This window comes from Aspergillus flavus, chromosome 8, assembly GCF_009017415.1.
Source record: "Aspergillus flavus chromosome 8, complete sequence".
In the NCBI taxonomy this organism is placed as follows: Eukaryota; Fungi; Ascomycota; class Eurotiomycetes; order Eurotiales; family Aspergillaceae; genus Aspergillus; species Aspergillus flavus.
In genome coordinates, this window is record NC_092403.1 from 1,814,954 (window position 1) to 2,295,292 (window position 480,339).

The 480,339-nt window shown below is 40.5% G+C and overlaps 145 protein-coding genes and 5 non-coding genes across 150 annotated transcripts; 72 read left to right on the forward strand and 78 right to left on the reverse strand.

The window, feature by feature from the left end:
* Positions 1 to 88,016: 88,016 nt before the first annotated feature.
* Positions 88,017 to 89,622, reverse strand: F9C07_2174668 (uncharacterized protein). The gene is made up of 2 exons (XM_041295266.2): positions 88,783 to 89,622; positions 88,017 to 88,723 (listed from the first exon to the last, which is right to left on the reverse strand). The coding sequence occupies exons 1-2, from the start codon at positions 89,401 to 89,403 to the stop codon at positions 88,514 to 88,516; spliced, it is 831 nt and encodes a 276-aa protein (XP_041151147.2). The 5' UTR covers positions 89,404 to 89,622; the 3' UTR covers positions 88,017 to 88,513.
* Positions 89,623 to 92,945: 3,323 nt separating this feature from the next.
* F9C07_2077204 (alanyl-tRNA synthetase, cytoplasmic) lies at positions 92,946 to 96,308 on the forward strand (the record flags this gene model as incomplete). Its single annotated transcript, XM_041295277.2, has 6 exons — positions 92,946 to 93,201; positions 93,268 to 93,413; positions 93,473 to 93,499; positions 93,564 to 93,599; positions 93,666 to 96,074; positions 96,135 to 96,308. 6 exons carry the CDS (start codon positions 92,946 to 92,948, stop codon positions 96,306 to 96,308), a joined length of 3,048 nt encoding a protein of 1,015 aa, XP_041151146.2.
* A 221-nt stretch (positions 96,309 to 96,529) lies between these two features.
* F9C07_13337 (U-snRNP-associated cyclophilin type peptidyl-prolyl cis-trans isomerase) lies at positions 96,530 to 97,364 on the reverse strand (the record flags this gene model as incomplete). The annotated part of the gene is made up of 4 exons (XM_041287483.1): positions 96,530 to 96,721; positions 96,772 to 96,909; positions 96,969 to 97,114; positions 97,295 to 97,364. The coding sequence occupies 4 exons, from the start codon at positions 97,362 to 97,364 to the stop codon at positions 96,530 to 96,532; spliced, it is 546 nt and encodes a 181-aa protein (XP_041151145.1).
* A 317-nt stretch (positions 97,365 to 97,681) lies between these two features.
* Positions 97,682 to 99,704, forward strand: F9C07_2264141 (uncharacterized protein; the record flags this gene model as incomplete). The annotated part of the gene is made up of 2 exons (XM_041295276.2): positions 97,682 to 98,478; positions 98,537 to 99,704. The coding sequence occupies exons 1-2, from the start codon at positions 98,339 to 98,341 to the stop codon at positions 99,702 to 99,704; spliced, it is 1,308 nt and encodes a 435-aa protein (XP_041151144.1). The 5' UTR covers positions 97,682 to 98,338.
* Positions 99,705 to 100,337: 633 nt separating this feature from the next.
* F9C07_13335 (uncharacterized protein) lies at positions 100,338 to 101,894 on the reverse strand (the record flags this gene model as incomplete). Its single annotated transcript, XM_041295265.2, has 4 exons — positions 101,416 to 101,894; positions 101,184 to 101,362; positions 100,981 to 101,124; positions 100,338 to 100,928 (listed from the first exon to the last, which is right to left on the reverse strand). The coding sequence occupies exons 1-4, from the start codon at positions 101,738 to 101,740 to the stop codon at positions 100,338 to 100,340; spliced, it is 1,239 nt and encodes a 412-aa protein (XP_041151143.1). The 5' UTR covers positions 101,741 to 101,894.
* A 136-nt stretch (positions 101,895 to 102,030) lies between these two features.
* On the forward strand, positions 102,031 to 104,215 carry F9C07_2287454 (uncharacterized protein). The gene is made up of 4 exons (XM_041295275.2): positions 102,031 to 102,456; positions 102,513 to 102,838; positions 102,891 to 103,032; positions 103,084 to 104,215. Exons 1-4 carry the CDS (start codon positions 102,338 to 102,340, stop codon positions 103,724 to 103,726), a joined length of 1,230 nt encoding a protein of 409 aa, XP_041151142.2. The 5' UTR covers positions 102,031 to 102,337; the 3' UTR covers positions 103,727 to 104,215.
* A 66-nt stretch (positions 104,216 to 104,281) lies between these two features.
* On the forward strand, positions 104,282 to 105,294 carry F9C07_13333 (uncharacterized protein). Its single transcript, XM_071507978.1, has 5 exons — positions 104,282 to 104,414; positions 104,475 to 104,494; positions 104,554 to 104,955; positions 105,013 to 105,060; positions 105,123 to 105,294. The coding sequence occupies exons 1-5, from the start codon at positions 104,336 to 104,338 to the stop codon at positions 105,198 to 105,200; spliced, it is 627 nt and encodes a 208-aa protein (XP_071367398.1). The 5' UTR covers positions 104,282 to 104,335; the 3' UTR covers positions 105,201 to 105,294.
* Positions 105,295 to 105,485: 191 nt separating this feature from the next.
* On the reverse strand, positions 105,486 to 106,007 carry F9C07_2237076 (cyclin-dependent kinase regulatory subunit; the record flags this gene model as incomplete). Its single annotated transcript, XM_041295264.1, has 4 exons — positions 105,486 to 105,522; positions 105,577 to 105,635; positions 105,703 to 105,847; positions 105,904 to 106,007. 4 exons carry the CDS (start codon positions 106,005 to 106,007, stop codon positions 105,486 to 105,488), a joined length of 345 nt encoding a protein of 114 aa, XP_041151140.1.
* A 1,511-nt stretch (positions 106,008 to 107,518) lies between these two features.
* F9C07_2287457 (Hsp70 protein-domain-containing protein) lies at positions 107,519 to 112,542 on the forward strand. The gene is made up of 9 exons (XM_041295273.2): positions 107,519 to 107,810; positions 107,917 to 107,967; positions 108,028 to 108,154; positions 108,209 to 108,374; positions 108,429 to 109,136; positions 109,215 to 109,695; positions 109,754 to 110,018; positions 110,645 to 111,116; positions 111,206 to 112,542. Exons 1-9 carry the CDS (start codon positions 107,768 to 107,770, stop codon positions 111,551 to 111,553), a joined length of 2,661 nt encoding a protein of 886 aa, XP_041151139.2. The 5' UTR covers positions 107,519 to 107,767; the 3' UTR covers positions 111,554 to 112,542.
* A 184-nt stretch (positions 112,543 to 112,726) lies between these two features.
* F9C07_2287458 (uncharacterized protein) lies at positions 112,727 to 119,563 on the reverse strand. Its single transcript, XM_041295262.2, has 10 exons — positions 118,005 to 119,563; positions 117,012 to 117,782; positions 116,884 to 116,928; positions 116,307 to 116,825; positions 115,911 to 116,252; positions 115,538 to 115,819; positions 114,939 to 115,492; positions 114,424 to 114,887; positions 113,343 to 114,360; positions 112,727 to 113,293 (listed from the first exon to the last, which is right to left on the reverse strand). Exons 2-9 carry the CDS (start codon positions 117,064 to 117,066, stop codon positions 114,048 to 114,050), a joined length of 2,574 nt encoding a protein of 857 aa, XP_041151136.1. The 5' UTR covers positions 117,067 to 117,782; positions 118,005 to 119,563; the 3' UTR covers positions 112,727 to 113,293; positions 113,343 to 114,047.
* F9C07_2287459 (P-loop containing nucleoside triphosphate hydrolase protein) lies at positions 119,564 to 123,837 on the reverse strand. The gene is made up of 4 exons (XM_041295261.2): positions 123,673 to 123,837; positions 123,470 to 123,615; positions 121,185 to 123,413; positions 119,564 to 121,080 (listed from the first exon to the last, which is right to left on the reverse strand). Exons 1-4 carry the CDS (start codon positions 123,690 to 123,692, stop codon positions 120,518 to 120,520), a joined length of 2,958 nt encoding a protein of 985 aa, XP_041151134.1. The 5' UTR covers positions 123,693 to 123,837; the 3' UTR covers positions 119,564 to 120,517.
* On the forward strand, positions 119,686 to 120,354 carry F9C07_13328 (putative cytoplasmic protein required for cell viability; the record flags this gene model as incomplete). The annotated part of the gene is made up of 2 exons (XM_041295271.1): positions 119,686 to 119,923; positions 119,981 to 120,354. 2 exons carry the CDS (start codon positions 119,686 to 119,688, stop codon positions 120,352 to 120,354), a joined length of 612 nt encoding a protein of 203 aa, XP_041151135.1.
* Positions 123,838 to 125,875, forward strand: F9C07_2287460 (Thiolase, N-terminal domain-containing protein). The gene is made up of 5 exons (XM_041295270.2): positions 123,838 to 124,178; positions 124,246 to 124,295; positions 124,353 to 124,428; positions 124,502 to 124,991; positions 125,060 to 125,875. Exons 1-5 carry the CDS (start codon positions 124,114 to 124,116, stop codon positions 125,576 to 125,578), a joined length of 1,200 nt encoding a protein of 399 aa, XP_041151133.1. The 5' UTR covers positions 123,838 to 124,113; the 3' UTR covers positions 125,579 to 125,875.
* Positions 125,876 to 126,041: 166 nt separating this feature from the next.
* On the reverse strand, positions 126,042 to 128,234 carry F9C07_1942677 (Fe2+/Zn2+ regulated transporter). Its single transcript, XM_041295260.2, has 3 exons — positions 127,918 to 128,234; positions 127,624 to 127,812; positions 126,042 to 127,566 (listed from the first exon to the last, which is right to left on the reverse strand). The coding sequence occupies exons 1-3, from the start codon at positions 127,961 to 127,963 to the stop codon at positions 126,416 to 126,418; spliced, it is 1,386 nt and encodes a 461-aa protein (XP_041151132.1). The 5' UTR covers positions 127,964 to 128,234; the 3' UTR covers positions 126,042 to 126,415.
* Positions 128,235 to 128,505: 271 nt separating this feature from the next.
* Positions 128,506 to 130,143, reverse strand: F9C07_13324 (UV radiation resistance protein and autophagy-related subunit 14-domain-containing protein; the record flags this gene model as incomplete). The annotated part of the gene is made up of 2 exons (XM_071507977.1): positions 128,506 to 129,449; positions 129,486 to 130,143. 2 exons carry the CDS (start codon positions 130,141 to 130,143, stop codon positions 128,506 to 128,508), a joined length of 1,602 nt encoding a protein of 533 aa, XP_071367399.1.
* Positions 130,144 to 130,274: 131 nt separating this feature from the next.
* On the forward strand, positions 130,275 to 139,388 carry F9C07_2287464 (protein cft1). The gene is made up of 11 exons (XM_071510906.1): positions 130,275 to 130,947; positions 131,007 to 131,065; positions 131,121 to 131,185; positions 131,246 to 135,906; positions 135,958 to 136,271; positions 136,357 to 136,524; positions 136,592 to 136,954; positions 137,010 to 137,332; positions 137,403 to 137,856; positions 137,924 to 138,071; positions 138,126 to 139,388. The coding sequence occupies exons 4-11, from the start codon at positions 133,941 to 133,943 to the stop codon at positions 138,605 to 138,607; spliced, it is 4,218 nt and encodes a 1,405-aa protein (XP_071367401.1). The 5' UTR covers positions 130,275 to 130,947; positions 131,007 to 131,065; positions 131,121 to 131,185; positions 131,246 to 133,940; the 3' UTR covers positions 138,608 to 139,388.
* On the forward strand, positions 130,726 to 131,310 carry F9C07_2237083 (uncharacterized protein; the record flags this gene model as incomplete). The annotated part of the gene is made up of 4 exons (XM_071510005.1): positions 130,726 to 130,947; positions 131,007 to 131,065; positions 131,121 to 131,185; positions 131,246 to 131,310. 4 exons carry the CDS (start codon positions 130,726 to 130,728, stop codon positions 131,308 to 131,310), a joined length of 411 nt encoding a protein of 136 aa, XP_071367400.1.
* Positions 131,525 to 133,427, reverse strand: F9C07_13322 (putative lysosomal cobalamin transporter; the record flags this gene model as incomplete). Its single annotated transcript, XM_041295259.1, has 3 exons — positions 131,525 to 131,718; positions 131,782 to 132,789; positions 132,878 to 133,427. The coding sequence occupies 3 exons, from the start codon at positions 133,425 to 133,427 to the stop codon at positions 131,525 to 131,527; spliced, it is 1,752 nt and encodes a 583-aa protein (XP_041151131.1).
* A 174-nt stretch (positions 139,389 to 139,562) lies between the features above and the next one.
* On the reverse strand, positions 139,563 to 141,407 carry F9C07_13320 (uncharacterized protein; the record flags this gene model as incomplete). Its single annotated transcript, XM_041295258.1, has 2 exons — positions 139,563 to 141,192; positions 141,262 to 141,407. The coding sequence occupies 2 exons, from the start codon at positions 141,405 to 141,407 to the stop codon at positions 139,563 to 139,565; spliced, it is 1,776 nt and encodes a 591-aa protein (XP_041151129.1).
* Positions 141,408 to 147,245: 5,838 nt separating this feature from the next.
* On the reverse strand, positions 147,246 to 151,349 carry F9C07_1946068 (beta-N-acetylglucosaminidase). The gene is made up of 4 exons (XM_071508517.1): positions 150,858 to 151,349; positions 150,422 to 150,754; positions 147,809 to 150,321; positions 147,246 to 147,750 (listed from the first exon to the last, which is right to left on the reverse strand). Exons 2-4 carry the CDS (start codon positions 150,534 to 150,536, stop codon positions 147,634 to 147,636), a joined length of 2,745 nt encoding a protein of 914 aa, XP_071367402.1. The 5' UTR covers positions 150,537 to 150,754; positions 150,858 to 151,349; the 3' UTR covers positions 147,246 to 147,633.
* A 973-nt stretch (positions 151,350 to 152,322) lies between these two features.
* Positions 152,323 to 154,165, forward strand: F9C07_2287467 (putative glucosamine-6-phosphate deaminase). Its single transcript, XM_041295252.2, has 4 exons — positions 152,323 to 152,543; positions 152,620 to 152,681; positions 152,739 to 152,887; positions 152,960 to 154,165. Coding segments are annotated over exons 1-4 (1,077 nt in total). The 5' UTR covers positions 152,323 to 152,541; the 3' UTR covers positions 153,824 to 154,165.
* Positions 154,166 to 154,334: 169 nt separating this feature from the next.
* F9C07_13317 (putative betaine aldehyde dehydrogenase) lies at positions 154,335 to 155,921 on the reverse strand (the record flags this gene model as incomplete). The annotated part of the gene is made up of 2 exons (XM_041295243.2): positions 154,335 to 155,349; positions 155,425 to 155,921. 2 exons carry the CDS (start codon positions 155,919 to 155,921, stop codon positions 154,335 to 154,337), a joined length of 1,512 nt encoding a protein of 503 aa, XP_041151126.2.
* Positions 155,922 to 157,099: 1,178 nt separating this feature from the next.
* F9C07_13316 (choline dehydrogenase) lies at positions 157,100 to 158,857 on the forward strand (the record flags this gene model as incomplete). The annotated part of the gene is made up of 2 exons (XM_041295251.1): positions 157,100 to 157,346; positions 157,476 to 158,857. 2 exons carry the CDS (start codon positions 157,100 to 157,102, stop codon positions 158,855 to 158,857), a joined length of 1,629 nt encoding a protein of 542 aa, XP_041151125.1.
* A 769-nt stretch (positions 158,858 to 159,626) lies between these two features.
* Positions 159,627 to 161,023, reverse strand: F9C07_13315 (N-acetyl-glucosamine-6-phosphate deacetylase; the record flags this gene model as incomplete). Its single annotated transcript, XM_041295242.1, has 2 exons — positions 159,627 to 160,547; positions 160,652 to 161,023. 2 exons carry the CDS (start codon positions 161,021 to 161,023, stop codon positions 159,627 to 159,629), a joined length of 1,293 nt encoding a protein of 430 aa, XP_041151124.1.
* A 425-nt stretch (positions 161,024 to 161,448) lies between these two features.
* On the reverse strand, positions 161,449 to 161,788 carry F9C07_13314 (uncharacterized protein; the record flags this gene model as incomplete). Its single annotated transcript, XM_071507976.1, has 4 exons — positions 161,449 to 161,510; positions 161,575 to 161,609; positions 161,696 to 161,743; positions 161,766 to 161,788. 4 exons carry the CDS (start codon positions 161,786 to 161,788, stop codon positions 161,449 to 161,451), a joined length of 168 nt encoding a protein of 55 aa, XP_071367403.1.
* Positions 161,789 to 163,030: 1,242 nt separating this feature from the next.
* On the forward strand, positions 163,031 to 166,033 carry F9C07_2287468 (DUF895 domain protein). The gene is made up of 4 exons (XM_041295249.2): positions 163,031 to 164,609; positions 164,688 to 165,295; positions 165,394 to 165,489; positions 165,560 to 166,033. Exons 1-4 carry the CDS (start codon positions 164,022 to 164,024, stop codon positions 165,789 to 165,791), a joined length of 1,524 nt encoding a protein of 507 aa, XP_041151123.1. The 5' UTR covers positions 163,031 to 164,021; the 3' UTR covers positions 165,792 to 166,033.
* Positions 166,034 to 168,689, reverse strand: F9C07_2174833 (peptidase S10, serine carboxypeptidase). The gene is made up of 10 exons (XM_041295241.2): positions 168,179 to 168,689; positions 168,015 to 168,119; positions 167,836 to 167,952; positions 167,662 to 167,785; positions 167,572 to 167,587; positions 167,404 to 167,520; positions 167,291 to 167,341; positions 167,079 to 167,232; positions 166,948 to 167,006; positions 166,034 to 166,858 (listed from the first exon to the last, which is right to left on the reverse strand). Exons 1-10 carry the CDS (start codon positions 168,525 to 168,527, stop codon positions 166,283 to 166,285), a joined length of 1,668 nt encoding a protein of 555 aa, XP_041151122.1. The 5' UTR covers positions 168,528 to 168,689; the 3' UTR covers positions 166,034 to 166,282.
* Positions 168,690 to 170,147: 1,458 nt separating this feature from the next.
* F9C07_2237094 (fungal-specific transcription factor domain-containing protein) lies at positions 170,148 to 172,943 on the reverse strand (the record flags this gene model as incomplete). The annotated part of the gene is made up of 3 exons (XM_041295257.1): positions 170,148 to 172,339; positions 172,425 to 172,609; positions 172,699 to 172,943. 3 exons carry the CDS (start codon positions 172,941 to 172,943, stop codon positions 170,148 to 170,150), a joined length of 2,622 nt encoding a protein of 873 aa, XP_041151121.1.
* A 203-nt stretch (positions 172,944 to 173,146) lies between these two features.
* Positions 173,147 to 173,448, reverse strand: F9C07_13309 (uncharacterized protein; the record flags this gene model as incomplete). Its single annotated transcript, XM_071507974.1, has 2 exons — positions 173,147 to 173,163; positions 173,247 to 173,448. 2 exons carry the CDS (start codon positions 173,446 to 173,448, stop codon positions 173,147 to 173,149), a joined length of 219 nt encoding a protein of 72 aa, XP_071367404.1.
* A 2,608-nt stretch (positions 173,449 to 176,056) lies between these two features.
* F9C07_2174850 (uncharacterized protein) lies at positions 176,057 to 181,183 on the reverse strand. The gene is made up of 2 exons (XM_041287479.2): positions 180,546 to 181,183; positions 176,057 to 180,469 (listed from the first exon to the last, which is right to left on the reverse strand). Exon 2 carries the CDS (start codon positions 180,291 to 180,293, stop codon positions 177,822 to 177,824), a length of 2,472 nt encoding a protein of 823 aa, XP_041151120.2. The 5' UTR covers positions 180,294 to 180,469; positions 180,546 to 181,183; the 3' UTR covers positions 176,057 to 177,821.
* A 250-nt stretch (positions 181,184 to 181,433) lies between these two features.
* Positions 181,434 to 183,293, reverse strand: F9C07_13307 (permease of the major facilitator superfamily; the record flags this gene model as incomplete). The annotated part of the gene is made up of 4 exons (XM_041295256.1): positions 181,434 to 182,569; positions 182,638 to 182,694; positions 182,758 to 183,123; positions 183,221 to 183,293. The coding sequence occupies 4 exons, from the start codon at positions 183,291 to 183,293 to the stop codon at positions 181,434 to 181,436; spliced, it is 1,632 nt and encodes a 543-aa protein (XP_041151119.1).
* A 1,735-nt stretch (positions 183,294 to 185,028) lies between these two features.
* On the reverse strand, positions 185,029 to 185,610 carry F9C07_13306 (uncharacterized protein). Its single transcript, XM_071507973.1, has 2 exons — positions 185,181 to 185,610; positions 185,029 to 185,110 (listed from the first exon to the last, which is right to left on the reverse strand). Exons 1-2 carry the CDS (start codon positions 185,400 to 185,402, stop codon positions 185,057 to 185,059), a joined length of 276 nt encoding a protein of 91 aa, XP_071367405.1. The 5' UTR covers positions 185,403 to 185,610; the 3' UTR covers positions 185,029 to 185,056.
* A 235-nt stretch (positions 185,611 to 185,845) lies between these two features.
* Positions 185,846 to 187,928, reverse strand: F9C07_1947422 (suppressor protein). The gene has a single exon (XM_041287478.2). The coding sequence runs from the start codon at positions 187,634 to 187,636 to the stop codon at positions 186,011 to 186,013; it is 1,626 nt and encodes a 541-aa protein (XP_041151118.1). The 5' UTR covers positions 187,637 to 187,928; the 3' UTR covers positions 185,846 to 186,010.
* A 188-nt stretch (positions 187,929 to 188,116) lies between these two features.
* F9C07_2287477 (putative Zn-finger protein) lies at positions 188,117 to 192,199 on the forward strand. The gene is made up of 2 exons (XM_071510907.1): positions 188,117 to 189,373; positions 189,431 to 192,199. Exons 1-2 carry the CDS (start codon positions 188,999 to 189,001, stop codon positions 191,513 to 191,515), a joined length of 2,460 nt encoding a protein of 819 aa, XP_071367406.1. The 5' UTR covers positions 188,117 to 188,998; the 3' UTR covers positions 191,516 to 192,199.
* F9C07_t240 lies at positions 192,160 to 192,231 on the reverse strand. Its single transcript has one exon. It is a non-coding gene; the product is annotated as a tRNA-Glu (tRNA).
* Positions 192,232 to 193,391: 1,160 nt separating this feature from the next.
* On the forward strand, positions 193,392 to 194,216 carry F9C07_13303 (uncharacterized protein; the record flags this gene model as incomplete). Its single annotated transcript, XM_071507972.1, has 1 exon — positions 193,392 to 194,216. One exon carries the CDS (start codon positions 193,392 to 193,394, stop codon positions 194,214 to 194,216), a length of 825 nt encoding a protein of 274 aa, XP_071367407.1.
* Positions 194,217 to 194,514: 298 nt separating this feature from the next.
* F9C07_2287479 (uncharacterized protein) lies at positions 194,515 to 196,091 on the reverse strand. The gene is made up of 2 exons (XM_041295255.2): positions 195,640 to 196,091; positions 194,515 to 195,539 (listed from the first exon to the last, which is right to left on the reverse strand). The coding sequence occupies exons 1-2, from the start codon at positions 195,766 to 195,768 to the stop codon at positions 194,586 to 194,588; spliced, it is 1,083 nt and encodes a 360-aa protein (XP_041151115.1). The 5' UTR covers positions 195,769 to 196,091; the 3' UTR covers positions 194,515 to 194,585.
* On the reverse strand, positions 196,092 to 201,402 carry F9C07_2287481 (nucleolar protein). Its single transcript, XM_041295254.2, has 3 exons — positions 201,048 to 201,402; positions 197,270 to 200,989; positions 196,092 to 197,216 (listed from the first exon to the last, which is right to left on the reverse strand). Exons 1-2 carry the CDS (start codon positions 201,336 to 201,338, stop codon positions 198,539 to 198,541), a joined length of 2,742 nt encoding a protein of 913 aa, XP_041151113.1. The 5' UTR covers positions 201,339 to 201,402; the 3' UTR covers positions 196,092 to 197,216; positions 197,270 to 198,538.
* On the forward strand, positions 196,585 to 198,304 carry F9C07_13301 (putative triacylglycerol lipase; the record flags this gene model as incomplete). The annotated part of the gene is made up of 3 exons (XM_041295247.1): positions 196,585 to 196,809; positions 196,866 to 197,216; positions 197,270 to 198,304. The coding sequence occupies 3 exons, from the start codon at positions 196,585 to 196,587 to the stop codon at positions 198,302 to 198,304; spliced, it is 1,611 nt and encodes a 536-aa protein (XP_041151114.1).
* A 130-nt stretch (positions 201,403 to 201,532) lies between the features above and the next one.
* On the forward strand, positions 201,533 to 202,777 carry F9C07_13299 (uncharacterized protein; the record flags this gene model as incomplete). Its single annotated transcript, XM_041287481.2, has 5 exons — positions 201,533 to 201,575; positions 201,629 to 201,748; positions 201,801 to 201,861; positions 201,917 to 202,053; positions 202,116 to 202,777. 5 exons carry the CDS (start codon positions 201,533 to 201,535, stop codon positions 202,736 to 202,738), a joined length of 984 nt encoding a protein of 327 aa, XP_041151112.1. The 3' UTR covers positions 202,739 to 202,777.
* Positions 202,778 to 202,827: 50 nt separating this feature from the next.
* F9C07_1947467 (origin recognition complex, subunit 3) lies at positions 202,828 to 205,423 on the reverse strand. The gene is made up of 8 exons (XM_071508519.1): positions 205,319 to 205,423; positions 205,053 to 205,262; positions 204,916 to 204,989; positions 204,625 to 204,859; positions 204,432 to 204,571; positions 204,113 to 204,386; positions 203,942 to 204,063; positions 202,828 to 203,895 (listed from the first exon to the last, which is right to left on the reverse strand). Exons 1-8 carry the CDS (start codon positions 205,370 to 205,372, stop codon positions 202,917 to 202,919), a joined length of 2,088 nt encoding a protein of 695 aa, XP_071367408.1. The 5' UTR covers positions 205,373 to 205,423; the 3' UTR covers positions 202,828 to 202,916.
* Positions 205,424 to 205,609: 186 nt separating this feature from the next.
* On the forward strand, positions 205,610 to 208,189 carry F9C07_13296 (uncharacterized protein; the record flags this gene model as incomplete). The annotated part of the gene is made up of 1 exon (XM_041287480.1): positions 205,610 to 208,189. The coding sequence occupies one exon, from the start codon at positions 205,610 to 205,612 to the stop codon at positions 208,187 to 208,189; it is 2,580 nt and encodes an 859-aa protein (XP_041151110.1).
* A 498-nt stretch (positions 208,190 to 208,687) lies between these two features.
* F9C07_13295 (uncharacterized protein) lies at positions 208,688 to 209,152 on the reverse strand (the record flags this gene model as incomplete). Its single annotated transcript, XM_041287476.1, has 1 exon — positions 208,688 to 209,152. The coding sequence occupies one exon, from the start codon at positions 209,150 to 209,152 to the stop codon at positions 208,688 to 208,690; it is 465 nt and encodes a 154-aa protein (XP_041151109.1).
* Positions 209,153 to 210,062: 910 nt separating this feature from the next.
* On the forward strand, positions 210,063 to 211,326 carry F9C07_2264185 (uncharacterized protein; the record flags this gene model as incomplete). Its single annotated transcript, XM_071510177.1, has 3 exons — positions 210,063 to 210,488; positions 210,545 to 210,615; positions 210,662 to 211,326. 3 exons carry the CDS (start codon positions 210,063 to 210,065, stop codon positions 210,816 to 210,818), a joined length of 654 nt encoding a protein of 217 aa, XP_071367409.1. The 3' UTR covers positions 210,819 to 211,326.
* Positions 211,327 to 211,536: 210 nt separating this feature from the next.
* On the reverse strand, positions 211,537 to 216,175 carry F9C07_2076568 (glycosyl hydrolases family 32 C terminal-domain-containing protein; the record flags this gene model as incomplete). The annotated part of the gene is made up of 11 exons (XM_071508824.1): positions 211,537 to 211,657; positions 211,715 to 211,953; positions 211,991 to 213,025; positions 213,119 to 213,161; positions 213,302 to 213,361; positions 213,498 to 214,445; positions 214,514 to 214,800; positions 214,859 to 214,911; positions 214,967 to 215,199; positions 215,257 to 215,430; positions 216,102 to 216,175. The coding sequence occupies 11 exons, from the start codon at positions 216,173 to 216,175 to the stop codon at positions 211,537 to 211,539; spliced, it is 3,267 nt and encodes a 1,088-aa protein (XP_071367410.1).
* A 1,531-nt stretch (positions 216,176 to 217,706) lies between these two features.
* Positions 217,707 to 217,811, forward strand: F9C07_t229. Its single transcript has one exon. It is a non-coding gene; the product is annotated as a tRNA-Met (tRNA).
* A 560-nt stretch (positions 217,812 to 218,371) lies between these two features.
* F9C07_t239 lies at positions 218,372 to 218,476 on the reverse strand. Its single transcript has one exon. It is a non-coding gene; the product is annotated as a tRNA-Met (tRNA).
* Positions 218,477 to 218,867: 391 nt separating this feature from the next.
* Positions 218,868 to 219,633, forward strand: F9C07_2110909 (uncharacterized protein; the record flags this gene model as incomplete). Its single annotated transcript, XM_071509068.1, has 3 exons — positions 218,868 to 219,106; positions 219,200 to 219,299; positions 219,343 to 219,633. The coding sequence occupies 3 exons, from the start codon at positions 218,868 to 218,870 to the stop codon at positions 219,631 to 219,633; spliced, it is 630 nt and encodes a 209-aa protein (XP_071367411.1).
* A 458-nt stretch (positions 219,634 to 220,091) lies between these two features.
* On the reverse strand, positions 220,092 to 220,191 carry F9C07_t238. Its single transcript has one exon. It is a non-coding gene; the product is annotated as a tRNA-Arg (tRNA).
* A 418-nt stretch (positions 220,192 to 220,609) lies between these two features.
* F9C07_13292 (pre protein translocase subunit Sec66) lies at positions 220,610 to 221,568 on the reverse strand (the record flags this gene model as incomplete). The annotated part of the gene is made up of 3 exons (XM_041295253.1): positions 220,610 to 221,011; positions 221,085 to 221,395; positions 221,469 to 221,568. The coding sequence occupies 3 exons, from the start codon at positions 221,566 to 221,568 to the stop codon at positions 220,610 to 220,612; spliced, it is 813 nt and encodes a 270-aa protein (XP_041151106.1).
* An 857-nt stretch (positions 221,569 to 222,425) lies between these two features.
* Positions 222,426 to 227,468, reverse strand: F9C07_2076577 (AAA family ATPase; the record flags this gene model as incomplete). Its single annotated transcript, XM_041295250.2, has 2 exons — positions 222,426 to 225,355; positions 225,413 to 227,468. 2 exons carry the CDS (start codon positions 227,466 to 227,468, stop codon positions 222,426 to 222,428), a joined length of 4,986 nt encoding a protein of 1,661 aa, XP_041151105.2.
* Positions 227,469 to 227,569: 101 nt separating this feature from the next.
* Positions 227,570 to 228,628, forward strand: F9C07_1949540 (uncharacterized protein). The gene is made up of 2 exons (XM_071508521.1): positions 227,570 to 228,533; positions 228,583 to 228,628. Exon 1 carries the CDS (start codon positions 227,726 to 227,728, stop codon positions 228,398 to 228,400), a length of 675 nt encoding a protein of 224 aa, XP_071367412.1. The 5' UTR covers positions 227,570 to 227,725; the 3' UTR covers positions 228,401 to 228,533; positions 228,583 to 228,628.
* A 90-nt stretch (positions 228,629 to 228,718) lies between these two features.
* On the reverse strand, positions 228,719 to 234,879 carry F9C07_2287490 (C2H2 type zinc finger domain protein). The gene is made up of 6 exons (XM_071510908.1): positions 232,487 to 234,879; positions 231,638 to 232,389; positions 231,302 to 231,565; positions 230,539 to 231,246; positions 229,665 to 230,481; positions 228,719 to 229,606 (listed from the first exon to the last, which is right to left on the reverse strand). Exons 1-6 carry the CDS (start codon positions 232,490 to 232,492, stop codon positions 229,478 to 229,480), a joined length of 2,676 nt encoding a protein of 891 aa, XP_071367413.1. The 5' UTR covers positions 232,493 to 234,879; the 3' UTR covers positions 228,719 to 229,477.
* Positions 228,807 to 229,350, forward strand: F9C07_2237111 (uncharacterized protein; the record flags this gene model as incomplete). Its single annotated transcript, XM_041295245.1, has 3 exons — positions 228,807 to 228,938; positions 229,092 to 229,218; positions 229,295 to 229,350. 3 exons carry the CDS (start codon positions 228,807 to 228,809, stop codon positions 229,348 to 229,350), a joined length of 315 nt encoding a protein of 104 aa, XP_041151104.1.
* Positions 234,880 to 235,848: 969 nt separating the features above from the next.
* On the reverse strand, positions 235,849 to 239,475 carry F9C07_13289 (putative C2H2 finger domain protein; the record flags this gene model as incomplete). Its single annotated transcript, XM_041287474.1, has 1 exon — positions 235,849 to 239,475. The coding sequence occupies one exon, from the start codon at positions 239,473 to 239,475 to the stop codon at positions 235,849 to 235,851; it is 3,627 nt and encodes a 1,208-aa protein (XP_041151102.1).
* Positions 239,476 to 242,060: 2,585 nt separating this feature from the next.
* F9C07_2287492 (RNA polymerase Rpb1 C-terminal repeat domain protein) lies at positions 242,061 to 248,130 on the reverse strand. The gene is made up of 2 exons (XM_041295239.2): positions 243,612 to 248,130; positions 242,061 to 243,350 (listed from the first exon to the last, which is right to left on the reverse strand). The coding sequence occupies exons 1-2, from the start codon at positions 246,809 to 246,811 to the stop codon at positions 242,450 to 242,452; spliced, it is 4,101 nt and encodes a 1,366-aa protein (XP_041151101.1). The 5' UTR covers positions 246,812 to 248,130; the 3' UTR covers positions 242,061 to 242,449.
* F9C07_2287495 (uncharacterized protein) lies at positions 248,131 to 250,992 on the reverse strand. Its single transcript, XM_041295232.2, has 5 exons — positions 250,450 to 250,992; positions 249,977 to 250,288; positions 248,881 to 249,903; positions 248,567 to 248,811; positions 248,131 to 248,459 (listed from the first exon to the last, which is right to left on the reverse strand). The coding sequence occupies exons 1-3, from the start codon at positions 250,606 to 250,608 to the stop codon at positions 249,253 to 249,255; spliced, it is 1,122 nt and encodes a 373-aa protein (XP_041151099.1). The 5' UTR covers positions 250,609 to 250,992; the 3' UTR covers positions 248,131 to 248,459; positions 248,567 to 248,811; positions 248,881 to 249,252.
* On the forward strand, positions 248,157 to 249,145 carry F9C07_1949192 (NADH-ubiquinone oxidoreductase subunit). The gene is made up of 3 exons (XM_041287473.2): positions 248,157 to 248,459; positions 248,567 to 248,811; positions 248,881 to 249,145. The coding sequence occupies exons 1-3, from the start codon at positions 248,340 to 248,342 to the stop codon at positions 249,035 to 249,037; spliced, it is 522 nt and encodes a 173-aa protein (XP_041151100.1). The 5' UTR covers positions 248,157 to 248,339; the 3' UTR covers positions 249,038 to 249,145.
* Positions 250,993 to 251,123: 131 nt separating the features above from the next.
* Positions 251,124 to 252,540, reverse strand: F9C07_13284 (cystathionine beta-lyase; the record flags this gene model as incomplete). Its single annotated transcript, XM_041295231.1, has 4 exons — positions 251,124 to 251,699; positions 251,772 to 252,216; positions 252,280 to 252,365; positions 252,433 to 252,540. The coding sequence occupies 4 exons, from the start codon at positions 252,538 to 252,540 to the stop codon at positions 251,124 to 251,126; spliced, it is 1,215 nt and encodes a 404-aa protein (XP_041151098.1).
* Positions 252,541 to 253,239: 699 nt separating this feature from the next.
* On the reverse strand, positions 253,240 to 254,636 carry F9C07_1947778 (putative DNA-directed RNA polymerase III subunit 22.9 kDa). Its single transcript, XM_041295230.2, has 7 exons — positions 254,403 to 254,636; positions 254,226 to 254,324; positions 254,059 to 254,155; positions 253,917 to 254,003; positions 253,802 to 253,865; positions 253,569 to 253,746; positions 253,240 to 253,519 (listed from the first exon to the last, which is right to left on the reverse strand). Exons 1-7 carry the CDS (start codon positions 254,412 to 254,414, stop codon positions 253,475 to 253,477), a joined length of 582 nt encoding a protein of 193 aa, XP_041151097.2. The 5' UTR covers positions 254,415 to 254,636; the 3' UTR covers positions 253,240 to 253,474.
* Positions 254,637 to 254,859: 223 nt separating this feature from the next.
* F9C07_13282 (uncharacterized protein) lies at positions 254,860 to 257,027 on the forward strand (the record flags this gene model as incomplete). Its single annotated transcript, XM_041295214.1, has 2 exons — positions 254,860 to 256,716; positions 256,794 to 257,027. The coding sequence occupies 2 exons, from the start codon at positions 254,860 to 254,862 to the stop codon at positions 257,025 to 257,027; spliced, it is 2,091 nt and encodes a 696-aa protein (XP_041151096.1).
* Positions 257,028 to 257,270: 243 nt separating this feature from the next.
* Positions 257,271 to 259,916, reverse strand: F9C07_1948696 (uncharacterized protein). Its single transcript, XM_071508520.1, has 3 exons — positions 259,144 to 259,916; positions 258,127 to 259,066; positions 257,271 to 258,060 (listed from the first exon to the last, which is right to left on the reverse strand). Exons 1-3 carry the CDS (start codon positions 259,510 to 259,512, stop codon positions 257,816 to 257,818), a joined length of 1,554 nt encoding a protein of 517 aa, XP_071367414.1. The 5' UTR covers positions 259,513 to 259,916; the 3' UTR covers positions 257,271 to 257,815.
* A 1,105-nt stretch (positions 259,917 to 261,021) lies between these two features.
* On the forward strand, positions 261,022 to 262,605 carry F9C07_2287499 (Ser-Thr-rich glycosyl-phosphatidyl-inositol-anchored membrane family-domain-containing protein). Its single transcript, XM_041295213.2, has 2 exons — positions 261,022 to 261,586; positions 261,655 to 262,605. Exons 1-2 carry the CDS (start codon positions 261,370 to 261,372, stop codon positions 262,182 to 262,184), a joined length of 747 nt encoding a protein of 248 aa, XP_041151094.1. The 5' UTR covers positions 261,022 to 261,369; the 3' UTR covers positions 262,185 to 262,605.
* Positions 262,606 to 264,690: 2,085 nt separating this feature from the next.
* On the reverse strand, positions 264,691 to 266,545 carry F9C07_2264217 (uncharacterized protein; the record flags this gene model as incomplete). Its single annotated transcript, XM_071510178.1, has 2 exons — positions 265,358 to 266,545; positions 264,691 to 265,244 (listed from the first exon to the last, which is right to left on the reverse strand). Exons 1-2 carry the CDS (start codon positions 265,791 to 265,793, stop codon positions 264,691 to 264,693), a joined length of 990 nt encoding a protein of 329 aa, XP_071367415.1. The 5' UTR covers positions 265,794 to 266,545.
* A 196-nt stretch (positions 266,546 to 266,741) lies between these two features.
* On the forward strand, positions 266,742 to 268,234 carry F9C07_13278 (uncharacterized protein; the record flags this gene model as incomplete). The annotated part of the gene is made up of 4 exons (XM_041287472.2): positions 266,742 to 266,923; positions 266,983 to 267,224; positions 267,280 to 267,694; positions 267,748 to 268,234. The coding sequence occupies 4 exons, from the start codon at positions 266,742 to 266,744 to the stop codon at positions 268,232 to 268,234; spliced, it is 1,326 nt and encodes a 441-aa protein (XP_041151092.2).
* A 470-nt stretch (positions 268,235 to 268,704) lies between these two features.
* Positions 268,705 to 270,056, forward strand: F9C07_2206056 (uncharacterized protein; the record flags this gene model as incomplete). The annotated part of the gene is made up of 7 exons (XM_071509623.1): positions 268,705 to 268,838; positions 268,958 to 269,072; positions 269,096 to 269,142; positions 269,185 to 269,293; positions 269,346 to 269,381; positions 269,420 to 269,656; positions 269,709 to 270,056. The coding sequence occupies 7 exons, from the start codon at positions 268,705 to 268,707 to the stop codon at positions 270,054 to 270,056; spliced, it is 1,026 nt and encodes a 341-aa protein (XP_071367416.1).
* Positions 270,057 to 271,380: 1,324 nt separating this feature from the next.
* Positions 271,381 to 273,847, reverse strand: F9C07_2287503 (pyridine nucleotide-disulfide oxidoreductase-domain-containing protein). Its single transcript, XM_041295228.2, has 3 exons — positions 272,710 to 273,847; positions 272,388 to 272,625; positions 271,381 to 272,305 (listed from the first exon to the last, which is right to left on the reverse strand). The coding sequence occupies exons 1-3, from the start codon at positions 272,868 to 272,870 to the stop codon at positions 271,532 to 271,534; spliced, it is 1,173 nt and encodes a 390-aa protein (XP_041151091.2). The 5' UTR covers positions 272,871 to 273,847; the 3' UTR covers positions 271,381 to 271,531.
* Positions 273,848 to 275,613, reverse strand: F9C07_2287504 (uncharacterized protein). Its single transcript, XM_041295227.2, has 3 exons — positions 275,338 to 275,613; positions 274,657 to 275,280; positions 273,848 to 274,582 (listed from the first exon to the last, which is right to left on the reverse strand). Exons 2-3 carry the CDS (start codon positions 275,002 to 275,004, stop codon positions 274,061 to 274,063), a joined length of 870 nt encoding a protein of 289 aa, XP_041151090.1. The 5' UTR covers positions 275,005 to 275,280; positions 275,338 to 275,613; the 3' UTR covers positions 273,848 to 274,060.
* Positions 275,614 to 275,831: 218 nt separating this feature from the next.
* On the reverse strand, positions 275,832 to 277,472 carry F9C07_13274 (nucleolar protein 12; the record flags this gene model as incomplete). The annotated part of the gene is made up of 2 exons (XM_041295226.1): positions 275,832 to 277,289; positions 277,347 to 277,472. The coding sequence occupies 2 exons, from the start codon at positions 277,470 to 277,472 to the stop codon at positions 275,832 to 275,834; spliced, it is 1,584 nt and encodes a 527-aa protein (XP_041151089.1).
* A 1,313-nt stretch (positions 277,473 to 278,785) lies between these two features.
* On the forward strand, positions 278,786 to 281,816 carry F9C07_1948036 (transcriptional regulatory protein DEP1). The gene is made up of 4 exons (XM_041295212.2): positions 278,786 to 279,819; positions 279,881 to 279,950; positions 280,008 to 280,494; positions 280,557 to 281,816. The coding sequence occupies exons 1-4, from the start codon at positions 278,919 to 278,921 to the stop codon at positions 281,196 to 281,198; spliced, it is 2,100 nt and encodes a 699-aa protein (XP_041151088.1). The 5' UTR covers positions 278,786 to 278,918; the 3' UTR covers positions 281,199 to 281,816.
* A 305-nt stretch (positions 281,817 to 282,121) lies between these two features.
* On the reverse strand, positions 282,122 to 284,833 carry F9C07_2077480 (uncharacterized protein; the record flags this gene model as incomplete). Its single annotated transcript, XM_071508838.1, has 7 exons — positions 282,122 to 282,273; positions 282,330 to 282,400; positions 282,457 to 283,289; positions 283,344 to 283,692; positions 283,747 to 283,991; positions 284,036 to 284,443; positions 284,510 to 284,833. The coding sequence occupies 7 exons, from the start codon at positions 284,831 to 284,833 to the stop codon at positions 282,122 to 282,124; spliced, it is 2,382 nt and encodes a 793-aa protein (XP_071367417.1).
* Positions 284,834 to 286,575: 1,742 nt separating this feature from the next.
* On the reverse strand, positions 286,576 to 290,655 carry F9C07_2287508 (dolichyl-diphosphooligosaccharide--protein glycosyltransferase subunit STT3). The gene is made up of 7 exons (XM_041295224.2): positions 290,351 to 290,655; positions 290,255 to 290,278; positions 290,048 to 290,128; positions 289,360 to 289,953; positions 288,181 to 289,309; positions 286,799 to 288,118; positions 286,576 to 286,711 (listed from the first exon to the last, which is right to left on the reverse strand). The coding sequence occupies exons 1-6, from the start codon at positions 290,478 to 290,480 to the stop codon at positions 287,848 to 287,850; spliced, it is 2,229 nt and encodes a 742-aa protein (XP_041151085.1). The 5' UTR covers positions 290,481 to 290,655; the 3' UTR covers positions 286,576 to 286,711; positions 286,799 to 287,847.
* On the forward strand, positions 286,698 to 287,110 carry F9C07_2237130 (uncharacterized protein; the record flags this gene model as incomplete). Its single annotated transcript, XM_041295211.1, has 3 exons — positions 286,698 to 286,711; positions 286,799 to 286,923; positions 287,022 to 287,110. The coding sequence occupies 3 exons, from the start codon at positions 286,698 to 286,700 to the stop codon at positions 287,108 to 287,110; spliced, it is 228 nt and encodes a 75-aa protein (XP_041151086.1).
* A 37-nt stretch (positions 290,656 to 290,692) lies between the features above and the next one.
* Positions 290,693 to 291,812, forward strand: F9C07_13269 (putative COP9 signalosome subunit 8). Its single transcript, XM_071507969.1, has 3 exons — positions 290,693 to 291,036; positions 291,116 to 291,297; positions 291,356 to 291,812. Exons 1-3 carry the CDS (start codon positions 290,840 to 290,842, stop codon positions 291,625 to 291,627), a joined length of 651 nt encoding a protein of 216 aa, XP_071367418.1. The 5' UTR covers positions 290,693 to 290,839; the 3' UTR covers positions 291,628 to 291,812.
* Positions 291,813 to 292,089: 277 nt separating this feature from the next.
* F9C07_13268 (ATP synthase E chain-domain-containing protein) lies at positions 292,090 to 292,540 on the reverse strand (the record flags this gene model as incomplete). The annotated part of the gene is made up of 3 exons (XM_041295223.1): positions 292,090 to 292,160; positions 292,262 to 292,445; positions 292,517 to 292,540. The coding sequence occupies 3 exons, from the start codon at positions 292,538 to 292,540 to the stop codon at positions 292,090 to 292,092; spliced, it is 279 nt and encodes a 92-aa protein (XP_041151083.1).
* A 255-nt stretch (positions 292,541 to 292,795) lies between these two features.
* On the forward strand, positions 292,796 to 296,566 carry F9C07_2287511 (cytoplasmic dynein intermediate chain). Its single transcript, XM_071510909.1, has 3 exons — positions 292,796 to 293,022; positions 293,098 to 293,895; positions 293,956 to 296,566. Exons 1-3 carry the CDS (start codon positions 292,888 to 292,890, stop codon positions 295,078 to 295,080), a joined length of 2,058 nt encoding a protein of 685 aa, XP_071367419.1. The 5' UTR covers positions 292,796 to 292,887; the 3' UTR covers positions 295,081 to 296,566.
* On the forward strand, positions 296,567 to 298,484 carry F9C07_2287512 (putative phosphatidylglycerol specific phospholipase). The gene is made up of 2 exons (XM_041295237.2): positions 296,567 to 297,034; positions 297,105 to 298,484. The coding sequence occupies exons 1-2, from the start codon at positions 296,720 to 296,722 to the stop codon at positions 298,299 to 298,301; spliced, it is 1,512 nt and encodes a 503-aa protein (XP_041151081.1). The 5' UTR covers positions 296,567 to 296,719; the 3' UTR covers positions 298,302 to 298,484.
* Positions 298,485 to 299,467: 983 nt separating this feature from the next.
* Positions 299,468 to 301,234, forward strand: F9C07_13265 (uncharacterized protein; the record flags this gene model as incomplete). The annotated part of the gene is made up of 1 exon (XM_041287470.1): positions 299,468 to 301,234. One exon carries the CDS (start codon positions 299,468 to 299,470, stop codon positions 301,232 to 301,234), a length of 1,767 nt encoding a protein of 588 aa, XP_041151080.1.
* Positions 301,235 to 301,629: 395 nt separating this feature from the next.
* F9C07_13264 (major facilitator superfamily domain-containing protein) lies at positions 301,630 to 303,515 on the reverse strand (the record flags this gene model as incomplete). Its single annotated transcript, XM_041295222.2, has 2 exons — positions 301,630 to 302,846; positions 302,903 to 303,515. The coding sequence occupies 2 exons, from the start codon at positions 303,513 to 303,515 to the stop codon at positions 301,630 to 301,632; spliced, it is 1,830 nt and encodes a 609-aa protein (XP_041151079.2).
* Positions 303,516 to 304,320: 805 nt separating this feature from the next.
* F9C07_t237 lies at positions 304,321 to 304,394 on the reverse strand. The gene has a single exon. It is a non-coding gene; the product is annotated as a tRNA-Ile (tRNA).
* Positions 304,395 to 305,256: 862 nt separating this feature from the next.
* On the reverse strand, positions 305,257 to 306,205 carry F9C07_13263 (uncharacterized protein). Its single transcript, XM_041295221.2, has 7 exons — positions 305,980 to 306,205; positions 305,911 to 305,928; positions 305,752 to 305,859; positions 305,679 to 305,696; positions 305,517 to 305,621; positions 305,445 to 305,462; positions 305,257 to 305,388 (listed from the first exon to the last, which is right to left on the reverse strand). Exons 1-7 carry the CDS (start codon positions 306,106 to 306,108, stop codon positions 305,359 to 305,361), a joined length of 426 nt encoding a protein of 141 aa, XP_041151078.1. The 5' UTR covers positions 306,109 to 306,205; the 3' UTR covers positions 305,257 to 305,358.
* Positions 306,206 to 309,981: 3,776 nt separating this feature from the next.
* Positions 309,982 to 313,377, forward strand: F9C07_13262 (CHAT domain-containing protein; the record flags this gene model as incomplete). Its single annotated transcript, XM_071507968.1, has 2 exons — positions 309,982 to 310,395; positions 310,489 to 313,377. 2 exons carry the CDS (start codon positions 309,982 to 309,984, stop codon positions 313,375 to 313,377), a joined length of 3,303 nt encoding a protein of 1,100 aa, XP_071367420.1.
* An 885-nt stretch (positions 313,378 to 314,262) lies between these two features.
* F9C07_13261 (uncharacterized protein) lies at positions 314,263 to 314,503 on the reverse strand (the record flags this gene model as incomplete). The annotated part of the gene is given in 2 exon segments (XM_071507967.1): positions 314,263 to 314,326; positions 314,337 to 314,503. 2 exon segments carry the CDS (start codon positions 314,501 to 314,503, stop codon positions 314,263 to 314,265), a joined length of 231 nt encoding a protein of 76 aa, XP_071367421.1.
* Positions 314,504 to 314,596: 93 nt separating this feature from the next.
* F9C07_13260 (uncharacterized protein) lies at positions 314,597 to 314,875 on the forward strand (the record flags this gene model as incomplete). The annotated part of the gene is made up of 2 exons (XM_071507966.1): positions 314,597 to 314,729; positions 314,820 to 314,875. The coding sequence occupies 2 exons, from the start codon at positions 314,597 to 314,599 to the stop codon at positions 314,873 to 314,875; spliced, it is 189 nt and encodes a 62-aa protein (XP_071367422.1).
* Positions 314,876 to 315,145: 270 nt separating this feature from the next.
* Positions 315,146 to 317,060, forward strand: F9C07_1951625 (putative MFS monocarboxylate transporter). The gene is made up of 4 exons (XM_041295235.2): positions 315,146 to 315,607; positions 315,662 to 315,759; positions 315,814 to 316,074; positions 316,148 to 317,060. Exons 1-4 carry the CDS (start codon positions 315,415 to 315,417, stop codon positions 316,934 to 316,936), a joined length of 1,341 nt encoding a protein of 446 aa, XP_041151076.1. The 5' UTR covers positions 315,146 to 315,414; the 3' UTR covers positions 316,937 to 317,060.
* A 31-nt stretch (positions 317,061 to 317,091) lies between these two features.
* On the reverse strand, positions 317,092 to 319,464 carry F9C07_2287518 (amino acid permease/ SLC12A domain-containing protein). Its single transcript, XM_041295220.2, has 3 exons — positions 318,963 to 319,464; positions 318,785 to 318,910; positions 317,092 to 318,729 (listed from the first exon to the last, which is right to left on the reverse strand). Exons 1-3 carry the CDS (start codon positions 319,189 to 319,191, stop codon positions 317,390 to 317,392), a joined length of 1,695 nt encoding a protein of 564 aa, XP_041151075.1. The 5' UTR covers positions 319,192 to 319,464; the 3' UTR covers positions 317,092 to 317,389.
* A 1,022-nt stretch (positions 319,465 to 320,486) lies between these two features.
* F9C07_13257 (uncharacterized protein) lies at positions 320,487 to 321,979 on the reverse strand (the record flags this gene model as incomplete). Its single annotated transcript, XM_041295219.1, has 8 exons — positions 320,487 to 320,843; positions 320,915 to 321,044; positions 321,097 to 321,162; positions 321,211 to 321,265; positions 321,324 to 321,460; positions 321,515 to 321,686; positions 321,740 to 321,767; positions 321,821 to 321,979. 8 exons carry the CDS (start codon positions 321,977 to 321,979, stop codon positions 320,487 to 320,489), a joined length of 1,104 nt encoding a protein of 367 aa, XP_041151074.1.
* Positions 321,980 to 323,833: 1,854 nt separating this feature from the next.
* Positions 323,834 to 325,862, forward strand: F9C07_2206072 (uncharacterized protein; the record flags this gene model as incomplete). The annotated part of the gene is made up of 6 exons (XM_071509624.1): positions 323,834 to 323,877; positions 323,948 to 324,067; positions 324,118 to 324,383; positions 324,420 to 324,934; positions 324,984 to 325,587; positions 325,636 to 325,862. The coding sequence occupies 6 exons, from the start codon at positions 323,834 to 323,836 to the stop codon at positions 325,860 to 325,862; spliced, it is 1,776 nt and encodes a 591-aa protein (XP_071367423.1).
* A 241-nt stretch (positions 325,863 to 326,103) lies between these two features.
* F9C07_2110943 (uncharacterized protein) lies at positions 326,104 to 326,670 on the reverse strand (the record flags this gene model as incomplete). The annotated part of the gene is made up of 3 exons (XM_071509069.1): positions 326,104 to 326,339; positions 326,405 to 326,557; positions 326,583 to 326,670. The coding sequence occupies 3 exons, from the start codon at positions 326,668 to 326,670 to the stop codon at positions 326,104 to 326,106; spliced, it is 477 nt and encodes a 158-aa protein (XP_071367424.1).
* Positions 326,671 to 327,323: 653 nt separating this feature from the next.
* Positions 327,324 to 328,310, reverse strand: F9C07_13254 (glycosyl hydrolase family 61-domain-containing protein; the record flags this gene model as incomplete). Its single annotated transcript, XM_071507965.1, has 1 exon — positions 327,324 to 328,310. One exon carries the CDS (start codon positions 328,308 to 328,310, stop codon positions 327,324 to 327,326), a length of 987 nt encoding a protein of 328 aa, XP_071367425.1.
* Positions 328,311 to 329,894: 1,584 nt separating this feature from the next.
* F9C07_2224460 (glycosyl hydrolase family 62-domain-containing protein) lies at positions 329,895 to 331,599 on the reverse strand (the record flags this gene model as incomplete). Its single annotated transcript, XM_041287465.2, has 2 exons — positions 329,895 to 331,224; positions 331,359 to 331,599. The coding sequence occupies 2 exons, from the start codon at positions 331,597 to 331,599 to the stop codon at positions 330,551 to 330,553; spliced, it is 915 nt and encodes a 304-aa protein (XP_041151070.2). The 3' UTR covers positions 329,895 to 330,550.
* A 325-nt stretch (positions 331,600 to 331,924) lies between these two features.
* On the reverse strand, positions 331,925 to 332,500 carry F9C07_2175069 (uncharacterized protein). Its single transcript, XM_071509370.1, has one exon. It carries the CDS (start codon positions 332,399 to 332,401, stop codon positions 332,150 to 332,152), a length of 252 nt encoding a protein of 83 aa, XP_071367426.1. The 5' UTR covers positions 332,402 to 332,500; the 3' UTR covers positions 331,925 to 332,149.
* An 82-nt stretch (positions 332,501 to 332,582) lies between these two features.
* F9C07_13251 (uncharacterized protein) lies at positions 332,583 to 333,152 on the reverse strand (the record flags this gene model as incomplete). The annotated part of the gene is made up of 1 exon (XM_041287464.1): positions 332,583 to 333,152. The coding sequence occupies one exon, from the start codon at positions 333,150 to 333,152 to the stop codon at positions 332,583 to 332,585; it is 570 nt and encodes a 189-aa protein (XP_041151069.1).
* Positions 333,153 to 333,966: 814 nt separating this feature from the next.
* F9C07_1952248 (uncharacterized protein) lies at positions 333,967 to 335,880 on the reverse strand. The gene is made up of 5 exons (XM_071508522.1): positions 335,136 to 335,880; positions 335,016 to 335,086; positions 334,591 to 334,964; positions 334,474 to 334,538; positions 333,967 to 334,415 (listed from the first exon to the last, which is right to left on the reverse strand). The coding sequence occupies exons 1-5, from the start codon at positions 335,317 to 335,319 to the stop codon at positions 334,120 to 334,122; spliced, it is 990 nt and encodes a 329-aa protein (XP_071367427.1). The 5' UTR covers positions 335,320 to 335,880; the 3' UTR covers positions 333,967 to 334,119.
* A 561-nt stretch (positions 335,881 to 336,441) lies between these two features.
* Positions 336,442 to 337,222, reverse strand: F9C07_13248 (Alpha/beta hydrolase fold-1; the record flags this gene model as incomplete). Its single annotated transcript, XM_041295217.1, has 2 exons — positions 336,442 to 336,780; positions 336,833 to 337,222. The coding sequence occupies 2 exons, from the start codon at positions 337,220 to 337,222 to the stop codon at positions 336,442 to 336,444; spliced, it is 729 nt and encodes a 242-aa protein (XP_041151067.1).
* Positions 337,223 to 338,536: 1,314 nt separating this feature from the next.
* Positions 338,537 to 339,066, reverse strand: F9C07_13247 (uncharacterized protein; the record flags this gene model as incomplete). The annotated part of the gene is made up of 3 exons (XM_041295216.1): positions 338,537 to 338,590; positions 338,654 to 338,884; positions 338,938 to 339,066. The coding sequence occupies 3 exons, from the start codon at positions 339,064 to 339,066 to the stop codon at positions 338,537 to 338,539; spliced, it is 414 nt and encodes a 137-aa protein (XP_041151066.1).
* A 4,464-nt stretch (positions 339,067 to 343,530) lies between these two features.
* F9C07_2287530 (uncharacterized protein) lies at positions 343,531 to 344,314 on the forward strand. The gene is made up of 3 exons (XM_041295233.2): positions 343,531 to 343,767; positions 343,821 to 343,871; positions 343,926 to 344,314. The coding sequence occupies exons 1-3, from the start codon at positions 343,653 to 343,655 to the stop codon at positions 344,222 to 344,224; spliced, it is 465 nt and encodes a 154-aa protein (XP_041151065.1). The 5' UTR covers positions 343,531 to 343,652; the 3' UTR covers positions 344,225 to 344,314.
* Positions 344,315 to 344,738: 424 nt separating this feature from the next.
* On the reverse strand, positions 344,739 to 346,400 carry F9C07_13245 (uncharacterized protein; the record flags this gene model as incomplete). Its single annotated transcript, XM_041287468.1, has 1 exon — positions 344,739 to 346,400. One exon carries the CDS (start codon positions 346,398 to 346,400, stop codon positions 344,739 to 344,741), a length of 1,662 nt encoding a protein of 553 aa, XP_041151064.1.
* Positions 346,401 to 346,448: 48 nt separating this feature from the next.
* F9C07_13244 (uncharacterized protein) lies at positions 346,449 to 346,865 on the reverse strand (the record flags this gene model as incomplete). Its single annotated transcript, XM_041287463.1, has 1 exon — positions 346,449 to 346,865. One exon carries the CDS (start codon positions 346,863 to 346,865, stop codon positions 346,449 to 346,451), a length of 417 nt encoding a protein of 138 aa, XP_041151063.1.
* A 292-nt stretch (positions 346,866 to 347,157) lies between these two features.
* Positions 347,158 to 348,782, reverse strand: F9C07_13243 (permease of the major facilitator superfamily; the record flags this gene model as incomplete). Its single annotated transcript, XM_041295215.1, has 2 exons — positions 347,158 to 348,106; positions 348,169 to 348,782. 2 exons carry the CDS (start codon positions 348,780 to 348,782, stop codon positions 347,158 to 347,160), a joined length of 1,563 nt encoding a protein of 520 aa, XP_041151062.1.
* A 2,186-nt stretch (positions 348,783 to 350,968) lies between these two features.
* F9C07_2287535 (uncharacterized protein) lies at positions 350,969 to 356,153 on the reverse strand. Its single transcript, XM_041295194.2, has 5 exons — positions 354,544 to 356,153; positions 353,660 to 354,491; positions 351,430 to 353,606; positions 351,161 to 351,353; positions 350,969 to 351,069 (listed from the first exon to the last, which is right to left on the reverse strand). The coding sequence occupies exons 1-3, from the start codon at positions 355,532 to 355,534 to the stop codon at positions 352,121 to 352,123; spliced, it is 3,309 nt and encodes a 1,102-aa protein (XP_041151060.1). The 5' UTR covers positions 355,535 to 356,153; the 3' UTR covers positions 350,969 to 351,069; positions 351,161 to 351,353; positions 351,430 to 352,120.
* F9C07_2076334 (uncharacterized protein) lies at positions 350,993 to 352,088 on the forward strand (the record flags this gene model as incomplete). Its single annotated transcript, XM_041295206.2, has 5 exons — positions 350,993 to 351,069; positions 351,090 to 351,096; positions 351,165 to 351,353; positions 351,430 to 351,731; positions 351,815 to 352,088. 5 exons carry the CDS (start codon positions 350,993 to 350,995, stop codon positions 352,086 to 352,088), a joined length of 849 nt encoding a protein of 282 aa, XP_041151061.2.
* On the forward strand, positions 356,069 to 356,860 carry F9C07_2077015 (pyruvate kinase-like protein; the record flags this gene model as incomplete). The annotated part of the gene is made up of 2 exons (XM_041287462.2): positions 356,069 to 356,147; positions 356,274 to 356,860. The coding sequence occupies 2 exons, from the start codon at positions 356,069 to 356,071 to the stop codon at positions 356,858 to 356,860; spliced, it is 666 nt and encodes a 221-aa protein (XP_041151059.2).
* A 322-nt stretch (positions 356,861 to 357,182) lies between these two features.
* On the forward strand, positions 357,183 to 359,523 carry F9C07_1952433 (putative transporter). Its single transcript, XM_041295205.2, has 5 exons — positions 357,183 to 357,682; positions 357,734 to 357,831; positions 357,882 to 358,229; positions 358,279 to 358,419; positions 358,476 to 359,523. Exons 1-5 carry the CDS (start codon positions 357,431 to 357,433, stop codon positions 359,308 to 359,310), a joined length of 1,674 nt encoding a protein of 557 aa, XP_041151058.1. The 5' UTR covers positions 357,183 to 357,430; the 3' UTR covers positions 359,311 to 359,523.
* Positions 359,524 to 360,752: 1,229 nt separating this feature from the next.
* Positions 360,753 to 362,187, forward strand: F9C07_1952410 (uncharacterized protein). Its single transcript, XM_041287461.2, has one exon. It carries the CDS (start codon positions 360,984 to 360,986, stop codon positions 361,920 to 361,922), a length of 939 nt encoding a protein of 312 aa, XP_041151057.1. The 5' UTR covers positions 360,753 to 360,983; the 3' UTR covers positions 361,923 to 362,187.
* Positions 362,188 to 364,336: 2,149 nt separating this feature from the next.
* On the forward strand, positions 364,337 to 364,571 carry F9C07_2237161 (uncharacterized protein; the record flags this gene model as incomplete). The annotated part of the gene is made up of 2 exons (XM_041295204.2): positions 364,337 to 364,383; positions 364,466 to 364,571. The coding sequence occupies 2 exons, from the start codon at positions 364,337 to 364,339 to the stop codon at positions 364,569 to 364,571; spliced, it is 153 nt and encodes a 50-aa protein (XP_041151056.2).
* Positions 364,572 to 364,912: 341 nt separating this feature from the next.
* On the reverse strand, positions 364,913 to 367,467 carry F9C07_2287538 (acyl-CoA dehydrogenase). Its single transcript, XM_041287454.2, has 4 exons — positions 367,034 to 367,467; positions 366,644 to 366,894; positions 365,939 to 366,546; positions 364,913 to 365,871 (listed from the first exon to the last, which is right to left on the reverse strand). The coding sequence occupies exons 1-4, from the start codon at positions 367,367 to 367,369 to the stop codon at positions 365,741 to 365,743; spliced, it is 1,326 nt and encodes a 441-aa protein (XP_041151055.1). The 5' UTR covers positions 367,370 to 367,467; the 3' UTR covers positions 364,913 to 365,740.
* Positions 367,468 to 368,273: 806 nt separating this feature from the next.
* Positions 368,274 to 369,530, forward strand: F9C07_2110960 (threonine dehydrogenase; the record flags this gene model as incomplete). Its single annotated transcript, XM_071509070.1, has 5 exons — positions 368,274 to 368,401; positions 368,453 to 369,231; positions 369,280 to 369,331; positions 369,381 to 369,425; positions 369,473 to 369,530. 5 exons carry the CDS (start codon positions 368,274 to 368,276, stop codon positions 369,528 to 369,530), a joined length of 1,062 nt encoding a protein of 353 aa, XP_071367428.1.
* Positions 369,531 to 370,188: 658 nt separating this feature from the next.
* F9C07_13236 (putative electron transport oxidoreductase) lies at positions 370,189 to 371,399 on the forward strand (the record flags this gene model as incomplete). Its single annotated transcript, XM_041295202.1, has 2 exons — positions 370,189 to 370,582; positions 370,726 to 371,399. 2 exons carry the CDS (start codon positions 370,189 to 370,191, stop codon positions 371,397 to 371,399), a joined length of 1,068 nt encoding a protein of 355 aa, XP_041151053.1.
* A 262-nt stretch (positions 371,400 to 371,661) lies between these two features.
* F9C07_1953223 (beta-lactamase-like protein) lies at positions 371,662 to 373,239 on the forward strand. The gene is made up of 4 exons (XM_041295201.2): positions 371,662 to 372,030; positions 372,083 to 372,230; positions 372,282 to 372,535; positions 372,597 to 373,239. Exons 1-4 carry the CDS (start codon positions 371,924 to 371,926, stop codon positions 372,952 to 372,954), a joined length of 867 nt encoding a protein of 288 aa, XP_041151052.1. The 5' UTR covers positions 371,662 to 371,923; the 3' UTR covers positions 372,955 to 373,239.
* Positions 373,240 to 374,986: 1,747 nt separating this feature from the next.
* Positions 374,987 to 375,737, forward strand: F9C07_13234 (uncharacterized protein; the record flags this gene model as incomplete). The annotated part of the gene is made up of 2 exons (XM_041295200.1): positions 374,987 to 375,067; positions 375,129 to 375,737. 2 exons carry the CDS (start codon positions 374,987 to 374,989, stop codon positions 375,735 to 375,737), a joined length of 690 nt encoding a protein of 229 aa, XP_041151051.1.
* Positions 375,738 to 377,344: 1,607 nt separating this feature from the next.
* Positions 377,345 to 379,377, forward strand: F9C07_2076287 (ankyrin repeat-containing domain protein; the record flags this gene model as incomplete). The annotated part of the gene is made up of 5 exons (XM_071508821.1): positions 377,345 to 377,579; positions 377,899 to 377,960; positions 378,048 to 378,277; positions 378,465 to 378,719; positions 378,927 to 379,377. 5 exons carry the CDS (start codon positions 377,345 to 377,347, stop codon positions 379,375 to 379,377), a joined length of 1,233 nt encoding a protein of 410 aa, XP_071367429.1.
* A 644-nt stretch (positions 379,378 to 380,021) lies between these two features.
* F9C07_2287542 (endo mannanase, GH76 family) lies at positions 380,022 to 382,837 on the forward strand. Its single transcript, XM_041287460.2, has 5 exons — positions 380,022 to 380,690; positions 380,741 to 380,982; positions 381,050 to 381,294; positions 381,345 to 381,794; positions 381,883 to 382,837. Exons 1-5 carry the CDS (start codon positions 380,686 to 380,688, stop codon positions 382,459 to 382,461), a joined length of 1,521 nt encoding a protein of 506 aa, XP_041151050.2. The 5' UTR covers positions 380,022 to 380,685; the 3' UTR covers positions 382,462 to 382,837.
* Positions 382,838 to 387,095, forward strand: F9C07_2287543 (glucose dehydrogenase). The gene is made up of 5 exons (XM_071510910.1): positions 382,838 to 382,920; positions 382,968 to 383,432; positions 383,489 to 384,202; positions 384,269 to 385,196; positions 385,707 to 387,095. Exons 2-5 carry the CDS (start codon positions 383,390 to 383,392, stop codon positions 386,140 to 386,142), a joined length of 2,121 nt encoding a protein of 706 aa, XP_071367430.1. The 5' UTR covers positions 382,838 to 382,920; positions 382,968 to 383,389; the 3' UTR covers positions 386,143 to 387,095.
* Positions 387,096 to 389,224, reverse strand: F9C07_2287545 (putative taurine catabolism dioxygenase). The gene is made up of 4 exons (XM_041295210.2): positions 388,252 to 389,224; positions 387,869 to 388,201; positions 387,437 to 387,811; positions 387,096 to 387,365 (listed from the first exon to the last, which is right to left on the reverse strand). The coding sequence occupies exons 1-4, from the start codon at positions 388,490 to 388,492 to the stop codon at positions 387,196 to 387,198; spliced, it is 1,119 nt and encodes a 372-aa protein (XP_041151049.1). The 5' UTR covers positions 388,493 to 389,224; the 3' UTR covers positions 387,096 to 387,195.
* Positions 389,225 to 389,362: 138 nt separating this feature from the next.
* On the reverse strand, positions 389,363 to 389,838 carry F9C07_2287546 (uncharacterized protein). The gene is made up of 2 exons (XM_071510911.1): positions 389,709 to 389,838; positions 389,363 to 389,659 (listed from the first exon to the last, which is right to left on the reverse strand). The coding sequence occupies exons 1-2, from the start codon at positions 389,755 to 389,757 to the stop codon at positions 389,445 to 389,447; spliced, it is 264 nt and encodes an 87-aa protein (XP_071367431.1). The 5' UTR covers positions 389,758 to 389,838; the 3' UTR covers positions 389,363 to 389,444.
* Positions 389,839 to 389,945: 107 nt separating this feature from the next.
* Positions 389,946 to 391,492, reverse strand: F9C07_2287547 (major facilitator superfamily domain-containing protein; the record flags this gene model as incomplete). The annotated part of the gene is made up of 5 exons (XM_071510912.1): positions 389,946 to 390,344; positions 390,410 to 390,516; positions 390,569 to 390,742; positions 390,792 to 391,009; positions 391,063 to 391,492. Coding segments are annotated over 5 exons (1,326 nt in total), but the record flags the coding sequence as incomplete, so codon positions are not given.
* Positions 391,493 to 391,952: 460 nt separating this feature from the next.
* Positions 391,953 to 394,070, reverse strand: F9C07_2248191 (monooxygenase). The gene is made up of 7 exons (XM_041287453.2): positions 393,693 to 394,070; positions 393,551 to 393,642; positions 393,232 to 393,481; positions 393,052 to 393,177; positions 392,960 to 392,996; positions 392,787 to 392,905; positions 391,953 to 392,722 (listed from the first exon to the last, which is right to left on the reverse strand). Exons 1-7 carry the CDS (start codon positions 393,849 to 393,851, stop codon positions 392,216 to 392,218), a joined length of 1,290 nt encoding a protein of 429 aa, XP_041151048.2. The 5' UTR covers positions 393,852 to 394,070; the 3' UTR covers positions 391,953 to 392,215.
* Positions 394,071 to 394,358: 288 nt separating this feature from the next.
* On the forward strand, positions 394,359 to 396,544 carry F9C07_2287550 (allantoate permease). The gene is made up of 9 exons (XM_041287459.2): positions 394,359 to 394,695; positions 394,753 to 394,925; positions 394,981 to 395,243; positions 395,299 to 395,464; positions 395,536 to 395,746; positions 395,815 to 396,084; positions 396,148 to 396,183; positions 396,236 to 396,438; positions 396,498 to 396,544. The coding sequence occupies exons 1-9, from the start codon at positions 394,471 to 394,473 to the stop codon at positions 396,511 to 396,513; spliced, it is 1,563 nt and encodes a 520-aa protein (XP_041151047.1). The 5' UTR covers positions 394,359 to 394,470; the 3' UTR covers positions 396,514 to 396,544.
* Positions 396,545 to 396,574: 30 nt separating this feature from the next.
* F9C07_2287551 (uncharacterized protein) lies at positions 396,575 to 398,266 on the reverse strand. The gene is made up of 2 exons (XM_041295209.2): positions 397,885 to 398,266; positions 396,575 to 397,792 (listed from the first exon to the last, which is right to left on the reverse strand). Exons 1-2 carry the CDS (start codon positions 397,982 to 397,984, stop codon positions 396,876 to 396,878), a joined length of 1,017 nt encoding a protein of 338 aa, XP_041151046.1. The 5' UTR covers positions 397,985 to 398,266; the 3' UTR covers positions 396,575 to 396,875.
* Positions 398,267 to 401,172: 2,906 nt separating this feature from the next.
* On the forward strand, positions 401,173 to 403,468 carry F9C07_2287552 (uncharacterized protein). The gene is made up of 4 exons (XM_041295199.2): positions 401,173 to 401,794; positions 401,862 to 401,990; positions 402,046 to 402,754; positions 402,809 to 403,468. Exons 1-4 carry the CDS (start codon positions 401,744 to 401,746, stop codon positions 403,300 to 403,302), a joined length of 1,383 nt encoding a protein of 460 aa, XP_041151045.1. The 5' UTR covers positions 401,173 to 401,743; the 3' UTR covers positions 403,303 to 403,468.
* On the forward strand, positions 403,469 to 406,910 carry F9C07_2287553 (uncharacterized protein). Its single transcript, XM_041295198.2, has 3 exons — positions 403,469 to 405,135; positions 405,199 to 405,520; positions 405,583 to 406,910. The coding sequence occupies exons 1-3, from the start codon at positions 404,788 to 404,790 to the stop codon at positions 406,344 to 406,346; spliced, it is 1,434 nt and encodes a 477-aa protein (XP_041151044.1). The 5' UTR covers positions 403,469 to 404,787; the 3' UTR covers positions 406,347 to 406,910.
* A 493-nt stretch (positions 406,911 to 407,403) lies between these two features.
* F9C07_13221 (cyclopropane fatty acid synthase) lies at positions 407,404 to 409,191 on the reverse strand (the record flags this gene model as incomplete). The annotated part of the gene is made up of 4 exons (XM_041295208.1): positions 407,404 to 407,610; positions 407,667 to 408,418; positions 408,506 to 408,995; positions 409,087 to 409,191. 4 exons carry the CDS (start codon positions 409,189 to 409,191, stop codon positions 407,404 to 407,406), a joined length of 1,554 nt encoding a protein of 517 aa, XP_041151043.1.
* Positions 409,192 to 409,413: 222 nt separating this feature from the next.
* Positions 409,414 to 411,399, forward strand: F9C07_1953315 (fungal-specific transcription factor domain-containing protein). Its single transcript, XM_071508523.1, has 2 exons — positions 409,414 to 410,265; positions 410,366 to 411,399. Exons 1-2 carry the CDS (start codon positions 409,636 to 409,638, stop codon positions 411,212 to 411,214), a joined length of 1,479 nt encoding a protein of 492 aa, XP_071367433.1. The 5' UTR covers positions 409,414 to 409,635; the 3' UTR covers positions 411,215 to 411,399.
* Positions 411,400 to 412,465: 1,066 nt separating this feature from the next.
* F9C07_2206103 (putative exo-1,4-beta-xylosidase bxlB) lies at positions 412,466 to 416,669 on the forward strand (the record flags this gene model as incomplete). The annotated part of the gene is made up of 2 exons (XM_041287457.2): positions 412,466 to 412,589; positions 414,400 to 416,669. 2 exons carry the CDS (start codon positions 412,466 to 412,468, stop codon positions 416,667 to 416,669), a joined length of 2,394 nt encoding a protein of 797 aa, XP_041151041.2.
* A 150-nt stretch (positions 416,670 to 416,819) lies between these two features.
* F9C07_2175230 (uncharacterized protein) lies at positions 416,820 to 419,328 on the forward strand. Its single transcript, XM_071509371.1, has 3 exons — positions 416,820 to 418,007; positions 418,249 to 418,605; positions 418,696 to 419,328. The coding sequence occupies exons 1-3, from the start codon at positions 417,998 to 418,000 to the stop codon at positions 419,178 to 419,180; spliced, it is 852 nt and encodes a 283-aa protein (XP_071367434.1). The 5' UTR covers positions 416,820 to 417,997; the 3' UTR covers positions 419,181 to 419,328.
* A 631-nt stretch (positions 419,329 to 419,959) lies between these two features.
* F9C07_2287556 (RNA dependent RNA polymerase-domain-containing protein) lies at positions 419,960 to 424,214 on the forward strand. Its single transcript, XM_071510913.1, has 4 exons — positions 419,960 to 420,172; positions 420,229 to 422,020; positions 422,079 to 423,451; positions 423,512 to 424,214. Exons 2-4 carry the CDS (start codon positions 420,551 to 420,553, stop codon positions 423,990 to 423,992), a joined length of 3,324 nt encoding a protein of 1,107 aa, XP_071367435.1. The 5' UTR covers positions 419,960 to 420,172; positions 420,229 to 420,550; the 3' UTR covers positions 423,993 to 424,214.
* Positions 424,215 to 424,223: 9 nt separating this feature from the next.
* F9C07_1953562 (Alpha/Beta hydrolase protein) lies at positions 424,224 to 426,095 on the reverse strand. The gene is made up of 3 exons (XM_041295207.2): positions 425,443 to 426,095; positions 425,149 to 425,376; positions 424,224 to 425,088 (listed from the first exon to the last, which is right to left on the reverse strand). The coding sequence occupies exons 1-3, from the start codon at positions 425,710 to 425,712 to the stop codon at positions 424,438 to 424,440; spliced, it is 1,149 nt and encodes a 382-aa protein (XP_041151039.1). The 5' UTR covers positions 425,713 to 426,095; the 3' UTR covers positions 424,224 to 424,437.
* Positions 426,096 to 426,478: 383 nt separating this feature from the next.
* F9C07_2237184 (uncharacterized protein) lies at positions 426,479 to 427,645 on the forward strand (the record flags this gene model as incomplete). Its single annotated transcript, XM_041295197.1, has 4 exons — positions 426,479 to 426,780; positions 426,829 to 427,013; positions 427,078 to 427,198; positions 427,249 to 427,645. 4 exons carry the CDS (start codon positions 426,479 to 426,481, stop codon positions 427,643 to 427,645), a joined length of 1,005 nt encoding a protein of 334 aa, XP_041151038.1.
* A 596-nt stretch (positions 427,646 to 428,241) lies between these two features.
* Positions 428,242 to 428,610, reverse strand: F9C07_13213 (uncharacterized protein; the record flags this gene model as incomplete). The annotated part of the gene is made up of 1 exon (XM_071507963.1): positions 428,242 to 428,610. One exon carries the CDS (start codon positions 428,608 to 428,610, stop codon positions 428,242 to 428,244), a length of 369 nt encoding a protein of 122 aa, XP_071367436.1.
* A 1,117-nt stretch (positions 428,611 to 429,727) lies between these two features.
* On the reverse strand, positions 429,728 to 430,208 carry F9C07_2237186 (class I glutamine amidotransferase-like protein; the record flags this gene model as incomplete). The annotated part of the gene is made up of 2 exons (XM_041287455.2): positions 429,728 to 429,882; positions 429,959 to 430,208. The coding sequence occupies 2 exons, from the start codon at positions 430,206 to 430,208 to the stop codon at positions 429,728 to 429,730; spliced, it is 405 nt and encodes a 134-aa protein (XP_041151037.2).
* A 694-nt stretch (positions 430,209 to 430,902) lies between these two features.
* F9C07_2287560 (putative norsolorinic acid reductase) lies at positions 430,903 to 433,268 on the forward strand. Its single transcript, XM_041295196.2, has 4 exons — positions 430,903 to 431,494; positions 431,560 to 431,919; positions 431,994 to 432,448; positions 432,669 to 433,268. Exons 1-4 carry the CDS (start codon positions 431,390 to 431,392, stop codon positions 433,210 to 433,212), a joined length of 1,464 nt encoding a protein of 487 aa, XP_041151036.2. The 5' UTR covers positions 430,903 to 431,389; the 3' UTR covers positions 433,213 to 433,268.
* A 1,097-nt stretch (positions 433,269 to 434,365) lies between these two features.
* Positions 434,366 to 436,952, forward strand: F9C07_2098185 (glycosyl hydrolase family 3 N terminal domain-containing protein; the record flags this gene model as incomplete). Its single annotated transcript, XM_041295195.1, has 4 exons — positions 434,366 to 434,727; positions 434,784 to 435,009; positions 435,073 to 435,235; positions 435,313 to 436,952. 4 exons carry the CDS (start codon positions 434,366 to 434,368, stop codon positions 436,950 to 436,952), a joined length of 2,391 nt encoding a protein of 796 aa, XP_041151035.1.
* Positions 436,953 to 437,075: 123 nt separating this feature from the next.
* Positions 437,076 to 439,687, reverse strand: F9C07_2287562 (putative glucose-methanol-choline oxidoreductase). Its single transcript, XM_041295193.2, has 4 exons — positions 439,282 to 439,687; positions 438,503 to 439,220; positions 437,956 to 438,394; positions 437,076 to 437,803 (listed from the first exon to the last, which is right to left on the reverse strand). Exons 1-4 carry the CDS (start codon positions 439,486 to 439,488, stop codon positions 437,356 to 437,358), a joined length of 1,812 nt encoding a protein of 603 aa, XP_041151034.1. The 5' UTR covers positions 439,489 to 439,687; the 3' UTR covers positions 437,076 to 437,355.
* Positions 439,688 to 441,488: 1,801 nt separating this feature from the next.
* On the reverse strand, positions 441,489 to 443,477 carry F9C07_2098189 (glycoside hydrolase superfamily). Its single transcript, XM_041295192.2, has 3 exons — positions 443,371 to 443,477; positions 442,899 to 443,319; positions 441,489 to 442,842 (listed from the first exon to the last, which is right to left on the reverse strand). The coding sequence occupies exons 1-3, from the start codon at positions 443,440 to 443,442 to the stop codon at positions 441,581 to 441,583; spliced, it is 1,755 nt and encodes a 584-aa protein (XP_041151033.1). The 5' UTR covers positions 443,443 to 443,477; the 3' UTR covers positions 441,489 to 441,580.
* A 332-nt stretch (positions 443,478 to 443,809) lies between these two features.
* F9C07_13207 (putative MFS maltose permease) lies at positions 443,810 to 445,405 on the forward strand (the record flags this gene model as incomplete). Its single annotated transcript, XM_071507962.1, has 1 exon — positions 443,810 to 445,405. The coding sequence occupies one exon, from the start codon at positions 443,810 to 443,812 to the stop codon at positions 445,403 to 445,405; it is 1,596 nt and encodes a 531-aa protein (XP_071367437.1).
* Positions 445,406 to 445,554: 149 nt separating this feature from the next.
* On the forward strand, positions 445,555 to 448,038 carry F9C07_1953900 (uncharacterized protein). The gene is made up of 3 exons (XM_071508524.1): positions 445,555 to 445,566; positions 445,673 to 446,557; positions 446,617 to 448,038. Exons 2-3 carry the CDS (start codon positions 445,809 to 445,811, stop codon positions 447,434 to 447,436), a joined length of 1,569 nt encoding a protein of 522 aa, XP_071367438.1. The 5' UTR covers positions 445,555 to 445,566; positions 445,673 to 445,808; the 3' UTR covers positions 447,437 to 448,038.
* Positions 448,039 to 448,461: 423 nt separating this feature from the next.
* Positions 448,462 to 451,291, forward strand: F9C07_2287566 (cytochrome P450). The gene is made up of 2 exons (XM_041295833.2): positions 448,462 to 449,545; positions 449,593 to 451,291. The coding sequence occupies exons 1-2, from the start codon at positions 449,267 to 449,269 to the stop codon at positions 450,832 to 450,834; spliced, it is 1,521 nt and encodes a 506-aa protein (XP_041151031.1). The 5' UTR covers positions 448,462 to 449,266; the 3' UTR covers positions 450,835 to 451,291.
* Positions 451,292 to 452,567, forward strand: F9C07_2287567 (putative urea hydro-lyase/cyanamide hydratase). Its single transcript, XM_041295832.2, has 2 exons — positions 451,292 to 451,947; positions 452,012 to 452,567. Exons 1-2 carry the CDS (start codon positions 451,422 to 451,424, stop codon positions 452,248 to 452,250), a joined length of 765 nt encoding a protein of 254 aa, XP_041151030.1. The 5' UTR covers positions 451,292 to 451,421; the 3' UTR covers positions 452,251 to 452,567.
* F9C07_2287568 (putative glutathione S-transferase family protein) lies at positions 452,568 to 453,782 on the forward strand. The gene is made up of 2 exons (XM_041295831.2): positions 452,568 to 453,236; positions 453,330 to 453,782. The coding sequence occupies exons 1-2, from the start codon at positions 452,676 to 452,678 to the stop codon at positions 453,525 to 453,527; spliced, it is 759 nt and encodes a 252-aa protein (XP_041151029.1). The 5' UTR covers positions 452,568 to 452,675; the 3' UTR covers positions 453,528 to 453,782.
* Positions 453,783 to 454,788: 1,006 nt separating this feature from the next.
* F9C07_13202 (uncharacterized protein) lies at positions 454,789 to 455,072 on the reverse strand (the record flags this gene model as incomplete). The annotated part of the gene is made up of 2 exons (XM_071507961.1): positions 454,789 to 454,979; positions 455,033 to 455,072. The coding sequence occupies 2 exons, from the start codon at positions 455,070 to 455,072 to the stop codon at positions 454,789 to 454,791; spliced, it is 231 nt and encodes a 76-aa protein (XP_071367439.1).
* Positions 455,073 to 456,580: 1,508 nt separating this feature from the next.
* F9C07_13201 (putative FKBP-type peptidyl-prolyl isomerase) lies at positions 456,581 to 457,238 on the forward strand (the record flags this gene model as incomplete). The annotated part of the gene is made up of 6 exons (XM_041295830.1): positions 456,581 to 456,708; positions 456,758 to 456,825; positions 456,881 to 456,941; positions 457,011 to 457,031; positions 457,085 to 457,126; positions 457,190 to 457,238. The coding sequence occupies 6 exons, from the start codon at positions 456,581 to 456,583 to the stop codon at positions 457,236 to 457,238; spliced, it is 369 nt and encodes a 122-aa protein (XP_041151028.1).
* A 969-nt stretch (positions 457,239 to 458,207) lies between these two features.
* F9C07_2206117 (delta 6-fatty acid desaturase) lies at positions 458,208 to 461,357 on the forward strand (the record flags this gene model as incomplete). The annotated part of the gene is made up of 3 exons (XM_041295829.2): positions 458,208 to 458,351; positions 459,682 to 459,851; positions 459,920 to 461,357. 3 exons carry the CDS (start codon positions 458,208 to 458,210, stop codon positions 461,355 to 461,357), a joined length of 1,752 nt encoding a protein of 583 aa, XP_041151027.2.
* A 718-nt stretch (positions 461,358 to 462,075) lies between these two features.
* On the forward strand, positions 462,076 to 463,183 carry F9C07_13199 (putative sterol desaturase; the record flags this gene model as incomplete). The annotated part of the gene is made up of 3 exons (XM_041295828.2): positions 462,076 to 462,290; positions 462,358 to 462,863; positions 462,937 to 463,183. The coding sequence occupies 3 exons, from the start codon at positions 462,076 to 462,078 to the stop codon at positions 463,131 to 463,133; spliced, it is 918 nt and encodes a 305-aa protein (XP_041151026.1). The 3' UTR covers positions 463,134 to 463,183.
* A 5-nt stretch (positions 463,184 to 463,188) lies between these two features.
* Positions 463,189 to 465,206, reverse strand: F9C07_13198 (uncharacterized protein; the record flags this gene model as incomplete). The annotated part of the gene is made up of 4 exons (XM_041295819.1): positions 463,189 to 463,490; positions 463,547 to 464,973; positions 465,029 to 465,083; positions 465,137 to 465,206. 4 exons carry the CDS (start codon positions 465,204 to 465,206, stop codon positions 463,189 to 463,191), a joined length of 1,854 nt encoding a protein of 617 aa, XP_041151025.1.
* Positions 465,207 to 466,734: 1,528 nt separating this feature from the next.
* Positions 466,735 to 467,546, forward strand: F9C07_13197 (putative endo-1,4-beta-xylanase B precursor; the record flags this gene model as incomplete). The annotated part of the gene is made up of 2 exons (XM_041295827.1): positions 466,735 to 467,081; positions 467,147 to 467,546. The coding sequence occupies 2 exons, from the start codon at positions 466,735 to 466,737 to the stop codon at positions 467,544 to 467,546; spliced, it is 747 nt and encodes a 248-aa protein (XP_041151024.1).
* A 954-nt stretch (positions 467,547 to 468,500) lies between these two features.
* Positions 468,501 to 470,167, reverse strand: F9C07_2287574 (putative F-box and wd40 domain protein). Its single transcript, XM_041287793.2, has one exon. The coding sequence runs from the start codon at positions 470,120 to 470,122 to the stop codon at positions 468,878 to 468,880; it is 1,245 nt and encodes a 414-aa protein (XP_041151023.1). The 5' UTR covers positions 470,123 to 470,167; the 3' UTR covers positions 468,501 to 468,877.
* A 1,478-nt stretch (positions 470,168 to 471,645) lies between these two features.
* Positions 471,646 to 472,098, forward strand: F9C07_13195 (uncharacterized protein; the record flags this gene model as incomplete). The annotated part of the gene is made up of 3 exons (XM_071507960.1): positions 471,646 to 471,772; positions 471,911 to 471,977; positions 472,074 to 472,098. The coding sequence occupies 3 exons, from the start codon at positions 471,646 to 471,648 to the stop codon at positions 472,096 to 472,098; spliced, it is 219 nt and encodes a 72-aa protein (XP_071367440.1).
* A 7-nt stretch (positions 472,099 to 472,105) lies between these two features.
* Positions 472,106 to 475,388, forward strand: F9C07_2206123 (prion-inhibition and propagation-domain-containing protein; the record flags this gene model as incomplete). The annotated part of the gene is made up of 2 exons (XM_041287799.1): positions 472,106 to 472,607; positions 473,755 to 475,388. The coding sequence occupies 2 exons, from the start codon at positions 472,106 to 472,108 to the stop codon at positions 475,386 to 475,388; spliced, it is 2,136 nt and encodes a 711-aa protein (XP_041151022.1).
* A 180-nt stretch (positions 475,389 to 475,568) lies between these two features.
* Positions 475,569 to 478,003, forward strand: F9C07_1954184 (kinase-like domain-containing protein). The gene is made up of 2 exons (XM_041295826.2): positions 475,569 to 476,960; positions 477,010 to 478,003. The coding sequence occupies exons 1-2, from the start codon at positions 475,748 to 475,750 to the stop codon at positions 477,525 to 477,527; spliced, it is 1,731 nt and encodes a 576-aa protein (XP_041151021.2). The 5' UTR covers positions 475,569 to 475,747; the 3' UTR covers positions 477,528 to 478,003.
* The last annotated feature ends 2,336 nt before the right edge of the window (positions 478,004 to 480,339 follow it).

Below are 480,339 nucleotides of genomic sequence, written 5' to 3' on the forward strand. Positions count from 1 at the left end.
TATTTTTAAATTATTAGTTTTTTATAAAAAAGATTTTTTATATTCTATTCTTTATTTTTTAAAATATATTTATTAATAAAAAAAATAAATTTAATTTAAATTATAATTAATTATTATTTATATATATTATTTATTTATTAACTATTATTATTTAAAAATCTTTTATTAAAAAAATGAATTATATTAATTTAATAAAATAAAAAGTTTTTTAATTATATATTATTATATTATAAAATTAGTTTAAAAAAATAATAAATAAAAAATAAAATTTAAAATAAAACTTAAGATTAAAATATTTAAAAATATTTATTAAAATAAAAGAGTTTAATAAATAAAAAATAAAAATAATTTAATTATTTATTATATTAATTTAATTTTTTATATATCTATTTTATATATAATTAAAAATAATATTATTATAGAATAAATTAAATTTTAAAGATTTTATATAAATATTTTTTTACAATTATATAATTTTATTAAAATTCTTTTTATTAAAAAAAGTAAAAAATTATTATTATATTATTTATATAATTATAAAATTAAATGAATTAAAAAAAGATTTTTATTTTTATATTAATTATTAAATTTTAAATATTCTAATAATAAAAATTATTATCTATTATTATTAATTAAAAAACTTTTAAATAATTTTAAAAAATAAAATATTTTATTAAAATTAATACTATTTTTATTTTTAATAATATTAGGGTTAAATAAAAATAAAAATAAATAATTATATTTTTATTTTTAAAAATAATTTATAATTAAATATAATTATAAGATTTATAAGAAAGAAATTATTTATTATTATTTATTATTTTAAAAATAATATTTTAAATTATAAGATATTTTATTATTTATTAAAATTATATTTAATTATTATAATCTAGAATATTTTATATTTATTAAAATATTAAATTATTAAAGCTATTAATTTAAAGTTTTATTTTAATTTTATTTTAAAATTATTTATTATTTTAAAAAATTAAAAATTAAACTAGATTTATTAATTAAAAACTTAATAGATTTTTTTATAAAAAAATTAAATATTTATTATATTTAATTTATTAATAAAAAATAATTATTTTTATTATTTAATATTTAAAATCTAATTTATAAAGTCTATAAAAAAATAATATAAAATAATTTATTTTGAAAATTCTAAATAAAAATTATAATAAATATTTTATAATAATATTATTTGAATATAAAAAATATAAAAAATAAAAAAATATTTATTTTATAAGATTATTTCTATATTTTTAATTATAATAGATTTATAAATAATTATTTTAAAAAATTTAAAATCTATAAACTTTTATTTTATAAATATTATTAATTTATAATATATTATTATATAAATTATTAAATTTAAAATTATTATATTTATTAAAAATTATTATTTTTTAAAAAAATAAAATAAAAAATTGTATATTTATTATTTATATTTAAATATATCTAATAAAATATATTTATAAATTTTATTTTTTTTAATATTTAATTAAAATATTTTATAATTTATTAGTTTATTATTAATATTAAAAAAATTATATATTTATAAATTTAATATATCTAAAAATTATATAATCTATTTTAAATTATTATATTTAATTATAGATATTAATTTATTATTAAATTTTAAAAATCTAATATTTATTACTTTTTATTCTAAAATTTATAATTAAATTAAAATTATTAGTATTTTTTTAAAATAATATTTATTGTTCTATATCTTATATTTATAAAATAATTAAAATAATTAATTAAAAATATTATTAATTTTTATAAAAAAATACAGAAATTATAAAGATTTATATTTAAAATATATAATAAGAAAGTGTAATTATAATTAATTTAATAAAAAATTTATTAGATTATTATAAATTTTTATAAATATTATTTTAATAAATTAGATTTTAGTTTTAATAAAATTTTATTATTAAAAAATAATATTATTATAGTATAAATTTAGAATACTATTTTATTAATTTTAATTGTTTATTATATACTTTTTAATTATATATCTATTTATTTAATTCTAATTTTATTATAATTTTTTAAGCTATATCTTATTCATTTATCTATATATAGTCTAATCTATAGTCTATCTATATATTAGCTTTAATTAATCTATCTATTTATACTTTACTCTAATAATTAATAAATTTAATTAAAAATCTATTATAAAAATATTTATTAATTATTTAAATTAATTTTATTTTTAACTATTATCAGATAGCTAATTAGAATTTAATTATTATTTATAAAAAGTATAATATTAAATAGAAATACTAAATTAGATTTTTTTAATATATTATTTTTTTATTTTTATTTTATTAATTTAAATTAACTTTTAAATTTATAATATAAAATCTATATAAATTAATATATAGTTAATATTAAGAATTAAAATATTTAATAAATAATTTATAATATAAAATTAATAATTATTTTAATTAATTTATAAATATAATAAATATTTTAAAATATTAATATTAAAAATCTTAATTTTTTTTAGAATTACACTCTATTAATTATAGATAATTATAAAAATAATAATTGATTAAATTAAATAATTATTAATAAATATTAATTTTATTATTTAATATTATTAATATTTATAATAAATTAATAAATTAATAAAAAATAAAAAATAAAAAGAATTAATTATATTTAATTAAATATATAAAATAATATCTTTATTAAATAAATTAATAATTAAATTTACTATAAAAATATATAAATTTTTATTAATAAATTAAAAAATATTATTTATAAGAAAGAATTATAATAAAAATTAATTTATATTTAAATTAATTAATTTTAAAAAATAATCTTTATATATTTTATAATAAAAATAAAAATAATTTATATTGATAATAAAGTAATCTAAATTAAAAATATTAAAAATATTAATTAAATTATAAAAATTATTATATAAATATCTTAATATATAAATAATATTTTATTAAATTTTTATTTTAAATTTTAATTATTTAAAAAATTATTTTAAAATAGTAATTTTTAGAGATTTTAAAATATTTTTTTAAAAAATAGCTTTAATATATTTTAAATTAAAATTAACTAATTTAATATATTTTTAATATAAATAATTTTTATATTATATATTATTTTTTAAATAAATAATTATAATATAAAAATTATTTATATATTAAGATATTTATATAATAATTTTTATAATTTAATTAATATTTTTAATATTTTTAATTTAGATTACTTTATTATCAATATAAATTATTTTTATTTTTATTATAAAATATATAAAGATTACTTTTTAAAAAAATATTTTAAAATCTCTAAAAATTACTATTTTAAAATAATTTTTTAAATAATTAAAATTTAAAATAAAAATTTAATGAAATATTATTTTTATTTATATAAAAAAGTATTAATTATTTAATAAGTTTAAAATCTTAAATTAAAATTATAAAAAGTTTAATTATAATTTATTAAATTAATTATATATTTATATTTTTTATTTTAATAATAAATATAATTATATTTTATAACTATATTTTAAAAATTAAATCTAGAATTAATTTTATTTATAAAATTAATTAATTTAATTAGATTAAATTAAAAAATTAATAGATTATATTTTTTAATAATTTAATTTAATAATTATAGATTAATAAATAAATTAAAATTATTTTAATTAAATTTATTAATAATTTATTAAATATTTTATATATATAGTTAAATTAATATATAAAATTTTAAATACATAATCTAATTTTAAAAAATTTAATTATTATTAAATTTAATTTACTTAATAAATATAATAAATAAAATTCTTATTAAATATTTTATTTTTAAATAATATATATTTAATATATATTAAGTTTTTAATTTTTAATTAAAAGAATATAATTTAATTTATATAAAAATATATATAAAAAATAAAATATTAAATTTTTAAATAATATTTATAAAAAAATATTATTAATTTTAATAAATATTATTTAATTTATAAAAAATTAAAAAATAAATTATTTAAATTAAAAATCCATAAAATAAAAATAAAAAGTTATATTATAATAAATAATATATTTAATAATTTATGTAATTATAAAAAAATATTTTAGTCTATTAAATATATATTATTTATTTATTTAATTTTTATTATTTATAAATTAATTTAAAATAATAAAATTAATAGATAAATAATAAAGAATAATAATAATTAATATATAATAACTAATTTAAGAAATAAAATTAAATTTATATTTAATTCTATTATAGAATAAAATTTTAAATTTAATATAAAAATATTCTTATATTATAATTATTAATATTTTTAAATTTCTTTATTAATTTTTTATATAATTAAATAAAAATAATTTTATATTATTATTATAAAATTTATTAATTTAATATTATATATTTAATAAATAAGAGATTTTAATTTTCTTAAAATTATAAAATTTTATTAAATATATATTAATAATAATATAATTATTATTTTTATTATATTTTTATTATATATTACTTATTTAATTTAAATGTTTAATAAATTAATAAAAATAAATATTAAATTAAAATTAAAAAAATTATATATTAATTTTTAAATATATATCTATTTAAATAAATAGTAAATAGTCTAGATTTTTTTTATATTAAATAATAATTTTAAACTATATTATTAATTATTTTTTAATTATTTTAAATAATATCTAGATATAATAAATTATTTAAAAGATTTTATTAAATAATATATAATAAAAGTAAATTTTTTATAAAATTATGAAAGTTTCTATTTTTTAAAAATATATTAATTTAAATATTTTTAAAAAAATTATAAAATAATAATTTATTATATAATCTATAAATATTAAAATTTTACAATAGTATTTATTAAAATTAATGTAAAATTAATAATATTTTTAAATAAATATTTAACTATTCTTAAATAGTATTATTAATTAATTAAATTAAAAATCTTTTATTTTACTTAAATATTATATAAAATTAGATATTTAATAAAAGTTTTTTATTAATTAATTATTATTTATATAGATTGTATAATAATAATTAATATAATTAAATAAATAATATTAAATACTATTATAGTTAAATATTTAAATTAATTTTTAATTCATATATTTATATATATATAATAGTTTTCTTTAAAATTATATTATAAATTAAATAAAATAAATATTATTATTAATCTATAATTCTATTTTTTTATAATAAATATTTTAATTTTAAATAATAAAATAATTAATCTTAATATTTTATATATATATTTATTAATTAAATTATTATTAAATTTTAAAAAATTTATTTATAAAATATATAAAAATAAGTATTATATTTGGTTTATATTAAATATAATTTAATTTAATAGGAAATAATTAATATTAATTATTTTATTTTATATTAAAAATAATAATATTTTATATATAATTAAACAAAATTAATTATTAAAAAAATCTTTAATTATCTATTTTTTTTATTATTAACCAAATCTATTTTTAAAATATTATATAATAATAATAATTATTAAAATTTAAATAAATATTTAATATATAAATAAATTAACTATATATAAAAAAAACTATTATATATATATATTATAAATTATTTAATTTATTTATTTAATAAAATATATTATTATATATTTTATAATTTTTATTAATTTATATAATATTATTAATTCTATTTTATATTATGATAATAGATTTTATAATAAATTTATAAAATAAACTAAATTAATATTAAATAATATAATATAATTTGTATAGTAATTAATTAAGTTTTTTATCATTTTTAAATAAAATAATTAATATATAAAATAGATTTTTTTTAATTTAAAATATCTATTTAATGGTTTTTATTATATAATTAAAATAAATTATTAATAAATATAATTAATATTTTAGAAAAATAAAATATTTATTATTAAATATTTATTTAAATAAAAAAATTATAATATAAAAAATAATTAATAAATATAAATAAATAATATTAATATATAGAATTTAATAAATAAATTTAAAGAAATAATTAATTAAGATTATAAATAATTATAGATTATTTTTATAAAATTATTTTATTTTATTTTATTATATCCCTTATTTATTTTATTTTATTATATTTTTTATTATTAATTATTTTATTTTTATTTTAATTATATATATTTTTTAAAAATATTTTTTATTTTATAATATATTTATAATTTTTTTTATAATTAATAATTATTTTATTATTTTATTATTTATTATATTATAATAAAATATTATATTAATTTTAATATAATTAGAATTAAATTAATAAAATAGATAATAAATAAATATTATTTAATAATATAATTAAAAAATATATATCTATAAATTATTTATTATTAACCAAATACTAGAGTTATATAATTTAAATATATTTATTTTATTTAATAAATCTAATAATATTATGATATATTAATTATTATTTAATAATTAATTTTTTAATATTAAATTAAATAATAATTAATATATCATAATATTATTAGATTTATTAATAAAAAAATTAAATTATTATTTTTATAATTTTAATAATAATAGTAATATTTAATTAAATAAATTATTTTAAAATAATTTAATTATTATAATAAAAAATAAATATTATTGATTAATAGTATATTATAAATATTATATATTTTTAAAAAAATATTTAATTATATTCTATTTATATCTAATAATTATACATACTAAAGATATTTTAATATAAAATATTTTTAATTTTAAAATAAATAATTTATTATATAATAGAAATATTATTAAAATAATATTTATTTATTTTTCACTATTAATTATTAATTTATAGCTTAATTTTATTTAATAATAGAAATATTTAATTTATAATAATTAAATTATAAAAATAAATTAATATTTATTTATAATATAATTTTATAATTTTTATAAATTTCTATTTTTTTATAATTCTACTATTTTTTATTTTAATTTTTATTTTATAATTAATCTTTATTATTATTATATAATCTATTAATATATTAATTCTAGATTTTTCTATAATAATATAATTATTAATAGTTTTTATTAGTCTAGAATAGTTAATAATATCTTCTACTATTAATTAAATATAGTCTTTAGTATCTATTTTTATTATTACTAATCTATTATTAATTAATTCTTTTATCTATTTCTTATACTATATTTACTATCTTTATTTATATTAAATATCTCCAGATTTATATGGACTATTTATTACTATTATTATATTTATAAACTATATTAATCTATTATTATTTATATATCTAGTATTAATTAAAAGAATTAGAATAATAATAATAGTACTAAAAATCTACTTTATATAATACTATAAGATATATTAATTTTTTTAGTTTCTATTAATTTATAAGATTTTATTAACTTAATAGATATTTTAATTATTTTAATATTATTATTAATCTATATAGAAGTATATATCTAGTTTTAATATATCTTTTAATTTCATTAAATTAATTTAATACTTTTATAACTTGGATCTATATATTAATATAATTAGTTATTTTATCTATTAAAAATATTAAGTTTTATTAAAAGATTACTATATAATATAAAGATTAGTTTTTAAAATATAGCTAGATAAAATAAAATAAGCTTAATAAGCTATATAGAAAGCTTAGGAAATATAAAAGATTAATATAGAGAACTTAGTAATTAATTAATATTAATATATATCTTTTACTTTATTATTTCTACTTATTTTCTTATATTGTCGTGTTTGCCAATGAGATGTTGTTATTTTCGATTCCGGTTTTTATTGAAACCTGGAACTTCTTGAATCCTGCGTAGCTGGTTATAGTGGGCAGCTCTAGTCAGCCGATAGGAAGCCAGCTGACAATTTAGATAGAAATCAATGAATATAACAGTAACAATAATCAAATATGTTAATATCTTAATAATATTTTTAAAGTCTATTAACTAACTATACTCTATGAATCTATTATTTATGGATAATAATATACTAGTAGAGCGCTTATAATTTAAATTATTTTTAATTAATAATTTTAAGATAATTAATATATAAAATTTAAATATTCTACTACTAATAGATTTCTAGAGAATTAATAATATAGTTATTTAATTATTTATAATTTAAAAAATCTTTTAAAAAATATTTAATAATTTAATATATTTAAACTTTTAATATTCTAATAGAATTAATTATTAAAAAAAATAAGAATAAAATGTCTAAAAAAGAATTAATATTAGAATATTAAAGTAAAAAATTAATATTATTATTTGATATAGAATTATAGTATAAATATAAAAAATTACTTTACTATAAATATATTAATTTAATAAAATAATAAAAATAAAGTTCTATATATTATTAGCTATTTTAATAATAAAGCTAAATAAATATAATATTTAAAGAAAGAAATTTTTAAAAAATTAAATTAGAAAAAATAAAAAGCTTTTTCTATAAATTTATTAATTTAAATAAACTAGTATTAAAATATTGTATATTATTTTATAAACAAAAAATAAAATAATAGAAATATATATAAATAATATATCTAAAATCTAAAAATATAATAAAATTTTTTCAATAATTTTGTTATAGCTTAAATATAGATCTAAATATTTAATTAAAAAATTTAAAAAAAGATTACGAAGTACTTACATAGTATACTAGCTATAAATTTTAGAGAAATATATATATATAATATAATAATTTAATATTAATTAATCTTTTATTATAAATATAATCTATATATTAATAAAAAATAAAATTCTAGTAGATTTAATAAAAAAAATATTTTTATAAAATAAAATCTTTATTATATATTTTTATAATAATTATTTTTTAACTAGATAATTATTTTTTAAAATCTATTAATAGAATAATAGTATATAAATAGTCTATAAATATAAAAAGAATTAATAAAAAAAAAGAAATACTATTTTTAATATAATAAGAAAAACTATAAAGCTATAGTATTTTTTATTTTTAATATGGTAAAGTTATAACTATAGAAATTATTTAATATTAATATTAATACTAAACTAATAAAAAATAGAATTATACTATATAAATAATAAAAATATTATTAAATTTTAAAATTAATAATAATTGTATTTTTTACTAATATTTACTCTAGTATAGAATTACTATATTAAATTTTTATTTTTAACTATTCATATATATATAATATATTAATAGTATCTCTATACTATTTTATTAACCTTTAAAATTTAATTTATTAAATTAGTTCAAAATATAAATAAATATACTATACTAATTTTAATATCATTTTTAAAATATATTTATAATACTATTAAAAGAAGCTCTGAAGATCTCTATTACAAATTTTGAATAATTTATAAAGATAATATATTATACTTCTATTATAATAATTATATATTAATTAAATATTAATAATAAATTACTAAAATTACTATTTTAATATAGAAAATAGATTTATATTTTTTTAGAAAAATAAATAATTAAGCTTCTAGCTAAAAAAACTATATAATATACTATTAATAAAAAAAGAATTTTTATAATATAGATTATTATTATTGTACCCAGGGCTTTATTATTAAATCTCTAAGATTAGTTAATAGACTATATTTTAAGAGTTATTAATCTAAAATTACTTTTTAATTTCTATTATTACTAGACTATTATCGATACTAGACTATTATTATTATAAAAATATAATTAATATAAGACTATTATTAATACTAGACTACTATTATTATAAAGATATAGCTAATATAAGACTACTATTAATACTAAACTTAAGTTTAAAAAACTAAATCTATTAAATATATATATTTAATAATTAAAAGAGTATAAATAAATTAAAACTAATTTTACTATTAAAAGTAACTCTATAATAATAATATAGATTAATTATAAAAAATTAAATTAAATATATAAGTAAATATTTTTATATATTTTAAATTATCTATTTCTATTATAATTTTTCTAAAGTAGATTATAGAATATATCTAATTATAATATATAATATTATATACTTCTAGTATATTTTTTTAAAATAGATATTAAAATAAATATTATATAATAAAACTATTATTAATATTTATAATTCTTTTTAAATAAGTACTAGATAAATAATTTATTAAATATCTTTTATTTAAAAAATAGCTATTATTATTTTATTATTATTTTATTTTATATATCTATCTTTAATAAAATATACTAGACAAGAATTTATAATATTATTTTTTTTAAAAATTTTTATTCTCGAAAATATAAAGTTATAGACTTATTTAAATCAAAGATTCTTTTTTTTACTATATTTTTCTATTATATTTATATTTAATAAAATATATAAATAAAATAAATTTCTTTAATATTATATAATTTTAATTAATAGTTTTATTATTAATAATCTTTATAATTATTATATCTAAAGTAATAAATTTTATATAATAAATTTTAAAAATAAAAATTATATTAAATATATTTATTATAATTAAAAATATTTAAAATAATTTTATAATAAATATAAATAGAAAGATTTTTATTATAATTAAAAAAAATATTTTTAAATTTAATAAGATCTAGTAAAATTAGCTAAAGTATTTTTAAAAAATATAAAAAATAATATTAAAAATTCTTTATTTTTAAAAATAATAATATTTTTTAAAAAAATATAGTAGGTATAGTATATATTAAAATATAATTCTTTATTTATAAAATAATTTAATAAAAAAAATTTTTCATATTAAAGATTCTTATAAACTAAAGTATTTTATTAATAAATTAAATATTATTTTTTTAATACTATATTATTTAATTCTAATCTAATTTAAATAATAAATAATCTTTTTTTTTAAATAAATTTTAACTTTTTTACTAATAATATTATTAAATTAATTAATAGTAGTTTATTAAATTTTTAGTAGATTTCTATAATTTTTATAAAATACTATAATTTTTCTATTTTATTAAATAGTATAGTTTTCTATTAATTTATTTATATTTTAGTATTTTTTAATTTTATATTTTATTTTTTTTTATTAAATTTAATATTTTTAATAGTTTTAATATTTTTTAATATAAATTTTAATAATAAAATATAAAATATAAAATATATTCTTTTTATTAAGTCTAGTCATTTTAATTAATAATTAATATTATTAATTTATTCTTTAATTTTAAATAATTTAATTTTTTAATAATTAAGTTTTAAGCTTAGTTATTTTATTTTAATATTTCTATAAAATAGAAATATTTTTTTTCTTTTTTTAAAAATAGATTCTTTTTTATAATATTAATTATAATATATTACTATATAATAATTAAAAAATTTAATATTTAAAAATAATTAATTATATAATTTCTTTAATTTTTTAATTATTTTAATAGTTTTTTCTATAATAGAATATCTATTTTCTAATTTTTTACTACTTTAATATAATATCTATAATTTATATAAAAAATATTATTTCTATTATTAAATATTCTATATTATTATATATAAACTATACTATTAATAATAGATTTATTTAATTATTCTATTAAGAATTAATATAGTATTATAAATATTATTTAATTATTTAATTTATTTTTTTTATTTAATTATTTTTATATAAATAATATATTATAATTAGTTTTTAATTTATTTCTATTAAATCTATAAATAATTATTAAAATTTTAATATAAATAATTTATTTTAATTTAATATAATTTTTTTAATATTCTATAATAAATAAAAATATAATTAATAAATAAATATATTTAATAAATTAATTTATTATTACTATTATTATATTCTATTTTTTAAATTTAAATAGTAATTTTATAAAATTAATTATAATCTATTTTTAAAATTTTAAAAATATATCTAGTAATTATATAAATCTATATAATTTATATTTTATTAATTTATTTAAAATATATATTTTATATTTTTTAATATATTTTTTAATTTATTTTTTAATTTATTTTACTATATTTAAAAAATAGTAGTTTTTTATAATTTATTTTAATATTTTTTTAATTTTAAAATATTTTTATATTAAATTATTATAATATTTTTAAATAATTATATTTTATAATTTCTAGAGAATCTAAATAAAATTTTAATAATATAGAATTCTATTTTTATTTTTAATAAATAAATTATTATTTATTTTAAATTTTTATATAAATATTTTATTTTTTTTATTTATTTTTATAATAAAATATTAAATAGAATTTTTAATTTTTATAATTATTACTATAAATATCTATTTATTATATTTAAGTAATTTATTTTTATACTATTTTAATATTATAAACTTAATTATTTTTTTTTAATTTTATAATTAAATCTTTAGTTTAAAATATTAATTTAATTATTTTTTAATTTTTTATAATAATTAATTTTTAAAATTATATTATAATAGTATTTTAATTTATTTTATTTATTATTATATAAATTTTTTTTATAGTTATAAAATATATTAAATTTTTATAGTTTAATTTTATAATAATTTAATATTATATTTTTTTAAATAAATTTTTTATTTTTTAAATACTAATATTATAGCTAATAATTTTTTATTATAAATATTATAATTTAATTTTATTTAAACTAGTTTTTTAGATTTAAATATTATTAATTATAGTTTTTTATTTAATTATATTTATACTATTTATATATTAATTATATAATTAAATATATTAATTTTAATAATAGTTTATTTAACTAGATTATACTATATTAAAATTAATATACTTATAATTATTTTTTTTATATTATTAAATATATTTTAATATTTATTTATTTATTTTTATTATTTTAATTTTTAAATAAATTAAAAAGTAGTGCTAGTCTATATATATATTAATTAATAAATTATTATAATTCTTTAAAATTAATTAATTTTAACTATTTTTAAATAGTTTTTATTTTTTTTATCTATATTTTTTTAATAGATATTTAATATTTTAAAATTTAATTTTTTAAATATAGAATTTATATTTTTTTAATTTTAATTATATTTTTATTTTCTATAGTTTTTTTAAAACTATTTAAATATATTAAATATATTCTTTAAAATTATATAAAAAAATTAGAGTATTATTTAAATATGTAATAATAAAATTAAAAATTTCTTTTAATATTTTATTAATAAATCTTTAAAATAATATTAATATATTAATAAATTTAAAAAATATAATTAAATATTTATAATATCTATATTTTATTTAAAATATAATTTTTTATTTTTTTTTATAATTTTAAAATAATAGTATATATTTATAATATTAAATTTTATAAACTATTTTATTTTTTTTATTTTATTTTTTATATTTTTATAATAAATAATAATAAATAATTATTTTTAATTATAATTTTATTTAATAGTTAATAATTAATATATAGTTATAATTCTTTTTTTTTAAAATATAAATAATATACTATATTCTACTAGATTTTTTAATAATTAAATTTAATTTTTTTTAAATTTATTTTTAATTTACTTCTTTAGAGCTTATAATTTTTTTTAATATTAAATAAATTTATTTATATATTATTTTTTTTTAAATAAAAATAGTATAATTATATAGTCTATATTCTAATAATTTATTTATTTATAGCTATTTAAATAGTTCTTAGAATTTCTAATATTTTTTAAATAGACTTAATTATTTTATAAAATTAATTATTAATTTTTTAAAAATCTAAAAATATTTAAAAATTACTATTTAACTTTAATAATATCTAATTTATTTTTAATAAAAATACTATTTTTTTTAATTTATTTTCTAGTATTATAATTTTAAATTATTTTTATTTATTAATAAATATCTATTTTATTAGTTTAGTTAATTATTTTTTTAAATACTAGATTATTATTATAATTATATTTTTTATAAAAATTTTTTTATAATATTTTAATTATACTATTTAATTTTTTTATTACTAATATTTTTATTAAAAATATAAATACTATACTCTATATATAATTTTTTTAAATAATAATAATTATTTAAATAAAATATTTATTATTTATAATCTATTATTAGATTATAATTTTTAAGCTATAAGATTTTTAATACTATATGATATTTATTTTTTAAAAATATAATATTAAAAATTATATTTTTAATATATTATTCTATAGCTATAGTAATAGATACTATTTTAATTATAATTTAATTAATTTCTAATTTCTAGCTATTTAATCTAAATAAAAATTTAGCATTTTTTTTTATTATTCTTTAATTTTTATATTTTTTTAATATTTTAATAATATAAAATTATTTATTATACTTAAATTAATTATTATTTATATTAATTTTTTATTAATAATAATAATTATAATAATATATCTATTTTATTTAATTATAATAAATATTTTTTAATTTATATTATTCTATAGCTAAAATTATATTATTTATTTTTAAATATAGTAATACATATAGCTATTATTAAAATATACTATTTAAAAATAATAATTATATATTAATTCTATTATAGAATAATAATATTTATATTTTTTTAATTAATATTATATTTTTTTTATATTTTTTTTTTATTTTATATAAATTATATAACGGCGGTTGCCTCAGGCAACTAGATCCCGCGCAAGCGAGCCGCCGGAGGGCCGCTGGCTTACGTAACGCACAAATGTATTTATGTCAGAATCGCGCAGAGGATTTCGATCCTCAAGCGATTCGTTCTGTTATACTAGATATGGGAACTCCCATACAATCCTGAACGACCTCGAGCCTCCTAGTACTGCATTCCTGAAGCCCGTTGGCCGACCGCGCGCCGCAGGCCTACCGCCGATAGATAGTAGTACGCCGGCAGAGCGCTTACAAATTAATAAATTTAATTTTTTTTATAATATTTAAATCTATTTATACTATATATTTTATATATAAATAAATATTTATTATATTATTAATAATATTCTTTTTAATTTTTAATATTTAAGTTCTAATATTTATAGTTTTAATATAGATATTATTTTAATAATATTCTAAATAATTATAATAATTTTCTAGAAGTTTTTATAATTTTATTAATTATATTATCAATTAAATTAATAAAAGTTTTTTATTTTTATAATAATTTAATTTTAATTTACTATATTTAATATAGTCTAAATATTAGTATTTTTTATTTTAATAATATTATTTTTTATGATATATTAATAAATATTATAATTTATTAATATATATTTTTATTTTTATTTTAAAAATTTTTTAATATTTTAAATATTTTAAGAAATTTCTTTATATTAAAATTATAGTTAATCTATTAAATACTACACTTTTTATTTAAAAAATTAATTTTAATTAAAACTTAATTTAATTAGTTAATATTTAAAATAAATTTATTATATTAATTAATATTATTAAAATTATCCATTTTATAGATTAGTATATATTTTATATATTTTTAAATTAATTTTATAATAATTTTATATTATAACTTATTATTAATTTATTTAAATCTATTAATTTTTTTATTTATATAGTCAACTAGTTTATTAATTTTATTTTTATTAAATTAATTATATTACTATTCTATAGTATTCTATAAATTATTTTAATTTTAATTAATATATAGCTATATAGTTTAGTTAATATAAATAATAAATTAATTTAATATAATTTAATTATTATTAGATTTATTTTCTTTATATTATTTTATTTTTTTATTAATAAATCTATATTAGTATTAAATTATATAGTTTTAAATTTTTTATTAATTTTATCTATAGTTAGACTCTTAATCTTATTAGTATAGTAAATTTCTTTAATTTAACTACTAATTATATATATATTTATAATAGTATTTAACTATATTAATTCTTTATTTTTAATTATATTTAATTACTAAAATAATCTATTTTATTATTATTAATTATTAATTTTATAAATAATATTTTAATATATACTTTACTTTTCTATAGTTAAAATAAAATTTTTTATATTTTTAATACTTTTTTTCTTTTTAAAAAATATCTTTTAATTAGTTTTTTATTAATAATATTTAATTCTATAGATTATAGACTATAAAAATTCTAATATTTTTAATTTTATAGTTATATATATATTTTTTAATTTATAGTATATTATTTAATATAATTATTCTTTAATATATTATAATTACTTTAATTTTTTTAATTAAAGTTATATAATTTATTATTAATTTTAACTATTTATTTTATTATTTTATTGAGTATATTAAGTTTTTTTATCTAGATAAATTTTTTCTAGATTTCTAGTTTTAATAATTTTTTAAATTTAGTAATATATATATTTTTATTTTAATTTAAATAGATAATAATTTATATAAAGTCTATTATTAGCTTATTAATTAATCTAATATATTATAGATATTAAAATTTTTATTCTATATTTTAAGTTATATTAATATTTTTAAAAATCTACTTAAAATATTTTTTAAACGCGTTAAAGAATATAAAGATCTTTTTCATTTTTTTATTTTATTTTTTTTTTATTTTTTTATAGTATTTTTAAATAAAAAATTTAAATTAATTAAATATTCTACTAGTAAAGTAAATAAAAGTAAAATAGATTTTATTATTATTAATTTCTATTTTATTGTAATTAACTTTAAAGTATAATTCTAATCAAATTAAAAATTTTTATAGTTTATTATATTATTTATTAAATAGTTTTAAAGTTTTAATTTTAATAGTTTTAGCTATTAAATATATCTTTAGTTAAGTAATTTATTTTTAGAGGTAAGTAAGTAAGTATTAGTATTAAATTATTAGTACTAGAGCTAGTAGCTATATCTTTTCTACTTATTTTTAATAATATATTTACTACTTTAGGTCTAAATATAATTTAATTTATATAGACTAGTAATTAATATATTATATTTAGGGCTTTATTATTAAATCTTTAAAATTAATTAATAGATTATGTTTTAAGAGTTACTAATTTAAAATTATTTTTAATTTTTATTGTTACTAGACTGCTATTAATAGTAAATTACTATTATTATAGAGATATAGTTAATATAAGATTACTATTAATATTAGATTACTATTATTATAGAAACATAATTAATATAAAACTTCTATTAATACTAGATTTAAGTCTAAAGAGCTAGATCTATTAAATATATATATTTAATAGTTAAAAAAGTATAAATAAATTAAAACTAGTTTTACTACTAAAAATAACTTTATAATAATAATATAGATTAATTATAAAAAACTAAATTAAATATATAAGTAAATATTCTTATATATTCTAAATTATTTATTTTTATTATAACTTTTTTAAAATAAATTATAAAATATATCTAATTATAGTATATAGTACTGTATATCTTTAATATACTTTCTTTAAAATAGATATTAGAATAGATATTATATAATAAAACTATTACTAGCGTCTGTAGCTCTTTCTAAATAACTATTAAATAAATAATTCATTAGTAATTTTTTTCTAGAAATTGGCTATTATTATTCTATTATTATTCTATTTTTTATATCTATCTTTAATAAGATGTACTAGAGAAGGATCTGTAATAATTATATAAGTTTTTATAATATAAATTATAAATATTTATATAAAAATATATTAAATATTCTATTAGTATAGTTAAAATATTAATATTTTTTATTTAAATATCTAATAATTTATTAAAACTAAATATTAATTATTAAAAAATTAAATATTATAATTATAAAAAATAGATATTTATTATTATATATTAATAAACTAATAAATTAATTTATAGAAATAAAATATTTTATTAAATTTAATTTAAAAAGTATATATTATTAAATTTATATTTAAAAAAATAATAAATAGACAATAATATTCTAAATATACTATAAATATTTTAAATATATAATAATATTATTTAATCTATATAATATACTAGTATCTTCTAGATATATATTAAGAAAGCTATAAAAAATTTTTAGCTAACTACTATATTAAGATTATAAATAATGATATACTATAAAAAATAGAGAGTTACTAATCTTCTATAGATTTAAAATGAATTACTATAGTTTATATATATATTGAGATTTAATCTAATAATTCTTTAATAAAACTATAAGATTTTTTATAAATTATAGTATTTTTTTAAAATAGTATATTATAGCTATAATTATATTCCTTTCTATTTAATAATTAAATATATTTAAATTTAATAATATAGATATAAAAGTATAATATATAGTGAAAGTTATATAACATTTTTTATTATCTAAAAATAGTTTGATATTTTTAATATTAATTAATATTTATATATAGATATTCTATAGCTACTATTATTATAAAAGTATATTATAGAATAAATAGTAAAAATATTATATTTATTTATAAACTATTATTATTAATAATAGTATTACTATAATTTATAATTAATTACTAATATTTATTATATTATTTTTTTTAATTTCTTTTAGTACTCTTCGTTTTTCTATTATTATATTTTATTTTAATTTTTAATTATTTTTTTATATTTATTCTATTTTTCTATTATTATAATGTTATTTTATTAAAAAAATAAATAATTAAAATTTGAAATATATTAAATTTTAAATTTATTGAAATATTATTTATAATATAGTTATAATTTATAAATTTTTCAAAATTATAAAATATTACTATAAATAGTAAAAAATTATAAGTAATCTATTTTAGATTTAATTATTATAATTAATAATTATATTTAGTGTAATTAGAAAAAATAAAATTTATTAAAAATAAAATTTAGTATTATTAATAATAATAATTAATTTTTTAAAATCTATTATTTTTAATAATAATTTTTTAAAATCTATTATTTTTAATAATAATTTTTTAATTATAGTATATATTGAATACTATACTTTATTATTATTAAATAATAAAAATATATTATAGAAAAAGTCTATTATTATTTTTAAAGATTTATTTTATATTATATTATGAATATTAAAATTTTAATTCTAAATAAACTATTTATATTTGTTATTATTTTCTATATTACTAGATTTATTAAAACTTTTTTATATTAATTATTATTAATTTAATATTTATAATTAGAAAATATTAGCTTTTTAAAAAATATTATTCTATTACTATTAGTTAAACTATTAAAAAATAGTAAATTAAAAAAATTACTATTTAATATAATATCTTAAATTTAAATATTGAAATAATACTATAGTTTATTATATATTTATTAATGTTGTTAAAATTTATAGAAATATTATTTTTGAAAAATTATTTAAAAATATTATATATTTTTTAAAAAATATTTTATTTAAAATTAGTTATAATATAAATTAAAATTTTAATATTAATAATATTTATTGTAGAATATTTATAAAAATTATTTATACTTAATTTATTCCATTGAATTTATTAATAATAATTAATATCATTTTATTTTAAAAATGTTTTATAATAAATATTAATATTTATTAGAATTTTATTATTATAATTATTTTTTTTAACTTTATTAATATTTTATTTTAATTATTAATAAATAAAATTTATTAATTTAATAAAAAAATTGTAGAGCTAATTTATAAAATTTCTTCTTTAATAAAATTATTAAATATTTAAAAAAAATATTTATAATTATATATAAATTTTTATTTTATTCAAAATAAATTATTATAATTAATTGATATTTTAGCTAATATTACTATTATTGTTTAATATTTTATTAATTATTATTTTATAATTATAAATTTTATTTATTTTTTTATATTATTTTTAAAAACCTTTTTTTATAGCTATTTATAATCTTATTTTATAAAAAAATATATTAAACTTTTTTATTTTAATATTTATTACAAAATTTATTATTAAATATAATTTTGATTTTATATTTATTTATATTTATTATAAACTATACTATTTTTAAAATATTTTTTTTAAAAAATTAATTTATATAATTATTTAAGAAAATTTAAAACATATAATTAATTTTGATATTAATAATAAAAGTATTATTAAATAGTAGATTTAATTTATTATTTAATATTAATTTTTTTACTCTTCTATAGTTAATACAGATTTTTTTATATAAAATATATATATTTTTTTATTGATAATTTTTATTATTATTTTTATTATTATTTATTATGTAGTATAGTCTATTATTATAATAATCTAATAATTATTATTAAAAACTATTAGTAATTAATTAATAAAATTAATATTCTATGCTTAAAATAATTAAATATTTTTTTGTATAATATTATAGTTATTTATATTTAAAATCTTTTTAAAAATTCTATAATATTTAATAATTTAAATAATTATATATTATATTTTATATATTTTTATTATTAAAAATTATTAATTTATATATTTAATAATTTTTAATAATTTTAAATAATTTGAATAATTAAATTATATATATAAATCTTATAGTAATTTATTATATCTAATTAACAACAAGATTATTATTTTTTTTAAATATAAATATAGTTTTAAATTATATTTATTTTTAATATTTATATGTAAAAATCTATAACTATATCATTTATTTAACAATAAACTATTTTTTAAATAATAAACTATTATCTATTACTATTTATTTTAATTGAAATTTTATATATAAATTAAGATTTATTTATAAATATTTTAATTAATATATTTAATTATAGTATAAAATAATTTATAATATTAATAAAATCTTTTTTAATAAAATTAAATTTTTTATTTAATATATTAAATACTATAGTTTTTATTTTTTAATATTAGATTTTTAAATTATATTTTAAAAATTTTTTAATCTATTAAATTAAATATTTTAAATATATTTTAATTATATTTAAATATAATAAATTATTATAATTTATTATTATAATAATAATAGTATTATTTTTAATATAGTATTCTTATATTATAATCATTTTTTTAATTATAAATAGTTTTTTTTATATTAAATAATTTTATTTTATAAAACTTAGTTTTCTAATATTAAATATTATTAAATACAATTTTTTATTTATTTTTATTTAAAATAGAACTATTTTTATAGTTTATTTTAAAATATCAATTTTTATATAACAAAATTTTTATATATTAATTATTGTTAAAATTAATACAATCATAAATATTTTTCTAAATATTTTAAAAATAAATTTATAAATATTAATTAATATTTATTAATATATATATAAGCGCTCTACCGGTATACCACTATCTATAGACAATAGGCCTGCGGAGTACAATTATTTAATAGACTTTAGAAATACAATACTAGAAGACTTAGAATTATTTAGAATTATATAATAGTTTCTCTATCTAATATAATAAAATAAATTACTTAAAAATTAGAATTCTTTATATAATTCTAATATAAATATATTTATATATTATATAAGCTAGTGGGCTATTAATAATTTATTTATATAGATCTAATTATTTAAAATAACTATTATTATAACTATTTTTTTAAAAAAATAAACTATTCTAATTTATATTTAAATTGTAAAATATTTAATATTTTATTTTAATAGACTATATAATATAAAAATATATTTTATTTAAAATATTTAATAATAAAATTATAAATATCTAATATATTATTTTATAATAGTTCTAAATAATTAGAATATTAATAAAATATTATTAAAATAGTATAATAGAATTTTTTTTATATAAATTATAATATTTTTTATAGCTATATGTATTTCTTTAAATTAGTTTAAAAATATAAATATTATAATAAAATTAATTTTATTAATTCAATAAAACTTTATAAATATTTTTTTAAAATATTTTCATTTTTTAAAAAACTATTAATATATCTTTATAAAAAAATTAATATATTTATTAATTTTTTATATCTTATTTATATTTTTTTTATTTTATTAAATTCTTTTTTTTTTTTAAAAAATATGTATTTTTAATTTAATGAAGATATATTCTAGTTAATTTAATTAATTTAGAGTATATTATTGTAATTTCTTTATAAAGATTTTAATAATTTTCTATTTTTAATTTTTTAAAAAAACTTTTTTGTATTTTTCTAAAAATTATTTTTATTGTTATTATAATCTCTATTATTTTCTTTAATATCTTTTAATTTTTTTTAATAAATCAATAATCTAATTTTAAATATAGTATAATAAACTAATATTAGTAGTTTATAAATATTTTATAAATACTATATTAAGTTAATATTTATTATTATTTTTATTAATATTAAGAAACTTTTAAAATATAATTTTTAAAAAATTAGATAATTTTATATATAATATATATATTTTAAAAAGTTATATTTTATACTACTAGAATCTATATAAATTAAAACTTTATATCTATAGATTTTATTGTTAAATTAAAAGGTTATAAAAATTATAAATAATTTAATTAAGTATATTAAAAAGACTATTACTATTTTAATAAATTAAATAAAATCTATTTTATTTAATATTTAATGAAAGTTTAATAATATAGAATCTTTTTTTAAAGATAATCTAGTAAATTAAAAAAGTTTATAGTAATTTATTTATTTATTTTTTTATTTATTTATTTAAAATCTATTAATAAATACTCTATACTATATTTTTAGACTATTTTTTATTTTTATTTTTTAATTTAATAAAATTATTTTATTTTTTCATATAAATATTTTTATTAATAATATAAATATAATAGTTTAGAATATTTTTATTAAATCTTAAAATTTTATAAATAAAAAAAAAGAGTAATACTATTATATTATTTAAAAATATATTAAAATTCTATAAAAAAAAGATTATATTTGTTTATATAATTAAGAGAATATTTTTAATATTTTATTAATTTTTTAATAAACTATAATAACTTTAATAATATTTTTAAGATTTTTTTTTTAGTTTCTATAAGTTTTTATAACTTAACTATTTTTTATTTAATAAAATATTATAATTTTTTATAGTATATTTAATAAGTAGATATTTCTTCTACTTTTTATTTTTTTAAATTTTCAATAATAATTAATTAAGTTTTATTAATTTTTATTTTTATATACTAGTAATATCGTTTTAATAATAATATATAAAAAATAGAATAAATATTATATATATTTTTTAATAATTTTTATAATTATAAATAAACTATTATACTTTATATCTAATTTTTTATTTAATTATTATAATTTAATATTTTTTATTAATAATAAAATTTTTTATTTTATATATAATTATATAGCTTTATAATATTTATTATATTTTTTTATCTACTATTTTATTATTTTCTTTAGATTTTTTTTAATTTAGTCTAGTGTTACGCCCGGGGCTTTATTATTAAGTCTAAGATTAGTTAATAAACTATATTTCGAGGATTACTAATTTAAAGTTATTCTTTGATTTTTATTATTATAGAGATATAATTAATATAAGACTATTATTAATACTAGACTATTGTTGTTATAGAAATATAGTTAATAATAAGACTACTGTTAATACTAGACTATTATTATTATAAAGATATAGTCGATATAAAACTACTATTAATACTAGATTTAAGTTTAAAAAACTAGATCTATTAAATATATATATTTAATAGTTAAAAGAGTATAAATAAGTTAAGACTAGTTTTACTATTAAAAATAATTCTATAGTAATAATATATATTAATTATAAAGAACTAATCTAAATATATAAATAAGTATTTTTATATATTATTATTTATTATATTATTACTATAATTTCTTATATTAGTAATATATTGTATTTTATTAGTATTATAAGTTTTTTATATTACTAATATATTTAGTTGTATTACTACTATAATATATATAATTTTATTATAATAGTTAATATTGATGTTTACGGTCCTTTCTAAATAATTTATTAAGTATCTCTTACTTAAGAATTGGCTCTTATTATTCTATTATTATTCTATTTTATATGTCTGTCTTTAATAAGATGCGCTAGATAAGGATCTATAATATCTAGATATTAACTAGATTTTTTTATTATAATTTTATTAATATATTTAAGATTATTAATTTAATAATTTTAAATTTAGAAACTACTAGTTCTATACTTTACTAAACTATAAAAAATAAATATTCTATAAATATATTTTTAATATTATTATAAATAAATTTAATAATAATTAATTAATTTATTTAATTATTTTATTAATAGTTTATATATATTTATAAATATATCTTAAGTATTTAGTTTTAATATTCTATTTATCTATTTATTTATAAATAAAAAATAATACTTAGATAGTTTTTTATATAAAGATTTTAATAAAATTATATTTAATATATACTAGTAAAAAATAAATTTTTATTAATAATTAAATTTTTTAAAAATCTAGTTTTATAAATAATTTTATTTAAGAATAGATTAACTAATTTTTTATAGTTATAATTTTAATTATAAATAGATATTTTATAATTTTTTTAATTTAATAATAGTAAATTAATTATAAAGGTCTATTATTAAATCTTACTATAGCTTTTTTAAAATAAAAAAGAATTAATTTATTTTATAATAGTTTTGTAAAGACTTTTATTTTTTAATAAATAAAATAGTTTTAAATATAATTTTTAATATCTATATATAGATTATTTTAGTAAAGCTTTTTTTAATTAATTTAAAAGTCTTTTTTTGATTAAAACAATTTATAAAAAAATTATTATAATATATTTTTAAAATCTTTTATTTAAATATAGAGTATAGAGATATATAGATAGTTTTTTTATAATATAATAATTTATTATTAATATGCTATTAGTTTATTAAATTACTATTTATTTTAATAATATTATTTTTATATATATATGGATTTTCTTTTTATTAAATAGTAATTTATTATAGATCTAGTTAATAAAAATATCTTTTTATTAAATCTTTGAATTATATTTTAAAAAAATATATTATTATTTTATAAATAATTTATTTTTAATAATTTTTTATACTATTATTCTAAGAACTAAAAGTTCTAGATTTTTTAAATTTATAATTAAAATTTTTAATAGAATTACTAAAAATATTTTAATATAATTTTAATTATTTAATATTATTTATAACTTTTTTTAAAGTATAAATTATTGTCTAATATTTTTTTTATAAATATTTTTATAGTCCTTCTACTATAAAAATATATTAACTAAATTTAGATATTTAGATTAATATTTTATTTAGAAATTATAAGTTATTAAAAGCTTTATTTATTAAATCTAATATTTATTTAGTTTTATTAATTTTTTTAAAATAAAAATATTATATGCTTTTATAATTATTTTATATATAGATTATATCTACTATATTTTTAAAATAATATCTTTATATTTTAAAATATTTTATAATAGTAAGTAATTTCTAGTTATAAATAGAGTATTAATTTTCTATTATTATTAATTTTTAAGTAAAAAGTAATTAATTATTAATTAAAATATTAATAAAATTTTTTAATTCTATTAATAGATTATAAAAGAATATTTATAATAATAAATTTTAGAATATTTCTAATTAGTTTAATTTATAATATAAAATTAAAAAATTATTAAATACTATTTTTAGTTTATTAAAAATTTCTATATTTTTTAATAAAAATAAATAGCTCTATGTTTCTTTTTTTTATATCTTTTTTAATATATTAAATAAAGACTTAGTAATCTAGATATATTAATATATAAAATATTTAAATATTATATAAAGATTTTAGTATCGGCTATTTATTAATAATATATATATATATTAAATTAATATATATACTATTATATTCTATAATAAATTTTAAAAATATTATTTTTTTAATAGAAATTATACTTAAATAATTTAATATATAGATTTATTTATTTTAAATATAATAATATTTTATTAATATATTATATATATTTCTTTATTATTTATAAATAAATAAAAATATTATTTAAATATATAATATAATAATTATTTAAAATTCTTTTTATAATTTTATTAATATATATTTAAAAAATTATTAGTATATTATATAGATTAAATGATATTACTATATATTTAAAATATTTATAGTATATTTAAAATACTATTTTCTATTTATTATCTTTTTAAATTTAGATCTATTAATATATATTTTTTAAATTAAATTTAATAAAATACTTTATTTTTATAAATTAATCTATTAGTTTATTAATATAAAATAATAAATAATAATTTTTTATATTTATAATATTTATTTTTTACTAGTTAATATATAGTTTTAGTAAATTATTAGATTTTTAAATAAAAAATATTAGTATTTTAATAGTATTAATAAAATATATAATTTATTTTTATATAAATATTTTATTAAAATACTTTTATAATATTTATAATTTATATTATAAAAGATTATATAGAGATTTATATAGTAAAAGTCTTTTTTCTATTAATAGTATTAAATATATAGTTTTTTTATTTAGAAGTTTAGTTATTTTTTTTAAAAAAAGATATAAATTTATTTTTTATATTTAAATAGTAGTTTTAATAATCTATTATTAATATTTAATTTATATATAATTATTATAATAAAGATATAATATATTATTTTTATAAACTATTTAGAATTTTTAATAAAAATCTTTATACTTTTTTTAATAATATTATATTTTAATTAAAAAATAATATTAAAATTAATATACTATATCTATTTATATTCTAAATAATTTAATAATCTAGATTTTAGAGAATAATAATATAGTACTTTATTTTATATTTTTTTATTTAGTTTTTTTAATTATTTATTTAAGATTTTATAATTAATTTATTATAATATAATACTAAAATACTATTAATATATTATATATATATTAGTAGTTAAAAATAATCTTTTAATATAATAATTCTATACTAAAATAAATATTAATAAAAAATAAAATTATTATCTATTTTAGAGTTTAGTAATATCTTTATTATTTATATAATATAATTTTATTTTTTTATTAATTTAATATTAGTATTAATACTAGATAATTTTTATAATTATAGCTTTATTATACTAAAAATATAGAATATTATAGGTTTATTTAAATAATATAAAATTAAAAATTCTAGAAAGTATAGTTTTTATTATTTATAAAAAATATCTTTTTTTAGTATATTATTAATAATTTTAAAATATTTCTAAATTTTATAATCTTTTTATTATATTAAAAATAATATTTCTTTTTTTTATTAATTTTTTTTATATTTATAAATTATTTATATACTATTATTTTATTAATAGACTTTAAGAAATAATTATTTAATTAAAAAATAGTTACTATAAAAATATATAGTAAAGATTTTATTTTTTTAAAAAATATTTTTTATCTCTATTAAATCTATTAAAATCTTAATTTTTTTATTAATATATTATTAATTATTTTTTTTACTATTATATAGATTATATTTATAATAAAGAATTAACTAGTATTAAATTACTATATTATATAAGTAATCTTGATTTAGATTTTTTAATTAAATATTTAAATCTATATTTAAAGTATAAAAAAATTATTTAAAAAAGTTTACTATATTTTTAAATTATAAATATATTATTTATATATATTTCTATTTTTTTATTTTCTATTTATAAAATAATATATAGTATTTTAATATTAATCTATTTTTAAATTAATAAATATATAAAGAAAATCTTTTATTTTTTTAATTTAATTTTTTAAAATTTTTTCTTTTTAAATAATATATTTATTTAATTTTATTATTAAAATAGTTAATAGTATATAAAATTTTATTTTTATTATTTTATTAAATTAATATATTTATAGTAAAATAATTATCTATATCTATAATATAATTCTATATTTTATAAATAATTTTATTTTTTAAAAAAAATAAATATAAATAGTTTAAAACTATTAAATCTATTATTTACTAAACTAGCTTATATAATTATTTTTAATATTTTAACTATTTATATAATTATATTAAATAATAGTATTAATTTTTTACTTTAGTACTTTAATATTAATTATTTTTAAAGATTTTATATTTATTTTTTTAATAATTAGTTTTATTAAGATATTAAAGATTTAAATATTCTAGACTATTAAAAGTTCTTTCTAGAAAATTTTTTAAATTATAAATAATTATATAGCTATATTATTAATTATTTAAAAATCTTTTAAATAATAAGATACTTGAATTTTATATATTAACTATTTTAAAATTATTAGATTTAAATAATTTAAATTATAAATATTTTACTAATATATTATTATCTATAAATAGTAAATCTATAGAGTATAGTTAATTAATAAACTTTAGAAATATAATATTAAAAAACTTAGAATTTAAAATTATATAGCAATTTCTTTATCTAATATAATAGAATAAATTATTTAAAAATTAGAATTCTCTATATAATTCTAATAAAAATATATTTATATATTATATAAGCCAGCGGGCCGCTGGCAGCTTACTTATATAGGATCTAGTTGCCTAAGACAACCGCCGTTATAGTATTATATTATATTGTTTTTTTAAATAGTTTATATAATAGTATTATAATCTTTATAAATAATTATATAAAATATCTATAATATATTATAAACTTTAAATTTTAATATATTTTATATATATTTTAAAACTAATAATATTTTTTAATAATATTTAATTTTACTAATATAAAATATATTTTATTTTTTTTAGTATAATTATATAATAAATTATTTAAATTTTTTAAAAATAGTATTAAATATTATTTTTAATATTAATAATTTATTAATATTTACTAGTATTTTAATAAAAAATTAATTTTAAATAAATATTTAATCTAGTTTATTATATTAATAAGTTTTTAAAATTTAGATAATAAATAATCATTTTTTATTATTAGTTTATGTAATATATAGTAATTAATATATATTTATTATTTTTTATTAAACTTTTTTCTAAAAACTATAAAAAATCTTTATGTAAAAATAGATAATTATATTAATTTAATTTTAATTATTATTTTAATTTATGTTTTAAGCTCTATAAGTTTTTTTAATAATAAAAAATAAATATTAATATTTATTAATATTATATTATTTATATTAATTTTTTAATAAAAATTCTATAAATAGTTTTTTTTTAAAAAATATTATTATATTTGAAAATTATAAATTTTATTTTTATTTTAATATCTATTTTTTTTATAATTTAAATAAAAAAACTATATTTTATTTTTTCTATTCTATATTATTTTTATAATTATTTATATTAAAATAAGATTTAATAATATTTTATCTATTTATATATACTATTTAAAATCTATTAATTAAACTTTATAAAATCTACTCTAATTATTTTATAATATTATTTTAAATATTTATTAATTAATATATAGATTAATACTCTATAGATAATCTTTTTTAAAAATAAAATTATATTTTTTAAATTTAATAATTTAAATATTAATTTCTTTTAACTATTTTTTAAAATTTAAAAATAAAATATAGATACTATTAATCTCTATTTTTTTTATTAAAAGCATTTTTTTGAAAATATTTTAATCTATTTTTATAATTAGAAATCTTTTTTATTAAAGTTTATATAATAAATATATAACTAGCTCTAAAATCTATTAAAATATATATTATAAATTATATTAAATTATATCTAATTATTTTTTTATAGTAAAGTATAATATTTTTTAAAATATATAGATATTTATTATAATTATATAATATTTATAAAAAATTTATATCTATAGTTTATAAAAAGACTTTTTTATTTAATTAATTAATATTTTTTTATTTAATAATTTTAATATTTTTAATATATTTTTCTTTAATTTTAAATAATAGTTTTTAATAAAATATTTTAATTTATTATAATTATAATATTTTTAATTCTTTCTATATTTTTTATTATATTTTTTTAAACTATTTTTAAAATAATATTTTAAAAACTTATATATTTATTTTATATATAATATTAAAATCTATTAAATCTATTTATTAATTATTAATTTTTAATAATTTTCTATTATTTAATTTAAAATAATAAATATTTTTAAAAATAATCTTTTTTTTTATATTAAGTAAACCTTTTTACTATAATATTAAAAATATCTAAAAAGTTTATTTTTTTAATTTAATTAATTTATAATTTTTTTATTTATATAATAAAGTAGTAAATATAAGTATATTTTATGAATAAAAATAATAAATAAATTATAATATTAATAGAGATATTAATATAGATTTATTTTAATGTCATTTTTTAAAATATCTATTTTTAAAATAGCTTTAGTAAACTTTTACTTAATAATAATTATTTTTTAAATTTTAAAAACTTTTTTCTATATAAGGATTTATTTATTTTTAAAATATTAATTAATTTATTATAACTATCTATCTATTATTTTATTCTTAAAATAATTATTATATTTTAAAATTTAATGAAAATTAGAGATTTTTAATAGAAATAATTATTTATTTATAATAAAATTTTTTTATCATAAATATTCTAGTTTTTTTATTTTAATTAATAAAATATTACTACTTAATGTATTTATGAGTAGAGAATTTTATAAGATAATAGATAAAATAATTTAATTATATATTTATTATATAGCTTTTTTAATAATATACTAAACTATCTTTTCTATAGTATATTTAATAGTAAAATCTACTATTTACTATAGTATAGATTTTATTATTTAAATATACTATTCTACTATCCATTTTTTTTATTAAAGCCATTAATATTTTAAATATAGTTTAAATTTTTTATTACTAATTACTTTGCTCGCTTATTTAATTCATTATAAAAGATTAAACTATTATAAAGATTATAATAAAAGATTTAGTTATTATAATAGTTACTAGAAGCTTTAAGATTATTTAAATAGTAGTAATTTTTTAATAGATTTTAATATTAAATTATTTAATTAACAAAATCTATATTTTTAGTTATATATTTTTTTTATAAATAGTTTAAATAATAATATTACTTAGTCTTTTATTAAAATCTATTATATCTTCTTATAATTATAGAATCTAACTAAGTATTATAGAACTATATAAAATAGAGTTAGAGCTCTATCTTTAAGTTTAAATATACTACTAGATAAGATTATAAATAATGATATATTATAAAAAGTAGAGAATTATTAATCTTCTATAGATTTAAAAAGAATCGCTATAATTTGTATATATGTTAAAATTTAGTCTAGTAGCTCTCTAGTAAAGCTATAAGATTCTTTATAAGTAATAGTATCCCTTTATAGTAGTGCGTTGTAGCGACGATCACAATATTATATATTTAAATATATTTTTTCATTTATAAATAGAAGAAATATATATGGAATATATTAATAAGATACTATTATATTTGAAGAAGATAAATCTATATATTAAATTACCTAAGTGTAATTTCTACTAAAAAAATAATATTTTTAAGATTTATTATAGAATATAATAGGATTTATATTAATCTAGCATATATATATACTATTAATAAATAGCTAGTACTAGAATATTTTTATAATATTAAAATATTTTTAAAATTTATAGAATATTTTAGATATTTTATATATTAATATATCTAGATTATTAAGTCTTTATTTAATATATTAAAGAAAATATAGAAAAAAAGAAAAATAGAATTATTTATTTTTATTAAAAAGATATAAAAAGTTTTTAATAAATTAAAAATAATATTTAATAGCTTTTTAATTTTATAATATATTAATTTTATATTATAAATCAAATTAATTATAAATATTTTAGAATTTTATATTATAAATATTTTTTTTATAATCTATTAATAAAATTAAAAAGTTTTATTAGTATTTTAATTAATAATTAATTATTTTTTATTTATAAAAGTGTATAAAAATAGAGAATTATTATTTTATTTATAATTAAAAATTATTTATTATTAAAGAATATTTTAAAGTATAAAGATATTATTTTAAAAATATATTATTTATAATCTATATATAAAATAATTATAAAAGCTTATAATATTCCTATTTAAAAAAATAATAAAATTAAATAAATATTAGATATAATAAATAAACTTCTAGTAATTTATAATTTTTAAATAGAATATTAATCTAAATATTTAAATTTAATTGATATATTTTTATAATAGAAAGACTATAAAAATATCTATAAAGAAAATATTAGATTATTAACTATATTGTAAAAACTATAAATACTACTAAATAATTAAAAGAATGGTAAAATATTTTTAATAACTAGATTAAAGATTTTAATTATAAACTTAGAAAATCTAGAACTTTTAGCTCTTAGAATAATAGTATAAAAGATTATTCAAAAAAATATTAAAAAAATATAATACTATAAATTTATTAAAAAAATATATATAAAGATAATATTACTAAAATAAATAATAATTTGATAAAATAATAGTATATAAATAGTAAACTATTATATTATAAAAAAATTATTTGTATATTTCTATACTCTATATTTAAATAAAAGATTTTAAAGATATATTATAATAATTGTTTTGTAGATTATTTTAACTAAGAAAATTCATAAAATTAAGTAAAAAAAGTTCTATTAAAATAATTTATATATAAATATTAAACTATATTTAAAATTATTTTATTTATTAAAAAATAAAGATCTTTAAAAAACTATTATAGAATAAGCTAATTTTCTTTTCTATTTGAAAAAAATTATAGCGAAATCTAATAATAATTTTCATAATTAATTTATTACTATTAAATTAAAAAAACTTTATATATAATATAATTTCTATAATAATAAATTAATATATAAAAATTATAAAATACCTATTTATTATTAAAATTATAATTATAAAAAAATAATTAATATATATTAAATATAATTCTATTATAATCTTTATATAGAAAGCTATTTAAATACTAGTTTCTATCTATAAATAAATAAATAAATAAAATATTAAAATTGAAATATCTAAAATATATCTATAAATATATATAAATTATTAATAAGAAAATTAAATAAATTAATTATTTGCTAAAAAATTTATTTATAATAATATTAAAAATATATTTATAGAATATTTATTTTTTATCATTTAATAAAATATAAAATTAATAATTTCTAAATTTAAAACTATAAAATTAATAATATTAAATATATTAATGAAACTATAGTTAAAAAATTTAACTAGTATTTAAATTAAATGAAAAAAAGATTTTAAAAAATAATAAAATAAATAAAAGAATATAATAAATACTATAAAACTATATAATTATATATTAAAAAAGAGTTCTATTATTAATAAAAAATATTAAATTATTCTAATTAAATAAAAAATTAAATTTAAAATATAATAGTCTATTTATAATTATAAAGATTATTAAAAAATAAATATATTATTTATAATTATTAAAAATATATAGTTATATCTATTTTATTTTTATATATTATTATTATATAGAGATAAAAATTAAAAAAATCTAATTAATTTTTATTAATAACTAAAAACATAAAAAATTGAAAAAGTATTTATTTATTAAATATATTATTAAGAATTATAATAAAAAATTGAATAAAAAATAGCTAAATTATAAAAATTTATAAAAACAAAAAAAGATTTTTAAAAACATTATTAAAATTATTATAATTTATTAAAAGATAAATAAAATATTTTTAATATTTTATTTATTATAAAAAAATAAAATTTTTTTTTATAAAATGTTAATATATTTTTAAATAGTATAGTAATATTACTCTTTTTCTTTTTTAAAATTTAATAAAAATATTTTGAATTACTATATTTATAATATTAATAAAAATATTTATATAAAAAAATAAAATAATTTAAAAATATAATATAAAATATTTACTAGTAAGTTTTAATTAAATAAATAGAAAAATAAATACATAAATTATTATAAATTTTTTTAATTTTTTAAATTATTTTTAAAAAAAAGCTCTAGATTACTAAGTTTTTACTAAATATTTATTAAATAAAATAAATTATAATTTATATTTTATAATATTAATAAATATAAATAATTTTTATTTGATTTATTAAGATAATTAATAATCTTTTTAATATATTTTATTAAATTATCTATAGGTTTTATAATTTTTTAATTTAGTAATAAAATTTATAAATAAATAATTTCAGTTTATATAGATTTTAATAATAAGAAATATAGTTTTTTAAAATGTATATATTATATATAAAGTTATTTAGTATTTTAAAATATATATTCTAAAAGTTTTTTAATATTAATAAAAATATTAATAAAGAAGAATTTAATATAATATCTATAGAAAATTTATAAACTATTAATACTACTTTATTATATTATATTTAAAATTAAATTATTTATTTACTAAAGAAAAATTAAAAAATATTGAAAGTAATTTTTTTAAAAAAAAATAATATTAAAAATACTAAAGAAAATTATAGAGATTATAGTAATAATAAAAATAATTTTTAAAAAAATAAAAAAATTCTTTTGAAAGACTAGAAATAGAAAATTATTAAAATCTTTATAAAGAAATTAAAAGAATATATTTTAAATTATTAAAATTAGCTAAAATATATTTCTATTAAATTAAAAAATATCTATTAAAAAAAAGAGTTTAATAAAATAGAAAATGAAAAGAATATAGAAAAAATATAAAAAATTAATAAGTATATTAGCTTTTTTTTTCTATAAAAATATATTAATAATTATTTAAAAAAATACTTATAAAATTTTACTAAATCAATTAAATCTATTTCATTTTTTAAAAAACGTTTATAACTCTATAAATATTAATATATTTAATTATTTTTAAAATAATAGAGATATTATTAATTTATAACTTTAATAATATTTTTTTTTAAGAAAAGTAAATTTACTATACTATTTATATTTTTAAAATAATTTAAAAAAATAAACATAGCTATAAAAAATATTATATTTCATAGAATTAAAAATTTTTATAATATTATTCTAAAAATATTTTATTGATATTTTAATTATTTTTTTAAAATATCAATAAAATAATATATTAGATTTCTATAATTCTATTAAATATTTTTAATAAAATTTATTTTTATATTATATAATTTATTAAAATAACTAGATTCTATATAAATAAACTACTAGTAGACTATTAATTTATATAATATATAAATATATTTATATTAAAATTATATAAAGAATTCTAATTTTTAAATAATTTATTCTATTATATTAAATAGAGAAATTTCTATATAATTTTAAATAATCTTAAGTTTTCTAATACTATTTTTTAAAATCTATTAATTAAATATACTCTATAGATCTATTATCTATAGATAATAGTACACTGGCAGAGCGCTTATAATTATTAACAATAAATTATAAAAAATAAATTAATTATAATTTATAATTTAATAGATTATTTATAAAATAATATATATATTTTAATAATATTTTGATTATAAATAATATTTTTTAATTTAATCTATAATATTAAATATATTGATAATTTAAATAAAATTTAATAATATTATTTAACTTATAAATAAATTTTATATTAATTTTAATAATTTTAATATTTAATACTATTAAAAAAATAAAGTTTTATATAAATTAAAAATAAAAGTAACTATTATATATTTTATATATATATTTTATATTAATTTTGATATAAATCTTTTTAATTATATATCAGTTTTATTTTAAAATAATAATTAATTATATTAATATATAATACATTAAATATATTATTAAATTATAATTTTATTTTTTTAATATTTATATTAAAATTAATTATTATAATATTATTTATATATATAATAAATATAGTATTATAATAATTTATAAATAAATATTTGTTTATTTCTATAAAATAAAAATTTATTATTATAAATTAATTATAAAATTTAAAATACTATACTTTTATAAATTATTTAAATTTATAAGAAAATAGATTTAATTTATAAATCTAATTTAATTTTTTATTTAATTAAATCTAGAGATTATTAAATATAGATTATTTTTTATTTAAGAACTTTTTATAGAAAAATAAGCTTTATATCTATTTATATCTATTTATAATTAGATTATATAATATAAATAAAAATAAATATATAATACTAATATTTACTATAAATAAAAAAATAATAAAAAAATTAATTCTAAGACTTAAAAAATATTTTTTACTAATTATTATATTTTATAATTATAAATTTTATTATTAGTATTTTTTATTTTTATTTTAAATATTAATATTTTTTTATAATTATATATTTTTTAAAAAATTTAATAAATTTTTATATATTATATTTAATATAATTATTATATTTTTTTTATAATTCATTATCATCTAAATATTTTTTATAATATAACTATTTGTTAACAAAAATAGTTTAATAAAATTAAAATAATCTTTTTTTTATTAATAATATAGATAAAAATAGATTATATTAATTTAATTATAGTTTATTACTATTATTTAAATATTTTAATAATAAAAGTAAAAATTATTTAATAATTAATTAATTATTTATTTAAAAATATTAATTAACTAAACTAGTTAATTTATTATTAAATATATTAGATTTAAAATTATTTTTCATTTTATTAAAATTTTAAACTGAAAGTATAATAAGTAGAAATTCTATTTATTATAATTATTAATTAGACTATTAGATAATTCAAACTCCAATTTTTTATTAATTATGAATTTTATATTTATTTTATATAATTTATTTTAAAAATATAAAAATATACTATTTATTGAAATTTATATAATTAAAAAATATAATTTATATAATTCATAAATTAAATTTTATAATATTTTCAAATAATTTTAATTTAATTAATTTAATAACTTGATAAAATAATATAATAATTTTAAATGATTTTAAATTAAATTATCTATCATAATATAATTTATATAAAGTCATAGTTATATTTTGGTTTAATAAAATATTTTTTATAAAAATAATTAATTTTATAATTTTTATTTATAGATTTTTTTCTATTTATAGCTTATTTATAAGACTTATATATATTTTAATTATAATTATATAATTAAAATATTTAATTATATTTTCTTTAAAATTATATCTTAAAATTATTATTTATAAATTTTTAAATATTATTAAAATAAAATAATTTAATATTATAGTTATATTATATTTAATTATTTTAAAATTTTTTAATTCTTTTATATTTAAATCCAGATTTAATATTACTTTAATTTCTTTTATTAATAAAAACTTATTATTTGTATTTAATAATTAATAATATAAATTATTTATTTATATATTTATTTATATTACTTTATTTATATAATATATAAATATATTTTAATATTAATAAATTTTTAATATTAATATTTTCTAACTATTTTAAATGAATATATAATATTTTTAATTAATAAATATATAAAATGATAATATTAAATAATAAAATTAATTTAATTTTTATTAAATATTTTAATAGTTTACACTTAAAATATATGTTTATTTTTTTTAATTTAACTATTATTTTATAATTTCTATAATTAATTTAATAGTTATAATATCTATAATTTTGTTATTATATTTATTATATTATATTTGTTTAATAAATCTCATTTTTTTACAATTAATTTTATAATATTTATTTTAATAAAATAAATATATTTAATTCTTTTAGCTATAGTATATAAAATAAATTAATTTTAATTTTGAATATATATAATATATATATTGATATTAAATAATATTTATTAAAAAATAATTTTTGTTCTTAAAAATTAAATATATAATATAATCTATAGTAATTTATATATTATATAAATAAAACTATTAAACTTCATAATAAAATAACTTATTATTCTAAAGTTAATAATCTAGACATTTACATTAAATTTAAAAAAAACTTTAATATTTTTAATGTTAAAACAATAGTTCTCTATAAATCTAATTATATAAATAAAATTATTATTTTTTAATTTTTTTAAATTTTATATTTATTTAAATAAATTTATTAATATTAATTCTTTAAATAATTAATTTTTTTATAATATTTATGATAATAATAAAAATCTTTTAAAAAAGCTTTTTATTATTTTTTATTTTTTTTATATAAATTATTTATCTATTTTAATTTTAATAATACTAGTTTATAAAATATTAAATTTTATTTTTATTTTTTTCAAATAAAAATTTATATCATTTTATTAAAAATAGTTATTTTTTTATTAAAATAATTATTTAAATATAAAATAAAAAATAAATTTTAAATTTTTTTTATACTATATAAAATAAATTATATTTTTAAAGATTTAAATAACATTTTATGTATTTTGAAACTTATAATTAATATATTAAATAATATAATTAATTTAGATATATAATTTTAAATATTTTTATAATTTATAAATTAAATATAAATAATAATTTAAAACTATTTAAATAATTAAATATTAATAAAAATAATAAATTTCTTTTATAAATAATTTTATAATTTATTTAAGATTTTATTTTAATAATTTTAAATTAAATTATATAAAATATTAATAAATAAATAATATTAATTATTTTTTTGTTAATTTTTTTATTTTACTTTTTTTTGAATTTATTAATTTCTATTTTTAAGATTTTCTTTCCTTTTTTAAAAAAATAAAAATACTTTCTTTTCTATTGTTACAATACATAATTAAATTATATATATTATAAATGAAGTAAATTCTATTTTTATATATTTAATATTACCAAATATTTTAAAATATAAATATTTTTTTAAAATAATTTTTTATATATTTTAAGATTTAAGATATATAGTAATATTTTTTAATTAAATTTAATAAATATTAGTATTTAGTAATAAAAATAGTTTTAAAATATTTATTATTTAATTTATTATAAATAATAGTATAAATATAAGATATTAAATAATATAATTAATTTTTTTAATAATTAGTTTAAACATTTAAATAAAATCATTTATAAATAGTTAATAGTTTTAAATTCTAGAGAATAGTATATTAAAATTATATTATAAAAAAATTATTATTAGAATTTTAAATAGCTTTAAAAAAAAGCTAGAATAAATAATTCAAAATCTAAAAATTAAATTTCTAGATTTATAATCTATAGATAAATAAAAATATAAATTTTTAAATTTTTAATAATTCTATAGATAAAAAAGACTTTTTATACTAGTCTAAGTTATATAGTTATAGATAAAGAGTCCTTATTTTAATAAAGAACTTCTAGATAACTATAATAATTAAAGATTATATAATAAATAATTAAAATCAATAAAATAATAATTTAAAGTTATATTTTAATATTATCTTTTGTTTATAGCTAAGCTCTATTAAAACTAGACTTTAGTTTATAAATATAATATTAATAAAAATTTATAGTAATTTAATAGATATATTTTAGATATTTAATATATTTTTTAATAAATTAATTATAATTAATCTATTTAACTATATATTTTAAATATAGATTTTATAGTAGCAGTTATCTTAGATAACTGTCAGCTTCCCTAATCCTAAAGTGGAATAGTCCTAGGCCTGGCTAGCATAAATAGAAAAGCTGAATAGAATAAATATATTAAATAACTAGATTATATAAGAAAGCTAGGATTGACTAAGTAGTAATTCTAGATTAGATAGATAGGTAGAGCTTAAGTAATCTAAGTTCTAAATTAATATCTAGTAGTTAGATAGTTAGATAATAATCTATTTAAAAAATTAATTTAATTTAGTAGAGAATTTAGTAGCTTTTTATATTAATTTAGACTAATTTAAAATTATTAAATTAAAAAATTATTTTATATTTTCTAGTTTACTAAGTAACTATTTAAAATTTTTTAATTAGAAAATAATTATTTTATATTATTTAATTAAAATTATTTTAATTTTTTCTAAATAAATAATACTCTAGAATAATTTTAGAATATTTAAAAAATAATTTTAAATAAAAAATAATTTTCTAATATATCTCTCTAAATTTAAATATCTATTTTTAAATTTAAAAATAGATATTAAATCAATACAGGAATTAATAGATAGATTATATTAAAAATTAATTAAATATAAAAAGTTAATATAGTAGATATTTAAATAAAAAAATTAAATAGATTAAAATAGAATAAATTTAATTTACACTCTAAGTATTAAAACTAGATAAATTAAAATAGAGCTTATTTATTCTAGAGCTCTAATTAGAATTAATCTAATTAAATTAATTAGATATATTAGTCATATTTAAATAATTTATAAAAATCTAATACTTTTGATTAACTAGGTTTTTAGTTAAACTATTTGTAGTTATTTAATTAATTAGTTTTTATATAATATTTATAATTTTAGCTCTAATTTTCTATTTAAACTATTATTTTTAAATATTAATATATTTTATTTAGATTTATATATAAAATAGTTATTTATAAATAGTTAAATAGTCTATTTATTATTATATTTTATATATATTTTTTTAATTAAAGTAGAATTTTAAATTTTTAAATAGATATTTTTACTATAGAAATTATTTATTAATACTAGTTAAAATTAGTAATTTAATTTTTATTAATTAATAAAATAATTAGTTTTTATTTTTTAGTTAATTAATCTATAAAATTACTATATAATTTATAGATATAGTTTTTAAAGCTGTTTTTATTTAAATAATTTATAAAGATAATATCATTAGTCATAAAAAATAAAACTAGAATTAAAATTAGATATTTTAGATAGATTTAATTAATTAAGGTCTATATAATTAGAACTTAATTTTATAAATTTTATAAACAAATCTCAAATTTTATATAGATATAAAATTATATAGTTTATAATTATTATATATATAGAAATAAAATTTAATAGATTTTTATAATATTAGATTTAGATATAATATTAAATCCTCAGAGAATAGAAATTATTGATTTCTTTAGAAAAGAGGTTTTAACTATCTAGCTATCTAATCAAGAGATATTTTAATACAAGACTTAATTAAAATTTTAGAATTTATATACTTCTCTAGATCTTATATTATAAAAATTAGTATAATTTTTTAATTAAATATTATTTTTAACTATTTATATATTTTAATAAAACTATTTTATATAATATACATTATTCTAGAGGAATTATTAATAGATCTTTTTTTATGTCTTTTAATAGCGGTTTTCTATAAATTAATCTTTTTCTAAATTTATTAAAAGTCTTTATAAATTTAAGTATTATTATTTTATTCTCTTTTAAAATAATATATATTAGATCATTTATATTTCTAATATTAATATATATTTACTAAGATTATTATTATATATAATAAATAAAAATATTAAAAATTATATTATTATAGAAATAAAATATATAATAGTATTAAAATATAAAATAATATTATCACAATATAAAATAAAGAATTAAAATATAAAATAAAATAATAATTGTAAAATAAATAAAAAATATTGAATTATTTTAAAAAATACAAATAATATAATGATAAAAAATACTATTATAATTATAATATTATATACTATTATATTAAAATTAAAATAAAATATTAATAATTTTATTTAATAGTATAAATTCTATATAATTTAATGCATCTTTTTAAAAAATAGTATTATAATTTAATATTAATATTTAATTTATATCTAAGTATAATTTCTTTTATTTAAATTGATTTATGTTTTAACTATAAATAACACAAATAGTAATATTAATATTAAAAGAATTAATTTAAAATTAAATCTTTAAAATGTTTATAAATTCATGTATAAATTATTAAATATTTTTAATTTATAGTATATTATGTATTTTAATTATTATTTCAATCTTTTTATTTAATAAAATATTAAATAATATTATATATATTTTTGTTCTTTTATTTTTTAATCTATTTTATAAAAATTACTTGAATTTTATAAAATTTATAGATTTTTATATTTTTTTATTTAAATAGAGTTTAAAATAAATAAAAACAATAGTTAAATATATTTTTAAATATAAATATAATAGAGTTTTTTATTTTAAATATAATAAAAGTATATTATTTATTATAGTATTTTTTTATAAATAATTGAATTAATTTATTATTCTAGCTATAGTAACTTTTATTGTAAAAAATTAAATAAATAAATTTATAATTTTAAAGAATGATTTTAATTTCAATAAAATAAATAATTATAAACTATATTTTAACTTATATAAAAATAATAATATTTAAACCTAAGTATATATTTGTTTAATAAAAATATATAATATAGATATATCTCTATTAATTGATCAATTTTTTCTATTTAATTATTTATTTATATATAGCATATAATTAAAAATTTATATTGTATTCTAAAATAATTAAATATAATTAATTAAACTTTAAAATAGGATAATAAATTTTAATTTAATATAAATATAAATACAAAAGTTTAGTTATTAATAGTTAATTTTTTTTTAATAAAATATTTATTTAAATAAGAATATTGAATATATTTTAATTTAAAACTAAAATAATATATTGAAAAATTTTATTTGTAATTATTAAAATTATATTAAATTATGTTTTTTAATAATATAATAATATTACTAAGTATAAAAATATAAAAGAATATTTAATATAATAATAAATTAAAGAATACTATATAATTTATACTATTTTATAATTATCTATCTATAACATAAATAATATCAAATATATTTATTAATTTAGTATTAAATTTTATAAAATATTATATTTCTTAAAATTTTCAAGTTTTTTATTAATTAAATTAATTTAATTGATAATAAATCTATTTTAAACTTTTTTAAATAAAATTTTTAATATATAAATTAATTTCTTTAATAGTAGAAATAAAATTCTATTATTAAATATAAATAATAAAATAATTAGATAAAGAAAAGTTTTATTCTTTTTAAATATTTATATTATTATTAACTATTTACTATTATTTTTATATTTAACTTAATTAATTATTTAAACTTCCAAATAAGTAGATTTTTATTATAGTAAAAATTAGTATAGAATAGAGTATTTTAAATAAATATTTAAATTAATTAAAAATATATAAAAATAAATAAAATAAAATGTTTAGTATTATATAAATTTAATTTAATTTATAGTAAATAATTATTTTAAATTATTATAAATATATCAATATTTAAATTAATCATAGACTTAATTTATATGTAATAAAAAAATAATATTTTATTTTAAATAATATTAATCTTAATAATATAATCTATATAAATATATATTATTTTTTAATAATTTTTCATATAATAATAACATTTCCTAATTATTTATAGTAAATTAATATTTGTAGTTTTATTAATTAATAATATTTTGTAAATTTGAATCAAAGTTTATTTAAAAATATAATTAATTATATATTTATTAATTTTAATAATATAGTTTTATTTTAATTCTCTAGTTTTATTGATTTATTTTATTTATTTTAAAAATTATAATTTTATAATTTCTATATTTAAAAAATAAATTAATATGTATATAAAAATAATACTTTCAATTAAAATATATAAATATAATTACTAAATTAAAATATAATTAAATTATTTTAAATATTTTATATTCTATATTTATAATATTTTTAATTATTGATTAATATTTTTATTTATTAAATAAAATAGATTTAATATTTAAATTTATTATAGATTCTAAGATTTATAATATAAATATTTTTTATTTTATAATAATTAAATTTTTATTATATAATAAAAAATATATTAATATAGCTAATTTATTATTTTAATATATATATTTAAATTAAGTAATATTTCTAAAAGTTATAAGTATTTTAATATTTTTAAATTCATTTTAGTAATTATTATTTTTAATATTAATACTTTTTAATTTAATAATTAAATTAAGAAATTTAAAAAAACTTTATTAAAAGTTACTATAATCTTTATTTTTTTATAATATTTAAAAAATTATTTTAAATAGTTAAAATATTTATTTAATATTTTTAAATAATTTACTTTTAATTGTATATATAATATACTATTTGTAAATTTTATTAAATATATATTTAAAAATTTTTAGTTTTTATATGTTACTAAAGTAATAAATAATTATAAATCTAAACATATTAGTTGTTAATAGAATATTAAAAATCTATGTATAATAAATATATAAAAAAAGTTTGATTATATTTATAAAAATCTTTATTTATAAAAGAATTAAATAAATATCTTTTGTACTTTTTATATTTAAATGTTTGATACCTATAATTCTTTATATTTTATTTTTTTAGTTACTATAAATATATAAAAGATTAAATATATAAAAATTAAATATTATATATTTTACTAAGTATATAAATTATAGATATTTATTTATATTTAATTCTATTTTTCATCTTTTTTTAAATTAAATACTAAAGTCTTTATTTTATAGAATATTTATAAAAAGTTTATTATTTTAAATTGAGAAATATTTATTTATTAAAATGATGAACTTTTTATATTGTTCTTAATTTTTTATAGAATTTTTAACTATAGTTTAATTTATAACAATAGATTTAAATTAAAATTATAGTTAAAGTAATATTTTTTTATTATATATAAAAATAACATATTAATAAAAAATTAAAATTTAAAACTATATCTAAATATTAGTATTTAATAAATCTTCTAAATATTTCTATTTAATTTATGATACATATATATAAAATTTATATTAATTATGTAATAATAATATATAATTATTTTTATTAAAACAATTTAAATAAATAACCTTTATTTGTAAATAAACTTTTTAATATGTTAATATTAAAATTATATTTAATAATACAATTATTAAATTATTTTTAAAAAATAAATTGATATTTAAAATAATTTAGTTGTAATTTAATAAAAAGTTATATAATTATATTAATTAAATGAATAATTATTATCTTTTTATATAGATTTATTATAATTTCTAAGATTTTAAATTATTTATTATTAAATATATTTTATATTATATTTTTATTAGATTTTAATTTAATTTATCTAGAAAATATATAGTTATATTAATATACTAATTATTTATAAAATTTTTATTAAATACTATAGATTAATATAAATTACAATTATAATATAGTATTAATCTTTAAATATTAAATCTAGTATAATTTTATTATATATTAACTATAAGAATAAAATAGTTATATTAATATAAAATATTAATAATTTTAAAATAATATTAAGTAAATATTTCTTATTATAAAGATATTTATATAATATATTATCAAAAAATATTATAGTATAATAGTTATATTATATAAATAAGTCTTAATTTAGTTAATATATAGATTTTATTTATAGTTTTGTATTTTTAATTAAAAAAAATAGTAGAAATATCAATATTAATATTAAAATCTACGTTAAAAGTAATAAAAATATTTAACATATTAAAATTAAATAATTAGTCTTTATTTATTAAAATATCAATTATATTAAATATATAAAAAAACTTTTATTTATTTTAAAAATATAATTTTTATATATAGTTTTATATTTATTTTTATATTTATTTTTATATTTGTAATCAATAGATTTAATATTCTATTTATAAATATTTTTAATAAAATTAATTTAAAAAGTATATAATAACTATATTAATCTATTTTTATAAAATTAATAATTTTATAATTAATATTATTAAAATAGTTAATTTTAAAAAAATATTTTTAATATAGTTATTATGGCTATTATAAATTTCTATTTGTATTTATAGATTTATATTCATAATCCTAGAATTCCTTTATATTTTTTAAAAAACTGATTTTAATCTAAATATTAGTTAAAATATAGATTTTAATTAACATTTTATACAATATAATCTTATTACTTAAATATATATATATAGATTTTCTAAATTTCTAAATGAATTTTTTAAAAATAGAAAAGAGCTATAGTAGAATTAATATAAATATAAAATTAATTAATGAAAATTAAAATTATCTCTAATATATATATATTAATGTCAAATCCTTATAGGAATAAAAATTGTTAATTCTTCTAAAAAAGAGGTTCTAATTATCTAATTATCTAATAAAAACACACGTCGGTGCTATATCTAATTAGAATCTTATAGTTAATATACTTCTCTAGATCATGTGTTATAGAAACTAATATAATTTTTTAATTAGATATTAATTTTAATCTTTAAAATATTAATAATCTATAATATTATTTTTTTTCTTATAATAATAAACATTTTATAATTTAGAGATTTAATTAATATATTTACTAGATTATTTTCTAATAGTATAAATTTGAAATAAATCTTACTAGTCTATAAAAGCTTGTATATAAAAAGTTATTAATTATTAAACTATTTTATAGTTAATATATAGTTACTATACTAAAGAATTTTTGTATTATTTTAACTTTTTCTATAGCTTAAATTTCTAGAAATTTAATATTTAAAATAGTTAATTATTTTTATTATAATAAATACTTCTTTAATATATATAAATTAGAAAAATAATATAATCTTTTTGATATAATTAACTTTTCTTTAAAATTTTTATTATAATAATTATATTATTAATATAATATTATCATTATCATATTATTTAATAAAACAATATAAAAGTCTTTTTAAATAGATTTAAAATTTATTTTTTCTAATTTTTTAAAAGTTTTATACTATAGATTTATTATCTGTTTTAAATTATATAAAATGTAATTAAGCTAGTATATTTAATTATTATCTTTTTTTATAAAATTCATTAATTAATATATAAAAATCTTTTTATTTTTTAATATTATATCAAAATAGATAGAGATGATATAATATTTATTTTTATTTTAATTCTTTTATAGCTATCGCGATAAAAAATAGTTTTAAAATATTTTTATTATTATTAAAATATATATATATTTATAATTAATTCTAGAGTATTAAAAATTATTATATATTATTTAATAAATTTTTAAATTAGTAATATAATTTTTAAAGTTAATTTTTAAATTATATATTTAGTTATTCAATAGAATATATATATTTTTTAATTTCTTTATAATATTATATATATTAAATTTTATAATCTTTTTAATTTAAATATATATTATATTCTTTTAATATTCTATAAAAAGACATACTAGTACTTTAATATAATTTTTAAAGATTTTAATTTTATAGATTTTTAAATAATAATTTAATTAATATCTATTTGTATAATAATTTAAAAATTCTTTATATTTTAAATTTCTCTATTTATAAAATATATTTTATAAAGCTATTTATTTTTAAACTATATAAATACTTTTTTTTATTATTTAATTAAATTTCTATACTAAATTAAGAGTAATTATATTAATTAATAATTTTAAAATTTCTTTAAAATTTTATTTTTATATAAACTCTTTTATAGTATATTATTCTAGATTTTTGCTTAATTCAATTATTTTATTTATTTATAAAACTATTATACTATATTTAATAGATTTTTTATTTTAAAACTCTAAAATTATATAAATTTAATATATAATAATGTCTAGAAATATAATAAACTTTTTTTTAAATATATTAAACTCTACTAGATTTTTAAATAATTTAATAAATTTATTTTTTTATTTTAAAAATTTTTTAAAATTATAGATATAAGATTTTCTAATTTTTCTAAATTTTTATTATTTTAAATATATAATTTCTATTAAATATAATATTATAAAATTTTTTAATCTAATTTTTTTTAATATCTATACTTTTCATATATAATTATTATCTTTTTTAGATTAATAAAATATTTAATTTATACGCGAGATAATATTTTTTTTTTATATTATATAATTTCTTTATAATATATAAATATACTTTTAATAATAATAAATCTTTATAAAATAGAAAAATATATTTTTATTTAATAAATTATAATAAAATTAGTATTTATATATAGCTATATTATATAGTCTTTTTTAAGAGAATAAATTAATTAAATATCTTAGCTATTATATTAATTATATAAAGCTAAAAATAATTTAATAAACTAAAGTTAATTATTTTTAATCTAGCTATTTAATTATAAATATTATTAATTTTTTAATTTTATTATTTATTTTAAATATATAAAAAAATTTACTTAATTTATATATCTTTCCAAGACTTTTTTGTCTATTTATTAAAAATATTAAAATTGTTTATTAAAATATTAGTAAATAATATATCTTTCTATTATATTATAATATTTTTAATTTACTTTTATTAAAATATTTAAAAGACTTTTTTATTTTAAAAATATTATAGTATATATTAGTTCTATTATATTATTAATTATAATTAAAAAATACTTATATTTACTATAGTTAATTAAACTAACTTTTTATATATTTATATACTAGAGATTTAAAAAATTAATAGAATAAATTTATAGTATCTTAAATATTTAATATTTTATTTTAATTTTATAATATATTTCATAGTATATATTATTACTAGATTTTAATTTAATATCTTATATATTTATTATAACTATAATTTTTAATATTTCTATATAATTAAAATAATAATATAAAATTATAATATTGATTATTATAGCTATAATATCTTTTTTATATATTTAAAACTTCCTTTTTATAAAAAAATAGCTAAGTATAAAAAACCTTTTATAAATATTTTATATAAACTGTTTTATAATATTATTAATTAATCTAAATATATAATCTAGATTATTTAAAAAAAATTATTTTTATTTAATTATTTAAATTAATAGATAATATTATAATTTAACTATTTTTTATATATAGATTTATTTTGATATAGTTTATTTTTCTAGTTTTTATAATATTTTCTATAGATATACTTTATCTAAAGATCTTATAAAAAAAAGATCTCGATATTCTATTAAAATTTTTTAATTTAAAATTAAATATTTTAAATTATTAATATTAAATAACTATTGTAATATTATTAATATATTAAAAGTCTTAATTACTATATTTTATTAAAAAATAGTATATTTAAATCTAAATTAATATCTAAAAATTATATAAATATTATATAATTTATATCTATCTTTTTTATTTTAACTATAAATCTAAAGATTTAATATATCAATAAGATTTTATTATGTAGTGTTTAGTTATTTAATTATAAAATAAAACAAAGATATTAATATATTAAAATCTTATATTTGAATTTATAATAAAAATATATATTTTTTTCTTTAACTTTTTATTTTTATAGTTTCTTAAGATATTATTTTTTTTAGTTAATCTATTTCAAACAATATTCTTTTTTTATTTATTATTAATATTCTTCTTTTTATTTTTAAACGAGAATTTATTTCTAAATTTAGATCTATTATTTAAGTTATTATTATCTATCAGCTGCCCTAATCCTAAAGCGAAATAGTCTTAGGGCTAGCTAGGATGAATGAATTGAATGACTAGATCACATAAAAAGCTAGGGTTGACTGAGTAGTAATCCTAGGTCAGGCAGGCAGGTAGGGCTTAGGCAGTCTAAGCCCTAGATCAGATAGGGAAGGCAGACAACTTAGGGCCAAGGAAGTTAAAGCCCTAGGTTAGGTATCAATAGAAGAGATCAAAAGAATGAATCCATATCTAGCAGTTAGATAGTTGGATGATAATCTGTTTAAAAAACTTCATTCAATTTAGTAGGGGATTTAGCAGCTTTTTATGTTGACTTAGGCTCACTTAAAATTACTAAATTAGAAAATCACTTAATATTCTCTAGTTTAGCAATTGTTTAAAGTTTCTTAATTAAAAGGTTATTGTCTAATCTTATCTAGTTAGAATCATTTCGCTTAATTTCTCCTAGATAGGTAATATTCCAGAATAATTCTAGAATATTCAAGAAAATTTCCTAAATAGGAAATATCTTTCTGACAGTAATAATATTCCAAAAACTTATTATATATTATTAAAATTATTTTTAATTATTTTAATTTATAAATATCTATAAAATAGATAAAATTGAATAAGCAATGGATTTATTAATTTATATTTCTAATTTCTTTTAAGTTTATAATTATATATAAAGTTAACAAGCTAAATTTAATTAGTAAATTTTTCTAAATAGTAGAAAATACTTTAAAAAATCTTTTAAATATAAAATTAATATTACTAATTTAATAATAAATTATTTATATATAAATTTTAAAAATTAAAAATCTTTCTTATAAAAAGTTTTAGTTTAAATTTAAGAAAATAATTTTATAGAAAAGGTTTAAATTTAATATTTATATCATATTAAGTTTTGGAAAAACTAATATAGAAATAATTAATTAAATTATTTTAAAAAAGTAAGTTATAATTAATATATTTTCTAGTTTTTTATATAAGATACTTATCTTATTAAAAAGATATATATTATTAAAATAAATTAGAATTTAAAAGATTTAATTTTCTGAATATAATTTAAAAATCTAGAGATAAATTAGTAAAAAGTTACTATAAAATAAGAACGTAAAAAAAATGAAAACTAAATAATGAATTTTAATAAATTTATTAAATATAAAAAATATCTTTATATTTTTATAATAAAAAGATTAAAATAAAAATTTCTATTTTTATATTATAATAATTCTTTGGTAAAATATTTTAAAAGAGATAAAATAGAAAATTTATTAAAATATAAATTTTATTAAATAAATTTTCAATAAAATATTAATACTTAGTATATTAAAGAACTGCTATATTAAAATATTAATTATATAATATTTTTTAATTTTTTAATTCTTTTTATAATTTTTTAAAAAATTATTAATAGAGTTTATTGTAGAATTATTTTCTATTCTATACTAAATTAAAATTATTAATATAATTTTAATTATTATTAATTAATTTATAAAATAAGTATTATTTTTTTAGTTTTATTAATAAAAATTATAGTAAATATTATAGACTTTTGTATAATAAAATTAAATTATCAATAGTATTTTATTTATAAATTAATAAATAAATAAAACATATTAATTCTCAAGTATAGAATAAAGACCAATTTTTTATTAAATTCTTAATTTATTAATTTTCTCGCTACCTAAAGCTAATTCATGTATTAAATATAATAGAATCTATTTAGTAATTAGAAGAATCTATCTTCTAAACTATTTAAAACTATAAAATAAAATTTACTAATATTGTCTCTATTTTAATTAGAATATAAAATTAATTAAAGCTTTTTATAATTTATATTTACTAGATTTAAAAGATTAATAAAATATTTAAATATATTATTAATTAGCAATTTAATAAATCTATTTATAACATTAATTTTTTTAATAAAATAATTAATTATAATTAAGCTTTTCTTATAAAAATTCTATATTTATAAATATTATATATTAATTTAACTAATAATATATATTTACTTAATAAATAATATTATTATAATAGCTATATTATTATTAATATAAATAAAAATAGTTTTATTTACTAGTAAATTAATAAATTTTATAATTTTTTAATATTAAAATTTATTATAAACTACTAAAATAATTATAATTATTTTAATAAAAATATGAAATTATAGGTTATCAATTATTTTAATATTTTTTATTATATAAAAATATTAATATAAAAACTTACATATATTTATATAGATTTTTATTTATATAACCTTTATATATAATATTAAGATATATTTTTAAATATTGATTTAATTTATAATTTAAAATAATACTATAGATATAAAAATATAAATATTATAATTTTTTTATTATTATATAATTATTTTAATTAAAATTAAAAAAGTATATATATAATATCTAATCTAGTTTTAATTATTAATTAATCTATATATAATTTATAATATTAAAATTAATCCTTTAATATAATTAATTATATTTATAATATTAAGAATAATAATTAATATATTACTATTTAATAATAAAAGTTTATTTAATATTATAAATATAATTAATTATATTGAACTATTGTTTTTATTATTTTAATATATATAGATTTTATTAAATATAATATTTTATAATTATTTAATTTTATTCTTATTTAAATATATTAATATATTCTATATTTAAATATCTTAAAAAACTTTATTAAGATCTTTATATTTAATAGTTTCAGCTATTTATAATAATTCTAAAAAAATAAGATTTTATTATTTTTAAATATTAAATAAATAATAATTTTAATAATATATTTTATTATATATAATTATATTATATTAAATACATATATATTAAGTAATATATTTTTTATAAAGTAATTAAAATATTTACTAATTTTTTTAACTAGATTATTAAGTTTTAAAGATTTAAAGAATATAATTTTAATCTTAATTTTTCTTTAATTATTTATATTGTAAAATTATAGAATTTTTATTTATTATTAATTTATTATTTTAAATTATAATAGGTAATAAAATTATAAAGTTATTTAATAAATTTAATTATAATATCTATTATATTTATGTTTTATTTTAGTAGATATATATAATTATTATATCTCTTATATTATTAATTAATACTAAATAATTAATATAATTATTATAGATAAAAAACTTTTATAATTATATATTTATATACTAAACATATAAAAAATTAATAAATTTTATATTATTTATATATTTTATTATATTCACTTTAATTAATTTTAATTATTTTTTAAGTATAATTTAGATCTATATACATATATTTATAATATAAAAATATTCTATTTATTATTATAAATAATATATTTTAAATAAAATAAAATTAAAACATCTTTTAATAAATTACTATTTTATTAATAATTTTATTTTTTAAATAGAGATCATTTATATAAGTATTTTAAATTAAAATTTATTATATTTTAAATTTTTATTATATTAAATAGATTATATAATATTTATAAATTATACTAATTATATAATCTATAATTTTATATAAATATATAGTATTATTTTTATTATAAAAAATATAATTTTTAATATTTTAAAAACTATTTATATAGTACTATAAATTCTTCTTATAATATAGTATATAGAAAGCTAAATAAAAAAATCTTTTTTTTAATTGGTTTAATTTTATAGTTATATAAATAATATAGAGATAGCTTTTTAATTTCTTTTAGTAAAGAAAATATTAATAAAATTATAGAATTCTTACAAAAGTATTTACACGGGATCTTTAGAAGCTACTTTTTTAATGTATTATTAATTTATTTTATAGCAACAATATATATATTATAATAATATTTTTAGCTATATATAAAATAAGCTTAGAAAGATTAGATTAATATTATATTTTTTTCAATATTTTAAATCTTGTGGGTAGATTTCATGGTTAGATTTAAATAGAAATATTATTTAAGATATAGATTTTATTAGATTAGATAAAAAAGTACTACTAAATAGTAATATATAAATAGTAAAGTTTATATAAGAAATATATTATTTAAACTACAATAAATTTAGTATAATAAAGTAATAAGCTAATTAAGTTATTAGAGATAAAGTTTTCTTTTTGAAATAATTTTAAATGTATAGAGTTATAGTAATATAATAGATAATTAAATCATGTTTATTTTTGTATTTATTAAAATCATCTATTTTAATTATATTTTTAAAGATTTTAATTATAAATTTTATTTTAGAGTCTATTTTTTATCTATTACTTTTTTTAAATAGTTTTATAGTTTAGTAATATATAGTTAGAAAGGTTTAAATTTTATTTAGTTAATATAATTAGTAGAATTATTAAATACTTATAATTAATTTTTCTAATAAGAAGTTTTTAAATAATAGTAATATTAAAAATAATATTAAATATTATATTCTATATTGTATATAGATGTAGATGAGATTAAATCTAATAATAGATTAAATAATTTTTAAAATTATAGTAGAAATATTTTCTATATTTTTTGTAAAAAAAATATATAAAAAATAATTACTTAATATATATATAGCCTTTATTTAAATTACTAATAAATATCTTTTATATATAAAATTATCTATTAATTCAAATATATATAGCTATTTATAAAATAATATAGAAAGATTTATTATATACAAGATTAACACTATTTAAACTTTATATATTTAATTAGATCCCAGTATATATAATATCTATATTTTTATTGAAATTAATTTTATTATAAAGCTTTTTTATTTTATCAAATATAGATATAGTAATATACTAATTTTCAAATATTACTTTTTATAAATTATTAATCAAATAAAATATTCTATTATTATAAAATTTAATTTTTGAAATTCGTAAAATATAATAATTCTATACAATCTATTTTATACAATTAAAAATATTTTTATTAATATACTATATATAAATAATGTAATTTATTAGTTATTAAATATAATATTTAAATTTAATTAAAATATATTTTTATTAATAACTATAGTTTTAGAATATCATAAATCAAGATTATAATATAAATCATTAAAATATAATAATATAAAACTATACAATTTTTTCCATTATATACAAAACTTAAAATAATACAAAATACTTTATTTTAGAATATTAAGCTAATAATATTTATAAATAATATATTATATTAATTCATTTATTATTAAAATATAATAATAATACTATAGAATCTAGATATAAAATTAATAATTATAAAATAGAGATATTATATTCTAAATTTTATTTATTTTATATCATAAATACTATTTATTTTTTAAAAGATTTAATTAACTGGTACTTAAATAGATATTTAATTATTTAAAAAATCTCAATTAAATTAATAATATAATTTATAATGTTTTTTTTTAATTATTATAGCTTAGTCTTTTTATTAATATGAAATACTGAAAATCTTATATATACAACGATTTTATATAATTATCGATTTAATATTATTAAATTATTTCTCTAAAACTATATAATATTAAACTAACAAAAAAAATATAAAAATTAATCTATAACTATAATTATTTATTAAAATATCTAGACTTTAGTAATTCAAAATTTGATTATAATATATTTAAATTTTCAAAAAAGTAGTTAATATAATAAAAACCTTTGTATTATAAATTTTCGAATAATTAATTTTTTATAGTATAATTATAATTATATATAAAATTAATTAATTAAAAATTATTAATATTTACATTTTTTTAATTATAATTTTGTTATTATCAAGCTATAATCTGAGATATATATTTAAATTAATTTGTCGCGGTACCTATAGATTTAGAAGAATTAAAATCTTTAAAGAATATAATAAAAATTATTAATTTAAAAATATTATTGTTATTAATTTAATTAAAACTATTTAATTAAAATTAACAATAGTATAATTTTTTAAGTTGTTTAAAAAAATTATTTATTTTAAATATTTTTATATAGTATACTATAAATAATTTTAGGGTCGTGTTAAAAGACCCCCTTAATAATATATTCAGACTCCCTACTATACTATAAGTAGACTAGCGCCGGGCGCTAGTCTTAATAGAGAACGTAAGATAAAAACTTTTAAAAACTGCGCTAATAAAACCTCGTTAAAATTATTAATCTATAATTAATAAACTTTACACCTATTCTAATTTATATACTAAAATCGCTTAAAGTACACTATATAAAAGTATTTAAAATAGACAATTTTTTTCGAAATAATAGTGTATATATACAGCGCCTAAAGTCTTAGTTTAGAGAAGCTAATTTAGAAGCCGCTGGTTATATATATATAAGAAAGATATAAAAATTCTAAAAATGAGGAGTTTTTAGAGTTTAAATATACTAAGCAAGATTTTTAATATTACAGCCAGATCTTTAAGATTCTCTATATAACTCCTGTGGTTTCTAAGGCCGCGGTCGCAGCTTTAAGTCCTAATATAATTATTATAGATTAGGCCACGTGTCTAGATATCAATATATATTAATATATATAATTATATATAGATTAATTAAATAGTATTATTAAATTTATACTATATCGCTTTTTTATATAAATTAACAAAGGTTTAAAAAAAGGTTCTACTGTTTTTATTTTACTCCGCTTTCTTATTAAGACTAGTGCCCGGCGCCTTTTCTAAATAGATATAGTAGAGAGTCCAAATACATTATTAGGAGGTCTTTTTAAAACGTCCCTAATTTCAATGTATAAATTAAAATAAATATAGAATTTATTAATATATAATTAATAATTTTACTAAAGGTTTACTAGTATAATTTCTAAATTTTTTTACTTTATTTTTTTATTATAGTCTAGTATCAAGTACTATTCCAAAATAGTATAATATAGAATCTAAATAGCGATTTTCAAAGTTCTTTTAGTACAACCCTAAATCTATATTATTGAAATTAATAAATATATAATTAATTATATCTTCAAATAAATTTTTATTTAAAGCTAAAATATGTTACTAATTAATAAAGCTAAAAATATCTAGTCTAGTCTAGATAGTTAAAAACTTTTATTATAATATAGAAAACCATTTAAAAAATATATATTTATATAAATTACATAGCTATACTTAATATAGTTTAAAATAAAATGTTACTTTTTTAATTATGAGTAAATTAAATTTTAAACTAGTCTAAGTATTAATTTATTTATAATAGTTTAATTTGATTACTTATTATAAACTAGATTAGATTTATATAATATTAAATACTCTAATATATTTATTTTTATATATTTTTAATTAATCCAAAAATTTATTTATATATATTATAGTATATGAATTTTAATATAACAGAAATCTAGCTATCTAAAATTTTTAAATAGTTAATTAAAAATAGATATAATAAAAATAATAAATAGTTGATAATAATATAGATATTTAAAAATAATAAAAATTCTGTATATATTTCATAGTACTACTATATTTATATAGTAATAGAAATCTGTATACATTATTAGACAGATTAATAAATATATCTAAAATTTTATTTAAAAAAATTAGAATATAGGATTTTACAAAATTTAAAAGATCTAATATTCTATAGAATTTAATACTAGATTAATAAATATATTTAATATTTCTTATATTATTTATAAAAAGTAATAAAAATACATAGGATAAACTATATAAAGCCCTTTAATCTATTATTATATTAGATATTGCTTTTTATATTTTTATAATTAATATTATTAGAATCATATTAGAAGAACCCCAAAAATCGCTATTTAGACTCTATACTATACTATTTCAGAATAGTATTTAATACTAGACTATAGTAGAAGGATAGACTAAAAAAGATTTAGAACTTATATTAATAAAGTCTTATTAAGATTATTGGCTATGAATTAATAAATTCTATATTTATCTTAATTTGTATACTAAAATTACTTAAAGTATACTATGTAAAATTATTTAAAATAAATAATTTTTTAAATAATTTAAAATTATATTATTATTAATTTCAATTAATTAAATAATTTAAATTAAAATAATAATAATAATAATTTTAAATTATTAATTTTTACTATATTATTTAAAAATCTTAATTTTTTCAAATTTATAAATATATCATGGCCGGGAGGTGGTCAATGAAAAAAGATGATTCTGTTGACTAAGTCTGTCTATAGATATAATGTCATACGCTAAATAGGAACCAATTTATAATAAAGCTTACATTCTTACTATCCTCTCTTCAGCTAGCTTTTTAGGTAGATATTATAGATAGAGACTTGCTTAGCGACTATAAGAATCTATTTTCTAGATTATTTAAAGGTATTAAATATAATTTTCTATTAATATTCTTTCTATTTTATCTAAAATATAAGATCTAAATAAAACTTTTTATAATTAATATCTATAAAATATAAAAGATTAATCAAATATTTAAATATATTATTAACTAATAATTTAATAAAGCTATTAACTAGATTATTTTTTTTATAGAGATTATAGATTTATAGATATTATATACTAATCTATTTGAATATATATATATAATTAGTAAATAATATTATAATAATAACTTTATTACTATTTATATAGATAGAAATAGTTTTATTTTTAGTAAATTAATAAACTTTATAATTTTTAAGATTAAAGTTTATCATAAATTATTAGAATAATTACAATTATTTTAATTCATAGTATTAATTTATAGATAATTAGTTATTTTAATATTTTTTAAAGAATAGAAATGTTAATATAAAAAGCTATAAATATTTATATAGATTTTTTATATATATAATCTTTATATATAGGATTAATATATATTTCTAGATATTTGTTTAATTTATAATTTAAAATAATTTTAGATAAATATATAGATATTATAATTATTTTCTTATAGCTATATAATTAACTTTTATTAAAATAAGTAATATAATATTAAAAATAAAAAATTATATATACTATATTAAATTTAATTTTAATTATTAATTAATTTATATAATTTATAATCTGTATATATAGAGTTATTTTTAAATTATTTTTATTAAAATTATTCTTTTTAAGCTTTTATTTAATAATATTTTTATTATTATTTAAATAGATAGTATAGTATACAAGAAATATAGATATAAAATATAAGATATAATTTATTATTTTAGTATATTATAATATTTTCTCTATATTTCTTAATATAGTATAATTATTTTTAGTATAATTATAAATTATACTATAATTTAAAAATCTAGCTAATTTATTAATAATTTTAAATTTAAATGATTTTATAAATTTTTTATTTATATTTAATAAAAATAGTCTTTATTAATACTATAGTAAATATATTATTTATATATAATAAAACTATTTTATTATCTTTAATATAAATATAGTAACTTTTCATAATTACAATAAAATCTATTTTTTATAGTTTAATATTAATATTTTTATTCTGTAAATATAACATTTATTTAAAACTATATAATAATTTATTAAAATAGTAAATTCTTTTCTTATTTTATAAAGTTTAGTAGATTATATTATATAAATATATTTTTCATTAATATCTATATTTAGATGTACTATATAAGAATTAGTTTAATGTATTTTATATGTTAAAAAGCTATAAATATAATAATTATTTTAATAAAATTATTTATAATTACTAATATATATATTTGATTAAAAATTCATAAAATATTATTATTAGCTACTATAGAAGATCTATTATATTTTAAATTAGATAATATAATTATTAATTACTATTAACTTTAAAATTATATAGTTATTAACTTTAGAAAATTTTAATATTAATAAATAAAAATATAATATTTTAGGTTTTTTTTTTATAATTATAAATCTTATATTTTATAATCTTATATTATTTCTTAATATAAGATAATATTGTTATTTTTTAATATAATTATAATATCGATATTTATTACATATAGAATTCTTTTTATATTTTTCTGATAATATATCTATAATTTAATATTTAAAATATTTATCTATTATTAATTTAATTAATCACATTAAATTATAATTTTAATACTAGGAATTTTATTGTTTATTGAAAAAATAATTTAATTAATAAAAATATAATTATATATATATAGTTTATAATTAAATCTAGAGATTTTTTAATTTAATTAATCTTCTTATAAAAATATTAGAAATAATAACTAATATATCTCTATTAAAAAGTAAAGATTTATTTAATAATTTAAATATAACTAGTTATATTAGACTATTATTCTTATTATTTTACTATATATAAATCTTATTATAAATAATATTTTATAATTATTTAATTTTATCTATATTTAAATACTATATTTTAAAAATGTAATTAATATTATTTTTAAAATTAATAAAATATTTAATTGTAATCTATAATAATATATTTTGAACTTACTCTATTCTTTTTTAAAATATATTAATATATTCTATATTTAAAGACTTTAAAAAATTTAATTAAATATCTAATATTTAGTAACTTTAATTATTTATAATAATTCTAGAGAAATAATAATTTGTTATTTTTATTTATAAAATAATTTACTATTTTAATAATATACTTTACTATATATAATTATATAATATTAAATATATTTATATTAGTTAATATATTTTTTAATATAAAAATTAAAATATCTATTAATTTTTTTACAAGACTATTAAATTCTAGAGATTTATAAATTAGTTTTAATATTTATTTTGTTTTTATTTATTTATATTATAAAACTTTAGAATTCCTATCTATATTAATCTATTAGTTTATAATATAATAGCTGATAAGAATATAAAAATATTTAATAAATTAAATTATAGTATTAATTATATCTATTTTATATTTTAATAAATATATAATTATTACTTGTATTATATTAAGAATTCAATATATTTAGTAAAAATCTATTAATTCTAATCATTTAGTTTATATTTTTAATTAAATTCTGTATCTATTAAATTATTTATTTAAAATTAGATAATAGTATTTTTATAGTTAAAAATTGTATTTTATTTATAATTTATAAATTAATATTTGTTAATAATAACATTAACTTATATTTTTTAAATAATTTATATAATAAAAAAAGTTTTTCTAAAAAGTTTTTAATATGTTCAAATATATTAAATAGTTCAATTCTATTTTAATACTTTTAATTTAAAATAATTAAAAATTTTTAATTACTATAAATACTTAATTAAAAAAATAATAATTCTTTATTTTAAATTAATTAAATATAATAAATTAATATAAGATTTATATATATAATTTAAATATTTAGATTATTTAAAATTACTAGAGACTATTGAATATAATTATAGATTAAGAATTTTTAATAATAAAAAATATATAGAATATAGTATATAATTATTTAAATTATTAAATATTATAAAATTTTTTAAAAAGTTTTAAGTATAAATAATTAAAATATTAAATAAAAAAAATTAAATTTTTTTAAAAATAAAATATTAATTCTATTAATTAATTACTAATAATTTTTAATAGTAATTAATAAATTATATAATAATAAATTATACTATCAAATAAATAGTAGTAAAAATTATAATAAAAATTATTAATAAAAAAATTATATATTTCTCATATAAAAAAAAACCTTTATTAATTATAGAATAATAGAAAAATTAATATTAAATAATAAATGAAATTTATTATTTTTAATAGTATATTATTATATAGAGTTAATTAAAATTTAATATTATATAATAATACTATATTATTTTTATATAAATAGAAAAATAGAAAATTTTAATAAAATATTTAATAAAACATTTATAAAGATATTAATAGATAAGTTTATAAAATTATAAAATAAATATTTATAATAAGCTATACTTATAATATATATTTATTATTATATAATATTAAAAATAAATCTATTTTATTTATTATATAGAGTCTATTTAAGACTATAAAAAAATAAAATAAAAAATAATAGTTTAAAAAATAGATTTAATCTATAATATATATTAAAATATTAATAAATAAATATTTATTAATATACATAATTAAATAATAGAAAATATAAAATAATAAAATTTTATTATATAGTTTTAAAAAAATAATTAGATATTAATTTATAATAAACATTTTTAACAACTATAGAATAAATAGTTTAAATTTTATAAATTAATTAAAATATATATATTAAATATTTATAAATTAAAAAAATTAGAATATTATATTTTATATAATTTTACTAATAAAAAATAGTTAATAGTTATTTAAACAAATAATTTATAAAGATTATAAATATTAATATTATTTAATTAATATTTTAAGAAAATAGAGTTAATTATTAAAAAGTTAATAGAAATATATTAAATTATTAATAATATAGAATTTATTTTACTATTTTATATTTATTTTTTAATAGTAATTTATAAAAAGTAAAAAAATTAAAGTAATTAAAAAATTACTTAGTATATAGATAAAAAAAAGATATAAAAAATAAATTAATAATATACTATAATAAAATAAATTATAAGATAATATATTAAATATATAAGAAAAAGATTTAATAAAAATAAATTATTTTAAAAAAATTAGAAAAAGATTTATTATATTAATATTAAATAGTAATAATAATGGTATATTAATTATAGAAGATTTAAAAAATAATAAAAAAAAGAAACTATATTATAAAAAAATATTAATAGAATAGATTTTAAAAAAAATTATTATAATAATTATATTATAATAATTATAAAATAATATTATTATTTAAGATTTTAATTAGCTATAAAAAAATCTTTAAGTTAATTTAATTTAAATTATTATACTATTTTAATTTATTAATAACAATTATAAAAAAACTATATTTAAAATTTCATTAAAACTATTTAAAAATAATAGTTATATTATTAGTATTAAAATTAACTATATTTTTAAAGTTTGTTAAATAATTAGATAAATTAATTTTTAAAATAATATAATTTATAATAAATATAAATAAATAAAAATAAATATAAAATTCATTAATTAATATATAAATATAAGAATATTTAATAGTAAATCTTATAATAAATCTTAGACTAAAAAAATTTAATATATTTTTTTTATAATAAAACTATAGATAATTTTAAAAAAGATTTTTAGAAAAATAATTAAAAAAATAAATAAAATATAGAATTATAGAATATTAATTAATAAAATATTAAAAAATAATAATAATATTAGCTAAAAAATTAATTAATTATAATAATTTATTTTTAATCATGTATAGATTTATATATAATTATAAATAATTTTTTTAAAATATTTAGTAATTTTATTAAAATAATAAATTCTATAAATTAACTCTAGAATCATTTTTATTAAATATTAATATATTAATATATTAATAATTATATTTATTAATTTCTATCTAATAATTATTAGTTAACTTTTTAGTAATTAACTAGAGTTATCTATTAAGATTAACTATATAAAGTTTAATAAATTTTAGATTTAAAGAAATATTAGAATTAAAAATAATAATATTCTATTATTAATAAAGATATAAAGTAATATATTAAATAAAATAGTAAATAAAATATAATAAATAAAAATAAATATAATAAAATAAAACATATATATTAATATTAATTAATTATTAAATTTTTTATATAATTTATTAAATTTATATATTTTATTTAATTATATCTTAAAAATTAATTCTTATATTATATAATAATTTTTGAAATAAATTTAATATTTTTAAAAATTAATTATATAATATTAATTTAATTTAAATATATTAAAATATATATTAAAACTAAATATATATTTTTATATAAATTAATATTTATTAAATTAATATAAACTAGAAAAATTAATATATATTATAATATTAGATAAAATAGATTTTTAATATTATTATTATTATTTTAATTTTTTTAATTAATATTAAATAAATAAATAATAATAGATTAATATAATTTATAAATATAATTATAATAATAATAAATAAATTATATAAATCTAGAAACGTTTTAATGTAAATAAAAAAAATTAATTAATAATATTAAAATAATAATTAAAATAAATATTAAAAATTATATTTAATTAATAATAAAAACTATTAATTATATTATTATAAAAAAATTTAAAATTAATATATTAAGAAATTATATAATAATAATAATAAAAATTAATTATAAAGTAAAATTTAAAATTATAAAATAATAAAATTGTAAAAAAATATTATATAAAAAAAATAAAAATTTATAAACATTATTAATATTATATTATAAATAGATATTAATTTATTTTTATAGCTTTATTATTATAAATTAAATATTTCTATTATTAAACAAAATTAAATTATAAATTAATAATTAATAATAAAAAATAAATAGATATTATTTTAACAATATTTTATTAAATAATAAATTATTTATTTTAAAATTAAAAAAAATTTATATTAAAATATTTTTAATATTTATATTTATTAAATATAAATAAAATATAATTAAATATTTTTTTAAAATTATATAATATTTATAGTATACTTATAATTAATAATATTTATTTTTATTATAATAATTAAATAATTTTAAAATAATTTATTTGTATTTTTATTAATTAATCTAGTATTATTATAATATAATAAATATAAAAAATAATTATTAAATAATTATATTAATATAACAAAAAATAGTAAAATAAATAATAATTATAAAAAAAATTATAAATATATTATAAAATAAAAAATATTTTATAAAAAATAGATATAATTAAATTAAAATAAAAATAAAATAATGAATATATTATTATATAAATTTTATTAATTTTTTTCAATTAAAAAATAATAATTTTTATATAAATATAAATATATTTAATTATTAATATTAAATTTAATTATTTTATAAAATTGATTATAGATTATTTTTATATTTATTTTATTAAAAAATTTTATAATTATTAAATTTTTATTTTAAATAATAATTTAAATAGATTATTTTTTATTAATATATTAGATAAATTATTAATTATTATAATAATTAATAAAAATATATATATTCAATTAATAGTAAAATTCTTAAAAATTTAATATATAATTATTATTTTAATAATTTAAATTATTTATTTATTTATAAATAATATATAATATTATATAATTATATAATTTTTAATTTTAATAAATAATTCTTTTTAAAATTTATTAACAAACTTAAAATTTTTATTTATTATAAATTATATGAAAGTTATTTAATTATAATATTAAAAAAATGTAATAATTATTCTTTTTCTTATTATATAAATCATATTACATTTTTTAATATTAATTTAATTTATTTTATAAATTTATTATAGATAATAATTAATTAATTAATTTATTATTAATTAATAAATAGAATTAGTAATATTAATATAGATTAAAAAAATTATAGAATATATAATAATATATTTTATTACATAAATAACTTTAATAATTTATAATATATATACATAATAGTTTTTTTTAATATATAATTAATTTATTTATAATTATTAAATATTTATCTAAATTTTAATAATTATTAAATATTTATCTAAATTTTAATAATTATTATTATTATATAATATTTTAAAAATAGATTTAATTAATAATTAAATAATATATAATTAAAGATTTTTTTAATAATTAATTTTTTTTAATTATCTATAAAATACTATTATTTTAAATATAAAAGAGAGTAATTAATATTAATCATTATTTATTTAAAATAGAAATATTTATTATAAAAAATATAATAATATATTAATAATAATATTTATTTTATTTAATCTATAAAATTATTTTAAATAAAATTATTATATATATATAAATATACAAACTAAGTATTAATTTAAATATTTAATTATAATAATATTTAGTATTATTTATTTGATTATACTAATTAGTACTATATAATCTATATAAATAATAGTTAATTAATAGAAAGTCTTTATTAAATATTTAATTTTATATAATATTTAGATTAAATAAAAGATTTTTAATTTAATTAATTAATAATATTAATTTTATATTAATTTTAATAGATAGTATTATAAGATTTTAATATTTATAGAGTATATAATAAACTATTATTTTATAATTTTTTTTAAAATGTTCAAATTAATATATAAGTATAGAACTAGATTAAAATATATTAAAAATTAATATATTTTCAAAAAGTAAAATTTTATAGTTTTATAAAAGAGATATTTTTATTATATATTATTTAAGATTTTTTAGAATAGTTAAAACAATAATTAAGCTTATTATATAATATTAAAAAAATTTAAATTATTTACTATTTATTTAAATATATATATATTTAGAAAACTATTATATACTTTTTTTAATTTTAATTTAATATTTATTTTTATTAATTTAAATATTTAAATTAAATAAAAATTAAATAAATAATACATAAATTAAATATAATAAAGTCAATAATTATATTATTTATATATATTTAGTAAAAGTAAAATCTATTATTTATTAAATATATAATATTAAATTAATAAATTTTATAAAAATAATATAAAATTAAATTATTATGGAATTAAAAAATTATTAAATATTATCTTTAATTTATTAAAAACTTTTTATAGTTTTTTAATAAAAATAAATAGCTTTATTTATTTTCTATATTTTTTTATATATTAAATAAAAATTTAATAATCTAGATATACTAAGATATAAAGTATCTAAAATATTCTATAAATTTTAATATTAATTATTTACTAATAGTATATATATATTTTAAATTAATATAAATACTACTATATTTTGTAATAAATCTAAATACTGTTATTTCTTTATAGATTTATCTATTTTAAGCATAATAGTTATCTTAAATTTTATTATTTTATATTTTTATAAATTATTTATAATAATAATTGTTTATTTTAATAATAAAATTAATTATTTTAATCAATATTATTAATTTATTAATTTATATAAATTTACTTTTTATATATTTTTTAAAATTATTAATAAAAATTAATATATAAATCTTTTTATTTTAATTTATTTTAAATATAATTTATTAAAATTTTATTTTATAAATTAATATATTATTTTATTAATATAACTATTTTAATTCATATTTAATTATTATTTTAATATTAATATTTATAAATATATAACTTAAATTAGTTTTATATTATTATATATTATTATAATAGCGATTATCTTAGGCGACTAGATCCTACATAAGTAAGCTGCCAGTGGGCTACTGGCTTATATAATATATAAATATATTTATATGAAAATTATATAGAGAATTCTAATCTTTAAATAGTTTATTCTATTATATTAAATAAAGAAATTACTATATAATTTTAAATAATTTTAAATTTTTTAATATTATATTTTTAAAATCTATTAACTAATCGCGCTTTATAAATCTATTATTTATAAATAATAATATACTAGTAGAGTATTTATAGTTTAAATTATTTTAATTAAATAATTTTAAAATAATTAGTATATAAAGTTTAAATAACTTATTATTACTAGATTTTTAAAAAAAATTAATAATATAACTATTTAATTATCTATAATTTAAAAAGTATTTCAAAAAAAATGTTTAATAGATTAAAATACTCGACTCTTTAATATTCTAATAGAATTAATTATTAAAAAAATAAAAATAAAATTTTTTAAAAAAAACTAATATTAAAATACTAAAATGAAAAACTAAGATTATTATTTAATATAATTATATAAATAGCTAAATTATTAAAAATAATTATATAGATTAGTTTTATGAATAATAGATTTAATAATTTTAAATTATTTATAATAATTTTTTTTAAGAATAAAATTATTTATAAAGTATAGAATTATATTATAAATATAAAAAATTATTTTACTATAAATATATTAATTTAATAGAATAATAAAAATAAAGTTTTCTATACTATTAATTATTTTAATAAATAAATATAATATTTTAAAAAAAAATTTAAAAAATTAAATTAAAAAAAATAAAAGATTTTTTTATATATTTATTAATTTAGAAATAGATTAATATTAAAATATTATATATTATTTTATAAATAAAAAATAGAATAGTAAAAATATATATAAATAGTATATCTAAAATCTAAAAATATAATAAATTTCTTTAAATAATTTTTTTATAGCTTAAATATAAATCTAAATATTTAATTAAAAAATTTAAAGAGCAATTATTTATATAATTTATTAATTATAAACTTTAAAAAATATATATAGAATAGTAATTTAATTATAAAAATTATTTAATATTATTATTAATAATAAATTAATAAAAAAATAAAAGTATACTATATAAATAAGAAAAATATTATTAAATTTTAAAATTAATAATAATTTTATTTTTGATTAAGTATATAAATAATATTCTAGTATTATATTATAATAAACTAATTATAAAATTTTAAATAATTAATTAAAAAAGTTAAATAAAAAATAAAAAATAAAATACTATATTATTAATTTTCAAAATCTAGATTATTAAATTATTCTAGAATATAAAGAGATATACTATATTAATTTTAATATTATTTTTTTAATAAAAATATAGCGCTATTAAAAAAAAGCTCTAAAAATCTTTATTAAAAATTTTAAACAATTTATAAGAATAATATAGTATATTTTTATTATAATAATTATATATTATTTAAATATTAATAATACATTATTAAAACTACTATTTTAATATAAATAATAAATCTATATTTTTTTAAGAAAAATAGTTAGGCTTTTAAATAAAAAGACTATATATTTAATATTATTAATTAAAAAAAAAATTTTATTATATAGATTTTTATATATTTTTTTATAATATAAATTATAAATATTATATAAAAATTTTATTAATATAGTTAAAGTATTAATATTTTTTATTTAAAAACTAAATAATTTAGTATAACTATATATTAATTATTAAAAATTAAATATTATAATTATAAAAAATAAATATTTATTATTTTATAATAATAAATTAATAGATTAATTTATAAAAATAAATATTTTATTAAATTTATATTTAAAAAAATAATAAATAAAAAATAATATTTTAAATATATTATAATTTTATTTAATTTATATAATATACTAGTAGTTTTTTAAATATATAAATAAAACTATAAAAAAAATTCTAGATAATTATTATATTATATATTTAAATAATATTTTTATTTATTTATAATAAAAAAATATATATATAATATATTAATAAAATCTTATTATATTTAAAATAAATAAATCTATATACTAAGCTATTTGAATATAATTTTTATTCAAAAAAATAATATTTTTAAAATTTACTATAAAATATAATAATATATATATTAATTTGGAATACATATATATTATTAATAAATAAGTAATATTAGAATTTTTTTATAATATTTAAATATTTTTAAAATTTATAAAATATTTTAAATATTTTATATACTAGTATATTTAAATTACTAAATTATTATTTAATATATTAAAAAAATATAAAAAAAATAAAATTATTTATTTTTATTATAAAAATATAAAAAATTTTTAATAAATTAAAAATAATATTTAATAGTTTTTTAATTTTATAATATTTTAAAATTTATTATTATAGATATTTTTTTATAATCTATTGTCAGCTGCCCTAATCCTAAAGCGGAATAGTCTTAGGGCTAGCTAGGAAGAATAGAAAAGTTGAATAGAATGAATGAATTGAATGACTAAATCACATAGGAAGACTAGGGTTGACTGAGTAGTAACCCTAGGTCAGGCAGGCAGGTAGGGCTTAGGCAGTCTAAGCCCTAGATTAGATAATAAAGGCAGGCAACTAGGGCTAAGGCAATCAAAGCCCTAGGTCAGATATGAATAGAAGAGATCAAAAGAATGAATCAATATCTGGCAGTCAGATAGTTGGATGATGATCTGCTTGAAAAAATTAATTCAATTTAGCAGGGGATTGAGTGGCTTTTTATGTTGAATTGGGCTCGCTTAGGCTTACTAAATTAGGAATTCGCCTAATATTTCCTAATTAGGATGTAGTCGCTTAATATTGTCTAGTTAGGATTTTTCGTCTAATTTCTCCTAGATAGGTAATATTCTAGAAAGATTCTAGGTTATTACCTAAAAGGGGAATATTCTAGAATAATTCTAGAATATTCAAGAAAATTTCCTAAATAGGAAATATATCTCTGACATCTATTTATAAAATTAAAAGGTTTTACTAATATTTTAATTAATAATTAATTATTTTTTATTTAAAAAAGTTAATAGAGATAAAAAATTATTATTTTATTTATAATTAAAAATTATTTATTATTATAAAATATTTTAAAATATAAAAATATTATTTTAAAAATATATTATATATAATTTATAGATAAAATAATTATAAAAATTTATAATATTTTTATTTAAAAAAAATAGTAAAAGTAAATAAATATTAAATCTAAGAGATAAAATTTTTAATAATTTATAATTTTTAAATAAAATATTAATTTATATATTAAAATTTAATTAATATATTTTTGTAGTAAAAAAACTATAAAAATATTTAAAAAAAAATATTAGATTATTATTTATATTTTTTAAAAAAATTATAAATAATATTAAATAATTAAAATAATAATAAAATATTTTTTTAATAATTAAAGTAAAAATTTTAATTATAAATTTAAAAAATTTAAAATTTTTAACTTTTAAAATAATAGTATAAAAAATTATTAAAAAAAATGGTTATAAAAAAATATCTTTATTAATTAGATTTATTATAAAACAATATATAATAAAAAAATATATATATAAAAATAATATTTAAATAATTTTTTATCTAAAAATCTTAATAAAATTATATTTAATATATATTAATGAAAAATAAATCTTTATTAATAATTAAATATTTTAAAAATTTAATTCTATAAATTATTTTAATTAAAAAAAGCTTTATTAAAATAATCTATATATAGATATTAAAAATTATATTTAAATTTATTTTATTTATTAAAAAATAGACATTTTTAAAAAATTATTATAAAATAAACTAGTTTTTTTCTTATTGTAAAAAAACTATAGTAAAATCTAATAATAGATTTTATAATTAATCTATTATTATTAAATTAAAAAAATTATATATATAATATAATTTCTATAATAATAAATTAATATATAAAAATTATAAGTTATTTATTTATAATTAAAATTATTTATAAAATTAAAATTTCAAAAAATTTAATTATTAATAAAGATTTATTTTTCATTAATATATATTAAATATAATTTTATTAAGATTTTTATATAAAAGATTATTTAAATATTACTTTTTATTTATAAAGAAAGAAATAAATAAAATATTAAAATTAAATATTTAAAATATATCTATAAATATATATAAATTATTAATAAAATACTTAAATATACTAATTAATTATTATAAAATTTATTTATAATAATATTAAAAATATATTTATAAAATATTTATTTTTTATAATTGAGTAAAATTTAAAATTATTAGATTAATAATATTAAATACATTAATAAAATTATAATTAAAAAATCTAATTAATATTTAAATTAAGCTAAAAAAATTTAAAAAAATAATAAAATAATAAATAGAAAAATATAATAAATATTATAAAAATATATAATTAATAATAGAATAAAAAATTTTATTATTAATAAAAAATATTAAATTATAGTAATTAAATAAAAAACTAGATTTAATATATAATAGTTTATTTATAATTATAAAGATTATTAAAAAATAAATATATTATATATAACTGTTAAAAATATATAATTATATTTATTCTATTTTTTATATATTATTATTAAAGCTATATTATTAATATATAAAAATAAATATTAAAAAAAATCTAATTAACTATTATTAATAATTCAAAAAAATAAAAAATAAAAAAATATTTATTTATTAAATATACGATTAAAAATTATAATATTTTAATAAATTAAAAAAATAATTAAATTATAAAAATTTATAAAATTTAAAAAAATTATTATAGTTTATTAAAAAATTAATAAAAAATTAAAAATATTTTATTAATTATAAAAAAAATATAATCTTTTTTTTATAGAATTATAATATATTTTTTAAAAATATAATAATATTACTTGTTTTATTTATAAAATTTTAAAATTTAGTAAAAATATTTTAAATTATTATATTTATATTATTAATAAAAATATTTATATAAAAAAAATAAAATAATTTTATTAAATTAAAAAAAATAAAAAAATAATTTAAAAATATAGTATAAAGTATTTACTAGTAGATTTTAAATAAATAAATAAATAAATTATTATAAATTTTTTTAGTTTATTAGATTATTTTTAAAAAAAGATTTTATACTATTAAATTTTTACTAAATATATAATAAATAAAATAGAATATAACTTATATTTATAATATTATTAAATATAAATAAATTTTATTTAATAATTAAAAATAATTAATAGTTTTTTTAATATATTTAATTAGATTGTTTATAATTTTTATAATTTTTTAATTTAATAATCAAATCTATAAATAAATAATTTTAAGTTATATACATTTTAATATTATAAAATATAATTTTTTAAAATATATATACTATATATAAAGCTATTTAATATTTTAAAAATCTTTTAATATTAATAATAATAATAAATTTATTATTTATTTAATTTTAATTATTTTATAAAAATCTATAAATTAAAATAGTTAAAAATAATTTTAGTAATATATAATACATTTTTAATATTAATTTTATAATTAAAAAATTCTTTTCAATTTTTTTTATTATTTAAAAAAATTTATTAATTAAATTTAATTTTTTAATTTTATATTTAATTATAAAATTACAAAAAGTTAAAAATATAAATTAATAAATTTATTATTTATTTAATTTTAACTATTTTATAAAAATCTATAAATTAAAATAGTTAAAAATAATTTTAGTAATATATAATACATTTTTAATATATTAATATTAATATTTAAATAAATAAATAATAATAAAAAATATTTAATTAAATATATTATAATTTAATTTAATTTTATTAAATTTTCATAATTATATTAATATTAAATAATAAATATTTTTTTTATTACATTAAAATAAAATTTTTATTATTTTTTTATTTAAACTATTAAAGAAATACTAGAGATTCAAAAATAATAATAAATTATTAAAATATTAATTTTTTAATAGATATAAAATAGATTAATTTTAATTTTTATTTATATTTTAATTTTTTTAATAAAAAGATTAAAAATAAAATAATTTATAAAAAATTTTAAATAAATTATTAATAAAAATTATAAAATTTAATAAATATTTAGATTTAATAAAAAATATAAGATTTTTTTAAATAATTCTATTAAATATTTATTAAAAATTTATAAGTATACTATTTTTTAAAATAATATATTTTAAAAATTTAGTATATAAATTAGCTTTTTAAAAATATTTTAATATTTTTTTATATATTTTATATAAATCTTTAGATTAAAAAAAATTAAAATATTATTAAAATAAATTATATAGAATATATATTACGCCTAGGGCTTTATTATTAAGTCTAAGACTAGTTAATAGACTATATTTCAAGAATTACTAATCTAAAATTCTTCTTTAACTTCTATTATTATAGAAATATAGTTAGTATAAAATTATTATTAATACTAGACTATTATTATTATAGAGATATAGTTAATATAAAACTATTATTAATACTAGATTTAAGTTTAAAAAGCTAGATCTATTAAATATATATATCTAATAGTTAAAAAAATATAAATAAATTAAAACTAATTTTACTATTAAAAATAACTCTATAATAATAATATATATTAATTATAAAGAATTAAATTAAATATATAAATAAGTATTTTTATATATTCTTATTTATTATATTATTATAATAACTCTTTATATTAATAGTATATTATATTTTATTAATACTATAAGCTTCTTATATTATTAATATATTTAATTATATTATTACTATAATATATATAATTTTATTATAATAGCTAGTATTAATATCTATAGCTCTTTCTAAATAACTACTAAATAAATAATTTATTAACTATCTTTTATTTAAAAATTAATTTTTATTATTCTATTATTATTTTATTTTATATATTTATTTTTAATAAGGTGCACTAGATAAAAATCTATAATATTATTTTTTTTTAAAACTTTTATTTTTAAAAATATAAAGTTATAGTTTTATTTAAATAAAAAATATCTATTTTTAATTTTTTTATTTATATTTTAATTATATTTTCTAATTTTATTTATAAACGTAAGCTCTATTAATAAATTAAAAATAAGAGATTTTAAATATAAAAAAAATTACACTATTAAAAAACTATAATTTTTTATTATAAAATTAATATATTTTTAAATAATAATATTTAACTAGTTATAATTTCTATATTAGATTTTAATTTAATTTAATTAATAAATAACTTTTTTTTCTAAGTAAATTTTAATTTTTTATTAATAATACTATTAAATTAACTAATAATAATCTATTAAATTTTTAATAGATTTCTATAACTTTTTTAAAATATTATAATTCTTCTACTTTATTAAATAGTATAGTTTTCTATTACTTTATTTATATTTTAGTATTTTTTTAATTTTATATTCTATTTTTTTTTTAAATTTAATATTTTTAATAATTTTAATATTTTCTAGTATAAATTCTAATAATAAAATATAAAATATAGAATATATTCTTTTTATTAAATCTAATAGTTTTAATTAATAATTAATAATATTAATTTATTTTTTAATTTTAAATAGTCTAATTTTTTAATAATTAAGTTTTAAATCTAGTTATTTTATTTTAATATTTCTATAAAATAGAAATTTTTTTATAGAATTAATTATAATATATTATTATATAATAATTAAAAAACTTAATATCTAAAAATAATTAATTATATAAATTTTTTAATATTTTAACTATTTTAATAATTTTTTTTGTAATAAAATATTTATTTTTTAATTTTTTTATTATTTTAGTATAATATCTATAATTTATATAAAAAATATTATTTCTATTATTAAATATTATATATTATTATATATAAACTATACTATTAATAATAGATTTATTTAATTATTTTATTAATAATTAATATAGTATTATAAATATTATTTAATTATTTAATTTATTTTTTAATTTAACTATTTTTTTATAAATAATATACTATAATTAATTTTTAATCTATTTTTATTAAATTTCTAAATAATTATTAAAACTTTAATATAAATAATTTATTTTAATTTAATATAATCTTTTTTAATATTCTATAATAAATAAAAATATAGTTAATAAATAAATATATTTAGTAAATTAATCTATTATTATTATTATTATATTCTATCTTTTTAATTTAAATAATAATTTTATAAAATTAATTATAATCTATTTTTAAAATTTTAAAAATATATTTAATAATTATATAAATTTATATAGTTTATATTTTACTAGTTTATATTTTACTAGTTTATTTTTAATATATATTTTATATTTTTTTATATCTTTTTAAATTTATTTTATTATATTTAAAAAATAGTAATTTTTTATAATTTATTTTAATATTTTTTTTATTCTAAAGTATTTTTATATTAAATTATTATAATATTTCTAAAGATTATATTCTATAGTTTTTAAAAAATCTAAATAAAAATTTAATAATATATTATTCTATTTTTATTTTTAATATATAGATTATTATTTATTTTAAGTTTCTATATAAATATTTTATTTTTTTATTTATTTTTATAATAAAATATTAAATTAAATTCTTAATTTTTATAATTATAACTATAAATATTTATTTATTATATTTAATTAATCTATTTTTATACTATTTTAATATTATAAATTTAATTATTTTTTTTAATTTTATAATTAGATTTTTAATTTAAAATATTAACTTAATTATTTTCTAATTTTTTATAATATTTAATTTTAAAATTATACTATAATAATATTTTAATTTAATTTATTTTTATATAAACTTTTTTATAATTATAAAATATATTAGATTTTTATAATTTAATTTTATAATAATTTAATACTATATTTTTTTAAATAAATTTTTTATTTTTTAAATACTAATACTATAACTAATAATTTTTTATTATAAATATTATAATTTAATTTTATTTATACTATTTATATACTAATTATATAATTAAATATATTAATTTTAATAATAATTTATTTAATTAAATTATACTATACTAAAATTAATATAATAGTAAATATTTTTTTATTTTATTAAATATATTTTAATATTTATTTATTTATTTTTATTATTTTAATTTTTTAAATAGATTACAAAATAGTATTAACTTATATATATTAATTAATAAATTTCTAATAATAATTTAATAATTTAATAAACTATTATAGTTTTTTAAAATTAATTAATTTTAATTATTTTTAAATAGCTTTTATTTTTTTATATATTTTTTTAGTAAATATTTAATATTTTAAAAACTTAATTTTTAAATATAGAATTTATATTTTTTTAATTTTAATTATATTTCTATTTTTTATAACTTTTTTAAAATTATTTAAATATATTAAATATATTCTTTAAAATTATAGAAAAAAATTAAAATATTATTTAAATATATAATAATAAATATATAAAAAATTTTTTAATACTTTATTAATAAATCTTTAAAATAATACTAATATATTAATAAATTTAAAAAATATAATTTTCTATTTTTTATTTTTTATAATTTTAAAATAATAATATATATCTATAATATTAAATTTTATAAACTATTTTATTTTTTTATTTTATTTTATATTTCTATAATAGATAATAATAGATATCTATTTTTAATTATAATTTTATTTAATAGTTAATAATTAATATATAATTATAATTCTTCTCTTTTTTTAAATATAAATAATATACTATATTTTACTAAATTTTTTAATATTTAAATTTATTTTTTTAAATCTATTTTTAATATACTTCTTTAAAACTTATAATTTTTTTAATATTAAATAAATTTATTTATTATTATTTTTAAATAAAAATAGTATAATTATATAATTTATACTCTAATAATTTATTTATTTATAATTATTTAAATAATTTTTAGTATTTCTAATATTTTTTAATAGTTTTAATTATTCTATAGAGTTAGCTATTAATTCTTCAAAATTTAAAAATATCTAAAAATTACTATCTAACTCTAATAATAATTAATTTATTTTTAATAAAAAATACAATTTTTTTTTAATTTACTTTTTAATATTATAATTTTTAGTTATTCTTATTTATTTCTAGATATCTATTCTATTAATTTAACTAATTATTTCTTTTTTAAATATTAGATTACTACTATAATTATGTTTTTTATAGAATTCTTTTTTATAATATTTAAATTATATTATTATATTTTTTTATTATTAATATAGTTATTTATAAAAATATAGATACTATACTTATCAGCTGCCCTAATCCTTAAGTGGAATAGTCTTAGAGCTAGCTAGGATAAATTAAAAAGTTAAATAGAATAAATAATTTAAATAACTAAATTATATAAAAAAGCTAGAATTAATTAAATAATAATTCTAGATTAAATAAATAGATAGAGCTTAGATAATCTAAATTTTAGATTAAATAATAAAGATAGATTACTAGAGCTAAAATAATTAAAGCCCTAGATTAGATATAAATAAATAAAAATAAAAAAATAAATTAATATCTAATAATTAAACAGTTAAATAATAATCTATTTAAAAAAATTAATTTAATTTAATAGAGAATTAAATAATTTTTTATATTAAATTAGATTTACTTGGACTTATTAAATTAGAAATTTATCTAATATTTCTTAATTTAGTATTTATTTAATATTTTCTAATTAGAATATAGTTATTTAATATTATCTAGTTAGAATTTTTTATTTAATTTCTTCTGGATAAATAATATTTTAAAAAGATTCTAGAATATTTAAAAAAATTTTCTAAATAAAAAATATATCTCTAATATATCTCCCTAGATTTAAATATCTAATCTTAAATTCTAAATAGAATTAATCTAATTAATTTAATTAAATATACTAATTATATTTAAATAATTTATAAAAATCTAGTATTATTAATTAAATAGATTTTTAATTAAATTATCTATAACTATTTAATTAGTTAGTTTCTATATAATATTAATATTTTTAGTTTTCATTTTCTATTTAAACTAATAATTTTAAATATTAATATATTTTAATTTAAATCTATATATAAAATAGTTATATATAAATAACTAAATAGTCTACTTATTATTATATTTTATATAGATTTTTTAATTAAAGTAAAATTCTAAAGCTCTAAATAAATATTTCTATTATAAAAATTATTTACTAATATTAGTCAAGACTAGTAATTTAGTTTTAATAATTAATAAAATAATTATTTTTTATTTTTTAGTTAACTAATCTATAAAACTACTATATAATTTATAAATATAATTTTTAAAATTCTTTTTATTTAAATAATCTATAAAAATAGTATTACTAGCTATAGAAAAAATAGAATTAAAATTAAAACTAAATATTTTAAATAGATTTAATTAATTAGAATCTATAAAATTAAAGCTTAGCTTTAAAAATTCTATAGATAAATATTAGATTTTATATAAATATAGAATTATATAGTTTATAGCTACTATATATCTAGAAATAGAATTTAATAGATTTTTATAATATTAGATCTAGATATAATAAATATATATAAAATTAATCTATTTTGTATTAATATTTATAAATATATAGAGCTAAAGTTCTATAGAATTAATTAAATAATCTTAATTTTTTTACTAATATAAAGATTTTAAATATTTTTTAATTAATTAAATAAAAATAATAAATAATTTTATTAATATAATTTATTTAAAAAATCTAGAATTTTCTATTAAAATAATCTCTAATAATCTTTATATTAATAAATCTAGTTATTTAATCTAGATTCTTTATTTAATAAATATTTAATAATTAATTTTTAAAATTAATTATTTTTTTATAATTTTTTAAATAGTATATAATAATTATATTATCTATATATATTATTAGAATTAAATAATTATTTAAATATAGATAAAGATTTTTAAAAATAGAACTAAGCTCTAAAGCTTCTAGAATTTACTCTATTTTTTTTATTATAAAAATAGTAATTATCTTAAACTATATAAAATTTTATTTAATTTTAAAACTTTATTTTTAGATCTATATTTAGATAATTAAAAAATAAAAATAATTTTATTAATATAGCTATTTAAAAATATATTTATTATATTTAATTAAATAATCTTTAAATTGAAAATAGTAATTAAAGCTAAAATAGTTCTAAAAATTTTAAAAATTAAAATTAAAATTCTAGTTTTTAGCTAATTAAAAGACTATAGATTATTTTTAATATAGATTTTTATTTTAAAATCTAGTAAAAAACTACTAGAATTATATTTATATTTAAATATCTATTTTAATAATAAAATTTTAAATTAATTTTTTTAATTAATATAAAGATTTATATATTTATTTAAATAAATTATTTATATTTTTTTCTATAGTTAATAGCTATTTAAATCTAAATTTAAATTTAAAATTTTTAAATTAATTAATTAATTCTAGATATAGATTATTGTTAAACTTTTTTCGATTAATATTTTTATATAAATTTATTTTAATTTTTAATAAAAAAATATATAAAAATAGCTTTAAATTAATTTTTTTTAATTTAAAAATTTCTAGAAATCTATAGAGATCTAGAATTTAAATTATTAAATAATTTAGATCTAGATCTTTTTAAATCTAGTTCTAAAGATTTTAATCTATAGAAATTTATTTTATTAAAATTTCTATTATTAATTAAAATTATTAATATAAAGATATTAAATAAATCTTTAATTATAAAAATAAATAATTTAATAATTATTTTATGAAATTTTTTAAAATTAAATAAAGAATCTCTAGTAAATAATATAAATAATTAATTATTTTTATAATTATTTTTATTTTTTAACTTAAATCTAGATTATTATCTAGATTTAAATTATTTAATTAATCATATAAAATAAAATCTTATTCTATTAAATTTAAAATTAAATCTAATTTTTTTTAATTTAAAATTTTAAATAGATTTTAGTTCTATATAACTAAAACTATTTTTTAAAATTTTATATAATAATTTCTATTAAATAGATTTAATAAATAATGAAATTAATATATATAATACTAAATTAACTATTTTAAACTATAGAAAAATTAGAATATCTAAATTAACTAATAGTAAATAGATTTTTAAAATAATTAAAGCTTTAGTTTTTTTTAAATAAAGATTTTATTTAGATTATTTTATAAAATTAGTAATTATTTTAATTTTTAAATTTTTATAAAATCTATAAAAATTAACTAGATTTCTATTATTATTTAAATAGAATCTTTTAAATTCTAAATCTATAAAAATTTTTAATTAAAATCTTAGAGTTTACTCTAAATAAAATTTTAAGTAAAAATAATATATATATAGTTTATATATTATATTCTATTTAAATTCTTTTTTATATAAATTAGATTCTAATATAAAATTTTAAATAGAATTTATTTTATATTAATTAACTATTTAAATATTTATTTTTTTAAATTAAATATCTAATATATAAAGTAAAGTTAAAATTCATTTTTTTTAAAATTTAATATTCTAGTATTTAGACTTAATTTAATTAAATAATTAAAGCTTTTTTATTTAAATATTCTAATTTTTAATACTAAAAAAATAATATTTAAAAAATTTTTAACATTTTTAAATATATTACTATAGTTATTTTTATTAAATTAAAATTTAATAATCTAAATTCTATATTAATTCTAGATAAATGATTTATTATAAAATCTATAGTTTTTTTTTATAAATTAAGATTTAAGTATTTAAACTTTATATCTAAATTTTTATTTAAATATTTAATAAAAATAATAGATATATAATTATTTAAATAAAAGCTTTTTAAATTATATTTTAATTAATTATTTTTATCTATTTTAGATTTATTATTTTAAAATATTTTAGAGTTTTTAAAGATTCTAAAGATTTTAAAATATTTAGAATTATTTTTATATAGATTATTTAATTATTTTAATAAATAGTAATTTTTATATAGTTTAGAAATTTTAAAATAATTAAATACTCTAGATAAATTAGAATTTCTAGATAAATTAGATTTAAATAAATTATTATTTCTAGAGACATTAATTCTAAAAAAATTAGGTTTAAAAAAATTTATTTTAAATATATTAAATATTTTAATAAATTTAAAATTATTAGAATCTATATAGATTCTAAATATATATAATTTAATTAATAAATTAAAATTTTTTAAATTATATAATTAATTAAATAATATCTATTAAATTAAAAAATTATTTTTTTTAATTTTTTATATAATAAATAGATTTATTATCTAGAATTTTAAATCTTAAAATTTTAGAATTATAGAATAGACTATTCTTTCTATTTTTTAAAATAGAAATTAAATATATAAATATAATCTAAAAATTTAAAATTAATTATTTTTTTAAATTATTTTTTTATAGAAATAATAGACTCTATAAAAATAATATTATATTCTAGAATTTTAATATTAATATTTTTATATAGATTTTAATAAATTTGAATTTAAAATCTATAAATTTATTAAAATTATTATAAATATAATTATTAAAAATAATATTATATATCTATGGATTTTTAAAATTTAACTCTAGAGATCTAAATAATAAAATAATTTAATTACTTAAAATAATAATTAAAATTATTAATTTTTATTATTTTAAATTAATTTAAAATCTCTAAATTAAATAATTAATTACTAGATTTAATAGAATTATTAATATAAAAATATTTATTAAATAAATAATCTTTTTTATTTAAATTAAATAAAAGAAATAAAACTATTTTTTAAAAATAAAGTTTCTAAAATTTTATTTTATTTAATTATTTTAATTAATTAAATTAGTAGATCTAGAATTAAATAAATTTTATAGCATTATAGTAATAATTTTAAATCTAGAATTTTTAAATTAATTTAATTAATTTAATCTAATATAATCTTTAAATTATCTAATTATTTTATAGAAAAATAATATAATATTATTATTTTTAAATTTTTTAAATAATTTATTTTACTATAGAATTAAAAAAATAGATAAAATATTAAAAATTAATTCTAAAAAATTTAATAGAGATTATATAGAATTCTAAATTTTAAAAATTATTAGATCTAGAATTTTAATATAAGATTTTTTTATACTAATATATAGAATTCTACAAATTAATAAATAGAATTTTAAATCTAGTATATTATTTAATTAGATCTTATTTTTTAGATTTATTAATGAAAACTAATTTTGTAAATAAAATTTTTAAAATCTAATAAAATAATTTAATTAATAAAATTATTTATCTATTAATATATAATATTAAATTAATAATAATTAATAATAAAATTAAAGTTTTAATTAAAATTATTTAATATTTTTTAACTTTAACTTTATAATTTTTAATAGAATCTTTATAAAACTCTTAATTTAATAGCTTTAGATTAATTAAAATTCTAATTCTAGATTAAATATTATTAGAACTAGATTTTATAGAATAATATAATAAAATTAATTCTCTAGATAGATTAAAATCTATATAGTTTTAAATCTCTTTAGTCTTAGCTATTAATTTAATATATTAATTTTATTAAAATTAATTATTTAATTAACTAAGCTAAATAGATATCTTTAATTTAGTTAATATAATTATATAATTCTATATATATATAGATTAGATTAATAATTAATAAATAAAATAGATTAATGTTAATAAAATAAATTATAAAAATAATATAAAAATTAATATAAAAATCTAATATATTTAATTAATATATAAAATAATAGATTTATATATATATATATTATATATATATATAAAATTAATTAATATAAAAAAGTAAAAATATTATTAATTTAAAATTTTAAATAAAACTAATCTAGATTTATAACTATTAGCTACTTTAATTTTAAAATAAAATAATCTTAGAATTAGCTAGAATAAATTAAAAAATAAAATAAAATAAAATAAATAAAATAAATAAAATAAATAAAATAAATAAAATAAATAAAATAAATAAAATAAATAAAATAAATAAAATAAATAAAATAAATAAAATAAATAAAATAAATAAAATAAATAAAATAAATAAAATAAATAAAATAAATAAAATAAATAAAATAAATAAAATAAATAAAATAAATAAAATAAATAAAATAAATAAAATAAATAAAATAAATAAAATAAATAAAATAAATAAAATAAATAATTAAATTATATAAAAAAGCTAGAATTAATTAAATAATAATTCTAGACTAAATAAATAGATAGAGCTTAGATAATCTAAGCTCTAGATTAAATAATAAAAATAGATAACTAAAGCTAAAATAATTAAAGCTTTAGATTAAATATAAATAGAAAAGATTAAAAAAATAATTTAATATTTAATAATTAAATAATTAGATAATAATTTATTTAAAAAAATTAATTTAATTTAATAGAGAATTAAATAGCTTTTTATATTAAATTAAGTTTACTTAGACTTATTAAATTAAAAATTTATTTAATATTTCTTAATTTAATACTTATCTAATATTTTTTAATTAGAATATAATTATTTAATATTATCTAGTTAGGATTTTTTATTTAATTTTTTCTAGATAGATAATATTCTAGAAAGATTCTAGAATATTCAAGAAAATTTCTTAAATAGAAAATATATCTCTAACAATACTTTATATATAATCTTTTTAAATAATAGTAATTATTTAAATAGAGTATTTATTATTTTTAGTCTATTATTAGATTATAATCTTTAAGCTATAAAATTTTTAATATTATATTATATTTATTTTTTAAAAATATAATATTAAAAACTATATTTTTAATATATTATTTTATAACTATAGTAATAAATATTATTTTAATTAAATCTTAATTAATTTTTAATTTCTAGCTATCTAGTTTAAATAAAGATTTAATATTTTTTTTATTATTTTTTCATCTTTATATTTTTTAATATTTTAATAATATAAAATTATTTTTTATATTTAAGTTAATTATTATTTATACTAATTTCTATTAATAATAATAATTCTAATAATATATTTTCTTTATTTAATTATAGTAAATATTCTTTAATTTATATTATTTTATAATTAAAAATATACTATTTAAAAATAATAATTATATATTAATTCTATTATATAATAATAATATTTATATTTTTTTAAATACTTATATATTTTTTTATATTCTTTTTTTATTTTATTTAAATTAATAAATTTAAATTTTTTATAATATTTAAATTTATCTATACTATATATTTTATATATAATTAAATATTTATTATATTATTAATAATATTTATTCTAATTCTTAGTATTTATATTCTAATATTTATAATTTTATTAATTATATTATTAATCTAATTAATAAAAATCTTCTATTTTTATAATAACTTAACTTTAATTTACTATATTTAATATAGTCTAAATATTAGTATTTTTTACTTTAATTATATTTAAAATAAATTTATTATATTAATTAATATTATTAAAACTATTTATTCTATAGATTAATATATATTTTATATATTTTTTAATTAATTTTATAATAATTTTATATTATAGTTTACTATTAATTTATTTAAATCTATAATTTTTTTATTTATATAATTAACTAATTTATTAATTTTATTTTTATTAAATTAATTATATTACTATTTTATAATATTCTATAGATTATTTTAATTTTTATTAAAATATAGCTATATAATTTAATTATTATTATTAGACTTATTTTTTTATATTACTTTTTTTTTAATAAATCTATATTAATATTAAACTATATAGCTTTAATTTCTTTATTAATCTTATCTATAGTTAAACTTTTAATTCTAATAATATATTAAATTCTTCTAGTTTAATTATTTATATATATATTTATAATAGTATTTAATTATATATTCATTTTTTATTTTTTAATTATATTTAATTATTAAAATAATTTATTTTATTACTATTAATTATTTTTTTTCTATTAATAGTTCTTTAATATATACTTTACTTTTTTATAGTTAAAATAAAGCTTTTTATATTTTTAATATTTTTTTTTCTTTTAGAAAATATTTTTAATTTTATAATTATATATATCTTTTTTTATTTATATTATATTATCTAATATAATTATTTCTTAATATATTATAGTTATATTACTTTTTGTTTCTTTAATTAAAATTATATAATTTATTATTGATTTTAATTAATTATTTAATTATTTTATAAAATATATTAAATCTTTTTATATAAATAAGCTTTTTTTTAACTTCTAATTTTAATAATTCTTTAAATTTAGTAATATATATATTTTTATTTTAATCTAAATAAATAATAATTTATATAAAGTCTAATATTAATTTACTAATAAATCTAATATATTATAATTATTAAAATTTTTATTTTATATTCTAAATTATATTAATATCTTTAAAAATCTATTTAAAATATTTTTTCAATATATTAAAGAATATAAAGATTTATTTTATTTTATTATTTTAATTTTTTTTATTTTTTTATAGTATTTTTAAATAAAGAATTTAAATTAATTAAATACTCTACTAGTAAAATAAATAAATATAAAATAAATTTTATTATTATTAAATTTTATTTTATTATAGTTAATTCTAAAGTATAATTTTAATTAAATTAAAAATTTTTAAAATTTATTATATTATTTATTAAATAGTTCTAAAATTTTAATTTTAATAGTTTTAACTACTAGATATATCTCTAGTTAAATAATTTATTTCTAGAACTAATTAACTATCTTAATTTTTTAAATAAAAATTAAAATTATAGTAAATATTAATATTAAATTACTAGTACTAGAGCTAGTAGTTATATTCTTTTTATTTATCTTTAAAAATATATTTATTATTTTTAAGTCTAAATATAGTTTAACTTATATAAATTACTAATTAGTAATTAATATATTATATCTAGAGCTTTATTATTAAATTTAAAACTAGTTAATAGACTATATTTTAAGAGTTATTAATTTAAAGTTATTCTTTAATTTCTATTATTATAGGAATATAGTTAATATAAGATTACTATTAATACTAAACTATTATTATTATAGAAATATAGTTAATATAAAACTACTATTAATACTAGATTTAAATTTAAAGAACTACATTTATTAAATATATATATCTAATAGTTAAAAAAATATAAATAAATTAAAATTAGTTTTATTACTAAAAATAACTCTATAGTAATAATATATATTAATTATAAAAAATTAAATTAAGTATATAAATAAATATATTTATATATTTTTACTTATTATATTATTACTATAATTTTTTATATTAATAATATACTATATTTTATTAATACTATAAACTTTTTATATTACTAATATATTTAGTTATATTATTATTATAATATATATAATTTTATTATAATAATTAATATTAATATCTATAGCTCTTTCTAAATAATTACTAAATAAATAATTTATTAAGTGTTTTCAACTTAGAAATTAGCTTTTATTATTCTATTATTATTCTATTTTATATATCTGTCTTTAATAAGATGTGCTAGATAAGGGTCTGTAACAATATATTAAAAATATTATATAAAATAATATATATATAATTTTATAAAGTTATAAATATCTTAATAAAATTAAATAATATAACTATATATTTAAAATAATTATATTAAATATAAATTATAATTTTTTATTTATTTTTTTTAATTTAGATTTAATAATATATTATATAAATTAATTTTTATATTTTTTAATAAAAAGATATTTTTATATATAATAAATTATAAAGATATTTTATTAATAAATTATAATTAAAATTTTAAATTATTATTAAATAATTAAATATTTTTAAATATTTTAATAATAGTAAAAATATAGATATAATTTTTATAAATTTTTATAAATTTTTTTAAAATAATAATTTCAATAATAAAAATTTAAATTATTAATAATAATTTTATATTAATAAATGAATATATAGATTCTATAGTATAGTTATAAAAAAATATTAAATCCTTTTTAATTAAAAGTTTTTATTAATAATAATATAGATTTTAATAAAAATTTAAATAAATTTTTCTAAATTTGTTGTAATACTAAAAAACTTTTAGATTTTGTAAATAAATATAATAATTTAATTAATTATTTTTATTAAAAATATAAAAAAATCGACTTCTTATAATTTATAATTTTAAATAAATTTAAAGCTAATAATATTAATTTTAATATAATTATTTATATTTATAAAAATTTTAATAGTATTTTAAATATCAATAAATATATAGAAATAGACTATAGTTTTTATAATAAAATATAGAATTATATACATAAAATCTATATTAATTTTATATTATTTTTTATTTTAACATTTTTTTATCTAGACTAATTATATTAAGACTTTTTTTTATAAATAAAATATTATAAATTTTTTTTAAAATTAATATTATTTTATTAATTTTTTATTTTTTTTTTAATTATTTATAAAAATAAAATTATAAAATCTTACTTTTTTATTATTATTTATTTTATTTTTTAATAAAATATTAATATTATTTTTATTTATAAATAGAAAATATGTATAATAAAATAATAATAATTCTTTATTTAATTTCTTTAAATTTTTATTTAAATTTTTTAAATAAATATTTAAAATTAAAAATAAATTTAAAAATATTTTTTAAATAACTTAATAATCTTTTTTAATTAAAAATATAGAGTTAAAATATTAATAATTAAATAATATTTTTTAGTTATTAATCTAATTTTTGAATTATTTAATAATTTTTTTTAATTATTATAGAATCTAACTTATATTTTTTATGGAAAATTATAAAAAAAATACTAAAAAATATTATAGTAATTTACTTTATATTTTTTAGTACTATTATAATTTTTAAATAATTAAAAAAAATTAAAATTATAATAAAAAATCTATTATATAAACTAAATAATCTATTGAGTAAATAAAAAAATAGAAAATAAAATATAAAGCTCTATTATTAATTAAATAATAGAGTAAATATAAAAATAAATTAATTTTTATTTTTTTTATATTTTTAGTAATATTTAAATAGCATAAAAATTCTTTTCTTTTTAGAAACTTTTTTTTAGAATCTTAATTAAATAGTTAATAAATCTCTATATATATAGATTAAATAGGAATTAAAAGACCTAGAGATTCTGTATACCCTATGGACCGATTCTACATCGGCTCCGTGATATAATCTCTATTTTTTAAAAATTATAACCTAATAATAATAGAAATTAAAAAATAACTTTAAGTTAATAATCCTTAGAACATGGTCTACTAACTGATCTTAAATTCAATAATAAAGCCCTAGGCGTAATATTATAAAGTATAATTAATTAATAGGTTTTAAAAATATAGTATTAACAGACTAAAGATTATTTAAAATTATATCATAGTTTTTCTATCTAATATAATAAATAAATTATTTAAAAATATTTATATATTATATAAGCCGGCGGCCTACTAGCAGCTCGCTTGTAGTAGAATATAGTTGCCTGAGACAACCGTTGTTATAAAGACTTTATAAATTTAGAAATAGTATAAGTCTTTTTATACTATTTATTTTTAGTAATCTATCTAGTATAATTGATACTGTTCGATAATTATATCTGATTTAACCTGGTCCGCTTGTTTGTTGAACAAGGTTATTATTTGACGAGGCCGTTCGCGCTCCTACAAAGGGGATCGAAATCATATTATAACTTGTAATGTATTCTATATAACTGGTTATTATAAATATCTTTAGAGTATAGTATATCTCTATCTTAAATAGCTATCTTAGAAGAATAACTTCATTTAAGGTAATGGCTTACCATCTACCTTTTGTAATAGGTGCAGTAACTACTTATTCTTTATATATACTCTTGGTGTCTAAAAGCACAAGTCAGCCTAGACCTGTAATAAGTCTAAAGAAATCAACTACTTTCCTTTGTATGAACCTTATATTTGCTAATATAAATGATATAATATATCCACCAAATAGAGACACAGAGACATAGAGCCGTGTAGCATGTTGTCACGACTCACTATTGAGATGCTATTAGTTAGGGTATATATCTAGTAAGCCAGCCGGCCTTCCTGCGATAATCGGGTACAATAGCTTTGTCTGGGCACTACCAACCAATCTAGAAATACCAATCAATCGAGCTGGAACCTTTGGTGAGATACTAGGGTATGACTCCCGGTACAAGTTGTTATGTACAACATCCGATTGTTATAGGTAATTTCCCTTACTGAACCGAGAACCAAAGTCAGCGGCCCTATTAATCATCTCCCGACGCTGGGAGTTGGTTATCTTAGAGGAGATAGCCATATCCTTCTCTTTATCAAAGGGGCGACTGCTAGCATCGTCCTCCTCGAAATTTTTACATTCCTCGAGAGGTTGTAACATATTTCCAGCTGCATTTTCTTTCCGTTTTGCATCCTGGGGTTGATAAGCACTCATTAGATCAGCAATATGCTATAGTGCTTGTCATAACTCACATTGTACTTTTGGATTCTGTCCTGCATGGCCTGTGATACTCTGGCAGGTCGAGTTACTTGATCTTTGTTTGCACCAAATATGCTAACACCCATGACTTTATCTTGTAAACGTTTCATTTTTTGCTCTGGCGTTTCCGTCCAAGACGAATCTACCTCCCCTGATTGGGAATTTGATGCTGATCTTCCACTTTGAAACTTTCTACTCCTCAGTTTGGTTGGATCCACCCTTGCAGTCCTTCCACTTGACCCTGGTGGCTGTAACATCCACTCATCTCGATGACTTCGATCTTCGCCAGCATGACCTTGCTCAGTCAATGGGTCATATGGAGTGTCGCCATGTGTCTTGGCATCCACTAATTTGGTCTCCATAGGTCCCGAGGGTGGTAAACACGGACCGATGTCATCGTCGTCACTGCTTTCATTTTCGCCATTAGAGTCTAGTGTGTCATCGTCTGCAGGATTTGATAAAGGCAATGTTGGTCCGACTACCCTCCGTCGTTTGTCGGTATTGTCAAGACCATATTCGGGATATGGTGTCGGTTGCTCGAACTTTCGTTTCTCACTTTGATCCATTGCATAAAAACAATGTGGATGGTTAAGAGGGAAGGAAATAATACCCATTCTCCTCGTGCTTATGGTTACATATAATTATATAATCACCTAGAGCATAACGTAATTGGTAAACGAGCGGGTCACGCAAACGAGCGGGTCAACACGCCCATTTTTCTACACATCTATTTTTTTAAGACTATTTAACTACCAGCTATATTACTAAAAATGCCTAAATTATTAAAATCTTAGATAGAATAGAAAGATAGAATTTTATTAGCTATATTAACTATTAAAAAAAAATTACTAATATTTATATAGTAGTTTATATTTTTAATATATCTTTTATAATACTTTAAAGATATTTATTAAATAATATATTTTAATTAAATATATATATAAATAATTATAAAATAATTTTTAGTAAAAAGAAATTGCTTAAATAATAGATTCTATTATTAAATAAATATAGAGTATTTTCTTAATCTATATATATATAAAAAATAGTTAATATTTTATTTTTAAAGTATAATACTATCTCTTTTTTTATTACTATAGAAAAAAAATAGATATATAATTTTATTAAATATATATCTAAATTTAAAATTTATTTTATATATTACTATAATTATTAATATATTAAAATAGAGAATTTTAAAATTTTAAATATTTAATTTAAATAAATAAATAAAACTATTTAAAAATATAATATAATTTTAAATAATATATATAATTTTAATAAAATAGAATTTATAATAGATCTAATAGCTATAGCTAAAATTATTATTAAATCTAATATATTTAAAAAAATTATTTTTATTATAATTAAAAAATTAAAAATAGATTATTACTATAAAATATATTAATTTTAATAAATAAACTTTATTTTTTTATATTATTCTTAAAAATAAAATATATATAAAGATCTAATATAAAAAAAATAAAATTTTTTTTAATTAAAGAATTAAAATTAATTTTAATAACTAAATAAATAATAAGATTAATCTATATTAATTATAAAATTATTTTATATTTTATATTATTAACTAATCTATAGAAAAATACTATTTATTTATTTTAAATAATTATAATAATTATTTAATATTTTTATTTAATTAAATCTATATAAAAAATAATATTATACTAATCTATATATCTATATATATTTTTTATAAATTTTAATTATTTAATATTATTATTTTTTTATTACTAAAAATTTTATATAAAAATTTAATTAAATCTAAAATATATTATAAATTTAATTATATTAATAAAATTAAATTTTTAAAAATCTATTTTAAAATCTATATAAAGATTTTTATTAATAATAATATATATAATATTTTTAAAACTATTAATCTAATTTCTCTATTTTTTAAGTATATTTTTTTTTTAATTAATAATTTAATTTAAAATCTCTATATCTCTAGATAATAGATTTAATAGTTAAAATAGTTTAATATTTAAAATATTTTATATAATTAAATAATTAAAAAAATTAAAATCTATATTTAAAAAACTATTTAAAAATTAATTTTATAATTTTAATTTATTTATTAAAATTAATTTAAATTAATTAATTAAAAATATTAAATAAACTATAAATAATATAATAATATTAAAATATTAATTAGAATAATATTAAACCGCGTATAAAAAATAGCTTAAAAAATAAAAATATTTTATTAAATAAATTATTTTTAAAAAAGATATATTAATATCTAAAGTCTAAATTTTTATTAAATACTAAAATTAAATAAATAAAGCTATATAGATAGATAGATTTCTATTTATTAAATTAATTTTTAAATATATTTTATTTAAATATTTTAGCTATAGTATATAAAATTATAAAATTATATATTATCTAAATTAATAGAACTATTTATTTTTATATAGAAATCTAAATTTATAGTATTTTAATTATTTTAATTTTTAATATAGCAGCGCGTTGATCCGCTCGTTTGCGTGACCCGCTTATTTACCGATTACGTCAGTTAGTTAGTTAGTTAATTAGTTAACCGCACACCTTTGACTCTTAACACTAGCCGGACAACTAATTAGTTTATATCCGCGTGATTAGGTATACAACTGTAGTACTATTATCATACAGCAGTACATATACGAGTACTCAGGCAAGGATCTATAATAAAGTCTTGGATAGCTATATGTCTCTCTTATACGGTTGACTCTATCTAGTGAAAGATATGCTTTGTATTTAAAATACTAGTACTATCAAACGTTAGTTGTTTAATGCAGGGCTGTTGGGATAAAGTCATCGGCAGATAACATCTATTCTTGGTGAAGAAGTTTAAGCCAAGTTACACTTACCTGAATGCTGAGCACAATCATTGCGCCATCCTGTAAGATACGGAGATATCATTATATTGACACTATCCCTTATGAATGTCTTATGGCAAAATGTGCATCAATATACGCGGAACATCCATTACCCTGGCATCCCGACAATTGAAATATATAGAGAGCCCTTCGAGCATTTAGTTTATTGATAAATCCCGCCTGTATCCGTATAAAGTCTTTTAACCTTCACACAGCTGCCATGATTTGCGACAAGGTTATGTTGGCTCAAAGGGAAGAGGACGAGATCTTTCACTGTATCTATGCCACATAGAGTAGCCGCGCGAGTTCAAACTTATGATGGCCCAATTAGACTGTCTAGGGATGAATTGAGAAGGCTCAGAACTCCCTATATCCCAGCATCTATCTCCATTTCATCCTCCCGATGAAGGGTATTGTTTGAATTACCAGGATCTGCGACCGTTCCCGGGTGTAAAGTGCTATTTGTGGACGGGTCTCGCCCACATTGATTTATTCTAGCCCGCTCCCTTGTCTCAATCAAGGCCTTACGCACAGTGTCTCTTTCCTTCGGTACCGTTAGTGACGCTGGTTCTCTATAGAGGACCAGCTCATTGCATATTGGCTTTGCTTCTGTGACGACGAATCTCGGGATTGCTCGCAAGTTCTCCCCGATCCCAGGCAGAAACGTGATAGAATCACTGGGAAGCTCAGTTTCTGCTATCTCACGTTCAAGGTCATGAATGTAAACCGTATGTTTTGTGTCGTCCAATATCATCATGTCATCTAAAGCTGAGAAAACATGCTGACCAACTTCGAGATTTTCTCGAATTTCTCTAGGAGTATTGCTGGTTGCTCGAGGACCTGAAGTTGTGGTGTTAGAGGATACGTTGAAGGACGGGAAAGCAAAGCACAGGAAAAAAGACAAAACAAAAAAGAAATAACAAAAAGAAGAGACAGAGACAGAGGTAAGGTATTTGAAAGAAAGGGCAGCAATAAGAGAGACAGAGAGATAGAAGGAGCCAAGGCCATGCATGGTAAGACATACCAATATGCAAGCAACCAAACTTTTTTGCTAGAGGCTGATCTCCATCAGGGTCACTCTCCGCGGGACGCTTTTTTCCGTGATAAACTCCCACATCAGTATGCTGCGCCATCCGAACCACAAACAGCCGGGTAACGAATTGAGAACTTTTCTGCGGAGTAATAGGACGAGTTTAATAATCTACCATCTGCTATCCTGAGCACGCGCGAAGTCAACCTGGTGCAACTGGATGCATCGCTGAGTGGGTAGCTTGATGCGAGCCCCTAAGCTTTTGAGGGATGGGCAACTGGCTTTGACTCATCTGCTGTCGCCCCCTAGGTCAAACCCCAGAACATTCTACCATCTTCACACTTCCCCTCCCCCTCCCCCACTTCGAAGTGCGTTATCTGCAAACACCATCTCAGCACCATTAAGAATGAATTCAAATATACAAAGTAGTCCAGAGTGGACTGCAAAATCTGTTCGGGATGCATTTATTCAATATTTCCAAAAAAATGGACATACTTTCGGTATACCATATACTGCATATTATATTCTCAGTCCTTCAACGAGCTAACACCGGACCGTACGACTAGTTGCATCGGCTCCTGTGGTTCCTCACTCGGATCCAACCTTGCTTTTTACGAATGCCGGAATGAATCAGTTCAAGTCGATTTTCTTAGGCACCGTGGATCCACAATCTGATTTTGCGAACCTGAAGAGCGCGGTCAATACACAAAAGGTTACTACATGAAAATTATTGTCCCCTTTAAAAGTTCCACAACTAAGTCATTCTTATAGTGCATCCGTGCCGGTGGTAAGCATAATGTAAGTGGCAAAGAGAAGACAATCTCTTTACTGTTTCTGAAAAGACTAACCGCAGCGATAATAGGATCTGGACGATGTGGGAAAGGACAGCTATCATCATGTGAGGCGATATTCAATCTCGTGCATATTATTATTACACGTACTGATAGTAGGGGACTTACAACAGACCTTCTTTGAGATGCTTGGTAACTGGAGTTTTGGCGACTACTTCAAGAAGGAAGCGATCAATTACTCTTGGGAACTCATGACAAAGATATACGGATTGGATCCTCAACGGCTATATGTTACCTACTTCGAGGGGAGCAAGGAGGGTGGCCTCTCACCCGACCTGGAAGCCAAGGAGCTATGGAAAGCAGTGGGTGTTCCGGAAGACCACATTCTTCCTGGGAATATGAAAGACAATTTCTGGGAAATGGGTGATCAGGGCCCCTGTGGACCTTGCAGCGAAATCCACTATGACAGGATTGGGGGCCGCAATGCCTCCAACCTCGTCAATCAGGATGATCCCAATGTTCTTGAGATCTGGAATAACGTTTTCATCCAGTACAACCGTGAGTCAGACCGGTCTTTGAAGCCCCTCCCGAATAAGCATGTCGACACTGGCATGGGCTTTGAGCGTTTGGTCTCGGTACTCCAAAATAAGTCATCAAATTATGACACCGATGTGTTTTCTCCGTTATTCCAAACCATTAAGGACATCACTGGAGCACGGCCGTATCAGGGACGATTTGGTGTTGAAGATGCGGACGGAATCGACACGGCCTACAGGGTTGTAGCAGATCATGTTCGAACCCTGACATTTGCCATTTCAGATGGCGTCGCACCGAATAACGAGGGCCGTGGCTATGTGATTCGTCGGGTTCTTCGCAGAGGTGCACGGTATGCCAGAAAATACTTCAGGGTCGAAATTGGCAATTTCTTTTCCAAGATCGTACCGACCCTTGTGGATCAGATGGGTGACATGTTTCCAGAGGTCAAGCGGAAACAGCAAGACGTTATGGAAATACTTGACGAGGAAGAGATTTCGTTTGCAAAGACTCTGGATCGTGGTGAAAGGCAATTCGAACATTATGCTCAGCAAGCTAAGGCTAAGGGAGACGATAAGCTCCACGGTGCTGATGTTTGGAGATTGTATGACACTTTTGGCTTCCCTGTCGACTTGACTCGTATTATGGCAGAGGAACGTGGCCTACGAATTGACGATACTGAGTTCGAGGAGGCTCGCTCAAGAGCTAAGGAAGCAAGTAAAGGACAGAAAAAAGCTGCCGCCGACACCGTCAAACTGGATGTTCACGATCTTGGAAAATTGGAGAAAATGAATGACGTTCCCAAAACGAACGACTCGGCCAAATTCGATAGAGGGAACATTACTGCCCAGGTCAAGGCGATCTACCATGGAAAATCCTTCCATCTTTCAACGGAGCAGATACCCGAGGGTGACCAACTTGGGCTTATACTCGATCGCACGAATTTCTATGCCGAGCAAGGCGGACAGGAAAATGACACAGGTAGAATTGTCATTGACGGACAGGCTGAGCTTGAAGTTGGCGATGTCCAGCTTTATGCTGGTTATGTCCTTCATACTGGCTTCATGAAGTATGGTTCTCTGTCTGTTGGTGATGAAGTCATTTGTGAATACGACGAACTTCGTCGGTGGCCCATCAGAAATAACCACACAGGCACGCATATTCTTAATTTCGCGCTGAAAGAGGTACTGGGAGATGGTGTGGAGCAGAAGGGCTCACTTGTTGCTGCTGAGAAGCTTAGGTTTGATTTTTCTCATAAATCTCCGGTCACAGATAAAGACCTGGAAAGGATTGAGGATATATCGACCGAGTATATTCGCCAGAATTGCGCCGTCTACTCGCAGGAGGTTCCTCTCGCAACTGCCCGACAGATCTCAGGAGTTAGAGCCGTGTTCGGTGAGACCTATCCAGATCCTGTTCGTGTTGTGTCTGTAGGCGTGGAGCTGGAGGAGATCCTCAAGAATGTTAAGGACCCTCGTTGGGAAAAAGTTAGTATTGAGTTCTGTGGCGGAACTCATGTGCAAAAGACAGGCGACATTAAGGAGCTCGTTATTCTGGAAGAGAGCGGCATTGCCAAAGGCATCCGCAGAATTATTGCAGTTACCGGAGAGGATGCTCATGAAGTGCAGCGCGTCGCTCTGGGATTCGAGAAGCGTTTGGACCGTCTTGAAGCAATGGCCCTAGGTCCTGAGAAAGAACAGGATGCCAAGCAAATTCAAGTCGACCTTAGCCAGTTATTAATCTCAGCAGTTCAAAAATCGAGGTTCCGTGAACGTTTTGCACATATCAACAAGCAAATCATTGATTCGCAAAAAGCGCAGCAAAAGCTTGAATCGAAGAAGGCGCTCGAGGCAATTACTTCATACTTCGAAAACCCTGAGAACAAAGACAAGTCGTGGCTTGTTGCTAGGCTTCCAATTTCAGCAAATGCAAAAGCTGTTAGCGAATCCCTGAACCACGTGAAGTCGAAGCTACAGGATAAAACGGTTTACGTCTTGGCCGCGGACTCTAACCAAGGTCGTGTCGTCCACGGCTGCTATATGTCAAAGGTAATATCATCGCTAGCCCGGTACTTCTTGACCCGCACTGACGATTTTTATTTTCACTAGGCAATAAGCGATCAGGGAGCTTCCGCTAGCGATTGGGCGGCTATTGTTTCTACTGCGGTTGGTGGAAAGGCTGGTGGCAAAGGGCCCACGTCTATTGGCAATGGTACTAACCCAGACAAAACTGACGAAGCTATTGCCTTGGCTTCTGATTATCTTAGCAAGTTTAAGCTTTAAGCCCTCGACGCGGTTTTCAAGTTGTGATACTCCTGGATTGTAACGACCAGGGGGGGAGAAAAGTATGGCACGAAAAAGAGCGTATAGGTGTATTAAGTGCTATAGATAGGGATCAGGAAACTCACTACATGTAATGGCTTTTTCGTTGCTTGGGAATATGGGAATTGTTCACTTTCTCTCTTCATATATCCTAGGACTCGAAACGACCTTTTGATCATGTATCACATCTCCCCGCACTGAATGATGGTCACGTCTTGATTAGGTTTATCCCTAGTTGTACGAGTGTTTTCAATCATTCGCACAACGTCCATTCCTTCCACTACTTGTCCAAACACCACGTGTTTATTATTTAGGAACGGTGTCGCAGTCGTTGTAATGAAGAATTGGCAACCGTTTGTGTTGGGTCCAGAATTCTGGACATGTCAGCATCACCGCTTCCCTAGGCTTTCGTACTGGGACTTACTGCCATGCTTAGTAGCCCTGGTTGATCATGCTTCAAAATGAAATTTTCATCTTGAAATCGTGGAGTGCCATAGATGGTACGAGAACCTGTGCCATCGCCATTGACGAAGTCACCACCCTGTATCATGAAATCCTTGATCTTTAATGCATTAGTCAGCCCCAGAAACATTAGTCTCGAGGATAATGTATTGTACACACAACTCTATGAAATTTGCTATTCTTATATCCTTGTGGCCGTCCTTGGGGACTTTTGCTTTCTCCTGTGCAGAACTGGCGAAAATTTTCTGCTGTTCGTGGCGTTATACTGGTGAAGAGTTCCATCTTGATACGTCCCAGTGACTCCCCTGTGAGATAAGTATGCTCAGTCTGTTTAGATCTTATTTGATGAGGCAGATTTCCCAGCGCCGTATTCTATAATCACATATCTTTAATTGAGTTGTGCTGGTGAAACGACGCTGGACATCTTCTGAAGCCGTGGGATTTCTGTCTAAGGTTGAATTCTCAATCTTATCTTCCGTACTTACCACCTAGAGTGATGTCAAAAAAGACAACAGGGTTGGGTGTCTTAGCTGAGCTCGTAACTTGGCTATCCATTTGCAGGTTTGCGCTATCAGGAAATCAGATGTGGTTGGAGGAACAACAGTGTGACGATATAAAACTTGTATGGAGAAACTTCCGCAAGTGGTAGGCATCTACAGAGTAGATAGTACTCAATCTTGAAGAGCCTCCCCATATGACTCCATAAGACCCCACTTTCAAATTAGCTTATCTAATTAAGAAAGCCAGCGAATACGTAACACCTGTCTTTCACATACGGAGTTCTCTGTATACCGCACACCTCAATCTTTATATCGTGACAAGATATTCCGTATGTACCAAACTACGGAGTAATCTTATTTCCATTCTGTTACTGAAGCATTCTACCTAGAGTATGGCTTAAGGTGTATACTGCATTTTAATAATTGTACGAAGTAATGTGAAAGGTATGATATGAAAGTCACTCAGTAGTCACTTAACACATACTTAGAAGTACCTTTTTGCTATGTCGGTAGATTGTTGCAATGCTCTGCTCATCGCTACAGGTACGGTAATGCGGGACAAAACCGAGGTACAGTACATGTACGGAGTACGGAGTACTGTAGAGTAATAATAAGCCACCCCGTGACCTAACAGCCATTGGCCTCGGTCACGCATTACCACCCACCTTACGGAGTAATGTGGAGTATCGTCAACGGCATTCTAGACTCAAATGCGATATACGTCCCTGGTTTACAATAAGAACCATTCTTTCAGCAGCCCCAGGCGCAGCTGCCGCCAGTGATGATCCACCGCGTTCGCATTTTGGTGTGTGCCTTGTATCGCTACCCTGAAGTAGATGAATCGGGTTGCTCCCATCGCTTTTGCGTGTTAGAGCCATAACGTTGCTTCAGGGAGTTGTTGATTTCTCGACGAAATCTCATGTCAATATTCTCGGGGATTCTAGATATATCACTCCTTAACAACCGAGACGGCCGGCACCGTTTACTACATTCAGCCCCTCCAGTATCATCACGACTACGTTTGTCAAGATGGCATCCACTGCAACAGGTCCACAACCAACTGCCACCAGTACTGATCACAACGGAGATGATAGTAGCTCAAGCCCCACGAGTTCGCCCCTCTTATTCTTCGTTGCCCTTGGTTTTGGTGTTGTATTCACGAACCTATGGTACGCCCAACTTTGCGTTATGTTTAAAATGTGCGCTAATCTAATCGACCATGTTTAGGATTATTGTGGGAGTAAAATATTGCTTCCGATATAACCAGCGAAACCGCCAATTACGCAACGAGGAAACGGGCGAGCCGATAGATTTAGTAACCATGCCTCGAACACATAGGAGAAGGAGGGAAAAAAAGTTGATGAGTATGGATGAAGTTAACGAACGGTTTCCACTTGTTAAATACAAAGTGTGGAGATCTTCGCGCGCGAATGAAGGCCTTCCAACCGCAGGTGGAATATCGGCACCAAATAGCAGACCCCAGAGCTTGAAAGGTGAACATAATGTTTTATCTACCACTGTTGGGGCACCCTCTTACACAACAAATTCGGCAATAAAAGGCCACCGTCGATGTGATTCAACCACGTCGCAGTTATCTATACCAGCTGAACACGCACAGACGGCCTTAGTGCAGCCGCAAGAGAAGGAGAACGCCGGTCAAGCATTTGCTGTGCTGGCTGATGGCACCCATGGCCCAGACGCAAAACAGTTACAGAATTGCAATTCCCTTGAGGATGAAGACGTTAACAACCCAATTCGCACCGCAGTACCAGCGGAACTTTTACCCAACCCAGGCGATTCGTGTGCAATTTGCCTTGATACAATCGAAGATGACGATGACATACGTGGGCTTACATGTGGTCATGCTTTTCATGCATCCTGTGTCGACCCGTGGTTAACGAGTCGAAGAGCCTGTTGTCCTTTGTGCAAGGCCGATTATTATGTTCCAAAGCCTCGCTCTGATCCCGGCGGACTAACAACTAACCCAGAACGCTCAGGCCGTCGCAATACAACACGGTTGGCCGTTCCCACACAACCACAATCGGTATTTATAGGAGGACGTGTTAACCCATTTCGGAATCCCCTAGCTATATCAGATCGACAGGATCCATCGAGAAATGGAACCCAGTCGTCCCGGCTAACTGCACCGCGTTTTTGGCGAATACAAGCTCACCACTCTCAGCCTGCTAATAACCCGTCAAGCTCAGCTCCAGAGCCTTCGGACCGGCGAGATTGGAGGACTCGATTTACGCCTACTAGGTCGCTGAACCTTTCTTTTCTATCCTTTTCCGCTCGGAATCATTATTCAAGGGAGAGCATGCCGCACCCGACGGACACTGCACGCTCTGCGGCCGATCGGACACCTAGCCAGCTGGAAGCCCAGTCCGGCGCATGAGCAGACTCATAAATCATGTTTCGCGGATACCCTATCCAGTCCATGTCAAACGTTGCCCTTCCTCACTTCATGGCATCTGGAATGCCACTTGGCAACGGCACGATTATTTACAGCGTGCAAGATCACGCAAATACATAAATATCATTCTGTATAATACGTTGAAGTACCTCACTATTCGAAAGACAGTTTTTGTCTTGCATAAGAAGGATGTGTGAAGTTCTTGTCTAGGCACCTACATTTGTTCCAGGCTGTTGGCTTAGTAGCTCAGGCCATTATGAAAGTTATTACCCGTGGCGTGGCGTTGATGGCGCAAAGGTTCTAGGGTATTTAGGATTTTCGGGTTTTAGGCAAGGTTGTTGGTTGGGTATTTATCGAGGAAGCGTTGCTGCAGGTATGGATTTCTTTAATCTAAGCCTGCTCTCTCTCTCCTCTTTCTTTTCCGTCCCCCATTGTTTATTCCTCCTTGTTTTAATGTACATCGTGATGATGAGAATACCATATTTCCAATGCATATACCAGGAAAACAAAGCTTCGTATCTTACTATAACATCAATTATGAACTGTGGTAACCAGAACATTGATTTCGAGAGTTCCCGTCAAGAGGAATTGGAAGAGGTGTATATAACATTGACATCACTTCTGCGCTTTTGCCGGGCCAACCCCAGCGCTTATAACACCAGGCAACTCATTTTGTCCAATGTGAAACAACATCCCAACGGCAGTACCTGCCGCCATGACCACCAGTACACTGATACCTGCAATCAAGAAGAAAGGGGAGCTGATATCTCTTTTTTCGCACGCAGGCCCTCCCCACCGAATTTTTTGAACAGTGCCATCTTCCTTGGTGACGATGGTCGACTTGCATTTGCATGCGTAGCAGTCGCTAGCGGCCTCATCGTTGGCTGAACCGGACTTTTTATAGCAAAACCCATGTCCAGAGCAGCTATCAGTTGCCAAATTGCACGAGGAATTCGAGGTGAAACAAACAGGATGTGTTTGCCTCTGAAGCGTCGTCATAACTGCTGCGCTGCTGGATCTGACAGAAGCTTCCTCTTTCACGGCTTCTCGAGGATCCACCTTACGTTTCAAACCTTTACCTTGGTTGATTGTAGGCAGAAGAACTGCTGTAACCTGACTGACTTCTGACGAAAGAGCACGTAGGCCATGAAGAACAGACGTCAGTGAATCAACTACAGAGCCAGAGCCCACATATTCATCAGGAACCTGCTGTATGTTAATGTTACTTCACTTGGCCCACTATGCATTAGACGCATACCTGAAATGAGATTTTCAAGACAGCTGTCAAACTCTGCTCGTCCACCCACGTTTCTGCCACCTTCACAATGCCGAGAAGCTCTTTGCCAAACACGTGGGCTACCGCTTCGAATGCAGAGCCCTTAGGAATGCAATTTTCAATCGTCTATATATAGGTGAGAATTAGCTGAACCAAAAGTCCCATTGATAGGATTTCTTTCTTACTTGAAGAACATCGAAGCTGATTCCGCCTCCGCTATCGGATTTGCAATAGTTCTTTGTGGCCGTAACATAGCCGTCAGAGTTAGCCTCTGATGTTGAGTCGAGGAAACCATCAATTAGGTAGTTAGCCGAAGGGCTACCAATCATGAGGTCTCCTTGATACTCTTGCTGAATGGCAGATCCTTGTAACAGCTCGTCAGCTGTCTTGAATAGCGACGATTGTTTTTTAACATACCAAGCCCAGCACCTATCCCTTCAAGAATCACAAGGCTCCTAGTGACGTCCTTATAGTCGATATCGCCGCCAAACAACGAATGCCGCGCGCCGCCATATCTGTCCAAAAGCTCGACTATGTCTTGGTCCCACTTTCCAAGAGCCGAAACGGTAGGTACGTTCATTCGGAGCTCCAAAATATGCCGAGCTACATCATCGGTTACCACCGGAGTCTTTATATTCTGCCATGGTGGAGATGGGCCGAAGGTGAATATGGAAGCATCCAAAGCTTTGGTTCCGGATGCGATTGCTAATGAAAGACTCAATAAGCTAGTGAGCCGATGCATGCTAGGCGAACGAACTAGCAATTAACTCGCTCTGATAGTAAATGCCTTGCCGGAATAATTGACTGACAAACCTGTAGTCTTTCAGCGTAGACTCTTTAGTCAGGAACTAGCATTTGAGCGTTAAGTAGACGAAGCACCCGCGCCTCTGTACGGGTAGATAGCAGCAACTATGGTACATCAGCTCTCACTAACCCCAAAATATACTAGTTATCTCATGACTGAGCTAGCTCGTATCACGTGCTTACTATCGGGGGCTGTCCCACTTGGCTAAGGACTGATACGTTGGGAGTTCAATGATTAGGCTGCTTCAAGTCTCGTCTGTATTCAATCTCTATAGTAGTGTACATACCTCTTCAGAACACCTGAGTTTTATTAATCTTTTTCTATTTCTCTTTCTTTTCCTATTTCCTTTGTTTGGCTTATCGGTATCACTTTCGTACGATCTTGATTCTACCTGAACCTTGAGGACAAGTTTTTACTCATCTTTCCATATTGCTCTTCAAGTATACTAGGGGCATGTCAATTTCAGGACTCTAAGAAACGGGTCAAAGATATGCCTTCTTGTTGAACAGCTGCGCCCACACATGCGATCTCTCAATGTTTCGACTCAGGCGAATACTTCCAAACTCTACATTTTTTCGAATTAGCCCACCATTGTCTCAGACCTCGAAGCTCAACAATGTGCGCCATGTCAAATTCAAGCGGCCGTGGATTAGGTAGGTATAAATCTTCGATGCACTATAGATATTCCACTCTCTGACATATGCCTCAGGAGATTATTTACCACATTCTTAATTTATGGTACCGCATTTCATTTGTGGAGTTCGTTCATTCTCCTTCAGTTTGATGATACACTAGACGATGCCGATGACATACAGGAAGCCCCCTCTGGAAAGATAGGTGTGGGCAAAAATCGAAAAAATGATACGGAGGGGCACCTTGAGAACCCTGCGAGCGTAACGATAGATACTGATCCTGTTTTCATACCATTGGGCTGGCCACGATTACGCAAAGGTGAACTATATGCAGCATCGGACCCGGAGTGGCAAGAATTTGTCAAGACCTCGCGGGACCGAGAAAAGCTTCAATACCTGAGAGGTATGGCTGACTCGGTTGTATTTTAGTCCTTGGCTAAACATTGTATGCGCAGATGAGCTGGCATCCATCGTTCAGAAAGATGCCTCCCAGTCTGATTTACTGTCGCGCGTGCTAGGGGGTCCCCTTAGCGTGACAGGGTTTTGGCTAGTGCATCATTTCCCATCTCGCGCCCCCCCTGATTATAGGCGCTCAGGGTATGTGCATTCATGACCGGACTACCCTTGGGATTTGCTTATGATGCGTAGGTTAGAATTCACCGACAGTGGGATATCGTGGGTTTCAAAACCTATGTCTCTGGAGGATGGCGACCGTCTTCGGAGGTGTGTACAGCCTTTGTCTGTGGCACTTGCTATAAAGGATGCCTATATGATCTTGGTGAAAAGACAGCTTTCCCGGCTTAATATCACAGGCTTGGAGCAAGAACAAGCCCCAGGTACTTCAAGTCTACCGTCCCATAAGGCGCTATCGTCCGAGCTTCAACCCCTGGACAGATTGCACCCCGTGCATCAGTCTCAAGCACAGTTGACTCCGCCTACTGGTTCTCAGGGAGGCACATTGCGAGATAAAGGCGGTGTCGACCTTCATCCTTCTCTAATTATCTCGACACTACAGCGATTACCTTTACCAAAGTTTGGTCCCGGGTCTGATCTGTACGCCGCATCGTTAGCTTTCAAGATACGGCTGAAGAACTGTTTGGCCCGAGAACTGCACCGTCCTCGGCGTGGCGCGTTCTACTTTATCGGCCCTGTCGGCTTGAAAGGCCCCAGAGGGTTTTGCAGGGTTGAAGTGAAAGGTGAATACGATCCAGCAACGGCCAGTTGGTCCTTGATTTCGATGCAGCTTAAGGATGTGAGCATATTCAACCAAAAAGCGCTTGGGGGCCCTTAACACCGGCTGCCTATCCTTCCATCTTTTACAAAGTGCATTCTGCTGTAGCTAAAGATACGGGACCTACTCTATGTTATGAGGTCTCTTTTAATCTATTTTAATGCCTGGGCATTGATCAAACTGAGCTTTCCCCTCCATGCTATAGCCTTTCAGAAATCCGGCACCTAGGATCTCGAACGAAATAGTTATCGTAGTTGTCAATGCACTCCAGTTGATGAGATTTAGATATAAGCTATATAGATATGCACAAGTAGCTACATGGAGTGTAGGTGGTAACTAGGCTGGTATGCTTAGTCAAGTGATCAGCAAGTATCGGAAAGGCCAATTCATCAAAAGGCTGTGCGACTGTTATTACAAGGGAATCATATGAGTAGTTTATGGCTAGAACTCTGTTGGTTGTACTATGCTAGGCGCGGCAGATATCAACTTATCTTTCATACACGTATTCCGTAATAACTATTCATGGTGAGATGACGTAAGGCGTTGATTACCCCACCCCCTCCATAGGTACATTTAATATACATTTATTACCTGGCCACCGCATCTCACTCACATCTGCAGAACAACCAGCATTACAGAGTACCCATACCTTTCTTGGTACAATCACCAATGGCTCTTCCCCCCAAGTTTGCGGGTCACAGATTGCGGGCTGGTACTGATCAGCTCCCGCAACACACACTTGAACTTTGTATGTTATGTCAGAGACTGGATTGACACATATTGGTTGCTGATAATAGTACAAATTGAGATCTTGACTATGCGTGTCCCGTGAGTCCACACTGTAGGCTCTACTATACTTTTGCATGTACGCTAAAACTTAGCTTAAGTTCTCCGCAAAGATGTTCGATACGTTCTACAGCTCAGTCAGACCTACACTTGCAAGTCAATACCGAGGCCAGCTGCAGGTCATTTTTCGCCAACATATCCAACCCTGGCACCCATCATCAACATTAATGCATGAGGCGGGCGCAGCTGTTCTGAGAGTAGCTCCCGAGAAATTCTGGGAGTTCAGTGCCGCTTTGTTCAAACAACAGAAAGATTTCTTTGATGTAAGCGTGGTTAATGAGACACGCAACAGAACATATGAAAGATTGGCAAAGGTTGCTGGACATATTGGAGTGGAGGAGCGGGAGGTGCTCAAGCTTTTGACTGTTAGCGACAAAGCTAGTGACAACGGGGAACTGAATACCGGTAACTTTGTCACCGATGATATCAAGAAAATGGTCAAAGTAAGATATTAAGACACCGGTGATTTGTGACATATCCAATCTAACACAACAAATTAGGCAGACCGTGCTGTGGGAGTCCATGTTTCCCCGACCGTATACTTCAACGTATGCCATGCTTAGTTGCGCGAATATTATAAGCGACCCGATGTACTGACACCATCATCTAGGGCATCGAAGAACCGGGGATCAGTAGCAGCTTTACTGCTACCCAGTGGGGGGAATGGTTGGCCAAGAACGTGATCTGAAAACCCCTTCTAGATAAAGTATCCTGCAAATAGAATATAGGAGTGGGTGAAGCACAGTAAAACGGTCGTTATGGTGGCAGTGCGTGGTGGCTTAGTCGACAAACGAGGTATCTTCTAGCAGCATTAAATTATATTCCTTGTCGAAACTTCATGCAAGAAGCACCTGATTGCCTAACAATCTCATTTATGCATACTCCGCACCTTATTTTGCGGACGTTTGCTCGTCCAAGTAATGGGAAATGAGAAGAGAAAGGCTAAATATCGACCATCGAATTCGAGGTGTATTTACTGTGACATTGGTGGCTGGTAGTTGAGGGGGCGCCTGACACAACTCTCAGTACCAGAAAAGCGAACATGTTCAAATTAAGGTACTCACTTGAATAGCAGAATGTGTGGTTCCGGCTCATGAACCTCGTAGTGCTCCCAACCCAAGCTCTGACCGTCGGTAAAGTTAGACGACTTATGACATTAGAATCTGACAGTGGTGATCGGGCCTGCACACCTGTGTAATCCCCAGGGCTCTCCACTCCTCTTCCCAAAGCAGTTTAAGAGTTCCCTTCGAGCTGTCAAAGTAGTCGGCCGGGATCTTTTTGAGCATGTTTTTGGGGAGCTGAACATGACGGTATTCAAATTGATCATCAGAGTATCTATGTGTAAGTCAGCATTCACATCGATACAGTCTACGGTATAGGAGTCAATGTACCTCGCGGAATAGTGGATAGAATCGATAAATTCATCGAGCCTTTCTCGTTCAGATTCCAGCAGAAGGCGGGGCTTCTTATTCCTCCTGCTCATATCGATGTCCATCTGGAACGGTGAGGAGCGTACAATAATGCGAATAGAACAACTGCCAGCTATCTTCTAACTGTGAGCGATCTACTTACATAGATATTGGCCGCGCTCATAGGCAAGAACTATGGGTGTTCTTATTATATAGATACTTACGGAACGAAAACCTTCAATGGAGTGACTTGGGCGGAATGCAACTGACGCACGGCTTTTTTGGCGGCTTTTTCGAAGTTGGTGTGCGTCTCTGGTCGCGAGTTGGCGTAATTTGAGGTTCACCAGCTTGAGGAGCAAGTAGGAAGCAGATCGGATCAGAACCGCAGGAGAAAAGACAGAAATACTCTAATGAAGATACCCACATTTGCTTCTTGGTAGAGGTGTCTAGCCGCTTTAGTGCCTAAGGCTGCAAAAAAAAAGAGTATTCACCATTGTAGCCTCTATTTGTCCCTGTTGCCTCATTATTTTAAGAATCACTCCTGGCATAATGTCCGAGTCTTCTTGTGTATTGCTAGTGACAGGAAGACTAGTTAAGCTTGTCCTAGTTTATTGCATTGAGGGACACCTGGGTCTGCATATTTAACTTCAGTACGTATTCTCTTCCTTGATGAAGCAGTTTGTGCGAGAAACAAAGCTTAATGTGCTTTGCATGCTACAGTCTTCGACTCTCGATTGCATCATAATATGTGAGATTTATATCTAATATGGGGGATTCCCGTGCTTGCTGTTTATTATGTGGGGTGATATAGGAGAATGGCGGTTTTGGGGATGTTCGGTTGTTTATATACCTACCAATTTTAATAATGCGGCACTATCACAATATGAGAGCGTCAGTGCTCGTGTCAGAGAAGGTGTTATGTCACTGCAACCTCCCTTCCTCTACTTATGCCAATGACCCAAACTATAATCCCACCTGCAAATACCCCTGACTTTGTCTTCATGCTACAACTAGAGTTGTGGTAGAGGCGGCAATGTCTCGATGGAATAGTTTATAGAGTCATCTGAGTATGAGAGCTTGATTCATATGTGTTCAAACGGCTACTAAGTTTACACATAGAATTTCTTCATAAGAGAGTGGAGCGATCCACATCCGAACAAAATAAATTTAACCAATCTCTTAAAGTGTACGGAGTAAAATGACACCTGATACCTATCATGTTCCGGGATCTTAGTGATGTGCCTCTTATAAGGCACGTTAGTCTAAGTTTTGAGTAGGAATTTAGGGATGTATAAGCAATGAGTACCAGAATCTAATCTTGATTATATAATGTGCATATATATCAAACTAATACGGAATGCACGCCACAAATCATGGAATCTATCCGAGGTAATTCTTGTGTAGTAGAAAGTCTCTACAATACAGTTATTTGATACTACTAGTTTTGTTGTAAAATTGTATGTTAGTGCTACACAGTACAAGGTGATGGATGCTCTTTGTGATGGAAATTCTTTTTAGTTGAACACTGGCTTATCTAATTAGCTTTTAACCAACCATGGATTAGCTCTGGCCGTTTCATTTGCTCCCCAGCCGAGGGAGGAAAAAGTTGAAAAGGCGAAGGGGAAAAAAAAAGAAAAAAAGAAAGAAAAAAATTTCAAAAAAATCAAAAGTGGGTTTCGTTTTGCCCTCCCCTCAGAACTCTCCAATTTTTTTTTTTCCCTTTCTGCTTTCTTCTCAACACTTGGAGTGAACTTATAATCCTCCCCCCTCAAAATCTTTCTTTCTTTCATCCCATTCCTCCCTTCTACCCTTGTCTCTATCATCTTCCACCCTCCCCCTTCTTACCATGTCTGACGAAGTTTACGAAGGCGCCATTGGTATTGACCTTGGTGAGTTGTATATCCGATTGCTCCTGTCAAACTTCCCACCCTTTCAGCATTTTTTTTTAAGGGAAAAAAAAATCATTTGCTTTGAATGGGCTAACCAGTTCCCTAGGCACAACCTACTCCTGTGTTGCCAACTATGAAGGCACCAATGTTGAAATCAGTATGTCTACATGAAGCTTCTTGGAACCGAGCTTGTTGGTTAATCATTTATCACATTTAGTTGCCAACGAGCAGGGTAGCTACACAACCCCCTCCTTCGTCTCTTTCACCGAAAAGGAGCGCTTGATTGGCGAGGCCGCAAAGAACCAGGCTGCGATGAACCCGAAGAATACCATCTTCGATATCAAGTGCGTTGCTGCATGAGCGTCAAAGATTCTGTTTCTCGTTTTAACATACTGTAGGCGTCTTATCGGCCGTCGCTATGATGATCCTATCGTCAAGAAGGATGTTGAATCGTGGCCCTTCAAGGTAGTTGATCAGGGTGGAAGCCCTGCCGTCGAGGTTGAGTACCTCGGAGAGACGAAGACTTTCACTCCCCAGGAGATCTCCTCCATGGTCTTGATGAAGGTAACTAAACCGTTAACTCTTATTATAGACTACATGATTGATAGTATATCATAGATGAAAGAGGTTGCGGAAACCAAGCTTGGTAAGAAGGTTGAAAAGGCGGTTATCACTGTGCCAGCCTACTTCAACGACAACCAGCGTCAAGCGACTAAGGATGCCGGAGCTATCTCGGGTCTTAACGTCCTTCGTATCATCAACGAACCCACTGCTGCTGCCATCGCCTACGGTCTTGGTTCCGGAAAGTCCGACAAGGAGCGCAATGTCCTCATCTATGATCTCGGTGGTGGTACCTTCGATGTGTCCCTGTTGAACATCCAGGGCGGTGTGTTCACTGTGAAGGCTACCGCTGGTGATACTCACCTTGGTGGACAAGATTTCGATACCAACTTGCTTGAGCATTTCAAGAAGGAGTTCCAGCGTAAGACCGGAAAGGACCTTTCGGGTGATGCCAGAGCCCTGCGCCGACTGAGAACGGCCTGTGAGCGTGCCAAGCGCACTTTGTCTAACGCCACCCAGACCACTGTTGAGATTGATTCTCTGTTTGATGGAGAAGATTTCAACTCGTCCATTACTCGTGCTCGTTTCGAGGACCTGAATGCCAAGTCTTTCTCTGGTACTTTGGAGCCAGTGCAGCAAGTTCTCAAGGATTCTGGTATCGAGAAGAGCAAGGTTGATGAGATCGTGCTTGTTGGTGGTTCCACTCGTATTCCTCGCATCCAGAAGCTTCTCAGCGACTTCTTCGACGGCAAGAAGCTTGAAAAGGTGAGTCTTTTTTATCTATCATTTTTTTCTTTTCTCGGTCGCATATTGTGAACGACATTGGCTGATATATTCCTTAAGAGCATCAACCCCGATGAAGCTGTCGCCTACGGTGCTGCCGTCCAGGCTGGCATCCTTTCAGGAAAGGCCACTTCTGCTGAGACCCAGGACCTTCTGTTGTTGGACGTTGTTCCGTTGTCTCTTGGTGTTGCCATGGAGGGTAATATCTTTGCCCCTGTGGTGCCTCGTGGGCAGACTGTTCCCACTATCAAGAAGCGCACTTTCACCACTGTTGTAGACAACCAGACAACTGTTCAGTTCCCAGTCTACCAGGGTGAGCGTACTAACTGTGCGGATAACACCTCTCTTGGAGAGTTCACCTTGGCCCCCATTCCGCCCATGAGAGCTGGTGAAGCTGCCCTTGAATGTGTTTTCGAGGTTGACGTCAACGGTATCCTTAAGGTCACTGCAACTGAGAAGTCTTCCGGTCGTAGTGCGAACATTACCATCTCGAATGCTGTTGGTAAGCTCTCGACCACAGAGATCGAGCAAATGATCGACGGTGAGTGCCCTTGTCTGATCAGATTAACCGAGACACTTTCATAACTGACATCGTTTAGATGCCGCCAAGTTCAAATCTAGCGACGAGGCTTTCACAAAGAAGTTTGAGTCCCGCCAGCAGCTGGAGTCTTACATTTCCCGCGTCGAGGAGATCATCTCCGATCCCACCATGTCGATGAAGTTGAAGCGTGGTAACAAGGAGAAGATCGAATCCGCTCTCAGCGATGCTATGGCTCAGCTCGAGATCGAAGATTCCACTCCTGAGGATCTCAAGAAGAAGGAGCTTGCCCTCAAAAGACTCATTACTAAGGCTATGGCCACTCGGTAAATGAATCTTAGTTGGACTTACGGTGACTGCCGCAAGTAAAAAATAGTAATCAAAAAACGAACTGCACGCGTTATTCACTTAGTATTATGAATAGAGGCCAATCTGCTGCTTTGCTACCTATGCAACATTTTTGACACGAGTTTGGTGTATATGTGCGGCCTTCTGGACTAGGCGCGTGCTTGTGTTTCAGGGAAGACTGTTTCTATGATTTTTATGAGCCGGTGAATCTATATACTTTTTCTCATGACACTTCGCGGGTATCTTATGTTCCAACTTGCAATGCCTCATGGGCTTAGGCGCGTAGACTTTGTAAAAACCATACCTCTAGTTTATTGCAATAATTTAACGATTTTTCTACTCTGTGCGAACAGCGAAAGGCACAAGTGCCACGTCTTTTAAGCCGTTGGGGTCATGGGCAGAAACCTAGCGATCTTTCTTGAATTGGTTAGTGGGCATTGGGATCGGTGATCTACGGAGTGTTTACGGAGTATGGTGGTTCCCGACGTTTTGAAGACGCTATCTAATAAATTTGAGTAAAACGCCCTGCCTCCTTCAACCTTCTTTTTGCAACAACTGATCAATCGACTTTTACTGTCTGTCAGTGGCGGCGGATATCAGGAAGGATGCAACGTATTCCAGTATTATCTAGTCAAATCCAACGTTTATCATCCACACTTACAAATGCCAGCTCCCCAGTCAACCTTCAACGGGGGCGCTGCCTGCTTCAAGAGCGCAGTCTAGCAGTCCCAAATGGGAGAGTGGGGTTTTCCACTTCCCCTTTACTTCTTAAGAAAAAAGATAAAACGAAGAACATTTCTAGCTCGAGTCCAGATGCAAGGCCCCCTAAAGCTGGTCTTGTTTCTGAGGATCCATATGATCTCGCTCAATTACATGATGGCATTGCGGCCGCGGTGTGCCGCCTCAAAGATGACCTTTCCAAGCTGCGCGTGGGTGGAAGACTTAACACAGATGCCATCGCAAGCCTTCGTGTCCAGCTAAGCAAAGGAGGCAAAGAAACCGTGAAACTAGGAGAATTAGCTCAAGTCGTTCCTAAGGGAGGACGCATGGTAACTATACTGGCTACGGAAGAAGATGTAAGGCTTTTTTGTCCCTTCGGACCGTAACCTGGATCCTCCCTTTGCTCTCGCTATTCTTTAATAGCTCTTTCTGACACGATTGACAGCACATTAAACCCATAACTTCGGCGGTTGTGTCTTCCGACCTGTCCTTGACACCCCAGCCAGACGCGCATAATTCTCTGCAACTGAATATACCAATCCCACCGCCGACAAAAGAATCACGGGATCAGACAGTTAGTGTTGCGAAAGCGGCTATGGAAAAGGCCACAGCGGCAGTCCGCGACTCCAGAGGCTCCGTACACAAACGCCTTCAGGATATGCAGAAGAAGAAAATAGCTAGACCGGATGATGTTCGGAAAGCACAGGAACAGATGGAAAAGGTAACGGAGAAAGGGCAAAGGGAGGTGAGGGATCTTTTTGAGGCAGCAAAGAAGGCGATGGAGAGGGCATAACCTGAAGCGTTGGCGAGAAATGTGTTTTGTGAATGATTGTAATTGTTGGGCATCAAGGTTCGTGCCAACGTCACTACTTGCGATGTGACTCCAGTACCTGACTTACAGTATGAATTGCTCGGCATATGTACCAATATATGGAATTGAACAATAATACACTAGTGCTAATGTACAATGACCTCTCAGGAGTGTTTAGGCTCGCCTCACTGGGCGAGCTGAAGACAGGAGTGATTCCACTTTTGCAACAAATTGTGAGCTCTTACCGGCTGCTTGATAAGACTCGTTGTTTCTGAGATTCTTCTTCACTTCACTGAGAATAGGCGAGGCGGCTTTTTCAGTACTGAGTTTGGGATAAGCTCCTTGGATGAAGGATTGCACTAAAGACTTCCTGTCCTCCACACTCAGCGGAATAAAACCGACGTCCTCGGGTTCTACTAAATCGCCTTTCCGCTGCGAGTAATTGTCTGCACGCTGTTGGGAGAGTTTCTTCGCCTCTGCTATAGCCTGTGCCTTTTCCTCCTCGTCGAGAAACTGAACAAACTGTCCCCTGAAGAGCCGCATGCCCAGTTCATAAGGAGTAACATAACCATTTGGAAAGCGGTCACTTAGAAAAGATAATTTTTCAACAACCTCGGCTGTATTCGCAGTCGTACCCGTGGGAAAAGAGGGCCAAGTTTCCTTCAGGTTAGAGAAGTCAGGAGCCTGGGGTTCGTAGCGGCTTGGCGTTGGCCTTGATTTCTCAGCGAGTTCGCGATATACATTCTCAATCTGAGAGCTATCGCTTTCTTCCATATCCGTATTTTTCGAACGTTGAGGTCGTCCACCTTTTCGTAATTTGGGGGCTGACGACTTTGCTGGGGGTCTCGGCCTCCGAGCGCGAATGGATGGTCCCTTGCGGGGGCTTCGCAACGAGGTACTCCTAAGGATGTTTGTAGATTGGCCATTGGCTGAAGGGGCCGCGAGAGATCTTGCGTCGAAAACGCGTCGAGGACGAGGTTTGTCAGAATCGGTTTTTCTAGAATTCAAATTGGCTGGTGGAAGGTTGCTCTTCCTTGAAGGAGCGCGAGAAGATGAGGCCCCCGAGGGAAGAGATCGAGCTTTAGGAGCATCGTTGCCTACAAGAGTCAGGTGGATATAGACACAAATGAGATAGCGATGATCTTGCGGCCTTACCGGATTGACTGGCGTCTTTCGCTCGTCCTTGAATGGACGAGAACTGGCGAATCGGATAAAGACATCCTTCTACCAGTCTTACACGCTCATGGCGGATAAGTTTGGTGCGAAGTTGAAACATCTTCAACGCCAACAAGCTATATGGGCGTTGGACTGAAGTTAGTACGATTAGTGTAACGAAAATGTTCGTTGTCTTCCCGAAGTACAAAATTGGTCACGTGGAGTCCGTGTGCGTCACCGGGTGTGGTTTCCTCCGCATGACTTAAGGGGCTTTTTGTTCAGCAGTTCGTTTCTGTTTCTAAACTAGAATAACTCGGGCAGTACTCCTGTCTATATTGATAATGCTTCGCCGCAAGCCTACAGCAATAGCTATAACGTCTGAAGACCTCGCGACGTTTGAGGACACCCGACTTCGCAAATTTACCCAAGAGAATAAAGACTACGATCACGTCAAGAACAGTTTCAAATTTGATCCCAGTGATGAGCTGAAGCCTTTACCAGGCGATAAGGCAAGAATTGTCCGGTCGCGGGAGGAGAGGATAGGGTTAAGTCGACGCACTTGAGATGGCAAGTTGTTATGGGTCATCCAATAACCCAATAACCTAACAACAGTCAGATTCGGGTCATGGTTTATTGTCTTCTTTTCGCATATTTTTACGCATCTTGTCTATCGGCTATACAGCAATGGTCAAGTTGTCTTCGCTCTCCACGGTCCCAATTAATGCATGCCTCCGAATATTTCGTTATTCTAGGATGTACGTATATTTCACTCGAGTACATGGATGGATTTCTTATGATGAAATAACATAGGAGTGGATTTGGGCAATGATATCTACAGCTGTTATACATGTCATTTACCATATAACTGCCATAACAGGCTCTGGAGGGTTCGCAAATATATTGTTTCATCTGTAACCCAGGCTATTCAGAGGTTTAATTTCCTGGAATTCCAACCGAATATCTCCATATAAGCAAGCAATGAATGTTTTTGTGTATACCACTTCTTTAGCAGTGATATCTTGTGCAGTGAGGTGTGTTTTACGGTATTAAATTCTACGCACAAGTCTACCTATTTATATAGTACTTCATACCCTAGCATAAAAGACAATAGAGAAAAATTGCTGAATACTGCATCTATGATAGCAACCAGAGAGTACATTCATGAGTTCACGCTGCAGGCGTTGAAGATCTCGTTAACAAGTAAAGACAAGGGGTATATTAGAACGAAGAGATCTATATCACAAGAGTCATCCATACAGCCACCTTCTCCAAGTAAATAACAACCGAGTTAGTCCTCAGTGCCTATTGCATATACTGATATTCAACGTGCGCGCTTCTGAGTGTGCTCTGTACCTATATCGACGGAATAATTCCAGCGTCGTTTCAAGCCATTAGGATCATAAACACTGGCAACACTCTGTTGCCAGTCACGCGCTGTAAAGAGCACTTGTTGTCCATTAAATTGAGGTGGTGAGATAGCCTGAGGAGGCGTGACTGGCGTAACCTTTGTTGTTTGTCCATACTGGACAGTGTATTGTCCTGCCAAAGGCGCTTGAACTGAATGATCCATAGCCATTGGGGGAGAGTTTGTATTCACTGTGGAAGGCGCCATGGAAAATGCCATGTCCCACTGACTAGATAGGGAACGTCAGCAAGAGTCTGAAAGAATGCCTCTACATTTTCAGTAGTTTGCTTACGTAATTATACGGGTGGGATCCCAGCTGTTCTCGTCAACGAGAGGCGCGTTCAATGATTGACTCGAGACAGGCTGGGGCGGCATCATCCCCAGAGAATGGAGCTGGGAGCAATCGGACTTTGAATCTTCAGTACTAGCTGATATTGGTGGGGTGATCGGATAAGGGTTGTAACCCACCCGACCCCGGACGCCGCCAGAAACCTGACTTACATGAGGTTGGTATTGTGAGTCGAGAGGCGGCGGGCTCGGATGGTATGGCTCTGAAGGACTTCCATAAGGAAATGTGGGCTTAAGCTCGAAGGGTCTATTCACATCGGCCGAGAATGCTAGCCGCAAGGAGTCGATCTGTGCTTGCATTTCTGGCATCGGCCAAGCAGAAGAGCACCTCTCGAGGATGCGCATGTGTCGAGCAAAATAATCACGCGCATCTGTGTGGAAGTTCGGGTCAGGAGAGGTTATCGCGACCTGAGATTTGCGTTAGCTATTTTATCCTAGTGGATAGGAACACAAACGCACCAAATGTAACATTGTGCAAGTCATAATGCAGTAAATCGCAAAATTTATACCTCTTTGCATGGAAAGTAGACCTGGGAGGCCAAAGCGCTGTAGGATAGCTTCTTGAAGTCTACACAGATATTTAGCCGAAGAGTAACACAAAGCCATATGCATTTTCCACCCCCCGCCTGCGGCAAAGGATTTAGATGCAAGCAACTGAGGTCGGTGTAGTAGAATAATGCCTAGATGGCAATGGGAATGCATATTAGCCACAAAATGGGACGGTATCCACGGGGGTGAGCCGTCAGGAGGGTAGGTAATCTGTAGATCTGAAGGAAGACCTTGAAGCCAATCGGTAAAGAGAGGATTCTTCTCAACGAACTTTGGATTGGCACCCCAGTCCTTTTGCCTCTTGATTTTGTGGTATGTATCAGTGATGATACGAATGTGATGAGCATTCTGGACAAAGTAGGCATATTGTCTAGATCGATCGATTTCGAATTGGTCAAGATCTTTAATATCCAGCGCAGGATCCATACAAACGGTGTCAGGAGTTACACCGTAGTCCGATCGGCCTTTGAACGTTAGTACTAAGAGTATTGCCAATAATAGCAACATACCTTGCGGTGCACCAATCATTACTTCAACAACCAGGAGGGCTTGCCACACTCTTGTCTGTACCAAACACTCTATGGGGTTGAGATCGCAGAGTCTATGCTCTGCATGCGTGTTGTAGTGTTCGTCAATTTCTAAATCTTTAGCCATTGAAACAATTGTTTTCACAGTCTGCCACGAGCGGTAGTAATAGCCCTTCTTTGGCACGGATTCTCGTGCTTTCAAAAGTAGAAGCATTGCTTGGATTGTGCTCAGGCGGGGTACATCCATAAAACTAGACTCGTGCCCTAAATGTAGCGCATAGTTAAAACCAGTATATTAAGGCAATACGACATCCAAAGCCAAGGGAAAGGAGCGCGCAGGGGTGAGGAGACCTACTATTCGCTAATGCAAGCCACTGTGCTCCCTGAGCTGGATCATCTGATTGCCTTCCCGCGCATGCAAACAACGCCTCCAGGAGAAGTGGAGAAATCGAGTTCCGATCATATTGCCACTGGTAGTACAAATGCGATCGATGCACCACAGGGACGTAAGGATGTATATCATCAAAATAGATCTTGAAGTAGTTCGTGACCTCTTCATCGGATGGCATAAGCTCCGGAGGAATGCGAATTGTAGAGCCTGCTCCAGTACTGAGAGGAGGCAATGGCTCTTCTACTTCATCCTGTATAGGGATTTCCGGTTCGCCCTTCTCTTTCTTTTGCTGTCTTATATAGGGAGCTATCTGCTGTGTTAGCGGACATTCCTAGATCAGAGATTAGACCTAAACCATACCTATACCAGTCTCATCTATTTTGAGTTCACCAAGGACCTCGCTAAGATCCTCAGCTGTGGACTGTTCGTGATCGCCATATACCCCACTCTCAATAGTTCCCAAGCTCTCCGTCTGAGAGGGAAAAATCTGCTGTTGCTGGTAGGTCTGATGTGAGACAGCTAGGGCAGGTGACCCTACTTCATACATTCCCGTTTGGTGGGAAGCAGAATGAGTGAACTGGGGGAACATTCCCATACCGTCGCTATATGGAGGTATACCACCCACCGTAGCTTGGCCACTGTCTCTGTAACCCTGGGGCATGGAAAAGGACGAGAACGATTCCGTTGTATTGGATGCACCAATAGCATTCGTTGGATTGGCTTCAACACCCTGCCCCGTGGGGAACTCGCTGTCCTGCCCAACAGTAGGAGGTACACATACTAGCTTAAGACGTGTGCAGGCCGAGCAAGGCCATGTATTTGTTGTAGCAGCGTCGCACTTGATTTTACGCTTTCTGCAGCCATTACACGCTCGCATCACTAGATGGGACGTTTTAGTGAATAGGAATTTAACATTGAGCATAGGAGGGTGACATACCCTTGAGTCTTTTATGTCTGTTGTGTTCGTCAACGAATACATAGTCTGTTGGTTAAAGCTTATCAGTGACTGGCTCCAACTGAATTTTCGTTGCGCTTTAGCTATATAGAGCAACATTGATGCCTTACTTTTGTGGCCTTCTCTTGGGGGCCCTGTCGGCGGTGTGAATGAATAGCCCTGCATTTCCAAATCGAAATTATAGAAACGAAGAGCGATCCTCACCACAAAGTTCGGGTGACTCAAAAGGGATAATAATAACGCTTGAAGATTTATCTCCAAGGCCTGCCTTGTCTAGATAAATCTGAACAAAAACACACACTAAAAAAAAGAGATATAGAAAAAGATTGAAGGGAGGACAGGTTGACGGGTTGATTGACGGGTTGACGAGTTAGCAGGTTGAAGAGAGGGCTAAACGGGCACGTTCAACTGGGGTAAGGTATAAGGCAAGGTATATGGGGGTTTCTGTCTCCCGATGTGTCGTCACTTAATAAAGTGTTTTTGCTTCTCCTCGAGGCTGAGGCAATCGGTGTCGGCTTGCAAGATAAAAGCAATAAGGTGATGAAAACGCGCGAAAGGAATACCTAGAAGAGAAAACTAGACAACAATGGTCCGTGATAATGGTTGTTTTCCTTCTCACAATAGTTTGACGCTTTGGCTCCACTCTTATATTTCTGCAAAAGCGACAAATGTTCTGGTTTGCTACCGCAAATAGAGCAGCCAAGAAGCGACTTTTCGAAGATTCAAGGGGCCGGGAAACTTGCGACGTGACAATCGTGATAAGACTGCTTGCGGTTTTGATTAGGCAGAATTGATGACAACAATCCAGTGTGAGTTTGAATGGACAATAGTCGATTCGTGAAAAAAAGCGCAAGGGTCTGAGAAGAGAACCTGGCCTTACACTGCGGAATGTCAGTCGGGCCTTAGAATTATGGTGCGGGGATAAGGAGGGGAGGCAGTCCATGAGGGGGTGAATAGGAAGTGAAATAAAGCTTCAACGTGCCCGCAAGCGATGCGCACAGCCTTTGCTTAGCAACAAATTGACGAAAGGTCTGCCGATAGGTAGTGATATCTAGCGTGGTAGCAATGAAACGAGGGAAGACGGCCGTCCAAGTTGAGAATACCTTACAATAGAAAGACTGGAAGCTTAACCAGCCTGCATCGTGACTTGACACCGTCAGTATATTGAGACTCTCTGTTGGGATTTGTTGTAGAAAAGCGATCTGAGCCGGCGCATCACCCCCCGGTTTGCAGTCAGCATTTGAATGAAATGTGCGGACCTCGGGCTGCTGTGCGAGAAACACTAGAAAAGGCCACAAATGCTACCAGAAGCTGGTGGTCCAAAACTTGACCCTGGAGGACGCGATACAATCTAGCATCAGGGGAATCAGAAGCCCACCAATACGATGAATTTCGCATGCCGCGTCGCCGACGTTACGTCCCTGATTAACTGATAGATGCCTGGCGTCTCATAGTAGCCAGATAGTATGATATACACAGTTCAAAAGTATCGAACAATGATGAAAAAGGGCAGTGGCGAAACCAACCACAATAACAGACGAGTGGATAAACACGATTAGCCCTCAAAGAAGTGGGTGCGAATAAAAGAGTCAACCGGCCTAGGCGCAGGTGAGGAGAGGATCGCCTCGGATGTTGAGGGGCCGCATGATTGCCGCTCCTCAGTACGGAGTACTCACTCTAGTTTGGTAGCGGCCAAAAAGTGCCAAGAACAATGATGATGCTCTGCCAAGTTTCCATGACTCGTACTCCGTAGATTTATTAAATTGTAGGCTAGTCTAGTTATCACTAGCCTAATTTATTTGATAATCACTTTCGCTCAACAACTGTATACTATAATGATAGTATAGTATTCCGGAGCATGATGAATATCTGCGGGTGTATAGCGTAGATGTGACTTAGATAATTGGTAGGACTCTTTTTAAGTTCGGGAGAAAGTTCCTATCTGTAAACCGAAGATATATCCCATACTTGAGTTCTTGATGCTATATACTACCTTGCTTTTAGTGCAATGTGCAGCTCTTACTCGTCTCTAGGCTCCCGATCGTCCCTCACTCCATGGCGGGTTGGGGGCTTGGGTTATTATGTGAGCTGTGTTAGCAAGATAGGGAGGGTACAATACAACTCTGCTACGATGTGCAAGTCCGGATTTTTCTTGGCCAGGATCATGATCCCATATGAGCCATATTAATGGCTGGCGGGAATAATATTACTATAGGTATCTGCCGGTTACACCGGTGGTGATCGGTCAAGCAGGACCTAGGTACAGTACATGCAACACTACATCCAGCACCAATTCATACAAGTGAATTTAAAAGCACCCTCCTTGATCTTACACTATAGTGATACAAGCTTCGCATAATGTATATACCAGATAAGTTGTCCAGGTAGTTAACAACATCACTCGCGCTACTTGTCTAATTTCTTGACGTAGGGGCTGGAAAGTCTCTCTCGACCTTTGAAAGACGATGATCTTACCCCTATCAGTAGGAACAAGAGCAGTAAAAGTAAAAAGATACGTATTCAACGCTTCTGCGCATAAAGGGACGTCGAACGAATGTCCATCATAAGGAGCAATTTTTAATTCTATCGGATGTTTGGGTTTTAGATCTTTTATATCAAATTCTTAAGATGGATTCATAGAGTTTAGACTTTATCAAGGGAAAATAATTGTTCCACATGGCCGTTCTCCATCCCCATAGTAAATTTACCCCTCGTCTAGAAAACATACAATTGTGATTTCCTACCCAGCAATTAAAGACTGTCGGCCACTTCTTTGCCCACACAATGGCATCCGAAATGCAGAACTCGAATCCCACAATATTGAATGCTGCTGATCTTCCAAAACGCTTGCGACCTGCACCGTCTCGCAAGCCCGGTATCTTTGGGAATGGTCTCTTTGCGTCCGCGCTTCCCTTTGTGTATGCGAGTAAATTACCCCCAGAGGGCTTTACGTCGTCATCAGAGTCAGAAAGTGATGATGATGATCTGTTGGAAGAACCGATAGATGAACAAGAAATCTACGGTAAGGCACGGCTGCTTGCCAAAGGAACGTCAAACAAAACCACTTATTAATCTCTAGATCTCGTATCGACTATATCTGACCCGGAGCATCCGATATCGTTGGGAGCTCTAGCGGTTGTGTCTCTTCCTGATATTTCTATTACCCCAACACTCCCATATGTACCGGCTTCGCCTCTACGAACAGTTACTGTCCTCATCACCCCTACTATCACGCACTGTAGCCTCGCCACGGTCATAGGTCTCGGTGTACGTGTTCGGCTTGAGCAATCTCTTCCTCCCCGGTTTCGTGTGGATGTACGAATCAAAGAAGGGACACACAGCACTGCTGATGAAGTGAACAAGCAGCTGGCGGACAAAGAACGAGTGGCCGCTGCTTTGGAAAACGGAACACTAATGGGCGTTATCGCGAAGATGTTAGAGACATGCCAGTGAACTCGAACTATCTGGCAGGCTGAAAAGTAGCGCTCTTGTCGCGCCTATAAAATATCATCACTTGGCATTGTCTTCACAAGGATATTCGGTCATTTTTTATTCCATCAAATGATATAACTACATGGAATTTATGGTATACCATTGGACCCCAGTGATAAACAGGTCATGAGTCCAAAACGCCACTCTCCTTCAAGCCTCTCCAGAGTTCCGGTTCCAAAAACTTGCTTACGGTGACATCCTCCGCTAAGCCCTTTCGTCTTCTTGTCTTTAGCACGAAGTCTCGAGCAGTGGCCATTGCAGGGGCCATCTCTAGTGGTTTTATCTTGACATCACGATCTAGCGGGTCCCCTGGCACGACGCTCCATTTGTCGAAGACAAGACTAACTGCAGCTTGGCCTTGTGTGTGAATACGAAGATCTGTCTCGAATCCAAATGAGTCTATCACTGGAATCAAGCCACGGACTGAATAAAGCGGTGTTCCGGCGATGGGCCCATCAGAGAGGACATGACCTCTCCTGCGCGCAAGGACAGTATACACTGAAGCGACGGCATCCGCAGGCCCTGTCATCGTGCAGGAGTAAATGGGTTCCATCAAGCGAGGAGATGCCATGAGAAACGATGAATAAATTGCGCGTCGCGCAGTGGGAATGATTTGACCACCGCCTCTGTAGATGACCTGGTCGGCAAGGGAGACGTCTGTGAGCCTGAATTTTGTGTTTCGAATTGCTATAGCCAATTAGCACAAAAGGTTACTGGACTTGATAGATGTATTTCAAGCTCGGCGCCGTGTTGCTTCGGGTTAAATAGGATTTAGAGATTGGTGAACTTACGCTCTTCACAAAGTGGACCTTCCCTAGTACCCCAGCTAAAACCTTGGGTGATAGAGTCTCTGACGCTTCCAAGAAGCTTCTTATCAACCTGGGATGGCAACGTATCATCTTGTAATATGTTAGGCCCTAGTTCGTCTGGGCCGAAGGCCCAAATGCTTCTAGCTGCAAGTTTATCCCAATCGTACTTGTCTTCGAAAAAACGTGCCACTTTGCGAATTGGGTCTTTGATGCTGACTTTGCCACTCTCGATGTCCTCTGCGATTCCGTCGTCCAAAGGTTCTGCAATCATGGTTATCTTGTTCTTTTTGTTTGGTGTGATAGAATAACACATAATGGCTGAAGTCTCAACAGCAGTTTCACAAAAGCGGGTGACAGGATCTGAGACCTTAATCTCCATCTCAGAGAAGAGCCGTCGCAAGTCATGAAGCACGCAGTCCATATAGAGCTCACCGGTTCCCAAGATGACGTGCTCCCCAGACTCCTCAACTTTGGTTGAGATCAGAGGATAGCTCTTGTTGACTTTCCGAAGACCATCAAGCATTTTTGGCAATTCAGACGGATTAACAGGCTCAACAGCGACCTTAAAAACAGACTCGGTCATATGTCGAATTGGTTTAAATATGTATGCGTCTTCGTCATCCTCAAGTTTCAGAGGCACGATAGTCGCTGTCTTCACGATTGAATTGTCCACGCCACCCAAGAGAACCAAGTTTCCGGCCGGAACACCACTGGTCATGATGTTATAGCCAGTCTCAGCAATCCAAGTGTCCGAGATAGTCGCAGTCACCATATCCTCTTCGTCTTCAGGAGTATAACCCTCACCCAGCACTCGAACTTGTTGTCCAGGCTGTGCAGTTCCGCTCATGATTCTTCCAAATGCATTGAAACTTGAAGCGTCTGTGCTCGTGAAGAGTTTCGTGATATGGACAACGAGAGGACCATCGGCGTCACACGTAGTCATAGCGGCTGCCACTTTCGAATCGAGGGGTCCAGTGTAGTACCGGTCCAGCTTCATCTGCGCGCCCTCAACTGGAGAGGGTACATGCTGTACTATCATGTCTACAAATCCTGTAGCAGGACCGAAGAACTGTCCGCAAACCAGGTTGAGTAGCTCCTTCGCGTCTGATTTCAGTTGAGATGGTTTCAAGTGGATGCCGACACTTGCGAGTGTTCGTTTCAGGTCTTCTGAACTCTCACTTATGGCATGAGAATAGAGCTTGTATATTGGTTCAAGGACAAACTTGACAAAAGTTCTCTTAGAATTTTCTTCAACCCCTTTCCGCGTGAACTTCCGGCTTGTTGGGTTGAAAAAGATATCGCCCCAAAGACGCAGAGCAAAATCCGAGGTCTCAATTTGAGGGTAAGTCTCGGCATACATCCCAGCAAATGATTGAAGGGTGAAACACCATCCCATTGAAGCGCACGCAAACGCGACGTTGCCCTTTTCTGGGCTTAGTCGCCATTTTTCGCCTTGTCCAGGCAAGACACTTTCAATGACAGTGTTGACTTCTTCAATCACATGCTTGAGCTTGAAATAGGCGTCGTTGGGTGGTATCTTCAGTTCGAGGATCAGCCGATCCATTTTGTTCACAACCATGGTCAACGGAAGGCCCTCTAGCACAGCGTGCTTGATGATTTGCTCCGTATTCGATTGTACTCCTTCCACAATATCAACGACTATCACCACGCCATCAACCAGTCGTGATGAGGCAGCTACTTCATCAACAAAATTCACATGCCCCGGGGTATCAAGAATGTTGAACAAATGAGACTTCCCCTTAGTGCCCTGAAGAACTAGGCTCATAGGAGCTGATTTAATAGAAAGGCCTCGCTCTCTCTCTAGAAAGTGAATATCGGTATAACGAAGCTGTACTTCCTTTCTTTTACCTGCTCGCTTCTCTAGCCGTTCAGTCAAATCATGCGTCTGCATAACAAGCATATCCATGAACGCGGTCTTCCCATGATGTAAATGACCGACAAGCGCAATGTTCCTTATTTGTTCAGGAAAATTCAGAAGATCAGTCATGAATTCCCTTGAAAAGTGAACCCGGGGGAGCTCAGTCTCTTCAATGGCGAACTTCTTTTGCTGTACGGGGGCAACGATAGGCTCGGAGAGAGGCTGTGCGTCTTCTTCTTGAACTAATGTCTCTACCTCTGTCCCGTAGACCTGTTGTGCGCTAGGGTAGTATTGTTTGTCTTCGTGTAGAATGACGGCATTTGAGGGGGCTTCTGTAATGAGATATATCAGCACCGACTAAATCCAGGGGCTTTAAGAGAGTGCCCACCGTCCACCTCCATAGATTGCTGCCCATATAATTCTTCATCTTCTTCCTCCCCAAACGCCTCGTTGAAGGCGAAAGCCCGAGGCTTCACTTCGTCGTGTTGGCCGTCTTCATCTGAATCTGCAGCCTCTCCAATGTAGTTGCCAAACCTGTGTGGTCTTGATTAGAATTTGCACAATTAGAGCGTTAGATTGGATGCAACTTACTCATCGTAGAGATCATCCATCGTGCGGTGGGAAAGGTGGTTCAAGCTGCCAAAAACTTGTCACCAGTGAGCTGTCGCATCTCTTTTTGTCCCAAGCTGCTGAAGTCCGTCTAATGGACTCACCGAGTGGTCCGTGCGTCGACCCTACCATTTTGGTAGCCCCGCCGCGCGGATGCCACGTCCAGGAGGGGTCCTTAAATGACTTTGATTTCTCACCACCTCTTCTCGTGTCAGAGATACCTCACTGCTATCGTCGGCTGAATAACTCAACTCTTTCTTGTTTTCCCTTCTTCCCCCCCTTTAATCCCACCAATCTTCTTTATTACCGGCAAGTTCTGTCTACACGGGTGCCCTTTACCACACACCGAACCCCTTTAAACGCTTCACGCTACAGAAGCTTTTGGTTTACGACTCTTCTAATCAGCTATCGTAGGCCGCCGATATGTCTTCTCTTCCGCCGGTCTATATTGTTTCCTCTGCCCGCACCCCAGTCGGCTCTTTCTTGGGGTGAGATTGGCCTTGTGCCTTGTCTATACGTACAATATTGACTTACACTGACTATCCGCTTCCACAGGTCGCTCTCAAGTCTCACTGCCCCGCAGTTAGGCTCTCATGCTATTAAAGGTATGACAGCTCTCGAGTGGCGGTACGTGTTGATATACTAACAAACTCGAAATTCAGCTGCGCTCAGCAAAGCGGATGGAATCAAGCCGTCTGATATCCAGGAGGTCTTCTTTGGCAATGTCATCTCCGCAAAGTGAGTCAACGTCCACCCTTATACCTTATAGCCAACATCGAAGGCACACTTACATTCTCGTTCTATGGATCAGCGTTGGACAAAATCCTGCTAGACAGTGTGCTCTCGGCGCTGGTCTCAATGAATCAACTGTCTGTACTACGGTTAATAAGGTGTGCGCGTCTGGCTTGAAAGCGGTTATTCTCGGTGCACAGACCATCATGACTGGCAATGCGGATATTGTCGTAGCAGGCGGTGCTGAATCCATGTCTAACGCCCCTCATTACCTTCCAAACCTTCGCGTCGGTGCGAAATACGGCAACCAGAGTCTGGTGGACGGTATTATGAAGGATGGCTTGACAGACGCAGGAAAGCAGGAACTCATGGGCTTGCAAGCCGAGGAGTGTGCTCAGGATCATGGCTTTAGCAGGGAACAACAGGATGATTATGCCATTCGCACTTACGAAAAAGCACAGGCGGCTCAAAAGGCTGGCCTTTTTGACGAAGAAATTGCGCCTATTGAACTTCCTGGCTTTAGGGGCAAGCCAGGTGTGACTGTGTCCCAAGACGAAGAACCAAAGAATGTGAGGAAGATATTACTTTCTACAGATTTTTTAAGTCGTCGGCCACTGCTAATATACTCATTGCGTAGCTTAACCCGGATAAGCTTCGAGCTATCAAGCCTGCATTTATCCCCGGATCCGGCACGGTCACAGCCCCGAATTCCTCACCTCTTAACGACGGTGCTGCTGCTGTTATCCTCGTCTCAGAAGCTAAACTGAAAGAGCTTAACCTAAAGCCTGTTGCAAAGATTCTTGGCTGGGGAGATGCCGCCCAGCAGCCAAGCAAATTCACAACTGCCCCAGCTCTAGCAATTCCCAAGGCCCTCAGCCATGCAGGTGTGGCTCAGGATGCTGTTGATGCGTTCGAGATTAACGAAGCGTTCAGCGTAGTTGCTCTGGCCAATATGAAACTCCTGGGGTTGGCTGAAGATAAAGTCAACATCCATGGTGGTGCAGTGGCTATCGGTCATCCTATCGGCGCCAGCGGTGCTCGTATCTTGACTACATTGCTCGGTGTATTGAAAGCGAGAAAGGGTAAGATTGGTTGTGCCGGGATTTGTAATGGAGGAGGTGGTGCTAGCGCTATTGTTGTCGAATCTCTCGTCTGAGTCATGCCGAGTCGCCCTTGATCTTGGTATGGAATATAGGAATACTCAGACCAGTAGCATCTGAAGGAAAACCTGGAGTACATAGACATCCTTTGATTGCCACGGTCTGCTGTGTGGGGCGAAGCATCATCAATGTAAATTTAATGCTGGAAGTTCTGTTCAAAAGCAATGAACTTGTTCTGTCAAAGGACACTGCGTTTAGAGGTTGTATAACAAGCTTAGTGATCTGTGTAGAGACTCTTGTAAGCTTACGGTTAAGGTAGGTTGTCTTGTTTAAATGAATCATGAAACACCAGAACTACTACCTTATGTAAGCTGGAGAAGTGGTAGAACATTGGTGACCACTCAAAATGCTGGAATGCAGTGGATATCGAGTTATACTGCTTATTTCGAGATTCCTTTAACGGAATGGATTGATTATTTGCCCTGTGTATAAAAATTTTCTACGGTGGATATACCATGTTTATAAACCACTTAACTCTCTATATATGATAGTTACAATGGTAGGCTTGACATTGAAACGATGATAATGGGTATGCCCCCAACCTAGACAGATATTTTGTCTGGTGAATAAGTTCATTCATTCTCCATACCACTCTACCACAACGCTCTTCACCTTAATGGAGAGAGAGGGTCAGAAGACCGAGCGAAATATAAAGATATAACATTAATCATATAATGTATATAATATACACAGGTTAAGAGCTACAGCGAGCACTTGTAGTCCATAGACAAGGAAGGTTGCAAGGGATATCATATAGAGCATTGAGTTACATGCAAGCTTTCAGGTTTTACACTAACATAACATGATGAAAGCAGGCTGGGATTATGCATTTCCTAGGCAAATGCACCAACCAACGCCATTAACAAAGCCCCGCAGGCAACTGCTATACATGCTTCAACGCGCTTTCGCCCATGTAAGGTTGCGTAGCTTGACTCACTCAAAAAATCTTCGGCCAAAAGTTCAACCAGCCCAGCGAACAGCAGAAGCCCACTGCTTATCGCATTCGTAATACCAACCATAAGCAAACCAGCAGTGCTCGTTGGATCATATAGGTTATGTAAAATAAGACCGATAGCTTGACCAATGGGCGTTGTAGTCCCATATGCAAGTGACATGAGCCATGGCTTCATCGAGGATGGGGCAAAAAGGTCCGGAATCAGCGATGCTATACGCGAGCCAAGAGCGAAACCCTCAAAAGTCTGATGAAAACAGATGGCCACGAGCAGTACAATGAATGACGTCCCTGTTGCGACACTAAGGGCCATTCCAATAAAAATACTATGAAAGAGAATTCCGGCTTCGAGAAGAAGACACTGGAGCAACTGACGTTGCGGATTCTGTATAGTCAACATAGTGTCCGGATGTTCACACGATATAGCCGGCGAAGGCCGAGCCAACTCGGACTGTGAGTAAGGGTTTCGATGAGCATTCGTACGTGAGCCATCGTAAGAGTCTGGTCCCTCAAGATCAACCTCCACATCCTCTTTGCGCGCAACCAGATTTGCGGATTGTGATTGACTGCCGTCGTCTGTAAAGTCACTCAGCAGGTGACCTGAGGATTGCGGCAGGCTACTTGTACAGCTGCCGTCCGGCATGCCCTCAAGGTGAATATTCTCTGTTGACTCTTGTAGGTATTCGGGCCCCTCATTCCGATAGACGCTTGCAGTATCCCCACCGACATCACCAATCAAATGGTCGTACTCACTCCCATGAACATGGCCTGCTCCTTTCATGGCAAAAAACATCTCTACCACCACCACAACAAAGACGGAAACCATGGCGACAAAACCAGCCATGGCACGGTATGATTCACTCCAAAATCGAGGAAGACATGGATCTGTCAGGGACACAAACGCCGTAGGGAGTAAATGGACGAAGGCCGTAGCTATCAATACACCTGTCCCAAAATGCCTGGAAAGGAAAAGAAAACGCCGTGGTATTGGGAGACGTGGGAACCGACGGGCAAGTACAGGGAATGAACAAGCTTCATGACGTTAAGTTAGAGAGCATCCAGTCGCAGTCAGGTTGGTGATGAGCATACCTAAAGTACTCAGCACTAGAATGAGGAACAGTGCCATTACATGTACTGGAGTGTTGTAAACACCTCGATCCTTCGAGCCACACGATGGCTTATCATTGTCAGAGTCTCTGATCCCACTTCTTCGGTGTAGTTCCGCCCGCAGAACTGCCTCTGGTATGTATGCACTCAATTCAACAGCGCTTTCAATGTCTATAAGAGTCCTGGATCAGTAAAGGTGGTTCTTCAGGTGAGGCTTCCAACCAAGGTGGTAAGCGCATTTCGGATGGTTGTTGATTGTGATTCTCTGAAACTCACTAAACTTTTCCAAGTCATTCCGCTGCCACCTTGTGAGTTCATCCATTTTTGTGTAGACCTTGTGTAATCTTGGATGGTGATCAGATCCATGACCTAGGACAAGCTTCGAGATTTCTGGCTCAAGCCCGATTTTTGAAGGGTTGCCGCTCTCCGACTAACTATACAGTTTGAAATACTGGAACTGGATATTAAGCAACAATGAGGAATATTTGATGTCTCGCGGTAAGTTTGAAGTATGTAGCGGTTGGTGCCGTTGACGGGGCTCCCACGCTGGGGAGAAGGACATTTATAACTCGGAGAGGCTGTGAAGATAAAATGAACACGCGTTAAATTAGTTTTAATATTATCTTATCAATCAATTTTCATTGCTTAGTAACACTGGAGCGCATCGTCACTAGGTACCATTCAATCCAAGTTATTCCGATGTAACTTACTCCTCAAGTACCTAAAATACCGTATGTTCATAGTACATCTAAACGGGGAAAGATAGAAGCAAAAAGATAAAGAATCCGTGGAGATTGTATTGCTGGAAAGCGATACCTTACTCCGGAGTATGCTAGGGACGAAGAAGTATGGTATGTGGCATTACTACCTGTTTCTCAGCTTAGTCCAACCGCTTGTCCCTTTAAGCCGATTAGACTTTACAGGCTCCTTTGGAGACTCTGGCTCAGCACAATTGTTTTCCGATGGCTCAATGTTTGATATATTTAATTCATCCTTCTCGTCTTCCCGATTGGCTGAGGATTCATGAACAGATTGTAGTGGCGCCTCAGGTATGTTATCCCATTCCTTCTTCTCCAAAACCTCCCATTCCGCACTGGCCATTTCACCTAATAAGCTTGACTTTAATTTGTCTGCAACTTTCGTCGGAGTTGGAAGCCTCCATGTACGCGTGTACTCGGTACCCTCTGAAGCAGCGAGGAAAGAGTGCACAGTACCATGGGAGTAATGACCTAGCATTGGGAATGACTTTGTCCGCTGGATGATTGTTTTGGGAGGGTCTCTCGTAATCTTCACCTTTGATTGTACGTCTCGACCGGCGAACGCTCTAACGAGTGTTGATGTTTGTGCCGGGGGTGCAACAAGTAGCTGCCACATATGCTTTCCAATGCTACAGATCTCTTCCCAAGAATCTGACGTTATATGGAGTCCTTGAGTCCGGCAAAGCCAGGAAATATTCCAAGCCAATAGCGTCGCCCCCTCTATAAAGAGAGCGTATGTACCGGGATCTTCCCTGGCTAGTTTTGGGAGACTTCTGTCAATGGAGAGTGGTCGGGGTCGGGGAAAGCAAGACCGCGGATCCGCTGTTCGTGATGGTGTTGAACTAGAAGGCGAGGGCTGCAACGTACTTGATGCGGGTAACATTTCACGCAAGAGATAAGACCCAGAGGGTGCGTATATGGTAGGCGCAGGGTAATTCCGGTGAGGAAGTGTGATTTCTGCAGGAAGCCTTAGGGACAAGTAATGTGAAACAAGTACTAGGAGTTGAGCAATATAGGAGAATGACGTTGAAATTTGCGACGGTGTAGCACCTGTTTTTTTCCATTAATATTTGCTTAGTATCCGACGAAATAGAGATCGTAACTTTCCATTCATGTCCCTAAGATCTATGATAGGTATGCCACCAATTGTATATGCCTCTTTAACTTCACCATCTCTCTTTTTGACTTTCTGCTGTAGATTATAAAGGTAGGCGGCTTCACGGCATAAAAATATCCGAGCCTCAGCCGTCTTACTGTGCAATGAATGCCACAGGTGGTCCGTTCTTTTGGCATTGTTATGAATGCCAGATAAGATAGCTGCTTCACGTTCCGCAAGTTGATACTTTGCAGATCCAGCATCCGAGCGACGTTGCGCTAGCGTAAGCTTGTGTTCTGATATGTTGCGCTTTTTGTTCTTGATCTCTAGCCGTAAGTTTTCTGTTCGACTTTTAAGTAGCTTTATCCTCAAGGAGGATCTGGTTTTCTCGTTGGCGATGATTTGAATGGGCCAAGCTATGTGGCCCTCATTCTTGAGACTGAGATGTCCAGAGTCAGGCCGTTCCGATAATGCTTCAAGAATACTTGTAGAGGACACTGTCTCATTGATCTGTTGTCCTAAGGACTCATTTTCTAGAAGAATCCTGGCATTTTCGATTCGGAGCTGATAGAGCTGATTGCGGGCACAGGAAGGGCAAAGATATTTAAGTCGTGATGTTGGAGCACGGGAGCATACGTGACAGCTCATCCCAAGAGTACGAGTTTTGATCTGATATTATGTGTGACGTTGGAAGTATGGAACTGCAGGGCGTTGAAGGCTATCGGTGAGGCGGCCAGATGCGGCAGATTTGAGTATTATGACGCGATATCATTCCCACTTCGGCAATATTAACTAGTGGCCCCGGGGGCCGGAACTACTCTTTGTATTGTGCTTGAATCCCAGCCCCCAAATATTAACAAAGGAGAAAAAACAAAGCTGCTGGTAGCGATGATAAAACTTAAAAAATAACTACATATGCTAGTTATCGTATTCTAGTTGTCTCCGTGTCAGCGGCAATACGTATCTACGTACGGAGTAGTAGTATGTTCTTTAATTGGTTACGACTGTCCACTCCCGGCCCTGGGGCATTTGTCCTCTTTCTAAGTTTGAAGTATCTGTTGTTTACCTACCGACAAATACCCGTTAGACTAGCAATACTCCTGAGCTCTATCCATGAGCTTCTGCATTCACTTTCGGAGATTTCTTTTAAAAAGGAGCTCGAATTCTTCAGTCATTGCACTCACTGCTAGGGGCGGTAAATCGGCTCATATGTGAGCCCTTCCACTTAACATGGATACGGCGGATAAGAACGATTCCACTCAGTACTCGCCACAAATGCTTCAAGGAAAGCGAAGCATCAGTGTGTATGAAGTCCCGGGGAATTTGACCCCGTCATTCGAAGGTCTCAAAGATTACGACTGGGGGCGTCTCCAGGAGCATTATGCCAACGCCATGGAGAAACACGGAACAGCCGAAGAAGACTTGCGAGCTCAGATTTCGAAGCTGCTAGAGGTTTCTTCATCGTATCCCCTCCGCAAAGACATACTCTAAAACTTATGTCATTGTCATAGGTTTTTATGGCGTGGTCCCAAACCACTGTTGTTCGTGATGAAGCTAGAGCGCTAAAGAGGTTCGATTGAAAGTACGAGGCTGTAGTACGATGTGAGGCTTATTAATCTTGATAGATTCAAAACGCAAATGCAGCACGTACAAAATTCTGAGGAGGACTTGGAGAAGAAACGAAAACACTGTATGTTATTAACACTTTCTTACAAAGTGACAATGCTGTTTCCTCTAACTCTCCAGATAGATGTCAATGTTGTAAAGGCATTCGAAAGCGCCCTTGCGCTTCTGAATGACCGCGTAAGACCCTGAAGGCTGTGGTTATCTATGATAGCTTTACCTCCAGTTTTCTTTTTTGTATTATAGGATTTGTAATAGGTAACACCGAACTCAATCACATAGTAGGGTGCGATCCCTCTTATTGTCACCAAACATATACAAACATGCTCACATTCAGCTGGCAACCTCATCACAGTGGGGTAAAAGGAGACAAGCATCGAGGAAGTAGAGAAATCCCTACAGAAACCTAAGCTCCGGCTCGGTCGACTTCATTCTGCCTTCTCAGCCTACTAGTGATGTCCTCCCAGGTAGTTTCAGCCCGTCCTCTAGTGTTTGCTAGTAGGCTTTCTTCTTCGGCCTCTTCAGCATCCTCATCGAGCTGTCGCTCATCCAATTTCGGAGAGTGTAAGAGAGCGGTGACCATTACAAGTAGATAGATACCTTGATCGCATGTCTAGTTAGAGCCTCCAGTCAAATCATATCAGAGAGGTAAAGAATCCCTACCTAGGAAAGCGAATTGGGCCCAAAAGAAAATGGCACCAAAAAAGGGAAAATTCATCGTTACACGGTTAAGAAATGTGCTGACAACGCTTGGAGTGCAGACTTGCTTGGCAGCCAAACTATCTGCCACCTCAGAGCATGGCCTAATAAGATGTTTATCACGCGAACAATCCGGTTGTTTTTCAGAAAAGCTAAGCTCTCGGTCACAGAAAGTTTGCGGCCCATAAGTTGCGTATTGAGGGGCGAGTATCATCGATGTTGAGTAGTTCAAAGCTAGTATGATCAACATCAACATAGCCGTTGCCAACAGAAGAGCTTGAGGCGATGTGTGGCCTTTCCGGATTTGGAAGATTCTGATCCAGAGAAAACGAATCCCAACTGCAGAAATACCGACGATGGAGCTGCTGAAAAGGAATAAGACAAGCAAGGTGAAAATGACGTAGTCCACTGGGAATATTTTGGCGGATTGGACAAAGACCCAGTTGATGGGGTTGAAAACATTGATATGTCCAAGAATGTATCCGCATCGTTGTTTGCAGAACGAGTTCTTGGCCTTATCGATCGTCGTCAAAAGCATAGATATCCATATAATAAGCGCAAGAAGTGAAAAAATAACACCGGATAGCAGCTGAAATGGACGGAATATGGCTCCAAATTTCAGCCACAATTGCATTAACCAATTTTGATGTTTGCCGTGAGCTTCATCCGCTAAGCGTTGTCGACGAATAAGCGTTCGCTCTTCCCTAACCAGGGTATCCAGCTCTCTACGGTCTTTTGAAGACAACAGTCCCGGGTTTCCTCTGCAGCGACCTTCTAACTGGCGCTGTCGTTCCCGATTAGAACACAGCTGCACAGCTGTAGTCGCTTTCAATGTCGGGCTTATAACTGACGGGCCTTCCTTGATTAAGGTAATAGGAAACAGCGCTAGACCCGTGGAAGTATATAAAACATATAAGCACAGGCCTATCGTTATCAGCAAACCAAGAGCAAATGTAAGGGCACGTTCGCCGCCTGCGGTAGGAGCCTGTTAGCAACAGCATTCGATGGTATACGATATACCGGCTGAAGGAACAATAATTCGAAGGAGCCCCAAGCTTACGGTTTTCAGTCAGTAGGTGTTTGAAATAATCCAGACCGCCACCATCCCCATCTTTCGCAACAGGCACGAAGAATCCAACGAGAAACAGCACAACCACTATCGCAAGGAAAGAGACTGTGTATTTAAAAGCAGCCCAGAACCGCTGCCCAAATGACTGTTGTTCTGTTTCAGATGCCACTTCGTCGTACTCCTCGTACAAGAAATAGATGAAAGGGATCACAATAAGGCATAGGAGGGCGTCCAAAGAGTATAGGAAGTAATACACGATTTTCAAGCACAATAATATCCTATCTACTTCACTCTGAGTAGCCCAGTCCTGTCGCCGACCCAGAGCCGGATTAATCGTAGATGAGACCAGAGCAACATCGACTGGTACCAAAAGAACAGTTGCAAGAAGGGTGGTGACAGCAACGATACAAGTCAATATCACCGATGGACAGCGATCCCGAGGGGTTTGGTAAGTATAAATAAATACAGAGGCCACTGCAGCCAGTATAGCTACCACAATTGCATATACAGCCCAAATAAGGGACGTTTGTAGGAGCGCCATGTTGTTGGATTTTGGATCTCACATGGAAGAGGACTCCGTTCGAGGGTTGAAGCTAAGAAGCGATTACAAGGAACTGCCAAGGATCCATGAGTACCTAACGAGCAATATGCAAAATACTCAAGGAATACCAAACATTTGCCATAACATACCAAAAATTGAGATGATCATATCAAGAGACCATCATTGACGGTATCGCGAAGAAGTTCTAAACGCGTCTTACGTCATCGTATGGTGGAGCTTGTGTTGATCACGTGCTACTCCCGTAGCTCCAGGTTGGCGTGTGATGTCTCTAATGTCAATGGATAGCACTAAGCAGCTTCCCTTGTTGTTGAGAGACTCTTGGAATAAATTTATTTGCAGCACATGACTTAGATGCTCCCAGATTTGTTATTCTGCTTCTCCATTATTTATGCAATGGTTTTTCTTGCATAAAGGCAGTTGAAAAGACAGATACATCAGCGGGGAGGAACAAGAGGGAAGTTCGAACATCTCTCAGTTAATTTTGATAACCAAATGCAGTGTTATACTGAGCTCTTGCCTCCTACTGGGGTCACTCACTCGTTGGCACTTCCTTTTATCTCTGAATCAGCGAACAACTTGGTGGTTGCTAGAACTTCTCGTCTTCAGATATTTTCTTTGCTTGATGTTGGCCCTCGACCTGGAGGCATCGAAGAACAAGGCGTCCCAAAGCTGGTCTTGGAAAGGGAATATGCTCTCCCAGGTACGGTAACAGATCTATGTCGAGTCAAACTCTTGAATACCAAGAGTGGCGGCGAAGCCATTTTGCTTGCCTTCCGAAATGCGAAACTTGCATTGATCGAATGGGACCCGGGGCGGTATGGCATCTGCACAATATCCATTCACTATTATGAACGGGATGATTCGACTAGTAGTCCGTGGGTACCTGATTTGAGCAGCTGCGGCAGCATCCTTAGTGTGGACCCAAGCAGTAGATGTGCGGTTTTCAACTTCGGGATCCGGAATCTCGCCATCCTTCCTTTTCACCAACCGGGCGATGACCTGGTGATGGATGATTATGGCGAACTTGACGATGAGAGACTTGGCAGCCATGGATTAGAAAGTGGCACCGATTGTGATATGACTAAAGAAAGCATTGCGCACAGGGCGCCATACTCGTCTTCTTTTGTGCTCCCTTTGGCAGCTTTGGATCCATCAATACTGCACCCCATAAGTCTCGCTTTTTTATATGAATACAGGGAGCCGACATTTGGTATTTTGTATTCGCAGGTTGCTACATCTAATGCGCTTCTTCATGAAAGAAAAGATGTTGTTTTCTATACCGTTTTCACACTGGACTTAGAGCAGCGAGCATCAACGACTCTACTTTCCGTGTCTAGATTGCCTAGTGATTTGTTTAAAGTGGTAGCCCTTCCTCCTCCTGTTGGAGGTGCCCTACTCATTGGGTCTAACGAGCTTGTTCACGTTGATCAGGCAGGGAAAACCAACGCAGTGGGTGTTAATGAGTTCTCTAGGCAGGTTTCGTCTTTCTCAATGACGGATCAATCGGACCTAGCACTTCGCCTTGAAGGCTGTATCGTCGAGCGTCTTTCTGAAACCAATGGAGACTTACTTTTGGTACCCACCACCGGAGAAATAGTCCTTGTCAAATTCAGGCTAGACGGCAGGTCGGTATCGGGCATCTCAGTTCACCCCATACCTCCCCATGCCGGCGGAGACATCGTGAAATCCGCTGCTTCGTCATCGGCTTTTCTTGGCGATAAGAGGGTTTTCTTAGGAAGTGAAGACGCCGATTCAATACTTCTGGGCTGGTCAGTTCCATCCTCGGGCACTAAGAAGCCCCGACCTCAAGCACGGCACACGGAAGAGGATTCTGGAGGATTTTCTGATGAAGACCAGAGTGAAGATGATGTTTATGAAGATGATCTCTATGCTACGGTGCCAGAAGTTGTGGTAGACGGTCGTCGCCCCTCTGCAGAGTCGTTCGGCTCTAGCCTGTACAATTTTCGGGAGTACGACAGACTTTTGAATATTGGGCCTCTGAAAGATATTGCTTTCGGAAGGTCTTTCACAAGCCTTGGTGGGGAAGAAAATGCCGGCAATGACTCGGGCCTGGAATTGGTAGCCTCCCAAGGGTGGGATAGAAGTGGTGGCCTGGCTGTTATGAAGCGTGGACTTGAGCTTCAAGTGCTCAATTCTATGAGAACAGACTTGGCCAGTTGTGTCTGGACAGCATCTGTAGCGCATATGGAAGAAGCCGTATCTAAGACCACCACGCAAGCTGAAAACCGAGAATGTCATCAATATGTTGTTGTCTCAAAAGCAACGAGTGCCGAGAGGGAACAATCTGAAGTTTTCAGGGTGGAAGGACAGGAACTGAGGCCATTCCGAGCCCCGGAATTCAATCCAAACGAGGATGTAACCATTGATATTGGGACGTTAATAGGCAAAAACAGAGTGGTTCAGATATTAAGAAGTGAAGTACGAAGCTATGATGGCGGTGAGTTTACTCTCCTGATGATGCCTACATGAAGGTAATCTAATGTAATAGACCTGGGCTTGGCTCAGATCTATCCTGTATGGGACGAAGATACTAGCGAAGAACGGATGGCCATCAGCTCCAGCCTTGTGGATCCGTACGTAGCGATACTTCGCGATGACTCAACATTATTGCTTCTCCAAGCAGATGATAGCGGAGATCTCGATGAAGTCGAATTGAATGAACAGATAGCAAATTCAAAATGGACCTCGTGCTGCTTGTATTTCGACAAAACTGGGATTTTTTCCTCCATCAGTGCAACCTCAGACGAGTTGGCTCAAAATAGCATGACCCTTTTCCTAATGACCCAGGATTGTCGTTTATTTGTGAGTTACGGAATGGTTTCGAGCAATTGAAGTTATATCGTTTTGCTTCTAGTCTGGGCACATCTAATACTTACAACACGTATAGATATATCGGCTTCCCGATCAGAAACTATTAGCGATAATCGAAGGAGTCGATTGTTTGCCGCCCGTTCTGTCAAGTGAACCTCCGAAGCGGTCCACTACGCGCGAGGTCTTAACCGAAATTGTTGTTGCTGACCTCGGAGACTCCTGGAGCAGCTTTCCTTACTTAATTGTACGAACTTGACGTATCCCTTGCTGAAGCATCTTTCTGATTTACAAGGCTAACGGAACCGATATAGATACGCAGCAGACATGATGACCTTGCCGTATACAGACCGTTTATCTCCATTACAAAGTCTGTAGGCGAACCCCACGCTGACTTAAATTTCCTAAAAGAGACAAATTTGGTTTTGCCAAGGATAACCTCCGGTGTTGAAGATCAGTCGTCAACTGAGGAGGTAATAAAAAGCGTACCACTGCGCATAGTATCCAACATTTCAGGATTCAGCGCAATATTCAGGCCAGGTGTTTCACCAGGCTTTATAGTCAGAACTTCGACAAGCTCTCCACATTTTCTGGGCCTTAAAGGAGGATATGCGCAGAGTCTTAGCAAGTTTCAAACTTCCGAATGTGGTGAAGGCTTTATTCTCCTGGATTCAAAGGTGCTTTGCTTCATACTTCTCTGTTTAACATACTGCATACTGAGTTTCCATACAGGGTGTCATTCATGTGTGTCAAATGCCACTTGGTGTTCAGCTAGACTATCCGTGGACAATACAGCAGATACCTATTGGAGAGCAAGTTGACCACCTAGCCTACTCTTCGTCATCTGGGATGTACGTCATAGGAACTTCTCATAGGACTGAATTTAAGTTACCTGAAGATGATGAGTTACATCCTGAGTGGCGTAATGAAAGTATGTCTCACCTGTTGACATCTGTGCAGTATGCTCACAATATTACAGTGACCTCGTTCTTTCCGGAAGTGCAGCGAAGCTCTCTAAAGGTCGTGAGCCCGAAAACGTGGACCGTCATCGATAGGTATGAAGCTATTGCGAAAAGTCCAATAAGAGTTACTATTACTAACATTGCGTTTTTCTCTACCTGGAAGCTATCTATTGAGCCCCGCCGAGCATGTGATGGCGGTAAAAAACATGAGTCTTGAGATCTCTGAGAACACACATGAGCGTAAGGATATGATCGTTGTGGGAACGGCATTTGCAAGAGGTGAAGACATTGCGTCGCGTGGCTGTGTGTACGTCTTTGAAGTCATCAAGGTCGTCCCTGATCCTAAGAGGCCGGAGATGGACCGTAAATTGAGACTCGTAGGCAAAGAGCCGGTTAAAGGAGCAGTAACCGCCTTGTCTGAAATCGGTGGCCAGGGCTTTCTGATAGTCGCACAGGGACAGAAATGCATTGTCAGAGGCCTGAAAGAAGATGGTAGCCTTCTCCCTGTTGCTTTCATGGACGTACAGTGCCATGTTAGCGTGGTAAAAGAGCTAAAGGGCACAGGAATGTGCATCATCGCTGATGCTGTGAAAGGGCTCTGGTTTGCGGGCTACTCGGTAAGTTCTTAGTTCTCAAAAGACGTGAGCCAAGGGAACAATATATCTGACAATATTGCGCTTCCAGGAAGAGCCTTATAAAATGAGCCTTTTTGCAAAGGATCTGGATTATCTCGAGGTCTTAGCAGCAGATTTTCTTCCAGATGGCAACAAGTTATTCATTCTCGTTGCTGACAGTGACTGCAACCTTCATGTGCTCCAATATGACCCTGAAGGTGTGTCAATTTTTCTTTCCTCAAAATAGCAAGCAGTCCACTGATAAGGAATAGATCCAAAATCGTCCAACGGCGACAGACTGCTGAGTCGTAGCAAATTCCATACAGGCAACTTCATCTCGACGTTGACGCTCTTGCCGCGTACTTCAGTCTCTTCCGAGCAAATGATCTCCGACGTTGATGCGATGGACGTTGACATCAAAATACCACGTCATCAGATGCTCATTACGTCCCAGAACGGATCTGTTGGCCTCGTCACATGCGTTTCCGAAGAGTCCTATCGTCGATTATCCGCTTTGCAGTCTCAGCTGACAAATACCATTGAGCATCCATGTGGTCTCAACCCTCGAGCTTTTCGGGCAGTGGAAAGTGACGGCACTGCAGGCAGAGGAATGCTCGATGGAAAGCTTCTCTTCCAGTGGCTGGACATGAGCAAACAACGCAAGGTGGAAATAGCCAGTCGTGTTGGAGCAAATGAATGGGAGATCAAAGCAGATTTTGAGGCTATTAGCGGTGAAGGGCTTGGGTATTTGTAACAGTAGGCAGCCTAAGTCTGTAAGAGCTTCGGAATACCTACCATGGAATATCGATATGGAAGACAGCAAAATTTTGGGCAAGAAATATATGATATATTCGTAATCGCTGTATGCTTATATCTTTTTGAAATGTTCGAGAGTTTTGACGTTCTTTTCTCAGTTAAATATTGAGTTATGATTTCGAAGACTAAATGCGCGACTTGAAGACCAAGTACTATCCTATTGTCTTCACATTTCAGTGCTATGTAAGACTTAGTGTCGCTCCACGGCTATTGTCGAACAGAGAGATACCTATCAACCAGCAGGCAGGATCACACAAGGCATCTGTATGAAAGTAGAAAATTGAACCCTGGCTGAGCCGATGGTAACGGAATCTTTTGGCATACACGCCCACAAACATAAGAATAAAAAAAAAAAAAAAGATAATATAGAAAAGAAAAGAAAAGTAAAGTAAAAAAGAAAGATAGCTTCAGACGGCCAGCCGATTGTCGAATTTCCCTTGTGGTTCCTTAGCCCAAGGTACCCTGATCCTTCCACATAACATCATGACGCCAGTATATATATGTATTACACCAAATAAAGATAAAGAATAAAGAACAAAACAAAAAGTTATTGGGAGCCAGAAATCAGTAAAGACGAAGAGAAGAGGCCCGGATATCAAATTTAGACTCCGTCACGCCACAACAACCCCACAGCTCGTGGTCCTTCCATATCTGTACATCTCGAAGAAGGAACAAAACAAAACGAAAAAAAAAAGGGAGGCGGGGGGGGGGGGGGGGGGAAGATGGTAGGCTTTAACAGAGATTTCATCCAAATGGAGCGTTGAGATCCAAATCTGGGACCCGCCTAAGGTCGACGCCTTCAAAAGTGGCATGTTTCCAGTATTTGGCAGCTCTTGGAAGAAGTTGGACTCTCACCTAGCTACAAGATCATGCACAACTAAACCGCCTCAATGCTAGAAAACGTCTTCTGCAGCGAAGTATCGCTTACTTCTACCTCGTGTAGCAACGAACTTCATCTCAGGCATATTGGTATGATGTACCACATGTGGTCGATATACTGCATCCACGGGAGCTTGCCAGTCATCCAAGCCCAATGGAAAATATTCATATAATAAATCGGCGCTCTCGTTGGGAAAAGGAAGAGTCGATGCAAAAGGTTGCTGCATATTTGTAGTGTTCAGCAAGGGCAACGATGATGACGTGCTCCTGGCCGGTGGCTGTGGGATTCCGTGAGAAAGTTTTCGCATTTTAGCCGGCGGCGCCGAGCCTTCCGTATTGATAATCTTCTGCGGAGTCTCACTGGCGTACGAGGAAGTCGGTCGGGCAGAGTCATTCAAACGGGAAGGATCGCCACCACCGTCATCATCAAGAAGTGACAAATTTATCGGGGCTGCTATAGCACTAGCACGTCGTTGCTGAGTTTCTGCTGTCCGCGAGTATTCTGGACTGGACTGTGAATATATAGACGAGCGAGGTAGAGCTGCAGATGGAAGTGCACCTCCTGTAGACTGGGGGATCTGTGTCCAGTCAGGGGAAGCCCGTTGAGCAGTGACGCCGGTCTGAGAAGCCGAGGTCTCCGGGGAGCTGCTCTTCCCTGTAGTCTTAAACTTTGATGGAGGCTGACCAGAGCGTGGAGCAGTTTCACTGGTGGGCGTACGGTTGATACTGGCTGAGTGGGAAGCTTGCGCATTCTTTCTCGACGCCGCAGCACTACCGCTCAGGGGCAAGTCCTTGCGAGATTGAAAGTTGCGTGGACTGCGGCCCCGGACAATTACGGGTCCCGAGTGTACCTCACAGATGGGGATTTTAGTGCCGGTAGACAAAGTTGCGACGACCTTTAGCCGAACAACAAAGTGTTGTTGGAGCTCCTTTCGGCGCCCATTGTTGGCAGTTGCCACACGAAACTGGAGTCGCTTCCATGCTATCGGGAAGGTGGCATAGTCTGTATCTAGATCCTGACCGGCCATGATATCTAAGGGAATCGCGGGTGGTTCTTTTTCAACCTTGGGATTATTTGGGTTGTTCGTCGCGGTAGGGTGGCCGCTGTCTTCGGTTGAAGGATTCGCGTTCGCAGCAGGGGTTTTCCAGGGCACAGAGATGATTTTGACAGAATTGCCTTCCACAGACTCAGTTGCCGAAACAGTGAGCTCCTGTGCAAGAATCGGTATACGGTCGCCTTGTTCTGTCATAATATAGCGCAAGCTCCGCGGGAGGGTAACTGAGCCCGTGATCTGAAACAAGTTACGACGGTAACACGTTAGCTCCGCACCTTGCTGGGGCGGAGCATTCTCCGCGGGGGATGTTGTCCAAGGCGACTCCGCAAGGAAAAACATTCCATGCAACTGAGCTGAGAGTGACAGTGAAGTCCGCCGTAGCGAGTAATCAAGCAGGGTAAAATTATATACCGGCATCGAAAAGCTCAGTAGTTTATTATTATGGTCGATGGACGAGTCTGAGTGTTGTTGTTCTGCAGGCGCGGGATCAAAAGGCGCCACCATGTCAGAGAAAGGGTCATCATATCCCGAATGGAATCGTTTTAGCGGTGCGGATAGACCAGTCTGGGGGAAGGCTATATCATCTCCACTAATTCGAAAGGCAATGTTAGGGCTCTGCCCACAACAGTAATCATCCGTAGGACAACGAGCTACTCACCTAACAAATGTCTCCGACTCAAAGTTGGAGCGCTGATCAGGAAGATCCATGCCAGGCATAGAGTTGAGGTAGTCGGCGCCCTGAATATTGCTGAGCGATAGCGGGCTGGCCAAGTACGGCATGGCCATGGTATCGAAGCCCTCCATGGCGAGGGTTAAACCCAATTAAGATTTGCAAGATCAGCAAGACGAGAGAAACGATTGCCTGTCTCTTTCACAAATAACAGGGAAGCGAATCAAACCAGGAAAGGAGATGTTGAGGGAGATAGGTAGTTGGAACAATCAACTCTGGGTGAAGAGCGTAATCGCAATGACTGCGGAGAACGCGTTAGGAGCTAAGGAGGAGATCTCATAAAGGGTTCGAAGTCCATGTGATGAAGTACACGATAGTAATAAGAAAAATAAGTAGTAGTGATAGTAGTAGTAATAGGTAACAAAGAACTAAAGGAAACAGAAGGTAATTGAGAGGAGGGGTAGAAGGTAGATCGAGGGAAAGCAATCACTTGTAGTAAATAGTGATAGGTGCTATGAAGGAGTTGTTGAGTGGATCAGACTGCCCGAGGTCAGTACAGAGTAGTCTGTGGAGCTTGCCGTGATGTCTTTTTCTCAGAAAAAAGAAAAGGGAAAAAAAAAAAAAGTTGGTCCGGAGGCAGTCAATCTAAGTCAATAAAGATAGATAACAGAAGACTAAAGACGGACCCGGCGACGGGGCGGCAGCAGTAGCCGGTGAAGAGGGGCGGAAGAGAGGGAAAAGTGCAAGATGTTCAAGGACTTTGGTTCACTAACGCCCACTTTTCTCCTGGTTCAAGGTTGGTAACTTAGTTTAAACCTGGACAAGTCAAACTAAGGTACCAACGAATGAAGGATGAACTGATGGGTTCAGCGAGTGTGGATCACAAAAGCAGACTAGCAGACCACTAGAAAGGTGGAGGAGAAGAGACGAGGTGGAGGGGAGATGATATACCGAGCGGATTCTTGAATATCACTTGTGGAGACTGGAGAGTGGCCAAAGACGAAGTATGAAAAGAAAAAATAAAAATTAAAATAGAGATAAAAATGAAAATGAGAAAGAGAAAAGAAAGACAAGAGAAAAGAAAAGGTAAAACAGGGAAAAGAAGAGCAGCAAACCCGACCGGAGACGTACCCAGATTTAAAGATGGAAAGAAAAGAGTAGAAACACCGTTTTCCCTTCATGCTCAAAGCTCTCTATTCAAGAATGGATGAGATCTCCGTGATTTGTCTAGCCCTCAACCTCTTCTCTTCACTTTTAGCTATTTCATGAAAAATTCAAAATTTTCTAGAACAGGGGAAATCCACCAACAACTTGTAGCGTCCACAAGGAGGAATTATGCTTTAGTCTCTGCGGCTTATCCGTTGTGCTCCAGGTTGGTGGTTTGGTCATCTGAGATTGGTTTGTCTGGTCTGTATTGTACGTACGTACATTACCTACGGTACGTTTCTCGATGCATATGTCTGAGCTTTGGATTCTTGTCCTATCCTTATTTCTAAATTCCCTTTTCTTTTCATAGGTCAACGTTTGCAGCTATTAATTTCATTGACCATGAGCCGCAAGAGTTGAACGTCCCGGTTGTTACGGTTCTTGGGTCGATATTGGTCAACCATGGAAGGCGGAAGGCCTGGTACTTGTCGAAAGATTACCCCAGTTTGGCAGTTAAGGACCTGCCGGATTAGGAGACGCTGCTTTGGGAAGCATAGTACTAGTCTAATTTAGGAATGACCCCACCGAAACCCGGGGGAATCTGCCTTTATCCTTCCCTTTTTATGTTATTCTTTTTTCTTTTATAATTTTTTTTCTTTCTTTTCTTTTTTTATTTTCTCAAATCTCTCATGTAAATTAATAGCTTTGGGTTACCAAGGCTAGACTAGGGATGAATCATCCTTTTATTTTCTCATTAGACTTAAAAGTTCCGCGGTTAACCTCGGTTTTATTTTCAACTAGGTTGTTCAGAGGAGTTAATATAAAGAGGTATTGTACGCAGTTTTCAGTAGTATTTGCTGATAGATGTTATTACTGGCCTTCAGCCAATGAATTTGGGCAGAAACAACTTACAATGTAATTAATTGGACAATAGAACCATAAGTAAATACTAAGGATAGGTCCTGTCAGCTTGTCGCTCTGTTCTGATCACCCTTTTGAGTGCTCCATAACACGAGCCAAACTAAGGTAGGGTCTCTCACCTGCAAGCTAAACCGGAGGATCTCAAGGCTGACAGTGGAGGTCCAGGATATATCGATGAATGCAGATGTTGCGAGTTGACATAAACAGTAAGGCGTAGTGGATACCTACAGTCCATGGGTAACCGTGGGTGGTACACTAGTACAGCACGATACTATGATACAACTTAAGTACCCATCAGTGTACAATAATGAGACCAATAGAAATAATCATAGTAATAGCAATTGGCAACACTTGAGTAAAATCGTGACCATGGCCTCATTATACCCTCCTTGAGCTGCTTTGACAACTGACGATCTGCATGTGGATTGGAGACTCTCCCAGGAAAAGGGAAAAAAATTTTTTTTACACCAAAAAAAGGGATCAGTATAATCATAAACCAGAGTTTGGTCTCCGCCTGATCACTCGCTGTTGCACACGCTGTATTCCATACTTGAGGAGAGATCGATCAATATTGATCTCTTACATGCAGCCGAGACACTTAATTCCCTTTTCTTTTATTTTCTTTTCTTTTCATCTCGTCTTTTCTTTTGCCTTCTTTCTTCGATTCATATCCTTGTCTCAGCCTTTTCTGCTTGTATCTTTAGTGGGGAAATGTTAGGGACCCCGGCATGATCGACTCATCGACTACTCTTACTGCGCCTTGTTATCTCTGTCCGCCGAATAAACCTCTATCGTAGAAGCAGTATCAGAATGGTATCTATTTACAGAAAGACCACATTCGGGAAAGGTGGTTCGGCATGAGGATTTGCGATTGGTCCGCAGTCAAAGCTTACCTTGAGCGGTGTTTCAAATTTCGTTCCATGCTTAATATTTATCCAACTTAGAAGAATATACTTGGTGGCATGCATTTGTTGGATGCGGGAATAGTTGGTGGTAAGATTGGACATAGCAGAGTTTTGGCCTAGGGGAACCTGAGAAATTCTTGGCTTACACAGAGCAACGAGGAATGACAGCCTGTTAACAGATTTAATCATCCGAGAACTCCGTATACCCACAGGTCAAGATCTCTCCGTCAGTGGAATGGCCGGGGAGCGTAGGCTATGGCCTCACCACACTACTGTAGCTTATACATTAGCTCCAACCCTAGTTGATTGGTATCTACTGTATAGTTCGGAGCTGGCCATGAGATCTTAGGACTAGGTGCCAAGAGAAGAAGCCACAGCATTAAACGATATTCTAATGCACGCACATGTTAGGCACCATGTCCTCTCTAGCTACCCTATCAGGCCATTGAACATCTGGGTCGCTTCCAGGGTCTAACACGCGAGACCAAAAACAGCTAGCACCTCAATTTCAGTATTTACTTTCCCAGCTCTTTCTGACCTACAGCCTCTCACGATGGGGGCCAAATCGATAGGCTGAGGCTGTGATTGGGCAAGACTAAAGATGTATGTCTCAGACTAAGCCGACGAGGCCGGATCAGCCGCGCCCTTAATTCGGCCATGGCCGCCTTAGTGAACCAAGGGACCACTCATGGCCGAAGCTGATTTGCGAGTGACCACAGTCCAGTTATAAGTCGTAGTAAGTAGTACCATAGTAGGACTTCCGTAGTAGGTAGTTACCACCTGTGCCCCCTTCACATTCTTGCTTCTTTACAGCTTCTGTATCGACTCGTAGGTACTTTTACGAAATAACGCTCTCCACAGCCCGGGCTTCCTCATCGATAGGTATCTCTTTTTAAGCAAGGAACCCTGTGTGCTGGCTCTAGTGCTCAGAAAACGACAAGGCTTTGTCCATGATTAATTTCCTCCTACACTATCATGCTCCGTATGTTCAGGATTACCAGAAAGAAAGTTTATCAACTCTAGCATGCTTCTAGAACCCCTCCTGCCTTACTGAAGGGTGGCTTCTCTTCACTAGAACTTTATTCATGTGACCGCCCCTTCTTGCCACAGACTTTCTTGGTTTGAAACCACCGAGCTGCATGGGTCTCGCAAGTATCTCATGATAGGAAGCGACGGTGAGGTTGTGGCACCAAGTGGCGACCAAGTGGTGTTTCCTTTCGCTTCAAATTCTTTAGGGTGTATAAAGACCATTCATCATGGCTACTAACTAGTATAACTTCCATACATATGCGGACATGCTCGATTGTGATGAGTGATAAACATGGACCGAAGTATTATTAGTAGAGCTCTCTATCTATTCAGGAGAGTCTGAGGCAAGCTAAACACTCGGCTTATATCACCATCCTGTATGCCACGCTAAATCCGGATTTTGGTGGCAAATAGTTATGAACATTGCGTCAAGAGATGTGCAGTTCAGCGACAGATCGTTCCTAAGGGGTAAGAAAAAATAAGATTGTATGGTACATCAAGGCTCTTGGTTGACTATGGGGGGAGTTCTTCAAAGGCTCGTTTGAGATCCTTGACAACCGGTAAATAACGCACCGTTGGGATGGTGGATTCTCTCGACACTTAGTGTCTAATGAAGTACACTGGATAGATACGGGCAACACCACTGCTGGGGGCACGGAGGGGCCTTACTTGTTAAGTATGTACACAGTAGTATGGGCTTGTACACCCAGCAACTCTGTATTATACTGTATTGCACAGCTTCTATCTCAGCTCCATCCTTGCCAGCACGACTACAAGGAATTTGGTATAACTTGCTGTGTCGTCATCTTTGCCGTTCTTTCAGTATCGAGATCTGGTCCCTGAATATCCTGTATTGTGTGATTCAGCCCGTCCATTGGGCCATTGACAAAGTCCGAGGCATGACCCTCTTTATTGCAGCATTGTAGCATTCCTCAATTCTTGAAGGGGAAAAGGAGAAAATACAATAAAATAACGTTCAGGACCCTCTTCTCCTGTTCTCTCTCTTTTTTCCTTCATTCTTTTCTCACTTTCTTCGTTCCCAAAAAATAAAATAATAAGAATAGAATTGGATCTATAAAAATAGATTTCAGAAAAAAATACATAACGACGTGTAGAACACAAGTAATTATCATTAGATATTCTTTTTTTATTTTGATTTCTAAGAGAACCAAAGAAGAGGAAGAGGGAATAACACTACGGAGTAGTGGTGATCCACTTGTCCCGTACTATCGCAAATCCGCAAACGGTCCATGCCTACGGTCTTGAGCACCCGACATTGGCCAGTGACTTGACTCCGCATCACCTAAATTAAACTAACCCACCGTAGAATTAGTGGCTCGGTAGAAAGTATGTCCACGGGCTAGACTCGCACCAGTCGGCTTGAACGGACTCAAATTAGGCTCCGAGGCCCTGAAAACAATCGCTCATCGTTTTAGGACAGAACCACCTCGTCAATGAAAGTAGGAAGGAATAATTGTTTGCCTCAAACCGTATGAAAAAAGTGAGTCCTTGACTATGGATCTCCATGAAACATGGTTGTTCCTCATGTCTGATGCTATATCTACCTGTACTATAATTCTTCATGTTGATAACGTCTATAGTAGCCCTTTGAAAATTAGGTAAGGCAAAAGAGTATCTGTCGCTATCAGGATCATCGCAAAACTGTCAATCGGTCAACCCGGCTCTAGACGTTCAGTAATTGGTCGTCGGATCTTGGCGCCTTTTACTTCCGAGGTCAAATTCTAAGTTATCAGGAATACTTTTGCTAAGAGAAACTTTTGTTTATTTTATTATTATCATCTTTCAAGGGTAAAGAAATAAATAAGAAATAAAAAGATAGGGAAAAAAGACCCTCTAATTAACTCGCTCTCCACCTACTAATCAGGGCCCCCATTCGTGTTCCTGCGCCAATACCAGACAGCGCGTGGATCATCCGAAATCCGATCTGCTTCGCTCTCTAGGCACCCATCAAACTCCATCGCAAAATTCCCTTGTATCCCTTGGACTGCCGAAACCTGGGCTTGAAACAACCATTGGACATGTGCTCGTATATGAGGACCCATCGTACCATCCTTCTAGCACTGAAACAAATCTCCGAAGAGCATGGGATCTTCCAAAATATATAGAGTTAATTAGATAAACATATACTAAAAAGTAATAGTTCCCAAAAGCTACAGGATGGTGGAAACCTAAGAAAGCTTCTAGTAACAGAAACCAGTACATAGTGGATATCATGTGGCCTCAAACTGCCTCAAACTGCCCAAACAATAAGAAAAGTGGAAGTCAGGGGGGGGAAAGACAGAAGAAGAACGTAAAAAAAACAGAAGATAACGAGAGACGTATCGAAATGGGGAATATTCTAAGACGCGGTCATCATTGTCCAGGTCGCAGCGTCACAGTTAACTTCCTCAAAGCTGTGTAGCGTACTAAAGCCCATTATTCCGGATAGACTGTCAAAATTGCTGTCACCGTCAACCTGTTACAAGTGTCAGTATAAAGGCTACCAAATGGTTTAGAAGAGGCGCTATACTTACGCAATCCATAATGACGCTATCAGCACCCTGTTTACGGTGTTGTTTGATTCCCATGAAAATCAGTCCCTGCATTACTGTGGCATACTCACCCACAGAGGGTGATATAACTGGGGAAGAAATACCCCCCGTGGACGAATGCATGGCTTTCAGGGCAGGCATATGCTCTGCCAACGTGGCTCGTCCGTTGTAAGTGACCACGCTACCTAGGATTGCCCCATCACCAGGCCGCGTAGCCCGGATAATCCCGCAATTGGGCGCTCCTCCAAGGGCTACTTTATAGATGTCTATGACGCCTTGTCTAGAGTTAGTTTTAATGTGGTCAAGGATTGTGTCCGCATAATCCCATCCATATACGAGGTCGTAGACCACATCCGCATTCTGCAGTCCTTGGATGAGTCCATTTGGCGGCTTCCAAGATGACAAGCTACGCAACACCACACTACAAACGGGCCGCGAGAGGGCTGTGTTCCAGCCTAAATTTGCAAACCATTGCCGCAGCCTCTTTCTCTCAACAGGGTTTGCAGACGGAATACCTAGGTATATCCCGGGCAAGCGAGAGCCGAGCTGGAACCTCTTGACCCCTTTTCGCTGGACGAGTGTTCGAATAGCGCGGTTGTGGAGGGAAGCCCCAATTGATAGCTTCCGTCGTGCCGGGTCGACAATCAAGGCCCCAATGACGCCGGTGCCTGTTGATCGAAAGAAGTATGTCGAGCAGAACCCGTACAGGGCTTGGGTGCTGCTGTTTCGTACAACAAAATGTGCTTCATCAATTTCCTCTCTCCGCAGAAGGAAGCTGCAAGATGTCACACCCAGCAGCTCCGAGCGTTGCGTCTGAGTACAGTCCTCTCTCACCGCATCTAAGAGGGAATCCAAAGCATGTGAGTCCCGTTCTTCGTTCCAATTCTCCACCAGCCAGTGCTGTCTTGCTTGGTGGAGCTTCTGGCTGCGATTAATGGATCCCGGCAATGAGCCCATGGGGATTATCTCCCCGTAAAGAATCTTAACCAGTGCCTCTAGAGCCGTTTCCGTAAAATCATAGGTGCAAATATAAGTCCCGATCGAGGGATCCATTGCGAAATCGTATGGTGAGCTGGCAGCAATAACGACCACGGGCTTCTCACGAGATTCACCGGACGGCGTGAACTGTGACCGACAAATCATAGATACATGCTTGGTAAAGCCATATTGGTATTGGTTTCTGTTAGCATCTGCAGTGACTACGATAACTGCGCTGGCCCGGTCTATCAAGTTTTCGTGGATCGGGCGGACGCCATTGGCTGTGTAGGAGGTATGCAAAACACGCCCATTTCTTTGCCGTGATAGTGACCTCCCTAGTTCCCTGAAGACACTCTCACCACTCAACACAGAGGAAGTCCGGTCCCAGGTCATGGGCTCAATAGATAAATTCGGGTGCTCAGTGACTGAACGAGACACTGCAGAAGCGGGTAATGGCTTGACCAATGGGGTCAGAAGCAGCAATTCCTCACTGGGCTCAATAATGTTGGACAGGGGTAAAAGAGTTTTCTTATCTCGAACGACAGTGATAGAGCTGTTGTACGCTCTCGTAGAGAGAGTGGTATGGGAAGGTTGCATCTGGGTGAGTGAGGAAAGACCCGGAGGATTGAGAGCCTGTTCCCAGGAGGTGCATTTCGCCTTCAAGCTCAAAACTCTGCGTAATGACTGTTCTATACGAGCTCTGCCAATGATACCGTTCTCCACGCCAAGTTTTAACCCGGTGATCGCCTCCTGCTGCACCGGGAATGACCTGCAGAGAAGAATGATGTCGCAGCCCGCCTTCTTTGCCATGACTGTCCCACCACCCACCCCGATATTATGAGTGAGAGCTTCCATCTCCAGGCATTCTGAAACTACCACACCGTCAAATTTCATCTTCTTGCGCAACAGATCATCGACAACCTGCTCACTCAGGCAAGCATGCATCACGTGAAACCCAGCAGACGACATGGAGACACCTCCCACCATCATGGAATCAATTCCATGGAGTATGGCATTTCGAAATGGAACTAGTGCGCTCAAGCTGAGTTGTTCTAGCGACTCGGTGATGATAGGGACGTCTGACTGGGATCCAAGAAATTCAAGGTTACCATATGATGGGAAATGTTTGCCACATGTCACCAACCCTGCTTCCTTATACCCTTTCATGAATTCTACTCCGTATTGCGATACCTCTTGGGGATCATCGCCCGTGGTACGAACCCCCAAGGGTTGGCTTCGCACATTGGTCAAGACATCTAACACGGGGCCCAGAATCCAGTTAATTCCTACAGCCTTCAGTTCCTGGGCAGTTGCAACAGCGACATCATGGGCGAGAGCTTTCGAGCCCGTCGCAGCGATACCCATTGCGCTGGGAAATTGTCGGATGTATATTTCATCGTAGAGACTGTTCACACCTCCATTTTCCTGGTCCAAGGCGATGAGTAATGGCACCGGATGACCGGCATCCCGAGCGATTGTCTGGAGTTCGAGGACTAGTCGCGTGGCATCTTCTGCAGCTAGAAGTAAATTAGTGGTTATCGTGTATGTGATGCGGCCGTAGGACGGTAAGATAGACACTAGAGAAAAATGAACGGTGAGAGAGGAAGGCAGAGATACATTTCAAATTCTTGGCAGTCAGTAGGATTGAGCCCAGGTGATAATTCTCAATGAGAGAGCGAATCTGAGGATCAACGGACGTTCCATCAAAGCCCATCATAAAGAGCTGCCCCATCTGCCTGTCAGGAAAGCCATTGTACTCAAATCGTTAGCGAGGATCATTTGTCCGGTGAAAGGAAATTGAGTTCAATGTAGCAGATAAAGAATCAAACTCTAGCAAAACAGAGACGAAAGAAAAAGGAGAAGGAACAATAAAAAATAAAAAAACAAATAATAAAAAAAAAAAAAACAAGAGGGAAAAGAAAAGAAAAAGGGAAAAAAGACAAGGACGGACTGCAAAGGCAAAAGGTGAATAGCTGCAAGTCGCGACCACTCCGCAAGCGGTGGTGCACAGTCCACGATGGAGAACCGCGTGCCAGACGGAATTGCTGCATACCTGTCTAGATCATCCCAGCCAGGGGGCAGCATGTCCTCTCTTGGGGCCATGAGGGCCCTGAATAAGGAATGCCAGCTTAGTATCTAACACAACGAAATGGGCAAAAGTGATATGGCCCACACAGTGACCATCGGATTCAAAGATCGATATCGGGTGGGCAAAAGATTAGGTTGGGACACACGCCGCAAACGATGTCGGAGAATACGGCAAGGGCTAAAACCGGTAGTTGGATACTACAAATCAGCTCATCCGAGCATGACCAGGGGCAAAGGACTGGACTGTGCAAGGCTGCAAGCTATGAACAGCAACTTCAAAGGGTGGTGGTCAGTGCTTGACGAATGATAATGCATGGAAGGTGTGGGGTCGAGAAGGAGAAAGATCTCAAGCAAGAACAGTATAGTATCAAAGGGGTACTGGATTTGGTAGAAAAAATTTGGACTTTTGTTCCAGGAGAGTAGCTATTGGTGCAATGACCATACTGACACTCCCAGAAAATAATTTTTCCCCTCACAATACTCGGAGTACTCCTAGGTTGTTACATCCTTGGCAGTAATGGATCCCGAAATCCGTTGAGGGCGTTGATACTGAAGGAAAGCCCGATGGGTTCACCTGGTTAGATCACGTGTAGATTTTGTCTTCCTTGATACCGGTAATTCTTGTCGAACCATACCAGACTGTCATAACAGCTTTAATTACTAGTCAATACGTGTGTATTATCCTAAGATTACACAAAAATCCCGCTTACCCAGAGAGTCCCGTCAATCGATACGACGCCACAGCAGATAAGAGAGGGTTGCATGGGGGCTCCGATCCCTTCCCCCGGTTTCCCGATCCTACCGAATGCAACGGCACTGTCAAGCAATTCGGACTGTGATTTGCCATTCCACTCTAGGCTTAGCGGCTCCGTGCAGCTTCAGTTGATATCTGTACTATGCCACCCCCTCGTGCAACATTACGTCGAATCTTCGCTGTTTCCTGGGTAGCTAGGGTACGACCCATGACAAAAGCTGTTCATTTCCTGACGCGGATACTACTGGTTGATTGGATACTCTACCATAGCCAGTGGGAAGTGTATGCGTCATCAGTTCACTGCAACGATGCTACTCTTTCCTCAGCAACAATGGTATTGAACATGCAGGAAGGCGAAGAGATGGGGTCTTAGTTCCTGGCAGAGTATGATACCCCGTTGTATATCGTTGTCTATTATTCATTTGGAGGTACTGTATGTGGATTACTATTACTCTTTCCGGCACGGGCCTCCAGTTGCTTTGTGGTGGAAGAGGCATGGGTCAAGTAACATTCATTACTCATGGTTAGAGGAGGGGAATGAAAATCAAACTGTGATAACAACAGTGGAAAAGGCAGTATCATGCCGTCACACTCCACAGTCGATCCTAGGGCCTGACAGGTAACTGTAACGGGCTCATTAGTGGATGGGGCAGATGGCCACCTCGACTTTCTCCCATATTACTTGCCTCCTTGTCCCACAATCCTCTTCTCTTCTTGCAGTTCATAATTCCTTCTGCTCCAAGATCTCTTTGGTTTTCTTTTCCGTACCAAGCATCTTTGACTGCCTGGCATATATATCCTTCATCCTTAACTTCAAAAAAGAAAAAGTCCCAGGTTTATCCGAAGACTCTCAGCTCTGCCGCACTGCGTTATCGGTGACGTAGTCTTGTTCATCATGTATGGCAGTATCTGTTGTCCCTTAAGCTGGGTTGAACTAGGCTCAAAGCTAACCACGTTCCTTCTATGTACTCAGGAGAGTGATCATCAGAGAAACCGCCTTGGAGGCTTCAGAGTATATCGCCGATTATATCATCAGTATGTCGTTGCCTCAGTTGGAATGCTTGGGTTTTTTCTAACTCCACACCCTCACAGGTCGTATCAAAGCCTTTAAGCCCACAGAGGATCAACCTTTTGTTCTTGGCCTTCCGACGGGTAGTAGTCCCGAAGTTATCTACAAGACCCTCGTGCAACGTCACAGAGCAGGAGAGATTTCCTTTAGGAATGTCGTGACCTTCAATATGGTAGGTTCCTTTCATATTTGCTAAAATCATACCCTCTATCAATGAAATCAAGTCGTGTGCTAAACATCGCAGGATGAATATGTCGGGCTACCCCGCGACCACCCTCAATCATACCACAGCTTCATGTATAAACATTTCTTCTCCCATATTGACATCTCGCCCCAGAATATCAATATCCTTGATGGGAACGCCTCTGACCTCGCTGCTGAATGCGCCTCTTTTGAGGCAAAGATCGCCCGCTGCGGCGGTATCGAGCTCTTCCTGGGTGGTGTTGGCCCTGACGGACACATCGCATTCAACGAGCCAGGATCATCCCTCAGCAGTCGCACCCGAGTTAAGACCCTGGCTTACGACACGATTCTGGCAAACTCTCGGTTCTTTGGCGGAGACGTGGACAAGGTACCCCGAATGTCCTTGACCGTTGGTATCCAAACTATCATGGAAGCTCGGGAGGTTGTTATTGTGGCCACTGGCGCTCACAAGGCACTGGCGGTGGAAAAGGGCCTCGAAGGTGGTGTCAATCATATGTGGACCCTTTCAGCCCTCCAGTTGCATCAGCATCCGCTGATCGTATGTGATCGTGATGCGACACTGGAACTCAAAGTCAAGACAGTCCGCTATTTTGAGGCGATTGAACAATCCGGTACTGATGCGCGTACTCAAGGGCCGCCTCTTGTTTACCGGCCGAGGACCTATGTTCCTGCTCCTATGGGGGCGAGCAAAACGAATCAGCAACCCACCCCAGCGTCAACACCGCCAAGGGTTCCCAAGGACCTGAGAATCAATACTCAGCTCAACCAGACGTTAGATGACGAGGAGTTGACGCCTGATAGCATGTCTTCCCGAATGGTCGACTCAGCCATCAGTGGACTCGACTCGACCTTGAAGGGGGATCTGATGTTCGATCGCATGGGCACTCGAGTTATCTCTCACTGACCAAACACGGCACGGACCCACGGTCTTATAAGACGTGCACTGATGGCTGGGCGAAAGCGTTGCGAGCTGGTACGCTGCTCTCGACAAAGCACGTGTGCCATAAGTAAATTTGCCGGTAAAGCACTATCTTGTCTCATTTGTTTGGAGTAGGGTACAGTTTTTGATTTGATAGCCTGGATGGACCTACCGGGAAACTTGGTTCTTGATTTATTTTTTATTTGTTATTTTTTATTCTCTGCTTTTTCTTTACCAATATTCATAGACGGTCTGGTTCTAGGTGTTTCTATCCTTACTTAACGAACTTTTTCATGAAGAATAGATTAGACAATATTGTGATGAGTTTGTGCTTGTATAAAACTTTGTAACAATTTTGTCATTGATGTCGTAAAGTGTGCTTTGCATTTATGGTTCATTTGTCGAGTCATTTATATACCACGGGGCGCTTCGAAAAGTAATAGACATAAGTGATGACCCCAACTATTTTTGAAACATCTATGGGCCAGTCATTGGCCTAGAGCTTAGCAAATACAGTTGCGACAGCACCGTTCATGTCGACAAGGGTGCTCTTGTTCTTCACCCAAGCTTCAATACCCCTACGGCCGTTCTCAACGCCAAGACCACTCTTCTTCCATCCACCCACAGCCATTTCGGCCGGGCTTTCTCCCCAGGTATTCACCCATGTGATACCCGCCTGGAGTTGGTCGATAATGCGATGGGCCAAGTTGACGTCTTTGGTGAAGACACCTGCTGCTAGACCAAGCTCGGTAGTGTTGGCCCGTCGGACAGCTTCTTCAATGGTCTCGTAGTACAAAATCGACATTACTGGGCCAAATATCTCTTCCTTGACAATAAGCATGTCATCCTTGCAATCAGTGAAAATTGTGGGCCGGACCCAGAATCCGTTCTCTAACTCCTTTGAAACTTGAGGCTTGCCAAGCCCGCCATAAAGGAGGGTGGCCTTGTCCGTCTCAATACCATGACGAATATAGGAAATCACCTTCTCAAGATGGATGGCGGAGCTCAAGGGACCGAAGTTGGTAGCTTCATCAAACAAGGGGCCGGGGCGAATGTACTGCATCTTTTCGAGCAGGCGGTTCTCAAAAGCTGCCTTCATGCTAGAAGGCACAAACACGCGGGTGCCATTGGTACAGACCTGACCGGTACTATAGAAGTTGGCCATCATAGCTCCATCGACGGCGTTTTCAAGCTCTGCATCAGGGAGGATAACCAGAGGGCTTTTCCCTCCAAGTTCCATGGTAACGTATTTCATGTTGCCAGCGGCGGAACCGGCGACCTTCATTCCAGTGGCCACCTGGCCAGTGAAGGAAACCTTGGCAATTGTAGGGTGGGAGGTCAAGTAAGCACCAACATCACCGGCGCCATAAACAATGTTGAACACACCATCAGGAAGTCCAGCTTCCTTGTAAATCTCTGCCAGAGTCTGCGCATGAAGCGGTGTGAACTCACTGGGCTTGTAGACCATGGTGTTTCCAGCAGCAATACAAGGGGCAGATTTCCAGAGCGCACTGTTTCAGTTAGTCACGATTCAAATTGTGGCGCGGGTAAAAGTTGCGCTGGCAATACCCAATTGGATGTCATACATTTGGATAGGATAATTCCATGCACCGATTCCTGCGCAGACTCCCAAAGGAGCCTTCTTAGTGAATACCCAAGCGTCTTCTCTCAGCTGAGTGGTCTCCCCGTTCAGACCACCCCCCCCAACAAGGTTCGCATAGTACTCTAGAACATCGGCACCTGTGACAACATCCACTGTACTGGTCTCTGTGAAAGCCTTCCCGGAATCTAAAGATTCGACCCGAGCGATTTCGTCATTTCGTTCACGGAGTATGAGAGACGCCTTCTGGAGGATACGTGCGCGAGCAATAGGAGGGGTTTGTGACCAGGAGGGAAATGCCCGGTCAGCAGCAGCTATAGCTGCATCAATATCAGAATGAGAGGCAACTTGAATTTCGGCAAGCGGGGTGGCGTCGGAGGGATTGACGGATTGAAAAGTCTTGCCGGACGAGGCAGACTGAACTTTGCCGTCATAGAAGAGTTGGCGTGGGGGGAGAGGAAGGTAGGACATTGTATGCGCCATAAATTGGACTGGTATAATATTAGTTTTCTAAGAGGGAGGAGGGGAGGAGAAGAGGAGAGAGTTCGTATGTAAGACCTCCAGTTGTGCTAATTTATATCATACTACGGACTATGGTATCTGCACAGAGTGACGGAGGAGGGAAAAAAAAAATGTTGTCAGGAATGAAGACCTTAAGCTTTACGTATTCCAGACCGCCAAAGCTGTGATTCGCTACCCCTCACCTGTATCTGGGTACTACTTACATTAAGGCGGCAGGCGATCGGCGGCGGCAAACTGAAGAGCAAAAATAACTTTTTTGTTCTCTTTTTTTTCCTTTTTCTCTTCTTTTCCCGCCTTCTTCCTCTTCCTCCTCGGGAACCCCCAAAACCAGGGGCAACAACTATCAAACATCCCCGACTTGTGAATGGAAGAAAGGCAATGGATTCTTCTACTTATTTCGGAATTCTTACGAATCTTCCCAAGGCGATCATTCATCCAAGGGCAGTGCTATCTCAGAATTCAATTGTGGATATTCTCCGTTGAGCTGCCTTGTTGGGTTAACGGTTGGCCCGTGCATTAGTTCGTGGCGTGTTTTAGCGCGAAACCTCGTGTGGGGTTTGACGTAGTGAAGCGGAAGAGAAGTTTCGTAGAACTGCATATGGAAGGGACGTTTTAATCGCAATATAGCGAGTCGTGCCTTTGCTATCAGCTGATAGTAGCTCCAGTGGATATAGAAAGAGCAGCAGGGACTTAAGAGCACCTTTTCCGATTTATCGGGTGCTTCATCGTCGAATTCTCTTTTGTATCGGAAATTCATCCAGATGGTTGGATACTGATCAAAGATTCCCGATGCATATTCCCTATTAACTAATCTGTAGTGGCGGCTCCACTTTCAAGGCTTCCTTTCACCGCCATTGGCTAACTCATTCTTTCCAGGTGACCCGCCGAAGGGATCCAAAAGTAGGTAAAGATTGGAATCAATAAAAAAAAGAGAGAGAAAAAAAGAGTCTATCTGTAAGAAAGAAGTGGTGGCCTGATGGCCGACGGCCGACGGCCTCCATCACCGCATCTTCGTCCTCTAATTTAAAAGTCGAGGTTATCTCCTCTCTTTTTCCTCTTCTTTTTTCCCTCAAACCACATCTCCTCTTCTCTCAACCTTCTCCCCTCTTACCTATATTTTATTGTGTCTTTCTTTTAACATGGCTACCACAAATGATTTTCCCGCTAGCGATGTCAACAGCTATGACTATATCATCGTTGGAGGTGGCACGGCAGGCTGTGTCATTGCCAGCCGTCTGGCGCAGTACTTGCCCAACAAGCGTGTCCTTGTCATCGAGGGTGGCCCCAGCGACTTCAACGATGACCGGGTTCTCAATTTGAGAGAGTGGCTCAATTTACTGGGAGGAGAATTGGACTACGACTATCCCACTACCGAGCAGCCCATGGGTATGTTGCACCCCGCTATCTTTTCTTTCCCTTGTGTGTGTGTATGCTTTGAACCTATTGGAGCGGACACAACTTTTTGAGGAGATTTGGAAAGAAGAAGTCTCAGTTGTTAACTTTCTTGACACACAGGCAACAGCCATATCCGTCATTCGCGCGCTAAGGTCCTGGGCGGTTGCTCCAGCCACAATACCCTCATCTCTTTCCGTCCTTTTGAATATGACTGCCAGAGGTGGGAACAGCAAGGTTGCAAGGGCTGGTCCTTTGAGACCTTCACCCGCGTTTTGGACAACCTCCGCAATACCGTTCAGCCCGTTCACGCTCGTCACCGCAACCAGCTCTGCAAGGACTGGGTTGAGGCTTGCTCCACCGCTATGAACATCCCCATCATTCCTGACTTCAACAAGGAGATCCGTCAGAATGGTAAGCTTACTGAGGGCGTTGGATTCTTCAACGTTTCTTACAATCCGGACGACGGCCGCCGCAGCAGCGCCAGCGTCGCTTATATTCATCCCATCCTACGTGGCGAGGAGAAGCGTCCTAACCTGACTATCCTAACCAATGCCTGGGTATCCCGCGTGAACGTTGAAGGAGACGCTGTCACCGGTGTCAATCTGACTTTGCAGTCGGGCGTCAAGCACACCCTGAGAGCCAAGAAGGAGACCATCCTGTGTGCCGGTGCTGTAGACACTCCTCGCCTAATGCTGCTCTCTGGATTGGGTCCTCAGAACCAGCTCAGCTCCTTGGGAATTGAGGTGGTTAAGGACATCCCTGGTGTCGGTGAAAACCTCCTGGACCACCCGGAGAGTATCATTATGTGGGAGCTCAACCGCCCCGTGCCTCCCAACCAGACCACCATGGACTCCGATGCTGGCATCTTCTTGCGTCGCGAGATTCCTAACGCCGCCGGTTCTGATGGCCGTAGCGCCGATATTATGATGCACTGCTACCAGATCCCCTTCGATCTTAACACTAGTCGCCTCGGTTACGACGCTCCTATTAACGCTTTCTGCATGACACCAAACATTCCTCGGCCCCGCTCTCGTGGTCGTATCTACCTGACCTCAGCTGACCCCAACGTGAAGCCGGCTTTGGATTTCCGTTACTTCACTGACCCTGAGGGTTATGATGCTGCCACCATCGTTGCCGGTCTTAAGGCGGCACGTGAGATTGCCCAGCAGGCTCCCTTTAAGGATTGGATCAAGCGTGAAGTTGCCCCCGGTCCCAAGATCCAGACTGATGAGGAGCTGTCCGAATATGGTCGCCGTGTGGCCCACACTGTCTACCACCCTGCTGGAACTACAAAGATGGGTGATGTCTATCGTGATCCTCTGGCAGTCGTTGACCCTCAGTTGAAGGTCCGTGGCCTGAAGAATGTCCGTATTGCTGACGCCGGTGTTTTCCCTGAGATGCCCAGCATCAACCCAATGTTGACCGTATTGGCCATTGGAGAGCGTGCTGCGGAGTTGATTGCTGAAGAGGCTGGATGGAAGCGTGAGCAGCCCCGTCTGTAAACGCTTCACGCTTCTTTTTGTCCTTAACCGAGATACCTCGCTGTTTGCGAAGGCGAGTATGTAGGAAGGGGGGTTATATGAGCGGCATTGAATTTATTCAGATGTCGCACGATTGATGACTTATGTCCACAACATCAAACTGAGAAGACGAAAGACGCAAAAAAGAAGGGGTTGGGTTCTGCATCGCCACATATTGCACTGTTGGCATGTAGAGATGTGCTTAAATGGATAAGGTAATTGTATTGCCTATCCATATCTTGTATCCCTGTACTTGTTCCTATGGTTTTTGAGCGATCCCATTGTTAGCCCCTGTATGTAGCGCCATCATACTCCAAGATAAAATATATAAAAGATTTCAAACTGAGTGTCCGTCTACATAATCGCTTAATTGGTAGTAAGAGCATGTCGAAGTTTAAAAGACAAAGACTCACATGATAAAGTGGTCACCACTGGTACCGGTTATTCTCCAATCTGTATTTTGTTTCGTCTAGATTGTATGAAGGCTTCTATAGTCTTGGTTCTATCGTGAATTGCTCCCCAAAGTACAAGAATGACGGCTACAAGGTATAAATGAAAGTAATGAACGACACCAAAAAAAAAACACAGATCATCACGCTGTTCGATAGCCCTCAAAACAAAGAGACACTCGAAAATAGGAGGTAGCCATAGAAGAAGAATAGGATAAGTATGGTAATCCAACGGGCAATTAGGAGGGATAGCATAATCACAAGCTGGCATAGCATAGCATGTGTATAGGACTCTGAAAGTGTTAAACCCTACTGTTGGTAGCTTCTTTCTCAGCATCATAAATTTTGACGCCGCGTTTCCAGACTTGATCGATTGTCAAGGTTGGTCCGGAATAAGGATCTGGTGCGTCAGTTAGAACGACCAGATCTGCATCTGCATCACAGTCCAATGTTCCCTTGACACCTTCAAGTCCCAGGAGACGTGCGGGTGTGGCAGTAGCCGCATTCAGGGCCTCCGCAGTTGACGCACCCGACCATCGGCGGAAGTTGTTCACACATTCAATGAGAGTGGCAGAGCTGCCTGCAATCTTATCGGAGCCTTCAAGTGTCAAACGTGCCCCGGTCTTGACAATGCGCTCTCCGTTGGTCCAATCGTAGACACCATCCGGGAGACCGCACAGCTTCATAGCGTCAGTCACGAGGATCAGACCGTTCGGATGGGCGTTGTACGCAATGCGAATTGAGGTGGGGTGGAGATGGATGCCATCGGCGATGACACCATAGAAAGGTCGGCGGTGTTCATTTTGACCCAGAAGACCGAACACGCCAGGGTTGCGATGGTAGAAGGGCCGCATGGCGTTGAAAAGATGGGTAATCATGGTCGCGCCTTGTTTGGTGGCGCTCATGGCTTGCTCATATGTTGCATCGGAATGTCCAATTGAATAGATGATATCTTGGGCGGTCAGGTTGGGAATATTGTTGACCATGCTGCCCACCTCGGGGGCAGCCGTGATCATTCTTACAGTTTTTGACGGTCCGAACATGTTTTCCTTGCCATAGCAGCCAACAACATCTTCAAAACTCTTCGCGGCACGCAAAACATCAGTCTTGTGGATGCCATTGCGGCCGGGGCTAATAAATGGACCCTCTACATGGGCACCCAGCGACTCTGCACCATCTTCTGCTCGATGCTTGGCTCCAGAAGGACCTAACGATGGGAGGACCTAGAGAATATGTTAGAAGTTTTGATATTTATCTTAGTAATTGCATATATCCCCTATCGAAGGGCAATAAGAGGCTAGCAGCTTTAAAGAAAGTTCGGACATACTTTCCAATATACCTCTGGTGTTGAACTAACGACGGTTGGGAGATATGATGTCACACCGGTTTTGGCGAGGCCCTTGTTGACCATGCGCAACCCTTCATCATATTCCTCTTTTGAAGATTTTGGGACAGAAAAGTCAAATCCCTGGGCACCGTTTAACTGCACGTCGATAAGACCTGGAGCGAGGATTCGGCCACCAAGATCGAGAACCTCGTCGGGAGACATGTGCAATTCATAAAAGGCCTCCTGATCTCGAAGAATCTTTCCAGATAGAGAGTCAATCCAGACATCTTGTTCAACGAGTTGATTGCCGCGAATAATCCGGCAGTTAGTAAATTTTGTTATGCGTGGCGGGGTAGCTGTCTTGCCAGGCATGGTGAGAAGTAACCGCTCGTGAGAGGCGATGATGTAGATAAAAAGAAATGTCTTGGCAGTTGCTGACAAGAAAGCAATAGACCATACAGAAGAATAAGAGGAGGAGCGGAGGAGAAAGGGGGGAAACTATGTATATGAATAGGGAGTAAATGAAGACCACTCGAATCATAGACAGAATGTGAAAGGCTACATCACGGATAGATAGTAGCATCCATTACGGCGGGCAGATACACGCAAATGGAACAGGGAAAGTCACCCAGAAAACGTGTGAAGAGGATCGACATCCAGTGGCTTCATGAGGCGTCTATTGTCTCTTGACGTTGCCTCCCATGGGGAAGAAGTCCCACTGAGTGAGAATGTGACATCGACAGGAACAAGAGAGAATGTGACGTCTATGGCCTGATGGGGCATGATAGAAAAGGAAATTAGGGACTGGGTTCCATGGAAAGGACGAGGAGTTCTTTCCATTGTGATGTATCATCAGATACTGTTTTTGTCTTCTAAAAGGGCAAAAAGAGAAAAGGAAAAAAAAGTTTGAATGCGATTCATACGTCCATCAATTGCAATGTCCTTGTAGTGAATACAACTTGTATGGAGTTGAGTGGTTAGGTCGGTAGTATGGTAGTGCATTAGTCATAGCATTTCAGTACATACTTGCAATTGGTTACATACCAATACCACTCATGATACCAATACATACTGCCTTCATACGGAACGAGACTATACAACCCATTTACCATACAGGGGAGTGTCTGTGTAGGCCATTGCAGAAAGGAGCCGTATCCACCTAAGGTGCATATAGGACTATACACCAAAAAAAAAAATTAGCAGTACATACAAGTATTAAAGACCGCGCATATAATTAATTAGTAGGGATTCTTCTGCAAGAACTAGGTAGATGAGCTTATTCAAGCATTGCATTGATTAATTTTTTTCGTTTAAATCTGTCTGCTCAACAATGATTTGATTATGGTATAAATGGACTGCTAGTTTCTTTTTCTCTACTCTGTAGGGAGAGACTTGGAAGAGAAATCTAGAGGATGTACATAGTATGTATGTACATACACTGCAGTCACTAACTGTACAGTTTCACCAAGGCCCCACCAATACTACGCTACAACTACTGTACCAGCGGAAACTCGATTTGCCTCCCCGCATTCGGCATCGACTCGGACGGGTGAAGGTTGCAAACAGTCGATGTTACCGTCTCCTTTGGCTTTTCGTTGCGTTCCCATGAAACGGTTCTGGTTGGACAGTGGGTAAGCCTAGAGATAATCAACCACTTTGGGAAAAACCTCGTGGATCGCGTTTTGCAAGCGACTACTACGTACTATCATGGGTAAAAATAATGAGTAAAAAAGTAACAAGAATAAAAAAGGGAAAGAAAGAAAGAAGCCTTACAAGACCTAATAGAGATATTTTATTCATGTTTCAGGATGTCTTCTCCCTTCATCACTCTTGTATATCTCGGCAATGAATTCATTCTCTTTATCAGAGATAGCACCGAATACATATATATATATATATAAAAAAAAAAAAAAAAAAAAGAGAGACTAGGCTATGAGGCTAAATAGTGCTAAAAAAGATCAATGAATGAACACGCGACTCAGTGACTGAGACATAACTATTTTCCCCCTAAAATTTTCATTCTTAATCTTGAAATGCTTTTTCAATTTTTTTTTTAAAAAAACCTCTCTTTTCCTGTTACTCAATCATTTCCATTTCCATTTCGACCTCATCTTTGTTTTAGGGCTAGTTTCTTCTTTTGTTATTTACCAAAATTGTTTCGCGAATTCGGGACTCTTATTTCCCGATCGGCAATCTCTTCATTCGCTGCAGTTTCTCCGCAATTTCCACTGGAGTCGTGGAGAGCAAGAGATCAGAACTGTGGTTGTCGATTCCTAGGCAGTTCTTGGGCTGATTCTCCGCTTTACCCTTCCTTCTATAGGGTTCATTCTTTCGGTTCTCCTTCTCTTTTCCTCTTTTTTTTTTTTTTTTTTTTTTTTGCTTCTTTCCCTCCTTATCCTTGGATTGCAACACTCGTGGAAAGGAAATTTCCACGACATTATCGGTCTTGTCTGATATCGTGCATAAACACTGATACCGGGTCAACGCAACATTAGATCAAGGTGCGTCATGTCTTCGCTTTTCTTCGAGAATTATGACTTTGTCTCTCCTCCCCACTATCGAGTCGTAGATGTAGTATTGTTGTCATCTATGGTGGTATCCGCCGGTTATCTACACTACACTACACTACACTCCACAACTACACATCATTTGAAGTTCACAAGCACCGACTGGATGCGACTTTGAAGACCCGAGCCTAAGATACTCCGCGTAAAACATAAGATATGGGGTTGATCGGATTCTGCTATTAATATTCCATATTTGTTTCGTTTTTCCCTCTTCTTCCTTACCCCAGATTGAGATCCCCCAACATCAAAACAAACATTGAACATTCCTTCCATTGTTTTGTCTCCGCTCGTGTTGTGGTGTCATTCTGTGCTACTTGAGTTCTTCCAAATTCTTTGTATAATACTTATATTTCCAAACAGGAAAACCACCCGACCTAATTTTCCTCCTCCTTTTTGCCTACACATTGATGATACCCTTCGATTTGTTCCTGCCATTCACTTGCTTCCGGTAGCTTCCCTTTTTTTTCATTTATTTTCATGTGTGTATCCTTCTCCAAGTTCTCCTTCCCTCCCTCTTCCTTCTGTTTACCTTGCTCCACCTATTTGCCCCCCCTTTTCCTCCTCCTACATTCTTCCTCATCCCTCTTCCTTTCAAGCTTGACCACCACCAAACTCTCCTCCATTCTTGTCTCTCTTTCTCCCCTTTCAATATTTCTTTGATCCACTATTGTGCATTTGACTGATCTTGAACATTCCATTTTCAGATACTGACCGCTTTGAAGTGAACTACTGCTCTCCCAACAAGCTCTTACCCAGCTTCTTATCACAGCCCTTAGAGATTCCCGTCTTGCATCCTCCAAGCAATGGGTAACTCAACAGTTGGCGATGATAATCCTGCGGAGAAGGAGTTTGCTGCCGCCACTTCGGATCCCGAGGCTGGTCAGGATTCCGTCACAGGGAAGCCATGGATGTACAAGCCCTGGAAGATTGGCCCTTTAACACTGCCCTGGTTTGCACACCCGATGACCCAGCTCGTTCTGGTCTCCTTTGTTTGTTTCCTTTGCCCTGGCATGTTCAATGCTGTGAGTGGTCTTGGGGGTGGTGGCCAAGTCGATGCAACCGATGTTAACAAGGCCAACACCGCGCTATACAGTACGTTTGCCGTGGTAGGCTTCTTCGCTGGTTCCATTGCCAATCGTATTGGCCTCCGCCTGACTCTCTCGCTTGGCGGGTTTGGATACTTCCTCTATGTAGCATCGCTTCTCTCATATAACCATAACTCCAATGCCGGCTTCCTGGTTTTTTCTGGCGCGCTGCTCGGTGTCTGTGCTGGGTTGTTGTGGTGTGCTCAGGGAGCCGTCATGATGAGCTACCCGCGTGAACACGAAAAGGGCAAATACATCTGCATCTTTTGGGTGATCTTTAACCTCGGTGGCGTGATTGGCAGCCTAGTAGGTTCCTTTGTTCCCGTATCCTGCTCTCATATTTGGTAGGAGAACAGACACTAATGATGCCGTTCGTGCGCATAGGTACCTCTGGGCCAGAATCTGCATTCTACCGCTGGTCGGGTCAATGATGGCACATACATTGCTTTCATGGTCCTTATGGCAGTCGGTTTCGTTCTCGCATGGGGTTTATCGGATTCAAAGTACATTATGCGCTCGGACCGTTCACGTGTCATTGTCATGAAGAATCCCTCTTGGAAATCAGAATTCAAAGGTCTTCTTGACACCCTGCGCAGTGACTACTACATTGTCCTAATGTTCCCTCTGTTTTTGTCGAGCAATTGGTTCTACGGTTACCATTTCAATAGCGTCAATGGTGCCTATTTCAATGTTCGGACTAGGTCTCTCAACAGCTGCCTCTATTGGCTCATGCAAATGGTCGGCGCCTTCGTCTTCGGCTTTACTTTGGACATGAAGTTCTTTTCTCGGTCAATGCGCGCAAAGATCAACTTCGTCCTACTTTTCCTTCTCACATTGGGCGTGTGGGGTGGTGGTTATGCCTTCCAGAGGCAGTATACTCGTGCCGACGCCCCGCTTGATACGGACTGGTCGGATAGTGGCTATGTTGGTCCTATGTTCCTTTATATGTTCTATGGCTTCTACGATGCTGCCTTCCAAACCTGCGCTTATTGGTTAGTTCACCGCCTTTTCTTTGCCTCGTCGCCTACACACCACCTGCCCCGTTTAAATTTTGGGAGGGGGAAATTGACGACTAATCTTTGTATTACAGGTTTATGGGATCACTAACCAACAACGCCCGCAAGCTGGCAAACTTCGCTGGTTTCTATAAGGGAATTCAGTCCGCTGGCGCAGCGGGAATGTGGGCGTAAGTCATCATACAATTGTGTCTTCCCAAGTGAATGCCTCAAACCTATACTAACGACTCCCTTCCACAGCCTGGACCTTGATAAGGCACCGTTCATGACCGAGCTTGCCTCTTGTTGGGGTCTTCTCCTCGGAAGTCTTCTGGTTGCATCCCCAATCATCTTTTTCAAGATTAAGGATCATGTAGATATCGAAGAAGATCTCAAATTCTCCGACGAAACAGCTCATGACGTCATGGGTAACATCCCTATGGAAGAACAGACATCTGGAAAGAAGGAGGAGAAACGGGAGTCTGTCGCTTAATTTTGCCTTGTGTCCATCGCTTGCTGCTTATTCGAATGCATTTTGCTTTTACACTAAGGTCAACAGTTGATATCCGTGATGACACGTTGGGTAGCCTTAGTGGAAACTTCTCTATTTTACCCCGAGGTACATTCAGGTTTACAGTTTGCGATGTACCATTGAATTAATGTTCAAATATGTATTTAATCACACCCAGTTGTCATAAATGGTTTAATATAAGAATGTCTGACGTAAACTGAGAAAGCCGAGATGGACTGTTATTGTTCCGGCCAACAAAGATAATCCGCAACAGATATACGCGCCCATACCACAGGTTCTCATGGCACGTCTCGAAGTGACAAAAGAATGATGGGTGGCTACTATGTCTTTCCACACAAACTCCGGTCTATGCGTATGTATATATACATGTGCATTGACGTGAATATTACATTCTTACATTTATGCATCATGCATCGTGACGTCATATTGTTTCAACCGTCTCGTCATGTGGGCTATGCCATACCAACACTGGACATGCTGGTAGCCGTAGGCAGCGGCACGGACGACTGTGTATGCGTAGCTGTAGCCGTTCCATTCGTCTTGTAGCTGGGCCAGATCTTCTTCTGGCCCTCTGCGATATCCCAACCGAAGATAGTCCGGTTAAACAATTGCAGGGAGGCGATGGGCTGGTAGTATGGGACTTCATGGCCTGCCTCATAGACGCGAGTGAAGGAGAAATTACCATACTCACGAGTTTCCCCATACTCGACGCCGTTGACTTTCAGGGGCGTGTACCCTGCGCTTCGGAACTGGGCGGCTTGGGAGTAGTTCGCAGCGAGGGAAACGGCCTGACCGCCGAACCAGTTGCAGATGTAATCGGCGTCGCCATAGATGAGGGAGACACGCACGGGGAGAGCAAGGATCTCCTCGAGGTCTTCGATGAAGTTGGGCCAGACAAAGTCGCCTGTTTGCTGGAAAGCGTAGTAGACGTCATTATTGGACTGGGTGTAGTTGATGTTGACGCCGATAGCGTCCATGACAGAGTCCTTTGCCAGAAATCTGTTGTAATAACTTGGCGGAGTCGGGTCCTAATACCATATTAGGGGGATTTTATTCGATCAACAATGAACCATGCATTTGCATGCGGTGTGTAAATAGAAGTAAAAGCTCTACTTACATCATATGGATGCCGAATATCATACACACCACGACCAGCAAAGGCGTAGTATGGCCCCTCTATTTTTCGTGTTATTGTCCGCACTATTTTGAATCATATACCTTGTGTTCCAAGGAGGGAAAAGAACGTACCAACATTGTCCCTGCACATGTTGGTGGCTTCGGCGCAGAGGGCGTAGTCAGCTAATGCGGTGCGGTTTGTCTGTTTGCAGGTGGAAATCAAATCCTGGCAACCATTTGGCATTTGGTTGGCAAACTTCATGTAGTTGTAGACGGTCTCGTTGACCTTTTCATGGTGATGAGTATCAGGAGATATAATCTCATGCGCATAAGGGGGAACTTACAGCCTTGATACCGTAGGTATTGTTCACAGCGAATTCAGGGTAGTAAGGGGCCTATGGGTATACGTTAGCAGCTTTGTTCGGAGGATGTTCTATGGGCTGTTTCGACGGTATACCTGGATCGCCTCGTCGATGATGCCGTTAATAATTCCCAGAGAGTTGAAATTAAGCTGAACACCATTAACACTACCGTTGGCAATTCTCTCATTCTGCTCGTAAAAATGATTGAAGAACTACGTTCGTTAGTCTTGCCTTCTTTGACACATCGTCCAGGTAGAACTCACTGCAGGACCATAGTGCCTTTTCGAACGAAAGGAAACCTATCAGCGCAACCATCACGGCCGTTTAAGGATTCGCAGGAGGGAACCACCTACCCTCCATAGCTCTCCGTCCATAGACTGAAGTCCTTAGACTGCACCCTAGAGTCCAAGCTAGGTAGTCCACTAAGGAATCCTTGCAGGATCTCCCAAGCGGCCTCTGCGGCAAGATTGGTAGTATCTGCTATCGTATCAGTAAATAGAAGCATGTGGACCGGAAGAAACCGTTACCGATCAGAGTGGCATCAATGGTTGGGTACCGGCCCTGAACTCCTGCAAAGCTCGAATTTTCGACGACCCCAGTTACAGGGTTAATGGACCCATCAACCGTATCACTATATGAAAAGCCTACGGGAAGCACCTCGTCAATATGGGAAGACCGCAGTAGGGGAGGGTGCGGCAATCCATACCGACTCCCAATGGCTGGGACAGGAATAGTAAATTGGAGACCTCGTTCCACGAGTGAGGGTTGATGTAGTCATCAAAAGTCGAATTGACATGGCAAGGGCCCAACTCTAACCAAAGGTTAACCGAGACCTAAAAGAAGCATACTTGTAACGAGCGTCAAGCAAACCTTCGAAGAGACCGATCAAAGAATCGCTTCCAGGGCCACCATTCAACCACAATGTGATAGGTGCAGTTTCTGGGTTATGTCTGGCTTCGAAGAACCAGAAGAAGGTATGGGACTCGGGAGAGGTGTCGACATATCCAGAGTAGGATTTGACACCCGGGGTAGTCTCGCAGACGCCCTCTGCCCCGGGTTCCTTGTACCGGATGGTGACATTGTTTGCGGTTGTAAGAGTCTTGACCCCGGTGGGGTTCTTGGGTAGCTGTCTTCTACCGACGGACGCCGGTGTACTTCCTGGAAGGGCCCAACTGGCTGCAACCAAGGGTAGCACTGAGAGAAATTCGTAGCCACGCATGTTTACAAGTGCAGTCCACTTCTGGTTCCTCGCTTGGTCTATGTCCTATACGTAGGCAAGGAGAGCTGCTATCCAGCGATAAGCAACCTGTATATGAGCCACTCGCAACGTCGTCAGTTACTGAGCAGGTCAGCGATCAGAGGAATATCCTCTGACTTTTATACGTCAAGGTAGCAGACTTCGAGCATTGACAAGTGGCCCACATAGTGGGAGGGGGGGCGGCCTGTATGCAGCCATTAGGCGGCCTTGAATGCAATGTACAAACATTTGGATTGCGAGATCGACTAGTAACCTATCCTGGTAGTATTCGGGGCACATGGCATGACTTGTTTGGCATGAACGGAACCCACGGAATAGTCTGGACAAGATTAGCATTGCAGATCGCTCCATAATCGGCCGCGTGCGGTATCACCTTGCACGGCTTATTTTCTCTAGGCAGCTTCAGGGAATCCTGCTATATCCGTCGGCCTTCTCATCGCTTATCGCAGGATGAGAACGGAGCTTCCCAGAATGGAGAGGATCGGCAAGATGAATCGATTTGACATGGCGACGTATTTCCTAAGCCCCGCAATCATCGCAGGTCTGAGGAGTCAGAACCAATGGCGATCATTCAAAAGCCGATTCATGAGCAACCGGGAACTGTGTTAGGATAACAGGAAGAGCAAAAGAGGAGGTCCATAGTGGGACTGTAGTAAGAGGAAGTAAGGTTCACTAGATTTTAACTAAAGTAATGACCTGCCAGAAGAGGGTTAATGTATATCTCTTACCCCTCAATTTGTTCTTACGGAGTACACACTTCGGTCTACGTACCAATGTCCATGCGTACGGTAAGCACTGTACTATCTTGATTGATGATGCAGCGTAGGTAATAAAACGAAATTCTTGAAAGCTTCCCTCGTGCTATTTCTTAGATTCGACAAAAAGCGAAAAGCCAAAAACTGGTAGCCGCCAGTTGAACCCTTATGGATTGTAACAATCCATTTGGTTTTACTCGAGGACTCTCTACTTATCGACTACGATGCTTCCCTTACTGGGCGAAATGAACAAATTTAGATGAACAGAATCATGAGTCCCAGAACTCTGTCGATCCTATACCGAAGCCGAGATTCCCACGGCATACTAAGCCTCACAAAAGATGATACTACCCACTGGAGGAGTTCGCCCGCGGCTCGGTCGGCTCGATCGGAATGCTGTACTTCTGCTTTCGGTCCGACTGGAGCGAAGTGCTGCAGAGGGAATCGGCACGTCAAGGAAAACACACGCGAACAAACGAATACAAAAGAAAGAAAAGAAAGAAAGGAAAAGAGAAAACCTTCATATATCGATCTGTCATATTCCTCATTATGTACTTTTCGAGATAATCTCTATACAATATATAAACACAGTTATTCTCACGGGGAGGCGAAACCGACCTCAATCACATCCTAGAGTGCCGTTACACATGATGCGCCATCCTGTACATACCCTTTGCTTTTGGAACCGTCCAACTGAATATAAGATCAAGTCACACCCAACCCTGTAAATACACGCGCAATCACCCGGACAAAGGGGAAGGAGATTGAGGGGAAAAAAAAGAAAAAAAAAAAGAGAGAAAAAGTCGTAACACATGGCTTCCTATAGTCATAGATTCAATCCAAGTTCGGCTTCGAGATCGGCAATGCCATCAAGCTCGGTGGCCCGTGGTGCCTCGTTGGCGCCCAGCGTTGTCGAGGTGCGATCCTCATGGAGTTGCCCATTGCCTAACCCGGTCAACCCAACTCCTTTGCTCTCCGTTCCGAACAAGTCCGGCACGTTGTCCATTGTGCCGATATTGAAACCATATCCCTGGCCTTTCGGGTTGCCATTGAGGTCAAGACCATCATCGGCAGCGAACAATTCCGCACCGGTGTCATCAAAGTTGATCAAGGCGTCGAAGTCGTTCTGAGTCACCTCCGCATCATTTGCCAAGTCCATAAGTTCGCTAATGCTTAGGTCGGAGTCTAGATTAGGAATTGCAAAAGCGTCCTGATGGTAGTGTGGGTTGATGTTGTTGGTGCTGCCATTTTCACTTCCGTCTGAGGGTGGCGGCGTAGAGGCGAATCCGGAGGCCTCTGCAGCTTCACCAGCTAGTCGGGTGCCGCTGGTTTTGGGGTATGTCAAGTCGGGGATCTTCTGTGCTAGGGAATCCGGAGGCGGCGTCAATGTATTCAATCGAACGGAGTCAAATGTGCAATTGTTTCGTGATTGTACGTCTTGCGGTGCTACTGTGAGTTGAATACCGGCCTTGCGGATCGCGGCCTCCAAGAATGACGTGGCAAAGTCGGCCGATGCGTAGATCTCTCGCAGGCGCTGAAGAATACGCATACATTGGTAAAACCGTTGAAGGCTAACCATCCGGACATTGGGGTCACTGGACTTGATATCAAGAAGATGAATGATAACTGCAGGTAGGAGCACGGTCACACCGGTCGTAGGGAAATAGCGAGTTAAATCCAAGGCGTGTAGGTCTTGAGCGATGTTTGTGATCTCGACCGCAGCAAATCGAACCTTATTTCGAGAGATGTCTTGTAACTCTGCGTCCGTGGAGGGAAAAGGCATGGCAGGAAGAACTTGAGGACGGTGTAACGCGCTTGACGTGGTCAAGTAGACCATCTTTAAGAGAGCTCTATGGGAATGCAGGACTTCTTGTGCCTCGGTTAGCTTCGCTGGGGCCATAGGAGCGTATTGAATCTCCGACGGAAGATGTGCCAGCCAATCTTCCAACTCTTGATCGCAGCGCCGAACCTCAAATGTCTCTGCCGCCGACTTCTTCGGAACCAACATCATAGTCGTTTCCATTGTACCACCGAACTTATGGCTGAGCACGGAATATTGTGCTGAAAGGACGTGGCTGACACAGAGACATAGCTTCGCCTTCTCAATGAACATGAGGGCGAGCTCTTTCTGATGGCTCACGTTTTGGAGAACTTCCGAGTTGCCCACCATACTGACAATCTCCGGTGAAAAGGGATGGAATTCGAAATCGTCTAGGGTTAACATGGGAACATCACAATCATCATCCTTGACACGCATGGGACGTCTCATTCCCAGGGCAATTAGGCGATCACGAGTGTAGGTGCTCCACCATATACGCTTCCACATTCGCTGGCGTCGAACATCCATCCGAGAATTACCCGGGTCACGATGCAAACCGATGGTATGTGCTAGAGACAAGCTGACACCCATCCAATGCCAGGTGTCCTTCTGATCATCTGGGGTTTCGTACCAGTAGGTCATCAACAGCAGGGACTGTACAAGCGAAATCCGATCCACCTCATAGTCGAAGTCGTACAAAAGCCTGGCGCGTTGAAAGAATGATTTTCGGGCTGCCTTCCGACTTGAGTATCCGGCGGCTTGAAGGTGCTTCAGGTCAACGAAGGCAGTACCGGCAAACATTACGGCCTGAAATAAAAGAAGACTCATCCGGCGAATTCCGTCATTCTGCGCGATAGTCTGCAGGAAGTCCTCCAAATCTAAGAGGGGCATGTACGTGTGGACATAATGTATGTAGGCTTTGAGCAGCTCATTCCGCAGTCCCACATCAGGCACCGTCAAGGCTCCTTTCATTGCCAGATAATCGATGTCCTCCTTCTGCAAGCGAGGTGGCAATCCTCGAATATAATCGGGCAAAATGATGCCTCCAGATCTGGCGTTGGCGAAAGAAGGATCCAGTAGTTGCTGGATCTGCGAGGTGACGTGATGCAAAGGCATGGTGGCAGGCACTGCAGGGTTGGGCGCCATTCTTCTTCGATATCGTTCAGGCCCAGCACCAATTCTGCTGACTTGGCTCTGATCTATGTACGTCGATCATATCAGTATAAACGTGTATAATTTACACTCAATGAGTCTCATTCCTCAGGGACGCAGGGAAATACGAACAGAGGAGATGTGGCATATGTTGCCCCTGGTCCAGATCTACGGAACGCTGGGAAGGCGACGCTGGGGCAACATCCGAAAGCCCGTGGCATTCACTGAGTCTCCGTAGAAGACTTCCGTCTTCGGGAGCCTCCGCGGGCGATTGAGAGAGCTGGTGGTTGGGGTTGTCAACCTCAACACGTGATTTCCTGGAAAGTGGCAAAGTAGCGCACTTGATGTTAGCCCGCGATTCTGCGACGAGTGAGGCAAACGGGTCATGTTTTCGGCATGGACGAACTTTCTCCTCTTGCTCTCGGTGACAATGCAGTCTACTTGATCCAGGCGACAATTCGTACAAGGAGAGCCATTTTCAACCACGTCACAACGAACTTTCCGAGCGCGGCAGCAACAGCATGCCTTCGATGCCCTCCGTTTTACGGGCCGGGCATTGGCAGGGAGGCCCGCCGTCGAAGCCTTTCGCTTCCCCTTGGCCTCGTTCTCGGCCATGTTACTCGATGATGGCGAGGCAGTGAGATTAGTCATTGTGAAGTGTGCGGTTTTAGTTGACGCCAAAGATCCATCAACTGGATAGATTATCGTGTTAAAGGAGCCGCGGGGGAGTTTCAGCTCATATAGAGTAATGCTATAAGAGAAAGGACCGATATGGTAAGAAGAGGGAAAAAGGATGATAGTGAAAAAGAAGGAAGAGAACACAATTCCAAAACTGTTAAACCGAATCAAAAGAGTCAAGAGTGGAGAGGACCTTTCGTTTAATTTGTTTTTTGTTTTTTTTTATAAAATTTTATTTATATATAAGTTTTGGTAACTGGGGTACCACGATCAAACCTTTTTCGTCCAAGGGGACGAAAAGAAGAGGCGAGACCTGGGGATGGGGAAAAGGAATGTTTAAGTAGTTGAACCAATATGCAACACGTCCACCAACAAATTGGTCAGGAGGCGTTGGCGTTGGGGTTGGCGATGGATGCCCCCAGATCCACACTGTGATTGTGTTGCCTCCCCCAGACCGTGACCAACGGACTCCATCCATGAATCCAGAGGGTTTCAATACTAATCGGTCATCCATCCATTTTCCACCGAAATGACGCTAGCCTCAATTGTGGATAGGTATTTACCTCACGCTTGAACTAATGGGATTAGGGCGGCCTAAGGTCGGCGGGGTGGGTGGAAACGGGGGGGGAAGATTCCATCACTGGTTACGGAGTACTGCTGAAGAGAGCGCGCGCTTTGAGCCAGTGGTCGGCAACTGCTTACTGTACCCTCCCCACATATCCACCCAATGACGGTCCGAATGCTACTCCACTCCTCGCAGCCGTTTCCACTCCCGATGGTAAGTCCTCCGGATACCTACGGTCTATCCATCCTGCGAAGTGAGGATTCATCGTTCTCCACTTGTCTACGCCTTGCAGCGGCGCCAACAAGACCCGAATAGCGTCCCTCGGCCCGGTCACGTTACTAAAACCTCGCAACATTGGTCCATGGTCAACCGGCACGCTGATTTGCCCTGACTGGTCCTCCTGCAGTGGCCAACTTTGAAGGTTGCCAACTAAAAGGTCAAAGGACAGGTGCGTCATTTGGGTGAAGTGCTGTGCCCGGAAAAAATTCCGAGCATCTTGAAAATATCTTTTAATAATAATTATTCTTTTCTCTTCTTTTAACTGGTCTCCTTAACAATAATAGCAATCTGGATTCCATTTGGTTCCCGTTTGTTAAAGTTCTCTGTCCACTCTGCAGGAGCATCTTACTTGATAAGGAAATATGCTTGTTACTAGGATACCCTCACCTCGTTCTTGCTTTGACTGGCAGCTCCATGGGATTGAGATATCACTGACCAGCAGAGTAGCTTGGATCACGGACCGGTTCAACGACAGGATGATTTACAGGCCGGTCTAAGGATGTATGCTCCCACGGGCCGAGGTCCGCGATGATTATTCCATCAAACAAAAGGTTGACCCTGGCTGGGACAATCTCTGGTCATTTGGGGATCCATAATAGGCTTTGAGAATGTACAACTCACATGTTTATTCACATTATTTTGTCTCTCATAAAAACTAGACCCCTAGAGGAAGGGACCTTGGCGTCTGGACACTGGACAGTGGACAGGCATTGATGGTACTAAATGGGGACGATCATCGCTTGGATATCCCGCAAGAAAACCCGCTAGATATGGACGACCAAATTAATTTGCCGTGAAAGTGGACCGGTACCATCTATCAGGAGAATGGTCCATGAAGATCATAGGATTTCTCTTTCTATTTGCTGTGCTTTACTGCTCACGGTCCCCGTGATTTTCACGAGTCTACTTAGTAACAACTATAGTACTTGGCTTTTGAGGAGGCCAAACCCGGTAGCAGTACGTACATCCTACTCCGTATGGTGAATGGTCCACCCTTGCCAGTTATGGAACAGCAACGCGATCCAGATCCTAACAGGAAAAACATTTCCAGCTTGTTGCAGGAATAATGAGCCACTCAAGAGGGATAACCCCACGGCTCTGTGTACCTATTTGCTTTGTAAAAGAAAATGATAATTATAATATATATATAATAATGATAATAATACCAGATATAATAGTATAAAAAGCGCAAATGGACATCAGGACGCGGGCCGCTAGAAGGGGGCGGCAGCTCAAGTTCTAGACGTTGAAGTTGCATATCACAACAAGGAAGAATTTCACATTGCGGATTTGCTATGCCTTGTATAATAGTAACTATTCAAAGAATGTCTTGTCTCAAAAGGATCTCTCTCTCTCTCTCTCTCTTCTTTTTTTTTTTCTTTTTTTTTTTTTTTTCTTTTAAAAAAAAATAAGAAGAAAAAAGAGGTAAATTTTTGGTCACCATTTTTTTTTATTAGGGATTATTTTTGTTTTATTCTTTTTAATGATTCCAGGGATGTGGGGAATAAGAACTTTGGAACATCGAATGGAATCCCACTTCTTCTAATCCTCTAGGGCTAAAAACAAGCCTCCTCAGCTGCACGTGAGACTTGATCGTTCTGGTAAATGGTGCGTGGTCGATGTCAACCGTTGTGCCGACGAACGGAATAATCTCAGGTACTCGGAGGAAAAAAAAACATGGCCCCTTTCCGTCGGTATTCAGTAACAGTGAAGGCAGCGTTGATTCCAGAGAGCCAATCACATACCCAGGGACCTTCGACGCCAGCAGTTCAGAAACTGAGCAGGTGACATGCACAGGAACTAGTGCCAATGGTTTTTACTCCGTAAGTTCAGGGTGAAAGTAAGATTAGTCATTATTAGCGATACTCGGAGGAATCTTTGATGGTCTGGATGGAAGAGCAAGAGAAGGGGGCGCACGGTGTCGTCATCACATCATTTGGGAAGCTGATCAAGTGGCCTATGCCTATGCAATGTACGGAATACATACTACATACTTACATGAAGTCCTACCTAGTGCTAGGGACGCATCAAATGCCGTCAGTCAGAGAGCTAAGGACTAATTGTTGACTGCCGATACGTTGCACTTTCTTTTTGACATGAATCACTATCAATGGCAGGTGGAAGGTCAACTTCCTTGGTTATGCAACTGAAACGGGAGCAAAAATGGTCATCATAACAATTTCCGAGTGTCACGAGCCAGACTCCATAATTCGGAGGTAAATACATTGAGTCCACAGTATTCGCGGGGGGGCTTCTTTAACGAGGGTTTTTTTTTTTTTTTTTTCTTTTTTTTTTCACTAGAACCAAGACCAATCGATACTACCCCAGCGGATACCAAAGTGGGACTAGGTGGGCTTAACCATCTCTGGTACGGGGAGCACCAATGACAGTGACTGGATTATCCCAGGCGAACGTGGGAACGCGGGCTACCGACTCTTCGGGAATAGTTTCTCCAATGACCACCTGAAAGTGCTCGGAATAATGGAGCCTCTCCGAAAGTGTTGTACTACTTATTACCATTATCATTTTAATGACATTGTCCAGGTTCTAATATCCCCTTCTCCAAAATTTTACTTCCCGCGCCGAAGTCGCTAGAAAGGTGGCACCCAGGCACTGGTCTAAAATTTTCCAACTACCCCAGGCTCCCCAGGCGCGGCCCCGTAAAGTGACTAAAATTTCTTTGATCCCAAGCCGGGGGAAACCAAGAACCAAGATCACGATACTTCCCCAGACAGCGCCAAGACTCGAAGATACTATGTACGTAACGAATAACGTCTGGACCACAGGCAACAATAACTTGAAGTCTACGATCGGTCAATCCAATTGATTAAATTCCCTCATTTCAGTTGCCCTGGATCCTTCTTTCGTCGCCTCTCACTTCCCTTAAACCCCCAATCCTAAGAGAGCGAGCGATGAACAACGAACCGAACAAGATGGATGAGAGAATATTGAGCATTGCTCAAGCCACCAATATGTCTGACTGAGTCAGAGCAAGCAGGTCGACAATCAAACTTAATTCTTAGCGCATGTCCTTGCCGGTGCTCCTTTTAATCCCTCATCCCAACATTCTGTAGCTCACTAGTGTGTAACTGGGTCACGAGTAAAGTCGGACATCTTCCCGATGCTGGGCCAGGCGGTCCGACGTAGGTAGCTGCCACCCCACGTTCGCGGTAACCCGATCTTCCTGGTCCTTACCTAGTAGCCTATAAGGATGGGTTGTCACGTATGAAGTCATCCACATACATAGTGTCCTTCGTTGAGATCGCGGGGTATGCAGTAGAAGAGGGGGATCGTGTCATTAATGCCCAAATTGAGAGAGGGGATATTAACGGAGTAGTTTCGTACGGCATTTAAGCGAATAGGATACATATCCAATCAGATGCTCCAACTTGGTGGTAATTATGTATTTCTCTCATCTAGGGGGCCGTCGAACTAGTTAGAGGTTCACTATGTGTCTACGATATTTGGTCGCTGTTTATACATAGGGCCAGGGATGGCATTGGCTCTAAGATGGTTTATATACTAGTATATATATATGTATATGTTTGTTTTGGAGCGGAAGGGGCATCCAGCCTGTCAGCATGTCTTACTGTTCGACCAATACGCTAATCTGCGCTCGTTATATAGTATATACGAAAACAACTCAGCTCAATGAGATGACCATCTCCATATAGTAATACCTGCATAGTCTGACAAGATAAGAGCGTCAACTTCCTGAAGATCATATAAAATCGGGAAGTTGCTCGTGGCTATGTATCAAGAATCGATTTTATTCACCAATAGGTTGTTAAACCCATCGTAACAATGTCGAAAACAACAATAAGCACAGATTTAGCAAACAGAGGACCAGTTCACACAGTGCACCGCCCGTGGGGAATAAAGAGACATGATCGTCATCAAAGTAAAGTCCGGAGAAGAACACATGGAAGAGAAAATATACAGAACAGAAAGGAAAATCATCAAGACAGAGGTAAATAGAGAAGACTGCTACCAGCAACTCTCAATTCTCACACACCACCGCGACCCATTCGCTCAATCGAACCCATGATACCACTGCGACCTGGGGTGAAGACAGCAATACCAGACTTTCCTCCACTATTCCCGCGGGCCTGTCGGCTTCCCGGTGCTGGAATCCTTGGTATCTTCTTTTCGCCGTTGCTAGACCCCGTGCTTGGGGGACGTATGCTGCTTGAACTGCTGCGGCTAATGCTCTGTCTGAAGTCCTCCGGTGCAACCTCAATTGGGGTTGGCTCGGGCGAATTATCTTCCTGTGGTCTCGGGGACTGGGGACCATCCTGTATAGACGGCTGATTCTGCTGGATTGCTAACCACTCATCCACAGCGGCGACAAGCTCGCCTTTCTCAGCCCGTTCGATTTTCAGCTCATGGTGCAACCGTTCACTGTCATCTTTGAGTGCACCCAGCTCCTGTTGTAATCCCTTGATTTGAGCCTCTAGGACACGTTTCTCTGCTTCATGCTCGTCCTTCTCCCGCGTGATCATGCTGATATCAGGCTGAGAGACTTCCGAAAGAGCTGCATCACGCTCAGCCTTGAGTCGCTCATTGTCTTTATAAGCCGCTTTTAATTTGTTCTCGGCTTCTCGCAGTCGTTTATCCCAACGTGCCTCATAGCTTTTCTTCAGGGCAGCTACCTTGGTCTCATGTTTGCTCTTATACAACGTGTGAAGCTCACGAGCAACCTTCTCAACAGCGTCTTGAACCTCCTTTGCCGTTTCCTCAGCAGTCTTGCCGTATTGCGCACTTTTAGAGGAACCCATATCGTTCGACGCTGGTTTGCGAGCCGAGCTTAATTGTGTCTCTAATTCAACCACCCTACTTTCTAACTTCTCCTTGCTCTTCTCCATTTCCTCAGCTCTTCTCATCAATTTTTCTCTCTCCCGTTCACCTTCCATCATTTCAGCCTTGACAGATTGCAAGACATCTTCCATCTCCTGACCCCTTCTCTGCCACCCAGCCTGTTCAATTTCTAGGGTCTCCCTCCGGGCAGCTTCATTCCGAAGCTCCTCTGATGTCTCCCCAACACGCCGTTCGGCGTCTGCAACAGCCTGCTTAAGACTAGCGACTTCCGCCTCTTTGCCACTGAGCGTAGCTTTGAGAGAAGAAATCTCCGAAAGAAAACCGGACTTCAGGGACTCTAGTTCCCGTGGTGTCACTGAAGGGATGGACCGGGGGGTTGGAGCAGCAGGAAGATCAAAGTCGAGTAATGACACTTTTGCAGGAGACCTGGTTGGTTCCCGGACAGTCCTTAATGGCGATCGCCGTGACGGAGAGTATCGCTCATTTTGCATGCTGTAGCGTTTGCGGGGGAAGAAGCTGGGCTGGTCTGATAAGTCAAGCAAGTTGGGAGTCTCGCTTGGATTTATGCTAACCCTTGCAGCTCTTTTTCTCGGCGTGGGTGAGCCAAAATCAACCAAGCCGCTTATTCTGGGGGATTTTCTAGTAGTGGTAGGAGTTCCTGGTTCATCCTTTCCGTCCAGATCACCGTGTAGCTTACTAGGTTGACCGGCCTTGAACGGAGAGTCGCCCCGAAGATGTGCAAATGTTGTCATGTCCACATTGGTAACAGCGGAAAACGTGCTGAGACAAGTTTCATCCATGGAGTCATTTGTGTCGTCAATCATATCATCGTCTTCTTCGTGCAAGCTTGTATCCTCCTTGTCGTTTGAAGTATCATTGCTATTGTTCTCGTGAATCACAGTGCTCATTCCTTCGTTGTGCTTTTCTTCCATTAGACTGTTTCCAATCTCTTGTCCAGCACTTTCTCTGCTGCTTTGTTCATTGTTGATGCTAACATCCTCATCGGCATAGACACTGATATCGGGCATATCTCTTCGAGCTGTGCCTTTCCTGTATCTATCGTCAAACGCGTCGTCCTCGGGCACATGTTCGTAGGACCGTTTCCTGGGGGTCGCCGACAATTGTTGGCTCCGGAGCATTTGGAAGTCGACTGTATCATCCCTAGCCTCATACTGAAATGGCGAGCTAGGTGGTAATATGGGATCAGTGTTATCGTAATCTAGGTCCTGCTCGTTCGGTTGTTGCGTAGCAGTATAGCTCTGACGCCTTTCAGTATCTGCGCTCAGATCATCCACCAATTTTCTCGGGCTCGAAAAGCCATTCTCTAGACTATCTTTCGGCGCGACAATATGATCAACGACATCCTCCTGCGCGACCAGACCGCTAATTCCTGGGGAAAAGGGCTGTGAATTCTGGCGCGAGGATGTTAAGGGAGACAGAGGTGTGGACATGACAAAGGGGTAATGGGTCGAAGAAGTGTAATAGCAGGTAGAGTAACTGTTCTGGAAGCCAGAGCAGATTAAAGCGCGATATACGAGAGCGGTATATGTGCAAGGCGTAAGAGGCCCATATGACACAACATTGAGAATGAGAGCAAGTCCAACCCCGAGTTTATTATTTTCGCCTGTTGCCGGGATGTTTGTAAACAAAGCTATTCCCATATAGGTATAGTATGGTTTTCGGGAGGGCGGTAAAAATTTACAAAATTCTCACCGCCCTAGGGTAAACACCTATGATATTGAGGTTTTATCTTGAGCTGGCAATATCTACATGGGGCCTCCCCACCACTCTAACAACGATAGTCTCCCTGCGCCTTATAGGAGGATTCCACAACCATGTATGTTTGTCACAACTGAGGCAGAATAGTGTCGATCTGCGTTATTTCTTTATCACTGAGGCTAACCTGCTTACTGTACTCCACCTCTCCACCTACGCTACTGTTATGGCGCCCTTATCACATAGTCGATTAAAGTAAGCTGGCTAGCAGCCCTTCTATCTGGCTACCTTCTCGAATCATTGGACCAGTTGTAGGCTAATCTTGATGATGCCCCATTGGAACCGAGGCAAGCGCCGCATTATCATCAAGCCGTCCGGGAATTTGTTGACATGTTAATGTACATATCTCACCCAACCAAGGGTGTAGGCGATATATGTGATTCTGTGATGGACTCACGCAACCACAACGCCATTCCCCAATACCTCAGCGGAGACCCTATTACACATTTAGCGCAACTGACAACTTACTCACTGGTATTACTAAATCTCCTAAGCTTACGGAGACTTCCAGCAAGTTCGACCTCCACGACGAGGACTTTAGTATCTTTGAAGGAGGCCCATTTTATATACTTGTCCGTGATGTCTATCTAGTAGGCTAAACAGAAGAAGGCCTTGCGCACCTTGGGTGTCCCATCAATTTAAAGGTAATGATAAATGTAGACAGGAGCTAGTCAAGGATTACCTTTCTTTCTTTTTCTTTTTCTTTTTTGGATTAGCTCTCGATCCTTATCGGCTTATCGGCGAACGGACGTTATGGAAAAATGACATTATTCGGACTCATACGTAAAACATAGAACGCCCAGACACCATGCAAACAAACAAATTCCAGAAATTTTTGCCCTTCAAATATGATCACAAGTCTAGGAGAGAGACAATAAAAGAAAGTGAGAAAAAGTATGTATGTACTGCTTCACCGCATGTTGCATAGAACCAGTCAATTGGTTGAGGAGTTCTCGGTGAGTACCCCTCAGCCTTATAATCATCCAGTCGTTGTCTGCGGCACCGTCTGTTCATCCCCTATATCATTAGGCATCCGGCGTGCCAACATCAGTACCTGTAACTATGATATGGACGGCGTCTCTCCGAGGGTGGGCCTCATTTGGCAGATAGTGGCAGGGGGCGGCTGGCTGGATTGTAGCGGACGAGTGTTTCTTTCGCTCCATGAACCACAGCTGCACGGCACCGACGATTGCGGCTAGAGTGCTTCCCCACCATGCGAGTGCAGTACAATCAAGTTCCGCACCGGTGCTGTACAAATAACCAGCGATAGGCGGGGCGATAGTGCGAGAAGCAGCTCCGGCGGAAGCAGCAAGGCCATTGATCTTTCCTAAGACAGAGTCGGAAGGGCTAGCTTGCTTAATAAGGATCAACAAGACGGGGTAATCAATGATTGCAAGGATATTGCGAACGACTAAACATCCATAAATGCCGAAGAACAACAGACTGCGCGGGAGAAAAATCAGGAATGGAACCATGAAATAAGCCACCGGATGAAGGATGGTCACAATCACGAAAAGTCTCCACACCCCCAAATAATGTGCCAATGCAGGGAAAATGACGCTTTGAATGAAGAGAGCAATGATGCCGTCGGTAGACATGATTAAGCCGACTGTTCTGGTTGAGAGACCAACACCGCCGGGGAACTTCAATATCGAGTTTCCAACAGTAGGAACGTCCCGTAAAGTCTTGTCCTGCAAAAAAATAGGCAATAAATGGTCATAAGTCATAGAGTGATAAGTGAAAATCGCTAATGCAACGATGAGCATCATGACTCGTTTCGTGAAGATGGTTTGTCTTTGTGGAATTTTCTCAGGCCTTGAACCGTCTGCCCGTACCAACCAATCCTCCTCGTCGTATAGGTGTACCTGGTTGAAAGTGCCGTATGATTCGGCTCGTAGGTCCGCTCCTGCATTGGCGGTCGCCCCAGCAGTCGCCAAAAGAGGGCGTTCTGCGGATCTGCCGTCGAGATTTTCGGTAGCAGTACAAGGCTGCATATCGGGATGAGTCTCTTGCAGGAAGAGCCAGCTGAAGAAGATACTGAGAAGGAGTAAGACAGAACAAACAAGGTTCGGCAGGAGATAAGGGAATCTGCCAAAGAGACCTTCACGATAAAACAAGGAAGGGAAACCTTCAGCAGGCTTTGCAAGTAACCCTCCGATAGCTGCCATGGTATACAGTATTAACATCTTCCGCTATGTTGTTTAGTCGACCAGTGCCCTTAATACATACCTGGCCCAATAATTGTGCCAATTGACCAAACAAATGGCATAACAGCATAAGCTCGAGCTACGCAATTGACCGTCAGCTAAGGTTCCAGCCATGGAAGTAATGTGGTAGGAAAAATCATACGTTCATGCTCAGGTCTTTTGACTAGTTCGCCGACCATAGTCTGGATGACACCGATATTTCCGTTTAAAATGCCCCCGAGGGCCCGACCAAAGAGAGCTACCCAAAAATTCGTCGCGAAGCCGACAATGAGAAGGGATGCCATGGTTCCGACGCAACCGGAGAGCAGGACAGGTTTGCGACCGACACGATCTGAGAGGCTTCCCCAAAACATACCGGTGAGCGCTTCGGCTAGTGAAAAGGCCGAGACAAGTATACCAGCAAAGAAGGAAGCATCGGATCCATTAGCCACATTGAAGTCCTTGACCATCACCCATGAGTATGGGAAGATGGAAGTCAAGGCAATAGGCTCCGCAACACGACATATTGCTGTAGTCAAACAAGCATCAGTACTTGTAAGTCAGAAAAGAACATCGAAGGTAACAAATGAAACGAAGAGAAGAGGAGTTTGAATTGTTTCACATACCTAGGAGGAATAGCTGAGTGGTTGGAAACTGGTCGTCCGAGGCAGGTTGTCTTCTCTGTTGTGTCAATACCATTATCTTTGGAAACGTCCAAGACTCTTACGGCTAGCCCTCCACAGAACGACAGGTCTCCTACTGAGACGATCCTTTTTCTAACCTCCTGTGAACTCTGTACAGAGAGTGATACCGCACTTTTCTTCTTCTCTTTTCCCTGTATTTCAATCCCGACTTGGCAAGCGCCCGAGATACGGGGGATAGAGATATAGAGAGGAAACGTATGATTAGGTGATGGAAGTACTAGTATGGCGTATCACAGTCGGAGAGTGTGCACAGTGTGAGGAAGAGACGGGAGGCAGGGAAGAAAAGTAGTAGAGCACCTATGAAATAGAGAGGAAAAGGTCAGGTTTATCTGCAGGTCTGTAAATGGTTCCAGGGTACTGCCATGTAAAACAGCGGAAGCAATTCATGGAATTACCGGCTCAACGGCTACCTTGATTGGAGACCCAGCTCAATGACAGTAGACTAGCCCCAGAAACGGAATAGCAAGGCTGCACATGATCATGGATCCGAGTCAAAGATTTGAACTAATGGAGATTAAAGTTTGAGCTGACTCGGACTTATTCTTCTTAAATTTCAGTTCATCGTTAATGGGGAATCACATACTACCGGATAGCGTTAATCGGAGTAGATGGGTTGATACCCCAGTGGAAGAGCTGACCAAGTATTTGCAATTAATTAGTAGGTAGGCACAGAGTATTGCTGTGGTGCTAAGGAGATGCGTACCATATACTTTATGTAATATGAAAGGATCGGTGGCGGACACTGGTCCTGTTTAGGTAACATTTCTCCCTACATCCTGGGCCTGTCTACGGTACACCAAGTGTAGCATGGCAAAATTTTCCGAATCCTGTGCCGTGATGTCCGAGACCCGCTGTGTAATTGGTAGCTTTGCCCATCTGGTCCAGCTGTACAAGCGAAGAGTGCCTAGAGCGTTCATCAGGGCTACTTTCTAATTCGATAGTGATTTCTGAAACCTCGCGTCATGCACTTTTAGCCTTGGATACTGTAGTACATACTCATGGCCTTGGAAGAATTTAGTTGTCTAGATTGTGGGTAACAAGTCCGCAACCTGTTCTTGACTGGTGGAGATTATACTCAAATAAGACCACTAGACCTGACCCTTACCTCGTAGAGCCATCTAGTGCTGGGCTCATCGCAAAAAAATTTCTCGTGTGCATGATGGTGAATGTGTCGGAGTTGGCAGTTTACATCTCATCAATAGAATGTACCCTAGATTCATCAGGTATCTATTCCATTCAAGCCGAGCGACTTCCTATACAGTACATTTTCCCTCAAGGAACCCCTGCCATCGGCACCGTTAAGACCCGTACATTTGCAATGTTTCCAGCATTTTGAAAAGCCGCTGGTTTGCAAAATAGATGTATTGATATGACTTAGCTGGCGTTGTGCCACTAATGTACATTGGTAGTGGCGACTGACTCTGGGTTCAGGATAAGGAACTTGCTCTGAACTACTCTATCGGCCTATCTTATCATTCAAAGCAGACATTTGAGCATGCCTGGGTTCCAGCTCATCGTCTGCATTACGCAAGAATGTCATGACTTCTGCTGACAAGACCTGTCAATTTGTAGGTGTCACACAGAAGCTACTACCGTAGCTATTTTAAGTCTTTAGAGCAGCTTTGTAAGGCGTTTCCACAAGCGTAAATTTCGTAACTATGAGTGTAAAAATATACAGTGAGTCTTGAAGTGTTCCGTAGAAGGTAGCTACTATACCCATTGTGGATATCTAGAAGAGGCTTAGTAGCAGGGCAAACATTATCGGTCCGCATTTTCAGACACAGGGATGTATGACCGCCGTTCCCTTGCTGCCTATCGACGTATTAGCCTTAATGCAAGCTGGGGATGTCAGTGATGGCCAGGACAAGGTTATTTGACATGCCTCGAGATACTTCTGTACCCATGGTTTGAAGACAGCCCATGCAAGCAGTCCGCTTGTAGCAATTATAAAAATGAACACAATGGCCTCGTCTTTCCTGGAGTCCCTCTCTGCATACCCGAACGGTTGGTCAGCACAAGTTGCAAGACAAGCAGGGGTATGTCGTACGGAAACATGTAGTAAATACATCCTCCTCTTTCGCATCTTTACACGTTGGTAAGTCATAATCAAGGCAAAACTTTCGATTGCAATCGTTGCAGCTCAGCGAGCGATATTTGTTGGCTCGTCTTTCATTTGTGTTGTCGTGATCATCGGTGGAGTCGCTACGGCCGAGGATACGGAAAAGGTTTGTTAGAGTGGTAGTGTCTGGTTTCGCAGGATCGAGTGGGATGATGGTGCTGTTAGAGAAACAGGTGCATTTGCAGAATGAGGCAGGAGCTTGGATAATTAGAATTTAGTCAAGTCATAGTTGGGTTCGATCGCAAATGGTCACTCACAAGATGCCAACGTGAAAGTTGTCAGTGACAAAAAAGCTACAGAAAGAAGAACAATACGAGATACAATGTCCCGGCAACGAAACATGACTGAGAAAATGGTAAGAGGTGGAAGGGTTCTTTCCCTCCTACTGACGAACGAATGTGTTATCAGTCGCGGTGATATAAAGCTTAGCCCACACACCGGATCCTTGTAATCACGTGATAGATATGTATATCAGTTCTACCTGTGCATGCACATTGATTTTTGAAATGCTATTTTGCCGGCAAATATCTCGATTGAAATAGCTAGGAGATATCCACATGATACTATAGAAAACATATCCAAGGACATTGGCCCTATGATTTCCCTTTCATGCCTTTCCGCCTATTCTCCCTTTGTCTCTGTTCTTTGGCAGCATCACGCCGTCTCCTCTTCCAGGCTCGGTTGTTATCTCCGCGATGCTCCCAGAACCATTTCGTGAACTCAGATTCATCCTTGAGTGCTGAGCCGAATTTTGGAACAGGTGTGTTGATGTATGGCTCATCATCCACATCCATAGAGTCATGTTGCTCTAGGCTATTCCACTTTTTATTTCGCCCAGCCAACGCTGTGTCAGGTGTGGGAGCAGCACTCCTCAGCTCACGGCTTTGTATATCCTTCTTCGTAAACGGAGTTTGCGGCTCTGTGACTTCCTGTGGTTCTTCCTCGGATTCCATATCTCCCTGTCCAAAGAAACTAAATTGCGCACTGGCATCTGGATCAGGCTTGACATCGGTAGTGCCGGGTGTGGGTTTCTTGAAAAGAGCTTCCAATGGATGGACTTCTTGAGAGTGTGGCTCATCACTTTTCTCCGCTTGAGCAACATCCTGGTCCGCCTTTGCTTCAGGGCCGGGAACCTTTTCAACACCCTGGGGCGTCGACTGTGCCCCCTGTTCATGCTGGTCATTGGAGATGTCTGACGTATCTGACGAACCGGATGTTACGCTTGCCTCGCTTTCTGAATCGGTCGCACTATCGTCGGATGACGTTGCCCCACTAGACGAGGTCCAATCCTCCGATTCGTCCGATTCGTCCGATTCTTTCAGATCAACACCTCCTCTAACGGCACATGCATCATCAAGGCTTTGGGAGCTCGCCTTAGCCTTGAGCGAAGACTTGGACTTCGGTCTCTCCTTCGCCCCTGCAATTTTCCCTGGTGTGTATTGATCACTTCTGATTCGATCGCTGGCCTGTTCTTTTATGTTCCCTGAACCGTCTATCCAGCCCTTACCCTCTTCGAAAGTAAACGTAGGTGCTGCTCCGTCACTATCTGTCCGTAGGAAACTCGGTTGTGTAACGGTCTTGGAAAACTCATGTACAACAGACTCCTGTAGAGATTTCTTCTTTTTCTTCTTTGACTGCTTGTCTTGCTCCACCTCAGCAGACGAGGCTCTGTTAGGAGGGATTTTGGTTCGGAATAAACATTCTGCCTTCTCGGTATACTTGGATTTCGCCTGTGACTTTCCAGTTCTATCATCCTTCTTCTTGTTTCTCTTCTCCTCCTTGCGCCTCTCTTTTAAGGAGCTCGTGGACTCTGTCCAGCCTCTCTTTACTTGGCGATCTGTTTGAAGCTCATATCCCTCTAAAACGTTACCGATATCCTTTTGCTTCTTTGTTTTCTTGCTTGACGGCGATACTTTGTTGAAAACTGCCTTATCGCTTTCGTCTTCGTTTTCGTCCCTCTGTCTTTTCTGCGGCCGAGCTACATCCACTTTGAACTTTCGACCTTTGAGGATTGACCCGTTGAGCTTCTTCTTGATTTTATCTGCCTCCATTGCTGGTAGCGTTACGTAGCCGTAGTTATTCTCCGGAAATGTCGGGATACTGTGGAAGGAGATTTCAGTGGCTAAGGGCCGAACGGACGAAGGTAATACGGAGGGAAGAAGTTCTGCGGTGAAAGGAGTGATGTGAAGGCGTTTATTTGCTGAAGGATCGGTCGTCATTTGTTATGACTGAGGATGGACCATATAGCGATGGCCTATCCAATAGGTAAGAAAAGGGGAGAAGGCCGTAAGGTGCCAATAAGAAGCAAAAGCAAAAAAAAAAAAAAAAAATGTAAGGTGACAACTGCAACCACCGTAAGCTGTGTGCCGATAGCTCTAGGTCAGAAAAAATGGCTAAGATTCTGTCGCATTCTATATTGAAACGAAATAAACAGACCGACCCTCAATTAGTGAGAGAGGCATGTGTAAAGGATCAATTCGGACCAACTATAGCATTGAAGTGATAAATAATTCTGTAGTAGATGATGGATTTTCCACCCGCTAATCCTAAACCTAAAAGGGACCGACCTGTGGCGCAGCAGTCAACGGTCTTAGCCACATATGATACTCAATGCCAAGTCTACGGTTTTGGGAATAGAGGACAGTACTGTACGTAATGTACGTACTAATTCCATATTCCATGCAATAGTTAATAGTTAGGGGGGACGATTAGTAATATCCTAGACTCAAGTAACAAGAGATACATACAATATCAAGAATCCAAGAAAATAACCGATGTTCTATTAAAAAAAAGATTTTGTTCTGTACAGTAGTGGAAGGATCCCTTCCAGTCTAGAACCATCAGAGCCAAGGGGTTCGCCCCTCTTACCACCATTAAGCATCCGACGAGTTGATGTAATACAAAGGCGTGGCGTCGCATTAGGACCTCTCATTCCTAAGGAGATGTATCATATTACAATTACAGCATTCTGTACCAATGCAATGGTGTGTACCACGTACTATTGAACTCAAAGTCACGATTAAGTCCTGTCCATCCATCATCACTCTTCTCGACCATCTTCTATTTCTTGTTATCTTTAGGTACCTTGTCTCCCGGCTTATGTATAGTTTCCAATACCAGTATCCACTACTGCAACTTAAGTATTTATCACTGCTTTCCCTTTCCAAAGTGCTCTCTTGTTACTCCCCGTCATATTTCACCCCCTGATTCGGCCCCATCCACCCGCGGTTAATTTGGCCCGCATTCTGATCTCATCGCCGCTTCGAGCAGCCAGCTAGCTTCTTTGTCGCTCACATGGCCACAGCGACTTTATTATCACCATTCTGTTCCCCTCCCCGCTCCAATAACTGAGGGTCTCACAGCCTACCGCTCCACTTTGACCCTTCTTGTTTCCACTTGGGAGTCTCACCCGGGGTAACTTCAAATCTCTAATTTATTCTCTTACTACTATCTTTCGGTCACTTCGCGTCGTCTCCGCTTTCTTATCCGGCATTCCGCAGCCTCCCCCAGATTCCCAGATTATCGACTGTCAAACTTCCCCATTTTGACCTTCCTCATACCAATTCCCATTCTCGGTGGAGATGGGTAATTCACAGACAAAAGAGGCCCGGCCACCCTTTACTCCAAATCGCCGAAGCCATGGCGGTGGACATGGAAGATCACCGTATGGCGACAGACATCATTCAGAGGGCTCCAGATCAACACGAGGCAGTAGACCAGATCTCTCCATTCTCGGAATAGGCGGAAGCTCAGAAAGAGATGTTGCGACCCTCGAGCATCGCCGAGAAACGAAGCAAGAGCGAGAGGCTCGCCGTTTGGAGAGGGAACGGGTGGCTCGGATTAAGGAACGGGAGCGTAGTATGAGGGAAGAACACGTCGATGGAGGTTACCTAGTTACGCAGGGTGTCTATACGGGAACGGAAGATTTCAACAAGGCTGTGGTGAGGCAGTTAATGGTAATATGGAATTCGCGCCAACTCTTTGATGCGATCAAGGCTAATTCTTCAGCGTAGATCGAACGACGACTTGCGCCCTTCTGGAGAGGCCTTAACGATTTCTCTGATTCTTGGACGGAGCATCAGCTAATGGCTGCCGCGCGAGGCCTGCCCATTCCACCGCCCGATGAAATCCCTTCAGAGCTAGAGTATAAGAATCCACCGAAAATCACAGAAGGGGCAAAGGAGTCGACTGATACGAAAGGAATTCAACATCTGACGGTTCCGATCACTTCAAGGTCACAATCCTATGGCTCCGATGCGTCCCAATCATCCACCCCAGCCCACTCCTTACCCTCCCCCACATCACCCCTAGCCTCAGGAACTTCGAGTTCGCCATTGTTTCGCACTCGGGCAAAGACACTCGCCTCTCTCACTACATCTAAACATGGCACCCAAGCCGACCCAGCGCCCCGGGAGATACAGCTCCCTCGCGACCCATTTGTCAATGGGCAGCCCATCGAGGCATACCTTTATAAAGACGCGGCTGAATGCCCCATCTGCTTCCTCTATTATCCTCCTTACCTAAACCGAACGAGGTGTTGCGACCAACCTATCTGCTCTGAATGCTTTGTACAGATCAAACGTCCCGACCCGCATCCTCCTGAGCATGGAGATTCCGATCCAAATGCCCCTGCTGCAGCTGCCGAGGGTGATGCTGCCGACAACCAGGATAGTCAACTTGTCTCGGAACCTGCAGCCTGCCCATTTTGCGTCCAGCCTGAATTTGGAGTGACATATGCGCCGCCACCCTTCCGCAGAGGACTCACATATGCTTCAGACCCTAGTGCCCGCCCAAATTTCACTTCCCCTGTATCGTCTACATCTTCACTTTCTTCTGGAAATGTTACAGCTGTTACGGGCCGGAGACGCGCTGCATCATTGTCTGCAAATGACCCTACGGTAATCACGACCGATAAGGTCCGTCCGGATTGGGCTCAAAAACTGGCCAACGCTCGTGCGCATGCTGCGCGGAGGTCTGCAGCGGCAACCGCTCTCCACACTGCAGCATATCTGATGAACTCGAACGGCAATGGAGGCGACTCTCGAACTTTCAATATTGGGCGGAGAGGCGTCATGCGGAGAGCTGGCGGTTCGGATCCCCACAGTTCTTCTAGCCGCACAGGCTCCCCGGCGCTCCAGGCTCTTGCATTCTTAACGGACCGACGCAGTGCTACAAACGACATGGACTCTGCTGAGGAAGGGTCTGGGAATATAGCGCCGCCACGCAATACTTCCCGGCGAAACCGTATTGACGATTTGGAGGAGATGATGATGATGGAGGCGATTAGGCTTAGTTTAGCCAGCGAGGAGGAGCGTCGTAAGAGGGAGGAGAAGGAAGCGAAAAAAGAAGCAAAAAAAAGAGAAAAGGAGGCCAAGAAGGCGGAAAAGACTGCCCGTAAGACCGGCCTTTACAGTACCAATGCAAGTGGATCCGCTTTGGACGTACCTACAGGGCTAGGAAGGGTTGCGAGCAGCTCTTCCTCTGTTATCGGCGAGGAAAGTACGCCTGCTGGCAAGGGTAAAGAAGTGGATCGTGCATCCCCGGAAGCCCCCATTGATGCTACGTCTACATGTTCCGTTACTGCGCCCGCTAGTATGAATGCTGTATACCCGCCTATGAATTCGGCAGATCAACATCAGTCTATGCAATCTTCCGTCCCACAAACCTCACCCAGGGAGCTTTCGAAACCGTCACATTTGCGACATGTCTCAAGTGCTTCTTCATCGTTCTCTTCTCTTGTTGAATCGATGTCTGGCGATCACACTGGGACCACAGAGGGGAATGGCTCGTCTACAGAACCGCTGTTCAATTTTCGGAGTCTAGCTGCCGTTATCGGCGATGAAGACAAAAGGGAGGAATCTGCAGAGCATGTAGAAAATACGTTATCAAATCCGCAAGCTGAGGGGTCTGCCTCGCGGTCCGTGCTTCCAGTGGATCATGCGCATACTGATGACTCGGTCTTTAATGCTGATGCAGCCACGCCCGCTGGATCGGACTTCGCGCTACAAGAGAGTCAAGGATATATGATACCTAAAGAGCTTGAAACACGTTCAGTCGAGATCACCGACTCTACGGGGAATCCCCAGGCCACGTCTTGAAGGTGTCAGAAGACTACCCCTTTCGTTGACATCATTACCATAACCCTCTTTTTGATTTACCTTTTTTATATGATCGTTTGGCTGTGGGAGAAGAAATGAGAGATTAGTGGTGCGAATTTGTCGGCGCAGGAGGCTTTTTAAGTGAAAAGCGATATTGCATTCCTTTTTCAGTCTTTTCCCCTTTTCTTTCTACGTTTGCTTGAAACTCTCATGATATTTGTATTCGCATGACCGGACCGGACGTTTCTTTCTTTATATACATACATTGGCATAGAACTTGTGTTACTTGATTGACGGTTCGTTCATATGTGTCGGGCGAGGTAGGCAGCCAGATTGCATACATACTACTCGATAGTGATGGCTAAGTTGTGCGTGCTGGCAAGGGCATTCTGCTTTGAGCAGGGTACAGATTGATTTGTCCCATGCTAGTAGTCAGTCTGAATAGATTTTGGGAGTGATTTATATTGTGTTTTTGTAAAGAGGGCGCATCGATATACACAAGGGTGATAGGAGGACAAGTGGAAAGGGAGTGAGTGGCTGGTGGGGGGGGAGAGCAGTCAAGCGAGTCAAGTCAGTAAGAAAAAAAAATCAAATCAAGGAAATGAATGAATGGATGGCGGGGTTTAGCAAAAAACGAATTATAATTCCGATGCGGGGAATCGAACCCCGAGCTGCTGTGTGAGAGACAGCGATGTTAACCATTACACCACATCGGAGTGGATATGCTAATAGTTCTAGTATTAATAATTCATAAGACTACTAAGGCTAAGGCCTCAGATCTTATTCTAGGTTTTCTTTAGCTGCGACCTCACGCCACCACAACGATCTAATTCATGTGAAGAGGGAGGAAATGAAAAAATATAAGTTACATCACATGAACACCGGTTCATGAGTTTTTGAATCCAATTTTCATCCATATAACATGAATTTTTATCTTTTTTTTTTTATCAGAATAGTTGGCTGTAAGGATTTCAATTGTGTGGTCAATCATTTAAATTTTCTTTTACCTGTTGGAGCAATTTCATTTGCTGCTCCAAGATTAGCACGGAACGATGAATACCAACAAAGTATGACGCCAGATCTTATAAGGATCAACATATCTGCATCGCTTCTGAATGGATCGGCCATTGCTTTTTCCAGGTATGTATTTCCATTATCTTGCCAAGTTTGGTCAGCTCTACGGAGCACTCCGTATCTGATATCCAATCGATCTTCGCCGTAATTCCTTCACCAGTAATCTATACTTTCCCATCCACCATGACCCTGATAATCTACTTATCAACGAATGACTACTGGAACCAAAGATTCATAGAGCCATAAAGGGTCACTATCGGTAGACTCGTCATGTAATAACGGCGCTATCTTGAAATCCCTGTATTTTATGTTATTTTATTTTTCCTTTGGTTCAAGACTGTAACGGACTATCATCCGAACTAAAAGGTAGTTCGATCCAGTAAATCGATGGATCCATTCCACGGTTCAGCTTGGTCTCTGGTTTGTTCCTAACTCGACCCAGATTAATCAAAGTGTTTTTCTTTTCCCTCTCTGTGTTCCTCCTCTAATTTTCCTTCCTTGTATTCATTACCACTGTGTACATTATCTGCATCGTCTGATCTCAGTAAGTCGCAGGCTTGCCGAGTACTCATACTCTTCCGCTGATACCAATCGCGCAGTCTCTTTGTTATCAATTACGGAGTGAATTGCGCTGATACACACCGACGTCAGCCGGCATTGGTGTTTTCCCGTCCGTTCTTACCATTGCAATCCACGAAGCGATCAGAAGAAGGTACAGAGGAAGGTGATAAATAAGCAAAGAGAGAAAGAAAAGAAAAGAAAGAAAAGAAAGAAAAAAAAAAGAAGAAGAAGAACAATAATCATGGCTATTCTCGACAAGGAAAGCCGTTCACGCGGTCTCCGAATGCCATCACTTTCTGCAATAAAATCCAGAAAGAAAAACGCCGAATCACCACCACGGAGAGATTCAAGTTCCGATGAAGTCGTGATACCAGCACGAATGGACTCGGCACCGGGCCGATTTCTTCACTCGCAAGAGAAGGACCTGCCGCCCAACCCGCTGCCTTCTCCTCCCCCATTCCCCTCTGCCCCAGCCGACTCATTGTCAAACCAGTCGCCGTACCATCACATCAATCCTACCCCTAAATATGAAGACCGCCCGCTTCCCAAATTTCCTCGAGTTCCAGTTCCCAAGCGGGAGGAGCCGCCGGCTCCGGTTCCTGCTCTGGTTCCTGCTCCAGCTCCCGTACAACAAGTAACTCCTCCGTCCAGTGAAGATCATTACCCTATCCACTATCAGGAACACATTCAGCCGATTGAGGACCCGCTAGAGAGCTTTATTCCCGAGCCAGAGCCAGAGCCAGGAGTGGATGGTACCAGTGCATCTGTCGAACCGGTTTCGAGCGAAGAGAGTAATGGACCATGGACACCACCAGACTACGAGCCCATCGCCGCACCTCTAAATCAATTACACTATGCCTGCTATCAGGAACATCGGTCAATGCCCACTGCCAACAACCTCTGGCATCCTCTTCCATGTATGACCTGCCAGAAGTATGATCGAAAAGTTCGACACCGATGCGTTTTCTGTTGCCTGCGCATTTGCGCCAGTTGTTATCAGACGCTACAGAAATGCCCGAATCGCTCCCTGGCGCAGCTGATGAAAACGATACCTTCCCACGAGTAGCTGCTCACTCCTCACTGATCGTTGCTCGGATCTCTGTCCAGGATATGGGCATAGGTTTTATGGTTTAATTTCTTATACATACTTTCGGGGTGATAATTTATAGTCCAATTTCGTTGTTCTCTCGTTGCCAGGGCTTGCTATCTGTTCATGCTATGATACGTTAAGGAATCTTTGCAGGTATTTCGCCGTTATTTATTGTACATACGGTCACGGGGGGCCGTGTTTTAGGTCAATGTATAGTTACTAGGAGTTCGCGTATACAGTATAGATTAATTTTGATTTGACATTCCCTTTCTAACATCTATATATAAGCATATGAAGTAACATTGGATGTGATTTTTTTAAGTATTATATGATACAGGTAAGTCATTAATCATGATCCTCCTCGGTCACACCTGGACATCCCTCCATTTCTCCGGTCTCATAGCGAAATTTACACCAAAAGCAGTAATGGTGTGTCTCGCGCAGATACTGCACTATCCGGGCCAGTCGCTCGCTCGGCTCGAGTGCATTAAACTCGTCCAGTTCTGGGTCTTCTTCGTCAAGCTCCTGCTCAAGGATAGTTGAGATGTCAGGTTTGTTGTCGAGCGCCACTTTATCCTCCCGTTCCAGCGTCGGGTCGTCGTCATACCCTGGTAACCGCGGGTTGGGGAAGAATGACGATGGCAGGGACGTTTGCAATAGATGCCGAGCCTGGATGGAACGTTCTTTCTCCTCCCGCTCACGGACGAGCCCGCGATATAGGATGTTGACTTGCGAGGTCGGTTTGACCTTGACCTTCGGCTGCGGGTTATTTGATCCACTGGTCGTATCTTCAGATTCCTCTTCTTCATGTTCAGTCGGGGTCTTTCCACGCTTCGTTTGGACGGTCTTCCCATCTCCTGTCTCTGCCTCCGCATCCAGTCGTTCGGCAACCTTCTGCGCAGCGTGAAATTGAGCTTCTGTACGTCGCGTCTCCCGCTCAATGCGGACGCGATCACGGTAATCACCCTCTTCCTGCTTTACTTTCTTCACTGCCTCTTCAGCCTCTTCCCGGAACTTGCGTTTTTTTTCAGTGTCCAGACCAATACCACCCCGGTCCTCCTTGAACACCAAATTGAGTGGCTCTGCTCGGCCGCCGATTTTGCTATCGGATTTTTGATTTGATACTCTCTCACCTTGGGATTTACCTAATGCTTGTCCTGGCTTGAACCCCAATTTGGCCATCATTTGGAATCCCTTGTTGGAGGGGTTAAGCGTGCTGGTGGCTAAGGCGGCATCACGACGTTCGGCTTCCTGGGCTGCACGTTCTGCTTTGGATGGGACTTTAGCTCGAGCTTCGGCCTGGGTAGAGAAGAGGAATATATCAGTACATATGCGCGCCCTGGAGATATGAGGGAAACAGAGAATAAGGGATGTATGGGCATCAGCACATGCTACCTACCTCTCTCTGTTGTCGGCGTTTTTTCTGGGTAAACGTTTCTTTCTGCTGCGGCTCCTCAATCACCATAGACATGTAATCATCCTCCTCTTCGTCCCCTACATCAGGTGCGGGGTTCTGATGAGGGGCCATTCCCGGCGAAGACGCGACGCGAAACGGACACAGAAGTAGACCCGGAAATACGGATGAGAGACAAACGATGCGGGAGTTAGCTCGAAGATTAGATCATGTATAAGCCCGGCACGGCAATGTTTTCTTCAAGCGGAGAATGTCCGAGTAAACCAGGTAGTCTTCTTGTTGGTTGAATCCTTTGGGTTTTCAATTGCGGGGAAGAAAATAGATTGCGGTTTGTTCAATGCGGAGGAAGTTTGTTCTCCATTTAATATCTGATTGGTCTATTTTCTCATTCCGGCCCCATAATGAAGAGTACCCAGGAATACACCTTGTGTAGTATCACTCGGCTATATCTATTCTTAATTGAACTGATTCGGAGCATTGCCTCTAAACGTCGATGCTTTAGCGTCAAGCACTGTCCACCCAATCAGCTCTCCACAAGGTGTCCAATAAATGGGGTCAACCAGCTCATTTCCCCTCCTACTCCCTAGGCATTGCCGATTAAAGTCGGTACGCGCGGTGACACCATTGATGGCCAATTTTTGCCTAACGATGGCTCGAGTCGGCTACTGAACCTTTTTCTGTAACTCTGGCCACTGGCGTCCTTGGTATTGATCAGTTGTCTCATTTAGTGTATAGTTGGAGAGCATGCTAGCTCTCATGTGTGCCATACGGTGGTGATCACTGGCCGGTAAGCCGTCAGGCTAGCTAAGGGCTTGCAGCGGGAATGTTAAAAAGACAGGCAGAGCCTACCAGTAACTGTGTTTCCTGGATTTAGGCTCCCTATTCACATATCAGAAGTGGGCACGGGGTAGAGTTGCAAATGCTTTCGGAATGGCACGATACATTACATTTGCCCAATTCTTCCTATTGTTCTGCTTAGCGGCTGCTCAAGAAGTGGTGGTAGACCTTGAGTACGCTCGGTATAGGGGCAAAGCGCTCTCGAACGGTTTAGTACAATGGCTGGGAATTCGATATGCCGCTCCTCCTACAGGACCATTACGCTTCTCTGCCCCACAGAATCCAAGCGTGGTAGCTGGAATCCAGAATGCATTTGAGGTAGGATTGCTTATCCGGTATTACATACCGCACGAGAGCTGATGCTCTCTCTTAAGCACGGCCCTACGTGTATTCCCACTAGCGAATATCCGATTCCCGAAGATACATCGGAGGACTGCCTGTTTCTAGATGTGTATTCCCCTTATAGAGCTGGTAACCATTCAAAGTTGCTGCCGGTATTCGTTTGGATCCAGGGCGGGGGCTTCAATCAGAATTCGAATCCGAATTATAATGGTACCGGCTTGATACAAGCGTCTGGTATGGGAATCGTTGTGGTTACTTTCAATTATCGTGTTGGCCCGTATGGATTTCTCTCAGGGAGAGAGATTCTACAAGACGGAAGTGTGAACAACGGCCTAAAGGACCAAATCAAAGTCTTAGAGTGGGTTCAGAAACATATACACAAGGTTAGAGCTTAGATACTGGCAGCAACATGACAATGCTAACGAATCCTCCAAAGTTTGGCGGCAACCCCAAACATGTGGTTGTAGGTGGTGCTAGCGCAGGAGGCGCCTCCATCACCCTTCTTCTCTCAGCTTATGGTGGAAGGGACGATGGTCTCTTTCACGCTGCTGCTGCGGAGTCGCAAAGCTTTGCTACCATGCTTAGTTTAAAACAAAGTCAATTTGCATACAACAACCTAGTCATCCGCACTGGCTGTGCAAGTGATGCCGACACGCTGGAATGCTTGCGTGGTCTGGACGCGGAGATCCTTCAGCGTGGAAACATCAACACACCCTTGCCTCATGCACAACAGGCGCCCCTATATCTATACGGACCAGTGGTTGACGGTGATCTTGTTTCCGATTATACGTACCGTCTGTTCCACCAGGGCCGTTTTATCAAGGTTCCTGTGATATTCGGGGACGACACGAATGAAGGCACCATATTTGTTCCCAAGAATGTTTCCAACGTTGGGGAAGCAGATACGTTCATCCAGAATCAATTCCCAACCATTAAATTGGAGCAATTTGCTGCAATCAACGCCTGGTACCTCCATGAGAACCAGACGCGCCAATTTCCCGACGCTGGGCCTTATTGGAGACCTGCAAGCAATGCATATGGTGAGATGCGGTATATCTGCCCCGGTATTGACCTGTCGTCTATCTACGCCAGGGCCGGGATCAACAGTTGGAACTATCACTACGCCGTACAAGACCCAGACTTGAAAGAATCTGGCCTCGGTGTAGATCATACAGTGGAAATCAACGCTATTTGGGGCCCAAATTATGTCACAGGAGAACCGCCCTCATCTTACTTCACTACCAATGCGCCAATTATACCCGTTATGCAAGGTTACTGGACAAGCTTCATCAAGACATTTGATCCAAATCCTCATCGTTACCCTGGGAGTCCACAATGGTCTACTTGGGGTAATGAAGGGTATCAGCGCATCTTCATCAGAACAAACGAAACCAGGATGGAGGAAGTACCGGTGGATCAGAGGGAACGATGTGAATATTTGATCAGCATCGGACCAGAGCTTCAGCAGTAATACCAACTGTACCTATCTTGACTGCTACTCAATCTACATAACTCTTGTAACCAACATAGGCAATTGGGATATATTTGACATAACGGAAAGAGTTCTTTTGTTCGGCAGCCTTGACAAATAAATAATAAAGAGTATATACACATGTTCGGCATGCAAAGTCTAAGCACCAACATAATGATAATGATACCTGAAACCCAACCAAAACCAACCAGAATGTCATGACTAGCGACATGTTTACCGCTTGCCCTGGCGCAACCTCCTCTCCCTCTCGTAAGCATTGGCCTCTCTGCCCTCCTGGTTCTGTACTTCGGCCACAAGTCGTTTGTATTTCTTCTCGTACTCGGCATCGCGCTCCTTCTTTTCGCGCAGCTTCTCGCGCGCAATGAAGTTGGCATCCTTGCGTAGTTCCCGCATGGCGCCCTTGCGCTCGCGCTTGTACTCGGCCTTGAGCCGGTTGGCTTCCGCACGCTCGCGGTTGGGGTCGTAGTGCTTGTCCGGGTTGAAAGTATCCTCGAATTTGGGAATAGCGGTTTTAATAGCCAGCGGGCGGTGATCATGGAGTAGAAGCGGGCGGCGAGTAAGGCGGGCTTTCGAGGTGTGGCCATCGAGTTTATCGAGGGTCGACTGCAGGGTATCTTGAACGACGGAGGGAATCTTACCCTTGCAGGATCGGTTCAGGAAGCGGAGAACTTTCTGAGCTTGATCGAAGATCTCAAGGAAGGCTGATATGTCTGACCACATATCGGAGGCGGTGCTGAGGAGAGAGATGAATGTGTTTATGAGGGAAAGTTTGAGCTCTTCTTGGGCCTTCGGGCTGTCCGGGCCAGTAATGTCCCAGAATTGAAGTTTCCTCGACTTCAGCGACTTGGAGATCTTCAGTCGTAGAGATTCCTCCGGACTACGAGACGGGAAGAGGCCGAGGCTGCTCTTTGGCTCCTCCGGGGCAAGGTTACACAGGGCGTTGAGGACGTAGTTGATCAATTCGGGCATGTAGCGCTTGGAAACTAATTGGTATTGGAGAACCAGGCTTGCGGCATATGCACCTGTTGCGAAATCTGCGAGAGTGTTCACGGCACCCTGACCTAGGTACCGCGAAAGGCACAGGTGTGCCGGCGTTGCGACGGCGTGGAAGTGATCAGAGGTTGGGAAGGTAGTGGCAATTCCGGTTAGAATGACTAGGTCACTGGGCCGGAGACTAAGTGGCCGGTCTGCTGCGATTTCACGTAGACGAGCCCTGAACTCCTGAGAGACGCTCTCGGGGTGGCTCTTTGCTAGAGAGTGTACGTGACGGAAGATGTTCTCAAGAATGGCAAAAGGAGGATGCTCAGGCTGTTCGGCCATGTAGGCGACATGCTGGATAAGGATGCGGGAAAATTGGCCAAGCTTCTTCTTATTGTCCGGGTGCAGACGATGATGGTGCAGAGCTCGGATTCTCTGAACGACCACCGGAAGGTCCGCCATGGGCACATCTTGAATGACCTGGAGGAACTCTTCATGATTCTTCGGGCAAGGGTATGTATAAGCCAACCCTTCATTAGCTTCTGGTGCATCAGCTGCAGCAGGGGCTTCTCCGGTGTTATCGGTAGGGAGAGTAAAGCCGTTGATAAGCTCGTCTTCTTCGTCCTCTTCCATTTCCTCTTCAGACTCCTCTGCAGATAATACCTCCTCATCACTGTCACCAATTGATAAGCTAACATCTGATCTCGTCTCGACAAGATCATCATCGATTATAAAATCATCCTCGTCTTCGACGCTAAGCTCAGGGCGGGTACTGATCTGACCAGAAGACTGTTGCAACCCAAAAGCCTTCGCGTCATCTGGGATGGATTCGTCTTCAGACATCTCACTTCCTTCCTCCTCCACCTCTTCTTCTTCGTCTTCCTCTTCCGACTCGCCTACTTCCTCGCCGCGCATTCTCCGAACTCGCTCTTCTTCTAGAGCCTTCAGCCGCTCTGCTTCCTCCGCGGCCTTCTCCTCCTCTGTCTTTGTGCGGTCCGTTGGCTTGGATCGCTTATCGAACGTTAGTTGCTTTAGGCGCTGGTCATACTCCTTTTCGGTATCTCCTTTAGCTATGCCCTCCATAAGAGCAGCGCGATCTGGGTTCATAGATGCCAGATCACTCTTCGGAGGTTCTGGCTTTGGCGGTGGCTTCACTCCTCTTAGCATTTCGAAAAGATCAGGAAGTCCTTTGTCGAGTTCTTCACGGAGATCGTCATCGTCCTCCTTAGCTTTTTGCCGCTCATACTTGTGAAGTTTCGACTTGGCAATGACCTCCTTCATAACTTCGTGTTTAGATTTCTTTCGTTCAGGATGTTCTTCCCCGTCTTCTAGATCCTCTGGCCCATCCATCTCGCCATCATCAAAGAAAACTCGTTTCCTTTTCCGGGCTGCTTCGGTATCCGAGGCATCATCTTCCAGCCCGCCCAAGTCACCCTCTTGAAAATCGTCTTGGTCGATATCGTTCAAAGACTGGCCTTTGTGTGTGAGTTGGAACTCTTCTTCCTCATCATCCCCTTCCAGATTGAACATTGATTCCTTCCGCATCTTGCGCTGACTTGCTCTGGCATAACGTTCGGCGGCTCTCTCTTCAGGCGTCATAGTCGGATCATCTTCACCGAATCGGCGATCTAATATACCACCGACCTTGTTTCTCTTCTCCATTTCTCGTAATAGCGTTTGACGTCTCTGTATGAGTAGAACCGTTATTAAATAATGTGAAACATAAAGCTGCGATGAAACTTACTTTTTCTTCTCCCAGTGACTTGGTAACACCAGGTCGCGCACGCGAAGCAGCTGTGCCTGAATTTCCATCTCGAGTTGTCACATCAAATTTTGTTCGTGTGCCCCCCGCTTTGATTTCGAACGGATTGAACCGGTCTCGAATTGACTGCAAAGCGGCATTGCGCTGGACCCGATTTTGCGCCGCTGCGCCACTCTTCGCATTCTGGCGTTTTTGCTTTTTCGATTGCTGTGGCCCCAGAACTCCACTCTCACGGAGAGAGGCCTTGAGCTGCTTCAACTGCGACGGCGGCATATCTGCGTGCTGAAGTTGACGCAAAAGCGTTCTGTTTCTCCTTCGAAATTTTTGGCGGCGGCAGTATGTCCGAAAAAAAGTTATACTCACCGCTTTTATGTGCTGAATTCTGCCGGTTTGTCTTTAGATCGTCATTACTCTCCGCTTTTCTACAATACCATGAGTATAGATCGTTCTTGTTCTCATACCGAACCATGCCCTCTCATATGAACGATAGGCTGCTATGGCTATGCCTAGGTAAGGTTCTCACGATTTGATTATGGCAAGTGAATGGGCCGCTGAACTCATAGGTGTTTCTCTTTTCTTCGCTGTTCGCGGCATAGTCACGGACCTCCGCCGAGTGCGAGATCTGACGGAGATTAAGCATGTCGAGAAGGAAGATAAGATGATCAGTGAAGGCACGGAGGATGGTTGGTTACATCTTTTTGGAAGTGGTTTATCCAGTGGCTAATTGACCAACAGCCCTCAAACTGGACACATTACTCAAGCTCTCTGAGAGCACAAGTTACGACCTCCGGGCAGCGTATGGCAGCTCCAGTGTACACAGTCCGCACTATAGACACTAATGTACTTTATAGTGCTTTGCGTATCATCGCTGAAAGATCTACAAAGGGAGAAACGCGAGATTTGCTTCTGAGGGACCTTGCTAGCACAGACACAGAGAGACGAAGCAAAGCCCTTAGTGCGATGTACTTTTTAGTATCTAATCGCTCACGTACGGATCTTGCATATTCAGCTTCGTGATATCTCAAGTTGATGCTGACTGCTACGATTTAGTTTCTCGGACTTCCGTATGTGCTAGACTGAAAGATCCGCTTACATACAACGCTCTTGTCGACTGTCTCTGCAATTTCCTCAACGAACATACCGAAGAGACCTCCACCACAGTATCACCCATTTTACCTAAAACTAGACCTCTCGGGGAGAAGAAGGCGCTTGGTATACTGAATCTGGTTCTTCCAGAAAATGTGCCCGCAGCTCTGGAGGCTGGTATCGTCAGTCGTTGGCTGTCAAAATATCCGTTTCCCTGCGCGCTTTCGGAGCCGTCGCGCCGGCAAGATGTAGTGATACTCATGAAGACCTGGTGGTCTGATGATACTCTTATGAGTTCAATATTTAGCACACTCTCTTCTCATTCAGATGGCACGAAGCAATTACGCAAATATGGTCTGATGGGTAGCATGATTGAAGAAAACGACCAGGATGATGACGACAGTGACATATGGATGGTAGATGGCGATGATACTGCAGGCTCAGGTCGAGTCCCGGGGAGGCGCTTGCGGGAACGGAGTGCTGAGGAGCAGGCTGTGAGGAGACGAAGGAGAGAGGCTATGGTGTTGAGTGATGGGGGACGACCACTTGGTCACGACGATATCATTCAACTGCCTATCTCCGAATGATTCACGACGGGTTTCCTTTATATTTTCTCCATCGTGAGAGGAATGGACTTCATCTACTCGATGGCTACTCTATGTGATTATTGTAGCGATTGGTTCCTTTTGCTTTATGATACCCTTTTGTCCTGATATTACATAGCGTGTTTCATTAATGTTCTTAAATGTACAATTAGGATGGTATTCATAGTCCAATCCATGCTGATTTGGAAGCGTGATCCACCTTCTTCCGACTGCTTTTAAGCATACCAAGCGCCTTGAGTTCTGATACCGCCCGATAGAACAATGTCATAGTCATCCGTTCATCGCAAGCGTCACCTTGTTCACTCTCAAACACCGCATAAAAAGCTTGCCAAAGGTCGTAAACGTTCACCAGTGCCCCGGACTCGAGATACAGCTGATATAGGATAGCAGTGGCTGGCTGTCGCGCGGAAATCCTGGCCTCCGTCCTATCCGACATTGACATTAGGTAGTCGAAAGGATTGGCTAAGGCACGTTCGATCGCGAAACGTGGCCTAGGGGAGAAGATCTCCTTCAAGGGATTTTTCATATCAAGAAGAAAGGCTTCATGCAAGAACAAATCTTGTGGTCTCACCAATGTTTCCACAAAATACTTTTCTGACAGAGCATAAACGCGATCGATTACCTTGGTATACTCAATATTTTGCTGGGGTAATCTGGCTTTGCTCTTACTGAGCTTCACCCGCTGTTGGACCACAGTTGCCGCCACAATGGAATTATGGCTGTCATACTCACTCCGGAGCGGCTCCGTACCCTGGTATGTCTGCACAAGAGCTTCGAAGTCTTTCTTTATTTCTTGGAAATCCGGACAGTCAGTCAGGTCTTGAGGCATAAACGCCAGGACTTCCTTCAGCTTTGAGGAATCCAACGTTTTCAGGCCCTTAAGAAGGTCATCCATGTAAGTTGAATCTTGCAAATCTCCGGATAGTGCACGAATCGACAAATCCGGTATCGTAAGCTTTTTTCTTATATCCATGCTCTTAAGGCATAGATAGACCGTCTTGACGACATGGAATATACTTCTCATCCGTTGCTGTCCGATTTCTATGTACTTTAAGCTTTGCTGAAACAGAAACTCGTCGTTTTCCAACAGGCTGCGCACTTGTTCAGTAGAATCGTCATCAAGTAGATGCTCGCAAAATCTGGTAGGGTTAGTTAAGAAAAGGCTAAGTTGAGGTAATAGATCACCTTCGGAAAGATGGGAGGTTTCTAATTGCTTCGCAAACCTTCCCCTGTTGCCTATTGACGGAAATCTCTTCTGATAGGAGCATTGCCAATGGATTGGCAAAGAAGTGTGTCATATACGCATACTATCCCCATTAGAATTGATCGGTTCAGTACGCGTAATATGGTAAATACCTTAACTGTCCGACTGAAGGCCTCCGGTGTTTGGAAATAGTCATTCGATTTCTCAAACAAAACCCCTGTAATATTGCGTCCTAGCCAGAATCGTCCGTTTTGGTCTGCTTGTAACCGCTCATACATGCGATCAACGCAATTACTTGCTCCGTGAATCTCAAAGTATCTACCTCTAAGAAGGGCTACGCTTGACCGAGGAAGCCTTCCTTCGAAGAGTTCAACAGATGTTGAGATACCAAACAATAAGGTAAATGGTATCCGGTCAAGCCAGGAACTAGAACAATTAACTTAATAGACTAGTAAGGATCGTGAGCCTTACCTTAAGAGGGACAGGAGATCAGTTAGAATGTTCGGATCAAACGCTTCACTGTCACGGAATGCTACGACCAGCTTTTTGATCCCTTTCCTTTTCACATAATCTCCAAGTAAATCGAGATCATACCCAAGAAGTCTGGGTCCCTACGGTCTTCTTAGCACCTCGCCCATATAGAGTTTGGACAGCGTAAACCCACCTCTCGGTCCGTCAGGAAATTCTGATACCCATTGTTACCTTCCGTGTTTGTGACGGCAGCTCGGATAATATTCTTCAGCGTTGCCTTCAGATTTGGCGCATCACCAGACTCCAGTATGACCACTCCGCCTTCCTCTGACGCAGCTAACTGGTCATTGAGCTTGGATAACAGTCTGCCAAGCGATGAAACATTGGATCCGACTGTTATCAATGCTGTGGGGATGCAGCCGTCATATCTATTGTTGGTTAGTTATTTCGAAGCGCCTTCGTGTCCAAATAACGAACTACCTACGTCAGATGCGAGGTCGACCTGACGAAGGATAAAACGTTCTCAAGAACTTCGGAATCCACGTCATCTAGAATCTCCTGCCTGCCGTTAGCACGACATACGATAACCAGCGAACTTGCAAGCTTCTATTGTTTGCGAACCTGGATCTTGGTTTCCTGAGTTGACCACAATAGCCGGTAGGCATTGTACCTCAATTCGACCGATGACTCGTTTTCTTCGCCGTCCAGTAAGGGAACAAAGGGGTGCGATTCACTTTTCTGTTCCTTAATCTCGGGTTGCACCTTTCGTCGCTTCGAAGGCCGCTCTCCGTGAGCTTTCGCGGAAGTTACAGGTCGATAGATGTACACACCCTACAAAAGCATTAGTGAGTTTGGGACCGATTTGAGCCATAAGCGCAGGACAGTACCTGAGTGTTTGAGCCATCCTTGGCTACACCTTGTGTTTCCGTATCCAAGTCCATAATAAATAAGCCTCGAGACAGCCTGCGCTCTGTCGTCTGGGGAGGAATGAATATGTAGAATGATTTACTGAAACCGCGGCGGAGCTCGCGTTGACGCTAAACCAAACCGGGTGGTATTGGTTTTCCGCTGCGGAGCTTCATGCGGTAACTCTCCGCAAAACTTCTACTTTTGTTACTGTCACAGCAATTCTCGTTCACCAGTGTTCTTTTGTCAGATGATCTAACCGTCTATACTTCATGCTGCGCCAAGCTGTTCGAGGAGCTCGGTGGTATCAGCATGTGGCGCTCAGAACACCGTCGGCTCCGTCTCTTCCTTTGCTGCGTACATTCTCCGTCGTAGCGCTACGCTCCTTCCAGTATGGCGGCCCCAATGACAAGGTTCGGTTTTACGAGCAAGATACTCGTGGGAGCAAAAAGAGAAGGCAGGTCAATCCAGAAGCCGAAGAAAACGCTGATCGGGAGGAAGTGGAGGGCGAGCTGGCTAGACTTGAGAAGGAACTGCAGGATCTGAAAGAAGGTCCTTACGGCCCCAACAGTCAGTTCATCAGAGAGCTACCCGAGAAGGAAAGAGCCATTGCACTAGAAGCTCTGAGAAAATATGAGGCGGAGCATGGCAAGGATGAACCCGAAATTGGCCTGGAACAGGTTTTTGATAATGAGCTGGATGAGATGTTGAAAGAGGAATTCGAAGGTTTGGCCAAAGAAGAGGAAAACTGGCATTCGACAGGGCAGGATAACTCACCAAAAAAGCCTGTACGGCGCCCCTACGAGGTTGCCGTAACGACTCTGGAACACCATTCCTATATCGAGAAATTCAACCAATGCCTGACCCGAATCGCAAGCGATGGATCAAACGAACGACTCGGGGCAGAACTATGGAGATGGTACCGTCGTTGCAAACAGATGATCCCAGAATTCCTAGAGTCAATACCCGAAGAAGCTCTGACGTTGTTATGGCATGCTCAAGTTGGGGACTATACAAGATCTTCCCGCACAAGCCATATTCAAATACTCGCTGAAGACGCAATATCAGTTGGAAAATCGCTCTCGACGCCACATCTCCTCTCTTACATTGAGTCGCTCCGAAAGACTGGCAAAACAAAGGAAGCGCTAGATCAGTGGGAAGCACATCAAACGGGGCTTTCGCAAAATAAGCAAGACCTTGAAGCATATTGGAAATTGGGTGTACGACTCTTTGCTGCTGAAAATGACCCTCAGCGAGCACAGGACATCGCCCTCGCGTTTCTAGCAAATGACAAATCACGCGAACCTCGCATCCTCCTTCCAGTCATTACTGCTTGGGGGCGACAGCCTGGCAAAGAAGCTGAGGTCAAGGCCTGGGCTCTATATTTACAACTGAAAAGCTTTCTTGAGAACACCTTAACTATGGACGATTACGATAACATCAGCATTGGTCTTCTGAAAGCCGGTAGACCGAATCTTGCTATCGCAGTGTTCAAAGATATGATGGTGACAGGGCAAGACCCAGCAAACGATTCGACCTCACTCTATAAAGCAGCCGTCGGTCTTGTTGGTCATCTTCAGGCATCGAGTATTTCGGAACAGGATGTGAACAAGGTATCGCTTTCGACGCTAACGGTCCTACCTCGGAGGTTCCAGAACCGGTTCTTCTATGCCAGCTGGATGAAGAAGCTCATTGGAATGGGTGAAGTTGACTCTGCCGCACTGGTAATTGAGTTGATGTACGAACGAGGAGTGAAGCCGGATTCAAAGCACCTCAATGGATTGATAGCCGCTTGGTTACGCGATGGCAATCCCGACGCGCGAGAGAAAGCCGAACGACTGGGGTGGTCTATGGTTCAACAGCGGATTGACAGTATTTGGGCGCGGACCAATTCAACAGGAAGCTCTCCGAAATTGACCGTAAGCCCCGATCCAGATAGTCCTCGCATACCCAAATGGATGCAACGAGAGATCCCATCCGCGAACATCGAAACATTTTCCATTTTACTCCTCCATTATACCCGAAGAAGCGACGATGGGATGATCAAATACCTAGTTAAATGCCTCGGCGATGCTCAGATCAAGCCAAACTCCTATTTCATGAACCACATCCTATATGCCGAGCTCCGGAAACAGGATATCGGATCTTTGTGGGACAAGTTCCGAACCATGTCTGCATCGATCCAACCGGATCTGGAAACTTTTGCTTGCCTATGGGACTGCGGCAAACTTCAGTATGATCGCGGTCGCACGACGTTTGTTGCAGACTTTCCGTCTGCTCGCAGCCTTTATGCGGAGATGATGCAGTGGCATTCTCATCTCCCTACACGAGGCCGAGCCGCTGCGCAAGAAGAGTTCTCAAAAGAACTCTATAACCAAATAATTCGTTGCTTTTGTCTCTCTAAAGACCTCCCTGGCACACTGATTGCGCTTTACTCGTTGAGATCAATATTCGGGTTCTCCCCCGACGACGTGACCGCTCGTCTCATAATCCTGCAAGTTGCACGGATGGCCGGTGTCCCGCCTGGCACACCCAAGCGCCGGCTCCGTCGCCTTTCAACGACTCCTAAGAGCAAAGAGAACATCTCTCATGTCAACAGGCTGGTAGAGATCCTGAGCGAGCGCAAAGTGTCTGCACTCCAGGCGCGCGGGCTTACTCTCGAGACTCTCGAGCCGCAGGAGCGGGAGCAGTATCAGCTCGATATAATGACTGACCTTTTACGTATTATCATGGGCCGGGCTGCTACTGAATCGAGCAGAGTTGAAGATCAGATTGCGTCCGCCGCAGAAGAGATGAATGTCCTGGGGGTCGATCTTGGATCGTCGTTGGAGGATAATGACCTTTTACTGTAGGTCTATACCAGTCTCTTTATGGAAATCGGGAAAAGTACATCATGGTGTTTAGCGGCATTGCTTTATGAAATAGAAGATTGCCACGCAGCATACGGATCGGCGTTCAGGCGGTGGTGCTATGTATATAATCATGGCTCTTGTGTACTATAATAGATTCATCCTCTCTTGAGCTATCTTGGACACTTGGGTCGTCCTATGTTTCTGAACTTCAGTGGTTAATAATAAATTTGCGCCTCCTTTATAATTATCATCCAAGCCGGTTGTGGTGATCTTTAGAACTTCATAATCACCATTCATTCTGTTCGCTGAGAAATCACAACCGAAGCGTACAGTTAGGTATATAATCAGACTCCATCGTACCTACATAACTCAGAGCCAACTGCCAGGAGGGAGATACCACATAGACACACTCAATCCTCTATCAGACGTTCTAGATACCCCAAAGGCTTCGATCACGCAAGGTGTAGACCCATGGATCCTCTCCGAACCGGGCACCACCTACCGCAACAGAAGCCTAAAAGACCACAGACCACCCAGCAGCAGAAGATACAAGGGCGCGGACGCCGCAATCAAGGAAGCGGCTTCATTGCGGACATTGTATCTGGCAAAGTGACACGTGCTGGATCCAGCATAATGGCTCGGATGAGCGTCTCTGATACACTGGGTCATATTGCCGTCCACCCACTGTTCGATCGTTCTATTAGACACATTGAGGTAGAGCGTAGGAGGGAAGTAACGCTCAGGAACTTCGCACCAGTATTGGTGCTCGTTGTATCTATGGATGACATTCGGCTTGCAGCAGGTTCGCAGTGTGTCCAAGTCTTCTGGCTCGTTCGGTTGATCGCGAATGTAATAAGAACATACATCTTTTGAGTCCAGTTCGGGTCCGTGTAAGCTTTCCAGGGTCTGCACGGGCAGCTCTGTTGTTGCCGTCGTTGGCGTCGGTTTTTCTGTTGTAGACATGTTTCTGATTTCCTTGATCTCTTGGATATGGATGATAGAATCAGGTGAAACTAGAATAGTAAGGTCATGCAGATCTCACATGGCTCGAATATCTTTCCTCCGCAAACTATGCTGGGTCATCTTGTTTCCTACCTTATATGCCTGGGGGGTTATGGTTTTGCTGCTTCTGTCCCTCCGCCAAAACAGAACAAAACCATGGAAAGGCAAACGGTCTTTGTTCAAAGCTCTAAGGCGGTTACTTACCCAATCAGAGAGAAATGCATCGAGCAAATTGGTTTCTCTTCATGCGGGGGGGATTGTTGACAGTCCAGCACTGGTGGAACCGACGTTGAACAGCCTCCAGTGAGTTGCATAGCATAGCAAGGCTAAGACCAGATCAAACAAAGATACGATAGCGATATGAAATCTGATTAGCCAAATTTACACATAGTGTATCATAGACTTTCGTCGGGCGTAGTCTTTGTCTAGTTGGTCTTGCTCAAGTCGTACCTGACCTAACTACATGCAGTAGGGCAAGTGCCCTACTAATCGTCTGACTCTCATGAGACTACTGGCACTCGTCGGCATCTGTTAGATTCTTTCTTGAATTGGTTACACGAATGGAGATATTACATTCCAAGCTTTATCGGTATGGGTCTGACCGCAAGCCTGCAATTTCAATGGTTTTTGACAACCCGCGCTATCTCTCGTCTCTGCCGCACATGCACTTTACTAGTCCACCTCTCGTTGATTCCTTAACATAGCTCATGAGGGGAAGACTGGCATTCTACTTGGATAAAGTTTAAGGGGTAACAGCATGGATGGGGGTGAACGTTTTGTATATATAGGGAAGTCAGGAACTGTTGTATGTTGAACCGTGCTTTACGCAAGATATCCAAGCCTTCCGAGCTTTTACGAATTGCAAGTCAGAATGTGTGCAATATACCTGAGAATCACCTTCCTTCTCTGCCTTAGCCTGTCCCTAGCACACGTCATTTACATGAATGACACAACAGGCGCAAACAACCCATTGGAAGAGAGACAGCTCATGGGCCACCAGTTTATGTGTTGTATGGGGGACTGCAGCTATGAGCTCGTTGGGGATGGAAACCCACATACGGATTATCTCCACAGGCAAATGACCAGTACAGGAGAGTGTCGAGATGGCCCAGGTGCTAAGGGCTGTGGAGTTGGATTCTCCACGAGTCATACATTTGGGTACACTGTCTCGGCCGGAGCGAATATCGGATGGTTCGCTCCTGGTTTCTCAGTGACAGAGTCATGGACCGTGGGCGAGACCAAGACCTGTAGTGCAGATATCAATGCAACGGTCTGTCTCTGGTACGATATGGCATATGTGAGTAGTACTCTATTTCGATCTTGCAAGTCGTCCATTCTAATACACCGTGACAGACCGCGTACACAGTACAAGTCGTCAATAGGCGTCTGTATAGCTCGGTGTGTTCTAACCAGCCCACAGGACCGTGAGTGATTGATGAGCTCTATCACCGTTGTTCTTTCACTGACCAGGTTGATTAGGCTCATCATGAAGGCGCCAAACGTCAACAATGCCGGTGGTGGTCATTGGTACTGTGCATATGGCGATGAATGCCGTGGGGAAGGTGAAGAATACTGGTGTCTGACGGAAGATTGCCCACCAAAGGGAAAGCCTAAACCTCAGGATTAAATCCAGACCCGATGCATACATATTATGTACCTAACTAGCCTATGTGTGAGGTACACAGCAAGCGTACATTCAACGGGGTATAGAGAGGGCGGTCTTCTGCATGTTGAGAAGTAGGAGTCATTGATTACTTCAGGCCCAGCGCTACTACATGTAATCCGATGCTCTTGAAATGAACCAGACTGAACGTTCGGCAGAGGCAATAGGACACTGTAGATGTTGCAATCACAAATGAACTTCAAGACAATGCACTCACTGTACAAGTGCATATTCCAACTCGCTCCTACAACAGGTAGCTCGGTACAACAACCACACAGTCCAAACAACACATACTGCTCCAGATGGCCATTAAATTTCGTTGACTCCCCCAATTTACGGAGACATAAAATGTCAACTATCGCAGACGCGTTAAGTCTCTATATTCCAATACGGCCATGGTAGAGGGGGAAATAACAGTTAGTTCCAGTGTAGGTTGATCAGGATAACTCAATAGTACGCCATACACAGATCTCTGTGTAAGCAGGAAAAGGCAATAGCTAAGGTTCCTCCTCACTGGAATATAAACGGTACTCTAAGTTAAGATATCGTTAACTTAATTCAACAGTTCTACCCAAACTAATCTCCAAACCTTCGCTATTCCAGCTAAGCTATGATTCTTTCCCAAGCTCTATAACATTCCCATCCATCATACACTCATTAACATAGACCAACATTACGTTATTTACCGGGCCCTATCAGGGTAGGCATCGTACAAGCCATCGGACACACTGATATCGCTGAAAGTGACTTCTCCCTCGCCATTATGGAAGAAGCTAATCTCGGTTGAGTTGGCATACCAGGTACTGCACTCGACATTAGCAAGTTTCTTGTAAATTGAAAAACATTCAGACAGGACTTACCGAGCCCAGGTAGAAAGGGCAAATCGTGAGTTAGCATAAACTTCAAGAACAGCGTTGTCAACCACAATAGTGAGATCCAAAGTCTCAATGTGCGACTCATCCTCTGCAGCAAGCTTGACATTGTGGCGGTTTCTGCCATGTTCTCTATAGGCATCCTTTTTCTTCCTCTCTTCTTGTTTATCATCATCGTCGCTCTTGTTGCAATTCTTATTGATGTCAAACAACCGCAGACGCCCTGACTCGGTAGTAGTGTTCAATTTCAGTGGTGGTCTGGACGGCTGCGCTTGTGTTACTGCGGCCAATGACGATAGATTCATTCGAGAATTGGTAGTAGATAGTTGTCGACTCAAGCTCCGAAGAGAGAATCTTGAAACCAGCTTGAACTCCAGGGTCACGAGCGGACTTGGGGAATGAGAGCTGGGCATTAAGAACGAAGAACTTGGTGGTGGGCGACTGCTTGAAGGGAACAGCACCGTCTTCGCAAAACGTGCGCTTCGGCTCGGTGAAGGACGTTTTATTTGTCATTGCCTTATATGTCTCTCTCGCAATCTTGATTCCCATTGTTTCAAGCTTGAGACAGCTATTCTCGCTATCTTTTACGCACCACGAGCCAGTCTCCGAGGCAAGGTCATTATCGACCACGTTGGAAATAGTCTGTTTATGCAATTCACGGGGGAGCAGTAGCGTATTTTGCCATCCCTGCTGCTCACTTGGGTATCCGGCCACGCCTCCGAAGACGTCTCCAGTCAGCCACACGTACGAGATAAAGCGATCAGGCGCACCGCTCTTCTCGGAGGCCTGAGACGTCGCTGGTAGGACCTTTCCTGCCGCGGCATATGAGGATATTCCCCAGTCAAGAACACCCGCCATGGTAGGCTCAAAAGTCACATTTCCGCCGTCCGGTTTCAAGATATTACCGGACGCCCACAGCATGCCATGCATCGAGGTAACAGATTCGGTGATTGGGCCATACGAACCCTCCACGCCGAGAGTGATAAAAGTCTCGCCGTTGACATTATAGCCTTCTTTGTCGAGACTGAACACATTCCCAACTTCGAAATTGTAGCCCCATGCCTTAGCCCAGTCACCGTTGCCACAGGTCGAGTTAACAGGCTCACTCCACCATTTTCCAAGGTACTCCCAGTCCTCATAACCCGATCCCTGGTTGCGATAGAGGAACACCCCGGGCCCGACATCGTGGACACCGCCCGAGATAGCAGCATACCAAGTGCCCGAGCTACTGCCAACAGTGTCATCTAGGTCCTTATTCTGGAAAACGTAAGGGTCACGGAAGGCAGTGACATCGATCCCCTACAATGGCATAACTGAGCCATTGGCTATAAAGGCTTTTGTTCCTTGGATAGCTCCTCTTTAAACTTTTAGCTTCTTCGTCGGTTTTCTGACTCGAAACAAGGGCGCATACCAACCAAATGACAGCGTCAACTTCCTATCCATAGCATAAAGAGTCATTGGCCAGACTTTCCTCCGATCATAAGGGATTCAACGGTATTGTGATCTTGAGACCTAATTGAGTTCTTTCCATACCACAACTATTCCGTCTCTGCAACCACTAAAATTCGTTGGTACAACGTTCTACCATAGCACAGGTGCAACTTGGCAACGAAAGAATGCGAGGGCCAGGAAAGCCTTTCTGAGTGAAGCAACTACTTCCGACTTTCAAATGAATGGATCGACACGCCCAGCGTATCTCTCTGTTGATTGACTCAATCCATATAAAGTACAACAACCACAAACAATCAACTAAGCCACACATATGCCTCACCATGAGTATGCTTCCTCAAAATACTCAATCCCTTCGTACCCCTTTTTCAGTATACGATGCACACTGCGTCTAACCTCATCTGACATATGGGGTGACCCGCATGTGAGTACCGCCATTTTGTGCCTGGCAATCTGCGCTTCTGTAGCGGCCCCATGGATGATATTCTCAATATTCGGGCGTCCACGCTCAATACGCAATTCCCCATTCTTGTTATCAGCAGCGCAGTGGCTATTACAGCCTTTCGTACAATGGAAGCGCCCAGTAAATCCTTCGATTTCTAGTGCACCAGCAAGTTCCCTACCACAAAGCTGCTGCATGAATACATGGCCGCGGCATGCCCAGACCAGAGTAAGGTTGGAAGTCTGGGTTTTTGTATCGTCAGATACCCTAGAGCCTGCCTTCGACAATCTGGAAACGTGATCATGAATGTAAGGTACTGCTGTTGCTATGCCGGTCCCACCAACGATCATGACCACAGTGCCGTAGTGATGCAACGGAAGTGTATGACCGTAAGGACCCTCCAAGGATATAGGAATAGAGGTTTGATAATATCCGTTCACAGCACTATCATCAGAGGATGATGAACGTAAACACTGGTCTTTCAGTCGCTTTGTCCAACCGTTATAAGGACGAATCCAGAAAACAAGGTTTCCAAGAGCAGGGTCAGTGGTAGAAGATTGGGATCCCTGTGTAAATACCTCTGTAGGAGTTGAAGTGAATGGGTTCTTCTCGTTAAGGGCTCCAGTCATATAGTGGGGTCCTTGTTGTGCATTAGATGAAGACGTTAATGGCGACGTTGGGTTTGGTGCTGTGTAGGCGCCGACTGTAAAAGGATGGTTTTCCCAGCCACGCCAACTGAATAATTGATATAGATGGAAGTAATGCCCTGGCAAAGGCCGGATTGAGCCATCTGCTTGGACGTCAAGTCGGACGACATCAGCCTCTTCACTATACGTTACCATTGCTGTAGTTGTTTGCAGATGCCCAGGGGTAGAGACGCGGATGTTGCAATATACGAGGCGTACGAGGCGCAAGAACCGATCACAGCACCATATGGCAACCACTGGCCAGAGGTAGGCGTTATATTTAGTTCCGAAAACGGAAGTATGTCTGTTTTATCTTGTAAGCCGGTCTCGCATCTGCCAAAGTCATAGACAGGGAGGGAGCAAAGAAGGACGCACTGGAAAAGCGCAACAAGAAGGATCACTGCAAATAGGATGTGCCCAACCAAAAATAACTCATAACATTTAGTACGAATGTAGGGAATGGAGAGGCCGCAAAGTAGCCCCATCATAGTGGCACCCTAAATATTAATTAATATATTAGCGGAAGGAATTTGACGTGGTTTAGCTTAGACTCACAATAATACCAAACTTGAACCAGAGAACATGCAATCCTTCTTCGTAGTAAGGTCCTTTGTGAGCCTTGTTAGTTATATGGCTACAACAGACAGTGATCAAGGTCCATACCATAGATTGTATCCAGAACAGTATATGATATCGCATGTACAAAGGCAAATATGGCTGTGAGACGACTCAGGTGCCGGTGGAAGACATTGAAAGTGCTGAAGCTCCAACCAGTGGCCCAAATGAAGATATTGTTCCGTCCAGCGAATAACCACACCCATGGCAAACAGGCATATGCGAACATGCTAGTCCGTTGAGCAACGTACTTCCATGCCTGCCGCGAAATAGTTGGCATCCTAATGAGCATGTTAGTCGACACAGTACCACATGGGTAAGAGTGCCATTATCCTTACGTGACATTCGGAATGAAGATGTCATGAAACCCAAAGTTGAGGATAATACACATGATCCAAAACCAGACCACAACTAGAATCTCCGGGCGATTCGGGATGCTACATCCCAGGAGCCGGCGTTGATGGTACGATCCGAGAGCTGCAGGGACGGCAATGTAAGCCTTCCAATAAAAGCTAAGACGATCCCGTATTCCAGCTTTGTCTGGTAACTGTTGTTCTCGCTTGCGCTCCACATCTCCTCTACCACTTCCTCCTTGGACATGCCGCGATAAAGTCCATAAACGATGCAGTATGCCGGTGAGCAAGATTCCGCCCCAGTAGCCCATTACACTCCAACTCAGCCGCGTTGATTTCGGTAATGCTTGATCTTTCGCTAGCTGTGATACAGAGTCAGTGGTGTTGACCAATTAACGAATCAAGAATATGTGTCTCACATAACTGTGGAGGGCAACAAGATAGTATGAACGTGACAGTAATACAGGTGATGTCAATATCATTTTTTGATATTGACTAGGATCAACATGCGGAAGCTCCGCTATGTATGCACTCGTTGTATTGTTCGGCATCGCATCAAGGTCCAAGGGACTGTAGAGCCCCTGGCAGTAATTTTCCCACAAGTTTACCCCGGCAGACAGTTCCTCATCCGAGCAGTATAGCTTTACGGATGTATAGATGGAGCTTACCTGCACAGTGTTGTTACATGCAGCATTTTGTGAGTGGGGGCCAGACCATGTTAGGGTTGATAGCGATTGGTAGATGGAATAGAAACAGTATTCGTCCAGACTGGAAGCAGAGAGGCCTCCCCAACAGTGAACAAGGCCCGTGAACGCAACTAGTGTAATGACATATAGATGCATTTTGGACAAGAGACCAACAGCGGTAATGACTGGCACTCGGAGAGCTCTTTCTGAAGGCACATACACCGTTCGAAAACCTTCATCTGGCTTGCTTTTATATGATATTTCTACGTACCCCCTCCCGTTGTTCGGTCTCTAGACTCAGATGCCAGTGGCTGTTCGATCCTATTGTGAATATGAGGAACCTCATTACCATTAGAAGAGGGAAATCATAATGCGTGGGGCCCAGGGCCGCGGTGGATTGCACCTAGCGCTTCAGTTCCATCTCGAAACCAGTTCTTGGTAGGGGATGAGTGAAGTAAAAGTGGGCATCGTTTTCGTATTGGATAGCACATCAATAATCCACGCAGATCACTTTCCTTTCACAAGATTTATATCATTCAATGACAGTCTCCGCTTTCATTCCTCGTGGAGCCATCGCCTATATCCCAGCCCACCATGGAGTATAGGCGATCGAATGAGCATCACTAGCAGTGCTATTATGTAAAATTTACTTTTCATAAAGTGCAAACACATGATAGTTATCAGGTCGTCGATCAGATTATAACTAGCCCCACATATGCTCGGCTGGCAAGTATATCTAAAGTGCGTCGATCATCCCATCTGAAGTTTTAGACTGGTTGATAATCCCGCAGATCTCACCTGAATAGCCAGTCCGTTGAGGGTAATTCTGCGCGTGTTGAGAGGCAAGATCACCCTCAAACAATATCTTGATTTTAATACTAAGTGTCTAACATGCTTTTACTTGAGCATGTGTACTTTTGAAACAGGGGTCGACCACTTTTCAACGACCTCATCAAGGAATGGATATGCCCACCATTAGAAGTATTTAATCGTATGAAACCACGGTGCTAGACTCACTGAGCACGGTGAAATTATGATCAACAACTACTACTTGTCGTAACTGGCTTAAGCTTTCCTCCATGCCTAGAAAAGCCAATTCCAGACAAGCTTCGGATCAAATGTTTCATCTTAGAGCTCGCCCACGTACGGAAGATGTCACATCTATCTACTCGATAGAGTGGGATACATTCGGGTACCGAAGAAATATCACAAATGGCTTTCAGGAATACCACTCCCCTGGCGCTCTAGTCGCACAAAGGATACTCAGATCAGCCGTCTAGTGCTGAGCAGACAACACACCTAGCTGGCTATACTCTTACCCCTCACACTGTTGTCGTGGTATGACCCTCAGAAGCTAACAGCTTCAGCTTATCTACGTATTAGTGCGGGATGATCAATAGTTCTCCGTGCCCCTGAACCGATATGTTTCAGACAGCACATCCACTGTGATATGCAGTAACTCTCCAGTGTCAGAAAGTGCATGCAACGCTGGTAACCTTACCACTACTGCTGCACAGTACCAATAACCAAGTTACTTTAAAAACTACTATCCATGTTCCTAACTACCCATAATAAAGAGTTTCTTACAGCATATTCTTATGCTACGGTACCATAGTTGAGTGCGTATCCAAAGACAGAGACCAGGTTTCTTGGCCTACGTGATGTGTGATTTCATTGATATGTGGTAATTGGAGGCATTAGCATTGCTATGACACATAAGACTAAGCTTTCGGGCTGGACTTCAACCAAGCTTCCATAGTCTAGTGGTTAGGACGGCGGTCTCATAGCAATATGACAATTCCTATCTAAAGGAGTTGCAATCCGCAAGCACGAGTTCGATTCTCGTTGGAAGCACTTTCTTTTTCTCCCTTTTTAAACCATTCTTATCTTTTTCCCATGTGCAGATCCGTACTCTGTATGCTTCATCCAAATAGCCTGCAACCAGTGCTATCAACCAGCTTCACGTATTATCTGCTTTATCAAATAGTCTCCCGCAGTGCAGATCCTTGCCTACAAGTATAGGGTATATACCGGCTGATCACAGATTGTGTGTGATATTACTACCCCGAGAGTCTGAACTGCACTTCCTAAACCCTGTAATAGACCCAAGTAGGAGGAAGGGCAACACTAAGGACCGCTGTCGCGGACCAACATCACACGGTCGACGGCCATGGTGAAGATATGTATTCAGCCATCAAAACATTCAAGTACGCTCATTGGTATCGTGGTGTTCCCCGGTTACCCAAGCTGATTGAATGCTTGATGGCGACAGGGTAACAATCCCTCTTCTAAGCTTGTAGGCCGTGGATTCGGCTTCATGGATACATACGCACAGCCTGCCTTCGCGGTGATCCCTCCTTAAGGAACGGGAGAAATAGGCCCAGTGTAAGCAAAATGAAAACAGCAAAAAAGAATGCTTCCAACGAGAATCGAACTCGTGCTTGCGGATTGCAACTCCTTTAGATAGGAATTGTCATATTGCTATGAGACCGCCGTCCTAACCACTAGACTATGGAAACTTGATATATTATTCTGTCGTAATATTATGCTACATAGTCCTAAGATTGGGTGACCTTATAATCCTTGCACAGCTCCATATATTTCATTTTCTTCTGCTTGTATACTTCTTCTCTTCTATGTTAGTTATGTGGATATTCTTTGAACGACTTTATGGATTAAGTCGTGGTTATCTTATTGCTGAAGTTGTTCCTTTAGCACTCCATGAGTAACTCGTGTGCAGTGTTACCTGCGTACATATATATTCTGGGCCCACCGGTATCTGCCGTGGTAGTATGGTGCGTATCTTCATAGTACATCGCCAAATATACTCTCGCCACCTGGACTACACAGGCTGTCACAAGCAGAGTGACCAATCAATTGCCAGTCAAAATCATACACCGGTGATAATAAATGCAGCACTGCCCCTTTACTAGACACAAGAAGCTCGACAAGGATCACACAAGAACTACGGAACCGAGCGTCAAGGTCAAACGCGCTCGGAAAAGGTGGCAATTTGTCCCAGTATTTGACTTTGGTAAAAACAGCAACGCGGAGACACCGACAAGTCAATCCCTCCCAGAGACCAAAACTGCAGCGAGACTCATTACTGACAGTGGCAGACACCGCGTGGCAACTAACACACCAACAAGGTAAGTCTGATAACTCCTTCCAGACACTAAGATTGCAGTGCTGGAAGGCCCACACGAAGCCTGACACGTTAGGACAAGGAAAAGCCTTTGAAGCTATACCATCTCCAATCGAAAGATTGCCGATACCATGGTGCCCTACACCAACCACCCTACCAGGGACAACATCACCGCACTCGTCATGCCTCCCCTTAAGGTTCGACCCTAACGCCCTAAAGATACCTTAAGTCAGTCGGCAGATAGAGAATGCATTCCGCCTGGGTCTGCTGAGCTTGGCCGGTATGTCAGCAAAATTATCCCTGGTAAGAATGGATAATTGGGTTGGCAATTTGAGTTTTAACTTGCAACAAGTTACACCCGGTAGATGTATCGAAGTCATTAAGCTGTGTGTTGAGTCAGCATCTGGACTAGCACCGAGCGACATGGCCGTTGGTGAATTGTCCCGTGAACCCGGCGTAATATATAACGAGATGTTCCGTTTGTCCCCTAGACCGCACATACTAGGTACTACAGCGCTGGCTGGGGTCTAGTATAGATACTAATCAGTCTGATACAGTGAGGCAAGAGCCCCGAGAAGGTTGAATACATCGATCCCCTAGTGGTAAGTTGGCTTACCCACTCTGAAATTCTGCAGAATGAAGAAACACGAGACAATGCACTGTGGGAATGGGGGAAGGTAGAACTTGACCACGTAGTTCCTCCATATTTTCTATATCACCAACCTGGCTCTGGCCTCTTAGGGTGTGATACGGTTGGCCGGAGTCATCAACTGAAACCTAGCCTAGCCGTATGCTATAGATAACTTTCTACACAAGCACCAGGTACTTTCCTTCGGTCTATATCCACACCATCCAGACAATATTGGACTTCAGCTCGAGAGTTCTGATCACATCTGAATGTCCTTCAACACAGATTGCACAACCAAGTTGAAGTACCAATACTCACGAGCCAATCTCGATAGTCGACTCAACGAATCCTAAAAAAATAACGACCGACCTGGGACTCGAACCCAGAACCTTCAGTTGTGATCTATTGACCAATCAATGGCCTGCTAGGAGACTGACGCTCTACCATTGAGCCAGCCGGCCAGGATCTATTTAATCAGGGACCAATTTTGACACTATTGGCCTACCGTGACACTGGGTAAGAAGTGTCATTGTGTCGGTGGATTAAAGTATATTATGGTAGATATAGCTTGGCGAGCTATTTTGGTGGAAGGGCGGACATTTCCAGATTAACACTACGAAACATATGCGCTGGTTTGTGTTATGGTAACTGGTTGTTTCGCTTAGGGTATCTTAACCCGACAGTAAAATCACTTCCTCATCAAGAAGAGAGAAATATCGTACAAATGTGACCAGCCAAGAAACATCATTATTGTCTCTCGTCTAACATCAAGTTATATAGAGCACACAACGTACACATACGTTTGATGAAAAAAGTGTAAGAGTATCTTTTCATGCATAAACGAAACGGAAGCGAAAGAAACACCCGAACGTGCAACCATTATTTCTTGCCCTTCTTCTTCTTCTTGCTTGGGGACGCCGGACTCCCAGGCTGCTCATCAGCCTCGACCAAAACTGCATCGTCATCGCTTCCAGTTACCGAGGACGGCGCACCAGACGACTCGGGGGTCTTTATTGCAGGGGTGGAGCTGCTGGTCGTGGTAGGGGTTGTGTCAGCTGGAGCTTCGGTTTTCTGCGGAGGTGCGGTTGAAGTAGAGTCCTCGGCGTCCAATTCCTTCATGAATCCTTCCTTGATGCTGGCTCTCCTCTTCTCCCACCATTGACGCTCCTCGTCCAACTTGGCCTGCTGCTCAGCGATGCGCTCGCGATAGAGGGTGTTGTTCATCATTTCATTGGCAGATTGGAAAATCGTTTGGCCCCAACCGGGTACATATGCGTTGGCCTAAGTTCGAACCATTCAGTCACCACATCCTCAAGATATGCAGAAGTAAAGCACAAGGAGAAAAATAACTAACCTCAGAAACAACATCGCGAACCTCATCCTCCATCTCCTTCTCCGCCCTCTGGAACCGTTGCCACAAATCATCACCCACACTACCACGCTGAAGTAGCACACCCAAAGCCTGTTTCTGACTGCGCAGGGCCAAAACCCGTTTAATATCCTCCTCTGCACGTCTTAAGAGCGCAGCCTTAAGCACCGACTCGGGTACAGCAGGCGCCTTCTTCTCCTTAGAAGAGGTCGCAGGCGGGTCAATGTGAAGAAGGGAGAAATAGATATCTCGTTGGAGGTGAGCGGGGAACCATGGTTCTAGAGAGTATGCCTTTTCTATATGTCCGCGACGGGCCTTGGTTAGTATACTAGATGAACGTGGCTTCTTTGGGAAAGGCGCTGAACATACGGGCTTTGCGCTTGCGGTATAATGAGGAGAAGGTTGCTAGGGAGCCGATTAGAACACCTAGGTAGGCGAACGGCACGGCGAGACTGAGCCAGTTTACCATGGCGTTGTATAGGACAGATATGGCTGTCCTGGAATAGCGATCGAACGGAGTTTAAATGTCGGCGGGGAGTATTCAGGCTGGGGTCATAATATCGTTGCTGGTTTTCGTGTGAAACCTTCGCAGCGCTGTCTGCAAAGAATGTTGAAAATAGAAAAATTGCGCGCGACACCAAGCAGCACAATGTCGGAGTTGTATGAGGGAGGGAGAGATAATCGTAGTGTTCCTCGCCGCAGGAAAGGGAAATTTGGTGAGGCGGTGATGATCGCGCTCCTTCGGGAAAGGACAGGCTGGTGTCTTGGCCGCGTCACATGTTCACTGCCATACGAGTATACGTTCAATTCTCTAGGGTTTATTGACACAACTCTAGTCACTGATGCTTTGTTGTCTGATGCATTTTATCTACAAAATTGTCCACAAATTTTGAAGGAAATGAGATGTCTTAAAGCATACATGCACGAGCTCACCGTTCGCGCGAGAGAAAACAAACCGGCCCTTTAAAACCCGTAGTACCAACCAAAAAGAAACACACTCGCAGGCTTTCAGAACAGCCATTCCGTAGATAATAAGCAAGATAGGAAATGTAAACAAGATAGGTATAATCTGAGAGTAGAAGATAAAAGAGGATAGAAAAAAAGAAAAAAAAGAAAGATCCTAGAGCCAGCATTGACTTCATTACACAAGTCCATTGTCAAAGTACACAAACACCCCTAATTCAACCCTATACCAAGCGAAGAGGAAATAATGGGTAGGAAAGAAAGGAAACGAAGAAAGAGAGAGGGTGAGGGAGAGAGATTGAGGGGTGGAGGCAAGGGAAGAAGAGAGAATTAAGGGTTCTCTTGACGAGGGCTGCAGCATAGTTACAGGTGTTCGAATGATGAACCCAACTGTTCCTTCGTCCTTTGACTGATAGGACCAATTTCCTGCATCGCCTGCATGTCTTCGAGGATCTCATTGAATGAGTCCCGAATTCCAGCGGCCACTTTGCTGCGGTTCCATTCACCACGCGTGCGCCACAGGTAGTCCATTAGGCTAGTGTTGATCTGCTCAAGCTGCTCCACCGAGCAGCCACTGGTCCGCTGGGTGAGCTGCTCGTGCAGATTCTGGACATACTCAGAGTCCACGATTAGCTTTGGTGAGTGGTCCTCATCGTTCAGTATCGAATGGAGATTAACTGGCGGATGAGATGACGGCTTCGTGGATTCATCGAAAAGAGGCACGGGTGGTTGTGTTTTCGGTTGCGACTGACTGCCATTCACATGGTGTTCGGGCTGCGAGTCTGCGTTTCCGGGAAGAGACTCGCGTGGCCTCGGTGACGGCTGGCTGCTGTCACATTGCTGCGTGTCTGGTAGATGCTCTTCTAATCCCACCCGGTCTGGGTATTGAGTAAGGTCAGGGAAATCGTGCCTTATTGCTTGACCCACTATGGGGCTTTGTGTATAATTTGGACGGAGAGATGATTGATCTGACGATTTTTGGCCTGACGTTGTTTGTGTAGTAGAAGCTTCGTTAGCGTAGTCGTGTGGCTGAGATCCCGGAGCCATTGGAGTCATCGGCCCCTTCTGCGAGAAGCTCGAAAGACCTGATTCGCGTCGTATCTGCTGGGAAGGCGCTGTGTGGGAATACGGTGGTTTTGGCTGCGCCGATGGCCCGAATGAACTGCCTTGCGTGTCTCTTGTGCCTGAGTGGTCTTCTGAATTGGTCATGTAGACATCACCGTCCCCATCTGGCCTCGACTCATGTGAACCATTGCTTGTCGGTCCACGGGCGCTCAGATCATTGAGATCTGAGCCTCCGCTTTGATGGTAGCCGTTGGTCAAGAAGCTTGCCGTTGATTGTCGTGTCGGCGTTACCGGTCTGGCCTGCTCCTTGGGAGCGAGGTCAGGGAATGTCTCGCCTAGCACCACAGGGCCACTTGAAGGACCCGACTCGGTATTACCATGCGGTACATTATGGTTCGCCGTGTGACCCAAAAAGCCTCCCTTTTCTGCTTCCTCGACCCTCTTGGCCTTTTCAGCTGCGGCCTTTTCCCTTGCCAGTTCCCGAATGTAGACATTCTCGCATTCTGCGACGAGCTGCGGCTCGGCCTGCTCGATGGTGGAGATATCAACTTCAACGTTAGACAGAAGCTCGTTGGCTCTCAAGATCCTCTCTTGATCGCCAGTCTGTCGTGCATCTTTGGCTAGTCGCTTTATGTCCGCCAGGAAGTCACTGGGTCGTTTATAGTATCCATTGGAGAGGCGCTTTTCGATGGTAACGATTTCCATATTGTAGAAGAATTTACCCGACACGGTTTCCCAGAGTCCCGGGACGCCGTGTTTGTCATAAGCCTTCTCGAATGGCCGGAAGGTGGTCCGCTGTTCAATCGGTAGATCGCTTGTGACGATGTTGGGATCATCCTCTTCCCAGAGGTACCGGATCTGAGACTCATCGATCACACCGGTTCTGAACCGTTTGTACTTCTTGATCTGGTCCATGATAGGCTGGATCCTAATTTTTAGAAGATTCAGCGTTTGGTGATCTTTCTTTTTCTGAGCTTTTAGCTGCTCCTTGGTGAGTGGCGTTGTGGGCTTTGGCGGAGGTGGAGGCGCAATCTCCAGGGTCTCGAGTTCCCTCTTCTTACGGTTCTCGGGATCCGGAAAATGCGCTGGCGAGGTTTTGATGTACTCGACTACCTTACTGAAATACTCGTACCGTGCTTCATTTCCTGGCGCTTTCAGGTCGTAAAAGTTTCTCTTCGAAAACCCAAACATCTGCCGTAGCAGCCCGGTGTCGATTTCTTCTCCTGTTATCTCCTGGACTCCGAGAAGCAAGACAGGATCAGTGGGAGGTATCGACCGCAGCAAACCCAAGAAGGTGGAGAGAACGGCTTGCCCAACGGTTTCGGACCAACTTTCTATGTTGGGAATGTATATCACACTTGGCCTATGTCTCTTGACCTCTGCAAAGAGCTGTATGACAGCTGCTTCCGGGGACCGAGTCGAATCACTAAGGAGAGTAGGCAAATCGAACGATTGCACGTGCAGTCCTTCAAAGTAGTGCAAAATGGCAGCCGCCAGATACTGTTGGCCCATGCCCATTAGTCCGCGAAGCAGCATCCTGGGCCTGAAAACTCGCGACCTGTCGAATTCTTGTTGCATCTGCTCGCGTTGGAAACTTCCAGCGCCCTCGGGCTCCTCAAATTGTGCTTCTTCCAAAGCAGTGAGCCGTTTTCTTTGTGGAAGAATTTCGGAGAGCAGGGCTCTAATGTCGGCCAGAGGATGACGTAGTAACGGTTCGACTTCCTTGGGGAGCGGCGAGGCGCCGGATGAAGTGGACCTCTCTGATGATGGGACCATCTTCTTGATCGCGAGCATAAAGTCCTTCGGGGTGACATCGATGTTCTTCGGATCGATAAGAAGCTTCTTGTCGGATTTGTAGATTTGAGGATATCTTCTTTGTACTGCATTAAGAGCGGCTTCTGTGCAAAGAGCACGAAGGTCGGCTCCTCCATAACCCTTAGTGATCTCAGCCAGCTCATCCTTGATATGGCCCGGAAGAGGTGGATCCCAGCCCTTGGTATGGATGTCGAGAATAGCGCGCCGACCTTCGGCATTCGGCAGGGGGAAGTAGAACTCTCGATCAAAACGACCCGGACGGCGTAGAGCAGGGTCAATCGAATCAGGTCGATTGGTGGCACCAATAACAATGACTTGACCACGGCCATCCATACCATCCATCAACGCTAGCAGAGTAGAGACGATAGACGCATGGATCTGTTCCTGTTTGCTTGATCTCACTGGAGCCAGACCTAGAGGTAGATAAGTCAGTAGTGTTAGGGCTCTTTCTTCAGGGGTTGTTCACTTACCATCAATTTCGTCGAAAAAGATAATGCTAGGCTGTGTTTTACGAGCTTCCTCGAATAGTAGTCGCAGCTGTCTTTCAGCCTCACCCACCCATTTGCTTAGCGCATCAGCTCCTTTTCTCATGTAGAATGTGACTTTACGGCCTTCGGAGCTGACACTGTTCGCCAAGGCTCTGGCTAAAAGGGTTTTACCCGTTCCAGGAGGACCATGGAAGAGAACTCCTCTAGGCGGCACGATGTGGAAACGCTGGAAGATCTCCGGGTATAGCAGAGGAAGAGACACCATTTCCTTCAACTGATCAATATGGCCCTGCAAGCCTCCAACGCTATCGAAATTGACACTCATATCCACACCTAACGGGTCTGCATCCGCAAGCGCCTGCTTATCCTTGACTTTGCCCAGGTTTGCCGGAGTCCCTGAGAGACCTTGCGCAGCGTCGTGTGTTTGCGTCTGGCCGGGGAGAAGACCAGCGCCGTGTGGCCCAAGAGCAGATCCCACACCGGCAACGGAGCCACGCGGGTGATGCAACCCTTCATCATCGCTGCTATCACTGTCAACGCCTCCAGTCGCAGCAGGTGCCCCGGGGGGAGCCAGAATCGCAGCTGGGCCACCGCCTCCGAAAGGTCCATAAGTAGGGAATAGGGTGCGTTGCCAGCTACCGCCGCCGCCACCCCCGCGGCCACCACGGCGCGAGGGAGATTCATTGACCTCGTTCTCGGCTTCCTCGATCGGTAGAATTAGGTCCGGTCGTATGATTCGATAATCCACATCCTTGCGGCTGCGCCGAGGTTTTTCATACACAATATCCGTCTGTAATCTTCTACGAGGTCGGCCACCCCTCAGATCCTCAAGTTCTTCGGCGAGTTCTTCTGCAATATCAGCCGCCGCTTCGGATTGCCCACGAGATCGAGACGCCCTCTTGCGAAGACCAGGACGCCGTCCGGCGGCGCTGTCCTCTTCATCATCGCGTGCTTGACTGGCTTTACGGGGAGATGCGTTGGATTTTCCGGTCTGGGATACCTCATCATCATCGTTCGAGTCTTCCTCTTCGGGTTCAAAGTCGCTCTCCTCATCATTCAATCGCTTTCGCTGAGAACTCTTCGGTTTCTTTCGACTGGAGCGACGAGGCCCTGACGGTTCCTCTTCATCTGGCTGCTCGGGCTCCTCGATTTGCTGGCTTCTGTTTGGACGAGTTCTTCTCCGGGTTACTGGGCCTTCGTCTTCGTCTTCATCCTCTTCGTGTTCAGCATCTTCGTTCTCAGACTCGGGAACAAAGCCCTCGTCGGCTTCTGCCGCTCCTTGCTGGTCATCCCCAGCGGATATGGGCCCTTCTTCGAAGCTGGCCTGCGCACTTTCCATAATCTCAACCTGGGAGCCTTTGACTTCCGTGGTGGTCTCTTCAATATACTCTTCCTGCTTCTCCTGAGTCTCATCATCTTCTTCCATGACCGTAGGAACCTGCTTCGATGAGCGAGATCCGCGGCGATTTGGTCGAATTACTTCAGCCTCTGGACTATGTGTACCTCGTTCGACTGTTTCCACATGGCGACCTGAGTTGGTGAGCGCGTAAATGTCTTCCGACGCGCCTCGTGTGCGTCGGGTGACTCGTCGGTTTCCTTGGTCCTGCTGTGGCTGTCGCTTCAAAGCATCACCCAATTTTAACGTGACCACGGCAGTTTTGCGTTTCTTTGGTGAAGTTTGTTCTGATTCACCGTCGTCATCCTCGAAGCTACTTGAATCGCCTTCGTTATAAAGTGGACGGTTCGTGGCCGCCCTTCGCGCGACGAGGCCTCTTGCATTCCTCTGAGCGTTGATATCAGGTTCTTCCTCCGACTCTTCATAAGACAATTCCTCATCCTCACTGAAGAAATCATCATCGTCAGACACAATGTCATCGTTGGAACGGCGACGAGGTCTCTTCTTCGACGGCTTGGACTTCTTCCTCGACTTGGAACGCGAGACGGAGCGGCGAGATGAGCGGGGGTGGTCGCTGTAGTCGTCATCGTCCGAATCGGACTTGTTGGCGATTTCTTCGATTGAGCGCTTCATACGAGCCATGGTATCGTGCCAGAAAGGCTTGAGCGTTGGATCTCTTTTGATGGTCGCCATGTGAGCAAAAAAGGAATGATTCGAGACACATTGCCATGTGATAGGTCATTGAAGACACGGGAAATTCGCGCCCAGGGAGGCTGATGGAGATGTAGAAATATGGATGGAACTCACCAGGGACTGAGTGAACGGAAAAGTAGAACGTATTGTCACGTTAAACAAAAAGTAAACAGACCCAAACAGATACTGCCATTCAGCACAAGACAATGGTGTTGTTTCTCATGCAGTCAGACAAAGACCTAAGCTCCCCTGCAGACACGATACATCAACGTTGGGGGGACGACGTGCCGCCCGTGGACAAGAGATGGTTATATATACCACGGGGCTACGGCGAAGCGCAAAGCGCAGGGCCCCGGGAGAGAGAAATCGCAGTGAATCTCACGACAAAGGCCGGTACGGGAAGGGGAGGGCCGATCGCATCCAGTGACCGAAAAACACGAGATGGCGCACAAGAATCAGAAACGAGCGAAAAACGAAACGGTCAAATGGGCCAAAATCCACGCTGCCACACAAGTAACAAACATCGAATAAACGGGCGTGGGACAAGAAGATCGAAGGGCGGAAAGACTCGCGCACGCCTTTTGCCTGGCCTGCTCCAGCCACAGCTGGCCGTCCGGCTAGTCCTGCCATTCCCGGGGCACGAGCCACAGACCCGCGCCGCAGCTAGGCCTCCTTCGGGGTTAGCGCGCCGGTGCACGTGCCTTCATCCGCGTCATTTTGCCCATTTTTGCTCCACGGCGGCAGCAAACACTACTCCGTACCGTCGATTTTCCGTCGTCGTGTTAAAAACACAACAGCTCAACCCTTTCATCGTCCTCCCTTTGCCGCACCCATCACTCCCTCTTCTCACCCACGTAGAGTTCACTAGAAATCCTGGGTAAACCTAGTCACAGTAGAGCTCCAAGCTTCGATGCAGAGATTCGGTCAATATCGACCGCTCTCCGACCGGATCTCGACGTAGTCCAGGGCGCAAACCCGAGGTGCCAAAAGATGGAAGAAGGAAGAAATAGGTCGGTCAGGAACCTCGACCTTTCCCCAGGTCCTCGAAGCTTATCGTCCTTAGGCTCCTCCCCGCCTGTCCATCATGATTTAATGCAGAGCCGCTTGCCTAATGCGGATTTAGCGACTTTCCTGTCATGTGATTGCTGAGTCATCAATTCTTCTTTCATCCACGACTCAGTTTGGCTTTGTATATAAATACATACATCCCGGAGAACCCAAATCAATTCATTACCTCTAATCCCAGTACATAAATTTGATCGGATAATACCTCTTTACCCTCTCAATATGTTTCGCCGACTGCCACTTACACGCCCCTCGCCGCCCCGTTTCCTCTTCACTGCATTTTCTTCTCGCAGACCGTTTAGCACCACCGGGAGAAACTTGAACGCCAACCAATCCAGTTCGTTCAAAGAAGGGGTAAGTGCTTCCTAACTTTGGCTTTCGTTCTTGTCGTAAATTGCGCCATGGAGCTATATAAGGCAAGGTGTCTATAACAAAGATATATCCATATGTTCTTCAAGTTTAGGAGGCCAAATAAACATCCCCCAGAAAAAGGCTAACTCATCCCAGGCATCCCGTTATAAAATCTTTGCAAGTCCGTTTGCCAAGGTCTTCTTGGGAGCCATCTTCACATACCAAGTGATTTACTGGACATGGCTGAAACTTGAAATGGATGAGTCGAAATATATTAAAAATCGTACGTGTTTACGGAATTCCCCTATTGTTGCCCCTGGTCTTTTGCCTCCCGCATTGCTTCTAACAGTTCATCACAGAAGAAGTGGCAGCTTTAGAGAAGCAGGCTAGGGAGCTGACGGGCGCCCAAAAATAAGGGCTTTTTATCTTATCCTGCGTGAACATTGTATTGTATATACCCCGGATGTCAATGTAAGAACTGTCGTTACTTTCATATCATTTAGAGCTAGTTTGGTAGGGTCAATATGTATGTACAGCATCCTTTAAGAGGATTCTATATATCCATTAGGCCGTGGCTGGCGCTCACTCCCACAACTGCCACAGAAGCTATGAGGGCAATATAAGCATTGGGCGGTATAAGACCAAGAAAACGAACCCTGCGTACACTGACACTGTTCTCGGGTTAGCCTATCTTTAGTCTCACAAACCAATTGATCCAGAGTGACTTACGCAGTAGACAAGGTTCCCATAATGGGATTGGATCGCATCATCTGTCTTATATCTTTTCTCCATTGCCGGAATATCCGCCCGAGCATAGTAGTCTAGAGACGGTTGTGGGGCGGAGAATTTGCGTTTTCGTAAGTTCGTCTGGTCGGGAAGAGAGTTAAACATAGGAAAATTGTTTTGGAAATGAGTGTTCACTTGGCGAAGTGAAGGATTCTGTACTTGTTCTGGGGCTGCCATCGGGGTTTCATCCCGTTGGTTCTCACCCTCAGAGTTACAGATACTGCCGACAGTCTCATCGTCGCTCACGTCGTCCGCTGGAGGCTCGCCATCTCCATCTTCGTGCGTGCTGATTCGTTCCTTTCCTTCATCGCGTTCTGCGCCCTTGGTCAGATGCCCCGAAGGAAGGAGCCAATCCTCAATCCGCTCGCCATTTTTGAAGTGCTCAGAATCTATATGATTGAAGCGCTCATTCCACGCGGCAAGGCCCTGGCCCTTTAGTGGGATGATGTCGCGACAAAAGCCACACCAGAATTGCGACTGTCCGTGCGGACCGATGCTGTTCTTGGCGAGTGCAGCTTGTACCTCTTTATCTTCTGCATGGTGATGCTTCTTCAGATGACGGGTATATTCTCCTTGGTCATAGAATAGGCGAGCACAAGATCGATCCCCTTGTGTAGCATCGGGAAGGGTGCAGCGCCAACTCTGCAAGGGGAAATGCTGGGAGTTCTCGTGTCGTTTCCAGTCGGCTTTGCTACCGAAGGTCTTGCTGCATTTTTCGAATGTGCAACCATACGGTCGCTCATGGCGCTTCTTGTGTTTCCTTGAGGTTGAAATATTAGGACTTTATTTCAGATACAAGCGACGTATGATCACCTACTTCATTTCACAGCGCAGACGCGTGCGCTTCGTGCAGAATTCGCATTGTATCCAGCCTTTTTTGTCGGACTTACTGTCAGGCACCGTCTGCGAATCAGCCTGACTAGGCTCTGGGTTTCCGGACACTTGGTCTAGAGCTGCAGATAAAATCTTCTGCATAATCTCCCGCTTCTGATCGGACAATCCGTCATTCCCTCCAAGTGTCTCTACTTTGTCGCCCATATGGTGGCTGTGTCTGCGCTGGCTGTTACCGTTATCGTTGCTACTGCTGTTCATCATTCTTGCCATGGCGTTGACCATGTTAGTAGCCATCTCGGATACCATATTTTCCATTCTGTCAGGTTGGGCGTGTCCTAGCCGAGAAGAAGTGGAAGAAGGATCTAGGTCCGTGGTAGAGCCCAGATTGAGGGTCGTCAGGGCCGGTAGATCAAGGCGCTGCGTAGTATCTCTTGCAGGAATGCTTGGTGTACTATCCAAGGTGGAATATCTCCGTTGAGTCTGGGGGTCCTCAACTGGTTGAAGGCCTGACTGATTAGATGGCCTAAAGACAGGCGTATCTGGAGACCGCAAGCTGTGAAGGTCCGGACCAGAATCTCTTCTCACATATTCTGATTCAGAAGCAGCAACCGTTGCCTCATCCGAGAAGCGGTCGGCAAAAGATGAAGGCTCAACACGTGGCTTTACATAAGACTCATACCAATCATGCGACCTGGATGAGCTTAGTGCTTGCTTTTTCTGACGTATTCGTAGACAAGCTGACTTACCTTTTCAGTAATTCATTGGTATCCTCGTCATTGTGCATCCGGGAGAGATGCTGACGGAAGTTGTCCAACCGGGGCCATTCCTTACCTCGGCGTGGACAGTTACGCCCAAAACACATGTACAGCACTTTGGGGCCGCGTTCTGGTTCCTGTTTGTGGACGCACTTTTTATGTCGTGCAAGATCATTGATGGTACCGAAGCCTTCCTTCCGCGTACAACCGGGCTCGTCGCATTTGAACAGCTTTCTATGTCTCGCTTCATGCTTCCTGCTGCCAGTCAACTTTATGATTCTTCTGCAGAGTGAATTTTTTAAAACATGCTGAAAAGAGTAAACATACCTCTTATCGGATGGACATTTGCCCGTCCAAGGGCAGTTGGGGTAATCACATGTAATCACATCATGACACATCAAAGATGGTGATTCGACTATCTCCAGCGCATCGACGACTGTGTCGCCACAGTGGGATGGGCCAAGGTCCAACATTGATGCTCGATCTTCTTGTTCATGTTCATGCGGCGCCAAGAATGGGCTGCTGACGGAATCAACTGCGTTAGACGACGTGGTGACCGAACGCGTGGTACAGCTGCGACTGCAGTATCCTGAATCCGAGGGGTGGAAGCCATTATAATGACTGTCACTCTCGGAGATTGCGCTGTGCTGCCCCGTCGAATTTTTGCGGCCACCCTCGGGCGTCTGCTGGAGCTTATTCGCGTTGGGAAACCCCCATGTCGACGTGCTCACCGGCACGCCTGTCACTTGAAGTGGGTTCCACGCATCTTGATTGCTCGTTAACCGCGGGTGATGGTACTGAGAAACATCCAGGCTGGGCTGAGGCGGTGGTGATGATGCTTGCTGGTGATGTGGTGGCCATTGGTTGAGCATAGATAGATGGCTGTGCGGGATTACTGCGGAATCGGGACCGAATTGCAGGCCCAGAAAAGACGCTGGATCGCTTAGAGCATATTCAGAGGTTAAAAACCCATCCGACGAGAACTCTAACTGCGGTGATGTTGGTGCGACCTGCCGGTCCAGCATACCTTGGAGGATATCCCCCGAGTTGTCCCAAGCCAGTCTTTTGGGGTTAGGCTCCTAAAGCAAATAGGCATAGTCAGTGTACTAGTCCAATATTTCACTGACGGCTGACGATTGAGGCAGGACTGAACGAGACCGGACGACAGTCACATACGCTCATAGCTGCCAAGTCAGCTGTCTAAAATGACCTTGCCGATAATCGTTTCCACGTCTCGGATGTATTGACAGGCTCAAGTAGTGAGGGGCGGGGGGGATGTGTCAGGATAGCGCGTGAGCTGAGTAGCGGATTGATTTATATAGATGTTTAAAGCGCTCACAGGCCATGAGTCTAATATAACTTCTTTTAGGCACCATCCGCAGTCAAAATGGTCTTCTTGTAGAAATGATGATAGTTGAGACCAGATCGAACATAGTCAAAAAGGGAAGCTGATGGGAAAGTCGGGCAGTGAGGCTGAGTAAGTTCTGAGATGAAACATAGACTGGGATATGACTATGAAGAAGATCCGTTTTTAAATAGAACAAGGTTGATTAACACACTCCCTATATATAATTAATAAAAGAAACGACAAGGGAAGACGAGCGTAAGCATCAATGTTCAACGGTGGAAAAGAAGGGAAAGGATAGACGATGTGATCGACGGGCCGGTGGTGGACACTAACTCACTCCATCGCCAAACCCCACGCGATAACGTGTTCAAACTTCAGAGAGAAAAGGGAAGAGAAGATTCCCACATTGACAGGAGAGGAGAAAGGGGGGGACACCCAAAAGTACGTACTGTCTGTGCATCCATACGAAGGGACCAATAAGCGGGAGCTGAACTGCAGAGTCTATGAAAGCTGAGGAATGGCAATTGAGGATCTTCCAGAGAATGAAAGTTGATTGATTCCACACTATTCTTGTTTGGGGTTAAAGGGGAGATGAGAGAGCTGAGGAGGGGAAATTAACGTGACTACTCTCAACCCTTCATTAAGATCTGTCATACATCAACCACAGAAAACAGAAATTTCCTGATTCTTTTCTTTTTTTTTATTCCCTTTTTCCTTTTCTGAATGCATGCGTTCATGTTGCATGTATGTACATACATATTACTTTCATTCAGCTACCATCTCACCATCCCCTACCTTTCTTCCCCGACCAATTCCGTCAGATATGACTCCAGGTACACAAAAAGAGAGAGAGAGAGAGGCAGAGCCGTATCCATGATACAGATATGTATGTACATACGTACAGGTTCAGGAGCTGATTGCAGAAAGAGCTTTGTCGAGCTACCCTTGGATAGTCGGATCGGACGAGTAGAATGTAGATAGATTAGATAGAGAGGAATTACAGCCTCTTGATTCCTAAGGTATGTATGTACCTCTAGGACCCTATCTCCATGGAGCATACAAGTTCATTGTCCAGATGAGGGGGGGGAAGAGCAAAGACCCTCCTCAGCTCCCACCGTCAATCTCCATATCGGGAATTGAATCCCCGGGATTCGTCAGCTGAAACGAATGAGGTTCATGACTAATGGCAGGTAAGCTACTTACCTAGTTTGGAATTCTCTCATGGGAACGAAGGGATGTAAGGGGGGCTCCATGGCACGCGTGGTATGTGGTCCGTGATTGGCAAGTGAAGGAAAATGAGAAGGACTCCATCAGCATCATGACAACCAGCATAAGAACCAATAGCACACGGACAACAGCGTGGCTGTGCCTGTAAGGATTACAAAAGTTCCTCAAAAAGACTTTATCATGCGAGAAAAAGAATTTTTGAATTTTTTTTGATAATTTAATTTTATATTTTGATTTTAATTTTTCTCTCTCGGAAAAGGGACATTAACACCACATACCTACTACCCACTAGTACTATAACATGCTAATCTAGGCTAAGGTGCAAAAGTGCAAATCTCATTATTGCTGATTATTATGATTACTCCTGCACATCACTCCAGCTAGTATCACCTAATCTTATTTACTAGCCGACGGTCTCATTGGATCCGCATTTCCACCCGATATCGTGGAAATCGTACGTTATCAGCCTAGACCCTGAATCCCAAATGTACGGCAATTTGTCCTTGTGATTGGCTGCCTCGGAAAGCTGGACAGAATTCATTCCATTGACTGTCTATCCCTGGCTGGGTTCTGTAGGAGTATGGATGAGTATACTATAATCCAACGACTCGAATCTCACCCAGATAGGCAATGCCTGAGGAGTTGCATTTGCCATCCCCTCATCCAGGACCTCCACCTCACTGTCAAAGCCAAAAGCCAACCCTGTCGTCTTCCCATCGCCCGGAAGGTTGGCGTCGAGGTAAAAAACCTTACCGGACGAACTCCCCCAACGTATCCCGTCAACTGAACACTCTCAACCCCCATCCCACTTTGTCGATCCCCTTCAAACTCGTGTTTATCTTATTTTATTTTAAGTTCCACTCCCTCCTCCTGAATTCTTTTTGTCGTTTGACTCCTCATCCGCAGTCATTTATTTTATTTTATTTTTTATTTTATTTTTTTTTCTCTAAACCTCCGCGGAAGTCAAGATCATCCATCGTGAAGGTCTCCCACTTCTGCAATATTACGGTTACCAATTACTATTTATAATTTAACAGGGGATGTGCCACTCGTTAGGTACTTCTGAGTGCATCCGGCCGTGTGATGTCTCATTTTTTTTTTCCCCTTTCAGGCTGACAGATTGCCAGTTGAGATTCCCTCGCTGGTCAACCTCCCTAGAACTCTGCACCTAGTGGCCTAGTTCCAGGATTCCCCGTTCTTCGTGCTTTTCTCTCTGGGCCAGGTGCATGGCCTTCTTGTCCAATCACCATCCGTTGAGCAACTGTCCCTTTCGGACTTTCCATCGAGCGTGGACTCCTACTTCCTACTAGTAGTCCTGAGGTAGGGTGTACGGAGTACATACAGAGAGACCCTCCGTTTCTCATACGAGGTCCCTCTTTCCTAAATACCGCGTCGAAGAAATCGTTAGTCACTTCCACTGCGTCGGTAGTTTTAACGTCTGTCATTTGTGGGCCCAAAATGTCTGTAAGCACCAAAAACAGGCAAAAAGTCAAAAATATTCGCCAAGGGGAAGAGGGATTTAGAAAAAGAAAAAAGAGAAAGGAAATAAAAAAAAAAGCAAAAGAAGAAAAAAAAAGGCGATTGACAAAGCCCGGCGGCTGAAACCAGAGCGTAAAAAGTAAGTGTCACTTGACGCGCATGCTAACCTAGGCCAAGACATGACCATCGAGTAAATCATCTATTGTTCATGGGTATATCAATGCAGATCAATCGTCTCCAGAGATTCAACAAGACAACCACCCATATAATGTGCCTGATACCCAGGGGTGCTGACAGAAAGAAAAGGTCATAGTAAAAAGTATAAGAAAAATATAAAACCGTTTCAGATCCGATTGTAGAAAATTTCGTTCACGATCTGCCAAACTAGTGCGCTAGGGTATCATATACGAAAAGAATCAAATAAATGTGATGGGGCAGACGGTTACGGCCCGGCCCAGTATAGATCGAGTGGTAAACCGGTTTACTACAGTTGGTTTGGGTAGGCCTCGGGCGCAGTGAATGGCATGGTGGGTGCCACAGTCCCTTGGCAGACATAGCCATTTTCCCCCGTGGATGACATGTACTGGGGGTCATAGGTCGGCTGCATCTCCGTGGGAGACATGGAGAAATTATACGATTCTTGTAATACGCTCATATCCTGATTGGAGACCCGAGGGCGTGGCCCGGCGTTGAAAGGGGGAGGATATGTCACTGAGTTCTGGTGCATAGGCATGAGCCGCGACTGGTCCATGGGCCCCCCTGGCTGCAGTCCCACCTGCACACTATACTCATCGTACGCGTCCATCGGCTCAGGCTCGGCGGATATGAACGCGCCTGACATGGTGGTAAAGTGGGGAACGCCGGTGGAGCTGAAAGGGACCCCAAGCCCGTCAGATTGCCCAACGTCATGACCTGGGTATGTTGCCTGCGTGTAGCCTATGGACATGTCTGCCCTGGCTTGGACCCCGTTCAGATTGGGCGCAAAATTGGTGGTTTCGCGCGAGATCGATTCTGGCTCGGAGCCAAGATCGCCCTTGCCAGTAGAACCTGGTCCCAGGTTGGACGATAGATCCCGTTCGTTGACGAGAGCTAACACGGGCATCGCGATCTGCTCCATGTGTTTGGCTAAATGCACCGTAAGCTTTTTCCAACTGCTGCAGACGTTACCACAGAACCGGCACGGCTCATCCTTTGGCCCCTTCGGATTGTCATGTCGACATTGCTCCACAAGGTTCCAGAGCTGCTCAATCTCGCGCTCTCGCTGGATCTCTGCCAGCACTTCGGGGGAATTCGGATCTACCGGATGTTTGGATAATCCTTTGGCTTTCGTTTTCTTTACCTTGGGCTCTGGCATCTTGTGCTCGCGGACAAGATGCTGCACAAAGTTATCCTTTCGGAAACAAGTATGGTTGCAATCGGGCTCCGAACAGGTCCACCATTCTAGTTGTCTATGCCGTTCGCTCTCATGTCGGACCCAGTCAGCCTTTCGTTTGAATGATTTGGGTTCGCTACAATGAGCAAAAGTACAGGTGAACGGCTGCACATCTTCGTGGACATGCTTGGTCCAATCCGATGGCTTTTGAAACTTCTTCACCTGGAAGCATATCGGGCATTCAAACTCCGCTGGGAGCCGTTTGACTGGCGGCAAAGGGACCCCCGGAGGGAACTGTGCTGCAGTGACAGCGCTTTCCCCGAGGGCTGGAGAATCATCGCCTGCCTCACCATGCCCAGGGATTTGGAATTGAGTATGGGGGGTTTCTGAATCCTGCGGGCCTGCACGAGGCGTCAACAGCAGGGCTTCGCCGCCCTGGGCAAAGCAAAATTTGCCTGAAGCACAGCCCTTCTCGCTAACCGCACAGGTATGAGTGAATTTGTTTTCCACCAACTTCTTATAGCGGCGAACTTGCTCGTTGGCAAAGCGGTCAAGTAGTGCCGGTTGAAGTCGGGGATTTAGCTGAGCGATTTGAGTCCTGAACCCTTCCAATGTAGGCACGGGGAGGCGTGACTGAACCGAAAGATCCATCACTAACCCTCTCTCATCAGGTACGTTATCGTCGTTCTCATCACCGTCACTGGTGCCATGCCCTAGTCGACTTTGGTTTGGTGGGGCGCTGCGAGGTTCTGGCTGTAAGTGTGAATATGCGATGTTGGCAACCGGTGGCCCACCATGGCTTGTCATTAGGTCGATGAGCCCAGGTGTTGACGGTCTGGGTATTTCACTTCTGCTCCGCCCACGGACCTTGAGCGAAGGCCAAGGGTTGCTTGTGGAGCTTGGGGATGCCACCCGAAGGGTATCTTTTCCACCAATGGCGGCCATTTGCCCGGCTATGGCAATAACGGCACCGCCAGTGCTCAAACTGGGTGACCTGGAAGATCTAGGCGATCTAGGTGAAAGGCCAAGGCTCAGTTTACGATGCGGGAAACTGTTCTTCCTTTGATGGGAGCTTTTATTTTCGTCGCCCTTGCTGTGGTCATCAGAGCCGGGTAGCGAGATAGAGAGATCAGACAGATGCCGCTTGAGATTGTTAGGTGGTTTGAGATTGTTGGACGATTTCCTGTGCAACAACTTGCGGAGACTGCTCCGCCGCTCGTGTTTCCTGCTTTTGTCGTTGCTGATAGCCAAATTTTCGAAGGAACCCCCCCCACCGAGGAGACTGTTGATATCGACGTCGCGGGTGCCCCAGGTTGCCGCGCGCGAAACATTATCCAAGTCCCTCACACGTCTCTCATACTCGACCATGGCCGCAGTTGAGCTTGCAGGCTGCGTGCGGGCCATGTCCGGAGAAGGGACCGGCGCGAGATCTCGCCACGGAGGTCGTCCCAGGAACTGATGCGGTGATGGTTCTTCACCTTCAGGACTGAGTTGGATTTCCTCTTCTCCCAGAACCCATCTCGCCTCATTCACACTGGCGGCCGGGGTTTCCGAGCCAGTTCCCTCGATTTCTGATTCATGATCGCTGTATTCCTCTTCACTGTTCTCAGTGACGAGTACGCCTGGTCCAGGGATGAGAGCAACTTTCAAGTTGAAGTAATCTTGCTGGAGCGAAGGGTCGCCAGCGCTCTTCGCTCTGCGTCGGTTACCTGTGTGCTTGCGGCCCCTGTGTGGGGTTGGGTCATCGCCATTCTCACTATTCGCCACACTGACTGAGGCCGACCAAGATCGAATATCTTCATTCTTCTCATCCAACTGTCGTCGCAGCTCCAGCTCATTCGGGCTCGGCACGTAAACATTTTTCCGGGACGTGGGGTCCACACCAGCGTGGCCAGTAGCTGCGTTTGGAATCCAGGATCCATCATGTCCTCGCGAGACAGACTGGACAGATCCAAGATATTTGCCATTGTCCACACCTGCTTCCTCGTCGGATTCGCTAGATGGCCCGCCGGGGGAAAGGTGTGTTGACGAATGACTTGGTCGCCGCATATCTCTGACTGGCGAATCACCCCGGGAAAAACTTTCAATTTTGACAATTGGGCTTCTGGCCCTGGGCGAGCCGAGGTCGCCGGGCACATCCAGACATTCATCGGGGGGACCAGTGATCAAAGTGAGTGCCTGCGGTTGGTTCTGCAAGGCAACAGGACCAGTCTGATTTTTGATACTGGTTGTCTCAGAAGAGAGGCTTGATTTGTTGGTCAGATTCGGAGTAAGTAGCTGAGAGGGATCCATGATCATCTGTGCAGAGTTCAACTCGTTCGGGTCTAATGCAGTGCTGCGCATCCCTGGATGTAAACCCCCGTCATACTGCCAACTATTCGAGTCTGGGGATAGGTCTGTACTGAAGGCTGCCGACAGGTAATCGGCGGTTGGCGATGTATGAACGCTCATCTCACTGGAGAGGTCGTCCGTGGGGCTAAGGTATTCAGAATAAGAAGCCGGATGTGCCTCATCGCGGGGCGAGTCACTGTGCACATGGGAACCTATAGGGGAAGAGGAAGCATCGCGCGAGCCATGATCTTCGCCGCTCACAGGGGTCAATCTGATTGCAGATGATCTGAAAGATGCTACCTCCGGATCTAGCTGGGCCGAGAGATAAGGGTCGGGAAAGGAAGCGTCATTAAGTTTTGCGGGATTGGGCGAGTCGTTCGGGACGAACTGAGGCGATAGCGTTGACATGGTTGTGGGTAAGCCAAATATCTGATGCCTCTTTTTTCGCGTGACCGGCACAAAATCAAAGGTATGAGGGATGTTGCAGTCTTGTCCTCTCTTCCAGACGGCTCTGCTAACGTGCGCGCGCAGTTCCTCTGGCTGGTACGGTAGAACCTCACTGAGATGGAAAGCAGAGTTGAGGACGCATGTCTAGAAAGCCATCGATGAGCAGAGCGGCGGTTTATGCAATCACAAAAAAAGTAAGTCAATAAGATATATTGAGTATATAGAAGTAACAGAAAAAGAATCCGTAAATAGCAGTCACTTTCAATTAGGCCACCGCAGGAATCATTCTGCGGGCGTTCTTGATCGCAATTCAGCTTGTTCTCGACCAATGACGTATATTGAATTGACCTCCAGAACTGCCTTTACTGGTAACGGGCAATGGGAAAAGGCCAAGAAGATGAATGAGGTCGAGATAAAATCGACGGGAGGGACAGAAAGAACCGTGGGTTCAAAGTTTGGGAGGAGCTAATGGCAGTGGGGAACAGAAATTAAAGAGAGAAAAAAAAAGGGGGGTGGTTTTTAAGCGTAACGGCGCCTTGTAGGGCAGATTGACGAAAAGGTTGGTGGAGGATAAATAGCAAAAGAGTCTTGGCTACCTATACAGATACGACGCAAAAAGAGGGGTAAGCACGAGCCAAATCGAGGAGAGATAGAGTGGGAAATCCCCCGTGGTATTGCGCAAGATTAAATCCGAAGGAGAAAAGGAGGAACGAAGAGGAAGGAGGAAGAAGAAGAAGAAGAAGAAGAAGAAGAGGAAGGACTGGGAAAAGATGCCTTGCGGCTGAAATGAGGACTGAGCCACAAATGAACAGGGAAACAAACAGTAAGAAGGGAGAGGAGGGCACGTCATGTGTTCTTTTTCAAGAGCCTCTTGAGCGATTGTAACGTGATTGCAAGGCGGTTTTGGTTGATGAGGCTCCTACACATCAAACATTACAAGCAGAATTGATCCCCATATAATAATAACTCATTTTGTTATGCTAATGGGGAAGGTTACATTCTTTCATCTGCTCAAGGAGAGACATTTAATTCAACTCAGCCATTTCAGTTCTCACGAAATTAAATTTACAGGATGGAGTTATCCATGTTCAACAGGCGCCGGTGTTAAGAAAGTGTGGGCGCGTGGCTGGCCAGTGAGAACGAAGTGGGGTTCTCATTAGAGAGATTACGTCCATTCAGTAAGAGGCAGGATTATCCTTATCTGCACGGCTTTCTGGTCCATTTTACCTTGGATTTTTGAAGAGAGAGAGAGAAGGGTGGGGGAGAGCAAAAGAGAAGAAGAAAAAAAAAAAAAAAAAAGAAAAGAAACGAACGTAACTTTTCGGTTTTCACCACGAATCAACAAACAGGATACCACCGTCAGCAATGGATCATCAATAATCAAAATGTTGACCCGAATGGTGCTGTGGCTGGATGGGAGGACAAGAGAGGGTCAAACCCCCGGCCCCGTTTAGTGTTCTATATTCAGTACCCGTAGGATGCTGATCCTTGAGCAAGGTCATTCCGCAATCCAGATACGAAGGAAGAAGGCAATCGAGAGGTAATCTTCATCGGTACCTGATGTATGGTCTGCCCATTTACATCCATGTCTGATGCGCTTGCATCACACTCATTTGATCCTCCTCCCTATGAGAGGAGAGAAAAGCCAAAACAAAAAAAAAAAAAAAAAAAGGTTTGGTGTAAAGGTGTTGGATATCATGAACCACAGACCAGTCGGTTATGGTTCCAAAGGTATCTTTTTGGTCCACTAAAAAAAATGCTAAATCTCCACTCCTGTTGCTCTGTTTCTCCCCCACAACACGGGCGGACAGGAACCGGACAATCGATTCAGGAACCCTTGTTCAATGAACGGCCCTCTGTAAGGTTAACCTGAATAGAGTGATGATTATTGTTGCAGATATTTCTAGCTGCGAAACGACTGCGCCACGACTGACTTACCTGAATGCCACTACTAGAAGCATCTTGAAGGGTACTGCAGGACATCGATCATCGATCCATATCGACCAATTAATTATGCTCGGGCGCATCGTGTTGGTTGGGCGAGCCAAGCAATCAGAACCGGCCTGAGGCTGTGCACGATGTTTCGGTCCAGACCAGACTGTTGCGCGAGAAAATGCGACTTGGAGGTCGGAACAAGCTTTAAAAACTAAGTCGGATATTTTCTGCTCTCCATCCTAGCCTAGTCATGCGTGGCTGTGCTCTTCCCCCCTTTCTGTAGTCCATAGCGGTCAGGGCGATCTCGACGCCGGAGGGAACTAAATGCACAGTCAGTCCAATATCGCTGACCATAGACATCACGGCAATATACTCTAGTCTCAATTAAAAATAGATACAAAGGTCATCGGAACTGAAGAAAGGGACTGCAGATCATTTTCGTCAACTGACATCACATACATTAGGGAGTGTCATCATCCCGATGAGCATGAATCATAACAAATAATACACATCATGAAAACCGTCACACTGCAGGATGCAGAGGGTAAGTTCAAAAGAAGAAGTAGAAGGGAATGAAAGAAGGGAAGAAGGAAAGGAGTACAATAAGAAATAAAGAAAATGACACGCTCAAACTCCCACCAAATGCTATACGGAAAAAAAAAAAAAAAAAAAAAAAAAGAAAGAAAGAAAGAAAGAAAAGGAAAGGTAAAAAGTGTGAAACAAGAAGAGGGTAAACAAAGAGAATTCTAAAAGAATGGCAAAGGCTTTTCTGTTCTCGAGTTTAGTTGCCCTATAATGGAAACAGAAGTATATTGTCGCAAAGGAGTGAACAAACCAAAACACCGCGCTTAGATCACTTAACCCACTGAAATAATCAAGACAACCTCTTCCCAGAAACGTAACACAAGCTTTTCATGTACAGCCAACAGCTGGCAGGTCTATGATGCCTAGCCTTCATACTTTCAGCAGCTTTCATGTCTTCCGATGTACCCTAATCACTCTACAGGGTATCGAAGCTTGCTTTACCTCGCCTGGGGGAGTTGGGTGTAGAGCCTCTCGACTCGCTTCGAGGCCTTTCTTCTCCACCGACTAGGGAGTCCATGGACCGCCTTGCCAGCTCTTGGCGTCGAGCCATAACCACAGGGGAGTCGGAGTACAAAACACTGCCTTGAGTATAAGTACAGGAGAGGGCTTTCTCCTCGTCTTCTGCAAAATCTTCATGTGCTGCCTCCCGAATTATGCGAGGGAAAGTCCGGAGAATGACGTGACGAGTGGGGTCCTCCTTGGAGCCGACACAGCCTTCTTTCGGGGTTCCATATTCCTCCCAGGTCTCATTCGAGGTGCCTTCTGAGTCGGGCGCGGGGAAAGAGGCCATGATGAGTTCCCGTTCGACACGAGCAAGTCTCCACGTCTCAGCGGCCAACTTGACAATCTTCCGCACGCTTGTATGAAGGGTATCCATGTGTTTAGGGTCGGCGAAGTGCTTGAGGTGGTCGATGATCTCGTCAACGATCACAGCGGCCACAACGTTGATCGACTGCTTGGCATCGGATGTCGTGTACGCAGCTTTCAGCGTCTGTTGCCTCCAGAAGGCTTCACGTCTCACAGACTTGCGTCGAATGTCCATCGAGAGCATCTGGAAGAAAGTATCCGCTTTCCCGTATCTCTTGCCCAAGGTGAAAAGGAACGGATGGAAGATTCGGTAAGTCAAAGTCTTCGTGATGATATGTTGAACGTATGCGGAGCGCAGTTCACGCGATGCCGGGGTATTATCAAGGAAGGACGGTAGCTCCTGAGGTATCTTGGACAGTACATCCTTGGGAGGATCGATTGGAAGGTACGCAAAGTGCTCCTTAGACAAGGAAACAATAAGACGAGAAAGCTGGCCGAAGCAGTCCAAACTAGATTATAGAATTCTTATCAGAGCAGGTACAATTGATAGCATTATTGACATCTCATAATCTTCGTCACCATCGTGATCATAATTCTATAGGGAAAATCGAAAAGGACAAAAGAAAACAAATGAACGTGGCACAGTTCTGGCCAGAACGGTAAAAAAGGCATCACAGAAGACAGTCTGGAAGATTAAGAAGACAAAAGGAAATTTTTTGAAAGACAGTCAAGTACTAAAACACATTCTCAATGCACTAGGTCACACTTACAAGAATGGATCTCCCTTCGTGCTCTTGAGGTCAGTGGCTTCTCCAAGGCTGTGAAGGGTCTTTCTCAACCTATCGCAGTCTTTGCCCAAATTATCAATGGTGAGGCGCATGCCGTCAGATGCTGCCTGTAGTTGTTGCTCCTTGACGACATTATCCTCTTCCACCTTTTGCTTTTCGCGCTCACAGTGGGCGAGTTCATCGCACTTGTCCGTGATGCGCTGCTCCAGTTCGCCCCTCTCATCGGCCCAGCGCCTCTCCATGTCAGCCACATGGTCCGCATGGGTGTTGTTGAGGAGTTCAACTTCATTGGCATGTTGCACACGAGTCTCCTCGAGCTCCTTGTGCTTGTTCTCGAGATCGGTCTTGGTGGAGTCTAATTCGTTCACCTTGTCATCGAAGTTCGACTGCAACGTGTCGTGTGCTTCTTGCATCTGTCGCTTCTGATCTTCGTAATCATTCTTCATTGCTTCTTGCTGGTCAAGCAACTCTTTCTCGCGAGCAGCCAAAGCTTCTGCTGCTGCTTTTTCATCCTCGGCCTTGATCTCTTCGAAAGATTCGGTCATTTCCCGTTTCTGAGTCGCAAGAGCGTCCACCTTCTCTTGTTCGCGCCTCTCACATTCCTTCTCATGAGCCTCTTGGGCTTCTTTCATGCTGGTGTTAAGCGTCCTGACTTCCTCTTCGAGGTCATGTTTGTTCCGCGTCAGCTCCTCGTTCGACCTCTCGGATTCCTCCAGCTTCTCCTCAAGGTCCTTCCGCTTCTCGTCAAGATTTCCAAGCTCCATGCGGAGCTCGTTGATCGTGTTCTTCAGTTTGGTGGACTCTTCCGCCGCCTCGTTGGCAGTTTTCCTCATTTGCGTCTGAAGAGCTTCAATGTAGAAGTCCTTGTGCATCAAATCCTGCTCATGCTGGGTCTTCATCTGTTGAAACTCAGCTTCGCGGGCTTGCAGCTTGCTTTTCGTATTCCTGTAACTGCCCAACAAGCGGTTGATGTCTGGGATGGCATCTTGGATTCTCTGCAGAAGTTCAATTGGTTCTTCGACGGGGTGCTCCGGAGGCGACATCATTCCCTTATGGTGACCGTTATGGCCATTGTGATGTCCGTTCTGAGGGGCGAAGAATCCATTCCCGTTGGCATAAGTCAGATCGCGCAAATGCTGGTAGGCTGTCGCGGTGCTGGGCTCCATAGAGCCCCGGGGGGTGGGTTGCATGCCCGGGGGATAGAAGGCATACTGGGGCATAAACCCAGCAGTGGTCATGACGGGGGAATAAGCTGTAGCATAGCTAGCTACGCTAGGAGCAGTACTCGGAGGAGGCATATGGTGCATAGGAGCCATTGCCGGCTGTACTGGCGGCGTAGCGTGTGGCGTAGCGTGCGGGGATATCATCGGTGACATATAAGCGTGGCGGGCGAGGGGGCTGGTAACTTTTGGCGACGCGGATTTCTGGACAGGGGAGGCAACCTTCTGGAATGGCGATGCTGCCTTTGATACAGGAGAGGCCATCTTCTGGACTGGTGAAGGATGCTGTAGCGTGGACGGAGGTTCTTGATATACAGAAGCGACCGGCGGGGGTGTTGGTGCGGGTGGAATGACTTCCGCAGGAAGCTCGGCTTCCTGCATCGACGAAACAGTTTCAGCCATAGGTGGGGCTGCCTGAGGTACAGGTGAAGCAGGCTTAGGAGCTGGTGAAGCGGCCTTGGGTGTAGGTGCAGCGTCCCTAGGCGCAGGTGAAACAGCCCTAGGTGTGGGGGAAGCGTTCTTTGGCACAGGAGAAGCTGGCTTGGACACAGGTGGGGTAGTTTGGCGGGTGGGGGAAGTAGGTGCTGCCTCAACTGCCTCAAAGGAGGGGTCAGATACAGTAGCTGTGTGTGACTCAATCTCTGGCGCGTCGGTCTTTGTGGGAGATGCAAACTCAACGAATTGAGTCTCCGTAGCAGATGGGGTCTCTACGGATGCCGTGGTTGGGTCCGTCGAGAACAATGGGGTCTGTGGTGCTGTCACTGGGGTGGGCTCCGGTGGTTCGACAACTTGTTCCCTCGATACGTCGATATTCTCCGGAGTCGTTTCAGTGGCCTTCTCAACTGGATGTTCTGCTGCTCCTAGTTCCTCTTGGTGTAATTCTTGAGGCACTTCGGGGTCCCGCTGGACATCACTCGCGTCTAGCTGCTGACTTGAGGAGAGGTCGGGGGCAGTCACTTGGGCAGAACCATCCTCTTCAGGATTGGTCGGTGGTTGAGGTTGTTGCTCAGGTGTAGGGGCTGTTGAAACTTCCTCAGTAGTGGGCTGTAGTTGTTCCTGCTCCACTTCTTGTGCTGGCGCCAGCTCTGTCTCTGGGATTGACTCTGTGGCAATTTCTGGTACAACTTCGGCTGCGACTTCAGGTGCAACTTCTGGTGCTGACGGTGACTCAACTTCCACTGGGTTTTCCACTGGGTTTTCCACTGGGTTTTCCACTGGGTTTTCCACTGGGTTTTCCACTGGGTTTTCCACTGGGTTTTCCACTAGGGCTTCTACTGGAGCTTCCACTGGAGCCTCTGGTTGTTGGGGCTCGGCTTCGATTGCTTCTTCTGGCTGTAGTTGCAGTTGCTGTTCCTGTTCTTGCAGCTGTTGCTCTGGCTGTTCCTCTTGCAACTGTAGATCAGGTTGTTGATCTTGCAGCTGTTGGTCAAGGGGTGGTTGATCTTGCAACTGTTGGTCAAGGGGCGGCTGGTCTTGCAGCTCTTGCTCAAGTGGTTGCTCTTGCAGTGGCTCCGATGATGGATCTTGCAGTGGCTCTGCTTGCTGGTCTGGGAGCTGTTGATCTGCTTGCTCTGCTGGGGGTTGGTCTAGGGGTTGATCTGTTGTTTGCTCGGAGAGTTGGTCTATTGGTTGCTCAGGCTGTTGCTCTGAGGTCTGCTCTGTGGGTTGGTCAAGTTGTTGGTCAGTTATTTGCTCCACTGCTTGATCAGATGGCTGTTCGGGTTGTTGTTGTTCTTGCAGCTGTGATTCAGCTAGCTGTGGCTCCTGAGATTGTTGTTCAACAGGTTGTTGTTCAACAGGTTGTTGTTCCTGCTGTTGTTGTTCCTCTGATTGTGGTTCAGGAATAGTAACATCAGGTGCAGCAGGTGGAGGTGTTTGAATCTCTGACTCCTCTTGGGCCTTTGACTTCTTATTATTTTTTTTGCTACCGGACTTGCCCTTTCCTTTCTTGGCTCCGGCCATGGTGATTAAAATAATGCGTGCCCAAGTTCAAGAAAGGAAAAAAAAAGACGTGTTACCAGTAGGCTAAAAAACCTGTTAGCAAAAACGCAATTGGGTGGTGGTTGGGGTGTGAAGCAATACATGGAAACGCGCTCAGCGGCGCCAAAGATATATTCCGATCTGATATGGAGAAAAGATGACAACTTGCACCGGGGGCGAAGGTCAAACGATCACACGACAGATACAGGGAAGAAAGTCAGGACGAAAAAAGTAATGCGAGAAAGAAAATTCGCCCTAGAGCAGGGAAGCCTGGAAGTGGGCGCAAATGGTTGCAATCCACGAAGTCAAGACGCCCGATGGTAAATACCTGCGTTGAACGCAAGTAGACAATTCTGGCAAGACAAGAAAAGATGTCAACTCGTCAAATAAATAATTTGGATTTCTGAGGAATCGGAATTAATTAAACCATTAGGCGAGGTAGTAAAAAAAACGCAGCTAAGAATCTATCCTAAAACACGCCCAAAAAAAGAAACTTGCTGCACACTGGAGGCATTGCTTCCAGCCTCAAGGGGGCTGGTAAGGCGAACAAACGGACCGAACCTTAGAACAGTAATTGATACCCATTCAACATGGACCACCAAGGCAGGAAAGGTAAGAGCATACATTTCTCGCGCGAAACGGGGATACAGAAGTGGACCGATCATTTCAAGATGGAGAGAGAGTATCACCCAATGAGTAAGCATTGGGCAGCAATAGCACTGCTTTTTTCAGGGTGGCAGGATGAATCATAGCGTGCAGATGAGGAAAAAAAAACGAGAAAGAAAAAAGGTATTGCATACAGTCATAATACTATCATCTATGACAGGACGGAGGATTCAGTCAAAGTCGGTCGAGGAGGCAGGTAACGAGTGGGTCGAAAGCGCTAAAATCAGATCGATGACATGTCGCCTCTGATAGCCAAACGTTCAGACGCCTGCATGTTTTGGGAGGGACCGCAGCCCAATTGACACCATGCGACTGGGGAACAGTGGGGAGCGCCATCTCGGAATGAGGCAGTTAGTCGTGCATCAGCACCACCTCCAAGTGCGGTGTAAAGAAAAACCACCATTACTGTCGAGACAACGCAGCGACCCGCCGACTTGTTGCAGGAGGCAACAAGGTAGTGTAGACCCATGCCACTAAGGCCATTTCTCCCCAACGCCGGTTTCGAATAGATTTCGTTCCACGCTCCGGGATTCCCTGTAAACTATCCGAGCGAGGCGAGACTCACATTCTTTTCGGAGTCCGCAGCGTTTTGGGCTGTTTGAGCGGCATATTCGTCGTCACCGACTAAGAAGATGTGGACTACGGAGGACTACGAGAAAGGAAAATAATCATGCTTCTCATTGGCAGGTGACCAGTGTCCCCGTGCCAAGACCCGTGAGGGCCCTAAACCGCATCTAGTAACCATCACGTGATATCCGCCTCGAACCGCTCACCAGCTTGCGTTCCTCCTCCAAATGGACGGCATCATATTCGTTTGGCCCTGCCAATTGTCTTCCTCCACACTATGTTCTTCGCTAGGCGATCGGCCACTTCCGCGCGGCTACTGCTGCGCAACCAACCCCAGCGGCGATTCGACTCGCACGCGGCTCACCACCATGCTGAGCCTGTGAACGAGAGCTTCGGTGTACGTTTCTTGGACCCCTCTACAATTCGATATCTTCAATGGTAGCAGCGGCCTGCTGCCCGCCAATTGGTAGCTATAACTAACATGGATCTTTGTGACCTGTACAGCGTAGCTTCTACGTCACCGTCGGCTCCTTCGCCTCTGCCTACGTCCTTTACCGACTGAGCAAGTCCACCGAGGAGTCTGGATCGCAATCGTGGATTTCCAGCCTCATCCAAAAGTGGACCCCTTCGGAGAAGGTTTTTGAAGAGAGAAATGCCATTCGCACTGTCGTAATGGAGAAGGCTGCCCATGACCGCCACTTGTTCCAGAGTCAGGGCCCTAGAGCCGTTTTCGAATTGAAGCAGCCCGAGTATGTCTCATATAACCGCACCTGTTCTTGCAGACCAAGCTAACATAACTCGTTTCTTCCCCCCTCCAGGGTCAGCTTCAACTCCGCCCCGCCTTTCAACGTCCCTGCCGGCTCGGCTATGGATATGAGCCATGTTACCGCACACTATGAGCGCCAAAATAGGGAGCTGGAAGAGGCCCGTGTTGCCCGGATGCAAGATGGCAAGGTTGTCTCTATCTATGATTAGACAAAATTGATTTCGTTTTCATGTTCCAAGACGCCGGTAGTAGGCATGACAGGGTCAAACATTATGTACATATAACAGGACAGTTCAAGGTTTCGTTGACAGTTTCAGTTGTTGATTGTCTTGTATTTCTGACTCTACCGGGGAAAGAAATGCCCATAAGCCACAATATCTCCGGACAAGGTTGACCTTTCCATGCGATATCTTTCTATCTACCATTATTGGAGACCTTTGGGCGCAATCTCCAGGACTATTCTACCCACCCCTTCTGACTTAACATCCATCCGCTCCTTCACATCCAGTTCATCACCACCGACAGTATTAAACACTTCCAAAAATTCGTCCACACCACCACCGACTCCAAAGTAAACTTTCTTCGCAGCCAACAAAGCTCTACTTCTCCCGCCTGCCCGAATAGGACGACGGATCAAAGCCAGCAAGGTTTCCGAAAACGCTCTCAAAGACGCCGGAGAGTATATCGTTTCACTAGCAAGGACCAACGTTCCATGTTTGGCTTTCTCACCTGACGTGAACACCAGATCAACGAAAGCAGGAGACCAGGCACCGGAGATGAATTCTATGGAGATGCCCCGTTCCGCAATGTCCTTCTTGAAAGCCTCAAGAAGTTCCGGAGTGATATCCAACTCTAGCTCCTCCTCAACCTGGTCTTCTGCCCCAGCAACTGACACCGACTTCTGACGCATAACAATATAGCTCCAAGTCAGAAGCAGGTTAGGCAAAGTCACCAGTCGAAGAACTACAGAGTTGTAGTCCGCAAACGTGAAACGAATATTTTGTGACGACCCCTTAGGGTTGGACAGCGATTGCGCAAACAGAGCAAGCGACGGCACTGCCGTTCCGGCTCCAAGCTAGAGATGTTTCATCAGTAAGCTGTTTGATAGACGGGGCTAAGATTAAATGCCCAAAAAAAGTAAAACCAACCTCGATGATATGTCGATCCCCCGCATCAGCGTTAGATAGTATGTTTTCATTAGCAACCAACTTCGCGAGATCTACTGAGCATTCCCACGTCTTGAAACCGCCTTCGTAGATATTGGGTGTGATATCTCCTTTCTCGAGTCCGGAGATCAGCTCTTCATTCGCATAATCGGCAGTATCCTCCGCCATCAATTGCGTCCGGATATCAAACACTTCGCGACGAGCGAGTGTAAGTGTCTTGACAGATGTTTGATCATCTTGAGTTGTGTTTATGTTGAGTTTGTTGAATGAAACCTGAGACGGGAGACTTGAGAGCTACAACATAGTCAGTCAATCCTTTGCTCAACCTAATGCATTATATAACAAATCGTATTCGTTCTCAACTGTAGCACAAGAGCTAGAAAGCTCTTTGGCACCCAGAGAAGGGGCTAAACCTTAATGCCAATTAGGGCACATCGGTGTTAAGATGAACCTACCAGATCACTTAGTTCATGCCTCTGGGCTGCAACTAGTTCAGGGAGTGTGCTGCTACTATCTTGCGTAACGGATGTATACCCCTCATCAACAGTGTTCAATTCCGAGTCATCAATGTCAATATCATCCCCAGCGAAGCCGAAGCTGAATGCGGACGCCATTATAAAAGACCGCGTTAATTATCACAGCCAGATCCTGCTGAGATATCACCAAAAGCTATTGGGTGATATGCCGATATAAAATACAGACGCGGGGCACGTGTAGATAGTGTCGAAACGGTTATAGTTTGATAAAGCCGTAGGGTGTAAGCCAGATTTTGAGGACACAAGATCCTCCGGGAGATACCGTATGACCCGTACGGATATGCTAGGGACTTTGATTCCAAATTTGAATGTTTAGTAGCTATAGTCTTGGGAGCTTCTTCATCTTTCAACTTTGTTTCAAATTTTTTGCGGTATGGCCATAGATGACTAAGCATGTTTATGGTGATGCTGTGGTACAAGTCATTTATCTGACTACTTCATGTTTAAAGTATCTTTGCACTATGTGAACTAATTGGTGTATTGGCATAATCTATTAAATATAGGTCACGGAAAGCAAATTCGTCTGAAGAGTAATCCGTGTCATCATTAACTTGATCTATGAAAGGTTCTAATTCTCTAATATATTAACTTAATTAAGCGGAGCCGTTTTGTTCGCTGGAGGCGACAGCCTTCTTAAGAGCCTGGAGAACGTCGGCCAGGAGATCCTCTACATCCTCAATACCACAGCTCATGCGGACGAGGTCGTCGAAGACACCAGCAGCCTCACGCTGGTCCTTGGGAATACCGGCGTGAGTCATGCTAGCGGGAACCTCGCAAAGACTCTCCACACCACCCAAACTCTCGGCCAAGGTGAAGACCTTGGTATACTTGCAGAAAAGGTGAGCAGCCTTCTCGCCACCCTGGATGCGGAAACTGAGCATACCACCGCCCATGCCCTGGCGGTGCTGCTTGACAGCAATCGCACGCTGAGGGTGAGAATCGATGCCGGGGTAGTTGACGGAGATAACATGGGGGGAAGCCTCAAGGGCCTTGGCGATAGCCGTGGCGTTAGTGGTGGCCTCGCGGGCACGCAAGTGGAGAGTCTTAAGGCCACGGTGAGCGAGCCAGCAGTCGAAGGGAGAAGGAACGGCACCAATGGCGTTCTGGAGGAATCCAAGGCGCTCTTTCAAGCTATCGGAGCTGAACGCGGCGACGCCCATCAGAACATCCTATCTTACGGTTAGAAAACAGGCCACCTGAGAAGAACGATTCTACCAAACGTAGAAGGGCGATGAGCATACCGAATGGCCGTTAATGTACTTAGTAACGGAGTGCACGACGATGTCGGCACCGTGGTCCAGAGGGTTCTGGACATAGGGGCTCATGAATGTGTTGTCAACCACCACAAGGATTCCATGGCGATGCGCAATGGCAGCAACCTTCTCAATATCGACCAATCCTAAAGTCGGGTTTGAGGGGGTTTCGATCCACACGAGCTTGGTCTCCGGACGGATCAACTTCTCCACGTCCGACTCGATGGTGGGTGTGAACGTCACATCCACACCATGGGCGTTGGCGACCTTTGTGAAGTACCTGTGAGTTCCACCATAGACATCGGAAATCGAGACGACATGCGAGCCGGCCGCGAGGGACTGAAGGATCACCGCAGTGGTTGCGGAACCAGAGGAGAATGCGAGGGCATATTTAGCGTGCTCAAGAGCTGCAATGGCTTCTTCGAAGTTATCGCTGGCTAGTAATCAGCATGAAGATCAATCATAAACCAAGCTCCGTTCTGAGTCGGGTACTCACCGGTTGGGGTTGGAGCTACGTGTGTATTCGTAGAGACCTACAGGGCTACCGACACTGGTCTGAGCGAAAGTGGTGGAGAGGGAGATCTTCACGACCGGTCAGCATCTCCAAAACAATTCTATCGCATAAATCATGCAAAGTGTGAGAACCTACGGGAGCAATAACAGCGCCAGTCGTTGGATCATGGTGAGCGCCGGAATGGACAGCCAAAGTGCCGAAGCGCTTGTCCTGAGCAGGGGCTCCGTTGGTCGAGTTGGTCATTGTCACGGGACTGCAAACGTGATCGCGTGGTGTATTTCTATATAAAATCGCAAAAAAAGATTCAAGATCAAAAAGAATCTGACAAAGTCGACTCGTAAAGGAAGACGGGTAGATAAGTCTTCACCCTTTTTTTTCTGGAAGCCCGATAGAAGCGCCTATGAGGTCACAAGCCGCGAGAAGGAAGATCTAATAAATAGTAGTGCGGTCTTTGTACCGTAGTAGTGACAAAGTACTGATTTATAATTGATACGAGGGCAAACTGAGTAAGATCGGTGAAGCCGGTTTTTAAAATTAATTAGGATTTATTAACGATGACTCTAGAACCAATTTTACCCCCCTTCTCTCCTGAAACCCGAGGGAAAAATTTTCTGTTGCTTGGACATGGGTTTTTTTTACGTTGCACATCCAGCATGCTGAAGAACGATAGGGCAGGGACTGATCGGGCCCCGTGAGGATTTCCGGCATAGCGCCGAGCGCAACTCCACCGTGAACCGTTGATTGTCCCCTCCCGTGGCGGTGTCAATGCAATTTTCTTTATCTCCGCCACTAGCCGAATTCGATTGATAATGATCATAGCCTTAATGTATGTACTCTGCATACAATTAGCTACGTCTTTCTGATCATGAAGATCTATTTGGCGGGGAAATCATCCTGCATGGCCAGATCTCCCATTCTTCCATACTCAAGAAATTCCACCGGATGTTGCCTCAACTCTCCCATTTCCGGCCAAATGTCGTCATTTGGCTGATTTGTGAGCAATCACTGAAATCTCTATGTTAAGATTGTTTCGTTATTCGTGTAACCATGGAAATATACATAGTCCAACCATTCCATCAGCAAGGTATCTCATCACATAAGCACGGGAAGTAAGGGAGCCAAGAAGTTTTTCTTGCTTATTCACGTCAAGAAGCCTGCACATGACCCTTCCGAAACGTTACCACCAAGATATAGGTCCCAGGCCAGCCATTTGCATTGATCCCTGAAGTATCGTTAGTAAGCAAGTCAGACACGGGACAGAGAGTTCATACAATAATGGAATACGGTGGCTTCCGTTCGATAGCGGCGGCATCTCCTAGATCTGGGGCGTTTGGTATTTGGTCATGCCACTCTTCTATTTCAACACGGAATCGGACAACTTCTCCAATATCAAAGTAGAATGTGGAGCCGTCCTCGTTTTCCCAGATCCAAACTTGATCGGCATAGTCACTGTAGCATGTCAGCATAGATGACTAAGAACACTGGACATATCAAGGCAGCTCACAATCTGGCACCGTCTAAGAGAAGGTTTGGAGGTACGAGAATATCGTTGAAAAATTCTACACCAACTGTGATGGGTCAGAACTAGCAACAGCAAGGTCAGTTGAAAATTGCCGTACTTTTAATACCATGTTCCGTAGCGCTGGAGATCTTGCCCAACATAATTTCTCCTTTGAACGGACGAAACACAATAAGGCGGAACTTGACTGTCTTTCAATCAGTGCATAGACTCTTGAAATGGATTCAGCATCCTGGATGTACCGTTAACGTTGACTAAACCAGTGCCATGGCCGATAAGACCGTCCGATGACTCTAACAAGTCGTAGAATCCAATGCACAGGCCAACTTTTTGAATGACCTTTACAGGACTGCTGTTAGTACATGCTGCACAAGCGAACATGGCATTTCAGATAGGAAGCCGTTCGTACTTTATTTGCGTACTTCTCATTGATGTTGTCCTCGATGGCGACAGAACTATACTTCGAGAAGTCTTCTGGGGAGATCTGTATCAGATCGGAGAGGGTCGTCTGTATAGGTTAGTTAGCTTTTGGCTTGGTAGTGAAAAGACTTTATGTAAAGCAAGAGAAAGGTCCAATGCGACTGACAAGAATGAACATGGTGAATCCAATTAGTAGGTACTCGGCGGTAGATAAAAAAAAAAAAGTCTTCTATTTCAATACGATTTGGTCCCACGGCGGAAAGATAGAGCACGAAGAGTAAATTCCATTATCAGATCAAGCATCAAAAATCCGTCACGCAGGCATCATAACTCATGCTTCCATATTTATGATAGCAGAGAACTTATTATAATAAAAATAGTCCTTTGAAAAACCACAAATCGATTCCGGCCAATCGCAGACTGCGGATCACTTTTGATAATTTTTTACCCGACCAGATCATGACCCACGTGACTACTGCGCTTTCCCTTTTTGTGCTCGGAACGGAACAACAGCGCTCAGTTGTTTGATCTGATGAGCTCGGCACTTTTTCCAGATGTCTAGGGTGCTGTGAGGATGGCGTTGATGCTAATTCTCTTTGGAGGTCTACTGAGGTCCTCTCACGATGAACTCCCAGGGCTTCTCTTTTCCCCCTCCCCCCCCTCCTCCTCCCACTCAGCAGTCGCAGTATAACCAAAACCAACCTGCGACTTTCCCCTCACAGTACGGTCCAGGCCATCATGGCCAGCGAGGTGGACGTGGTGGTCATCATAGAGGGCGGGGTAGGGGATATGGAAATCGAGGAGGTCGAGGAGGGTCATACATGCCCCATGCGGCGAATTCTTCAAATATGGGCTACGCTCCGATGAATTATCCTGGCTATGCTGGTCAGCCCATGGCCAACCCTCAACAAAGTATCCCGACGCCGCAATTCCCACCTTCGCGGACCACCAACTACCAAGTTCCCCAAAGTACGACTTCCTTTCCTTCTTCACGACCATTTCCACAGTCTACACCAACGCATGGACCTCCATACCAGCATCAACCTGGCTACTCAGCTTACGGTCCATCTACCGCTCAGCAGGCTCCGACGTATCACTCCGTTACTCCAAGCCACCAGAATGCCCCTCCATCTGTGCAACCGTCGATGATGGGCCCGCCCATGCATTGGGGATACAATAATAGCGCCTCTGGGGGAGGGTATACTGGCCCTCCGCACGGGAATCAGCGAGGTCCCCGCCCGTACAATGCTTACGGCAACCAGGCTTCCAGAGGGGGTGGTGCTATGCCACATATGAAGCGCGATCATACCTCAGCATTTGGAAAGCCACAGAACATTACCCCACGGGTTCCTGCACCTCCTCCGGTTCCTAGCTTCGGCAATCCTTTACCGTCCAAGCCACCCCCGCCGGCTGACGCTACGAGAAAACCGAAGAAGAAGAAACGGAAGCATAATCAACTTGGCTTGACACCGAAGACGGAGGAGCACGAGTCCAGCGAAGAAGAAGATGATGTGGACGAAGAATCTAGGCTAGCACAGGGTGGTGCAAGTGCAGCAGCCGCCGTGCAGATTACATTCAAAGGACGCACTACCACATTGCAGTCTCCCGCGGACATTGCAGCATGGATTGAAGAGCGGAAGAAACGGTTCCCAACTAAGGAGAAGGTCGAGGAGAAAAAGAAGGCGATGGAGGAGGCGAAGAAAGCTAAGGAAGAAGCTCAGCGACAAAAAGAATCGCGAAAGCAAGAAATGAAGAAAGCGCAGAAAGACCATCAGCAAGCTCCTGCAGATCCGATAGACGCAGCTGAGAAAGCGAAGCGGAAGGCCGATAAGCTACGACGGAAGCTCATGAAAGAGCAGAAAAAGGTCGAAAAAGCGGAAGCAGATGCCGAGCGGGCTCGGATGAGAGTCGAGGAACTGCAACGAGGATCGACGGACGTTAACAGAGACGTTACCTCTGCATCAACACAAGAAGCTCAAGCTGAGCCAGGCACTGAAGACAGATCCAATACTGCTCCTGATCAGGAGACGAGATCTATAGAGACTCAAGGTGTGCCGCTCGCTTCAGGGCATATTCCGGGCGAGGTTTCCCAACCCAACAATGATGTCGGGCCATCATCCGCTTCTGAATCCAAATCGAACGGGGAGGGTGTCATAGAGGACGTCCGGGCCGATGCTGCTGTGTCTTCGGATATTTCCGACAGCAGCGACTGGACGTCATCCAGTGGATCAGACCTCTCTTCTTCAGACTCGGAGGACAGCGACAGTGATTCCGCCCCCGAGGAGGCAACCTCTCGCCGTGAGGGCCCTGAACGGGTAGCTCCGCCTCCACGGGAGGCAAAGAAGAAGCTATGCCGTCACTTTGCCCGAACCGGTCGTTGTCAGCGTGGGGATAAGTGCAAATTCCTGCACGAGACGCCGGATCGTGGGGCTAAGACGAAACCTGTAGAGAAGAAGGGGCGCAAAGGCCTTTTACAAGCAGTAAGTTAGACCCCTTTCCTTCTTCCCTTTTTCTCCTTTTAACTCTTATCACGAACTGGACTAACATACGAAATCAGCTTCTCGCTCGTCAAAAAGGCGAAGATGATCGAAAAGTTATGGAAGCTATCGTATGGCTCGGTGAAAACGGCTTTCTTGACGAAACAAAGTCCTACGAAGAGCCCCTGGAAGGTGCGAATGAGAACTCTGCAACAGATGAGGTAAAACTATCCCAAGGGCTCCCAGAAGACCCACCATTATCAGAAGGCATTGTGTCAGTGCAGACAGGCGATAGCGCACCGACCACTGCTTAGCACACGCTTGTTCATATTAGCATGTATATATACTTATCACCAATCAATCTTAATCAGACCTTAACTGCCTAGGCTCAAGGATAAGATTGATTGATGGATCAGTCTGATGTACTCTTGTACAATAGGTGTTATTCCCGTCTCTCATCTTAATGGTTCAAAATGCGCATGCACATATCCTTACGGGGCACCCCATCATCCACTCAAGCAATCTAAACTTGAGTCATGACCGACTTGGCTATACCACCCAGATGAGTCAGAACAAGATCTAGTTGTCTAAACCGAATCTGAGACGTAGTAAGTTTAGTTCTAGAGCTTCGATAAATGGCCCCATCTCGAGCTGTAGGATAAACCAATATAGGTGGCACTACTCTCCAAATCTCTAAATGCATAGCCATAACATGCCTAGAAATCTCAGTAGCACTGACATTGGATTAATCTAATGGTCCATGCGCCCCAACACTCAAATAAGCTTACACAGGATCTACATGACCATCCTCATCGACCGATAAGGCTGAGACAGAGCGCGCAATTGCAGATCAGGCTCAGATCAGGTTCGAATGGAATCTGTAATATACAATACAGCTAACATACCTCTCTATCTATCTATATCCACGACATATCTATTCTAACTAATCATACACCCATCTCTAATTTAACAAGTATATACAGTACAGACATGGCTCACATAACCCAAACGCCAAACCCAACCAGCCATGCATCCTCCAGAACACCCCCCCAAAGAAAACCGAGCATGAATTCTATAATAGTAATACAAAAAGTAGATGTACCTAGATAGGAAATTGGGAATGTCGCGTACTAACCGACGATGTCTTTGAGTCGTTAACCGGGGTTAATTCTACGTCGGTGACAATGAATTTTTTCGAGTTCGGGTTGATGTTCAGGTCGCTTGTGGAGGGGAGATGAATGAAAAGACGATCTTCGTCGTCGGGGTTTTCTTCTTCGTTGATTGTTTTGACTCGGATAATTTTGTAGGGGGATGGGAATCGGATGGCGGAGTAGGAGTCCGTGCCGACTATTTCCGTTATCAGTATAAAGCAAAAGAAGGGCACGGGCGTAGAGAGAAAAGCGAGATACGTACACAAAAGCCAGTAGAGATATTTGCTGACGATAGGAGACCAGATAGTCACGGCGATGATTTGACCGAAACTCCACGAATCAAGTGAGATTGTCGGAAGACTTCGTGCTATAACCATGAACGAATAGAAGAAGTTGGTGACTAGGAGAAGGGTTTCAATGATTACATTCACGGCCCTAGAAAGGATCCTGATTCCTCTTGATACTAGCCACGGGTGGACGCGGTGGTAAGTTGCCTGAAACCATGGCTTCTGGCCCAGCCATCGCTTGGGATAAGGGGCGAGACGTTTCAAAAGGAGGAGTCCGTAGATCGCAATGCAGACGAAGTTCGCGGTATTGTCGGACAGTCCGAAGGTCAGATTATTCACAAGGCTGTAGCTTGACCCTAACTCAGAATCCGAGCGACAGTATATGAGAGGAGGTGGGTGAAAACCACATTTATCAAGACGATCTGCTGTCGCGATCTCCTGTAGATTGTCCGCTCGAGGCTCCACCTTGCACAGGTGGAGCGTGACGCTAGAAGTCACAATTGTGATAGCGGACCACACGGAGATATACCATGAATGCAAGCCAATCCTGTGGAGTATCCATAAGCCGTACGTAATAGGAAGGATACCCATGAATGCGACAGCTTTGGCCATGGAAATATTCGACTGTAGCTGCAGCAAGCTGGTTGCCTCGAAAACTTGCGGGCCAGCCGCGAGAGCAATCAGGGCAGCGCACTGGAAGGAGAGCATGAAGAAGCATTGAGCCTCTTGGAACTCCACCAGCATGGACTTCAGGACTGAGAAGTGGTGCTGGCCGAACTGAATCTTAGTCGTGGATCGTGCTCTCTTCGTACACCGACGGATACATCGTGTGACTGCGGGGATGAGCTTAAGTATGAGAACAGCGAAATGGACGTATAGTAGGATGCCGGACTGCATCGCGAATGAAAGCAAGACCTGTGATTCACTCGGAACGATAGCTGTTAGCAAGTCTTGTGAATAGTCAATAGACAGTACGCTCCAGGTAGATGTACCCCCACACCACCAATATCTTGATTCACGTCATTATCGACGCTCCTACAGGTTGTGGTCTCAAATTCCTGGCTAGGGCGAGTGAATACGCGATAATAATCGCTCGGGGTGTAACTCTCTAGATCACATCCTTCCAGTTCTGGATCTGGTACTTCACAGTACTGCCTGAGGCAGTCTCCGACAAGAGTTCCGAAAGTGCTATTCACGTTCACACGGTAGCCATCTTTCTCTGTCGAAGTAGGCCCCGTGCTGTCGGCATGTTGGGGGAGACCAAAGATACTAAAGCACGTGGCCAAGTGGTCAAAGGATTGGAAGACCACGAATGGGTCCATGCAGGACGCACCCGATAGATCGGATGGTATCCATTCCATGACCGGGAACAAGTGAGACCGATATTAAGGTAGATTAAAGTACGTCTGACATTCTGGAAAGGGAGAAACCGTTGGTTGTCAAGTGAAGTTTAAGTTTTCTTTTTCATTCGGTTTTCCAGGGACCCCTGAAACTAAGTTGAAAACCCGAGAACATATTAATAGTCGATCTTCACGGGGATGATGCACAGCCATTGCGTTTCGTGTTCACAGATTTTATTCTATTGGACGGATCCGAGGGAAAGGATGAGAGTGAGACATCCGTCTGGGAACTATGACCCATTCAAGTGGTAGCTATGGAAGATCATTAACTGATCGGTATGCCGAGTGGGTGTGCATAAGATCTTTGAAGCTGGTAGAACCGTTAAAGACCCGGTTGTATGAGGTCATCACCCATAGAAACGACAGTTCATCTGTGGCAAAGATGAGGTTTTCCAAAGGCATATACTACGTACGATATGAATATCACTTAGTATACTTGTCGGTCGGATATCAACCGAGTCCATACCAGATGCAGCCTACAAGGTTTAAGCCCTAGTTCCCAAAATTGGTCAGGAGTAACTTTTGGATTTGTTTCTTTCTTTCTTTTTTTCAAGGAAAATTATTAATTCCGACGTTCGCCAAGTTCGCCTTTCTCGGCTTAGTGGCAGTCAATCCATACTACACTTTGACTAAGCGGGAACCAATCGAATGCCGATAAGATACTAGGTAGCTCTTCTCCGGATCGACTGATTAACCGTGAACAGAAGAACCTTAGTTATTAGTACCGTGACATATAACATTCCTGTACGGTACGTATTCGACGGTACGTCGTTGATTAGTACCGAGTAGAACAGGTCACCTACTGTATGGATGCTCGAGTCGGATCGGTCAATCAACTGCTGGATTGCCTACTTGGGATTAGTCAGGTACATAGGTACATCTTTATTTCTCGTACAGGGAAAAATACAATGCACAACGCTAGGGACGGAATCGGAGGTATCCGCAGAACAACTGCTCGGTGGAGCGTAGGTTGAAAGGAAAGTGGATGATATAATTTAAAAATCAAATCTCGAGAAAAATTCTGGAAACTGTTTCTCATGGGAACTCGGATTCTTTTTCGCCATAATTATTATTAGAACACCATACATACAGAGTACAACAACTTCTGTCCCAAGTTCCAACCCTTCCCCCTGGATCCTAAGACCCTAGGCCCCTAGGCATCGTCAATGGTCAACCGTACTAACTTATTTTTTACGGAGGACCGATGGCAGGTGATCCCTCGACCAGTTTTTTATTATTCTCAGTGATTCCCCCCAATGGGAATGAAGGGCCGTTCTCCAAGCCATTGCTAGTTCAGGACTAATGAAGTTAAGAGAAGGGGACCCGGACCGGCCTTTTATCGGCTTAGCCTCTCAATTGGGGTGACACTGAATTAGTGCCGGTCTTAGCGCTTGGTTTAATTTGCCCCTTCCATGAGGTATTATTGTGATTATTATTATGACCTGCACTGGGCTCCAGACCTCGTGGTTTCCTGTCATTGACCCCAAGATGCTACTAGTACTAGTTTCCTAGTACATAAGGTAGTCACGCCGTCTTGCGCTTCTTTCCCCTCTTTCTTCTCTTTCCCTTTTTTCGAATCGAACAGCCTTCATTCCTTCCTTTTCTGGGTACCCTTGTTCCTGCGTATATATCTACGCATCGTCCTTCTTTTTGACTATCCTACTGAGTTCACTCCTTTAACCATCAATCTTACGACGAAGGCTTTCCCGTCTCGCTGTATCTCACTTGCATTGCATATCGTATCAACATCGACCTTACCTCGACATCTTTAATTACCTTTTTCGGATTATCAAATCGCCTTAGAACAATTTCATCAAAATGCGTTCCATCTTCTACTTGACTCTCAGCGCCATGGCGTCTCTCGCTGCTGCTGCTACCAACAGTGCCAACCCGTTCAACATCCCCTCTGAGGGTTATTCGTTCGAGGCTGGTGAGCCGACTACGCTCTCCTGGAAGCCTACCACCAGCGGCACCGTCTCCCTGAAGCTCCAATGGGGCGCTGTGATGACTTCGAACACGGGTACTACCATTGCCCGTGAGTTCCCCTTGGATTTCCTATGAGTAGTGATGTTCTATTTGCATGTATGCTGACGGTGTCTTCAGAGAACATTCCCAACTCGGGCAGCTACACATGGACTCCTCCTGCCAACCTCGCGGCTCAGCCTGACTACACCATTGAGATCTTCAACGACGATGACACCAGTGAGGTCAACTATCTCCCGCGGTTCACCGTGGCCGGTGCTACTGCCGCCGCGTCTACCACCGCGTCTGCCACCACTACCGCTGAGACTACCTCTGCCACCGAGTCTTCCACGACTGAGACGACCACTAACACCAAGTCCGCCACCGAGACTCATACCACATTGACTAAGGCGACTGCTAGCACTGCCTCGAGCACTTCGGCTACTGCCTCTGGCACCAGCACCGAGTCCACTAGCGCCTCCGCCAGCGCCACCGGCACCTCGACCGGCACCTCTACTGGTTCTGCCTCAACCTCCACTGAGGCTTCCAGCACCACCTCCGCCAGTGCATCGGCCTCGACCACTAGCGTTGTCAACGTCAATGGCGGTATGGTTAACCGCGTCTCTGGCGGCATGCTGGCGATCGTTCTGGGTGCCATTGCCGTCCTGTGAGCTTCCTCCGGACTCTAGTCGGCGATCTGACCATACTTCATTAATTAGATAGTTCTTAACTACTCTTCTATCGCTTCTTTGGTTTTCTTTTTCCTCTTTTTCTTTTTTCGTTCACTGAGCGGACCTGTTTTATACCCTTGGGTATTGAAGTTGTTTGTCTCGGACGTGAGTAAAGTCACGCTTCTTATCTCTTCTTTGCCTGGGCAATGTTTTGGCCTAAATATTGTTATTACGTCGTGATTACCCGGACGGATTGCGCCCCGGGGCCTTGTACGGTATGTACTAGTATGTAGATATGTGTATCCTGTAATGAATGACCAGTCCAGCATGCGAGCAATCGCATCAAGTTTTCCTTTCATGGACATCATCCGATACGTTTTGACTTGCGTATGTAGTGTGTAGTGGTGCAATTAGGGAGATAGGTCAGAACCAAATTTCGGTGATAACCACGGAGCAATTATGGGGGTTTCCATAAAATTGGGCACTGGACTAGTACCGACTTCGAGCCAGGTACCAGGTCGACAGTGGGACCCATCAGTAGGTTGACAATCCAACTACTTGATAGCAGTAGTGGACCGTTGAAAAAGGACCCAAAAGGGTCCACCCACCTTACACCAATGAGAGACCCTGTCCCGGGAAATTAACCCTGGCGCAACACCACGGGATCCTGTCCAGAAAACAACGATGACACCGTGTTACTAAATCCCCCTTACCGAGGAGAAACAAAATACGGTCTAGCCCCGTAGGTATACCTATCCAAAGCGTTGTTTGTCTTTTGCCTCAAGGGACACGAGAGTGTCAGACCATCCACGTAGGAACCCTGAGACATGGTTGCGACAAACTTGAAGTGCAGTTTCAACCTCCGGCATCGGGACAGCAAGGGGATCACGATCGTCCGTCCTGATTGTGATAGATTATCACTCGCCATGCAGATTGGCTGATAAGAACCGATACCAAGATTGAAGCGGAGCCTGGTTAATATTACGATGAACTGTCGATGAGAGGGGGATCAGCACTGTTTTACCGGTCGACTTTAAGGCTGTTTTTACGGCCTACGGAGGCCTCCGCTCCCGAATAGAGAGTGTGAATTACAGTACGTATAATTACGGAGAGTGGTATTTTACTCCCAAAACTGTCAGAAGGTGATCATCGTCTGGTTTACTTGATTCATGAGCTGTGGACATTTGGGGAATACATGACCCAATACGTAAGTAGTAAAGTACTGATTGTACGGTGCTCACTGCTCCCTGTGCTGACAGTTTTGACATATGCATGTCTTCCGTATGGAGGAAGTCAGTCTCAATGTTTATCCGGTGGCTTCCGCCATACATCCTTCCTTCCTTCCTTCCTTCCATACGGGTACCCTCGTACGACATGTACATACAGTACCTACTACTGTGGAAGTGGACAAGGATTCATGACATTTTACCGAAAGAGGAAGAAAGCGAGAGTTTAGGATAGGAGGAGCTTGGGGCTGAGTTCTCGGTGGTACAAGCTGAATGCAACACTGTCAATAAACTAGCATAAACAATGAAAGGATCTCAGCTCCCAGGCCGTTATTAACCAGGATGTAATTAATCCGATATCCATCCAAATACTCATTCACCTATCATCGATCCGGATTAGAACATTAATCTAACCAAGTAATTAACCACAGGCAACAAGCTTCCCTGCCTAAATATCTCAACAATTTAATTTAACCGTCAGATAAGTATTACGGAGTACTGGGTAGGTATTCAGAATGACTCCGTAATATAAAGCAAAAGGATAAATATAGCCCCAGTGGCCACTTCAAGAAAACCAATGTAACCAGAACGAACGTGAGAAAGTGAGATGTGGAGGCGAACAAGCTTTGGTTTGTGATGGACCATGAATATAGTTCAATAGTTTCTTGTTCGATTACTGCTTTCACACTAGGCGTGGGCACGAGTTTCTGTCTGGCCCTTGGCGGGGATGTTTCTCCGGAACCGAGGTTTGGTTTTCCTATTTTTGTTTTTGAGGCTGAATGTGGATGATGTTTTAATTTTAATTTTAATTCTTTTTCTCGTCTTTTTTCTCCTTAAACACTAATACGTAGGCTAGTTAAAGACATGGGTAAAGGGGAAAAGGACTTTGGAAATATGATTTGACATAACGTGCATGTGGTTTGTTGACAGGACAGAAAGGGGATTTTTAGTGGTATTATTGGCTGGTTTAGTGAGGGTTCGTTGGATGGTCTACTTTTGGAGGTTAGCTGTACGGGACCCTACAGATGAAGACGATAGTTGGAGGCTGGCCGCTGGCATGATCAGAAGATTTTGACTAATGTACTCCATACTCCAGAATGCCATACATTTGACTCTTGACCTCAGTGTTGGAGCTGAACGCATTGTCGAAACCGCGGCCTGGAGCTTTGAAGGGCACGAATGATATCCATTGAGATTCACCTAGTAGCCTAGCGATTTATTTACCTTGTTGATAAGCTCTTTTCCTTCCGCAATATTCTTAAGAGTGCGAGCCAAAACCTTCAGAACTCGCTCATGGTAGTGATGACATTCTTCGCCTTCCACAGTGGATGCCCCGCAGGTAATGGTTCGGGGTCCGTGACATCAACCGCAGCTCCTCTGATCTTCCCGTTATTCAAAGCATCCACGAGGTCATCATTGTTCACGATTGGACCCTGTCCAACGTTGCTGACGAAGGCATTCCGCTTCCCGAGAGTTTGGAACTGTTCGCGAGCGATCATGCTCCAGGTTAGCGAGGTAAGGGGTAGAGTAATAGCCAGTAGATCAAGACCGGCAAGGAACTCATTTAACTGATCGCAGCCATGGTACCATCGGGATGGAATGTCGCCGTTGGGATCATCCATTCCCGCCTCAACGTACGAATGATCACCCTTAGACTCTGGAGTCGGCCGTTCGTGTAGGGTAAAAGCATGAACGTCCATCCCGAGCGCATTCGCTAAGCGTGCGCACTGACGCCCAGTGCACCCTATACACGATAAGAGAACCCTATCTTTCATTCCCACCGATGGGTGGTGTACGCACATTCGTAAACCGACAGCATCCTCCGTGTCTTCGTCTGTTTCAGGTGTAGCCTACGTTTCACGTTTCTGATTGTCCCAGTGTTCGAATACTAGTTAGTTCTCAAAGATTAATTCGCACTGATTGCAGAGGAATCCACGAAGCGATTACAATGATGTTGGAAACCGAGTAAAGTAGTAACGACCCATTCGGCGATTTGTGAACTGCGCGTTGTCAGCTTGCGTCCAGAGAGAACCCAAGCAACCACCTGCGGGTGAACACCGTTCGCTGTACCGAATGATACATCGCTGTCCTCAAAAAGAGATGTGTCTGCGATGTGGTTGCAACCGGCAGTGTGAAATTGTATGTATCGCAAATTGGGAATCTGTTCTTTTCCTGGGAGGTAGTTCCGTGTGAGACGAATAGTGACTGAGTTCCAGGTCTCCTGAGATATCGCTCGGGGCCTCTCCATGTCCTGCATGTTACATTTAAAGGTGATTACTCGGATTCCGGGACTAATCGTTGGTAGACGTTCGAGGAAGGACACTGAGAGATCCCATGGAGCTATGATCAGCAGTACTTCTGGATGTTTGACCGAGTTCTGCATTGTTTTGACTTGTTGACCTTCGGGAGTATCTGTTGAGTAGGACGAGCAGCGAACTGATGTCGAAGCGATGAGAATCGGAGGTTAGCGGCATATTTGCTTTAAATATAATGAATTTGACTGGAGCTCGCTATTGTTAGTCCTTGTATGTACGTCTACCACGTGGCTCTCTATAAGGTTGAATGGGAACACGGAAGATTGTCATTTCCTTTGTGGATACGGAGATGATAGAGAGCCATTATGTGCGTATACGGAACGTGATATCCAAACAAACTGCGATCAACCATGAGTGGAGGGTCTCAATTAGTAGATATACTACTTGTTGGCAGATCTTCGGATTGAATCCTGGGGAGTGTCACTTGATATGCGGGGAAGGATCTAACCAGAATAGGCAAGTTAAATGAGAGCACGTCTGTCCAGCTAAGCCCAAAATGGCAGATTGGCCAGCAACTCGTGGATCTTGAATCAAGTTCGCCGACTTCGTTGTCTCTTTACGACCAACAACCGCGCCAGATGCACAGAAAAACCAATCACTATCAAATCTAGATAAGAATGACATTATCTAGCAACTAGTGACACCCTACAGGCAAGTTCCCTCCCACTTGATGACATTCGTGAACGTGCAAACCTTTGGTCAAGTGCGAGTTATTTAACGAATGAACCAGACTTGAACTTGAGTAATCAATCACGAATATCGGAGTTACCCCGCCATTCTCGATAAGGTCGCTCCGTTTCTCTTGCTGCATATTAGGCCTACTAGTAGCTTTTACCTGCCTATCTAACCTGGCTTATTGTCAATGATGCTTTGATTCAATGTTCTTATTGTTCAATCAAAACGTTCAGACCCAAGTGTCAATATGCCCCGTCAAAAACGTCGGTACGTTCCGAAGGTAAAAGGTGCGCATAGATGGAATCAGACGTTCCAGATATACTGTGGTTCTCTGACCGGATATGTGCGCAGGCTGCTATGAATGCTCCCAGCGCCGAATCCATTGCGACCGCGTCCAGCCATGCTGTGGTAAATGTGCGTCCAGAGGCATACCATGCAGTGGGCTTGGGGTCCGCTACCGGTTCCGCGATGGGGGTAGTCAAGGTAAGATAGCCTGGCAAGGGGAAAATTCACCTCAGGGTGGGTATGTTTTTCCTTTGATGATGGTTTCGCCTAAGGTGACCATACTAACTGGGCGTGCAGCAAATGGCTGGGTGATCTCCCGCAGCATAAATGCTCACCGTCCTTTGTCCGTGGTGGCTCTTCCGAGGAGCAATTCGACTGGACCAGCAATGTCGCAAATGTCCCCGCAGAACCCAATGCACTAGCGGGACTGGGCCCTGATTCACCGAAAACATCTAGTACTGGTAGCCCTGAAGCAATGGCCACCCTCCCTCTAAGCGTCGACCTAGTGGATCCAAGCAATGGATTTCTGTTGACTTACTGTAAGCCTCATCGACACATCCAATTGAAGTTTGTATAGGATAATAACTCTTCAAGTCTCTCACAATATTGCACCTCAAATGGTGGTTATGGATGACAAGTACAATGGATGGCGGTACTTGATTCTGCCTTTTGCGTTATCCGACAAAATGGTTATGGATGCGGTGTTGGCTGTATCTACCTTTCATCTCTCTCACAAGTCCGGAGGGACACTCCCAGTCAGACCGGATAAGCTTTATGCAAAGGCAATCTTAGGCCTACAAAATAGAAGCTCTTTGGATGAGTACGACATGCTCACGAGACAGTCTATATTCGTTGCGATCATTACCCTGCTGGTAGGGGTCATGGTCAACGGATCATCAGACTTTCCTATCCTGTTTCACATGTTGCAATCTGCTCTCGATGCGGTCGGGGGAGAGGGCGGGCTTGGGAACGGTGACATGGCTAATTTTCTGCTGCGACAAATACGCAAGTGAGTATCTAATGCCTCTAGGAGTTGCTGAGTACCATCATTAATCCTGGTAGGTTTCGTGTCTATGCTGCACCACTGCTGAGTGAGGAGGCCGGTGTACGTAGCATTGTGGCCCATGCCCAAGAGAGCTTCGACTGCCTGCACTACAACGGCAACCTCCACCCTGACCATGCACTCACCTTCTATCTGAATGCATATCTTCGCCAGCAAGCATATGACATATACCTAGAGCGCGCAACAATGGGGCCTCACGGCACATTAGACCCCAACAAGATAGAGCAATTCAAAGAAACACTAGGGATGTTCCCGGAGGGATCATTAGGGGAACATTCCCTTGTGTGGCCCACGTTCATTGCCGCATCAGAGAGCTTGAAGGATGAGCATCGGCTATATTTCAAGCAGTTCTTGGAAAAGCAATATCACCGTAATGGGTTTCTTAATCTACAGCAAGCTCTCAAACTTCTTGACAAGATATGGGCGCGAAGCAGTTATACAAATTGGCCCGCACTTCTCCCCGAACCACGGGTGTTTATTATGTAGCGATTCTATTCTAGACAAAAGCAGCATTGTACGATCAGAGCCCTCGGCGAATGGATTACTTCATCATCCGGATTATATACATACAATACCACCAATGCGATGTTCCAGTTAACTGACAAAAAAAAAAAAAAAGGTCAAGAGTGAATTTACAGTGGTAACTGAAATCTGAGCTAGAGAATCCATAACAAACCGCCACCTCTGTATAGTTCACCATCGCTTACATACACGCCTTCTTCACCACTGCAACCTTCAAATCGTGAGGAAAACTGGAATGATTCTGTGTTCTAAGCAAAAAAATGCTCCATTGGAGGTCGTTTTAAAATTATTTAACAGGCCCGTGCGTGCCTCAGTGAGAGGGAAAAAAGACTGGGTTAGATATTCTTCACAGATCTTGCTTTCGATCGTCTTCTATACCCTGAAGCCTCTCTGACCCCACCCTAGCTCCTGACAGTGGATAGGGGAAATTGGCCATGAAGCATTGTATACCCAATGAGCCTTATGAAGATCTACGGATATTCTATCTTTCCTCGCTCAGCGGTGCTGAAGATAGCGGGCTTTTCCGCAAACTTCTCGACCACACTAAGTACAAGAGGAGAAAGAAAAAGTATGAGAGTGGGACCCTGGACTATTCTAACCTAGTAGATTGCATGTTCTACCTACCCCGTTTCATCACTTCCCAAATCCAAGCACAGTCCGGCATGATAGATGTTGGAATTGCACCAGCTGTGGCTCCAAACCCTCAACAGGACAAGTTCATGAGCCCCGGAAACCCCTCTCACAGTCTCTCATTGAAGGTGCTCAGGTCCCGGACCGGACACCATTCGATGTAGCAAAGCATGTCAATTTTCAATTTTCTGACAGGATCATCACACGATGAAGGATATCGGACTGGAAGGCGCAGGCATCACGTCCACGGCCATCTCGGAGCCATTCACACTTTTTCACTGAAGAGGCAATAGGCAGATGAGAGCCGGGATATTCAGCCGGCCAGTACTGGAGAAGTATCAAGTTGGTTCAGACCTGGCAACCAATATGATTCGAGGTTACTGCCCAGAGTACGTTGTTACCTTCGTTCTCTCCTCACAAAGTTTACTAATGTACATATAAGAAGTCCTCATTTATTTACGATGCCTGGAACAGCCCTGCGGTTTCGGGAGCACTCTCTCTCGAATAGCTGGATTCGAGCTAATCCCTGCTATGGATGTCGACATTGGACATGTCAATATCTCAGTTCGGGATGACGCTGCTGCCGCCAGGGAACCTGACAGCGATGCAGATAATAAGCCGGCCTTTGGGTGGCACATTGACAGCTACGCATTCGTCTGCGTCACCATGCTATCAGATTGCGCCGGGATGATTGGTGGCGAGACGGTTATTCGGACAGGCACAGGCGAAGTTTTGAAATTCCGTGGACCTGCCACGGTAAGGGATTTTATTCTGCTTGGAAAGGCCCATAGCTAATGGCGCAATTTAGGGCACGGCTGTCATTATGCAAGGCCGTTATATTGAGCATCAAGCTCTGAAGGCCTTTGGCGGCCGGGAACGTATCAGCATGGTAACATCTCTAAGACTTAAATCGCCCTTTATTCGCGATGAGACAATTATCAGACCTCTGTTGCCTACAACTCCCAAGAGTACTCTTTACTATCAGTATGCGGAGTATCGGCTGGAGAACTTGGAGGAGCGAGTGCGTCATCAGTTGAAGGTGATGCGGCAGCATAAGAAGGCAAATCGTGACTTTGACGTTGCGTCGACACGCAAGTTTTTGTTAGGAGAGAGGGAGTTCATTGATGCTATGTTAGAGGAACTGGAAGATCCGTAAACTGTTTAACAGCCCAAATGATCAATTCACGGTTATTATGATATACATTTACATGGCATTCATTCCAATGCTATTTCCGACTTCATTTCAACCCATATACCTCTTTGTGATACAAACTCAGTCCAGCAGAGTGTACAGTCCTCCAAAGTCACCATTCAATCCTCCGTGCCCCTATAGATGCCTCACAGCCACAGACTAGCAAGAGTCTTACAGATAATGCCTCGACCCTGGACATGCAAATACATCCATTCATCTCTGTGCTCTCATGTACATTGCTTTTATAGAAAGTAGAGTTCCCAGTCCATCCACAGCTGAAGTACTTTGAATTTGGACCTCATGAGGGGCCCTATCAACATAAGGGACATACCCATCAGTTGAGAACTTGCCAAACTATGTTGATAACATAAGCCCATCAGACAACCCAAAGCCGACGATATCCGATCCCAGACATCCCTCCTACAACGCGTCGACGTTGCGATCAGCCTCCAATTGGCCAATGCATGAGGAAGTGGATTTTGGCGATGCGAACCAATTCAAGACATCTTTGGCTTTTCATTGGTCTTGCTTACGATGTCAGGGCCTGAAACCGTGCTACAACATGGGTTATGACAAGAAAAACGACAACAACGGGGTTGTTTCGGCGCTCACATCTTCTTCCTCCGTTCATTCCTCCGTTAAAGCTCAGAAGGAGAAGGAGAATACGACCTAGGCGGAAAATCAATGGGGAAAATCTCCGCCAGAAGAGATCCAAGAAGCCATAGTTTCTGTCTGGGGATTTTGGATGTGTTGGGGAGGGAGATTGAGGAGTGTAGGGGGGAAGGAAAATAGAGATTCCAGATGGTGGGCTGGGTCTGATGTTGTAACTATGGCTTTGGTCCTGTGGATGAGGACTAAAGCCTGATAGTCGTTGTCCGACGTTGGCTCATGTACTGCCTTCAAACAGCTTATTTTGCGAAACTTGTGTGGCCAGAGCTTTGAGAAGTTCCCGAATGGTCACAGGTTGCTCTCCCAGGGTTGTCCATGGTAGAAGAGGTAAACATCGTAAGATCCAGACAGCACTGAGTTTATGGGGAAGTGAGAACAAAGTTATTGATCTCCACGTTTGACGGTGCCCTGATCTGTTCGGGGTCTCCCAGCAAAATCTATGACGCGTGTTTATGAACTTTGCCTTTGTGAAAGGTAGGACGGTGTGGTTGCTAGAGAAGTTAATATCTGTTGCCATTATGATGTAGGTGATTATACTGAAAGCTTGGTGTGGCTGGATTCAGGTTGAGGCGTTAATGGGTAGAACTAGGTGGACGAAAATCATTTATAAGACGCCGTAGCGTAAATGGATCATATCAGATACGTAGAAGTGTCCAGTATAAACATACTTTGCATATTAGAATGGGAATTCTATCCACAATTGATGACGCTAATAATACCAAGAAATCAAGGCAAAGCAAAGGGGAATCACTAGTTAAAGAAAACCACCATCATGCTGTCCACTGGGGACTGACTCTCTTGATAAACTTCATGAACTTCCAGAACCCAACGGCATGTTCAACATTGCCGTAGGGATCGACCACTCGTTCCGGGAATGCGATTCCTGCTCCATGCAAACCCGGGACGACACGGCCTGTCGCATCATGGAAGCCACCTGACACCGAGTCAAATTCAGGATCGAGAAGACGGCCATTCACTGACAGCTCGGGAAGGGGATCCCGAGTAAATCCTACAGCTTGCACCAGGTGGGTGCACGACGGCAGATGCCGCTCATACTGCGCTGCTTCCTGGCCGCCTCCGCAGTCCACCTTGGTGATGAACCGGCCGGCTTCGGACTGAGGGAGTTTGTCCTCCTCCAGCTGTTGTCGTGCAAAGTCGGCGGCGGAACCCTTCAGGCCGGTGTTGTCCCGCAGAATCCAGCCATCCATGTACTCGGCATACCTCAGCGGATGCCGAGTAAACCACTTAATGCGGAGCTGAGGGTGGGTACTGCGGGCCAGATCTACCAGGTTGAGGAGCGCCAGAATGGCACTATGGGAAGCTCCAACAACCCCCACAGTCTGGGGCTCATTGCGGGGAAGATACGAGACGAGGTCACTAGGTTTGAGTACTACATCTAGATCCAGCCTCTCGATGTGCTGTCCACACACCGGGATCGGCACCTCTGTCGGCGACGATCCCGTACACAAGATGAGTCTAGGGGTAATGACCTCAACTTCGTCGAGGTGGTCCGCACGTTGGATCCGAACGGTCCAAGACGAAGTCTAAGAGCGACAAGGACAACGATTAGCTACACAGGGCACGAGATCTCCTGGGATGGCCCTCTATACGGGACTTTATACTGACTTTCTCTACCAGGTTGGCAGCCGTGACATACCCCCGACACGCATAAACCTGGTCCATCTTAGTGATGCCCTCTGTCAAGGCACGAACCATGTCTGCCGCATGATGCAGGTGGCAGGTCTTCTCTTGATCGAGTTTGGCCATCGTTGAGAATGGACTAGGGATACGGGTGCTGTTGATTACGGAGCGGAAGGGCTGGACTGCTGTGGCATACGCTTGGAACAGGGCGACTTTGGTGTTACTGAACCGGCACCAAAACAAGTCAGCTGAGCGCTCCTCATCCGACGCCTTTCATGAAGTCAGGCTGCCAGACAGAAACACTCACCTAGGCACTTCGCGGTACTTGCGATTCACCCGACCAGCCTGAAAGTATGGATCAATCCAGGCGATCTTCCCCCCTAGTTGCTTCTCCAATAGATTTCCAATAACGGCGAGACCGGCGGGGCCGGCTCCCACGACGACCGCGGCACATCTCTGTGAATTCATTTTCCGAGGCCGTATATGTGGTGTGAATTGTGTTTTTTCAAGGATATCAGGAACGAAATAGAGCGTTTTGTGGCATAGAAATAATGCACGTTTTGCGATGGTAGAACCCAGAGAAAGATTGGGTGAGAAAACGCTGGGAGAACGCCAAAATTTATGGGGAGAATGCCCAGGGGTGGAATGTATGGAAACACCGGTGTAATTCTCGGCAAAACAAGCTAGGGAGCGTCGTCATTGTGCCTTGGGTCTAGACGAGAGGGGAAGGCACATGGAGAAAACGACCAAGCGGACGGGACAGAGCGAATGACAGCCGCCAGAATCGGTCATTCGTGACTGGCACCTTAGGGATCGTTTGTGTGGAAACGCGGCTTCAAGGCCGAAAGGACGGCGCTCTCGGGCGAGATGTACAACTCCTCATCCTCAGTTGACGCAGCTCCCGTATCAGGCGGTGATACCCTCGTAACCGTAGGCTAGTAGTCGCCAATTATTCTCCCTCAAATAAGCCAATTGTTGCGCGACCTGACGAATCAGCCCCACTCGCAGGCAAATCCTTGAGCGCTTTCCGTCGGAGGTCACATGCTGGTCGTGTCGTGTCTTGGGCTGGCGAAAGAGGCGAAGACGAAGCAAGATTCAAGGGGTGAGGGTCGAAGAAGAGATCAAAGTCTCAGTTCCATAGCCCGAGTGACTGCCAAGTTGTCTCCTTCGATCGCGAAAACAGAGGATCCTTTTGAAGCGTCTGGCGATGGAGGAAGCGAGGACCTTATATTCAGATGAGTTAGTGGTGGATCGTCTCAGTCTTGGCGCAATTGCGTGATTTCTCAAAGGAATGAGGTTATTGCTGGCGGCCTGATTCGAAAGGCCGTCACCCTATTCCTGAATTGGATCTCTCATCCTATGACTCGGGATCCGCATGACCATTGGATATTAATTAGTATGAGACTGAGTATGTCCTTTATGCATTCATCCATCATAGGAAAGACATAAAAGATAAAGAAGATCTATATGCAATTCATGAGTAACCCTGTTAATCCAATTATCCAACATTATCTCAAAAGGTCCTGCCTTTATATCTAGTTATTTACTATCGTATACATAATCACACCTGAATCAGCGCAGCATTCCTCTCAATGATGCTATGTATATCTGTACCAGTCCAGCCGGGAGACGCAGGGGACAACGAAGCACCCCCAACTCTACACAGCCCAAAATACCCGTACCGACAACCGTTCCACATGGTTCGACCACGCCCCGAATCGCGCTCGACCCCAGACGGCAATCGTATCGCCAATTTGCAAATTACGGACTTGACTTCCATCGAGCGTGGCTCGTCCTCGACCTTGGTTATGCTGGATTTCCTCCGCTTCCGGTGAATCGGCGCTGATGTTATCGAGATGATGCCAGGTGATATGATAATGCTGGGTTCCCCTCACCGCCGTTCGATTCGCCTGGAGTTTGTGGGAGCTGGGCAGGAGAAGAGGATGATCGGGCCCAAACCGGACCCCGTTCGCATCTTGTTCAGGAACAGACGAATCTCCAGGCGTCGGCAACTTCTCGAAGGGGACAACTTCGGTGTCAAACCAAGTATAGGATCCGTCAAACGTGCCACGCCCACTGTTAGCAAAGCCCTGGTCATGCGAGGCGATGGAGAAGACAATCTTCCGACAAGGATGAACAGTCCGGTGAGGGAGCACTTTAGGCGAGTCACTTCCCAATGTCTACGCGATGTCAGCGATCAAAGCTACTGGAGAGATATGCCAGGTCAAGAAGGCCTGGAGAGTATGCAGTATACCTTTTCATCATAGCACAGTGGTGCTGTCCTGACCAACACCTGATCTCTGTCCTGGTGAATAATTCTCTTTTGGTCCAATGTAGCCTCGATGGAGGGCCAATATTCGGCCGCATCCACGATCAGATCCACAATCTCAACGGGTAGCCCTTCAGAAATTATCTTCCATCGCAGCAGATACCGAACCTTAAGCACATCGTAGAATTCGGGGTAGAAGATCTCAGAGTCAGTCGGCCCATGACTGTCATCAGCGGTACTGTTTTGGTTGCCCATATTAGATGGAGGCTCGGGCTCGTCATTAGAGGAATTCGACTGTCTGCGTCGGAGTCCACGGAAGCGAAAGGGGAGCATCGTGTAGAAAGCAAGTGGGTCTATACACCGTGTTGTAATGGTGCGATAATGAAGAGTAAGTATATCGCAAAGGCGGACAAGATGAAGTTACTGGTGAAGCACGTTCTATATAAATCATGTATCGTTATCAGCGAATGGAGTGGACGGCTGGTTTGATGATTTGCTCTAGGTAATGATCCACCCTCTAGGCACCGAGCTGAAAGTGAAGAGTTCCACACAGCCTCGATTAAGTCAAGCCGAAGACAATAACGAAAACTGGATCAAATTACAAGTCCACTGACTCAAGCCGTGAATACAGATTCGACACAGTGCTTTGGTGGCTCTCGCACTCACTCACACACGCTGCCTCCTTCTGTTGCTGATGAGAAAGAGAAATGAATGTATTTACACCCCGCGTCGGGTGGGGGAATCTGGGTTGAGTGGTTATCGATCGACAGCTGTACACTTATAACCCGTCCTGTGAGATCAAGTGATCCGACTGTCAACAGAAAAAGGAGGAGGATCGAGAATGGCAATTGCGGTAAGAGTAAATACAAGAAGTATTGTTCTTAAGTACTGGTAGCACCTGGGACTACCTAGTAATAAAGTACGTATGACCGATTGGGATTAGCCCAAAAGCCCATGACTGGATTGCTGGATGACGTCAGAGGGCTTTTATACATACACTAGTAAGCGTATTGAAGATTGTCCTTCGGCTACTACACCATCCTCTAATTAATCGTTACAGGTATGATAGTACCGTAGGCCCGTCTTTTAAGGTTCATTTCTTTTGTAAAATACATACATGAGGAACAGAACATGTAATCAGACTACTTCAAACTCTCAGCTTATTCAGTCTTCCTCTTTTTCCCTCCCGCTGCCTTATACGCGGCGGCTCGTTTGCTACTGCGGTTCTTCGGCTTGCCTTTGCTGCCACGACTCTTCGTCTTCACGCGGATGCGCGACGACCCATTATCCGTCGCTCGGTGGCCTTCGAACACTAACGAGTTGTTGGAGATGATTTTCGTTGCATCTGCCCTGACCTTGGCCGCACCCGCCCTGCCAAAAAGCTTGCCAGCACGACCTTGAAGCGTCTTGTCCGCCTCCCGCAGCGGTTTGCCTTGAGTGCTGCCGCCGGCTTCACGTTTCTTCAGCTGTTTCTTAGCTCGCATGACACGTAGTTTCCGGGGAAGCAAGGGCGGAAACTGCTTTCCATTCAGCAGAAGGGCCTCCTCCACACAATTCTGATCGTAGAATTGGACATAGGCAAACCCCTTCGAAACACGGGTGACGCTGTCGCGAACGACCCGAACGGACTCGACATTGCCCCGACGGGTAGCCTGATCTTTGGGTTTGCTGGTGTGGGCATTAAAGGTCCGCCAAAGTCCTTCTTCGACATCGGCCGGAGCCTTCTTCTTCTTCGGCTTTTCCTCATCATCGGCGTTGCCTTCCTGGTCCACGAAGTTGAGGTTGCCGACGAAAACGCACCGTTTATTATCGACCGGGGCGGGATGTGCGACGCTGTCAACACGGACGTGTCTATCCAGGACGACAGTCCCGTTCAGGGCAACAGGAGCCTTTCGAGCGGCCTGGACAGTACTATAAACGATATAGGCGTTGGTACTAGGAGTGGTTTCATCCAGAACCTCGCGCTTGGCAAAGGCAGCCCGCTTCGGGATCTTTCCCCCGCTCGCGAAGGCCGTAGAACGGAAACGTATCGATTCCACTTTGTGAGGTCCCGTAGATTCAGGGAGTGTAGAAAGGAACGATTCAAAATGTTTCAAAAGGGTCTTCTTGGCGGACTTGGACTTGATGGCCTCATTGGAGACATTGCTTAGGAACACCGTGCGGTTGGACTTGTCAATATCAGACGACTGAGCGTCACCGGTCACAGTTTCGTGTTTGGGTATCGCAACCTCTTCATCTTCGTCGGAACTTTCATCCTCATTCTCGTCGTCGGATTTGTCGGTAGATGTCGCTTCATCCTCTTCTTCACCCTCGCCTTTTTGCCTCTTTGCTTTTTCCGCGCGGCGCTTCTGTTCTTCCTTCTGTTCTTCCTTTGCTATGCGACGCATATAAGATTCTTCGAGATCTTCTCCCGCAGCCCTCTTTCGTTTCCGACTGGGAGGCTCTGAAGCCGCCTGAGCGGGCTCACCACCAGCGTCGCTCGAGGCTTCGGATGCTTCCTGCATAACCTGATCTTCATCTTCGGGCTCCGACACGTCTTCACTGCTATCGTCACCTGCGGCGGGTTTTTCAACGGCGCTGCTGGTTGTGGGCAACGACGGCGCTTTTACTGGGCCCGACTAAAACATGTGACAGACATTAGCCGGGTTCTCAACAACCAAAGGCAACCCACTTACACTCGTCTCAAACAAGGACGCCAACGTTGGGTCAATTCCGACATTTCCAGCTAAGAAAGGAAGAGACGTTTCTGCCTTTTCGGTCTGCGGAGCTTTTTCCGACTGGGACTTTGATTTCTTTCCCATGATGATATTAACTGTGAGAGTATCCCGCCTCTCAATGTATACGGCTTGTTTCAACTAAAGAAAAAAAAAAGAAAGAAAGAAAGAGGGAGTGTAATGGCGGGGGGCGTATTTTCCCTCTGTTGCTGTCCGTACTCCGCGTAACTTTTTTTTTCTGTTTTACTCTTTCTGGATCTTGGCAACGGAAGCTGATATATCACGTGGGGAATCTGATAAATCGCGTTAGTTCCTCACTCGGGCAATTATAGTGGAATTTTGGAAAATATTAGCAGTATCAGCCATCTCTCTTACTGATTCAGTGTGATACTTGTCAGGTGGAATCTCGATTTATCACTTTTTTCTGTTTGGATCCCCTAGTTGGTTGGCACATCGCGGCGTATGAGATAGCCAGAAGCATATCATCATACCCCCCAAAGGCGGTAAGTAATGGCCTGAGAAGGAAAAGCGAAAAGACGGGCAGAAAAGGACTGGACGATACGGGCGGCATACGGCAGCGTGACGCTCTCTCAGTCTCTCGCTCCCTCGCTCTCGGTCATGATCAATCATTCTTTCTCCCTCCACCAGCAGCAGCCACTTCTCTGCGCTAACGCTCTGGTGGCTCCCATACTCAATCGTTGTCTTAATCGCTCGCTAGGGAATTGCTATTTTCTCTCTCCAAAACCTCGACATCAACCCACCTCTCTTCTATGCCGTTCATTCTCCCGCAGCGCTTTACAGTCGTATTGCCCGCTTCGTGAAGTCGACCTCCACCTCCCTCCTCTTCGTCGTCCTTCGCCCTCCCCCCACCGAGTGCTTGTTTGCGCCGATCCTGCAGTAAATCATATCCTTGGTGACATACATACAACATTATCTGACTATATTGGCGAGAACCTGTGGCCTTGAACCACCTTCTGTAACTGCGGTTTTGGGGAATCGTGCTCGGTCGCGGCAGCTGGGGTTACCACAGGTTTCGCGATTGGCGCATTATTGAACGGTACGTTTTCTGCTGGTCTACAACCCCATTGATGACTTGATCTATTCTCTTTGCGATGTCATCATGGGTTTTGGCACACTGTGGAAACCGAGTATCGCTGTTGCTCTGGCGCACTTCCCAGCGCTCAAAGCCGAGAACGAATGCTTGCCCGTGAGTCTGGGGGTGTGTGATCAAATCTCCGCACCGCCTTCAGACACTGCCCTCTCAACATACTTTTTTCCATTCTCCTTCCTGTTGATTTTGGTCGTTCATGTTGATGTAGTGTGAACGTTTCCTTGGCATGTCTATAATGCATTTTCCAAGTCTTTCTAACATTTTCTCTTTGATACATTTAGCACTTGGTCCAACTGCACCCTCTTGACCGCTGGCTTCCTCTCCACAAGCATACTGAAAATCAACTTCCGTGGACCTCTCATTTACCTGCCTCCTTTCACCTTTTGAAGCCACCGAAGTCTGTGCACCACCCTCCATAACTAATGGAGGTGGCCGAAAGCAGGGAATCCGCTTCGGTCGGTCCGTCCGCCGGGGCAGAGTCCACCATCACCAATGGCGAACACCACCTTCTCCTTGCCGACGCGCTTATAGATGATGATGATGACGGACGATCTAGTAGTCTAAGTGAAATTGACGATGTCTCCGAGAATATGGTGTTCGACCTCGAGTCGCCTAAACCTGAGAAGGCTATGACGGAAAACGATTCGGAGGCGGAAACCGAGCGCATTGAAGATTCTCCGAATAATATTAGATTGAGAAGAGACATTGTTGTGAGCGCAACTAATCATGGTCCGAGCCCCAGCAAGCTAGCTCAATCAACGACTTACGATGAAGTTGACGACGAGGAGCATGTACCAGACGATTCGCCCAGCAAGCCCCGCTCAAAAAATAACCAGGTCCCTGACCTTGGCGAAGAGACGCCAGGGCTTGATGAGTCCGCACTTTCAGAAGGCATCGGGAAGAAACGTAAACGGCTCGGCTCGGCTGATGAAATGGGCACCGAACTTGACGAAGAGGACGAGCCTCCTCAGAAACGTCGCGGCTCTCTCAAAAGCGAACTGAGTGATCCTCCCGCAGAGGATATTGTACTGACGCCTGAGCCCATTGAGGAGGAACCCATGGAGGAACCTTCCAAGCCTAACGAGGATGATACCCCAGTCGATGATATTCCCGAGTCCGACTTGCCAGCGGCTCCTGCTAAGGGAAGAAAGAGTAGGAAAGGCAAGCGAAAGGGGCGGAAAGCGAGAGATGTCGATGAGGATGCTGACATGGCTCTCGAAACTGGCGCGGAAGGCGGTGGGGATGATGCACTTGGGGATGAGGAGGCTGCCGAACGCGAAGAAGCAGATGATGGTGAGGCTGCCGCCAAACTTGAAGAAGAATGTAAGTTACTATGTCCTCTCCAACCATGTCGCTTTTTCTTCGTGCTAATGTTCGAGCGTAGCAGCGAAACGGGTATCTGCGATGGAATCGCTGGCAGTTTTAGAGCGGGAGTTCGCCGCCCTGCGAGACAAGTAAGTATCCCTGCACCTCTTGGTCAGGCATGCATTGGTTACTGACTAAGCCAACAGGATCTATGATGAACGAGTCTCTAAACTTAATCGCGAACTCGAAATGCTGAACGGCCCGAATCCTACACATCCCGAATTCCTGCGGCAGTTGGAGTGTATACAGCGGTATCGGGACGCCAAGATTAAATACGAACATACACTGTATCAATACCGAATCAAGGCCCTATTGAACAAGAGCCTGGCCGAGCGTGCACAAGCGCATAGTACTTACTTCCAGCGGGCTCGGGACGTTCGTGAAAAGCATTCGAGTGCCATCAGCAAGCAGTTCTATGCCATTCAGCATGATCGCTTCAAGACGGATGAAGTTAGTCCGCAGCATTATATTCCGTTTCCCACACGCCGTTCGCAACAGATTGCCAACCAGACTGCCTACAACCAAGAAGTATCCATTCTGGCTGGTGTTGCAAAGTATGTCGGTTTCCCAGCCGCTCCTTCATTGTCTGCTGCACGACCGGCGGAGCTTGAGGAGGACATGGAAAAGATGGGCGTAAGTGTATTCGGGATGCTCTTTAATCATCACGCTTTGGTGCTGACCTAACTGGCGGGCAGATCTCCATTGAAACGAGAGTTCCTATCTCACATCATCACTCAACGTTACAACGAGGCGCCATGTCGTCTATGTCGTCGAACGTCTTCCGCGCCGCGGCGGAGGAAGCGTTCTTAGAACAGACCCCTTGGGCCAACCCACAGCATCCAATACATCATCAACAGCAGATTCCGCCAAGGCCCCAGAGTCGGGTATTTGAGAACCCGCGGGCACCGGCTTACACCACACCAGCAGCTCAAAAACGAGTAGTGGACATTCATGCTCCTAACGGGTCGGCATCCACCATTGCCGAAAATTCCTCAGCAAACAACACACCCTATGATCACGAACAGCCCACACAGGGTCTCGGGCCGTATGGGAATCCCGAATACGACGCAGACCGACGATCCGGGTTCCGATCATTAAGCTCCTCCCCGCTAGATGTACGGAAACCCCATCCATCCTCGTATAACACACTCGACAACCGATCACCGCCTCACCGGAATGCCGGTTACTCACCGCCTCCTGCCCGATTAGGGCTCTTCCAGTCGAAACGTGATTCATCACCACCGCCGCTGCCCTCCAAATCAGCGAATTCCATACATCATCACGGATCAACTGGAGTCCTAGGTGGCTCCGGCTCGAACCAAATGACAGCCCGCTAGAACCCAGAACACCCAAAGACCTTGCCATGATAACCCCCATCCTCCTCTCTACCCCACATCATAACGTCTCACTTATTGTCTCCATAGCGTTTTGGATAGTGTATAGGGTTCCACACGGTGTTGTAGAGTTGCTCTATTATTCTTTTTTCTTATAATGTATGTACGGGTTAGCATGTATGACTGGAATCGAAATAGGGATGAGGCCAACTTCACTTACAGTACCCCATTTGCTTGTTTATCTTTTTGCTTTGGTCTTGGCGCATTGTGAATACGGGGATTAAATGGATGCATTGCTTGGGCTTGTTTCTGTGTTGTGTTACCTTTGTATTTGCACAATACCTACCTACCTATCTAACTGACTATACATGCTCTATGATACACAAATTGGCCCTGAGCCTTGTTGATTCTACTTCATTTGAGTGCTTGTTCCACGGATATATATGTATTAGGATATAAGGATTAAAATATAATTGACTAGAATCATGATCATGCATTCTCTTAACATGACTGTACAACCCTACCAAGTAATCTAATAGGACCTGGTGACGGTTCAATAAGTAATCTATCGAGACAAATGGTATTCCTAAATGGCAAAAGGCGACACAGAACTAGGCAACCTATACTAGACTGATATTCAGTACACGGATGGAACCATAGCAGATGCATTGCATTTCCGCTGTAGGTATGTTCAAACATATAGTCTGTGTATACGAGACAGAATTGGATCTGTGCCCAAACTAGACATGACATTATCTATCAATCCTAATAAAAGTACGGTCAAAATTCTCGCTCGCTTCGGTTTATTTTCAATAGCAGTCTGACAGGCCTTGGGGTGTAGGGATGCCGGGGGACGAGGTATTGATGGTTTGGACTATGTTTGTGGCTGTGGTTGCTGTCTGCGCGCGTTGGTTGGGATTTGGTGCCTAAGCACCGTTTGCGACGGGAGTGTTGTTCTCTGATTCAACTGTGCGGTTCACCAAGGTAGATTGTTGTTCGGGTTGTGCTTGCTGTACAGCTGTGCTCTGCGGACGCCATCTGGCTAGGACTTTACCAGCGGCGGGTCGTGATTCCTCGTCTGGGGTGAAAAGGTTAGCAGGGAGACGTCCATGGGGATTGGTGTCAGTAGCTTACATGTCTGATAAACATCCTCTACGGCATTGAGACACATTTCCCGCGCCGGGGGCCGGAACATAATCAGATACCTAACCGATGTCAGTTCATATAGTTCTCGGAGTCTCACAGTGGATGAAATACGCACAGCAACGATTGGATGCAGAGATTCACTCTCTCAGGATCTTTTGCGAGACTGGCTACCCGTTTTGTGATGGGAATGGTTACCTCTGGAATCTCGCTGAGGAACCGGATAAAGATCTTGGTGTCCCGAGAATCCAGATACGGCAAAAATCCGTCCAGAAGCCGCAGTGACCACTGGTCGTAGTGCAATGGCACCGACGATTCCTCATCTTCCTCACCTCGTTGGGACGCGGTAAATTTCATTTGAATTCGGTCATTGTACCATTCCTCGTTCAACCACATGATTCCAACATTTACTCGGCCTCTGAAATCTTCGAGTATATATCGATACAATGTTTCGCGTATAGAATCGGATATCGTCGGTCTCTTCGACGACGGGTCTTGATCGTTCTTCTTGTGGTCTACCTCTAACCCAGCAGGCGCCCGCGTCGCGAGTCGGGTGAGTAGTGTTACCCAGGCGTCCCGATCAAAGGTGCTGCCAGCCAGCCTCGAGAAACCTAGGTGTTGCTGGCTCTTTCCTTTTCCAGTATTTGGCGCCACACCGCTCGATGCCAGCATGTCAAACACTCTTCCCACGGCACTTCGGCCGATCTCTGCAGCCTCATTTTCTGATAGTGGGGGAGGTTGTGGGAGCACAAAAGGACCGAGTGACACCAAGTCGGGCTGAAGATCGGCCGGTTCAGCCGACAGTGCGTCTTCCTGCTCTGCCGCCTGTTCGGGCACGTCCATGGGTTGATATTCGGGCTCATAGTCATCGTCTTCTTCTTCACCCGTTGCCGGTGGAGGAGGCTGCGCAGCTTGCTGCTTCTGGAGCGTCTGATACCGCATTCGTACACCCTACTTAGAGGTTAGGACTTGTCTTCTCTCCAATGTAAAATGTCTCCAACTTACATCAACGGCCTGCTGCAGGGCAGATTGGTCTACACGAGCTAAAACAGGAACCACAATCTTGACAAGAAGCTCAACCGGTAGTTGCTTCACATCAAAAGAGGAGAGGCCAGCGTCTTCAGTTAACGTATAGAGCTGTGAGTAACTGACTGGGCCCGGAGGCAGCGGTGACACCTTGATCAGTGGAGGGGATTCAGCATCTAGTTTTGCCCGCTTGGAATTGTCCAGACCATCTGTTGGCTCGGTCGGTAGGCCACGCTTCTTCGAGCTATCATCAACGGTTTCTATGCGCGACTGCATCAAGCGCTCGATATGCTGCTGCATTTTGCTTGCGAGGGGATGGCTAGGATTTCTAGACCGCCCATCAGCTTATGACCCGCAACTTGGAACGACCAATCCTTCTCACCTCTTCATTATATTGATCATGAGGGCCCTAGCCGTGCGCTCCATCGACTTGACGCCAACACGAACCGCAGGCGTCACCGGGGTGCGTGCTTGTCTTGCAGGAACGAAGCTTAGGATCGCGTTGATAATCTTGTTACCGATGGACTGTCGGGTTCGAATCAGGATCGCTAGACTGTTCAACGTCGCATTCACTAGGAGGGGGTCGCTAACGATGACGGGTCCATTAGTGGGACATGGCACAATTGACTTCAGAGACGGTATCATTCATACCTTGCATCTTCCTGAAAGACCGACAGCAATCTATCCAGTAGGCCCGACGCCTCGGCTTCTAAGTACGGGAGGGAGAGGATGGAATGATTTCTAGGAACAATGGCCAAGGACGTTTCATTCTGCTCCGGCCGCTGGGAATCATCAACAGTCTTTCCTTTGGGAACAGCGGGCATTTCTTTCTTTCCTGTACGTACTCTAGGGTCCGTTAGACCGTGGGTCTGGACTTGAACCACCCGCTGTACAAACTTGATACAGCATACTTTCACCGAGAATGGGGACGTATCCCATCTCCGGAGTATATCGTCCTTAATAGCGGTCATATTCTCCCAAACTTTGGAGTCTTCAGGGTGGTTGATGCTGCAATTATCAAGAGTGTCAGTTCCCACAATTCCCCAGTGAGCCGGCTTAAATTGGTTTCCTGCGCACTTCTACGAGACCTCTCCCCGGGGCGAAACAGAAGGGAGAGCAGTGGTCACCTACATATGCCTAAACACCAGGGGATATAAACTGGCCGCAGCTTCCACTATATGTTTCAAAGTCACAGTATCCTTTTCCGGCAACTCCAACGTCTCTCGTAGTGTCTGCAAAGCAATGGCAGCTAGCTGCTCCTTCTGAGCTGGAGCCAGCGCCGGGCTGGAGAAGGTCTCCGCTAAGAATTCTGCACCCCATCGTCGTAATTCCAATCGCGATCGCGCACCAATTATAGGAAGAACACCATTCACAATTTGTGGGTAGAATGCGGCATCGCCCAGAACGAGGGTTCGGGCAGCGTTGAGCTGGGCGATCTGGTCGACAAGACTACCAGTCGACTGAGCCATGACGGCTCTGTTCAACCGGCCCGGAGGGACAATTAAAGAGGGGTCTCGGCGGTTAAGCGAATCTTCTACGATAAATAAAATCTATAGTACCATGAAAAGGAACAGAACGGTTCGGGTTAAAAGACGCGACGAACAGCCTGGCCACGACACCGCCGGGCCGGGGAACAGGGTCACCGGTGGTTATATGGCGTCAATTCTGGAGCCAAAAGGTCGATTCCGGGATGAGGAGCGACAGGAAAGAATATTGCAGTAGATATGTAGTGATTGTTGAAAGAGAAGTTGAAGTCGGGAGATTTCAAGATGACGCCGATGGACTGGATTGGGGAAGTAAAGTCACCTGCAGCGGGCCGGCAATTCGGCCGATCATTTAATTTGTTAGTGAAGAAATGCCAGGGCCTTAAGACAACAACACAACTCATTATACCTTACACAATGATTCGCATCGGGGTATTTATATATGATTCAGAAAAAAAAAAAAAAAAAAAAAAAAAAAAGGAAAATTGCATGAAATTCCTTCGACCCATATACCCCTCAGTCTTTCTCTTCGATAAAATTAAATACGTACTGTATTGCCGGGCCATTGACCCCTGCACAAATTTATATACTATTCGTACACATCAAGCTAAGCACAGTAATAAAGACCCCTAATCTCGCAAGCATTGCCATTTGACTCTCAACTAAACCACCAAGATTATGATGTGCAAGCGAGACACTGTCCACCTTTAGTCTATCTCTGACTCAGGGCATTTGGTTAGTAAATGGTATTCTCGCCTGTAGACAATGAAAGTAGCTCGAATTGCCTGGAGTTATGATTGATCACAGGGTATGTACCTCTGACTGATATAAAACCGCTAGCCTGTATAGAAAATGTTTCTTTGTCTCTTTCATACTACGTGCTCGGTCATGCTTCCCCTCTTAGTTTCAATCGCGCTGACAAGAAGCGCAACATCTTCATCGATTGGCGTCTCAAGACATAACTCGATCCGTCTTATATGGTACCCGATATAAGTGTTGACAGGCGAATTCCTTTCAACTGACTAGGTGCGGGGATTTCTATAGCAAGATCTTGAAAAGAAAGTTCGTTCAACAAGTGCATAGAATGGATCGTCAAGAAATCAGTCCTCCATCCACGGCCCAGCTCCACCCTTTCGAGCAGAATGTCAAATGTGCTAAGTGGGGGGTGGCTCGGATGTCGGCCAGCTTTGCTCGTCGACATAGTCTATACAACGGCCCATCTACACTTTCGCCTCATTGCATTCTTCTAGGAATTCGCCATCCTCGTCGACGTTGTACACATACTCCGGGCTAATGTGAAATGGAGTGAGGATGGGCGCTGGCTCCTATGTATAGGTAGGCTTTTGAGAGGATGTTGCTGATGCTTTGCAATGTAGACTCGTCATCCGAAGGGAGTTTTCATTCATGAGGAGGACATAAGAAATTGTATGATTTGCTAAGATTGCTGTCAGTAGTAGAGCTGTATGTAAGAGAACAATACGTATGTTCGGCTCTAGCATCAACAGGTAAAGTTCAAAAGCCGCGGGTAATAACTGTGCGGCAATAGTATGAGTGGGAGATTTGAAGATTTCCAGCTGAAGGAGATGCAACTTCTAAAGTTGTAGGTGAGATGTTGCTGTTGTCGAGTAAACTGTGCCGTATGCACCCAAGTATAGTCCTAAATCCGCGTGTCCACGTTAACTCCGGATCAAAACCGCCAAGACTTTTGATCGAAAGACTCGCGATAATCTTCCGACGGTGTCGAATCAGTCCGCACTTGCTCGCTGTACGGTCCCTCACCACTTTCTCAATTTTCCCAAATAATAGAAACATCTCTTTCTCCTTGATACTCGCAGGAAGATCTCAAAAGATGGCCTCCGGAATGTACGTCTTTACCGCCACGCACACAATGCACTCCCCTCTTTAATAACCCCCAATACAAGTGAGCCCATACTAACCCTAGAATCCCAGCTTCAACTCCACCTACTACGGCAAAGACTACCGCGCTGGTGCTGCTCTCCTGCGCGCCCGTCGTCCCTACCTCGTCAAGAATGCCTTGACCGGACTCGGCCTCGTCGCGTTCACTATCAGCGTCTGTACGTTTGACTCCGATCATATCTTCTCTCCGGAATCACAAACCAGGAATCATACTAGACCCAAGGAATTAAGTACTAACCAACCAACTATACAAAAGACGCCTACACCATCCGTGCAGTCGGCCAGGATGAATTCTCCGATGTGAAGGTCCCCGAGACGCCCGCGAAGCCCCAGCAGAAGCAATGAGTGCGAATCGAGCGTTTTACTCGACCCGTTGGTGTGTGACTTCCGCTTTTGATTTGGTTATGACGGACTCTCGGTTGGTCAGGGTTAGAATTGCACACCAATGGTCAAGGACAATGGTTCGATTCGATCATTGATCGGATAATGTATCGGGTACCGGAGTAACGTGGCGAATCCTGTTTCCTTTGCTTGGCACTACATGCCTGTGGGCTTCGAATGGGAAGAGGTTTTTCAATGTGCGAAAACGGTGGGAGATGTAGGTTTCCTATTGGAAGTCTGCGAAGTTGGAAGTGATGGTGAGAGCGGGAGCCGTGCAGGACCCAGCGCCGCGGCAATGCTGCGCAGTGGGGATGTGAAGAAGCGAGTCGGTTGGGTGCCCGCATGAAAAATACCTCTCAGCTCATTCTGTTGTTATTCCTGTCCTTATTAGCATTTATATCTGTATATTATCTGTTTGAACAGTCAAGATACCACCCTCTTATTGATTGCAGACGTGAAGCAGTACCATCAGAGCCCAAGATTTACGGAGGCTGGTTGATTATAATGTACGACGTAAAGCCATTTTAATATGGTGGCTTATGTTTAAATCACATGCATTTTCTAATCGTCTACATTGTCGCTTTGAAACGGTGTTCAGATACAAAAACATGGAATTGAGAAACATGCTAAACAGAGAGAAGGATCCACCTGTCCCTTACGAGGCCACAAACCAAAGATGGGCGGAATCACAGACTCCACCTTTACTCGGTTCGCAGAACACGGGGTCCTTTCCTCTTGGTAGCGCGCTTCCGCTTGTGGCCCCGCTCAAAGGCTGTGGCGCTGTTATGGTCACGGCCCAAGTTGTCAAGGTCCTTGACCTTGTAGATACGGATGATCCAGTTCTCGCTGGTAAACGCTTCTTCGAGGGTGGAAAGCTGTGGCCCTTCAGCGGGCAGTCGAGAGCCTCGGACGCGGTCCATGGCTTGACCCTGCTGGAAGAGAGCGTTATAGTTGTAGTAGGACATTTTGTACCTGCCGGGTATCATTAGCACATGCTCTAGAATGTATCGTTTGCAAGATTTGGGCGGCCTTACATTAAGCTGTTGCGCATCGCGGGGGTAGCCTCATCATCAACACGGTATTCGCCCCGTGCCGTGAAGTAGTCCCGCTCCTTGACCTCATCGGGCCAGATGCCTTCGGCAATTCTAACCATCCAGAGAAACTTATTGATGTCATCACCAGAGTAACCCAACAAACCGCCGAACACTACCAGCACATAATCAACATCATGCTGGCGGAGGATAGGATAGCTAACCTCCTCGCGAGAGCTCATCGCCTTTCCAACAGTGGCGATGTGGGTGTTATTCCAGGTGTTGTTGTCAACAAGAGTGGGGCGATCCGCCATACCACCAATCTGGTATCCATAATCCCACCAGGACATGATCTTGGCGTTATCGGGGGTGTTCTGGCGAAGCCAGTAGTAGGCTTCACGGTAGTCGTCGATGATGAATTGGCTGCCATCCGGCATCCGACTAGCCAGAACAACCGAAGGGGAAGAGTAGGCATTGGATGTGACCCAAGTGCAGTGCGCAACGAACAGGAGCAGATAAATGACGACAGAGGATGTCACAACGGCCTTGGAAATATAAGAGGAAATTCCAACAACCGGGTTCCTTGTGGAACGAAGACCTTCTGCGGATGTCTCATCTTGGGCCTTGCTCTGAGGACTCGGCCCACGAGATGCAAACACATACGTATCAATGATGGTCGACAACGCCAGCGCAGCCGCCACGCAGACAATCGGGGTCAATGTCAGCATGAGACGAACCATGACACCGGCGAAGTAGCTTGCCAGGACGGCGTAGATAATGACGAAGACGTGCTCGTCCTTGAGATCACGGAAGCACATGTAGACTCCGGCGGGGAAGAGCCAAATGAGGAGGTTCAAGTCAAAGAAGAAAGCTGGCCAAGCAGTCGGCTGGTGCTCCGACACCGATGCAATGATAGGGATATGGATTTTGGCGTAGCCAGTATCCCACAGGGAGTAAAAGCGACCGCTCCACGGGGCAATTACTCCGGACACGGTCAAAAGAACAAGTCCGGCAAAGGCAACACCGAAGACGATGATAACCATGGCAGTGAGAAGTCTCTGGAACTGTTTACCGGGGATGAAGCCGCGGACAAAGTCAGCAAATGCCACGAGTTGAATCAGACCAAATACACCTAGGTAGTCGTTAGTATGTCTCCTGTTGACTAACTGAGAACGCGCTTACCCAAGGCAGACATATGGTCACTGTTCCGAATGGGGAGGAAGCCGACGAATGGAATCTGCATGCTTGCCAAAGTTCCCAGCGCATACCAGGTGGTGTAACTGATGTACAGACGGGAGCTATATCTTCCCATACAGAGAAGCACAAAGACATGCAAGGGAATCAGATTGGTGATAAAGACATAACCACCCCAAGCCGACACCATGTAACCGTAGAAGAGAGCGGTCAGCGCTCCCCACATGATCGAACCATTTTTGACAGCCTTGATCCACAAGAAGAAGGTGAATACAAGAAGGAAGATTGCAATGGCTTCGTTATCATAGCTACCCGCAACAGATCGAGAGATGTATCCCGGGGTAATACCCATGAAGGCGGCAGCAAGGAGACCAGCGGAAGGTGAGATGGACATCTCGCAGGTCAGCAGATACATCGCAAATGCCGTGAGACCAGAAAATGCCGGTGCGAGCAAGACACAAATGTTGCGAATGTCGACGGGAATGGTTAGGAATCGGAGGATGTGGTAGATCACGCCGCTGGTCACCATGAGACCTGGGTATAACGTGCCACCCGTGACACGGCCCAGAGGGTGCCATGTTCCTGTATAGAATTAGCCAGTTAGTACCATAAGCAGATGGTTGTCGCCGCTTGGCTGTTCGATATAGTTGGTATCGCCTGTCGAATAATCACTTACGGTCATCAAACCAGTCCCAGAAGCTTTCGAAGCCATGTTGTACCAAGTATTTTGTTGCGCGAAAATTAAACCAAGGATCGACTGTAGGGTATGAAGTCAGTGGATTCCGGAGCTCTTAACGAAGAGAGACAATAGTATTGCATATTGATCGAAGTCGGGGGCCATGGGCAACTTGTCGGAGTATAGGTTGGTTGGTGCTGAACGTACATTCATGGATAATGCTTTCAAAACCTAGCGCATAACAAGTCAGTGCCAATTGACTCAATGAGTAATTACAAATAGATTATCTGTCGAATGACATACGAATAACACTGAACAGTCGACTCGACACTGCAGCGGCGGCGATTGTAACTAGAATGATAATGCGCAGCAGGCCGCGCGTATTCCTGCCGGTGTTGCCTTTCAACAAGGCATCAACAGGTGTTTCGGCCATAACGGCCAGAGAAGAATGTAAAAAGAAAAATCAATGGGGAAAGCAAAAGAGAGTTGGCCCTCGTCCTGCCCTGGAGCTGAAGAGAGGAGTAGTTGGATGTTTCGTTGATCGAATGGAGACAGCTTCGCAAGGTGGTCACTTCCGAGGCTTGGCACCAGGCACGTTTCATACATACAATACCGCGTCACATTGAACTCTCCGCGCCCCCACACCGCACCGCCTTTGATATCAATCAACCGTCACTATCGATACTACTGAGATTAGCTTCAGCGTGCTGCCCTTGGTCTTTGCATACGTCTTTTTCTTGTCTTACCGTCTCTGCGAATAATCCACTTTCATTTATACATTTATTAACCAAGATGGATTTACCTCCACTCTCCAAGGAACAACTTTCCGCAGTGCTCAAATCTAGTCGTTCACCAACCGAGCTCTACAATATTTTGGTGGAGCACGAGGGCGAGGCTTATTTAATGTCAACATCTGATAGCAATGTATCGGAGCTCCTCAGTCTATTCTACTCGACCTTTTTCTTTGCGCATCTTCTGACAGATCAAATGTGAGTTCTACCTACGCCCAAAGCCTGCAGAGAAGGCTCCTGGTTATACAACCAATGGTAACATCCTGGCGTTGAACAGATATGAAGCTCGCGCGATGACTCAACGAATGCCACAAGAGCTGTCTCAAAATGATCCGTCGCTCCAGAATTGTCTGACTCTCTTACGGGCTGTTTGGCAGAGGAACTATGAGTCAATCTACAAAATCTTAAGAGAGCTACCCTGGCCAGATTTCCTGCGTCCGGCGGTAGAAAGCTACGAGAGTAAGAGAAACACTTCCCCTTTGTTTCTGTCGCTGTGACTTGCTGACTATTTTCCCAGCATATTTTCAAGAGAAAACATTGAAAGAAGTCAGCCATGCCTACGAAGCGATACGGCCTGCAACAGCTGCAAACTATCTCGGTCTCGATACTGCTGCAGCAGAACAGGGCGACCCCGCAGTGATACAGAAATTCACTGCAGTTGGGTGGGTATGGGATGAAAGCACAAGACTATTACACCCTAAACCAATCCCCACCGCACCAGAAAAGGACACTCGGTTATACGATGAAGTGAGTCAAATTATGGCGTTGATTGGGAAGCACGGGGGCTAGAGGTGGACAATTCGGACACAATATCGCATTAGAAACCCGGGAGATCCGACTGGTTGAACGAAGAGCTGAGATGGCTACGCAACAATAGACCTCCAGGTCCGTTGAATGGCGGAAACGTCTGATGAGCAATGATAAGAGTATCACCCCACCCAAGGGCGCACACAGTACAAGGGATCAGCAATGACACCAAAGCGAACAACAGAATCTCTTGCTCTTCTGGTCCAACTGTAGTGTACAGACGCACGACAGCCCAGAATATGTACAATGACTCGGAGAGGATCTCTAGTAACGTAAAAGAAAAATCATTCCTTTCGCTCGCAATGACACGACTCTGGGAAATTAGACCAAACAATAATACATAATCGGGGGTTACCCGAACAACCTTTCTTGTACCCTAGGGGGCACGACCGTTGTACCAGAACAGCTGTCACTCATCCTTCCGCTTTGTACCTCCCAATTTCTCTAGTTCTCCCCGGCCTTCATCTTCAGGTAGGCCTCAAGGTCGAACCGGCTGTCCTCGGGATCCGTGATGACTGCAGGCAACCGTTAGCGCCGGGTCAAGTATAGCATTACCTTCGTGGGATAGATCGAAGGGGCCGTATCTCATTCAGGGCTTAGAAAGCTGGCAACATACTTCCGTTGTTCTGTGTGTCCTTGGGTGCTGTCTTCTTCTTCCATTCGGCCTTGGCCTGCTGAATCAGGCGTTCCTGGCGGGCGTATTCACGGTCGGCTTCGGCACGCTTCGCGCTGGCGGTGATTGAGGATTGGTGGTAGGCACCGTAGAAGAGACCGGCTACGAGAGCCGAGTAGCGAAGGACCTGTAATGCGAGTATGATGCTGTCAGTTGCCCAGGGTCCATTATCAGAACGGGGCCCTTGCGGACACTCACGTTGACACCTTGTGCGGTAGCCATCTTTAAGATCCTGGTCTCCGGAGCGGAATTCAAAAAAGGACAAATAAACACAGGGTAACAAGGCCGGATTCCGAGCGACCGTTTGGAGGGTATCAATTGGCAATGGCTGGCAATCGGATAGGATACTCAGAAGCTTGTTCAAGGCGAAGTTCCTGTCGCGAGTTTTTCCGGACCGTCGGGGGCCTGTGCTTATGTCATCCGCCGACCCGGACTCTGGGCGCGGGACGGGGAAGTCCAACTAACGCGCATAACATACCTTGAGACGGGAGTAAATAATCATAAACTTATAGTACCCGAACTGGTTTGGTTTGGATGGTACGTCAGCCCATCGGCTGTCTCAATTCACCATGTCATCAGCCATGCAGCAGCGAAAGGCAGAGATTCTCGCCAAAAGAGCGAAACTTGCCGAACTAAAACGACAAAGAGAGTTGCGCCAGCAGGAGTTCTCACAAAGTCGGGCCAACAGCGGTGATGCTTCCGAGGTAGGGGACATTCTTCAACACTACCAATATTTTACAGGAGAGCCATGTCTTTTTAACTCCCCCCACCAATTATAGGTTGTGTCCCCAGTTCCTAGCCGTGCCGATAGCAGAGCGGAGCTCGATGACCTGATCTCACGTCTGGTGGACCGTCCCGGGTCGGCGTCCATAAGCCACGCAGATGGCCCCTCACGCAAAGGGAGCAGGCCGAATTCAGTGATTAGCGCTAGCCAAGTGAGCGGAGACCATGCCGAGGCTTTTATCCCTGCTGCGCGACCAGTTTCGCACTCGATCGCCGTCCAAACTGTCGGTGCAGAGCCATATCCTACAGCACCAGCCCCTGAACCAAAACCCGAAATTGTTACATACAGCAAAGGAGTCCAGACGGATGACTCCAAACAACCACAAGGTACTTTATCGGTAGAATCCGATGACGAAGATGGGCAGGATCCTACAGGCACAGGTAAACGCCTAAGCAAGAAGGAGCGCGAGCGCGACGAAGAGATCCGGAAGAAGCTCCGCGCAGAAATCGAGGAGGAATTGCTAGCTACGCAACAGAAGGCAGAACATGACGCCGAGGATGACTCTTCAAAACTGCGGTATCCATTGCGCACACTGGATGATGACGAACTGAAGGCTGTGACTTCTTCCGAGGATTTCCTGGACTTCGTCGAACGTTCCGCAAAGGTTATTGAGCGTGCTCTCGATGAGGAATATGACGTACTAGCGGATTATGAGCTTGGTGGACTTGATGGCGACGTGGAGGAAGATGACGAACATGGAAAGAAAAGGAGAGGCATCAGAGAGGTTTGCCAGTTTTGGGACGAACGATGGAGCAAGAAGCGCATGATCAGCGACGTGAGCTTTTCTCCAAAGGTCTGTCACCATCGAAATTATTTTTTACCTTGTTATGCATCGCTGACTCGTCACATATAGTTCCCAGAGCTTGTTTTAGCTGCATACACCAAAAACCCATCTGCTCCCCATGAACCGGACGGCCTGGTTCAGATTTGGAACCAACACCTGCAATCCCGCCCCGAGTATGTGTTCCATTCTACATCCGATATCTTGGCGGCCAAGTTCTCCCCATTCCACCCTAATCTTATCGTCGGCGGTTCATATTCCGGGCAGGTCCTGCTTTGGGATACTCGGTCATCGCGCGCAGGTGGTGGTGCACCGGTACAGAAGACGCCTCTGACTGGTTCTGGGCACACTCATCCAGTTTATAGCATCTCAATCATCGGCACACAAAATGCTCATAATATACTTACTGCGTCTACGGATGGCGTAGTTTGTGGCTGGACTGTTGATATGCTGTCTCAACCTCAAGAATATCTCGAACTTTCTACTCCCCCGCCATCTAAAACCGAAGACCTCGCCCCCACGACCATGTCATTCCCACAATCCGATCCGACATTCTTTATCGTTGGTACAGAAGAAGGCGGGATTTACCCCTGCCATCGCTACGACCGAGCCGGTGCTAAGGCCGGAACCGACCACCGCCTCGCGTATCGTGGCCATGCGGCCCCTATCATGTCTACTGCCTTCCACCCGGCACGGGGCCCCGTTGATCTGGGAGACCTGATGCTAAGCTCTAGTTTGGATTGGAGCGTGAAGCTATGGCGTGTTCGGCCACCAGCAACCACAGCACCGGCCACCTCGGCCATCGCGGCGACACAGGTTGTATCTCCGATTCTGGACATTAACCGTGAAGACGTTGTCTATGATGCCCGGTGGTCTCCCCACCGCCCTGGAGTTTTCTCCCTTGTCGACGGTGCTGGAAACCTCGAAATTTGGGACCTCTACACGGATACGGAAGTACCAGTTGTGCGGACCACGCCGTCCAAGGGCCGTGGTGGCATTTTGACGAGTAGTCTCAACAAGGTGGCCTGGGAGGAACGCGAAGGAAGGCGGATTGCCACAGGTGGATTAGATGGGGTTGTCACCGTATTTGAGGTAGGGAAGGGTCTTAGTGGTACTCCTGAAGATGTGCCAGCCGAGGAATGGGCCGGAGTGAAGCGACTGGTTGGGGGACTAGAGCAAAAGGACCGGATCAACTGACGTGATAATTGGGTTTGTGATTGGCATAGATCGCTTCGCCTTCTAAACTCCAGTGAGACGGTCAATGTGATTTGACTCCAGACTTTGTGCGGGGAGTGTTGATCCCCCGTTGCCAGAACGCCGCAAGATCTTCATGCGCAGGCTACCGTCCAGTTGCTACAGCATAGTAGCTTCCCCTACTTTCCCTTGCTCATTTTGTGTCAGATTTCCTTGCATGGCGTCTTTATTTAGTTTTTATCATATACCCCTCGGGCAGCTGTTGATGTATGTATGCATTTGTTGGACCAGGAAGGCGGGTTCTCTGGATTTATACTCGACCTGACTTAGAAGGGCATTAAAATGTAAATATTCTACTTTCGAGATATTTTCGGTATCCAGCAAGACAAGTAGGGGTATCCATGCCATATGTGTCGCCATATTCCTGTATGTCTCAAGCCGACATGAGCTGCCGTGTTGGACGGTATCAAAAATGGCTCATAGCCCGCAGGGATCTCTCGGCACTACGGTTCCCGATATGGCCCGCATGGACATGGATTTGCCCATCTAGGATATGTTACGTGATAGGTAACACTTGGGCATCTCGTAGATGAGTACGGAGTACTATCGGACCACAACTGCCAGACGAAGGAGTTGGTCACAAGTGACATGGACACTATTTTAGTGAAAGTCACTAATACAGTGAAGTATAATTTCAAAAGGTTGTCTGATCTCGTTGTATCGTTTCTGGAATCTGCGCGCATGACGGAGAGGCCCCAGCCCCATGATGGTATTAGGGTCCTTGGACCATAAGTTCCATTTCGGGCCATTTAGAGAGGGAAAATTGTGTCTGGCATGCATCCACGGCTATATTGGAGGGAATATACCTTGCCATGACTGATCACTCACCGCTAATCTTCTGGTCCGATCCTTTACGGCATATGCGGTTTCAGTGCTTAGTCCTCATGGTTAAGCTTCACAAGTATTTGGAGAAAAGTCAACACCTGAGGGGGTCAAATGATAAAGTTTCCGTCGATGGCCAGCAAATTCTCCTAGAGACGGGAAACTGAATGTAACTAGCCGGTAGAGTAAAAAAGGAACCAGCAGAAGAGCAACGTTCCAGTTCGTCACATATCTATCCGAGGTCTGCAAAAATGACGCACGGATTGCAGACCTGTCGGAGGATATCCAGGACTCCAATCCGACCGTTCCCAAGCGAGGTCATTCATTCCGATCACAGACTCAAAAGTTGGAGAGTTTGATTGTCATCAGGGGATCGACACGGGAACCTGATGCCTTGCATGGCACATGCCTGAGAGGAATCAATAATTGGAACGATGGCGGATTAGGGCTTGCAAGTCTGTTGACTCTAGACCGAATGAGAGGGGAAGAGTTAAGCCCCTTGCGGTATGGAGTTGCCGTGATGCCGAGTCTTTCCCCAGCCAATCCACTGACCTCCTCCAACCATGAGACCGCATGCCGACCACCAATGGAGCCTTTGGGCCTGAGGCTTGCCCCACCTGCAAAAGGGTCCTTATCGATTGTCGACCCCACGGCAAACTACACCTACTACTAACTAGTAACTACTGTGTGATACAAACTCACATTCAACCCTCGTCGACTTCTGCAAGGAAGCTAACTGATAGCACCACTGCATTCCATCATGCAATGGCAACCACCTTCGGCCCCACGTGGCCCATCAAAGCCCGAATTGCAGCCGATCCTCAGGCCTGATCGGGTTATACAGGAGGATGGACTTGCTCATATAAAGGCGGGGACCTGGTCACCAGAAACACCACGTCGTCCCTGGCTGCGCACGACTCTTATCACGGTGCTGCTGTTCATCATGAGCATCATTTCGTTGCTCGCGTTCTTCTCCCTGGCGCTGGGTATCAACGGCCTTCCCCATGCCCGTTCCTCAAGCCCTTCGTACGGCAAGCCGGTAAACCCTATCAAGGACACTCCGATTAAGAACGTGGTATGTTTTGCTTGCTGTCATTTACTGAATGGTTAGCCTTCCCGACCTTCAGTACTAAGTAACACTATAGGTGGTATTGGTCGAGGAGAACCTGAGTTTTGACGTGTTTGCTGGTGGCTTGACATACAACGCCAAAATTGATGGGTTGGTCAACCGCGAGTACTGCAACCCATCAAACGCTTCAGATCCATTCTCAGAGAAGGTTTGCGCCAAACCGATCGCGAAGAATGTGGCCCCCGATGATCCGGACCACAGCATTACCGGTGGTAACCAGCAGGTGTATAGCACCTATCACCCCAACGCGAAGAATGACATGCCTGGCATGCAGGGCTTCGTAACAGAGCAGATTGTCTCTTACGGGCTCGGCTCCGATTTGAGTCGCGCTGCCGAGGTCATTAACTACTACACGCCGGACCACGTGCCGGTTTTCAATGCCATGGCCGAGAACTTTGTGCTCTTTGACCGCTGGTTCGCAGCGGTTCCGGGGCCGACCAACCCCAACCGTGCGTATCTGACTTCGGGCACCTCGCACGGTCACGGTCAAAATGACCACGACTTCGATATCTCCAACTTGCCTCAGGTGTCTATCTTCGAACAGCTCTCGGCCGCCGGCATTAGCTGGATCAACTATTCCAACACCACTGGTTTTCTTCCAGATTCTTTGTTCTACCAGTGGACTGCCAAGAGCGGCAAGGGTACCACCAACGTGAAGTCTATTGACCAGTTTTTCAATGATGCTAAGGCCGGTACGCTGCCTCAATTTACCTGGATTAACCCAGAATGCTGTTCGTATATGTCCTTCCACCCCCCTTCTCCAATCAACATGGGCGAGGGCTTCATTAAGAGCATCTACGAGGCGTTGCGCTCTTCCCCGCAGTGGAACGAGACGCTGTTCATCCTGACATTTGATGAGCACGGTGGTTTTGCCGACCATGTGTCTCCTCCTGAGAATGTGCCGGCTGGCGATAACCTGACGTATACCGAAACGGCCAAGGACGGCCAAGAGGCTACCTTCCATTTCGACCGTTTGGGTATCAGAGTACCTACCGTTCTGATGTCTCCATGGGTGGGCAAAGGCGTGGTTCAGAATAGCCCGGCTGACCAGCCTAACGAATTCACCCACACCTCTATTCTCAAATATGTGGCTGAGCTCTGGAACCTGGACATTCTCACTCCTCGCGTCGACTGGTCTCCCAGCTTCCGGGGTCTGATCACCAACACTTTCCGTGAGACGCCGGAGAAGCTACCTGAGCCGGCTGATTTTTAAAGAAATGAATCTGTACAGTCTAGACTCGATGTCTAGAGCCGCATATGACCATGATGACGATATAATTATGACAATAACCGTTTCAATTAAATGAGTCTAGGCAGCCACGAAGGTTTTGCCTTTGTGTGAAAATTCTCTATGCCCATCTAGGAAGCATTACACTAGAAAATTGTAAAATTGGCTCAGCCTCCACTGCCTTGAAGTCTAGTCAGGGGGAGCCGGGTATATACTCTTCCGTAACTCTGAGTATAATGTTTGGTACTCGTCAATTGTCCCTATCGTTCGTTGTTCAAATGTTGAACGACCTTCGTTAACAGTCCATAATCGGTTGCCCTGTTCTGTAAACGTATTTGGGAGCCGCTCAGCATTTTCCGCCTTGGTATAGGTCTTCTTGTTGTAGGTATACAATGCTACGATGTTGAGGCTGATGGTACCTGATGCTCGGAGATAAAAAATTAAACACAACACGTTAGGTAACGTTTGATGCAATTTGCCCCTGATCAACGATTGGAACTGGAGGTGATTGGAGACCAAATTCTTCAGCATCTTATCTTTGATTGTTAACTCCGAGGGCTCGGGAATAGTTACCCGTTTCCTCTTAGCGGATGCAATAGAGCAAGAAAACGTGCCAAAATACTCAAGAAAGACCGCGTCAGACAAGATGAGTGCCAAGAGAGAGCCAAATCTCGGTCATTGTATCTCCCTTGAATGTTGCTGACATGGTGGCTCGATCATGGATAGCTTTGCACGCGCAAGGGTCAGGGCTGCATGGAGAGATCAGATAAGGCCGGATCTCAGCCGAACCGGAACATCAGATAACAAAAATTCATCGTCGGACGACCGGAGACTACTACTACTACTAGTATCAACTCCGCGGGTCGAGCCTCGAGGAAGACCTTTTGACTTGGCATCTTGCCACGCAACCCGGTGACGACAGCCTGAGTAGAATTAAGGATGGCAAAGCGTTGATCTGCCGTTTGGTCCACAAGCTTGTTACGAATCCCGAACCTTATGATGCCGAAGACGGTGGTCTCTCAGCCCTAGCCTTGCAATAAATAGGACAATAGTTTCCCTATGGCTCCTCCTAGATACGACCTCATCATTCGTTTATTCCTTTCGTATCCTTTGAACACTCCTTGACCTCTGCCATTCTTTTGGTTCGAAAGATGCGCCAACACTCGCGCATGGCCGTTGCTGCTTTGGCAGCAGGAGCGAACGCAGCTTCTTTTACCGATGTGTGCACCGTGTCTAACGTGAAGGCTGCATTGCCTGCCAACGGAACTCTGCTCGGAATCAGCATGCTTCCGTCCGCCGTCACGGCCAACCCTCTCTACAACCAGTCGGCTGGCATGGGTAGCACCACTACCTATGACTACTGCAATGTGACTGTCGCCTACACGCATACCGGCAAGGGTGATAAAGTGGTCATCAAGTACGCATTCCCCAAGCCCTCCGACTACGAGAACCGTTTCTACGTTGCTGGTGGTGGTGGCTTTTCCCTCTCTAGCGATGCTACCGGAGGTCTCGCCTATGGCGCTGTGGGAGGTGCCACCGATGCTGGATACGACGCATTCGATAACAGCTACGACGAGGTAGTCCTCTACGGAAACGGAACCATTAACTGGGACGCCACATACATGTTCGCATACCAGGCACTGGGAGAGATGACCCGGATCGGAAAGTACATCACCAAGGGCTTTTATGGCCAGTCCAGCGACAGCAAGGTCTACACCTACTACGAGGGTTGCTCCGATGGAGGACGTGAGGGTATGAGTCAAGTCCAGCGCTGGGGTGAGGAGTATGACGGTGCGATTACTGGTGCCCCGGCTTTCCGTTTCGCTCAGCAACAGGTTCACCATGTGTTCTCGTCCGAAGTGGAGCAAACTCTGGACTACTACCCGCCTCCATGTGAGTTGAAGAAGATCGTGAACGCCACCATTGCTGCTTGCGACCCGCTTGATGGAAGAACCGACGGTGTTGTGTCCCGGACGGATCTTTGCAAGCTTAACTTCAATTTGACCTCTATCATCGGTGAGCCTTACTACTGTGCTGCGGGAACTAGCACTTCGCTTGGTTTCGGCTTCAGCAATGGCAAGCGCAGCAATGTCAAGCGTCAGGCCGAGGGCAGCACCACCAGCTACCAGCCCGCCCAGAACGGCACGGTCACCGCACGTGGTGTAGCTGTCGCCCAGGCCATCTACGATGGTCTCCACAACAGCAAGGGCGAGCGCGCGTACCTCTCCTGGCAGATTGCCTCTGAGCTGAGCGATGCTGAGACCGAGTACAACTCTGACACTGGCAAGTGGGAGCTCAACATCCCGTCGACCGGTGGTGAGTACGTCACCAAGTTCATTCAGCTCCTGAACCTCGACAACCTTTCGGATCTGAACAACGTGACCTACGACACCCTGGTCGACTGGATGAACACTGGTATGGTGCGCTACATGGACAGCCTTCAGACCACCCTTCCCGATCTGACTCCCTTCCAATCGTCCGGCGGAAAGCTGCTGCACTACCACGGTGAATCTGACCCCAGTATCCCCGCTGCCTCCTCGGTCCACTACTGGCAGGCGGTTCGTTCCGTCATGTACGGCGACAAGACGGAAGAGGAGGCCCTGGAGGCTCTCGAGGACTGGTACCAGTTCTACCTAATCCCCGGTGCCGCCCACTGCGGAACCAACTCTCTCCAGCCCGGACCTTACCCTGAGAACAACATGGAGATTATGATCGACTGGGTCGAGAACGGCAACAAGCCGTCCCGTCTCAATGCCACTGTTTCTTCGGGTACCTACGCCGGCGAGACCCAGATGCTTTGCCAGTGGCCCAAGCGTCCTCTCTGGCGCGGCAACTCCAGCTTCGACTGTGTCAACGACGAGAAGTCGATTGACAGCTGGACCTACGAGTTCCCAGCCTTCAAGGTCCCTGTATACTAGTGTGCTTGTATTATTACTTGCGACCATCTCCTATATGGAGTGACGAGATTTGGGGATCCCTTAGCTTCTTAGTGAAGTTAATCTTCCCAACTTTTATTCTTCATTTCATGCTTGCTGAGCAACTGGCTCTTTTGTCTATACATTTTAAGTATTAAACCTTGGTTGAGTGTAAATACTCAAACTGGGGTCAACCGAGACAAACTTATTTTTCTTCTTTCCACGAAACATTCCATCGAGCTTGTACATAGATAATCGCATAAGACCAATATCACAGTGAAGACCACTTCACCATAACCACACGCAAAAGCCCACCCACAGACAGTAACCCTCTTCATCTTAAAATATTGATTACCTATTTTTAAACATTACATACTAATCAACCCCTTAAACCCGCATCAAAGCCCCAAAAACCCCCTCTTCCTCCCCTTAGCAGACCTAGACCTGGACCTGGACCGTCTCGAGATGGCCGAATTCCTCGTATTAACACGATCGATATCATACGGATTAGCCTCATAACCCGCATTCCCGTCACGCATAGTCGACAGCGAGCTCCTACCCCCAGACTCCAACCTCCCCAAATCCTGTCCTCCATCAGCACTCCCCCTCCCCTCAGCCTGGACCCTAACCTCCTCATCAACAGCCTTCTCCTCCTCCCCCAGAGAGACCGTCTTCTCCGCCAACCTCCTCATAAAATCATCCGCCTCGGCGGCATATTTACACTTCCTCCGTATAACAGCCCCATACTTATAAAAAACAAAGGGAAAAGGCACACAAGCAAGAGCCAGAAAAGCAGGAATGCAGGAAGCCCAATGGACGCCCAGATTGCGATACATGTAAGTCGTGAAGAGGGGGAATCCGGCACCGAAACAGGATCTGATAATTGAGTTTGCGGCCAGCACGCTAGCAGCGTAGATAGTATATGCATCGATAAGATAGGACATGATATTGAGGAAGACAAGAACCATACCGAAGCCGAAGGGGGCGGCGGCGATGATACTGACTATCCAGTGGACGGGGGGTGCGTTAGTCCAGGCGAACCAGAAGAGGCCGATGGGGATGGCGATGCTACCGAGCATGGTGGGGGGGAGACGGGCTTCGGGGGGCGCGAAGCCGTGGTGGGCTTTGTGGATTGCGACGTAGCGTTTGTTGTCATACATGTTTAGAGCGACGGCGAGCATCATGCCGATCATGACGCCGAGGAAGGGGAGAGAACCGACGCCTTCGGACCAGCCGCGGAGCTGTTGGAAGACGATTGGGAAGGCGTCGAAGAGCATGTAGAGGGTGCCGTAGATGATGGCCATGTAGGTTGAGAGAAGGAGGACGATGGGTTCAGCGAAGAGGAGGATCCAGGGGCGGAGAAGGGCGGCGCCGAAAGCGCTTGTCATGGTTACTTTACCGCGTTCGAGCTCGAGTTTGCTTCGGTGGACTTTGCCGGTTAGGGCTGTGAGGCGGGCGGCGCGTTTGCGGAGGAGTAGTGGTGCGTAGGTTTCGGGCACGAGGAGCGATTCCACGATCCAGATTAGGCCGGTGAAGGTTGCGAGGAAGCCTTGTACCCAGCGCCAGCCGGCGTTTTCACCGAGGAAGCCGCCTATTACGGGGCCTAGGGTTGGACCTGTTTGTTTCTTTTTGTTAGTTGGGGTTGAAGATGGTGTGTGGTGGTGTACGTACCTAGGAACGGCGCGCCGGCGAATAGACTTGTTGCTAGACCTCGTTCTTCTGCTGGGAAGATATCGGCGATGACGCCTCCGGCGTTTGTTAACGGTGAGGAACCGAATGAGCCAGCGAAGAAGCGCAGGATGATCAACGTCCAGCTATTTTGTGCACCGGCGGCGCCGGCACAGAAGAATGCAAGAGCGCCATATGAGACGAAGAAAACGATCTGGCGACCGATCAGTTCACTCAGAGGCGCCCATACTAACGGGCCAACTGCAAAGCCCAGGACGAACAGTGACACGCCGAGCGTGGCCACTTCCTCGCCGATTCCGAAGTGCTTGATGACTTCTTGGATGCCGCCTGCATAGGCGGAGGAGGAAAGCGAAACACCGAACGTGGCAAATGCAACGGTGATAGTGTAAGCCCATTTCAGGGACTTGTTAAGCAACATCGGATTGCGGGGATCATTGGGGATCCATTCCACGATGTAGGGGTCATCATCTGTGCCGGAACCCTTGTAAGGGTAGTCGATTATTTCGGGGGTGACGACTCCTTGGTCGGTGAGTAGGCGCCAATACGGTATTCCCTGGGGCTGGGGGGCTTCGTGGATACAGTCTTCGGAAGCCATTCCAAGGGGCCTGTGTGGATATAGCTATGCTATTGCGCATACTGTGTGGTGAGAAAAAGTAAGAGAAATAGACAAGGATCGAAAATGAAAGGATTATATACGCAATACCGTTGGCTGACACCATGAGATCAAAATCTGTGAGATGATAACAACTACAGATCATATAATAGAAGAGAAGATGACGAATTGCAACACCATTGGCTTAGAGAGCTGTATACATCGGGTGGTCGCTCCACTTGGGTGATCCTGCAGCCCGCTTGGGTCCACTCTCCGTCGACTCGGCTTGTACTTCGGCAAGCCGAATTGCATGATCTCGTTCGCGTCGATACCGAGGCTCGGGTACGGGATTGGACGCAGTAGCCGTCTTCTTAGACAGTTAACTGTGTTCTAGAACGATTACACAGTACGGGGCAGGGTATACATGGCATATAGTTAAAATAAGCTTCAATCAAGCCCAAAGGTTATTGTAGATCTGTAGGCCCGTAGGGGCCAGGGCACCTGAGCCGCTTAGCTATGTCATTCAATGTTGATTATTCTTCGTTCTGGTGCACACATATATATTATATTTGTACTTCCTGACCGGACAGGGCAAGGCATCCTCGGACTTATGCATCTTTTGGAAATAGACAAGAAATGCTTGTGTCTTGAGAGAGGTATATGTTCCGTCCTCTCATGTCGAGGATATAGTTTATGGCGTGCCTGTGGGCCAATATACAGTAGGTTCTGGTTATATTTGCAAGCAAGTTACACACAATGCGCGCAAAGGTGTATAGGAATAATGGAAGAGGACTAAAAAAAAGATATGTGGTCCCAGGGAGGCTCGAACTCTCGACTTCTGAGTTATTAGCTCAGCACTCTAACCAACTGAGTTATGGGACCAATTCTTGCAAAAAGAAATCCACAATTGGAGTCTAGTTCCAAAATTGGTACGCCTAGTTTAATTCCCACACTTCGCCCACTTGGCAAACGGCTTCACGATACGTACCTAGGATCCTCTTGGAATGAAAGAAATTCATCAGACAGCAGAGACAAGATTTCGCAACCAAGGAATGTCATAGCTGACTGTGTCATTTTACTGTGTCATGCTGGTTATTCTTCTTTACCCTAGAGCTCATTAGGCGTTGACTGATGAATAGAACTATTGTTCTCATATTTATATATCTCCATACTTAACGAATCTAGCATTGGCCGGAGCATAAAGCATCCACCTATTCTACATCGCTACGCGAGACCCTTGCCATGTATGTAAGAGCCATACGATAATATGACCACCCTGTGCCAGTCGAGAAACACCACAATAGTCGTGCGATCCTCAAGAACTGAGGGTCGATGTCGAAGTATGGCAACCATCACATACTTGACTAAAAAACCTTCAAATAGAGCAGAAGGCTCCCTTGCCTCAGGTTTCGCCTCCCTATCCAATCGATCCATTGACCTATCACCACGATCTCTTCATCTGAAACAAGCTATTCCTCGAGGAAACGAGGATGCTATCTTAGATGGATGGGACCGGCTGCTAGACCGCGTAGCAGCCGGCAAACTGGCGCATTGGGATTCTCATATGATCACCGAAAGATCACTATTAGTATCATAGGGTTATAATGTCTAGAATAGAGACAGACGAATGACTCGTATTATAGCATCCACACATATATAAAAGAGTGACTTATCATTAGTACGTACATGGAACGGTGTCCACATTGCAATGCACAGTGGACATCCGCCAACTAAGAGATAAAAATTGGAGATAGACATTTTTTGCTTTTGCTTTTGAACAAATTTAGACAGAGAATTAATACTTTTGATGTGACGATCCCATGATCAGTCTTTAGATGCTTGTTGTTCAGTTCTTTTGGCAGCAGCCCCAGCAGCCCTAACGATGACTTGTTAATATAATTATCCTTACCTAGAACAAGTGAAAAGACATACCTCAGAGCCAGTTGGGTGCTAGGACAAAGTCAGTCATTGCGATCACCAAAAGCTTTTAAAAGAGGAACTTACTTCATCACTGGCACAAGTAGGCTTCTCTTGCAAACACATGGAGAGACACATCTCCTTCTTGACAGGGACGACTGGCTCGACTTTCTGGCAGCAGCCCCAGCAGCCCTAAGCGAACACTGTTAATATAGTTACACTTGCTCATGCCAAATAAAAGCGACATACCTCAGAGCCAGCTGGTTTCTAAACAAGGTCAGTTAGTGATGCTATTCTAGAAAGATAACATATAACGACTCACCTCATCGCTAGCACAATTAGGCTTCTCCTGTTGACACATGGAGAGACATGACTCGCGCTGGACAGGTGCAGTTACTGCTTCGATTTTCTGGCAGCAACCCCAGCAGCCCTAGACACTCATTGTTATTGATACTCTTATCTATGAGTGAAAGAGATATACCTCAGAGCCAGTTGGATGCTAGAACGGGGTCAGCAATAACACAACGAGAGAAGTGACAGAATAACATACTTCATCACTAGCACAAGCAGGTCTCTCCTGCAGACACATGGAGAGACAAGCGTTGCTCTTCTCAGGAGCGGTGGGGGCAGCGGTAGCCAGAAGGAGGCAGGCCATGAAGATAGCAGAGACACGAAGCATTTTGGCGGATGTATAGAACAAAGAAATGTTTAGAAAGAGAAACAGAGATGATAGTGCGAAGAATGTTTCCGTACGTAGGTGAGAGAATGTTGTTGATGGATTATCCCTAAACACAAGATGAATTGTCCGAATACTTATACCCCGGAGTTGACAATTGGACTGTGATGGTCAGACTATCCCTTGCTCTCCGGATCGTATCCGGGTGGATCAAACCCGAAAGTTTTAGAAATAGTAACTATGTACCCCTGACAAGAAGACCTGAACACACCAGGGATTGCTAGTGATCATACCTGTGGCTTCGGGCCGTGCGTTATTTATGGCGCCTAGTGGAGCCAAAACGTTTTTACTACCCTGGATAATCCGATAGGTGTCTGTGATTACAGCATTGACCAATACTTAATCGATCGTCAATAAAACCGAGAAACATACCAACCAACGGAATACGAAGTCAGCATATTCTGTCAGAGCCGGTGGCGATAAACGATATCGCTGCTGTGGCAGATTCCTCCATCAGCATGGTATGCAAGGGGCCTAGAATTACTTGGCGAGAATGGAAATGCAATGGCATGTTTTTTTGCATCGCATCTGATGCCTCATTCAAACTGAGAGTAGTATAGCTTTACGAGATGGAATGTTGGATATGTGGTTTGCCACAAGCAGTATAGATTGTTATGCATGGGGTGATTTGGAAGCTCGGGTGACAATTACATAAATTCTAACGGCGATGCTGTTGGGAATCAATGAGACCGAAGCGTCAACGAACGTGCGTAGAGACTGTCATACCTAAGGGACTCAGTGCGTTGATTCTTGCATGTTGACCCTGGTTCAGGGAGTACAGAGCACTATAACAGAGTTTTCTCTACAAGTGACGTCGTTCTAGGCTTTACCTTATGGCTTGAATAAATGGTTATGATTTGCATTATTCCTTGGCAGGAGTCTAGTACCAACTGAGAAAAGCACAAAACGGCTTGTCTGTGGGCGATTCATACATACCTCTTATGTTATGATATCACAGTAACACTGCAGGTGGCGGATGCATATCCTTGTCTGTACCATGATCCTTTTGGAAATGGTGTATGTAGGTACCCTGATCCTTGAAGAGGTCTCGAATTGCGGGTAGAACCGGCTAAGGCTTTTTTTGTTCGTTTGTATATTAACTTTTCGAGGTACAAGGGCCAGAAGCTCTACGAATTATACGATTATTGATATTAGGTAACCGTGGGATACGTTGGGAGCTAATGAAATGGTCATAAAATTGGATCCTCAATATATGGTTATCGAAAGAGAGTGAACATACCAAGACGTGCATGGCTGAAAATAAAGTTTTTAGATGCATGTCATTTCTGTTAATCAAGGGTTTACAGTCTAGAACGAACAGAGGAGTAGAAAAGTCTAGAAGTTCATAAGAACCCCGATGGCAACCGGGCCGTTTGCAAATCAGGTGGAGACTAAGCAAGGTATCGTTTCACTCCTGTTGATCTATAGGGCTTATATTGGCTTAAGCCCCGGCTTCCCGCTTTTGGTACTTTGTCAATATGACTCGAATTTGATTGATGTCGGAGCCGCGGAAATCCTCGGCATGGGGCTGTATGCACATCGGACGGCCTCGATCAATTCATTTTAATTTCGAGCTGAGCTCTCCTACACTGAAGCAAAGATTTCTTGGTGCGATAATGTACGTAAGCGTACAGAGCTTGTTCGAGAACTTCCGCTTGGGTATCATTGGTGGAAAATGCTGGACTCTCACGAAGAAGTAGCCTCTCTGCTTTGGATGGTTGATGATTGTCTGAGTCATTAGAAGTTATGAACTATAGGTCATCTGAAGTACTGTGCTTGGGGACGGACGGGTATGACCCTAGAGTTTGCTCCAGATACTGCACAGTCACTTCTCACTTGGTCATATTGTTGCAAGGAAATTGAAGACTGAATCATCAATGAATTAATTGCTCTTAAGCCATAAGAATTTTGTCCGACACGTACTTTTCTTTAGTGAAAGCCTAGAGAAACCCACTCAGGTTGGCATATAACAACATGTTTAGTACAACTACTTAGATACAGAGAACACATATAAGAACTTAGTCTGTGAACTATGGAGACAACAAGACCACCTACATACGTGTTATCCGTAATGCAGTATCCCAACACTGGAAAAGCGTAGTTTCAGAAGCTCTAAAACCTTCACTAGATGAAGCACTAGTTGACTGCTTGTTCCGCTTAGCGTCAAGGAGAGCTTCAAGGTCTTCGCGTTTAAACATGATTCCGAGAAGTTGGCCGTCGCCATTTTTCTTACTTCTTGAAGTGGGCGTGTCGGTCCAATAGAAAGAGTAAACCCGTTGACAAAACAATGATCTTTGCGATCGTAGCCGTAGTATCAGACACGACACATGTAAAGGTTGAACACTCCCCGCTCTGGCTTGATTGCGGTAATAGCATATTTTCACCGAGTGACATAAGATACCTGTGAACAGACTGGACGGTAAGCCTTAAGTTTGCTTCCCTAGGATACTGGGATTAAGGTGGTGTTTCATCCTCACTGGCACTGGGCAACCAAGTGTGATGTCCCGAACCGGTAAGCCTATCGCAGCACAGTTGTCTGACGTATGATTGGTTGAAATTAGGTCGCTTACCACTAGCTCCGCACGGACCACCAGGGCAGTCCTTTAAATACAGCGTCGACCCCCCGCTCTTTAGAATTTTTTTTCTTTTCTTTTCCAGCTCTCTTTGCCTTTTGGCTTAGATCAAGTGTAGTATCTGTTCTTTTCAGTTTAATCTCTGAAAGTGTTCCATAGGAACACAACATTGATTATTCTTATTTTTGGTCTCCGTGGCAGGGCCCCTGTGCTTGCGCATGCCTTGCCACACTGTGTCATCAGGCTTACACTACCCCTGATAGACGCGAATACCCTTTTTTCATCAATTTGGTCGGTATACCGATCGCTTGGAGAAGAAGGTCTATCGAATTTGTAGGTCAACATTGACTTAGATAAGATTTAAAAAGATCTCTGTTCCTGCTATATACTTGCCACGTTCACCTTGAAGTGATAGAGCATCACCTACTGCGATCTCTAACCTGCCTTCCAAACCGCTTTGAGAAAGTAATATCTTTTCCATCTCGCCTCCTTTAGCTAGCGTTGCTTTGTCAACAATTTTACTCGACAGAAATTGAAAACGGACCTTGCAATATTGTACCGCTACACAAACTGTCGTTGTAAGTCTTCCGCGCGCCCACTAGACCCGCCAGTCTAGGGTCAACTAGTTCGCCAAGTGGCACAACAACTCCTGATGCCGCCAATGCACTCGACAGTGGACATGGCTTTAAAAAAAGAATCCGTTTGCATAATGTATCAACTTAATTCAACAGTTCAAAAAGCGCGCAGAAGATGACGTGAGCTCCCTGGGAATACAGACTACCCGCGATATTGCTGACCACCACATCGTGTTCAAATATGCGCGGAGACTCAAGTTGAAAGGAGGGTAGCTGACGTGGTGTTGTTTGATTGGACTTCTCACGGGTTGTCCCCTCGGGCCAGCAGCACACAGCATGCAACAGGCTCGCGAGATTGGAAGTCGCATATGACGACAATGTCCTGGCTGAGTGCCTTGAGAACGTACCAGTTTGCGCGTTAACTAATGTTGAGTCTGGGCATGAACTGCTAAGCCTCAAACACTGTTGATTATACCTCTCAGGGTAGACTCTTTTGATTCTCTTCTTTTGAAGTCTGCGTAGACGAGTGGACTCAGAAGACAATATATAGCCATGTCTAAAAGCTTCGCTAGAACATTCAGATCATTGGAAGAATAAATCTCATAAAAACTTCTCGAAAGACCCTCTGGGATTGTTATACACGAGCACAAATTGGAGACGCTACCAGCATGTCTACCTTTCGAAGCACGCTCGATGAAGCCGATCCTACAAGTTGGTTAAAAGACCTGGAAACCAAACTTATACCTCGAGAGAAGAGGACAGGCTGGATGAAGACCTTCCAAGCGAGGATTCGTGCTCCTCCTTGCGGGACAGTTCACGTCACTGCTGGTGATTTGTTTGACTTTATACAGGCTCAAGCCAACGCTGGAGATGAGATGATGAGTCGATACGAACAAACTGGACGGATGGAAGACTTGGAGGAGGCCATTAAGGCATCCCGCGGGGCAGTTTACATCACCCCTGAAAACCATCCTTATCGTGCAGCGATGTTGTATAACTACGGAAACATGCTTGCGCGTCGATACGAGAAGATCCCAGACGAGGAATGTCTCAAAGAAGCAATTTGTGTGTCTTACCAAGTTGTTCAGCTTGTTCCTAAGAGCCATCCTTTTCGTTTAGCGATAATGGATACCTACGGAAAGAAGCTAGAACTTCGATACAAGCGGACTCAATAGATCGAAGATCTTGAAGAAGTGATCTGGGCATCTTGTCAAGCTATTCAGGCCACTCCCACAGGCCACCCTCTTCGTGCGAGGTGGTTTATTATCATTGGACGAATGCTCAAAGACCGATACGAGCATATAGGACAGATAGAGGACCTAGGACTGATGATCAAGGCATCGCGCAGTGCGGCTCAAGTCACCTATGATACATGTCCTGATCTGGTGACATACCTATCTGATCTTGGATATGGACTCACAATTCGATATGAAAGAACAGGGGAAATGAAAGATCTAGCCGAGGTAATTGAGGTATTCCGCAAGGTGGTCCAGGCAACCCCTGATACGTGTCCTGATCTGGCAAATTATCTAACAAAACTTGGGGTCGAACTCACACGCCGATATGAACGAATAGGACGGACGGAAGACCTAGACGAGGCGATCCAGGTATTCCGTCGCGCAGTTCAGACTACAGCTGATACAAGTTCCGATCTGGCAAGGTACTTGACTAATGTTGGAAGTGGGCTCACACGTCAATATGAACGGGAAGGGCGAAGGGAAGACTTAGAAGAGGCAATCGAGTTGTCTCGTCGGGCTATTCGAGCTATTCCTATGGACTCTCCCGACCTAGCAACGCACCTTACCAACCTCGGGTATCGGCTTGTACTGCGACATGAGCGCACAAATAAAATGGACGACTTACAAGAGGCAATAACGCTATGTCGCCAAGCAGAGGAGGCCAGTTATAATAATGATTCTGATTCTACAGCATCGGTGGGCAACCTTGGCGGCGTGCTTTTATATGGATATAAACGGACAAAGCAGATGGATCACCTTGAGGAGGCGTATCAGATCTGTCGCAAGGCAATTCAGATTACCCCTGTTGATGATCCTTATTATGGAAAGTGGTTGTGCAATCTCGCACATGTACTCACTGAACGATACGAACACACGCGACAAAGAAAAGATCTTGAAGTAGCCATTTGGTGGTCTCGCAAGTCTATCCAAGCTAGTTTTGATGGTGACATTGATCTAAGAGCACAATACAACAACCTTGGAACCATGCTTGTAACTCGGTACGAACAAACATGGCAGTTCGGTGACCTTGAGGAGGCAATTCGCATATCTCGCCGGGCCATTAAGGCTACTCCAGATGATCATCCATATCTTGCAGGACAACTGAAAAACCTAGGAGCAATGCTTAAAAGTCAATATGAACGAACGGGTTGTTTAAAAGATCTCGAGGAGGCGATACATGTGTCTCGCAAGGCGGCCCGAATTACTTCAGCACTACCTTTGGAGCGTATCTCAGCTGCTTCCCTAGCCATTCGCCTCATGCTTAAACAAGAGGACTACAATAATAGCTATGCGTTGTGTGTTGAAGCTCTTGATCTCCTGCAGCTTGTCTGTAGCAGACATTTGACGCTAGAGGATCAACAATACGTTGTATCACATTTTTCTGGCTTGGCAACCCTGGCCTGCTCTCTAGCCCTTCAAGTCAGACAGCCTCCCTTCAGAGCTCTACAATTGTTAGAGGCTGGACGTAGTGTCATTTTTGGTCTTATTATGAATGACCGGAGTAATACGTCTAAACTAAAAGCGGCCGATCCTACTCTATGTGCTCTATATGAAGAGCTTCGCCTTGAAATCAATGATCCTGCCGAGAGCAGCCAACCCCAATATGTAGATGAAGCTGTTCCAACTAGACGACTACAAGCTCTCAAAAAACTCGAAAAATGTCTGCATGATATACGGCAACTTCCAGCCTTTGACTCCTTCCAACAGGACCTAAATGAGGAGCAGATGAAAGATGCATCTCTTAACGGTAGCATCATTGTGGTGAACATCACTAGACTAAGAAGTGATGCTATTGTTGTCTCCCAAGCCGGATTTAGCTTGGTTCCTCTCCCTGGGCTCGGTGCCGTGCAAGCGCAGAGATGGATTGACCAGGAAATGACTTCAGCTTCATCAAGTCAGCGCGGTGAGATGAACAAAAGATATCGTGAATTCTTAGGCTGGCTTTGGTATGAATGCGCCGAACCTATTCTTACTAAGCTTGGATATAATGTTCAATCCTCACCAGAAAACCTTCCAAGAACTTGGTGGATTGGGACGGGACTTGCTAGCTCCTTTCCATTCCATGCTGCGCGCGGTCTCCGTGCTGACGAAAACGATAGTACATCTAGTCGTGTCTTGTCTTCCTATACCACTACAATAAAGGCACTCTTACATGCTAGAGAGCGCGTTCCTGCCTCCTTCTCGCCCAACGAACAACTTCTGAACTTACTCATGGTTACCATGGCCCACACGCCTGGCGAGGATGACCTACCTGGGGTCAAATGTGAAAGGTCTATAGTCCTTGATTTACTGGGAAGTTCTGTTCATGTAAACAAACTGGACCAACCGAACTCCGCTAGTGTTATGCGCCAGATTGGCGATTGCCATATTGCCCATTTTGCATGCCATGGAATGTCGGACTTGGCTGATCCTTTTCAGAGTGGTCTTTTACTGCAGACCAAAACTACGATTCCGGAAAAGGAGATTCTGAGCGTTTGCAAGCTCTGCAAACAAAATCTTCCGCATGGGGAGATAGCATATCTCTCCGCATGTTCAACTGCGGAGAATCGGGCAAAGCAATTATTGGATGAGGTGGTCCATGTTGTTAATGGTTTCCAGGTGGCCGGGTTTAGCCATGTTATCGGAGCATTATGGCCGTCTGATGACCGTGTGTGCGTGAAGGTCGCAAAGTTGTTCTACACTGAGATCTGTCGGGATGGTGTACTAGAATACACTGATAGAGATGTCGCGCTAGCACTTCATAAAGCGGTCTCGGTAATCTCGACTAGTGATGATTATCGAAAACGGCCGCTACATTGGGCACAGTATGTTCATTATGGTGCTTGAGTATAAACTGGTGACACTAATTCCCGGAAGTACTGGACTGTACAAGTGGCTGGTTGTTTATCTACTACATTTTTATATTCTAAACACTTCTCTACATCGTACAGAATCCCAATTGCAATAGCAGCCGGAGTAATTTAACTTCTTCTATTGACTGGATAGAAAGAGTGTGACCAATATGAAGAGTACTGGATGTTGAAGTATGTTAACCACAAAATTACATAGAAACATCCACTCGAGTCAAATATAGGAGAGACTTAATTGTCGCTCCTAGTGTTTACTGGAAGAGGTCCACGAAAACGGACATTGAATATATGTTTTGTACAACTCTTTTTTTCTCCCCTTTCCCCCTTTCCTTTCCTTTCTTATTACAAAAAGATAATAATAATAAAAAAAAGAGTAGGAACTCTACTCAGATACAGACATCACAGTTAAAAGAAAATATCATACGATTAATCAGCTCCCTGCAAACTAAAACCGATATCGAGCAACCAAGGGTCCACCTGCTGATAAGATACTTTAGGGCTGAGTAGTCTACCCCGTTCTTGTATTTCTGCACATCAAAAAGTACCAGACAACCACCCTCAAGTGCTCGCCGCAACCAAGAAGAGATCATAATCCATTTCCACACCAAGGCAGTCTTTATAATATCACGTCTCATTCGTGTTATCAACGATTCTACTGGAGTTGAATTCTATCAGCCCAATTCGTCTTTTGCCAGATGAAGATAAGGATTCGCCAGTCAAGTGCCAGTTTTTCGACTACGCTCGATCAGAAACAAACGATGACAGGCATCTTTATGAGGCATCCTTTTTGCATATGGGGTAGTGGTGTAGAGTCCCAGTCGGTTATCCTGAGAAATTGTAATTTTCCTGTTTCAGAGAACCTTTATGCAGCTCTGTGGTATGCTCGAGACGAATCACTCGACAGAATATATTGAGTTGATGCAATCTGTACCCACCAGGGTAATAAATCCATCATAGTCCGACTTGAAGTAACCGTAGACAAGAGTGACGAAACACTTCAAAGCTTGCGTTGCCTTGCACAAGACAAGGCTGTCGATTGTGGTTATAGCAATGTCTAGTCTGTTGTTATCCTCAGTAATAGTTACTGTGCCAAGCCCACACATACTTGCACTCTAGTTGTAGTAGGAGCTATAAGGTCAAGTTGTTCGTAATCTCTTGGTTGACTAAATGGTGATGTGTCAGGCAGCATTCCGAAAATGATCTCCTATAACCGCCGTTGGGATACCTCTAGCCAGCATGCCAGGAGCTTCGAATGCTATGACGTCGGTCTACCTTCTGCTCTACTTCCTCACATTGATGAGGTTGTTTCAATTACAAATATCAATTCAAGTATGTATCAGGCAAGATTATGTCCTGTGTACATGTCTATGACACAGACGGCCGCGCGTTCTGCTGCACATAAGGTGACTTTTGACGTAGTTCGAGACCCCAACTGTGCCCATATCTTCGGGCCTGCAGTAGCTTTCCCCACCTAAAATTAGCAGGTAGGAATTCCGAGGCAAGGTATACCGAAGATCAACAAGGGCAAGCTCAACGCGTGACACCCTCAACTCACCACTTATTCCCCTTGTAGCCTGGATTCACTTGGCGCTAAGAGCCCAAGTGGAAGCAAGCGTATGTTGCCTTACGACATATGGAACAATAAGCTATGGAAATATGATTCTGTCACACGAGCTTGTACGTATAGCATCTTATGCTGGAAATTTTTACTTTCCAAAATAGGTAAAAAGCATTCTTCGGACATTAGAATCGCAATGATCGACAGCTTTGCTACTTACTTGGTAAATAATTGTCCGTCCTGCATACCAACGCATCTATAGGATTACCTATCCCCAAGGGATAAACCTGTTTGTCTTTTTTCACAGCTCAGCCTATATTCAGAAGCGAATTCGCATGGGAGAGAACTCATCATGGAGAATACTCATATTTGTACAACCATACCCCGTGTTGGCTCTATCTTTCAACCCACCTGAGGTGACCCCTAATTCTGCTCTTCCACCGGTAGTATCACAAAATGGAGGGCAAGGATACTGAAAAGACCCCGCAGGCTCTTTGCAAAGAGCAGAGCATTCCATCCCCGACGGAATCCTCCCAGACTTTGGACTTAGAGTGCGAATACCACGACCCCAAGTTACCTCCAGTAGATGGAGGAATCCATGCATGGCTTTTCCTAGCGGCATGCTTTGTGGTGGAAGGCACTGTATGGGGTGAGTTAACCGCGTCTGACATGGTATGATAGCATCTGACCATCAACACCTTAGGGTTCGCTGCTTGTTTCGGTGTATTTCAGAACTACTATCGAAATGACCCGACATTCCAAGGATCCCATGCTATAGCTGCGATAGGGACCTGCGCGATGGTCAGTAAGAGTATCGCCGCCCATAGCCATATGTTGACTGGCTAACAGCAATAGGGCATGGCGTACCTGCTATCGCCCATCGTGATGGCCATCTTGATAGCCCTCCCTAGAATGCAAAGATGGGCATCCTCGATAGCATTCGTAGTCCTATCGCTTTCCCTGGCCCTGAGCTCATTCTCCACAAGCGTCACGCACCTGATCCTGTCACAAGGGATTGCGTACGGCACAGCAGGTTGCTTCGCCTACGCCCCATCAATCCTCTTCATGCCAGACTGGTTCGTCAAAAAGAAAAGCCTCGCCTTCGGCATTGTCTGGGTAAACTATACACTCAATCTGCCCCCCCCTTTATCCAAAAAAACCCAATACTAACACCTAAACAATCAAACAGAGCGGCTCAGGCCTAACGGGAATAATCTTCCCCCTAATCCTCCAATCCCTCCTAGACACCTACGGCTGGCAAACGACCCTCCGAATCTGCTCCGTAGCAATCTTCCTCCTCGCAGCGCCCTTCATGCTCTTCCACAAACCCCGAATCCCCCGAAGAACCACAAACCTACACCAACTCGACCTCAGCTTCCACCGCAACCGCACCTACCTAATCTACCAAGCCGGCAACATAATCCAATCGCTAGGCTTCTTCCTCCCCCAGATCTTCCTCCCCAGCTACGCTGAACTCCTCGGCGCAAAAGGCCTCCACGCCTCATCCACAATAACAGTCTTCAACATTTCCAACATGTTCGGCTGTATTTTCATCGGCTGGCTCGCAGATCGATACCACGTCACGAAATGTATCCTCATTTCCACGGTAGGGGCGATATTCTCAACGTTCCTGCTGTGGGGAATGAGTGTGCATCTCGCGCCGCTTTATCTGTTTAGTATCGTGTATGGATGTACGGGGGGAAGCTTTTCGTCGTCGTGGGCTGCCACTTCGTCGGAGGTGGGGAAGAGTCATCCGTCTGCGGATGTGAGTATGGTATTCGCGTTTATGGAGACTGGACGCGGGATTGGGAATGTGATTAGTGGGCCGTTGAGTGAGGCGTTGCTGAAGACGAGGTTGTGGGAGGGTCAGGCTTGGGGCGCTTATGGGACGGAGTATGGGATTTTGGTGGTGCTTACTGGTGTTACTGGCCTCCTTGGTGGGGTGTCGGTTGTGGCGAGGGCTTTGAGGTGGATTTGATTTGATTCTTTTTCATAGCTGTGGTTTTATGGTTTGGTTTGTGTTAGATAGTTGTTGTATGGATGGATGGGGGTTGTATGTAGACTGGTATCTGTGGTGGGTGTGGATAAAAAGGCGAGATGGGCGTTGTAGCGGACATGATTTTTCTCTGAAACCGTTGAATTTATGCACAATGCTTGTTCTATGATTATTCACTATCTCCTGTCTATCATATACATGGATAAAAGAACACTATAGACATGATCACATGATCACATACCAATCATCAAATATATGCACCCGAACACCCGAAACTCCACTGTTGCTATATGTAAATGGGGAATGTAAAGACGCTTCCACGGATATCTGTACCTCCGAACAGGCTCGGAGTGCAGCTTTTCTCTATGCACGCACAGCTGCCATGCCAGCCCCTTGATGTGAATTACACCGTAAACCCACGGGTATTATGATAACTTATAGACTCTCGCGAAGTCTCTCCTGCCACGTCTTCGGTCTGGCCGTTTCCCAGGAGTAATTCTGGAGGCGGCCCGATTGCAAGTCTGCCTCTAGCGGGTGCACGAAGTGGGTACGGTAGAGGATCTTGTGGCCGAGGTACAGGACCACGAAGATGATCACACAGATGTACGCGACAAAGAAATCGGAGACGTTGAAGGTGGGGATCCAGGCGGTGAATCCTTGGGTCAGGATGATCAGGACACTGAAGAAAAGGCCGTACCAGGTCAAATAGGGCTGGAGGGCGGCCTTGTAGGGCAAGGTATCACGAGAGATGTCGCGCGCCTTGAGGGCACGCATGAAAGCCAAGTGACTCAGACTGATGGACGTCCAGCAGATGAATCCGGCCACACTGGAGATATTGACCAGCCAGTTGAAGACCTTTCCACCGGACTCGGAGACGTTCATGAACCCGAGAAGACCGAAGGCGGCCGTGAAGGCAACGCTGATATAGGGTACACCGCGGTGAGTGACCCAGCCGAAGATCGGGGGCGCGAACTTCTCCTGGGCCAGACCGAGGAGCACACGACTGCCACTGTAGACGTTGGAGTTAGCAGCCGAGAGGACGACAGTCAGGAGGACGGCGTTGATCAGACTGGGAAGGACCTTCACGCCGGCGAGCTTCGCGGCGATGACCATAGGGGAGGCAGAGGCGTCGCTGGAGTCGGTGATCAGGTTGGGGTTGTCGTAGGGGACCAGCAAGCCCATGAAGAAGATGGTCAGGACGAAGAAGATAAGAATACGGATGAAGGTCTTGCGGATGGCCGAGGGGACGGTCTTCTCGGGATTCTCTGTTTCACCAGCCGCGACACCAACCAGCTCGGTACCTTGATAGGAGAAACCAGCCTGCACAAGCACGGCCCAGAAACCGACGAACTTGGAAACTGGATTTGACGCGTCGATCAGATAGGGAGCAAATGCTCCGGGTTCCTTCCACGTGTGGAATCCAAGGTAACCCTGCTTTCCAACACCAGCGTCAATGCAGATAGCGAAAATCATGAATCCCAGGACGGTGAGCACTTTGATCATCGAAAACCAGAACTCGATTTCTCCATAGAATCCAACCGGAAGGAAATTGAGCAGTGTGATTACGACCCAGAAGATGGCGATAAAGATGGCTACCGACAGTTTATCGTCCCAATACTGAACGATCAGACCGGTGGCGGTCAGTTCCACCGCGTATGTCGAAGCCCAGTTAAACCAATAAATCCAACCCATCGCGCAACCCAGACTGGGATCGACGAGTCGTGCGGTGTAGGAGGTGAAAGAACCGGAGATCGGAAGATACGTTGCGACCTCACCTGCAATGGATTAGTACCCCGCACGTATCTCATCTCAAGACAACCGAAGATTTACCTAGTGAGGACATGACCGAGAACACAATAGTCCCAACGAAGATATAGGCGATGAGGGCACCTGCCGGACCGGAGTGTGCGATGGCCGTTCCACTACTGATGAACAGACCCGTTCCAATTGTACCACCTGCATCATGGTTAAACCAAGCTCCGACCTTGTATATCAGATCCTGACTGACCGATAGCAATCATCTGCAAATGTCTGCTCTTCAGCCTGCGCTGTAACTCCTGCGGCGGCGTATCCCCTCCAATTCCATCCTTCTCCACATCTTCATTTCCGTTGCCATCCTTCTTCTTGCCAAACTTCTTCAGAGGGTTTGCGCCCGTCTTGATGGTAATTTTGTCACCGTCGTTTCCAGCAGCGGTTTCCGTCACCTGCGGCGCAGGGGTGACCTCGTCGATGGCCATCCCGGCCGTATACTAAGTCGTATATTGGACAGGAAAAAGTGACTTGTCACAGGGAAGGAGAATATGAGAGGGTTGGGACGCGGTTTACGTGCATGCACGAGTTTCGACGATCTGAGTCAAAGAAAGAAAAAGCTTTCCGAACAGATACTACGTAGTCATACGGTTAGGATTTATTATTTCTTTTTTCCATTTTTTTTTTTTTTTTCTTTCGTTCTTTTCCGGCAGCGACTAGAAAAATTCCTCGAGTCAAACTGGAATAAGACTCCGCAAAGAGATCCACTCGCAGACTTTTCACTGGCCGGAAGGCGCCGAGCCATTATGTAAAATCGAACGGCCAGCCGATGAGAGCGGAAAGTGGCCTTCGTCAGTGGTGTCATTGCAACACGACCAGCGAGCTTAGCGGAAGCCAATGCCGATATCTTCACCTTCATGACATGGACAGAAGCCTTCTTTAGTATGCTCTCCAAGAATCTTCGATGCAATGCGATCCAGAACTTTAATCACCACCGTGAGGCCATCGCGTGCCCGGTGGGTCTCAACCATTTCTATCAGTGCCAAGACCTCGGACCACTCGAGTTTAGATAAAAATTGAGTTGTAACACTTATGCAGGGCTTCCAACTGTTAACAAGGCAAACACCAACTGGACGTCTTGGGTGGCGACTGAGGAGAACTCATGGCGGCCTTTTGCCCCCTTTTCAGCAGCAGTCCGTCACTTAGGGCAAAAACTAGTCACTGGAGTCTTTTTGCAGTTTTGCCCCTCCTTTGGATGGCAAAAACTGATCGAAGAAAGACTGTTTGCGCTTAGTGTCGGTTGGTTTCCGACCCTAGTCCTCATGCGGCATGGCTCCTCAAAGATCAGGATCTCTTATCAGTCACATGCTGATAAACCATATGAGTAGTATTGCAGTGAGGTATCTTTGTTGCCCTGAATCTGACATCCAACAAGTCATGCATTTGAGTCATGTCAAAGGAATAACATTCATGGCTGCCTCATTTTCTGATTCCGATGGGTCATATATGAACCGTCATCTTGGCTTCTGTTCCCCGTCCTCGCGAATTAACTTCCGTCCTATCCAAATTCAAATAAAGAACTCGTGCACTGATCCCCTACCCCGTATATCTAATCCCCGGAATTTGTCAAAAGACTGTTACTGTTCCAGGATTAGCTTCTATCTCGCTTAGTCTTATCGTAACTATAGTACATATTCTTCTTTCAAAAACGCAACGCTCACAAAGACCGCCCAGCCAGCCACCCAAAGCACACTAAGATAGTAAACCGATAATACGAACTCAATCAGCCATGTCGAGACCCATCCCTCCTAATCTCATACATCGTGGTAACCTGGATACCTCCCATTGGGTGCCTTCCTGCCTCCTCATCTGACAGGCTCGAGGACCGCCCTGTCTGGCCGTCATTGACAAATGTACGAGTTCCCCCGCCATGTAGGATGAACTCATCGCTGGATCGCCCGCCCATTTTCGTACTCTTCGTTGACTCCAGATGACTAGGCTTCGACTTCCCGAAAACCGACAGACTGTAGCTACCCTTCTTTCGCGAGGATGAATACGGGTCCTCCGAGGACCCGAGCCAGGTTGAGGTGCTGAAGAGCGGTTTGATGCAGGGGGCGTTGACGGCGATGATACCGACGAACTGATTACCCGTTAGCGGGGCCAATGTCCTTCTCAAGTAATATAGCAAGAATGTGGGAGTTTATAACGTACCGTTTCGCGAATGGCCCAGATGGTACTGGTGTTGATGCTGTTGATACTCTGTAGCGAGAGAATACAGCGGAGGAGCGTTGCGATCATGACGAAAACGCCGCCGCATAGAAGGACTCCGATAATCAGCTTTCTGTGTATTGTCCGGTTAAACTGGTTCATTGTGTTTGCATTAGTATACTTACCGGCGCAATGCGAGTCGCACTTTAGCTAGTAATGGGATGGGAATGCAGACTAGAATTGCGTCTGTTCTGTGACAGATTAGCATGTATTCTGGTATTAAGTAAGGGATCACGAACAAGACATTGGTCACCGCGATTACGATATAGTTCACATAGTCAGCGGTGCAGTTGACTGTGGCAGGGAGGTTAGAATAGATGTTTTGGTCAAAGACGATTGCAAGGGTTCTTACGACCAGGATCCGGATAAACCTGCCAGTTCTTCTTCAGCGGACGACAGTGGAGAAAGATAGTTAGGATGACGGCTGTGTATGTACATGCGCAAAGCACGGCGTTGAATTTGACGAGCTTTTGTTGGACGAGGCCCAGCCTAGAGATATGGTCAGTTGGATAGCTGACTCGTTGAGGTTCGTGGAGTTTTTACGTGAGGCGGTTGTAGAAAAACAGCATGCACGCTTTCAGCGACCAAATCAGGGTCACATAGCAGGTCCAGCCGGCGAGAAGACATTTGGAACCCCTGACAAGGATCTCGGTTTGCTCGGGGGTCAACGAGGCCCTCTGAGCATCATCGAGACCGATGTTGGTGCCATATTGGCCTGTGGGGAATTGTTAGTAATCTTTTGAAACTCGAGAAGATAGAAGAGCCTACCGATCAGTTCCAACATGGTTAATTCAGCCTGGCGTCTGTTAGAGTGTTCTGTTGCGAGGCCCGGGGAAAAGGAAAATTTACAGTCCAAAAGGCGAGAACTACAAACACAAAGTAGTCATCTCCTTGCCAGTTTTTGAACCCCACCACTCTGACACGTGCGACAATACGAAGTAATAGGATGATTACGCCTATGCCGTATTCCGTCCATGCTTCCTTCTGGAAGGGGGTGGCATGGGCCATCGTGGAGGGAACGTGTGGCCGAGTGAATCTGGGCGGCGGATGGTTATTCAGAGTCTCTCAAATTCCCACGCTAGATTCATGTATGGAAGAAAGCGTGGTCCAGATAAAGGTCCATAGTTAAAGCCATGGGGTATTTACGGGGATATTGTTCCTAGGAACGGATCATCTTGTTCTGCGGATATGTCTGAATAGGAGTTAAAGTTTTATTTTATTTCCTCCAGGATTTAGTCAGGATAGCCAACCGATGCTTAGCGAGGAGCAACAGTGGAAGTATCGAAAAAGGGAATGTGACCCAGAGAAAGTTGATCAGCCAGCTTATTTCTCGTGTACGGGGAACGCAGGCAGCACCTTGGACAAGATCTTCGTACTGCAACCCAACTGTCAGGGTATGGAACCCGATAGGGGGTCTGCCTTGTGGATATCGAGTGGGCTCTTCGACTGTGTCAACTTTGTCTGGACATCGGGATCTGCTTAGAATTTGAGGGTCATAGCGAATCTACCAGGATTCACGACGATCTTAACTCACATGCACTAAGCATGTACCATAATGCTGGGTTTTATTAGACCATTCGGGATGAGGTGGCGAGCGCCCCTGACAAGGATACGTACGCCGGAATCGATAGTTAGGGTTTAAGGGTGCTTCAACGGCTGTATGACAGCGAATACGACCATTTGCCTTCAGACCAGAACAACTCTAAAGCTTCGCAAGACCTGGTTGGGGAACCTATTCCTCTGGAGACCAATTATCACTCTGTACCGAGAAACAGCAATTCGCAGAGCTTTACCCCATACGCCAAGGATCTGGAGTAATGGTAGGGTGCCAGAAAAAGGTTAGTATTACTAACGCCGTTTCATTAGGAGTATGACAGGTAACAAACTTGACCCAAGAAGATGCGGGAGTATAGGAACTCTCACATCCTGACCCACATTTTTGGGGTAATAGTTTTGATTCGCTCTCAGGACTTTTTTTTGAATTTAGTATTGAGGTAATTTCTACCAGCCGTGTGCGGGCTCTGCTAGTGGAAGAAAAGCGGGTAAAAGTGGAGGACGACATCGTGTCCGTGTTGGGGCTGAAGAGGGAGCCATTTTGGAGCCCGCAGACCCGTTTCCCTAGTGTTGATCGCTTTATATCTGGTCTACACAGTACAACGCCAGAGATCAAACCTCTCCCCCGAACTGGGGGTTTTCGGACTGCATTAAAGGAGGTATGCACGTAGCCACACGGATTGGCTTGCATGAATTACGCACTGCTGGGAGGGATTGCCTTCAGATCATCCATGGTGCAGGCTTAGTGGCGTCTTGGCCCCTCTCTCACTTGTGGATTTATCCACGATACGACCAGACTGTAACGTTACTAAATCTGTCTTTCCCACAGCGAATCATAATGGCTTTGTTTTCTGGTCTAGGCGTTGGACCATGGCGATGCACTCCCTTAAATGACTGTGGAGTCGCACTGCACGGATCATGTCCAGCAATGTCCGAATATCATTGCTCAATGGTCTGTAGATTAGCTCCTCTTTCAGCGACCGGTCTCTTTATCAATAGCTGAAAATCCCTTGACTAGTCGCAGTATCGTTAGCTGTATTACCTGGCCATCTTGCTCCCCTCTTTTTGTTAAGGCTGGCCGCATGCATCGGAATGTACTCCGCAGGACTCGTCCGTGCCCACAAAGTGGGGGAATGCCCATGATGATCAATTTTGCTCATTCCACTGACACGAGAGAGCTACATCCGCGCGTATAAAAGGGCTGTATGCCAATCTGACAGGCAAGCAGCCTTAGAGAAAGTTCAAATTCACTCCACAAATTTCTACCTCTGTCATCCGCCTTCCCTTGAATATTATCAGGTTGTCATCATGGGCAGCACTTCGGAAGATGTTTACGACTACATTATTTGCGGGTAAGTGCGGGGTGTTAAAGTTGAAGTAGTAGTTGGATGTGAGCGGGATCTGATAGAACCAACCGGATAGAGGTGGTACAGCAGGATGCGTTGTCGCTGGTCGTCTCGCTGAAAATCCTGATGTCAAGGTGCTAGTCCTTGAAGCTGGTCAACATAACAAAGATCTGGAGAACGTACATATGACGGGAGGGTATGAACACCGAACCTACGCCCGCTCGTCTCACTCACTAAGTGTCGCAGATGGTCAAATAATTTTGACTCGGAAACCGATTGGAATATAGTCACAACGCCTATGAAAGGAGTAGATAACCGACAGGTGAAACTGAGCCGAGGTCGCTTTTTGGGAGGCTGCAGCGGATGTAATGGTACCCTGTGTGTGCGAGGTAGCAAGCAAGATTATGACGATTGGGAGCTGGAAGGATGGAGTGGAGAGGAATTCTTTGCCGCAATGAGAAAGGTATATTCTTCCCAGAGTATACGGAACCTCATACCATACCTTGTTGACAGTATGCTATAATAGTCGGAAACTTTTCATCCCAAAGACTGGTTCCAAGCCGACCCCCAGAGTCATGGCTACAATGGCCCTCTGCACACCGAGCCTCATGATCTCGCCCCAATCTCGAATCTTCTCATAGACTCTCTTGTTTCGCAAGGAATGCCTCTACATCATGATATGTTTAGCACCGGCGACGTTGCCCACGGATGCGGCCATGCACCTCGTACCGTGCATAAGGGTATCCGTGCTACGGCCGCAGATTTTATAACCAAGGATTACAACCGCTCCAACGTTACTATTCAAACCGATACCACAGTCGACCGCATAGTGTTGGAAGAGGGTGCAGCTGGGCTCCGGGCGACAGGTGTTCTGACTAGATTGGCCGATGGTACCACGCGCACCTTCCACGCGAGAAAGGAGGTTGTCGTTTCTAGTGGTGCTTATTGCAGCCCTGCCGTGCTTATGCGATCTGGAATCGGGGCACGGGAGGAGTTGGACAAGTTCGACATTCCTTGCAAGGTTGACCTGCCTGGCGTGGGTAAAAACCTGATGGATCATTTGGTGAGCCCAGTATCTCGTAGACAGCCCGGAGGACTGCTAACCCAACCAGATCGTATTTATGTTCTACGAAACCGAAAAGGAAGGCTTGACAACTGACTGGCATGTCTACCACGACGATAATATGGAAAAGACCTACGCACAATGGAAAGAACACAAGACCGGCTTCCTATCGACATTCCCCTTCGGCGCGTTCGCCTTCGCCCGCCTGGACGAGCGCCTCAAGGACGAACCATTGTGGCGAGATGCTCCCCGGGAACCTGGCCGTGACCCAATGGGCTTAACGCCTCAACAGCCTAACATCGAGTTCTTCACCACCGAGTGCTACGGTGGACCTAAACAGTACGACCAATTCCCGGTCGACCACAAGCACGCATTCTCGATGATCGCAGAGCTTTTCGCCCCGAAATCTCGTGGCACCGTTACCTTGAAATCCAAGGATCCGCTGGAAAACCCCATCGTTGACTGCAACTACTTGGCTGATCCAATGGACCTCCTGGTGCTGACGGAGGCATGCCGCTTTGGCAACGAGGTTGTCATGAAAGGAACTGGAACTAAAGATATCGTCAAGGGATCCTGGCCTCCCAACCTGACCCATCATACCTACACGACTCGGGAGGAGTGGATTCCATATGTCAAAGAACATGCCACGACCTGTAAGTCTGTCCGTTGCCCTCGTTCAAATGCTATGCTAACATAAACAGGCTACCATGCCTCTGGAACCTGTGCGATGGGCAAGGACGACAACCCCCTTGCTGTTCTAGATAATAAGCTAAGGGTCAAGGGAGTTGCTGGACTGCGCGTTGCGGACTGTAGTGTGATGCCCACTTTGCACGGTGGACATACCCAGATGCCGGCATATGGGATTGGGGAACGGTGTGCCGATTTTATCAAGGAAACTTGGTCTGGCCAATCGATCGCACGTCTCTAATGTTGTGTGTAACTGGCGATTGTGGCTTTCTGGTTTGAAATTAATGAGCCTTGCATTGGAGGACCAAGGTGCTCCATCTTGAATTCATGTCGCATTACCTAACGAATCCAACAAATATGATCTTGGATAAACTGGTACCAGTTTCACAGACTTTGTTCGCCTTCCGATCTCTTATAGAGCGATAGTACATATAGTTTGCGAGATCGACAGCAAATACACAAGAACAAGCCTAAGCCCCAACTTATACATAGAAACTACAGAACCACTCACCATATGTGACACGATAGATATCTACAGGACATATCGCGGTACTCTCAGAAAACTCCTCCTCATCCTCAAAGCTAATAGTATACACAGCCGAATCCTCAACCTCAGCTTCCTCATCCGAGTCCCTAACATAATCATTCGGTGTAGTAGGACCTCCCCGAAAAACATATCCAAACCAATACCGACCACCCGTGGAGCCAACATTATTCGCTAAGCAACAATAAGTCACCTTCAATCGTAACTCGGACACATACTAGGTATATATAAACTCTTACCACTGAACGATACAGTCGAGGTACACGCATGAAACTTCTTGCATTTCTGGTTAATATACTCATGCCAGCCTTTGGTGTTGTGTTCGTCGAGGTTGGCATGGTAGCCGGCAATGACCTTTCCGGGGAAGAGGTGTGGACCGGCGACCCAGTTGTCTGGGGGAGGGAGGTGTAGACGAACGAGGTGTTTTTTTTTGTTGGGATTGGATGGGGTAGGTTGTCCCGGTTATGGGGAGGAGGATGCTGGTGAGGAGGTTTGACAACTTCATTTCAGATCTGGGTGGAGGGTTTGTGCTTCAAGTGCAGCTTGATGTGGTTGTTTGGTTTGTTTTGGTAGGACTGGATGTTGTTCTTCAGTATTTATACTCGGGCTAGTATACAACGTAAGGATTACATATTTGGCGTTGCATCATGGTCGTATCTGATGAACCATCGGTCAAGTGGTGGCTTTGCTAGGTAGATGAGAACGAATACCTCTCATCCTCTGAGGACTTCGCCGTGTCTGGTGAAACGACGTAGGTGTAAAATCTGACAGTCTGTCATGGCGACGATGCTTCCAAACAGAGTAATTGTTCCAACGGTCATTTATGAAACCTATATATTTTACGAGATATAACTATAGATGATCGTATGAGATAGAGTTTATGTATGTCCATCCTTTCTCCCTAGAGACTACAATTCCCAACCTATCATAGCTGATCAGACCTTTTACAACTAGGGAACATCGATAACTTAATATTTTTTAAGCTTTTTCCTCTAATACCAGAAAAAATAAGATAAAAAAATTTCAGATTGTTGTTTCAGAAGCAGAGCTGTTATCAACACAATATCTGAGTGATCTAATAAATGAGCCATGAGCGAATAGATATGAAGACGAAGCTGATCACCCGCATCATAGCAATAGATATTGCCCTAGTTCGGTCTAGACACACTGAGAGTACCAAGGGTTCCAGTCGCGGCAGGTAGTGCCGGCCTCACACGATCCTGATCCAGTCCAGCCCTGGCCACCACATTGGTAGTATTTCTTGATAGTGCCGTTCGATGGAGCGGGCAAGGTAGGGGCAGCGGTGGATGTTGCCGCAGGGGTACTGGAAGTCTTGGAGAGGGTCACAAGAGTCGTCGGGGTCACGGAGGAGGCGGCGGCGGCGTTATTGACGGGAGGGGCGGAAATAGAAGAAGAGGAACCGGAGGAGGCACCACCAGACCAGACAGACGGGCCGGGAAGATCGTAGGAAGTTGGGACCGGGTAGTAGATGTCGAAGTGGATGTTGGGATCCTCAGGCTTGTACATACCGGGGATCTTGACCAAGGGGCCCGGAACGCCCGATCCAGAACCGGTAACCTCGATTTGAGCGCAGGTGAAGTAGAACTCGGAATTGCCACTGAAGCCGCGATGAAGGCCAATGTGCTCAACACGGACAAGATATTGACCGGGCGGAGTATCCTTGGGGATCTTGAAGGACGCAGTGTCCTTACCCCAAGTGCACCAGTCGGTATCCTTCAAGCCATCGGAAATGTCTTCGCAGACACCCTCCTGGTATACCTTGAACCAATCCCCCGATCCGTCGTAGGTCTTGACATCGCCGGGTGCCTTGGACATGTAGATTTGCAGAGGCCCAGGGTGCTTCATCGAAGCACCATAGGCGAGCTGAAAACCGATCTCTGCACCAGGAGCGACGGTATAGACCTTTGTCTTGGCCGCAGAGTCCATGGAACCTTTGTTGCAGCGGAAGTCGTTGTTCACGATTTCAGAAGCCAGTGTTGGTTGGTACCCATTGCTATTCTCGCGGATGTATTCGAAATCCTTGGTTGTCTGTCCGTCGACAATCAACTTCGAAAACACATAATGACCCGAAACCAGCGGGGCGATACTCGCGAGAAAGGAAAGAGAGGCAAGGTTGAGCTTCATCTTGGACAAAAGACAAATAAAAAATAATGAAAGGAAAACAAACGTCTAGTTTGTCGGTTAAGAAAGAAAGGAGTGAATAATACTAAAAAAGGAAGAACAGGAAGAATGAACGAATTGATATTGAAAGGTCAGCATGATCTTGTCGATAACCACAGCTTAAATAGTTCTCCTAGCTCGACGGTGATCAAAGGAATGAAATTGAAGTAAAACCTTCAGTTTCATATTGATGTAGTCCCATGTTACTCATAAATCCTATACGAAGTGCGCAGTGACCTTACCCCTAGGTGATAAGAGCCGAACCTTCCTTGTAGCTCAGGGCCCCTAGACCAAAACCCTGGACCCATACAGCATGATGTCTAGACTCATGACCTACGTGCGAGGCGCTCCGCCAATAAGCAATTACGGTTCGTAACGATATGGGTAAATCCACTACTATGTAGCTATTGCCCCACATGTGGAGGGTAACGACCTTCCTTTCAAGGCATAGAGTTGTCTTTTAGCGAGATAGCTACACACGGTTAAAGTCGGCCTGCCGTACAACAAGTGTGAATGTTGCATGTGCAGGAGAGTAGGTCACCAACTATTCTAGTAGTTATGATATATCCGCAAGTCAGCTCGCACTGGCAGTATAAGACGAGATTCACTTGGAGAGCAATCACGGGCAGATTATGATTAGGCTAAAGGAGGTGGTCCTCCTGTTCAAGTATGAATGCCGAGGTGGCCAACCGATTACCCGCTTAATCCAGCAAAGCGGGGAATAAAAGTACGTGAGAACACTACGATGATCATGAAGAGACCGTTAGGATAAAGATGAAGTCCGAATGAGTGCAGTTGTCAATCTAGCAGGTCTACCAAGGTTAGGCCGGCATTAGGCACGTACATAGACAGAAACACAAAGGTATGTTTTTCAGACTTCAATGGACAAATGAAGCAGAAGCGTGTCATTTCCACATTCGAGTCTTGTTCGAGGAAGCGCCTTAGCCCCTTCCCTTGATCTGAGCGGGAAGTTAAAGTTAGAAACGGATTTATGTAGGGCTAGTGGGGTTTCCGATTCGGGTCTAGATAGACGGAGCGAAGAAGATTAGTGATCTTGTCAGAAAGACCTGAAACCGCCGTCTTATAGCCATCGGATAGTTCTTAATCCGCCAACTGCCGAGTCAGAACCGAAAGTCTGCTCAGTGAGAGCTTCACCGGCAAGAGGGGGGTCCACTTTGTCTTATGAGGATCACTGCACACAACTCGATTCGTATTGTGAATTTTCTCCTGAGACCATGGATTCCATTGTACTTCCTTCGCTACGATGTGGCTTAGGAGCACAGGCATAGCTGCAATTCTAACGTGCAATTTGACACATTTGTGTATCGCTAGCAGCAGTAATCAGTATAACTGTAGGTATGGGTTCAGAAAAGGCCCTATAGCGACACTCTTTGGAGTTATCTGGACGAAATAATACAACCACCTCCTATGACATGTTACTGCGTCTAGCCGTAGGATATAATACATAATGGACTTTGTCCTATTGGCCAGACCTAAAGTACCTCGAGCTATGGCACGATTTAGGCTCTGTCCGAGCGGAAAATGGCTCCGTACCCGCCGTCTCAACGGAAACTTTGAGATAGCCTTGAGATCATAGAATCCTATATTATGACTAACGGTTTGCCTAATTTTAACCAGATTTAATCTCCGGTCTATCTATAAACAAAGGTCTGTCCATGGCTGACTCCTACCAGATGCACTGATCTCTGCGGGTGTCCTTCGACACATGAGCTCCTCTTGGCGCTTGATTGCCTCGGTAGTCATGGACTCATGAACAATGTAGTTATGGAGTATTGATGTTTTTGATGGTTGGCTAGTCCACAGACTCAAGCTGGACCCACTTGATCAGGGTCTCGAGGCACCGTGAGTTCTAAATGTTTCGAACTTGTGGGCCCTGTAACCGAGCGATTTCCTTTTCTAGTAATTGCGGGCTGAGTGAAACGACTCAATCTACCAATAATCGAGTTGAAAGGTATAAAACATGAGACAGCCACTTATCATAGGAAGAATAAGCGAGTTCGAGCGCTCAATGTGGAAAAGTTTGTACTAAGGTAGCTTTGCTATCTAGTCCCTGGACTACGGCAGAAAGTGGAGTCAGGGCAGATTGTATGCCGATGCTGAGCTGAAGTCTTGACTTGCTGAGGGTATCCACAGCACAACCCGTTGACAGACTTCTTTTAGTTAGTCTGTCCGATAATTGCCCGTTAACAGGCTGAATTGGCCTGGGTCAGGAGCCCAAGTTTCCACGGCATGGCATTATAATCGCCACTCGCGTTTGGATCCACGCCCTGGTAAAGATAGCATAGATTACAGGGGGTAATGGCCATGGTCTTGTCAACATTTGTGCGCACCATCTCCCCATGGCTGATACTCTTAGTCCAGGCCGGAGCGCTAAACTTGGCATTGTTGGACTGCGCAAAGGGGTTCGCCTCCGTGTCGGCAAGACTGGTCCAGGTACCAGAGAGACTCGTGGAAGTCCAGGAACGGAAGTATCTCGCACTGTCCCTGCCGATGGCCTCAACGAGAAGAAGGTACTCACCGTCGCCGGTGCTGTATACAATGGATACCTCAAATAAGGCATATGCATTCGTGCCTTGCAGCGCGATGACGGTATTTCCCATAGCGTTCGGAAAGCTCCCGAGAGAGGTCTGAGAGCGGGAGAGAAGACCATTATCGTCCGATGGAAAAAGATAGCAGTCGGACGAATCGCGAATCGTCCACATGTCAACCCAATTTCTGTTAGCTATGTTCTCCGAAATGATACTGGGCATGGTGTCGAAGAAATTCTTGGGCGCACTCCACCCATCAGGATTGCTGATGTCGGAGTTGGTGGAGTACGCAGCGTTACCATTTTGGTAGACAAGGCACCACACCACAGCTTGTGTGGCTCAAAGTAGAAGACCTAAGGAGTGGCGCGATAGCCTGTCCCGATGGGGCCTTGATCAAGGTAGTGGAATGTTGCCGAGTTGGCGTCATTGAAATCGGTAAAACTGAGGTAAACTAGGTGATAACCGGCTTCCTTGGCTGTGCTAGCAAAAACGTGGTAAACGCCACCGACTTCGACGATGGACGGGTCTTTGATTCCAGCAAGGTCGTAGTTATCGTTTTTTGGGCTAATAAGAGGACCACTCGAACTCCATTCGAAGCTCTTGGGCAGACTGGCCTTCGTCACGGAGTCTTTCCGAATACTAGCCGAAAGCACGTTGACAGCTGCGAGGCAGACTGAAATGACGGAAAGTCGAAGTGACAGCATTGTTTCACTTAGAAAGGTCTTAGAGAAGAAGAAGTACAAGTGAGATAGCAGGTGATCATTGAGTTTAGCATTCTTCTTTGAGTAGTAGCTTACGGCAAACGTGTATATTCTCCATCAATAACAGTCCTCAAGGAAACGGAGCTCTGCAGTAAAGGACGAGGGTATCAGGCTGAATCACGAAATCCTGGGTCGCTTCTGTCTGAGTTTAGGCAATAGGGGGGACTCTCTTCATGCATTATAGTGTGAAGGACGCCCAATGAAGTACGCTCTCAAGCAGTCGTTCAATTGGACAATATATCATTACTAAAAACACTTGCTTTACTCGCCTGGACTTTCCTTTCCGAAGTCCCCCGACACATGAAAATTTCATAGATTAGCTCCTTGATGTCCAGCTGGGTACATGCGCCATTTAACATCATTGTATGAGAAGGACGGGGACTGCGAATACCCTCTAGCAGCTATAATATACAATACAGAAACAACTCCCACCGTACGAGACGATGCAAGTATGGCACCGTTGTATTTCTCTGAAAAAGGAGAAAAAATAATCTTAAATGCCCGAAGCAAAAGCGTAAAGGCTGTGGGCTTGATGGTCCCGTGAGCCCAAATCTTCTCCAGACCTTGTCCGGCGTTGATTGGAATACCAGCACTCACTGCTCGAGTCTGACCATTTTTGACATATCAGGGGTAGCCCGATCACATGTATGCCTGAATACATGCTATGACACTCTGCTGCGAGAGTAGTGCTGCCCAGACAAACGGACTTTTGCCATTTCAAGGGTAAAGCAGGAATGAAAGTCATGCCACTAGAGCTGATACCTCAATAATCATCTGCATCCATAGATGCATGCCAAGTGGAGCTCTAACCGGTCAAGCAGGAAAGCGCCTGTAAGCTATTAGTCAATGTCTCCACAGCACCTATAGCACGAAATTGAATCAGCCAAGGTAAATCTCTAATACAACGTACTTGAATAATACCTGCTTTATTTCGGGCCCCTTTCTTCGTCCGGTTGACGCTCTCTACCGGTCAATCCAGCATTTGTATAGGTATCCGGCTGATTTCTTTCAATAATCTCTCCAGCAAGATCATACCGTCTCATCACATCTTCCAGTAGAGAGTCAACCTCATCCCTCGAGAACCTCCTGTTCCTGTACTGCAACATGGTCCTCTTCTGCTCAATATACTCCCGAACCCTCCTGAGCTCTAGCATATTTTTCCGGGGTCGCTGAGGAAGGCCCCTACCTTTGAGAAGAGCTATAAACCCAGCAATGACAGTGTTAATGGCGCCTAACACGGTTATTGCAATCAAATGTTGGCCCCCAAACGGTCCAAGAGCAGTTATGGTTGCCCCGACCATTACTTGCACAATCGCAAGTAAGTTGAAGAACGTGCTAACAAAACGGTACTGCCACCATTCGTGGGATTCTTCATGGACCAGCTTCTTGTACAGTTTATCTGTTGCATCTGTGAATGTTTGGTAACTTGGTGCTTCCTCTGTGGATAGGCCTGCGTGTGTCGGTTGTGAGCTAGGTGTGTTATTTGCATTCGACATATTGTAATTTGCTGAAACCAATGATAGATTGACGAAAGCAGGATGGTGTTTTTGTGCAGAAGGCTCGAGAGTCTCAGCGTCAAATCTTAGGCACCTATGAGTGGAGACAGCTACGCAACCTTTATAAGTCCTCTTCATATCGATATTCCCTCGGGAACAGGGGCTGCAAATGGCGATCGACTGACATATGCTACATGGTTTTACTGTCTTCATGCGATAAGAGAAACTTAGGACGGGATTGGCTTAGCGAACTTCCAGACCTACCGAGACCCTCCTGGGCTTGGGGTGCCCATGGTACGCTGAAGTCAATCCACAATAAGGTTATTTTATATCATACTTTTATCTTCAAGCCCCGCAGTGATCGGGAACCTAGGTATCTTGCTGATGTCAGACGTTTAGGCTCATATGATACATGAAACGGATGCTGCCAACTGTTGTACAGTTGCTATTGTTGCAAAGCCCTCTTCTGTTCTCTTCTCTTCTCTCCTTCTTCTTCCTTCATCTCTGTTTCTGGTGGGAAAAATGAAAGGGGGCCATAGCATTTGCGGAGCTTATCTGCGAAAAGCCAAGGATCGAAGATATCGAACGATCTACTAGGTCTAGCCGATTTAGGCCATGCATAATATGTTGTTTCGCCGGGCGACTGTCGACATAATGGCATCGCTCAACTCAGGATACGACTTCATGCGATGTGTCACCCGCAGCAGACTGATAAAATATTGGTTCAGTCTAACCCTAAGCCAAGCGCACCATTCAGCCCAGATTCACACTCATATGATCTCGTAAATGACAGCCCCTTCGTATCAATCGACATTCTACAGGATACTCAGCAGACTGATATGTAAAGATCAAACTAACATACAACACGTTGTAAAATGTTCCCAGGGATTTGCCCTACTGTGGTATATACTCACGCCATTATAAATCCATCTTGGGTATCCAATAAACGCCAATACTGAAATCAAATCTAAGAGGCATCATCCCCATTAACAGCAACTTTTGTACTCCCTCCCATTAACGCGAACTCATCCCCGAATCGCTTATTGTCCCATTCTCTGTCGCTCCTACCACCCGATTCATTCTTCGCGGCACTGGATATTCTATGCATCCTATAGTTTGCCGGTGGACCATCGGAATGATCTGTACTCCACGAGAAGGAACAGCATAGAGTCCGTAGCAGGGGTCGAAGAGTGGGTAAACAGGCGCAGATGATTCCGACACAGGGCTCGACGAAGGTCCAGGTTGCGGCTTCCATTACGGAGTCTATACGGTTGAGATATTAGTTGAGAATAAATGGATTCGAGGAATAAAGGAAACAGACATGACGTATCCATAGTTTCGAAGATATCGAGGGTAACAACTCGCATAATGCTCGCGACACAGACACTGGATTCATTAGCTTTCAACCTTCACCGATAAAATATACTAAAAGACGTACAATCCACCGAGAAGGAATATCCCCAGAATAGTCAGCTTCTGCGACAGCCGTAGTTGAAGTTGTAGAACCATCGGAATCGGTAAAGCGAGAATAACCACATCAATGAGTAGATTAGAGATCGCATTGCCGAAGAAAAATTGTTTCGGGTCGATACAAGTTCCTTCTAACGTCTTGTTCCAGTTCAAGGCAATCGGGCGACATTGAAGAAGGACGGTAATAAAGACCGCGAGACACCATGATACGACTAGACCGCCGGTGATGAGGCTCGCGATTCTGAAATTGCGAACGCTGAAGATCCGGCGGTAGAGTAGGAGGATTGAGATTTTGATCGAGGGGATGAGGAGGGTATATGAGATTTCGTTGGCGAAGAAACACTGCAATTGTCGTTAGACTTGAATCACAGTTGAACGCCCGCAGATACTCGCCTTTTGGAAGATGATCTTCTCCTGGATACTCAGTTCGTCCATGTGTTTTCCTAGCCCGCCATCTCGGGCCCCTATACACGATCAGCCATGTACAATCTCGTCGCAATATGGGAAACATACAAACAACAGCTTCTCCCAGCATGCTATAAGCAAGAATAATCGACACACAGATGACATAGTCATCCATTCCCAAAGTAGTTCTCATCCATCGCGCAACGATCCGAAAACCGACCACAATCGTGGACAGCGCAACGAGCACAGCACTGACCGTGATGTAGGTTTTCCCACGGTCATTAGCACCCATAATGGGACGAAAAAGCGTTTGCCAGAGGATGAATGCGTTGTTGTCGTCGCTGTATATACATAACCGTATTCGCCGGCCAAACGACGGCAAAATTTCGCAACCTCGTCGGACGTGAGCCAAGGTTTGCTTGATTGCTTGACGTACTATTTAAACCCACATGGACCCCGTACTCCGCTAGGATTGGTATGTGGGTAACATTTTAAGATAAGATTGAGTGTGAATTAGCTGTTTTTGAAGCTTGAAGGGTTTCACTTCACGTTTGTGTCGCTATTATCCAGGGGCTCGCGCCACCAGGGTTATGTGCATATGAACAGGGATTCGTATCAAAAGTGCCTTACTAGGAACTGTTAGCTACCAGGGGTCTTGGAAAACGAGTACTTTAAATGCCTAAAGAATTACATGTGCGTGCGAATGCCCAAGTATGAGGACTTGTTTCCGGCAGACCCGCCCGCAGGGATCTTCATCCTGGTGGCTCGATGTGCGCATACTTCGTACCATTAAGGTGGGATTTGTGCTTAGACTAGTGGTATTCCTCTGACGCTAGAGTCCTAGACTTGGCAGATTGTGCGGGATGGTTTATAAATGATTAATCTCAAATTCCGCGGCAACGGTTCACCCATCTCGAGCTGTGGGATCTACAAGAACGCAACGCTCCTAACATATAAGCTACTAGAAGAGAGAAATACTATCGGTGAGTACTATGAGAATGAGACATAAGGCATGGGTCTCTCTGGCGCACAATGGCATATGCTAACAATAGAAAATAGAACAGGCTATCGAACCAAATGCTTCAGGAGAAAAGCAGAAAGCAGTACACAGGAAATAGACTACCCCCAAAGTCTGGAACCGGTCAAACCAAACACGCAAGATTAATCAAATAAACTTCGATCCTGGCTCTGCAGGATCGGACGGAGTGGGTCGGGCACAGAACGAAATTGAAGCCTTCCCGATGCCGATTGGCCTGGGATGCCGTTGGTTACATCGGACCCATTCCTCACCCCCAAGCCGTTGTATCAACCCACGAAATGTCTCAAACTAAGCAGGATCTATTCGAACCTTGGGAGTAGACCCCGCCAACCCTTCTCGCATACCGTGTTCCATGCGGTTAGGCTACCTCCTAGTTCATTGGGATGCAATCTTTAGCACCAGCTTGGCAGTCTCTTCCGGCATGCTGAGGAACGGACTGTGGCTCGCTGGTAGCCTCTCGACGTCTATATCCACTCCCACCTTCCGCACGTTTCCGATCATCATCTCCTGAACCATGGGAATGAGGGCAGCATCTTGTTCGCACACAATGTATGTGGCGGGGATGCTGCGATACGCCTCGTTTGAGATCGGGTCGAACTGGGCGGATTTTGGGTGGACCACTAGCTTCTTGGCCCATGCAGCGGCTTCCTCAGCGGGAAGGTCGTTGAAAAAAAAGGTCGCTGGGTCAGGGACAGTCAACATCCCCTTTTCATCCTAGAAATGCTTATTAGCGAGTGCATATCAGTTAAGGTAAGCGACTACCTACATCGATTGTTATGAAAGGAGGCAATTGGCCGCCGAACATACCCGCGAGGCTGTTGCCACTAGGGGGTATAAAAGCAGTCATGTAGATCAGACGTTTGATCGCCAGTCCGTCTAGGGCATCAGTGCCAACAATTCCGCCATAGGAGTGCATGACCGCGACAACAGACTTCCCATCGTCAATGAGCGACTGTGCCGTCTGTCGGATGAGCGCCACGTCATCCGCCAATGTCTTCGTCGGGGGTACATCATTGTTGCAGGTTAGAAGGCGAGGACAGACTGCTTCGTAGCCCAAGTCTTCAAACGCCCTGCAGAACGGGGCATAAAATTCAGGGTGATGCCATGCCCCGTGAATGACAAGGATGGTAGGGCGAGTAGTAGTTGTAACAGTCATGTTGGTCCGCAAAAGTTTGTCTCAAACGTGGGACAGAGGTGGAAAGGTCCTGCATGTAAGTGTTATTCGGGGCCTTGAAGACTATTTTATCTCGGACAAATTGGTTCGTCGCAGCCAGATGAGACATCAGTGGAGTCTGTTGGTAGGGGATTCCGTCTGGCGGCCCTAAGTGTTCTAGCGGCCGCTAGGCGGAACACTTAGGGAGAATTTAGCTTTACTTAGGGAGAGTAATCATCAATTCAAGATCCAATCATAAAGAGGGCACCTTCCTGTTAACTTAATGTCCCTAATTGAAAGCCCCTCCTACAGCCTTTTTACTAAGCTACTACTAAGTTCGCCTAGTGATCTAGGACTCCGAGTCATGGAGATATTTGAGGACTTCAAACCCAGAAGCCTGGGTTATGGGCACTAGATATCCGATCCGCATGGACTTTGCAACAGTACTATCTATGTTTTCTTTTGATATCTCTCTTTACTACTAATAGTATAGATAACGTAAAATCGCTTATATACCCATGTCAAAACCAGGTTATACCTCGCTGAACTATACAACTAGTGTTGATCGAATGTTCAGAGCACAGATCAGTTGTTGAATAAGCCACCGAGCAGAAGTCAATGAGGAGATGCATATTGATCTACCGCAAATATGCCCACGCCACGGGTTAAATAGTGCTATCATCCGTTTCATTCTTGGATCTAATTTCTTTACCAGTTCTTCTATAGCCCATGGTAAGAGTCAACCGAAAACAGTGAGGTTCCTGAAACCATAAAATTTATTGAGTGAGATCGCCGGCGGACAAATTAGCATAAACTATCACTTAGAAGACGTAGGTTTAACACAGCTACAGGAAGTGACATAGAAAGCAGATACTCGTCTCGATCAGCCTCCAGGATTGTGGCGCTTGATGAAATCCTCCATACTGTGGGGAATGAGCTGACTGACGGTTTGTTTCTCCACTAGACTGTTTTTCAAGTACCGGTTTGACGGTGCCGGGATTTCCTTTCTATGAATAGAGGCGTATATATGTTTAAGTGTCAATAGTATGCGGTCGTATGAATAATAATAAGTCCTATCACTACTTCCCCATGGCGACGTGCCTGGAAATGCTGGAGAAAAACACATAGATTAATAATAGGCGATCTTATAGCTAACGGATTCTCCGCAAATTTCAAATCACAATAATCAAGACCGACAATCCCAAAATAAAAGCCACGAAATTAAATCCAAAGAAAATTAATGAATGAATATACAACTCGCCAGTCCCGCGAAGAGCCTATACAAGCAGGAACAAGCAGACAACCTCCACACAAAATCTAAGCAACAACAACAGTCTGATTGAGCAGGTCTAAATATGGCCATGCGCTCGCCTGTAAATCGACCAAGTTAGCTCCTTAATCTCATCGATGCGATCGTGGGAGGTTAGCGCTTACCCCGACAATTGCCACATGGGCGACGTTGATCTGTGCGTCTCCCTTGGCTATGGAGTCTGGGATCGTCACGGTGAAGTTCTGATAAGGAGGCGAGCTATCGTGGTACTCGGGCTTGAAGGGCCCGTTATAGAGCAGAGTGCCCAGTGTGTCTTTCGGAGCCATGCAGGGTCTTTCGGGGCAGGATGCCACGCCAATTGCGACACCCATCTCCTCGGAACCAGTTAAAGAGTTCTAATACGGCAGTTAGTCTCAGCTATAGCTGTGGGATGCTGGTCCATACTTACCGGGCGCTGAACCTGAACAACTAGATTCTCTCCTGCAGTGATCTCCTGGTCTTTCTTAGGAAGTCCAATGAAAGCATTCTGCGCCGAGACGGCGGCGGCAAGAAAAGCGATAAAGTAAGGGGCCTTCATGTTGTTGATACTGACTCAATGATAAAGAGTTATAGTGAAATTGAAAGATATTGAGCTGATGCTTGCGATTCTAGTCTTGACCTTACTTTTTGATGTTGGTTGAAGTCGAGACAGAGGGGGTTTTTATGCTGTTGAGAAATGGGATACAGGCCAATGTTAGGGGCACACCCACTGGACGATGGTGATTCGTTAAGTCTCTGCAAGTCTCAGAGCGGCGAGCGAAGCCACGATTGTGGTTGGCCTGAAGGACTCAGAATCCGAGGCAACCGAAGGTTGAAAATCCCCGACACTGCCGAGATCGCCTAATCTCGCCCCATGTTTGGTCAACCCCATGAAAAACATGCATATTGTCTGTAGGGCCTGATGCTAATAATACCTGCAGGAGCTGTCCTCTTTTCCTTCTACGTAGACTGGCGGTCAGACCCATTTCGCCTGTTGGGGTTTAGAATTATCTTTTGCGGTTTCGAACCTTGTTCGCGTGAGTCCCTTTGAATGTGGCCATTTGCGAAAGACTCGATCAATATCTGTATGACTTATGGGATTCTAAGCTACGAGACAGAGTATACGACGACTATAAATAGGTATCAAGAATGACAGGTCAGAAGAGATGTTGGGAGTTTGTTGGACAAGAGAAGGGACAGGTCTTTGTTTAAAGCTAAGGAAGCGGCAGGGTGCCTGAACTTGCCCTAACAAGTCACCCCACGGCAGACTGGGAAAGGTGATCAATAGTCATGCCAGAGATATCCTGCCATTATATTCTCCAAGCGTGTCATGTTGCTTAATTACGAGCTTAAAATAACAGTTCAGTCTCCATGGAGCGGCATCAACGAGATATGACGTCATACATCCATGTTACTCTAGGATTCACTCAGCAAATCAGCTCTTGACAGCGCAATGCACGAAGAATTACGCTAGAGGGATAGTCGGATGCTACTGGACTAATTATAAAGATCGAGACGTAGAGTAGGATTGTGGAGGACTAAGATCATCATTTCTATAGCAACATGCTACTCTCGTCATTTACTTGAAAGCATTCCACTAGCTAATCAACAACACATCAGTTGTGTGATGTCTAGCATGATCATTTTGTTCATGTAATAAAAACCTGATGGAGTGCTCTCTATCAGGCAACTCATGCCTGGAGGATTCTCAGTGTTGAAATAATGACTCGCTGCCTACGAATGCCGGATCGAACGATTTGTCTCAACTCTCAACTGTATTCAGTGTCTTAGTATCTGATCATCACCCCATACTGACGATACGCTTTCCCTCATGGGACACTTTAAGTGTTATTTATAGTGATCAAAGACAAAGCGAAACCGTAGCATCTCGTATTTCATCCCAGCCCGGATTAACCGCTGCCTAGACAAGTAGCTAGATATGTGACAGCGGTAACCACCCCGTGCATGGTATAAGGAAACAACCTGATCACGCCGCGGATGGAATGGGCGGTTCCAGCCCCTCTGAATATTACCTGTACATACTACATACACGCGACCGGCCTGAGGATTGTACAATTTTCACTGAGCAAGGCGGCAGCGTCCGCAAAATCGAGGTCGTTCCTTAAATGCAGTGTAACAGCTGCAGAGCTTACATACTCCGGAATCAGTGCACACTGCCGACCCACGAGCTTGTTCGTATTAGTATCTAACTGAAGGTTTGTGGCTGTGCATAACAGGGCTGGCAGTCTTTTCATACCCTACCACAGTAGCCACATAGTAGAGTAATCTCAGACGATGTCCGAGTAGAACTAAATACCGATGACCCACTTAGCCATCGTAGCCAACCATAGTCAATAGCTCTTTTATATCCACGCTAATTTTTGAGTCACCTACCTCATTAAGAATAGTGTTGTAGCGCCCTATTCCACATTGCTTGGGATTTCAATAAGTTCAGTCAATCAAGCCTTAGTGGGTTCCATGCTCTCAGGAACATCTAGAACGCGTCAGTGGTAAACTCTGTGGGTCTAACTAAGGAGACGAACGCTAAGCTTCGAGACACTTGCCAAAAGTGGCAATTAATTAGAGCACCCTGGAAAATTGGTACTGTCTAGCACACGACTTTCTTTGCAGTGTCCAGTAAACAGAAGTAGAGTTTAGAAAGGGAAGTCCTTTAAAACCACGGTTCCTGTATTTTGTCGTTGATCAACTCTCTGTTTCTTGCTGCTCCATCATCATTGAATTGTATTCGAGGAAAGCCGACTACCACACAATATATCTGACCGGTAGAAATGGCATATTAATTCTGCAACTTATCGTCTATGTTCCTTCCCTGGTGATCATATTCATCGCCTGTATGAGGCACGGTTTTTGCCGTTCTGCAGGCTGGGTTCTTATTCTGATATTTTGCCTCCTTTGCATTGCTGGGTCTATCTGTGAATTACACGCACGCAGCCATCCATCAAAAGATATCCTAATAGCGGTCGTCCTTGACTTCAATGACATATCACCACTCATCCTTGCCGCTTAGGATTGCTATCAAACTTGTAAGAGGTCGACAGGCCTTTCTTGCTTGCCCCTCTCTCTGTGAAGAAAAACTGAAATTTTGGAAAGGATAACACTGGCATATCCGTGAAGCATGTGCTTGATTCGAAAAGAAAAAGGACTTTTTCCCCCGAGGCGGAATAGCCAGCGATCTGCTAATAATAGCGGTATATTCCCATTGTAGTCAGACGTCATATCCAACTAGGCCATCAGGGGTTTGGAGTTGAAATAAAAGTTACCCTCGAGCTGAGCCTTTCCCGTCTAGCTCACATCGTCGTAAGCGCCTCCTCGTCTGATACTTACCACTCAAAATCCACGTCCCGTGTTGCGATTTACCTTCGCCCAGTGAAGGTTTAAGATGCATTCTTAGGCTACCGGGTCCCTACTACTAGGTCATCCAAGACCGTCCATGTTGAGGTGGTATAGTGGTGCCAGTACCCGTGTACAGATATATATAACGGTGTGCTCTCTTGCTGCTCCAAAGCTATTTATTTTCATGCCCATTCAACTAAAATGCCAATGGCACCAAAGTCGTGCCTTGTACACATTATCCTCAACATATATCTGCACTCCAAAATCTCAATTGGTGCTATCCATTTACCATTTTTACACTCATCCCAATAACAATTGCACCATAAGATGCACGATTAAAATCATGTCCGTACATAGACGGACTCGTTCGAATAAAACATAGTTAGGGGATACTGTACTCAACGAGGACGACGAATACTCACGAAAAATATATTCGAGACACGACAAGTTCGTCATGGCTATCATGCCTGTGGCCTTCAGTAGAACCTATAGATAGATACATGTGGTCCCAACACTAACAGCCACCCAGATCGTAGTCGAGAGCACTTGCAGCATCCAAGCAATAATGGAACACCAGCATGTCAATATCTCATTTCCGAGCAATTATTTGGTGTTGACGCCACACAAAAGTGGTTCTTCTTTAATACCAAGGAAAATCTTATGGACAAAATTGAGCACTTTTGAGCACGTGGTTACTTTATGTATGGCGCCAAACGATACACACCCCTTTTGGACTTCTCTTCCCGAAAAGAGCGCGTTGGGATGATAAATACCTGCACATATTTCATAGGGCAATAAATATCGCATGACTTCCAACGGTTTACTCAAAAACTTCGCAGAAGTTTCTAAAGCGGAGTTCCGAGCCATCGAAAGTGCTGAGCAAGGGAGGTGATCGCAGTCAATAGTTCCAACGAAGACGCCGATCTCTATGCCGATCTCTCTCCCCTTAATTCGAGTCTTAGATCGCGTTTTTGAGTCGTATTATCAGCAATACCCTTTCCCTGAGCGATTCCTTGGAACTTGACCGAGGAAATGGCGTGATGGATTATATCGTGGTGATTATACAGTCGGCTATTTCATCACGACGGAAATTGATCATACCCCATCGAATTGATACTAAATTAGCCACCTGGGTTCTGTGGCGATGAGGCGGGAGTGACCTTCTCCGTGAGACATCTGTGGGGCAAATCATCGGGGTTGTGAGACTAGCTCATTGACTAGCGAGATGGGGAAGCTTAGAATGATGAAAAGCCGTGTCGATCATCGCGTAACTCTCTAGCCGACATGGGGCTGCTTAAAGGGTCTCCGGCTTACTCCGGAGTAATGTGAGGGAAGAGTTGATATCATCTCGGATCCAACTGGGCTGCGATTGTGTCCTCTACAATACGATGGCTGGTTTGGACCTGCACCAGCGCAATTCAAGTTTCAACATTGTGCACAGGATGCTAAGATTAGGCCGTTCATGCGAGTTCCATGCAGCACTCGGCTAATAGAATTACAGAAGTTATCCGAGAGCCGACTCTAAGAATAACGATGTGAGACATTCTCCACACCATCCAGCGAAGCGATTGCATCAGGGATCGATGCAATCAATATCCTCCCCAATAGCGCAACGCTACAGCCTCACGAGCTCATAAACAGCATCCAAGCATCTCATTGCGACATTTATTTGGTTTTGAATATAAAAACCCTCGCATTTCCCCGGGATCGACGAAAACCATCAACCACAACCGCAACCATCAATCAAGACAGCACTCTACGAAACAAACAAACCACTCCCAAACCGCCACCATGAAGTTCACTCTCGCCGCCGCTTCCACCTTCATTACCGCTGCGCTCGCAGCCACTCTCCCCAAGTCTTTCACTCTTGTCGCTGACGGCGGCAACACCGTCCTCACTGACAACAGTATGTACCCTCTACCTCAACCCTTCAGTAGAAATCGTGACTAACCTCAACAGCCAACGCCATTGTGGACGCTTCCCAGGCCAACACTTTGGAGATCCTCCGCCGTATGTCTCACTCACCCAGTATAATACTACACGAACCAAACTAAAAATATACAGTGAAAAGCGAGGACGGCAAGACCATCACCTTCACCCAACAACAAGCCGTGAACCCCAATTCGTGGCAGAACCTCTATGCCATCGCAGGCAAGTCTAAGCCTCTAGGCTTGACCATCCCTCACTCTGGTGCCACTCCCGACGGCGCTGTGCTCAACGGCTGGGGCATCACCGACGACGGCTACCTCACCTTCAACGGCGAGAACAACTTCGGTCTTTCCGAGGACAAGCACCAGATCTACTTCCTTGGAGAGGACGCCACTGTCCCCAAGGTTACTCTCTGGGTTAAGGAGCTCAAATAGGCTGGTGCTTTTTTTTTTTTTTTTAGTTGGAGATTTGGATGCTATGTGACTTGAGGTCAACATCGCATGTGGATATAGTCTAGGCTGGTATTGGACATATGGATAATAGTAAATAATTCAAATACTTCCATGACATCATTCTTCATCTGTTTTGTAAACCAGTAGACCTTTACTGGGTAAAATGGAGAAGGTTTCCTGAGGACGATAATGCATTGTAAGAATTGGGAGCGATGAAGTAAGTCATGCTCCAAAATAGGTGGATAAATACCTGGTCACGTCCTAAAGATGTGGTAAATGTATGGTGCTCCTAAAATAATGCACTACATTTGTCGACATGTATCACCCATCGCGCCGAATGCCTTTTCGCATTTTATGTTGTAAAGTTATCTAGAGTTAGATTCTACCTAATCTGGGCTAACTATCTAGGATTTAGACGTGGCGTATCCGAACTATGACTCCTCATCTTCTGGTGACGACCGAGTTCATCACAAAGAGCAGGTCATAGCTAGGTACCTCATTCCGTCTCGAATGACTTCTCATCCCATCCATATTTTCTCTTTAGACGATTCGCAAAGTACAGAAGTCTCCAACCTTCGATACGGGACGGATGCGGTCGGTGGAGCGTGATAGACCTTTGCACATTGAAGCCTTCAGGTGGAGAAAAGGTATAGATAGACCCAGTCTTTGGCACAACAGAGAATTTCATGTGTGCCATAGCTGCTTGGAACGCGGCCCAGGTGATTGAGCTCCGTGGTCTCGGATTAGAGAATAGGGTCGAGAATACCTCTAAGGAGGATGGCTTTACTTTGAATGCTTGGGATGGCGCTGCAGGTTCTGGTTCCGTCGCGGAAGCTGCTGTTGGAGCGATACTGTACACGGATGAATGTGGTGGGCGTGTTTTGATCTTTTCCTTGCGCTGTTCAATTTGGATTTCCCGATTGGGCGCTTCAGGGGTTGACGAAGCAAGCTCAGCCCGTGCTATCTGCTCGCTCTTCTCCTTCTGCTGTTGAGCTTGATTCTGCAGGTCTGACAAGCATTCTTCGTTTAGATCCTGATAGAGAAAGCCGATATCTGCCCCTATTCTGCTGGAAATGAACTCATCAAGTGTGGTCAGCGCGCCTTGGGCCATTCCCGGCTCCATAAGATTATCAATCGGCACTGCAAACGCGGATAAGTCAACCTCAGACTTTAGCGGGTCAAGTTCAGACCCTACATCCTTTATGCGAGAAACATAAGTTTGGCCCTTCTTCGGATTTATTGGCGGCATGGGTAGAGACGTCGAGAGACACTGGACGAAATTGGTTGTCACAGCAAGATCACCGAAAGCGTCAAATTCGCTCTCCACCATCTTATCTTGCTCAGCGGGATGTGTTTGATGGAGGTCGTCTAACTTTCTAACCCATTCGACTACCCGGGAGGCATTCGTGTCGGGTTGACAAAGGCGAAGTATGTAATTGAGTTGCGGATCGGTTCTGGTCAGAGTGTCCGGCTTGGTTTTCATCGTTACCCGCGCGGTGCCATTATCATATACACCAGAGACGCGCTTGAAATGTTTATCGCCAGACCCCATTTGGACAAAGCGCTTGAAAAGCCGCTGGACTCGTTGGTACTCGAAATGACAGACGTTTGCAAGCTCCTGGAGAAAGGAGCTTTTGTAGGTCCGGTCATTTGGTCCGGTCATAAGGGCTTGGAGCAGTTGATGGATATACCCCCAGACTGCAGCACCCACGACGGCATTGTGGATCATCTCGAAAAATGCAATGTTAATATATTTGTCTGTGATCAAGGGCAATCTTCGGCCTTTCTCATCGGCGACCAGCTCGGGTCGACTAAAAAACCAAGCATTAACAGCGTGAGCAAGGAATTCGGGCTCAGTCCGACATAGAAGTACATAATCCTCCAGAGCTGACTTCTGATCAAGAGAAAGAGCAGCCAGGTCTTCCAAGGAAAGCTTTTCTGGCTTCTGGTCGATTGTAAGTTTGGACATAGCCTCACGTGCCGCCTTTTCTGACTTTTTAGAGCGCCCTTTGGTCTCAACGGTAGAACCCGCTTCAAGAATGTCCTGGATCACGATATTCATGGACGGTAACAGGATAGACTGTCTTTCCAAAATAAGTTTACCCGTCGACTGAGGAACAATCAAACCAGCATCCACACGAACTTTCATCATAGCCATTGTTTCCTTATACTTCTCCCGGTCAGAGACGGTAAAGGATTGTCCATATCATTCTTCGTCCATGAACAACGTGAAGCTATAGCGAAAAGGCTCAACATGTTTAAGACCATGGATCTGCATACTCCTCAATATGACCGCCGCGTCACCAGGGCCGCCGTTGACACCTTCGATGTACTGCTCAGATAGGGACTTCGTCGCGCGATGCTTCAGGCAATCCAGCAGATAGTTGGAATCCGGATCGGCGATATCTCGTAAATTCCAGTCGGGAATGAACTTGTAAACATCGCCTAAAGATCTATCGGTAGGGGACTTCAACATCTGTCCTTCGGCAGCACCGGCTCTCATGACCTTCTCCCGTTGTGCCTTGCCCAGGGAATGCCATATTCCCTCGATCTTCGGTCCATGAAGCTTATATTTTCGCGCAAGATCGCTCTGCAGCTCCTTTATCAAATCAGGTTTCTCCATTTCTTTTCCAATGAGCGGGGATCACCTGTGCCGGGTGATTCATGCGCACGTTTAATTGAATTTATGAGTCACGGGACTGTCGGGCCCTGAAGATGTCTAATAGTGGACAAGATTGATAATCGGCAACTTCTCTTTACAGTTACTAATATAAAGTCTTATTTAAGTCTCTTTTAGACTATAGCAGTGTACAACTACAAATATATATTTAAGACATCGAAGCTCAGGTTAATAATATTTCATAACTCATCACAGTTCATATTTTAGAAGTATCTTCTGGTTCGAGCCATTACATCTAATAAATATACACAAACTCATCGTTCTCCCGATCCGTCAAATCAAGGAAAGCATTATTGCCCACCTGGTTGTCGGTCTCGGCAGCCTCAACCTCAGCATCCTCCTCGGAAACCTGGTAATTATTCTCCATGGACCGATCGACGATCTTAGCCGGCTTCCCGTTTGCCACACGCCGACGCTCCTGCATTTTATTAAGCACAAACAGATTGGCCCATTGAATCAACACAATAGCAGCCATGGCAATGAAGATACCCAGACAGGCCCGCAGCCCAGGTTGATACGCGGGCGCATCATTCTCATTGAACAGGAGCGGTCCCACGATGTTTCCAGCCGAAGAAGCGGCATTGTACAAACTCATGACGATGGACTTCTTCGTTTGTCCTGCAGTGTTTGCTACGATCCACGAGACAATGAGCGGGTTACCGCCGAACAAGAACGAAAGCAGATAGTATCCGGCCATTAATGCACCCTGGACGGAGTCATCCCGAGGGAGGGCATACAAGATCGCAAGACCGGCCACGACAGGTAACATGAAGGAGGCAAGCACGACGGCCTTGAGGCGGGCTTTCTGTGCGAGATAGCTGGCAAGGAGAATGATGATGAATTGGAGGGCACCGAAGGGCATGTTGAGTAACGTTGTCTTGAACTTGTCGAAGCCGAGTCCTGATAGGATCAGAGGACCGAAGACATTCGTCACCGATGCGCCGACGTTGAGCAAGAATGCCATGCCAATCCAGATGTATGTCTTCGGCTCTAGTCCGGCTTCCACAACGTGGCGCACCTTGAACTCTCGGCTTCCGGCTCCGGTTTGGTTGGCTCGGAGGCGCTCCATGGCCTGAAGCTTTTCTTGGTCGTTTAGGAATCGGGCTGAAGCAATATCGTTGTCGAGTCTCCAGTAGAGGAATGGCGACGAGACGATGGTAATAAGACCGACGAAGAGGAAGATACTATTTGTGGAAAATGTCAGTTAATATCTTAGAGCCCAGATCTAAGCTAGGCAAAAACTTACATCTGCCACTCTTTAAGCACACCGGACTGGATGTGTCCCAGCCCATAACTTAGGGCCGCAGCGATAATGGTGGCAAGACCATTGGTGCTGTACCAAGCTGCCACTCGTAGTGGCTGCTCTGCACGACGGTACCATTGGGCAGTGATAATACTGAATAGAGGCAGGCAGCCTGCCTCGAAAAGACCAAGAAAGAAGCGGGTGGCCATTAGCCCACCGAAGTTGTGGCAAGCAGCCATTGCCGCTTGTGCGACGCCCCATCCGGCGACCAGAACAGGAAGCAATATTCTATGTGGCACTTTGACAATCAAGAACGAGGAAAATGGCTGCCAGGCCAACTGGGCGATCGGAGCGATAGAGCCGACCAAGGAATACTCATTGCCAGAGAGGTGGGTGTCCTCCTTTAGGCCGAATGTGGCACCATATCCTAGAACCGTCTTGTCGAGAATCTGTAGGAAGTAACCCCACATCAGGATCACCAGGATGGTCCTGTCAGTCTTGTTTCGAATCCGCTTGCTATCCTCTTCGGTCAGAGGAACCCGCACGACGTTGATGTGGTCCATGTTCGCGGGTTTGACCGGATCTTCATGGTGAGTCCCTTGCGGCTTCGGATCCATGATGGGTAATGTATAGGAAGGTTATAATATAATAAGATGACCTTCGCAAGGGCCTTGGGTGACAGGCTGGAAGTTGGGGAAGGGTTTTTATATATTTGGCACGCTCCCCGCAAGAAGCCAGCGTTCAGCAACCCCCACGCCCTTACTAAACCCCAGATTCGTTACAAGATAAGTTTAGCGTAATATGGAGAACTTGATTTTTGGGATCCTTTGCGTTATCCAACCAATTTCTCAAAGTGGAAGCTTGAGTGGATCCGATACGATCCCCGCAAAAGCATAACCGCACCTCGGGCGAATGGCCCTCGGCTTCCCCCACGGAACTGGAACCCCCACGGACTGTGGGGAGTCAAAGGGTCCTGGACAAAGAAGGCCGTCATAGCAAATGACTGACATTTTATAACGATGGTATGCCCACGCAGCTAACTGCTTTGTTCCTAGAGTGTGCAACTTGCCACTGGAGAATCGTGCCACCGCGTCAGATGCCGACACATGAAAAACCTAACGGAAAAGCAGGATGGCCGAGTCCTCCCATCGCGGTTTCCCATGGCGTTTATGAGTAATGGATGACTCTTCACAGGATTTCAAAAGCACGGTGGACAGAGTCCGTTGCATGGTCGGGCACACCAAACGGAAGGATTACGGGACAAGACAGGTTTTTCCTATCAAGCTTTGCCGAAGCCATAACAATGCTTGTCATATATGGACATTGGTTTACAAGTCTCTTTTATGGATAATAGACGTCACACAAAGTTACTTCCCTTATGGACATAGATAAACATCCATAATCATGTAGATAAGCCGGTATCAGTAGGGATAAAAAGAACAGGAAGGATCAACGCTTAGATATGTAGACAAAACGACCAAATATTGATATCACTGAGTAGTTTTGGAGCACCTATAAAGTGTATAGGCGATATAATAAGTGCACTTGCTATAGTGTGGTATTCATTATTTGAAAGGTATCGATCGCTTCATGGAATGTACATAAGCCTGTTCGCCAGCTGCTCTCAATACGTTGCTATAAATGTTGAATTCCCCACGCACCATAGTATCCCACGTCAATAGATAGGGCAATGTACAGAGTAGAAAGATAAGAAATCAAGAAATATGCCAAGCTTTCCAAAGCTTAGAGTATAGAATAGTGCCTTGGCAGGTGGAGTCTGACGTAGGTATATCTAGGACGCGTACGGCGTTGCACGTGCCAATGTAATAGGTACCTATGACAAGACATGGGTCCACTAGGTAATTGGAATATAAAGCTCAGGAATCTTGCCGGCATTGTCTTGCCGGTTGGCAGCCTATTCATGGGTAGAATTCTCTTTTTTAGCCTATCTACTCCGTATGCAATTAAGTTTCAAGTCGCGAGATATCTGACACCTTTATACCCGCGCTATGAGATATTCTAGAAGACCGATAGAAGATATATCCACCCGTGAGCAAGTATGAGCTATTAGATCTCGAATATAGGATCCGTTGATCATGACATTAGTGGAATTCATTAACCCGGTTGATGCTCTTCTACGTATGCGTTCGTTAGACATCAACACCACTGGAGAGTTGGGAATACGGGGAAGGATAAAAGTTGGGCTGAAGTGGAGCCTAATCTATATGCCCTACTGAATGCCATTCGCCGTGTCGTCTCCCAGCCGGGTTCTAGAGCGTAGCGCCACATTTGGCCCCCAAGTCCAGACAAGTCGGCAAAACCCAGCTCATCTATAAATACATGTCCGACGGTTGCGGCATTAGAGTATAGACCAAGCCAAGATGTCCAATCCCGATGCACATACTGTGTGATACAATGATAATGCATGGGAACGATGGCATGACAACAAAACTGTAAAGCCATTGAATTTGGTGGAGTTAGTAAGGTCTATGAACCACCTCGTATACACACGTAGACTAGAAAGCGCTAGTGTTTACACGTTATCTTAAAATGGGTCCACTGAGAACAAACCACCATAAGGCTGGGTAGCCGCAGTAAAGCTAATATGAAACCTTTCCTATCAATGGACATGTGCTGGATAATGCGGTCCGTGTATTGGCCAGGCTATACGCAAAGTATCATTAAAACTCTCAATTGGTAGACTTTGCCCAGGTGGAGCTTCCACAAAAGTGTATGTTCAACCTTTGGTCTCTACCTATAAATAAAATTCAACCCCGAGCTCAGTTGCTTTTTCACTCGTATCTGAATAACACGCCGCCTTCATTCAATGTCTCGCCAAATTGACAGCCTGGCTCAACTAGCTAACAAAAAAAGGATGAAAGTCGTTATCGCCAGCTGCAGCAGGTGAGAGAAACTCTTAGCAGTCCTTCTGTACCTCGAGTTGACCTTAACCACGGTACCAGTACACTAGCACAATGTGACTGACTATCTATAGATAGGGTACTTTGGGGTTGCTCGCCGCCATTAGGATATTAGGCTTTAGTCCGTACCACATGACCGAGGCTTGTTTCAGTGGACCGGTACATATGAAGATTCTAGAGGAAGCCGTGATTGCACAGCATAACCGCTTCTCAGGTATCAAGCGATACGAAAGGGTTGACTTCGACAAGTGGTTGAGTGATTATGACGTACGTGGACTATCACAATATTCGTCAAATCCCCAGCTTTCGAATGATTTTGAAATGGTAGCTAATCGAATCGCAGTGCTTCATTGAGCTTCCCAGCTATTTAGGCTCGCAGGCTCTCGAAGTATATGCCGAAGACCCGGATGTCAAGTTTATTCTGACACACCGTGACCCAGACAAATGGGTGACATCAATGGACAACACTATCGCCAATGTAGTGAGAATGGCAACTTCGTTCCCTATGAATATCTTGAAACACTTCGATATCATCCTCAAAGGCTTCTTCCGTCTCAATCAAGTCATGTTTTGGGCTATGTCCGACGGGACAAACCCTGGGGATCCGAACAACGAGGCCGCGCTTCGTAGGAACTATGTTGAATAGTGAGTAACCTAACTTCACCCCTCCTTTCTTCATCTATATGTGAAGAATCAGTTGTACGATCTATATAACCTGACATCTATAGTATCAAATTCGCGAAAAACACACTCCCCAAGGAGAGACTTTTGTTGGTTAAACTCGAGGAGGGTCTCGGATGGGAGCAGATCTGTCCGTTCCTGGACCTCCCAATCCCCGATGAGAAATATCCGCGGGGAAATGAGCCAGAAAAGTTTCAAAAGTTGTTAGAGAGTCACTTGAAGCCTAGGGTCCAACTAGCTGTATTAAGGCTGGGAGCACTGGCTGTGACTGCACTTGGAATAATAGGCTATGCTGGGTGGCGTATGTCTAATTCAATCTAGCCCTATTTAATTGCATACAAGCGTAAAACAAACTATAATGCTCTTGCCTCTTTAAGAAGATCTGCCACAGCTTTATGACCACCTTTGGCTGCTAAATAGAACGCAGTGAAGCCCCTGCCGCACTTCGAATTTATATTCGCATTCCTCTCTAGCAGACGTCGCACTACCGTCTCATCGCCGCCCCAAGCGGCTAATGAGAGCGGGGTCAGGCCTTTCGAATCTCTTGCCTCTATATTGGGGTTCTTATTGAGCAACAGCCTTACCATTGCATCATCACGATTTTCAACGGCTATCAGCAACGGAGTTCTGTCAAGGTACCCCTTGATTTCAGTATTAGCACCCTTCTCCAGCAGGAGACTGACAACCGCCTCATGCCCATTTTGAACAGCCAATAAAAGTGCAGTATATCCGGACTTGTTTCTTGCTTCAATTATAGCATTTCCGCCGAGTAGAGCTCGTACCACCGCCTCATGGCCTTCTTCAGCGGCCATAATAAGAGGCGTGTCGCCCTTGCGAGTCTTTTCCTCGGTATCAGCACTCCATTCCAGCAGGAGCTTAACCACAGCTTCATGACCCCTTTTGGCAGCCCGGGACAGTGAAGTCATTCCCCATGCATCTGCTGAGTTAACGTCTGCGCCATTTTCTAGAAGTAGCTTTACTGCTGCTTCGTGGCCCTGCATGGCAGCCCACAGTAGTGGAGTCATGTAAAGGGAATCTCTTGGATCGACATCATGTGATCCTTCTAGCAGAATTGACATGGACTTTGATAGCCCTAGACACGCTGTAAGGTGCATGCTTTCCATATCTACACTCCCAAGACCACGGCCAAGCTGGCCTTGTCGTATAAAATGACCGCAGACCAACAATTTGGACGTGTTATGGATGAAGTCTAAGACAAGCTTGTCTTCTTCCATGTAGGCCTTTCTGGCATGGTATCCCCAATTCAACGCAGCATAATAATACAGAGGATTTGACCATGTTCTCATGGCCATTTTCATTGGGGTTAAGAAATGGTCACCATCGAAATCTTTAAACGATAAGTAGGTCAGACAAGCTTTTGTAATATTAATATGCCCCTGAAAAAACCATTCGTTGTAGGTACGTTCAAAATACTCTTGCGTTGTATAGTGGACAAGCCGAACTGCGTTACTCTTTTCGTCTACTATCACCAAGCCCGCACATACCGAGACGGCCTGTTCAATATCTGGCATATTGTCTTCGTCAAGCTCTGGTGTGTTGAACTCAACAGCAAGCCCGTGCCGTAGCTCTGATAATGTAAGGTTCCTTGTAGCACAGGCAATCCATGATAAGACTCGATTAGCAAGCTTTTGGTGCTCTGGCGCTTGGCCACGAATCCGCTCCATGGCTTGGTTGTATGCGTGATCTAGAACCTTGGACTTCTGGCCGTTGTCTGATCTTTCCGCGGATGTAACCTCAAGCTCTGCAAGCACACACCTGATGGCCTTAGGTGTTGTTTTATAAACCAAGGAGTCAAGATAAAGCTTTGCGAGAAGAAACCTAATGTTTTGTCAGCCAATGCGTCGGGATAATTATCGTCGACTGATACTGACATTCCCTCAACTGCCCGAGCAAGATTAGTCTTAATCTCTGCCTGCAAAGCAGGGTTATGTAAAACGAAGGATGGAAAGCTTTGCAGTCGCTGTTCAATATATCGCTGCACGTCCATGTCGCTAGCTCTGATCTCCAAGCGGATGCTTTCCCCAAATCTTTTTTCAATCTCATGAACAAAACGAGAAGTTACAAGAATATTCGCCTTGGTCCGCTCCTGAACACCAAAGACTATGCGGAGAAATCGTTCCCGATCTTCATTGGAGACTTGACATTCGTCCAGTGCATCGATGAGGATAAAAAGTCTCGAGTAAGAGGCAGCAACACTATACAGAGTACTTAAGATTCCTTCGTGAGAAGGTTGGCTTCCTCTTCCCTTGCATTCATCGTAAAGTACTCTCACAGCATTGGGAATAAAAGGCTGTCCTTGGACTAGCTGCTTCAACAGGCTGAGAAGAAGGTCGGTGTACCGCTGTTGATGCTGCTGTCGGAAATTGCAATAGATATACGTGATGCTAGTCTTGGGCTTATTCTGGTATGCACGGTAAAGATGATCGATTACGGTTGCGGTGATCATTGTTTTACCTGCTCCAGGCATACCAGGACAGAATAGGGTCTGTTTGCTTTGGCTAAGCCATTGCTTGAATTCAGTTGAATTCAGGAACCACTCTCCAGTTCCTTCTTGCCGCCGGGCAATGAAATCATTTTGTTGGAGAGCGTAGTTCACCGGTGTAAGCCAATTAATGACAGCTTGGTACTCTTGGTCGTCGCCGAGCTGGCGTAACCTTTTGACGCCGCGATCAATATCTTGGGTCGTCTCATGGATAGTTTTAACTGAAGAATCGTTAGTATGACTGACCAGTATAAGGAAACTTGTTAAGCTTACCTGTGGAGAGAATTTCCATAATCTTCTTCTCAGCCTGCACATGTTGAGGAGAGATCCGACGCAATACATCCTTCGTGTAGGCAGCCGCTGCCATTGCCGCATACCCTTGCCACGCCTTATTCTTATGGGAGTCAGAATAGTCACAGATACCACGAATGACCAAGCAGGGAAAGTGATTCATTAGCCCCGCTGCCTCCATTTCAAAACATAGAACGTCCTTTTCCATAGTCAGCTTATCCCGCATGCAGGCATCTTTCATCAACTGATTCGCGGAAGCGACCAGCCCATAATGAACTATCGGGCTGTCTTCATCTTCCGTACGAGGGTTCCGCAGCACGAGGGTAGAGGGATCATCCCCGCAGCTTATTGTACAATTAGATTTGTCGTGTGGAGGATGAACAATATGACTTTGGTACAGCCGATCACTGGCTGGATCCGGTCGTCCGTATTTCTTCCGCAATCTTGGGTTTCTTTCCAAGGCTTGATCAATATCACCTGCTAAATGATGACCCTCGATTTCATATCGCGCCTGAAGCCCATTTACAGCCGCGCGCAGAACTGCGGGCGGCTGGTCTAGGTAGCCTGTTGGGAAAAACCTCTGCCCTTGGATGGTCTTGCCATAGTCGTACTGAAATACACCCCCATGGTTATTCGAAGGGGTGCTGACCACGATGTCCCCAAGCCGAATATCATGGTCTGCACTTGGCGCACCTCCGCCGATGCCGACCATCAGGCCGATTCGCACATTCGGAAAGCTGTGCAGCATAGTCTCGGCCACCCGCGCTGCTGAGGAGGTGCCATATTCGCCGATTGGCAGTACAGCGATGACCACGTTATGGTTCGCGAGTCGGCCTAAGGTGTAGTCATTCTTATTTTGCGGGGACAGGTATGCTGAGCTTTCGTGCTTTTCGTCAAGGAATGCTTGCGCAGCGACGTATTCGGTAGTGATTGCGCAGATCCAACCGACGGTATACTCGTTGGGGTCGACCATGTTGACGAATGGTTACTTGAGAGTTTGCAGTAACTTGGATTCTGCTAACAGTGCATGGATCACTTTGGGGTTGCAGAGTAAAATCAAATAACATGTTCCCGCCCATTGACTCTACGAATAGAATAGGGTCCAAAAAGTGGAGCAGATACTCTGCCCCATGCTCAGCCTCGTGGATTGGATTGGCAGGAGAATTAGTGTATAGTAGTAATCAATACACATGTATGCTACCTAATATAGTTTCCCTTTTAGCGCCAGGCCTCAATATGCACTTGGAAAATATTGTTCATCTCATTTCGCGGGGCGACGGATAGTTAGGGCCACAGACAATCTTTTTTGTTTGAAGCTGCGTATATTCCAGATGTACACAGCATATGCCTGGAAATCGGATAGAGTGAGTTCAATTTTGGGTAGAAAGCCATACAAATGACAGTGATAGCATGTCCAATGAACATAGAATATCGCATGACACTTTGGGGTGGCACGTTGGGCAAATAAACGATCACCACGTCTATGGACTTGCAGTAGCACGATGCGATGGACGAATCCGAAGCTCATCTCCTGCGGGGTAGATGCATAAATGTATCCGTCCGTCACCTGCACACCATTCCCGATAGTGGGATAAATGGGCAGATAAATAATTGTCATGTTGGAAAAAGAAAGAGGATGAATTAGTATACACCTACTATATCAAAATCATACCTATTCATTACGAGACGAGAGCGACGCTTTCGCACCAAAGACATCAAAATCATGTCTGTCAACAGCGTTTCCCTTTCGGGTTCTCATTCTGTCTCGAAGACTGCTGTCCCCAGTATAACGCTCATTCCAAACCATGGTGTCAAGGGTGACGCCCATGCAGGACCAACTGTCCAGCACCGACCCCTACGAAATGCCAGGCCGTCCGACGTAAACCTGCGCCAGGTCCACCTGATGCAGGCTGAGATCCTTCAACAAGTGTCTAAAGACCCTGCGACCGGAACGAAGGACATCGTCCTCAAACCAGGACAGTTAGGAGAGAACATTACCACCCAGGGCATTGATCTGCTCTCATTGCCCAAGGACACAAGGTTGCTGTTCGTGGACGGAAAGGCATCCAGCCAAGACGCACCAACTCTCAGACTGACTGGCTTGCGCAACCCCGGTCCCCAGCTTGACGCTATGAAGAAGGGACTGAAGGACCGCTTCTTGGTGAAGGATAGTCGCGGCGTAGTGATCGGATACATGGCTGGTGTCATGAGTGTTGTCGAGAAAGGAGGTGAGATTCGACCAGGAATGGAGATTGTGGTGCAGAAGCCAGCAACAAACCTGGCTCTTAACTGTATTTAATGTGAGTTGCTGTGCATGTTGTGATGTACCGCTGGGCAAATCGTCCGTTGATCTAGGCCTGCATCTATGCTGAAGATGTTCAATTAAGACATAATTTAACACACTCGTCAATCCCGCCATACTCAATCTTTGAAACAGAGCCTATACTCGCTAGATTTCAATTGGTGATCTGGAAGCAATTAGTACTTTTCGGATAGGTTGGTGAGTAGTGATATTGTGCGTTATAAAGGCCAAGAGCAGCGGTGAGTCATCCACTATCATGGCGGAATTAATGGATCAATCGGATTCGACTCGGATTTATAAGAAATAGCCGTTACCCATGAAAGCCAATCGGCGCTCTGTGGACCGTGGAGAGGGAAAGAGACGTGGAATTGAATGACGAGTCGCCGAGACCGTTGATCGGAAGTCCATTTCCTTGTTTTCCGCCAGCTCCTCTTTTGCCTGCGGAGATCCCTGGTATTTGAACGCCAGTGGTATAGCCACGATACCAGACATTCACTTCTATGTCCTGCTGCTTATGAAGCCCCTTGCTGCAATAGTCGGTTTACAGTAGGATCTTGACGAGCCGCCATGTCGCTGATACAAGCTCTTCATTGCGAGATCCAGCCGGAAAAACGGGTTTCTGCGCCCGCCCTCGCCTCCCCGCCCAGTTCCTATTCTGAAGGTCCTGGACAACAGGCAGAGAGTCGGCAGATTACACTCAATGGCAACCAGCCGCCAGAAACTGGCCAGCCAGTTTTCGAGCGTGTGCCTTCACATGGTACCACGCAGGCCCGAAGGTTAACAGTCACTGTGCTACTCATTCTGGCGAACCTCGTCCAGGTACGTCCTAATCCAACCCTGGTAGAGATGGAATAGAGTTAACGGCACCAGATGACAGTGAACTTTGCTGGAATAGCTGGTGGCAGCACATTAACTAGTGCAATGGGTGTTGAGGGAACATATGCTTCCTGGATTGGAGCCAGCTATGCGTGAGCCCCATCCTGCTTCACCGAAGAAAGTAGGGGCTGATCGCGTATAGACTCACACAAGGAACCTTTGTTTTGATGAGCGGTCGCTTGGGAGATGTTTTTGGACACCGGAAATTGCTCCTGATCGGCGGAGCATGGCTTAGTCTTTGCGTTCTGGTTGGTGCCTTCTGCAACAATTTCTTTGCGTTTGTCACAATGCGTGCCCTTGCTGGTGTTGGAGGTGCTTTCATTATGCCAAACGCTGTAGCAATGATATCCTCCACGAACCCACCGGGTCGCCTCCGAAATTTGAGCTTGGGTTTCTTTGCAGCATCGGCACCATTGGGAGGCTACTGTGGGGCGATACTCTTGGGCGCCTTCCTAGAAAATACGGATTGGAAGTGGTTCTTCGTGTTCATGTACGTTGCACAACGGAGATAGGAAAATCTTGATGCTCACAGGTCATAGAGCTTGTCTCAGCGCGGTGACCTTCGTCGCTCTATGGGCTCTAGCTCCATACGAACCGCCGGTCGACCGCTCCGGAAAGATAGATTGGATCGGCTCCGCTTTAGGCACCAGTTCCTTGATCCTCTTTAACTTTGTGTGGAAGTAGGCGAACCCCGAGCAAGGCAAGATGCGGATGGCGAGCTGATTTACTCTCACAGCCAGGCACCCAGTGTGGGGTGGTCAACCCCTTATGAAATCGCCCTCCTTCCAATATCATTGATACTCTTCGTTAGTTTTCTAATGTGGGAAAAAAGATTCGCTGCGCAACCAATCATGCCACTCGAGATCTTCAAGGCGCCATCCTTCCTGACCCTGCTGCTAGTCATCCTCTTGAATTATATGGCAGTGGGTACACTAATCTGGTACCAGGTGCTCTGGTTACAGGAAGTGTGGCATTGGTCGCCTCTGCATTTCGCTGTCGGGTGGACCCCTTTTGTCGTCTGTGCAACGGCCGCAGCATCCCTTGCTGCCTGGCTAATCCCTCGTCTCGCGGCGCAGTGGATCCTGGCCATTGGCACAGTCACAATTCTAGTTTCCAATGCCCTGATGGCCACCGTTCCTCTGCAGCAATCATACTGGGCCCAGATCTTTCCATCTGTAGTTCTTTTCTCGTTCTGTCCTGACTTTGTCTACACAGCGGGGCAGATTATTGCGAGTAATTCCGTCCGAAGACACCAGCAGGGTATCGCTGGTTCTATTATTGGAACGCTGAATCTGTACGGTAACAGTTTGGGTCTCGGGTTTGCATCGACCATTGAGGTCCAAGTCGCTCGTCGTTTCCACAACCAGATCACGGGATATCGGGCGGCGCTGTATTTCGGTGTTGCGATCAGTGCAGTGGCGTTGATCCTAGATGTTTGCTTTGTAAGACTAGTCAAGGACGAGCGTGAGGGTTGGGAGGAAGAAGACCTCTTAGCCATCAATGAGATTGAGCTTCAAGGTCGTGCGGAGGCTACCGGGGCTCAATTACCGGCTGCACCACTCCGGTCATAGGAGTCTTGGTGCGACTTTGCTGAGACACGAGAGGCTCTAGTGTAGGAGGCTCGAGTGGGGAAGAAACATTCATTTGTGTGATTCCAATCCGTGGTCATGGGGTCAGGTGACTCATTCTGTGTATGTAGGTGCAGACTATAAGCACTAGCAAAAGTTATGTGCTACTGGTTGATTCCAGAGAGAATATCATTCATAAATTGCATCGCTCAGTTTATGCAGTCCTTATCATGGTACTCTAGAAAGCCCAATTTTTGACACTTACAATGAAGATATAAACATTGCATTGAGTGTCCAATATCAGCTTAGTAGACAAATCACACAAACTCAATGACATACAACGAATAAACCACGCATGTCCCTCTTCTCTCAACCCTCAGCTTGTGGACAGGTGACATCGCGAATTATGAACAACCAGACAGATGCTACTAAAGGCAAGTACACGACTTTCCAATGTCCTTATCGTGACAATAGCAGGGTCCAACAGGGAAAGCACAGTGGCACTCATTCACACTGCATGTGCCTGAACATGGCTGAGTGGACATCCTTGTTAGTTCATAGAGTGGAAGCCGTCTATGCTTATTCTCTCTCACCTTTCTAACGGCCCCTCCAATATATTCCGAATCTTCATTGACGTTTTGCACAGCTTCGTTGGGTTCCGGGATGGCAGTGGCAAGAAGGGTCCCAACCAGGGCGGCAAAGAGGATAATGTTCGGGATGAGCTTCATACTTGGGGGTGAGAGGATGGTGTTTAGTCTGGGAGACTCAAGAAATTTATGATTTAGTCAGATAGATCAAAGAATAAGAGCTTCGAGGTTTCAGTTTAAAGAGGATGTAAGATTTTGGAGGGCGTGTTCATCATATTTATACCCCATTAGATGAGAATTGAATGCGTTTTTACACCAACACTGTGACCGTACGTATGCATGGCTGTGAGGTTATATTCAATTCACAATGTCGGTGCAACGATATTGCATCCAGTGGCATCTTCCTGTCTTCGGGGTAGTATTATGAATGGGGCTGGCGCATGAGCGTTCTGTATGTAGCATCCCAACATATCATTTAACTGATCGGAGAGGAGGATAACTGAAAGCAATTAGTCTGTTTCACTCTTCTGAAATATTCCACTCTATTAGTTTCTCTTGTGATGGTTACCAGGACTGGGCCTGCCACAAATTAAGAATAAGATAGGATAGGATAAGGGGTAGAAAGTGGTGATCGAGTCGCACCAGCCAACCCGTTTTAATAAAGGTATTATCACTATAACACCAGCACGTTGGATGTCCGTTCTATCGTAACCCTAGAGTTTGAGTCAAAAGATTTATCTTTCAAACCTGAAATTGTTAGACAGTCTATCAATATGTACTGAGTATAATTTGTCATCTTTCTCACCCCCGCACGCTAAAGGAAGAATGTATATCCCAATGCCTTGCACAAAACAGTGCCTTTATACGTACTAACCTCCATTCAGAATGAGAACGGGAAAGTCCCTCAAATGTAATACACTAAACTGCCTATAATTGGTTACTAGAAAGTGTACAGGATTAGGCATCCAGCTTGTATTTTCTTTTACGTCCTCCAGTGACCATCACTGACCTCACTACTGTCACCATCCCTCTTCCCAGCCTTACGATCTTATCCCTTTCATCTGCGCCATCACGATACAATTTCACAATATGGCCGATTGCCCCAGTGGAAGCTGCAGGGTACGAGTTCTCACCCGAGAACAAAAACGCCAGGAGTTCGCATACGACCCCGCGGGTCCCCAGGAAACCTGGCAAGACTTCAAGTGGAGAATACTCAACTTCACTCAGGAATACATTGAGCATAATTGGGACCTTCCATTTGTTGAAGAGGGATTGCACGACCTATGGGACGAGCTCATCCACGTAGCAAAAAGACACCCTGCTGACAGCGCTGAACATGACCGACTTATTACATTGATCCTAGAGGTTCGAGAGTGGGGGACCGTCACGCGCAAGAAAAAAGGCGCCTCTGCCGATGAGGAGCCGGAACAGGTGATCTTGCCCAATGGACAGCGTTTGTGGGTTGATATCCCTTACCTTGTTCAGGAGTTTCAGGATGCTTGGATGAAGGAGTCCATGGGATATACGGCAGCGCAGCGGGAGGGTCTGGCAGCGCTTACGGCTAGACTGTGTGCTGTTGGAGTTTATCCTTCTGAGCTTAGTTGTTGTGCACTGTGGTTGTTCAAGGAGACATTTGAAACGGAGAGGCCCTTGATCCGGGTCGAGGGAGAGGGGAATGCAACCAATGCTTGTGTCCCCGTTGTTGAGCTTCTGCCCGCATGTCATGCGTGGTTGAAGTACAACAGCTTCAAGCTTGCGATGTTCACAGCGACAAACCATGACTACCCTCCTCCGTCTACGGGTGATAGCGTCCAAGCTTCAACTGCACCGGGAGACCTTGTCCCCAAATCCGAGTTTCCGTGCAGCGGCTTCAGCATTCCCAGATGGGTGTTCTGGAGGAGACGCTACAAACACTTTCATCATTGTGGAAACGAACAGATCGCCAAGCTAGCCCGGGCTTGCTTTGAAGAGGCGATGTTCAGAGGGACGAGGATAGGTATTGAGCTCCCTGGCGAGAAATATTTCTAACTAGGATCTTTGAGGCTCTTGATGCGGAGATGATCACACGAGGAAGGCAAAGTGTGGAACCTCAGGATATTGAGATTGACATGGATTGGGCCGAGGAGAATTAAGTTGCGAGCGCCTTTCCATGACTTCTTTCTATATTCACGTGATCTATGCAAACGCTGATTTACTGGTGGCACTGACTGTCATTCCCGTTATTGAGGTTCTACTGTTTTTCTGTCGTAATACAATGTGTCCACTGGCTTACTTCACCGGGCGTTTGTCTCTCATCAATTCTTTTTCTTACTACTTCTTGATATATGCTCATGACTCATACTCTTGAGTCGTTCTCCAACTGCTTCGTACGACTACCACTTAAACTGTTTGGGTTAGACGAGGTAGTTAACAGATATCTATATTGATAACTGTCTCCTCTCAGTTAAGTAGTATCTCTTAAGGAAGTCCTCTGCATACATTCCACGACGCAATATGAGCGGCGTATATATCCCTTGGCTCAGTGGATACCTGGCTTGGCGTGACACAGAGCCAGAGAATCAATAGCAGCCCCATTGCTTATCTGATACTGATGTAGACTCCATTGGTGCCCGGCTTTGTTCATCGGGTTCGAGCCCGTGCTGGAGGTTTAGCAGGACCACTTGCACGTGGCAAGGTGCCCGGTTCAATTGATAAAGAATATCCCCGCATTGTGAGCAAGGGATTGCCCGGCCAGTGCTCAGTGGCCCCAATGACGCCACAAAGAAGACAAGGTATGGAATATATCCCTTACGAGTTCCAACATTGGGAACCATGGACATTTGCCAGGGGCCGGTATATTATATGATTACCGCTACATCCCCAGCTTTACTGGTATATGACCAACTGGACAGTCCTGAGGAAACGTCCTTCTCTCGCATTTAGGTTTCGGAAATACCTCTTACGAAGCCAGGGCTATTGACAATAAACCTTAAGGTACATTGGCGAAGCTGTACGCCGTAGATCACATTCTCAGGTTGGGAGCATTGCGTGCGTCTGGCGCATCTGATTGGTTTATAATGTGATCAGCATGAGAACACATACCGAGCGACATCAGGGATGCCTTGTATTCATTCACCTCGGGACAAGTTTTGGGACATATGTCCTGTTCTGCACATGATTATACTGCTGTTTTCAAAGTGAAACGCGAATACCACAACATCAATGATTGAATGTCCCGTGAGCGGAATTGATGATCGGTTCCATCCGATTGGCCCCAACATGGGTGGCTTGACAGGCACGTGATGTATCGGTCTTGAACCAATACAAGAGGACTACTATTGATAGTCTGATATTCATTACTTTATATACGACTACGTATCTTCTCTGGACCTTTCCTGGACCAACGCACCATTGGCGGGGAATAATTCCCTCGTTTATATGTCTTACACGGACAGTCTCACGCTCCGACTGAATTGGGGTGTCGCACCAGGCATGAACCCTGCACTACCAAATATATTAATAGATGTGGATAGTGAGATCCTGTTCATTAGATTAGCGCCGTGATACCCGAAAAGGAAAGTCCTGCGCCATCGATAGGGATGGATGGCATGTGCACTTTCGCCTAGAACACTGTCGGTTGACTCCAGCCACACCTCATGAAACGAATGGACTACAGTAGTGCAAGTTATGTTAATGACGGTGTGTTCATTCATTCATAACGGGGGAAGAGAAAGCGAATGAAACTGTCATTAGGCAACACCATTCTGATCCAATCATGACTCAGGGGCAGTGGAGATCAGTTGGGTCGTTGCTGACAATGATTGGGCCTTGGCAGTGGAGTCCCAGCCTTAAGGGGCTGCTCGGGTTGTTCTAGTGGCCAATAAGTAGCGCTTGGCAATCTTCATGGTATGTTGAGGATGTAAGTACTGTAAGTAAGTAGTATGTACGGAGTAACTAGTCATGCCCATCTCAGCCACACCAGGGCCTCACCGATGAACAAGAAGTCGATGCGTTGTTGCCCATGGTTCGCGGTCCACATTGCAAGTGCAACGGCTAGGCGCCAGCATTCCCTGACAAGATGATACTTGACGTACTGAGTAACAAAGGGTCAGAGCCAAGGCTCCGTCGTACAAGGGGGACTGCCAATCCACCCAATAATTTAGTTGTCAATGAAAAGTCCATCGCCAGACCCAATCGTGCTGGCGGAGGTGGACCCCAGGCGTCAATTGCAGGGCCAAGAGAACCGATGCGTCTACCAGCAGGGCTGAAATCACCGCTATTAGTTCTGCCTGTTTGTCTGCTCCCCGGGCCTTATAAGTTTACTGTTACTTAAGACTTAAAACCTCCTGACCCGTTGCTTTTCCCCATACTCTCTCTCTCTTTCTTTTTATTTACGTTAGTTTGACCTCCGTTGCCTCCGTCTCCCTACGTGATACCACCGTCGTTCCCTCCCTAGATACAATATGTCCTACCAGCAGCCTTACCAGCAGCCACCTCCTCCCCAGGGATAGTAAGTATTTGGTTCTCCTAATTTTCTCATTGCCGTTTCATCTGTTTTTGTTATTTGGCGACACCGCTAACACATCGCATAGCTACCCTCCCCCGGGCGGCCAATATCCTCCTCCCCAGCCCATGCAGTACCAGCAACCCCCACCCCAGGAGGAGAAGAAGGACCGTGGTTGTCTGACCGCCTGGTAAGGATGATCGACCGGTATCCGTGAAGATAAAGAAAGAAAAGCTGACGGCGACAGTTTGATGGCCATGTGCTGTTGTTTCCTGTGTGAGGAGACCTGCGAATGCTGTATTGAGTGTGTCGAGTGCTTGTGTTGTGGGTGTTAGCGATGGAATCTGGTTTTTAATTGTCATTCTTTTGTTTTCTTACGCGAATATTTTCGACGTGATGGTTTGATGTTTACCTTCTTAATGCTCTGCAGCTTTCTTTATTTACCTATACATTTCCATGTTACCAATATATTGATCATGTGACTTTCGACTGGGTCCTTTTCTCTGGCATGACTAATCGCAGATCCCTTCCGTTTGATGAAACAGTGGTCAGCACAGTTCGCGATCCTTTCGAAATCCTGTCTTCGCTATTGCAACTGCCTTCTTCGTCCTTGTCTCAGCCGATCACAATCCTTTCGACCAGAATTTGGTACCGGTGGACGCGCTATGTATTACAAGAGGTACTCGTTGAAGGGCATGGGTCACGGCGACGGGTCAAATACGGGATAGTGTTGAATGCAGACGAATCCAGTGCGCCTCTCGGTCAAACATCGGTTACAGATTCTCGACGATGCGGCCCGGCAGGTTCTCATCGGTATCGCTGCACTCGGTCGAGAGGACACGCAAATCGCTCTGTTTGAAGCGCGATAGCCAGCCCATCGCGCCTTTGTCTATCTATGTTGGAAGCTGGTTTCGGCTGTCGCATTCTGCTTCTCCCTCATATCGTGGTATTTTCCATGGTATTGTAGATTCGCACCATGGACTCGGCCAAGAGCAGGATGACTCGACTCGTCAATTTCTATCTCATTGCGCGATGCGTTGCTCTTCACTATCAGGATGATGCTTCGAGATTGTGCAAACCGATGGAGTGCTGCATTCACAACCTTCCTGTCGATCATCGCCGTTGAGCTATTATCCCCGATGTGTGGTAAGCGCTGTGACGAACACGGCTTATATTCAAGCGCGCCGTAGACAATTCATAATATGTCATTACTAGGTCTCGCATATGACATACATAAAGCGAATATAGTGCATCTACTCCAATTGTCTACTGTCATCTTGCTTCTGGCTTCGATCTCTGTATGTATAACCCGAAACAATACCAAGTAATATAAACATAGCTGATACAAAGTCATCCAAGTATCTCAAATCTTCGCCTGGCCCAACTTCTTCTCCTGCGTCTGGTAAATCTTCACAAGCTGCCTCACCGACAAATCCAGCAGAACATCCTCCGAACCACCCGGGATCCTGGAGACAGGGACATCCCTCATAATAGCTATACAAGTCAGTCGATCGCCCTCAACCAACCCCTAGCCATGCGAAAACGAAGAGAAAGAACATACCTTCAACAATCTCCCCCTGCCCGCTCTGCGTCAAGCCAGCACCACCAAACAGCAAAACCGCACACTGCGCACACTCATTCAACACCATGGCCGCCTTCGCCTTCGCCAACGCCGTAACACCACCTAGCAACCGATCCGCCTCCACCTTCTCCAACTTACACAGCTGGTACAGAATCTGTTCAATCCACGCCGACACCGTCTCCAACTCCGCCCCCGCCTTCGCCAACCGATGTCTGACAACCGGCTGATCCATCAACGTCTTCCCAAACGCCTCCCTCTTCAAGCAGTACCCGAAGGCCGAGGACAGCGCCACACGGGCTTGACGCGTGCATTGCACAGCGATGGTCAGACGCTCATGGTTGAAGTTCGTCATGATGGTACGCATGCCATCGCCTTCGCGGCCGATGAGGTTTCCAACGGGCACTTTGACGTCGTCGAGCTCGATGTAGGTTGTTCCGGCGGTTTTTGTGCCTGAGACGTGGATTCGGCGCATTGTCACGCCCGGGTAGCCCTTCAATGGCACGACCATCACGGACAGGCCTGAGGCGCCGGGTCCGCCGGTCCGCACCGCCATTGTGGTGTAGTCGGACCAGATTCCGTTTGTGATCCTATTTCTTAGTTAACCCCTGTTTTCCAAACTGCAAACCCCAAATCCATCAAACCCAGAAAAGCCAAAGAACAGGAAAGAAAGGAAAAGAAACATACCACTTCTTCGCCCCATTGATAATATAAAACTTCCCATCAGCAGACTTAGTCGCCGTGGTCGTAATATTAGCCACATCACTACCCGCCTCGGGCTCGGTAATGGCTATACAGGTGCGTTTTCGGCCGGTGAGCATGTCAGGCAATACGCGCTCTTGCAGTTCCCGACTCGCGTATTTGAGGACCGGGGGGATTCCGAACGCGAAGCCGGCGCTTAGACTGGTGCCGGGGCCTGCGAGGCCGGAGCGGGCCATCTATTATTTGTCAGTATTTATTATATTCATAGAATAGGTAGTTTAATGTTCCTTGTAGAGGAAGAAAGTATATCCTCCACACATAAAGTAACATAAAACAATCAAAAAGAAAGAAAAGAAGGGAAGAAAGAGAACAAACCTCATCACAATAAATTCCCGTATACAGATAATCCCAATCCTCAACCCTAACACCCAGAATATCATGAATCCCCAATCTCTTCAACCAATCGACCGGCAACGGCGCGGGCAGATTCGGCAGCAACATATTATGCTTGCAGAAAGTCTCGAAGACATGTTCGGGGACATGTCCTTCCTTCTCCCATTCTGCGGCGTGCGAGATGAGGTTCTCCCACAGAAATGCGCGGCAGGCTTTTTGGAAGCGCAGGTGACCTTCTGTGTAGTAGGGGCTTGGGAGGTTGCGAAGGTAGGGGGGTTCGGAGAAGGGGATGGGGTTTGGGGAATTGGTTGGGGACATTTTTCCTCCTCTTTTCTTTTCCTTCGCTTTCTCTTTTGTTCTACTTGGGTGTTTTGTTATAAGGAGTTGAGCGTGAGATAGTTTAGATCAAGTTCAGTTGGAAGTGGAATTAGTTTTGATATAATAATGGCACTCTATATATCCCCGTTCGGATCGAGGTCCCCGCATGATACTGCTTAATGCCGAGGCGACGGGCCGTTGGCCAATCACATGTTGTGGATCGGAGAGCTACCCCGGTCCGAACGATTGGGGATTGTTTGGTTAAGATCTAGTTGTGAATTTGGCTCTATTTTGAACCTGTTCTTTAGTACATTTTTATATAATTTGTGTTGGAGAGAATTAAAGTTGAGCATAGGAATTGTGTATCAGGTACATATGTTTTAGTAGTGGGTTGACTTAGTTTGTGTATATTTTTAACGTTGATCTAGGTTAGATTAGATTGTCGGGTGTGTAATTGATCTTATGATTTATTTTGCCTCGATATTGAATATTGGGATTATGTAGTAAGTATTAATACTAATGCAAATGAGCAAAGAAAAGAAAAGGAAAAAGAGAGATACATATATATCTAAATAAAACTAAAGAGAGAGAGATTAAGTTGGCGTCAAAGCTAAACTACAGTACATACTATGTTGTAGGTACTATGTAAATGAAGAATCGAAGTCTGGACAATAAATAAGACAATAGTCCACCAATACAATATTCCCTGACCCATATGAAACCTATTTTTAAATAAACACTGAAAGCAAACAGTCGTGACAGAGTGAACATGCGGACGTCACAGCCGAGGCTGTTGTGCCCCTCAGGCGGGGTGATCGAGACTCGAGAGGAGTAAGTAGTTCTTCTCACATTGGACTCCCAACTCCCACCACCACATCTCCAGTCCCACACAATAAACCACAAAATGTCCACCATGCAGGCTGTAGTCTTCCAAGGTCCTCTCAAGGTCACTCTAGAGCAGCGACCCGTCCCGCAAATTGAAGAACCCACCGATGTCATCGTCAAAGTACGCTATACGGCGCTATGCGGCAGGTAAGCTAACCTTGTCCTTATCTAGTGGATCAAAGTTTACGATAACAACAGTGAACTCCATGTCTTCCGCGGACACCAGCCATCCGGCACGGGATTCATCATGGGCCATGAATTCACCGGTGAAATTGTCGAAGTCGGCTCCGCGGTCCGCGGCTTCAAAGTCGGCGACCTTGTCGTCTCCCCGTTCACCGTCAACTGCGGTGAATGTTTCTACTGTGCCCGGAAATGCTCTTCACGCTGTGCAAAAGGCAAGCTGTACGGCTCTGTGATGCTGGATGGCGGACAGGCTGATTACGCGCGCGTGCCGTCCGCGGATGCAACCCTCGTTGCGGCTCCCGCGGCCGTAGATGAGAAGAAACTCGTCCTGATGGCGGATATCCTGCCGACGGGTTTCTTCGCGGCCAGGAATGCTTTCAAGGGTATGGATCGGGCAACTATTGAAGAAAGCACGGTCTTGTTGTTTGGTTGTGGGCCTGTCGGGCTTTGTGCGTTGATCAGTGCGCTAGATTATCGGCCAAAGCATTTGATTGCTGTTGATAGTGTTCCGTCACGGTTGGAGTTGGCGAAGAGTTTAGGGGCTGAGCCGTGGAATTTTCAGACTGACGCTGAGGGTCTGAAGCAGCGCGTCAAGGATCTTACTGAGGGTCGTGGAGCGGATGTGGCGATTGAAGTCGTTGGGCATAGTGATGCTTTGCGTATGGCGTTTGACAACTTGAGGCCCTGGGGCCGCATCTCGAGCATTGGTGTGCATAATGGGGAGATTCCTTGGACTGGTAATGAGGCGTACGGAAAGAATTTGCAGATTCAAATGGGACGGTGTCCTGTTCGCAGTATGTATATGCCCCTTGGATGTGGGCTTTATGTTAACCGGTGATTAGGTATCTTTGAGGATGCTTTGGAGTTTCTGATTCGGAAACAAGACTCTTTGGGGTAAGGTCTTGTCTTCGCTTGAATGGTGATATGGCTAACATTCTTGCAGCTTTATGGTTGGCGATATTCGGCCTCTGTCGCAGGCGATTCAGGCGTAGGTCTCAGATCCATGGTAGAAGAGGTTCTACTGACACATTCTAGGTATGACGATTTCAACCAGATGAAATCGCAGAAGATCATATTTGAAGCGGGCAAGTAGATCTCAGAAAGTCAAGCCCTAGACGGCTATGGGCAACGTTGTTTGGCTTAATGGCCAATATGCGAAGGAAGATATCCTGCTTATGTTTACAAAATGATTACTATATTAGCGCAAGGAACTTAACAATTGACCAAGTCTTCTGTCCAGTAATACGGATAGTGTAACGGATAATACCGAGAGTGGACATCTAAAGTAATGAAGGCGATTGTAAATGTGGTGGTTATATGGAAGACGGGGAAGCTGAGGGAGAATGACTGGGTGAGATTTGAAGTCGTTTTTATTTTATTGACTGACAGTCATGGAAATTACTAGTATTACTTCCATAGAAAAAAAATAGCACCAGCTTATATCATCTCTATTCCCCTTCCTCGAATAACAACCTCCATGTCTATTATATGTATCAACCTTTCCCCCTGCCAAGTATTCTATGCACGCCGCGATGATTAAGATTCTCCACAAACAGTAAGGCGCCAACGGAACACGTTCCGATTCCTACATACTAGTAGCTGTTCATGCAGCTATAAATGCCCCGATGCCACTTCTCCAGTGGAAATTCCGACGGACACTTTCTTACGGATCTTTTTCAAGATCAACTCTTACTTCTGACAGCCCATATCGTATCCAACCAAATCAACAGCCCACAAAACAATTGTTCAAAATGATCGACTTCGAATTGTCTGACACGCAGACCAGAGTCCGAGAACATGCGCACTCTTTCGCTACAAAGCATCTCGAAACTGCCCACACCGTGTATACGAATCTACTGACTCCTCAAGCGAGGTTCTCTGCTATCAGACCCCTCTACGAAGATCTCATCAAGGCGGGGTTAATTCAAGCACAGGTGCCAGCTGAATACAATGGTCTGGGATACGGCCTCGTCGACATGGCACTCTTAACCGAGGAACTGTATAGTGCTGACGCCAACGTGGCGTTGACTATCCTGGCGACCGGACTTGGTCTATCCCCGCTGCTTATTGGGGGGACAGATGCGCAGACAAAAAGATATTTGAGTCCGTTTACTGACGGAAAGGGGGGTACCGTTGGCAAGCTTGGTACATTCTGAGCTGGGCGGGACGGGTAATTATGGTACGACGGGGTTGAAGACTGTTGCTAGGAAGGTTGAGGATGGGACGATCGCGGTGCTGACATCCAGTGCATTACCTGTGGGTGTGAAGATGCTCAATACGCACGACAGATGCCCAAGGGCAAACAATGATCCTCCTTGTGACGAGAGAAGATGTTGCAGCTGATCCCCCGGATGCGTATGGCGTTCTATTTCACCCCGAAACGATCGGTCACCGCGCTGTGTCTGGTTCCCATATTCGATTCCGAAACTTCGTGGCCAAAGAAATCATCGCCATGCCCGGCGCCGGAGCAGAAGCCATTGAAGCGGCTTTGACTGCTTCTGCGGGATTAGTTGGAGCAATAGCCGTCGCATTGATGAGGCGTTGCTTTGAGATGACACTTCGGTTTGCCAAGTCGGACACGAGAAATGACACAGAGTCTATCATCAACAAGCAAAGTGTTGCTGATTTGTTGATCAAGATGAAAATGCGTTGTGAAGCTGGTAGAGCATTGACTTGGAAGGCTTGTTCTTCTGTGGGAAGACTGCCTGAGGCGGCCGAAACTGCGCACCTAGCCAAGATATTTTGCTCCGAAAATGCGGTGCAATGTGTTATTGAGGGGATGAATGCTGTTGGTGTTCAAGCATACCAAGCGAAATTTCATTATGGGGTGCTACTCAATGATGCCGCGTGCCTGCCTATATTTGATGGGGGCAATGTAGGGGTCCGGAGAAGAGAGGTCGAGGCTATCTTTTATTATACAGGATATGACCCACTGGCCTCTACGTTCGGCTCCAAACTCTGAGCTGGTCAGGACATTTGGCGTAAAGGTAAAGGCCATCCCAGTGTTTTTGCTGTCCGTCTCCCAATGTCCACGGACCAACAGTATTTTACTATTTTTGCTCAGGCATCATTTTAAGCCGAAATTAGTATCGCTATCATAAAACTGTTCAAGTTGTGCATATTTCGCACAGAATACTTGCTGACATAAAAATTGACAAATTCACATAGACGAGATATCAGCGAGTTCCTAACACAGGACCACATGACTTGGGATCTGTTTCCGGCAAGTGGAACGCATTTAGTCGTAAGGCAGTGCCTGCAGCTGTGTATCGTATAGGTACCAGTTGATGGGAGATAACAAGGTTACATACATAATCACGGCGGGGGATGTGAAATACGACTCCACTCAGCCTCGAACAACGCAATATTGTGGCAATTGAGCGACACTTACCCCGCACCGAGGAAGCTGTTAAATAGACAACAAGCTACATACGCACTAATTTCAACAACACGTTTGCACAGATACAGCATAAGTAAATTCCTGTGATGAATTCTAGGCAACTGGCCAAAGCGGCCATCCCCGCCTATACCTGTCCGGAGGGAACAAAAATGCATCTTCTGGATTTAGGGTCACTCAGCTGTGAGGAGGGATGGTAAGAACACGCAAATCCCTCCAGACTAAACGGAGGCTAATGTTAGAATCAGGCTGTTCACGGCAGGGGGCTCGGCCACTGCCAGCAATCCCCAACGGCCCCGGAAATGGCGAGACTTGATGGTTCTTGCGGGTCTCATTGATCATCCGGAAATGGGGCTGATTCTGTTCGAGACGGGATGTGCGGAAGATATTGAGATTGTATGCACAACTTGCGACAGATCTTGGAAAGCTGCTAAGGATTAAAAATAGAAATGGAATCCTGCAAATGCCGACGTCTTCCCTCGCACACGTTATGAGCCCGAACACCGTCTTCCAGCTGCCATCAAAGCAGCCGGGTACGATATTAAAGACGTCAAAGCAGTAATCATGGGACATTTACATCTCGACCACGCAGGCGGTCTGGAACACTTTCTCAACACTGATGTTCCGATTTACGTACACGAGGAAGAGTTCAAGCATGCATGCTGGGGAGCAGGGACGAAGGCAGAAGAAGGTTCCTACCTGTATGTTATTCAGCCATTATTTACCTTACCTCATACACCTCAATATATTGACAGCTCCCAGGCCGGACTATCTCCCTCTAGACGGATCCCTGAACTGGCAAACCTTCAACGACTCGCAATTAGATCTGTGCACGGGAATAACTCTGCATCTCTGCCCGGGGCATACGCCAGGCCTGTGTATCATGCAGGTCAACTTACCCCAGGATGGAACATTCATCTGGACCACGGATCAATTCCATGTGCGGGAGAACTACGAGAAGAATCATGCGCAGGGGTGGCTGCTACGTGATCACAAGAGCTGGATGGATAGTACGAATTTTATTCGGCGGTTGCAGAGGCTATACTCAGCTACTCTTATCTTTGGTCATGATCTTGAAGTCGGGACCGCGTTGATTCAGCAGAAGCCATTTTACCAGTGACGTTGTCTTTGTGTCTGGTACTTGGAAAATGTGAAGGGTTGTTAGTGTATAGCATCCGTGCCCTCAAGACGCGTATTATGGTGTGATTCTGCAGCATCGTTTGTTTCTCTCACAGGTCATGTAGTCTGTAGAGAGATCTTGCAACAATATTCGAATAGACTTTGTTAAATGTATATACCTCTTTAAGAGGGTGTGTCAGGACTTTCTATCAGGCATAAGAATATATCCATTTGCACTGGGGAAAGTGGATTTTTCCATGAAAAAGCAAGCGAATCTAAGTGGCTATCGGTGAGAACATACGAAGAAACCGTACTGATTAATCTATGCTCTGTGTCCACTGTCTATAGGTACTGTTAAGTATTGCCCTCGCATAGGCCTAGCGCCTTTATATAGCCAATTCTTCTTAACCATGTTGATCGTGCAGATCATTTCCATAGCAAATCTCGCTTAGGAGATGATTTATTTATGTACTCCGCAGAGGTATCAGGATTTGTGAAAGCAAGATTACCTGGCGAAAGGGCCTAATAACGATCAACATATAGTCAGTGAGCATATAAAAGAAGAGCAGATATGTTCCGATATCGCGATAAAAAGTTCCCACACCGATCGCGGAATCTCATGGGTGGGCTGCTACTGTATAGCTTTCGTGACAGCACCTGGGAAGTACGACGATCCACGGAGTTACTCCACCAATTATCTATCAAGTGTAACAAAACATCTTGTACCTGCATCTTGACATTTTGCAAATGTCTGAAGATAGATTGATAAATTGAGAGAATGTGGGGTATATAGGTTGTATTCCTAGGTAGTCCTTGCTTACGAATATAAGGAGATTTGAGATCCGTCGGGATATCGTATCTGTACTCCGTAGGCAGGGGGATCGTCTTTTCTTTCCAGTAATGTGGGTTCCCTCTTTGAAAGAACTTCTCTTTTTAGTGTCAGTAGTCGCGTTGTCTATGATTATAGTACTCCGTACTCGGCAATGAATGCCGCAGGACTCCGTTGGATTATCCCGGACAATTCGAGTAGGTTTCTTGTATGGAACCACGAAAGATGCACTTTGACCTTCTCGGAAAGTCTAATTTTCAGCTGTAACCTTATTGAAATCAGGAATAGGAATTGGATACATCGAAGAGACAGAAAGGTCGAACTGTCCAAATACCAGCTTCAGCAGAATGTAAACAAGTACCAGCCGAAAAGGGGTACCGACAGATGGACTGACACAAAATCTGCAGATTTTCAAGCGGTGTGAGTAATAATCGACAAAATATTGGATTGGCATCTCCACTGTCAGGCGGGAACTGAAGGTAAACGAGCCCAGAAAAAGCAAAACTAGGGACAGCTGAACTGTGGAGACCTCAACCCCGAGCTTAGGGGATCCACTTTGAGATTGTTCGGGAAGACCCTGGTGATCGTCAGGTTTCCTTGATCTCGATTAAGAGAGCAAATGTTGACATTGCAACAAGGCGACCAGGCAAACGTGTTTACCGCTTATCGCAAGACGCTCTTCCTGTCGAAGCCGAATTAGCACTTTGATTACAAAACCGACTGTGTCGACACGTCTTACGAATTGGTTGGCAAGGCTGGACCGGAGCTTTTTCCTTGGCGGTTCGCTGATCAGTAGTCTTGGCTGCAGAAACTATTGATTCTAAGCTGCTCATCGTGTTCGTGCACCGAACTCTGCTTCGGATATATGAGAATGTTGATTGGAGGAGTCGCATGGACCGACACGACCAGAGACCCATAGTCGCGTATGGTCTCATACAATGACCTTCCGCTACAAGGCTGGCATCAGAACTCGTGTGAGGAGACAGTCGGAAAGAGCGTTATGGTCCATGCGAGTCCTTGCCTTGCATGAAACAGCTCACACGATACGCAGTCCCACTAGGGGCGAGATGTTGGCTGAACTCGAATAATCGTGGGTTATAAATCCATCCGGTTCCCACCGCCAGACCTGAGGACTCCCTTCGTTTTCTCATTGTTTTGAACGTCCTCCGACAGCAGTTCTTGTGGATACGCCAATTTGAACAAAATGCATGCATCGCTAGCACTACTCCTGCTCCCACTTGGGGCATTATCATTGCCATTTGAAGATTCTGTACAAACAGTCGAGGTAATCCCACCATAAATCACGTCGTTGTATCGCTTTTACGGCTAACATGTTGACTTGATAGGCTTCCCTTGGCAGACGATGCGGTAGAAGTCCTTGCAAAGGCGTTCCTAGCACAAACACACCCGATGCCCTCTGCAATAACAAATTCCTGGGACCGAAGGTCCTCACGGCGGCGGATGACCCCGAATGGTCTGAAATGTTCAAGGGATACAGCCCTCTCGGGTCTTACTGCCCAAAGGACTTCCTCCTAGAATTTGCTCCTAGTGGCAAGCAATACGATTATCCTGAGCAGGACGGCGCGCTGTTGGACTCGGTTGGTGTGCCGGTTACGACCGAATACACCCTGGAGGAAGGAATGGAGCTCGATCGGTTCGGAACTCAGTATGGAGGCTACTTGGCGCCAAGGGGAACTCCTTTCGCCTGGAGATCCATTCCGCCAAGCAACTTGAACAAGTATCCCAACAGTCCAGAATACAACTACTGGGTATGGAGGGTCGTCGAGAGCTTCAACGTCACGGGTGGGCCAATCGCACCTTTCTTTGGGCAACCAGGTTATGGCTTGCAGTTCTACTACGAGGGTGGCTTGAAACTGTTGGAAGACCAGGGAGTTATCGAGCTTGTTGATAAGAAGCAGTGCTCATGTGAGGTCCCGCGCGACGACTTGAAATAAAGTCGCTGTTTATGAGTTTCAGAATAACATAATGATAAGGACTTCATGCTCTGAACCTTGGCGCGACTGCTGCGGCTATAGCCCAGATCTAGTAGCATTTTGCCCATTTTGTGTCCGAGTAAGATTAACCGACCCTCGGGATTGGAAATATTGGATTTCCTGTCGTATCAAATCGTATATTGGAAAGACCTGACTCGTGTTACCGTTCCGATCTTTGATTGTTATTAATGACCTGGATGCAATCTCGGCGACGCGACCGTTGAAATATTCGGCATGAGAACGAAGAGGTGCAGAGGAATTCGAGGAGGAATATGAAGAAAGTTGATGCACTCGGGGAGGTGACGTTGGGTACGCTTTGCTTTCCTTGGGATGAGTAGCGATGTGGTCAGCACGTGTCACTCAAAGTGATTACCTATATGTGTTGTCACGAGAGGTATCATGTGATTTTAGTTGTTATCCGAATCCATATGCCTAGCAGACATCACTACTGGGAGAAACATCCCCCCTCATGGAGGGTACCGGCCCTCAATATGTGACTCTTCGCGTTATCTAGGTAACGAGCATAACAAACCCAGTCGCCGGTTCCCAACAAGTTAAGTTTGTCATTCAAGTCCCCAATACAGTGATAAAAAGCCAACTGATAACCCGCATTACATCCAGCTAACTTGGGACCCTCGATGAGATGTACCTTTTTAGGCAACAGATACTCAACCTTCGTCGGTAAGATAGCTCTATTCCTATTCATGCCGTTCCAAAACTAATCAGGCTTCCAGTAAGGCCACATGGACATAGTACGTGAACGTATGTTTAGTACGCCTTATGCAAACGCTGTGCAGGTAGATTCAGTGACCTATGCTTTTCGTCAGGGGCTACGGTCTAAAACACTTTTTTCTCTCTTTGTTAACAAGCGAGTGAATGTTAAGGCGATGTTACTATTCACCAGCCACTACCCACCCTCACCATTCTTACCTACATATACATGCATATGAAAGTTCATGAATCTATTTTCAACTGCATGAAACCAACTTCACATCTATCACCATGTACACTGTTTCCCCTCCAAAATATTCTACGTACCCTCCCCATTGGATTGTTTCATAACTTGTGGACTACCTTGATACAGAAGATGTTGGGATTCTCGCTTGGACCTCATTACAACTGTAGAAAAGTCTTCAAGCTATTCTATATCGTCGTGCAGAAGATAAACTCCCCAGCAATAGCGGAAGGCTCCTTGACTGGCAGCGCAGCATGGTCGTCTGGATACCAGTACGGAATTCTTGAAGTTTGCGCGACCAAAAGCTCCTTTAGATGGGTTAGTATATTCTGCCCTAGAAAGAGCGGCCTCAGCTGGTCATGAGGAAGTAGTCCACTTTCTTTTGCGCGTGGGGGTTAACCCGACCCTACATCTCCGCCAAATGGATTTTACGAAAAGAAACTCTTCGGCCCTAATATACGCTACAGCTGCGCATCATGCTCGTATTGTTCAGATGCCTCTCGAAGCTGAAACTGATGTTTATAGACCGAGAATGCTTGCAGACTCGGCAGAGATGCTAGCGGGTACTGTCAACGATGTCGAAGACCCTACAGCCATCGACTCGACAATCTCAATGCTGCTAATCCAGCAGGGGTTCAATGTCCAGGTCACAGGTGAAAGAGGGTCTACGTTGCTCCACTATATGGCCAACTGCGGATACGCGGCGCTTTTTGCTGTTCTCATCGAACTGAACCTCGAGGTTAACCGTCAAAATGACGATGGAAGAACACCCTTGTATTTCGCTACTAACCAAAGGAAACACCATTTCATGAAGCTTCTGCTGAGGGCAGGCGCAAACCCTAATCTTTGTGACCATAATGGAACCCTCCCCCCCCCCCATTGCATCTTGCCGCTTCACACACTACGCCTGACTGCGCGAAGATCTTACTAGCTCACGGTGCCAACGTCAATGTGAAATCAGCGACTGGGAGGACTCCACTACTGTAAGAGAGATCGTCAGGGCCCGATATTCCACAAGACTAAAAGGTGAAATAATTCTGAATCAACGATGCAGAATGCCCTGGTCAGACCTATATAGCTTCCCGCCGTTACAACTACATGTGAAAACTGCCTACCCTGACAGGCCGCTAAGCCTCCTCAAAACTTTCGTCGATGCTGGTGCGTTAGTCCCATGCCAGGATAATTACGGTCGAACACCAATTCTCCTCGCTGTGTGGGGAAACCAAAACGTCGTCATGTTCCTGATCCAGAAAAGGTGCGCTGGACTGCCCTTCCTTGTCGTCATCCGACGTCTTTTAGTAGGACTGCCAGACGAGGCACGACAAGTTGTGAAACGCCTACTGAATGCAGGGATGGATCTAGAGTCGGTAAGGGACCCTAATGGCCGCACACCATTAATGGCTGCTATTTGCTCCGGAAGTACCCAGGTTTTCATGATGATGTTCAACAAGATATCGGTAGTAGACGAGAGGGATTATGAGGGTCGAACGGCATTATTTATTGCTACACAGATTGGCAATTTGCAGATAGTTCACTTGCTACTAAGGTGGGCCAGTTCGATAGATTATTCGAATCTACAAGGTGACGCCATTGATCGTGGCCATCCAAAGTCAGAATACGGAAGCCTTTTATCGATTACTGATCGCTTACAAGAAATGCGATCAAATTGACCGGACAGGAAGGATAGCGCTTTATCAAGCTATGGATGTTCATAATATTCATGCCATTGAGAGGTTGCTGCACAAGAGCAGAGCATTGAATCTGCCAGATAAGCAGGGCTGCACTCTACTCTTGCTAGCCGTACAACATGGATGGGTGTCAATTGTAGCACTGACTCTGCAGAGAAGTGATATCAACGTGAATACAAAACACTCCGAGAGCTGTAGCCCGCTGACATGGGCCGTCACGAACCACACTAGCACAGTGACATCTCTTCTACTAGAGCACGGAGCCAAAATCGAAGAGCACATCGATATTTTATATCCTCGGTATCCACCATTGCTGATACAGACTAGCACAAGCGGACATTTGGATCTTGTCTGCAGGCCTTTTCAGTACAGTGCAACAACCAAAGTTCAAAATTCATCACACCAGACTCCGCTAATACATGCGGCATGTTCTGGATACACCGGAATTGTTGACATTTTTTTGTGACATAATGCTAACTTTCAAGTATGCGACAACAACCTCCGCAGTGTGTTATTTTACGCTCCCCTGTGCGGTCACGAATTGGTTGTCAACATACTCTTGGAAAGAGGTGCCAATATAGAGAACACTGATATTGAAGGGCGAACACCTCTAGCGGGGGCCGCAAGAAATGGACACGCAGAGGTTGTCCTAAGGCTTCTCGAGAAGGGTGCGTGTCCTGAGCCTGAAGATCGTCGCGGTAAAACTTCTTTGCTGCTTGCTGCTATGAAAGGGTACTCAAATACAATCGCGGTTCTGCTACCGTACGGCGTGAATGTTAATAAAGTTGACTCTTATCACCGAACAGCCTTGTCTCTAGCTGCAGAGCGCGGATCTACTGCTCTCATTAGGCTATTGCTTCGCCAACCCGGAAATGAAGTTGACCACCCAGATGCTACGGGACGAACGCCTTTAGTTTGGGTGGTACGAGCGGGCAATGTTCAGGCTGTACAGCTGTAAGTTGAAGGGGGAGCAGATGTGGCCAAGAGCGACAAAATAGGACGAACGCCCCTATCATGGGCGCTGGAGTATGGGCACAAAAACGTCATCAAGTACCTTGTCCAGATATATCCGTAACGGCCTGCGTTGAGATATGAAACCAAAGGTCGCGCAGTCATTTAGGCGGGCAATTTAGGATGAGCCAGTTAACAGCTGGACAAGTCGTCTGCTGCAAGCAACGAGACGTTTGGTGATACCGAAACAAAGATACGAGTAGTGACCAAGGAGTTTCCTTAAGGGTGGGAAGCGGGAAGTTGTATGATACAGATATCGACTCGCCGTCAAAATATTTAAAATTAACTAGATCAATATACTCGCCCTGCTCATACTTATGGGCTGCTGTTAATAGATCTGGACTTCGCCATTACCTCTTCGCCGAGAAAGCTCCATAAGAATTACTCAGACGTGGTGAGTCTTGTTGAATGAATGAAATGTTCTATGCAAGATTCATGCCATGACAGCACATCGAGATTATATATTTTGAGTAAAGATATCCGTTCGGCGTTATGCTCGGATTTAAGCCGAATGTGGACACCAGAAGCGAGTATCGGGTTTGGTTGATCTGGCCTCTCGTGGTACGTTTATCCGTTTTTCTCAGAAACTCCCGACGGATGTTTAAACATACGGTTACTCTAATCAGGATTTTTGTGGCATAGGTATCAATGTTTCAGGCCCACAACTTTTAGACAGTTGTGATGAATTAGTTATTCCATCCATCTTCGTTTTTATGGTACCCTGTGATTGGTCTACGATAGTAACTATGCAGAATCATCTGGTGGCTATTCAACTCTAGTTTGCCGAAGTGGGGATGCAAATGGAGATGCCCCAGGCTGCGCGATTTGATCACTCAGGGGCTCCTGTCACGTGAGGTGGAACACAAATGCTCAAATTGTTTTCTTGTCATCTTGGATTCGAACAAAAGGCCCTTGGCATGTCACGAGCCATGAACCAACCGTTCTATCTTGAGCCTATGTCTTCTGGACTGGCTGATACAGAGAGTTTTAATGATCCGCTTCCGAGTCTTGATTTCGCGCCGCGTCTCCTGGCAAAAAAGCTTGGTTGGCCACTACCGCGGAGAAGCGAGAAGATTGGCTCCGTCGGCTCCACTGCATACGTATGAGAGATGACTTTTCGCCGGTGCCTGGTGCTCTTCACTACCGGTGATTGCTCCGTACGATTTGAACCATACTCTCTAGGGTTTGGACCGACACGCAATCCCACTAATCATACTGCTGGATTATTAGGGGGGATGCTGTAGTCTTCCACTCCATGAGGTTTATTCGCAGCAGCCCGGGCCTGGGTGGTGGTAGCTAATAAAAGAAAGGTGCCGATGTTGCCGACTGTTTGCTCCGGCCCATTTTCCAAACCTTTCCCACCTAGAGCCCACCGGACGACGACATCCTCGCATCTCCCCAGATTCTAGGTCAGCCGGCTCATTATCGCACTACGTACTTGGACGTTATTCGAAAATGCGTGTGCCCCGCGGTGGGCTTCTTGGGGCCATTGTTTGCCTCGCAGGGATTGGTCGTGTCGTTGAGGCGCTGAGCATTGACATCAATGATGCAGGTGCGTCACTGCCAGATTACGAAAGACCGTGTGCGGAATACTAACGGATAACCCTTGTCTATCACAGACTCCATTAAAAGTGCAGCCAGTCAGACCGCCTACGGTTCGATGTTATGGTACTCCGGCAATGAGACGGGTCAGATTCCAGGGGCATTTCCAGACAAGTGGTGGGAAGGCAGTGCTTTGTTCTTGAGCTTGCTTTATTATTGGCATTATACCGGCGATACCACCTACAATGCGGAAGTTAGTCAGGGTATGGAGTGGCAGGCTGGCAACGGAGACTACATGCCAGCCAATTATAGTAGCTACTTGGTATGGAAAGTCAACTTCATCCAATCGAGCCTTTCTGACCTGTGGTCCAGGGTAACGATGACCAAGGCTTTTGGGGGATTGCCGCCATGACAGCTGCCGAGATCGGGTTCCCCGACGTCGACGACGGGTACTCCTGGCTGTCCCTCGCACAGGGGGTTTTCAACACACAAGTGGCTCGGTGGGATAGCAACAATTGTGGTGGTGGCCTGCGTTGGCAGATCTTCCCGTACCAAGCTGGCTACGCCATGAAGAATTCAATTTCGAACGGTTTATTGTTCCAGCTGGCAGCGCGTCTCGCTCGGTATACCAACAACCAGACCTATACCGAGTGGGCGGAAAAGGTTTGGGATTGGAGTGCGTCCTCGCCACTGCTAAATAATCAGACATGGAATGTTGCCGACTCCACCGATATAGAAGGTGGGTGTAAATCCCAGGGGAACAACCAATGGTCGTACAATTATGGCACATACTTAATTGGTGCGGCGTACATGTATAACATGGTAAGTGCTCATACCAGGCCCATTTCTTTAGTTGCGGGCAGTGTCGTGGTTGCTCTTTCGCCTTCCAAAGCTAACCACTTTATTTCAGACCGAGAAGGAGACTTGGAAGACAGCTGTTGACGGCCTTCTGGGGGTTACACTGAACACATTCTTCCCGCAAGACTTTAATTACATCATGTCCGAGGTTCTCTGTGAGCCAAACGAGGTTTGCAATGACAATGAAATCCTGTTCAAGGGTCTTGTATCGGGGTGGCTTGCCTTTGTTGCCTTGCTGGTCCCATCAACCTATGACGAAATTCTGCCCAAGTTGCAAGCATCCGCGCAAGGGGCCGCCGCGTCGTGCAGCGGGATGAGCAACAACACATGTGGAGTGCGCTGGCACGAATCGAAGTGGGATGGCTGGGTTGGTATGGAAGAGCAGATCAGCGCCACCGACGTGCTGAGTTCGGTCTTGGTCACGGAAAAGAAAGGGAGCGGCCCCTTGACCTCGACGACAGGCGGAAACAGTACCAGTAATCCAAACGCAGGGAGCGGCGATGACAGCAGCTCTGATAAGAGCCAATTAAAGTCGATCACAACCGGCGACAAAGCGGGAGCTAGTATTGTCACCATTGCATTTGTTGGGATATGGGGTGGTTTGATATCCTTTATGGTACTTGGAACCTGAGTTTTGGGTTCACTTCTTTGACCTGCATTTCCAACATGATCATCTTCTCTGTGTATTATATAAGCGCTTGGATATATTTGTTTTAGCCCCGATGAAGACGGTGAGGCATTGTAAATAGGAAGCCTGCTATTGATAGAATCATTGTGAGAGATTTATGCCATGTTTCCGATGAATGTTATAGCCTACACTGTAAGGCCCTAATAATCCAGCCATAGCTCTATGACATAGATCGTCTGACGATCACTGCGTAATAAGAGAGGAAAGGATTTCCCTGAGTATCAACAGTCCCACTGTGGACCATCTTGGCAGTCTTGGCTTCGGCATTTGTGTTGAGCCAATCCCTCTGGCCCAGCACGTGCCATACGTCAATCCAAATGAGAAAATAGCAATTAACTCCCATGTCAAGGAGTCTCAAAGGTCATGACAATCTACCATATGGATAAAGCAATTATTTGTTACGTGGGGACATGGTCCACAAATTCAACCATACTCGCTGACTCTTCCAGCATCCCTTAACCACGGATGCGCCAAAGCCTGACGTGCCTTGAATCGCGCCCAGGATCTTGACTCGTCAAATCCAGCATAGATTGCTCGAAAAGGAGATAGATTAGTAACATCCGAATCATTCTAAGAAACCGATAGCTGAGCTTACTTGCAGCTGCCGGATGCGATAACGTGCCGAATTAAATCAAACTCAATCCAGAGTAGTGGCGTTTTCTCCTATGATTATTTAGATGTTGATGTCATAGTTCCCAAGATTCTTCGCCATCTCTTCATCCTCAACTCCATCAGAGTGGTTCGGCTCCTAGGCTAATTCGTTCTACTGAGCTGTCAGCTGTCAAACGTACAATTTTCACTCGGTGGGCATCTCCCACTTAACATTGGCCTAGAGCACGAGGCCCATTTGGGAGACCAATTTCTGAAAACAATGGCTAACAATACTAAGGAGTTTGATTTTATTATTGTTGGAGGTTAGTTCTCAGAGTCTGCAAGTTGCGTTGAGGGGCTCACTCTAACCTCCTCACAGGCGGTCCTGCAGGATGTACCATTGCCTCACGACTGGCATCCTGTTCGGAGAAACCCAGGGTCCTCCTATTAGAAGCTGGAAAACACAATGACTCAGAAGACCTCATGGTCGACGGGCAGAGATGGGCCACACTACAGCAGCCGGGGATGAATTGGGGCTACACCACGGTGTCGCAGGAATATTGCAATGGCCGCCAACTCGATTACAGTCGGGGACGGGGTTTGGGAGGCAGTACTGCGATAAACTTTGGCTTTTGGACTGTTGGATGTCGCGGAGACTACGATCGCTGGGCGGACCTCGTCGACGATCCTCGCTTTGATTGGGTACATATGCAAGCGCGATTCAAAGCTCTCGAGTCATTCCAGACAGAGGACGCTGAGGCCAGTTACGGTGACTACGTCGCTCCTCGACGCGATGACCACGGCCAACACGGACCACTCAAGGTAGGCTATGCCAAACTATGGGAGCGGGATATTGTGCCTATGTTGGATATCTTTCGTGATGCAGGCTTTCCGATCACCCGGGACCTTAACAGCGGTAATCCATTAGGCATAGGACCCGTGATCAATTCTTGCTACCAAGGGCGACGAACGACTGCAACCACTTTGCTCCAAAATAGTAGCAATAATCTCACTACTATTACCGAGTGCTCAGTAGAGAGACTGGTGCTCGAAGGGAAGCGTGTCATTGGTGTTGAAGCTGCCGGGGCTCGCTGTAGGTATCCCATGGTCGCAGTTTATTCTCATTGTTCGACAGTGGACTAACCTTGTTATTCTACAGATTTCGCCTCCAAAGAGGTCATTCTCTGTGCAGGTAGCCTTGACACACCGAAGCTGTTGATGCTTTCCGGTATTGGACCCGCATCACAGTTGGCTAAGCATGGGATCCCTATAATCTGTGACCTTTCTGCTATCGGCCAGAACCTGAAGGATCACTGCCATGTTCCACTTGCATTCAGACGAAGCAAAGAAAGCAACGACCGACATTCGTTCTACGGAGAGCCAACCGCATCACAGGAAGCTCTGGAGACCTGGAGGATCGATGGGACCGGGTCGTGGTCCATTTTTGGTTGCCAGTGCGTGGGTGGCTGGTTGAAATCCCCCTCGGTCGTGGACTCTTTTGAGTTCAAGCAGCTTCCCCGGGCTGAACAGGAATTTCTCAATGGCGAGACGGTTCCACATTATGAATTAGTCTCGCACTTCCCGTTCCACATGCTCATTCCAGGAGTTTCAGAGGACTTTAGTTATGTATGTCTTGTGGCCTTTTTAATGAACCCGCAGAGCCGGGGTGAAGTGACACTGCAGTCTGCCGACCCGACGGTGCCTCTTTTATTCAACCCTAGGTTTCTGTCACATCCCTATGATCGCCGTGTTGCTATTGAGAGCTACCGTGATCTTCTGAAACTAAGTGCCCACCCATCCTTTTCTAAGGATACCATAGGGGACCTGATTCGACCACAGGGGGACAGTGACGAGGCTATCCTTGAATTCTGGAGGCAATTTGTCAGTTCAACCTGGCACATGACTGGGACTGTGAAGATGGGGAGACCAGATGATCCAGACGCAGCTGTGGACCGCTCATTCCGAGTCCGGAATCTGGAGGGACTACGAGTGGCAGACATGAGTGTGGTACCTGTCCTGCCGAACAGCCACACGCAGGTGACAGCTTATCTTGTGGGAGCCACATGTGCAGACGTTCTCATTGAGGAGTATGATCTTTCCTACCAAGTCTGAAGCAACTTTTCAAAATGACCACGTTGTTATGTTTGTTTACCCTGTGCAACTCGCAAATCTATCTATGCCGATTCGGCTTACGAGGTTTCACGATGACTTATGCTCTTTGACGTGGTAACCTTAATGTCATCATTATGCGGGCTACAATACAAGTGAAATCTTTCCCGGCTGCCATCTTGTCAATCTATCAGGTTTTCTCAGAAGCTCTGTTTGGGAAAATAAAAGTCCTGGTGAAGAAACTGGTTTCTTGAACGAAAGATACATGCCATCAAAAATTCGCTAGCCAAGGATGATCCAACGCCTGTCGTGCTGTGAGGCGTTTGTGAGGGTCTAGGCTTGTCAAACCCAAGATAAAATCCTTGAATTCTTGAATACTGGATCAAACACATCTGGCCATTCACTAAATAATTTGTATGGAATGTGTTCCTCATGTCTTTCTTCCCAAAGCATTTGTAACACTTGGCAGCTAACCTCATCATCATCAGTATGTTTCATGAGCCCCTTGAGGCCCTCCTGATCGCCAAAGTACGAAACCTGACGTTGCAGGCGAATCAGAGCAGGCAGTACGCCTTGCGCCTCATGTTTGCGAAAATCGTCGTCGGGGCCAAAGATTACAGGTCCAAGAATTGCATAGATACACTGATAGTACCCATTAATGCACCATTTCCCCATAGGATTGGATTACTTACTACAATGGCAAAGGAAAACATGTCGGTTGGTTTATTGAGCTCGCCCTTGAGATGTGCCTCGGGACTACGCCAATTGTCATTGCCAGCGAGCATACCTTCGATACACCTACCTTTAGGAAGGTGTGCGTCGTTTTCAAGGTCTATGATTTGGATATGTTCGATAATGGTCTTGTCTTGGGCATTGCAGCGGTCAACCATGATATTGTCTGGCTTGATATCTAAGGATAGTTAGCGCTACCATGTAGCTGCCTGGCTGGTGCGAAGAGCAGAGTAAACCACCAAGATGAACATTTTGCCGATCATGACGTTCGGCGATGCCTCGCAGGCTAGCCTTGAGAATCTGCTTGCGGGCATAGATAGGAATCCCCTCTCTGACAAGATTGAGAAAGTCGTCTGTCAGATATCGGTAGACTAATATTCGTTCGTCGGGTATGGTATCCCGGGGTAGTCATATGTATGGACTCTCGACCAGCTGTGGCTGTATTCTCTCATTGAAGTTGGAAAATATGTCCTTGGGTATATCCTTTACGATGAACTGATCTTTTTCTGATCTAAACGACTGGTTAGCCGAGATTGTCAAGCATCTTGGCCAGGTCAGGAGCCTCAGACGTTGCGAGCCAAACGCGACCTACTTGCGGTCTTTCTTGAACTAATTATTTGAACTGATAGCGAGACCCGGTAGCTCCGACCGACAGGTTCGATGAAGAAGCCGTTTTGCCTTTGATTCTTCGGAACATACTAGGAGTAAACGAGAATAACTGTCGCAGACTCTGGTTGAATGCTGATGATATCAACGGGTGAAGTAGTTCCTAGAAAGGAGAACCCGAGCCATGATCGGCGAACCGGATCTGGAATTTAATGGTTTCCGGGAGCTGGCCAATCAATCTCATTTCGCATGTTATCGTCCTGGTTTAAAATACTCTTTGCTCGAAAGGTCCAGTAGACAGAATCGCTTCAATTTTCATGGAGATAGTGAGCGCAAATGAGAAGAAAGCTTGAGCTAGATTAGTTTCAGTCAAAGTGCGTGGATTGTATTTACCTTATCAGCCTACAGTCTTGCCAACCGGAGTATAAAAGAGGAGAATACACTTGACCACAAGGCTACACTAACACTTAACCTGAGCACTGTAGGCCGCTTACTTTGCCAGTGCCACTAGCATCATGGTCAGGCATGATTAACTCTGCATGTTTGTTCAAGATTTGATTGTATTCGTTCGTCCAAGTAAACTTTAACACAATGACAATGTTCATATGGTTGCTTCCATTGCACAGCTCACTGATCTATCTATGACGATTCGGCTTCAGCTTCCAAGGCTTCACGCCGACTTGTGCTCTTTGGGTCAAAGTAAGGCCGCTCTCCTAGACCAACAACACGGTGACCCGTCCGGGGACCGAAGCCCTTCTCCTTGTAGTCGTACGTGGCGGCGTGATAGACACTGCGGTTATCCCAGATAGCTGTACAATTGCACTACGTTAGATACTATGCTTCTCTTTCTGCACTGTCGTAAGGAAGAGGGATTACTCACCTAAGTCATTGGGGTTCTCCCATCTCAGACGAACTTGAAGATCATGGTTCTCAACGATCAAAGAGACGAACCATCTCAGCAAATGGTCACTTTCTTCTTCGGAGAGATCATTGACTTTCGCAACGTGAACGCCAACAGCGAAGACGCTCTTCCACCCGGTTACTGGGTTCGTACGAATAACAGGGTGAATGGCCTCCAATTTATCACCAACATTCTCCGGAGCACCCCGAGGTCCAGTAAAAATTTCGAAGTCATTTTCTTTAGCAACCCTGTTAAACCCAGGCTGGGCATATGTCGCAGTCAAACCTTCTAGAAACTGTTGGTAAGGCTTCGAAATGCGATCATAGAGTTCATAACCGGATGCCCAGAGGGTGTCTGTAATGACTAGTTAACCTTCTGTATAGCTTCAGCCTCGTGGCATTATTAACTCACCACCGCCAGTCTTGGGAAGCTCGGTCAATCGCAAGACGGTATAGTCACTAGGGATTGGCTCGAATGTAATGTCACTATGCCACTCCCTTCTAGCGCTTTGCTTCTTCGGATGTAAACGTCCCTTGTACAGCTGGTCATGGTTCTTAGAAGTGATGACGCTGATCTCGTTATCTTTCACATTGTGCTCGCGTCCCGCATTGTGAATAGGGTGCACATGAAGACCAGATGTACTGGGCTTGCCGGCAAGAAGACCCAGTCGCTGAATTAGTTCTTTCTGCAGATCATCGTCTAGTCCATCCTGCTTGCGAAAGAAAACGACTCCACGCTGGGAGACTAAAGGCCCTTTAGCCACAACCCCACCGTTACGACTGGTATATCCTTACTGGTTATAGCAAGATCGCGGAGCAGCTCATCAGAATTGGGAGCTCGCAGCCACTCTGCCAAGTTAGCCGATGGGAACTCCCGGCCAATGACGGGAGTAACATCGAAGGAATCGAAGGAGTCGAGAGCCCCGCTAAGCTTCAAGGGCTCTCTTTGTAGGGTCCGGGTCTTTGCTGCTGATACATCTCCTTCCACGATGGGGACCACCGGGGTAGTAGTACTGTCAGCGACGGAGGGAGCCATTTGTGAATGATATTCGGGTGTTGTTGAACTTCGTTTATCTCAGACGATCTGCATGTATGGAAAGCAGACAGGGTCCGACAACCTACCTCTTTATACATCCCATATCGCCATGATGGTTACATCCCAACTGTGCCGTTTTCCCGGACCCCGCATACTGAGCCTCTCTATCTGTTCCAGACACGAGCCAAAAGAACCATTGAGAACGCTCAGAGCCATCGATAAGAGTGTTACTCAAGACATTCACAATGCCGTCCGGGAATCATGCAATATCTCGCCATTTGCAGTTGATCTCTGGAGTAAACTTGGTGTACGGAACAGTAAGCACAGGACGGTCATGCACCAGAGAGCGATGGGGTCATTTGACATGCTGGTTACGCCACCTAGTCTCATAAAACACTATCAATCACACACCAATCGCGATAAGGTTATATAAGCCACGTACAGCACTACGAGCTAGGTGGTCTAGATGCGAGCTCGGCCTCGTGGTCGTTCGTTTCTCGTGTTGGGTTAGTGTAAGCGAGTGTGCTTGGCGGTTAAGCACATCAGACGGATGTTGGATAGCATCATGCACGATCGTCGCTCTTGGTCTGCATTAGCGTGTTGATATGTAGTTTCGATCGTATAATTTGGCATAAGTATGGATTAGGGGGGATTTTGTATCCGGTGTTTAGGGTTGGTGGGGTGTAATAATGGATAAATTTGGTAAAAAGGTCTTTTCTGACTAGAAAGCTGTATATTCTATGATGAATAGCGAGATGACCAAGGATAGACTTCTCCATTAGAATAGACACTCAACACGTAGCAACACATTTGGAAGCATGCTTGTCTTCTCCTCGAAGTATACAAATCTTTTATTATACCTGAACCTAACCCAGTAATTCCATTAAAGCAACTTTCAAAGCTCTAATCCATTAAACACAAATTATAACCCCCATATCGCTCATATACTACTCTAATGCGCAAACCTAAAATCCAACCGCTTATTCCCTTCATGCTTAGTCGTAGCCAAATAAACCCTCTTCTCTTCCTCCGACATAGCATTCCATTTCTTGTCCCGACTCGCATTGCGCCAAACATAGTACGCCTTAGTAAACAGATAGATAAAGATGTTCGTAACCACCAAAGCAACAAGAACCTTGTTCCCCCTCTTATACCGAGGCGCATCGTCTACCAAAGTCAGATAAGATACAATCAGAGAAAGAAGGTAAAAGCATACCTTGCCGGTAAATATTTGAGGCGATAATCCCAGACGCTTGCACGCACATATTGTACACGGCAGCAGAAACTGTCCGCGATCGAACGGTATTCGAGTTCCGGGAGTTCCAGGCGACTTGGATTGGGTGTGCTTTTATCATTAATTCATTAGTCTTTCACGTTCATGTTTATAGGCCATAGGTTAGATAGAGTTAACGTACCAGAAGGAATGGATAAGAAAATAGTTAAAATAATCCACGCAACCCACTTATTGATACTGTTTATATCGACGACATAGAGATATATGATGAATGGGAGAGCCCAGATCTGAGTGAACATTGCTGCCCAGGTCAACTGGCCGAATCTCTCCGATAGGTATGTGAGAATCAACATGGTCGGGATCTGCGCGAATGTGTAAGGGATTGTGAGGAGATTTGTGACGAATGTGTTGAAGCCCATGCCTCGTAGAGTGAGGGTTAGATATTGGCCGGGTGGCGTCATGGGGGTGAGCCATGTGAGGCCGATGGCGTAGATGGGCCAGAGGTCGTAGTCGCAGAGGCTTTTCCAGAGGAGTTTGGGGGTTATGGCTTCGCGATTATGCATTGTGCCTTTGCTTGGGTCGTCGCGGATTATGCGGTTCACCATTATTGTTTCTTCGCTGGGGGATCTGTTAGATTTTGTTTCTAGGGAACATAGGAGTGAGATATGTGGTGAAGAACGTACCGTGGAGTAAACCAGCCTTTCTTGCCTCTCGCCCAGTTGGCAGTTTCACAAGGTCCTGGCGGCATTAGGGCGAATGCGATGAGACCGACCAATAGGGTTATCAAGCCCTTTTATTTCTATTAGCTATTGTCAAGGCTTTAGTGGAGTTGTGATCCGTACTTCAATGAGGAATAGCCATCGCCAGCCTGCCTGGCCTTGCACGCCACGTAGGCGCAATAACCCGAAGGCTAGAAAGCTCGCGAGGATATCAGCCAGGTTGTAAGCTGTCCAGAAGAAGCTCAGTCGGACAGATAGCTCATGCGATTTATAGAAGTAGGACAGGTAAAGAATAACCTGTCTCGTATAAGTACGGTGGACAAGTGGTTTTGTGTTGCCAACTTACATCGGGGATGAATCCACCTTGGAGAAGTCCGAGAAGGGCTCGACAGGCAAGGAAGGACGATCGTCCCTGGAGTCCGTATTGAGCCATACCAACTGCCGACCAGAGGGTCATTTGTGTAGGAATCCACCTGTCCGGTCCTATCCATTTGCTAACCAGTTGAGAGGGAAGTTCCGCGCAGAGGAAAGAGAGCTTGAAAACGGTGTTTCCCAAATTATAGTCTAGTGTTCCATTAGTGCTTGGAATGGACTGTTACGCTATTATTGGGACCAACCATTAGTGGTGAGATGCAAGTCCTTGAGGAAGTTGTCTGTTAATGCCTGAGTAAGATTTGCTCGATCCAACTCTAGAGCCATGAACATGATGGCCGTCCATATCATGATCCGAGCATCAATCTTGCGGATTACCCGCTTTTCCTCGCGCCAAGTCCATCTTGCGGAGGGATCAAATCGATGCAAGTTCTCCCAATCCTCGCTTGGCTGATATTCTTGTGCGATGTCTGGGTTATCATAGACCGACGGCTGAGTTGCAATTGCGTCGGGGTCGTACTTTTGACCCTTTTGAAACCAAAGTCTCCGCCCGCTGAATGGCTCACCCAGGGGAGCTATTTTACGGCTGCTAGATGAGTCTGTCTCATTTTTTAATGCTGAGACGGTTTCACTGGGGGTCTTCGTGGTGCTAGTAGGAAGATGAACTACCGGCATCCTGAAAGAGTAGGATAGAACTCTTCTGAATCCAGAAGTACACCAACAAGTGCATGACCTAGGAATTCAGTATATAACTATCTATTCTTCGGGCTTGCACTCCGAAAACCGAAGCTACTCCTCCCTGGGGGCGATCTACTACGTGCTAAGGTCATCGGCAATCCCTCCCATCTTTTGGAACTGGCGAGTGGTACATACACTTGGCGAGCGTCGGAAATCGGCGATAGGGGTTAGCTCGGTTAGATCGATCATAATACATTGCGGAGGTTAGCAAGAAGGTAACCAGTTTGGGTAATTCAATGAGGCGCGGTTGAGCCAATGGGGAATTGTGACATTGAAGTATACTATGATGCCATCCGCACTAAAGCTCACCAGTACTGGGTCCGAGTCTGGGCGTAATTTATTATAAATATCCCCCCCTAATTGGATGGAGATAGTGACTAGGTTCCGAGGGTCTGTTGTCAGTTGCACTCTGAAGCATGAACAAGCTTGAATGTCATGTTACTGCCCTGTAGACGTGCTCTCAAGCCACTCTACGTGTTTACGTTGACTATCGACTAATGACTTGGCGGCCAGTTCTCTTGGTCTAATTAGTAGTACCCGAGAGTATTATTGTCTATTGAGCGATGTATGATTCTAGTCGCCAGCGAGAAACTAACTAGCAGCAGATATATCGTCGCTACTGGAACATCCACAAAACGCTCATCTTACACCACGAACACTTCAGAGCTTACTTGTAGCCTGCTCTACCAAGTTTTCTCCGGTTACAGATCTCTTTTGTAAGACGCTTTGAAATGCTTTCTCCACATCGTGCTCTGAAAGCCATGTTGTGTTTGGCTTGTTCCGAACTCTTTCTACTAACACCTCGTCGGAGTCTGTGTTCGTTGCCTGGCCCCCAATACCTTTAAGGACAATTGTCAATAGCCTTTCTGTATGCGGGCGCCGAGTCTCATCGTACAATGCGAGCGCAGCTCTGACCTCATATGCCTTTGGCTTCTGTGCTCTAGAAGACCCCAGGGCATGTCGAAAGGCAAGAAACAATGCATATGCGTCGTCAATGGCGAGGGAACCTCCAGCAGCAAAGGCACCACCGTGGGTATGCGCTGCGTCACCCACCAAGGTCACTCTTGAGTCAAATACCCAGGTGGGGAGAGGCTCGCCAGCGTAGTTCGGATAAATGCGCGTATAGGGTGTTGAGTTCACCAAGGCTTTGACCACCGGATTCCAGTCCTGGGTAGCCAGAAATGGCTCGTCAGCAGCTATCTACTTCCAGAAGCCCAGAGAAGACAAATACCTTGTAGCGCTGTCGTAGTACTTCAACATTTTCCTCGTCATCCCATTTTACATTCCTAATCCTGCCATCCGTCTCAACTGGTAAGTCGAAGCTGCCGACAGTGGTATACTGGTTCTTTCCTGCCGGGATCGTAAGCTCCATCGTTAAGAACAGTTAAGATGAGGGTCTGATACCAAGTCGAGACGCGAAGAAGTTCTCCTTTGGTCCCCACTGTTCCAACCTGATAAGCACCATGAACTTGAATTGCTGCACGAAATATACCTACCCAATGCGTGGAATCTAACGGAAGATCCCGAATGTGTGCCACAAGAGACGCGTCAAATGTCGACCGTAGCCAGACCTTTCCGGTGGAAAACAGCTGATGATCGGGGACGAAGGACTTCCTTACTTTCTAGTCCACTGTGAGCTGCTGCTAGGTTTGGCTAGATACTCCAAATGCACATACCGAATGGATTCCGTCCGCGCCGACCAGAATATCTCCATGTGCAGATGTTCCGTCGGCAAAGTGTAGTGTTACTTTGTCATTCGATGCATCCGCAGAAACCACCGTTTTGCCTAGATGAATAAACTCCGAGGAGACATGTTCCAGTAGTGCTGCATGCAGATGTCCGCGGTGGAATCTTGCTGTTTCGTGGTGACGGACGGTAACCTCAGCGAAATAGTCATGGTGTATAACCTTGTTTGTCTTCCAATGTCTGATTGAATTGAGATCGTAAGTGTCTCTGGGCATTTGATATAGTAGAAACATAACCCGGGCTCGCTACCTGTAAATCATGGGAATACCAGAAGGGCCACGAAAAGCAACGTCTTCGTCGAGGGCATTCAGTACACCGAGCTTTTCGAGTGAGCGAAGGCCCTTGTACATCATGATTAGTTGAGTAACAAGTTTTGCGGCTGTAGTCTTACATTGGGACTTATCGCAATGCTGGCACCGATTTCTCGGAGCTCGGTCGCTTGTTCAAACAACTCAACCTCAATATACGGGAGACGGCTTAATGCGACAGCTACGGAGAGGCCAGCAATTCCAGCTCCGGCGATAATAACTTTTACCTTTTCTTGGGACATTTTGTTGTACGTGATCCCTACAGGTCATTGAATATGGCAACTCGAAGGATATGCAGGATCGTTCCTCTATATACAGTTTTGCAGCGCGGCTATACCGATAAACAGAAATTAAGGAAAATAGTAGCCCTTATCTGATATGGACAATCATTAAGTAGTGTGGTGAAAGCACGCAAGCCGTGCATGAATCATGCAAGCATGTTCGCGGGATTTGCCCCTACTAGCTCATCCCCGCATCATGATGGCCGTTGCTGGACCCAATAATCTGTAACTTTAAGGGAGTACTGTTGCGAATAAACTTGCTGGCCGAAAATGGTGCCCTGATTTGTTATCCATTACCGAACCTTGCGTGATATGACGCGAATAGAGCGAATCGTGCGCTTTACGAACGGGTCAATCTCATTGGCTTGAACCATGTAGTTTTCAGCTTATTTCGAGTCTAAGTCAAAGCCTTTAGGGTTTCGGGCAAATTCCGCAAGCACTTCATGTCTGGGCAGAGGATAGTCTATCCTGGACTATACTTCACAATATGTAGAAAAGCAAAAACAACCCCATCCCGGATTCCAGCACTGGTTCTGCTTCCATTGACACAGTCGACCCGTTGGTGGATTTTGAAGTGATAATGTCGAAAGCAACGGTCACAGACTCAGTCAGCACCGTCAATGATGTTGCTCAACTACCTAAGCTCAGTCAACGATATGCCGATGAAAGTTATAAGCTCTTTTCGAAAGTATCAGTGGCGGATCCTACCCCAGAGGAGGCAATCAAAATTAGAAATAAATGTTTGTGGAGGATTTTGCCCTTTCTTTGTATAGGGTATCATATCATGTATGTGGACAAGCAGACAGTACGTATCGGTTTCCAGAAGTGTACCAGCAATAGCTGACATCTGTCTTTTCTCTAGCTGGGAAGTTCAGCCATTCTTGGCATTATGGATGATGCGCATCTCAATTCGACTCAGTACAATTGGTTGTCATCAATCTTCTACTTCGGTTACCTTCTCGCGGAGTGGCCGCAGAACTGGGCCCTTCAGCGCTTCCCTGTCGCCAAATGGCTGGCTATCAATCTTGTCGTGTGGTAAGGACTACCAGTTCTCTTATTTCCTCATTGGGGCTTCCACTGACCTGATCAGGGGAGGTATTACGCTCCTTCATATACCATGCAATAGCTTTGCCACGTTGTTCGTCGTTCGTTTCTTTCTAGGGGTAGCAGAGGCATCCATCGTACCTGCCTTTCTGTTGATCTTGTCTATGTTCTTCACATATCAGGAACAGGCCGTTCTAATGCCTATCATGTGGTCAATCGGAAACGCCAGTCCTATCACCTCTGGTCTACTTTCCTATGGGGTTTTGTGGATTAAGACGGGTACCTTTGCCCCATGGAAATGGTTTATGGGTATGTCCCTCGTAGGAGAAGCAAAAAACAAAGCTAGACACTTATCTATTCATAGTCATCACTGGTGGAGTGACAGTGGTGTTTGGGTTGGCAGTGTGGCTCTTCTTCCCTGACAACCCTCTGCGAGCCAGCTTCCTTACGCCAGAAGAGCGCGCACAGGCAATCCTTCGCATAAAGGATAACCATTCGGGCATTGAGCAGAAGCAATTCAAGAAGTACCAGTATGATACCATTACAACTTTTACATTCACAGATATAAGGTCCGTCTTACTCAGGAACTGACGATTGCTAGGTTTATCGAGGCAGTTAAAGATCCAAAGTCGTGGCTGTTCTTCCTACACGCCTGGTCTCAGGAAATGGCCAACGGAATGACCAACCAATACTCACTAATCATTAACTCATTTGGATTCACTGTGCTCCAGACCACACTACTGGGGTGTGTAACCGGAATAGTCAGCTTCTTCTCGCTTGCCTCGGCAGCAGTGGTTTTAGCGAAGACAACAGTAGGTTTGGCCAGAGTGTGAAGAAAAAATCTTTACTTATCTAGAATAAGCTAACGAGGATGAAATAGAACTGCAGAGCTTGGATTTCTCTCATTGCATACATTCCTGGGGCAATATCTAGCATTCTGTTGCTAAGTTTACCCTGGTCCAATCGATGGGGTTTAATCACAGGGATATGGATTCGCTCAACTGTCGGCATTCCGTATGCAGTTGTCATGATCTGGGCTGCCAACGCATCTGCTGGGCATACTAAGAAGACCACGGTGATCGCGATGTATCATATTGGATATGGATTGGGAAATATCCTCTCGCCACAGTTATTTCAACCGCGATGGAAGGTATGAAATGATTTTTTTGAATCTGTTCGCTGCTTTCATTTTGGCTAATGAGACAACTGATAGCCGCGGTATCGTCCCACTTGGATTATTCTATTGGTCGTAAGTCTTTGAATTAACATTTCATTAAGGATTGAGATACTCACCATTACAGGTCGCCTGCATCCTACCATCACTCGTCATTGTATATCTGCGATGGTATCTCTCGAAGGAAAACAAGCGCCGTGATCTGCTGCAGAGTGAAACACTTGTCACCGATACGGGTGTGGTTGAAGAGGTTGACAACGATGGCACCAAGCACGCCCGTCTAGTGGATAAGAACCAGTTGGACCTGACGGATCGTGAAAACCTTTCCTTGTATGTGCTTTGCTCCTCCAACCCGTTCTATCTTCCACTAACCGTTGGATTGTTGTTAGTCGATATGTCCTTTAATGTAGAGATACATTTTGGAGTGGAATACAGGCACCTGTTTCTAAAGACCATCCATATATCACTTTTTGTCCCGGAAGTCAGCTACGACATATATCTGGCATAAACCTGTCTTTCCACCGTAGAGTAGTCTTTTTCGAGCATTTTAAACGCCCACACGCGTACAATCTTACAGGGTTGAAGATCAACTAATAATGAGATTCAGTGAGTTAAGATAAATCAAGAATTGATAAAGTAACGCAAAGCGAATTCCTATTCTTGCCTGCAAGTAATAGAATCCCTGTTTCCAGTCTTCCATGTCCAGCAGAAGCAAAGTATCCACCACCTCTTAATGCCCGTCACGTTAGGTACTAGACCCTCGCAACTCAAGGAAATTCGCCAACACCCAAGCAAACACCCATGACGCATTTGTCACTCTTGCAACAGGCGCTGTCGTTCTCACAGTAACGAGCGCATCGGTCGTCCCTCTGCCCTTCGAAGCGGATACCATCCACATCCTCACCATCTTCCCCCGACTTCTGCGTCTCATCCGAAGGTGCATACCGTTCGTAGATCTCGCGCTTGGCCTGCTTAGGCGGCTTGTGAGGGCCCAAGCAAACTCCATAGAAGCATTTGTCCTTAGGACAACAATGGACATCAGCTATGCACCCACGCTTGCAAGGGTTTTGCTTCCTCTTCTCAAGGGGGCTGGCAGGAGAGGTGTCGGCGTTATCAGCACTGTCGTCCTCGTCCACATTCTCAGCATCCTCTCCCGACGTCTGCGTCTCATCCACCGGTGCATCCCGTTCGTAGACCTCACGCTTTGACTCTTTAGGCGGAATCTGAGGACCCAAGCAAACCCCATAGAAGCACTTGTCACCAGGACAACAATGAACATCAGCTCTGCAACCTCGCTTGCAGGGGTTCTGCTTCCGCTTTCCAAGGTGGCTAGCAGGAGAGGTGTCCTCGTCATCACCGCCATCGTCCTCATCCTCATCCTCCTCGTCGTCTTCATTCGAGTCATCCTTGCCTTTCGATTCTTCCCCAATGTAATGGTTGATCTTTCCTTGTGGCTTGGGCATGGTGTCCATGATGTGCATGAGTTTCGACAGGTCAGGGTTAAACTCGGTCTCAGGCTGAAGGGAACCGTCGCGCTTGTCTGGCCACCGCCAACCTCCGGGCATTACTGTACCCGGATACGGTCCAAATCCATGATCCCTCATGTACTGGAAGACAAATCGCTGCTCCTCCGGAGTGAGGTCGTACAACTTTATAGGACGTGTAGGGGCGACTGTCCGCAGGGCTACAGTTACAGTTAGTCGATGTGGACGGAACAAAGGGTAGAGCCATAGCGTTGTGTCAAGTGCACGTGTACTGCAACTGAAAGATACTAACATTGGGTGGGTGTAGGAGTTTCGTCAGCCACTGTGGGATCACCTTCAGTGGCGGCCGCGAAAGCGGCGAAGAGACACAGAAGGACGGTTGAGGCCTTCATTGTGAAATGTTCGTGTAAAGGTAAGTGTCGTAAGTCGTTGCAGAGTAATGGCGTGGTGGGATAGATCACGGTTGAGAGGATGGGTTGTACAGAAAAGAGACAGCCGAACGGGGCGTGATTGAGGCTTTATAACCTGCATCTCGAGAGCATTTACTCTGGCCGAATGATGTCAGTGAATGAATCAGACGCTGTCTGGGATTCACGTTCTCTGGAGTTGATTGACAATCGTATCCACTTTCCCGTTGACTGAGCCATTTCATTGATAGCGTCTGCCGGATGACCGTATAATACTTCACTGATGGACGGGTGCATTCAGGTCAGCCAAATCTTCTTGGTCAATGTTGAATATTGACTTGGTCACGGTGGGACTCTTTGCCCCGTGGCGGCCTGGGCAGGGCAATAGAGACCACACTAATGAATCTACCAAGATATTGTACAGCTTAGACCCAGTCTGAGTGGTTATCGTGACCACCATGAATATGATATTATTCACTGTATATAGCACAATGCCATAACATACATACCTAGAGTGAAGAACATCTATAGCGAAGACAACAGTCTCCATGACTGTTCCCCTCTTCACTACCCTCGAAACCATTGCCATTCAGAATACAATGTATAGCCTCCAGTCACGCGGTCAAACTTTATTCAACTCTCGTCCTTTGTTTACCCAATGCACGAAGCCCCCGCGTAGCCACAGAAGTGGACTAAGAACCCTGAGAACAAAGGCGCGATCAACCATGGGCTCGCTAATTCATAACTAGTGGTTTCAGGTTCATTGTTCCGCAAACTCTGAAGTTTGCCCCGTTGCTTGACGAATATGTTTTCGTCCTGGTTCCTGACCGAGGACTACTTAGCCGTCGTTGAGACAAAGAAATCAGAACCTTAATGACCACCCAAGCTGCCCCAACCACTATTCCAGTGATAATACAAGGATACTATAGTGATATAAATAGGTCAAACTCAATCCCCGCAATTGTGGATCCGCTGTAAAGAACAATACTAAGTTCCTATCCGGGGTGTCATTCGTAGGACGCACGGGATTGATTGTTCCGCGTCGACGTCACTGTGGGAAGCGTATCTCTGGAGCTATTCTTTACCTCGGGTATTTGGGGTTATTCATGTTCTACACTTACTGTTCTTCTAGACTCTGTTGTCTGTGTGTGTTTGGTCAAGGTCATGTGAGTTATTCTCCCTCTATGTATGGAACGGAACTTCACAATTGCGGAAGACAAAGGATAATAGTAAATATTGGACATTGTAATCTTGTCGGCGATTAAGTCCATTGTAAGATCCGTACTATGGTAGAGTGCAAACGTTGGTAGATTGGACAGGGCCACTGTGGCAATTCCCCCACTCCCTATCCCAATTCCTACTCCGTGAGGTTATTCAACGTCATATTCAGTGATAATGACCTCTCAGATACCTCGCCTTCTATTCTCGGATCATATCGAAAAACAAAGAGAAGCCAAGCTATGAAAAAGCAACCTCGAAGACTTGAGTCAATGAACTGGTTCGTAAACCCACTAACGGCCTTTCGCATTCTACCATAGTAGCTTACCTCCCACATATCTCAGGTGGAGGCAGTATTTCTCAGATACACCGAGGACACCTACAACGGATGAGCTTCACTTAGATCCATATGAAGCCGTTTATCAGGATAAAGTGACCTCACTGGGTTCCTTTCAGTAACACTCCATGGAATTGGGGAAGGGTTCTTATGGTTAATTTCCTCTCTACATTGAAAGACAATAGGCAAGGCACTTGGGCGGCTCATTCGATCGTAGATCAGTGCATTGCGTTAGACGCTCACCTCGCAGTAGCACGTTGGTATTGTCCCCGTGGAGGCGGCTCGCGTATGGAGAAGCATAGTCTTATTCATGACGTAGGTATGTCCCTCGGTATTGTGGAGCCCATTTTCCTCTGATATCTCCTATACTAAATTGCCTAGTTATAGACTGGTGAACAGAAAAGTGTCTATGCAATTGTTACTGAACAGGCGCCAAGACTAAATCGTATCTGCACCGTGAGCGAGGGTATGTTGTACATGAATGCAAGTTGAGTCGCACCACCTAGCTTAGTATCTATCTATCTTCACTCATGGCAGTTGATAGAGATATGGACTGATGGCACCTCCGGTCTGCCGTGATACCTTCAGATCTCACATAATAGCCTGAACATTGACTGAAATTCTGATTCTGGCCGGATTGAGCGTTTACCGTTAAAGACATTGAACTAATAATAGCTATGAGAATATTGTAATCTAACTATGTGGATTTCTCAGCATGTGGTTGACATAATTTCAGAGTAATAGATAGAATCGTTTAAGAGGTAACGGGATAGGGACTGACTCCGGGTACTTCATAATGGACATGGAAAAGCTCTCGGACCGTCACTCAAAGATGACTTTTCCTGCCTCAGGCACTGATTGCGGCGCTATGACTCCTCCACATTAATGCGCCACAACTGGTACTCGTAGCTTAGCAGCTCTTCGCATTAGGAAAGTTTTATACTCCTCGTAGTCATAGTACACTCTTAATTACACGTTACCTAATAAAAAGTTACTGCATATGATTTCTTGGATGCGGAAAAAAGGAGATTGGTGTGTTGTTGTCACATACTGCTAGTAAGCCCTTCAGAGAGGCCAAAAACTATGACCAGAAATCAAGCCCCAGGCATTGGGGTTCTTATACGAATGTTGATAAAGCACTACGTACGCTCCCCGTATTTACTTGGTGTCTTGCATACGGAGTATTAATCACGGGATCCGGTGACCGAACTGATTTATATATCTCTCTCTCTACTTTGTACGGCGATATAGCATATGATGCGCCGGTTATATATATGTCAGGTAAGGTGGATGACCATGCGTCTGATAGAAATCCTTTAGAACCGTACTAGACCGGAAAAGGAGAGCAGCAACCAGAGCGATAAGCGCTAGAAGCTACTCATACGAGAAAGACAAGTAAAAAAAAAAAAAAAAAAAAAGAAAAAAGAAAAAAAAAAAAAAGGTACACAAGTCTCTCCAGTCTAGATGTCAGCTGTCAATGGTCAGCAGTTGCCGCCGAAGTAATAGCGGCGGATTGGCGCGAGCACCTCCCACAATCGGGTTAGCGTGACTGACTCGCAAAGTGTCGGAAATTTTTTAGTTTCCACTTTTAGCTCTTCTTTTCTTGATTACATCCTCACGCACCACCGACTTAGCAACGGTTCAACTTCTGTTATTGTATCGCTTGATGTGATTCCTTCGATTCCTGGGCCCTCGTCAGCTCCAGAGTCACAGAAATGGACAGGGAGCAGAAACCTTGTGCAGTCGCACTGAATGATTGATTGGCCTAGACCAGCTGACGGTGCAGCTGGCCAGACTGATAGGCCCGAATAAGCTGCCCTAACGGTTGCAGAACTTATCTTAGGGCCACTTTGTGATCCTGGTCCCCACCCATTAGTGTTATAGAATTATTACCTTCACTGTGCTACATTGCCGCCGAATAAAACACGCCGTCTATGACTGGTGACGCCCTGCAGCTCCTGAAGCCTTTCCTTTGTTTTTAGTCGTCCACGGACCCCGAACTGGGCCGATGATGCACCGACTCTCCCTCTCCCCTGATTCCTTTTCCCCCTTTTGGGGCGACCAATGACGACATCCCAACGGAGGTCGCTTTCTCCAGGATTTCTTGCTGATGAGAGAGCGCTCCCCCCTCTTTTCCTCGTCACATTCTCTCAAAACTCAGCGCATTTTATGATCGCAGATCGCAGAATATGGCCCAGCACACTGCCGACAAAAAAGAGCACATGGAAGCCGGTGGAAAGGTAGGCCGAAAACCATGTTTGCTCGGAAACACGAAAAAGGCTGATCGCAACGTCCTTTCCGTCTTAGAAACAGTCCAGCCATGATTACGACGCAGAGCACGCTCAGAAGGAGCACGGAAGCGGCCGAGGAATACTTGGAAGGTCTGCCACGCGTATCCACACCAAAAAATCTCTCCTGGGATGCGGTTTTGTAGCAGTATGTATAAACTCTGTTTACGCCCGGTCGCACGGTCCTGACTCGAGTGAAACAGCGCACATTTAATCAGGGTCAAGGTCCCCGTTCCGAGCAAGATTCCGAGTCCAATGCGGAGCACGTAACGCATCGAAAAAACAAGTCAAAATCCGGGGGTTCGCCCCCTATGAAACCGAGCCAAATTATGGAAGAGCACCCGGAGCACAATCCCGCCGATTTGGGGGACTCGGAGGTTGTCCATTCGTCAACGAAGATCGAACCCGCCCAGAATCCTCGAACCCGCGACGGTAAAGTCAAGCAGATGGAGAGCCATATTGTTGCCTTAGCCAGAGGAATTACCGAGTTGGACAATGATCGCAAACGACTGCAGGCGCAAGTTCGCTCGGCCAGGAGCGGCTCCTGGGTCACCAAAAGCAGCCGGCAAATACGTGAAGAACTGTCGAGTCTTGAGGCTGCAATGCGACAATGGGCAGAAAATTATAGTGTCGCTGAGATACGTGCGCTCGATAGCTTGTCGATCGAGGAGAAGGACGCCATTCTGGAACGGCTGGATGGATATTGCGCGCAGGTGGATTGGACGACACTAATTGAGAAGTCGCCAACGATGGCAGACAAAATCCCTGCCCTCCTCATGCAGGCTCTGCTGGCCAAGGATATCTTTGGATCAATCTTTGCTAACCCCTTCTTTGCCTTCGGAGAGTCTAAAGAACCGTCAACGGCGCACTCTTCTCAAACATTATCTTATTTATACGCATCGATGTTAGAAGGTATGTCCACTGAGCTACCATGTAAACTGTCTACTGAAGGCTAACCCAATGTAGTCAACAAAGAAGAAGCTCATATCTGGCGTTCGCAAACTCTCCGGCTTCTGGCCACACCTCCCCCGAACTCTGTGCACAATGCACCGTTGCGCGCGAAGGTGGAAGCTATTACTAGTGAGCTGGCGATTGAATTCCTAGCTGGTCCTGTTCGGTTACTCTTCCGACACAGAAATGATTCATGGGCAATCCAGCGCAACCAAGAACTCTACCAGCTTTATCACACCGCTGGCGAATTGGCCATCTCCTTGTGGACGCAACGATCCTTCATGAGGTGTTACTGTATGGATGAGCTTCCTGTCTTTCGAGCAGAGCATCCGGTAATGAGTGCACATGCACTTCATCGTCAACATGGGAATGACGCAAAATTAGATGGCAAGAATGCTTTGATCATAGTGCATCCGGCCATTGTTGCTTTCGGCAATGAATATGCTGAGCATTATGACCTATGCAAGGTTTGGGCTAAGGGTATTATCATTGTGGATGAACACGCGTGACGCGATGGTTATGATGGATATCAACGCTATCTGACGAGAATATTTACATTGTATCATATTTAATTTTAATGCATACCCCAATACAATTCGCCGCCTTGGGCTTTGAGAGATTTAGGTGACTGCAACGAATAACGACACGCCCGTGAAGTACTACTCTTGGACGAGATAGGGCTCGTATGCGAATTAACGCTCAAGGTTTACCTCTGCCTGCAATGTCCGGTTCTTTATACCTACAGAGCCTTTCCTCCTTGTCGTGGCAATGGTAACTCGGGCTTATATACCGATAAGCTCCTTCTACGCGATGCCTTCGGTGAGCCTTACATAGTCTTCTAACATCAGGATGCAAAGTTGCTGCTTCAGGCTATGGGAGTACTTGAAACATCCTATTTCCAAAATACCCTCCCGGTCAACGAATGCACAGAGAGGCACACAGTACAAAGAAGACTGCTTCATCATGTTTCTAATTTATGCTGATAGCTTTGAAAACTATGAACAAAGCCCCCCGCCGAACCTCATTTACCATATGTGCTCAAGGCTAGGTCAATCATACTGTGAGATACATTTCTGCATTGGCTGTGAACCACGAGGCAGGAGGAGTTTTATACTATGAACCTTTTAACGAGAACCTGATATGGAATAGAGTTACTGATCGCAAGCAATAGAAACGAGAAACTGCGTTGATTTTGACAAGCCTTTATCACGAGCATTCAACAAAGAACATGCACGTAGCATACTACCTGAACCCAATATACAATGATCGAGTGGCAAATCGTTCATTTTGCAAAAGTCAAAACGCCCACCGCGTTTCGACACCCTAGAGAGGATGTTATTTCACATTCATGGATTACTATTAATAAGATTGGTGGTATAATCTTTGTCTATGGCTGACTTGATCAGCTCGCGTCAGATGCTTACGAGCTACAGCCTCCAATCAATAGAGTGCTGCACCCGCGCACGGCTCAGGAGCTTTTCTGTGCAGGTCGATGGCGATGATATTCGGTCAGAAGGCCTGGCTTGCAGATTATACGGCACAAAGAAGGTCTCAGCGCTAAATAGCGCTTGAAAACGTCTCAACGGTACACTGCTTGTCATCAGGTATTATCTTTGTGCACTCCATAGGAACCTGGTCCTGCAGGCAACAGAATAACCTTTTAACATTGCTAAACAGAATGGACGATCTCTCTATTGATTTGTCGTCAATGTGCTGAATGAATGCAGCCTGCTGATCAATCTGCTAGCATGTAGATCTTTCTTTCGTGGTGAGCTATTATAGGACGGGAGCCGCGGGGCCCGATCTTATCGATAAGATCGTTTATCCTTATCGCGATATCTTATCGCCTTCGGCGCATGTGTTTCCTATCTGGGTAGCCTACGTCAAGAGGGCCAGAAACATATAAAGTCAATGTTGATGTTGTTGATTGTTCGTGCCATCGATCTTTTTCTCATTCTATTCTATACCCATCATACAGTCTAGCCTTTGTCAGAATGGCGTCTCAGTCAAATATCGGTTCTTCCAAGACCGTTGACGTGGTAGTCATCGGCGCCGGACTCAGCGGGCTACGGGCAGCGTTGGGTGTGCAAGCAGCCGGACTCTCTTATGCAGTAGTAGAAGCTATTGATCGTGTAGGAGGTAAGACACTGACCGTGCCGTCCAAGAAAAGCGGCCCCGGTGTCAACGATGTCGGCGCCGCCTGGATCAATGACACCACGCAAAGCGAGATTTATAAACTTGTCCAGAAGTATGGACTGCAAGTGGAAACCCAGGAAATCCCAGGCCATGATATTTTCCAAAGCCCAGAGGGCTGTGTTTTGTTCAAGCATGGTGAACTTCCGGTAGGTACCCCTCTGTTCCTGGGCAAGGCTGTCTAGTACTAATAAATACACACGCGTTTCTAGGTGCGCGAGGAAGACAAGGCAGCATTGGCTCAAGTGTTGGCGCATTTTAATGACCTCGTTTCTGACGTCAACCTGGAAGACCCTGGCTCGGGTCCCAATGCGAAGGAGCTGGACAGCGTCAGTCTGCAGGAATACTGTATCCAGACTTTCCAATCCGAATTGATTGCGGGTCTGTTTGATACCATCATCCAGTCTCTCATTGGCGTGGAAGCCAAAGATGTGAGTCTGTTGGCTTTCTTGATCTCTCTGAAGGCTGGTACCGGATTTGAGGCCGTGACCTCAGACGGCAAGAATGGAGGCCAGCAGCTCCGCGTGCGACAGGGTAAGAAATTCAACACACCCACCATATATATGATTTCTACGATACTAACACCATTCCAAAAGGCAACCAAACCATTTCCCAGAATATGGCGAAGGAACTAAAGCCAGGTTCCATTCACCTCTCAAGTCCTGTAACCGAAATCAAACAGGACCCAGCCACAGGAGCATGCACAGTCCACACATCTAACAACACAACCTTCCACGCAAAGAAAGTCATCCTATCCGTCGCAACTCCCCTCTACAAGAAGATTACGTTCGATCCACCCCTCCCTGAATACAAACAACTTCTTGTAAAAGAAAACAAACTAGGTTACTACAGCAAAATCATCTTCGTCTTTGACAGACCCTTCTGGCGAGCCGCCGGCCTCACCGGCGCCATCCAATCGCAGACAGGACCCTTCACCTTCACCATGGACAACAGCTTCCCAGATGACGAACAGTGGTCCATCGCCTGCTTTACTGTAGGGCGACGTGGTCGTGAATGGTCCCAGCTCTCGCAGGAGGAAAGACGTCAGACAGCATGGGAGCAGCTCCGCTCCGCGCTTGAGAACACTGATCTCCCATCTGGAGAAAAGATCAAGGTCCCGGAGCCCATCAATGTGCTCGAGTATGAGTGGACTAAGCAGGACTTTTTCCTTGGTGGACCGGAGCCGGGTTCTCCCCCAGGTGTGATTTCTCGGGTGGGTAAGGATGCTGTGAGAAAGCCGTTTGGAAGTGTGCATTTTGTGGGGACAGAGACTGCGTTGCATTGGAAGGGGTATATGGAAGGTGCGGTAAGGTCGGGTGATAGAGGTGCCAAGGAGGTTGTTGAGGCACTCACTAAATAAGGGCTGTTTTTCTTGAGGTAGAACTTGATAGCATTGTTAAGATTTAGCAAGAATGTGAGTGGGTCTTTAAATTCTAGGTTCAAGTGTATCGCTTTCAGATGCGCAATACAATAGTATATCAGCATGCCAGCTATGGATTAATTATTTCGTCTATCGCTACCTAGTAGCTAACCCCTTTACCTTCCGGGCATGGCAGTAGCCAACAACTGCGAAATATGAAAAGGATGCAATAGCCACAGAATAACAAAATGTTGTCCAAATGATATGCATCCGCGTTGGGCTTTGGGCAGCATCATCTCGTCATGATCACCCTCTTGGGGTTGTACGCAACGACCAATTTACGAAACCCTCCTCAGGATCTCGGTCGTTACTAGTATATATACTAGTATTACTCCCGCGAAGGCCCTCCTCTCCAGCAACTCCGTCTAGGCTTGGAAGTCGTGACTTCCCATGGAGTGTTGAGTAACCTCAAGGGTGAATTAGCTTCAGGCGCTCAGGCTCCATCAGAAGCTGCCGGAGTATAAAACACCCCCTCTGTCCCCCTCCTTTCCTCCCTCATCTTCTCACCACGGTGGCTTCGTTGCCCCTGTTTCCCTATCCTTATCAGGTCCATACAGCTACAAGGTAATTGCTGAGATTTTACCCCTCTCTCATTGATGAGAATTAAGTTCCACGATGAGTGCCGATCTTATTCGGCGCAGTACATATATATCATCAATATCCGATACACCATGATGAATGACTGAACGTGGGACGATTCCATTGGTGCGCGAGCTTTGCCAGCGACGACAACTGGGAACACTAAAGAACCATTCTTAGTGTAGCCGTTAGGAAAGGGATTGTATTTTTGATCTCGGGAAACAAAATTTGTCATAGTTTCTAGAGAGATAGTACACGACAAATATATAGTGTTTCTATTCAGACTCGGCTTCATTATCACAAACATAACAGATATACTCCCATCAATGTGTCATACATGACCCGCATACCAACTCCCTTCTATTCCTACCCCAGGCGAATACCCAAGGCGAGAAACCACACATCAATTGTACTGAGTTCAGACAGTAGCTTGAGGAATAAATGCACTGGGCATCTTTCCGAGCTTCTCAATCGCCGATCTAATAGCACCGGAGATACCAAACTGACTAGGGATACCATCCACCCGATGGGTAGAATTGATGTTCTTCACCAGGACGATCTGGTAACATGTTGCGCCGCCTTGGCGAGAGACAATAGTGGCCCAGGAAAGGAACCACTCCCAGGTCTAGTACTTGGTTAGAAAAAGAATTCAGGAAAACAAGGATAAAGTCAAACACTTACTCGATACCACTTCGGACCGTACTTAGCCTCCACATGTTCACGGTTGGCAACCCAGTTGCGATACCACCGCCAAAGCGTAGCAGAGTAATGAACACCGACGGTGTCAACGCCCTTGATTTCAAAGCCCGTTCCCTCAAGCTGGTCAATGACCCATCCGAGGGGAGTGCTTGCATCTGCTCCAGGGAAAACGTACTTGTTCATGAACAAGCCCCAGATCAAGTCCTCATACTGCCAGTACTTCCGAAGACCGGAGTATTGCAAATAGAAGACACCGTCATCATCTAACATATCATGGACCTGTTTCAAAAAGCCGCGGAAATGGCGAACACCCACATGTTCCGACATTTCAAGACTGGTGATTTTTTTGTATCCTCCGGGGACCCGAGGGGAGTCACGATAATCCAGACGGTGAATCATACTTTGAGACTCAGGGATACCAGCATTGCGAAGGGTGGTGTTGCCCCATTTCGTCTGGTTACGTCCTAGAGTGATACCGGTGACATGAGCCTTGTAGTGAACACTCGCGAAGGTAGCTAGCGTTCCCCAGCCACAGCCGATGTCCAACATAGTGTCGCCCGGTTGCAAATCGATTTTCTCGCAGACAGTGGTAAGTTTGTTGTCCTGAAGCTGTTCGAGGGATTCTTCCTTGTTGATATCGCCGATAAGTCCAGAGGTATAGATCATGCGAGGACCTAGGAACCATGCGTAAAAATCGTCGCCGCGATCGTAGTTGCCGCTCACCTGCTCCTCGTCTATTCATGTGTTAGATGAAATTCTTATTTAATAGACCTCTCTTTCAAAGCGGAGCCATGAGAGTGATGCGCAAGGGTTATTCATACCTTGAGAGCGAGAATGGACGATGAGTTCAGGAACAAACCCGAACAGGAAATGCTTAAATACGCCCCATGAGAAGCTGAAACTGGCCCAATCATGCCGATACTCGAGGTTTTCCAGACAATCTCCATTCTTGAACTCTACCTCACCGCGGAAATACTTCTCGTAGAAGACCTCAATGGGGATCTTCTTCTTGCCGTTGTACCGGGCCCGATCGCTCTCTTTATGAAAATTCAGATAATACTCCACAGGCCGACCCGGAAGCTTCGCCTTCTCATTCATACGGGGAGACATGGAGGAGAAGATCGTCCAGAAGGCCATGAGGATAGGAATTGCGGTGCATACTGCAATGAAGATTCCAAAGTAGAGGCCACCACCCAATTGGTAGGATATAAACCAGGGAACACCGATCAAGAGGGAGAAGAGGAGGAGGTTGGACCATGAGTCATTTCCGGCACCATCGGCCGGAAGAGGAGCGTTTTTAATAGCGGGAGACTGTGAGGATAAGTAATGTTATTACAATTGCTTTACATTGAACCGGTCTCTCATTCCAGTTTCTCATGATTGGCAATGCAGTTGTACTTACTGTTGTAGTCCGAACTCCACAGTCCTCTTTGGGAGGGGTTTGTGTGGTTTCCGGGGTCACAATGAAGTCAAAAAAGGGAGGGGACTCGGGGTGCTTCTGTAACATGGTGGCGGTAGGAGAGCTCAAGCCCTGGCACTCTCTCCGAAACGTAGAATGACCGACGGAGAGTGATAGAATTAGGTTCGGTTTGTTTATATATCACCATTTTGGTGGAACAAGGACTTGCCAGGTGCACCGGGCCCTGAGACCCACTCAATACGTACCAATTCATTTTCGCTGTTTCAAATAACAGTGGACCGAGACTGATCTGCTATGTAGTACTCAGTATCAAGCTGCTCATCCACTCCTTAACTTAATGCTTGATCGAGAGAGCTGAGGCTATACCCGAAGAGGATAACCGACGTTATCCATGGACCCACCGCCTAACCAAATAAAGGATAGCTCAATGTGATCCATACTCACCATCCATTAACATGGACATCGGATCCAACGACATCCCTTGTATCCTCTCTCCACTGCCATTAAGCAAAGGATTGGCCAGAAGTTACCATGCACGGGGTACTTCAATTCAGGAGCACCAACGACGAAGGGTCTTTCCGTCCTTACAGGCGAAGGAATGCCAAGAGGACTAAATCCGGGTGCCTAAGCTGTCGGGTCCGGCACACCAAGTGCGATGAAACTAAACCAATCTGCGGCGGCTGTGTACGCAATCATTTGCTCTGTTCCTGGCCTAACTCAGGGAAGACAATCTCTCCTTCGCCTTCCGCGGAATCCGACCGTCCCGAACAGTCCCAGAATGTGACATCGCCGCGTCGCCTCTCCCCGAACCGTGCACTGTCGCTTTGGCCTCGGCTCAACGGGAGATCGGGCGAACAAAGACTGCTTCAGCATTATATCGAGAGGTCGGTACAGAGGCTGGTAGTGAGGGATGTCATCAATAACCCTTTTCTGGCCTATATGTTGCCTTTGGCGCAGCAAAACGATGGGTTCCTTCATGTTGTCTTTGCCATAAGCGCTTCTCACCTGTCTTATGATGATCAGCAATCGCACATCGTCGCGCTTTCCCATTATGGGGTTGCGCTACGGGCAGTCAAGTATCTTATCACAGAGTATGGAAGTGGATACCATCATAACCCCGTGGTGATAGTGATGTTGCTCTTAGCTTTGTGTAATTTTGAGGTGAGCGCCTCTTCATCCTACACTGATGTGACATTTTATAAGCACTTGCACTCGGCATGTGGCAGATTTATGAAGTACGGTATGTTAACAAAGGCTTCAGATAATAGATGGAGACACAAACGGCGCAGTGATGCAACATTTACTACCATGTTGTGCTTTGTTGGCGTCACAGAATAACCTCTTAGACACAGTCGATGAGGATTGCGCATGTTTCATCGCAGAGCAGTATATGTTTCTCAGTAATGTCAATAGTCATATCGGCCTTGGCCCCATAAAAGACAGCAATTCTAGACCCACCGAGAACCAAAGTTTAGATCTTTCACCCCTTTCCTACCGAGCTTATTATCGCGGTCGATGTTCCGGGTGTGCGTACGAACTATTCGAAATGATCCCACCAATCGCCGCCTTTGCCGAGAAACCAGCCATGTCTTCTCCCCGACACCTTGATCCAGATATCATAGCGGAGTTCCATTCTCTCGAACAGCAAGTCCTATTATGGGTAGTACCAGCACCATGGGATGGGACAGGCCCCCCTAATGGGCCTGACGCAGATGAGATAGCTGCTGCAATCTTTCAGCAAATGGGCTTACTCATAACGCTGCGATGTGCACTAAATGGTCCAGGGGTGCCGTCACCACCTATTCAGGATCAAATCTCGTGTTGTTTATCTGAGGCCAGAAGAGTATTGAAAACCATATCGCCGTCGAGTTACGCATGGGGAACACTTCTTTGGTCGCTGTTTCACATCGGATCGTGTATCACCGTTCCGAAAGAACAGAAGGACTATATTGCCACTTTTATGGCGATGGAAAACAAGCTTCCTGTCTGTACTAGCATGGTATCCGTCTTGTCCAAATTATGGGATGCCATAGGTCACGACGGCGGTTTTTATGGTCCGTATGGAATTAAAAGATTCCTCGCGCGGGAGGGGATCAAGCCAAGCCTGTGATAATGCTCGGCATGTCTACAGTGTCATCGCGTGCCTATCACACCTCGGGACCAACCACTTATTTCGGGATGAAACGAGTCTCATAAACCATACCACCATGGGATTGGGTCCTGGCTTGTTTATGTGCCTATTATCTCGGTATGAACCAATTAGCTGAGGCAAAGGCCATAGAGAATTTATTCTTGTAATACCAAGAACAAGACAAAATGCTCATGACGATCATTTTCTGAACGGAGCAGTTCTTCATATAGCTGCTGCAGGCTGCCACACAGGGAATGTTGAGCTTCAATTAGGCAAGGGATTCTGGAGCAATGATAAGAATGCAGATTAGGCGGTGGTACCGAATTCAGCGACCCTGGGTTGTCATATATGATCTATTCCGTTTCCCCATGGCAAAGAAATAGGAGGCTGCTGTTGACTTTCCGTCTTCAAAGCCAAGGGATCCAGAGCAATGACTTGAGGAGGCCATGTTTCGATCGTCAAGCTGCTTGTCGATACCGGTGCAGACCCAAACAAGCCATTGGGCATAGCGTGAATGCATTGCAGGCTGCAACAAGCCCCACTGGGCGGGCTTTGTGCCCGCGAGCAAAAGCTGTTCAAGTTGAATTAGTGCGCACACGACTCGAACGATAAGTCCATTGACGCTGACGTTGGATCTCTAATTCTTTACTCAATTGCGGCCCTCTGACATGAAAGGAATTTATTCCATGCATAGTGGTATACGCGCAACTTTATGCAGCGGTCCGTGCAGTGCTGACCTAATTTAGGTTAGACCAAATTAATTTTTTTGGCCTTAAGTATCGTCTGTAAATATGGATATGTTGTCAATAACCTCATGTCATGGAAGTCAACAGTGAGTCAGAGTGGGTAGTGTTATTATCAATGTGATAAGAGTGAATACGATGGCGTGCTTTTCGCCCCACGAATGCTCATCGAAATACGACACTAGAGCCAAGAGATTCCATATGCCGATTTAAAGCGACGTATCGCTCCATAGTTGCCTTGAAAAAATTTATCAACGGCTTCTGCTTCTTCTTCACGGCGCACTGAGAGGGCATCACAGTGACAATGACATCGTCCACGACTCCTTCCGCGGACGAGAAACATGTCGATATCAAATCAGCAGCGACAGCTAATCCATCGACGGTCAAGGGCGATGGCGCGCTCCAGCTTCTCGCGGCGGGTAGTGAAGCCGGCACACTTGATCCCGAGGCCTCGCACCGACTAGTCCGCAAGATCGATCTTTACGTGATGCCACTGATCTGCATCGTGTATTTCCTGCAATATCTGGATAAGATTGCCATCAGTTACGCCAGTGTGACGGGTCTTCGGGAGTCGGCCAATCTTCATGGAAACCAGTTCAACTGGGTCTCCAGTATGTTTTTCTTCGGCCAATTGGCGTTACAATTTCCAACGACCCGTCTCATTCAAGCATTCCCCCTTGCTCGATACGTCGCCTTCAATGTGACGGTCTGGGGCACGATACTGGCATGCATGGCCGCGTGCCATTCCTTTGCTGCCTTGATGGTATGCCGTACGCTGCTCGGTGCTGCTGAAGCCGCAGTGGTGCCGGCTTGGGTAGTGTTCACATCGCAATGGTATCGCAAGGAGGAACAGGCTTTTCGTGTCGGATTGTGGTTCTCCATGTGTGGTTTTGCACAAATGTTCGGAGGGTATATTGCATACGGCGTAGCCATTCATATCGGTGGTGATCCTACTGCTTCGCTTCGCGGATGGCAGGTAATTTTCCTCATCTTAGGACTATTCACCGTCGTGATTGGCATCTTGTTCTTCTTCATCCTGCCAGACTCGCCTGTGACAGCTCGGTTTCTATCCCCAGAAGAGAAGGCCCTGCACGCAGAGCGCCTGCGAAGCAACGTCCAGGGCATCGGCAGTAACGTGTTCAAGAAAGCCCAAGTGTATGAAGCCCTTAAAGACCCGAACACATGGTTGTATTCCTTCTGGGTTTTGGCTGCCAATGTACCGAATTCCATCGCGACTAGTTTCGGTAACATTCTCGTCTCTGGTATGGGCTATTCGCAAACGCAGAGTCTCCTGCTAGTGACCCCTTTAGGTGCCTACGAAGTTGTTGCCCTCATCGGGCTAACCTACCTCGCCATGAAATCCGAGCAAAGACTCCTGTGGTGCATAATCGGTCACATCCCCTCGATCGTGGGTGCAATTCTCATGGCAACTACAGACAAGGCCCCCGCCCTAGTCGGCTACTATCTCACAGGCGGCATTCCGATTGGGTGGACCACTATCCTGGGCTTAACAAGTACCAACATTGCTGGATCGACGAAGAAAATCACAGTCTCATGTATCCAGACGATCGCATACACGGTCGGAAATATTATTTCACCCCAGACTTTCCAGGCGAAGGATGCCCCGCAGTATCTGCCTGCCAAGATCTCAATCGTCATCTTGTACGTGCTTGTCACGCTGGATCTTTACCTAATTCGCTGGCTGTCGATCCGGGAGAATCGCCGGAGGGACCAAGAAAAGGAGGCGCTTGGCGATGCGTATGTGGTGCCACAAAATCATGAGTTCTTGGATCTGACCGATCGGGAGAATCCCGAGTTTCGATATGCCATTTAACGTGCATCTGACATTGTATATATATCGCGACAATATAATAATAGATGTGACATGACACAAGAATGAATGTGTAACGGACCTTCGCATTCGAAGATCGTAATTTAGACATCGGGACAGGGGGGCAGGGTCGGATAACATTCATTCCGCTCTAATAAGCAAATACAGCCGAATCGTAGCTGTCTCCGCAGCATCTCCGCACCCTGATCTGCATTCCCCGCGAGGAGTTGCCATTCAGGCTAATTGCTTGCATGATAACAAGGTCATCGGTTAGCCATCTACGCTCTGCAATTGGTGGAAGGACAGACAGCTCTCCAGGAGAAGAATTAGTCCATCGCCAGAGTGATACTTGACTACTAAGCGAGCATGGAAATCAGCCAGTTTTGTCTTAGAGAGTATTGCGCGGTCCTTCATATCCCAACGGTAAATTAATTGACGAGAGCACCCTCGGTTTGCGGGCATATAAAGGTAATGTTGTGTCTTATAGCCATGCCTTGGCTAGAAGTAGTCAAACGAGGCGCTCAATAAGATGGTGCATCTCTCTCCCCTCTTGCGGCCTCTCGCCGCATTCTCGTTCTTTACATCCCTAGCTTCGACCGAGAGCATTTTTCCAGATTGTAGCACTGGCCCCTTAAGCAAGAACAATGTCTGCGACACATCGCTCGATCCTGTATCTCGTGCGAAATCGCTCGTGGCAGCCATGACTCTTGAGGAGAAAATCAACAACACCAAGTATGATTCGTCCGGAGCACCAAGACTGGGCCTGCCTGCCTATAACTGGTGGAACGAAGCCCTTCATGGCGTAGCCGAGGGTCATGGTGTGTCGTTTTCCGATAGTGGTAACTTCAGCTACGCAACTTCCTTCCCAATGCCCATTCTTCTCGGAGCTGCTTTCGACGATGACCTTGTCAAGCAAGTTGCCACTGTCATCAGCACTGAGGCTCGAGCGTTCGCGAATGGTGGCCATGCGGGTCTCGATTATTGGACACCCAATATCAATCCATTCCGTGACCCGCGATGGGGCCGAGGTCAAGAAACACCCGGAGAAGATCCGCTGCATCTTTCTCGGTATGTCTACCATCTGGTGGATGGACTTCAGGATGGTATCGGGCCTGAGAGACCTAAGGTAGTCGCAACGTGCAAGCATTTCGCAGCGTATGATTTGGAAAACTGGGAAGGTATCGAGCGATACGCATTCGATGCCGTTGTATCGCCTCAGGATTTATCTGAGTACTATCTCCCTTCATTCAAGACATGCACCCGCGATGCGAAAGTCGACGCCGTGATGTGCAGTTACAATTCCTTAAACGGTATCCCCACATGCGCAGACCGTTGGCTGCTGCAGACTCTCCTCCGTGAGCACTGGGGATGGGAGCAAACCGGCCACTGGGTCACTGGTGATTGCGGTGCAATTGACAACATCTACGCTGACCATCATTACGTCGCTGATGGTGCCCATGCCGCTGCTGCTGCTCTGAACGCCGGAACGGACCTGGACTGTGGGTCTGTCTTCCCGGAATATTTGCGCAGTGCACTCCAGCAGGGTCTGTATAACAATCAGACATTGAATAACGCCCTCATACGACTGTATTCATCCCTTGTGAAGCTCGGCTATTTCGACCCTGCAGATGACCAACCCTACCGCTCGATCGGATGGAACGAGGTGTTTACGCCGGCCGCCGAGGAACTTGCCCATAAGGCAACGGTCGAAGGTATCGTCATGCTCAAGAACGATGGAACTCTCCCGCTGAAAAGCAATGGGACAGTAGCAATAATTGGCCCGTTTGCAAACGCAACCACCCAACTGCAGGGAAACTACGAGGGACCTCCAAAGTACATCAGGACCCTGATCTGGGCAGCCGTACACAATGGATACAAGGTTAAATTCTCTCAAGGCACAGATATCAACTCAAACAGCTCAGCCGGCTTCGCGGAAGCCATCTCCGCCGCCAAAGAAGCAGATACTGTGATCTATGCGGGCGGCATAGACAACACAATTGAGAAAGAGTCACAGGACCGCACCACTATTGTGTGGCCCGGAAATCAGCTAGATCTGATCGAACAGTTGTCCGACTTGGAGAAACCATTAATAGTGGTGCAGTTCGGCGGTGGACAAGTGGACGACTCCTCTCTTCTCGCGAATGCTGGTGTCGGCGCACTCCTGTGGGCTGGTTATCCCAGTCAAGCAGGTGGCGCAGCCGTATTCGATATTCTAACAGGCAAGTCAGCACCTGCTGGACGTCTCCCGGTAACACAGTACCCAGCGAGTTATGTGGATGAAGTCCCCATGACAGATATGACCCTTCGTCCAGGGTCTAACAACCCAGGAAGAACCTACCGATGGTATGACAAGGCGGTGTTGCCCTTCGGCTTTGGCCTCCACTATACGACGTTCAATGTGTCATGGAATCACGCCGAGTATGGTCCGTACAACACGGATTCTGTAGCCAGCGGTACTACTAACGCACCGGTTGATACGGAGCTTTTTGATACATTCTCTATCACGGTGACGAACACGGGAAATGTGGCATCGGATTACATTGCTTTGTTATTCTTGACCGCTGACAGGGTCGGTCCTGAGCCTTATCCTATCAAGACACTGGTGGGATACAGTCGCGCGAAGGGGATTGAACCCGGACAGAGCCAGCAAGTCAAGCTAGATGTTTCAGTGGGTTCCGTTGCAAGAACTGCTGAGAACGGAGACTTGGTGCTGTATCCGGGGTCCTATAAGCTGGAGGTAGATGTTGGACAGGACTTCCCGACGGCCACATTTACAGTCAGTGGAAAGGAGAAGGTGTTGGATGAATTTCCCGAGCCACAGCAGAATGCAACTTCCGCTGTCACGCGTTGGGGGCGATAATGTATCCGAGTTGCTGTGCCCAGCTCATGAGGCAATGTTATCAATGCTCTATCATGATACAACAATAAGTAATCAAATAAGAGTTTGAAAACGTTGGGCGCATATGATACGTAGCATTGGTAGTACCCAATTAGTAGGTGGAGGAACTGAGCCCATCTGTTATGAACGCGTGACATCATGCTCAATAACATCACGTGATCGCGCGTGTAGCTGCCTTAAGGCTCCAAGTTCTCAAACAACAGAGTTCCCCAAGACTAGGTACACGATTCCAAACCGTACTGGGTTGTAGTAGACTGTGACGCGTGATATGTTTAATTTAGCCTCAAGGTGCTCATTCTAATGAGTTTGTATGTAGCTTGCGGTTGTGTAGTTGTCATGCATCTCGTGGTGCTACCGATATATATATGAGTCTTGAATAGGACCGCAGTGGGCTGGAGTGAATGTAGGATAATCAAAAGGATGAAGAAAGTCTCAAACCAATTTACTATACTACTACTTAACAAGTTTTGATTTTAATTCTGAAGTCCCTGGTTTACGATTCTCATAAGCATATGACCATGAACGCAATGACTTATCAGAGGGACACGGGAAAACATAGCCCCAAAGCTCACTAAGCATTGGACTGCGGGTTTTATGTCGGGATTCAACGATACTAACTGCCAGGTTACAACGACTTTTCATCGCTAATAATCAAACCAAGTGCACGAATTATGTATCCCTTGTGGCATCTACTATTCTGTCTGTGATAATTCGGTTATAGTCATATACCGTGTGCCAACAAACACTGGCACGTTTGGTTGAATTGTGACTCGCAATTGAGTCCCCTAGCACGTCCAACTGAGAAATATTGGGTAGTCCTGACGCGGTGGGCACTGTATATAACTGTGGACAACTCGGTGAAGCATGTCGCGGCTCGGAAGAACACAAGAAAAAGGCCGGTGCAAATCGGATATCTGACGGTCTGACCCACACATGTTTCTCGGATATATCCGGCAGCGAGAGAAAGATCTTGGACGTGACGAGCCTTAGGCTACTAAATCCTCAAAGTTTCAATCCGATCTCTTCATCGGCATCATCGACGATTATTTGTACTGTAGGTATCTCTTTAGTTGTAAACCATTATTGGGACATTAGTCCTGCGACGCAGGGAGGGACATTGTCTCCATTTTTGACAGGGCCCGCCGGCAGCAGTGTCAACATTCTTAAAATACAGAAATCACGTCGCTCGATAAGTAGCACACTACAGAGTGAAGAATAGGTTGCTTGTGAGTAGACGATGCACAAATGTTTCACAGTGAATGTGCATAAGAGATTAAAGTAGACAACGCATGTGCGAAGGTGATTATCGTCCGTTTATTTGATAGAGATCCTAATTATCCTCTCTGCTGTTACCACCGAAAACTTGATGACAGATGTTCTTCGGGTGGTAATGATGATCGACAATGCCAGTTGCTGGAAGACTGGCTGCTGTTGTCCCGCGCAGCCCGGATCCGGTGGTCAACATACTACAGACCACACCCCAGGTGCGGTTGGAACCAGAAGTGTAAGAAGGAGCTCTAATATGATCTTTGGTTGGCAGGAACGCAGGATGTATTTATCTTTGCGAACAGCTTAGTCGACATACGACCGGCTCAGGTGGATTGGGACTGCCTGAAGAGCCTACATGCCCCAGTCATTCCGCAGATCTCAGATAGGCCTTTTCAAATTATCCAGCATATGGGTGTGATTGTTATTCCTTCCGGTATTTGCTCGGACAAGTCTCGAACGCTGATCGACAAATTGGCTGAAGGCACTATCTACAATCATAAAGGCACGTACTCTGTACTGGCCTTTTCAGGGCCCGGAAGGAAAATACCAAAGCCTGAACTGAAGGTAATTCGCGCACTGGAGTTCATCGGGAAGACAAGTATGTGCCTATGTGAGCTAGATTACATATGTAAGATGAGTTCCAGTTACGTCTTTCGATTACCATGTTCTCATTATTACTATAAAGAGCTAGATGCTAATTGCAAACTCATGATATAAGCACAAGAGCTTCATCGAGTCGACCGATCCACAGATGCACTGCCCAGGTATCGTACGGTCTTCTGGAACTGCCACGATTATACAGTCAATCTCGCCATTCTCATCATGGATGACTTCCCCCCACCGCCCGCTCTCGTGAAACTATCCAGAATGGTAGAGGAGTCTAAATCTGCCTTTTGTCGGAAACATGAAGAATGTGCTTTGGCTATGATGAACGTCGCTCTCTGTATCGGGGCATTTCTGTGTGTATTCGATCTGTTTGGCTACACCTTGGCACATATATTCATTCTGTTCGCGCTTTTATCGACGGCACTTTGTCATGTATACTATACTATCTGGAGGTTTCAGCAGGTTGAAGCCTTGCAGATGAGAGAAGCTTTGATACACACTCTTGAGCAACGCTTTTCTAGACTATCGGCCTTCCGTCGTGGGAACCCTGTCCCATCGTCGGCGATTAGGGAGCCCTTGTGGTTTCCAAGAGGCTAGGAGATGTTGGAAGCACGACACTCATGGCACTTTGGGTCGCCATATCTTATTTCATCTCTGTTTCTGTAACCCCCCTCTTTCTGCCTTCTTTTAACTTTATTTTTACTTTGCGTTCCAGTTGGAGCTCACTCTTAATTTTGCACTTTTGTAGACAGTGTATGCTGATAGTATTATTTCATTCAGATCACATATGCTTATGCTTTTTTCTACTTTGTCAGATCTATGCAACGTGAAATTAGATTATTGGCTAAGTGCTGACTGTACGTATTGTGCCACAAACGAAGCAAGACGCAGAATCAATGTTGTTTTACAATTGGTGCAGAAAGCCCGAATGTAACACATCATATGATACATCGCTTAGGGCAATGAAAGCACATACCTGGCTTAAGGCTGGTATCTATACAGTGCTTGCATGGTGAAATTTGGCTCGCATTCGATGTGCTAACAGTATGAACTGAGAATGAATCCAGAACAAATAGTATATGGTACCCGTACAAGATGCTATCCTACGTGCTGGGGAGGACAGGAAAACTACAAAGGCTTTGACATAGGACTTGAAAGAGGGGCCCCTCCTGAGGCAGATGCAATCCTATCTTAGCCCACTGGGGCATCCAATGACATTTTACGGAGTAAGGAAGAACATAATTTGAGAATGGCCACCGGAATCAGAAGGGGTGAGTGCTTGTCAGGTGATTTGAGAGAGAGGGCGGGTAAAAGCGAGTCGGGATATGCACCTAAGCTATGGACTGTAGGTTCAAGGTATAAATGCAGAGCAGTAGGGCAAGTCACATGCCAAGTGAGGTGTGACACAAAGCTTCTAGAACGCACTATTGCTTTGCTCATATGACTTTTGTCGTTGCCTGGCCGAGTATAGACCAGCTCGCCTTCTGAAACAATGACAGACTGGAGATGCGTTTCATTCACCAAAGGTCCGCTGGCCTCTGCTCATACCATTCACCACTATGCTGCCTAGGGCTAAGGTGACATTGTAGGTGACTGTTCTCTTGTGGTTTTCTTGATTTGAAGCAAAATACTGATGGCGACCAAGGACGACGCTTGATCATTGCCGGCTCGGCTTTAGTGAACATATCAATGGCGCTGGTTGAAACCCTATTACTGCTAGTAAAGGTGAGATGGATCGAACTGTAAATTAAGTCAAGGCTGGAGAAGTATTCAATGAATGTAGCCTGCGATCCACAACAACCAATAGGAGCTCCGATCAGTCGTTTGCTCCTCACGACCTCCCCTCATCTCCTCTCGATCCCACGACTGTTTAATCAATAATACCACTCGACCGAGCTTTTTTATCAGCAGCGCCTTCCCTGTCGTATCCCATTTTGGAAACTACTTCGTTTGATAGTAGATCCAATATGGAAGTCTTTCTTCACCATGTCCCAGCGGATCTTAATCGGCACGGCTTCAAACGCGAACTTCAGCCCTTCATGAAAACCCTTCGAATTCAAGACTTTATTTGCGAGAAGCCCAGAAAGAAACGTTTTGGCACTATCACCTTTCTGCATGTCGACGACGCAGAAAGGTTTCTGCAGGCACATGGTGAAAAGCCAAATCCTCTCGGGGGCTTCAAGTCAAATCTGAAACTCATGGGGGTGAGTGTGTGTTGTAAATCAAGCAGATATCCGCCAAAGCCCTTCGCATTGCGGACGTTAGAGCACGAGGCTCAAGAAAGGGCAAAGGGTCACCGGGAGCGGCCAGAGGAGTCAGTCGTTTTTGGAATGCAACAATACAGCTGTGGAAGATGCGACTTTGTCGGGGAGCAGTTGACATACAACCCTGAGCTTCAGTGGTCAGCAAGAGGAACTATCAAATTCAAGACGCGATCTATGATAGTCCACGTTATTCCTGACTGTCGGATTCGCATACCACTTTCTACCATTGTTAGCTTAATATACTCGACTGACGGTACTCTTACAGTTACCCTCTCTGATGTGCCCTTCTTCTTTAAGGTAATAGGGACTTCCTACAATTCGTTAGGAATCGAATCCAGTCGGGTACGTCTGTCCAATCTAGGGAACGGACATGATCAGATAGTTGGGCAGTGCTTGGTTTATCAGTTCAAAGTTTCTGTGGTGGACTTTAGGGCAAATATAGAAAAGCTCAAAGATTGGGAGATAACCATCTATCGGTACAACCTGACCACAGCAAGGCCCCTATTATGCTCACAGGCAGTCTCCGTTGAGTTTCACAAACTGCTGAGTGAGCTAGCAGAATGTACGCGCAATAGATCTGTGCCATTTGGGATTCTCTTCCAGCTTCAGGCATTGGCACAAAATGCATACCTTCATCCCACCACTAGCCGCAAACTGGCCGAAGGATTACGCAAAAGGTTCGCTGAGGATGAAGCAGCCGGACGGGATCCTATCACCGTGGACGGAATGAGAAAGCTTTTTAATATGATCGGCTGGCCGTTTCCTGGAGACGATCCGCGGGTCTATGAGGTAGACTTCCTTGTGGCGACGCTTGAGGCGAACCACAGAGAGATACAAGATGGCTTCGCCTATCGAGAAGGACTTCATGAGAACACAGTTAACATGACAAAGGTCCATCGAGTCAATGTAACCCCTACCCGAATCACACTGCATGGGCCCGAAATGGAACCGCAGAATCGAATTCTGCGCAAGTTTCCCAACCATCACGAGTACTTCATCCGTGTACAGTTCTGTGATGAGAATGGAGAAGGTTTGCTCTTCAATGCAAATGTGGATTACAAGGATATCTTTGGGCGCTTCATAGACATTATGACAAGGGGGATCCAGATTGCCGGTCGCACATATAACTTTCTCGGGTTTTCGCATTCCTCATTGCGATCCCGCGCGGTTTGGGTAACATCCCTGCACTATGAAGCAACCCCATAGAAAACAAGACTAATTTAGCCCACAGTTCTCTTCTCCATTCGTCGACGATAATGGCCACATGCAGACATACTTTTCGATCGTCAGTGCAATAGGCAAATTCTCACATATAACGTCACCGGCACGATGCGCAGCCAGAATTGGCCAGGCCTTTACTGAGACGCCCTTCATGGTCCCATTAGAAAAGCATGGGGTGCTAGTCTCAACGATTCCAGACCTCACGTCTCCAGATGGTTCACGGGTCTTCAGTGATGGGGTCGGTGCCATCTCGCGCGAGGTGGTGGCAAGCATTTGGGCCGATATACCACTAAAAAGGGGGAATCCCACATGCTTCCAGATTCGCTTGGGTAGGGCGAAAGGCATGCTTGCTGCTGACAGCCGATTACGTACTGCGGTCATTCAGATACGTCCATCAATGATCAAGTTCGATAGCGAGGATATGAAAAACCTGGAAATTTGCAATATGGCATCCAGACCCTATCCCATGGTTCTAAATCGTCAAGTGATTAAGATTTTAGAGGATATGGGTGCCTCAAAGGACTGGTTCTTCCAAATGCAGAACGAAGAACTGACGCGACTTCAATCTATCACCGTCAGTACGGATAAGACAGCAAGGTTTCTCAAGGATAAGTCAGTCGCTGAGTGTATTGGTCTTTATCGACTATACCGCCAATGTTACTGGACACGCCTGAATTACAAGAAGGACGGCTTCCTCCGAGCAATTGTTGAGGCTGTGGTTCTTAGGGAGCTCCGGCTCCTGAAGCACAAAGCGCGTATCCCAGTGAAGAAAGGCATGACACTCTATGGGGTTATAGATGAGACAGGCTTCCTTCAAGAAGGTGAGGTTTATGTGACATTTGATCGCATGGAAGGGCGATATGCGGCACCTCCTGGGCCTGGGCATATCTTGGTGACTCGGTCGCCTGCGCTTCACTGTGGTGACATTCAACGTGCCCAAAATGTCATACCCCCAGAGGACCATCCCTTAAGGTATCATCGTAATTGCATTGTATTCAGTCAGAAGGGAAGCCGGGACTTGCCTAGTAAGTTGAGTGGAGGAGATCTCGATGGGGATTTGTATCATGTCATCTGGGATCCTGAACTAGAGAGTGTTGAGACATTTGCCCCCGCAGATTACCCGCGTCCCACATCTATTGACATTGGGCGAGATGTGAGGGTAGATGACATGGCTGCATTCTTTGTAGAATTCATGCGGTCCGATATTCTTGGTATGATTGCTATCCGCCATATGGTCATGGCAGATCAAGCTGCGTCGGGAACCAGGGATACCTCATGCCGCCTCCTGGCTGGACTGCACTCGAAGGCCGTGGACTTTTCCAAAACTGGTATTCCCGTGAACATGGAGGACATGCCTAGAGTGAACCGTTATCGACCGGACTTGTAAGTCTCCTTTCCGTTCAATAATCGCTTTCTCTCGCGTCTAATGATTGAAACACCTAGTCTGGCGCCAGGGCCCCAAACACGCCTCTATAATAAATCCAAGATTGGACTTGAGCAGCATGTTTCACATGCAAACTATGATGATGACGACGACGCAATCATTTCTGCGATGGACACCTACTCTGACCATCCAACCAAGCCTATCAGCGAGCTAGAAGTTGTTATCGGGTCCATCATCAACAGGAGGGGTGTACAGACCCGCCGCCAAAGTGACCGATCAAATAAGCTACACGAGGAGTTTGACCGGATTGCTACATGGATCACAAGCATCATGCGCCGGCAGGAGATCGAGGACCCTGATCCTAATGGCTTGGAGCTATCTCTGGCGTGTCTTTATCATGGAATCCAAGGGAGCGATTCCGGCCACCGCAAGGAGGTATACGGTGAGCTTAAGAGCTTCCGAGTTGTCGCGGCCTGTGCACTGTTAGCCGAGTTAGATCATCGCGACAAGGCTGATCCGAAGAATTGTTTTACTATGTGATACTTATGAAAAACGTCTGGCTACCAAGATACAGGGTCAGGCATCGATAGTTTGAATATGTTTTTATCTGGCAGCACGGCCTATGCTGATAAGTTGGACTAATGGTCTCTGGTACATACAGCCCTGAGTATGTAGGTAAAGCCTATAGCGGTATTAGCAGCCCATGATATGATATTTATTATTTTCTACGTTTAGCAAATGTAATCACTCTGTGGAATACCAGGATAGTTTCTCATATTCCTTATGACCTAAACCTTGAAGACATAAATTCTCAATCCATGATCAGTATCATAGTATAGAAATATGAATTTCAAGCAGTCAGTGCTACTAGAAAGCGGTTGTTTGCTTAGTACATCTCGTGACTTCTCGGTTAGCCAACCAGTCCATGTAAGTCACTACCAATGTGTATGATATCGATTGAAAGCCAGTCTACATGTTTACGATCTCAAAACGTGCCGTTCACCTTTATCAATATCCAGTCATGCAAGACTTGAGCTATATCGTCACTATTCATTTCCATAAACTGCAAATGCCCGTTTCCATGCAGCCCAGCATGACCTAACTCCAAATGCTCCGCGGGAACCCCTGCCTGGTACAGAAACTTGATAAAACAATGGTCATACTGAGCATGGTATGACGCCTCTCCAGTACTGATCAGAATCGGAACACGCGCTAAGTTGAGCAGTTTTCTGGCAGGTTCGTGCTGGATGATGCATGGAAGCAGGCCGGGTGAATGTGCTGGTACATTCTTCATAGTCAAGGGCGACGAGACATTCGACGGTGGGGGTTCATAGCTCAAGGGAATAGACGTAAGTCCCCAAGGACGACTGAACTCCTTTGAGAATATAGCCTCTCGGAATGGAGGGCCCTTCGGCTCGATTTGAATCAGTGCCTTGATTAGGTCTGGACGACTGTCTGCCCATGACCACCCATACAGGCCACCCTGGGAATGCGTGATAACTATTGCCGGGCCAATGCGATCGAGAAGCTTCTCTCCTGCGACTTTCATGGTTTCCTCTTGGACTCGACTGTCGGAGACGGATTGGACGGTACTCATGTAATATGCGTCGAAGAATGGGTCACCCATTTCGCCCGTCTACGGTTGCGCATGTCAGTGTGAGACTGATGGAGGATACATTTTGCTGTGAGAACCTACGCCCGGCCATTGGGTATGCAACTTGGCCTGGGGCCATAGGGGATATTTCTTTACAGCGGTGAATCGCTGCGAGATGAACTCTGCCGAGAAGGCAGTCTGGCCTAGGTCATCGTCCGACCATGTCGGCGATCGACCGGTTAACGTTCGATCTAGGAGATACACGACATAGCCATGGTCAAGGAACCAAGATGCCCATCCGGGGCTACCATCGGGTTTATTGAGGAAGTTCTAATGTTGTCAGAGGCTGTCCGACCCTTGCCAACAGAGTCGTTACTGGAGCAACATAGAGCTCACCGTCCCGGTCTGACCACCGCCGTGAACAAAAACAATCGGATACGGTTGCACACGCTCACGGACAGGCGACAGCTTCTCCACATACATCTGGTTATGGAAATAGCTCCCAACACCACTGCTATTGGAATGGACATACTGCCCACCGACATAGAAATAATCCCTAAAATGAGGCGCCGCGTTAGAGTATCCCCGAATGCAATGTACGACATGTGAAAGAAGAAGCGTTGAGGCCAAGACAACGGCCATGAAGGCTTGGCAAACGTGTGGCATGGCAGGCGAGTCCAAGAACAAAGGAACAAAGGGGAAACGTGGGAAAGGGGGCGTCGTCTGGGATGGAACCCCGTTGGTTGGTCGTGCCCACGGGGCGGAAAAGAACGGTTCCAAATATAATCGAATCCCGGGGCAGGACTAGGGCGATGCCACGCTAATGTCAGACCGTCGACGCCGATCCTCCACTATTTCTCTCATTAACGGCATCTTGGTCCCGATGCCTGTTGACCCACCAATGGAAACGACGGTGATTGTTGGCTCGAGGCTCCGAATGGGAGTCTAGAATTTCCATGCCTTAATTTAAATGAGTTCAAGATATTAGGAGCAGGGATCGGTCAATGAGATAAAGAAGAAAGCTGTAACGTCTGGATGATCATCATTTCTTTGATTCTCTATTTTCATTCTCCTTCTTTTGTCTTATGCAAAGCTAACATTTTGCATCCATGACCAGATAATGATAATCAGAAAAAGGCATCATGAGATCGAATGGCTCGATTCGTGGGGTAGCCCAAAGTGGGCTTGCATCGGAAACCAACAACCGATAGGGTTGACGTATACGAGTTTTGACTCAGTCGGCCCTGCCAGCTAACTCGCTCGGGATTAGAATCGAAACCCTAGTGTCAGGAATCTGATCCTTCAAGAACTATAATGACAATTAATCCTTGATGATGCATGTCGTGGAACAAATAACCCGCAGGGATACGAAAAAGTCTTTCTTTCCCTTCCCACATCCCCAGAGCAAAGATGGCCATCGTCAACCATCGAGATGTCCATGGATTCAACAGCAGCCATAGTGCTGGTGGGCGTGTTTGGTGCCCTGAGCCAGGCGTTGATGGTTTTGCGCCTGGTGATGCGGAGATGTCGTGGTCAACGTTTGATTCTCAGTGATTATCTCACTATTGCTTGCATTGGCCTAGTACTTGCCCGCTCCGCGTTCGCGGCAGTCATCTTAGTCTGGGGAAACAACCATATGGATCGACCCGTCGCAGATATAAGCTCGACGCAGATCTACCGTCGCCAGGTTGGCAGCAAACTGACGGTGGTTAATCGCCTAGTATACAACGTCTAGTACGTGCAACTCGCTTTCATTCTTGAATCATGCGTTAACATCGGCAGTCTTTGGCTGCAAAAGGCCGTGGTCTTGCTTCTATGTCAGCGAATACTCGCTGGCCTCCCGTGGCCAGAACGAATAATCAGAGCATGCTGGGCCTTGCTCGTTGCCAGCTTTGCGGCAGTTCAGATCACTACCTTTGTAGACTGTCGACCTTTGCATCTGTACTGGCAAGTCATGCCTGATCCAGGTGCGTGTGGAACCCGCCAAGATTTCAGGGTCAGATAATCATCAGTTGTTAATCTCGTACATAGGGTCATGCGTCGAAGCTCACACCCAACTCGTCACTCTTATTTCGATGAACATCTCGACCGATACCATGTTGATGTTACTACCCATGCCATGGCTGCTCAGGGTGAAAACATCATGGACGCGGTAGGTAACCACTATCTAACGCCACTACTGTTCTCTAATCAAATCTCTAGCCGCCTCCAGCTCGTCGGACTGTTTGCAATTGGATTACTACTCATCGCAATAGCCATCGTCCGCCTTCCATCATTCGATGATAATACCTCCCAGCTGAACCGAAACACCTGGGGCTCCGTGGAGGAATTTCTCGCTGCATTCGTCGCCAATGTGCCTACCTTATATACCCTGCGACGAAGAGCCGACAAGAGCTACCCCACATATTACAGCCACGGTGCGTCTGAGGGCCGTATGGGCGGCTCACGGCATCCGCCTCATAATGAAGGGATATTGGTCACCAATAGTGTTCAGCTCGAGTATATGGTTGATGGTAGACACAAGTCGCAGGGCTCGGACCATAATGTTGTAAGACAGGATAGTAACGAGCAGCTGGTGGGGGATGAGCGATGGCGTTGAAACAATGTTTACTTTGTAAATTATTTATCCTTATAATAACCTACCTTTATAGTCCATTCTGCGAAAAGAAAAAATAAAATAAAAAATAAATATTATACTTTTAAGTAGGTGCCTGCTTTCATTACTGTTTACAAGGCAATCTATTCTATCGGGGCTCTAGGCTGTCCTGTTCGGTGTTTTCTGCTTCGCTGGCATACCTCGGTAGTTGCTGGAGCGTTGGTGCGACCCTCTTCATTACGTGCTTTGAGACTGTGTCTGTTGATTGGATAAGCAAATAACCCGAGAAGCCATGTCTCTCTCCCCTGATTGTGCACTATGGGAACAAACCTAGGACCGATTCAATAGGGCACTCGCAATCTCCTATGGAACAGGACCAAAATGTGTGTATACAGTTCTAAATGGTAGCTGGTGGCCGGGCGGGCGATGGGATGAAGCGTGTCTGCGTCATCATTAAGACCTGTACCAACAGAGACGATACCACCTTCCATCTCAAGTCAACTTTCGCACATCAGGCCAAAGATACGTTTCCAGACCAGCGGCCTTTCTCCTCTCCGGACCCTCCAAACATTCGTTGAGCGGAGAGTCTCAGGGTAGCCCTAGAGGAAGGAACCCCATTCCTTCGCAAATTCCTCATCGTCAAGTTGATCACCCAGCCTAATGAGATTGTCCCGCATGCGAGGGAATGGGGAGATATCGAGCTTCAGTTGATGTGGTATTTCACGCTGCAATGTCGTTGGACGTAAACCAGGGGCGATGCTGCCCTGCTTCTCCATGTCCCACGGACCGTAGGTACTGAAGATAGAAAGGGTATCATCCTGGCACATCCATTCGGGAGTCATACCTAAAACAGCGGCATTCTGGAAGGCTGCTCGGAGCACGTTAATCCTGCTCAGATTGATGAGGATATCTGTCTGTGGTGAACAGCTGAGATAACTATTCAAGGTTTTCCTTTCGAAGTTGACCATCAACTCATGCACATTGGGAAGGGCAATCGTTCAGCAGAGATGCTCCTTCCTCAAGATGTCAAACGCTATGTCACGTTGGTACCATAGTTAAACGATGATGCTGAAGTAGACAAAGTTCTTAAAAGACTTGAACTTTTTCTATTATTTTAACCGAGGAGGAGCCGTATGATAATTTAGTCGAAGTCCTAGAGTAAAGGATCACATTCCGCTCCTTTTCACTAGCAATAAGACTCAGCACCGGCGTCTGATTCAGGACAAGGCTTACGATATGCTCACAGGGTCAAGTGATTCGGTACTCTTCCCCGGATTTTATAATCGCTAACTCCAGCCAAATCATCCTCGAGTAGTTGGTCTTGGTTAACCAATGCAGGCTGCTTATATCTCTACTCTAAGTGGCTGTCTGCACATCTTAGTGGATGCCATTTTTCCCGAAGGACACCGCACTGACAAGGCTCTCTATCTATTTTGACCTTCCGATTGGGAGGTGTATGGCCCGCTACGATGTACATCAAAACTTTCCTCATGTAGCGTCATAGCGCAGGATAGCATCTTAGACGTACTTACATCTGATTTTGGCCGAAACTGAAAAGATTCCACCACGCTTGCTCAGGCATGGTGCTGTGTAATTTTGGGCTCACTGCACAAAAGGGTACTGGGCGACATAGTTTCACATAGGCAAGTCATCCTTATGAGCTCCTAAATCGGCCGGTAAATATGCGGCTGGGGCGCTAGGCTACGAGGGATTGTGTAAGTAATAGCTTTGGTAATTTTCTAGCTATAGTTGCATGATGGGCCATGCACTGCCTAAGTACTGTATTGACGTTTAGCAGTCCATGCAGTTCTGAAGCGCTACTTGCAAAACCAAACAGGCATCGTATAAATTCGCCAGACGCGTTTAAACCCTGCTACCTCGATCAGAGTTTGGCCGGTCAAAGCCGCGCTCGCTGGAATCTGGCCCGTAACTAGCTTGCCATTATGACCGCTAACAAGGACCTTGGCCCCGAAGGAGGTTTCCGCCCTGTCATAAAGCCCACCATTTTTTTTTTGTTCCGTCTCTAATAGAAACGGAATGTCTTTGGTAATTGCTTGATCTCCTCCTCCGCGTTAGAGAGACTCGTTACCTTCTGTCAGAGACCAAGTAATCTCCATTAGTCAACTTCACATTGATCAGAACAACAGAAGCATGGCACACAGCAGAGACCACTTTTCCGGACTCGTAGAAACCACGGACAAGGATATGAGACGTTTCATCATTAGCAAGGTCAAACATATCTAGCGGTAGGTGAAATCATCAGCATAACTACATCTTTATCATGACTCTACACAATCAGGTAGAATTACTTCTGACCATGGCCGCCAACGTAGAAAGTCCCAACGAATTCTGAGATCTTGGCAAGCAGAGAATCAAGCTTTACAGTATTCTTGCAGACACTGCATCTCTCTTTGAGGAAGGTCACACATTCGGGGTCGTCCTTGGTCGATTCAATAGAGTATGGATCCAGGGGTGGCTCACCGCCTGCAGGAGATGCAACCACGATGTCAAAAAAAGGCGCGAGCTTGTTGAATCTTATGAGGCGAGTAAATGGTTGCATTGCCATCTTCTAAAGCACATAAATCAAACGGAAGCGCTTTCCCGCGCTGTCGTTTCTTGTGTTCATTCTTTAGAGTCTTTCAAGACCTGAATAATGCAGTTTGAGAAGAATATTCCCGGTGGAAAGTGGATACATGGTAGAACTGAGCTTTGCGCATTCTTTTCATAGATATTAAAAACAGTCTGCTAAAGAAGCCTTTCAATACATCTCCAGTCTTCTGTACTCAGGATAGAATAAGATAAATCAGTAGATAATGGCCTAGTATCATCGTTTTGTAAAATGTATTAATAGGTTCTAAATGAACAGCTTGATCAAAGCCCCCGAAGAAGCCATATCCTCGACAACGCAATAGCTGGATTTGCTTTCAGGGACTTTATTGCTCCTGAGAATCTCTTTTCCCTTCTCATAACTGCGGGTTGTTGCCACAAAGCTATGGCTGTAAGTTAGATTAATAGAAATTGTATGTGTAGGTTACAGAAACCACGATTGAGAAGGCAATCTATACATTGTCCCCCTAAAAAGACGAGTCAGAAACGGTAAAGCGCATCTTCAAGGACCTATCTGGAGCTGTAATTTGCCAGTCGCGCTTGCACTAATGCAGGTTGGTTATTCAAATATGATAATTGGACGACCCATGCTGGGCAGCGACCATTTCTTTGTTGCGGGGTTTCGGTGGTTGTCGTTGTCCAAAGGGGTTTTTGCCTAGCGTAGCCCCGATAAGGTGCAATTGGAATAGCGCTAAAACTAGTGCTCCAGATTAGTGCTCCTAACTCGGCCAATAGAATGGATAATGTAAGCGCCCTGCATTAGCGCGATTGGAAACCAATCAGAGTCAGTGAATCTCTGCAGGTCAACATTAGATACACCAGTGCTCCGTACCAAATGTTTGACGGAGACAGGATACTAGAGCCGGTATTTAGATAGCCAGGAAATATAAGTAGCTCTCCCTGCCTATCCTGTCTCCTCCGTTCTTTTTCTGACTCCTCTTTGCATGAAACCTTGACTGTGCTAGTGGGAACCTTTGTGATTGCCATTTTTAAAGGATCAGATATGGCAGAGAAAATGGAATATGTTCAGGATGTGGTCTCCTCTCCCGCATAATCGACGCAGGGCTTAGCTAACTGGATATCCAAAAATATAGACTTGGCAAATCTGGGCTCAAGGTATCCAAGATCATCTTAGGATGTATGTCATATGGCAGTAGTGAGTGGCAGAGTTGGGTTCTGAATGAGAAAGACGCTTTGCCTCTCCTCAAGCATGCCTATGATAAAGGTATCAATACTTGGGATACAGTATGGCGTTCAGGAGTTATTCAGTTTCTCTACATGCGTTGATCGGCTAATAATTCTCGCGATAGGCTGACATCTACTCTCATGGCCGTTCCGAAGAGATCATTGGTAAATTCCTTCGGCAGGAACGGATCCCTCGTGACCGTGTCGTTATTATGACCAAATGTTACTTTGGCGTGGACGACCAAGGTCGGCAGCCACCCAATCGCGCAACGATTCATAATGACGGTCAGGAATGGGTCAATCGTGTTGGACTGTCAAGAAAACACATTTTTGACGCGGTCGAGGCAAGCGTCAGGAGACTTGGAACATACATAGACGTTTTGCAGATCCATCGGTTAGATCGTGATACTCCCCGAAAGGAGATTATGAAAGCCCTTAATGATGTTGTTGAGAGCGGGAAGGTGCGATATATCGGTGCGAGCTCGGTAAGCAGATAGTAGACAATGGAGTGTATCTCACCGAGTGCATATTATGCCAGCTAACGGGCATGTGTGTCTAGATGGCGGCATGGGAATTCCAGTCATTGCAGAATATCGCCCTGCAGAACGGATGGCATCAGTTCATCTCCATGCAGAATTTACACAACCTCATTCACCGTGAAGAAGAACGTGAGATGATCCCGTACTGTCTTGACACTGGTGTCGGCCTCATTCCTTGGTCACCTTTGGCACGAGGTGTTCTAGCAAGGCCGTGGGACTCTCGATCCACCATCCGCGAGACTACTGATATGAGTCTCAAAAGTATCATCCGGGATCGGGAGTCTTTAGCCGATAAATCCATTATTGATCGAGTAGAGGAGGTCGCGCGCCGGAGAGGAATCACCATGTCACAAGTAGCAATTGCCTGGTCTTTGAGTCATCGCACAGAAAATCCCATCCTCGGCTTGAACAGTAAAGACCGCATTGACGAAGCTGTGGCTGCGATCGGTGTCCGACTAACAGAGGACGAGAAGCGGTACTTGGAGGAGTTATACATACCCAAGAGCATTCATCCGTCAGAGAGATGAACTGGAGGTTTCATTTATTATTGCGGCCTGTGGTTGGAGGAAGTCCTGACTAAAGGCCCTATGCGAGTGTCCCGAGGTCCTTGACCACTTATGGCGTTATATAAACTGCTATGACTAGAGACTTTTGCCAGCTTACCAGTTAGATTTCTTTTGCCCTCAATTGATCAGTCATATCGTGTTCTTCTTTGCCTCTGTATTAGCGGCATCGCTTGGAATTTCCGTCAATGTCAATTCTTCCAATCTTCGTGAGGTCTACCAGTTCCCAAATGGCACTTGGGTGGAGAATATTGCCCTAAGGTCTAATGGCAACCTGTTAGTAACATTGGTGAACATTCCAGAAGTCTGGGAGGTGTTTCCATCTGCGCAGCCTGGAGCCAGTGGGGCCCGTCTTGTTCACCATTTCACTAACGAAGGAATGTCCACGAGCATTACTGAGCACTCACCAGATATGTTTGCCCTAATTACCACGAATACCGTTTGGAAGATGGATCTGAATGCGGGCAGAGAAGCAAGCCAGGTCCGAGTAGCAACTCTGCCGGCCGGAAATCTCAACGGTATGGCGACACTGGACCAAGAGCTTGGTAGGGTGGCAATCTCCGACTCCGAATTTGGGCTGGTATGGGTCGTGATATACATACTGGAAAGGTCACGGTCATCCTCCGGGACGAAACCACATGGCGAATACGAAGGAAGGCCCATCGCTTCTATCTAATCTACGGATCCCCGGCCTCCTTGTTTAGACCCTGACCCGCTATTACCAATACGCTCTGCCCCGATAATGTTAATTATGTGGGGACCAAGCCGCTGCTACCCTTCAGTTGTATCAAGAATAAGATGTTTAGACGACATACTAGTGTGGGGTCCCTCATCCAACTGTAAACGCGAACCAGTCCGGCATCGGTACCGAGGCGAGAACTTATTCGTGGGGCTCACCACAGCCAAGAAATAAGCAGGTTGCATTAGCGTGTATCTACCATCCAATGAGACCTCTCATAACTTTAACCTTATGTCTCAGATAGCTCTGTTTTATTGCGCAGCGGAACGAAGTGGAGCTAGCGATATATGGACGGGTTTTCACCTTCTTGATTCGGATTGGCTGGATGGTTTGTCCATCAATCTGGCTTTTCATTGATTCTCAATTCACCCGGAACATTATTGACTACTAGTCCGCTTACTAATTTAGATAGCGGAAATTGGTGGCCATGTGACTATCTTGCTGCGGACATCTTTGGCAGGTCCTTGAGCTGACAATAACTAGTAGTAAGTGCGATGTACCTGGAGATTGTGGGGTAGCCCAGTTATCCCCGCAGGCTAGTTGCCCAATAAGCGAAGCCAGCCATTTAAACCAGCAGGCATTAGTATAATCTTCGAGAAGGTGGGTTATTGTAGCAATTTGGACAAGATATATCCAGCGGTGATGGGATGGATAGCCAGAAATATCCCTCCATAACCGCGTAAGGGACGACTGGATGTCCGTCTGCCAGTGCTGAAGAATGAACCAGCTAGTCATGTGTTATGTAATGAGCGCCCTTTCTGTAATACCAGTAGCCTAGAGTCCCATGTCCCACTTTGGCCTGAGATAGCTCGTCGTTTGTATCCCAAAACCATTATTACAAAAATTCTCCCCACGAGGCGTATCTGTACCACTGGTTTTGGCTTGTGGGTACTGTCCGAAAAGTGAATCTCAGCAATCGACTAGACTAATTATGCTTCCACTAATCTCCATGCCAAGTACGGTATACGAAGTGTTTTTTGGAACCCTCTGAAGCCACAGTGCGTGTGCTGGGTAGAAGCAGAAATATAAAGAGTGCTCTCTGTCTCAATGTCGAGAGCATACTTTCCAATTGATTGTTATTCATGTCAAAATGGTGCAATTAAAATCCTCCCTCTTGCTTCTTAATGTAGCAATCGCACGCTCCGCCCTCGTCTGGGACGACACTTACTTCTATGGCCAGAGTCCCCCAGTGTATCCCACGCCCAATATGTCCGGGGCTGGGAGCTGGGGACATGCATTATCCAAGGCCCAACACCTGGTGTCCCAGATGTCTTTGGAAGAGAAGGTCAGTCTCACCGGAGGATCTAAGGACAGCAGGAATGGCTGCGGGGGAAATATCCCCGCTATTGATCGCCTAGGGTTTCCGGGAATGTGTCTCCAAGACGGTCCCAATGGGATCAAAGGTGTGGAGCTTGTTAATGGTTATCCATCCGGTATCCACGTTGGTGCTAGGTATGATACTTGCTGGCGAACAACACCTGGGATTATTTGCTGACAGCCCATATCAGCTGGAACAAAAGCCTCGCTTATAAGCAAGCAAAGGCTATTGGAGGCGAATTTAGGCGGAAAGGCGCCACTATTGCCCTTGGTCCACCGGTTGTCGGTCCTCTTGGACGAATTGCGCTTGGGGGGCGTAATTGGGAAGGCTACACCAATGATCCATATCTTAGCGGTATTCTGGCAGCCGAAGCGGTTCGGGGTGTACAGGATAATGGTGTCATCTCATGTGCGAAGGTAAGGGAGCCACTCCACCACCTCTCTATCACTTATAAAATCAGTGTGAGTAACTTGTTGTAGCATTTCGTGGGCAACGAGCAAGAATTGCACAGGAACCCACGACCAGGAGGACCAGGGAACAGGACCGTTGAGGCCTCTTCCAGTAACATGGATGACAAAACCATGCACGAGCTTTATATGTGGCCGTTTGCTGACGTTGTTCACGCTGGCGTTGCAAGTGTTAGTAAGTTATAGTATTTCACTGCCCGTTTTCGCACTCTGCCTGCACATTGTTTTCTAATCATGTCCACCTATATGTAGTGTGTGCCTATCAGCGACTCAACAATAGCTATTCCTGCCATAACAGCAAAGCCCTCAATGGTCTTTTAAAAACAGAGCTTGATTTCCAGGGGTTTGTAATGAGTGACTGGGGTGCCCAGCATACCGGTATTGCAAGTGCATTGGCCGGCCTGGATATGGTCATGCCTTCTGGGAACAAATACTGGGGCGCCAAACTTATCGAGGCAGTGCGCAACGGGTCTGTACCTGAGTCACAGATCACCAACATGGCTACGAGAATTATGGCAGCCTGGTACCTTTCCAACCAGGACGACCCAAGTCTCCCGCCTGTCGGTGCTGGAATTCCCGCGGATTTTGAAAGGCAGCATCCAGTTATCGATGCCCGGGACCCGCACGATGAGAGCCTTCTCCTTGAGGGAGCCATTCAGGGCCATGTATTGCTGAAGAATGTCGACAACGCCTTGCCATTGACAAACCCACGTATATTATCGATATATGGGTACGATGCGAAGGCTCCTGATAGCAATTTTGCACAGGCGGGCTTGAATGACTGGACTCTAGGGCTTGAGTCACACGACTCTCGGACTGTTGTTTGCGGATTCGCTTCTATTGGGGGAGATTGCCCCGATTTCCCTCCCATTGCCATCAATGGAACCATAATTAGTGGTGGTGGCTCCGCAGCAGTTACGCCTGTGTATATTAGCAGTCCTTTTCAGGCATTGGAGGCCCGCGCACGCCAGGATAAGACACAGTTATTCTGGGACTTCAAAGGTACAGAGGCGGTGAATTCAGAGGCAGATGCCTGTCTTGTTTTCATTAACGCGGCGTCTTCTGAGGGTGTGGATCGACCAGCCTTGCGAGATGATTACTCCGATGGATTAGTCCTAGATATCGCTTCACGGTGCAACAACACGATTGTCGTTATACATAATGCCGGCGTCCGCTTGATCGATCAGTGGATTGAACATCCCAATGTTACAGCAGTGATATTTGCACATTTGCCCGGTCAGGACTCTGGGGAAGCCATTACCCAGATCCTATATGGTGACGTAAGCCCCAGTGGAAAGCTTCCTTATTCATTACCTCGGAATGAGTCAGATTATGGGTCGCTTCTCACCCCAGTAACATTTACAGACTGGGACCAGCTTTTCCCCCAGGATGACTTTGCTGAAGGTGTATTTATTGACTACCGAGCATTCGACATGAAGGGGATCGCGCCGCGGTTTGAATTCGGGTATGGAATGACATACACAACATTCAAGTACTCGAATCTTACCATCCGTTGGACTGTTGATCCGTCTGATTTGTTGGAGTATCCTGAGGGGCCTGTGATACCGGGGGGCAATGCTGATCTGTGGGAAGATATAGCTGCAGTAACGGCCGACATTACAAACACCGGTCAAATAGAAGCTGCAGAGATCGCACAGCTCTACGTTCAAATTCCTGGGGAGGGTCAACCTCTTTTACAGTTGAGAGGTTTTGACAAAGTGGCAGTACCTCCTGGCGAGACGAGAACTGTCGACTTCAACATCAGACGTCGTGATCTTAGTACTTGGGATGTGGCTGCGCAGAAGTGGAAACTCAGCGTTGGGGTCCAATACCCCGTTTTTGTTGGGTCTAGTTCCCGGAAATTGTTGTTAAACGGGACGCTCTATCTGTGAGAGCAGAGGCCTCTGTTCCCAGTTGTTCTGTTCCGCGGCCCTCGTGGCGCCCGGCTTCATATTATATAGATTGATTAGGGTGAAATCACATTGTTTCTTAACTTTCCTTCCTAAGCAAGCTTTGTCTTTACTGGTTTTAAGAGCGGCTAAGGCTCGTCTGTATACAGCTTCTAGTGCATGTAGTCGGAGACATCACCGTCAGTATTCAGCGTACCGCTATCCACTCTAAAGCAAATGAATTAAAAGGTTTCAGGGCGAAGTATTCCCATTTTGACGCTATACAACTGATGGTGCTTTGTTCGAAATGCTGGATCGTATACGGAGGGTGAGAATCATGGGTGATTAGGCAGTCTCTCCATCCTCGCCTCTTGTCCAATCAACATAGCTTGTGTAGAGACATCTTCTAACGTCTAATGTACTTGCTCTTCCATTCCTGCTTGATGAGGTCTGCTGCTCTTTCCGCGAATGCGTACACAGTGGCTTGCAGATTCGCTGTGCTTATAAGCGGGATAGCACTCGCATCCACAACCCTCAGGCCTTCGATACCATAGACCTTCAAATGAGAATCCACCACTCCGTCCTTCTCACGAGGCAGCATGGAACAGGTCCCCGCAAAGTGCCACATGGAGACTAAATTGTCCCGAGCATACTTCCTGGCAGCATCTAAGTCTCCCTGGAAGTCTGCATCTGGGTCTCGGAACTTCAGTGGCTGTTCGAGCAGCTCCCCAAGCTGAGGTGACTCTGCCAATTCCTTGATACGGAGCATGTGCCGTGCCATGACTTCCAGATCGAGAGGATTCGACAGGTACCCAGGATCAATGATTGGTGGCTTTTCAGGGTTGTTGCAGGTACTTGAGTTCTTTTCGTCAGATTTGATGGATTTACGGTTTTTCGAGGGCTCGGGGGGTATTGGAAGGTAGCATGTGAAATGTGAAGAATCAGGAGTAAAGAATACCTCACAATCTCTAGCAGGGAAGAAGAGAACAGAAACAAAATCACTTACATATGAACGCTCCCGCGGGAAAGCGGTTGAGAGAGCATTACTCCGAGCGTGACGAACTTTCCAAGCGAAGCAGCTGGAATAGTCCCGTCCTTGAGGTCTTTGGGATAATTCGTCTGCCCTAAGGCGGACAGGTACGCAGCTGATGGTTGCCTGGGATCAAGAACAGTGGTCTTGGCGATGTCATAATAGGCTTGTGTCGCCCTGTGCTGTGAGCTCTCAGGGGCGTCGTTCGTAAATAATGTCTGGAGAGCACTTCTGTCCGGTTCAGGAAGAGGCAAATAGGCGTAGGTGTGAACTCCGAGTGACGCTAGGGGCCCGGATTGCGTGGCAGCGTATTCCTGCATTGCCTGACTAATGGCTTCAGGCTCTTGTCTGACCAGAGAGTCCTTAGTCTCAAGTTCAGGCTTTGCTTGGAATGCGGTGTACAATATCATATGATCTAGAAGTAGTAGATGTTAGTTCCCATGCCAAATCGAGTATGTAGCAAAAGGAGAGACGGTTTCAAGTTATTTAAGAGCCGGTGCTGGATTGGAAGCTGTTGACATACCCTGAAGATTCTGCCCAACTCCAGGAAGGTCCATGACTATATCGATGCCATGCTGTTCAAGAAGTTCTGCTCTACCAACTCCTGAAAGTTGGAGGATTTTAGGAGATTGGAAAGCGCCAGCAGCGAGTATAACTTCACTCTTTGCCTGGACAGTCTTTGAGACACCATCGAGATTGTATTGGACTCCAATAGCTCTGGGAGGCTTGCTTTCATCGAACAGAACTCTCTCAACGAATGAGTTCGTAAGAACATGAAGATTTTGTCGAGACTCAGCAGGCTTATAATAGGCCGAGGCAGAGTTGCTTCTCTTACCCTCCGAGTCAATACTAGCAAGACAACTGAATGAGCCTACAGAGCTGTGGATGAACGGATCCCCGGCATTGTATTGCTCACTGCTGCGGAACAGTTCGGCCCATGCCCTGCGAATAGGGTGTGTCTTGTTACCAAAAGATGTTTGGATTGGACCTTTCGCTTCGTTCAATCCAGGCCAGTCCTCAATTGCCAGATTTTCTTTCGCATCCTGTGCTACAGTCGGACTGCTATAGACCTTAGAGAAATAGTCCTTTAACTTAGACCAATTCCATCCAAGGTTACCGAGTTCCTCCCATGCGTCAACAGCTCCTTTGAAAGGAGGAACAAACACGTGTGCATTCAATGAACTGGATCCTCCAAGTGCTTTGCCCTGGTTGAGACCAAGCACTCTTCCATTGAGGCCCGGCTGTACAAATAATGAATAAGCCCCCCCACACCCCTTTGATAGAGACAGAGTCGGTTCTTACCTGAGGGGAAGATTGGAATTTCCAATCAGCATCAGATCCAAGCAGTGCAGCATAAAATATGGGAATGTTCACGCGAGGATCTGCTGTCAGGTCGGCGCCTGCTTCAAGAACCAGGACAGAGATGCTGGGGTCCTCGCTGAGTCGAGAAGCATTCACCAGGCCAGCTGTACCGCCGCCAATAACGACAAAGTCATATGCAGTATCCATTCTGTACTGTGTGCAGACTTAGTTAAAGATTGGACGAGAGTATAAAAAGAAAAGAACTGCGAGCGTAGCAAGTAGTAACTTGTTAAGAGGCAAAGGAATACCCGGAGACGGGAGAGAGAGAGATATATAGTAGTACTAACTAAATGACCTCCTAGTATCGTAATAGTAAATAAAGAAATAGATTTTATCAATGCCACCTAACGAGATAATACTTAGAAATGGTATAATTAGCCCCACAAATGCCAGTTCTACCCCGCCCAAAAGTACTGGATCGACCGACCTCTCAATGCAGTTTAGCATGTCTATTATTTATATGGTATCCGTTTCAAATCACCAGCTTCTGTCCCACTATAATTTTCAACCCGCTAGTACTACAAGGTCAGATATATTACCGTATCCGGACTAGAAAATAAACTCGAAACTGGAGAATAGAGGACTGTATTGATGTATAGATAGGTTTAAACTTAGAGTACTTATAACTTGGGGGAAAGGGACTTCAAGAGAATAATGACAGACTAATGACCTGATAATGAGTTATACGTATAAAGGTGACCTGAAATACCGGCGGCGAGATGTCGGTGCTGATTGAGGGCATTGTATTGAAAAAGCTTTACTTACCGGGTGGCAGTAGAGCCTTGTAATATTGGGATCTTTGTTTATTATGAGCTAATGAGAATTAGTAGTTGTGCCGCCCAAAAGTGAACTCACAAGACCTCGAGATTAATTTAATGATAGTCTTGTTTAGGTAATTGTTCTCAGCCTTGTGCTCACACAGTCACATGAAATCCTAGAATCCCAGAATCCCAGCCTCATGCAGACGCCTAGACTATCCTGTGGCTCCCAACAATCACGGCCTTTATTTGGCCCCATGCATGAAACGTTTGACTACTCGGCTCCTCCGGGCCGGTTCTAACAATAACTTCCTCTTCGATCATCGTACCTTGCTACTAAGCTATATTAGTGGCACTGCCGCACTCTAGTCCCACTTAGGCCATAAGCTACCCTAACTCTTTTATTCCTACCAGCAACCCCAGCTAGTGCCCTCCCGAGTCCTCCCGAGTCCTCCAGAGAACCCAAGAGAACACCGTAAAGGTCCCCCCCCAAGGCCCCGTATACATCTGATGGTATTACTGGTACAATTGCCGGATGTATTACTAGACAGAATCTCAAATAGAGTCGTCAAATGAGGTCTGTACAGAAAATCTTTAGAATATCTCTATATATCAAAAAAAGGGGGGCGCCTCCGGGAGAAGACCTCTAAACAGAGACCTTTGTGGAAGAACTCCCGGGGGCACTCCAGGAAGCCTTAGAAACAGGATTTTCTAGTAGAATTACTAGCATCAGGGGCAAGCACTTGAACAAGGAATCAAAACGGATACTACTTTCCTTTCCAAAATTTAATACTAAAGATGGGTCTGCTGAGGTCAGCCGACCCAGGCTAAACCCGAATTAGATCTAGCAGAGAGGTACAGATATAGTATGAGAGAGGTAAAATTACCATGGCTATCTTGATCTTTGATTTCAAAGGCCGAGGTTGAGGTGCGTTGGGCTCTTGTTATAGATCCTAATACAGCTATTGCTTCTAAACTACTACTCACATACGACTATCCAAAGACAAATCAATCAATTAAAAATGTAGAGAAATATATATATCTTAACTTTGACAATGCCAGAAAAATGGACACATGGATGGTTCCCAGCCTGTTTTAGAATTACCCACCTGTCATACAACTCCACCTCTGAAGGATGGATAGATGTACGTTTTGTATATTGCATGAAATCCGAACTAGCCTTCGAGCTAGCCTCATATCACACTGAGTCGATTGCGGCTCTGGATAAATAAAGGAATAAAGGCAGTCAAGATCATGGATATTGGCACACAATGGCTTGCTAAGAGACACTACTTTACTTTTCCTATTCTCAAATTAGAAAATTGAACACATTCAGGTAGACAGCTACAAAGACAAAGATAGTGAGAATTATTATATTTATAACTCTTTCCCGTTCTTCTACTTTGGGCGTGGCTTTTTTCTAAGGTGAATCCATGCTCTGAGCCTCTGAGGTAAATAGGTCCAATATGCTGTCTAGTCCATCACTGTGAGATATAAATTCTACCCTCAAATGGTCGTAATGTTTCAGGCAATAGCTCCGCATAGTTGCTGACCAGCAGCTTCATTCCTTCTGTCGTCGTGGCCTGTGTAAATGGCTGGTTTTCTGCAGTGAAGTTCAATGCCACCAGTGCTTTCTTCTCATCCCTTGACTTGAAAAAGCAGAAAGTCTGCTGATTATCAAAATCCACAACCTCAAAGGCCCCATGAATGAACAATTCTCGGTACTCCTTACGCAGCCGTAGAACGGACCTCCAGAAGGATAGCACACTTTCCGGATCGTCCGCCTGCTTCTGCACATTGATTTCGGGGTACAAATCATGGGCGCGCATCCATGGCGTGCCCGTCGTAAAGCCGGCATGCGATGAGTCGTCCCACTGCATCGGCAGCCTGGCATGATCGCGTGCCAGAATCCGCAGTCCGTCCATAATGCGATCTTTACGTGTCGGATCGACACCTGCGGCGACTTGTCGCTCTGCTTCTTGGTAGTATCCGCGACCCTCAATATCCTTGTACTCCTCGACTGACCAGTCGCGTGGGGCGTTGATCATGCCGATCTCCTGGCCCTGGTAAAGAAATAATGTTCCCGTCATGGCCATCATCATCAGAGCTAGCATTTTGGCCGATCGCTCGCGGTGCTCAGGGGCATCTGACGCAAATCGAGACACTGAGCGACCATTATCGTGATTTTCGCAAAACGCCGTCGTCCACCCGTCGGTACCCTCAATGAAGGACTGCCACTTGGTCACGATGGATTTCATCTCCGTCAGCTGCCACGGGTTGAAAATATACTTGTCCTCCAAGCTTTTGCCCATACCAATGTGGCCAATATCCAGATGAAACACCATGCTGAGCTGTTTAGCGGACGCACCGACATACTTCAAAACATGTTCTGGGTCAGGTGTATTAGCCAGTTCACCGATGGTTACCACGTCCCCGTAAGGCTGCAAAGCATCGTCATACATCTCTCGCAGGAATTCATGGATACGAGGTCCGTTGCACCACATCTGGATTGCCGGCTGGATATAGCTTTTGGGATCAGTAACCGGCGCATCTGGAAAGTCCGTGTGCTTGCTGTACTTGTTGACGGTATCGACGCGGAATCCATCAACCCCCTTGTCCAACCAGAAGCGGACTGCACTGTCATAAATTGCCTTTCGTGTAGCCTCGTTGTCCCAGTTGAGATCAGGTTGCTCTTTGGCGTATAGATGGAGGTAATACTCCTGGGTATGTTCGTCCCATGTCCCTGGAAATTCGTTAGTTTGTGGTTTGTCTCTGAGCCTTGGGGAAAGAAATACGTACAAGTGCTACCGGCGAAATATCCGCGATAGTTAGTGGGGGGCAATCTATTGCCCTGTTCATCATACCGAGGCGGGCGCCAGAAGTACCAATCTCTCTTGTCGTTATCTTTGCTGCTGCGACTCTCTTGAAACCATTTATGCTGATCGCTAGTGTGGTTGATGACCAGGTCCAGGATCAATTTCATGCCCCGCTCATGACAGGCGTCTATAAGTCTCTCAACGTCTTCGACAGTACCATAAGCTGGCAATACATTTTCATAATCGGACACATCATAGCCCATGTCATGCATAGGAGAATCATACATGGGGGATAGCCAGACAACATCCACGCCCAGTGAGTGCAGGTAAGGGACCTTGGAAATTAGTCCGGGGATATCCCCCCAACCGTCTCCATTGGAATCTTTAAATGAGGCGGGGTAGACCTATTCGGTGGGTGAACGTCTTTTTCGTCGACAAATGTTGAAGGTTATTACCTGGTATACGGTGGCTTCCTTCCACCAGTTATTTTCCCCAGAAGGGACTGTATGTACGGCATGGGGCGACATGATGTCGATGTGAACCGGTGCGAAATGAATCTTGCTGCCGTCCAAGTCCTCTTTATAAGACACTCTACATATTGTTTGCTCCGACTAGCCTCCGGCTTGCTTCCGTACTGACTCCGTCTTGCCTCCGGCTAAGGCCCGGCATCTCCACCTCCCGCCAATCAGATACTCACTCTCGCGCTCTGTGGGGATCCCCAGATTCTCCATTTTTCGCATGTACCCCAGTTCTCCAGGGCTAGATTCTCGTCATATGATGAACTGCAGAGCATATAACTATCTACATCACCCATGTCCACAAGCTCTCCAAGCTTCTTCAATTTGCCGTCTAATGGAAAGCGTCTGAACATTGCTTTCGCACCCGACACCCACCATGACTACCCCAGACGCCATTGAAGCCAACGATGGTGCCCAGCGAAAGTCCTCGCTGGTGCAAGGCAAACGTGCCGCTCAGCAAGAGCAGTCTATGACCCTATGGCAGGCGATTCATTTGTATCCCAAGGCCGTTGGGTGGTCGGTTCTACTTTCCTCGACCCTCATCATGGAAGGCTACGATCTAGCCCTACTGAGCTCCATGTATGCCTCACCGGCATTCAATCAGAAGTTCGGGAGGCAAGCCAGTGACGGTAAATGGACCGTCCCAGCGTCCTGGCAGTCGGCTCTATCCAACGGAGCCCGAGTTGGCGAGGTAATTGGTCTTTTGATCAATGGTCTCGTCTCAGAACGACTCGGCTACCGCTGGACCATGGTCTCTGCATTAACAGCCATGATCGGTGTGATCTTTCTGTTCTTCTTCGCTGTCAACGTCCAAATGTTACTCGCAGCAGAGATCCTCGCCGGTATTCCATGGGGTGTGTTCCAGACTCTACCCGCAGCGTATGCGTCGGAGGTCTGTCCCGTGGTGCTGCGACCATACCTAACCACCTTCATCAATATGTGCTGGGTCTTCGGCCAGTTCGTCGCCGTCGGTGTAAACCGTGGCTCAATCCAAAGAGACGACCAATGGGCCTGGCGTATCCCATTTGCAGTACAATGGGCATGGCCGCTCCCTATTCTAATAGGCTGCCTCTTCGCCCCAGAATCACCCTGGTGGCACGTCCGTCGCGGAAATCTATCCGGTGCCAAACGTGCTCTGCTCCGACTAACCTCCAGCGACCCAGCCTTTGACCCCGATGCCACAATTGCCATGATTCAGCACACAAATGAACTCGAGATGTCTGCGACAAAGGGAACGCGATACAGAGATTGTTTCCAGGGCGTCAACCTACGGCGAACAGAAGTCGTTTGCGGTGTCTGGCTAGTCCAAACCCTCTGCGGCCAAAACCTCATGGGCTACTTCGCCTACTTCTGCGTACAAGCCGGCCTCCCCACCGTCCGCTCCTTCGACCTCTCCCTAGTCCAATACGCCCTCGGCGTCATAGGAACCCTAGGCTCCTGGTACCTAATGACGATAGCAGGCCGTCGAACCCTCCACCTCGCAGGCTTAACTAGTCTCTTTACCCTTCTTATAATAACAGGGAGTCTTTCCTTTGCACCAGACTCCAACAGCGGCGCAAAATGGGCCATCGGCGTCATGCTTATCATATTCACTTTCTGCTACGACTTCACTATTGGGCCCGTAACATACTGTCTCGTCTCGGAATTGTCATCAACAAGGCTCAAGGCCAAGACAATCGTCCTAGCAAGAGCAGGTTACAATATCAGCAACATCGTTGTCAACGTCTTGACAAACTATCAACTGAATGACACGGCCTGGGACTGGAGCTCAAGGAGTGCGTATTTCTGGGCCGGAACTTGTTTAGTCTGTCTGGTCTGGTCGTTCTTTAGAATGCCTGAACCTAAGGGCCGAACGTATGAGGAGCTAGATGTGCTTTTTGAGCAGAGGGTTTCTGCACGCAAATTTGCGGATACGGTTGTGGACCCTTATGCAGATGCTGTTGAGGTTAGGGTTGATTCTGCTAAGGAGTAGGGGTTTGCCATGTCGCTTTTGCTATGGACTTTGTAAATATTGAAGCTGAATACGACTTCCATTTGTATCGGTATCATGTGTGCAGTTGTAGTTGTTTTACGTGACGGATTGTTTGGATGCGGTTAGCTGTGTATACCTTTTACTTCTGGTTTCCTTCCTAGGTAAATAATGTGAGTAATGGGGCCGTATACGACGACTAAAATGACTCACTAGCTTATATCAGTCTTTACTGCTTATCTTACATCTTCTCCATATCACGTTACCTAGACGCACTATATGAAACCCTAAAACCAAACCCAAACCTCCATCCAACCACGATTAAATTACCTCGGTTCAATAAATCTCTTGGCACGACGACTCCATCCCTTCCGCTCCAGCCAGTTTAATCCAACCGATTCAAACCATGCCGCGTGAAACCATCCCCCAAGCCTGCGACGCCTGTCGTCGTCGAAAAGTAAAATGCACATCGCACCGTCCATGTAGTCCCTGTCGATCAATGGCGCTGGTCTGCCGGTCAACCGGTTCTCGACGCAAGAAAGGGCGACAGGGTCGTTCAGCTAATGTATTGTATGAATTGAAGACAAATACAAACTCAGATGCAATTGACGAGAATCAATTGAGTGGTGTGACACCCGTCGAAAGCCCCAATGACATACCGCCAACGGGATATGTGAAGAGGTCTGGATTGTTGAATGACGGACTGGTGCAGAGCTGTGCTGCGTACTTCTATTCTCGGATGTTAGGGACGGTACCGATCTTGCATCCTGATAAATTCCAAGAACAGGTGGAGCGCATGGACGAATGTCCGCATGCGTATTGCCTTGTGGTGGCGTTTTGTGCCTTCGTCTTGACTCAGACGGGGTATCTTTCCTGTCATCAGGGTACGGGTCCGGATATGGGTCGCGCATTGTTAGACGAAGCGATGGCTGCTCGACGGCATTTGGATCCGTTTTCTGCGCCTATTCGGCTCGGTATTACCATCGCATTTCTTTTATATGGGTGCCATATTGGATGTGGGAACCAGCGTCAAGCTTATTACTTCCTGCGTGAGGCCACCACGTTTTATACGGCTGATATGTTGGACCAGTCTGGCGATGAAGACGAACCTTGTTTCTCAGGGAATCTGTTTTGGTTGTTGTTGATATCTGAACGGTTAGCCCATAACCACACGGTTCATACCTATTGTCCAACATTTACTGATAGTAAGATAGTGCCCATGCAATCCGCCGGCGACGTCCAGTAACACTGCAAATCACAAGCACCAGCCCCACCCTAGACACATCACCCATAGACCCCTTCTCCCTCGGCTTCAGCCATCTAGTCGACCTCTACCGACCCTTCGACGAATCCTTCCTCGCAATCTGGAACGGTAGCCAACCAATCTGCACCCGGGAATCCCTCGTCCATCTAGAAGAGCATCTCCAACGCTCCGTCCCCGCAGACCTCGACCTCCCAGATATTCTCCTGGCCGATCTCCGAGTCTCGCAGCAATGGCTCCGCACCATGATCTGGCAACTTGCCACAACGGCAGGCTTCCTGTCCAGCACGCCTACCCACCCAAGTCTCGACTTCCGGTATCCCTTACAAATCGCCCGGGACTTGTCTCTGGCCACCTGGAAGCTTTCTCGGGAGAGTATGGAAACGCATGGGGTCGGGTTGATAGAGAAGATTTTTGAAGTGGCGTGTACGTTGACGGATGTTATGGCTTGTTTGTCCTCGACGGGGTTGAGATCTTCCGGGTTTGAGATGGGACCTCAGGATTATTTGAAGCATTTGTGTTCGTTGGTGCATTCGTTGCACGGTGGGAGAAAAAGGTTTTTGCCGTTGTTGATGGCCAAGGTGGAACATACTTTGCCGGCCATGGTGATGCCTATTAGTAGGCATCTTGGATTGGAGGACTTGGGGAGCTTTGATGAGGGGGAGAAGAAGGGGTTTGATGCTGTGGGTGATGTTGAGCGGGATTTGAATTGGGCGGAGATGAGTCGGATTGGAGATATGACGCCGGATATTTATGATACTTCGCTGTTATGAAACTTTCAAGCCTAATAGCTGATTTGGCATGGAGTAATGCATGGAGTCCCCATGACAAGTTCTAGGGTCTGTTTCCGTTGGATTATACGTGGCCCACAAACCCCTTCATGGTAAATGAGGCGGACCATAACGCCCCAAAGTGTCCTTCATCTACCGGGTCAATAGTCACATGGCTGTAGCTCTTCAAAGACACCATGAGGGTGAAGGCCTGCAGTGTCTTCGCCTTTCCCGGTGTAGTAGTAGATATTCCCGACAACAAAGGGTTTCGACAGGCTGTCTAGCCTTATCCATGGTGCACAAAAAACTCTTCTGCAAGGTGGAGAGCCATAGATCTGCCATATAACTTCGCTTGTATTAAACCTTTGCATTGTTTCGCGATCGTCGTCAGTGCAAGTGATTCATCACTTTCGTCACCTCAAAATCGTATAATGGATTCAGAGACTATAGTCATGGACGGTGCTCGTAGAATTTGACCGGCCCATAAAACTCATCCCTTCTGGTCACCGTTTCCCTGATAATACCGTTCAGGTGAAGGCAGTGACACAAGGCTCGCTCATTAACTCCTCACATCAACTCTCGCTTGGTATCTTGGAAGATGCGCCGTGAACCACCCTTCTAGGGGTAAACCCATGCACGGGTAAAGAAAGAATATAAGACCTACTGTCTGTCCCATCTAATCATCGATCCAGCTGCATACGGGCAAAGATGTCAAATTTAAAGAAATATTTCTCTGGCCATACATTACGGAAGAAAACATTTTAAACAGGGTACCATAAGGGTCTGCAGACTAGAAAGAAAAGGCAAAAAAAGTAGCAATCCGAAAAAAGAAAAAAGGGGAAAAAAAAGAAGAAATGGAACTTGAATGAAGATAAATAGAACAAAGAATATAGACTCACGTCATGTTTATAATAACTTCAGAGTCTAGGAGCATCTTACGAATAACCATAGATAACATATTTAATCCAGGGATAAGATATGAGGTCTAGAGCCCAATTGACGATCTGTAAACCGTCTTCAAATTCACATTAGGCCTACAAGTAAATATAGAGGCGAGATTAGGAATATATGACAAGGATAAACAGTATCGCATGCCTATGGACCCGTTAATGTGGTAGTAATCGAGATAGCCACACTCAGATTGGCCTCGAGTGTGATGTATATTGACCAATGAGAAAGCAAGAAAGGTATCTCCTACATCTATCACATGGTGGCCTGTGGAATCGAAATGTTACATCGCGCTGCAAGGCCACGTAGCGGTGCAAGTGTTAGGGCTAAGGGACGCCCCGCAGACATCCCGCCCCTACTCCGTATGGCCTGGCCACTTCTCGTCGGCTCATCAATTCCTCACCCTCTTCGGGCTTTCTCCGCTGGTGGTGGACCAAAACATCTGAACGGTCGGGGATGTGGACCTTAGGCGCACAGGTCATCGCCAAGTCTGCAACAGGGTGTTAGTCAATCTGACAATGGGTGTTGATCCCTCCGAGCGTCCCACCCAACTAGCCATGCTAACATAATATTGCCACGAGGCTTATGTGGCTAGAAGCACAAATTTTAGGTAAAGGATGTATTTCTAGGCTTTCAATTGGTAGAACCTCGCACAGCAAAGCGTACTTGGGCTATTTAGGGCCTCTCACTGCACTAGTAAAGCCCCAGGTGGGGTTATGCAAGGATGCGAAGGTATCACCTGTGCTATATAGGCACCTGCTAAGAGTGGGATAAGACTGGTGGCGTGGAAAGAATTGTGCTGCGCTTTCAAGGGTTGCGACCGAAAAGTCTCTCGCTCGATTTCTGTTTATCACCAGGCATTGGATTCTTGCTATATTGTGTACAATGATTGACGCCGCGAGTGTTGTTATCCTGATTATCGGCTTGATTGTCGCTCGTCTTGTTACGAATAGGTTCCGTCTGTCTGGAATTCCTGGCCCCTCGCTGGCAGCCTACACTCGACTGTGGAAGCTGTACAATGCGTGGAAGGGCGACCACCATCACACGGAGATTGCCCTTCACCGGAAATATGGCTCTTTGGTACGCATCGGGCCTAGACATATCTCAGTGAGCGATCCTAAGGCCATCCCCATAATCTATGGCGTCAATAAAGGCTTTACCAAGGTAGGTGAATTCGCCAGTCCTTTTGATTAAGGAGTAACCCTTTCCAGACGGCTTTTTACCCAATTCAATCCATATCATGGGATAAGAAGCCTCAAATGAACCTCTTCTCCACGCGAGATGAGCTTTTCCATCGTGATCGGAAGCGCCCCATCGCCAGCGCGTACAGCATGACCTCTATCCTCGAAATGGAGCCTGCCGTCGACTCATGCACCGAGCTTTTTCTGTCTCAGATCCGCAAGATGGTGGAAGAAAAGGCGCCAATTGACCTCGGAATGTGGCTGCAATACTACGCGTTCGACGTTGTGGGCGAACTGTCTTTTGCCCAGAAGTTAGGGTTCTTAGAGAAAGGCGAGGATGTAGACAACATGATTGAGGCAATCCGGGGAATGCTTACATATGCCATGATATGCGGCCAGATCCCGGAGGCTCACAAAGTTCTTCTCGGGAACCCTCTCTTCCCCATTTTGCTCCCTCAAATGGAGACATGGAACCAGGTGGTCGTATTCACCCTGAAGGCAATAAATCGGCGCGCCTCCTTGCAGCGCGATGGAGATCTAGGAAAGGACGAGATAGACGAAGCCATTGGCGGGAAGGATATGATGTCTCGGTGGCTGGCAATCCATAACGCTGACCCGACCCGGCTATCGACAAGAGACCTTATGGTCCACCTATCGGCAAATGTCTTCGCCGGATCCGATACAACTGCAATCGCTCTTCGCTCAATTCTCTATCATCTCATCTGCCATCCGGACAAAATGGCAAAGGTGCGAGCAGAGATCGACACAGCAGACCAAGAGGGGAAACTCAGTAATCCGATCTCCTACCAGGAATCAAACACCCATCTTCCGTACTTCGGTGCAGTCATGAAAGAGGCGATGCGGTTGCATCCATCTGTTGGAGGGAACCTCGAGCGTCATGTACCGCCACAAGGCGTCACTATTTGCGGTCATTATATCCCAGGCGGTACAAATGTTGGTATCAACCCCTGGGTTGTTCACCGAGATCCGATTGTCTTTCCTCAGCCGGACTCCTTCATCCCCGAGCGATGGCTGGACAGCACTCCAGAGCAGCTGAAGGAAATGGAGAAAGCCTTTTTGAACTTCGGTGCAGGCTCGCGATCGTGTATCGGAAAGGCAATCTCCCTGATGGAGATGCGGAAGATTCTCCCTCAGCTACTGCGCGAGTTCGATATCCACTTGCATCAGAACAAGTCATGGAAGACGAGAAATGTATGGTTTGTGCAGCAGGAGGAGTTCATATGCGACTTGACACCAAGGGTGCGTTCGTGATAGGGTTTCGCAGGGCTTTAGCCTGAGCATGTCAAATTCGATTTATCTTCCGCTGATAGGCACCCTGTACATTGTTCTACATGAGGGTAAATGGTAATAGACATGCATCTAGGGCTGTCTAGGTTTCTAGCTTCACGTCCTGGCAGATAAATGTCATTATCTCCTCGATTGGACGTAGAGGTACCGTCAATAGTTAACCAACATAAATGACGTAAGCAGAGACCGGTGCATGAAATGCATAAATAGTGATGTCATCGCGGGATAGCAATGTTCCGTCCCGGATTATCTGTTTTGGGCAGTAAATTGGAGTGGGTCTAGAATGGTCCATAGATCTTCGTCCCATATCCATTTCTCATCCACATCAATGCTGTTGGCAAGCTATCATCAACACGGAAAAGATACTTTAGGCGCCGTTTCTGTGAGTCACATAAGTGCAATTTGTCAGCTGGAAAAGCATCAAGGACATATAAGGATGCGACATCGCCCCTGTTAATGGAGCCATTCATGAATCAGAGAGAATCTCATTGAGCATCGGCCCTCAACACACGCAGGACAATCTTCCCACAATCTCCGCAGAACTTTTCAATATGTCCTCAAATCCAGAAATTGAATATGGTTTTACTCCGGTAATCTCTTCCGCAAGAGCCCTCCTGTCTGCGGCGAAGCCATCCACTCCAGCGCCTTTCATTTCTGTAGCCGATAATCCCATCCCCAAAACTGCCTTGGCGCAGCGCATCGATCTCTATGCGCGCAGCCAACTGCCTGAGCCCACATACAATCATTCTCTGCGGGTCTATCACTACGGCCTCGCGATTAAGCGGCATGTGTTCCCTTCCTGGTCTTTCACGGATGAGACCTACTTTCTCTGCTGCTTGCTACATGACATCGGGTCCACAGAAGAGAATCTGAACAAGACGAAATTAAGTTTTGAGTTCTATGGGGGCTTTCTAGCGCTAGACGTCCTTCAGCATGGTACTGGGCCATTCGGAAACGCAGTTGCCCCTCGTGACCAGGCGGAGAGTGTCGCTGAAGCCATTATCCGGCACCAGGATCTGTGTGAAGAAGGCAAGATTACTGCAGTAGGTCAATTGCTGCAACTGGCCACTATATTTGGTAAGTCTTAACTCATAACAGTGTTGTCGCTTCCGTCCGGGTAACTTACACTTGACCTACACAGATAACACTGGTGCTTACGCCGACCTCGTCCATCCGTCGACCATTGACGAGGTGTCACGGCGTTACCCGCGTAAGCAATGGAGCACTTGTTTTGCTGCAACTATTCGCCGGGAGAATGAGCTTAAGCCGTGGGCGCATACCACAACTTTGGGGGAGGAAGCCTTCCCGTCGAAGGTTCTCGGTAACTCCCTGATGGAACCATACGAGCAATCCGACAATCTGGAACCGTATATATATTAGTGGAATCTCGGTGGATGGAAACAACGTGTTTGGCTAATTTTCTGGTATATGATAGGGAAAGGCAAAAACAACGATGCGAATTCCGTACAACTTTGAGACGTGCCCTAGTATCAATCACTACAAACTGAGTATTCTGTATTTTTATTTTTTAAATATTATTTCTATAACACTGCCTATATGGACGATTCCTGTATAGAATATTTCATATGACCTCGTATTTGCTGCACAATATACGACACTCGGACCTTTAAAGATTTCGTCATCGGCATGACTTCATGCATGATGCCCCGCACCCGGAGTTAAAGTCAGCCCCCGCTCTTGCTTACTACTAATAGTTACTTGACTTGATGAACCTCTCTCTTTCCCTCCGTCATTGAACCTCCCCATATCTCACTAGTTCTATCTTGTAACGAAAAGCAATCATAATGTCGCAGCGCTCAAATGGCCCGTACCGACTCATCTATTGGCCCACGATACCCGGTCGTGGAGAATTCATCCGATTGGCCTTGGAGGAAGCAGGAGCCGACTATACCGACACAGCACATGAAGAGAATGGGGTGAAAACCGTACTATCACTCATCGATCAGAACTTTGTGGGCGATCAGTCTGGCCTTCCACCGTTCGCGCCGCCCATTCTCGAGCATGGCGATCTGCGCATCAGCCAGACACCCAATATTCTGCTCTACCTGGCCCCGCGGCTCGGTCTGGCGCCGGATGGGGACGCCATCTATCATGTCAACTCGCTCGCTCTCACAGCCCTAGATGGACTGAGTAATGAGCCCCATGACACTCATCATCCCATTGCCGTGGAACTCTACTATGAGGATCAGCTGGAGGAGAGCAAGCGGAGATCGGAGTCCTACCGGAAGAACCGTCTGCCGAAGTTCCTATCTTACTTCGAGCGGGTGCTGAAGCCCCAGGCGGCGCAGGGTCGTCCGTGGCTGTATGGCGAAACGTTGACATATGCGGATCTTGTTCTTTTCCAGGTACGTCGTGATCCATCTCCGGGAATTGCTAGTTGAAGCGTACCCATTGAATCAGCTTATTTGGCAGGGGAAATCACTAACCGCATACTACAGGGTATCGATGGTCTCAAGTTTGCGTTTCCTCGAGCGCTTAGCAGACTGGAAAAGTCGGGTGAATATTCGAATGTGTTCAAGCTCTACGAAACTGTAAAGAACCGGCCTCGCATCAAGGAGTATCTTGCCAGTGACAGGAGACTGGAATACTCACAGGGTATCTACCGACACTATCCGGAACTGGATGATGCTGAGTAGCTTCGGACTCTATACCTACTATTTCCTTGAGACAAGGGAATTTTGATGGCGGGTTCATAAACCAAAGTTGAGTCAAGAATGACGAATATTAGCATAGAACTCCACAATACGCCGCATGCCTGTATGTACTGGTGCAATATAGTTTTATGTCTCTAGTCAAGACGATTTCGCGGCCGTAACTACGACTTTAGGAGATAGCAAACAAATTATTGGTTTTTCAATGAGATGGAAATAGAAATATCGTGAAAGTGCCCTATGTGAAGATAGATGACTTGAGTGTAGTATAGTCAAGGCCTTCTTTCTCACGCCCCAAGCGCCAGCCACAACTAGAAGTGTCCTTGACTAACAACGAGACGTTTAACCACTACATATCGGAATCCCTCTACACCACCAGATAGGATTGACAGGAACAAGGAATATGTCCTCAAAAGCAGTTACGTTTCATAACAGGGTATTGCTGTCGTATTATACCCCATAAACCCTTACCTCGGACATGGGGTATGTGCAAAGTGAATGGATTGACTTAGGGCTGAGAGAGACCACCCTTGTACGGCGGACTACAACTGCAAGTCGGTCCAATGTCATATAGCTTTTTCTTTCAAACACGGTTGGCATATCTCAAAATGATAGTCATACTACCACTCACTTTCATGCTCATATACAACCGTATATCAGGTATTGGATTTTCGGAGGTTAGAAGTGTTGGAGTCCATCGGCAGACGACGCGATCATCGGGTATCGGGATGTGGACTCGGAATGTGGACTCGAAACAGTGTGACTTGGACCCATTTTACACTACTTACAATTACTCCATAAATGGAAAATCTCTATTAGGGTTACGTACTGTGTTATGGTAGTATCATTACCTGAAACCACTAGGTATTTTCATATTATGTCCAAGTGAGGAAAGGATAGGCTGACTCGCTACGGCCTCGCTTACTCTGGAGTACTACTAGGTCCGGAGGTGGGGTTCTCCGAGTTCGTTCCCCTTTATTTGCTTATAATTGCTTGTACTTGATTAGCAGATATCAGAAGGAATCTGATTGTCTGGAATGACCCACCGCGGGACGTAGTTTAGTTACTTTTCTTTGTCTCGAGGCGCATCCGTTGTTTATGCTCTGAGTCTAAACCGAATTATTAGTACTAGCTATTTTCATCATTCCGGGTTGTGGGAGAAGTATCTTGCGATCAATGAATGATTAGAGTAAGGTAAAAAAGATAGTGACAGTAAATAGCAGAAGTAAAGCCAGACCATAGCATTCTAGTACATTTGCAAGGCACCTAATTTAGGGTTCAAGGTATTCGGACCAACCGCAACCTCATCCTCAGCGCCAATCCAATGACAGAAGGTATTGCCATTGAAAGTGTATGGAACGGCAGCTTTCATGCCAAGATATAAGAGCATAATATCTGTCCGTTCCTTCTGAACAGAATCACAAAGTGTGGATTTATCTAATGTCCAAGTAGCAAACGCTTGAAAACAAAGTATTGGCTCGGAGATGCACCCAAAGCAACCTCATAAGTACTACGTGGTTCCCCGCGCATTCAAGAGACCTTCCAGAGCATATGGTGGGGATCTGCAGACTTTGCCTGAATCCCATTTTCATGATAATCATCTGCGACTGTGGCCACACGAGCCCAGTATTTTCTGCTTCTATCTAAGGCATTTTCCGCCTGTTTTATGCCTCGCTGGAGCTTGTCGGTGTCGGCGAGGATCTAGCGGCCTCTCAGCACCGAAGCCTTCCTTTGACAAGGGCCAAGGCTTAACAATATATATAAAGAGAAGAATTATACTGAGTACAAGTACTCATAGGTTCGTAAATAATGCAACATTTACTCACCAATTTCAACTATAATGGGGACAGACTATCCCAAGCCCACTAACCTTAATCCTCCACTTCCACGGATCCTTTTATCTGCATTATTCGACAGCAAGCCACCACCTTGTGTCATACTTCTTGTTGAATTAATTGGATCGATACAAATAATTCCAGTCACCTTTGCTGTGTTTAGAAATGGTCAGGTAAACCTGGAAGCTCAAAGTTTTGCAGAAGGTCGATTGGTAGTCGTATGGATTCTATATACGTTGAGTCACGTGAGCGCCCCAGTTTATATAAGCCAGGCAAGGAATGGAAAAACCCTACCCCCGAGCGGTCACATTGAGCCACCATAGACATTTTATGTTTTATGTTTTGTTTAAAACCTTTCATTTCGGGATTTTTTAGAGTAATCTTTGAATGTATTTAAAAACTCATTTCCTTCGGCAATGATGATTTTTCAGCGTACGGTAGTGGTATTTATAGCTCTTTACTGCAGACGCTCTCATTATATTATAGTTAGGTAACGAGGTCACGGAGAGGATTCCTGGGACCCGTTGAGCTACTATATATACCGCGCCTGGGGATGTTAAACTGTTCGGGGCCTGACATAGTAGGCCTTTTTGACCTTGGTGGTTGATAGAACGATCACTTGGGGAGTTAATCTATTACATGGGCGACAATTCCATGGCATTTGTATATCGACAGATACCAGATATATATTTCGAGGTAAGTTGCTAGGCAGGAATCTTAATTCTGCGACCAATCCATTTACCCCCGTGTACAATAGAAAGCTGCCCAAGTTGCTAATGATATAGAAGCTCTCGCGGGTCTCATCCTATCAATATCGATCTTCAAGACTTTCTACGGAAACTTGCTGGGACAATGCCAAGAAAAGGAGAGGCGCGATTCCCACGGAAAATGAGAACATAAACTCAAAATATGAGATGCTTCCAAACCAAGCAGGGTGATCGATATCCGTGCGAAAGCTAAAGCACACCCTGGTCAAGAAGTTTCAAGCATAAGAACCGTTGGGAATACACCAGGTGTACGGAGAAGACCGTACCCTAAACGAAAATAACACGTTGAATACCGAGGCGATACACAATCCAGGTACCGACGCCCCACCTCGCGATTATAAGAATTGCCCCTCTTTTCCTCGCGTCCAACTTCCTTGCCTCTTTCTTCTTCCCCTCATTCTCTCTTTATTGATTATCCGATTACAGCATTCTCAAAATGGGTGTCACTAAGACGCTTATCGCAGCCGGTGACGGTGTCAACTTCCCCAAGAAGAATGAAACTGTCGCCATGCACTATAGGGGATATCTGTACGACCCTAGCCAGCCTGATAACAAGGGAAAACAGTATGTTGGATTTCAATTTTGAAGGGACAATAACTAATCAGCGCAACAGGTTTGATAACTCCTATGACCGGGGTCAGCCCTTGAAGGTGGCTATTGGCACAGGACGTGTTATTAAAGGTTTGTGTGCCGTTCCTCTTTGGATACTATACAGCCATTAAATCTATTTGGGTAGGTTGGGATGAGGGGGTCCCTCAGATGAGCCTGGGAGAGAAGGCCCTGTTGACCATCACTCCGTAAGTCACTATCGGTCTATGATGTCATGCATTCTCTTATCGAAGCTTGCTTACTAACCATCGACACAGAGACTACGGTTATGGAGCACAGTATGTATACGGTACATTGTCCCTCTTATGTGTGGATATACTAACAAAAACAGGGGGTTCCCCAATTTGATCCCCGCCAACTCTACCCTCCTCTTGTGAGTGTCTCATCTATCCCGATGCTCACGTTCCAGGGAAGTGACGCTGACTTTAATCAACAGCGAGGTCCAGCTCGTGGCTATCAACAACAAGGAGATGCCAAAGCCCTAATCGAATGCCTAACCTCACCAAAGACCTAGACATATAAGGCAATTGAAAATGATATATCATTGTTTTCTCGTAGTCGAGGGTTGCAGGGTAGGATGGAAAGACAAGCGAGATCAAATATCAAGCTATTGTATGAAAATCAGCTTTCCAGAGGAGCTTCATTGAACAAAAACAGTAGATCTCCGAATAGCAACGCTCCACCGAGATCCCTCCCTGGCTCAGGCGAAGCAAAATGAAATAGTTACAAGTCAGGGCATCAAACTGGCAGTCTTTCTCTGTTGCACGCTTTCCATTCGTAGCGTTTGCTGCTTTATTTGCTTAGGTTCCCGACCGAGTCATCCTGAAGCAGCCAACAGCTTAGCGTGGCTCTTACAGTTTGTTCGCCCAGTGGTCAACAACCGGCTGTTAACCCAAATAACTGCCATTTCGCGGAACCTCTTAGTCATTTGCACCCAGCTACTTAAATGAACTCCCCCATTCTTGACACCAACTTACTCGCAAGCAGTCTCGTTCTGACCACTGTTTGGGGCCATTGACCTAAGCTCGAGTTCATCCACTACACTAGCTAGCTCGCGCTGCCCATTACTTACCCGCCCCAGCTTACAAGTTTTCAAAAGCAGGCATGAACTCTCTTACCGTGCAGTACGCTCTCGATCATGAAAAGAAGGGATTTTCTTTCATTACCCTCTGTCCAGGTGTATGTACCATTTAGACTTCTGTTTTTCATTGTTGCATACTGAAATTGTTGTTCAGTAGATGAAAACCGATTTGGTCGGGGGCGACATGGCAGATTTGACCCCGGAGGAGGCCGCTAGGGCTTCTTTGGATATCATCCTTAAACCAGGACAGGAGTACAATGGGTAAATCCCAAAGGTCCTGGTCAAGGTTTGGGAGAAGGCTGAGGGAAATAATCAATATGATGGGACTAATGTTCCCTGGTAATTGGTCGTGGGGTCCGGGATCAATGGAACGATGGTCGACAAGTGTGGGCAGTCCATGCTTATGTCCATTATGCCAATGGGCTCGAGCCCACCGAACAGATGTACGGCCACGAGGCATGGTGTTCGGAGAGACTTTGTGGTCTTAAAGCAAAATCCGATCCCTTCAACCGCTTCCGTTAGTATAACCCCATCGTTCAAGGGAATGTGACTTTGACGCCTTAGGTAGACTTCTGTTCGAGGCATGGTCAAGCCAGACGCGGAGGTGAAATATACAGATCAAATGGGGGTGATTGTGGATGAATAAGTCACAGGATGTGAGCTCAACCTGTATTGTAGGTTGCGATGGCTAGAATAGGTCCGCTTCTGGGTTTTCCTTTATCAATACTCAGTTGTGTGGCTGCCGTACATTTTAGCAAATGGACTCCATATGATCGTTATTCCCTTCTTCGAAAGTAGCCTCCTGTTCGAGCAGACACAGGTAGCTCGGGTGGCATGTTTTTTACCTTCGCCACTCGATCTCCGTAGGACCTGTGCCTGTTCACACCATCGAAAGTGGTCTAGAAAGCCGTCTTGCGCATATACCTTGTCTCGAGCCTCGTATCCTCATTTCGTGCCCCTGGTGCCGATAATATCTTTTTCAACAGCGAGTTGACACCCAGCACGCGGAATTCCGTGTTCAACTCTGCCAGTTTGTTTGTCGTAATAAGGGAGGGCACATGACTCCATAAAGTTGAATTTCTGATTTCGGTCAGAGCTCGCTGGTTGGACTTGCGGGAGTGCGTGCGATTGCCGCGCGGAAACTGAAGTAGCCTGATGAAAAGAAACAATCGCAATGCGGGATTTCTGTACAGATTCATTGATCGAGTATATTCCAGGTAAGGACTTCAATGAACTCAGTTGGTCTAATTCGGCTTTAGTCATGTGTAATTCCTTTCGGACCGAGGCGAGAGTCCGTATTTGTGTCTCCAGAGACTTCTGGAGACATTTAAAACAGCATCTCTTCCAAGTTAGTATGCATATAAATCCGCAGAATTCACCGCAAAAAGTGCATGTCTTAGTACATAATGCCGTATAAGGAGGTGACTCTCCACCAAATATTCAAAGCTGATTGGCCGTCACCTTACACTACTATATTGTTAACACAACACGTGATTAAAATAAATATACTTCCAAATTTAACAATCAGTCCATAAAGAGTACTTGTGCTAATACTAATATAGTATTAAAAAGGTGTTCAGCTTTTTAAGCAAGCAGATATCCCCCTCGCCAGTTGAAATACGCCGTGGATTAAAATGTTCCCTCTCCGAACAGAATCGTTTCAGCTAGAGGAAAAGCAGTATCGATGCGCTAAGAATAACGGCGTGACACCTTATCTCCGAAAATAGCCGCTACTCCGATCCCGAAAGGAATCTTTCGGCCCGCAGACCCAACCAAGCTTAACCTGACCTACCAACCGTGGTACAAACCCGTCCAAATACCATTTAATCATGCAACGATCTACCAAGGACGTGATCCTCTCACGTAGACAGATCGAAGCCCTAATTGCAGAGGGGCAATCGATTATTATCGTGAACCAGAAGGTTCTTCGTGTGGATGCCTGGATTCCGTATCATCCTGGCGGACAGAAGGTTATCCAGCATGTTGTTGGGAAGGATGCGACGGATGAGTTCACTATGTTAGTTTGAATTCGCTGTTCTAGTTGGATGCGAGTGAGCGTGTTGGCTCGATGCTGACGGGCTGTAGATTCCACTGTGAAGAGACACGACAGATGAGTGAGAGGTACCAAATTGGTCGGATTGAGGGAAGATGGGCGAATTTCGTGCCACCTATTCAAGGAGGAGTTTTTCGGTCGGAGGACGAAGAAGATGATGAATCGACTATCTTAGTCAAGGAACAGCAAGATAGTTCCTCGACAGGGCTCGAAGTTGCCGCTGTAGATTCAGGGATCCACAAACGAGGCAGTCAGCCTGAACCAAGGGAGGATATGGCCACTCAAGACGAGATGGCCTTCCTCGACACGGAGACCAAAGAGGAAATCAAACTCACCTTATCCAAGTACCCAGCTCTGGATGATGCAACCCAGGACGAAATCATCGCCAAATACCGACTCCTGCACAAGCAAATTCACGCTGAAGGCCTTTACACATGCAACTACACAGCCTACGCCTGGGAATTCGCCCGCTGCTCCCTCCTGTTCAGTATCATGCTTTTCTTCCTCCACATAGGCTGGTACAACACGAGCGCTCTCTTCCTAGCCTGGTTCTGGTCCCAAATGGTATTCGCCGCCCACGACGCCGGGCATATCGGAATCACCCAGAACTTCACGATCGACAGTCTGATTGGGATGACGATCGCCGCACCCATCGGTGGCCTCTCCCTAGGGTGGTGGAAACGCAGCCACAACGTCCACCACATCGTAACCAACGCGCCCGAACACGACCCCGACAATCAACACCTCCCTTTCCTGGCCGTCAACCACCGCTTCCTCGGCAACATCTTCTCCACCTACCACGAACGACTCCTGGCATATGACAAGTTCGCCAAAGCCCTCGTCCCCTACCAAGCCTACTTGTACTACATCATCCTCCTCTTCGGCCGCTTCAACCTCTACGTTCAATCCTGGCTCTTCCTCGCTAAAGGCCAAGGACCCCGCAAGGGTCCGGCAAAATGGCACCGCTGGTACGAGATCTGCGGAAATGTGATCTTCTGGCTCTGGTTCGGCTACGGCATCCTCTACAAATCTATCCCAACACCACTATCCCGCATCTCCTTCGTCTTAATCAGCCATATGGCTACAATGCCCCTCCACGTCCAATTCACCGTCTCCCACTTCGCAATGTCAACAACCGACCTCGGGCCTAACGAATCCTTCGCCCAGAAAATGCTCCGCACAACCATGGACGTCGACTGTCCGCCTTGGCTGGACTGGGTCCACGGCGGACTGCAGTTCCAGGCTATTCACCATTTGTACCCACGCGTGCCGCGACATAACCTGCGCAGGGCGCAGGCGCTGGTTATGGAGTTTTGTCGGGATGTGGGGATTCCATACGCACTTTATGGTTTTGTGGGTGGGAATCGGAAGGTCTTGGGTGGGTTGGCGGAGGTGGCCAGACAGGCGGCTATTTTGGAGAAGTGTCGCAGGACGGTTGTTGAGAGGGGGGAGTTTGTTTGGGGGTTGTAGATTTTATGAGATATTCTTGTCTTTGGCTCTGGTTTGAGTGGTTGGTCTACTTTGATTTATTTTTTTGAATCACACCCCCCTTTTTTTATTTTTTATTTTTTTTATTTTTTCTCTCTTTTTTCTTTGTTTACGTGAGATGTGGATATGCAGGCGGAAGTGTTGTTGGGAAACCCTGTCAGGTGATTCGCTCACTGCACAACATCCTTGCTTATACTATCCTACTTCCGGGTATATCCTGAACTCCCGAGTCAGAATTCGGAATCTTAGGTCAGTAGTAGGCGGAAGAAAGAAGAACATACATAATGATGTCGAGGGTAGCAGATATACCTACCGATTATCAGCCTCAAACGTACTATATATTCACCGCATCACATGCATACCCTAGATATCCGAGAAGTTTTAATTTTCCTACTAATAAAACCTTATACCCGGAGTTTCAAAGGTCAAACATCGTACGACCCCGGAGTGGCGATTGTGTAGGTAAAGGGGTGTTTTGGTAGGTATTGCCCGTGTGGGTAATCCCCACGGTAGGTAATCTCCGCGGTAGAGAACATACTGTGTAGGTAAATCGCCAAACCCTAACAATGGCTCATGTAGGTATTTCCCAACATAAGAAGGGCGATGGATCGCTTTATTGTTTCAATCCTTGACATTAAACTCTTTTTTTCTTTCTTACTTCCCTTGTATTATATTTGTGGCATTTTGTAATTACAACGCCATGGATGTGCTTCTTGACATCCTCGACACATACGTGTTCGACAGATTCTATGCGGCGATTTTACCAGCGACGAATCCTGTTACGGCACCGGCGGGCACATACAATAAACATATTGGTCTCTACTATCCGCTACCACCGTCTCCGTATGCAGATAGCAGTACATGGAAACGAGATGATATCGTGCGACAGACGATGTCCTTATTCCTAATCGGATGGTATGTATCTTACGCACGACTTCACAATTCCCACCATCAACAAACAAACCCATTCTAAATTCCCCAGGATTTTCGCAACGGCATTATACCTCATCGGCAGCACAATAATCTACCACACACTCTTCGACAAGCGCGTAATGCGCCACCCCCATTTCCTCCCTAACCAAATCCGCCAAGAAATCCGCCAAGGCATCACCTCCATCCCCGTAATCGCCGTACTCACGGCCCCGTTCTTCCTCGCCGAAGTACGCGGCTGGACCAAGCTCTACGACTTCGCCGACGAGGCCCCCTTCCGCGCCTACAATTGGCTGCAGTATCCGCTGTTCGTGTGTTTCACGGATTGTGGCATTTACTGGATTCATCGGGGATTGCATTACCCGCCGGTGTATCGGTGGTTGCATAAGCCGCATCATAAATGGATTATGCCGAGTCCGTTTGCGAGTTATGCTTTTCATCCGGTTGATGGGTGGTCGCAGAGTATTCCGTATCATGTTTATCCGTTGCTGTTTCCCCTGCAGAAGAGTGCGTATTTGGGGCTTTTTGTCTTTGTCACTATGTGGACGGTTTTTATTCGTGAGTTTTCTTTCCATTTCTTTTTCATTGTGTTGGGTTGTGGGGATTGGAGCAGTAAAGCTGATATTCGCAGATGATGCCGAGTATCTTTCACAATCTGTCGTTGTTAACGGTGCGGCGTGTCATACCATGCATCACCTGTACTTCAACTATAACTATGGTCAGTTCTTGACGTTCTGGGATCGGTTGAATGGGACATACCGCACGCCGAAGGAGGATGGATTCATACAAAACGAGAATCGCAAGGCTCAAGCTCTGAAGCAGGATTGAACGAAAGGGGCAGTAATGTATTTTTAGCATCTTAATCTAATAACCAAAGCGTGTATTATGTATCTCTACAACACCATTGAATGAATTCGTTCAGTTTCCCCAGATCATCTGTCGCGGCGTTGTCCAGATACGGGAGCTTCGTGGAATTCTCGGTGGCGATGTCAAGCATCGTTGTTAATAGGAGCCACAGCTCTTCTGCGTGTTTGGGATATCCCAGTAGGAGCATTTGGTCGTTGTTTGAATCCTGATATACGGAGTTCCATATCTGCTTCCATTTGTTGGCGGCTGATTTGATTTTCTTGAGTGGTACAGAGCCGAAGAAGTCGGTTCTGGCTAGGAATGCCAGGGAATTCAATGCTGCGGTTATGTCCTTAGCGAGTTGATGAAGAGGACGGGGTTGGTGTGGGACCTACCGTATATCATGATCAATAGATGCTCTGCGGAAAGGGGGAGGCTGGACGGCAAGGGCCCAGGCTCGGAATTATCGAGTAACAGCCGGATTGCTTCCCTTACAGAAGGCATAGGCAGCTTGGCTTCATCCGTTGCAGCGATGCGACTAAAGGCAGATGCATTCTCGGCTTCCCATAGCTCTGTTCTCCATGGGAAGGGACATTCCATCTCGAAAATAGATATGGTGGGTCGGTTTTTGAAGCACACCGTAAGGAAGCCGTCTGCCAGGAAGACCCAAGAAGCAAGTCGTATACAGACTTCCTCTGTGACTAATGCTCTCCATGTACTATCATCTCCAGTGCAGACTGTGGGGGGTGCAGACCGCTTCAGCTGGAAAATTCCCAAGCAACGCATAAGAGATACCAGACTTGGATGACGGATGATACGAATGCGTCGTCTTGTTTCAACGCGTTCCTGGCCAAATTGGAGCATTTCGATGATTAGCGCAGCTTGGAGGAGCTGAATCGTAGGTATTTGGCGTGTGAGGTCGTGAGTGGGTGGGGCAACCTGTGTTGATAGGGTTGTGATCTTTCGGAATACATGCTCTTCGGCCACGTCAAGAACCCTGGGTAATAGTGCCGCTTCATCCAATGAGCTACTATATGTTGCACCAGTTAAGAAGATTGAGAGCAACAGTGGGTTAGAAACATTGCCCGGGTCGAATGTGGGAAAATGCACCACTGGTAGGTGCCAATAAAGAGAATGGAAAAACACTGAGATAAAGATCGCAACGTTGGATACTGTGAATAGTGGAGCCAGCTGTGCAATATCGAGTTGCAGCTGGGGATTCTCAGTGTCGTCAGGTCTCATTGATTTAGAGGTCTCAATTAGTTCCATCATTAGTTCGTGTAGCTGCTCTGATAATTTTGTAGGACCGTAGCTTAGAAGATCAGTAGGGAAATATTCATCCGTGATCAATGGAGGACGGAAGAACATTTCGGCACCAGGGATATCACCGAAATTAGCCGCCATAGGATCGGGCGGTACCAATGCATCCTCGAGATGGGAATAGAGGCTTTCCAGATTTCTCCGCACAGAACATTCTGCTGTTGTTCCGATTGCGAGTCTGTCTCTCTCCACACAGGGGTCAGTGAAATGCCGAAGGAACGAAAACTGCGATTCCTCCTTTGATGGAGTAGGCGTTTGCACTGATGGCGATAGTGAGACATCAGTCGGGCAAGGACTTCCAATTGAAGATTCTTGCTGAGACTCGAATGTGCATTGCTGGCCGAGTGATTGGCAACGAGAGCATGGTGAACCTTTGTCACATGCTCTTTTCGTGGCGAAGCATTGATCGCAGGACTGCCTTTTCCGCCCGGGTTTGGCTGCCGGGGCGGGCTGTTGGTTGTATTTGATCGCACATGCTTTACTATGTCGTCGAGCAACCTCCCTGAAGGGACAAAGAGTTAGATCAGCTAGTAAAACCGTAGAAATGGTTGCTTTACGGTTTCAAGAAAGACTTCTTGCAAAAGGGGCACACGGAAGCGGCCTGGCCGGAATCTAGTAGACGGTCAATTGGCGACACCGGAGAATGAATATTTTCCTAAACTTACGTGTCAACTCGTGGCGCAGCAGATGCGCTTTTCTCTGGTATGACTTGTCACACTGCGAGCAACGGAACATATTTAAATTGAATTCTCCTAAGGTTTACATTGAGTTGATCGCAAGTTGATGTGAAGAAGATGCTTTTGGGCAAGGCGGAAATTGTCCCGAGCCGGAGTACGGTAAGCCATTGAGACCATCACGCAATTCGTACTTGCAGATAGAATCAAACAGGAGAAAATACAAAATCAACAAAAGTTTCTCATTTATATGTTTAGATATATGCTGGTGGGATATCATATCAGTCCTCACAGATATCACATCTGTATAATGAGTCTATAACGCATTAAGGGCTAAAAGAGAAAGCAAGATAGTCACCCATGTGCCTTGGTGGTACCGAATTGGGTGATAGCCCTAGGCAGCAGTAATATATATCTGAACAACGAGTGAAGAAGTCCACTAACTTCTGTCCTTGACACCTTGATGTAGACGCTTTTGTGCACAAAATTTTGGAAATAAGTATCTGGAAGACCACAATAATTGATGAAGCCCCCATTCTCAATTGTTTGCGTTTCCCCTTCTTCTCCCATTATAAAGGTTATTGCTAGATATACATGAGAGTTTTAGATCTTGAGTGTCGTGAGCTTATATCTAAACCCTTCATGTATAAAAACGTACCTTTGCAGGTTAGATGCCATTATGGCTTTAAGTAAGGGTTACTAGTTAGATGCAAGAGTCAGACTAATGTAGACCTCAAATTAAATCGGCACAACTCTACCTCAGATATAGTGAATGGGTTCTACAAGTCATATTGTACTAGAGTGAATTTATTGCCTGGGCATTAAAGGAGAACTTGAAGTTGGTATGTCAAACGTACGCGTTTCACGTGAAGGGCTCATTAATCTACTTGATTAGGGGAGTATCAATGCACATTGAAGGCTTTAATAAGGAATGAGGTAAGACATAATTTCGGTCAGCGGACTGTCTCCATTCTTTGGGACCCCAAATTAACCGATACAGAGTTTCCATAAAAATATCCCGAAACGAAACAGCAAATTAGAGCAAAATGAAGTTCATGTAACTTCATTCTCCAATATGGAGGATGTGTACATTTCTCCCAAGGCTTCCAGGTTAGCCGACTAGGTGGGAGTGGCGGTTGTTGATATGATCCTAGAGCCGCAGATCTCTGTCTCACCAGCAAATAGTGGAGACAGGTTGTACCTAAACCGCGGGATATGCACTTGTTCCTTGTCATAATAGGCAAGCCTAAACGATATGTCTATGTTCAGGGAGGATCTGCAAGTGATGGGAAGCTTTACGAAGTCTACAATGAACATCTGACCACCAGATAGAATGATCCCACATCTGATTGTAGCCACTGAGCTGTCGTGCATTCTAATATCTTTCAGGAGAAAGATTCTAGGTTACATAACTAATTTCTGAGTGACACGAGCTTGATGAACCCTCCTTCCGTGTTTCATTTCGCAGCAGCTTGAGAACGAGAAGATATTTAAAGCAGACAATCCGTACTCTCAAGGATCCTTAACGTCCATTCCACAACAAACGTTCTCAATTTTAAAGAATCACGTTGAGAAGCCTATTTACCAACATGGTGTCAGCCAGTCAATTGCTGTTCTGCCTTCCTGTCCTAGGAGCGCTCGCAACTCCCACGGATAGCACCACAGCCCAAGCTGTCGCTAGGTCTCCTGAATTTCTCGAACACATGGGAGCTCTTATCGCCAATGCAACAGGAGAAGCAACCCTTGAAAGGCGCGATGCGACGTTCAAAACAAGCAAGGACGGCGTAGACGCCGCAGGGTTTTACTACTCCCTATACAACGCGAACGGCGCAGGTGCCGAATACTCTGAATCCGAAAACAGCGGACAGTTCAAGCTCAGCTGGAACACGAACAGCGAGTTTCTGGGCGGAAAGGGCTTCAAGGGTGGAAGTCCTCGGTAAGCTTTCAGTCGATCAAGACTAAGCCTTGCCAATCCAAAACTAACACAAGTTAAATTTCTAGCTCCCTGTCTTGGGACGGCCAGTTTCAGGCTGAAGGCGATTTCACTCTGGCGGTCTATGGCTGGACCACGGATCCCGTCACCGAGTGGTACGTTGTCGAAGCTCATGGAACGGGCACGCCGGGTAATGGCCATATTCTCGGCCAGGTTGAAGACGATGGCGGCATCTATGATGTCTACATGCTCCCCTACAGGAATGTCCCTGAGATCTATGGAGTTACGAACTTTAACCAGTTATGGTCTGTTCGCCGTGAAGCTCGCCATACCGGTACTGTCGACGTTGCTGCTCACTTCAAGCGCTGGCAGGAGCTGGGGCTCAAGCCTGGTAACCCTGTTTTTCAGATGGTCACCGCGGAAGGATTCAAAGGCTCTGGAAATCTTGACTTCACTCTCCAGAAGTAGGATACTAAGGGAGCAGAGGATGAGCTGCGAGTGTTGAACTAGGAGGCGGTGGTTTGAGGTCATGAGCCAGCCCGCGTGACAGGGCCCAGTCACTCTATCCCAATATTGTTTGAGTTTTCACTCTTTTACAGGAAGTTTACTTTCTTCATCAACATAAGCTTAGTTAGTCATTGAAATACAGTCGTTTTTAGGCTATACAGCAAATGTGGGGCAGTAGGGCTACGCGGCGCTATTGCAGGGGATAGATTAGCACAGCACTCCGTATTTAGCACGAATAAATTAATACGCATCACTTATTAGCCGAGACAAATAGCCGTTGTTCTTAATTTTTAGGCTAATAGTATTTTACGGTCCACTTCACAAGCTACGATAGCCGAGTTGTGGTTGAATGCGTAGCATAGATACATATAAGTTGTACCGAGTTGTACCGAGTGGTCAAAAGCATACGTAGATATGGTAATATTTCTGTCTATAAACATCAGAGATTATGAATTTGAGTGAAAGGCCTGGTGACTAAAGCTCATGGTATTCTATATTGCGGGGACTCGAGTTCAGCACCTTGAACACACCAGAGATACGAGACAGACTGTTGGGAAATGGGCTGGTCTAAAGGTAAAGTATGCCTCATTACCCGTTGCCCCTTCGCTTAGTTAATTAAATATGCTTAGCCAGCTATTCAGGACGGTTCACTACTTCATAGGGAAGGTGATCTTTTCCTTCAATAGCCACCGAGGTTCCCCCGGATGTAACGATGCAAAACCGCGGAGCCACCTTATGCAGATCTTGCAATACACAAATCGGGATGGTTTCAGAAAAGCGGCACGGGAACTTAATCCAATCCAATCCAATCAATCGAAGTAGGTATAAAAACGGGAAATGGTAGAACAGGAATAGCACCGCTGCCGCTTTATCTTCTCTAATTTTCACCCAAATATCCTAAATGCCAAACCTGTCCTCCACTCAAACCTTGGTGCCCTCCTGCAGATTAAATATTAAGTTACGTGGATGGTGGATGCTAAGGTTTAAGGTAGGAGTATGTTACGACCTACCATCTGAATCATATACTCGGCACATGTCCGTTGAATTAGCGTTGAATTAGCCATCGGGAATCCACATGTCAAGGAGTAGACTTTGTTACTTGAATCTTATTCAATAATATTCGACAGGGAGAGGAGGTGTTCGATTATACGAGTAAAGCGCTCTAGAATGCCAAGGCGTATGTATCGTCCATGTGCAGAAACCGCAGCATATGTTGACCAGGGGTGGAACGTGGCATCGCCAATTCCAAGGCCTATACTAATGACGCAACAACAGCCCTGACAGAAACTATTCTAGAGATCCCAAACTCTCAAGGATCCATCCATATCCGGGACCACAACAAATTTGGAATCCCTTGAGCAGACCATCTCCGAGACAGGACATCTGTCTATCTTGTCGTCCACTCCTCTTGTAAACTGCTGCTTGAGATTTCTCTCAAAATCATACACTTCCACAGTTCCCTCTCGGATCTGAAACACCAACTTCTTGCCACCATCCACAAACTGCACAGCTCGAGTGTTAGCAAAGCGACACATAAGGAAGTCATCGAATGTGAGACACCATCGCATCCGCTCCTCTCCAGTGTATGGATCCCAGATACAAAGTGTCCCGTCATCAGCCCCGCAGGCGAGCATGGTCCCGTCGTGCCTCCAGGACAGAGAACGGGTCGCCATGTGCAATTTATCAAAGCGAGATACCTGCTTCCCCGTAGCGATATCGTAGACGTGGATATAGGTCCGGGGATTTCCCTGGCTGAAGGCGAGAAATTCTTGATCCGGAGAGAAGGCTCCGCTCCAGAGCTGGCCGCCCATCGGCCCCAAGACGTGAAGACAGGACCCGGACCAGGCATCCCAGACCCGGGCTATGCCATCCCATGCGACGGATGCGACCAGCTTGTTATCGGGGCTCATGGCAGCCCACATGATCCGGTCCGTGTGGCCCAGCAGGTGGTGTCGAAAGGATTGGGTTTCGATATTCCACAGATTGATACAGGGAAGAGCTGCAGCTTCGCGGCTTTCCTCTTGAGTTGTCTCGTTCTGGCTGAAAAAGACCAGCGTCCTGCCGTCCGAACTGAAAGAGCCGAGCTCGCCCTCGAAGACGAGTCGGGGCTCTGTCGTGGTGACGAGTTTCCCCTTCTCGTCCAGCTCCCATATGATCACCTGTGGGTTCTCATCACTGCCGCCTTGTGACGCCAGCAAATACCGGGCATGTTTGCCATCGCGGCTGTCGACCACACCTGGTGCAAACTGGACACTCTCAACCCGCTTTTCATCGGTCAATACTTCGAGAGACGCCTGCGTAGCAACATCGAAGACGAGTATTTTTTCATTGACCCCCACTGCCACAAGTTTATCATCGGGACTCAGAGTGGGTGTGGATGCTATTCCACCCAGCCCAATCTTTGCTCTCTCTTGTCCCCATCGCTTCGGATGGCCTGGAGCCCAGGCGGCAGGTTCTCCAGCGGGAGAAGCGAAGTCACGCTCAAGGTTATAGGTAAAATTTTGCACAAATTTTCTTCCGTTCATGGACATGGTCATTTTGGATGGTCAGTACTGAATCGGTGGTGACACAGCCGCTTTTGGAATTTTAGCTTAGATGAGCTTCACGGACTTAGAGCCTGCCAAGAAGTCCACGTACCTCGCTATACCGACAAGAAATATTAGCAGGGATGCAATACATAAGAGCTCCACTTCTTAGGAGCATCATGAGCTACCCGAGTCACAACCGAAGATATCGACGACGAAGACATAAAAGACTATCCGTGAATAGGGTCAAAGGTTACAAAGCTGTGATATAGCTTCTGCTCCGCAACACTATAGGTTTGCTCACAGGGGTGATATTTCAGTCAGGGCTTATCTCCTAGGGCTTTCATTCTAAATCCCCTCTACTCTATACTGAAACGCAAATGCTATATACAGAAGTTAAAAACAGTATTATATTTATAACTTTGGTGAACTATCTTATAGTCGTGGTATTTATAGAGATTAGAACCATACGATAAAACAAGTGAAATTGATCTATATTAACTTCCAAGAGGACTTTATCTTTTGGAAAGCATACCGTTCTGCAAAGAGCTTTAGTTGCCATGGCGTTGAGTTAGAATCTTCTGTGTCAAGATTTGCATACTTAGATTCACTCCAAAACAGCCTCTAAACTATTAGCTCCTGCCATCTTAATACTAATATATCCTAGTAGTAAGATTAGCTTACAGTATCCAGTTAGTAACCCCTATGTTGCTTTTCTTTTATAGCTGGAGCATTGATAGCACCCAGTATTCTAAATATTTTCCTATTACTATCGATACTCTAGGATAATTTATTCTATGGACCGCCCAGGCTGTCTACACACCATATTTCTGCCACTGCCTTCTTAAAATGATTTGAAATATATTAAAATTCATTATATCTATTTTCCTGCATCTTACTTTTCTGTCTTGGGCCAAAGGGCATATACTATATACTTACTAACCACGCGTAATATGTGGCTTAAGGGTGAGCGGATACAAAGTCCTGTTCTCCACAGCCTATGGTTATATGTACCAGACTCTTACAGGCAGAAGTTATATAGCACAGGAAAGTGCTAGTGGACCGAGATATGGATTGATTCCTCTCGTACTTCTCGTTTAGAGCCCGATCAATGTAGAGGATGCTACTCTGGTCGAGATAAGTATGTCTTGCCATAAAAGCTTATGATTCTACTCCATATATATCATAGTACTGGGTAGCGATATTACAGCAACGATTTAGGTTGAAATGCTGAGTTTGTTCGTTAGGTTAAGGTTGACAGCTGAGAGAGTAGCCCGAAGAGCTATGGGTGCACCAGAGATGCGGACGCCGGGAGGTCACGACACCACCAGTAGCTCCATGGGATATACAATCCTCCGCTCCACACAATTCGATTATCTGGTCGTCCTGCCCGTATTGGTAATACAAATTGAAAAGACTCGTCAAGCCTCATGATTAGCCAACCTATCAGGACTTGTTGTTGACAGCCTTGTAGTTTCCCATTGACTAACCTGTGCCGCGAAGGATTCGTATTGACACTGGAATCCTTTTCCGCGATGCCCTGTGCGCGAACGCATTCAAGAGGAAATTGCTATTGTGCCATGAACATCTCTAGAGCGGGGGTACTTTACCCTGATTGGCTTTGCACATTACCAGTTACAAGTTCACTCTACGTGGCGAACTGTTAATTCTTTAAGAGCGCTAGCTAGAGCCAACCAGGCCGGATGAGGCTTGAGGCTGTTACTCTGTACATGTGACCTAGGAATCATGGGAAGCTACATTCGTATAATATTTATAGGCCAGCAAGAATGTACTGAGAAGTTTTGAATCGCTCCATACTTACCTTTCTGACCGGTAATAAGACAGCGCTGTGTGATACTTGTGGCAGGTACTTCATCTAGCCTTCATCCCAGTTCTCTGTGGCCTACATTATATCCTTTTGTCTATTCTTTCACGATTCTAATATAAATATCTACACTATCAGCAGGTTAAACAAGCTTACTAACTGAAAACACCATGTCAACCGCCGAAAGCCTACTCGAACTCGCCCGAAACGCACGAGCAGAATGCAACACCGGCCAGCGCAAATTCAGCACCGCACTTCCCGCCCTAGACGCACTGGTGTCGGAGCTGGAAGTGTATAAATCTGTCATGCGCAAGCCCGTGAACAGTGAAACGCTGACCAACCTGGAAAGTCATCTGACGCCGTGTGCGGGGGCTTTAAACGTGCTCCTGATAACCCGGCGTAAGTATCGGAGCGAGATGTCGGCGTTCGAGCGCGCAAAGTGGAAGACGACCGACGGGGAGAAGTTTACAGATACAGTCAACCGGCTACAGAATGCGACGAATCTTCTACGGGGTACGCTGCGGATGACGCGTGAAGTCCAGCTCCACCGCATGGCGGAGACGAATCCCAAAATGGCCAAGGAAGAAGCCAGAGAGACTACGGCGGAGACAATGAAGGCGAACGCGAAACCTGACACTTGCCGGAATGGTGCCGGATGTCGTGTCATAGAGTGTAAGTATAGCCATCCTGATGCGGAGCCCTGTCGGTATGGGGCTGGTTGCACCAATTCCAACTGTCGATTTCGCCATCCGAAATCGCGACTATGCCGCAACGGAGCCGGATGTAGGAAGCTGGGCTGTACATTCGCCCACCCGGAGGCACCCGACTGCCGGTATGGAGTTGGCTGCACGAATACTCTCTGCTCGTTCAAGCACCCCAGCGTCCCTGCTTGTCGGGATGGTGCCAATTGCATGGTGGACAAATGTAAATTCTTCCATCCCGAAGTCAAACCGTGCCGGTTTGGAACACGGTGCACCAACAAGAACTGTACTTTTCGCCATCCACCACCCCCTTATACAAAGGAACCGACCGCGTCTGCGAAATCGATGGATGACAAAGAGTCCAAGGAACCGAAAAGCTCGGAAAAGGGAAGTTCGCAGAAAGCTAAAGGAAAGCCCAAAGTGAAAAAGTCTTCGGTTATCCCGGAAAAGGAAACGTCCAGTTGACTGATCACTCACAATGCCTCTCTCAGCCTCGTTGGTGCGGGGTTTGTAGTAAATCACTATGTCCAGCTTCCTGGAGTTTGGTATTATGTGAGATACGCCTAATTATTCTGCTAGTATTTTGTCCTTGAATGGTGGAAATCCTCTGAACAGTATCTAACATCTATGATTAAAGCGTATGGCAACAGTAATCAAGAGAAATGTATAATGAGTGTTTCTTTCTGAGAGATTCTAAGTAAGAGTTCGTCCGGAGACAGCCTTGCCATGGCTTCCCCAAATCCACAAGGCAACGGATCATCCCGAGCTAAACGTTAAATCTCGTATACGGTGCGACTAAGGATGTCAAAGCCCAACACACTCGATTGTCATTGGAGAAAGGCTGACCAGCCGAGGGGTCATCCCAGAGGAAGGAATGAGCTGTCTCCAACGAAGTAGTAGGTGACTAAGTAATACGATCCTTTTCTCTGTCACTTCGTCTCCCTTTCTTCCCTCTGCATATGATCGCTTGAGACAACAATGGCCGATCCGATCGGTGTAGCCGGGTTAGCCCTCTCCGGGATTTCGCTATTCTTCCAGGTCTACGCAGGGACGGTGCAAGGAAGGTCCAACCTCCAGTGGATAAACGATGGGCGACACTAACTAAAGAGTACACACAGGGATCCAGCTAATGCTTGTTGCACGTGATGTGCCTGACAAGTATCAACAATTGCGACTTCGTCTGGAGATCGAGCAAGGGAGGCTCCTTAGTTGGGGCCATAGCTTTGGATTATTGCAGGAAGAATCGGAGGAGGAGGATGCATCGAGGATTTCGATCCCCGAACAGGTCCGGTATATGGTTCAGGGATACATTGAGCCGCTGTGGCAAAAGGTCCTGCATTTCACGGCAGAGACCCCGAGCTTCGTTCCCAGGGACAAGAGAGAAGAAACACCGAGCGTGCATCATGGAGGCATGGCGCGACGGTTTCGGCTGGACCGCATGTATGCGAAGGCCAGGCAGGGAACTATTAAATTCAAAGACCGTGTCAATTGGGCTTATTGGCAGATGGACAAGTTGGAAGATTTGGTGGAATGTATGAGACATGTCAATGGTAGTGTCATCGCCCTGGCCGAGGTGAAAACGCAGCAGGAGATCCAGGAAACCGTTAAAGCGACGCTGATGGGCCTGCTCAGTTTACAGGACACTGTTAATGGACTAAAGGAGCTAATTGTGGCTGTCGAGGAGAAGCGCCTTGATAACCGGTCATCGCAGATGCCGCTGGGTGAACCGAATGATCTACTCCTAGGTTTAGCCAACCTGAAAAAAATGCGACTGCAAATTGGACACGACAAGAATGACGGTAGCCTCCAATCTGACCTAAAGATCCAACCAGAAAGAGTCTGGCCCATGAACAAGATGAAATATCCCTCGCCTCAGCGTCAGGATGCCACGTTGGATGGCAAGGAAGGGTTCTGGGTGGAATACAAGGACTATTCGAGTTCGGACCGAATAGTGGGCCCAACGAAGGACGAGATTGAGCGTCATATCGTCCGAGAACTGGCAGCGCTCCTAATCTCCAAGCTTCCAAGTAGTTTTCGCGTGGCGCGGTGTGTTGGGTACTACGAGGAGGCCGGGTCGTTCGGCTTGGTTTTCGAGAAGCACGCCGCACACGCCGACCAAACCATCATCCCACTCTCTCATTGTTTGTCTCTTGAGACCCAGATGCCCAGTCTCGGGGAGCGGATCGCCCTTGCGCAAGGAATTGTCCAGACGGTGTTCCAACTGCATGTGGTAGGGTGGCTCCATAAAGGGCTTCGGCCTGCGAATATCCTTCTGTTCGAGGACCATAACGGGGGCATTGCCTATGACAAGTCATATATTTCCGGATTTGAAGATGCTCGCCCGGTAGCACAGCCAAACCTAACGGAGGAGGCCCATTCACGTTTGTTGAATGATGACTGGTATCGACACCCAGACATTCAAACTGTGAAGCCGGCGCATCGGGAATTTCAATATTGCATGCGGTATGACCTTTATTCACTTGGAATACTGCTTGTCGAGATCGCCCTGTGGAAACCTGTCCTCGATATTCAGTCGAATGTCGGTCCAGGCGACATCAAATCTTTCATTTTAAGCCACAATACCCAGTGTTTACAGAGGATTCAATTTGCGTTCGGTAGAAAATATGCTGAAATTGTTATGAATTGTTTGAATCCAGGCGAAGAAATGGATGATCATACCCAAATGGATAGCTACATCTATTATTTTGAGAAGCTGGTCGTGAAACCCATGAAGCAGATGTCTGTAGATTGAAATACAGAGACGATAGGAATTTTCTAGCAAAAATGCTTTGCTCTACGACAGAGTCAATAAATAGATCAATTGTAAAATATTTCAGGACAGGAGTAAGCAGGGAAACTTGGCATCTGTGGGGGTAATGTGGCTTAGTATTCATTAAATCGTGTATTGGCTTAAAACCAGGGTTTAGGGTCAAGCGAACTACTAATTTCCAAATCCCCCAGCCTTGTGGTTTCCAGTCCTCACCCCTCTTTCTCATCGCTAAGGAGATATATTACCCCAAAATATATACCTATACTGTAGTCACTCATTTCATCCTTCATTTCGTGCTTTTTCTTGCCGTGAACCAGGTTTTCCTCTTCGTACCGTACACCATGGCCACAGAATGGGGCGGACAGGGCATCGGCGAAGATCCCAACAGACCCCCAAGCTACCCTGGTCAAAAGCTCTGCGAAAGGCTGTCCGGAAGACAAGGCCATTGGTCTGGCAAGGGACAGGTGAACGTCGAATTTCGACCAAACGATGTCGTGCCTCTAAAGGACGACACGCAGGTCGAATACAAGGGAACATATGGGCGCGTGTGTCGTAGTATTTTGACCGTTGGGGAGGAAACAATCGTCGTGGCACGAAAGGAAATGCGACTTTCTGAAGTTTCAGAAGAAAAGGTCAATCGTGAAGTGAAGATTCTTCAAAGCCTAAGGCATCGCCACCTGGTTACCTTTATCGGGTCATTTAAGGCCAGGGGTTTTGCCAGCATCCTGGTGTATCCGTTTGCGACGTGCGATCTGGAGAAGCTGCTAGAGGAACTGGATTATGCACAGTATCACGAACAAAAAGACACAGTGAGCACTCTGCTTGCTGAGCTCGGGTGGATCCCAACCACCACCAAGGCAGCTCAGTGGAAGCCGGGAGATATTTTCCCCAATCTGCGACGCATCTGCGGCTGTGTATGTAGCGCCCTTCTTTACCTGCACCAACACCGGATCCGCCATAAGGATATAAAACCATCAAATGTGCTTGTCGGCAAGGATGGGGTCTACATCACTGATTTCAATATCTCCAAGGCATTCGAGAACGACCGGTCATCTCGTACTATGGGCCCCTACGCCGGAACAAGGATATATAGTGCTCCCGAGTGTGTTTATGACGCTCGCTCCTATCCATCGGATGTTTATTCCCTCGGCCTCATCTTCATGGAGATATATACCTATATCCTGGGCAGACCTAGGTCTGAGATGGAAGAGTACACCAGGTCCAACCTCTCACTTTCTAAGGACTCGCAGATCCGACACGCTGCATTACGGGTTCTGTGGGTGAGGGTCATCTTCGATGGGGCTGGGAGGGGCGACTTTGGCATGAGCAGTGGAATGCAAGAGCTGATATTGAGAATGATAAGCGAGAATCAGGACGCACGACCTGATGCTTTTGAGGTCCTGTCTGGGCTCTGGGTTTATAGTCCATCGGGAGACTTTTTCTGCAACGAATGTAGAAAGCATCGAGGCTGGGTCGGTTACAAGGGCCTTGAAAAGCGGTACAACCAGCTTTACAAGCGGTATCAGGATTCCCTGAAAGAGAAAGCTAGCTTAGGTATGTTTCGAAGATTGGATCGAGCTTGTCGGTTAACAAATGCACACAGAGAAGAGATCAGAGCAAGCGCGCGAGGAGGTGAAAGGAGGTCAATCAGGTAGTAGTCCTTTGCCACAATCAAGCGAGCGATCACCATCCCAGATCTCTGTTCTTCGCAGCCCCAGGACAGGACCGACTGTGGCACGCAACAAGAGTGGACAGCGATTAGATTTGGACAGTTTGAGTTATGCGAGGCATGTTGTGAGTGAAAATAGCTCCCTCATCGACACCATGAATAAGGTGCAAGGAATGAGGCTATGCCGTTCGCACTACCTCACAGAGAGGTGTCGGCATCCGAACTGCACTCATCGGCATGACACAAATCTAACAGAGGAGGAGCTTGAGACATTGCGGTATCTCACACGCGCGCAAGCTCCTTGCAACTCTGGAAATGGTTGCAAGTACCCGAAATGTATATATGGCCATATGTGCCCACAGGGTCCAGTAAAGCGCTTTCATAACTGTAGCTTTGGGGAGGATATGCATATATCCGATACAGTTCCGGTACTCTCTGATTCGTTAGATTGATGCAAAGAACCATTGCCGAGTCAGACACATTTTTGAGATCACTTTGTCGCATACGAGCTTGCATTGTGCTTATCAATAAATGACCACTTAATTTCTCAATCAATGTTGCACTGGGAAAGGCTATACATAGCTCAGTTTAAAGAATAGCGCAATTTGGATGAAATCTCCTGGCATCTTACCCCCCTGTCTCATCACAATTGCAACTGTGGACGCCCTTCCAATAGACTATGAAAAAATACTAATTTTTTACATATTCTGTCTACTAATATGTAGTCAGTCCATCTATTCTGCATGGCCTGTAAGGTATAGCGGTAACTGTGCTAAAGCCGCCAACATCCAAAGAATCTCGGACTATCTCTTCAGGACTGTCGTTGGTTGACCGTTAATTGAGGTATGAGGTATCACGGTTGCAACGAGTGCCATGACAACTCCGGCACAACATTTAGCCCAACTCATGGCGGAGGGTGTTTTGCAATGACAAACAGCTGTAAATCAGCAGTCACACAGCATTGAGAATAGCCAGTACATATTCCCCAATAGTCCGTCTCCCGGCCCTCCATAGTTCGTTATACGCAACGTCCTGGCAATTTCCATGGTATCACACCAGAAGAACAAGTCTACATTGAAAATATTCAGTTCATGATGTACGGTACATACATCCACACGTCTGTATCCTGTTCAGGTTGCCATTCAGTAGACTCACTCTACCCAGGTTCATTCCTTTACACGGTAGTCCCAGAACGGTAGCATGTAAGCCGGTACTTTGGCATTAAACAGAATCGACAACTGAAGTCAACGGCTTGAATAAAACCGCTCGAGATACACTGCGCGCTATTATCGTAAAGGAATCATAATTGCAGCTCTAAACATGTACATAATCATTAGTCCATCAAATATACAGGCGCCTTGACCAACACATTCATCGGACCTCGCCCCCTGACTTCCGCGGTAATGAAGGATGCAAACCGGATCCGCCCCGCTCCCATGCTGTTCCGCTCTTCCATAGCCGTGGGAGGGCGCATGTCCCCATTGCCACCGGGGTTCGGAGCCGCGCCTTGGTTGGGTCTCCGTCCCATCACCTTGCTGATTACGGACCGCATGCGCGGTTCACGGCCGGGATGCGGTCCTCCCGGCGCACCCTCCTGGCTCGTTGAGCCGGATGACTCTCTGTCAGCCTCATCTGGCGGCCCTTCAAGTTGTTCCTGATCGCCGGACCTTCGGGCGGCGGCAGATTCAGCACTCACGTTCGTGAGTGGTGGAAGACCCGCCTCGACTTTCATGTTCGGCTCGTGTAGGAGAGTGCCAGGATGGATGTACTCGATACAAACGTCGCGCGACTCCAAGGGAACCTTGTCCGCAATACCTACAGCATTCTCCACAATCATGCGTGCGCCATTGTCCAGCCCGGGCGGCGGAGGATCACCCAAATATGACACGAGGTTGGCAACCAGACTATCCACCAGATGGTCAATTAGCTGACACCGGTGTTCTTCGGCAGCTGGTCCATGTAATGCATCTGTGAGACCATCCAAGGTGGTGCGTCGCCAATTGGAAATGCGTGCGATCGCATTTTCTTTATCCTCGTCGGTGAGAGTATTGGCCTGCTGCCGGCGCAGGTTCATCTCAATGCTCTTCAACTGTCGACTGAAGGTGGGATCCAGTGCCGGGTGAAAGAAGCGCTCAAACAACTCGTCCACAAGCCACCGACTAATTACTGCGCGGCCAATCGCAGTCATCTCTTTCGTGCCAGTGATGTGTGCATCGTCGTTCACGTAACCCATCAGCCACTTGGGAAGGCTTTTCCAGTCTTTTCGGAACGCAAACGCCAAATCCTTAATGGCGCCGTCCAGACGACCGAATCGGTTAGCATACTCGTTGTCGTCCAGCACTGTACGCGACACGGCCATGCGCTGATGGGCGACGGTATTCTGTAGCTGCTGCACCTGAGCCTCCTTCTCGAAATAATACCTTTTGACTTTGGAGTACTTCGCCTCTAGATGGGAAAGTCAGTTTAGAACCGGAAGAATCCTTTCCGTGGGTCGAAAAAACATACGAAGTTCGTCATGCTTCTGCACCAAAGTACGCACATCAATCTCTCCTTCGTCGCGCATGCGTGTGGACGAGGGCGTGCTACGGCCTGGTTCCGGCTGTTGGGCTGCGTTGTTGCGCGGTGTGACGTCCTGGTTATTATTACCCTGTGGGTATGACGAATGGCCACCTGGTGGGGGGGTCGCCGTTGGGGCGCGCTGGCCACTGGGCGGACGATCGGACATGGCAGCCTGGGAGGCAGAATGGTCGGAGTAAGCGGGCGGCTGTGGTAGCGGCGAGGGAGGTTCTAGGGACTGTCGCGATGAAGGGCGAGGAAGGCCCAATTGATTCTGTTGTGGTTGTTGCTGTTGGACCGGACCGGGATCTAATTCGTCCGGATGCTTGGGCTCCACAGGGGACGGGCGGTAGATATGCTCGAGAAGCGTTGAATCGGTGTTCGATCGGGTTATAGAGGGGTTCTGCGGCGAGCGAGGAGGTCGGGGCTCGTGTGGAATTCCTTGGTCCTGCAATACGGGAGACTTGGAAGGGTCTTGGGTTGTGTCTACCACATACTCCCTCGATTTTGACGGCGAGTGGGGGTCGGCAGCCGTATCCACCGACGAGGGCCGTTGCTCCTGTTGTTGCGGGGCCGGAGAAGTTTTCCTTACGGAACGACGACGTTCCAAGAACCCTGTCGACTCCCTAGGGGCTTGGGAGGAAGACGAGTGCGAATGTAAGGAGAAGAGGTTTCTTCTGGACCGTCGCGGGTTTTCGTGCTCCTCGG

Excerpts from the sequence above, each read along its gene's own strand:
- F9C07_1947467 (XM_071508519.1), bottom strand. The coding sequence starts at position 205,372 with ATGGACTTGGATACGGAAACACAAGGTGTAGCCAAGGATGGCTCAAAC. Across the intron at positions 205,263-205,318 it reads AGGATGGCTCAAACACTCAG|GGTGTGTACATCTATCGACC; the intron begins GTACTGTCCTGC and ends ATGCTTTTGTAG. Across the intron at positions 204,860-204,915 it reads AGGTCGACCTCGCATCTGAC|ATATGACGGCTGCATCCCCA; the intron begins GTAGGTAGTTCG and ends AACCAACAATAG.
- F9C07_2287464 (XM_071510906.1), top strand. The coding sequence starts at position 133,941 with ATGCAGTGTTATACTGAGCTCTTGCCTCCTACTGGGGTCACTCACTCG. Across the intron at positions 135,907-135,957 it reads AGTACGAAGCTATGATGGCG|ACCTGGGCTTGGCTCAGATC; the intron begins GTGAGTTTACTC and ends CTAATGTAATAG. Across the intron at positions 137,333-137,402 it reads ACGTGGACCGTCATCGATAG|CTATCTATTGAGCCCCGCCG; the intron begins GTATGAAGCTAT and ends TCTACCTGGAAG.
- F9C07_1953315 (XM_071508523.1), top strand. The coding sequence starts at position 409,636 with ATGCACGGGGTACTTCAATTCAGGAGCACCAACGACGAAGGGTCTTTC. Across the intron at positions 410,266-410,365 it reads TAGCTTTGTGTAATTTTGAG|ATAATAGATGGAGACACAAA; the intron begins GTGAGCGCCTCT and ends CAAAGGCTTCAG.
- F9C07_2174850 (XM_041287479.2), bottom strand. The coding sequence starts at position 180,293 with ATGGGAATAGCTTTGTTTACAAACATCCCGGCAACAGGCGAAAATAAT.
- F9C07_2287492 (XM_041295239.2), bottom strand. The coding sequence starts at position 246,811 with ATGGCCGGAGCCAAGAAAGGAAAGGGCAAGTCCGGTAGCAAAAAAAAT. Across the intron at positions 243,351-243,611 it reads ACGAAGGGAGATCCATTCTT|TTTGGACTGCTTCGGCCAGC; the intron begins GTAAGTGTGACC and ends TCTATAATCTAG.
- F9C07_2287477 (XM_071510907.1), top strand. The coding sequence starts at position 188,999 with ATGGGTAATTCACAGACAAAAGAGGCCCGGCCACCCTTTACTCCAAAT. Across the intron at positions 189,374-189,430 it reads CTGTGGTGAGGCAGTTAATG|ATCGAACGACGACTTGCGCC; the intron begins GTAATATGGAAT and ends TCTTCAGCGTAG.
- F9C07_2287542 (XM_041287460.2), top strand. Across the intron at positions 381,295-381,344 it reads CCAATTATAGTAGCTACTTG|GGTAACGATGACCAAGGCTT; the intron begins GTATGGAAAGTC and ends CCTGTGGTCCAG. Across the intron at positions 381,795-381,882 it reads CGGCGTACATGTATAACATG|ACCGAGAAGGAGACTTGGAA; the intron begins GTAAGTGCTCAT and ends ACTTTATTTCAG.
- F9C07_2287545 (XM_041295210.2), bottom strand. The coding sequence starts at position 388,492 with ATGGCTCCCTCCGTCGCTGACAGTACTACTACCCCGGTGGTCCCCATC. Across the intron at positions 388,202-388,251 it reads CCGCGATCTTGCTATAACCA|TCTCCCAGCGTGGAGTCGTT; the intron begins GTAAGGATATAC and ends AAGGGCCTTTAG. Across the intron at positions 387,366-387,436 it reads GGAGAACCCCAATGACTTAG|CTATCTGGGATAACCGCAGT; the intron begins GTGAGTAATCCC and ends GCAATTGTACAG.
- F9C07_2287495 (XM_041295232.2), bottom strand. The coding sequence starts at position 250,608 with ATGGCGTCCGCATTCAGCTTCGGCTTCGCTGGGGATGATATTGACATT. Across the intron at positions 250,289-250,449 it reads GGCATGAACTAAGTGATCTG|CTCTCAAGTCTCCCGTCTCA; the intron begins GTAGGTTCATCT and ends ACTATGTTGTAG. Across the intron at positions 249,904-249,976 it reads GGGATCGACATATCATCGAG|CTTGGAGCCGGAACGGCAGT; the intron begins GTTGGTTTTACT and ends AAACATCTCTAG.
- F9C07_1951625 (XM_041295235.2), top strand. The coding sequence starts at position 315,415 with ATGGAGGGCAAGGATACTGAAAAGACCCCGCAGGCTCTTTGCAAAGAG. Across the intron at positions 315,608-315,661 it reads GGTGGAAGGCACTGTATGGG|GGTTCGCTGCTTGTTTCGGT; the intron begins GTGAGTTAACCG and ends TCAACACCTTAG. Across the intron at positions 315,760-315,813 it reads CGATAGGGACCTGCGCGATG|GGCATGGCGTACCTGCTATC; the intron begins GTCAGTAAGAGT and ends TAACAGCAATAG.
- F9C07_2287499 (XM_041295213.2), top strand. The coding sequence starts at position 261,370 with ATGCGTTCCATCTTCTACTTGACTCTCAGCGCCATGGCGTCTCTCGCT. Across the intron at positions 261,587-261,654 it reads CACGGGTACTACCATTGCCC|AGAACATTCCCAACTCGGGC; the intron begins GTGAGTTCCCCT and ends CGGTGTCTTCAG.
- F9C07_2287504 (XM_041295227.2), bottom strand. The coding sequence starts at position 275,004 with ATGCTCCCCTTTCGCTTCCGTGGACTCCGACGCAGACAGTCGAATTCC. Across the intron at positions 274,583-274,656 it reads CACTGTGCTATGATGAAAAG|ACATTGGGAAGTGACTCGCC; the intron begins GTATACTGCATA and ends GACATCGCGTAG.
- F9C07_1947422 (XM_041287478.2), bottom strand. The coding sequence starts at position 187,636 with ATGACGACCGATCCTTCAGCAAATAAACGCCTTCACATCACTCCTTTC.
- F9C07_2287551 (XM_041295209.2), bottom strand. The coding sequence starts at position 397,984 with ATGAAGGCCTCAACCGTCCTTCTGTGTCTCTTCGCCGCTTTCGCGGCC. Across the intron at positions 397,793-397,884 it reads AACTCCTACACCCACCCAAT|CCCTGCGGACAGTCGCCCCT; the intron begins GTTAGTATCTTT and ends CTGTAACTGTAG.
- F9C07_2287543 (XM_071510910.1), top strand. The coding sequence starts at position 383,390 with ATGGCTAACAATACTAAGGAGTTTGATTTTATTATTGTTGGAG. Across the intron at positions 384,203-384,268 it reads TGAAGCTGCCGGGGCTCGCT|ATTTCGCCTCCAAAGAGGTC; the intron begins GTAGGTATCCCA and ends GTTATTCTACAG. Across the intron at positions 385,197-385,706 it reads GCAGACGTTCTCATTGAGGA|TATGTTTCATGAGCCCCTTG; the intron begins GTATGATCTTTC and ends CATCATCATCAG.
- F9C07_13333 (XM_071507978.1), top strand. The coding sequence starts at position 104,336 with ATGGCTCTTCCCCCCAAGTTTGCGGGTCACAGATTGCGGGCTGGTACT. Across the intron at positions 104,956-105,012 it reads ATATCAAGAAAATGGTCAAA|GCAGACCGTGCTGTGGGAGT; the intron begins GTAAGATATTAA and ends ACAACAAATTAG. Across the intron at positions 105,061-105,122 it reads CCCCGACCGTATACTTCAAC|GGCATCGAAGAACCGGGGAT; the intron begins GTATGCCATGCT and ends ACCATCATCTAG.
- F9C07_2287459 (XM_041295261.2), bottom strand. The coding sequence starts at position 123,692 with ATGGATGATCTCTACGATGA. Across the intron at positions 123,616-123,672 it reads ATGGATGATCTCTACGATGA|GTTTGGCAACTACATTGGAG; the intron begins GTAAGTTGCATC and ends AAGACCACACAG. Across the intron at positions 123,414-123,469 it reads GCAATCTATGGAGGTGGACG|AAGCCCCCTCAAATGCCGTC; the intron begins GTGGGCACTCTC and ends ATCTCATTACAG.
- F9C07_1952410 (XM_041287461.2), top strand. The coding sequence starts at position 360,984 with ATGGCCGATTGCCCCAGTGGAAGCTGCAGGGTACGAGTTCTCACCCGA.
- F9C07_2098189 (XM_041295192.2), bottom strand. The coding sequence starts at position 443,442 with ATGTCGCCCCATGCCGTACATACAGTCCCTTCTGGGGAAAATAACTGG. Across the intron at positions 443,320-443,370 it reads AGGAAGCCACCGTATACCAG|GTCTACCCCGCCTCATTTAA; the intron begins GTAATAACCTTC and ends CCCACCGAATAG. Across the intron at positions 442,843-442,898 it reads ATATTTCGCCGGTAGCACTT|GGACATGGGACGAACATACC; the intron begins GTACGTATTTCT and ends ACGAATTTCCAG.
- F9C07_2287566 (XM_041295833.2), top strand. The coding sequence starts at position 449,267 with ATGATTGACGCCGCGAGTGTTGTTATCCTGATTATCGGCTTGATTGTC. Across the intron at positions 449,546-449,592 it reads TCAATAAAGGCTTTACCAAG|ACGGCTTTTTACCCAATTCA; the intron begins GTAGGTGAATTC and ends AACCCTTTCCAG.
- F9C07_2287454 (XM_041295275.2), top strand. The coding sequence starts at position 102,338 with ATGTTTCGACTCAGGCGAATACTTCCAAACTCTACATTTTTTCGAATT. Across the intron at positions 102,839-102,890 it reads AAAGCTTCAATACCTGAGAG|ATGAGCTGGCATCCATCGTT; the intron begins GTATGGCTGACT and ends TTGTATGCGCAG. Across the intron at positions 103,033-103,083 it reads CCTGATTATAGGCGCTCAGG|GTTAGAATTCACCGACAGTG; the intron begins GTATGTGCATTC and ends TATGATGCGTAG.
- F9C07_2287458 (XM_041295262.2), bottom strand. The coding sequence starts at position 117,066 with ATGCAGGGCTATTCATTCACACCGCCGACAGGGCCCCCAAGAGAAGGC. Across the intron at positions 116,253-116,306 it reads AATAGATGAGACTGGTATAG|CTCCCTATATAAGACAGCAA; the intron begins GTATGGTTTAGG and ends CACAGCAGATAG. Across the intron at positions 115,820-115,910 it reads GTGGCTTGCATTAGCGAATA|GGCACGAGTCTAGTTTTATG; the intron begins GTAGGTCTCCTC and ends CGCTACATTTAG.
- F9C07_1953223 (XM_041295201.2), top strand. The coding sequence starts at position 371,924 with ATGAATTCTAGGCAACTGGCCAAAGCGGCCATCCCCGCCTATACCTGT. Across the intron at positions 372,031-372,082 it reads CTCAGCTGTGAGGAGGGATG|GCTGTTCACGGCAGGGGGCT; the intron begins GTAAGAACACGC and ends TGTTAGAATCAG. Across the intron at positions 372,536-372,596 it reads GCAGAAGAAGGTTCCTACCT|GCCGGACTATCTCCCTCTAG; the intron begins GTATGTTATTCA and ends GACAGCTCCCAG.
- F9C07_13269 (XM_071507969.1), top strand. The coding sequence starts at position 290,840 with ATGGATTTACCTCCACTCTCCAAGGAACAACTTTCCGCAGTGCTCAAA. Across the intron at positions 291,037-291,115 it reads CATCTTCTGACAGATCAAAT|ATATGAAGCTCGCGCGATGA; the intron begins GTGAGTTCTACC and ends GGCGTTGAACAG. Across the intron at positions 291,298-291,355 it reads GGCGGTAGAAAGCTACGAGA|CATATTTTCAAGAGAAAACA; the intron begins GTAAGAGAAACA and ends CTATTTTCCCAG.
- F9C07_2287556 (XM_071510913.1), top strand. The coding sequence starts at position 420,551 with ATGGAAGTCTTTCTTCACCATGTCCCAGCGGATCTTAATCGGCACGGC. Across the intron at positions 422,021-422,078 it reads TGCGATCCCGCGCGGTTTGG|TTCTCTTCTCCATTCGTCGA; the intron begins GTAACATCCCTG and ends TTTAGCCCACAG. Across the intron at positions 423,452-423,511 it reads AACCGTTATCGACCGGACTT|TCTGGCGCCAGGGCCCCAAA; the intron begins GTAAGTCTCCTT and ends TGAAACACCTAG.
- F9C07_2287479 (XM_041295255.2), bottom strand. The coding sequence starts at position 195,768 with ATGGCCCCTCATCAGAACCCCGCACCTGATGTAGGGGACGAAGAGGAG. Across the intron at positions 195,540-195,639 it reads AACGCCGACAACAGAGAGAG|GCCGAAGCTCGAGCTAAAGT; the intron begins GTAGGTAGCATG and ends TTCTCTACCCAG.
- F9C07_1949192 (XM_041287473.2), top strand. The coding sequence starts at position 248,340 with ATGTTCTTCGCTAGGCGATCGGCCACTTCCGCGCGGCTACTGCTGCGC. Across the intron at positions 248,460-248,566 it reads CTGTGAACGAGAGCTTCGGT|CGTAGCTTCTACGTCACCGT; the intron begins GTACGTTTCTTG and ends TGACCTGTACAG. Across the intron at positions 248,812-248,880 it reads TTCGAATTGAAGCAGCCCGA|GGTCAGCTTCAACTCCGCCC; the intron begins GTATGTCTCATA and ends TCCCCCCTCCAG.
- F9C07_1952248 (XM_071508522.1), bottom strand. The coding sequence starts at position 335,319 with ATGGGTGCTAATGACCGTGGGAAAACCTACATCACGGTCAGTGCTGTG. Across the intron at positions 335,087-335,135 it reads GCTGGGAGAAGCTGTTGTTT|GGGCCCGAGATGGCGGGCTA; the intron begins GTATGTTTCCCA and ends GATCGTGTATAG. Across the intron at positions 334,416-334,473 it reads CGAAACTATGGATACGTCAT|ACTCCGTAATGGAAGCCGCA; the intron begins GTCTGTTTCCTT and ends TCAACCGTATAG.
- F9C07_1952433 (XM_041295205.2), top strand. The coding sequence starts at position 357,431 with ATGTCGCTGATACAAGCTCTTCATTGCGAGATCCAGCCGGAAAAACGG. Across the intron at positions 357,683-357,733 it reads TTCTGGCGAACCTCGTCCAG|ATGACAGTGAACTTTGCTGG; the intron begins GTACGTCCTAAT and ends TAACGGCACCAG. Across the intron at positions 357,832-357,881 it reads TGGATTGGAGCCAGCTATGC|ACTCACACAAGGAACCTTTG; the intron begins GTGAGCCCCATC and ends GATCGCGTATAG.
- F9C07_1949540 (XM_071508521.1), top strand. The coding sequence starts at position 227,726 with ATGGTGTTGTTTCTCATGCAGTCAGACAAAGACCTAAGCTCCCCTGCA.
- F9C07_2287574 (XM_041287793.2), bottom strand. The coding sequence starts at position 470,122 with ATGACCATGTCCATGAACGGAAGAAAATTTGTGCAAAATTTTACCTAT.
- F9C07_2287538 (XM_041287454.2), bottom strand. The coding sequence starts at position 367,369 with ATGTCCCCAACCAATTCCCCAAACCCCATCCCCTTCTCCGAACCCCCC. Across the intron at positions 366,547-366,643 it reads ATCAATGGGGCGAAGAAGTG|GATCACAAACGGAATCTGGT; the intron begins GTATGTTTCTTT and ends ACTAAGAAATAG. Across the intron at positions 365,872-365,938 it reads GCAGGGGGAGATTGTTGAAG|CTATTATGAGGGATGTCCCT; the intron begins GTATGTTCTTTC and ends TGACTTGTATAG.
- F9C07_2287467 (XM_041295252.2), top strand. Across the intron at positions 152,682-152,738 it reads TATCGCCGATTATATCATCA|GTCGTATCAAAGCCTTTAAG; the intron begins GTATGTCGTTGC and ends ACACCCTCACAG. Across the intron at positions 152,888-152,959 it reads ATGTCGTGACCTTCAATATG|GATGAATATGTCGGGCTACC; the intron begins GTAGGTTCCTTT and ends TAAACATCGCAG.
- F9C07_2287508 (XM_041295224.2), bottom strand. The coding sequence starts at position 290,480 with ATGGCCGAAACACCTGTTGATGCCTTGTTGAAAGGCAACACCGGCAGG. Across the intron at positions 290,279-290,350 it reads TCGACTGTTCAGTGTTATTC|GTTTTGAAAGCATTATCCAT; the intron begins GTATGTCATTCG and ends GTTATGCGCTAG. Across the intron at positions 289,310-289,359 it reads TGACCATATGTCTGCCTTGG|GTGTATTTGGTCTGATTCAA; the intron begins GTAAGCGCGTTC and ends ACGACTACCTAG.
- F9C07_2287511 (XM_071510909.1), top strand. The coding sequence starts at position 292,888 with ATGTCATCAGCCATGCAGCAGCGAAAGGCAGAGATTCTCGCCAAAAGA. Across the intron at positions 293,023-293,097 it reads ACAGCGGTGATGCTTCCGAG|GTTGTGTCCCCAGTTCCTAG; the intron begins GTAGGGGACATT and ends CACCAATTATAG. Across the intron at positions 293,896-293,955 it reads ACGTGAGCTTTTCTCCAAAG|TTCCCAGAGCTTGTTTTAGC; the intron begins GTCTGTCACCAT and ends CGTCACATATAG.
- F9C07_2287535 (XM_041295194.2), bottom strand. The coding sequence starts at position 355,534 with ATGGTCGACCCCAACGAGTATACCGTCGGTTGGATCTGCGCAATCACT. Across the intron at positions 354,492-354,543 it reads TATGGAAATTCTCTCCACAG|TTAAAACTATCCATGAGACG; the intron begins GTAAGCTTAACA and ends ACGATTCTTCAG. Across the intron at positions 353,607-353,659 it reads GCTCGGGCAGTTGAGGGAAT|GTTTCTTCTCGCAAAGCTTT; the intron begins GTCAGTATCAGT and ends ACAAAACATTAG.
- F9C07_1948696 (XM_071508520.1), bottom strand. The coding sequence starts at position 259,512 with ATGGAATGGATACCATCCGATCTATCGGGTGCGTCCTGCATGGACCCA. Across the intron at positions 259,067-259,143 it reads AAGATATTGGTGGTGTGGGG|GTCTTGCTTTCATTCGCGAT; the intron begins GTACATCTACCT and ends AGTGAATCACAG. Across the intron at positions 258,061-258,126 it reads ATATCTCTACTGGCTTTTGT|TCGGCACGGACTCCTACTCC; the intron begins GTACGTATCTCG and ends TAACGGAAATAG.
- F9C07_2175230 (XM_071509371.1), top strand. Across the intron at positions 418,606-418,695 it reads ATGTGAGCTAGATTACATAT|CACAAGAGCTTCATCGAGTC; the intron begins GTAAGATGAGTT and ends TCATGATATAAG.
- F9C07_13306 (XM_071507973.1), bottom strand. The coding sequence starts at position 185,402 with ATGACTTACCAACGTGTAAAGATGCGAAAGAGGAGGATGTATTTACTA. Across the intron at positions 185,111-185,180 it reads GGGTACAGAAGTATCTCGAG|GCAGCAAGGGAACGGCGGTC; the intron begins GCATGTCAAATA and ends ATACGTCGATAG.
- F9C07_2287518 (XM_041295220.2), bottom strand. The coding sequence starts at position 319,191 with ATGGCCATCGACGAGGTCACCCCTGCGCCGCAGGTGACGGAAACCGCT. Across the intron at positions 318,911-318,962 it reads TTTGCAGATGATTGCTATCG|GTGGTACAATTGGAACGGGT; the intron begins GTCAGTCAGGAT and ends ACCATGATGCAG. Across the intron at positions 318,730-318,784 it reads CTCGGTCATGTCCTCACTAG|GTGAGGTCGCAACGTATCTT; the intron begins GTAAATCTTCGG and ends AATCCATTGCAG.
- F9C07_2174833 (XM_041295241.2), bottom strand. The coding sequence starts at position 168,527 with ATGCGTGGCTACGAATTTCTCTCAGTGCTACCCTTGGTTGCAGCCAGT. Across the intron at positions 167,953-168,014 it reads GTCCCAGCCATTGGGAGTCG|GCTTTTCATATAGTGATACG; the intron begins GTATGGATTGCC and ends TGCTTCCCGTAG. Across the intron at positions 167,342-167,403 it reads TCATCGACGAGGCGATCCAG|GCCCCTTACTACCCTGAATT; the intron begins GTATACCGTCGA and ends GTATACCCATAG.
- F9C07_1953562 (XM_041295207.2), bottom strand. The coding sequence starts at position 425,712 with ATGCCACACGTTTGCCAAGCCTTCATGGCCGTTGTCTTGGCCTCAACG. Across the intron at positions 425,377-425,442 it reads GCGGTGGTCAGACCGGGACG|AACTTCCTCAATAAACCCGA; the intron begins GTGAGCTCTATG and ends TGACAACATTAG. Across the intron at positions 425,089-425,148 it reads TGCATACCCAATGGCCGGGC|ACGGGCGAAATGGGTGACCC; the intron begins GTAGGTTCTCAC and ends GCGCAACCGTAG.
- F9C07_1947778 (XM_041295230.2), bottom strand. Across the intron at positions 254,156-254,225 it reads ATGAGAAGTACGCAAATAAA|GTCATTCAAAAAGTTGGCCT; the intron begins GTACGAACGGCT and ends AGTCCTGTAAAG. Across the intron at positions 253,747-253,801 it reads CTCTTAGACGGTGCCAGATT|TGACTATGCCGATCAAGTTT; the intron begins GTGAGCTGCCTT and ends GACATGCTACAG.
- F9C07_2287530 (XM_041295233.2), top strand. The coding sequence starts at position 343,653 with ATGAAGTTCACTCTCGCCGCCGCTTCCACCTTCATTACCGCTGCGCTC. Across the intron at positions 343,768-343,820 it reads CACCGTCCTCACTGACAACA|CCAACGCCATTGTGGACGCT; the intron begins GTATGTACCCTC and ends TAACCTCAACAG. Across the intron at positions 343,872-343,925 it reads CACTTTGGAGATCCTCCGCC|TGAAAAGCGAGGACGGCAAG; the intron begins GTATGTCTCACT and ends AAAAATATACAG.
- F9C07_2287481 (XM_041295254.2), bottom strand. The coding sequence starts at position 201,338 with ATGCCGCCGTCGCAGTTGAAGCAGCTCAAGGCCTCTCTCCGTGAGAGT. Across the intron at positions 200,990-201,047 it reads AGTCACTGGGAGAAGAAAAA|AGACGTCAAACGCTATTACG; the intron begins GTAAGTTTCATC and ends CTACTCATACAG.
- F9C07_1954184 (XM_041295826.2), top strand. The coding sequence starts at position 475,748 with ATGGCCACAGAATGGGGCGGACAGGGCATCGGCGAAGATCCCAACAGA. Across the intron at positions 476,961-477,009 it reads GAAAGAGAAAGCTAGCTTAG|AGAAGAGATCAGAGCAAGCG; the intron begins GTATGTTTCGAA and ends AAATGCACACAG.
- F9C07_2287460 (XM_041295270.2), top strand. The coding sequence starts at position 124,114 with ATGTCTTCTCTTCCGCCGGTCTATATTGTTTCCTCTGCCCGCACCCCA. Across the intron at positions 124,179-124,245 it reads CCAGTCGGCTCTTTCTTGGG|GTCGCTCTCAAGTCTCACTG; the intron begins GTGAGATTGGCC and ends CCGCTTCCACAG. Across the intron at positions 124,992-125,059 it reads AAGACGAAGAACCAAAGAAT|CTTAACCCGGATAAGCTTCG; the intron begins GTGAGGAAGATA and ends CTCATTGCGTAG.
- F9C07_2248191 (XM_041287453.2), bottom strand. The coding sequence starts at position 393,851 with ATGTCCCAAGAAAAGGTAAAAGTTATTATCGCCGGAGCTGGAATTGCT. Across the intron at positions 393,643-393,692 it reads GCATTGCGATAAGTCCCAAT|GGCCTTCGCTCACTCGAAAA; the intron begins GTAAGACTACAG and ends ATGATGTACAAG. Across the intron at positions 392,997-393,051 it reads CGTTAGATTCCACGCATTGG|TGGGGACCAAAGGAGAACTT; the intron begins GTAGGTATATTT and ends AGGTTGGAACAG.
- F9C07_2287468 (XM_041295249.2), top strand. The coding sequence starts at position 164,022 with ATGGGTAACTCAACAGTTGGCGATGATAATCCTGCGGAGAAGGAGTTT. Across the intron at positions 164,610-164,687 it reads GTGGCGTGATTGGCAGCCTA|GTACCTCTGGGCCAGAATCT; the intron begins GTAGGTTCCTTT and ends TCGTGCGCATAG. Across the intron at positions 165,490-165,559 it reads GGCGCAGCGGGAATGTGGGC|CCTGGACCTTGATAAGGCAC; the intron begins GTAAGTCATCAT and ends TCCCTTCCACAG.
- F9C07_2287457 (XM_041295273.2), top strand. The coding sequence starts at position 107,768 with ATGTCTGACGAAGTTTACGAAGGCGCCATTGGTATTGACCTTG. Across the intron at positions 108,155-108,208 it reads AATACCATCTTCGATATCAA|GCGTCTTATCGGCCGTCGCT; the intron begins GTGCGTTGCTGC and ends AACATACTGTAG. Across the intron at positions 109,696-109,753 it reads GATCGAGCAAATGATCGACG|ATGCCGCCAAGTTCAAATCT; the intron begins GTGAGTGCCCTT and ends GACATCGTTTAG.
- F9C07_2287560 (XM_041295196.2), top strand. The coding sequence starts at position 431,390 with ATGTCATATGGCAGTAGTGAGTGGCAGAGTTGGGTTCTGAATGAGAAA. Across the intron at positions 431,920-431,993 it reads GATATATCGGTGCGAGCTCG|ATGGCGGCATGGGAATTCCA; the intron begins GTAAGCAGATAG and ends ATGTGTGTCTAG. Across the intron at positions 432,449-432,668 it reads CTAACAGAGGACGAGAAGCG|TCATATCGTGTTCTTCTTTG; the intron begins GTACTTGGAGGA and ends TCAATTGATCAG.
- F9C07_1942677 (XM_041295260.2), bottom strand. The coding sequence starts at position 127,963 with ATGGATGAACTCACAAGGTGGCAGCGGAATGACTTGGAAAAGTTTA. Across the intron at positions 127,813-127,917 it reads GAATGACTTGGAAAAGTTTA|ACATTGAAAGCGCTGTTGAA; the intron begins GTGAGTTTCAGA and ends GGACTCTTATAG. Across the intron at positions 127,567-127,623 it reads TCTAGTGCTGAGTACTTTAG|CTTGTTCATTCCCTGTACTT; the intron begins GTATGCTCATCA and ends AACGTCATGAAG.
- F9C07_1953900 (XM_071508524.1), top strand. The coding sequence starts at position 445,809 with ATGCCGCGTGAAACCATCCCCCAAGCCTGCGACGCCTGTCGTCGTCGA. Across the intron at positions 446,558-446,616 it reads TTGTTGTTGATATCTGAACG|TGCCCATGCAATCCGCCGGC; the intron begins GTTAGCCCATAA and ends ATAGTAAGATAG.
- F9C07_2287490 (XM_071510908.1), bottom strand. Across the intron at positions 231,566-231,637 it reads AAATGTCCATCCGATAAGAG|GAAGCATGAAGCGAGACATA; the intron begins GTATGTTTACTC and ends GACTGGCAGCAG. Across the intron at positions 230,482-230,538 it reads CGTCTGCGCTGTGAAATGAA|GAAACACAAGAAGCGCCATG; the intron begins GTAGGTGATCAT and ends TTCAACCTCAAG.
- F9C07_2287562 (XM_041295193.2), bottom strand. The coding sequence starts at position 439,488 with ATGGATACTGCATATGACTTTGTCGTTATTGGCGGCGGTACAGCTGGC. Across the intron at positions 439,221-439,281 it reads AATTCCAATCTTCCCCTCAG|CCGGGCCTCAATGGAAGAGT; the intron begins GTAAGAACCGAC and ends TTATTTGTACAG. Across the intron at positions 438,395-438,502 it reads AGTTGGGCAGAATCTTCAGG|ATCATATGATATTGTACACC; the intron begins GTATGTCAACAG and ends TACTACTTCTAG.
- F9C07_2287552 (XM_041295199.2), top strand. The coding sequence starts at position 401,744 with ATGGCCCAGCACACTGCCGACAAAAAAGAGCACATGGAAGCCGGTGGA. Across the intron at positions 401,795-401,861 it reads ACATGGAAGCCGGTGGAAAG|AAACAGTCCAGCCATGATTA; the intron begins GTAGGCCGAAAA and ends TTTCCGTCTTAG. Across the intron at positions 401,991-402,045 it reads TGGGATGCGGTTTTGTAGCA|CGCACATTTAATCAGGGTCA; the intron begins GTATGTATAAAC and ends CGAGTGAAACAG.
- F9C07_2287512 (XM_041295237.2), top strand. The coding sequence starts at position 296,720 with ATGCAATGGCAACCACCTTCGGCCCCACGTGGCCCATCAAAGCCCGAA. Across the intron at positions 297,035-297,104 it reads ACACTCCGATTAAGAACGTG|GTGGTATTGGTCGAGGAGAA; the intron begins GTATGTTTTGCT and ends GTAACACTATAG.
- F9C07_2175069 (XM_071509370.1), bottom strand. The coding sequence starts at position 332,401 with ATGACTTTCATTCCTGCTTTACCCTTGAAATGGCAAAAGTCCGTTTGT.
- F9C07_2287546 (XM_071510911.1), bottom strand. The coding sequence starts at position 389,757 with ATGTGCGTGCAAGCGTCTGGGATTATCGCCTCAAATATTTACCGGCAA. Across the intron at positions 389,660-389,708 it reads CTCAAATATTTACCGGCAAG|ACGATGCGCCTCGGTATAAG; the intron begins GTATGCTTTTAC and ends TGACTTTGGTAG.
- F9C07_1948036 (XM_041295212.2), top strand. The coding sequence starts at position 278,919 with ATGGAGGTGGCCGAAAGCAGGGAATCCGCTTCGGTCGGTCCGTCCGCC. Across the intron at positions 279,820-279,880 it reads CGCCAAACTTGAAGAAGAAT|CAGCGAAACGGGTATCTGCG; the intron begins GTAAGTTACTAT and ends GTTCGAGCGTAG. Across the intron at positions 280,495-280,556 it reads AGGACATGGAAAAGATGGGC|ATCTCCATTGAAACGAGAGT; the intron begins GTAAGTGTATTC and ends ACTGGCGGGCAG.
- F9C07_2174668 (XM_041295266.2), bottom strand. The coding sequence starts at position 89,403 with ATGGGTATTATTTCCTTCCCTCTTAACCATCCACATTGTTTTTATGCA. Across the intron at positions 88,724-88,782 it reads ACAGAATCCAAAAGTACAAT|GATGCAAAACGGAAAGAAAA; the intron begins GTGAGTTATGAC and ends TATCAACCCCAG.
- F9C07_2287568 (XM_041295831.2), top strand. The coding sequence starts at position 452,676 with ATGTCGCAGCGCTCAAATGGCCCGTACCGACTCATCTATTGGCCCACG. Across the intron at positions 453,237-453,329 it reads CGGATCTTGTTCTTTTCCAG|GGTATCGATGGTCTCAAGTT; the intron begins GTACGTCGTGAT and ends CGCATACTACAG.
- F9C07_13263 (XM_041295221.2), bottom strand. The coding sequence starts at position 306,108 with ATGCTTCGTGTCTCTGCTATCTTCATGGCCTGCCTCCTTCTGGCTACC.
- F9C07_2287567 (XM_041295832.2), top strand. The coding sequence starts at position 451,422 with ATGTCCTCAAATCCAGAAATTGAATATGGTTTTACTCCGGTAATCTCT. Across the intron at positions 451,948-452,011 it reads GCAACTGGCCACTATATTTG|ATAACACTGGTGCTTACGCC; the intron begins GTAAGTCTTAAC and ends TGACCTACACAG.
- F9C07_2287553 (XM_041295198.2), top strand. The coding sequence starts at position 404,788 with ATGGCGTCTCAGTCAAATATCGGTTCTTCCAAGACCGTTGACGTGGTA. Across the intron at positions 405,136-405,198 it reads TCAAGCATGGTGAACTTCCG|GTGCGCGAGGAAGACAAGGC; the intron begins GTAGGTACCCCT and ends ACGCGTTTCTAG. Across the intron at positions 405,521-405,582 it reads GCAGCTCCGCGTGCGACAGG|GCAACCAAACCATTTCCCAG; the intron begins GTAAGAAATTCA and ends CCATTCCAAAAG.
- F9C07_2287550 (XM_041287459.2), top strand. The coding sequence starts at position 394,471 with ATGTCGAAAGCAACGGTCACAGACTCAGTCAGCACCGTCAATGATGTT. Across the intron at positions 394,696-394,752 it reads TGTATGTGGACAAGCAGACA|CTGGGAAGTTCAGCCATTCT; the intron begins GTACGTATCGGT and ends TCTTTTCTCTAG. Across the intron at positions 394,926-394,980 it reads GCTATCAATCTTGTCGTGTG|GGGAGGTATTACGCTCCTTC; the intron begins GTAAGGACTACC and ends TGACCTGATCAG.
- F9C07_2287503 (XM_041295228.2), bottom strand. The coding sequence starts at position 272,870 with ATGAATTCACAGAGATGTGCCGCGGTCGTCGTGGGAGCCGGCCCCGCC. Across the intron at positions 272,626-272,709 it reads AAGTACCGCGAAGTGCCTAG|TAACACCAAAGTCGCCCTGT; the intron begins GTGAGTGTTTCT and ends GTGCCGGTTCAG. Across the intron at positions 272,306-272,387 it reads CTGCCAACCTGGTAGAGAAA|ACTTCGTCTTGGACCGTTCG; the intron begins GTCAGTATAAAG and ends TGTCGCTCTTAG.
- F9C07_1946068 (XM_071508517.1), bottom strand. The coding sequence starts at position 150,536 with ATGGGGCAGCTCTTTATGATGGGCTTTGATGGAACGTCCGTTGATCCT. Across the intron at positions 150,322-150,421 it reads GACTGCCAAGAATTTGAAAT|CTGCAGAAGATGCCACGCGA; the intron begins GTATCTCTGCCT and ends ATTTACTTCTAG. Across the intron at positions 147,751-147,808 it reads ATAGCGTCATTATGGATTGC|GTTGACGGTGACAGCAATTT; the intron begins GTAAGTATAGCG and ends CACTTGTAACAG.